Source organism: Panthera pardus, unplaced genomic scaffold (assembly GCF_024362965.1).
Source record: "Panthera pardus isolate Hobbes unplaced genomic scaffold, ASM2436296v1 HiC_scaffold_13, whole genome shotgun sequence".
In the NCBI taxonomy this organism is placed as follows: Eukaryota; Metazoa; Chordata; class Mammalia; order Carnivora; family Felidae; genus Panthera; species Panthera pardus.
The window spans coordinates 100,865,414-101,442,129 of NW_026526688.1; the positions used below are offsets into that span (position 1 = coordinate 100,865,414).

Genomic DNA, 576,716 nt, shown 5'->3' on the forward strand with positions numbered 1-576,716 from the left:
TTGGAAAGGATACCTAGGATTTAGCAGCTGTTTAAGGAGAATGAATCCAATATGCTTTCTTCCATTAACAACGTTTGAGCCAGCAGTGCCAAAATGGAAAAACAAACAAACAGACAAAAACAAAAGACACCCAAAACACTTTGAAAACTGATTTGTAGGGGCACCTGGGTGGCTCAGTCAGTTAAGCATCTGACTTTGGCTCAGGTCGTGATCTCTCAGTCTGTGAGTTCGAGCCCCATGACAGACTCTGTGCTGACAGCCTGGAGCCTGGAGCCTACTTCCGAGTCTGTGTTTCCACCTCTTTCTGCCCTTCCCCTGCTCGCTCTCTGTCGCTCTCTGTCTCTCAAAAACAAATAAACATTAAAAAAAAAAAAGAAAAGAAAGAAAACTGCCTTGTTCATGCACAATTAAAATAACTATATTCTTTCCTTCCCAGTGTCATGGATCTTAACAAGTCAAGTATTACACATTGTTGTTTTAGGTTGAATGTGTCCTCCCAAAAATGATGCTGAACCCCAACCCCAGTAACCTCAGAATGTGATTCATTTGGACAAAGCATCTGGAGAGCTGTAATCATGTTTAAATTAAAGCAGGAGAGGGATTCTTAATCCAATATGAGCAGTGTCTTAAAAAGGGGGAAATTTGGACACAGAGACAGCAGAGAGTGAAGACGATGTGAAGACAAAGGGAGAAGACAGAGTCTACAAGACACGGAGAGAGGCCTGAGGCACATCCTTCCGCGGAGTCCTGGGAAGGAACCAACATTTCATGTTGGGACTGTCAGCCTCCAGAAACGGGAGACACTGAGTTTCTGTTGTTAAACCACTCAATTTGCTGTAGTGTGTTATGGCAGCCCGGAAAAACTAATGAAATTGTCATAAAAATGACAGGAAAAAAAATTTTTTTTATTTGGTGTATGTCAATTGGATTAATCAAGATCCTTGATTCATGATACATTGTGATTGGGCTGTGAATGGCCAGCCTAAATTTATTTACGTATTATTTTAGAGTTTTTATTCATTTATTTTGAGAAAGAGAGAAAGAGAGTGCAGAAGCAGGGGAGAGACAGAGAGAGAGACAGAGAGAGAGGGGGTGAGAGAGAGAATCCCGAGCAGGCTCCGCACTGCCAACATGAAGCCCAGTGCAGGGCTTGGACTCACAAACCGTGAGATCATGACCTGAGCTGAAATCAAGAGTCAGATGCTTACCCAAATGAGCCACCCAGATGCCCCTATTTACTTATTTAAAAAAAACTTTTTTTAAATGTTTTATTTATTTTTGAGAGACACAGAGAGACAGAGTGTGAGCAGGGGAGGGGCAAAGAGAGAGGAAGACACAGAATCCAAAGTAGGTTCCAGGCTCTGAGCTGTCAGCACAGAGCTCAATGAGGGGCTCGAACCCATAAACTGGGAGATCATGACCTAAGCTGAAGTCGGAAACTTAACCAACCAAGCCACCCAGATACCCCTATTTACTTATTTTTAAATAAGTGTAATGAACATGTAATAAACATCTATGAAACCATCTCCCAAAACAAAAATTATGACAGAAAATAACTCACACCTAATCATACATTCCCCCACAAACATGGCCCCTGACCTCCCCACCATTATCCTGAATTCTGAACTCATTTCCTTGCTTTTCTTTCTACATAGTTTTATTGTATTCCTAAACTGCATGTATTTTTACAAATGTTAGTTGCTTTACACTATATAGAGGATATCATGTAGCATATAATTTTTGAGACTTTTTTATTTAATATCATATTGCTAAGATTCATCCATCTTGTTGCATGTTGCTGTACATCATTTGTTATCCTACTTCGGTGTTTTGACATAAAATATCCTGATGTCATAACTGGTTCTTTAGGAACATGCGTACATTCCCATTCTTCCTGACCCCATTGTTCCTACTATTTTAGCTTAAAGGCCTGATGGGGACCTTGTATTTCAGGAAAGAGGAGTCTCTCTGGCTCACGTGCCATGAGGACTTTTGGGGCTCACAGCTGCAGGGACCTTCCTGCCTCATTATTCGTCATATCTTTGTTCATTGTGACTCTCAGAAATTTATCCCCAACAGCTATGAGGACTTACTTCTTAATATGAAGCATTTCCCTTTGGTCATCAACCAAGAGGACAGAACAGTTCTGTGACTCATGTTGCTCAGATTTCAAAGGATGAGTAAAGGGAAATGTTAATATGAGTCAGAATTTACCCAATGGCTTTGAGTAAATACCCCCAAAATAGTCTTCTTCCCTGAGTGAGAGCAGCATGGTGATCCTTCCCATAGGGAAGCAGTGTGGTGAGGTAAGAGCAGCATGGCCCTGGCTGGCAGAAGACCTGGTGGCCATAATCCACCACACTGCCCCTACCTCTTACTTTGTGACCTTGGTTGGGCAAGTCGCTGAATTGAGTGGTTGCTAGAAATACTTTGGGCAATGCTCAACATCACTCCTCACCAGGGAAACACAAATCAAAACCACACTGAGATACCACCTCACGCCAGTCAGCGTGGCTAAAATGAACAAATCAGGAGATTATAGATGCTGGCGAGGATGTGGAGAAACGGGAACCCTCTTGCACTGTTGGTGGGAACACAAACTGGTGTAGCTGCTCTGGAAAACAGTGTGGAGTTTCCTCAAAAAATTAAAAATAGATCTACCCTATGACCCAGCAATAGCACTGCTAGGAATTTACCCAAGGGATACAGGAGTACTGATGCATAAGGGCACTTGTACCCCAATGTTTATAGCAGCACTCTCAACAATAGCCAAATTATGGAAAGAGCCTAAATGTCCATCAACTGATGAATGGATAAAGAAATTGTGGTTTATATACACAATGGAATACTATGTGGCAATGAGAAAGAATGAAATATGGTCTTTTGTAGCAACATGGATGGAACTGGAGAGTGTTATGCTAAGTGAAATAAGTCATACAGAGAAAGGCAGATACCATATGTTTTCACTCCTATGTGGATCCTGAGAAACTTAACAGAAGACCATGGGGGAGGGGAAGGAAAAAAAAAAAAAAAAGGCTAGAGAGGGAGGGAGCCAAACCATAAGAGACTCTTAAAAACTGAGAATAAACTGAGGGTTGATGGGGGGTGGGAGGGAGGGGAAAGGGGGTGATGGGCATTGAGGAGGGCACCTGTTGGGATGAGCACTGGGTGTTGTATGGAAATCAATTTGACAATAAATTTCATATTAAAAAAAAAGAAATACCTTGAGCAGCTCTTTCTGGGTCCTATCTTTGTGCTTTAATAAAAACACTTTTTTGCACCAAAAAAAGAAAAAAGAAATACCTTCTAGTCCTAAGATCAGAGGCCACTCTTCTTGTTCTCTCTTTTTTTATAAAACTTAACCCATTTCTAGTTCTTGAAACATCTAAGTAGGGTCTATGGAACCAGCCCAGTTTTTCTTCACCAGTATAGCAAAATTTTGAGGAAACAAAGACTGATGGCTATCCAGTCCTCATGTCTGGCCATGAAGTTCAGGTTTCACACTCAGAGCTCTACAGCCAGAGCCAGACAGAAGCTGCCTCAAGAGCTTCTGGAGATGGATCTTCTGAGCCGGTGGAAGGCAGTCCATGGTCCATGTTCTTTCACTCGTCTGCTTTCTTTGAGAAGCACAGGTTATTGTGTGTGCTCTTTGATGCTTTTCTGAATGCTACATGCAGTGTAAATATGAAAATGAAATGACCTCTGTGCTGTAAATTAGGGGATTGGCAGAAATGGCTTCTTATGAAGCTGAGGTATATGAAATGTAGAATTTGCTGGGTTGGCAGATTAATCCTATTTATGCTGGGGAAAGTATTCCATGATATTAAAGGATTTATTTGTTTACTAATCTGCTTCAGACTTCGGAGGTCTTGTTACAAAATAAGCAGGTCGAGGAGAAGGAAAGGGTCAGAAAGAAGAGGTTAAGTGAAAAGGAGACCGTTTTCATTCCCTTTTCTGCTCTAAATTTTGTTAACCCAACACCTAATGAGGACTTCTAAAACACTGTAGAATCCATCCATAAATACAGCATGGATTACTTATAGTATGGACTAGGTAGAGGGGTTTTGTTTGTTTGTTTTGTTTTACACAGTTAATGTGATCATCCTCTGTAAACACACAAGCAAGAATATATTACTTCTGCTATTTCAAACTCAGGTTTAAAAGAGCTGTTTAAGAAAGAAGCAATGAAAAATGTATTTAGGTTTCTAACAAGCTTTAGTCTTTATCACTAGATTTATTGGGAGCAATCATCAATAATTATTTCAATTTTGAGCAGTCTCTTAATTTTTAAAACCCCCCTCCCCTCAAATGCAAACAAACGTTTGTTTTACTGTTGCCTTTTTCCTCCTGGATGGACTGCACAGTGCAATAGCCAAACATCCTCTTAATCTCTTTTTCAAAGACTATAACCCTCTTTTGGGTAAAGCAGTCATTTTGTTTTGTTCCACTGCACCTTGACAATGCCGAGAAAACATAATCCTTTGCTTAGAATAGAACCTCAGATTTGCTGTTCCATTACCCGGTAGCCTAAGCATTTGTATTAAAAGACAGTTAAGCTTTTTTCAGTGAGGCATTTCCTTCCTTACCTTCCTCACAGAAAGTTCTACTTTATTTTTAGTAATATCCTGGCTCCTGGTATTGTATTTGTGCACATAATCCCTTCACAATCATGCTTAGCCCTCTGGTGGCACCTTCCCTCGAAGGAACTCAAAGGCCTTTACAAACATTAATTAGTTCTCCCAGCATCCCCGTGAAATGGGTGAGTATTCTATTCCGATCGGTGTATTATTATCCACATTTTGTGATCTGGCCAAAATTCTTTTACTTTCTTCCCCAGTGTGCTTCCTAATGGAATTCACCTTTAGTCCGCTGGAGCTGGCCAGTTAAGTGCATGGTAAAGGAACAAACCGCAACAAAAGGAAACACAAAAGAAAGATGTGAAGTGTGGTGTACAGAAAGTTTGGTGGACCAGAATGTGGTGGGGAGCGAGAAGACCCTCCCCATACTCCACCTCCACTGATACACTAGGGAAGGAGAGAGGGGATAAGGGCACGAGGACCTTCTCTTCCCCAAGACCAGAGGAGAAACCTGACACAGGAGACAATGACAGACAACTTCCGCCCAGAGCGATGGACAAGTTCCTGTGATTCAGAGCTACTGGACCATTTCCAGGGCTGGTGGGCTCCATGATGATGAACTTTAACCCACCCTAACAGGTGAAAAAGACAAGTTGCTCTCAGAAGCCACTGGAAAAATTCTTACTGTTCTTCGGGATTAGTACGATCTCGCTCTGTGCTAAAACTTCACTGTAATACTTTTTCACCAACTTTTTGTAAGAAAACTTACCAAAAATCTCAACATTTTACAGAAGTTTGGGTCTCCATGACTTACAAAATATCTGAAAATGTATGTTAACATGTCTATATCTACTTGAATGATTCCAAGTCCTAGCTTTTACTAGACATTTTGTTACTAAAATGGGAGCTGTGTGGAGGAATAAAGTGGCAAACTGTGAAAGGTGAACCCAGGAGACATAGGACCAGGTTTCTCTTGATTGAACCTGCGAAAGCTTAGTAGAAGCGGAAGAAATGGCTCGCCGTTATGCTTTAACGCTCAGCCAATAAGCTCTTTCGCACTCATTCAATCACCCCCATCAAGCTGTCTAAGGAATTCCTACTGAGAAGTTATATGGAGGAGGCAAAGCACAGAAGCGCAGTTTTTTGTGTGTGTGGAAATATGCAAAAAAAAAAAAAAAAAAAAAGGATTTTTTAAAACATTTGGTACAGAAGCCAAGTGATTTTCCTTAACTTATAATGGAAACTGGGGATTACATTTGGACTGGTTTTAGGCTGTTATATGCTAAAATAACATGGAGGAAAAAAGAGATAGAAGGAAATTATAAAAATGATACGAATTTAAGGTAAAATATATGAATATGATCGATGACAGGAAATTCTTTGTGCTTTAATTTCATGACCACTGACCCTCGTGGGAACTTAGCTCTGCCCTGCCATCTTACTACACATTTATGGGCCATTTACTCTTTCTTCTCAAATCTCCAATGCTTCCTCCTCCATCCCCATACTCAGCTGAGAATAGAGCTTCCGATTTCATTAAGAAAAATAGTCTAAGTTTCCATCAAATCTCTCCACTTACTGCCCAGTGACATCTACCCTGCTTTTCTCTCTGTAGCCATAGAGAACTTGTGTGCTCGTGTTAGAGGCCAAGCCTGCCCTGGGGCCTGGAACCTATCATCTTTCCTGGATCTGACACTTATTAGGTCAGGAACTAGGGCTAGATTTCTTCATCTTTATTATGCCAGGAAAAGTCTGGCATCTCAATCTTACGAAAGGTAGGCCACCGTTGAGACCATTTCAGACAACCAAGCAAGTAAACTTCACAGCACTTACGATATTTCATGCAAATATCAAACTGTTGATGGGCATCATACGGGGAGAGAGAGAGAGAGAGAGAGAGAGAGAGAGAAAAGAGATATTTTGGCTAAAATGATTCCAAGAGATTAGAAATGAGAGAAGCTCTATGGACCATCAAACTCGAAATAGAACATGGGCTTTCCATTGCAAACTAAATAAGATCTAAACTCACAATGTTTAACAAATATAGAAAGCATTGTTTGGGAATGGTGGAAAACAAAGTTGTATAATTATGGTGGAATCAGGCTCTATAACTTACTCCCAAATCTAAATATTGTTGAGGTTTTTATTTGTTTGTTTATGTCATGAGAATATGCAGAAAAGATTTTGACCATATGCATTTTAAAGACAATATTTGAACAACTGATGAAATTCAGGAAACAGTACTTTCTTACACACAAAGGGCAGATACGTGATTACCATATGAAAGTCAGCACCAGTAAGAATTATTGCTGCCATATAGTTAACATAGCATATATTTATTTGACAATCCTTTTCAGAAGTCCATAAAAAAACAAAAATGATTCTGACACCAATTCTGAGGGGGGGCGGGTGGTTTTCTTCCAAACATCAAGCTATTAACTCAATTCAGTTCAGTTCTGACATTGGTGATATTGTCAGATCCCACAGGTTAAAAGCTCAGTTCTCTAAGACTGCTCCCCCTCCTTCTTCCAATGCAGCCCCCCCCCCCCAACCCCGCCTTCAGATGCCAATCACCATTGCAGGCTGTCACCTGTGCCTATGACTGTCTATAAACCGGAGGTTCTTGTGACCCACTCCTTTGGGTTGATTAATTTGCTAGAGCTACTCATGGAACTCAGAGAAACATTTTACTTACTAGATCACTGGCTTATCAAAGATAAAACTCAGGAACAGCCAGATGGAAAGATGCATAGAGCAAGGTATGGGGAAAGGGTACCAAGGTTCCATGCTCTCTGAGCCACTTTTTAAAGATATGTAGCTAGTGAAAGGGGGTTGGCACTATATTAGTCAGAGTAGGAACTGGGAAAACTTCCTCTTTCTTTATGCTCTGAAACAATTTAAATAGCATAATGATGATTGGGATTGAAAATCTGAATGACTTTTAGCCTATAAAACCATCTGAGCTTACAAATTTCTGAGAGGTAGCTATATGAAAATCAACAATTTCACCAGGGTTTTCACATTTATTGGCACAATTATACAAAATTCTTAATTTTTTATTTCATTCATAAATATGGTTTCTGTTCCCCTCAATTTTGTGTGTTTGTGGCTTTCCTATCTTTTAAAAATCAAAACAGAAAACATATTAGTTTACTATTGCTGCTATATTATTGCAAACAGTGGCTTAAAACAACACACATTTTCTGTAACAGTTTTGGAGGTCAGAAGTCTGCAGTAAGTCTATGAAATGGGACTAAAATCAAGGCATTGGCAGGGCTGGAGGCATTAGGGGCTATCCTTTTCCTTGTCTTTTTCCAGCTTCCAGAGGCTGCCTGCATTCCTGGGCTCCTGGACCCTTCCTCCATCTTCAAAGCCAGCAAACAGTGTAGCATCTTCAAATTTCTCTCTCTGACCTCTCCTCCGATTCAGATTCTCCTGCCTCCTTTTCCTGTAAGGGACTTTATGTTCCTTGTAGGGACTCCTATAAGGGACTTCCTATAAGGGACTTAAAGTTCCTATAAGGGACTTTATGATTACATTGGGCCTATGTAGAAAATCCAGGGTTCTCTCATTTCAAGATGTTTAATTTAATCATGTCTATGAAGTCCCTTTTGCCATTTAAGGTAATGTATTATATTCATTTTCTAGGGACCAGAATGTGTCTTTGTGGGTATACGTGTGTGTGTGTGGGTGGGTATATTCTGTCCACCACAAAAAGATTAATTTGGTGTGGATTTTTTTCTCCAAAGAATAGCATTGGATCAATCATTTTTTTGTTTTTTGTTAATTTTAGCTTTTACTGTTATATTTCCCTGAGGTTAATTTTGGAGTTATTTATAATAACTTTTTGAGGAGAATGCTTAATTTAGTTAATCTTATTTTGTTAATGAAAATGTTTAGAATCCCATAGATTCTGATATATAGTATTTTCATTATTATTGTCCAGATATTCTACTGTTTTGGTTTTGATTTTCTCTTTGATCAAAGAATCATTTCAAGATGAATTTTGAACGTCTAAACAGTTGGGGTTTTTTGTTTCTACATTTCTCAGTTTTAGTTTTATTACATGGTGGTTATAAAGCATATTCTGCACCATTTCTGTGTTTGCAAATATTTGTGTGTGTGTGTGTGTATGCACCCTATTACATAATTTATATAGGTATAGGAGAGAATAAAATGACATACATTTTGTTTGCAGGGTGTAGGCATATATCTAAGTTATTTAGATCTCTGTATCTTGAAGATAATTACTAGATCAATTTATAGAGTTTATTTCTTTCCTTTTTTTTTTTTTTTTTACAGCACTATAATGTTCCACTGTATGGATGTACCATAATAAAGCAGACCCTACTGATAGATACTTGATTTATTCTAATGTTTTGTTATTGTGGTACAATAAGGCTATAATGAATACTTCACCAAAAGGGGGGTGGAGAGGGAGAAAAAAATGGTAAATAATATGCCTTTTTGTAGCTGTGGGGGTATATTTGTGGAATAAATTATAAATAAATCCATTAGCTCTGTTCCTTTTAAATCTTACTCAAATGTTTTATTATACCCTGAATCACAATGCCTATATTTTAACATTTTTAAGACTTCAAAGATGTTGTATTCTAAACTTTTTTTCTCTTTCCCCAGAAAATGTCCCTCCTAATATGCTCCAGCTTTATCTTTTGGTAATTTGTTTGTCCAGACTCCCAACCTTTCCCCCCAGATTTCTGGCGTCATTCCCCTGCTGCTATTTCCCTGTGGGATATTTCAAGCTGTGATTATTCCTGGCCCTAAATAACCTGGGCCCCATATCCTTGACTCTCCTTTTACCTGTCAACATTTTTATTATTTTTTATGATTATGTTGCTGCAAATAGTATTTTAATTGCTGTGGGTTTATGACAAATATATGAACATATTATTATTACATGTCAGTTCCCATCTCACTTAACTGTATTTGACTGATTTTAATATTTTTCACATTTGACAGTTTCTGAAATCAGGTTGTAATAATATTAATAGTGAAATCACAGTAATTTATTTATTTTCCAAAAAAGAATGTTTTTAAATTAATAATCTTACAACTGATGGTGTCTTAAAACCAAATATTTCCTATCATATATGTGTTCTCAAGCAAAGTATATGCTGAACTTCCTGGATTCTTTTTAAGTTGGTCCAAAATGTGTTGTACTTTCCGGATAGCCTTTGAAATACTTAACCCAGAGTTTATCTGTTCCCTGATTTCAGCACAGATGAACTATTTATCTTTTTTTAAATTTCCTTAAGTTCTGTTGTGTGTGGTGTGTTAAGTGCACCATTTTAGCCATCTTTCCAGAAATGTTTATCACTTAAGTCTTGAAAGAGGAGTCTACAAATTTCCCAATGATTTTGTGAACCATTTAAAACCTTGCAACATCTCTTTCTGCCTAAGTTTTCTAGAATGAATTATTTTCCCCAAAATAAAGTTCTAAAAGATATAGGCTATTGGAGTATATTTGACACAGATATTAGGTAAAAAGTCTAAAAGTCTATCCATGCATACAACTATTATAATGAAAACTGAAGGAAGGAAGGCAAATCAATTTGGGGCATTCGAGTTTCTGAGTGGACCTGAGACACCTGGGTGGCTCAGTTGGTTAAGCGTCTGACTTTGGCTCAGGTCATGATCTCACGGTTCGTGAGTTTGAGCCCTGCGTTGGACTCTGTGCTGACAGCTTAGAGCCTGGAGCCTGGTTTGGATTCTGTCTCTCTCTCTCTCTCTCTCTCTCTCTCTCTCTCTCTCTCTGCCCCTCCCCTGCTCACACTCTGTCTCTCTTTCTCAAAAGTAAATATTTTTTTTTTTTAAAAGAATTTGTGTGGGCCATATTTGAAAATTACTGTTGATTCAACCCATATATAATTTCAAAGGGTGCTTTGGTATGTGCTCATCTTTAACAGAAAATGGAAACTCAGGGAAACATGACAAAACAAACCAACTCTAACGACCTTAAGTTCAGAAATTTAAGCAACAACAGGCTAGTGAAATAACTTCATTCTACCTTTATAGCAGATTTCTGCAGCCTTTTCCTGATCAAGATAAATTAAACATATACTCAAGTTTGGTTTTTCTACAACTTCAATAATTATTTTTCCAAAGTGGAAAACCTATACATTATTTAAAAAACCTGTTTAATACATTAGAAATAACACAGAACTGAACATTTTTCAAGCAAAGTTAGGGCAGTCAGTAATAAGCTTACACACTTTCCTGGTCATAGAGGAGTAAAAGCTAGAAGCCATTCTTCTAAGTATTGTTGTTAGATAGAAACACTAATTTAATTTTTTGAAATAAAACCTAAGCACTGAAAAAAAACATGTCAATGTGAGTATCCCGAAATCCTGAAGAGAATCTGGATCAACAACAAACTTTTGACCAGATGCCAATAAAGTCTTGTTTTCTTAAGACAGGAAACTGGACATTTTCTTTTCTTGTTGAACTTAAATTTTCCATGAACTATACTGTGTAATTCAATCACAAACAAATCCCAATAATAGGATCACACGCTATTTTATTTATTTATTTTTTAATTTTTTTTTAACGTTTATTTATTTTTTTTTGAGACAGGGAGAGACAGAGCATGAACGGGGGAGGGTCAGAGAGAGGGAGACACAGAATCTGAAACAGGCTCCAGGCTCTGAGCTGCCAGCACAGAGCCCGACGCGGGGCTTGAACCCACGGACCGTGAGATCATGACCTGAGCCGAAGTCGGACGCTTAACCGACTGAGCCACCCAGGCGCTCCTCACACGCTATTTTAAATCCATACATATGACACTCTGGAATCAGAAGTAAAAGTCTCATGCAGATGACACTGGGGTAAATTGTAATTAGTGACACCAGACCTGCTCTTTTCTAGGACTCTTATTTTTTTCCTGGTACTGTTATTAAGAGGGCACAAAATTCAAATAAAGACTATTTGCCTTTTCAATGGCAACAGTTAGCTAGCTAAAGATATAAAAAATAATTGGTTTGTAATAGATTAAAGATGTAATGCTCTAAAATCTTTTAAAATTCTTAACTTCCTACTCCTGTGTGATCAGTGTCATGGAAACAGATGTCTGACTCCAGATTTAATTTCTCCCATCCCTGCCATAAGGCATGTATCACCTAAACACAAACTCTCACCAACAAATTTCTCTAGTGTTTCTTGGGTCCTGAAAGCCTGATTTTTTTTTTTTTTTATTTGGCCTTCTTGCATTTTATTCCATCATACTGGTACTTCTGATTTTCCAGACACACAGAACGGTAGGCACTGTGGATTGAGTTGGATGTCCAAGGATTGGGTGGAATGACAGGATTGTGATGTTGGTTAGGATGCAGAATACGGCTAGAGATACATCTTGCCCTTGCACCATAATGTACCAATTTAAGGCTCATCTTTTAAGCATTATTATGAAACACTTAGGGATAAAAAAAGCGTAGACTGTATTGCAATCAACACGTGTATTCACATCATGCAGTTTAAGATATGACATTTCAGCCTTTTCTCCCTTGAGGAATTTCCTCCCCCGTATTTGATGCTTTTCATTTCCATTCCATAGTCGTTTATTACACATGTCCCCATAAACGACATATATTATTTTGCATGCCTTAAACTTAAAAAAAATTGCAAGTATTCTTCCAAAATGTTCTTTTTGAAATTCTTGTTTCCCATGTAGCTCTAATTACTTTTACTGCCATAAGTACAGCAATGTGTAGGTATTGGGTAGAAATCCATTCTCTGACTGATGGGATAGATTGTTTCCAGTTTCGTACTCCTTAGAAATAATGGTGCTATGATTTTCTTATTCGTTACCTCATTGTAAAAAACTTGCTCTGAGATATACACCAAAGAGAACACTTAGTTTCTAGAATCTTCAACATTACTAGATATGCTAGCTGGCTTTCCAAAGTAGCTGTACCAATTTATGCTCTACTAGCAGAGTGTGAGGCTCTAGTGATCCACAACCTTGGGGATTATACACTCTGCAAGCAGGGTTTTAGCTGTTGGAATCCTCTGTGGCCTGGGTGAGGATATGTTCCTCTGACTACTGCAACTGCTAGTCACTCCAAGGATATCTCCAAGGATGTTTTCATGTTAATTTTTAGGTGTCAAGTTTCCGTATCACAAAGGTGGTGCGAATTCAAACCTGGAACCTGTGGTCAGGTAAGCTTGTAGTCAGAATTCTCAGAGGAGCCTCTTTTTTTAATCCAAAGCACAGACTTAAGTCAAGAGGGCTCCCTGTGACCTCTCTTGCCAGCAGAAGAATTTCTTTTCTAGTCTGCCCTTACACTGAAGGTGTTGGTCTTTAATGACCTGGGCATTCTGTATGAGGCTCAGTTATAACTTTGTACGTCACATGGGTTGAAGGGTCTAAGTGGCCATTAACATCTGAACTCCTTGTTGAGATCACTACCTTCCTCCCCACCACCCAGCTTCCAGCTTGAAAGCCTGTGTCAGGTGAAGCTTGCTGTTCTGGTTTTTATTTTATTGGCAACAAGAATTTAAAATTTTTTCTGTTTAGGCCTTTGGGGATAGGTTTTTCTTTTATTTATTTTGCGCCCTTGGCATTTAGAGGGAAGAAGTTATGGTCCTCTAATAACTGAAGGGAAAATGGGAAGCATAAAAGTAATTTCGAGGTCCTATTTATTTCATTGTGTAAGCCTTCTGTTCTAAATCAGCAGAAACCAACAGAACGTTCTGAGTGATGGAAGTGGTCTACAATTTATTCTGTCCACATGGCAGACATTTGCCACACATGACTACTGAACACCTGAAATGTGGTTAACGTGTCTGGTGAACTAAACTTTTAATATTATTTAATTTTAATTCATTAAAATTTGAATTTAAATAGTCATATGTGACTAGTGTCTATTTGACAACAGAGCTCTAAATAGTAGTAATATTCTTTGTCCCCTGGTGATTTCGTGTATATACTAATAAACCAATGTAGTCTGGGAAAAAAACGCCTTGCAAATCTATTTTTGATAGTCAAAGGATAAGACAGTTGAGACATCACTTCAGAATATCTACCACCACAAAACTGTATAGTCCCATTATTTTGATAATCAGGTATTTCTTGCCTGACTTGTCTTTCTGGAAATTTTCAAAGATCTAGGGCACATTCTTTCCATTGCCAGTTTCTGAACTGGAAGTCAGGGAATCGATTTCCGACAGTTTTTCAAAGATATTTATAGAATATTAAAGTGTCAAGAAATTCCAAAGATAAAAGAATTAAGAGCAAAAATACATATATTTAAAATGCAACATAAGAAAATATGACTAATAGTACAATTAATTTGGTTTATCTTTGAAATGAAAAAGTTTATTGGTAACCTGAAAATGTGTGCAACTCAAAACATGAACATACAATTTATTTATAGTATCTTATGAAACAAAACAAAACAAGTCTATTGCTCTAGGCCTGAACTGGGCTTATGTTTCCAATTAAAAAAATTTTTTTTAATGTTTATTTATTTTTGAGAGAGAGAGACAGAGACAGAGACAGAGACAGAGCACAAGTGGGGGAGGGGTACAGAGAAAGGTAGACACAGAATGTGAAGCAGGTTCCAGGTTCTGAGCTGTCAGCACACAGCCTGACATGGGGTTCAAAATCACGAACTGTGAGATCACGATCTGAGCAGAAGTCAGACACTTAACCTGCTGAGACACCCAGGCGCCCCTATGTTTCCAATTTTTTAAACTTGGCAAGGGGGATTACATGAACTAACTCTCAATTCTCTCTCTCTCTCTCTTTTTTTATTGCCATAAGTAGAGATTAAGAAGGCCAAAGCAAACATGTAGGTGTGAATTATAATGAAAACAAATACATATCTAGAAACAAGGCCACAAAAGTTTGGTTTGTGCATTTGTCTATTCCACTGGCTGGCCTTTAAAAATAATGGTCTGTAAATATTTCTCACTATGGATTAATCCACACACACTTTCTTTTACTTATTTATTTAGAGAGAGGAGCAAGTGGCAGGGGGAAAGTGGGAGAAAGAGAGAGAGGGAGGGAGAGGGAGAGGGAGAGAGAGAGAGAGAGAATGAATCCCAAGCAGGCTCCACGCTGGCAGTGCAGAGCCCTATGTGGGACTTGAACTCACAAACTGTGGCCTGAAATCAAGAGATGGACACTTAAATGACTGAACCACTTAGGTGCCCAACCACATGCATTTTCTATGTTCTCGTATAAAACTGAGGCTCACAGGCTGGGCATTTAGCAATGCAGTGAAACAGATTCTGGAGTGAGGAAAGCATTTCATGAGATGAATAAACTAGGTCAAAAATGAAAAAGCTGAAGTTTCCTCTTTAAAACAGCACACATTTCCAGATAAAACTGACTTAAACTTGTGTCCAAAGATTTTCATGGACATTTTCATTGTATCCATATGATTTAAAATGTCTTTAAACACTGAAGCCTCTCAATTTCAGACATTTTGCTTATGAGAGGTTTTTTTGGACACTCTCAAGACAAAATTTTAAAAAGAAACAAGTTTTCTCTAGAAAGCACTTTTAGCATACTGAACATGCATACATTCTCAGAGTGTATGTAGCCCGCTCTTCTCCTGATACTCTTCATAGAAACGTCTCAATGATTTAGGAATTCTGGGTGTCACAGTGCTCAAGGCTTGAGTAAAATGTCTTCTCATAATGTGGTTGGCTTGAATGTCTTCTTCCAGAGCCAGAAGAGCCGCCTCTCTACAGACAGCTATAATCTGAAGCAAAACATACAAAAACAAACATACAAAACAAAAAAGGGGAGAGAAAAGACAATCAATATTTCAATGGATTCAACTGAATATATTTCAAATATTCATCCGTGGTAACTGCTTCAACTATAAGCACCCTTGCCAACATTTATCTTCATGGTTATTCCACTTCAGTTTTCAAAAGGACAAAAAGTAATCACCTTCATTCCAAAACCATGTAGTACGTACTCAGAATCAGGAGCAGCAAAAAGATATATATAAGATATGGCATTCGTTCTTAAGAAGCCCACAACTGATAAAGGTGGAACAGACACACAGGCACATACTTCTAATACAAGATGACAAAAGATGAGTGTGTATGTGTGGTGGGGGCAGGTAAGAACCAAGTGATAAGGGGGTGAGGGCAGAGGAGGGAGCTACTCCGATATACAGTGAAGTCCTGCGCATCAGCACACCTTGTCATGGCATAGAATTTCCACATTACTTTCAACCTTTGATGTATTACCGACATGTAAAAGCATTTCTTTATGTGCATCTCTTGAACAAGTTCTTAAATCTTGGGAATATCAGATAGAGTTTTCTACGTTTACTTTGGAGAGCTACTTTAGAACAGAGAAGTGAATTTTGTTTACTCAGTGAGGAAAGCTGCAAGAATTGAAAAGAATCTGGGGAGGGGGTGGAATGGATGCAGAAGGAGGGAGGACAGAGTGGGCGGTAGGAAAACGGAAGGGGAGGAAGGTTCAAGTCTTGAATCCTGAAATGTGTTTTTAAGCTCTCTGGACTTCAGACAGCGGAAGCAGGCTGATGCCAGTGTCATTCTAAAGACACATTACTGTGGTGAAAAGAGCTTGTGGGATGAAAAGAGATATTGTGATTTTCAGGGCAACAGGGAAAACAGTGATTGATACTGACTGCACCTTTATATCGGTAAATGAAAGGGCCAGCTGAAACACATTTGTCCAGCCATTCAGCATATTTTCTCTGTTTGTTCACTTACTGAAAAGAGTTCCTCTGCTTATGCTGGGCTAATGGCTGCCAAAGCAGTTTAGTAGCTTTTTAGGGGATTTAGCAGCATGTTTAGGGAGCTTTCAAAAAACTTGCATAGATTTAGATGGCTTTGTCAAATTACGACAATGTAACTATTAGTTCTGGGCTTCATTAATGAGCACTGAAGTTGACTATAGTGCTTATGCATGTTAATGCTTTTCCAAAAAGAGTGGCTACCAACTTGTTGAAGGAAAAAAACAAAACTTCCAGGGCTTAGTAAAATAACTTCATCACATATACTGGTGCAGAAAGTTATTTTGAAAACAAGATATAATAATTAATAAGCACAGTAAAAGCAGATGAAATGCCTAGCATGGTAAACTGGCTATCCAATGGTTCCACTCTGTTCCAAATGGACCTTGAGGACCTCCATGAAGGGAGGAAAAAGGAACAAAGTGGAGAAAAGCCTCAACTCCTTCCTTCCCTCCATCTCAGCAGCACTTCTGTTACCTGCAAGATTTGAAGCAATGGCTGCAAGGCTGAAAAGTTTGAAGGATCAGTGGGAGAGGCAGAAAGGCCTGAATTTCCTGCTGGCTGGTGGACTTCTAGCTCTTCGTCTGAGACAGTACAGGGAATGTTTCCATCATGTGGGTCCTTCCCCATGCTAAGTGGAGTACGGAAGTCACCAGTGCCATGTCTTGCACACTTCATAACTGAGAATTACCTCAGAGAATACTGGATCCAGTACATAATGGCTACAGACATTTACTGAGTACCTACCCCATGTGCTAGACAATGCTAATGACAGTACTAATTAATTGCTATGTGAATACTCCCCGCCCCCCCCCCCCGCCCCCCGCCCCTCGATTTTGTATAATTCAGGGATCCCACTAATAGTGTACAATATCTGATGGGAGCATGGCAAACAGAGTGGCCAGATAAACACAGTAAGCTGGGGGGTGGGGTAGGGAGGTTGGGCAGAGGAAAGGGAGAGGTGACCACAAGGCTGTCTGGAACCTCTCCAAGTTCCTGGAATTTGGTTCACATGGCCAGATAGTGAGTAGCTCACACTGCTGGTACATCTGAGAAAGAGAACTAACAGTCTAGTAGGCTTCCTTCTCTCAATATACAGTAATCAAACCGGGAGAAGAAGAAATGGTTATACTCTAATCATTGGAATCTCAGATAGCCTAACAAGGCATGGTAGAGAAATGTAGGTAATGGGAAGTGACAGGTCACTGAGGCCTTGAAGGCTGTCCTTAGGGTCAGCAACCCTGAGCAATTCCTCTTGCAGATCAACTTTCTTTCCTTCACATCTCTGTCTATAGATTTTCCTAAGCTATAAATTGCTTTTTGCCTTTATGTGGCAGCTTCCAGGACAGTGATGGGGGGGCACTGGTGGCGAGATGTGGTCAGAGCAGTAACAGCCACTTGAAAGCTGGATGTTTGTAGCTTAGAGCCTCCAGCATATGTTAACACTCAAGAGTAATTCCCTTACTATATTTAGGACTGGCCTGACCCTTAATTAACAATTCCATCCAATTTGGAGAACTACAAAATTGTAAGGTATAGAAAAGTTGGAGAGAGTTTTGACGAGAGCACTAACAATGTTTGAGTTAGAAAGAGATGCCCTGTAGAACCTTTGAGAGACAATGACAAGGGAATCAGAGCAGCTGAATCCTGGTATTCAGATGCCACATAGAAAGGTGTCTTCCTCTGTACAGAAGACAGATCACAGTTGTTAGCACTTCCAGAGTGGCAGAAGGACTGTCTGAATTCAACACTTGCTTCGATAAATGTTTTCCTGTTTCATATTATTTATCAGGGATGCTCTGAAAAACCAGTCAATTAGGCAATACTTTCTACCATTTTTATTTTCCTATCATATTTGCTTAGCAATACACAACTAGTAATTGAGAGGAAGTAAGACACTATAAATCATTAACCAGTCACTCTTTCATCAATCAACATCCACTGAATAACTACTCTGTATAACAACTAGATGAGGCCCGGTAGAGGATTCAGAGATGTCCAAGATGTGGTATCTGTCTTCTGGTATTCCCAAACCAGTAGGGAATGAACATCAATTGTCCAATGTGGCATGGTATTAGAGGTACTGTTAAGCAAGGCAAAAGGAAAAGTGCTTTGGTATGGAAAGAAGAGAGAAATTACTGCTTCATAAACCGAACTGGGAAGGACAGAATTTAGATATACGTATAGGGGAGAAAAGGGCATTCCGAGCAGGAGGGATAAAGTGAGCAAAGAAACCGCAAGGTGGGGAGAAAGAGACCAGAGATTGTACTCTTCCAGCCTCAGTAGCCAAAATGAAGAATTTAAAAGAGAGAGAGAGAGAGAGAGAGAGAGAGAGAGAGAGAGAGACAAGTTCTGTCATCAAAATGTCACTAAAAATAACAATGATAGTTTTCAGAAGTCATGTGGGCCATAATGACAGTGAAGGCTAGTCAATGACAGTCATCTCTAAATCTCTAAACCCAATTCACAAGCAGCTGATGCACAAGCAGCTGAGAGAGAATAACTCCTAAAGGTTCCTTTGTTTTTATTTCTTCCTCATGAAAGAGCTTCTTAGAAATTCCAAAATGAAAGCATTAATTGGATTATTGATTCTCTCTCCTAACCCAAATAGAAAGGTAGGTGTGAAAATGGAAGTATTCTTAGGAGGCTCATTTCATGATGGGTGGTTTCTATTTGCTCTGGGGTCACTTACTTTAGCATGAGTTCCAAAGATACCATACTTCCCAAGAAAAGTGCAGCTTGCTCTCAGGGCCCCTGCCAGCATTTGCCCTGCCATACTAATGTCTTTTCAGAGGAACAAGTATTTCGTGATCAAGTTTTAGGTAACAGTACATATACTCTGTTTCCCACAATACACAGAATTGCCCTGGTTTTGGCAGAACACCTATAAGTGGCTATCTCTTGAATTACTGGTGATCTTCAGCAAACGTTCTCGAAGGTGTTAACCAATACAAAACAATTCATTAAGGACACAATATGGCTTTTGCCTATTTCATAGCCTTTTTTTTTTCTTTTGCTCTCTCCTATTCCAGAATAGAGAAAAGAGGGCAAGGGAGAAAAAACATACTGGAGAAGGACCAGTCTGTTTAATGGGGTCAAAAGGCAGCAGCCACAGCACACATTTGGGTTCTGGAGATATAAACGGTCAATGCATATTTGTTGAATCGAACTGAACAGTTCCTTAGCTATAAACAAAGTTTCCAAAAAGTACACATTATATGTATCTTTTTCATATTTGGTCTATATCCTATAATATTTTAATCTATGTTTCATATAACCTATACTTTGTCAGTTGTACTTTGTCAGTTACATTAGTAAAAAAATTGTTTAACACTGTGACATATATTGTCTTAAGCAATGTTTTAGTCTGGGGACCTACCTTAAATCTAGTTCCTTCCTTAGAAGTAATAGAAATTAGAAATTTTATCAAGAATACAAGTATGTCTGTGTTATTTTGAGGGAAGCTTCCTGAGGTATCAAAATTTGTTACATAGGGACGGGAACGTTTTTGCTGTGTTGTCATGGGAAAAACTGTGCTGTAATGAAGAAACATGCCTGAAAATTTACTAATAATGCAGTAATTAATATTAGGTTAGGGGACTGAAATGGAAGCTTTGGTGGGGGGGGGGGAGAACCCCAAAACTGTGCAAATGGTGATCTTTTGTCCCATTTGATGAAAATAACCTGGCATCAATCAACTGTTGATGGATTTTCTTTTCTGTATTAAACTCTGAAAGAGTGAGGTCTTTTTTAGATTAAATTTGCCAATACATCTCTCTTTATTTGGGATTGGATACTATAGAAACTGACAAGGGCTTTTAACTTCAAGTAGGAGTTTTCTCATTACTATCTCTAAAGTTTGTAAGAAAACCTAATGCGATAAGTTTAAGTATATATATACACACACACACACACACACACACACACACACACATATATGTATGCCAGGAGAATGGCATACATATATATATATATGGTATATATATATATATATGGATGCGAGGAGAATGATGAGTTGTGTGGTCCCTGTATACACTGTATACACTGTATACATACATACATATATACATATACATGTATACATGTATATATATGTATATATGTACATATACATGTATATACATATACATACATGTATACATACACATATATACATATGTGTACATATATGTACATATACATATATACACATACATATGTACATATACATATGTATGTATATACATGTATATATATGTATATACATATGTATATATACATGTATATATACATATATACATATACATATGTATATACATGTATATATACATATATACATATACATATGTATATACATGTATATATACATATGTATATGATATATACATATGTATATGTACATATATATGTATGTATACAGTGTATACAGGGACCACACAACTCATCATTCTCCTGGCATCGCATTCAAAACCACATGGAATCTGGGACTGTTCAGTGATGGGGGAATTCAGCTGAATTTCTTCCATGAGGCTACAGAAGAACCTCTTGAGAAGATGTGTAGATGAATAGATGAATTTGAATCACAGACTGTCTGGAATGTTAAACCAACCCGTTTAGAAAGAAAACTCTTGGCACTTGAATGCATTAATATCTTTGGCAAAAAGGATTTTGGAAGCTTTCCCCTAATCCCTTCACCATGTCCTCCTCTTCCCCCATAGGCTGCAGACTAGATCATTTAAATGAATTATTAGCCAACTACCAGTAAGGTTGCTTTCGCCATTAGGCTGGAAAAGCAACACTGTTTTGGCTGGCTCTGTAAAACTGAGTGTCTGAAGTCTGTGTTCTTTTTTCAGTTTTGACTAAAAAATTGATTCCCAAACTTTTAAGATGTATATGTGCCTTGCTGCAAAAGTGAAAGTATTATTTGTTTGGGAAAATGAGAAAATGAGACAAGAGACAAGCAGAGTGGGCCTAAGATTTCATTGTCAGAGCTAAACTAAGACACGTTGTTTCGGTGGCCATGACACTCATTTCTTTGGTGCCAACATGCCACAAATTCTCTTTTCATTTATTCTACAATAGTAATAGAGCCAACAGATACCTGAAAGACAACATAAAAAGCAGGAACTCTCTATTAAGGTGTATCTGAAATGAGCTCCCAACAGGTAGGAAAGGAAACGATTTTTAGTGAAAATATTTAGAAATCCTCAAAACAAAGTCACTGAGGAAAATAGTAATCATTTTCAAATGCAGGGAAAAAGTAACTCAGCAATGAAAGAGGACATATGAGTATGAATTTTTATGCTATACTTGCCTTCTGAAAAAGCAGTGCCTTTAGAAGAACAAAACAGCAATAACTGGATTACGTGAGACAACTCCACTCGGGAGGGTGTGGGGAAGCAACTTCCCAGGAGGAGAAGGCTCTTGACCATTGAACCTTGGGAAATCTAATTACCTCACTTTTAAATGCAAAAGGGCAAAAGAGGCAATTGTGCAGAATTCTGAATGCCATGAAGAATAAGAACAATGTCTTACTTCACTGTGGAAAAAAAATGAAACCTCTTATACACAGCCTAGGGTTCTTTCCCCCAATGCACGAGACAAGAAGAGTTTAAACAGGTGGCTCAGCTTAGTAAAAGAGAAACAGGGGTATTGCGAAAATGAAAACCCACACGGTTTCTAAGCAGGCAGTAGTAGTTTAAAAAAAAAATGATGTGACAAATAATCAAGGCAAAGACTTTACCAAAACCTAGTCATTGGGTAGAAAAACCTGAAAATGCTGGGTGCTACTTTGGGTATCCTGTGCTATAGCCCTGCCTGTGTTCTTTCCAGTTTAACAGGAGCACCACCTTCTTTTCTGGGCACTGACAGATTAGAAATCCAACATTAATTTACGTACAATTGCTTCGACTTCCAAACAAGGCCTGGGTAGTATGTGCCCTTTTCTGTTGGCTGTTACTAGATTATGAGAAGGACATCAGGAACACATCCCCATGAGTGGCATGTAAAGTTGGGAAAAAGGGATGCTGCCCCAAGTAGGCCTAATGGGGGAGCTAAGAACTGCTTGCGCACTTCCAAAAGGCAGGTTGAAATTCTAACTTAACCGTCACCAAGTTCCTAACGACCTCGCAGAGATTATGTGTCCTCCAAAAGAGGCGGGAGGGTAACACAGCTGACGTTCTGTTTGGCTCCCATCACCCCACTCTGCAGGCAAAGGAAGGCCTCAGATCTGTGGAGAAAAAGTCGGCAATTTTAAACGTGCCGGAAGAGGAGGCTTATTCATAGGGTGTCCTCGGACGGTGAGAACCGCAGCTCTGTAAAGCTGACCTCGTGTGCCTAGTTTAATCAGTCCCTGGCAGTGCTGCTTCAAAGTTCTTAGGGAACCGGCCGCGGCAGCCTAGGGACTGCAGGGTATGAGTACAGGGATACAGCCAGGGGGCAGTTTCTAGCACTAGCAGGTGAACGGCACGGTACGCGGCAGAGTATCCGCAGGGATGGAACCGGAGAAGAGAGCCGCCCCAGCCCGGGCCCGGGCAGCTGCACAGAATCCACGCAGAGGCAGAGCGGTGCTCCCCGGGCCCTGCGGCGGCCGCGCTGCTGCTCCTGCTGTTTGGCAAGAAGAAAGGGCGCCTTCCAGCGAGGCCTAAATGTGCTTTTCAGCTTCTTTGTATTTCAAGTGTACTAAATAGCTTTAAAGAATCCACCAAAAGAAATGGGCTGCAGTGCTTTAAAAAGTCTTAGGTATTTTCAAGAAAGTGGTTTTGTTAAAAGCATCTTCTGTCTGGAACACCTGTGACCTGTTGAGCTTAATTGGGCTGCAGCTGGCGCTGATTGTGGCGCAGCCGCTGGCGGCCGCGGGCTGACATTGTGTGCGCTCCCGCCCTCCCGCCCCCTCGCCTTTCTTTTCTCTTTCACAGCCCGGCGACCTCCTTCCCCTGTGTGTCGGAGGGATTAGGAGCCCAGTAGAGAGTGGTGTCCTGCTGTTTGCGAACAGCGTGCACTGGAGGTGCTTCAAGGAGGAGGCTACCTGGGAGATTATGTGCTCATGTGGATGCCGAGGGCCCATTCTCCCCGGCCCATTGAGACGTGCTGAAAGGTGGCTGAATGGCCGGGCATGAAAGATGTGACTGAAGGGAGCGCAGCAGGCTCCTGGCCGCAGAGCAGCAGATGGAAGTCAGGCTGTCACACGCACAAACGGCGAGGGGCGCCCCAAACTGCCAAGAAAGCAGCTCGCGGCGTAAAACAGGGCCCGAGAAGGGAATTCAGACGGGAAGAGTCGCGCTTGCTTTAGGGTACTTCACAGTGCCACCTCACCGAAAACTTTTTATGTGATGAGGCTAGAAGTGAGGATCGTGGGGGGGCAAACTTCAGATTTAAGGAATTGCCTATTGCCCTTGGGCTAAATTCCTTAGATTGTCTGCAAAATAAGCTTTATGATAATTAATCCATCTGGGATTATGTTAAAGTCACTATCTAGAATGCCATGCCTGGTACTGAGTCAAAAGAAAAGAATTTCTGTAAAAACACACTAAAGCCTAATGACATTAAAGAAGGTGGAGGAGTCCATTGGTTGCTTAATTTTGATGATCTGTACATAACACTTAAGTTTATGTACATCAAATGTGCAACCTTTCATCATTACCACCTGCTCGGAGAAGCCCATCCTAGTTTTCATTTTTTTTTTTTTTTTTTTTTTTTTTTTTACAATTTACAAACGAATCTATCATTCCACAGAGGAAAGAGCTGGGGAAAGAAAGACTTGGGAGTTTTCATTCTTACTGTTTCTACAACCATATGTACCTATGGGAATTTTAAATGTTTCTAACATTAATTAAACCATATAAGAAAAAAAGTATTTTTAGTTTTGAAAAAAAAAATACACCAACTGGTATGGTAATGCAAAAAGCAGGAACCATGTAGTAGGGGAAGGGGTGAGAGGGCAAACTGATATTGGGAGCCCCTAATTCATTCCTTTACTCAAAAAGTCTTTATTGACCACCTGCACGGTACCAGGTACAACGTACCCACAGGAATAATGCAGTGAAGAAAACAAAATGTTTTCATGGAACAAGATGTGCACAGTACTGGCTAACCTATTTACCTATATAACCTATTTACCCTTCAAAGTTCAGTGTAAACGTTTCCATTGGGAGGCATTCTTGGAGGCAACCTCACTATCTTCCCAGGTCTGATTGCTTCAGGATCACTTGTTTAATGGTCTGGTAGCAACTTGAACTATTCTATCATATCACAGTTTCCAGGAAGCATATAGAGTTATCTGTGGTAAATGTCTATCTCCCTCACTAGACTTGAAGTCCCATAAAGGCTCTCCAGCCTTTGCTCTGCTCTACTCCCCAACATAACAGGTTAGCATGTCCCTTGACCTTTGGGAGTCTGCAAAAAGGTCTCCTGCTGAGGTCATCTCTGAACAGTGATATAAATTAGTTTTTGCCTTAAACACACACATACACACACACACACACACACACACACACACACACACCTCCTGCTGTGACAACTGCAGCCAAGATAATTGTCTACTATGGATTAAAAAGGTAAAAACGTCTTGGGAACAATGATTCATCCTAAGTGGAGGTGTGTACTTGTGAATCTTGTAAGACTGCTGACCAAGCTATGGCCAGAAAGCTGGAAAAGGTACCAGTTCTTGGGTAAAAGCATCCATAAATGGGAGACCTTGAGGTTGGCTCCAGGCAAAGAGGAGAGAAGAGCAGGACAGGGAATGTTTTTGGGAGAGGAGACCCAGGAAAGGTCAGCTTGCTATAAGCCTCTCCTCTAAGTCTGGAGGGTTTGATCCTCTCTGCCAGTGTTGTGGGAGATAGGGAGGTAGTGGCTTTGGGGATGGGTAGGGGGAAGGTGTAGGCAGTGGTGTTAAACCACACCACATGTTTTCTCCCCTGTCAGCTATCTTCACAGCCAGTCCCCACATCTTGCCCTACTAACACACACATAAAAATGTTTCCTCTGAAACTCTGTAGCGTCACAGATGCCCTGGGTAGCTTTTTTTGCATTTTGTTCAGCTCGGGATCTTTGAGCTCTCACAGAGTAGAGTATTTGGGAGTTAGATCCTTTTCCCCCTTTACAGCCAGTCATTTTTTTTTTTTTTTTTTTGAGCAATGATGGAATAGGACATTATATTACTTTCAGATATACAACATGATTCAGTATATATATGTATTATGAAATGATCACCACAGTGTAACTCTATCATCACCACATAGTTACACACTTTTTTGTGTGTGTGATGAGAACTTTTAAGATCTACTCTCTTAGTGACTTTCAAATATACAACACACGATTATTAACTATAGTCACTATGCTGTACATTACATCTCCAAGACTTATTTCATAACTGGAAGTTTGTACCTTTTGGCCACCTTCACCCATTTCACCCACCCTAATGCTCAGTCTTAATCTATAGTGAGCTCCTTTCTCTTTTTCCATTCTCTGGGTGGCTGCATGCTGGTCCAGCCGATCAGCAGCCTTGCATGGCATCTCTAAAATCATTTTATAAGTATGGCATGTTGTTTAATGGCTATCTGTGTTAAACAGAAAAAAAATGACTTGACAATTTGTACCTAGCTAGGGGGCTTCTGAAGATAGGTCCTGGTGAGCAAACACTACGTATACCATCAGCACATGACAGGAAGTGAAAAGATTACTTATAATTACTTATACTTTATGCACATCATATTGTATGTAAAAACTTCACCAGTTTTGTGTGCTTATTGGCCATATAATAAAGATTTTTAACCTAGGGTCTATGGATATCCAAATGGATCTAAGAATATATTGAAACCCTTAAAAATTTACATATACATATATATTTTTTCTTTTTTTTCTAGAAAGATGGTTCAAAGTGTTCATCATATTCTAAAAAAGAAACCATTATCCAAAAAGGGTTAAGAACCACTGTGCTATAGTTACTATATTTCAAATCTTTTAAAATCCTATGAATGCTTCATAATAATATCTATCTTATTATTGTAAGAATGTAATTTGGCTAGAATTATCACAGTTGAGGAGTACAGGAGTTACAATGTGGAGTTAATCACTGTAACGGGAAAGTAGTTTTTGCTTTCTTAGACCTTCCTCTTGTACCTTATAAACATTCAACAGCTGCCACCAGGTATAACTTACTTAGGTCTTTATTGACATGAAGAGGAACCTAAAGACCAATATCCTATTTCATTTATTAAAAAAAAAAAAAAAGCTAAGATAATACACAAAGACTGAAAATTTAAGCACACTAGTTAAGGAATTAAAAACCTAAGTATCCAAGATAAGATTAGGATTTACAAGTGACATATATTAACTATGTGCAATTTTAGTTAGCCCATAAGTGAATTTTCAGACTTAAAAACCTAATGTAGACTTTGATGTTTGGTAATAACAGTACACACTGGGTATTTAGAAACTGATGGGGTTGTTTTCTTATCTGCAAAATTATATGGCTTATTGTCTTATACTGCATTTCCATTAAAAAGGGAAAAAAAGGAAAATCTTTGTGTTTATTGATTTGAAAGACACATGAGATACAGCTCTTACGTTTTAATACTAAAATCATTATGTATGTGATACAACTTAGAAGAAGTTACAAGTACCTGTAAAAGCCACACAGGACAATCATTTTCATTAGTTACTCATAGTACAAGTCAAGGTGGGGAATAAAGATAATTCGGTTTATGAAGACTAACTAAAACACTTACATGTTTCTCTTCTGACCTTAAGTCCATTACTTAATGGATTATGGAACCTAACCATTCCTTCTTAACTAATGTTACCCAAACTCCTTTGCAAAACTGCTTATGAGAGAATAAGGTTTATGTCAGGTTCAGCAATGAAAAAGCCAGAAAGTTTCCTAAAGACTTAAAAATATCTAGTTGTAAAGACTAAACTAAAAACTATGAGAAAGGCCATTAGAGCAATCAACAGATGTAGAAGGTGTTGTGGGAAAGCAAGGTAGATGAAACTACTTATTGATAATAAAAAAAATCATTAAAAATTTAATTTAAAAGGTGCCTTAAATTATCACTTAGTGGGATTGGCTTGGTTATCAGAAATGTGGCAGTTAGTACATTAAAGAGCTAATGGTGAATTTTTAAAGCACAAATTATTCATTAAGTTCTTAAAATCTAAAGACATAAAATTGAGTGAATTTGAGTACGTATATTTAATATATTTCAAGACTGTATCCATACTTTTACCTAATTGTTTTATACTAGGCAAACTTTGCTCAGATTCCTAACCATCAAAAAAATATATCATTGGAAAGAGACTGACAGACATTTCTCATGAAAAGAATTTTTCTTTTTCACAGAGATGAGTCAACTGAACACAAGGGGATTATGATACAATGGAAGCTATTTTGCAATCTTAATGTATTTTCTATTATAAATGGTAAAATACATACACATAAAAGCACTCTATAATGTTATAACATGGAGAAAATTGAAGCAAGTGTCAAGACTTTCCTCTTATGGGTGTACTTTTTCATTTGTAGATCTAATCACTAGATTTTAGATAGGGTACGCCTTGGGAACAAGCACCTCCATTTTAGCATGCTGGTATCTAACTGGAAATAAACCCATATCACCTTTGCAACAGTGTGTTCAAGATATCGTTTGTACTCATTCCATAGTTACACTGAAGAATGGGAAAGCCAAGGGAAATTCTGAATTATTTTACAGGTCCATCTTGCTCTCTCCCCCCAGCTCTGTTCTCTTTGAGATAAACATATACATACATACATATGAAGGTAGACAATTGTGTTTACACACACACGTGCATACACGTGCACACTCATTTGCAGATGCAATGTAAGTTCACAAGATGTGGCATGAGTTTAAGCAGTTTTTAAAGTGCACAGTACATTTTACCATGTAGTTCTGAAACCCAGCATTTGCAAATCTTTTAAAATTAACCGAACTGTTAAAATCCCATCACTCTGGCAGTAACCCAGCATAGCTGTCTGTGCCTTTAACAAAAGAATTCTGTAATAAAACGAGATTTTACATGCTGAAACAGAATATTTTAAAACATCTTTCTGCCGGCTGCTCATTTTAGTAATATTTGTGGAATTTAAAACCCACACACACATACACAAATGTTCCCATGGAAGATTAGGCTAAGTTTTTAGGTTAACCTCAGAATTATTAAATTTTTATATCAATCTTTTAATGAACACTTTTGATTTATTTACTTTAAGAAGAAACCCAAGTACTGAAAAGACTTTTAAGGCTATGTATTCTTTAATTGCCGTAACAAATGCGACCAGGCTAACTTTAATCAAAGGAGACTCATAAGTAGTTTTCACACTACATTTGTGAATGCCTCTGAGCAAGGTGGACTGAATTCTGCCTCAGCTTCTCTTGTGTCTGGAAATAGGTGCAATCAGCTGTGACATCTGCTGTATATTAGGGCTCAACTGCTAGGGACAGAAACCTAATTAGAATCAAAAGGAGGAATTTATTATAAGGATATTATTGAATCTAACAGAACCTAAGGACAAGAGTGAGGCTGGGCACAGCAGACCATCTGGAACCAGGGACTGGAATGCTATCAGGATTCTCTGCTTCTCTCTGTACTTTATTTGGTTTTATTCCTCTTTAACTACAGAGTGGTTTTCCCCACATAGTAGAAAACATGGCAATACGGTTTTTATGTTTTATATCTTACAGCTTCAGCCACTACCAAGTCCTCATTTTCTCAGTTTCAGTGATGAAAACTCCTGTGGAAAGTGTCTGAGTACCGTGGTCCAATCACTGTGGCTGGGGAGAAGGGTATGATGATGGGGCCATATTGAGGTAGGTCATTCCCCTGTACCAAATCAATTGTGTGTGTGTGTGTGTGTGTGTGTGTGTGTGTGTGTGTGTGTGTGTATCTGTGGTCACACTGTGATGACATGGCAATTCTGTAATGTTTTTGGAGGCAGGAGGTGAAGATCCATGGAAGGGCTGGAAGTACAGGTGATTTAAGGCAGGCGTATGTTGGCGGGTGGAAGGAATGAAAGGGAGGATGTAAAAAGTGGCTTTCCTCTTTCTCTATGTGCAAGTAAACTTGTGTTGCTTATACAATGCTCTCAAATGTTCTCTTGGCAACATATTACCTCTAAATGTTCTGTGAAAAGATGCCACTCTGGAACTTGTGCCCAGTGGTGCAATGGCCTCCCTTGCTTCTAGCTGGCCATGCTTCCAAAAAAACAGTGCTCAGCATGCTGCAGGGGGGCTCCAGTTGTTTCTAGCTGCTGTTTTCTTAGACCACGCTGCTCATCAGGGGTTCAGGTAACATTCTGAGCTGTACAACTGATTTCCAGGCCACAGATATCCAAAATATGATAAAGTTGAAAAGCCTTAGGGGCCACCAGTCAATTTCTTTGGAAATGATTATGGAAGCTATAGGAAAAAAGTAAAGCTATTCTTTTGAATGATGATTCCATAATAGGTTATGGTTAAAGTTATCTTTGTGTTAAATCCATTCTCTTTCTTATCAGTTGGAGAAGTCACAACGAAAATCAGAAAAGAAAGCAAACAAAAACTCAACTTTTTATGGGGGAAGGACCATAAATAGCTAATACATACAAGGTTCAAGTCTGGAGCTGTTTAGTTTGGAAGTTATGGAAATTTTATTTGGAGACAGTCCCTAAATTCAATTGTAACTGGAAATGCATGTAACTGGAAATGTGTGTTGACAAGGCTTAAGGAACAGGGGGATGAAATGGACAGCATTTGAAGCCTGCAGTGCTCTGACTTCATTATATCAGCTGAGTGGCTGAAAGATGACTGGAAGTGTCTTTCATGACAGCACCACCATACTTTGTAAACCTGCCCAATTCTTGCCCCTGAGAAGAGAGAAGAAGGGGGAGACAGAGGAGACTAAAATCCTTAGTAAACATTTAGGGAGATAATAGTATCTCCCTCCCTTTATTTTTTTTTTTAAACTAGAGAAAATGCAAATATACACAATAGTAGACAATAACGAACAGTGACCTCTCACCAATCTGTTGCTTAGCTTTAACAATAAGCAACTCATGGCCAACCTTATTTTGCCTACACTTCACCACTGCACTCAAGTTTTTAAAGCAAATCCCAGAATCACAGCATATTTAATATATTTAGTATTTAATCCATAAATATTTCAGCATGTATTTAAAAGAATGATTTTTCCTTAAAAAACCCACATTATTATTCCACATTAAAGTAGCAATAATTCCTTAGTATTATCAATATTTAGTCAGTATTACAATACTGCCATTTATTCATAAACGCATTCCATAGCTCTGTTTGAACTGGGATCAAAATAAGACCTACGTATTGTATTTAGTTGATGTATCTCATTTCTAAAAAATCCTCTCTGTCTTCTCCTTACAATTTATGTTGATGAAACAGGATTATATGTCCTACACAGTTCTTTATTTTCTTGACAGCATCTCTGTGGTGTGATTTAACATGTTCCTCTGTCTCCTGTATTTCCTGTAAACTCATAATAAGATCTAGAGGCTTGAGTGGCTTGATGTTTTGGGAACAAATACTTCATACATGATGTTGGGGTACATAAGGTTTAGTAGTTTTCTATGGTTTCATAGTTACTTGTGATTGTCTAAGTCCTTTACTTCATTAAATATTGCGAAATGGTGCTCTTATGTGTTATTCCTTCTCCATTTATTGGCTGGGATATATTTAAAAACTGAAGCTTCCCTACCTTCTCTTGCCATCCTCTTCTTTAAATGTTAGCATACTGTTCACACTTTTCTCTGCCTTGCCTTTTTTTACTTAACAATTTTCCTAGAAACCACTTCTTATTGTTTACAACTGCATAGTTTATTCAACCAGGTCCCAAGTAATGTACATTTGAGTTGTTTCCAGTCTTTTGTTCCTTTTTAAAACTTATTTATATGTTGGTCAAAGTCTAAAATGGTCAAGTAGGACAAAAGTGAAAAGCAAAGAAGAACCAGGTTAAGATGCTCCTATTCACTGTAGCATGGATATGATTACAGAATCTTGCTTTTCAACCATTGCTCATTCAAAATTTTAAAAAAGGTCTTTTTTTTTTTTAATTTATATCCAAGTGCAATAATGATTTCAGGAGTAGAATCCAGTGATTTATTCCCTATGTATAACACCCTGTGCTCATCCCAACAAGTGTCTTCCTTTAATGCCCCTTGCCCATTTAGCCATCTCCCCACCCACAACCCCTCCAGCAACCCTGTTTGTCCTCTGCATTTAAGAGTCTCTTATGTTTGTCCCCCTCCCTGTTTTTATATTATTTTTGCTTCCTTTCCCCTATGTTCATCTGTTTTGTATCTTACATTCCACATATGCGTGAAGTCATATGATAGTTGTCTTTCTCTGACTAATCTCACTTAGCATAAAACCTCTAGTTCCATCCACATTGATGAGAATGGCAAGATTTCATTCTTTTTGATTGCCAAGTAATACTCCATTGTGTATATGTACCACATCTTCTTTATCCATTCATCTGTTGATAGACACTTGGGCTCTTTTCATACTTTGGCTATTGTCGATAGTGCTGCTATAAACATGGGGGTCCATATGTCCCTTTGAAACAGCACACCTGTATCCCTTGGATAAATGCCTAGTAGTGCAACTGCTAGGTTGTAGGGCAGTTCTGTTTTTAATTTTTTGAGGAACCTCCATACTGTTTTCCAGAGTGGCTGCACCACCAGCAGTGCAAAAGAGATCCTTTCTCTTTGCATCCTCACCACCATCTGTTGTTGCCTGCGTTGTTAATGTTAGCCATTCTGACAGGTGTAAGGTGGTATCTCATTGTGGTTTTGATCTGTAGTTCCCTGATGATGAGTGATGTTGAGCATTTAAAAAAGGTGAGTCTTAAAAATCATATTTTCTGGCTCCTTTGCCTCAGTTCTTCCAATTTTCTGCTTTGCTCAGCTCCAACCAACCTTTGAAGACCTCTAGCCTCTACCAGCTCTAGTCACCGCTGAACCTCTCCACATCTCCAAGTGGCATCATGCTACAGAACCCGCCTGCCTTTTCTCCAAAGCTTGGCTATTGAAGCGCACACTCAGTCACTACCTCCTGGTTACACTACTGTGACTAGTAGGCTGCTGTAATGGTAAAGGCAGCAGTAGTGCTAATGGGGATACTAGTGGGATTAAGGTCAGCTCAGATACAGCAGCATCATGGACTTAGGGAAGTGATAACAGGAAAATCGGGACTCTTCTTTATCCTGGTGATTCAAACCAGTGTGGTTCTCCTACATCAGTTTTTCATGTACATGATAATGTTCTAGAACTAGCTTCCAATTCTCAGAAGATCACATGCTTACACGCCATAGACATTTCCAATATAGATACATTATTCTTGGCCTTTGGTTTCTAGTCTTTTACCTGTCACTTCTTGAAAAATGAATCTCCTCTCATGTCTTCAATTATCCCTCCTATGCAAATATCTTTGAAATATTCATCTTCAGCTCAGGCCTCTCTCTAGGGACCTACAACCCAAGGTATTCAACATCAGATGTATCACCTTGATCTGAAAACTGCCTGCCTCACCAACTCATTTTCAGGGATAGATACATCATTCTCCAAATCATCCAGGCTTAAATCCATTGGTAATATATTCTTTTCTCTTTGCCCCGTACCATTTAATCTGACCAAATTCTTCTGATTTACGTGGAGTCATGTGAAAACTTAGAACTGACAATCCTATCACAAGGGCCTACCTAGTGGATAAAGGTTGGATTGGAGGTGATTCTTTAATAGCTATGCTTTGTCTGTGGGATAAACATATCAGCTAAAAACCTTGCTGGCATGCTAGTTGGGTATAAATAGAAATACTGAATATGTAGGAAAAAAAACAAGCATAGGAGAAAAAAAGACCCTAAAGTCCAGGACAAATGAGTCCTGATTAACAATTGAAACTGATAAAATAAGCCTGACTCCTCTCAGGAGAGAGAATAGATGTGAGAGGGGTTTATATCACATGCCAAAAGAAACACCAAGGATTAGGTAGGTAGCCAGAATGAATGAGGTCAGCAGTGAGAAATCAGGGAAACCCTCTAGTACTCAAAAGACTCCTGGAGAAGGACTGGAGCTGTCACCCCTGTGAGACTCTAGAAAGCATTAGTAGGATCAGTGCTGTAGAAGACAAGTTTTTGCTCATTAAAGGGGGGGGGGGGGGAGGAATATATGAATAATTTATAAGCTAGCCAAATCTGGAGATAGCTCTAGAGATAGTGAATAAATGAACATATGACAGGGATATTATAGATTTTATTCAAACACTGCAAATGAACTTTGTTTACATGTCAGAAACGAACTTTCAATATGCTACCACCACTCAACCCACCCCAGTCCATTTACTTGTACTTGCACACTTACTTTTCCTTCCTGTTTCAGTGGATGAACTATCTTGATTGTCAAGAGCAGTCCTTCCATTTACGCACTACATTCCATTCTCTCTTTCCTAAGTCAAGATTTGCTGCTGTAATTGCTCCCCATATATAATTGCACAAAAATATGTTGCAATTACTCGTCTTAAAAGCATAATCCCTCCCTTGTCTCCATACCTGCTTCAATCTGCCACCAGCAAAAGTCCTTGGAAGAGCTGGCTTTATATGTTGTTCTCCAGTTCCTCTCCTCCCAATTCTCACTTACACCCACTCAAATGAGACTTTTGACCCTCTACTGACTGAACTGCTCTGTCAAGATCATAATCCGATGATAAGTCCTCAATTCTCAATATGTTTGATCCATCAGCAGCATTTGATACTAATCATGCCCTCCTGCCTTCTTCAATTGGACACTGGAATACCTCCACACTCTCTTTACCCAGCCAGTGACACTGGCTTCTTGCCTGTTCTTAGCCATGAAAAGCTTAGTCTTGTTCAAATCATTTGCACTTGTTCCCTCTTTTGAAATGCCCTTTCCTCAGATAACTAACTTGCCTTAGGTCTTTACTCAAATGTCACCTTTTCAGAAAAGTGAGGTTTTCCCTGGCCACCTTATTTAAAACTGCTCTGCTGCCTCCTCCCCACTTTATTTTGCTCCCTTCTCTGTTACTGCCATCCCATATATTGCATTTTTTGATGGTTTGTTTCCCCTCATAAAGATGAAGCACACACAGAGTACAGACTTTTGTTTATTTTTTTCACTAACATATGCTAGTGCTAGAACCTTACCTGGCACATAATAGGTGCTCAATAAATATGTGTTGAATGAATGAATGAAGACAATGACAGAAAGAAGGAGAATGTATGATGTGAATAAGGTCTGATGTTTGACACTGTTCAATGATGTTAGGACTTCTGTTCTAACAATTTGTTTTTTGACCAAATGTAGCATTTATGCCTTAGAGTAGGTGCTGTACTTTACTTCAAATATACTGCTTTGGCAGAATATTAAGGCTTACCAAAAGCCAAAAAAACAACTATCCCACAAACTTCAGAACCACTAAACTTGTATGCTCATGTTCTAATCTAGATTCAGTAGAGCCAGCTTTGACTACTATTGATTTGAAGTGTGCTCTTGGCCAGCCTTGCACAATATGGCACTGCATTAAATACCTAGTAACCAAATAAAAATAGTAGAGATTAAGAAGAGATTAGAGCTAAATGGAATGTCAAACAAAACTCTCAGCTGGGATACTATTTTATATTCCTGAGTGGTTGCAAGTAATTCCTGAAATTATTCTGAGGGTGAATTCAGTCTGCCCTTGGCCACTACTTCCCTTTCCTGACCCCATCACTACGCTGAGCACACTTTCCCGGAGCTCACTGCAGACGTATCCTAAACTCCGGTGAAGCACAGCTTGTTCAGAGCTCTGAGTATATCATCTGATACTGAGCTTTGCAAAACTGCTCCAAAAAGGCTTTGTGACTGATGAATGCCTGACCAGGGGAGACCTCAGTGACTGTGGGTCGCCGGTACTTTTAAAAAGTACTCCAAGTGGATTTGTGCTGTTTTCCCAAGGCCTCTCAGTGCTTGTCTGGTCTGTCACATCCACAAATCGCAGCAGTGCCCTGTCACAGAAGTTCAGACCAGTAATGGCATGATGGCTCTTTCCCTGCTTCCTTCTTCAAAAACCACCAGCAGAACTTTAATCTACATTCCTGGTCCTCTGAACAACCAACAAAGAGCCACTTCTGAGAAGCATCAAATCTGCTTTCCAGAAATATATTCAGAGATAGAAAATAAGGACTTTATAAGGAAAAAAAACATTGTGTAAAAAGAAAAATGGCTAGTTACTTAAGCTAAAAAAACTGTGCAGTTGGCTTTGAATTTATAAATCAGAAAGTATAAAATCAAAGACAGCCACATTTTAACATAAGGAATTTAAATATGTATTAATTTTCTTATTTAAAGTATACTTTACTGCTGATAGCACTTACATATAAAATACAAAGTAGTATTTTCAAAAATAAGAATTATTTCAGGCTATCTAAGATAGCTCTAACATATAGGTCCTAAGTCTCCGAGGAATTAAAATGCAGTCATTTCAAAAGCCAGTTTCAAGATTCAGTATGACAAATCTAACAACGACTTTTTAGTATGCTAATATTTGATTAAAATGTGATGACAGAGCTACAAACAAAACAGCTCTGAATCCTAAAAAAATTTTTGAAGCCAGTATTTCTTCTAAGGAGGGAGAAGGGCTATTCTGTTGAATTCAATTCACATAGGACAGCCTACGTACAGGTCATTGTTCTATGCTCTTGGGAGTAAGGGAATATAAAGACAGCCTCTAGGAGCCTAGAATTCAGAAGGGAGAGACAATTCTATAAATGCCTACTTAGAAAGAGAAGTCCCTGACATGAGAGGCGTGAAATGCTGGGATGGAAGAATAACATTGATGAGGATGACGTTAGTTACCAACACTACCACCAGCACCACCACAAATGGTCTAGACTTTCACAGATCTAAGCTACCCGGCAAGCCCCTGAGGTAGGTTGCATTCCCCTTCCCTTGACCATTTATAAATGAAGAAACTGACATTTATAGCATCTAGGTAAATTTGCCCAACATTACACAGACAGGCAAGTGGTGGGTCCAGATTTAAATCCATTATCTGCCTGACTCCAGAACCTTTGCTCTATCTACCATATCAGGCTGTCTCACCGTAGTTGAGATGAGGAAGAGAAAATATCTCCTGGGAGCTCAGTAACACTGAGGAATCCTTCAGGAGTGAGCTTTAAAGGAACGTGAGGATGAAGATGGTGGCACTGGAGGCAAGGTGCTCCGTGTGGGGGAACACTCCTGCAAGGCCCAGCAGTGGCACAGGGTGGGCTGAACTAAGGGACTCAGATGTAGTCGCCTGGGGTGATTTTCAAACTATGCTTCTTGCAGCCCTCTAAGTTCTCTTCAAGTGTCTCAGACACTGAGAAAGGATGAGACGGAAAAAGCTTAGAGTATAGGGAGGGAAGAGGTCCAAGAAACACAACTCTGGGAATACTTTCGCTTAGCTTGATACTAACAGAGGAGTGTGCACAGAAGGTGAAGAAATGGAAGAAGCTAAATCAGCCCATATGAAAACTGGAAGAGGGTCTCAGGAAGGGGGTATGAATTCTGGCAGATGGGCAGAAAGGCCAAAGAGCAAAGGACTCAGAAGTGGCTACTGGATTGGAGATGAGGAAACAGTCAGTGACATCAGCTCAGCAGTGGTGGAGGGATAGAGAAGCCATCTGCCAGGGTTTGAGACATGAGTGAGGAGTGAGGAAGCGGAGGCACTAGGTGTGCCAGACTTTTAAGAACTTTGGTGGTAAAAAGGAGACAGGTTGTAACCTAAGAGCAACAAAGATCTAAGGAAGATTTAAAAAGGAATACACTACCCCAAAGTGGATGTAGAACATGAAATGTATTTCCAGAGTTAATTTTTAATTTCCTGAGTTCACTGCTGTAAGAATTTCAAGCCATTTTGGCATATATATCCTGGCATGTGCATGAACCTAACCGTGGAGATAAACGCAGTAGCAGCTCAGACAGAAACCAAAAATCCCCTGTAAAATTACTGGAATGGTCATATTAAGTCCTCCTCGAACTTCTAATCACCCCATAATTTCAACTATAACATAATGATTAGAGGTCTCTCCTCCAATGGGTGAAGGCAGCTGCCCCAAAATGTAGCTCAGTAAAGTTTGTTGAATGAACACTAGCACTAGCACAAAAATACCTAACAATACATACAATAATGATTATTCAAAACTTCAGATCTTCTCCACTGTTAAATACTTCTCCTTTGTATTCATGTTTTATTTGTTTTACCTTAAGTCACCCCCAATCATGCTGACATCTACTACCGATGATTATATTAGACCTAAAAGTGTTCTTAAACAAATGAAAAATACTGACTTCCATTCCTGAAAGCCCTGCTTCCAATTTTCAGGAGGAAATTAAATAATGTATAAATCAAATACTGGGCCTAAGCCCAGACAGCTGAACATCGTTTTGTCCTTTCAAGGCAAAGAGGAAGTGTCTGCTGTGGCAGAGACATGCCAAGAGAAATAAAGCTTAACCTCAGCCCCATGTGAAAGTGATTTTAGATAATCGGGGGTGTCTGCAAATAGGTTAAAAATGGGACCACATACTAACAGGGAACTTTCCATGGAAGTTAAAAAATGTATCAAGATCTAACCTCCACCTTAAAAACAAAATATGTTGGGAAAATGGCATGGCTTTAGGAATTCTATATAAAGGCTGCAGAGGAAAGGGAAAGCTGCTGGGGAGGAAAGACTTGACAAGGCAAAGGGAAATTAAAATGTGTTTTTGCTTATCAATTACTATAGGCTCACAATTTGGTTTCTTTGTAATTATAATTGCCAAATTAAAACAAAAAACGATGTCTGTGTGTGAAGAGGAAAAGAGGAAGGGGTAGGGGAATAAGGGATGGGGAGAGAAAGTGCAAAAAAATATGTGGGTAGAGTGGTAGATGGTGAAATTATTTAGATCAGGGGCTAGCTAATTTATTCTCTAAAGGGCCAGATAGCAAATATTCTAGGCTTTGTGGAGAACGCAGTCCCTCCTGTAACTACTCAAATCTGTTCTTGTAGCGTGAAAGCAGCCACAGGCAATATGTAAATGAATGTACGTAGCTGTGTGCTAATAAAACTTTATGGACACTGAAATTAGAATTTCATGTATTTTTCTTCTTTTGATTTTTCTTCAAACACTTAAAAATGTAAAACTATTCTTACCTTATAGGTCTTAGAAAAACATATTGTGGGGGCAGATTGGACCTGGAGACTGCAGGCCATAGTTTGCTGACCTCCGACTTAGTTAACTCCCCATTACACAGAACATTCCTATGAAATTGGGCTTGACTCAAATTTTGGATTCTGGATAAGAAAAACTAGTGTTCTTCCTTTCTTTTTTTTCTTCCATGAGATAACCAAAAAGATGGTAATAATGGTAAGAAGCATTTATTTGAAAGATACAGATCTTCTCAGCCTATAAAAAAGACAAGCACCTCTACTTTTTTTCCAGTAGGACACTTACACTAGGTAGCATATCAAAGTTTATGTAGTAAAAAATTTGAAGCCAAATGCTATATAACCATTAATATGTAGCATTATTCAGAGATCAAGAATGATTTTAAAATATTATCCCCTTCATCAGAACTTAACATTTTATAAACATCCTTTGCAGCATAATGCTAGTCTGGAATTATTTGTAAGTTTTCATCATCACCTCTATGGAAATCAGAGGGCTGGTGACTAGAAGGATTTTCTGGTGGAACATATGCTTTACAGATCACATGGTGATAAAAACTTTATGGAGCATCTGACCTAGACTTCCAGAAACAAAGGGAATATAAAAGTACACGGCATCTATGTTCATGGTTTTTGTGAAGAATAAGTTTTATATATTAAATGTACTGTTATGGAACAAACACAGACTTTCCTTTTCTGTATTGAAAGAGAAAGTCTTGTAAAACATCCTGGGAGGTGTCTCAGAACCTTGATCTGGGAAATACAACATTCTTTCTTTTCCCATCCCTGTCTCTCTCTTCTTCCTTTTATTTATTTATTTATTTTTGGAGGGGGAGGGGAATAATCCCAGTCAGTCTCCTTGGTTATCTGAGCAAATGAAGCCACCTTCTTTAGGGAACTGCTCCTCAAGTACTCCAACACTTTGATAAGCCAGTCATAGTGCCCTGTCCCTCAGGCCACCAGGGTAGCTGCATGATAGAGCTGGTACAGACAGGCTGTATCCCAAGGGTAACAACGATCCAAGGAAGATTTAAAAGGAATACACTATCCAAAAATGGTTATAAATTATGATTATTTCCAGACTCGTATTTTTATGGACTAGTCACCCATGGTACACAGGATCCCAATCAATGTGTATTGTATACTCAAGCTCATTATAGAGAACTTGGAGCATACCTTTTTATTTGATGGCAAGTTCTGGGCAGGAATGCAATCCTCCACTATAATATTGTTTGTGTAAGGACATATAATTCTTTCAACAATGATCTGTTCTGTGATGGTCTCCTTTATGGCACAGTTTCTAGGAACTGACTGCAGGAGAAAAAGTTGCTTTAAACATCCACATAAAAGTGACTGAGGCTAGAGGAGAGGGATGGCCACAAAGAGTGGAAAGGCCAAGTGTATACAACAGGCAGTGGTGGCAATGAGGGCACTCAGTGAATACCTTTTTTTATTTCCTCTCATCCTGTTTTTTTTTTCTTAATAGACTTTATTTTTTGGGGGGAGTTTTAGGTTTACAATAAAACTGAGTGGTAAGTACAGATACCTCCTGTGTACCTACATACACACAGCATCCCCCATTATCAACATCCTCCAGAACTTTGGTACATTAGTCACAATTGATGAATCTACATTGGCACATCATTATTACCAAAGATTAATAGTTTACATTAGAGTTCACTTTTGGTGGTGTACATTCTATGGGTTTAGATTAATGTATAACAATATGTATCCATCATTATAGTGTCATACTGAATAGTTTCACTGCCCTAAAAATCCCCTGTGTTTTGTCTGTTCATCTCTCCCTCTTTCATAACCCCTGGCAACCACCGATCTCTTTACTGTTTCTATAATTTTGCCTTTTCCAGAATGTCATATAGTTAGAATCATGCAGTATGCAGCCTTTTCAGAATTCACTGCTTTCACTTGGTTATATGCATTTAAGTTATATGCATTTAAAGTTCCTCTATGTCTTTTTTTTTATGGCTCGATAGTTCATTTCTTTTTAGTTCTGAATAATATTCCATTGTCTAGATGTACCAGTTTATTTATCCATTCACCTACTGAAGGACATCTTGGTTACTTCCACACTTGTTATAGTTATTCTTGTAATTTTTCTTTTGCTTTAGAGTCAAAGTATCAGGTTTCCAGTTATGAAATGAATAAGGTATGGAAATAAATGGTACAGCACAGGGAATGTAGTTAATAATATTGTAATAGTGTTGTATGCTGACAGATGGTAGCTACACTTGTGGTGAGCATAGCATAACAGACAGAGTTGTCAAATCACTGTGTTGTATACCTGAAACTAATGTAACATTGTGTGTCAAGTATACTAAAAAAAAAAAAAAAAGTATGCAGAATTAATCAAAAAAAAAAAAAAAAGTCAAAGTATCAAAAGTAGACAGGGACTTAATTAGCAACCACTATAATCCTCAATACAGGTATGAGGAAACAGACCCAGAAGTGACATAACTGGTCCATGGAGTTTTTCCCTTCCTGCCGCATTTGTTCGGGCCAACTGGCAGCCTGTGGGTTGAAAGATGTTGGTCTCTGTAGTAGGGTGTTCACTCCAGGCTTAACACCCCAAATGTCACTTTTTAAAATAGTTTATTTTGATACATCCAGTTTTACAAAATACTATGACTCACACATCTCTAAAAAAATTTATTGGCTGTGTGCTTACTCAAATTAGAGATAAAATATTCAGGTAATAATTTAATCCTCACAATGACTCTGGGAAGTAGGTGCTTTTACTGTAACTACTACACATATGATGGCCACAAGGCTAGAAAATGTCAGAGATGGGATTCAAATCCAGGTCTGCCTAATTCCTTGAGACTGAGCTCCTTTTATCTCTGCAATACTGCCTATCTATCTATCTATCTATCTATCTATCTATCTATCTATCTAATTATATATACATTTTTTCCAGTTGAAACTTTAAAAGAAACTGTCTTTTTAATCAGAGACAATAAGAACTCACAGTAAGGAAATAATAAGTTTCAGATTTCTTTACCATGGTCCTAAATCTTGAGGTCTATTTCAGCATCCACAAGATGCAAGGTGCCATTTATATAAGAAACATAGAGATTAAGATTTTAAACTGCCCCTTAAAACTTCAGCATACAAGCCACCCTAATTTGGAAATATAACCAATTTCTTGAATGTACATACCCAAGAAAAGGCATCATATTGTAATTATGCATTTATCACATACTTTATATTTTTAGTTTCATAGACAAAAATTAAGACATAAGCCAGTTAAGTCAGTTAGCTAAGAATAAAGGTCAGATTGCTACTGGACTTTCTGTCCTCTCCAGGTCATTTTCCTGGCCCCAAATAAAATAATGAAAAAACAATTGTAGGTAAGAACCATTTAAAAGAACAAAGACAACAGAAGAGGCTACTAGAACTTTATTCAAACGCTGCTAGCAAACTTATCTGCACCATCCCTAGGGAGTCTCATCATTTGGTTTCTGCAGGCTCCCAAAGTCATTTAGGAAATGTGAATGCCTGGACTCCAGGGTAGAAATGGGATATTTTTACAATGTGTTACTGTGGTTGTTTACATTGAACTGGAACACCATGGGGTTAAAAAAAAAAAAAAAAGTACTATGGAGAAAACTAAGGTGGATATAATTCAATTAAAATATAAACTGTTTCCCACACTCTTGGATGTGAAGGCTAATGCATCTGTACAACTCAAGAAACAACAGTAAATGTGCTTGTGCTTAATCACGCAGCATATGAGTTGTTTTTATTCCAACCCTGGAACTTTGGGAATCTTCTTCTTAGTGAAAATATGACTCTCAGTAAACTTGACTTTGACCAAAATGTTTCAGATAACTTTCGTGAGATCAATTGATGGTTCTTCATTCCCGATTCTTGCCTCAAGTTCTTTCATATAAGAATGACACCCTGTCATTACCAGATGGTCTTTCAAATACATGAACTATTCTAATGGGGAGTCCTATGATTATTTCCAGATTTAATCAGTGCCTAAAGCACTTGTGCTAGAGAAATGGGTAACAGGATATGATAGGGGTTTTTAAAATGTATTCTTTTATGTAATTAATCTGAACCTTGCCCCAAACCAGCACTGATCCAAACTTGTTATCATCAAATATCAAAATTCATACCCAATGTAAAAGGAAGTAAGCAAGGTCTCTTTATCTCCAGTGAGTGTTCTGGTGAGTGCCTGGGACTTGAAAGTATTTGTTACTAGACTCAATGGTTTCAGACAGTCCAAAAAGAACATGCACTACTTCTTTCCTGAGACAATCAGAGAGTTTTTAATGTAGTAAATTTTTACAAAAGTGAAAATTGCATGCATTCAACCTTTCATTAATTAAACCTGTGAGCCAGACACTGTTAAATCTTCTCTGGTCAATCAATTCACTCTAAGATTCTGAAGCTTTAACACTATTACAGAGGCATTCTTTCTAGAGAGTGGAAATGGTTCTCAGATCATTGCAAAAGGGCAAGTATTAAAATAATTAAGAGAACCCTTTAAAACTACACTGAGCTACAACTAACATATAGACTCACTCTTTGTGATAGTGAATATGAGACTAGATTATCAAGTAGGTCAGAATGTAAAAAAAAAAAAGCTATAGTAGAAGTTTCATTTGAGCGAAAATGTTAAATAGACAAGATCACTAATATGATCAGGTCGTGACCTAAACAGAAAGTATGTAAAACCATGAGACTAAAGGATCATTTGTCACATCAGTGTATTCAATCTGACTTTCTTATCTAGAAAGTAGTATTAAACTATACTAAAAAATCCCATTTCTATAAGCATATGATCATCCACACATGTAGAGCTTCTTCTTTCTCTTTATGTAATACATCTTATATTAATTAAATTTTTATATAATGGATCATATTTTCATTTGAGGAGAAATTCCAACAAAATGAAAACTAGTCTAGATGATCAACCCCATTAAGAGGATCCACAGATGCCTCAAACTCAGTATGTTTACATTTTTAAAATGTGAATTTCTGTATATTATTTTTCAAAAAGAGGGACTGGGCTTTTCTATGTATTACACTACACATAGTAAAGGGTAAAAAAAATCAATCTTACAATAGTTCATTATATATGGATTCAGTAATTCTATGGGTCAGGTAAAAGACTCATGAAATAGACTCAAGTTGACACTTGCAGACCAATAAACTCAATCCCCTTTTCAACTTTCCAGGCCCCCTACCTACAAAATCATCTATATCCACCCTATTCTCAACAATGTAAGAGGACAGGGCTCCCTTCCTTCAGCTAAGAGCCAAACCTTTCTTTGTGCTCATGATCCCAGTCCTCTGTGACCTTCCTTCATTAGTTACTCCTTTCCCCATTTTCTCTCTTGGATATTTTCACTCTTCCTCTGACTCTTCCTCCTCAGCCTGTAAACATGCCCATCTTTCTCATCCTAGTCCCTACCCCACCAATATTTCTCTAGATACCAATCTAATCTCTTTTCTCCTTTTGTTCAAATACCTTAAAGGAAATACCTACATCAATACCTCACATTCCATTTTCATTTCAATTCTCCACAATCTAGATTTTGCCCTCACTACTCCACTGATACTGCTCTCAGTGAAGTCACTAATTGACTTGCATATTGCTAAACTCAATAGACCTGAATCTTTCGGTTGCATTTGGTAATGTTTTTTATCCCACCAGTTTCCAGAAGCCATCTCTCTCTCATAATTTCTGTTATGTTTCTTATGTCTACCTTTTAGATTTTGGTGTCCCAGGTTCATTCTTGAACCTTTTACTATTCTCATTTTATATATTCTACAGCATGATCTTTATTCTCTTGGTCTCATCTCTTAGTTTGTATATTCAGCTACCACCTGCTGACATCTCTTCTTAGATGATTCAAAAGCCCTTGATATTGAACATGTCCCAAATTGGGTTTATTACTTTTATCCCCAAACTGACCTATATTTTTTCCTCTCACTTGATGGTCCTATCATCATCACCCAGGGTAGCTACCTGAGTTGATTCTTTTATCTTCTTGACTAATTAATCCTTCAGTCTTACTTCCTAACTGCTTTATGAATATCCTTCATTTCACTATCTTTAACTAATACAAGTTTAGGCCCTAATATTTCTTCATCTGGGCTATTTTTAAAAAAATTTTATTTTTTTATTATCTTTTTTTTTAATGTTTATTTATTTTTTTAGAGGGAGAGAGAGCATGAGCAGGGGAGGGGCAGAGAGAGAGGGAGTGAGAGAATCCCAAGCAGGGTCCCCACTGTCAGCACAGAGTCCGATGCAGGGCTTGCTTGATCTTACAAACCGTGAGATCATGACCTGAGCCGAAATTAAAAGCTGGACGCTTAACTGATTGAGCCACCCAGGTGCCCCAGTCATGTCTATCTTAACTCTACTTTTCATACCACAACTAAGGATATTTAGTTAAACCTTCCAGTAGAGAAACCAAGTACTATTTTGAGGCTCATTCGCAGATCCAATCTCAGGATGGATGGGGGTAGTACTAGATATTGTAGCCAAAGAGGACAGAACTGAGTTAATAATGAGTTGGTGTTGGATCCTGGTAACCTCTGAGGCAGAACGTCTTGTACTACCATGACCATTAGTTAGGAATAATGGATGATTACCACAATATTACACAAACAATTCCACTGAGCTCAGACTTTTTAGAAATGTAGGGGATTTGAGTCATGCCAATAATGTAAGAACTCTACTTTGATTTGATAAAATACTACTTAAAGGCAAAGAGGAACATGAAGTGTCAGTGGAGAAAGTAAGTTATAAATACTATGGTCCCATTGTCAAGTACAGAAATCATGAGTGTAGGCTTTACCACTTTGTCCTTGATTACAACTCTTAGCTATAGTATCTAAAGAAAAATCCTACTCCCTTCCTTTTTATTTTCCTATTTTTAAACGACATTTTGTCATTAGCTTTTCTTCTGCTGTCTTCCTTTCTCCAATTAGTTGTATATAGAGGATACTAGTGACAGTTAAATTTACAATTTAATCCCTAAGTTATAGCTTTTTTTTTTTTTTTTCTTTTTTGGCTGTCAAACAATCCTTTACTGAAATATTTTCCTTTGTAGTTCTTAACTAGCTGGGTATTCTACTGCACCACTGCTTAAAAATTTTTTTTTCTTCTTTTAATGTTTATTTTTGAGAGAGAGAGAGACAGAGCACAATTTGGGGAGGGGCAGAGAGAAAGGGAGACACAGAATCCGAAGAGGCTCCAGGCTGTTAGCAGAGAACCCAACACAGGGCTCAAACCCACAACTGTGAGATCATGACCTGAGCCAAAGTTGGATGCCCAACTGACTGAGGCACCCAGGCACCCCTCTACCGCACCACTATTGATGTCATCCATGATGTCACGAGGGTAGTGGCCACCAACATTGTAGCTCACATACTGCGTAGTCCCCAGGATCTAATGGTTCCAGAGAGATTTCTGGCTAAAGATTAGTGCTGCATCTGTTGGGCAATGTTGACAATCTCATCAAAAGTGATATTTCCACCGTGTTTAATGTTTTTCTGTTTCTTCTTTTCTCCTGACAGCTCCTTGAGGGCTTTGACAATCAGGGCAGAGGCAGAAGGTACTACTTTAGTCTGGGCCTGTCTGCTTTGAATGGTTAGTTTCACTGTAATCTTTCCAATCAGAACCTTCCAATCACTGGTTGCCTTGGAGATGCCATCACCAACCTTTTTTGGAGAGAGACCCAATCTTTGGGGTCAGGGCAGATGCAGAACCAACTTCTGGTGCATGTCAGGTATATGACTTTCAGGCGCCTGGGTGGTTCAGTTGGTTAAGCGTCCACCCCTCCCCTGCTCACACTCTGTCTCTCTCAAAAATAAACAAACACTAAAAAAAAAAAAAAAGATATATGACTTTGATTTTGCTGGGATTGAATTTAGGCAGCATGGTAGAGGCAAATGGTGTCAGATGAACCTGGATTCAGGATGACCAAAGAGAGTTGCACCTGAACCTCCACCAAGTTGAAAGCCAAAAGACCTAAGTTACAGTATCTTGCAAGGCCACAGGCAAGATGGAAACATGATCAAACCACAGAAAGAATGGGAATCACCCAGAAGACTATGCACTTGGAAGAACAATGGTCACATGGTGTCACTTCTTCTTCCTCTTCTTCTTTTTTTTAATGTTCATTTATTTATTTTTGAGAGAGAGAGAGACAGAACACAAGTGGGAAATGGGCAGAAAGAGGAGACACAGAATCTGAAGCAGGCTCCAGGCTCTTAGCTGTCAACACACAGCCTGATGCGGGGCTTGAACCCACAAACCATGAGATCATGATCTGAGCCAAAGTCAGATGCTTAATCGACTCAGCCACTCAGGCGCCCCCACACAGTATCACTTCTGAATGCTATCTTTAGTTGAGGAGGGCAGAGTACATTTATAGTTGTTTACAGAGAACAACAGTTTCACATATGGCAGTATGGGATAGTAAGTGTACCTAATCTGCGTGTTCAAGAATAGAACATACACACTGATCAATTACATATGGCCTACTTCATATTTTCGCCTTCTCTGGGAAATACCCATGAAATTAGTCTTCCAGCAGTCATATCAGAACAATTAGTGCAGGGGCAGTCACATGACTCAGAATGCACCAATCAGATTCTTTCTCCAGGGACTTTGGAACTGAGAGAAACAAAGAAAAGCTGAGGGTAGCTGATTCATATTCACAGCTACAGAGCAGTTACAATTTCTGTTGTTGAAGATTGTGGAGTCTTTCTAGACCCTAACCTTCCAAAGATCTATTCCTTAAAAACTGAGAGATCTTCTAGTTTGGAAACATTGTTTTGTTTTGTTTTTGCTCAAGTCAGTTCTAGCTGGTATCTTTTACTTGCAACAAATAGAAACTTAACTACCATATTATACTTATTGATATAGAAATACCATTTGCCCAGGTTTCAGGCTGAAAATGTTAAAAGTCAGTTTTGATGCTTGACATTTAGTCCTTGTTATTCACCAATTACCAACTTTTACAATTGTTAACATTAACTCTCATTGTCCTCATTTTTCATTTACACTGTCTTCGTTCTACTTTATACCACCCTTACCTTCTAGTAGCTTCCTGACTAGCCATCTTGCTTCCAGACTAATTTTCCAAAATCACAGCTCTGATAACACTTCAAAAATCTTTGAAAGTTCTTTAGTGTTTACCTGGTAAATACTAAGATTTATTCTTATCATTCTTATTCTGCCTACAGAATGTGCATATTCTAGGCTCCTTACAGAATAATCCTTACTGACCTTTAGAGCCTTACCTCCCAACACCGGATAGCCCATTTCTCAGTATATGTCTAGGCCCTACTGAATCACATATCCTTCTTTGTCTCTGCCTCTGCCTAAAATGCATTCTCTCCTGTGGTTTCCTTACAAAACCATGCTTATCTTTTAAAGGTTCATCAAAATGTTAACTCTTCCGTGAAGAGTTTCTGATCTTGCCCCACTGGATGTGTTCTTTATTTCCTTTGACGTTTCATTGCATTTATTTCCCTTTCTGGACTTCCTACGTAGCTCTCATAATTCCCTTCACCATTTACGTTAAAACTTTTGGGATCTTTTCCTTCTGTGAGGGTTAGATTTCATCCTGGAAACCTCTAGAGGCAAGCTCAATTTTTCCAACAGCTACTCATGATAAATTAATGGCTTGCCAATTTGAGGTCTGATTTGCTTTGCTTTAGTCAAGGTACTTCAGGTCATCCTAGAAATACATAAAGATGGCATGTAGAAGGTCCATAATTTGATACCATTTTTTCCTTTACTTTCCTTAAAATCAAAATTTATTTTTCTAAATTCAATTAATAGATGCACATGGCTAAAACAAACAAATGAGCAAGGAATAGTTTATAAAAAAAAGCAATAGCCCCCTGCTCTCCCTTCCTTGTCCCCATTCCATTACCCAGACTAACAACTTCTAATATTTATTTATTTAAATATTTTTGTTATGTTTAATTCTTCTGGTGGTTGCCTATCTTCAAATCTTGATTCACCAACTTCAGACATGATCTACTAATGCCCTATTATGGCACACATATATTTAGCTTATTTATCCCACCCCTTTCTTCTTTTACTTTGTAACATTAAACAATATGCTTTAGGGGTGCCTGGGTGGCTCAGTCGGTTGGGCGTCCGACTTCGGCTCAGGTCACAATCTCGCGGTCCGTGAGTTCGAGGCCCGTGTCGGGCTCTGGGCTGATGGCTCAGAGCCTGGAGCCTGCTTCCAATTCTGTGTCTCCCTCTCTCTCTGCCCCTCCCCCGTTCATGCTCTGTCTCTGTCTCAAAAATAAATAAAACGTTAAAAAAAAATTAAAAAAAAAAACAATATGCTTTAACCTCTATTTTTTTTATTCCATTAACTATAGACAAATTTATCTTTCATTCCTTACTTTGTGAGATTAGGATATTAATATCATTTTCTTCAATGTACTTCTCTGTCCCCTTCCTTCTCTTAACTTTATTATTGTTAGTGTTGATAACCTCTAATTTTTGTTCTATAACCAAAATTAAGCTTTATCTACAGATTGAAAATCAATAAAGAATGTTTAAGTAAATTATCTAATCACCCTTCTTAACCCAATAAGCACATTTAATATTCTTTTCCTCCTTTAAGATTTGGGTTCTTCTGGCATCTCAGTCATTATATCTAGTCTATGGAGCCTACTCTATTTACCCTGACACCAGCCTCCCGGAACTCTACTTCCTCCTTTCCATACGGACTGACTGCCCTCTAGCCCTGCAGCACAATGCTCATCCTAAGACTTTCCATTATTACTTTTTCCATGTCTTCCCATTTCTTGAGTTATTTCTTTGTTTAGCTGGCATACAACCTTAACTAAATTTGTAAAAACAAGTACATGTTGAATCCCTTCTAGAATATTATAAAATGACTTTATTCAATCCTCATGTTTCTAAAGTTGGGTTTGGCATATAATGCTAAGTTAAAAATCCTTTTCCTCAAGGTTGTGAAGGAAATCTTCCACTGTCAGTACCTTTGTCTTCTCCCAACTATCCCCGCCCCCCTCCCATTTACTGAAAACATTCAAAATAATTCTAAAGAACAATGGACATCCAAGGAAGTTAGGATTTAAGGGCATAGACTTTGGAGTCACACTTGGGTTTAAATATTGATTTAACTACTTGTTAGCTGTGAGACCTTGAAAAAGGTGACTTTATAGTTTTCTCTTCTACAAAATGAGTATACTAATTTTGTACCTCAGAGGGTTGCTGTATTAAATTAGATACATGTATTTTATGTATCTAATTTAAAAGTTACTTTTATGTAGTACTACTTTTATGTAGTACTTTATGTAAAGTACTTATTATTACATCTAGCCCATAGTAAGTGCTCAACAAAACTGTGACAAATATTCCTAATATTATTAATATATTATTATTTCATTATTGAACATATAGTGAAGGCCAATAAAGAATCTGGTGGCTATGTATTTATCTACCATATTTTCCCCAACAAAAATGATTTATAACCTAATTCAAGTGGAAGTCACTGTGAGTGGCCTAGGAGGCTTATATCTCATGTATCCTTATAAACTTCTACAGGTAGATACGCTCCCTTCTGGTTGTAACTTGTCTCCAATTCCTGAGGTTCCAGCTCTTCTGGAGCATCTTCTAGAGAATAACTGAAGCTGATAAGTGAGGGTATGATGTGAGATGACTATCAGCAAAGCAATCCCAAACTAATGTTTAGCATCCAGCCATCTGGCACCCAGTGAAGACTGAAGAAGAATGATGTATGTGTGTGTGTGTGTGTGTGTGTGTGTGTGTGTGTGTGTTTAGAGAGAGAGAGAGAGAAAGAGAGAGAAACCATGTGAGTGAGGAGGGGCAGAGAGAGAGAGAGAGAGCAAGGTAGAGAGGATCCAAAGCAGGCTCCGTGCTGACAGCAGAGAGCCCAATGCAGGGCTTGAACCCACGAACAGTGAGATCATGACCTCGGCCGAAGCTGGACACTTAACCGACTGAGCCACCCAGGTGCCCCAGGAATGATATTGTTAAACAGCAAACCAACATGAGGGAATGTGGAAGAGAAGTTAATATATTCAAGACATAGTTGTGCATAGCCAAGTTTTGCAAACGGTAAAATCCTAGAGATGCACTTTGTGTGTATTTAGTCAGAAGAGGTCTACCAAAGTCACAGTGGTATTTTCATTACATCCATAGACGCAGAGAATGGGTTATCTCTCAACAGCCATCTTTGAAAATGGAAAACAAAACATTTTCTAGCAGACAGAAGCTCAACAGTGTCACCTTGACTACTGGTATTATCTGAGCATCAAGATTAAGTGATGAAATTCTGCACTGCCTTTGCTGACTGGTAGAAGCATTTATAAGCTGATAGGAAAGAACATTGTTGCCAACACCTCAAAGAATTTCATTATGTACTGTAGTACATTCTTGTTAATGTGATCATGATTCTTAGCATTTGAAATACTGATTATCTAACCCTTTCAAAACTGGGTTTGGTAAGTAAGTCTTACTTATATTTTGGAGAGAAAACCAAAATTATCAATTTCATTTTGGAGCATGAAAAAAAAAAAAACCAGTGACATGTTAAAAATAACGTGCAGGGTAGAATTTTAACTGTAGGGCCCAGATGACTTTCTAGTGTAAGTTACAAATGGCAAACAGAAAGCTTCAATTTATTAAAATATATGTATGTGCATCACAGTTCCATCAAATATACAGTAAGTCTCAAGTACTCAGAGAATTTTGTGCTCAGGAGTAAGCAGCTAGAAACAAAAAAAGAGTAAGAAGAAAGCTTCACTCAGAGAGATCAGGACATCCTTCAAGCTATATAAAACATTTTTTTTAAATGTTTTTATTTACTTTTGAAGGAGAGAGAGAGAGAGAGAGAGAGAGAGACAGAGCATGAGCAGTGGAGGAGCAGAGAGAGAGGCAGGCTCCAGGCCTCTCTCAGCAGAGAGAGAGGCAGAATCATAAGCAGGCTCCAGGCTCTCAGCTGTCAGCACAGAGTCTGACGTGGGGCTCGAACCCACAAACTGTGAGATCATGACCTGAGCCGAAGCCAGCAGCTTAACCGACTGAGCCACCCAGGGGCCCCTCCTTGAAGCTATATAAAATAAGGCTTGCAGGCAAGGCCACAGTGACTTAGCAGTACCTAAGTCAAGGGGCAAAATTCACAGGGACCCACCCTGGAGCTATGCATTGCTGTGTTCCATTGGCAAGAATTCATTAGTGTCATCAACTTTTGATAACAAAAGGATCCCCATCTAATTTTTTAAGTTAAAAAAATTTAAATGAAAAAAACCCCACAAAAGATGGATATTTTAAACTATTTCCACAGGTGGAAAGCCAGGAGATGGTAAAGAGAGCTGAAGATTCGTATCTTCAAGCCATTCCGACTATTTTCTTGCCAAGTTGGGAAGGATAATTTTCCTTAAAGGTGTATCTAACTAATGCTTTGACCTTGAAATAGCTCCTAAGTGAGGGTTTTTTTCTGGAGTGCTACAGTCACTCTTAAGCATTGTGCTGCAGTAGATGATAAGGATATCATCAATCAATCATGCTAAATTTGGGCATATTCTATAACTTATGCGGACATTAACTCCGTGGCTCTGCTTCTTCACAGGTGTCACAAAAAGTCTCCTCAGAGAAGGACTGAGTGATAAAAATGATGGACTGCTCTGTTAATTTTTCACATGTAACTTAATTTCATAGTCTTCAAGATAAAAACCTACCCTCTGAGTTGAAATGGTAATCTGTGCATCCACTTTTTAGGTTGAGCATAAGAAGGTAATAATATCTCTAGCTATGATAGAGTATTCTTCTAAATGCACTTTGATCAAGCTTCAGGTTAAAATAATTTGCCTGCCAAGATATGCCCTTGATTAGGGTTTTAATCCTCAAAATTACAGGTGGAGTTTTTAAAATGTTATGTTCCTCTTCTAATTTAATAAGCTATGTTTTCTGCATTTAGTTGAAGAATCTAAAAGGAATAGATGAATGGGAAAGCAATATGAACTTAAATTCTTTGATGCACATGGCACAAAAGATTTATAGTTATATCTTCATTATATTTCTAAGCCTTACAAATAAATATTAAACATCAGCCAGTTCTCAAAATGTTTGGTTACGGACTACTGTTCCTCACAGAGAGGATGCAGGTAATAAAGGCAATAAAGTTGGTTATTTTTAATACTCAGCAATGATAAATCATTTTTCAGATGGAAAAGCTATTGCCATGCTCTACTAATGTGAGTTTTATATTTTCATGGTATGGAGGCAGATTCAAACCCCATGTCACGGGTATCTCATAATGACAACACTATACAAAAACTCAAATTCTCATAGCATTAAGTTATGTTTTTATTCTTTAATCTCATCTTTTAGTTTTATTTACCAGAGGAGATTGTATCTGGAAAGCTATTTAAAACTATAAATCTGTTGACAGTTGCTTTTACAGGAGTGACATGGGAAAAAGAAAGGACAGTATTAAGAGGGACAAAGGATGCATTACAAGGAACACTTGAAATGCAGGACTTCCCACTCCAAATACAGTGTTATTTGGATGCTCTATGCCTTAGCTTGTGCTTACAAGGGAAAGGAAATATAAATTACAAATTTCAAACTGAAAAATGTCAGGAATGTAAAAATTGGAGGTTCCAACTTTTATCTGAAACTGAGGCAAAGGCATTTTATTAAAAACAAGACTGACAGGTGCACACTTGTCAAGATGGAATTTTAGTGGAACTTCTCATATACACAGATACACAAACTCTCTGTGTAAGCAACACCACATCTATGTTCTGCTTCTTGAGTTCATGAAACTAATGGGTGCTCAGGTTATAATTCTGGGAAAGAATAATAAAATCAGCCATGTGTTCAGTAGTTTTAGCTACAGCAATAGTTTTTAAACTGCTCTGCAGAATCTCCAAGGTGCTCCAGAGGTCATAGCAGGAGGAGGAGGGAAAGGTATGTAGGGGGGCCAGGCCCCAGCCAAAACAGATGCATTCTTATCTTTTTATATAATAGTCTTTCCTCAGAACATTTTATTTGAAGGAGGGGGAAAGGTTCTGCTATTAAAATCTTTTGGAAACTACTCATCTTTAGTTTCAAAACTGATAGAAAAAACTAACACTGAATTCTAAAATAAAGCTTTCATGGAGAAACACAGCTCTGAACTGGAGTGAGGAGGTGGAGAGAACATATGATCAATTTTTGAAACAATATTTTTCTTTCATAGTTTCCAAGTGTAGCTGATGTAATCTTCACATACTAGTCTTTCTTACTATTTATTCTCAATTAGAAAGCAAATTCAGCCAAATAGTGACAACTTGATAAGAATGCCTTTTCCTTGCCAGCTTATATAGAGAAGCTTAAAAGTGTGTGTGTGTGTGTGTGTGTGTGTGTGTGTGTGTGTGTGTGTGTGTGTGTTTCTGGAACTTCTCTTCAACATCACCATGGGAATTCCCTTCACCATTCTCCTGTGTTGAACTGCTTATTTCCTGGATTCCATGTCTTTTCTTTGTTTTTGGTGGAACACATCCACCAGTAGCTTTCCTAAAAACAAATTACATGGAGATAAATTTGTTTTAGATCATGCATGTCTGAAATGTAGTTTTTTCATTTTCACATTTGACTTCACAGTTTGGCTAGCTATAGAACTCTAGGTTGGAAATCATTTCCCCTCAGAAATTCAGACGCATAGCTTTTCTGTCTTTTGGCTTCTGCTGCTGCTATAGAGAATCCTGTGGCAATCCAAATTCTTGGTCTTTTGTATGTGATGGGTTGGGGCTGGACACTTGGTAGAATCGATACAGAAACTTCTGTTCCTCAATTCTTGGAAGGAAATTCTCATAGTTTTCTCTCCTCTGATTTTTCTGTTTGCTCTCCTCTGATTTTTCTGTTTGCTCTTTCTCAGACCACTATTAGTCATTTGTATCCATTGCTCCAGTCCTCATTTGTCTTTTTGTTTTATTTTCTGGGAGACTTACTCAACTTTTTCTTCCAATTCTTCTACTGCATAAAAAAAAATTACCTGAACATTTACAGATTTCAATTAAAGAAAAACTGAATATTCTTTTCTAGAGTCTGTGGTGCTTGTTTCATGGCTGTACTTTTTCTCATCTTTTAATCTGCTCCCTCACTGTCTCTATTTTCCCTGTGTTTTAGAGTGTCTTTCATATTGGAAGCTTTCTTCAAATATTAGTGATCCCTAGTTTTCCATTCATATTTAAGAATGAGGCACTAAAATTGGAAACTATGTGCATGATGAGGCTGGTCAGTTGTTAGTCTGCACAACTGCAATTTAAGTATCTGCAGAGCTGTTCTTTTAGACTCCAGAGAGTAATCTTCCAATCATTTGCTTGTCTGACAGCATGATAGGAGCAAAACAGGGGAGGGAGCTTGGAAATCTTTGCATGAAGTATATAGATTTTCATTTAATACTCTATTTTTGGTTTGGCATGCTACTTTCCCTCCATGAACAGATGGGATTGTTAGCTTCATGTCTAGAACCTCTGTACTTCAACTTTTCTAAAAATAATAATAAATAAATAAATAAAGCTCTGGCTTTCTGTTAGGGGTCTTCTCCTGTCTATGAGGATCAGGGGAAAGAATCTAGGTATCTATTTCCTCTGTGTAAAGACTCGCAACAAACCCTGTTTTTGACCCTTTCCCCCTTTCTTCAAAGGTGCCCTATATTCTGATTTATTGGGTTCTGTTGTGACAATCAGCCTATATATATTGCCTATATGTTTCAGCATTCTCTAACCTGCTCATTTACTGTTCAGATTCAAAAACTGAATTTATATTTTCATCTGCTGTCATCTTCTCCCTCATTCTCTTTATCATTACTGGCTTATGCATTTCTTATTCTTTACTTTCATTTTAGTACAGTTTTAGAAGGGAAGAGATGTAAATGAGTGTGTTTAGTGAGAAGTTTAATGATGTTCAGACAGTTTCGACAGGTCACCCTATACATTCAACGTATCTGTGTCTCATTAAGTCAGCATTCAAGATGCAGAGCCACCTGCCAGTAAAACCATGCCAGCATTCTGTATCCTGTGTCCTGGACATCGATACCTCAAGTTCTTAATGACATTACTAAGACATGTTTTTCTAAATTTTTAACATTTAAAATTAGTATTTGTCATAAAATAGATATGCACATTAAGGGAAAGTCTCTATGCCTCTAACACACATGGTCACTGTAAAACTATTACGAATTTGATGATATCTCTTACACCTGATGGCATTTTAGAATCAAGGATACAAGGTAGTACCTATCTGAAAGGGTTGCTGGAAGACACAAATGAGATAATGCTTATAAAATCTTAAGTAAGAACAGTGGCAGAGCGATACTATGTGTTTATATTTTAGTTGTTCTTACTAGTTTTTCCAACATGCTTCTGCATGATGAAATGTTTTCTACTATTCTGTTAAGATAGGTTAATATGTTAACATAAAGTATATAAAATCACCAGACAGACCTAATGAGCTGCTGGCTTATTATTTTTTAAAAATGTGTAGATGTATAAATAATTGCTGTTTTTTGAAAAACGTGAAATGAGAAAGAGTCAGCATGAAGTTCACAGCACTTGGACCCACAAAGCACTCAATTTTTACTTTAGTCATTTATTCTTTTATGTAAAAAAAGTTATAAAGCATCTCTTAAGTGCTTAGGTTCTGAAGACACAAAGATATGACATAGATCTTCTCTTAGGGAAGCTTACAATTCAGCAGTTGCAGGTTACTATGATGCAGTCTGTTGAGTGGCCCATGCAACAGAAGTCATGACGTTCTTGACGGCTGATTTGGATATACTGATTCTGGGAACCTATTTAATAGTATCCTACTGAAAGTTACAGATTTGCATATTTTAATAAAATAGGAGGATTTGACTTTAGAGCCTATGAAAGAAGGAATTCTTTGCCAAAGGGTGTATAATAAACACCTTTCCTTTTGCCATAGCATCCAGATGAATGCTGGCCTGAAGGCAGGATGTGGCTACCAAAGAGAACAAAGATACAGCCACAAGGTTTCGGTTGGAAGAGACAGAGCTGCATAGCACCATTGGGCATAACCAGCATTTTGATGCACAAATTAGAGAAATAAAGCCCTTTTTTGAAACTGATTTTTAAGGGCTCTATTCTAAAGGCTACATTGAGGAAGTACACATTCTAGGACTTTGCAATAACAGCCCTGGAACAACAACAACAAAAAAGAACTTGTGGACACAGTATGAGATAATAGCACCAAGACATGTGGTTGAGATGCAAAAGTGAAGCAGAATATTTCCCACAGCCATACTGCAGAAATGAGAAATTATCAGGAACTATTACAAGAGAGATATGTCAGTAAAATCGGCTACAGTTTTATTACACTGTATATGTTAAGATATTTTCAACAACTTTTCTCCATTATCACCAGGTGCTAAGTTGAGGAATCCATTTTAGCTTAAAGTTACCAACCCCCCCCCAAAAAAACAAAACAAAACAAAAAAAAACTGGCCCAGGTGTATGCTAACTCATTGGTCAAGATTCTCAAAACCAATTACAGTTGCTTTTACTTATTCTGTCTTAACAAAGGTTTAAAAAAACAAAAATCTAGATATGAAAGAGAAATGTACAAAATATTATGGGATACAGAGTATAGGTATCTAATCTGGGCTGGAGATGGTCATAAATGGCTTCCTGAACCTAAGCTGAGTGAGAGCAGAAGACTCAATTGAAAAGTTATATGAAGCTGCAGCTATACAACAAAATGTTCTAAATATCCTTGTATTCCTCATCCAATAAGATAAATTTATCCCCATGGAGGTGGGAGATGATAGCAGCTCTATAAGTGATAGGCATATGGGAAAAGCAAAGCATAATACTATAAAAACAAGATGTTGGGGCCTCTGGGTGGCTAAGAGTGTTAAATGTCTGACTGTTGATTTAGGCTCAGGTCATGATCTCATGGTTCATGGGATCGCATTAGTGCAGAGCTTCCTTGGGATTCTCTCTCTGCCCCCCCCCCCCAACTCACCTTGTCTCTGTCTCTCTCAAAATAAATAAATAAACTTAAAAAAAAAGACAAGGTGTTACACAGGAAATGAAACTGACAGCAGGTGAATCTTCAATCTTTAATATGCTAATGTAAGTTAATGTTGTAATAAGGTCTGCAAATAAAGCCCATGGGTCTCTCCAGAGAAATAAGGGAAGAAACTGAATAATCCTAAGCAAAGCCCAACAGTCTCCCCCAGAATAAAGAAACATTTCTCAGAGTTTTGCTTATGATTACCAGTCCTCAAACAAAGCTTCCAAATTACTCATTAAAAAACGCAAAAAGATAAATCTAGATAATAACTTATATTCTGCTCTACTACTAACTCCCGTTTGGCATCTGTTAGTTTCTTTAAAAAAAATTTTTTTTGGGGGGGAGGAGCCAAGATGGCGGAATAGCACGGAAGTTTTCTGTGAGTCTCCCGTCCATGAAATACAGCTAGACCAACACTAAACCATCCTACACACCTAGAAAACTGACTGGAGGATTAACACAACAATCAGCACAACCTGAACCACAGAATTCAGCAGGTACGCGGCACAGAGAGGTGAACTTTGGGAGAGAGAAGCCAGCGGCAGGCAAGGAGAGAGGATGGAGACTGGGGCGGGGGAGAATACAAGAAAAGCACTCTTCCCTAAAAGCAGCTGGAGAGAAAGTGGGAAATTGGAAACAGCCGCAGGGACTAAACTAAAAAGGGAGAAAGGAGAAAGGAGAAAGGAGAAAGGAGAAAGGAGAAAGGAGAAAGGAGAAAGGAGAAAGGAGAAAGGAGAGGGCTTAAATTCCATTAAGACTGTAACCAAGGGGAGCACAAAGGATGCAACTCCACAGCTCGATACCTGGCGGTGCTCTGGTGGGAAGGGCGAATCCCCAGGAATAGAGTGGAGTCTGGGAGGTTCTCGGACCACATAGGGAAAAGTGGTTCCACTGCTGGAAGGACATTTGGTAGAGACTGTTGAAGCCACCTGGTCCCAGCATACCCCAGAAAAAGGCCACATTCGCTGGTGCTGGAACAAGGTCATTAACGGTGAAGACTGGTGCCAGATGTGTGTTGTGATTTTCCATAATCCCTGAAAAGCTGCTGCTATACTATCTTGCAAACTTTTTCTGGGGCAGGCTGGCACCTGGCCACAGTCTTGGGGCACCGGCAGCAGCAGGGTCCAGCAGGTGTTCCTGGGTGTAACCGACATTTGACCATTGCTCGGTGAGACTCTCCCACAGAGGGGAGGAACGGGTCAAAGCCGCAGTCCTTCAGAAGTAAGAGGCCAGGGAAAACAGCCGCATCTGAGACAAAACTCAAGAGAGAAGTACTGCCTGGGGCTTGGTCACGGACAGTGAAGAAGCGGGGAGTGGATGAAAGCTGAAGACAGAGGATGGGTGCGTGAGTGCTGATGTGGGAGAACAGACTGGGTAGCTGGGTGACGCCATTTTCACCGCTCCCGCCCATGCGCATACACACCTAGGAGTCCTGCAACAATCAACCCCAGTAGGCTAGCAGCGCCATCTAGTGGAGAACGAGCTGTTACACTGAGCCCCGCCCAACTGGCTCAACCTTGCTCTTCAATAACACAAGTCTCACTGCCGGCTTAATTTATGGACTATAAAGTGCTACATAGTCTGACTTCTAGGGGAAAATGAAGTAATTTCAGTCCTATTTCAGTCTGTTAGCAGGTCTATCTATTCAATTTTCTTTCTCTCTTTTTTTCCCTCTTTTATACTATTCTTTTCCTTGAATACAGAAAGAGAAAAAATTCATTTTTATGAAAAATATTTTTCTTTAAATTTTTTACTATATTTTTTACTTTTGTGTAAATTTTTTCAAAATCTATCTTCTTTCCATCATTCTATTTTAGTCTACTTCAGTGTATTCACCTTTTTAAATTTTCAAACGATTTTCTTGTTTTCTTCTTTTTCTTTTTTCTCTTCTTCATTTCTTTTCTTTTTCTTGAATGCAGAAAGTGGAAAACTTCATTTTTACTTTCAATTTCTATTAAAAACATTTTTCTTTAATTTTTTTACTATATATTTTTTTGCTTTTATGTAAATTTTTTCAAATTCTATTTTACTTCCCATCATTTTATTTTAGTCTACTACAGTGTATTCACTTTTTCAAATTTTCAAACAATTTCGTTTTTCTCTTTTTCGTTCCTTTTCTTTTTCTTGAATACAGAAAGAGAAAAAATTCATTTTTATTTTTAATTTATATTAAAAATATTTTTTTTCCTACTATATTCTTTACTTTTGTGTAAATTTTTTCAAATTCTATTTTACTTCCAACATCTCATTTTAGTCTACTTCAGTATATTCATTTTTTCAAACTCTCAAACGATTTCCTTCCCCCTGCGGCCTTTTTTTTCTCTGATCTGTCAAACCACTTTCAACACCCAGACCAAAACACACTTAGGATCTAGCATCATTTATTGGATATTTTGTGTGTGTGTGTGTTTAATTTTTTAATTTTAATATTTTTTTAAATTTTAACTTTAATTTTAATTTTTCTACCTCATTAATTCCTTTTCTCCCTTCAAAATGACAAAACGAAGGAATTTACCCGAAAAAGAAAGAGCACGAAGAAACAACAGCCAGGGATTTAACCAACACAGACACAAACAAGATGTCTGAAACAGAATTGAGAATCACGATAGTAAGAATACTAGTTGGAGTCAAAAATAGATTAGAATCCCTTTCTGCAGAGATAAAAGAAGTAAAAAAATAGAATGAAATTAAAAATGCTATAACTGAGCTGCAATCACGGATGGATGCTGCAGCGGCAAAGATGGATGAGGCAGAACACAGAATCAGTGATACAGAGGACAAACTTATAGAGAATAATGAAGCAGAAAAAAAAGAGGGAGATGAAGGCAAAAGAACACGATTTAAGAATTAGAGAAATCAATGACTCATTAAAAAGGAACAAGATCTGGGGTGCCTGGGTGGCTCAGTTGGTTAAGCTACTGACTTCGGCTCAGGTCATGATCTCGCAGTTTGTGAGTTCGAGCCCTGCGTCGGGCTCTGTGCTGACAGCTCAGAGCCTGGAGCCTACTTCGGATTCTATGTCTCCCCCTTTCTCTATGCCTCCCCTGCTCACACTCTGCGTCTCTCTGTCTCTCAATAATAAATAAACATTAAAAAAAAAAGGAACAATATCAGAATCATAGGGGTCCCAGAAGAGGAAGAGAGAAAAATAGGGGTAGAAGGGTTATGTGAGCAAATCATAGCGGAAAACTTTCCGCACCTGGGGAAAGACACAGACACAAAAATCCAGGAAGCACAGAGGACACCCATTAGATTCAACAAAAACTGACAATCAAACAAGGCATATCATAGTCAAATTCACAAAAAACTCAGGCAAGGAGAGAATGATGAAAGCAGCAAGGGAAAAAAAGTCCCTAACCTACAAGGGAAGACAGATCAGGTTTGCAGCAGACCTATCCACAGAAACTTGGCAGGCCAGAAAGGAGTGGCGGGATATATTCAGTGTGCAGAATCAGAAAAATATGCAGCCAAGAATTCTTTATCCAGCAAGGCTGTCATTCAAAATAGAAGGAGAGATAAATAGTTTCCCAGACAAACAAAAATTAAAGGAGTTTGTGACCACTAAACCAGCCCTGCAAAAAACTTTAAGGGGGACCCTCTGAGGGGAGAAAAGTTGAAAAAATAAATACATACACACATACATATACACATACATACATATCAAAAGCAACAAAAATTAGAAAGGACCAGAGAACACCACCAGAAACTCCAACTCTACAAGCATCATAATGGCAATAAATTTGTATCTTTCAGTACTCACTCTAGAAACCCACTTTAGACCTAAGACACCCTCAGATTGAAAATAAGGGAATGGAGAACCATCTATCATGCTAACGGTTAACAAAAGAAAGCTGAGTAGCCATACTTATATCAGACTTTAAAATAAAGACTGTATCAAGAGATGCAGAAGGGCATTATATCATAATCAAGGGGTCTATCCACCAAGAAGACCTAACAATTATAAACATTTATGCGCCAAATGTGAGAGCACCCAAATGTATAAATCAATTAATCACAAATATAAAGAAACTCATCGATAGTAATACCATAATACCAACACCCCACTCACAGCAATGGACAGATCATCTAATCAAAAAATCAACAAGGAAACAATCGCTTTGAATGACACACTGGACCAGATGGACTTAACAGATATATTCAGAACATTTCATCCTAAAGAAGCAGAATATACATTCTTCTCCAGTGCACATGGAATGTTCTCTAGAATAGAACATATACTGGGACACAAATCAGCCCTAAGTAAGTACAAAAAGATCAAGATCACACTGTGCATATTTTCAGACCACAACGCTATGAAATTCGAAATCAACCACAAGAAAAAATTTGGAAAGGTAACAAATACTAGGAGACTGAAGAACATCCTACTAAAGAATGAATGGGCTAACCAAGAATTTAAAGAGGAAATTAAAAAGTATATGGAAGTCAATGAAAATGATAATACCACAACCCCAGACCTCTGGCACACAGCAAAGGCAGTCATAAGAGGAAAAGTATATAGCAATGCAGGCCGTCCTAAAGAAGGAAGAAACATCTCAGATACACAACCTAACCTTATGCCTTAAAGAGCTGGAAAAAGAACAGCAAATAAAACCCCAAACCAGCAGAAGACAGGAAATAATAAAGATTAGAGCACAAATCAATGCTATCAAACCAAAAAAACAGTAGAACAGATGAATGAAACCAGAAGCTGGTTCTTTGAAAGAATTAAAATTGATAAACCACTAGCCAGTTTGATCAAGAAGAAAAAGGAAAGGACCCAAATAAATAAAATCAAGAATGAAAGAGGAGAGATCACAACCAACACAGCAGAAATACAAACAATAATAAGAGAATATTATGAGCAATTATATGCCAATAAAATGGGCAATCCGGAAGAAATGGACAAATTCCTAGACATATACACTACCAAAACTGAAACAGGAAGAAACAGAAAATTTGAATAGACCCATAACCAGTAAGGAAATCGAATTAGTAATCAAAAATCTCCCAAAAAACAAGAGTCCAAGGCCAGATGGCTTTCCAGGGGAATTCTACCAAACATTTAAGGAAGAGTTAACACCTATTCTCTTGAAACTGTTCCAAAAATAGAAATGGAAGGAAACTTCCAAACTCTTTCTATGAAGCCAGCATTACCTTGATTCCAAAACCAGACAGAGACCCCACTAAAAAGGAGAACTATAGACCAATTTCCCTGATGAACATGGATGCAAAAATCCTCAGCATGATATTAGCCAACTGGATCCAACAATACGTTAAAAAAATTATTCACCATGACCAAGTGGGATTTATCCTGGGATGCAGGGCTGGTTCAATATCCACAAAACAATTAATGTGATTCATCACATCAATAAAAGAAAGGACATGAACCATACGATCCTCTCAATAGATGCAGAGAAAGCATTTGACAAAATACAGCATCCTTTCTTGATAAAAACCCTCAAGAAAGTAGGGATAGAAGGACTATACCTTGAGATCATAAAAGCCATACATGAATGACCCAACGCTAATATCATCCTCAATGGGGAAAAACTGAGAGCTTTCCCCCTAAGGTCAGGAACAAGACAGGGATGTCTACTCTCACCACTGTTATTCAACATTGTATTGGAAGTCTTAGCCTCTACAGTCAGACAACACAAAGTAATAAAAGGCATCCAAATTCAGCAAAGTCACAGGATATAAAATCAATGCACAGAAACTGGTTGCATTCCTATACACCAACAATGAAGCGACAGAAAGAGAAATCAAGGAATTGATCCCATTTACAGTTGCACCAAAACCCATAAAATACCCAGGAATAAATCTAACCAAAGAGGTGAAAAATCTATACACTGAAAACTATAGAAAGCTTATGAAGGAAATTGAAGAAGACACAAAAAAATGGAAAAAGATTCCATGCTCTTAGATAGGAAGAACAAATATTGTTAAAATGTCGATACTACCCAAAGTAATCTACATATTCAATGCAATCCCTATCAAAATAACACCAGCATTCTTCACAGAGCTAGAACAAATAATCCTAAAATTTGTATGGAACCAGAAAAGACCCCAAATAGCCAAAGTGATCTTGAAAAAGAAAACCAAAGCAGGAGGCATCACAATCCCAGACTTCAAGCTATACTACAAAGCTGTAATCATCAAGACAGTATGGTACTGGCACAAGAACAGACAGTCAGATCAATGGAACAGAACATAGAACCCAGAAATGGACCCACAAACGTATGGGCAACTAATCTTTGACAAAGCAGGAAAGAATATCCAATGGAATAAGGACAGTCTCTTCAGCAAATGGCATTGGGAAAACTGGACAGCAACATGCAGAAGAATGAACCTGGACCACTTTCTTACACCATACACAAAAATAAACTCAATATGGATGAAAGACATAAATGTAAGACAGGAAGCCATTAAAATCCTCAAGGAGAAAGCAGGCAAAAACATCTTTGATCTTGGCCACAGCAACTTCTTACTCAACACGTCTCCAGAGGCAAGGGAAACAAAAGCAAAAATCAACTACTGGGACCTCATCAAAATAAAAAGCTTCTGCACAGCAAAGGAAACAATCAGCAAAACTAAAAGGGAACCTATGGAATGGGAGAAGATATTTGCAAATGACATATCAGATAAAGAGTTAGTATCCAAAATCTATAAAGAACTTATCAAACTCAACACCCAAAAAACAAATAATCCAGTGAAGAAATGGGAAAAAGACATGAATAGACACTTCTCCAAAGAAGACATCCAGATGGCTACACATGAAAAATGCTCAACATCACTCATCATCGGGGAAATACAAATTAAAACCACAATGAGATACTACCTTACATCTGTCAGAATGGCTAACATTAATAATTCAGGCAACAACAGATGTTGGTGAGGACGCAGAGAAAGAGGATCTCTTCTGCATTGTTGGTGGGAATGCAAGCTGGTGCAGCCACTCTGGAAAACAGTATGGAGGTTCCTCAAAAAACTAAAAATAGAACTACCCTACAACCCAGCAATTGCACTACTAGGAATTTATCCAAGGGATAGGTGTGCTGTTTCAAAGTGACACATGCACCCCCATGTTTATAGCAGCACTATCAACAATAGCCAAAGTATGGAAAGAGCCCAAATGCCCATCGATGGATGAATGGATAAAGAAGATGTGGTATATATACACAATGGAGTATTACTCGGCAATCAAAAAGAATGAAATCTTGCCATTTGCAACTATGTGGATGGAACTGGAGGGTATTATGCTAAGTGAAATTAGTCAGAGAAAGACAAAAAATCATATGACCTCACTCATATGAGGACTTTAAGAGACAAAACAGATGAACATAAGGGAAGGGAAACAAAAATGACATAAAAACAGGGAGGGGGACAAAACAGAAGAGACTCATAAATATGGAGAACAAACTGAGGGTTACAAGAGGGGTTGTGGGAGGGGGGATGGGCTAAATGAGTAAGGGGCACTAAGGAATCTACTCATGAAATCATTGTTGCACTATATGCTAACTAACTTGGATATAAATTTAAAAAAAAATAAAAAATAAAACAAGTTAAAAAATTAAATAAAAAAAATTTCTTTAACGTTTATTTATTTTTGAGAGAGAGAGATAGGGTGTGTGTGAGAAGGGGAGGGGCAGAGAGAGGGAGACACAGAATTTGAAAACAGGTTCCAGGCTCTGAGGTGTCAGCATAGAGCCTGACATCAGGGGCTTGACCTCACGAACTGTGAGATCATGACTTGAGCCAAAGTTAGACACTTAACTGACTGAGCCACACAGGTGCCCCTGGCAGCTGCTAGTTTCTTAATGCAGGCAACAAGACTTGGCAAAGAAATACATCCATTTCTGGTCTGGTCTTTGGTTATCCCTTGCATGCTTGTATCACTAAAAGAATTTTGATTTTATACTATAAAAAGAAAAGCAGTTAGGAAGTCAACCAAGATGGCAACATAGGAGGTTCCAGAACTTCTCTGTTCCCACAGATACATCAAATGTATACACATGGAGCAATCATCTATGAGGGACTCCTATACATTGGGCAAATGAGAAAATACACTGAAGTGGGTAGGAAAGGCTAAGATGTACTCTTACTAAAAACTCTACGCCTGGCATAGCATCATACAATCTGGAGAAAACCCCCAACTCTCAACTTGTCCTTGAGGAGTTAAGGGTTTGGACCACACATCTAGGACCCCACCTGAAGATTGGGTTCCCCAAACATCCAGCTTTGAAAGCCAACAGGGCTGGCATACATGAGACTAATAAGACTACAGCAAACAAAGAAGCAGTGCTTCACGGGCAGATGAGCATTCACTGCAGCTATCCCCTTAGGGCTCAGCACAGAGGGAACCAACAAAACTATACATCTTCTAGTCTTTCCTGGAAGAGGGTCTGAATGCATACTTTACAAGCTGCTGCCTGAGGGCCTAGCTTCTTAATTATAGTGTGCATTTAGGGTTGGCTGCAATCCTTGGGGGAAGCCGGCAGACATTTCCCTGCCTTCTCTTTCTGGCTTGCTCAAACAATAAAATCAAGTCTCCAGTATCTCCCTAGAAGGACCTAGTGAATGTCTGGTGACCTAGCTCTGAACTATCAGAAAGAGAAACTAAGAAAACAGTATCATTTACAATAGCTTCAAAAATTAAAATGGTTAGGACTAAATTTATTGAAGGAGATAAAAAACATCTGTACACTGAAAATTATGACGATGAAAGAAATTAAAGAAGACCAAGTAAATGGAAACATATCCCATGTTTGTGGATTAAAAGAATTAATATTGTTGAAATGTCCATTTCAAAAGTGATCTATAGATACAATGCAATCCCAACCAAAAAGCCAATGGCATTTTTCACAGAATACAACAATAATCCTATGATTTGTATAGAACCACGAAAGACCCTGAATAGTCAAATAAATCTTGAGAAAGAAGAACAAAGCTAGAGGCATCACACTTCCTGATTTCAAAACTATATTACAGAGCTATCGTAATCAAAACAGTACAGTATTGGCATAAAAAGAGACACATAGACCAATGGAACATAATGGAGAGCCCAGAAATAAACCCATGCAAATGTGGTCAATTAAATTTCAGTAAAGGAGCCCGAAACAAAATACAAATCAAAACCACACTCAGATATCACCTCACGCCAGTCAGAGTCGCCAAAATGAACAAATCAGGAGACTATAGGTGCTGGAGAGGATGTGGAGAAACAGGAACCCTCTTGCACTGTAGGTGGGAATGCAAATTGGTGCAGCCGCTCTGGAAAGCAGTGTGGAGGTTCCTCAAAAAATTAAAAATAGACCTACCCTATGACCCAGCAATAGCACTGCTAGGAATTTACCCAAGGGATACAGGAGTACTGATGCATAGGGGCACTTGTACCCCAATGTTTATAGCAGCACTCTCAACAATAGCCAAATTATGGAAAGAGCCTAAATGTCCATCAACTGATGAATGGATAAAGAAATTGTGGTTTATATACACAATGGAATACTACATGGCAATGAGAAAAAATGAAATATGGCCTTTTGTAGCAACGTGGATGGAACTGGAGAGTGTGATGCTAAGTGAAATAAGCCATACAGAGAAAGACAGATACCATATGGTTTCACTCTTATGTGGATCCTGAGAAACGTAACAGAAACCCATGGGGGAGGGGAAGGAAAAAAAAAAGAAAAGAGGTTAGAGTGGCAGAGAGCCAAAGCATAAGAGACTGTTAAAAACTGAGAACAAACTGAGGGTTGATGGGGGGTGGGAGGGAGGGGAGGGTGGGTGATGGGTATTGAGGAGGGCACCTTTTGGGATGAGCACTGGGTGTTGTATGGAAACCAATTTGACAGTAAATTTCATATATTAAAAAATAAAAAATAAAAAAAAAATAAAAAATAAATAATAATCAGTACTCCAAATCTGATTTAGATTCTACACCCCTTCCAGGGCCAGGCTGGTTTCAGACCCGTAGTCTTGAGGAGGGGGCTGGGTCAGGCTTTACTCTTTAGAGCTGCTGATCCTCTCAGGTGCTAGGATGCAAGGAAGAAGGAGGAAAAAGGAATAAGAAAATTCTTATTAAACTAGTTCCATCGTAAAAAAAAAAAAAAAAAAAAAAAAAAAGGAGCCCGAAACAGAGGAAACAATGGGGAAGACAGTTTCTTCAATAGATAGTGTTGGGAAAACTGGGTATTCTCATGCAAAAGAATGAAACTGAACCCCTGTATTATACTACACACAAAAATCAACTTGAAATGGATTAAACACTTGAACATAAGACCTGAAAGTATAAAATCTCTAGAAGAAAACATAGGGAGTAAACTCCTTGACAATGGTCTTGGTGATGATATTTTAGATTTGACATCAAAGGCAAATAAAAGCAAAAATAAGAACTGGGACTATATCAAACTGCAAGGCAAAGAAAACCATCAAACAACGAAATAGCAATCCATGGAATGGGGGAAAATATTTGCAAACCATATTTCCAAAAAGGGGTTAATATCCAAAATATATATGGTATTCACATAACTCAACAGCAAAAAGACCTAAATAACTCAATTTAAAAAATGGGCAAAGGACCTGAATAGACACTTTTCCAAAGAATCCATACAAACAGTCAACAGGTAAATTAAAAGGTACTCAACGTCACTAATCAAGAAAATGTAAACTGAACCACAATGAGACATTATGTCATACCTGTTAGGACAGCTATTATCAAAAAGACAAGAAATAGCAAATACTGGTGGAGATGTGGAGAAAAGGGAACCCTTGTATATTGCTGGTGGGAATGTCAACTGGTACAGCATTATGGAAAACAGTATGAAGGTTTCTCAAAAAATTAAAAACAGAACTATCTTATGATCCACGGATCCCACTTCTGGGTACATATCCAAAGAAAATGAAAGCATATCTTGAAGAGATATCTGTACTCCCCTGTTCACTGCAGCATTAATTATGATGGCCAAGGTATAAAAACAACCTAAGTGTCCATCAACAGATGAATAGATAAATACAATGTGGTGTGTCTGTGTAAATACAGAAACATCCTTACGCACACAATGGAGTATAATATAGCCTTAGAAAAGGAAATCCTGCCATTTTCAACATCATGGGTGAACATAGAGGGCATTAATCTAAGTGAAATATGCCAAAGACAGATACTGCATGGTATCACTTATATGTGGAGCCTAATAAAAAAAATATAATAAATAAAAGGTAAGTTGAATTCAGAAACAGAGAGTAGAAAAGTGGTTGCCTAGGAATGGAGAATTTGAGAAATCAAAAGAAGTTAGTAAAAGGGTACAAATTTTCAGAAGATTTATAAAAGTTCTGAGGATCTCATGTATATAAAACATGATGACTAGAGTTGATGACACTACTGTATAACTGAAATTTGCTAAGTGAGTAGAAGCTAAATTTTTGCACATATACACAAAAAAAGTAAATATGGGAGGCGATGGATATGTTAATTAACTTGAAGAGGGAGTCTCACAATATATATCAAACCATCATACTGTACACTTTAAATATGTTACAATGTTGTCAATTATACATCAATAAAGCTGAAAAAAAAAAAAAGAGGAAAGCAGGAGAGAATAGAAAAAGCAAAGGTGAATGTTTATTGTCTATATTAAATTCCAAATGATAGCTTGTCTGTTATTGCCACTCAACATGTAACTGTATATTTAGTTCTCCTGCCAGGCTTTCATTCTCCAGAGTTGTTGTAACATGCAGGGCCTGACCTATTCTATGGGCATTTTTAGCAGTGTAATAAAAGGCACTAGTTTACTCTATGACTCCTCCTATAAGGTAGCTTTGTTAATTTTTGGGAAACTTGCAAGATATGAAAGATAATTTGGTTTCAGCTAAATTTGAAGTTTTAATTTCTATCATCTGTTTATGACCTGGGTGGATCTAAACATGCATACATGTGCTGTGGTAACAGAACACTCCACAAAATACACGTAAAGTTAAGTCAATGTAACACAAAAAATTATCTTAGATTGCTCTGTAGTACTTTAGTATATAGTATTTTGTTAAGGTATTTTTTTTATTGTGTCACCAAAAAGAGATTGCTGAATAAAGGGATCCACTGATACTCATTTAGAAACAGAAATCTTCAGATTAACTATAGCATTTGACTTTATCTGAGACAATTTTAAAAAAAGCAATTTTCATTTTCATACTAATTCATTTTTTTAAAAAATAAAATGACTATTTCAAATCTTTATCTTTACAAGTCCTTTCTTCCTTAAGAGTATGGTCTCAACTAATGTTCATTCATCTAATTTCATTCCTTTTTAATCTCATATTAATTATACAATTCATCTACAGAAAAATTTCACCAACGAGGGTCATAAAAGATGTGTCAGTTACTGAAACAGGAAGAGAAAGTGAATCAACCACACACCCTGTCACTCCACATCTTTGGAGTTATTCTCAGCAGACTCTGTTCCTCTGCTGCTTTTTTCCTTCCTAGTCCCAGGTATTTTCACAATAATGATACTGTCAGCTTGGGAAAAAACTTTTGGGGAAAAAATGGGTTTTGGTGGGCTCAGTATAAATTAATTAGTAATGGGGCAGAATTTCATATTGAGAGATGAGCAAGTCTAAAGATGGACACTGTCTTCAAAGTCTAAAGCGCGTGTCTGAAGTTCTAAACTTCCCTCACAAACTATAAAGTTTTATGTACAGATTTTTGAATTTTTTGTCATTTTGATGACTTATGAATCTCTTCTAGAATTTTTTTTAGTGATTTAGCTTACTTGGAAGATTCAGAATTTAAAACACACATTGTTTAAAGAGGAGCAATGTAAACTCTTATTAAGATACTGGAAAATATTTCAGATAGCCAGGTATAGGAGTTCTGCTGATACAAATCTGCCCTTGGTTTACTGAGACAGTAACTTAGGGTTCCATAAGAGGTGACAGTTGACCCACTGCATATAACTGCTAGGTGAACTTGAGTCCTAATAACAAAAATATTGAGAATATTATTCTAGTTAAAATCAGATAAAAACAAAGTAGGACACAAAAACATTAAGCCAAAAGAATCCCAAAATTTTAGGGCACTATTTCTACGTAACTTGGATGCCATTTAGTAATGGTTCCTCAGTTTTTATATCTGCCTTCCCTCTGCTTTCTTCATAAGGGCAAGCAGAAAGAATCGTAGTCTATAAATGTTATGCTTTAAGCTTTTCTAATATGAATAGAATTACCAAAGAATGACAGTGTTTTGCTGCTCTGTACCTACTGGGATATATTTCAAATAGATGCATGTCCAAAAGCCATGTCAGCTTGTTATCATTTAAAAATCCTCAATTAATTTTGAATGAGATTAAAAAATTAGAAAATACCGTATGTGAAACAAAATTTCTTGCTTTAAATTTCTCTCTTACTATTTTATAATGTGGGCAATATTTGTATTTTTTATAGACATTTTCCCCTAACATTAGATCTAATACTCTTTGAAAATAACAGGTAGTATAGTGCAAAGTAAGAGTCATAAAGATATGTAAAGATAGGCTCTCAGGAATTATTTCCTTTAGCATAAAGATACAGAAATACAAAGAAAGTAAGACTTGTTTGAGGTCATAAAGTGACTTAGCAGAACTTAGAGAATGAGACTTTATTACATCACTACCAATATGTGATGTGACAAGGTTTTTGTATCACAGAAATCTCAAAAAATATAAAAACCTCTTTCTATAGTGTACTTCCTCATTTAAAATGTCCCTCTCCTCATCTATCATCTCCTAGTACACTTCTGTGTTTTGAAACACGACTGTATAGTACTGCCATTGTGTAGTGTGTGATCTACATATAAATACTGCATGTGCCCAAGTTAAAACTACTCCCATTGAGTAGGGAGTCCCAGTTTCTAAGGAGAATGTTTTTCTATTCATGCAGGCAGAATATCTGACTCAAATACAGTAGCATAATGTTCAAAAGAAAAGAGAATGGTTTTCTTCATGGTGAACAGTTCTTTGAGGGAATAATTCTCCCTTGCCATTAAAAGTTATAAATCACCACAGCTATAAAATGAGGACAAAAATAAACCAGTGAGCAAATATGGTGATTTTTTTTATCCATAAACATTTACAAAGCATAAACTGATTCCAAATAGATCTCTTTTTCTAGAAATAATACATTTAATCCCTTACTAAATATATTTTGAAAGAAAAAATTAGTAATTCATTGAAATTAAAAATTTCTGGGGCGCCTGGGTGGCTTAGTTGGTTAAGCATCTGACTTCAGCTCAGGTCATGATCTTATAGTTTGGGATTTTGAGACCTGTGTTGGGCTCTGTGCTGACAGCTCAGAGCCTGAGGCCTACTTCGGATTCTGTGCTTCCCTCTCTCTCTGCCCCTCCCCCATTCATGCTCTGTCTGTCTCTCTTTCAAAAATAAATAAACATTAAGAAATTTGTTTTTAAATTTCTGCTCTATTAAAGATATTGGAGTGAAAAAATAAGCCACAGACTAGGAGAAAATTTTTAGAAAACAATGTAATAAATGAGTGACATCTAAAATATACAGAGAACTCTTAAAATTCAGATAAGAAAACAAATGACCTAATTAAAAAATGGGCAAAAGATCTGAATAGACAGTTTACCAAAGAAGATATACAGACAGCAAATAAGCGTATGAAAATATGCTAAACATCATGTCATTAAGGAACTGCAAATTAACAATGAGATACCATTATACACGTATTAGAATGCCTATGATGTAAGATACTGACAATATCAAATGCTGATGAGGATATGTAGCAATAAGAACTTTCACTCACTGTTGGTGAAAATGCAAATAGAACAGCCACATTGGAAGACAGTTTGTCAGTTTCTTATAAAAGTAAACATATTCTTACCATATGATCCAGCAATCACACTCCTAAGTATTTACCCCAAAGGGTTAAAATCTTAAGTCCAGGGGCACCTGGGTGGCTCACTCATCCAACTCTTGGTTTCAGCTCAGGTCATGAACTCTCAGTTTGTGAGTTTGAGCCTCACATTGGGTGCTGTGCTGACAGTGCATAGCCTGCCTGGAAGTCTTTCTCTCCCTCTCTTTCTGCCCCTCTCCCATTCACTCTCTCTCAAAATAAGAAATAAACTTAAAAACAATTAAAAAAATAAAATAAAATCTTAAATCCATAAAAAAACTTGCACATAATGGTTATAGAAGCTTTATCACCCAAATTTGTAAGCAACCAAGATGTTCTTCAGTAGGTGAATGGATAAACAAACTACAGTACACGCAGACAATGAAGTATTATTCAATAGTAAAAAGAAATAAGCTATCAAACCACAAAAAGACATGAAGGAAACATGTGAAAGATTCCAATAATATTTCACTCTGGAAAAGGCTAACCTATGTAGACAGTAAAAATATGAGGGGTTTGGGATGAGGGAGGTAGGGATGAATAGGTGAAGCACAGGGGACTTTTAGGAAGTGAAATTATTCTATATGATATAGTACTGTTGTATACAAATGCCATTACACATTTGTCAAAATCCATAGAAAGTACACCATCAAGAGTGAACCATAACGTTTGTAAACTGTGGACTTTAGTTAATAATATATTGGGGTGCCTGGGTGGCTCAGTCAGTTAAGCATCCGACTTCAGCTCAAGTCATGATCTCATGGTTCAGGAGTTCAAGCCCTGTGTCAGGCTCTGTGCTGACAGCTCAGAGACTGGAGCCTTCTTTGGATTCTGTGTCTCCTTCTCTCTTTGCCCCTCCCCTATTCACTCTCTCTTTCTCTCTCTCAAAAATAAATAAAACATTAAAATATACATATATCAATATTGGCTCAACAATTTTAGCCAACATATCACAATAGTGCAAGAGATTAATAATAGGGGAAACTGGGAGGAGGAGATGAGAGGGTAAATAAGAACTCTGTATCTTCCACTTCTTTTTCTTTTTTCTTATTTTAGAGAAAGAGTGAGGCAGAGCACACACATGTGGGAGGGGGCAGAAAGACAGGGAGAGAGAGAGAGAGAGAGAGAGAGAGAATATCCCAAGGAGGATGCGAGATCATGACTGGAGCTGAAATCAAGAGTTGGATGCGTAACCGACTGGACCACCCAGGCTCCCTTTCCACTTATTTTTCTGTAAGCCCAAAATTGCTCAAAACTAAAATCTATTAATAAAACATATACATATTATTAAAAATGACATTTATGAGATAATTCTAGCTATTCAAAGCATATCTTTTAGTATGGTAGGAGAAACATTCCTAATTTTTCTAGTGAGATAAATGTTTGGAGAGGAGATTCCCATACATAACTTGCATCACTGAAAAAGAAAAAAAAATTGATCTTTTGACAATAGAAAAATACTACTTTTCAGAATTTGTACACAAATACTACAGAAATATGGTGTTAAGCATATATAGTCTAGTTTTAGGGGTCATGCTGAATGATTGGTGATGAAATATTTATAAATATTTCTTCTTTAGAAGTTTTTTTTTTTTTTTAATTTTTAAAAATGCTTTATTTACGTGTGCCTGGATGGCTCAGTCAGTTAAACATCTGACTTCGGCTCAGGTCATGATCTCACAGTTCCTGAGTTCCAGCCCCACATCAGGCTCTGTGCTGACAGCTCAGAGCCTGGAGACTGCTTTCAGAGTCTGTGTCTCCCTCTCTCTCTGCCCCTCCCCTGCTCGCACTCTGTCTCTCTCTGTCTCTCAAAAATAAAAATAAAACATTGAAAAAAAAATTCAATGTTTTATTTTTGAGAGATAGAGAGAGAGAGAGAGAGAGAGAGAGAGAGAGAGAGAATGAGCAGGGGAGGGGCAGGGAGAGAAGGAAACAGAATCCAAAGCAGGCTCCAGGCTCTGAGTTGTCAGCACAGAGCCCAATGAGGGGCTCGAACTCATGAACTGCAAAATCATGACCTGAGCAGAACGAAGTCGGTCATTAACCGACTGAGCCACGCAGGTGCCTCTCTTTAGAAGTTCTTTAATTGATTACTTCTACATCTAATATATTTCCAAAAATTTTACATAAAAATGTTTAATAAAGAAAGCTTCTTACAAAGGGCAGAAATTGGTTATTAATTTTATTCTTTATCTCAGCTGTCTTTTTGGTGCTTGTGTGGAAAACTGAATTTTCTGCATTTTAAACTATGAATTTCATCTTAAACTGAGGCCTTCAATTCTTAAACTGGGGCCAAAATTCTTTTAGGAACAAATCCTTGTCATCAAACAAAATCTTACAGATTAAAATTGAGCTTCCCCAACTGAAGCCTGGGTGAGGGGCTCTAAGATCCTTTCCCTTCTGTGCCTCTATTCTAGTCCTGAAATAACTCCAAAGAACTCTAATACTTTCAGAGACAATGTTTTAAACTATCCTCTAAAATATAAGGATTTCCCAAGTATAAAATCACTTACCACAGTATCTTCTATTACCATTATCTTCCTTTTAACTTCTTCCTGAAAGTCCCCTAATAAGGCTCAGTAAAATATAATAGCAGTGTTTAAGATGAGTTAGACTAATACCATAGAGTCAATAAAATGTATTATGCAATTTGATTATAACCATGTAAAAATGTAATTGCATACAATAGAAAGGATTGGGAAGTCCTTTCAACAAACTGTAAACACTTTTATTTATGTTCATTGGATGCTTTTTAATGTAAAAATTGTTAGTGTGGAATAAACCTTTTTTACAAGGAAACTTGAGCCCTTCAAGTATCTTGAAAGTCAGCAGAAGGGGGAAAGCAAGAGTTAAGAACAAGAAAAGCTACAGAAAGCAGATTCGAATACTCTGGAATTCTTTTTTATTCACTTGTTTTTACACAACTGGAAAAGTAACCAGTTAGAGGTTCATTTGGAAGAGAAAAATTTTTAAAAATGCACATGCCCTTGTAGTAATACTGACTGATGATTTGATTTGATTCAGTCAGATGTTTTTCTGAGACCATTGATTGGGACTGTCAAAAAAAAGCACTTAGAAAAGCAGGTCTAGAGGATATGGGCTGGGGCGGGGTGGGGGGTGCTACAGAAAACTTGGAAGGTGAAGGGTGAAAAGTGAAGACAAACTTTGTCTAATCTAATCTTCCACGGAACTCGCTCTGTGCCTGAACAAGAAAATAAAATCTTTTTTCCTTTGGTTGGCTTTAATAATGCGTGTTCTGCTCTGGGAGCTACAACTTGTTTGCAACTTTCAGATTAGTTATACTAGTGGTGAAATACATTTTGGGGGACTACCATGGGAAACTATCCATTCTAGAAGCACTGCTTCTAGAAATAAGTATATTCTGAATTCTCAAAAGGCAACTTACTGTAAATTTTTGGTAAACTAGGAACTGCCTATAATCATCTGATTCTCAAAGACAATTAAGGCTGAAATTAATGACTATAAATTAACAGAAATAATCTTCATTAGTTACAAAGAAAGAACCTCAAAATATAACATAACCAGTGCTATAAAGATGCGAACTATAATGGACTCAGCCTGCTCGGGCTGCAATAACAAAATACTGAAGACTGGGTGATGGAAGCATAGAAATTTATTTACTATCACATCTGGAGGCTAAACATCTGAGGTCAGGTGCCCCTATGGTCAGTTCCTGGTGAGGGCTCCCTTCCTATCTTGCAGACAGCCACCTTCTCATTGTATTTTCACATGGCCTTTCTTTTGTGCATACAGGAGGTCTTATTAGGGTCCCACATATGAATTTATCATGAATTTATGAATTTATTTAATCGTAATTACCTCCTTATGAGCTCTACCTATAAATATAATCACATCAAGGGTACGGCTTCAACATAGGAATTTTGTGGAAACAAAATTCAGTCCATTGCAGACTACTTAAAAATTATAAGCAATTACCATTAGGAAAAAAGGAAAGAAAGCTTGAAACTTATTAGACACTGACATCTCCCCACCCCCCCCACCCCCCCCCCCGCCCTCCAAGGCTGTGGGTTTCCCTGTGAAGCACATAAAATGGTAGCAATATTCTCTTTTGCTTTATTCTACATTTTGTCTATTATATGACTATAAACATGAATTATACATTGATCACCAAAAGTATTGGCTATCAAAGAAGAGAATATACTATCTTCATGAATGGTTAGCTTACAGAACATGCTCAATTTATAGAGAGCTATATTTAAACATAGCTTTACAGATGAAGGTGGTTCAGGCAGCAGGTCAACTGATTCTTTAAATGCCTATGCAGTTATGTTTAGGCCCCTTGGAGGTCCTTAGGATGTATCACTACTTGAATATCAAAAATAATTCAGAATAATACAGAACATAGTTATATACTATTTTATGCTATATTATTATGGAAAAAATTATTACTATGAGGTCTCTTGGTACTAACTGCAAAAAACCACTTGGGGTAGGATCTAAGTTATGTCCACATTAAACCAAATTTTATACTAAGCTAGGTCATGTTAAAGTTGAACTTCAATGTGTTTTAATTTTTACATAATTTAAAATGTATAACAGCAACCAAGTCTTGTCCTTACTTGAGTTATTTTATTATGTCCCTAAAATTCAATTATTGCTTTTTAGTTGTATATACAAGTACAAAATGAATGAAAATATTAATGTAACTTACTTTACATAATTCTCTAAAATTTTGTAAACAAATTATTTTTTTAAAAATGCATAATTTAGGGGCGCCTGGGTGGTTCGGTCGGTTAAGCGTCCGACTTCAGCTCAGGTCATGATCTCGCGGTCTGTGAGTTCAAGCCCCGCGTTGGGCTCTGGGCTGATGGCTCAGAGCCTGGAGCCTGCTTCCGATTCTGTGTCCCTCTCTCTCTCCCCTTCCCCCATTCATACTCTGTCTCTCTCTGTCTCAAAAATAAATAAACGTTAAAAAAAAAAATTTAAAAAAAATAAATAAATAAAAATGCATAATTTAGGGGTGTCTGGGTGACTCAGTCAGTTAAGTGTCCAACGCTCAGGTCATGATCTCACGGCCCATCAGTTCCAGCTACGTGTCAGGCTCTGTGCTGACAGCTCAGAGTCTGGTGCCTGCTTGGATTCTGTCTCCTCTCTCTGCACCGCTCCTGCTCGCACTCTTTCTGTCTCTCTCCCTCTCTCTCAAAAATAAACATTAAAAAAAATTTTTTTAATGGATTAATTAAAAGCACTGAAGGTATTAATCTATCCATGAAAATATCCCATAGGGTTTAAAATTAAAGTGGACTAGACATGGCAGAAGGTTTTTGATGTGTGGCACAAAGCAGATGTACAATACTAATTTCATAAATGAATGACAGATGAAGTCACAGCATAAGTGTCTTTCATTAAACTATAAGGAAGCCATTAATGAACCATCAGGCCAGCTTTTATGAACCTGTGCATGTGTGAATATTTCATGTCAATTATGACCAACTCAGTGGTATAACAAGAAATTTCATTTTGAATTGACAACTTTTAGAATTAAATGATTCCCCACCCCAATCTCCAGTTCTAGCATAGGCTTAGGGCACACAACCACAACAACAACAACAACAACAACAACAAAATACGAAATGCTGGGGGACTACTATTTTTATATCTGAGAATATTTGTTTGACCTTTTATATTTTTAAGGATTCTGGCAAGAAGTTAATGCTAGGCAAACTAAATAAAATTCTTGGTTTTAAATATAAAACCACTCCTTAAGGATTCTTTTGAAGTGAATAAAAAAATATGCCAAGGGGCTACTTTTGCTACTACCGAAAGAATGTCTTGTTCTAATGCCAAAAACAGTTTAAGTGAATTTTTTTTTTAATTCTGAAGAAAAAGAGAAAATAATTAGTTTATAATTTGAAACTTCCACAATGGTAAATACAGCATGTGCATTACACATAATGTCTTGAATAAGGAAACCTTCCTAAAATATAAAAGCGAAAAAAAAATCAATTTTCCAGATTTTAATAGCAAAAAGAGAGCTAATTATTGTTAAAGAACTCCAGCAATAATATTTGGAGGCTGAAAACATAGATTAAACAAAAAAAGAGAGCTCTGAAGATCTCAATAAGGCTACTTTTCTTTCTAGTTTAAGGAAAGGTTAGATTCTGTTTTTAAATTTCCAAAACGTGGTGAAGGTTATATATATTTAAGAACAATTTAATGGCTGCACTGCAACTCTGAACAACCATTTTAGAGAGTTTAAGTAACATTTTAATAGAATGACACCTTTGAGAGCTCAGAAACTGTCATTTGGGGATGAAGAATGAGAACATCCTTATGTCACCATCATACAGCAAATGACATGTAGTGCTTTTGTCATTAGTGTTAGCTTTCTGGGCTTTACCTAAATACCTGGGTTTAAACCTAACCTAAATAAAAGGGCACAGTAATTAGGAATGCTTATTTCCTAAGTGATTATTCTAGTAGAAACAGAAACCCTCAACTTTCTGAAGTTGCTAGGTTCACTTTTTTCAACCAACAAAATTTATGTTAAAAAAAGTTAGAATTAAGTTGTATACTAGTAACTAGGATTACCTTGAAGAATATGCTGATACAGGGATATTATGTAAGCAGTTTGTAAGGAAACATTAGCTTTACACACTTGAGAGTAAAAAATAGTATACATCTTTAACAAGAAAAAATAAAAATAGGGATAACAATGTTTACAAATATAAACTAGCTGAAATAAATACTGCATGTAACAATGAAACATAATTTGAATTTAAAGAACACACTATTAAGACTAAAAATATGACATACATATGAAACACTCATTATGAGTGTTAATAAAATCTAAGGCAATGAAATATAAAAAATAAGCAGATTGTGGATTTTTTTTTATGTTAAACATCACTTAGATTGAGTTTGCTGATTTAAAAAACTATAATGAAAATGACTTATTGGGCACTTGCTGTTACTGACAAGGATAAGTACCTTACAGGAATTTCATCTATTCTGGACAATAGATCTATGAAATAGAGATTTTTCTTAACTTTATTTACATATAAGAAAACTGATCACAAGGTAGGAAATATTAGGCATTTGGATTTAGATCTTTCTCATTCCATAACCCATTTGCTTAACTAAAATGCAATTTTGCATAGTTTAAAATATTCTTGATAAACAGTTTTCACATATGTTTTTGGCATTCTTTTCATATATAGAATCAAATTATTAGAAATTAACCTTCTATCGCCTCAAATAACCAAGCAAAAATATCCAACTCTATCAGAATCTATAAAATAGAATTAATAGCACGCTTTATACAACTTTTTAAAATTGTGTTCCTCTCAAGTTCATAGAACCCTTAAATTTTATAACTCTTCTGAAAATGAAGAAGCATAGATTAAATGTGCAAAAATTCTAGGGAGCCAACATGTGTTAATAGTGACTACGGATCTGGAAAAGGAAAAACAAAGCAGAACATTAAAATGCTTAAATCAGCACTACTGTTGGCTTGCGTAATTCTTCACAGCTACAGATTCAGCCTGGACCGATGTTTGGGGACTAGATCATAAGGTCTTGACTAATTGGTTGCCTTGATATACTGCTTCATTATAAAGAAGTTTCAGTATTTGGTTATAAAATGCTCTATTAAGTTTGTTGCTAGCCAGGCTCTCATTCAATGTCCATTTCCTTTCTGACTAATGGTTCTTGTAAGCTGACAGCAGCTTTAAACATCTGGCAAGGAGTCAGTAATACAGGTATTGCAGCACAAGGTGTTCTGGAAAATGATTTGCTTTGGTGTAAACATCTTATCTAAAATATAAAATAGCCTTCAGGTAAGCTGAATTAAGGTTCTTGTATTGCCAATTTGAGTAGAAGCTAAAGTTTACAGATACAGAGGATGTTTATATCTCCATACACTGGACATTTTAAAAACTGCACATTAAAATGAACATTATAACTTTGTAACTTACACTTACTTTCCTAACAAAGAGTTTAGGGAAAAAGTGAGCTGGTGTTTATTTCCATTTTACAACACTTTTTATCATAATGCCTCCAGAATCACAGATGTTGAATTTGAGTAGCTGTTCTTAAGGAAGATGAAATGCAGAAAAACTGAAGTTCTCTCTCTCTCTCTCTCTCTCTCTCTCTCTCTCTCTCTCTCTCTCACACACACACACACACACACACACACACACACACACACACACACACACACAATCACTGGGCATCTCTGAGCAGATAAAACTTTCATTTTCATTCAGTGGAAAATTGCTAAGGAGAATTTTATTAAATTCTGAATTCTATGTACTGTCACTCTTTCAATGTTCCTCTTCCTCTGGTGCTATGATTAGGATCTCTAGGCCACAGTAGCAAATATTTAGAGACATTGACTAAGACCCTAAGATCCCAGGTTTCTAGAAGCATTGTAAAGGAAACAAAACCACATTATATATCCCTAGAAATCCAATCCCTAAGTGATTCCTTATACAACTAATTTAATCTATGACAGGTATATAACCACATAGATTTTTAACACAAGAAAGAATCACAGAGACCATATTCCCACCTCCCCTGTTAAAATATGAAAACTGAGTTCTAGAGATAACTGATTTAGCCAAACTAATAGTGTAATACATGGCCAAAATAGGATTAAAGTCTAGATCTTGGCTTTTACCGAACTTCTTCTGTAAGTATGTAGATTGTAAAATTGTGGGGAAGGGGGAAGAATAGGGGTGTAGTGGGCTGCCTTAAAAGTTACAGCCTGACTATCTGCTTTCAGTATATGCTGATTTTTGCTCTAGAGATTCTATCAATTCATTTGCAAGAGTAGGCACATTTTAGCAACCGAAAAGTGCTGTGGAGATAAGGTGCTGGCCCTAAGAGCTTATATTTAGAATTATATGTGATAAGACGGCTCAGAAGACATAACACACCTTACTTTCAACACTTTGGCCATTCATACCAGGTGCTGCACCTCATGGCTGGTTTAACGCTGCACAAAAGACATCTTTGTTGTTGTTCTAAAGCAAGGCAGACCTCATTTGGATGTGTGTCGAATCTTAAGACTACCCTATGTTCTCCTACAAATGGTACTTGAGAGCCTGTCTGGATGTTCTGGCAGGGCAATGCAGCTACTTGTACACCCTCAATCAAAAAATGGTCCTCTTCAACTGTACACATAGCTTTGGGAGGTACGCATGTGGAGCCATGAGGGAGGAAGAGGACACCAGTCTAGCCAGCCAGATCAGCTGAATAAACCCTAACAATCAATGGGGTGACAGATGTTGCAGCCAGATCACTCTCGCATCCAAAAAAGACACTGCATAAAGACATCTTTAATATTCCCATCTCCCTCCATAATGGATAATAAATAACAAATTCTCATAATTTATCCCATTCACAAAATATGTTCGTCCAAGGGTTTATGAGGCAAATCTTAAAGTCACAGAAAATAGTTTATCTACGTGGGCTGTAAAAATCTAAATTTCTTTATTCAATGACTACATATGAACTTTATATGAATTACTGTGCTGGGCACTCTGAGGGATATTTAAAAGTGGATAAGCCAAAAATGAGACAGTTTTGTAAAGATGTGAACGTTGTGTCCATACAAGGATGCCCAGCTTGGGGGAGAGGGGGTAAATAAGGACTGAAATACGGACTTTATGAAAGCTCATGCTCTGCTTGACAAGCCTTTTGATCTGGCAAGTAGCTGTCACCAGGTAGGACCAAGGAGCATATTTTTTTAATTCACTTAGCGCTTGGGTAGGCTACTTAATGGTGGCTTTGACATAAAATGCCACTAATCTTTTGATAGCAAAAATTTGATGACAACATTTCTTACTAACTTTTTCAATGGTTCTCCAATGCTTAAAGGAGAAAAGCCAAGTATGGATGATATTCAAGGTCCTTCACATTGTCTTACCTACTTTTCTTGCTTTATCACCTACTACTTCTATAGGCAGACTCTTCTGGTCATATTTCAACCTTGAACCAAATCTAGAACAATCCATGTTCTTTTCTTTTTTAAATAGGCTTCACACCCAGCATGGAGCCCAATGTGGGGCTTGAACTCATGACCCTGAGATCAAGACCTGAGCTGAGATCAAGAGTCAGATACTCAGCCAATGGAGCCACTCAGGTGCCCACATTGTGTTCTTTTGTGCATCTCTGCCTTTCTAACAGGTAGGAATGCTCTCTTCCAAGCTTATGGAACTCTACTTATGGAACTCCTATTCACCCATTAACACTCAGATCGACTATCCCTTCATTCAATCCCAGCTAGTGTGAGTCACACCCTGTTCTTTCTCCCAAAGTATTCTGTACATCGTTAGATCGTGCCACATGAATACATTATATGGAACTTAGTTGTTTATATGTTTTTCCTTCAAAACTGCAGGACTTATTCTCAATATCTGAAAAATATGGTAAATGAATAGATGAAAATATAACTTCAAGTAGCTTATACTTATTTGGGAGGATGACAACAAGGTAACTAAAAATAATCACATATAAGATAAGTACATATAAAAACATAAAGATGTTTCATATCTGGTGTTTAGTTCACTAACTCACTGTTCATAAAAGCAGGCAAGGCTTTACCAAAGATTCAGATATGTCAAAGGGAATAGTGAAACACTTTCAAAGACTCTTTAGATGACTCAGAGGAATGGAGAAATCATGAAGAGTCTTTTAGGAGGAGTTGAAAGATTTGGTTTCTGGTCCTGGGTTTGTCACTTATTTGCTGTGGGACTTCAGACAAATCCACTGTTTTTGCTTGGGTCTAGTTCTCTTGTTATAGCACTATTCCCATAGGGTTAAGATTCTCAAATAGATAATGTATACAAAAGTACATTTAAAACTAGAAAATTCCACTTTAAGTGAATATTAAAACTGACATTTTTTTTGTTGGTGAAATGACAGATTAACACATAAATTTATGATTCATCCAACATTAACATCCACTGAATATGAGATACTGGAGATAGTCTAAGAAGTAAAAAAAACCCGGTTTCTGCTGTAGAGAATCTTAGTTTATTTGGGGGAGATGATGGGGCTGCTCATATTAAAATAACTACGGGGGAAAATGTGCAAATAGCTAAACAAGGGAAACAGAAATCAGTGTAAAAGAATTAAAAAAGACAAGTCACTTGTGCTGGGCTGTTTTCATAACAAAGCAGTTATTTCAGTAGTTTATGTAAAGAAGAGTATTTTGAAACTCTGGGGTACAGAATTTTAAGGTAAATGCACATGAAGGGGTAGAGAGATAACAAGGATCTTAAGAGCAGTAGACCAGTTGGTTGTAGCAGTATGTTTTCATAGGGCAGTTTCTGATTAGGTAGGACAAGTAGGTTACAGTGTACAGGAGGTTGCTAAGTACTGTGGTACTCTGCTTCACTTTAGGGACAGGAACAGTCCTGCCAAGCTGCTCTCTAACAATACTAACCAGAGAGCCTGAGACTGGCTAACAGGTGTTTGCTTATCACTATCTCAGAGGTATTGTTAGATAGAGTCAATCTATGCCACATTCGAACACATTGATCCTGATTTTTAGTTTGGGAAAAATTGTCACAAGAGACTTCATGTAGGAAGAGTACAGACATCCTAAATAGCCATAATTGTTTTTTCTGTTTTCACTGTGTTGGAGAAAAGAGAGACAATGTCAGAAGGAATGTTAATCAACAAGACAGTAAATTAATTTAAGGTTCTCCCTTTATTAGCTATAATAGCTTCAGCATGGTGACTAGAGCCTTCTTGAATAAATGAGTTACACTGGGAGGTAATTTTTTAATGTCAAGTTGGCATGAAGACCTTGAGCTATTAGACCCAGAAGGGCAAAGACTACAAAACAAAATCCAGGGCAAGGTAATCGTTTTAGTCAAACAAGGTTAAAGAGACTAAATTTATATGGAGTTAAAGCTTTTTAAAAACTTAGTGTGGAATGTATTTAACTCTAACAAATTGCTTTAAGAAGACTTTCTAGTGGTAGATTGATAAGATTACCCTAAAATCACCATACTAAGCATTTGTTATATTTTGAAGAAAAGAACAAGAAGCAACGCATTTATTATTTAGCTTTCAGATATATTATATGGTTACTGAGGGAATGCAAAACATTACCATCTTATAGCAATATCATCTAAAACTTCAGTGGTAAATATAAATAGTGAACAGATAAGAGGAAGAAAGAATGAAGGGAAGTAACATTTATGAAGCACTCTTTATGTGCCACACATTGTTTTTTGGTGCTTTTATATTTGTTACCTCATTTAACCCTCAAAACAATTTCAGTCATTGGAGCGCCTGCGTGGCTCAGTCAGTTGAGTGTCTGACTTCAGCTCAGGTCATGATCTCACAGCTCATGAGTCCGAGCTCCACGTCAGGCTCTGTGCTGACAGCTCAGTCTGGAGACTGCTTCAGATTCTGTGTCTCCATTTCTCTCTGCCCCTCCTCTGCTCATACTCTGTTTCTTTCTCCCTCTCTCTCTTTCTCTCTCTCTCAAAAATAAATAAATATTAAAAAAAAAAAAAAAAAGAAAAGAAAACAGGGTGCCTGGGTGACTCAGTCGGTTAGGTATTGGACTTCAGCTCAGGTCATGATCTCGCAGTTCATGGTTCAAGCCCCACGTCGGACTCTGTGCTGACAGCTCAGAGCCTGGAGCCTGCTTCAGATTTTGTGTCTCCCTCTCTCTGCCCCTCCCCTGCTTGTTCTCTGTCTGCCTCTCTCTCTCAAAAATAAATAAAAGTATTTAAAAAATTAAAAAAAACCCAACTTCAGTTACCTAGATATTTTAAAAATGAGAAAACTGAGGTTCTAAGAGGTTGAATAACTTGTCTGTAACTACCCTGAAAGAAAAAGACTACTATTGTATTAAAAGTCTACTCCAATGCAACACTAAAATTCTTTTTTGTTTTCCCTTTACTGCCTCTCTTGGAAGTTGAATCCTCAAATCTTAATATATGAAATAAATGTTAGAATTGCCTATATTATTTATAAAATGTATAACTGATACCTGGCTCTTAGACATATTATCAATTTCACTTTATGAGATAATCACTAAAAGGAAATTAACATCCAAAAGCAAGTAAACATTCAACTCAAATTTTACAGATACTAGTTGTCGGCCTATGTCAGCAAATTCCTACACAGAGAGGAAATTACATATCTTACTTGTCACTTCCGTTCCCAGGCACATGGCACATGGGTAGTGGGCCCAGTTATGCCTTTCATGTGCATATATTTTTGATTGTTGATTTCCTGTTGGTTGGGTAAGATAAAAGTTTTCCTAAAGTAACTAATTGGATAAAAGACAAATGAAAAAATGGAGTGGAATCTGCTACAAATAACTTAAAAAACAAAAATCAAAGCAGAAGAAAACAATAGCTATAACCAAAAAAGACTTATTATTTCCTCCTGAACTGAATTCCCATCTGCTTTTAAATGGCAACATGTTTTTCCATTAACTGGAAGCTACAGCCAAGAAGCCAAAGACAATGAGGTTTTGGCCACCAGGGAGTAGAAGGCGCAGGATGGCTGAAGGATGCTACCTGCTTCAGCCTCTCTGTAAAGGCTGTTCCCTAGTGACCCTATTCCCCTTCCAGCTGGCAACAAACTTACTGTTGGGACTCTTCTGAGAATTAAAGAAATGTTCCAGTTCTCTGTATACCCTCTCCAGGGAGGGAAAATGGAGTAACTCAGAAGGGTATGAGAGCCATTTGAAACACTGTGCCTGTGTAAGCTTTTAAGAAACAAGGCGACTGGGCAAAATAAAGCACCAGGTGAAAAGAAAACATTTTAAAAAAGTAACTTCCTTCCATCCCAGTCGTTAAAAGTACCCCTATCATCACAATCACCCTCTATAGACTTTTATGGGTTGTCATTTATTTATTTCTTTAAAGTAAGCTCGATGCCCAAGGTGGGGCTTGAACTCACAAGACCGAGATCAAGAGTCACATGCTCTACTCACTGAGGCAGACAGGCGCCCTTCTCAACAACAGCTTTTTAATTAAAACAACAACAACAACAACAACAACAACAACAACAACAACAACAACAAAACACCACAGTTAAACATCTTATGTTTCTAAAAGATAGACACTGGTGTGAGCAAATTCCTCATCTCTGGCTCACCTGGCCAAATTCTTGTATATATAGCTAATAATATACAGTTTAAAATTAATACATAATACACATAATATACCAATTATATAATATTGATGATACTATTCTCTTATGAAGACAATTTATCACCATTTTCATTTGATACCAAGAGTGGCCAAGGAGATACACTCTAAATCTGAAAAAGTAGCTGTGCCTGTAGCAGTGTGTATTCCTACAAAGTTAGAGGGCTCTCCTTATGGTAAATAACAAAGGGAAGTTTATTTTTCCTAAATACAATCTTTAAAATCTCTTTTCTTCTTCTGTTCATTAAATGTTTGATAAATACGTACTATGTATTAGATTCTGTGCTGAAGGCTATGGCCTTGGCCTGAGGAAGAAATAAATTAGTTATATCAGTGGTAAAGCACTGGGTCTGTAGGAGTCAGGTGACTGAGTTTCCAGCTTGAATTGGTCTTACTGCTAAAAAATCAAAAATCAAAATGAATTTTAGCTTTCAATATTGCAGCATCATTTTCATTCTGATGGAAAGAGGTGGGGGGAAAGATGGTAACATATTTTATTTGAAGCTAAATGTTATCAGTCTTAAATTTCCTATTTATTAATTTTAAGACTTTTAAGAACATAATTGTTCTCTTCAAACAATACCTTCACACAGTACCTGTGTGAACTGCCTAAAAAAATCAGACCAAAAAAAAAAAAACAAACCAAAAACCAAAAAACAAAGCCAAAACAAACAATATGAAATAAATCTGTCTTGCTCAAACTGAAAATTCCAGAACTACTAAGCTACAGTTTTGAACAAAATTCCTATGAAGTTGTAATAATATATGGATTACAATTAGAACCATAGCGGGATATACATCTCCCACCTCAACATTATGGGACCAAAAATGTCATTCAACGAGGCACAGAATTTTCTGCAACTTTTCCTGTGACTATTATTAGAAGATCTGATATAAAAATTAATGAGAAAAAAAATTAATGAGAAATGAATGTGCTCATATCATAGATTCAATCAGGCATGCACTACATAAGAACTAGCAAGCTGGTACAATAATTCCTGAGTTTTTTCCTTTTAGCCAGATGAACCTCATTGGCTTTGATTTTTGTTTTTCATCTCTATGTTACTACCATGAATTACTTCAAAGTGAGAAAGGCACATTTATACCTTGCTAACTGCTCTTCCACTTCCCTCAGCTCAAGTGAAAGATTTACGGTTTCTTCCCTTTGCTGTTTCCTGTAAAGTGACATATATATATACGATGCTACCCTTGGTCTCACATCAAAAACTGAATTCTAGAAATACCTGAGCAGTCAATTAACAGCAACTAGATGTTCATTTTAACTTAATGGACAGTAGTGCCCAAAAGATGCTCATAAGGATTATTTTTTCAGGTAGGACTGAATGTACTTCAACTGCCTCTCAAAGTACTTTCTACATGGATTTTGTTTTTTTTAACCTCTAGTGAAAATTTCCCCTCTCTACAGGGGGAAAATTAAATATACATAGTTCATAGTTGAGACAAAACAATGAGGAGATTTTGGATTTATTTTGGTTGTTGTAATTAGCTATGACTGCATGAAAGACTCAGTCCAATTTTGCATGTAAATTTATCTACAATACTCTCTGAGTACCACTAATGATCTGTTATGTATGAATCTCTTTGGTATATACAGAAGAAAGATTACAAACAATAGTAAGCAGATAGAATGTAGAGTCTCAGTCTATTGAATAACTCAGAATAAAAAGAATCTACCATTTCTTACTAAAAAAACATTAATTTCCCAGTACAAATCCTTATCAGTGGTATTCAGAAGCTATTTCTATTTTGAGGACTATAGTCTGTCCTTTCCTTAAGAAATGTATGTAGAAAAGATGCACAATTATCTTAGTAGAATTTTATTTTGTAAATAAAAATGGCCTAACTAAAAAGTTGCTAAGGAGAAAAAAAGTGTTTATCTGCTATACTTAAAATTTTCATATTTTCACAGAGGTCTTGCTGTTCCTATTGAGAGTATAGTTTCACAACTAAGGGTAGATTGTCCCTTTTACAGTTTTTATGAGAGAATCTTTGTTAATATACAAGTAGAATGACATAATTTTCCAAGATGTTAAAAGATGGTAATAATACAATTTCTGCCAAATCTTTTACTTCCTAACACTTGCATGATATCCTAATTTCATTTTTATGCTCTCTATAAGAAAATATGTAAAGCTGTGTATCATTTCCATTTGACAGATTAAGAAATCAAAATCCAGAGAAGTGTGTGAATGATTGGAAGCTGATGTATCAAGAAACCAGAAAGAAGAAACTTCTCGCCCAGTGTTCTCTCCACTGTATCATGTTAATTCTCTGAAGACTACATTTTGAGAAGCAACAGAAGCCAGGTGAAAACAACTGAGATATAATACAGGCCAGGTAAAATGAAATTTAATTTAGTGCATTAAATTTCACATAGTGCATTTCCTGTTTTAAGATTTCTTAACATATGGCTATTTTTGGCATCAAGCAGTCTTTTTGCTAATGACCCCAACCCACTGTTTTCCTGCCACCAAGGTATTTTGAGAAGAACTGTCTTACCTCTGCTCCTGAATATGTATCAGTTTGGAGGATGAGTTCAGCCAGATCAACGTCATTACCGACTGGCATAGAATGAAACTGCAGGTTAAATATTTCCCTTCTTGTTGCTGCATCTGGTAACGGCACATAGATGATTCTATCAATTCTTCCAGGCCGCATCAAAGCCTGTAAGGAGGATGAGACAATGCACAAAAACCAAGCTCAGAACTGACATTCCACATGAAAGGTGGATATCTAGAATCTCATGAATAACCCACTATTACTCATAATTAGTACATGAAACAAGTACTAGAGATGCTATAATCTATTTTAAAGATTCAAACAAATAAATCATGTTCAGAGTACTTTTGAAAGTAGCAGAGCAATACTTCTGAGAGGCTTTCTGCTCCTCAGCAACTGTCAGGTCAATAAAAGATGGCTATTCTCTTTTAGAGAAGTGTGTAATATGACTTGCATTCATTGTATCAAAAGACTTTTTTTTTTGGAATTTCCTGCAATATCTCTTAAAATATGGGTTAAGTTGTTTTAGAGAGCCCGTAAAATAGCACAGCTCTAATAAAAGAATACTTCTAGAGCTGAAAGTAGTCAAATGAACTTCCCTCATATTTTATTGGAGGCTAAGGCCTAAATTATCTCAGAGCTAATGAATTCATGTATTCAGAAAACCTTACCAAGCATGCAGTATACACTAGACAATTGTTCTTGGTACTAGAAAATAGCATGAATAAGATAGATATGTCTAAAATTGATTGCGGTGATGGCTGCATGTATTTGTGGATATACTAAGAGCCACTGAACTGTGTACTTTAAGTGGGTGAATTTTATATTTATTCTATCCCAATAAAGTTACTAAAACAGATGCAGGTCTAAAATGAGTGTGGGTGTGTGTGTGTTAAGGAGTTGGGGCAGCTTTTAGTTGGGATAGTGAGAGAAAGCCTCTCTGAGGAGGTAGCTTATGTTGATATCCGAAGGAGTCAGCCTTTGAAATATCTAGGGGAAGGGCATGCAAGGTAAATGGAACATCAAGTGCAAAGGCAAGAATGACTGGTATGTTCCAGGGAAAGAAGAAAAAAATCAATGTGATAGAGTGAACAAAAAAAAAAGAGGTAGGAAATGAGGTCAGAAAGATAGTCATAGGCAGATCATAAGACCTTAAAAGACATAGTAAAGAGTATGGATTGTATTCTACTTTTAATGAGAAGTCATTGGAAAGTTTTAAGTAGAAGGTGAATTGGTAAGATTTACATTAAAAGACCACTCATGGGACAATATCAAAAGGTCTAATATGTGTTACTATAATACCAGAAGGAAAGGAAAGAGAAGATGGGGCAGAAAAAATATCTGAAGAAAAAAAGAGCCAAATTTCCTCCAATTGGTAAACAAACAAATTTACACAATCAAGAAGCTCAGTGAATCTCAAATAAAATAAATACAAAGAAAGCCACACCTACACATATCATAGCAAACTGCTGGAAACAAAAGACAAAATCTTGAAAGCTGCCAGACTGAATATGGAGAACAATAATTTGAATCACCAGTGACTCTCAATCAAAACAATGAAGGGCAGAAACCAGCAGAACAATATCTTTATAGTGCTGAATGAGGGGCACCTGGGTAGCTTAGTCAGTTAAATGTCAGACTTCGGCTCAGGTCATGATCTCACAGTTTGTGAGTTCAAGCCCTTGTGTCGGGCTCTGTTCTGATAGCTCGGAGCCTGAAGCCTGCTTCAGTTTCTGTGTCTCTCTCTCACTCTGCCCCTCCCCTGCTCATGCTCTCTTTCTCTCAAAACTAAATAAACACTAAAAAAAATTAAAAAAAAAAATAAAGTGCTGAAAGAATAAAAATGTCATCCTAGAATTCTAGTCCCAGTGAAAATCTTCTTTTTCTTTTTTTTTTTTCAGAGAGAGAGAACGCAAGTGGGGGATAGGGCCTTTATGAGAGAAAGAGGTAATCTTAAGCAGACTCCACACTCAGCCCAGAGACCAATTTGGACCTTGATCCCACGACCCTGGGATCATGACCTGAACCAAATCAAGAGTCTGCCTGCCGCTCAAATGACTGAGTCACCCAGGTGCCCTGAAAATATTCTTTAAGAATGAAGGAAAAATTAAGTCATTTTCAAACAAAATAAATTCAAGAAAATTTGGTTCCATCAGAACTGCACTACAGAAAACACTAAACGATGTTCTTCAGGTTTAATGGAAATGACATAAGATGGAAAATTGAATCTTCAGGAAGAAATGAAGAGCATTGGAAATGAAACACCACAAAACTGTACACGCCTTCCACCTCTAAAAAAAATTCACTCTTTTGGCTGACATATCAGAAATGGGATTTCTTGAAGATTTAAGAGACACTCACTTATAAATAGTGAAACACAGCATATTTCTACATGTGTACTTTTGAATGAAATATCCAGAAAAAATGTGTGATAGAAGTAAATGTAGAAACTAAGGAAGACAGGAAGTCAAACATAAACATCTTTTAATTAAAAAAATAAAATAAAATAAAATAAAACCCTGAAAATGTAGCTGTGATCATACATAAAACACTGTGGAAAATACAAACATTAAAACCTCATGTGGTTGGCTCTGTGGAAATTAGTTCTTAGAGAACCAGCACATGCACACACACACACACACACACACACACACACACACACACACACACCATGATATTCTGTGAGTAAGGAACTGACCTCTGTCTCTAACCCAAGAATCTCATCTTTTGCCAAGCTACCATCAAATTGTGGAAGGCTGATTTGTTAGCTTTTAAACAGGGTAAAGTCTCAGAACTTTTATAGTTCTGGACATGTATGTTCCTAATAATGGAGCCTCAAAATAATATAAAGCAAAAATTGATAGGATTAAAGAGATAAAAAAGATAACTCCATAATCACAATATGAGATTTTAACACTCTTCTGTTAGCAATTATAGAACTAAAAAACAAATCAGTAAAGATACAGAGAATCTGAACAAGGCTATCAGTCATTGCAACCTGATATTTATTTATGGGCTACTTTACCCAACAACAGCAGAATACATATTTTTTAAGTACACTTGATATATTCACCAAGATAGCTCATATGATGAGCCATAAAACAAAAATCAACAAATTCAAAATGACTGAAATCATACAAAGTAGTTCTCTAAGAAGAGTAAATTAGAAAGGAATAACAAGAGAGGAAAACCTCAAACACATGAAAAATTAAACAACACCCTTCTAAGTAAACCATAGGTCAAAGAAGAAATTATGAGGAAATTAGAAAATGTTTCAAGTTGAATGATAATGCAAATATAACATCAAGATAAAGTAGTGCTTAGAGACACATTTATAACTTTAAATGCTGATGGTAGGAAAGAAGTCTAAAATAAATGACCTAAGGTTCAAGAGTAAGTACAAGGCTGGAAATAATAAAGATGAGAGTAGAAATCAATGAAATAGGAAACAAACAATAGAGGAAATTGAAAGTCAAGTGTGGTTCTCTGTAAAGATTTTAAAAATCTTATTAAATTCTAACTAGATTGAACAAGGATAAAAGAGAGAACAAATCACCAACATCAGAAATGGAAGAGAGATTATCACTACATATCCTACAGATAGCAAAAAGAATAATAAGAGAATATTATCAACAGCTTTAGGACAATAAATAAACAACTTTGATAAAAAATAAGTTCCTTAAAAAATCCAGTTATCAAAATGGACAAAAAATGAAATAAAAATCATAATGGCCTTATATTTATTTTTTTAATGGAACTGAATTAATTAAAAATTGAATTTATTATGACTAACTTTCACACCAAAAACATTCTAGTCTAGATGGTTTCACTTCTGAATTCTGCCAAAGAAGAAACAAGATTGCACAACCACTTCAGAATAACGAACATTTCTCAAGTTGTTTTAGAAGGTCAACATAACACTAACTCCAAACCTAACAAAGATATCACAAAAAATGAAAATTACAGATTAATGAGCCTCATGAAGACAGACTCAAAAATCCTTAAAAAATATTATCAAATAGAATCTCACAATATGAAAAATGGATAAATCATCTTAACCAAGAGTTATTTCAGGAATGCAAGTTTAGTTTAACACTCAAAATCCAGTTGGTATAATTCACCACAAAAACAGAATACGGGAGAAAATTCACATGATCATTGTAATATGTACAAAAAAGTTTTGACAAAATTCAAGATCCGCTCATGTTGAAAAACTGTCAGCAAATTAGTAATAGAGGAGGACTTCAGTATGGTAGGTAGTATCTAGAAAAACCTGCAGCTAATACAATTAATGTTGAAATCTTGAGTGCTTTCTACCTAAGATCAAGAAAAGGTAAAAAGTCACCACTTGTACTGATAAATATAACAGAGGTACTAGTCTTTATTACAAAGACAAAAGGCAAAAGACAAAAATTGGAGGGGGAAAAAGGAAATATAGAACTTGGAATGGGCAAAGGCAAACTATCTTCATTTGCAGATGACATGATTGTTTACGTAGAAATACTAAGGAATAAAACTACTAGCAAGATTACAGAATACAAGTTTATTATAAAATTTGTATTTTTATATATTAAGCAATAAGCTAATAGAATATGAAGTTTTAAAAATCCACTTTATGAGAATACATAAAAAGCACAAAAAATAAAAGACAGAAATAAAATTAACAAAAAAACACTTCACTGAAAAACGATATCACTATAGTGAGAAAAATTAAAGGCCTATATAGATACACCATTTTCATGAATTAGAAGGCTCAATATTATTAAGATATTCATTCTTTTCCAATTTATCTATAGACTCAACGCAATTCCAATCAAAATTTCACAAGGGCTTAAAAAAAACCCTGACAAATATTATAATATTTATATGGAAATGCAAATGACTGAGAATGGTGAAAGCCAAGTTAAAAAAGAAAAAAGCTCAAGGACTTATACTACTTACAATGCTAAAAAGAACAAGACAGTGTGACAAGGTCCAGAGGACAGAAATATAGATCAATGGAATAAAATAAGGGATTCCATAATGGTTTCTATCTTTAAGGCATTCAACTAGGAAAGGAAAGCATTAAAAATAATAATGCTCCAACAACTAGATACTCATATTTTAAAAATCAACATTGATCCTTACCTGGCACCATATTCAAAAATTAACTTGACATGGATCATAAACCTCAATGTATGAGCTAAAACTCCAAACTTAATGTTTATGCAGCCCTGAAGAATCTATAAAGCATTTTCACATACTGTATTTCACTTAGTATTTCTCCAAATCCTATGAAGTAGATTTTGTCATAGCCCTATTAAGAAAAAGAAAATGAGGCCCAAGATCATACAATAAATGGCAGAAAGTGAGCCAATATTGAATCAATCCTTTTTCACTTTACTATCTTGCCAGTACAAAATGACACACAGTATTGATAGACAAATGAAAAATATTCTTATACTGAAAAATGATATAGGTAACAAAAAAATTAAATAATTCTTGCGTCAAAAAAACATTATACATCTACTGTGGGCCGGGCCCTGTCTTAGGTGCTGGGGAAACAGCTGTGACTAGCTTGGTTACTTTTTTTAAAGTTGAAGTTATCCTTTTCACCCTTATGGGAAAACTCATATTCCAGGCTATTTTAAAATTTCCTTTCTAATAGTTGAAAGAACAACACAGCAAAGGATATAGAGCATACACGTCACCGAAGTCACTGGAACAACACTCAGCATGCATCTGTTCCCCGCCCCCCCCAACCTCCTTTCTCCCTGCCAAGTTGTAGCTGTCCCTGGGCAGTGCAGGTTGAGTACACTTCAATGATTGTAACGTTGCCTGGGCCAACAGCCAGCTAGTCTTTTTCTGGTCTGATCTTGTCAGTGAAAGTTAGCTTAAAAAACGGTAGGAAAGAGCTTTCCTTCCTGTAGAACCCTGAATGAGTTAACACCCTTCCTAGAATTTCTTTAAAAATACTGTTCTGGGATATTAGGGTGGAAGAGTGTGTTCTGAATGATGGCATTTTCTGTTATTTTAAAACCACCATATAACAACTCTCAATGAAAAAACAAGCCAAGGCTTCCTAATACTACTCTGAGCCCTTCTAGCCTCAAGGTCATAGATACTGTGGCTGCTACATGAAACTCTATTTAAAAATGTCATAGGGCATACTGCCTTTTCAAGAGAACTTATTCAAGACCTTGGCAAGTTTCTACACCTCAGCCCCAGTTTCTTCATGTGTGAAAACGAAGGTGGTTCTTTCATCAGAGAGGGCTATGTGTATCTGACAAGAATTCTCCTCAAAATACACAGATGAAAAAACACCCCCATACAATTTTGTAAATAATTCCATAAAGTTCACCTGAAATCTGCTCGTGCACCCAAGATTATGAATTATTAGATGAACTTTTATATGGGCCTTCCAGCCCCAATTCTACGACTCCATTATAGCATCTTTCCCAAGGAAACGCCCACAACTTACATTACATGGTCATTACTGAAAATGTGTTATTACTATTTTAGTGATTACACTAATTAATTAAACTAATACAATTATCTTTCCTTCTTCTGACCTTTACAAAAAGGACTTAAAGCATTTCTGGCATTTCATATTAAGGGTTCGTACTGACCCAACACTACTACCACAGTTACAAGGCTGTCTTTTCTTTTTTATAAATTCTGAAATTTGACATGTGTACTTTCATAGTCTAGCACTGCTCAAATCTAATTTAGTTAGCATAGAAATACTTGTTCAGACCAAGGTATTAAAATAGACACTGTGAAAAATCAGTTCCCGGGGCTCCTACTCATTTCAAATGATCAACAAGGGTGTGTATGTGACTATAGGGAGTGCCTCCTCTAGGAAAGAAAAGCAGCACTAAGCCTTTACATTTTACTCTAATAAAAATGTATCCATGTATCATGATTCATGGAGAAAATAGTTCCAGAAACTGGGGAGAGTGTGGATCCTTGGTAAGAGTTCAAATATATTTAAAAGACACCCTGAACTTATTTTAGGCATTTCTTGCCCTCCCTCTAAATTTGACAGAGTAATAGGCATGGCTAATGCTACTTCTTAATTCTCTCTTGAAATGATCATTTCTACTCCATCTTCTTTATTATATATTTATGTGTTTTCTTACTGTTTATCCTTCCCAACAGACTGTAGGCTGTATATAATGGCAGGTATCATATTCTTTTATTCAACACTGTAAACTCAGCAATGGCATATACAAGGCACTCAAAGTAGTCAAGGCAACACAATCTCTTGTCTAGAATATCATAACTGCTTTGTTAGTTGTCTTCATGCAGACTTATTCTTTCCTTTTTCTCCCTTTCTTGATCTACATCATTGCTATAGTGATCATTCTTATACTAAAAATACTGCAACTTCTTTTCTAACCATTTAATGGCACCTTAAGGGAAAAAGTAAAATTAAAGCATAGGATCTCAGACCTCTATAATTTTGTTGTAACTGTCCTACCTTATCCGCAGCTACTTTATGCTCATCTAAGCACTCAGCCAAAATCACCATACTGCCTTCTGCCTCCCTTGTCCTCACAATACTTCTTTCTATACTCAGAATATTTTATCTCTTTGTCTATCAGACAAATTCCACTTCTTGTTCAAGTCTCAGCTTAAAAGTCATTCTTTTTTCTATAACCTTCTATGACTCTTCCAGGTACATTGTATGTATGTATGTGTGTGTATACACACACACACACACACATATATAACTTGTAATTTGACATACATGTAAAAAGTTAGGACAAAAGAATCTGGCCTAACCAGGTTAAAATTCTAACTCCCCATTTATTAGCTGTGTTTGGACAGATCATTTAAACCTCTTGGTACTTTAAAATCCTTAACAGTCCTAGCCTCTATTTAGAGGATGGCTGTATGAATTGAAGAATATGACCTAAATAAAGTGCTCAGTACAGTCTGGCACATGGCATGGATACTTCCATTTAGATGCTATTGTTATCATTACTGTGTCTGTATAATTATCCCTAGTACTTGACCAAGCTCCTTAAACATAGGAAATGCTAGCTATCTTTGGATTTTGGCACATGGTAGACATTAATGTTCTTTAAATGAATGAAAGAATAAATGTTATAGAACTACAAGATTAGAAAAATGTTAGAAAACTAGGCTTAAAACATAGATTCTTGATCTATATTTCTAAATCTCAATGTTTAAAAAGGATTGCTATTTAGTAATTCTACTTGTTTCTTCTTCTCCCTGCTTTTACCACAGCCTTTGAAATTCTCAATTCATTGCCCTTTCATAATAGACAAAGGAGAACTTAATAGCAACACGTTTGCTCTCTTCAATAGAAGCCTGATAAAGGAATCACTAAAAGAGAGGAGGCCCTAGAACATGCCTGTATTTATTAAATCTTTCCATGTTGTTGACCCACATTTCTCAGCCTAGAGATGGACATAGTTGACTTCTGGAAATGTTTTTATTTTATTAAAAAAAATTTTTTTTAAATGTTTATTTATTTTTGAGACAGAGAGAGATGGAGCATGAATGGGGGATGGTCAGAGAGAGAGTGAGACACAGAATCTGAAACAGGCTCCAGGCTCTGAGCTGTCAGCACAGAGCCCGACGTGGGGCTCGAACTCATGGACCGTGAGATCATGACCTGAGCCGAAGTCGGACGCTTAACCGACTGAGCCACCCAGGCGCCCTCTGGAAATGTTTTTATTTTTGACTTTAGCTGCTATCTTTAAAAACTTTATTTATTCCCAACTTTATTGAGGAATAACTAACAAATATGATTGTATATATTTAAGTGTACAACATGGTCTGATATACATATACATTATGAAACAATTAGCAAGCTCAAAGTAATTAACATATCCATCACTTCACATAATTAACTCATGTCTGTATGTAGTAAGAACACTTAAAGATCTACTTTCAGCAAATTTCAAGCACACAACCCCTTATTATTAACTATACTTACTAATGCTGAACATTTAATCCTCAGAATTTATTCATCTTATAACCAAAAGTGTACCTTTTGACCAAAGTGTCCCCATTTCCCCATAGCCTCTTGCAACAACCATTCTATTCTTGGTTTCTGTGAAACTGTGTGTGTGTGTGTGTGTGTGTGTGTGTGTGTGTGTGTGTGTGTGTGTATGTGTGTATACATGTGGGTATGTTTAAGATTTCACTGTAAGTGACAACATACAGTATTTGTCTTTCTGTCTAGTTTATTTCACTTTAGCTGCTATCTTTTAAGGCTTCAAATCTCAGTGTTTCAGGAATACAGTTTCGTAATATCTTTTATGTAATTTAGTGATCTAAATGTTTAATTAGACTGAAAAAAGCTATTTCTAAAGAATAGCTTTAGAAACCAATGAAATAAGCAATATTTTATAAAACTCATGCAAGCCCTTGTAAGAAACACTCTTCATTATATTATTTGGTAACTAAACTTTGAGACAATGAGAAAAAATATAAATTGTACTTAAGTTGGGGGAACGATCTGCTGAACAGATATCAGGAAAAAGAAATGAATTTTATATAAAATTTGAATGAAAAAATATTAACTCTCCACATGATATTTTAAAAGTAACTAAAAAACATTGAGGAACTTTTTTGTACAAAGCACTATTAACAATACAAAGAAGCCTACAACTTGGTCCTTACTTTTTAATTTCTTAAGTTATGTATGTATGTATGTATGTATGTATGTATGTATTTTGAGAGGAAGGGAGAGAGGGAAAAGGAGAGGGAGAGGGAGAGGGAGAGGGAGAGGGAGAGGGAGAGAGAAAGAAAGAATCTTAAGCAGGCCCTGCACTGTGAGCATAGTGCCCTATACGGTGCTCGATCTCGGAAACAATGAGATCATACCCTGAGATGAAATCAAGAGTTGGACGTTCAACTGACTGAGCTACCCAGGTGCCCTTAGCATTCTTCTTCGTTTACAGTTTTTAGTTTAGTAAATCTTTTTATAAGAAACAACTTGCCATCTTTTAATTCTATAGTTTAACTGAGAAGTAGTAATGATATTTTTTACACTATGCACATCATACTTGAAATAAGTAACCACTTTGAGATCAGTATATTTGATACCATGGGGGAATATAATCTATGGGGGAAAGAAATGTTTTACAAAAGCCAAAGAAGTGAGACTTTTTATCTATATTCTTAAAAACATACAATCATTATTGGTGCAGTAGGTAATTGTCTAAATGATTACATCTGGCTCAGAAAATGGAAAATGAGAATTTTCGAGAGTTAAAATTAGTTGATTTAAGATAAGACTTTGGAAAGGAAGCACTTCAAATTTCCTTAAAAAAAAATCTAAAAACATTTCCCTGATGTAAGTAAGCTGGGCCTGAAATGACAAGTAGGGGAAATTTACCAGGCTGAGAAGGTAGGAAAAGGCAGAGTGAATGCTATGCACAAATAACTAAAGGTGCAGCAATGGAAAAACCATTCCTGTGAGGGCAAAAGATTTACTAAGGTGACAAAATGAGACAGACTTTCCGAACTGCTGCACACAGAACAGATGATAGTTGTGTTTAGGATATTGCTTCCTTCAGCTCTCAGGTGGGCCAGGAGCCCAGAGAAGCCAGAGGCTCTAGGCAGGCAGACAGTGACTTTATCTGGTCATTATTCCAGGTGTGACATGTCATGAAAAAGTTTAAGAAGCACTAGCAGAGGATTATTGAGAACATGGGGAGATGAAGGTAGATGAAATAAAAACAAACAAAAAACAACTCCAGGTGTATGATTATATACATATAGTGGGTAATGTCAAGGACTTTGGTCTTGATCTTATAGCTCTTTGGAAACTGTGGAAGGTTTTTAATCAAGTGAAGGATAGGCTCAGTTTTCTGTTTAAGAAAGCAAACAATTCTGGCAGCAGTGGGAAGGTGGCATCAGAATGAAGTGTAACTTCCAGTTAGGAAGCTAATACAATCTTGAGGTCTTAAATTAGAACATGAATAATAACCGAGGCAGTGAACCTGTAAAGGACAATTTAAGAGATTATCTTTGAAGTAGAATGGCCCAAAGTTTTCAACTTATTATTAGACATTTCCCCCTTTTGACAATGCCTCTCCATTTTGCAAAGGAAGATAAAGACAAAGCAGAATTTATTTTAGATAGATTTGTATTTGCATTTGTATTCTGCAAAGAGAACAATACTTGCCAAATTAAATCTGGATCTTATAATAAGCCACGACTTCATTTTTCAACTGCTGGAAATGCTTTTTAAACAACATTTCAATTCATATCGCAGCTACTTAAGATATTCAGTTACTCCTAGAGTTGAGGGAGTTTTTTTCGGGTTCAGTTTGAGATTTCACAGAGTAGTTCAATTCCACAAACATATGCTGAGTGTCTAATATGTGCCAGGCACAAGATTAGGTACTAGGATTACAATGTTCTTTGTTCTTTGAAAAATAATTCTTTTAAAAAGGATTTGTGTATGACAACATCTGAGAGTGTGTTTGTATTAAAACAAATAAATCAATCAGTCTGTAGGCTGTCTAATGTCGGGCACGCTCAGTTTTGTAAAAACCCGTAGCGCTGTGCAAGAAAAGACTTGATGCATTTGACAGCAGGTGTGTAGGAAGAATGTACCACAGTAAATAGCAGTATTTGGTGATGAATACAAAAAAAAAAAAAAAAACAGAACAACAACAACAACAAACATACACACACTCTTAAGATCTTTTACTAGAATGATGTTTTTTATCCACTTCTATTTAAAAATGCCCTTTTACAAAGCTAAAACAGCATTTATCCAGAACTAATCCTAATTCTTCCTCTTATGAAAAGTGAATCTGCTTTTCGATAAGCCACAGAGGATAACTGAAAACAATGCAATTAATCTTTTGAATATCCAATCTTTTAAAAGTTCTCCATAGGGTATAAGTAGTGGGAGTTGGAGACTTACATGTATACATTGATTTTTAGGGTATTTAAATATCAAGAAACCCACAGGCTCTAAACAGGGGTGAAGGGTGAAGGGTGGTGGTGATGGGGAGAAATCATCTGTCCCCTGCTTATTTCTCCAGTATCATCTTCCATTATTTGGCCCTTCCTTGCCTTTTACTCTCTACCACTACTGAATTTCTTGTAGGTCTCTGAAAATAGCACGTCTCCTCACACCTCTGTACATGCTGATCTCTCTGAACAGCTCTACTCACCCCTATGTCATGTACTCCAGGAAAGTTCTAATTCTTCCTTCAAATCACTTCTGCATACACAAAGGAATATTTTCTTCTCTATATTACTTCTAAACACTGTTCACATGTCTGTTGCACATATTACACTACAATATTTATTTACATGTTCTAATACCCCCATTGGACTATAAGATATTCAAGGGACATATATTTTTCCAAATTAAAAAAAAAATTAGTTCATCAAAACGTAAAGTGATCTATCTGCAGACACCTACCAGATGCAGAAGAACGCAGACAATATATAAGATACCAGGTGATAAAAAAATACATTGCTGAGAATATGAATTTTCTGGATAGTTGTTTTTTTTTACTTGTTACATACAAATCACCTTTAAAAACTTAAAATAGAAATCTGACATACACTACATACAATGGATGATATGTTAAATGTAAGCAAAACTTTTCTTGTTGACTCACAGTTTTCCACCTCTCTCATAATTAAACATTACTTGGTGCCAAAGGAAGCATCAAGGATAGAGGATGTAATGTGACTTGAATGGGCACCATGGGACAGATGGGACACACTGTGGAGCAGCACTGTGCATACTGCCTCCCTGCTCACACCTGTAGGGTTTACATTTTTCTACAGTCACTAAGCTGAACACTGGTGTTTCCCTGTCTCCCTCCCCAAACCGACTGATCATTTCTCTTTTTCCCTCAGGCCAACACCCCAATTTTTTAGGGCACAAAATACCAAAGTATAGGAAGGTATTTCTTATCAATCCAACCATCTGAGATGAGACCGCAGGGCTGTTCTATCCTTTTTTCTCCTCTCCTTTTTGAACAAAACAAAACCAAAAACCTCTCAGGCTGGGGCTGGCCCACTTCTGAGCTCCATCAGTACTGCATCTGGTTTGGCTATTCAGTGCACCTCTCTTCTTCCTTGCCTTGTATGCCTGTTTTGTTTTTTTTTTTAAACAATTTTTTTAATGTTTATTTTATCTCTGAATAGAGAGAGAGAGAGAAAGGGAGAGAGCATGAGCAGTGGAGCAGTGGAGACAGAGGATCTGAAACAAGCTCTGCGCTGACAGCAGCGAGCTCGATGCAGGGCTGGAACTCATGAACTGCGAATCGTGACCTGAGCCGAAGTCTTATGCTCAACTGACTGAGCCACCCAGGTGCCCCTGTTCTTTTCTGTCTTATCTTTGATAATACATACTACAGGCTTTTCTTTCTTTTTTTTTTTTCATTTTTCATTTTTTCATAGTTCATAATTCTGGCTCTATTACTTACCAATTAAACTTTAATACAGTAGTTTTCAATCCTCACATAACCAGCAGCATCTGAGATTTAGAACATGGTCTAATACTGGCTCAGTGAGGCATGTGGGGCCGGACCACATAGTTTGGTAAACTATAACCCATGAGCCAAATCTGTCCCATCTCCCGCTTTTATAAATAAAATTGCATTGGAACACAGCCATGTTCAGCCATTTAATTATTATGTATGGATGGCTGTTTTCACTGTAGGACAGCAAACCTGAGTAGTTGAAACTGATAACTGATATAGACTCATATCAGATAACTAATGTCGGCTGCAAAGCCTAACATATTTGCTATCTGCTCCTTTACAGAAAAAGTTTTCAAATCCCTTACAGTAGTGACTCCTTTTTTTTTTTTTAGTAGTTTCATTTTTAAAAAAAGTTTAAGAGAGAGAGTGCATGCATGTACATGTGAGTGGAGGAGGGGCAGACAGAGAAAATCCCAAGCAGGCTCCACACTGTCAGCATGGAGCCCGATGTGGGGCTTGAACTCACATGCCATGAGATCATGACCTGAACCAAAATCAAGAGTCAGCTGCTTGACTGAGTCACCCAGGTGCCACTATGGTAGTGATTCTTAATCCTCATTGTGCATCACATTCACCTGGTGAATATTATTTTATTTTATTTCATTTCATTTTATTCTTTTTTATTTTATTTTATTATTTTTTCAGTGGGCTTCATGCCCTATGCAGAGCCCAAACTCACAGCCTTGAGATCAAGATCTGAGCTGAGATCAAGAGTCGAACACTTTACCTGATGAGCCACCCAGGCTCTCCTCTGGTGAATTTCTGAAAAGTAGGTTTCCTTGAAGTCCTTTCTTCATAGATTTTTCCCAAGTCCAGGGAAATTATTTTTCCAAGGCTCCTCAGGTGACTCTACTGTGCATTTAAAGTCAAACTACTGCTCAGGATTTCTCAAACCTCAGTGTGCACAGGAATCATCTGACTTATTTATTAATCTAGGAGAATCCCGTGATTTATTTACACTCCATTTGGATTTATGACTTGGAAGGAGAGTCGAGAACCCTGTAAGTTTAGTAAGTACGTCAGCTGACTGATGCAGGCAGTCTTTAGATCAAACTTTGAGAGACTCAACTTGTAGAAGTTGCTTTGGAAAAGCTTCACAGGTAAATTTGAACAGTCCTCTCTCCCTCACCCCCTGCTAATGAATCAAATCACTCTAATTGCTCTTAAGCCTCAGGTTTTTCATCTGTAAAAAAGAGACTCTTTCTCTACCTGCCTTGTCTGCTTCAGAAGCTTGCTATGAGAAGTTCTTTGTCAATTAGATTGTCAATTTCTAATTCTCTCATCAAATTAAGATATTGTTTTTGAATATTCAGATTATATCTGATATGGTCTTCTAACAACTTAGATAACTGGGGCACTTAGGTGGCTCAGTCTAAGTGTCCAACTCTTGGTTTTAACTCAGGTCATGATCTCACTGTGAGTTCGAGCCCTGTATTGGGCTCTGCACTGCCAGCACAGTCAGCTTGGCAATCTCTCTCTCCTCCTCTTTCTCTGCCCCTCCCCCGCCTCTCTCAAAATACATAAATAAACATTAAAAAACTCACATATCGGGGCACCTGGGTGGCTCAGTCGGTTAAGCGGCCGACTTCAGCTCAGGTCATGATCTCGCGGTCTGTGAGTTCGAGCCCTGCGTCGAGCTCTGTGCTGACAGCTCAGAGCCTGGAGCCTGTTTCGGATTCTGTGTCTCCCTCTCTCTCTGACCCTCCCCCGCTCGTGCTCTGTCTCTCTCTGTCTCAAAAATAAATAAATGTTTAAAAAAAAAAATAAAAAAAAAACCCTCACATATCATATAGTAAGCAGAAAATGCACATACCATAATTTGAGCACTATTCCAAGCACAGACAAGACATAACTAAGAATTGTGTCAATGTCTTTCTGAAATCAAACCTGGATAATAAAGGGTTTCCATAAAGCCAGTCATATACTGTAGTGATTACATAGTGACACTTAGGTTGGAACACAAATGTAGCTAAATCCACTGTCCAGAGGATTTCAACTACCTACAGAGATTCTTTGATAGGCTTAGGGAAGGGAGTACCTGTAAACCCTTGAAATTGTAGGCCAAATTTTACATGCGTACTTTTTCAGGAGAGTGTATCTATTGGATTCCCAAAAGAATCTACTCTCCAAGAGAATAAGGTCAGTCATTTACCCTAGGGTACCTATGGCCTAAGACCTAAGTCATATCAACCCATTATAAGAAATTCTAACAGAAAGAAGTCCTTTATGAGTTATTTCCAAATACTGGTGTCCTAGTTTAAAATAAACACATTTAAGAAAGAAATCTTTGGCTTTCCTGTATTTCTGGTGTTTGTTTGTTTACTTATTTATTTTAGAGACAGCAGGGGAGGGGCAGAGGGAGAGAGAGAAAGAGAGAGAGAAGATAGAGAGAGAATCTCCACACTCAGCGTGGAGCCTGATGCACGGCTTGATCTCATGGCCCTGGGATCATGACCTGAGCCAATATCAAGTCAGATGCTCAACTGACTGAGCTATCTAGGCACCCTATTTCTGGTGTTTTATAAACAAACTAGGTATAAAATTAATAATAACTTCTCCATTTCTATAGAGATAACAATATTTATAATAAAAATTTTTAATGTGCCAGAAAAGTCTCAATTGCGTTGCTATTACATATAAGCAAAAAAGGAATTTGGTTATCCTGTGGGAGTACGTTTTTGTGGTTTCTGGCCATTAAGAACAGCAGCATTTTCTTACATGGCCAAGTCCAAATATAAGTACTGACTGACCTGACATTGATCAGACATCTCATTATTCAGTCACATCAAGTAGTTGACACACCCAGAATAATCTGGATTCCAAACTATGTTTACCCTATCTTTAGCAAAGAACTCAGTGGATATGGTCTTTCCAAAAACACTGGAGTTATGAAAAAAAAGTCTGACTTGCTTCTTTAGTATATGCTATCCAGTGTAGCAGACAATTGAGACTGGAAGTTATGTCAACTTAACACCACCTTTGGAAGACACTGTCTCTTTGGACTGTTGTCTCTAAACTTTTGTGATCATTCATTCATATTATTAAAATTAATTTGAGCACTTTTCCCCAATAGTTCTATACTTATTCAGAAAGTGTATATATATATGTGTGTGTGTGTGTATGCAGACACACACACTTGCATATATATATATATATTTATGTCCTTATATTAACGTATTGTGTATATTATACAACATACATAAGCACATTTTTTTTTTTTTTGAGAGAGAGAGAGAGAGAGAGAGAGAGAGAGAGAGAGAGAGAGAGAGAATCTTAAGTAGGGTCCATGCCCAGCACAGAGCCCCATGCAGGGATTGATCTCATGACTGTGAGATCATGACCTGAGCCAAAATCAATAGTTGGATGTTTAAGAGCACCCCACACATACATTTTTAAAAAAGAATGCTACATAAAATAATCATGAATACAAATTTCTATTATTTTCTTCCCTTACCCTCTGATATGTGCATGCATTGTTTGAGCTCACTCCTAAGGAATAGGCAGCATATAAGAAAGCTTATGGGTCTATCTCTGTATTTCAGAGAACCAAATCCTTATTCACCTATTATAATATCCTCATGTTATGGTTAAGAAGCAATGGACAGCCTGTTCCAGGATGATGACGGTGATGATGATGAAGAACAATACCTGCATGTGAAATTTACTATATGTATGATTTGTTCTAAGTCCTTTATACAACGTAACTCATTTAATCCTCCAAGTGTGAGTTAGGTATTATTATTAGCCGCACTTTGAAGATAACAAAACTGAGGTAGACAGAGGTTAAGTAACTAGCCCAAAGTCACACAGCTAGTATGTAATGGAGTCAGGAGTGGAACACTGGCAGTCCAACTCTAGTGTCCATACCCAACCACTATACCAAAATACACCTGATTTAAGATTCACAGTCAAGAGTAAATCAAACAGAATTGTAAACAGAAGTCAGGTTCCTTGCTTTGTTAGTAATGAGGGCAAGAATAATTTTAATCAAAAGCAAACATTTTTTTCATTTGATATGAAGAAAATTAGAGAATCACAGGATATTAGTATCACAAAGACTCCTTCTATATTTAACGTCTTGCATTTGCTGAGAAGACTGAAGTCTAGAGAGGTTACATTAATGGTAAAAGTCATACATGATTAAGTGGTAGAGCTTAGAATAAGCAATCTAATAATATAAATGATAATGTTATTGAATGCCTAGTATACACTCAGAACTGTGTTAAGTGCTTTACTATGGTAATTCATGCAATCCTCACAGTAACACCCAGAAGAAGATATTTTTTGTACCAAGTTTACAAGAAAGGAAATGAAGGCTTGAAGAGGTTAAATAATTGCCAAAAGTCAGGAGGACATTAAGAAGTAAAGCTGGAATTTAAACTAAGGTTTCACTCGATACCCTCAGACCGGGTAACTAAACTATATATTTCATTATTCCATACTGCCATCGTAAGACCCATTTCTAGGCAAATTAAAATATTATTAAAGTTTTAAAAAAATTTTGGGAAAAAAGTGTCTATAAACCCAGATAAATGTGCCTTTGTTAGTGGATGGAAGTTTTCCTCTTTCTTTGGTAATAAGTGCTACACATCAGGAATGTAAGTTATGTGCATGTATTTAACCCTGTTTAAATGGAATCTCAATAAAAGGACACCTTAAGAAAAGATAACAATTACATGTAATGGAATATAGAACCAGATTCTCCTGGCAATTAATCACCTAATGCAAACCTATAGGCTGTTTCTGACAGATCCAAGAGCTTTGCTTGAATTGTTGGATAAGATGTGTCTGGACTAGCTTATGAGAAGAGGTTCTGTTTAAAGACTTTGAAGGTGTTTTAACATATGTTTACACATATTGATGTGTGTGCATGCAAACATACTGCAAATGGATTTCAGCAACATACATATGTATGTATATATGTGTGTATATATATGTGTAGTATGTATGAAACTGCAGAACTGTTTTATTGCTCAAAAATATACAAAGAAATGAAAGTAATCTTCCTTTACAGGAACAGAGAGCTATCTGTCATTTAACACAGATACTTCCTGTTTTTAAGCAGTTGGGAAAGCATGATTTCCAACCCAAATACTTAGCTTGGCAAGTTAGTGCCATGTTGATAGATGCTTTTATAACCACTTTTATTGCACCTTAAATATCAATATGAAAAAGAGAGATGATTTGTTTTTTCTCTCAACTTTTTTTTAAGATGTGGGAGAATAGGAGAAAGAGATGAGAGGAAAGGGAAGGAAAATATTGTAATCAGAACAGGTGGGTGATCGAGTTTAGTATAGCTCTGACAGATGTAGCTGTATCATCTCAAACTTACTCTGAGGGTGAGGGGAGCAGTGATTTATTTGTATGAAATAAAAAGAAAAAAATGGAACTCTAGCTAAATCTTACAAATCTTTAAAGAGAAGATTTTCAAAGTTACAACTACAAGTCCCCACATTCTCTAACAAAGCACTTAAAAAAATCTTTTATGTGGGCCATGGAATTAACACTGCCTTGGGCATTATAGTTAAGACTGTGGAGAGGAGTGGCTGGCTGGCTCAGTTGTTAGAGAATGCGACTCTCGATCTTGGGGTCATGAGTTTAAGCCCCACATTGGGTGTAGAGCTTATTTAAAAAAAAAAAGGCTGTGGATAGAGATCTCAAATAGGCAATTCTGCTTAAATCGTTTAAAAAAGTAAACTTTGTTTTTCATTACTTGATACTGTACGTTGATGTCAATTTAATATCTTCATTTGTTTTTGTTTTGTTTTATCTTTGTTGTAATAAGGAAAATTTTCTTTAGGAAAAGTAAAGTACTTGCCTGGTGTTCATGATTTTAGTGTTATGGTAAGAACTGACATTTAGACTTGATAGTATGTTTTATGTATTTTACCTAACTTTATACCTGACCAGGTGTTCTCCTTATCCAGAAACCATTCCCTCATCTTGCCATAGTGGAACACAGCACTGTAATTATCCCCCTCTTTGGGGTAACTTCAAGCTCTACTCTATTTGCTCTTTTCCATCATCATTGAAACATATCAGATACCTTCTGCTACTGAACATCCTTGTTCAACACTCATGCTGTCTTAGCTCCTGCCCAACTTCCTTCTTCCCTATGCATGGCTAGAGAGTTGTTTAAGCTCTGTTTCCAGTTTTTCACCTGTCACTCTTATCTCAGTTGACTCTAATCTATTAGATTAGATCTATTAGATCTATTAGAGTCCCTATTACTGTACCAAAATGACTCCTGTTACGATCACTAATGACCTCCAGATTGTTAAATTAAAAAAAAAAAAATACTCTTTCTGCACATATCTTGCCTAAAATTTCAGCAGGATTTAAAAAGCTGAATTATTCTTCTGTTCTTAAAACACTTCTTTCTGACACTCTACATTATTCCTCTTATTTCTCTGGATGTTCTTATTCAGCCAAGTTTGCTGGTGGATTCCTTTCCCTCTACTTTACCTAAACTTAGAGGGTGAAGTTCTGCAGAGCTTACACCTAAGCTTCTTTTCTTTCTCCTCACTTTCCTATCCATTCCTTTGACTTCAATTACCATCTACAAATACATATCAAATACAAATACAAATACATATTTGACTCCCCAAATTTACATATCAGGTCCACATTTGTCTTATGAACATGACTCATATGTTAAACTTTGTATTTGACATCTGTACTTATATGTTAAATCGGCATATCCAAATAAGCATGTCCAACATAATTCATAATTTTCTTACCTAAAGCTTTGATATTTCCAAGATTCCTGTTCTCAGAAAATGGACTTTACACCAACCCAGAAACCTAGGAACTATACATCTTCTTTCTCACTTCTCACTTTGAGAACTGCTAGGTTCTGTGGATTCCAAATTAAATACTCTGTTCGCATTGTTCCATCCCACCGTTTGAATTACTTTCTTCTCATTCTTCCTTCTTATCCTTATGTCTGCTCTTGTCACATCGCTCAGTGATTGTTCATATGATATGTTGGTATGATGAAACGATATATCTTTTAAGATTATTTATTTTGAGAGAGAGCGAGCACACGTGCATGAGTTGGGAGGGGGGAGAGAGACAGAGACAGAGACAGACAGAGACAGAGACAGAGAGAGACAGAGAGAATCCCAAACGGGCTCAGTGCTGTCAGTGCAGACAGCACTGACTGAGATATGCTCTCTCCAACCTCATGTGTTTTCAAATGCTGAGTCCTCTGAATAGAATCATCTGCGCTCCACTTTCTGCTTTCTGGCTAATAGCCTATTCATTCTTTAGATTTGGCTTAAAAATCAGTAATTCAGGGAAACCTTCTCTAATCTCCCAGCCTAAGTTAACTCTCCCTCCTACATGCTTCCATAGCACTTGATATTTATTTGCAGCTCTTTGAATACCTATAATTATTTTTATATAAAGTGACTTAATAAAAATGCTATATACCAGAAATTATATTCAGAAATTGTGCCAGTTCTGCTAATATACATTATTTCATTTAATCCCAGAAAAATCTTAAGAGGTAGCTAGAATTACCACATTCTCATCTTTATACTATAAGCTCCATGAGAATGTGCAACCATATTTATATTCATTTTCATTTCTTTTCAAAAAATTTTTTTGATGTTTATTTATTTTTGAGAGAGAGACAGAGACAGAGTGCAAGCGGGGGAGGGGCAGAGAGCAAGGGAGACACAATCCAAAACAGGCTCCAGGCTCTGATCTGTCAGCACAGAGCCCAATGTGGGGCTCAAACTCACGAACCCTGAGATCATGACCTGAGCTGAATCTGGACGCTTAATCAACTGAGCTTACCCAGGCACCCCGTTATCATTTTCATTTCTAAGATGTGGTAATTCTGCTACCTCTCAGGGTTGTTCTAAGGATTAAATGAGATCATGTATATTAAAAATATCAGCACAATTTCTGGTCCATAGTTTGTTCTAAAAAAATGGAAGCTATCATTATTCAGAATAATCTGGCCTTATGTATTCATTGTTCAGTATTTTGTCATTCCACTGTGTTCTGCTTTGCATGGTTTCTATAAATAATCAGAATTATGTACTTAGTTTGTATGTACTATATCCTTTTTCTCCAGCTGCTATTAAGATTTTTCTCTTCATCATTAGTTTTACACAATTCGATCATGTGACCTTGTGTAATTTTCTTTATGTATATATTCTGCTTGGGGTTTGTTAAGATATATATATATATATATATATATATATATATATATATATATACATATATATATACACATACATACATATATATATATTTGTATTTGGAGATTTTTGTAACTTTATTTTATCAAATAATTTTCTGCTCCAGTCTATTTCTTTTGAAATACTCCAATCACATGATATGGTCTCACAGATTGCTGAGGCTCTGTTCTCCCTCCCACTGTCCCTTACAACGTTTTTTTTTTCTTTCTTTCTGTGTTTCAGTTTGGATAATTTTATTGCTATGTAGTATTTAATCTACTGGTTGGTAAGTCCAACCAGTGAGTTTTTACTTCAGATATTTTATATTCCAGCTGTAGAATTTCTTTTTATCTCATAGCTTCCATTTATCTCCTATGTTTTTTTATATCCGTAAGTGCATTTACAATAGCTATTTTAAAGTCTACTATTTTATGTCATTCTTATTAGTTATGGTCTATTTATGTTGACTGATTTTCCTTCTAATTATTCAGTTTTCTTAATAAAAAACATCAGGTTAAACAACAAAAAAAAAGACATCAGGTGTGACTGAGGTTAGAGAAGATGGTACAAGAAGTTTGAAGAGAGAACACAGGAGATGACTGTCCAAGAAGGTGGGAATAAATGAAATGTTGCTCTAGAAGAAACAGATTAGGAAAAAAAACCTGGGAAATCACAGTTTAATAACCTTCAAGGAGATTTGAGGAGGAGGTTCTGAAATAACAGATAAAGCATCTATTTTAAGCAGCTCTAAGAAATTTAAAGAAGCTCAAAAGTAAAAGATTAAAAGAAACAGTGTGATCACTGTACATAATAGGAATTGCCATTATACTGCTAAATATCTGTTCAAATGGAATACATGGGCCGCCCTTTCAGATTTTTCCTAAGATTCGGTTTATTAAACAATGTTGGCTCAGACACTCAAGACTAAGAACTGACGCTTCACAAAATGCTTTAGGGTCTCTTTAAGCATTCCCTGACGTTAATCGAAGCCAGGAAACTTCTGCCAGATCTCTGCTGAAAGAGTAGTACCTTTAAGTCATCCTTTCACCAATCTAGGAAGCAAATCACCATCAGTTTTGGATATCGATCAAGCCTGACTAGAGACAAGAACTTTAGAAAAATAATCTGGGGGAGTACAACATAAACAGTAACAAAAATATGGGTCCATTTGGCTTTTATCTTGAAGCAGAGTATTCTCTTGGCTCAAGTTTCTTCAGTTCACAGACCTATCTGTTATTGTCCTACTCTCTAAACCCCTTCCCTGCTCCTACTCCATGACCCTGTGGTGAAACAATTAACTGGAAGGACTTACTGAAAATTATCCTTTCTTATAAATCTATCTGCACAATAATATGCATATAAAAAGCAACCACAAATAATCTATGAGCTTAATAATAAGTAAGAAAGGTGGTAAGAAGTAGTTTAAACATCTCTAAAATGTTGGGGCCTTTCTTTGGTCAGTATGGACTGGAAAACTTAGTCACAGCAATAATGTTCCATTGTGATTATGAGGGAAGTTCCTTAACAAAACTGTAAAAATAATAATACTATGTCAAAGATTAAAACCATGCATGGCTGTTATTACAGTGACATTATAAAATACGCAGCAAGTACATACCAGAATATTAGTGCTTAAGAATTTTTGATGCCTGGAAATGACACCTTTTAGAACAAGGGAAACATGTGCTAAACCCATCCCAGAGCTTTAAAGGAGAATTTGAAATTTAAAATAACAGACACACAAGAAAGTGTTATGTTGTAAAGAGCTATTCCTGACATAATATCCTAACTTATTTTACCAGATCTCTAGAAGTGAAGAAAAATTCTGTTATCCTATTAGCTCAGGCAAAACTGCATTTCCTACAAAAAGCAGGACATAATCGAGGCCAGGACAAAGGTAAGTAAAATCTGGAACCCACCTCTGACCCGGGACCTTTCAGCTCTCAAATATTTCATACCACCAATCTGATTATACCTGCAGCATCACAGGTCATCATCCATTTAAAGGTAAAACTCTAGATCAGAAGTGTCCAATAAAAATACAGTGTGAGCCACATATATAAGTTTTAAATTTTCTAGTACCTATATTTTAAGTTCTTAAAAAAGATAAAATTACTTTGTTTTTGAAAGAGTGCACAAAAGAAAGCAAAGGAACCTGTAAACTATGTAGACTTTTACTTGTTAAGAGAAATATGTAATGGGATTGTATTGTTTCTATGACACGGAGTCCCAAATTCTTGTCATAGACTTTATAGTATAATTATATAAATTAATTGTCCTATATTTTGTGCTGACCTGGCACACTAAGTGCCAATATGAGGAAATGGTGGCTAATTCATTTTGTCACAGATTTTGATATGTTTGGATGTAGCGACGGCCACAGCACATAGATACTGAAATAAAAAAATGACGCCCAATATTACCGTTCCCTCCAGTTTCCACTCAATTTTAGGGTGATTTCATCTTTTCATGCTAAAAATTTATAAATTGCTATAGCAAAAAATATTCCCATTCCCAAGCTTCTGAAGTCAGAAGCAGCAGAAATTAGAAGGTAGGCCCATGTGGGTGAAACCATTGTTACGCAAAATCACTTGCATTAAAAGGCAAATTAATTAATTAATTAGCTAACTAAATAAATATTTATGGATCTGGCACTGGATGTATCAAAGGTAAATAATACCAGCCTTGGAGCTTATAGAATAATGGAGATGGCAGGTAAACAAAGAATTTCAACTCAGGATGAGAGCTCTTAGAGAGATCTGAGAATTTTGTTCTTAAAGGCAAAATCTGTTAGCTTGTTGAAACAAAATAATCATAACAAAAACCTCTCAAATGTCAAACTATCTAATGAGATGGGATTTAGTTCAGTTCAATAAAAAGCGGAATTATCTTTTTTTTTTTTTTTTTTGGTGTCAGTTGCCTACTTTTATTACACCTGCACACAATTCAGTACAAATAGCAAATGAATTTCTTCATTTCTCCAGTTTCCTATTTTCTGTAAGATTCATTATTGTACTTGACATCCAGGTCGCTAAAGAGAGCTAAAATTCCTCAGGGGAAGAAATTATAAAGGAAATCTTAAACTAAAATCCCCAGTACACCATCCCGGTCCTGCACAACTGCTTCTCTAAATTCCTGCTTTTGGAAAAGGAAATACTTTAAACAAACTTCCTCAAGTACTTGCACATATGCAGTCATCCTGACACACAGGACTTCAAATTTTATTATCTTGGACAGAGGGAGTCTGATAATATCAACTCAGATTTGATTCTAAGTCCCAGAGAGTTGTTGAGGACCTATGCAGTTACAGCTGTGAATAGTTATGCCACTTCCTCCTCAGTGAATAATATTGATATGGATTTCTTATTGCCTGGTATTAACTAAATAGGGAAGGAAAGAGAGAGAGAAAATACTACAAACACTAGAGTCACATGCTGCAATACAGGATACCTTGTCCGACTTGTTTTTAAACCCCTCAGAGCTGATGATACAGTACTCTTAAAATAACATGATTATTTCTAAAAATAGCCAGGGAAAGGCACTCATGTGTCATGGTAAAGGATCTGGTGTGAGTGGGAGCAGTATGACACAGTCACTCACTACATCCTCCACACATAAACTCAGACTGTCATTTACTTCAGCTAGTTGTCTCAAGTTTTTTCTTTAAAAAATGTTTTTTTAACCAAGGGAATTTCTCCCCTATAATATATACCTAAAAATAAAATTGCTGAGTCCAGACAAATGGAAAGAGATGGTCTCCCTTTCGTGAAATTCACCAAGAGAATGTTTAAAACATGACTGAGTTCTAAACAATGAGTAAATCTAAAGACCGTTTTAAAACTGCCATGTAATTCTGGACTCTGCCAATACTGCTCTGGATCGTCATGCTGACGTCTCCCCTGGGCTCTGTCAATATCTTAGTTTCCCTCTACCCCCTGCCACTTCTCTGACAGCAATACTTTTGCTAAGGAAGTTGCTGGTGAGAAATATGACCCCACACCCTTTGGGAAGGCATTCACTTCAGCTATTATGGAGCCAAGAATGGCTCAGGACTCCTAAATGGGGAGGAAGATGGGAGGAGGATTAGACCTGACATTTATGCTTAAAGTTTATTATTACCCTCCTATTACATGCAAGGAAATTTAAAACAAATTAAGTCATACTGCTAATAAATAGCAAGGTTATGCACATTGAGTTTATTTTTAAAATAAAAATAACTTGACTACTTTCTCTGAATAGAAGAGTGATTCATATGATGTAAACAATTTTGACACAATGCTGATTAACATTAATTACAAAGTAAAAATCATCAAAATGATGGCTTTGGTGATATTCTGAGGAACAATTTTCCAGACGACTGTAATGTAGACTGTTTTACATAAAAGCTGTATTTATTATTGTTTTGTAACCTACTTTTATTTCCCAGTAAATGTAACGCATAGACTTCTTTTAATATATATATGTATATTTAATACTTATTACTGTTATGTACATATGTAATATTTAATCCTCAAAGCAACCCTCTAAGGTAAGTAGGTACCGTTAGTCTTATTTTATGGATCCAAACCTATAATAAATCCTGCAGTGAACATTTTAAACTATTATCGTGGATTACTTGTCTTATTATATCCCAAGATAAATTCCTAGAAGCATAATTAGTAGGACAAAAGGCGAATAACTTAAAAATTTTTGCTATATATTAACTACCTTCCAGAAAGGTTATGCTAATTTATACTTCATAATCACTTTTATCTATATATATTTAATAAGTATAATATGGTGATGTCTAATGTTGGAAAAAAAACGTGGAGTGCTTTTTGAAAATGTCCAAGAAAAACCTGCCATAGGTCAAATCGCGTAACATTGTGTTGCATGTATTCTTTTGGTATCTTGGAACATAAAATTTAGGGTCCTAAATGTCTGTTATACACTTAATTACCACTTACTCTCTACATATATTAAAAAAACAAAAAACAAAAAGCCTTTCCCCTTTTTACTTGTCCTTACTAGGAGATCATATAGTAAAAACAAAAGGTAAATACCCAGAGTTTTTAAGAGACTCTCTGCAGTTTCAGGAGTGAACTAAAGAACAAGAGAAAATGAGAAGTGAGACAGGAACGGGACAGATTCACAGCACAGACCGACAGACAGAATAGCCTCCACATTAGCAGCCCAGGGGCCCCAAAGAGCTCCTCTGACATCGGAGTGCTCATTACACCTTGGTACACGATTTGAACATGCTATTTAGAGATTCATGCAGGCAATAAACATCCCTGGAGGCAGAGAGACAATGGGGATTACTAACTTTTCTTTGGTGGGTATTAAGGGAGGGTAGGAAAAACAGTAAGTTATCTGGAATGTGGAAGGAGCACCTTGGGAAGAACAGACAGGTGGGTAGTTAAAAGTGGGAGGTACTATAATATGGTATGGAAAACACAAGTTTTACAAATAGACTGGGGGATCAATTTGCAAGATGTACAAATATTGAATCATTAACATTGTAGACCTGAAACTAATATGTCAATTATATCTCAGTTAAAAAAAGAAAGACAGGCTTAGAAGTAGAATTATACTTGGCTAAAACTGCCACTTGGTTGGCAAGATTATTTTCTTATTCTTTCATATTCTTAGTTTCCTCATCTGTAACATAGTGATCATCATAAAACCCCTCTAATAAACTTGATATAAGAATGAAAAAAAAAAAAAAAAGACTGGAGTTCATATCCACAGGTCTGTTCTCCTCCTCTGTGTGACCTTGGTGAAGCTCTTCATTTTTGGAGTTTTAGTTTTCTCATCAAGGAGAGGGACTGGACCACTATATATAGCATCTCCTTTAGTTCACACATTCTGATAAGACTTTATTCTACAAATAAAGTCTAGTAATCATTAAAACACTCACAATTTATAAAATAATTTCTAACATTTAAAAAATAAAATTACTGATCCATATTACCCACATCATTACAATTAGCATTAGAAGATAATTTTAGTCTACAGCCATACCACCCTAAATGTGCCCGATCTCATCTGATCTCGGAAGCTAAGCAGGGTCAGGCCTGGTTAGTACTTGGATGAACCAGTACTAAAACTGAACCAGTTATAGACTGGGTTTAATGTGTGAAATCATTACATGTATATTCAATATTGAAAATAAACAGAGCAGAATGGGTATTATTTTTCAATTTTAATTTATTTCAATTAAAATAAAACATAGTTGTTGACCTATATTTCTATATCTACATAATATTATTTTAAGATTTTAAAAATATCTCCAAAAAGCAGTCATCCAGCCAAAACAAATAATTTCAATAAGACTAATGTTAATGCCATATTTCTAAATTCTCTCTCACATATTATAACTATGAAACCTGTCATAATTTGTTTTCTTTGCTTACCAAATTTACTATTAATGGCAAAGTAATTGAGGACATTGAAACAAATATGTGTTACTAATTTCCCATGCTTTTCCTCAACCTCTTACTCTGCTGTTTTAAATCCGTGACCTTTGTTTATATTAATAATAAATATATTTGACAGTTTAAATCACTAATCTAGCATCAAAATATCCAAAGGTACTTGTTTATATATATGTAATATGAGATAGGAAAATTAAGTAAGAGCAAATCCAGTGGGGTTTAAAGGACTTATTACATATAAGCTAATTTATATTAATTATTAAGTTATATAAAAAATAAACATACAAATTACTCTACATAGCTTCTATAAATATTTGCTGAAATGACTGATGCACACGTTTACTCTCCCAAGCTAAATCAGACCAAACTGAGTTAACTGGGACATGGAGGATTTCTGTTTGCAAGTAAGGTTACTTTTAAGAGAGAACGAGATACACTTATTTTAGATTAATGTCTATTAGGTACTATGCACATGTGCAAAAATAATCTATACATGAAAACTGCAGTGGTATTATATGGACTTTCCGGCAAGGAAGCCTCATTTCCTACCTAGAAGCCTGGTTGACAGGAGTTCCCTGCCAGCCATCAATAAAATGCTTTAGACAGTACTGAGCCTCAACCATGGAACATAAGCCTTCAAGACAGAAATACCCCAGAAAGCAAACTCCAGCTCCAGCAGCCTCCTGATCAGCTCTTCTTAGAATCAGGGAACTAAATGTTCTTTCTATTATTTGTCATTCCCACAAAGTCTTACAAATCCATGTTCAGTATTCACCAACTCCACCAATGGCTCATTTTTAGTAACAGCTAATTGTATCCACCTGAACTCAGACATGACTTGTGCTTTGCTCAGAAGTGCACTGAATAATAGTTTTTTTGGAGTGCCTTTTTTTCCCTAAATTAAAAATAAATTTGTAGATTTGGAACTAAACATCTGATTTTAATCAAATGGAGTCCAAATTTAAATAAGACTTTTTTCTGTTAGCGTACAACAGAGGTATGCTTAGATGTCTTTGCATAAGCATGTATGAGTGAAATTCGCAAAAAGGAAAATGAAATTCAGAGAAGACTTTATTCATAAAAGAGTTTATTCTCTATAGGATATGTACCCATTAAGTACTGTTAGCTCAGAGCTTAGTTTTTTCACCTTGTATGCAAGGATCAACCAGCATATAAGAAATAGTACCAAAACTCCAAATACTGGAAACATACTTGATAAATACCATTACCATGACATTCTGCTTTAAAATAATTTTTTTAAATGTTTATTTATTTTTGAGAGAGAGAGAGTGTGTGTGTTCGTGCCGGGGAGGGGCAGAGAGAAAGGGGACAGAGGATCTGAAGTGGGCTGTGCACTGACAGCAGAGAGCCAGATGTGGGGGCTTGAGCACATGAGCAGTGAGATAATGACCTGAGCCAAAGTTAGATGCGTAACTGACTGGGCCACTCAGGTGTCTTGCCTTGTTTGTTTGTTTGTTTGTTTGTTTCAAATAAAATGAATAATTTTGTAGGTATATGAAGTACAAAAACTGATGCTGGTGATATAGCCTCAAATGCCAAAACTATGAGTAAAACCTTTTTTTGTCTTTTTTTTTCTAATTATAGTATTATTATGCTATTAATAGCTGAGCAGGCATTGGGCTAAGTATTTATTTTATTTTATTTTTTATTTTTTAAAATTTACATCCAAATTAGTTAGCATATAGTGCAACAATGATTTCAGAAGTAGATTCCTCAGTGCCCCTTACCCATTTAGCCCATCCCTCCTCACACAACCACTCTAGTAACCCTCAGTTTGTTCTCCATATTTATGAGTCTCTTCTGTTTTGTCCCCCTCCCTTTTGTTATATTATTTTTGTGTCCCTTCCCTTATGTTCATCTGTTTTGTCTCTTAAAGTCCTTATAAGAGTGATGTCATATGATTTTTGTCTTTCTCTGACTAATTTCACTTAGCATAATACCCTCCAGTTCCATCCACATAGTTGCAAATGGCAAGATTTTATTCTTTTTGATTGCCGAGTAATACTCCATTGTGTGTGTGTGTGTGTGTGTGTGTGTGTGTGTGTGTGTGTGTGTGTGGGTGTGTGTGTGTGGGGGGGTGCACACACACACACACCCACACACACACCCACACACACACCACATCTTCTTTATCCATTCATCCATCGATGGACATTTGGGCTCTTTCCACACTTTGGCTATTGTTGATAGTGCTGCTATAAACACGGGGGTTCATGTGTCCCTTCAAAACAACACACCTGTATCCCTTGGATAAATTCCTAGTAGTGCAATTGCTGGGTTGTAGGGTAGTTCTATTTTTAGTTTTTTGAGGAACCTCCATACTGTTTTCCAGAGTGGCTGCACCAGCTTGCATCCCCAAGGGCTAAGTATTTTTTATTTAATCATCTAACAAAGCAGTGGTATTTTAGAAATTTTTTTTTCAAATATGATAAAATTAAGGCTCAAAGAGCCTAAGTAACTTGGCCAAGGTCAGACACTTTGAAAAGTGGAGTCAGATGCAGAGGCCAAGCTCAAACCATAGTGTATTTCCAGGCAAATGACTCACCAGGTGAAAGTTGCCACTCTGGTAATGCAGGTCTCTGAAGCTACATGTATCCATATATATCTCCCCCTTTACTTTGAGGCTAAAACTACTATCTGTGGCTCTGATTCCTTGTTGAAGGACTTCCAGTTATATTACAAAGTAGCAACGATTTCCAATTTTATCACTTCCAAGGTTGGAAGCCAACATTCCCTAGTTATGCTAAACTCCTTTCAGTGGATTTTTTGTATGGTATTTATTTTGCCCATTACTATTTTCTGAGGGTACCTAAAAGCAAATAAACTAAGAACATTTCAGTTCTTTGTAAACAATACATTCTCAAAAGGCATAGAACTAAATGGATTAAATGGAATGGTTAAGAAAAAGACAGCTGATATACATGTGTGGAGGCAGTGAACAAAGAGAAAGCTTTATGTATGATCTGATGATATGGGTTGCAGGTAGGTGATGAAGAAATAAACTGAGAGGCTGTTAATTAGAACTAGGGAAAAGAAAAAAAATTCAGGTAGCCCCTGTAGGCTGTTAAAAATAAGTAAATGGAGAATATAGGTCCAGGAAGAAAAGCTAGGAAACCAGTAAACCAAGGATGAGATAAGAACAGTCAACATAGCAAAAAAGGTGTCCTTCCTGTCCCCATCTATTTGTGTTAATTTATTGAGAACATAAGCTCATGGTAAAAGAATAACAAAACAAGCAGTATAGAAATGTGTAGTGTGAAAAGCAAAAATCTGCTTCTTCTTCCAATCTTCTAATTTCCCTTCATAGAAACCATTTTCTTCCAGACATTTTCTATTCTTAGATATATCCAATTGTCCATTAAAACAAACAAAAAAACAGCAAAACGAAAGTATAATTTCTTGCTTGTTTTTAATCTGCTGGTCAAAATTTATCAGTCTTTGCCCACAGCTTCTTAAAAGAACCATGTCACAATCTGACAACTAAGGTTTACTCTATTGGGCCCAGGAAGCAGGAGGGCAAAGTGCTTTCAGTGATATAAAGCAGCAGGATTTTCAAGATTAATCTTCATTCCATTACTCATTTGAATCCTAGAAACAAGTTAATCTAGGTAAAATAAAATTAAGTGGCTAAAGATTTCTCAGCATTTACTCTAAATTGTAAATGGTAAACTAAGTGTGAAAAAATATACCACTATCACTGACTCTTAACTACAGACAATCCGTATATAAAATGGTACTTCCCAGCTTGTATGTTGTGAGAATCTGTACAAAATGTAGGTCCTTCATGACTTCCTGGACTAAATGGTATGGATCTAAAGGATTGAAATCTCTACTGATTTCTTCCTCCAGTTCGTAGTTCACTCTGTTTACAAGCAATTTCTAAGGACTATACTAGCTTGCTGATAAAACTGACACTTGCCACAGAACATTTTTCTTCCCTGACCAAGCATGCCAGGAAAACTTAAAAATTGTTAAGGAAGGTATTGTTACCCTGTGGTTCCTGGTTGAATGTCAAAGGATTGGTGAACAGGTTAAAACACACATTTTTATGTTTATAGGTATTTTTACGGGAACATGGTCTTTAGCATGAACCAAAGAATGTTAAGAATTACTAGTTTATTAAGAGTATTCTAGAGACTAGAAAATGAAGATAATAAAATATAAAAATTAAGCTCATTTGCTGGTAAAATGCTTATCTTCTAAGTGAATACTGAATTTAAACTTCAAATTTTTCTGTGATACTTTGAGTCTGAAAACAAAAGGCAGTAACAATAAATAGGAGAGACTCTGTTAATCTACCTCTGTTTATCTGACATCCTAGATTTAATCTCTGTTCTACACTTCCTCTACAAAACATTATGGCTTCTACTGTAGTGATATCAATCACAGAATGTCTATGATTTGACAAGCCAAAATTGTATTAAATAATAGAAAAGTAAAATAAATAGAAAAGTAAAATAATAAGTTATCCAGGGTTCTGGCAGGGATTTTGAAAAGATGTATCAATTTAGGAAATATTTCCAGAAGAGTGGGAAAGTTAAAGAGTCTCTACAAGTGATTTGGAAGAACCCAAGGTGTAGCAACTACAGGAAGCTGATACCGCTTAGGAGGCTAGGGGTCGGGACCAGAGGCATGGGAGAGAGTTGTATCAAAACTTAAATAAAGGTGAACCTCCTGGCTGGGGGGGCGAGGGGTGTGGCAGCTCAAAGTATAGTGTTAGGAGATACAGTCTATAAGATGACATGGCCAATGTTGGAATTACGATATTATGGTAGAGAAGAAGTGGGAAGATATATTCTGACTTCTTTCTCCTCCCACCTTCTAATCTGTTGATGCTTCCCACTGGATGAACCCAGTGGAATGCAAGTCAGGGCTATATAATCCACAGGCATCACCTCAATCTCCCTTCTTTATACAGACATGCACATGCAACCCTGACAAAGGCAAGAATATATATGGGAAGTGAAACAAGAACAACTAGCACAATGAACTACAGAACACTTATTATTTCTTAATATTGTTTGATAAGAATCACTTTAGTATCCTGGAAAATATGCCTAACTCTCATCATCATCTAAATATGTTACTCCCAAAGACTTTGTTACATCCTATCTATAACACTATAGATGCTTAGCTTTATAAAAGTCTAACAAACCTTCCAGATAAAGTCTGGAGTTTAGTTACTGTATGCAGGTTAACTGCCAACAACAACAAAAACCAGTGGATAGTTACATAATCTGCTTACTTGGATCTATTTTGTTTTTATAATAGTTTTGTCATTGTGGTCTGGGTTTATTGTTTAGCCAAGATGTTCCATTAAATCTGTTCTTTCTTTGTGCTTTTGGTGTCATACCTAAGAATCCATTGTCAAATCCAAAGTCATTAAGATACATTCCCATGTTTTTGGAAAGGAGCTTTGTGACATTATCTGTTGTGTTTACGCTACTGACACATTTTGAGTTAATTTTTGTATATCGTTGAGGTAGCAGTCCAACTTCAATTACTGCACATGGAAATCCACTGGTCCCAGCACTACTGATTAAAGAGTCTATTATTTCCCCATTGAATGATTTTAGTACCTTTGATGGCTGTATGTTCATGGGTTTATTTCTGGATTCTCACTGGTTTTATACAGTCTATCTTTATGTTAGTACCACACTGGTTTGATTGCTGTAGCACTGTAGTAAGTTTTGAAATCAGGAAGTATAAGTCCTCTAACTTTCTTCTTCTTCTTTTTTTTATCAGTATTGTTTTGACTATTCAGTACCCCTTGTATTCCATATGGATTTGAGGACTGATCTTTCATTTCTGCAAAAAACACTGCTGTAATTTTAATAGGGATTATAGTAAACCCGTAGGTTGCTTTGGGTGATACCTACATATTTACAATATTAGGTCTTTAATCCACAAACATGGGACATCTCTCTGTTTATTTAGATCTCCTTTAATTTCTTTCAGGATGTTTTATAGTTTTTAGTATTCAAGTATTTCACCTCCTTCGGTAAGTTGTTTATTATTATTATTATTATTATTATTATTATTATAGTTTATTTTATTGTTTTGGATGCTATTGTAAATGAAACTGCTTCCTTAATTTCATTTTCTGATTGTTCACTGTTGGTATATACAAACACAACCTAAAGTAATTTGAGTGCCACCTAGGAAACAGGATGGCCAGAATGTGATCTAACTTTTGAGTATCATATTGCTTTCATCTAGAACATTTCATGCAAAGGTGATCTAGTAGCTAATTTTCAATAGAATTCTCTAGAATGCATCAACATTTCATTCATGACTTTCTTCCTAATTCATTTCTTCCTAACATAAAAGCCATTGCTTCAATACCCTATTGCCATGAGGCTGGCAGTTAGGATACGCACAGTTCAGCTGCCATATTAAAGTAGACTTTCTTGTGAATTGCAATATATGGCAAATGAAATATAATAAGAAAGTCTAATTTTTCACTTGATTCTATGAGATAAGCAAGAGCAAAAAGCTCTAGCAAACTTTTCAATATGTTTTGTTAATTGTTTTGTAGAAGATACTTTAAAAATATTTACTGAAGGATGAGTAAAAAATAAAATGAGAGGTAACTGACTGTACTAGCATAATGGAAAACCGCTACTGTCAGACCAGGAAGAAAAATTTGTAAATTTTATATCATATAATGACATTTGGAGACAAGGATTAAAACTTCCTGTAGGGACAGAGAGGATGGAAAGGACACTTAATCTAAAGCAACATGACACTCATCCACTCGAAACATATTTCAGTATGTCTTCCTTGCAGCTTTTCAAGTTTTCTAATAGCTGTTCCTGGGTATTGCCTGTAGAAGGAGATTTGAATTCCAGCTCTGAAACTGAGGAGGTGTATAGTTTTGTGAAATTAACTTAAGATCTCTGAATCTTCACTTTGTCATCAAAGGTTGTATGAGAATAAAATAAGAACATATTTAAAGTATGCAGCACTAACCAGGAATTTATTGTTAGTTATACTGTATTTCATCCAATAAGTAAGCCAGAACACACACAAAAAATAGGACTGCCTGCAGAGTCTCTCCATAGTTAACATTTTCCTGGTAGAATGCCTCTCAGTTTTAAACATCCACACCTCAGAGAATATATGTCTCTTAATTCATCATTTTCCAGCTGATGTTTATATAGGAAAAAAAATTATACTAATATTCCTCAAACTTAATATAACATTTTAAACAAAAGAATGTATGGGGAGGGGGAGTCATATGTTACATTCTGAATACAATAGGTGGAAAGAGGACATCATATGTATTATTGACATTTTGGAAAGCCCTCTGAGTGTCATCGAAGCAACTGTTCCTTAACAATTAGATTTGATTGTTAGGTTAGTAGGAAGCCATGGCTTAAGCATTTTACACCCTAAGATTATAATTTGTTATTTTAAAGACATTTCACCGTATTCAACTAGGTTGGTTGGGGATTTTGGGAAATGAGATCTTGGCTAGTGATTTCAAGCAGTATGTCTGATTTTCTAGGATGTCAAGTTTTCAGCAGGGATACTCAAATGCTAAAAAGGCATTCTAACTTTAAAAATCATCTTTATCTTTTTAATTTATATTTTCTCAGAAGAAGATTTCTCTTATTTATATCTCCCAGGGCTTTTTCTCTCAAGAGAACAGAGTACATACTCAACAGCATACAGCAGGTATTTAGTAAATAAGGAATGAATAAATTATGTTCATCCTATTCTTTTACATATATGTATATATACTGTTACATATTTTTATGTCCAGTGCCATACCTATAAGATGAATTTTTCCCACAAGTGTTCCATTGATTCAAAATTCACCTTTTCAATTGTACTAACTCGTGAGGTAGCTGTGTTATTAGTACTGTTACATACTTAGTTTATTGAATGTCATGTGGTAAATTTGCTGTGACTATGAAAAACATTCAGCTTGCCGTACAGAGATTATAGAGGTGATGATCAAAATAGTACAACAGTTAATCTTTATTGAGTCATTACCTGCTAAATACTTTGTAAAAATCATCTTATACAAGCTTTATAAACTATGAAACATACATTATTACTATCACAATTTTACATATGAGATAGTATTGTCCAGGGGTGATCAGCTACTAACTAGAGGTGGGATTTGAATGAAGACTATATGATTGCAAAATCCATAATCTAATCCATACCACTAAACTATACGACTTATTACTGCCTGATATTCTGGAAAATTATAATCCTGAATAAGACATAATTGATGAAAAATAAATAAAATAGCAAAAAATGTATAATCTGGTACAGAGAATGCCCTGACACATTTATTCATGACATATATCTCAGTGAGTATTTATTTACTTTTTAAGGGAAAAAACCCTGAAAACTCAATTTCTTGGCAATTCTTTGCCTAGTTCCACCAGCAGTGTGCTGATAAACATTGAACGATTCTTTCCCCAGAAAAAAAACACAATAAAACACTGATCTGTAGGGACTGCCGATTTCCATAGTTTACATAGTCCCATCGTGGCAACTGACCATTTAAAAACTGATTTGCAACATTCTTGATAATTTCAAAAGCCGCCCTTGTAAGGTGGCAAGAGCCAGTTTGAGCATATCACTGGGTCCAACTACTTCAAATCAAAACAAAGTGTTAACCTGAAACACAGTTTAAGTAATGGTTACTGTCACCTGTAAATGCTTTCTTTAAAATCCCATGAGAGGGGTGCCTGGGTGGCTCAGTCAGTTAAGCATCTGACTTGATTTCTGCTCAGGTCATGATCTCATGGTTCATGAGATCAAGCCCCGCTTCGGCTTGAGGAGCCTGCTTGGGATTCTCTCTCCCTCTCTCTCCCCCTCCCCTACATGCTCACACGTGCGCTCTTGCTCTCAATAAATAAATAAACTTAAGAAAAAAAAAACCATGAGACATTCATGATTTAGTATATGGCATCACTCACATAGGTGTGAAATGAGATTTTATAAAGTTTCCCATAAGCAAAAGAACCTGTTAAGAAGATAAAATGATAAGCTACAGACTGAGAGAAAATATTTGCAAACCACATATCTGACATTAAATACATAAAGAACTCCCCAAATATAACAGTAAAATAACAAAGAATCCAATGAGAGCATGGACAAAAGACACGAGAAGACATTTCACTAAAGAAATGATATGGATGACAAATAAACAGACCGAAAAAAGTTCAACATCATATAACCACCAGAGAAATGCAAATTAGAGCTATGATGAAATATCTCTGCACTCTTGGTACACTAAATGCTGGCAAGGATATGGAGAAACTGGATTTTTCATATATTGCTGGTAGAAATATAAAATGGTACAGCCACTGTGGAAGATAGTTTGGAAGTTTTTAAATAAAGCTAAACATTAATTTATCATGTGCAGTAGGCAGAATAGTGCACACCACACTCAGTTATTCTCCCCCCATCCCACCCCAAGATGTCCATAGACTAATACTTGGGACCTGGGAATGTTACTTTATTTAGCAAAAGGAACTAAGGTTACATATGGAGTTAAGATTGCTAACCAACTGACTTTAAAATGGGGAGATTATTTTGGATTATCCAGGTAGACCTGTGTAATCACAAGAATTACATTATATAACATTACCTAAAGATTAAATGTAGAAGAGGGAGGTAGTACAGAATCAGTCAGAGGAAGATGTGACTATGGAAGAAAGGCACAGAGAAATGCAACTTTCCTGGCTTTGAAGATGGAGGAAGGGGACATGAGTTAAGGAATATTGAGAAGAACTAGGAAAGACAAGGAAACAGATTCTCCCCTAAGGCCTCCAGGAAGGAATATAGCCTTATTATCACCTTTATTTTAGTACAGTGAGACCCATGTTGGACTTCTAGCATACAGAAATATAAAATAATAAATTTGAACTGTTTAAAAGCTGCTGGTCTTGTGGTGATTTTTTTTAACATTCTTTTTAACATTTATTAATGTTTTTGAGAGATAGAGAGAAAGCATGAGTTTGGGAGGGGGAGACAGGGAGAAGGAGACACAGAATCCGAAGCAGGCTCCAGGCTCTGAGCTGTCAGCACAGAGTCTGACATGGGGCTCCAATTCACAAACTGTGAGATCATGACTTCAGCATAAGTCGGATGCTTCACCAACTTGAGCCACCCAGGCGTCCCTTGTAGTGATTTCTTAAGGCAGCAAGAGGAAACAAATATACCATGTGACCCAGCAATCACATTTTTGGGCATTTATCCCAATGAAAGTAAAACTATTCACACAAAAAATATGTACATGGATCTTTATAGCAGCTTTATTCATAATAGCTCAAAACTGGAAAAAACCTAACTGTCCTTGGATAGGTGAATGGTTAAACAAACTCTAATACATCCATACCATGAAATACTACTTGGCAACAAAAAAGGTACAACAACTATTGATATATTATCCAACTTGGATGTATCCCAAGAACATACTACTTAATGATAAAAGCCAATCTTAAAAGGTTACATGCTTACTGTATGACTGAATTTATATGACATTTAAAAAAATTTTAATGTTTATCTTTGAGAGAGAAAGGGTGGGGGAGAGAAGAAGTGGGGTAGAAGAGAGAGAGGGAGACACAGAATCTGAAGCAGGCTCCAGGCTCGGAGTTGTCAGCACAAAGCCTGATGTGGGGCTCAAACTCATGAGCCGTGAGATCATAACCTGAGCCAAAGTCAGATGCTTAACCAACTGAGCCACCCCGGTACCCCTTATATGATATTTTTGAAATGAGAAAACTGTGGAGATAGACATAGACCAGTGATTGGGAGTGGACAGAGATGAGAGGAGTGTAGTAAATGCATAAATAAGATAGTTTCTTTGTGGTGATCTAAGATATAGTGCCATATCTTGACTGTAGCAGTGATTACATGAATCTATAAATAGGATCAAACTGCACTATACTAAATACACGGAAACACACATGCATATACACACACAAGTGAGTACATTCAAAAACTAGTGAAAACTGAGTAAGGTCTGTAGTTTAATTAACAGTATTATACCAATGGCAATTTCCTGGTTTTAATATTGTTCTATAATAAGATGTAACTATTGGGGAGAGATGGGTGAAAGTTTCATGGGATTCTATTTACTATTTTTTTCAACTTTCTGTGAGTTTATAATAATGTCAAAATAAAAAATTACAAAATAAGGGGAAAGAAAAAATAATCCACTGGATATAAAACTAAGATATTAGAATAGATATTTAAGATATAAAATGTTATCCCTTAAAAATTTTAAGTTTTAGGGGCACCTGGGTAGTTCAGTCAGTTGAGCGTCCAACTTCGGCTCAGGTCATGATCTCACAGCTCATGAGTTCGAGTCCTGCGTCAGGCTCTGTGCTGACAGCTCCGAGCCTGGAGCCTGCTTCGGATTCTGTGTCTCCCTCTCTCTCTGCCCCTAACCCATTCACATTCTGTCTCTGTCTCTCTCAAAAAAAATAAATAAACATTAAAAACATTTTTTTTAATTTGTTTTATATGTTTATGTTTTTTAATGTGTTGTATAATGTACTTATATATAATTTATAAATAAAAAATATGCACTATTGGTGGTTCATGCTGTAATGTTCCCATAGATACATGGAATAAAAAAGTTTACAGGCCACTGCTCTGAAGTATTATTAGCCTATCTTTATTAAACAGTGAAAAGCAAAATGCAATATGGTATTTCTATGTAATATTATCTCTAAAATATTCATCTAGCATTAAACAATAACAGCAAGTATACTAAAAACAAAATATTTTACTACGTAGCAATGGAATGAAGCACCAGCCCACTCTAGCAATTAGTAGTTTATATTGCTTCTTTCTAGAAAAGGCAATCCTGATACACTTGTCCATCATCTGTAAAAAGCCTTTTATCATCTAATTTATGTATATTGTTGCTGTTATTATTATTACTAATACCTTGTGTATTCTTATTCATTCTTTTTTAGATAATTTGTGACTTCTAATTAACACTAGCAATAGTTTTGGAGGTTATGAGAACACATGAAAATAAAACTGAAACACCCAATTTTTGCTCAGCAAGGTATGTTTGCTCTACAATGCATATTTGAAGAGCACTGGAAATTACCAATAAAGATTAGAAAATTCAAGTTTCATTTATCTGCAGACCATTTTGTTCTCAACCAAAGAGTCTCTTTATTCAACTGATTGGTGTTTTTAATGCATTTCTGAAAAAGAACAATTTATGATTTTGGAGTGGAATCTGGCAAATGCAGAACTGTTGCTAGACATTAGCTATTCAAGAGTTAAGCCATAAAGACTCTTATCTCTGTATCTGTCAATTTTTGAGATACTGTTCTACAAAGTAAGTTTAGAATTATTCATGGAAATTTGTTAAGTCTTAGGTGGACTTATAGCAAGTGATTAATTGGCTTAGAAAATATTTAAAACATTTAAAGTCACTCCCTCAAATATGAGGATGTTCACACTACAGCTATACTGGTCTTTCCTGATTTGATAAGGAAAATAGGCAAGGAAAGATTAAATTTAAAATACACTTTTATTTTTTTGTTGTTTCGTTCATTTTATTAAAGTTAACTCATTGTTCTTTCATTGCGCATTCTTGAAAATCTTCCTCTTAGGGTAGTTGGCTCTCTAAACTGGGCTTAAGATTTTACTTTGAAGGTAGAGCATCATTCACTACAAAAAATATGATTTAAAATCATGGAATGAGAAACTCATGTGAGGACATTAGATCTTTACTATTATACTGAGACTCAGAGCCTGTGATTTATTTGTTTTTTGAAAGAAACTGACACCCAGCTCGGAGCCTGGAGCCTGATTCTGTGTCTCCTTTTCTCTCTGCTCCTCCCCAACTTGTGCTGTGTCTCTCTATGTCTCTAAAAAAATTAACAAATGTAAAAAAAAAAAAAAAAAAAAAAGGAACTGACACCTTGTCACAGCTACCTTGCTGTGGAGAGGTTAAAAAGTTGTCCAAGTTCCAGACAGCGAAAGAGCAGCCTCTAAACTGACAACATGCAACGTGCTTGGACAAGCACTTTCTTTTTACAATGAAGTGACAGGATTACTTTTTCGGTGCAACCAAATTCAAACAGTGAAAGGAGCCACTCCAAACCGTGAGCTATGACAAACTGAGGGCCAAACTTATGGTATACACAGGAGCATTGCCATGTGCAGCATGGGCAAGCACAAGTTTTCTCTTCAAAGAAATGTTTTAGCAGATTATATATGCTTCAGCTCCTCAGCTACCGGTACTCAGTTATGTTAGCAGTATGTTATCAGTATGCATGGGTAAGCAGCACAAATTGCTGTTCTGAACACAACATTCCCTTGGATTTCCAAGACAATGTAAAGTAAGAGTGGAGAAAATAAATGTAACTCCTCTAATAATCCTGAGAACTATATGAAATGGTTATGGTTGGAGACAGGTTAACCCACATAATGTGCACTTTTCTTTTGGAACAGAGTAATTGGTGCTAGTGTTTTATTTATCCATTTTATTTAGGGTTGGTGCATACTAAAGTCATATGAAGGTAGGTCCATCTCTGAAATAATCAAAGTAAACTACTACATATCTTTTACTTCAAAATTTGAAAAAGAAAAAATTAGGTCTTGCGCCACATATCAATAAAGAGAGAGGGAGGGATATAGATAGATATATAAGGACACAGAATTAACAAAAGTGTTCTATGGTATACAAAGGAATCTTAAAGATATTTTTCATTCCCTTAGAACAATGTTAAACGTATATGTTAAAATACCTTTGAAAAAGTCCAGAAGAAAACCAAAGCCTGGTTTAGGCAAATATTTGACAAAAAATATGGGCCACATAAAGGTAAATATTTTTATATACTTTGCCATAAGGACTAATAGATGTACATATGGTTTTGGGTTTGTAGGAAAGACAACAGATAAAACATTAAAAATCTGGGTATATCACTGAAAGATTCTACAACTTACTGTATCTGGTACTTAGATTATAACAACATTTACCTCAAATTAAAATTTTAATGTGGAAAAACTAATGTGGCATTATCTAGTTAGAGCTGTATATTAGTCACTTACATTATCACTATAATTCTTTTCATAAATTCAAAACAAGGAAGTTATCAATAATTCTGAAAATCACTCAGTCTCTGCGGGTCATCTAAATTCTCCAAGATCAGTTTGTATTAAAATTCTTTCGTATAATTATAAACATTTACATTATTTTACATTTGGTCTGGAGAGATAAGGATTAGTATTTGTTTTATATGTCTATCCAGGCTCTCTCTCTGTACCTATACCTATCATCTATTAACTGATCCTGAATGTCTATAACCCACAAAGGTCAAAGAGTAGTCCCAACCTATAAGAGAAGGAGCATGCCCTCCTCCAGAAAGGTTAAGCATGAACTCTGTGCACCGAGGCTTACATTTACTTCCCTAGATCATTAAAGTCTTCATAAACGGGTTCAAGAGGGAGCTACAAACAACTGGCCTCTCTCCTCCTACCACTGTCTTCCACAGTCACCACTACTATTTGTGCCTTGAATCTATCAGCAATAGCTTCATGTTGCCCTTCATCTATGTTATGTCAGACTACCACAAGGATCCCCAGAATCCCAGATCATACCTCATCTCCTAGATCTAATCTACACAAATGTCAATACTTTCCCTAACCTGTATCCTCCCAAACCTCTCTTATTCTATTTTATAAAAAGTGAAAGAATAAAAAATATAAGTCAATTTTAACACGTACAAATCTCAGTAGGGGAAAAGAACCCAATCTTAGGGTAAGAAAATATTTTGGCTTTAAATGGTCCTACTTAGTGATGCTTTTAGTATTGCATAAAGTCTTAGCTTCAATGAAAGATACCTATCTGAGAATAAACTCAAAAACAAAGTATAATTCTAGCAAAAGTCTGACAGGATCCCTTCAAACAAGGCAGTAGTCTCAGGCAGGGTTCAACTAGGGAGCCAGAGACCCAAGGGAGATAGGAACACTCTAGTCAGACAGATATATGCACACACATGCACGTGTACCCCTCCCCCAATGCCAAGCAAACCGGGCACGTGATGTAAGGAGGAGGCTCTGGGCAGTTATACACTGGATGCTTCAACTGGGTTTCTCTTATCAGCTTAAGCATGGTTATGCTGCAGTCTTTAAGATCGCAGAGATCCTACCATTAATGTTATTTAAAATAATTTGTAAGCCAGCATTCAAAAACTTAATTTATAGAGTTAATGCTTTGAATTTTATGTAAGTTAACACCTGCTTCTTTCTTAAAGTATCCATGAAAGTTAAGTACATATGCTTATGAAAAAGGAACTGGAGTGAAACTAGTAAGTGCGGTCAGGGAGCCAAGCAGAGAATTTAATATGTTTTGACTCTTGTAAAATCTTATTTGTCTTTACATCTGCTACGTGCAACCGTCTTAGTTCTCAGCCTAGGGACAGATTTAAGAAATACTAGGAATGAATACTAGGGATAAGTAGGGAAAAATATATAATTATGATAAACACTAGTGGTTATTCATATTATTTCAGCTAATATTGTCTAAAATACAAGAACCAATGTCTTCCCTAAATTGTTGTATTGACTGGATTGATGGGTTTCAATATGTTCTTTAAATGTACTTAACTAGGGGCACCTGAGTGGCTCAGTCCGTGAAGCGTCCAACTTCGACTCAGGTCATGATCTCGCAGTTGCGTGAGTTCGAGCCCCGCGTCAGGCTCTGTGCCGAAACCTCAGAGCCTGGAGCCTGCTTCGGATTCTGTGCCTCCCTTTCTCTCTGCCCCTTCCCCTACTCATGCTGTCTCTCTCTCCCTCAAAAATAAACATTAAAAATTAAAAAAAAAAATAAATGTACTTAACTACCTATAATAAACTTAGGTATGGTCAATGTAAAGTGTGTAAATCCATGATTTTAGACAACTCTCAAATGATTGATTATTGCAATAAAGACTGTTAATATTCTTGCTTATAGTTCTAATGAAAAACAGGAGAAGGATACTTATTCTTTTAAAGCAAGTGCCACTGTTAATATGGATAACATTATCATCTTTGAGATAAAACGACAGCATTCTTGCCCAATATTATTAATGATCATTTCAATTCATTTTATTCAGTGTTCATTGTTTAAGAGACAGGTTTGGATTGACAGAAAAATGGCTGCTACAAATCTAGAAATAGTAAAGATACTAACATTACACATAGGGCTGGGAATGGAAATTACAATGACACTGTTTTTAATACTATTAAATAGTAACAAACTTGGAAAGTATCACAAATAGGCTTCTGTAATTTTCACTTTGCTCTCCCTCATTCAATCTCCCACCATACTTGACCAATAAAGAGCAAATAAACCAAGATCTTATTAAGCATGCACCATATGAAATTCTTTAAAGTTCAGAAGTAATGGTCTAATGTGAGGAAAAAAAAAATTACATACTTTTTCTTTTTGTGTGAAATGTTCAGGGAAACTGTGCTAAGTCACTTAGTATATAAAGACTCCAATCACCTCACATGTGGAAGAGGTATTAATAAACAAAACCTGCTGCTAGTGGTGTGGGTGGGGGTGGGTTTCAGAGAATGGGGGCTAGTGAAATAAATTACCAGTATTTCCAGGTTGGGCAGGAGTATTGGTTTCTTTTCAGGTCAGACTGGCTGTCGCCACCAATACTGACAGGAAGAGTTACTGGAGTGATGCTCTACCTATGATGACTGAGGGACACGGAGACAGCAGAACAGGAGGGAAATCGTATCCCTACTACCTTGTAGATCACCACCAAAAGAAACCTGTTATCTGGGCTTTGTTTTGCTTTTCTTTTCACAGAGGATTAAGATTCTTATCTTAATAAGGTATGTTGTTAAACTTGAATTTTGTATCAGTTTTGTAATCTAGACTTTAAAAACATAAATGTATACTGCACATATGTAAACTTACAATCCCTCTCTCTACGTGCGCTGTTTTGAAGCATTTACTACTGAGATTCTTCCATTGAAATATTTCCATGCAAAAGTATTAACTATTAATTGAATCTGACATTTCTTAATGTAAGTTTTAAACAATTTATTTTACTATTAGAAAAAAAAATTGAAATTCAAAAGACTAACCTCATGGAGCTATATATTTGTGATAAATTTTGGTAGGTATCTTATACATTAGCTTTAACATAATTCAGACTGAATTCTCAGGGTAGCATATAAATGTGAGGAAAGGGAATGTCTCGGATCAACCCTTCTCTACATAAAACAAATTGGTTTGATATATTTACTTGCTTATTTTTTACTTGACTAACCGGCATGATGCCTTAATGATGAGAGAAGGATGTAAAATATTCATGCTTTTGTTTTGCTTTTGTCAAATTGTTTAACTGCTTGAATCACCATACGATGTCTATCATTAGGCTTTTATTAATTTAATATCTAGGAGAGGAATGAATTAATGAGTGAATGAATGAAAGAATGATGAAGATTTATAGTTACTTGACTTGTCTTTGCCTTATTTTCCCTATATACTATTTAGGAATAATAATATCATGGGGATATCCTAAAAGGAAATTGGAAAGTAGATGGTAATCAAGTAAGGAATATTATTCTAATTATAAGAGATCATTATTTTCGTTACTACTTCTACTATCATTAATAAGCACCAGTCTTGCCCAAGAGCCTAGGAACTACCTAGTTTTGTCATCACCATAAAACTAGGAAATCTCATGGTTAAGGTCATACACTGATCATCAAGTTTGAGTCAGCTACTCAAAAATTTAGACATTATTCTAAAATCCAAATAAATGAAATTTTTAATCAAAATGCAACTGAAATACTGATATTTCTTTCATATGTTTTTGAATTTTTGAAATCCTTTAGATTTTATATAACTCATTGAGACAAATTTGCTTTCCCTGTAAATATATTTTTAAAAATGATTCAGTCTTAATGTAATATTAAGTATCTTTAAGAAAAGCGACCGTAAAAAGTAAAAAGAAATAATGAGGGTTCAGTGAGTTTTTCTCCAGTTCATACATCGAACGTGCTTTCTCTGTGCTAATGCTACTGTTTCTTATGGCAGGAAAGCAGATGATTCCCTTTGGCATTCTCCTGCTCTTAAATCCCTAAAGCCACCCAAGAACAAATAATGAATTGTACAAATTCTTTAAAATTTCCAAGAATCACTTATAAAATATGGTAAAACATAAAGCAGCCTATGAGTTACGTATTAACATAAAAACTGCACAACTCTGTAAGTTACCTTATAAAAAGAAATCTGATGATTAGTTTGTCCAAGACTACAGTCCATATATAATAAGACATTTTATAGAAGTCATTTCAAGTTGTTGCTTAATAAAGCCTTATGATTCAATAAAGTACAGAGAATTAATTACTTTCTCACCCTAGGAAACAGTGGAAAGTAAACTGAGAGGCTGATGGAAGAATACTTGCCCTATTACACTACACCTTTCCGTTCAATACACCGGGGACATTAGTTCTGATGCCATTAAGTCTCTCTTTCCCCCTTTACATTTTAAAGCCTTCTTGGCTTAAAAATGTTAAGTCTGTGTGTGGTCTGTTTTCAGGAATGATTCAGATGGGCTATACATGTGTTATTTTTTTTCTTATTTGTATAAGTGATGACATTTCTATACTTCTAATTTTTGAGAAATATATTTAAAGATGTCAACTTTGGTTTAAGTTTTGATGAAAGTACAAGTCTGTATTTTATGTTCTTTTTCACATTTTGATGAGGAGACAAAGCTACACTTCATATCAGATGTTAAGATCAATCTTCCTCGCTTTTGCTCTGACCTAGTGAACTTCTCTGGTAATCGTACACCAGAGAACAGTTTTGCTGTGGTTTTCAGTCTTATTAAATGCTTTAAACTGTTAAATCATTTATTTATCTACTGGCTACTAAATGAATATTATGCTTTTCTCTTATCTGTAGTACTTCAAAGTAAAGCTTGTTATTATAGCATTCAGCGACTAAAAGTTTATTAGGAATAATAATAATTATCTTCAATCATATTCTCTGCATATTGCATTGTAGGTCAACATTTCATATTGGTAAATATATAAAAATGTTGTAACATTAGGGAGTGTTTAAAGAACAAACTTTATTAGACAATTTGACAATAAATTATATTAAAAAACACAAAAACACAAAAAAATTAAATGAAAGATAAACTGGAAAAAAATAAAAATAAAAAACAAACTTTAAGAACAGTGTTTTTAATTTCCTAGATGCTTTCTGAATGCACTGAAGTCTGGAGTATTTATTTTAAAGTTGGTAGCATTGCATTAATATCACCAAGGATGATAATGTGTACTTGCATTAACAATAGCCTTATTGAAAACAGTATCAGGCAGTTTAGCTTTTAATGCTGCGAGCTGGATTGTTCTCACTGTGTTAATCTGCAAAGTTTATAATTCTCCCCACAAAATCATGTTTCAGCAAAGTTTTACTAGAAGCTTCAGGTTTCCGAGACCACTTGTATTCACATGGAGTTTACTGGTATCCTCAGAGGAATTAAAGTTATTCAATGATTGAGCAAGCAAAACATAGAAAAAGAAATGAACAATGTACTTTTTCAGATAAAACTTAGACTTCTTTTTTTTGAAATGCTTATTTATTTTTGACAGAGAACGAGTGAGCATGAGCAGGGGAGGGGCAGAGAGAGAGAGACAGAGAGAGAGAGAGTGAGAAGCAGATCTGAAGTGGGCTCTGCATGGACAGTAGCAAGCCCGATGTGGGTCTCAAACTCAGAGACCGTGAGATCATGACCTAAGCCAAAGTCAGACGCTCAACTGACTGAGCCACCCAGGTGTCCCATAGACTTATTTCTTAGTTATTCACATGAGTGCCTTAGAAATGTTAAGCAAATATTCCATTATAATTTATGTTTATGTTTAAAGTTAATGCTGAATTGGTATATTTCTTAATAGACCAATTTGTTTACTTGATAGATAGGCCTAATCAAGGTAGGATAAAAAACTAGATTTGGATTTAGAAATAAAAACAGACTGACTTAAAAATAAAAATATTTAATTCGAATAGAGTCAGCTCCAAATTAAGGATAAAAGAATCAAACTTTTATATAAATGAATAATATTTTAGTTAAGAAATGCAAGCATGAATGCTGGGTAAATTGCATTTTTGATAATGGAGGTCTGGGTAATTTGAACAAACTGTCCTGCTCAGTCAGAATAACTATAAAAACTGGAGAAAAACATTTAATTGAAGGAATAAGAGAACTAACAAGTAGTAATGTGGACTATAGAGATGAGTCCTGTATTTAGGGCAGCTTTTCACTTGGGAGCAGCTCTAACTCATGGGAGAAGCTATTGAGAGATGAGAGCTAGCTGCCTTTTCAATACAGTTCAAAAGGGTCCAGGAGGACAGAAACTGGAATCAAAGCCTACTAAAAAGAGGGTCCTGGTAAAGTTACTAGGAGAGAGCAAAAGACTCCTTAGTGCAGTGATGGAGATGTTCTGTATCTGTGCTGTCCAACAGAATGGTCGTCAAATGCAAGTGGCTACGGAGCACTTGAAATGAGGCTAGTGTGAGGCTAAAGAGCTGAATTTAAAATTTTCTTCAATTCTGATTTAAATTTAAATAGTTATATGTGGCTAGTAGCCCCTGTATTGGACAATGCATGTCTTTATGAGGAGATGAATGAGTATTTGTTGTAGCACTGAATATTATATCAAAACTCCAGAGTGATTAAAGACAGAAAGGTGTACAGAAGGATTTCTTTAAGAAGACATAAAGAACACAAAAAGAAAAAGACTGGTAAATATGATTACATAAAGTAGAAAATTCCCCTACAATTAAGATACATAAAATATAGGGTGCCTGGGTGGCTCAGTTGGTTGAGCATCTTACTTCAGCTCAGATCATGATCTTGTGGTTCGTGAGTTCAAGCCCCATGTGGGGCTCTGTGCTATCTCAGAGCCTGGAGTCTGCTTCGGATTCTGTGTCTCCCTCTCTCTACTTCTCCCTTGCTCGCTAGCTCATTCTCTCTCTCTTGCTCTATCTCTCTTAAAAATTAAAAAAAAAAAAAAATTAACAAAATTTAAAAAAAGATACATAAAATATAAACAAAATATGAAGATAAGCACTGGGAGAGGACATCTGAGTTACATATAACTGACAAAGGATTCGTAATTAGAATATATGAAGACTCACAAAGTAACAGAAAAAAGACAACTACTCATAGAAAGCAATCCAAAAAAATGGCAATGATATTGTTAAAGTTTTGGGAGGGAGTGTGTGCCACAATATAATCCTACCTTCCCAATCTGAACACAGCGGGGATGAGTTGAGGGTGGGCAGGCAGGGAGGGAGAAAGATATGAGACACGAGAATACGAGGATTAAGAAACACAGAGATCAAAATATCAAAATACGTATTTTCGTACTGGAGAATGCAGCTTAAATGTATAGTCACATGGGCTTCTTACCATTTCACCTCTAAATTAGATGCATTTACCCATTCAGTCACCACAAGCTCTTCCTCAGGGGCAAACTTTCCCTATAAGCTAACAGTAAGGGAGAGTACCATCATGGTACTTCTCTGCTTCCAGGCGGCTCCAAAAATAATAAAGAGCTCAGATGGGTTGATGTGGGCATGCTCAGTTCCTTTACCCAAACCAATCAATCAGTTAAGACATTTTTTTATCATGGAAGTGAGGTAACACTGTACAGTTGTTAATACTTGACAAAAATATCTAAAGGTAGGGTTTGTATTTCTCCTGTGGTAATATCACTTGAATGAATCAAATAGTAATTTCACTTTTAAAATGACTAAATGAACACAAACAACAGTGTCCCTTCCTTTACTTTTCTGAATTATTCTGCCAAACCGCCTGTAATTGATACCTATCTACCATAAGCTAGCAGTCCCTGAAAAGTGTTTCCCAGATAGCATGAGGAAGGCATTTATTAGGGTAATGAGTCAAAGGTGACCTCTCTTTAAAGTATTGCATGGAAGCAGTTTTTTAAATCTCTGTACTCTTTCAGACAACTTTCAGGTTAACACATATATGGAACCTTTCTGCAGTATCACAGTGAAAGGGCTGAATACTGTAAACACAGATCTTAATGAAATCTGAGGCAATGTTCACCTAAAAACTGGCCTGTGAACATTCTTCACAATATTCACACAACTGCAGAGTGGATTTTGTAACAAATATGGATAACAAAATTCCCCCAATATTACCAGACAATACAGAAATCATGATTCTGTCTGATAAACCCACCCACAGTAGCACCTGATTTCCTTCAGGCATCATCAATTCTTCTTTTATTCCTGTGAATACTGGTATTATTAACTCCATCCGCTAATCTATGAGAGGAAGTCTTTTAATTGGAGGAGGAGGAGGAGGAGGAGGAGGAGAAGGAGATGATGATGATAGAGGTACCCTTCAGACCCTTTCTCATTCTGCTAGCTCTATTAAACATGCACAGGAAAGATGGAAATCTAACTAGAAAAGTGATACCTCAAAGTCCTCTATTCATCTCTGAAATCTGGCCATGACCATGAAATCAGATGAGGTTAGATACAGAAAGCACACTGCTTTATTTTTGCCTCGATCATTAGTGTTGAGATGGAAAACTGATGAAACAAAATGTGACACGTATTTTTCCGGAATTAATTCAGATGCTGGTATGGTGCCAAAAGTGCTATTAGTGAAGCAGAAATATATCCACTACTTCAACTTCTGGTGAGTACAACATCATTAGGAGCTTCTCTTTACCATCTCTTAAACCTTTAAACTGATGTGCATTTTTGAAAAGAATAATCACAGTATTGTTATAATATCCTGGGACTATTACCTAGAAAGAATGTATTTCTAATATTCAAGTGACTTTACTAAATGGGTAAGATTAAAATGAACTCAGACCCAACCAGTAGAAGCAATCTAGGCAACAGGTCAGTATAGACAAAGGGAAGGCAGTGATCAGGAAGGAAGCCTAAGGTGGTAGTCAAAGTGAGCAGACATGGTCAGGGAAGTGGAGAGAAACAGTGGCAGGAACCTTGTTCAGGGCATGGCCCTAGTGGATAGTCCATCTTAATTTTTGTGTGCAAAGTGAAAGCTTCTACCTTATCATTAGCAACTTTATCTGAATATGACTAGTGTAAGTTAAAAGTGATTTCTGGGGTTAGTACAGTCTGGAAAAGCCAAATTACAGAAAAGGAGGTTCCTGTAGGAAAATAACTGAGTTATGGTGTGGCTCTAGTCCCTGGGAGTATGTTCCAGGTCTCAGTTGTGGTAAACTTACAACTCTGAGCAGATGATAGAGAATGATAAAAGTAGAAACAGAAAATCACAGGTGAATACATTTCCTATTAAAGACAGGGGACTATAGAAGAATGGGAATATCATAGGGCACGGTTTCTTAGTATCAACAATAATAACACATGGGCCAGATAATTTTTGTGGTGAGGGGCTCTCCTGTGCATTGTAGGATGTTTAGCAGCATCCCTGGCATCTTTTCCCAATAGATATTAGTATTACTTCTCTCCAGTTATCAACCAAAAATGTTAAATTTCTATGGGTCAAAATTGTCCCTGCTTTATAAAGAGGAAAAAGCAGTCATTTTAGGTGCCATATTTTCTCACAGGAGCACCCCATACTAAATGTTATTTATGCAATATATAGTATCTCTGTTGCATAAAATGGAGAATAGTGATTTATTAGTCACACCCTAGACCACCAGGAGTCAAAACAGTGGCTCTACTTGTGGTAAAACCATCTGTATCTCTTCCTCTTTTCTTTTTTTTAAAGTTTTTTTTTTTTTTTTTTTTTTTTTTTTTAATTTTTTGAGAGAGTGTGCACATGCACAGGCAGTTGTGGACAAGTGCACGCACAAGCAGGGGAGGGACAGACAGAGACAGAGAGAGAAAGAATCTTAAGCAGGCTCCACGTTCAGCCCAGAGCTGAGGTGGGGCTCAGTCTCATGACTGTGAGATCATGACTTGAACCGAAATTAAGAGTCGGATGCTTAACTGAGCCACCCAGGTGTATCTGTCTCTCTCTCTCTCTCTCTCTCTCTCTCTCTTAAATGTTTATTTATTTATTTGGGGGGTGGGGGGGAGAGAGACAGAGAGAGAGAGAATTCCAAGCAGGTATTGTGCTGTCAGCACAGAGCCTAATGTGGAGCTCAATCCCACAAACCATGAGATCATGACCTGAGCTGAAATCAAGAGTCGGACACTTAATCGACTGAGCCACCCAGGTGCCCCTCATTTGGCATCTCTTAAGACATCTTATATTTTAAATTAATGTTAAAAACTAGAGACATTTAACCATTTTTCATATGCTTACTTCATGCTACCTAAACCAGACTATAAAGTTCTTCCTTACAGAGTATCCACTACTAAGTGTGGCATAATGTCTCACTCACAGCAGAAATAATTGCATTTATTGATAGGATTTAATATAGCCACTAAAATATTTGTTTATGTGATTTAATGCTCTCAAATCCAATCTCAGTTTAGCCTAGATACGGACCACCTTCATGCTTTTTCTTAACTTTGTTCCAATTCTCCACAACTTTTTTTCAATAACTCTATTAGCCGAAGGGTGGGTATGATAATACTCAATATGCTTATTGATGGGTAATCACCTAAAATATACATGTGAAGATGGAACATGTGTTTCTGAGCCTGGGTTATGACTAGATTCACTGAGTCACCAATTCCTAAATGTGACTATTTGTTTACGTATTTAGCAATCATATACTAAGCACATACTACATATAAACCATTATATACAGGTTAAATAGATACAAAGATAAACCACTTATACCCTAGAGACTGACGCTGAATGCTACAATAGAGATATATACAAAGTGAAAGGAAAGTTGCAAATGAAAGGAACTATCAAGTCTATCTCTGAGGTATGAACAAGGCAAAAAGTGGCACCAGGGCACATATGACATCTCTATACTGTCTTTTATAGAATGAGCCAGGGCTGGTTAGACTGAGGGGGGCAGGGCATTCCATGAAGGGGAAATAATGCACAAAGGCTAAAGCAGTGAAGATATGTACATAATCACTTTTCTGAACAAGAGGGTCTGGAGCATAAGGTTTAACTCCAATCAATTGGCTCCTGAAGGTAAATTCGTAAAATGGAGGCAGACTATTGCATAAAGATGTATTTGGAAGCTTAGAATTTTAATATCCAGAAACCAAATATGTAATGCTATTTTCTGAATCTCAAATTTTTAAAAATATTTAACTAAAGCACATGCTAATACCTGGATTCTGAAATTTAGAAATTATACCAAGAAGCCAATAAACAAGCTTGACCAGGAATACCAGGGTATATTCATATACAAAATTATTTTTCTGCTATTTTAAATTAATACGGCTTTACATAGGGTGATGTTCAAAGAAAAGTTACCAAGTAATAAGCAATTTCCACTGTTTGCCTTTTCCTGTTTTATTTATTCCATCTAAATGATCCTGCTTTTTCATATATTACTTAGTGGGTTACAGGGAGACTACTAGAAAGACAAATAGAAGAAATTTTTTTCATATAAGGAAGAGATTGGAAAAGCATCTGTGCATTAGTCCCATCATTTCTTAACCTTTTACAACCATTCACCATCCACCTGTCCTCAGCTGCTGAGTTAGCCTGAATCAGCACAAAATAATGTTATTTTAAAATTACTGACGTACGATGTTATACTAGTTTTAGATGTACAATATATTGATTTGAGAAAAAATAATGTTTTCTGAGGCTGCACATAAAACCCCCAAGAAGTTCTTGGAAAGAAGTGTGACCCAGGAAGAAAGATGACATAAAGTAGTGATAGTTATAACCAACAAATATGTTTGGTTCTTTAGTGTTCTATAGAAATAATCTCATATACTTAAACCTTTAAGAAGAATGTGCATTTAAAAATAATGAAGAGAAATTGACCTGATAAAGCTGCAAATTTAAGGAATTTATCAACTGCCTCAACATTGCTTTACAGAACAAAAACTAGCTGATTTCAGAACTCTGGGGCCCAGTACGACATCTAGTAGTCTACAACTAGGATTTCTAACTATAATCTGATATAATATCATATATATGATACATAATCTGATGCGTTTATGATTTCATATATAGCAGATAAGCCCTCAAAACAGAACTATTTTTTATGACCAGAATTTAAAAATAGAAATGATTCAAAGCAAGACTTTTGGAAAAGATCAGTAAGTTTTGAGGAAGAAAAAAGACTAAGAAAAAAATATTGTTAACTTGGAGCTAAATATTTGAAGTGATAAAGCAGTTCTACCCTAGCATAAAAGTGTAGCCTAATCCCTAAAGCTCATGTGATCATCCATGATTAAAGAATGGTCTATGAAGAAAAATGAGAATGATAATCTTTCTGCCAAAGATTCTGGCTTTTATTTTGAGTGCACTGCAGAAATGTTATCAATATTTCAAGACTGTTAATATTTTACGGGAGAGCTATTGCTTTTCTTTCAAGGATACAGATTGTATAATTTATCAACTATACTTCAATAGGAAATGACTTTGACAGATGTCAGAAATAGAAAAATGGTTTACAATTTTAATGTTATAATGGAAATCATTGGGAAAATCACTTTAATAAATAGAAAGTTGTTGCGCAGCAAACTTTGTAGGAAACTATTCTATTAAGGAACAGATACTAGAATAAATACATCCTTAAAATATACAGAATATTAATTTACTTGGACTACATAATATTGTACTCTATGTATTTAACAGCACAGAATAACAGTGAAATATTAAGAATAAATGTAATTTCATTTCCTTTCTTTTCTTTTTCTTAAAATCCAGAAGCATAATATTTAAAGGCTAGAGTTCAACCTTTTTTCCCTAGGGCATAAAGAGTTGTGGAGGATCTTTAGCTTGGATATAATTAATAAAATGACTCAATTATTACATAGAGTCAGCAATAAATATTGTTTTGATTGCAGAATTTTCTAAGCTTCAAATAGAAATATTCAAAAGGATATATATTAATAAATAATTAAAGACTGTACTGTTTCCATAATATTCTAATTACAAAGGGAAAATGAAAATTTCAGTATATCCTTGGGCAAAAGCAGAATTCAACTATCATAAGTAACACAATGGTCACTCAATGTCATTAAAATTTTCTTCTTACAAGTGGTTTCAGCCTTCCCAGAATGAGTTTAGGGAATGACTACAGATGTAAATTAGTGCTAATAACTTCATAAATGTGAGATGATGAGAAGTAAAGAGCTTACAGAAGAAGTGATTGTGGAAGGTTTGTTTCAGAGCATACTGTAAACACAAATGTGTAAACAGTAAAAACCAATGTAGAATGGATGAGCCTTGAATTCTTGCTTTTGTGGTCATTTATATTTTTGAATGTCTGGATTTGCTATTTTATTTACAAAGGAATAATAACAAAATAGGCATTTACATATATGTCTTTTTCTTCCCAGTCTTTCCTTTAGTATCTATGTATGTCCCCTTCTTTTTTTTCTTTCCTTAAAAAGCAGTGTCCAGGAGCCACTGCAATGACATAGTCTTTTATGGAGCTCAGCCTGCCATGTGCTCCTTTCACATGCCAGCAGGTGCCATTGATCAGAGTTTTGCAGGTACTTATTCAGCGCAACCCCCCCCCCCCCCCCGCCGCCACCAACACCTCCCATACCTGTACTCCCAAGTTTTGAATGGTCAATAGCATCTGGTGTTCTTACAATGAAGGTATCATCTTAGGAACATCTCAAAAGGTTTTACACTCCTCATCCCCAAAGACATATATGTTCAGTTCTTTTAACACTGTGTACATGAATACAATTTACATTACTTTCCTTTCATCATCTTAAAGGTCAATATTTTTAAAAAATGAAACCTTAAGGAAAACTACAAACCATGATCGAAGGCATTCAATTAGACACTCCAACTAGAGTTCAAATTAAAAATGATTTGCCTTTTACAAGGTTATTAGATTTTGGAAAACTAAAGCTTACAAATCAGAAGACTACATTACCTTTAGAGAAAAGAAAGCATCCAGCTTTGACATGCCCACCAACTTCAATCGGAACATGTTATAATTGTTTACCAAGCTCTAAAAGTTGTTGTAGGCAGCATATAATAATGTCAAACTGCCTCATGTTCTGAAAAGCCTTAATTTTGGAAAAGTAAAAGTAAAATTTCCATCCTTAATAATTTTTATTCAGCTTCCCACTGCTTGTGTCAAAAATCATCCCTTATTTTAATTAGTCTGTAGTTAGTCATAATATCCATCTAAGATGAATCAATATATAATCAGTATCAATCATACTATTAGTAGTTGTGAACTAAAATGTGTGTATGATCTGTCTCCAAAATAATTTTTACACAGGATTTCCTAAGCTACCATGTTATTATTAAAAATCTATAAAAATGTTGATATTACATTCTTATCATGAATTTGTGACTTTAAATGTTTAATCAGACTAGCTACGGAAGATCCAAAGCTTAGCATTTTGAATCTATGTTTTGACTTCACCTAACAAAACTCCTCTTGAAACACACCTGGAGATTTCTGATTAGTTCATACAGAGCCCAATACAACAGATAGTTTCTTTCTTTCTATATTAGGGAGAGAGAGTGCATGCATGTGAGCAGGGGAAAGGGGCAGAAGGGGGGAGAGAGGGAGAGAGAGAGAGAGAGAAAGAGAGAGAGACAGAGAGAGAAGAGAGAGAATCTCAGGCAAGCTCCACATTCAGTGCAGAGCCTGATGCAGGGTTTGGCAGGGCTTGGCAGGGCTTGATCCCACGACCCCGGGGGATCATGACCAGAGCCAAAATCAAGAGTTGGATGCTCATCCAACTAAGCCACCCAGGCACCCCACAACACTTAGCTTCTAAGTAATTTTTAAAGTACTTGCATATTATGGCACTAAACTGACTTTCTACAATTGGATAACAAGAAAACAGTAACATATTTTTAGAGCATATAAATTGGAAGAACTCCTACATGTTTAAGATGATGCCCTGTTCTGATGTTCCTACCCTATTTCCCAAGTAATGCCAATTTTACTCTAGTAAGCATCATGAGTATGGCTCTGAAGAAGTAAAAAACAAAACAAGCAACAAAAAAAGGTAGGACAGGAATGAAATTTGGAATCAAACCAGAGTTCAAACATCAATTTGGCTGAATTTGGCTAACTTACTGTAACCTGTTTAGTGACAGATGGTACATGTTTGAAATGTGAATATTCATTCATATTTATACTCTCACAAGGCTGTCCTGAATATTAAAATAAATAATATGTAAAACACAAAGTAAAGGGCAGCGTCAAAAACAAGGTCCTACAGTAGCTATTCTAACAATAGTTAATATTATGGTTGTTTCTGATGTTATCAAATTATTAATATTAGATAGATAATAAACTCTAAAATGGGCATAATAATATCTATCTCATAAGGTGATACAATACAAATTAAATGAGAAATAGGTAAAGTACCAATTCAGTGCTGGAATAAAGGTGCACTATTTTTACTAACATTATTCCAATTCTTCAGATACCTGGTCTCAATACCCTCTAAGAATGCATCAACCAAATCCTTTTTTGGGAAGGGGTGAGAACCAAATCATCATAACCTAGGCCTCATCTTCTAAATAAAGGGATAGCTTCCCATCAGAAGACCAGAGTTTTAACTTTGATGCTATTACAATAGAGCTTTGACTTGGCCAAATTCATCTGATCAACATGATGCAAAAACTTATATGGCTACTCCTAGGAATTTATTATTCTAAACAAAGAACCAGCATTGTTGGCTATTTTATAGTGGCTTTTTACTGCTTATTTTCATTTTAGAAATTATTATCCTAGCAATCCCTATCAAAGTAACACAAGCATTCTTCACAGAGCTAGAACAAACAATCCTGAAATTTGTATGGAACCAGAAAAGACCCCAAATAGCCAAAGTAACCTTGAAAAGAAAACCAAAGCTGAAGGCATCACAATCCCAGACTTCAAGCTATACTACAAAGCTGTAATCATCAAGACAGTATGGGTACTGGCACAAGAACAGACACTCAGATCAATGGAACAGAAAAGAGAACTCAGAAATGGACCCACAAATGCATGGCCAACTAATCTTTGGCAAAGCAGGAAAGAATATCCAATGGAATAAAGACAGTCTCTTCAGCAAGTGGTGCTGGGAAAACTGGACAGCAACGTGCAGAAAAATGAACCTGGACCACTTTCTTACACCATAACAAAAATAAACTCAAAATGGATGAAAGACGTAAATGTAAGACAGGAAGCCATCAAAATCTTCTAGGAGATAGCAGGCAAAAACCTCTTTGATTTTGGCCGCAGCAACTTCCTACTCAACACATCTCCAGAGGCAAGGGAAACAAAAGCAAAAATGAATTACTGGGACCTCATCAAAATAAAAAGCTTATGCACAGCAAAGGAAACAATCAGCAAAACTAAAAGGCAACTGACAGAATGGGAGAAGATATTTGCAAATGACGTATCAGATAAAGGGTTAGTATCCAAAATCTATAAAGAACTTATCAGACTCAACACCCAAAAAACAATCCAGTGAAGAAATGGGAAAAAGACATGAATAGACACTTCTCCAAAGAAGACATCCAGATGGCCAACCGATACATGAAAAATGCTCCACATCACTCATCATCAGGGAAATACAAATCAAAACCACAATGAGATACCACCTTACACCTGTCAGAATGGCTAACATTAACAACTCAGGCAACAAACAACAGATGGTGAGGATGTGGAGAAAAAGGATCTCTTTTGCATTGTTGGTGTAAATGCAAGCTGGTGCAGCCACTCTGGAAAACAGTATGGAGGTTTCTCAAAAAACTAAAAATAGAACTACCCTACGACCCAGCAATTGCACTACTAGGCATTTATCCAAGGGATACAGGTGTGCTGTTTCAAAGGGACACATGCACCCCCATGTTTATAGCAGCACTATCAACAATAGCCGAAGTATGGAAAGAGCCCAAATGTCCATCGATGGATGAATGGATAAAGAAGATGTGATATATGGAGTATTACAACCAAAAAGAATGAAATCTTGCTATTTTCAAGTACGTGGATGGAACTAGAGGGTATTATGCTAAGCAAAATTAGAGAAAGATAAATATCATATGACTTCACTCATATGAGGGATTTAAGATACAAAACAGATGAACATAAGGAAAGGGAAGCAAAAATAATATAAAAACAGGGAGGGGGACAAAATATAAGAGACTCTTAAATATACAGAGCAAACAGAGGGATTTGCTGGAGGGATTGTGAGAGGGGGGATGGGCTAAATGGGTAAGGGGCATTAAGGAATCTACTTCTGAAATCACTGTTGCACTATATGCTAACTAACCTGCATGTAAATTAAAAATAAATTAAAGTTAAAAAAAAAAAAAAAAAGGTCATCCTAGACCTTACTGAACAGAATTCCCTTAGTATATAACTGTGGTAGGAAGTTCAGTATTTCATAGAGCGTATCCAAACTACTGGGAAAATGTTTTTGTTTTTTGTTTTTTGTTTTTGTTTTTAGTAAGACAATACTTAGCATGGTACAGATGTGAAACATGAAATACTCTTATCTTTCATGAATGGATTTACTTCCTCGAAGTATGGACAAACATAAAAGGGTAAAAATATTTTTAAAGGATCTCACAATATTTAGGATGCTAAAAACCATTAGAAATCTGTAGAGATACTGATTTTAACACATTTAACAGACATACCATTTCTTTCTGCTACAGTATTTGAAATTAATTTTTTAAAGAAAAACTAAATGTTTACTAAAATTAGCATCTATCTCATATTCTCACATGCATTACCTTCCCGACTCAGTTGTGGCTTTAGTCTTGAAAAAAAAAAATCAGGGGCACCTGGGTCACTCAGTCAGTTAAGTCTCCAACTTCAGCTCAGGTCATGATCTCATGGTTCATGGGTTCAAGCCCCACATCGGGCTCTGTGCTGACAGTGCAGAGCCTGGAACCTGCTTCAGATTCTGTCTCCCTCTTTCTCTGCCCCTCCCCAGCTCACACTCTGTCTCTCTCTCTCCCTCTCTCAAAAATAAATAAACATAAAAAAAAATTAGGTTGGGCCTAATGGAAATTAAGCAGTGAACAACAACAAAAATCTATACTCTTTCTTTTCAAAAAAAAATTTTTTTTTTTTTTTTTTTTTACTGCATTAGATAGTTTTGCCAAATGGACAGGACTGTTATCTTTGGCCTATTGGCAACATGTACGTGCTACTACTATAAAAAGTGACAAGGGGCGCCTGGGTGGCGCAGTCGGTTAAGCGTCCGACTTCAGCCAGGTCACGATCTCGCGGTCCGTGAGTTTGAGCCCCGCGTCAGGCTCTGGGCTGATGGCTCGGAGCCTGGAGCCTGTTTCCGATTCTGTGTCTCCCTCTCTCTCTGCCCCTCCCCCGTTCATGCTCTGTCTCTCTCTGTCTCAAAAATAAATAAAAAATGTTGAAAAAAAAAATTAAAAAAAAAAAAAAGTGACAAGTTTTCATAAGGAAACTACAGAGTGAATATATAGCTTCATATTTTTATTAAGATGATGCTGAAAATTCACATGTAGTATAACTAATTTAATATGGGGTTGTGATGAAATAAATTTCTATTCAAATTCTATTCAAAATTCAAATCCTGTTTAACTTTTTTCTAAGCAATACAGTATCTGTAATAAAAATAGTAATAGTCATGTACAATAATAAACAATAATTTACTGAGTGTTATGTGTCAAACACTTAAATGCTATATTATTTCATTTAATCTTTGAAAACTTATATTATCTTTACTTTTTCAGAGAGAGGTAAAATATTTGCTCAAATTTATATGAGTAGTAAATAACAGCCAGAATTCAAACTCATGTTGGTTTTACTCTAAAGACCACGCTAGTAACTACTCCACTATTTTTCAAACCTGGCTGAGTCTTTTAAAAAATATGGTTCCCTAGGCCTGACCCTAAGATTCTGATTCAGTATGTCTTCAGCAAGGCCAGAAAAACCTTGGTTTTACAAAGCTCATCTGGTGATTCTAATGTACATTCATATTTAGGGAGTACAGTACTAGGTTAGTCTGCTGTCTTTCCCTTTAAGTTATATATATCACAAAACCAAATAAATCTGAGAAATCCATCTCAGATTTCTACAGTTTCCTTCCCACCTGCCCCCACTCAAGATCAGCTTCCATTAACCAAGGCATAACTTTTATTACAAGAAAATTGGTTTAAGTGGCTTTTGATGGAAACAACTGATGGGAGGGGCATTAAGTAAAAAAAAAGCAAACTGGGAATTAAGTATCCTGTAATTGGACAGAACTTATCTAGTCTTAGGGAGTATCTGTCTTTCCATTCTTCTGCCACTAAAGAAAGAAGAAAGGAGAACTATTGAGGGAATGGAGCAAACATCTGTGAAGAATTTAATAACAACTACGAAGGAAGGAAAGCCAACAAAGTTTTATACTCCAAGTATAAAAATGCAATTATTTACAGCTGAGAGGTTAAACAGGAACATCTGATGCCTGCAGACTAAAGTCCTAGAGAAAGTCCTAGAGAAATATTTGAGAGGCTACTATGTGCAAGGCATTATATTAAGAACTAAGTTATCTATATTCTAGAGACATCTGATCCCATCAGAAAAGGAAGAGTGTAATAAAAAAATCTACATATTCTGGTTGGAACAAGCTACTGCTGCCTTGAAGAACCACCCATTGAGTGTCTATTCTTTTTTAAATCTTATACAAAGAATGATTGGCCTCATTGTCTAATGTTAAGTTAGCAGTTTTAAATTAAAAAAAAAAAATTTTCCTACAATAAAATTCCAGGGAAATTTACAGCTCTAAAAAGCATGTAGCTTAAAAGAATGATTCATGATATTGTATGTTTTATAGTTTACAAAGCATTTTCAGTATCTACCTTTCAATTAGAAAATATTAAGCATTTTTAAGAGGTAGGCAGAGTTGGTGTCATTTCCTCAATTTGATGAAGAAATTGAAAACTTCTTCAAAGACTGGTTGGTTTGATGGCTTGCTTGAGACCACAGAATCTAATAAGTGGCAAATCAAGGACTCAAATTCAGACTTTGTGACACTGTGTTCACATGTCAAATAGCTTAGCCCTAGGTAATACTAACCTAGACTTTAGTAAAATGTAGCTGAAGCACAACCAATTTTTGTAACAGTTAAACTATCTACTTACAATGACAAAACAAAAGCAAATATGTAGGTATTTCATAGATCACGCAAGCTGGAAGAGACTATTAGGTTTTCTTTATAAAAGGGTCAGAGAAGCCAAAGCTGAACACAAGTGAGTTTGGGCAGAACTGGGTTTGGAAGTAGGGACTCAGTTAAAACAGTCAGGGGGTCAAAATCTGTTTTTTGTAGGCCACTCACGCTTAGAACGGTTTCTACATTTTTAAAAGGTTGTAAAAAACAGAGGAGGGGGAGAAAGAGGGGGAAGAAAATGGTGGAGTGGGAGGACATGCAACAGAGACCATATGTGGCCTGTATAGCCTAAAATATTTATTACCTAGGCCTTTACAGAAAAAGTTTGCGAACCTCATTTCAAAGAATAAAGAGATACTGAGACCTAAGAACAAAAAGAAAACTACCCATACACCCTAGTATGTCAGGTAATAAAATACAATTTTATTATTATTTTTTTTAATTTTTAATTTTTTTAATGTTTATTTATTTTTGAGACAGAGAGACAGAGTGTGAGTTGGGGGAGGGGGCAGAGAAAGAGGGAGACACAGAATCTGAAACAGGCTCCAGGCTCTGAGCTGTCAGCACAGAGCCCGACGTGGGGCTCGAACTCATGAACTGTGAGATCATGACCTGAGCGAAGTCAGACGCCCAACCAACTGAGCCACCCAGGCACCCCAATAAAATACAATTTTAAAATGTAGTTAAAACCTCTCTATAAAGGATAAATTAAAGATAACATCCTCTTCTCCTTCAAAACACCAAAATGTTTTAAAAGAAACTATTTTCAGGTTTTAAACACCTGTGTTGTCAGAGATTTCTCTTGTTGGAGAATCATGGGATTCATTACTTGTGTATAATGTACAAAAACTTAAAAACTGGAATAGAGAATTCCAGTATGAATGCCAAAAATACAAGTTACTTTGACTAAATAGATATATAATCCCCCCTCAAAAAACAAATCAAACTCCAGCCCATGCCTACTAGTAACATTGGGTATTAGTTGTCAGTAGTGACCCTAGATGACTTCCTACTACAGTGCCAATCACAATTACTTTTAAAGCCAAATGTACCACATATGAACCTCTATAAATATTAAATCTGTCTCCTACCACCACAGGGGCTAAAGTAGCTATTTAAAAAAAAAAAAAATCACTTTAGTTCCAAATTGTACCTGTAAAATAGCTAAATCAATGGTTATACTACTAAGTTCTTTATTAGCTTTCCCTTTCTTTTGGAATCACATGCTCAAACCACCTTATATTCTTTCTGATAAAATTCCCCTGGAAAGAACACTATTTCAAGTTAATGACTTTAACAGAATGTCCAATGCTACAAGCATTAATTCTTATAGCAGTTATAAGAGGGTGACATTTATTATGTGTGTGTTCACATGTACGGAAAATTGTGTCAAGTTCCATTCCTGATATGTAGATACTAAAGTCCTACTTAAAGTGCGGTGTGTGAGTTGATGATTTGAAGATTTAACCAAAAAAAAAAAAAAAAACAAAAAAACCCCAAAAAAACCAAAAAAAAAAACCCCAACATTCAGATATTTGGGTGAGGAAGCAACCTGCCTGTTCCCATTCTACTCCTTCTTCCAGAATGTTAGCATCTGCAGGAAAAACTGTCTATAGCCCTTGTCCAGTCAGGTACACTAACTTGAAAACAGCTCCTCAAAAGGTTGTTTTTTTTTGTTTTGTTTTGTTTTGTTTTTTTGTGGCATCTTACTGTGCTCTACAACACTGGGCCCAAGGATGTAGGGGATATAAAAAACATAAATAGGTCTTGGAAGGCAAACTGGTTGAGAGAAGTGGGGGTATGAAAGTGTAATGCAGTCCATTAGCTCCCTCTGTTCCATAAGCTCAAAGGCAGTTCAAGCATTGTGACTCCTATTTTAGTGTAACTGAGTTTCAGTATCTGGACTGGACCATATGCAGCTGTGGGAAGCGCATCTGCAGGGATTAATGGAAGCACAGGGGCACGTGGAATTAAAAAGTACTCTGTAAGTTTGCAGCAACATTTTATTTTTACTATTCTTTATTGCAAACGTAATATATCCGTCACGCTATGGGTTTTAAAGAGGTTGTGCACTATCATTCTTAATACTGTTTTATAGGGAAATGTGAATTTGAACAATTTATACACAACCCATTTTTGAAAACGCAGTTCCTTCTTAAATCCTGTCTACATAAAACAAATGTGGAATTTGTTAAATATTTTTAGAGATGAAACACATAGAAATTTCAGATCAAACCTCGAAGTCTGAATGAATAAGTTCGAAAGGAAACAATGTGGTTTCTCCCAAGAAAACAGAGGTCTTATAAAATACAGAGAGGAAGAGCCAACATGGTGGAGAAGTAGGGGGAATCCATACTTCCCACGTCTCTCAAACAAAGAAGTGTAGAAGCCAAGGGACTTTGAACACCAGAACCCGGGAGGAAGAGAGACTGAATCTAGTAGGAAGAAAATGGGAAAGCTGGAAAAAAGATAGGTGGGTAACTGCGAACTGGGGGAGATTAAAAAAGGTTGTCTGGGCAGGGAGGGGAGGGGCCCCCTTCAGCTGAGAGACAAAGGAAGAGAAAGAGTAGCTAGGCAAGTGCAGGACCATATCTGGACAGAAGAAAGACCTTGGACTGAGACCGAGAGGGACTGAGAGGAATCTAATCTCTAACTGCAGGGCTTTCTTCCGACTGGAGCCAGCTCCCTGTTCACACACCTGGGGAGGAGGGGAGCCAGGCCTGGGTGTGGTGGTAGGTCAGGGACACAGTCCACAGCTGGAGAAAGTGGTTCCCTCCCTGGAGGACTGTGCGATAGTACAGAACCGGTTTGCGTCCGCCACCCGCACCCCCCAACCCCGGGCACAGTGGCTGGGCCGGGCTGGGGGCTCAGTCTGCAGGAGGAAAAGGCCCTGGAGTGCTATGGGAAAAGACAAAGGCTGCCTGCATCTGCCACCCCGGGGGCTCATGGTGGAGAGGGCAGCGGCTCAGTCCACAGCAGGAGAAGGCAGTCCTCCCTGAAGTACAGCAGCACAAAGCCAGCTGGGACCACATACCACTGCACTGAAGACGCTTCCTCAGCACCAGAGCCCATGGAGGGGGACTTTAAATCCTAGCCAAGTGCAGGGTCAGGGGAGTTGGCAGAGAGAGAAGGACTGCCCCGTCTGTGCCCACAGCACAGTGAGCACGACTCAAACTGAGTCCACTGGGTCTGGTTCCGTGGAGAAGAGACTGGGAGATCACCATTCCCCCTACCCCCCCCTCCCCCCGCCACCACCACCAAGACGGGGCCTCAGGGATCACTCCCAGGCCCGTAGTGCAGGTGGATCCAAAAAACGCCAAACTACCTCCCTTTGCACTGGGTAGCTGCATATCCACCATAGCAGCACAGACCCTGCTGACAGCTACTCCCGACAAGCTGGATTGCCTGGATTAACTCTAGGTCAATTCTGGATATATAGATATATTCTCCGCCCCGCCCCCTGCCATTTCTCCTCCTTATCTCTTCCTTCCCCTAGGCTGGTTACTCTGGTTATTGGTCTGTCTAAACAGGCATATTTAATCCATTGTCTTGATACATGTTCTACACCTCCTTCTATACACTCCTTTCTCTCTCTCTGGAATAATCAAGCCATAGAGTTTCTCTGTCTGGGTAATTTTATCTTCATTTCGTTTTCCCCCGCCTCCTTTATTTTCCTTTCTCTCTCTCTGGATTAAGCCTTTTAGTCTCTCTGCCTAGTCAGTGTTTATTTTTTCTTCACCCCCCGCCCCTGCTCCTGTCAATTCTCTCTTTGTATGTGCTCTTCCATTAGCACCACCTCCACCCTCTTCTTTACTTGTAGTTGGTGTTTTGGGTTTTTTTGTTTTAGTCTTTAGGTTTTTGTTTTTGTTTATTTGTTTGTTTCTGTTATCTATGTGTTTGCATATTTTTGTCTCCTGTTTGTCTGTTTTCCTTTCCAGGGCTACTCCAAGGAACAAATCAAAGCACACCTTGTGGAGGGTCCAAAATATTACTACGAATAGGGTAATAAAATAACCAGTCACAACAACAGAGAGGAAGTAACAATCCCCGAAAAAACATCTCCTGAAGGGCCAGGCCCTGGACAGTGCATGACCCTCTTTTAATATAGCAGCGCTCAGAGATGCAGAGCACACAAGCTTTTAAAACACATAAGGAATTCCAGAAAAAGAAGAGAGAGAGAAAGGGGCTTAAGGTGTACTTAAATCATAGCAGAGAACTTCCCTGATGTGGGGAAGGAAAACAGGCATTGAAATCCAAGAGACACAGAGAACTCACTTCAGACGTAACTTGAATTGATCTTCTGTATGACATATCGCAGTGAAACTGGCAAAATACAAATAAAGAGAGAATTCTGAAAGCAGCTAGGGATAAACGGGCCCTAACATAACAAAGGCAGACACATAAGGGTAGTAGCAGACCTATCTACTGAAACTTGGCAGGCCAGAAAGGAGTGGCAGGGAATCTTCAATGTGATAAACAGAAAAAATATGCAGCCAAGAATCCTTTACCCAGCAAGTGTGTCATTAAGAATAGAAGGAGAGATAAAGGTTTTCCCAAACAAACAAAAACTGAAGGAAACCAGCCCTACAAGAGATCCTAAGGGGGGCTCTGGGAGTGAAATATGGCAAGGACCACAAAGTACTAGAGACACCACTACAAGCATGAAGCCTACAGATATCACAATGACTCTAAATCCATATCTTTCAATAATAACACTGAATGTAAATGGACTAAATGCTCCAATCAAAAGACATAGGGTATAAGAATGGATAAAAAAAAACAAGACCTATCTATTTGCTGTCTACAAGAGACTCATTTTAGACCTGAGGACACCTTCAGATTGAAAGTGAGGGGATGGAGAACTATCTATCGTGCTACTGGAACTCAAAAGAAAGCTGGAGTAGCCATACTTCTATCAGACAAACTAGACTTTAAATTAAAGGCTGTAACAAGAGATGAAGAAGGGCATTATATAATAATGACAGGGTCTATCCATCAGGAAGAGCTAACAATTATAAACATCTATGCACCAAATATGGGAGCCCTCAAATATATAAAACGATTAATCAGAAACATTAGCAACCTTATTGATAAGAATGTGGTAACTGCAGGAGACTTTAATATAGCAATGGATAAAACATCTAGACAGAGAATAAATAAAGAAACAAGGGCCCTGAATGATATATTGGATCAGATGGACTAGAACTCTGCATCCCAAAGCAACAGAATATACTTTCTTCTCAAGTGCACATGAAACATTCTCCAAGATAGATCACATACTGTGTCAATCACAAAACAGCCCTAAATAAGTATAAAAGAATTGAGATCATACCATGCACACTTTCAGACCACAATGCTATGAAACTTGAAATTAACCACAGGAAAAAGTCTGTAAAACCTCCAAAAGCATGGAGTTTAAAGAACACCCTACTAAAGAATGAGTGGGTCAACCAGGCAATTCGAGAAGAAATTAAAAAATATATGCAAACAAATGAAAATGAAAATACAATAATCCAAACACTTTGGGAAGCAGTGAAGGCAGTCCTGAGAGGAAAATACTTTGCAATCCAGGCCTATCTCCAGAAACAAGAAAAATCCCAAATACAAAATCTAACAGCACACCTAAAGGAAATAGAAGCAGAACAGCAAAGACACCCCAAACCCAGCAGAAGAAGAGAAATAATAAAGATCAAAGCAGAAATAAACAATAATCTAAAAAGAAAATAGTAGAGCAGATCAATGAAACCAAGAGGTGGTTTTTTGAAAAAATACACAAAATTGATAAACCTCTAGCCAGGCTTCTCAAAAAGAAAAGGGAGAGGACCCAAATAGATAAAATCATGAATAAAAATGGAATTATTACAACCAATCCCTCAGAAATACAAGCAAATATCAGGGAATACTATGAAAAATTATATGCCAACAAACTGGACAACCTGGAAGAAATGGACAAATTCCTAAGCATCCACATACTTCCAAAACTCAAACAGGAAGAAATAGAAAACTTGAACAGACCCATAACCAGCAAAGAAATTGAATCAGTTATCAAAAATCTCCCAACAAATAAGAGTCCAAGACCAGATGGCTTCCCAGGGGAATTCTACCAGACATTTAAAGCAGAGATAATACCTATCCTTCTCAAGCTGTTCCAAAAAATAGAAAGAGAAGAAAAACTCCCAGACTCATTCTATGAAAACAGCATTACTTTGATTGCCAAACCAGACAGAGATCCAGCAAAAAAAAGAGAACTACAGGCCAATATCCCTGATGAATATGGATGCAAAAATTCTCAACAAGATACTAGCAAATCGAATTCAACAGCACATAAAAAGAATTATTCACCATGATCAAGTGGGATTCATTCCTGGGGTGTAGGGCTGGTTCAACATTCACAAATCAATCAATGTGATACATCACATTAATAAAAGAAAAAAAAAGAACCATGTGATCCTGTCAATCGATGCAGAAAAACCATTTGACAAAATTCACCATTCTTTGTTAATAAAAACCCTTGAGAAAGTCGGGATAGAAGGAACATACTTAAAGATCATAAAAGCCCACAGCTTTATGAAAAGCCCACAGCTAATATCATCCTCGATGGGGGAAAACCTGAGAGCTTTCCGCCTGAGATCAGGAACACGACAGGGATGTCCACTCTCACTGCTGCTGTTTAACATAGTGCTGGAAGTTCTAGCATGAGCAGTCAGACGACAAAAGGAAATCAAAGGCATCAAAATTGGCAAAGATGAAGTCAAGCTTTCAATTTTTTGCAGATGAGATGATATTATACGTGGAAAACCAGACAGACTCCACCAAAAGTCTGCTAGAACTGATACATGAATTCAGCAAAGTCTCAGGATACAAAATTAATGTACAGAAATCAGCAGCATTCTTATACACTAATAATGAAGCAACAGAAAGACAAAGAAACTGATCCCATTCACAACTGTACTAAGAAGCATAAAATACCTAGGAATAAACCTAACCAAAGATGTAAAAGATCTGTATGCTGAAAACTACAGAAAGCTTATGAAGAAGATATAAAGAAATGGAAAAACATCCCGTGCTCATGGATTGGAGGAATAAATATTGTTAAAATGTCAATACTACCCAAAGCTATCTACACATTCAATGCAATCCCAATCAAAATTGCACCAGCATTCTTCTCGAAGCTAGAACAAGCAATCCTAAAATTTGTATGGAACCACAAAAGACCTCGAATAGCCAAAGTAATATTGAAGAAGAAGACCAAAGCAGGAGGCATCACAATCCCAGACTTTAGCCTCTACTACAAAGCTGTAGTCATCAAGACAGCATGGTATTGGCACAAAAACAGACACATAGACCAATGGAATAGAATAGAGACTCCAGAATTAGACCCAGAAAAGTATGGCCAACTAATCTCTGACAAAGCAGGAAAGAATATCCAATGGAAAAAAGACAGTCTCTTTAACAAATGGTGCTGGGAGAACTGGACAGCAACATGCAGAAGAATGAAACTAGATCACTTTCTTACACTATTCAAAAAATAAATTCAAAATGGATGAAGGACCTGAATGTGAGACAGGAAACCATCAAAACCCTAGAGGAGAAAGCAGGAAAAAAACCTCTCTGACCTCAGCCGCAGCAATTTTTTAATTTACACATCTCCAAAGGCAAGGGAATTAAAAGCAAAAATGAACTACTGGGACCTCATGAAGATAAAAAGCTTCTGCCCAGCAAAGGAAACAATCAACAAAACTAAAAGGCAACCGATAGAATGGGAAAAGATATTTGCAAATGACATATTGGATAAAGGGCTAGTATCCAAAATCTATAAAGAACCCACCAAACTCCACACGTGAATAACAAATAATCCAGTGAAGGAATGGGCAGAAGACACGAATAGCTACTTTTCTAAAGAAGACATCCGGATGGCCAACAGGCACATGAAAAGATGCTCAACGTCGCTCCTCATCAGGGAAATACAAATCAAAACCACACTCAGATACCACCTCATGCCAGTCAGAGTGGCTAAAATGAACAAATCAGGAGACTACAGATGCTGGAGAGGATGTGAAGAAACGGGAACCCTCTTGCACTGTTGGTGGGAATGCAAATTGGTGCATCTGCTCTGGAAAACAGTGTGGAAGTTCCTCAAAAAAATTAAAAATAGATCTACCCTATGACCCAGCAACAGCACTGCTAGGAATTTACCCAAGGGATACAGGACTGCTGATACACAGGGGCACTTGTACCCCAATGTTTATAGCAGCACTTTCAACAATAGCCAAATTATGGAAAGAGCCTAAATGTCCATCAACTGACGGATAAAGAAGTTGTGGTTTATGTATACAATGGAATACTACTTGGCAATAAGAAAGAATGAAATCTGGCCTTTTGTAGCAATGTGGATGGAACTGGAGAGTGTTATGCCAAGTGAAATAAGTCAGGCAGAGAAAGACAGATACCATATGTTTTCACTCATATGTGGATTCTGAGAAACTCAACAGAAGACCAGAGGGGAGGAGAAGGGGAAAAAAAAAGTCATAGAGAGGGAAGGAGGCAAACCATAAGAGACTCTTAAATACTGAAAATAAACTGAGGGTTGATGGGGGGGGGTGGGAGGGAGTGGAAAGTGGGTGATGGGCATTGAGGAGGGCACCTGTTGGGATGAGCACTGGGTGTTGTATGGAAACCAATTTGACAATAAATTTCATATTAAAAAAAAGGGTTATTATTCTTCAAAACTAATTTTAGTGTTTTGAATGTTTATAGACTAAATTCTATATTTGTTCCTATAATGTTAATGAAGGTGCAAATAACTATAGTAATGATTAAACAAGATTTGATGACATAAGAACTATCATAATATGGGAAGAAGACATTTTTCCAAAGAAGACATACAGATGGCCAGCAGACACTTGAAAAGATGGTCAATATTCAATATCACTCATTATCAGAGAAGTGCAAATCAAATCTACAATGAGATATCTATCACAGCTGTAAGAATGGCTAAAATCAACAACACAAGAAACAACAAGTGTTGGCAAGGATGTGGAGAAAGGGGAACCCTCTTGCACTGTTGTGGGAATGCATACTTGTGTAGCCACTGTAGAAGACAGTATGGAGGTTCCTCAAAACATTAAAAATACAACTACCCTATGATCCAGCAATCGCACTACTAGGTATTTACCCAAGGAGTACAAAAATACTAATTCAAAGGGATATATGCACACCAATATTTATACCAGCATTATCTCTAATAGCCAAATTATGGAAACAGACCAAGTATCCACTGATACATGAATGGACAAAGAAGTGGTATGTACATGTGTGTGTGTTTACACACACACACACACACACACACGAATATTAGCCATAAAAAAGCATGAACTCTTGCCACTTTCAATGATGTGGATGGAACTACAGAGTATTCTGCTAAGTGAAATAAGTCAGCAAGAGAAAGACAAATACCATATGATTTCTTGGCAAACCAAGAAACAGACTCAACTACAGAGAACAAACTGATGGTTATCAGTGGGGGGGTTAGGTGGAGGGATGGGTTAAATAGGTGATGAGGATTAAGGAGTACACTTGTGGTGAGCACCAGGTGTTGCAAGGAGATGTTGAATCACTACATTGTACAACTGAAACTACTATTACCCTGTATGTTGACTAATTGGAATTTAAATAAAAAGTTAAGAAAAAATAGAACTATCATAGTATACTTCGCTCCCGCCTGACTACAAAATGATATACATTAAGAGAACGAATGTTTCAAAAATAACACCAAGACACATGTTCCAAAACACAGCCAATGAAGAATAAGAACTAACAGTAAGACACGACAGGGAGGAGCATGCCCTTCATAGGTGCATTAGCTTATCTTGAGAACATGGGCCAACATGGTGGAAACACTGGAAAGGGCAAAGTAAAGTGTAACAAGAACCTCAGGAGACAAACCTACATGTTCACTTTAGAATTGAGCAGAAAAGGGCTAAAATAAAAGTTGAGTTTCCCTTCCTAAATGAAAGAATCTTTGTTCTTACTACTTATAATACTACTTTTAAATATTTATTACAGAAGTTGAAGGAAATTCACTCAAGATACAAGCAACACTTGCTTTTAAAGAATCCCCCACAAAAAGGCCAGGGGTGGGAATGGGAGATAGTAAGTCTCTTTGCTTCTTAAAATCACAAGCTCTTTTCTAGTTAAAAAGCAATCTTAAGATACTAACAGATACTCATTTTAAGGTTTACAAAGAAATCTTTTACCTAAGACGTAATAAACTAGCTTTCTCTGCAGCTAATATGAAGCGAGATTTTTGTTTTTGTGGTTGTTTTTAATTCCAAAGCTTTTGGGTATGTTTAAAGTTGAATCAGGTTCCCACATAAAATACTAATGCTTTCATTTGATGCTGGGGAGCATGTTTTATTTCAACTAGCATCAACATGCTATCATTACAGTAGCTCATTCCTGATGGGGGAAATGAAAGAGATTTTGGAAATGCTTAAAGAAGACAAAGCATTCCTCTTTCCCTACCTGCCACATGGCAATGGCAGTAAATTCAAATAAGAATTTGGGACACAGGATCCCACTCTTTCCCTTACTACATTTCTGCTGATGGAGAGACTGGTGTTTGGATTTCACATGTTGAGACTGAATTATTATAATCTTCTTCTATTGATAACACACTATCATGAGGCTCCTCTCTTATTTAATATTTCCTTTTAGACCCACTATCTGGCTACTGGCCCTTTTCCTCCACGCTCACTAAAGATGAAAAGCTATGCATTTGGTATAGGGCCTTGTATGTATATTCATCCTTGAATAATACATAGCATTTTATTTGTATGTTTAATTTACATAAATAATTTTGTTGTCAGCCCTTTTTAATATTCTATCACTTTTTAAAAAATAATAATCTACATGTTTTGAAGTTATCTTTGTGTTACTGTAGCACTGTGAAAGAGAAAAGCACATCAAGGTGTTGGCTTGGTATTATCAGCAAGACCTTCATTCTATTATAAGCTGGTCTGACACTCCTTTGGTCATCCCATCAGGAATGAGCTGAACATAAGCCATTTGACAGAACATCAACATCAGAAAAGGCCACTCCGTGATCATAATGAATCAAGACAAACATAAGACCACTGCATAACCATGTATGAACACAGACAAAATATAACCATTATGCAAGCCACAGAAACAACAGAAAAAATTCCCTATCCTGGCTAGCTGCTTCTCTGCCAATTACAGCTTTGCCTCATTCTATTCTTCCTGCCTTATAGATAAGATTTAATTAAGATAAACCAATCAGAAGATTACTTCTGTTTTCTGACAGTATCCAAGACAAAGCCAAGTCCCACCTTTAACCTCTCACCAATCATCTAACACAAGTTCAGATCTTGTAAATGCTTCCCAACATCCTCTTGCTGAGATGTCCCACAGTTCCCCACAGGGTGCGTTACCAACTCCTTACAAGTAATAAACCCAATTTGTTCCACTACAGATGTATGTTCCCAAGGGTCTCTGGCGGGAGGGCATTGCCAACACAGTTATTTTATTGTTTCTGACTGCTACAGAGTATTCTATAGGATGCACCCATAACATACTTAACCATTCCCCTTGTGATACTTTGTCTTCAACTCTACCAGAAACAACTGAGGTAAACATTCTGGAATATACCCCACTATAGACCTGAGCTGGTTTCACTGTAGTATGTCCACAGATATGAGACTACTGAGTGACAGGTCATACCCTTACTTTTTTTTTTTTTTTTTTAACGTTTATTTTATTTTTGAGAGAGAGAGAGAGAGCATGCGTGCAAGCGTGAATAGGGGAGGGGCAGAAAGAGAGGGGACAGAGGATCCAAAGTGGGTTCTGTGCTGACAGCAGTGAGCCTGATGTGGGGCTTGAACTCACGAGCCATGAGATGATGACCAGAGCCAAAGTCAACGCTCAACTGACTAAGCCACCTAGGTGCCCTGAGTCATACCCGTACTGTTACTAAGGATCTTGAGATTGCTCTTCAAACCACCTACATCAGTCTAGATTTCCACCAATAATACTTAACTGTTCCAATTACCCCAAATCTTCACCTACATTTTGATTTATCTGCTTATTTTTCAAAAACTTCTTTCCAGTTAGATGGGTGTGATGTGTTATTTTTATTAGGACTTCTCTAATTACTTAAAAGGTTCTACATCTCTCTTTATACACCTGGCCATTCAGGAGCCTCCTTCCATGAAGTGTTAAGCAATAACCTTTGCTTTTTAAAATATATTGATTTCCCTTTCTTATTGTTGAATTTGTAAGCATTTCTCATATAGCCCACATGTTTATCTCTTTTCAGCTTTGATGTTGCAGATATCTGCTTCTAATCTGTCACTGTCATGTTGTTTGTTTTATCCTAGAATTCACTGGACAGAAATCCTTAGTTTTGACATTGTAAAGCTACCAATTTATCCCTGATAGTTTGTACTTTGGGAGTAAAGTTCTTCCACATACCAAGGTCACAAAGATCTTCTCTAACATTGTCTTTCATTGGCTCTACAGTTTTACCTGTCACTTTTAGGTCTTTGTTCTCTCTGGAGTTTGTAGTGCGTGATCTAAGGGAGGGGTCCACGTTCAGTTATTTCATCTAGTAAACAGGTCTTTCCAGGAACCTACAAAGCAACATACCTCTTCCCCACTTTGGGTCTGTTTCTGAGCACTCAACCTCTGTTTCATCAGTCTGACTGCTTCTGTGCCAGTTCTAAACTGCTTTTATTAATATGAATTAAAATCTGGTCAAAATATCATTCTTCTTCCAGATATATCTCAAAATAGACTTAGCTATTTGTGGATTTTTATTCTTTTATCACAGTTTTGGGTCTCCCCCCATCCCCAAAATACTATTAAAATTTTAACTGGAATTGCATATGGTGACACTTGACATCTTTATGTTGTTGTATGCCTCATCAATGAACATTTTATAGCTCTTCATTTATGCAAGGCTTCATTTATGTTCTTTAGTACATTTTTACAGTTTGTTTTATAAAGATGTTATGTATTTTTTAAGGTTAATACCTAAATGCATTATAATTTTTCTAACTATTGTGAATTTTGAACTGTAGTTACTGCTAACATGAAAAACAAAACTATTTTTGCAAGTATATAGTTTTGCTAGTTCTAATGGGTTGTCTATGTAGACATCGTATAATTTCCAAATAAAGACATATTTTTTCTCTTTTCTCCCTTCTTTCCTCTCTGCCCATCTTTATTTCATTTTTTTTTTTTTTCTTGTTGTATTAGCCAGATCTATCTCAAGAATATCACCAGGCTTGGGTATAATTGTCTAAAACTTGTTCACAGTTTCAATTTGGATGTTTGCTATATACGTTTTAGTATTTAACTTTTATCAATTTGTAGTTTCCTTCTATCCCCAGATTTCTGGACTTATGAATACTAATCACAAATTAAGAGTTAAATTTTATCAAATATTTTTAAAACCTGTTTTTAGATAATTATATAATTTTTTGGTCTCTTATGTATTTTCACTAATACAAATTTCATTGATTTTTCTTGTGTTAAACCATCGTTGCCATTCAGAGATAAATACTGTATTTTTAAAAAATCTGTTGGATTTAGTTAGCTAATGTTTCACTTAGAATTTTCACACTTGTCACTGTAAAAGACTGACCTATAATTCTCTTTTGTTGTACTATTCTTTTGGAATTAAGATTGTACAAGTCTTGAAAAATTAGCCAGAAAGCATTTTCTCAACCCAACTTTTTTTTCTTTCTTTCTGTCTCTCTCTCTCTTTTTTTTTGTTTTCGTTTTTTTTTTTGTTTTGTTTTGTTTTGTTTTTAATATCTGTATGAGACAGGAGTTGTATCTCCTGAAAGTTCAGTAGAAGTATCTTGCAAGCTTATTCAATTTGGGGAGGTATGTCTGTTTATACAAATGTTTATTTCAGTGTAATAATTTTGATTTCTATTTATTTGACAAATATTCTATTAATTTTTCTACTTTTTAAGAAATATTTGCTTTTTGTTTTCAGCAGTTATTTATTAAAGGAAATTAATCACAAAGAAGCTTTCAACAATAAACATTCTGAGTACAAATGAGATTCTTAAGAACTGATACCTAGACTGTATACCCTGGCCCTAATTTTAAGCTCAAAATGCCTCTAAAAAATGAGCTGTCTAGCAAAAAGTTCTGTTCTTACTCTCTGTAAAAAAATCATCTGTCCGTATGTGGATAGCAGCTTGAATAATGTGGAATGACAGGATAACATCTTAAAGGGAAAAATCTTCTGAGTTTTTATATTTCAAAAATAAGTAGTGCTATTAAGCAGTAAGGGACTTAAACAGTAAATTCAACCAAAGAAAATTTGCTGAAGATGCCATAAAGTGAAAATTTTTGCCTCTGAACCTGGCTGTTTAATCTGTTTCATTCTGATAGTTTAAAATCAATGCTCTTCTTTTTAAGTAGTAGATTACAGGAACATAAAGAAATAGGTTCAGGTATAGATTCAAGAGAGAACGTTTCACCAAAGACGTGAAGAGTTATTAGGGATACACTTTGATGGCTAAGTTTTAGATTTCCAAATAATTAAGACTAAGGAAAGTCTGCACAGTTAGCAAATTTATTCAACAGAGACTATTAAATTGACATGATGGAACCTTTTCTCATGTGCTCAAATACTATACCATTGAATATAGCTGGTCTATGCTGTCCCAGAGGGCCGTAACAGTTTTATAAACTGTTAGGATGAATGCTGACGTGCATCTTACTTTGTTTATCACTCAACCCACGCCAAAAGGCACTAATTAGAGTAGTTCTGCCACATAATGTTTATACATTAATTATCCTACTTCCTAAACCAAATGTTCCAAGAACTACTAAGAATGCATATGGCAAAAAGCCACTGGTTGCAGCACCAGTATGCTGTTTTACAAACAAAAAGAACAATAGACTCCAAAAGAAAAGAAATAATAGAAAAGTTAACATATGATATAAAGTGTGGTGTGCATGATTATGTCAATAGTATAGGTATTTAATTTTAGTAAGAATTGAGACTTCCAAATTAAAAAGAAAATAAAAATTTAGAAACAAAAATATTACATACAGTAAAGGTACATACACACATATACATATATTTTATATTCAAGGCATATTTATGGGAAATATTAGGAAAAAATTCAAAGAAAAATACAAATTGGTATTGCAAAGCCCTATTTTTGACCTTTAATATTTATTGAGTGCCTTCTATGGGCAAGATACTATGATTCCAAAGACATTCCAAGACATATGGTGTTTCCTGTCTTCAAAGAGTTTGCAGTCTAATGCGAAAGATAGTCAATTACCTAAGAAAATAGAATAAACACAGTGTAGAGGAAATTCTATTAAGTGTTGGGAGATAGCTTGTAAGAGCATGTAATCCAGTCTAGGATTTTATTTTGTGTGTGCATGTTTGTATAAATGAATTTTAGCAGTAGGAAGAGCTTCCTGGAACTTTCCTATCTTATCCTTTCTCTCTACTTGGGTGTTTTTGTTTTACACTGTCTGCTTCTGTAGTACTTATTCTCCTGGCCTTTCCTATCAGTCTGCCGCCTTATCTCGTCCCTTCTGTCTTGAGATTTTACCTTATCTTCTTTCATTTTCCTACTTGGCCATGATGCAGAACAATGTACATTTACTTTTTTGCACTGTTAAAAAATGTGCCCTAATAAAAACAGTGATAATGTTGAAAATAATTATAATAATGGACTTACTATGTATCAGGTTTTTCTAAGCACTTTAATATGCATTAACTCATTAAATTTTCACAAAAATCGAATATGGTAGACATCGATATTACTTTTTAATGTTACAAATGTGGAAACTGAGGTAAAAAGAGGGTAAGTAAATTTCCTAAGGTCACATAGCTGGTTAAGGGCCAAACTGGAATATTATCCCTGCTACTGTGGTTGAAGCCAAACTCATTTAAATGAAAACAATAGTTAATATTCACTGAGTAACCACCAGGCACTATTCTGGTCATTCCAATCATTCTATAAATATGGTCTCATTTAATCCTTACAATGGCCCTGTTAAATAGGTAGGTTAATAACCCCATTTTAAAGTTGAAGAAATTAAAGCAGAGAGGGTTGTCCAAGTCACATAACTAGTAATGATTTTTAAAAAGGAGAAAAAATTTTAAGAAAATTGAATTTTTAAAAAAGAAGAAAAATCACAAACTAAATTATCTTTATTTTCATCTGAGACCATATTCTCTTGGTCAAGACTTTGGAGAAAACAATAGTTCTGTGCTTTAAGCTAATAATTCTGACTCACTGAAATGTCATCTGTCAAAGTGTTGGCTGGTTCTTTAGCCAAAAAGGAATAAACAGACTCTGCCTTGTCATTTTTCAAATGTGCTCAGCAATTCAGGGAATCACCTTCTTTTCAGTTGACATACACCCAATTTTTTATTCTATCCTCTTAGTATTACCATAAGAAACTCAGGTAATAGCACCTCAAAAAGAGATAAAAGATCACATTATTGATTAGTTAGATGGAATGTGACAATCAGGAGACAAAATGAGTCCTCTTTATGTTATCAACACACACACACACACACACACACACACACACACACACACATCTCATAAGTATGTCTTTTTTTTTAATTTTTATTAAAAAAAATTTTTTTTAAACGTTTATTTATTTTTGAGACAGAGAGAGACAGAGCATGAATGGGGGAGGGTCAGAGAGAGAGAGAGACACAGAATCTGAAACAGGCTCCAGGCTCTGAGTTGTCAGCACAGAGCCCGACGCGGGGCTCGAATTCACGGACTGCGAGATCATGACCTGAGCCGAAGTCGGACACCCAACCGACTGAGCCACCCAGGCGCCCCTCATAAGTATGTCTTAAAGTCAACTTTTACAATTATCTTCTCTATACATGCAGACAATGCTAGTTTGGATATATAACGTTTGTTTTGTTTTGTTTACTTTTGAGAGAGAGAGAGAAAGAGAGAGAGAGAGAGAGAGAAAGAGAGAGAGAGAGAGAATGGGGGAGGGGCAGAGAGAGAGGGAGACACAGAATCCTAAGTAGGCTCTAGACTCTGAGCTGTCAGCACACAGCCTGATGCGGGGCTCAAACCCATGAACTGTGAAATTATGACCTGAGTTGAGGTCGGATGCTTAACCAACTGAACCACCCAGGCGGCCATAATTTGGATATATAAAAACAGATAAAGGCACACTGATTTGTCTGTGCTGCTATAAAATTATCACAAACTCCTCCAAAAAAATAATTCAAAATCTAGTTCCCTGAATTCAAGGGAAGTCAATATCTCTCCAAATGATGAGGGAAGCCCTCTTAGAACACTAAATGACTTACTTGTTCAAAAGCACATCAAAATTCAGATTAGGAAAAGGAGGTAATTAGTGCCTGCAGCTTTGTTTAGGGTTATTAGTGCCAAGGACTATAGTCAAAGAGCACATGCAATCAGTCCTTGCACATTATAATTAGATGATGGGAAGGACAGAACTCTACATCATAACTACTAGAAATACTACAATCATCAGAAGTGACAAAATGAACCCAATTTCCCCACCAAATTGTTTTTCCAGCTCTGCTACTTGAACTGTGTGACTGAAAGCTTTTCTAAGCATTCTTGAGAGAAACTGTTTAGGATGAGTATTTTTAATATGTGCCTACACACTGTTTCAACCCTGCACAAAGACCTAGGGATACGTTTGCAGCCAGATCCCATGACCTGAAATAGCTGGAACCTGATATGATTACATATGTTAGATTTCGAATGGTAAATATTAAGGCAGAACTATTTGCTCTGCAGTACACCTCTGATTTCTGAGAAGAAAACAGAAAAACCTTGTCGAATAAACATAATCCAAACTTAGTTCTTAAATTTCAACTTCGTCTTTGCTGCTTGTTATTGGGCTAGTCTTTTACGAACCCATTTGCCCTTGCCTCATTGGCTAATCCAAATCCTTTTTATTCCCCTTAAAGTTTCAAGAATGTCTCCTTCCTTCAAAGTTGACTGACGGTATCAGGTGTTAACTCTCACTGATGTTGCTGATGACCTCAAAATTCCTCCTTTTTCAGACCTATTATTCTAAATTGGAGGAAAAGCTGATCTGTCCTCACTGTCTTCTTCCTCACCATTCCCCCTTTACCCCCATATCAGGCTAACAAACTTGTCAACAAGCACTATTGATTCTGCTACCTATAATACTGCAAGGCTATACATTCTCGACTTATGTTTCTCTTATCTCAAATATTTTCAATTCAACAAAACTTTTAAGCACCATTTAAATTTTGTTAAGTACCTACCTAGGTGTTAGGCACTGTGGTAGATACCAAGACACCAATAACTGAGATGGTACCCTTACATAACCCAGAGACCATCCTCCCTTTTATCTTCAAACACATACTTAAAATTATCTTCCAAAAATCTCTTAGTCTTCATTCCATGACATCATGATCCCCACCTCTGGTCATAATCCAGAGAGTTCACAGTCCAATTCAAGTTGTATCCTCACATAGCTCTCCTTTATTATTCCAGTCTAGAGCAGTTTCTCTTTTCTCTGTTCCAATCATTTGGCACTAACCAGAAACCACGCTATACTGGCAGTTACCTTTTCTATGCCTATTTTATATTATACTTCACAATCATACTTATCTACTTAGAGGAATGGAGTTAGGCCTTACAGTCAGAAAGAACATGACACAAGGCCAGGCTCTACCTGTTCAAGGCTGAATGACCTTTGACAAGTCACTAATCCTCCCTCTGCTTGTATGCGGTTATTGTAGGGATTAATAACTTAAAATACAGGCACAGTATAAATTGGCATTAAATATAAATTTTCTTCCTCATTGATTAAAATCTTATAGCATGTGAATATATAAATGAGAATTTCATAAACCCATACTTCTGGGTTTCTCCTTTTATTTTCATTGTAAAAGCAATTATTGAAAGCAAAAAATGGAAAATGTCACCTTTCAAGGGGTCATTCAAGGAATGTTCACTTATTGTACTTCTAACAAGAAGTTATTACTCTGTCCTCTTCCCTTCCCCACTGAAAGTGCAACCCTCTGATAATGTTATAAGCTGACAAGACAGTTTCTGTCTCATCATGGCAGATTTAATACTGCAGTTGCTATATCCATTAGATTGTTCAAGCATTCTCATTATCCAAGTAGACGTTTACCAACTGAGGGCAGGCACTGTTTAACCAGGCTTACTGCTTGGTAATGGATGTACTTAACTGCAAGCAGGATTACTCTAAAATAAATCATGCCACAAGATAAGACTCTAAAACATGATAACCAGAGACAAAAGGAAATCCAATCACCTACAATTAGCTTCAACTACTCATATGCAGAATAGAGCACGTATATGGAAAAACCAATTTTTCCTTTTCCATAGACATAAATAAAATATATATATATATATATATATATATATATATATATATATATATATATATATATATATATTGTATATACAAAAGGAATTTTTGGCTTTCTCCCTTAAAATTAGAGAAAGCAACTTACAAAGGGATATAATGCGTATTATATTTTAAATGACTTCTTTCTTTCCTTATTTTTTTAAGTTTATTTATTTGTTTTGAGTGAGAGAGAGAGAGAGAGAGAGAGAGCACAAGCAGGGGAGGGGTGGAGAGAGAGTGACAAAGACAGAATCTCAAGCAGGCTCTGCAATGCCAGCACAGAGCCCGATGCAGGGCTCAAACTCAGGAACCCCTGAGATCATGACCTGAACCAATATCCAGAGTCAGAAGCTTAAATGATGAGCCACCCAGGCACCCCAAAATGACTTCTATCTTAATAAACATCCAAAATATTCTGTATATAATTATCCTCCATTTGAAGTAGTATTCAATTAATAATCCTTTATGATCATTGTCTTTTTATAAATAAGATTCACTTAGGGGAAAATGGAACTACTCTGCCTTTTCTTCTAGTAGAACTGCCTGATATGCCATTAATGTGCCAGGTTTTAAAATTTAACTTAACTTTTATTTTGCAAAACTACCCTAGGTTTTGAAAGTTAATTTCTTATTACCTTAGTTGGACAAATTATTTTCAATACTAGCAATCCTATCTTGCATACGTTTTTAAAGGTAGCTGTACATTACATCATTTACTGTATCATCTGAAATAAAAACTAAAATGTAAATAATTAGTTGAAATTTGCTTTCTCATTTTCTGTTTAACTGTGATCACAGTTAAGAAGACTCCACATAGACCTCTGAAACTGTTTCTTTGGTAATGAATTGTTTATAGGAGAACATGAGTTTAGATTTTTTTTTAAAACATAAAGCTTAATAGCTTGTAATGCAATAGAAGCCACATCTTATCTTCAATATCTTACCCTAAGATCTTCTAAGTTTAAAAGCAAAGGAAGAATCTTTAGAGATAACTTACATCAGTGAACATTACAAATGAAATTCCAATGTAAACAGCTATCTGGGAAAATACCTCCAAGAAAATATTAATAACCTAACTATATAAAGAATTTAAACAAATTATAAAGAAAGATATTAAGATTTCAACAGCTTAATGAGTAAGGTCATAAAAAAGCCAATTCATTTAAAAATTTTTCTCACAAAATTAAATGATCAATAAAAATATAGAAAAAAAACTTGTTATTTTTACCAAACCATTAACATTTAAGAGACAGCCCCAGAGTTAAATCTATTAAGAGAGAAAGGCTAAAAAGGATAGAGAAAAAAGCTACTAATTTCTGTCTGCTTCTTTACCCCATACCGAGAGAAGAATAACTTGTCCAAGGTCACAGAGTAAATGAATGGCAGAGCACTCATTTCAAATCAAGTGAGTGTGAATCTAGAACTCTTACTATTACAGTATACTCCTTATAAAAAGTGCAAGGAGTCAGGTAAAGAGCATTATAATTTGAAATTAGTGTTAGTTGGACCATGAGCAAATGGAGCTAGGCAAGGTTGACTAAGAAGAGTAACATCCATAACCATGGTACCATTCATAAATTTGTGAAATTCTGAAGTTCAAGGAACTGAAAAATCAGTCTCTTTTCCTTGACTACATGAGGAAATTCTACTAGCTTATTGTAAATATTCCTTGAAAATTAAGCTAACTATATACCCAAATAGGTTCCTTAACCACTGAGAATCTCATATCGAATGCATTATTTAGTAAGTTGGACTGGATGATATTTAAATTCTTTTGCAGTTTCGAATTCTCCTGTTCTGAAAGTACATATTTGTGAAGTAAAAAAAAAAAAAAAATCAGCATTACTGCTCAATTGGACATAAGAACATAAGTGTAGAAACGGAAGTGAAATGTATGAAGCAAAAAGATATCAGACACAGGGGAAATACTTACTATGCCTGGGAATAGAATAGTGTGCATAAATGACCAAATATTTAAGCCAGTATTCAATCTTCCCTTGTCAAAACTTTACAGCTTACTAAATTAGATTTTCCCCCAATGTAAACATCTCTCAAATTTAATCTTAGAAATATATTAAAAATTAAGATTTCCTTTGGAAAAAAAATCACTTTATAATCAACTCTGTTAAAATACCTCAATTAGAAAAGGCAAGTGATAATTATTTTCAGAGTAGAAAATCATAGATAACAGCGAGAAATCATCTGAATTCCATGGACATAAAAAGGTCAGAAAAATTAAACAATAAAAAGATTCTTGTATTTTCACACATGAGTACTTTTATTTTTGAAAATTCTACTAAATAATACAATATAAGTTTATTAATAAAAATAATATATGAGAAGTACATATATTGATACACCAATTAAAGAGTAGCAATAATTAGTTTTCTAATGGAATAATTTGAATCAATGTCTTTGTCTTTCATAATGGAAATATTATCACTCTGGAAAATTTATTATAAAATAAAATTTAACCACGTAACTTCATAAGTTGTTTTTAACAACTTTATTGAGAAATAATTTATAGACCATAAAATTCACCAAATTTAAGTGTACAACCAAATGATTTCTATTAAATTTACATTGTGCATCCATTACCATAATCTAGAAGATTTTAGAAGATTTTTGTTGACCGCGAAAGGTGCCTTATGCCTGTTTACAGTTAATTTCCTAAACATCTCACAACTCCAGCTCCAAGCAATTACTTATCTACTATTTAGCTCTGTAGATTTGCCTTATCTGGACATTTCATATAAACTGAATCAATAGCACTTGTTATTTTTACACTAAGAATGGTTTTTCTAAAGCCCAATGTACTTTTTTTAAATGTTTATTTATTTTTGAGAGAGTGAGCAGGGGAGGGGCAGAGAGAGAGGGAAACACAGAATCCAAAGTAGGCTCCAGGCTCTGAGCTGTCAGCACAGAGCCCAAGGCGGGGCTTGAACTCACCAAGGCAAAATCATGACCTGAGCCAAAGGCAGACACTTAACCGACTGAGCCACCCAGGTGCTCCCCTATGTACTGTTTTAAAAAGGACTCTCAGAATAAAATTAACCTAAAGTCAACTAAAAATGAAAATCTCAGATGTTGATCAGAGATTATAAGTGTCTATATATTGAATGAAAAGGAAACTTTCAAGACTTTTCAGAGATTGCAAGACTTTTAAGACTTTAGAACCTTCTAACTTCACATTCTTATTGCCATTAAAAACATATGCAGAATTGCAGAATCATTAAGTAGAGGTGCCATTCGTTATTTGCTTCAGTATCATATCAAGGAGAAAGAAAACTGGACTAGGAATCAGAACACTTAGAAAATTTTTTTCAGGGGCGTCTGGGTGGTGCCCGTGACTAGGATCATGACACCTCAAACTGTTGCTTATTGTGAAAATAAATCAGAAGTGCTCAGAAAATTCTCAAAAGCAAATAAACTAACCAAAGTAATGAAATTTTGGCTTAGAAATCTCAACAAATATCCAAAAACTTCAAACAACTCAATAAATCTTAATCAAATATTTACCACACAAAACCACATTTATTCGTAGGCACAATGGGGGGCATACTAGAAATATAATAAGATACTTTCCTACCCTTCAATGGTTTGAATTTCTATTGGGGAAAATAAATTACACTCATGAACTAATTAGCAAAGAACTCAAAGTAGAAAACAAGTGCCAAAATGTGAAGTCAGAGTTGGGACTGAGACAGATCAAGGTGGGGAAAAATACTTTGAGCTAGAAGCATCACTAGTGGTCATAGAGGAAGCAGAACATAGGGAGACTCTTAAAGTGTGGCTCAGAATTTTAAATATAAGGGCTCAAAGAGGATGGCTTTTTAAATAAGAAGTACATCATGGTCAATTTGCACAGAGAAAGAACAAAGTAAATTATTTCAATAATAAGGAAACAAGCCTGATCAGAACAAGTCAATATGAGTGGGTATCTGGCTGAAAATGAAAGGATAAAAAAAGTAGGTATATGTGGCAGACCTCAAATCTCTCCTCTGATTGCTATACCCTTCTGGAAAAGGTAGAGCTTTAGAAGTATTGGATAAGGCTTAGAGAGGAGCAATTATAATAAGCGTGCTTGAACATCTAAAAAGTTAAACTTTTTACTTTTGTATAAAACAAGATATGAGTCTCTATCCTTTCTTCATCTATTAAGGATTGCATCTATCAAGGGTTGCATAATAGAGGGCAGTCCATTAGATGAATCAGTCCCAGGAGTTGGCACTGGCAAACAGGAACAGCTCTCCCTTCCCTCAGGGACTGTGGAGCCCAGCCAGGACTTCCAGTCCGTCTAAGTCTACAAAATACGTGTTAGCAGGTCATGAGTGGGGTACTACCTGTTCATACATCTGAAGAAATGAAATAAAATGAACACGGAGGTTTTACTATATACCAGACTCTGCTAAACACAAAATAAACATGACCTAATTTGATATTCTGAACCTATGGAAGAGACAAGTATTGTTCTCACTTTACAGGTAAAGAATCTGAGTCATATGGATGTACTTCTACCAAGTGACTGTGCTAGACTTCAAAAGTCACATTAGTCTGACTCCAAAGCCTATGTTCTTCCCACTTTACAACTTTGTGTCTATGTAGCATGCTTATTTAAAACCTTTTCAGATAAGAATTTTTAATAGTTGCCAGTTTTTAATATCAAAATGTTCTAGGTTCTTTTCTATGTACCAAATAAGCATTATTATTAATGTATATAGAAACCCTGGAAGAGTGTAATTATATCCCTGTTGTACAGTTGATTAAATCATGACCCAGAGAGGCCAAGTAAGATGGCAACGTTAAAAAAGCTATGTGACAGAGCTGGCTTCAAATTCAACTGTGCTTGATGTCAACCCACCACTCTTTATACATACCTTCTTATTTGGTATGCATTTTAAGAAAGAGACATTGTCACTTATACATGGGTACTTAAATTTCCTTATATGTCTGTTTGTACTTTCTGTTTATCTGAGAACCATAAAATTCTGAAATATAAATATAAGTAGAGTATCGATGTAAGTTCTAAGACACTGATGGGCCCATTGATTCTTCTTTCTTTACCCTCTAATATTAGAGATATTGATACAACAAATCCAAAGGACACTATTAATTTGTTCTTTTACAACTGTTTAGCACCATCAATATCTATTTTTAACATAGCCATACTTTTAATAATATTTCTGATGGATGTTCCTAAGAAAAACAGTAAAACTTACAAATGGTTCTAATGCATGGAGTTAAATGTATCTGTTTACAAGTCCCATTTCCATGTGGCAGACTTTTCCTGTATTTGAAGACAGGGTTCACGTTTCTTACAAATCTCCTTCAGCATAAATTAAACCTCTCAAAATACTTCAGTTACTCTTCCTGTGCGACAGGGTTTCCAAATCTTTCCATATCTAGGACACAGTCTTTTGGATGTAGTCTGGTATCTCTTCTTGACCCTCTGGAGTAACAGAGGAAGGAAACTGTCTCTTCTAGAAGACAGCCCTCTGAAAAATTGAAGCTACCTATCACTCTCTCCTTCAGAATCTTCATTTACCTTCCTCATTAGCCAGGAACTCAGTTTGCAGACACTTGCCCCTCCCTCCCACCCAAATCCTGATTTTTCTCCTTTGGATTTACTCTGGCTTTTCCGTGTTTCTCTTAAAATGTGGTGATTCAAACATAAGCTGACCAACATGGAATACAGTGAGCCATTTTTTTTTTTCTTTTTTACATTGACAATGTCACTCACATATATCCTTCTCTTGTTTTTAGTTTGGCTTCTTGTCTTAATTCCTTTCCTAAAGAAACAGTATAACCCTAGCCTGAAGTTTCTGCCTCTTTTAATTCAGCCTCACACTGCTTAATCTTCCTAAAACCTCATAGTATCTTTCTTCTACCCAGAAATTATATATCTCAACTGCCTACACTAAAGTCTGAACTCCTCCTAGATGTAATTTCAACTAAGTTGCCCAGCTTTATCAGCCACTGATCTATTTATAATTCTGAACCATGTAATTTGAATATTCACCATTCTCCAAATACATTCCCTGCTTTCATTTTCATGTCTTTGTCCCTTGCCTAGCGTTAGTTCCATACGGAATGCCCACCAATCCTCTCCTTTGTGTCCTAAAATATCATCCTTACCATATTTGTATAATTATTATCTTCGTGTAATTTAGTTAACTTAGTATATAGTATAAATTAGTATAATTATTACCTTTTAGTCATACCTGCTGGAAGCAATCTGTCCTACCTAGACAGTGCTCTTTTTAGAGCACTAGTTCATGCTTCCTTGTCCTCAATTTAGTTGTGTACCTTAAGTCTTCTATCACATATTGAAGCTAGAGAATATATCTTACTAAGCTAATATCATGTGTGGTAAATGCAAACTGTAGTTAGCATGTGATATAAATCTCCATGTGATCAATCAATTCAACAAATATTTAGTAACCATCTGTTATATACCAGGCACTTTGCTAAGTTTTGGGGATGTGAATCTGAAGAGATATGGTCCTTACCTTTAAGGGACATACAATATAATGACAGAACTGAAGTATTTATTTAAAACAAACAGACAAACATACAAACAAACTGCTATATGCACAGCAGCAGCCCAAATCTCTGCTTGCATGGTCAGGAGACCTGATCCTTAAAGAATGAGTAGGAATTTAGCAAGCAAACAAATTGGTCAGCAATTTATTGTTCACAGTGATATGATGGAGGTGAAAAAATACATTATCAGGGATTAGAGAATCTCATAGGAAAAAGAAATGTCAAAGAAGATTCTGCAGAATGAGAGGTTATCCCACAATACTAGCAAAGGAAGCCAAGGTGCTTGGAAAGGGCAGTGTTTACATTAGTAGTATTAGGTGATTAGCAGTCAGGGATGAGCTGATGTAAAGGTGATAATGCAAGAAGCTGGCCACAGTAATTTGTGTTGTCTGTGTTTTCAGGAAGAGGTGTGTCTTTATTTTGCCTGCAGTAAAACTGATGACTATGGGCAAGTCTGTACTCCACCCAAAGTGAATCATTTTTTTAAGGATGTAACTGAATGTTGTGTTTTAGAACTGAGTTTACTGGTGAGGGTGGATTAAAATCTCATGTAAATAACTACCAGCTTCTTTACTACCATGTGTAGAACTTGGATTTTTCTCAAAGGTAGCACAGCTTGGTAAAACAGAAAAAAAGTTAGTCATCATACTACTATTGTTTCTCCAGAAAGAGTGCTTGCTCTGAGAAAAAAAAGACAAGATTTTTGGCAGATTATAGTTATTCACACTCTTGTTAGTTACAGTCATCTTAAAACACTGTTTAACTTCATTTTGCTCTTTTTCAGAGGCTCATTATTGACTAAAAAATGAGGGTCAAATGCTTTAGGCTGGCATTCAATCCTTTAACTTGTCTTCTAAATCCTAGGAGAGTCTCAAAGACTTTGAGAGTTGCTCTCTCATTTAAACTGTTAAGACTCGATGTCTGATAGATTTCCTTGTTCATGACTGAACAGAACCAGGAGACTGATGCTCAGAAACAAGGGCTCTGGTCTGGGCAAGGTCCTCACTTTCTTCACTCTCCTCCCCCCATGAGCCCTTCATTGTTCCCCAGAGGAGTGAGCTTCAGCCAGGCACCTCTACTCTGCGGCCCAGGCTCTACTCTGCGGCCCAGGCTCTACTCTGCATCCCTGTCTCCATTCTGCTTCCTCTCCTTCAGAAAGGTTCTTACTTTTTTCCTAACCAACTACCTCCAATATTTCAATGATTCTTAGAAGCACATTTCTTCACCCTTTCATACCACAGAAATCAGTATGTGTTTTGCAATCAATCCACATCACAACTTAATTGGCTGTATTTTCTTTCTTAGTAGTCTACTATAAAGTAATGGTGTACCATACAATCAGTGGCTTAACACTTCCATGACTTCCATATAACTTGGCTCCTATGTATCCAAAATACTGCCCCTCCCCCAGAATCATACCTGTTTTATCAAAACTGTAACTGAGTAAAAATGAGACTTTTTAAAAAAGTATAGTTGACACAGACTTCTAAAAGCAACATCTAGTAGCTCCCAAATGGATCAGAATATCAGATTAAAAACTTGTCCAAACCTTTACAAAAAAGTTCTAAATAATATTATCTGTAAATCTTTCAGAATTCATTCCTCAGAACCACTTAATAGTTATAATCAAATAACAAAAGACACACACCTTTGGTGGGGCATGATTTACCTGGAATTTAAGAGTGATCTGGTTAGATTTATTCTTCACCGCAGAATATAATGGACACAACACTGGAGTAGGAATAAAATGTTTTCTTTTCTTTTTTTTTTAAAAATGTTTTCTGATCCATGTTACCTTATCTGAAAATAAGAGGGCTAGACATGATTTAGGTCCCTTTCAACATTTAATCTCTATGGTTTTCAGTATTGATATTTTGATATAGATCACCTTTATTAGAGAAAAAAAGGAGAACCTAGATTCTAAAATCGAGGACACTAGTGTTTGCTTCGGCAGCACATACACTAAAATTGAGAACACTAATGTAATTTTAGCAGCTGAATTTGAACATTGTTTTGAGTTAAAGGAATCTGCTCTCTCCCTTCAGTTGCAAGTGATGAGACATTTTGGCACATGCAACCTGGCATTCTTTCTCTTTCTTGCTAACTTCCTTCCTCTGATTGCTGCAGACAGGTTGTAGCAAGTAATGCTCTCTTTAGGACAGATTTATTGTGCTCAAATGTTCCTTCTGTATTTTCCTTCACTGACATGATGCAACAATAAGCATGTTTATATACTGCCTATGTACTCTGTATTTGTCGACTTGAACTTCTTTGGGGAGCCGCTACATAATAGGTATTACCACATCCGGAACTTGTCAAAAGAAAAGAGATGAAATACTGAAAAGATGTTTTTATTCATCTCTACTATTGTTATGCCTCAGTAAATTAATAGCTTAATAAACTCCAGTCTTTATACTGAGTTTATATAAAACTGCATTGATACAAAAACTGTAAGTATCCATTCCCAACGTACACATACATCAACACCTTTTTGGTCTGGAATTCCTGATACTCACATTTCATTGTAAATATGTTGTCACAGACTAATTCTAAGGGGATTACTAAACTTTTCAATGTCCAAAAGAAAGAACAACCTGATCTGAGATTCAGGTTTACTATTTTGTCTGCCAGAAGTGATTTGGGACTAGTCATTTTATCCTCTCAAAGCTTTAATGATCATTTGTGTAAAGTGAGGATTTGGACTGTCAGTGGTTTTCACCCTATTTTCTGCCTCAACATAACAGAGATGATCCTACTCAGTCTCATTATTCACAGGCTCACTACTCTCACCACAGTACGAGGTGAGGGGCGAGGGTGTGTGTGTGTGAGTGTGCCTGTGACAAGTGACAAGGCTCCCAGGTGTATCTGACAAATCTAGAGTGTGTGTGTTTATGGGGCACTCACTCTAATCCCCCTCTTTATTCCCACTCTCATTGCTACAGACTAATTAGCTCAAAGGTCCTTTCCAGCATCAGTCTCTGTGACTGTAAGTGGAAAGACTCTGTATCTACAAGAACACATTTCGTGAAGTTGAATAGGTTTTGCTTTCTATACTGACAGGTTTTTTTTTTTCTTTCAGCATTTTAAAGGTATCATTTTACTGTCTCGTGGCTTGCACTGTTTTGATAACTGTCTGTATGCCTGTATTTAACATGGCTTTTTATTTTTCCTGTTTGCTTTTAAGATTTTCTTTTTATTATGGATTTTCAGCAATTTTATTACAATATACCCTGGTGTGGTTTTCTTGCACTTATCTTGCTTGAATTTCCTTGTGCCTGCTCATTCTCCTTATCTTCAAAGCTACTTTTTTTCTGTTGGGTTGATATTTTTATCAAACCTGAACAAATCAGGGGCATTTTATTCTTCCAATATATTTTCTCTGATTCTTTTCCTACTCCACCCCCAGGAATTCAATTGCATCTGTTAGTTTATCTATGTCCCACAGGTCAGTGAGGCTCATATTTGGTTTTCATATGTTTGCATGTGTGGTTTTGTTTTGTTTTTTCCCTTTTTTCCCCTCTGTGTTTCAATTGGAATGAGTTCATTTGCCCATAGCTTACTATGTATACTAATCTTCTTTTTGTAATGTCTCATTTGCTTTTAAACTTATTCAGTGAATGCTTCATTTCAGACTTTGTATTCCTCAGAGCTATGTTTCATTTTGTTCTTTTTAAGATATAAGAGCAGAAACATGGTATTTTAAAAGGTAAATGGGGGAGGGAGGGACCTAACTGAGTAAGTAGAAAGTGGTTTATCTTGGGGAGTAGAAATTTGAGAATGCGGGGAAAGTGCGGAAGACTCCTGTTACCTTTTTTGGCCTTGTAGTCCATTTTGGTTTTGTGTTTAGCCTTGCAGTTCTTTTTGACTTTGAAAAATATTAGCAGGTATTACTTTGATAAAACTAAATGAAACAGATATACAAATGAAAAATTTAGACACATATACACTAGATGATTTTATAAACAACACTTTCTTCTGTATCTTCTGTCTCCCCATAAAATAGAAACTTTTGCATTCTGAGAACTATTGAGATAAAGCATCTTAAATTCTTCACTGCCTCATACTCCTTAGTGGTTTATTTGAATCCTGAGGCTGAGTAAAGACTTAGGTCTACAACAAACTCTGCACAAGCACCCTCAGTTCCCTCTTTTCTATCCTTCCATGACTAAGATCTTATCCAACTATAAAACAGTCTTCAAGAAAATGGTCATGGGCAAGATATTTTTGAAATAACTTATGTTATTGCAAGTGAAACAGATGGCTGGTTCTCATAAACCAAGCTGAATAATAATAATAACACAGAAAGCTGTCATATTATCTATGGTGGGTTAAAGATGGCTGCAAAAATCTTCCCATTCCTCTCATCAAGAGGCTGAATCTGTTCTCCTCCCACTCAATCTGGGCCAGCACTGGGAGATGCTCTGTCCAAAACAAGGGCAAAGGAACTGGGTAAAGTGACACAGTTTAACTTCAAGAGATCTGCAGCTTTTGCTTTTGCTTTTCTGGGCTGAAACTGCTCCATATTAGAAGCTAGCTGCCATGCCTTTAGAAGCCTGTGCTTATAGAAAGGCTATGTGGAAGAGCTCCAAGGTACTCCAGGAGAATACCCCAGCTGAGTCAGACACATGGGGGGAGCCACTGTGGACAATTCTAAGCCAGTCAAGCCTCTGTTTAAAGAGGAAGTTAGGGGCCACGTGGGTGGTTCAGTCAGTTAAGTGTCTGCCTCTTGACTTTGGCTCAGGTCTTGATCTAATAGTTTGTGAGTTTGAGCTCTACGTGTGCTAATAGCTCAGTGCCTGCTTGGGATTCTCTCACTCCCTCTCTCTCTGCCCCTCCCCTGCTGGTGTTCTCTCTGTCTCAAAATAAATGAATAAACTTAACAATAATAAGTTAGAACTGGGCTCAACTGCCCATTCAGACAAGAGGAGAGCTAATAAATATCTGAACAAGAAAAGAATACATAAGAGGAAAATTTGAAACATTTCTCTGATAGTATGGTACACATATGATTATTACTATGACAATTTCGTATATGTAAAATATTTAAGACTGTGCCTAACACATCATAAGTGTTCAATAAATGTTAGCTATTATAACTACAGCCATAAATATATCCCAAGTTTCCCTGTTATCTATTATTTCATCTGTCAAGTCAGTGATTCCCTTGCCTAGGTGGGCAATTTGGCCAATCCTACTTTTCCTCTTTTCAGATGCTTGTACTCACCCATCACAGAATAGAGTATAAAGCATTCCAGTTACCAGTACCTCCTGACCCTTAAGATACATTGAGAATTATATATTTTAAATGATATATTTTAAATGTTTCTTTATTTTTATTTTACTTGCAATTCAGTTAAATGAGTAGTATCAAAATTATTTTGGCTAAAACCTTTCCTTCTATTAAAGCAATTTAAAAAACCATTTTCTAAAATCATGCTTAGGAAACTTAAAATTTCTACATGTTTGCTGTATGATAAAAATCATATTGTTTAGACTTCCACATCACTGACACGAAAACACATTTCCACCTGCAAAATCCAGTAGTTAACTTTGTGTGTGGTTGTATTCTATACTGAGTTCACTTCTATCACATCACAAATTTTGTCAAGATGTGTACCTTTTTTTTTCTTTTAATATTTATTTATTTTCAAGAGACAGAGAGAAAGAGCATGAGCGGGGGAGAGGCACAGAGAGAGAGACACAGAATCTGAAGCAGGCTCCAGGCTCCGAGCTGTAAGCACAGAGCCCGATGCATGGCTTGAACTCACAAACCGTGAGATCATAACCTGAGTTGAAGTTGGACGTGTGATCAACTGAGCTACTCAGGCTCCCCATGATGGGTACCTTTTTATTGGTAATCAAAAGAACACCGCCATCCTCCTATCCCACTTTAAAAATACACTGTGTGTTAGAAAAGGCTGTGGTGCCCTCAGCGAGCCAGTTAACTCCAGTTACTACTGAAATAAGAGTCATTAATTTTGGCAGAAAGTTGAAGGAATCAACATATACAGCTTAATGGCATATATTAAAATATAATAAGGCAGTTGCTACAGGCTGGCTAGGGACTAATTCCTTTATCTTTTGCCATATCTTCATTCCTATCCTTTCAACTTTCTGGCTGATCTGCTTCCTTAATCATTTTGTGAACCACCTACTCCTCACCACTCCCTGGAAAAGTTTCACTGCTTAATTTTAAAAGCATTTCTCTTTCCCTCTCTTCACACTGCCCTCTTTCTCCAAAAATGTAGACTTCTGGTCTCAATCAATGTGCACATGTAGCTCTTACTAGTGCTAAAAAGGAACTGTATGTACACGTAAAAAAGAAAATTGAGATAGTTGCCTTCTCACATGTATTCATGTTTAAATAGTTGTGAAGGATGTAATTTTCAGGGTACTATAAATAGTGAGATTTTAAAATAAGACCTTTACATCAACTCTTTCCAATGTACTCAATAGATTTTAAACCAGTGATTTAATACTACCATCCATTTAAAAACTAACTTCTATAAACTCTGCATTGTTTTTCTCAATTTTTTTTCCTAATGTTTATTTCTGAGAGACAGAGCATGAGTGGGGGAATGGCAGAGAGAAAGAGAGGGAGACACAGATCTGAAGCAGGCTCTAGGCTCTGAGCTGTCAGCACAGACCCCAACGTGAGGCTCAAACTCAGGAACTCTGAGATCATGACCTGAGCGGAAGTTGGACGTGTAACCAACTGAGACACTAAGGGGTCCCTACTGTTTTTTCTCCTTAAATTTATATTCCATTCCACTATCCCAAGAGAATTTCCTTCTTTCACTGCTCATCTTGTAATAATTCTCAGAAATAAAATTATGTATATACATTAATTTTTTTCAAAAATTTTTCCACAAAACATAAGGTTCTAAATACTAAATTTCTTCTGGATTGAATTAGCCTTAAAATTATTTATGTAAAAATTATGTAAAATCGTGTGTATGTATGTATGTACATACATATATATACATATACATATATATACATATATATATATATACACACACACACAGCCACACATATATTAAAGATTTAGAGGAAATAGTAAGCATTAAAAGTTAAAGTTTATTGGAAATTCATTCCTTAGTGAGACAGATGGAATTATCTCATTAGTCTCCTCCTTCCTGATAAGTTCTTGCAAACAAGGGGGACTATTACTTTTTTGCTAGGATTCAATTCATTTTCAACTTTATTTCAGTTTTTTTACACAATGAAGTACAGAAAACTTGTTCAGATAAATAAGTAGGTGAGAAGAAAATCTGTTATAACTTTCCTTAATTTTTTGAAATTTGACTTATATAAAAGAAAAGATGACAAATGACAACAGGAAGTCCTTTTTCACTGTAACTCCCAAGAAAATGACTGAAAAAAGCAAATAGTAATTATTATGATCTTCAGACCACATGTAGAAAACTGGTGCTTCATAATCATTCACTCTTTCAGACCTATAACCTATATTTCCCATTGTCCCCTTGTTTGATGCCTCAGAGGTTTGTAAAAAGAAGTGTGGAAAGGGGAAATCTCCACTCTTGTCACAAGGGGATTCTCAGGTAGATCAGTTTTAGGCATCGGAGATCTTTAAATGGATTTCCTTCAACTATCATTCCAATGTATACTATGCATTCCTACATACGTAGTCTTCCTAGTTTAAAGAAATTAATTAAAAAAACTAACTTCTGCAAGATTGGTTATATAGCATTTAAGTGTTAGAGTCAAGATAACTGAAGAGCGAAACTATAACACAAGCATGTAATATTAATATAACAAGATCAGGGTTTTCACAAAATATTATATATCTTGGAGGTTCCAGCTGGAAGGAAAAATGGTTCAAGACAGAAAAGGATCTAGAATCGCAGATCTGTACTTAATGAGAGATTTACTCAAGGTTCTACAAACAATATGACATGACAGCATAACAAGACTGTCTTAGCAGCCCTGCAGTATATGTCTCTAGCAACTGCAACCACTTCAAACACTGTGCACATAACTTGGGGTGTAATGGTGAGGTAAAAATTGGAGATTTGGTGTCTACTCCTTGTGATCTCAAGGAATAAAAATATTAAGAGTCCTGGTTTTAGTAACACAATGGTTCTCAAACATGGCAGCTAATGAATCATCTAGAAATCAATGTTCTTTATTTGGTACTGGAACTTTTCCCAACTTATCACGATCTGCTCATGTTATCTATGTCTATTACCAAGGAAAGAGATTAATTTTGAATTCTATAACTATGCTTATTTTTCACTGTAAATGTCTAAAGTTAATCAATATACTTACCCTAAGGAAGACAAGAACCTTGTCAGTTTCACCTCCTATGGCATCCCCACCCCCAACCCCACCCACTGCCTCCTTACCCCTTGTCCCCAAAACTCACAAAAGATTAGTATTACCTGGAGTTTTAATTCTAGACTGTTGAGATACCTGGTTATTAGTGTTTTTCTCTCCTCCTTCTGTTTTTTTGTTTGTTTTTTGTTTTTCCCTGTAGCCATTGCTTCTCTATAAAACTATACACATTCTAGTTCCAAGAGTTTCAGCAAAGGTCTTTGTATAGTAGGTTTTCTGAGATCTTGTATATCAGAAACTGTCCTTCCTTGTCCTTCACATTTAAGTAACAGTTAAATTGGATAATATTTTATATTCAAAGTTGTTTTCCTTCAAGATTTCAAAGATGTCATTTCAGTTTCCCCTTGAATCTGTTATTGTTGAGAAATCTAATGCCCGTCTGATTCCTGCTACTCTATAGGTTATCTGTTTTTCCTTAAACTTAAAAGTTTTTAGAATTTTTTTTCTTCAAGCTTTGATATTCTATATTTGAATACAATAGGCGTAGATGTAGGTTTCTTCCTACCTATACTCTCAGCTCTCTCTGAACTCTTCAAATCTTAATTGCTAGATCTTCCTTTAATTCCAGAAAATTCCCAGTTATTAACTGACTTAACATCTCTTCCCCTCAGTTCACTTGTCTCTTCTTGAGACTTCTAGTAGATGAATGATGACAAATCTATTTCTATCATTCATATTTCTGGACTTTTCTTACATTCTTTTCATCTTACTATCTTTTCCTGATGTTTTTAGAAGAATTTCTGGATTTGATTTTCCACATTATGAACTCATTTTCTGGCTGCATCCATTCTGCTATTTAACTCATATAGTTTTTGTTTTGTTTTTTAGTTTTAAAAGTGGTACTTTTTCAAACCCAATATATCCAATTGGTTATAACTATTTGCTCTTTCTTTATGAATCCAACCTCTTTCCTTGTTTTCTCTGAGGATATCTATTAGAATTATTTTTAATTCACATTATGTCTGTACCATTGCTTTTGCTTACTTTATTCTGTTGTGACTTTTAGTTGACTTACCTAGTAATTTCTTCTTGGGTGGAGGAGACTTAGGCTGTGCTTTCCAAATGAGTATTAAGAGTTCCTCTGATATCCTACTATGGACTCAATCACTTCCTGTTTCCACTCTCCAATTCCACCTCGGCTTTCCCATGGCCTCTATCCACCTAGCAAATCTCTTAGGACCTCCGCTCTAAGCGTTGTTATTATTGGGGCTTTCCTGATTCTATAATAGTTGTCAAATCCACAGAGTGAGGAGAGTAGGGATGCCTGAACTTATTTCTAGTACAACTCTCTCACTGTCCTGATACTATTGTTCTGCCTCTAGCTGGCATTCAACTGCTACTTTCTTGCCTTATACTAAAGTCGGAGTGAGCAATTACTGAGGTATTATAAAGGAGAGAAAAGGGCTCAATGAGAAAACCCTTAGCTTATAATCCTTGGTTCATGGCTGGCGACTTTCACCTACATGAGAAAGCTGATTCCACTTCCCTACTTGCGAGGTGGGCTAAGATCAACTCTAAGGTCTCTTTAAGGTCTAACATCTCCTGGGTCTAAAATTGAGTAAATTTTCTACTTTTTCATTTTTCTTTTTGATATAGCACTGATTTGTTCTGAAATTATTTCTAGTAGACTCTGAAGTGCCTATACAATTAGCAATGACATTCTGAAAATTCATGCACTAACAGGAAGCAACCACAGTTTAAGCAAGTTCACACTCATGTTATGGGTCGTATTTTAAATTTTATTTCAATGTTTATTATGTAAAGCCTTGTTCATTTGTTTCAAAGGCCTCGGGCTGTGAGGGACCATGGGAATCTATAACAAGTCATACTCATAAACACTAGGGTTTCTGAATGCTGCTGGAACAATTAATGTATTATAAAACATATAAAGCTACAACTCATAGTAACTTACATGTGATTTTTTTTTTAAACCAGAAATCCTGGTTATTTTCTAACATAACAGAAATGCCTTCTTTTATAAAATGTAAATAAAAAAGACAGCAAATATATGTTTTTCTACTGACATTTATCATATATGTTAGCAGGTTTCCAGATATTAAAATTACATTACTCCTATACAAACATTTCAGACATTTCCAGGCTGGGACCTTTTTAAACTGCTCCAAAGCACTGCTATAAATCATTAAGTGTAATTCATATGCAACCTCCAAAAAAAAAGGCTAAAGATTAAGAAATATTGTATAAAATATATTTGAAATTAAATGATTGGTAATTAAATCTAAAAAGTTAGTTCTATCATCATTCATTAGACTGTCAGTCTTAAATGAGATACGTTATTTTTCATTTTTATTATTTATTTATTTTTTATTTTAAAGAGAAAGAGAGAGCATGAGTGGAGGAAAGAGAGAGAGACAGAGAATCTTGAGCAGGCTCCACAGCTGGCATGGAGCCGGACGTAGGGTTTGATTCCACAACCCTGGGATCATGACCTAAGCCATTATCAAGAGTCAGGATGCTCAACCAACTGAGCCATTCAAGCACCCCTGAGATAGGTTATTTTTTAAATTGGTATACCAAATGGATGTATCTCACTGGGGATCAATTTCCTCATATATAAAAAGAAAATATTTGTGAGAGAATTGTTAGGAAGATTAAAATAATGCTGGTCTTAGTAAACTTGCAAGAAATGGTAGTGTTTCTCATTTTTGGTTATTATAACTGGATTATAATTGGATGTTTAAAATCACTGGCTTTGAATTCACACAATATTAATCTATCTACTGCTAACAATTACTTTGTGGAAGTTTTAAACACTCTAAGCTTCAGACCACTCTCCTATAAATTTATATTATAATATAAAGTGCTTAGGATATTAACAAAGTAGGTGTGCACCATTTGCTGCTATTATTAGATGTGCAGTATCACCAACTGTTCAATTTGTTACATTAATGAGTTTTATTTGAAAAACTCCTATGTCATTTACAATATTAAATTAAGAAACTGTAGCCACCTTTAAGGCTCTTCTTGTCTTTATTGCAGGCTGTATGATCCTCTTCCATGACTTATCCCCAGCTTCAGTTTCATTAAAGAACTGGGCAACTGAGTAAAAGAGTTAGTATACACATGCAAGCTCTGTCAGTGTAGCTACATAAAATTATTCCTCAAATTGTTTAATAGTTAAGAGAAACTTTCATAATAATAATTTCCTAATGATTTGTTAAAAGCTAACTCTATGTAAGACACATGCCCTAGGAACATCACAAGTAAGGGACTGAATCTCTGACTTTTAGAAGCTTGTCATTAAGGGATAAACAAAAAGATAAATAGCAATTTAAAGCCATACACATTAAATATTCAGCAAACACTGTATAGTATGTTCTACAAGAGAATGGAAGGAGAAAAAAATAAATTATTCAAGGCTGGGAAAATACCTCCTTTCAATGCATTTTCTAAACAAGTCCCATTTATCCACAGGTCCATCCACTGACATGAAACACGGACAGAATTTTTAATATTATATATAAAAAAGAATACAAGGACATTCAGGACTAAGCATACACTACTATGACCAATTTCATTGAATAACCAAGAAATAAGGTTCAAATCCCTATGAGTCTGGAAAATTTTAAACAACCAGCCCTACATGGAAACACTGATCATAAAATAAGTACTGATCTGGGGCACCTGGGGGGTTCAGTTGGTTAAGTGTCTGACTTTTGATCTCAGCTCAGGTCTTGATTTCAGGGCTGTGAGTTCAAGCTCTGCTTTGGGCTCCATGCTGGGCATGAAGCCTACTAAAAAAAAAAAAAAAAAAAAAAAAAAGTAGTGGGTTTTTTTTGTGTGTTTTTTTTCCCCATTATGGAGGGAAACACTTCTGCTTTGAATCACAACTAACACTTAAGACAGGTTAAAGAAAGGAGAGAAAATGCCCCTTAAAAATTATGGAGCTTTATAATTATTGTGTGGTTTACAACAATCTCAGAAGGCATTTTCTATTTTCGGCTGAAGCTGGGATCTCTCTGGATATTATTAACTTATTTACTGGCTTCCCTCGCATCTGGTACCCAATGCAGGACACCATATTTAAAAACTATAATCTGGCCTCAGATAATAACAGAACAAAAGCCAGAGAAAGCAAAATTAGCATTACTATATTACTTAAACCACGTAAATAAATTGAATTAGGTCATTTATACAGCTTACCCTTAAATTAACTGAACTTTGATGAGCAAGGAAGAAATGTACCTATTAGAAAGAATATCAAAAAAGTAAACAAAACATAGAGAGAGAGCTGAAAAGTTATGAGGATGTGTGCTCCTTCCAAAATTTGTCATGTCTGTAAGGCAGTATATTAATAACAAAATGATTTCAATGATTCCTAGAGCAACTAGAAAAATTGTGAATTCCAGAGTCTTTAAAAAATACTTGAGCTTTTCCACTGGTTTATTACTTGCCTACTGTCAAATTGTCTAACACATTCTGTCCCTAAGTCTTTCCATTTATAAAATGGCAATAACAGCCACTTAATAACTTTATAGTATGTCTTGGCAAATTAATTAAGACGATTATCCTGATGTTACTGGTGAGAAATAGTAAACTAGTCTCTTTCTGGGGATGCAAATAGGACACAGTTTAATTCCTGAGAAGATACATATTTATAAATGTACTTTCTTGACTTGAACAGATTAAAGTAACACTAAGGAATAATGGGAGTTTTTATTTTCAAAGTACTTCGATTAAACATATTTATTATTAAAATCAATAGGAACCACTATTTGTGGCTTGGTTTAGGTACAAACAGATAATAGATGATTCAGTAATAAATATTCTCAAAACCTGAATATTCACATAGTTTAATTTTTATGACTGTTAGATGAATATTTTTAATGCGCTAGCTAGCTCTAATTTTCAGTATAACACATATACATGAATCGTAGAATTATAAATCTCAAAACCTTTAACCCTTGGTTTATTTCAGTTGTGTTAGTAAGTTTTCATTACAGAGATACAGGACCTTATAGCTTTCCCATAACTCTGAGAGATTTTAATCATTAGTGGGAACAATTATAATGAGCTGGAGTCAGATAAGTACTCTCTGGAAAATAATATGCCTCTATAAAATAGGTCCTCTACTGGAACTTAAGGGAACGATCATTTGCTTCATCTGAATGAACTCTTCATTGTTTAATGACACTGACTTTGTCTTAACTCATTGCAGAACTGAGATTGGGTATGTATGTTACGGTACCAGGGTACAGTAGAAAATTTAGCTCAGGAGACTTAATTTAAGACATTATCACAATTTTATGATAGTGAGTTCTTGTATCTGTATTATATTATTACTCTTTAAAAAATAATCCCAAGAGAAATATATTTCCACTGCAGAAAAGTTAGAAAACAGAGGGAAATATATATACATACATTTATTTCTACAAATGATCACTTTTTAACATTTGAACATATATATCCTCTTAGGTTTTTTTTTTTTTCTATAAACAAAGGTTTATGTATACACAAATATCCACACACAGCAGGTTTATTTTTTGGAGTTTATATTGGAAATTTCTAGGGAAAATGAAAGATTCTACCAACTATGCTGTTCTGCACATTCTACTCTTAAGGATCTCTTGAAGCCAAGCACTTCCTTTCATCCCATCTTTACCATTCCCTGGTTCAGGCCACTGACTCTCCTCTTAGATTACTGAAATGTTAGTCTTATTAACAGTCCCTCACTGTCCACCCTCTTAGTATTCTAAAACACAAATCTGATTATAGTACTCCCTGCTTAAAAGCCTTTATGGTTATCATTGCTCCCAGAACAAAATAAAAATTCCCTGGGGTGCCTGGGTGGCTCAATTGGGTGAGTATCTGACTCTTGATTTCAGCTAAGGTCATGACCCCTCAAGATTGAGCCCCACATCAGGCTCTGAGCACTGAGCCTGCTTAAGACACACACACACACACTCTCTCCCTCCCTCTCTCTCTCTCTCTCTCTCTCTCTCTCTCTCTCTGCCCCTGTCCTGGGGACATGCTCTCTTTCTCAAAAATGAATGAACAGATAGATGGATAGATAGATAGATAGACAGACAGACAGACAGATAAATTTCCTTGCCATAGCATCCAAAGACTCTCATGACTGGGCCATGGATTGTCTTCTGCCTCACTTCTGCCATTCTCATCTTTCCCTCTATGGCCCAGCCATACTGAACTACAAATGTATCATGTGCTCCCTCCACTTTAGGCCTTTCCACCAAATGCTATTCTCTTATTGAAATATCCAATCCCTTCTACCTCATCACCTCTAGCTCACTTAGCAGTCTCCTTCTAAGGAACTTCTCCTTTTTTCCAAATCTAGTTTTAAAGTTCATATATTTATTTTGAGAGAGAGACAGAAAGCAGGGGAGGAGCAGAGAGAGGGAGAAAGAGAGAGAATCCCAAACAGGCTCTGCACTATCAGCACAGACAATGCAGGGCTCGAACTTACAAACCATGAGATCATGACCTGGGCTGAAATCAAGAGCCGGACGCTTAACTGACTGAGCCACCTAGGCACCCCCCAAATCTAGTATTAGTATTCTCTTTATCCCACCTCCCTTCCCCTTGGAGTACTCTGTACCTCTGCCATCTGAGAATTTATTTAGTAGCCTTTACTGTAGCTCCATTTGCTTGTCTATAATCACCACTACCTAAACTGTATGTCCCATCAGAAGAGATTTTATGTACTTATTCACTCTTATATTCCCATAACCTGGCATTGTGCATACTAAAACTCAAATATTTTTAGTAGGTAAAAACAAGCAAACCAATTTTAAAAAACCCAGCAAACAAAAATTCAAAATGTTGAAAATATTTATCAATGGCAAAGTATATTTTAGGAATTTCATAATAATTAAAACTCTGAAAAAAAAAATAAAACAAAAAATAAACTCTCTGGGACTAGAACCTTCCCATGTATATCATAAATCTGATGTTCAACTTTGTACACTTCTGTTTTCCTGTTGGGAATTCATTATACAAAAATATTGGGAAGGATCTCAGATTTCTTAAACCACAAATAATTTTCAAAAAGAATACATTTGTATTAGCCTATCAAATTAAGATACCAATGATATAATAATGAGTATATATAGATGATCTAATACATGTAAATCAACCATATTCTAGATATAGTGTATTTCAACACCACAATGAACAAAATAGCCATAAAGAACTTTTCATGGCCTTCAATATTAATTAAATAAAACTGATGCATAATTTTAAAAAGTTGGATAACATACACAATATTATGTACTGTTTTAAGTTATTTCAAATTTATTATTTATTTAATCCTTATGACAACTCTCTGTGGTAGGTACTATTGTTGTTTCCATTTTATAGGTGAAGAAATCGAGTAATACAGATTCAGTGATTTGCCTAAGGTCATACATATGGTACAAGATGGAACTGGGATTCAAACCTATGTCTTGAGTCTTTGCTCTAATCACTGTATATCAAGCTGTAGCAGTTTAGATCCAACCAATCAATAAAATATTTTTAAATTACTACCCCAAAATGGCTCTGTAGTGAAATTTATTAGTATGTTAAAAACAGATGCTTATAATGTTATGGTTAATGGTGCCTATTATAAAATGATTTCTACTTCAACTCTAAATGTCATTGTTAATGATACTATGGAATGCTTATGTAAAAGATATTACCAAACACCTCCATTCTTGAAAAACCTCTCAAGCTGCAAATATATATTTTTGTCTCTCAAGAAAATTAAAACCTTATAAACAAGAAGCAAGTACTTCTTTGATTTCACTGGTACCTCCCAAAGGTAAAACAACTTTAGATGATAAATATCACTTACCATAGGATTACACACTCAGAAAATTTTCAGGTCAGTGCTGGAATATATTGACAATTGACTTTACTTTTAGCACATAGAATTAGGTTGATTGCTCAACTTCCCACTCAAGAGCCATCAACAGATTTTCTCAGTGCCTTTAAAACCAGTGCCAACTCTCAAGGTCAGTAGCAACCCTGTTAACCAAATTCTTTAAAGGCCATCAAAAATCGCTGATTGCTAGGAAGAATGTCCAAATGTACAAAAGTAACATTTCTTGTAGAATCAGTTACTACCTGTAAGTTATTTAACCTCTATAAGCCTGTTTCCTTATCTACAAAATAGTATGAAAAAACACCTACCTTAACTGCTTTATCGTGCAGATTGAAATGAGATATGCATGCTACTTAGACTGGCACATAGAAATGATTTTTAAAAATTAGAAACATATATAAAGTAATGTGTGGTTATCTTTTAACTATTCTGACTTTCCATAATCTCTCTGTTGCCTGAACTGTAACATTTACTATAAAATACTACCCTGTACCAGTAAATGTTGCAGTTCAGGCAACAGAGAGATTATGGAAAGTCAGAATAATTAGGAAAAGTACTAAGTATCAAAAGCTTCTAGACTGCTTTTTCCCCAGGCATATATTTTCACATAATTTCGTTTATTCAACATCAGTGTGAGTGCTTTCTAGTGCAAAAAGAAAGTCTGAGCTCAGAAATAGAGGCTGATAGAACTATAGTCCCTACAAAGCATCAGGAGTGTTTCTCGTGAGGCCTGACTTTATGAATACACTTTCAGGTTAAAGCCAGAAAAAGACAAATCTATGCCTATACCTGGAAAAAACAAGGTTCAAAGACTTTTTTCTTTTCTCTTCTAGTTATGAAATTTAAAAATCTTATTGTTTTTTTCACTCTCTGAGACATGCAAATCACTGAATTTTAGTCTTCATGTTTCTACAGATTGGGAGACTGACAATAAATATACAGTGTAAAAATTCATTAACATAACACTTTCTCCTTATTTTCCCCTACTAATACTTTAAAAGCCAGGTGTTCTTTAAACTCCTGTCCTTATTCCAAATAGTCATAAACTGAAAAAGGTTCTGATTTGAAGGGATGATACAATTTTTGTTCTATGATTTAGTAGTAGGAAAAGAATATTTTAAGTATTTTGGAAATGGGGTATGAATGTTCCTAGAATAAAGATGAAAAGCTTAAAACTTCATTATGTTTATTTTAAGTTCATAAGCTCCATGCAATTCTACCAGTAGTACAATGCAGATGCTGACCAAGATTAGAACATATAGATACAGATGGTAGTTTATTCAGTATATATTATAGATTATATCAGCAAATGTGCATGCACATGTATAAGGTAAATCATATGGTGGAGAGAAGAAGGGAAAAGAAAATTTGTTGGGTCAATATTGAACCATAAATAGTCTAAAAAGAACCTCACAGAAAATCATATAGTATGTGTACAATGAATGACAGGGTGCTTCAATCTTCAGTCTTCCTGCTTCTAGCTTAACACTTTCCAGCCTACTCTGCTCTAAATAGATTCATATACATCCAGGCCATTTAAAAAATACAAAAAAGGTTAGTCTTCAAATTTAGGTAATCAGAACAACCTATTTAGGTACTTGCCAAAAAAACTGGAAAAGTCCCTAAGAAGCTGGTTTCCTGACAATGGATAAGAAACATATATATATGTGTATGTCTGTGATAATATATTATATATTATAATTAATTATATTAATTATTTTTAATCAATATAATTATTATAATTAATTAATAATATATATTATTAATAATAATATATATTATCACAGACACACACACATACACACAACTACTGCAGATTCCTTGAGAACTCAGAAACTTATGCGCAGAAGGGTCGAAGGAAGGGGCATAGGTAGGACATGCATTAGCCATCACAACATGAGAGAAAAAGGAACGTCCTCGGGTCTCCCAAAGGAATAGAGTTAATGTACGATTCACTTATAGTGATGACTAATGAGATATGTGACATATATATAGTGGTGACTGCTGATATATTCTATATAACAGGAGGACATTTTTCAACATTAGAATTCAAAGGGAAAAATAAAACAATTGAAGGTATAAATAACAACTTTCAAGTACTAAAGCCAGGTATTTATCCATGATATTTTAACCTTTTATTTACTTATTTTTCCTGGAGAAAATAGTAATAATAGCTACTGTGTCTCCAGGACTCACTTTGTAACAGGCTCTAAGCTAAATGCTTCACATAAGTTATCTCATATAATCCTCTAACATTTCTACAAAGAAGGTAGTATACCTATCTTATAGATGAACAAACAGAGCTTCATATTACTTAGAAAAGGCCAAAAAAGAATTCAAATCCAGCTTCAAATGATTTAAGATCCCTTTATGCTGTAGGTTATTTTATGGGGAAAAACAAAAAAAGAGCAGCTATGCCATCCTGTATTATGTAAGAAGTACTTTTCATAACTGCTCTGGGTTCTTTAGCTTTTGGCAGGTTGATACCTGAGAGGTCATCTATTAAGAACTACCATTCTTGGGGCACCTGGGTGGCTCATTGAGTTGAGCATCCGACTTTGGCTCAGGTCATGATTTTGCAGTTCATGAGTTCAAGCCCCACATCGGGCTCACTGCTGTTAGCCTATCAGCACAGAGCCTGTTTCAGATACTCCGTCCCTCTGCCCCTCCCCCACTTACGCTCTCCCAAAAATAAAATATTAAAAAAAAAAAAACTACCATTCTCCTGCATTAATGACCACAACAATGGAGTGATGTTTACGGCAGATTGCTAAAGCTAATTTATCTATATAAAAAATTGTTTTAGACTCATAAAAACACACACATATATATATATTCCTTAGAAAAATCATAATCGAGAGATGAATAAAATTACTCACATATATAAGTAAAAACTTACAAGGTATTTGCTTTATTCAAATGCTAACATTTATCTGATGCTATCTAAATTAAACATATTTATTTACATGACATATGTTCACCAAGATTTAAGATTGCCAAGAACCATTCTAGACCAGCCATATAAAAATTACTACTGCTCTTAATGCACTACCAAAGATACATGCATACATACATAAATGCATGCATATATACATTCATTCTTTCACTCCTATGTTCCATAAATGAGTAACTCTAAGTATTTTCTGTATGCTACTCAGTGTTAGTTAGTATCTAAGAGCAATGAAAAATTTTAAAGTATTATAGATATTTAATGCTAAACAGCCAATCTCTTTTGCTGAGTTCTGCAAATATAACACCTGTATTCACTGTCTACTCTCTTAAATAAAGCCTATCTATTCAAAAATTCCACTTAAAGTTCAAAAGACAATAGTGCCAAGGAATGATCTTCAAATATATTGCCCCCTTTTTAGGAGGGCCACGTTTGCTACAAATAAATTATGAAGTTCTTAGACTGCTATTAAATTCCTAATTTCCAACCTTCACACATGACAGAGTTAAGTGGGGTTCAAATGTGAAGCAGAGAACCTGTATTATTCATTCTTATTCCTACCGCTAACTTCAGACTGGATTTATAGGATCTGGGCTAAAATCTTAAGTTTTCCTTTTCTTTTTGATGAATACATTGAATTAGTTTTAAAAAGAGGAAAAAATATAGAAGAGCAAAAATACTTGGAAAGTTCATAGGGCCAGCCACAGGTAATTTTCTTATTCTCAAAATTCAAATTCCAAATTTGCAAATACTCACATATATGCTATGTGATTGAATCATGAAATCATTTATGCTTGCCAAATCAAAGAGATCATAAATTATATTTTCCAACTTCCTAACCAATACAGTAGACATTTAGCAACTTTTTTTTTTTTTTTTTTTGAGAGAGAGAATGAGTGGTAGAGAGAGAGAGACACAGAATCTTAAGCAGTCTCCATGCCCAGCACAAAGCCCAAAGCGGGGCTGGAAATCATGACTCTGAGATTGTGACTTAAGCTTAATTCAAAATCTGGACACTTAGCCAACTGACCCACCCAGATGCCCCGTCATAACTCTTTTTTAAAACACTTGGAGTAGCAGGAAGATCAATGTCTCCTAGAACAAACAAGTCAGCTAAAAGAATAACCACAGTTCATTGAAAAATTATTGCATTAGTTTTGCCAGAATCTTTTTAACCATCTCTTCTACAGGATGTAATTTTAAATATATGAAGGAAATAGCTGCGGCTGCACCTATTTTTCTTTTCTCCAGGGTAAAAACATACTCTGGTCCATACCTACTGTATCTAAAATTATTTATAAACTATGAGATCCCAAAATTGTATATTATATTCTAGATGTGATCTGACCAGGACAGAGTACCACAAAACTATTAATTTATGCAATCTGGATGCTATAATTAATGCAGTCTAAAATAACATGAGCATTTGTTTTAGTAGGTTCATGATAATGTTAATTTATGTTAAATGTGAGCTCAAATTTCCATGTACCACCAAACAAATAAAATCTTTTTCATTTTATATGTATTTACTTTGGTGAACTTAATCATTAAATTTTAAATTTGTTTTCAGTAAACTTCCTTTTAGCGGAAGAATGTATATAATTTTAAGATTATTCTGCATACTACCATGAATATCAAGATTAATATCTTATCAAAGTTTACAAAAAGGAAATACATACAGAGAGCAAGCAATGTGACCACTTTAAAAACCAGGAAGTACCCAAAGAGTTAATTTTAAGTAGATTTAAATAAGAACCAAATTTAATTCAGCAGTTTTCAATTTAGAGATTTATAATGCCTCTGGCATTGCAAGAAAGAATAGTATATTTTTAAAATTCATCCTCTGAGGAAGTTGTTATGACACAGAACAGGTGTGGAGCTTTGACTCAATAACTAAGCCTAAACCATCATCCTAGATCAATCATTTAGAAGACTATTTATGTTATTTTCTATTATGATGTTGGATTGTAACTAAAAGAGAGAAACCAGAATTTTAAGTACAAAATCCATTAAAACATGTGCATCTAACACTTCCAACCACTGAAACTGAAAGTAGATTCTATTTTTATAATAATAATAATAATAAGAAGAAGAAGAAGAAGAAGAATATAGAAGTAGTTGACAAAAGACGGATTTCCTCACTTAGTCATCCTCCTGTGTTAACAGCTTAATTTCCTACTGATCATTTACTCAACTAAATGCTGGATGTTCTGTAAACAAGTTCGTTTGCTTTGTGTAACAGGGACTGAAGGGAAGAAAGAAAATATACTACAGTTTTTCTTTTCCTGAAACAGTTACCAAAATGTTAGCCTTCATGAGCTATGATATGCCAAGAAAAGGGTAAATTCCTTGATCCAGCAATAACCTGTCAGTTGATTATTTGCCTGTTCCTGGGGGCTCTTTGAGCACCTGAACAATCCACCTGTGATTTACCACAGTATCCTGGAGAGTACCCAATACAGAGCTGACAGAGTGGGGCTATTATTTTGACATACAAATCCAACATGTCTATATGGCAAGGAATGGGGAAAATTATCTTGTTTTATGATTTGTATGAACTGAAAAGAAAGGAGAATGTGAGTTCTCCAACTTTAGCCCTATCTTAATGGGGCACAGTGTTTTAAACTGTTTGTTTTACCTTAGAAACTTATCGTTTTGCTATGGCTGAAAAGAAATGGATCTTAATTTGAAAACAGGAAAAAATGCATTTAAATAATAAGGTTATAAAATTTAGTATAATATATATGATATGTGACAGAACAACTTTGCATCCATATGCAAACTTGGACCTGTACTTTTAATTCATACTAGATACAAAACTTAAAACTGGATTACAGATCTAAATGTGAAATGTAAAACTTTTACCAAAAATATAGGAATCTCTTCAACAAATGGTGCTGGGAAAACTAGATATCACAGGCAAAAAGAAAGAAGTTGGAACCTTAACTTACACCTTATACAAAAATTGACTCAAAATGGATCAAAGATCTAAATAAACATGAGGCCCCAAACTATATAACTCTTAAAAGAAAACAAAAGGGAAAGGCTTCAGTGACATTGGATTTGGCAAGTGCTTCCCAGAATGACTCCAAAAGAAGTCAATAAAGTAAAACTAGACAGATTGGACATCAAAATGAAACAGAGTAAAAAAGGCAACCTACAGAATGAGAGAAAATATTTGCAAATCATATCTGATAAGGGGCTAATTATCCAGAATATATGAAGAACTTCTACAAGCCAACAACAAAAATTTAAAAATTGGTGGACTTGAGTAGATCTTTCTCCAGAGAGGATATACAAAAGGACAAAATTGCTCAACATCATTAATTGTTAGGGAAACACAAATCAAAATCACAAGGAGATATCACCTCACACCAATAAGATGGGTACTATTAAAAAAAAAAAAAAACAAAACCCAAGCAAACATAAAGTAACAAGTGTTAGCAAGGATGGGGGAAAAGTGGAAACTTTGTATTTCTGAGTATATATCTAAAATATCTGAAAACCAGATCTCAAAGGGATACTGGCACACTGACATACAGAGCAGCACTACTCACAACAACCAAGAGGTGGAAGAACCCAAGTACCCATTGACAGACGAACAGATGGGCAAGATGTACTATATACATACAACAGAATACTACTCAGTCTGAAAAAGGAAAGAAATTCTGATATATGCTACAACACAGATGACACTTGAGAACATGATGCTAAGTGAAATAAACAAGTCACAAAAAGACACATACTTCCACTCATATGAGGTATCTAGAGGAGGAAAATTCAAAGAAATATAAAATGGAATGGTGGTTGCCACAAGCTGAGTGGAGGAGGCAACAGAGAATTGTTGTTTAATGGGTATACAGTTTCACTTTTGCAAGATGAAGAAGTTCTGGTAATTGTATAACAGTGTGAATATATTTAACATTACTGAACTGTACATTTAGAGAGGACTAAGAGTAAATTCTTGGGGCACTTGGGTGGCTCAGTCGGTTAAGCGTCCAACTCGATGTTTGGCTCAGGTCATGATCTTATGGTTTGTGAGATCAAGCCCCATGTCAGGCTCTGCGCTAACAGTGTGGAGCCTGCTTGGGATTCTTTCTCTGCCCCCCTCTCTCTGCCCCTCCCCAACTCTTACATGCACACACTCTCTCTCTCTCAAAATAAATGTTTTAAAAAAGAAGAAATGATAAAGACAGTAAATTCTCTAATATGTGCTTTTTACAACAATATAATTTTTAAAAAATTGTTCATGACCTTGGGTTAAGCAAAGAATTGATTAAAAAAAAAATCCAAAAATCAAAAAAAGGAAATTGGGCTTCTTCAAGATTAAAAACTTTTGCTCTGGGAAATACACTGTTGAAAGAAAGACAAGCTACACGCTTACTTGTAATAAAACTGACAAAGGATTTGCAATCAGAATATAAAGAATACAAGCAAGAAGACAATCTAATTTAAAAAGTAAGAACTGCTGAAAAGAAGTACAACACTTCTTTAAAGAAAATATTCTAATCAAAAATGAGCAAATGAAAAGATGCCCAATATCATGGATTAGTCATTAGAGAAATGCAAATTAAAATAACATAACACTACATACCTATGATAATGGTTAAGATTTTTTTTTAAATTGCCCATACAGGAGGCACCTGGCTGGCTCAGTCAGTACAGCATGCAACTTTTGATCTCAGAGTTATGAGTTCAAACCCCACATTGGGCACGGAGACTACTTAAAAAAAAAAAAAAAATTACAAAAAATATTGCCAATACAAAGTGCTGGCAAGAATGAAGAACCTGGAATTCATATATTGCTGGTGATGTGACAAAGTCCTGACAATCTGGAAATCAATGAAGTTAAACATACAGTTAGACACCCTATGATTCAACAGTTCCACCCTTAGTAATTATCCTAGAGATATGAAAACTTACGTTCACACAAAAACCTGTCTGCTTATGTTTACTGTAGCATTATTCACAGAAAAAAACTGGAAACAATCTAAAATGTCCTTCAGTGGGTGTATGGTTAAGCAAACTGTAGTATATCCACATAGTGGAATATGATCTAGCAATAGAAAAGGAACAAACTATTGATACACGCAACACAGACAATTCTCAAAACCATGTTAAGTAAAAGAAACCATACTCGAAAGGTTACATCCTGCATGGTTCCGCTTATATAACATTTGAGAAATGGCAGTTATACGGCTATATCAGTAGTTGCCAGGGGTTAGTGGTAGAAAGAGGGTTAACTAAAAATGGGCAGCATGAAGGAATTTTTTTGGAGTGAATAGTGTTGTATTGTGATTCTGGTGGTAATTACACAATTCTGCACATTTGTCAAAACCTCACAGACTACACACCAGTTAGAAGCTCTGTGACCTTGGTCAAGTTTTTTATACCTCAGTTTCTAATCTATAGGATCAGATATGGTAATTGTATTTACCTCATAAAGTTAAGATTTATTGATTAAAACACTTAGAGCAAGACTAAGATTTAGGATATGTTGAACTGAAATGCCTTCAAGATATCCAAGTAGGCAGTTCACTGGAGAGGTCAGGGAAAAAGTCAGCTAAATCAAGTGCAATCACATGATACCTGAAGTCACAGATGCAGATGGGATTGCACACAGACAAGGAAGAAACAAGAGGGGTCCTCACACTCGGCCTTGATGAACTGCAACATTTCATCATCTCCTCTGATTAAGCAGAGGAGAATATGTAAAAGAGTCAAGAGGGGGCAGGAACAGAAGAAAAACCAGGAGACTGTTGTGTTATGTAAAACAAAGTCAGAGAGTATTTAGAAAAAGGAGCGGACAATGGGAGTGAACAAAACTAACAGATAATGACGGCTAGGTTTTTCTCTTTCCTTTAGTAATAAAACCCTCAATTAGACCTGTGTGCTCAGCCACAGAGCACATTTACCTTGCAGCCTCTCTTGTACCTGAATATAGAACACATTTATCAAAATATAGAACACATTTATCTTGCAGCCTCTCTTGTACCTGAATATGGTCATGTAGCTAAGATTACCCAATGGGATGTAAATGATACATGCAATTTATGGGTTATGTCCTTAAAGCAAGGGAGTAAGTTCTCTGTTACCTCATCTCCTGATTTCTGTTCACCCGAATGAGAACTCAAGTGAGGGAATAATGAGTTTTTAAACATGTGGCTAAGGGATGGTACCACAGCAAGATAGAATGAATCTGAGTTTCTGCCACCATTAAAAGAACCACCATATCATTTAATGGTTCTGTTGTCTTAATCTACTTTAAATGAAGATGAGTAGCTTTAGTATTTCAGAATACAGCAAATTTATGAGAAGGGGCATATACAAAGAATAATGTCAATATATTTTTAAGCAAGTATTTAAATGAAAGGTACAACATATGACTTACACATTAATAATGTAAGAACTACTGATCATAAAAAGCATATGATATTTTTCTACATTTTGAAAGTGATTCACAAGCGTTCTAAACCTTGTATTTGGAAATTCTTACATGCGATTCTCCATTTTGCTGGGTTTTAGAGGGAGTGAGAGCTGAAGAACAGAATCATTGCAAGTAATCAGGTGACTTCCCATGTCAATGATGGAAGTAATGAGACAGAAGAAAAGGAACTACCAATCTAGAAGTTAGACACAAGTCTAGTTTATGATGTCTGCTTTGGCAATTATTTAGGGGTTTAAATCATAACTATTTTTTTTCAGTCATTGAAAAGAAACTTCGGTGCAATTTTAATTCTTAGCTATCATAACTAGGTATAAGAAAATCTATTCATTAGAATATTAAAGGATAAGTTACACAACTGATTTTTATTTATCTTAATGATTCACATTAAATAATAAAATAACATAAAACCTTCAAATTTAACTTTTAAAAAACATAATCTGTGTTCTAAAAACACTCTCCAAATTATTTCTTCACTGGAAATTTTGCAAGGGAGTAGGAAACTGCACCTTTTAAGCCAGAAGAGAATTCAAAAAAGCCTGATTCAAGTATCAAAGAATAGTTTTAAGCTAAAAGAACAATAACTAATAATGATTTACTAAATCGGTCTTTATGTTTACCCTCCAACATTTCTACCAACAAATTTCCAGCAAACTACCAAGAAGATGTTTCTTTCTCGAACATAATGTTTTTTTTTTTTTTTTTGACTAATTGCATTTCTGAACTAAATGCATGCAAAGTTAATAAACGGACGGAAAAGCAAATATAGAGTTGTCATTTTAAAATTATATTCTTAAAAGGTTTAGGGGTATCATTTGGGAACACAAAGAGATTTCCTTCTGTAACAGCATTCCAGGACATCACTCTTTCCTGCCTACCAGCAGACAAGATTATACTTGTCTGGAATGTCAGTGAAGTATTTATACAAAGGCAGTTTTTCAGAATCCTCTTATTGTGAACACAAAACAGGAAATACAGTAATACCATCAGTATATGTTAAACACTGTTTAGTATAAGCTGTGTTTCTCCCTTAATAAGTACTAGGTTAACCTTCAAGAGGAGGAGGTGAAAATGAGCACATGTATAAACACATACCACTAGTTGTTTGCAGCTGGCCAGAAGAAAGGCTCAGGAAGAAAAATTCAATCAAACTTTAAGAATTTGCCAAACGATGTTTTAGTCAGTGTTAAAACTACAGCCTCTAATAAAAGCTTATTTTTCTCAAGTTCACAGGGGGAAATGAAAGTACTATTCCATAAAAGTTAGTATTTTATTGAATGAAAAATACCTTAATAATATGTTATTTAATTGAAATACTGTTTCTGAGGCAGGAAAAACAAATTTCTATGTAAACTGGGCATCCAACAAAAACATCAAATAAAGCAATTCATGGTCTTTTAAAACACATTTTTCAATTTTTTCACTAAAAACACAGCTTAATTTACCTTCCCTGGATTAAAAAAAAATCTACAAAATTACATACTTAAGAATTTTAAAATTTATTTACAAATAGGTATAAACTACAGATGGTATCCCAAGTAGAATAAACTCTTACAGAGATAAATTTTAATCTTCCATAAGATAGCAGAATGAACTTTGGTTTGACTGCCCCCTGCTGATATTAAAGATTTAAGACTATAAAAGTTGGATTTCACAAAATTGTGATGTTATTGTTTTTTAAAAGATGATTCTGTTTCTACTCAGAAATTGTTTTCAATCTGTTAGTGAAAACTAAGGAGATTTAAAAGTTTATGTCTTATTCTCACTCAATGGTCAAATATTTGAAGAATATCTATTACCTGACACTTAAAGGGTTTCATCTCTCTGACATCAAAATACTTAGAAGCTATTAGATGGATTGGAAAAATCTGGAAAAGAATGAACTATTAAAGAAAAATCAAGAACTAAACTAAGTGGTACTGAAGAGAAGGTAGAGAAAAAGATACTGGTAAAGCCAAATTAGTTCTTTTTTTTTTTTTTTTAAGTGAAAGGTTGTTAAGACTGAAACAGTTGAGAAAAAGTAATGAGGATGGTGTTAAATGGAAAAGAGACAAAAGAAGCAAAAGCCTGGAGGAAATAATGAACATGGCATGTGCAGAACACATGACACTAGAAGACTTAATTGCCATGGGGCACCCAGGTGGCTTCAGTCGGTTAAGCATCAGACTTTGACTCAGGTCATGATCTCACAATTCATGGGTTCGAGCCACACATGGGGCTCTGTGCTGACAGCTCAGAGCCTAGAGCCTGCTTTGGATTCTGTGTCTCCCTCTCTCTGTCCCTCCACCCTCCGCCTCTACTGCACCCCCCTCTCTCTCAAAAATAAACATTTAAAAAAAAATAGAAGACTTAATTGCTAGAATAAATGGATAAAATTATGTTTCATGAAAATAGAAAATAATGGTGGAAAACAGGCCCAACTTTTCCAAACTAAAAAAGTCAGAATGAAGAGCTGGACTTGAGGCAAACAAAAGGGAGCCACTGTAGTAGGTTCTTTAGCAGTATGGTAACCTGGTAAAGAAGCATAATAACCTGGTTAAAGACATTCCTTTAGGAAGAGGACTGTGAAATAGAACAAAGATGAAATGGAGGAAAGAAGAGACAGGAGGCAGAGAAACAAGTTAAGAGGCAGAGAAACTGGTTAAGAGACAACTCTAGTAACCCAGAGAAAGAAGGGAACCAGAATGGAAGCAATGGGAATGAAAAACAAGAATGACATTGAGATACATTTTGAGTTGAAAGCCAAACTGGAGGCTCTACAGGACTTAGATTTTTGTCCAATCCTTACACTATATCATGATTGTTGAGTTCAAGTGAAATAATACATAAAAATTTTCAAATTGAGATGAGACAGAGGAAGTAAGTGGAGCAATTCACTTTAAAGAGAACGTCTCTGAGAGTAAAGGAGAAGCATGGAAATAAAAGGACATATGCAATGTTTAGTTAAAGAAGGGATACATACGTAAGTTCATGGCAAATGGTCTCAATTATCTCTATAAATTGGTTTCCACGCTCATTTCTCAAGTAAGAATGATAGATAAATACTCGGCCAAAATTTGGAAAATATTTGATGTCATTTTTCTATCCAGGAGTTCACTTCCTACTAGAGATATCCAGTCCCAAGGGATGGCTTCATCTAGCCAAGACTTCTCATTTTTCTCTGTCTAGAAAAATCTGTGTGCTATTTCATAAAAATGTTCAAAGCTGACCCAATGATGACACTGTTTCCTACACATATAAGTACAGTCTTTCCAAACACAGTTTATGTGAAAACATCTGGACTCAAGCAAGCACCTCAAGAGAAGACCATATTCATATGCCACAGGTAAAAGTGGTAATGCTAAGACCTCATGAGAAAGTAATACATCTCCTAAGACAAAAGAGTGGTCTTGTATTAGAATTAGCAAATAAAATCATGGAAAATAGTAATTTCTGATTGTCATATTTTCTTTGCAAAGAAATTATTGTTTAAAAAATTATAACACAAAGTTAGATTTCAATTAATTCATTTTCTTACAAAGCATCAGATCCATTTGTAATTCTTGTGGCCCAAGTTTACTATCTTCTTTCATTATAATGTCACTGTTAAAAAATGAACATCATAATAATAGTTTCCACTCAAAATTCACCTTCATAAAGTAAAGAATTAACAATAGGATGTGCATAAGTCCAATAAGAACGTATTATACTTATGGGAGAGTATACCAGTTGTTTTGAGGCAAGGCCTTGTGCTTCTTCATGATCAAATATTCCAATACAGTTGATATGAGATGTTAACACTAATTAATATTTCCTAGAAGAGACTCAAAATCATCAAGACCTCATAAGTTATTTGTGGAATAAATAAAAATGCTACACTGATTACAGGTCTCTATGACAGACCAAACTAAGTTCTTCTCTAAAGTGAAATAGGCGGGGATCTGATAACATCTTTTTTTCTTTTAAATTGAAAAAGAGTATACAAGTTATTAAATAAAACTTTAGAGAATGAAAAAAGAATTAACTATTGTTATATTTGAGATATTTTAAACATCTTTTATAATTAAAAATGTCAGTTTTCCATTTTCAAGCTCAAGTAAAATGAATTTTTCCGAGGCAATTGTCTTTTGAAAAACAAATAAAAGTTCATCTGACAAGAGATTTCCCATAAAATAAAATAAAATAAAATGAAAAAATAAAGAGGTCAATTTTCAGAAAGTGCATGATTAAACAATAGGAATGACAATTTAAAACTGAGGAAAGCAAAGCAGATTGTAATCTACACTGCATGCAGGACACATCTGGATAAAGAATAGAGGTGAATTTCAAAACACTACCAACAACTGAATATGTTGTCTAACAAATGTGCAATAAAAAAAAGAGGACATGGCCAAAATTATAGCTTTGTATTCTATCCATTAAAGATTACAAATGTAAAGAGATGGTCTTATGTATAGAAAGAACAGTTTATCAATACCTCAAAAATCTTTCTGATATTTTCCTTCATTAGTTACTACCGCATTAGACAACAAAAGTAGGCAGTATTATGTCCAAAGGTGCACAGTTAAAAAAAAAAAAAATGCATCTCAGGGCAAATCTAGTTCTGTCCAATCAGCATATCCTTGGGAAATGTTTATCTGATTATCTAAATATTATCCTAGACCCTAAAACAGGTAATTTTGAATTTAGAGATTGGAAGTAGAGATGTGTGGATGTGTGGAAATGAGTAAGGCAACAAAACAACAAACAAAAAACAAACAGGCAATTGGGAAAGCAGAATGGGACCTGAGTCCAGAATGAAAGATACAGATATGATCTATACAGATCTGTACAGAATGAATGACATCCCTGAGTGACAAGACTAGTTCAAATTAAAAGTCAAGTTTGCCAGCTATGAAGTTTTTTAAACAATCATCCTTGAATATATTCATGTTTTAAGAACTTACAAGGAAAAAGGTCCTTATACTCTAAGGAGACACAAAAAGGCCTATGGAATTTGACTCAATTAAAATAGTCTGTTTGGACAAGGTTACAAAACAAAGTATCTTGAATTTGACAGCAGTAACCATCCTGACTCACGAAGACTCAGTCTTTCCTGAAGGCTATGTATGTAAGACCATGTTTAAGATGGCAGCACATACAATAAGAAAAATAATTTATGTATACATAAACTGAAAGGATGGTTAATACTAATGAGCGCTTTTATTGGTAAACAGTAATGGATAAAATGATGTCATCAGCACACGGAAATATTAGCCCTTAGTCATTATGGCATTTTCTTAGAATTTCTCTGAGAAGTTATTTGCATAAACATTAGATAGAAGAGGTCAGAAAAGATTTAAAATTGTAAATTATGTTAATGACTCACTGAAGAAATTCAAATGTAATGGACTGTTTCCTCAAGGGGAGTGATTCATTCACAGGTATCCATTCACATTCTCTTGACCAGTACTTGCAACAACTAAGACAAAACCAAAATGGCTGGTCAGGATTGATGACAAATTCTATAAGTTTGAAAACAGATGAAAATCACTGGTCACTACAGGGAAATACCTCATAATTATGGCCTCATTAACGCAATACTACATAACCCGAACCTTTATCTTTGTAATTTATTTTAAAGTTCTGGCAGCCCCAGCACATCTAACCTATCAATTCTGACAGGAAATGCTATTATTTTCAAGAATAAACAAGTTGGAAAATTAGAGCAAAATGGGGAGTGAAGATGGACCCTGCATACTGCACTATTGCATCTAAACTTCCTTTACGTATAAGAGTAAGTTTGGAAAATGGAGAACAAAGTATATAATTTCCTAGACTCTTCGGAAAGATCAAGGATACTTGCAGTTTATCTGCAAGTGTTAAGACTGATTCACAGGGTCCTTATGAGGAGACTTATGAGGACAAAAGCAAGACACAGAAGGACACAGACTGAAATGGTGGAACATATACCATCTAAATGATGCAAGAAACTTGCTTACACTTACCTTTTCACTTTTAACACTAAGTTAATAAATTGTAACTCACCATAAATATTTCCTTCTTTCCAAGACATCCATTCTATTTTAGTTTTTGCTTTAATATTTGTATAAATAATTTGACAAAAATCCTTGAAGAAAGTCTCAAATATTTCTAACTTAAAAATTATAGACTTGTTCTTTCCAAAAAAGGGGAAAATCTTCAGATTATACACATCAACAACACAAAATTTAAAAACTGTCTTTTATTGTCTCTATTTTACTTTTATTTATGTTATTATTTAAAAAATTAATTCCAGTGTAGTTAACATGTAATGTTATATTAACTTCAGGTGTACAATATAGTGGTTCAACAATACTATGTTACTCAGTGCTCATCAAGATTATCCTCTTCATCTATTTCAACCATCCTCCTACCCACTTCCTTTCTGGTAACCATTTATTCCTTCTCTGTGGTTAAGAGTCTGTTTTTTGGTATTTCTATTTTTTCTTTGTTCATTTGTTTTATTCTTAAATTCCACACATGAGGGAAATCATAAAGTATGTGTCTTTCTCTGATTTATTTCACTTAGCATCATATACTCTACATCCAACCATGTTGTTGCAAATGGCAAAATTTCATTCTTTTTATGGCTGAGTAATATTCCATTGTATATACCACACCTCTTTATCTATTCATCAATCAATGGACATTTGGGCTGCTTCCATTGTTTGGCTATTATAAGTAACACTGCAGTAAAAATAGGGGTGCAAAAATCCTTTTGAATTAATATTTTTGTATTCTTTGGTTAAACACTCAGTAGTGGGATTACCGGATACTATTTTTAACTTTTTGAGAAACCTCTATACTGTTCTCCACAGTGGCTGCACCAGTTTGCATTCCCATCAAGAGTGCAAGAGGGTTCCTTTTTCTCAACATCTCGCCAACACTTGTTTCTAGTGTTTTTGATTTTAGCCATTCTAACAGGTATGAGGTGATATCTCACTGTGGTTTTGATTTGTATTTCCCTGATGATTAATGATGTTGAGAATCTTTTCATGTGTCTATTAACCAACGGTATGTCTTTTTGGAGAAATGTCTATGCATGTCTTCTGCCCATTTTAATTGGATTAGTTGTTTTCTGAGCGCTGAATTGTATAACTTCTTTATATATTTTAGATACAAAGCCTTTATTGAATATGTCACTTGCAAATACCTTCTCCCATTCAGGAGGATGTCTTTAATTTTATTGATTATTTTCTTTGCTGGGCAGAAGCTTTGTATTTTGATGTAGTCCCATAAGTTTATTTTTGCTTTTGTTTTCCTTGCCTCAAGAGACATTATCTAGAAAAATGCTACTACAACCAATGTGAGAAAAAATACTGTCTGTGCTCTCTTTTAGGAGTTTTATGGGTTCAGGTTTCACATTTAGTTCCTTCATCCCTTTTGAGTTTATTTTTGTGTACTGTGTAAGAAAACAGTTCAGTTTCATTCTTTTGCATGTAGCTGTCCAATTTTCCCAACACCGTTTGTTGAACAGATTTTCTTTTTGCATATTCTTGCCTCCTTTGTTGAAGATTAATTGACCATATAACCATGCGTTTATTTCTGGACTCTCTATTCTATTCCATTGGTCTATGTGTCTGTTTTTTGTGCCAGCACCATAGTGTTTTGATTACTATAGCTTTGTAGTATATCCTGAAATCTAGAATTGTGACACCTATAGTTTTGTTTTTTTTTTTTCTTTTTCAAGACTGCCTTGACTGGGGTCTTTATGATTCCATACGAATTTTAGAATTGTTTGTTCTAGTCCTGTGAAAAATGCTGTTGGTATTTGATAGGGATTGCATTAAATATGTAGATTGCTTTGGGTAGCATGTCCATTTAAACAGTATTTGTTCTCCTAAAGCATGATCATGGAATATCTTTTCATTTGTTTCTGTCATCTTCAATTTCTTTCATCAATGTTTTATAGCTTTCAGAATACAGATCTTTCACCTCCCTGGTTAAGTTTATTCCTAGCTATTTTATTCTTTTTGGTACAATTGCAAATGAGACTATTTTCTTATTTCCTCTGTTACTTCATTATTAGTGTACAGAAATGCAACATATTTTTATATACTGATTTTGTATCTGTGACCTTACTGAATTCACTTACCAATTCTGGTAGTTTTTTTTGTGTGAAGTTATTTAGGGTCTTCTAAATATACTATGTTATGTGCAAATATTGGAAGTTTTACTTCTTCCTTATCAACCTAGGTGTCTTTTATTTCTTTTTGTTGTCTAATTGGTGTGGCTAGGACATCTACTACTATGTTGAACAAAAGTGGTGAGATTGGACATCTTGTCTTGTTCTTGACAATAGGAGGGAAGCTCTCAGCTTTTCACCATTGAGTATGATGTTAGCTATGGGTTTCTCAAATATGGCTTTCGTTATGATGAGGTATGTTCCCTCTAAACCTACTTTGTTGAGTTGTGTTTTTTTTTTTAATCATGAATGGATGTTGTACTTTGTCAAATGTTTTATTTTATCTGCATGTATTGAAATGATAATGTTTTTTATCCTTTCTCTTGTTGAAGCAGTATATCACATTGATTGAGTTGCAAATATTAAACCTGGAATCCTGGGAATAAATCCCACTTAATCGTAGTGATCAAATCTCCTAATATTTTCTTGAGTATTTTTACACATATATTCATCATTGATATTGACCTGTACTTCTTTTTTTTTGCAGTGTCTTTATCTGGTTTTAGGATCAGGGTAATGATGGCCTCATAGAATGAATTTGGAAGCTTTCCTTCCTCTTCTATGTTTTGGAATATTTTGAAAGAATAGGTCTTAACTCTTCTGTAAATATTTGTTCAAATTCACCTGTGAAGATGTCTGGTCCTGGATTTTTGTTGTTGGGAATTTTTTGATTACTGATCCAATCTCATTGCTAGTAACTGGTCTGTTTTCAAATTTGCTATTTCTTCCTAGTTCAGTTTTGGGAGGTTTCTAAAGGAATTTTTCCATTTCTTAGAGGTTGTCTAACTTGTCATTAAGTGGGATTTATTCCCAGGATTCCAGGGTGGTTCAATAGGGTGGTTGTTGATCACTTAAGTTTGAACCCATTCTTTACTCCTCTTCCCACCATGTTTTTGGGATTTGATGTCATATTCTACATCCTTCTATTTTGAGTCCCTTGACTGATTTTTATAGCTATACTTATTTTTACTGCTTTTGTGCTTCCTGCTTTTATTACTCCTACTTACTGTCTTTCCTTTCCACTCAAAGAATTCTCTTTTAACATTTCTTGTAAGGCTGGTTTAATGGTCATGAATTCCTTTAACTTTTGTTTGGGAACCTCTTAATCTCTCCTATTCTAAATGATAGCCTTGCTGTATAGAATATTTTGGTTTTTTTTCCTTTCAGCATTTAAAATATATCATGACACTCCCTTCCGGCCTGCAAAATTTCTGCTGAAAAATCAGCTGATAGCATTCAGGGTTTCCTTTGTATGTTATTATTTTCTCTTGTTGCTTTTAAAATTCTCTCTTTATTATTTCTTTTTGCCATTTTAATTACTATATGTCTTGGTTTGGATATCCTTGGGTTGACTTTGTTGGGGGCTCTCTGCCTCCTGGATATGGATTCGTCTCCTTTCCCAGATTCAGGAAGTTTTCAGCTATTATTTCTTCAAATTCTCTGCCCCCTTTTCTTTCTCTTCTTCTGAGATTCCCTATAATGTGAATCTTATTACACTTGATGGTGTTGCCGAGTTCCCTAAGTCTATCTTCATTTTGTATTTTTTTCCTCTCACCTGTTCAGGTTGATTGCTTTCCATTACTCTGTCCTCCAGGTTGCTGATGCATTTTTCTACTCTCCCTTGTCTACAATTTATTCCATCTAGTGTATTTTTATTTTTATAATTTATTTTTAAGTATTTTTTAAATTAATTTTTTTAATGTTTATTTTTGAAGGAGAGAGAGACAGAGTGTGAGCAGGGGGAGGGGCAGAGAGAGAGGGAGACACAGAATCTGAAGCAGACTCCAGGCTCCGAGCTGTCAGCACAGAGCCCCACGTGGGGCTTGAACACACGAGCCATGAGATCATGACCTGAGCTGAAGTTGGACACCCAATCAACTGACCTACTCAGGTGCCCCCATCTAATGTATTTTTAATTTCAACTACTGAGTGCTTTATTTCTGATTGGTTCTTTTTTATATTTTCTATCTCTTTGCTAAGGGTCTCACTGAGGTCTTCCACTCTTTCCTCAAGTACAATAAGTACTTACTTCAAGTAAGTATCTCTATGATCATTACTTTAAATCATCTATCAGGCATATTACTTATCTCTGTGTCACTTACATCTCTTGCTGTGATTTTGTCCTGTCCTTTCATTCAGGACATTTTTCACTATGTCCTCATTTTGTCTAGCTCTGTCTCTCTCTCTATATATATACATATACATATACATATACATATACATATACATATACATATACATATATGTATGTATGTGTGTGTATGCATATTATATACATATACATGTATGTGTATATATATATATATATGTATATCTTTTAGAGAGAGCACACCAGCAGGGTAGAGGGGCAGAGAGAGAGAATCTTAAGAAGGCTCCATGCTAAGTATGAAGCCCAACATGGGCTTGATCCCACAATCCTGGGATCATGACCTGACCGGAAATCAAGAGTTGGGATGCTCAACCGAGCCACTCAGGCACCCCTGTGTCTGTTTCTACATGTTAGAAAAGTCAGCTACATCTCTTGCTCTTGAAGATAGTGGTCTTATGAAGAAGAGGTACTGTAGTGCCCTGCAGTACAGTGCCCCCTGCTCACCAGAACCTGAAGCTTCAGGGATGTCTCCTATGTGTGTTGTATGCACCCTGCTGTTATGGCTAAGCCATTTTTCCTTTGGTCCAGTCATCTCCAGTGGCTCTCTTTATCTGTCATGGGCAGTGTATCTTTTCTGCACTGCTGTTGGGCTGATCTGGGCACTTGAGTTGAGTCAGACCAAGCATTTGCCAGAAATGCAGTAGCACTAAACTGCAGAGCACTTTCATTTTCCCTATTTTGTCCCCTGAGAAGCTTTTGTTGTGTGTGTGTGGGGAGGGGGAGGGTGCTGCAATCAGACCAGCTGTCTGTTCCCAGCCTGTTGCCAGGGCTGTAGTCTGACTGGTGTGCGTGGTTAACCTTCTCTCTCCCTGGAGCAGGAATCACTTTGAAGTGGTGGTAGCCCATTGGGGCTGCATGCCCACTACCAGATTTGTGGCATGGCTTTGGATGGGCTCTGGCCCAAAGTATACTGGAGGTAGTGGATCTGCAGAAGCCAGCAGGACATGTGGCGTTAGCAAAGTTTCTGCTGATATGCTGTGGGAGGAGACCTTGAGCCTGGGCTTGGCTGAAGGAGGTGTGCTGCAGGAGAACACATGGGCAGGGTGCAGTCTTTGCACTGTTAGGTAGCAAGTGTCAGTACAATGCCATGTTCTTTTTTTTTTTTTTAATGTTTATTTATTTTTGAGACAGAGAGAGACAGAGCATGAATGGGGGAGGGGCAGAGAGAGAGGGAGACACAAAATCGGAAGCAGACTCTAGGCTCTGAGCCATCAGCCCAGAGCCTGACGCGGGGCTCGAACTCACGAACCGTGAGATCATGACCTGAGCTGAAGTCGGATGCTCAACCGACTGAGCCACCCAGGCGCCCCAATGCCATGTTCTTAAGCTGGGGGCAGGGATGTGAGAGGGAAATGATCCCCACCAAATCCTTTATTCCTAGAGATGTCCTCTATAGAGGATCTCTGCACTTCTAGCACATGCTCTAAGATTAGTAAACAAATCTCTCTCCCCTATACCCCATATGATTTTCAAACTGCTGCTTCTATGCTATATCTCCACAAGGCTGTTTGTCCTGCTGTCTCTTTAAGGGCAGGGACTCAGTTTCCCCTAGCACTCTGGGCTCTCCCAGTGCTAAGCCTACTGATTTTTAAAGTTCTAGGTTTTAGGTTCCTGCTGATTGTAGGAAATTGTAAAATTCTACCCCTCTGGTTTTCAAAGCCAAATGTTATGGTGATTCATCTTTCCTATGTGCATTCCTTGGTGTGAATCTGTCTGTCTCCTCTTTCCACACCTGTGGCACCACCCTCTCCAGGAACCATCTCATGGGCCCATTTAGATCCTGACAGGGTCTCTGTCCTTCATACCCTCTTTGATGTGGCCTCTTCTCTACATAGCCATGGAGAGTTTGCTCTGCCAGTCTTCAGGTCGTTTTCTGGGTTATTTACACTGATTTGAGTGTTATCTAGTTGGATCTGTGGGATAAGGTGAGCTTAGATTCCTCCTACTCCATTTCCTCCGGACTCAAAAAAACTGTCTATTTCAACACTGAAGACAATAAGAGAATTCTCAAGAAACAATAAGAATACACAAAGTTAGAGGCAAGCCAATGAAAAATAGCTACCTCTAGAGCAGGCATTTGCCTTGAGTATATGAGAATTCCTTATGGTCTAGAAATTTAGTTTTAATGAATCCCATTCACCTGCAAAAGTAAAAACACAATCAAAGACCTGGCCTTGGTGGATAGTTGAGAAAGAATCTAGGGCAGGGACTTCAAAGGAGGATACCTTTAGTCAGTCATCCCAGTCAAATCCAGCCTACAGACAAAACTGCAGGGATATGCCACCATGGCTTTAGCTTATAGTGAAAGAGAAATAGATGAGGAAAAAAAATAACTCCCCATAGAAATGATAATTATGAACCTTAAATAAGATTACCCACATAGCCCAAAAAAACTCAGCTAAAAATTTGGTTTAAAGTTGTCCTGGGCACCCCAATAGCAATGAGCATAGTTAATGTGCAGAACTTGGCTTCTAAATACCATTCTCCAGCAAAAGGAATCAGAGCCCCTTGGAAAAGTGACTGATTTCAGAATTGCAGCAGAGAAAGTAAAATATTCATTCAGAACATCTATCTCATGTCAGAAAGAAAGTATAGAAGAATGTTGGAGATATAGGAAAAAGGTACAGGAGCTTGAAGGTGGTCCATTGGCCTAAATTGGGATAATTTGAGGATCAAGATAAATAATGACAGTTAAGTATTAAAAATCAATGAATAAGTTAAGAATCCATAAGTCTATAGTGATAAACATAAGGAAAAAGGGGGAATCTCTTCTTGAGAGTAGAAAGCCAATCAATACATGCAGGAAAAAAAAATGGTGCAGTGAGAAACATCACCATTTGGCAACCATTGTAAAAATAACTTGTTTAGGCAAGAAACATCAATGGATTCTTAAATTAGTGGTGAAAGTCTAAGTAGCACTAAGATACTTACATAGGATCAAAGTATACCTCAACAAGATAATTATAAAGTATAATGGAAAAGCAGTAGCTTTGTGGTAAAGAAACTGAAAGACATCCCCTTAACCCAGTGATCAAAAATAACATCACCAATAATGGTACAAATCAGTCATGTCACTCCTGATAAGAGAAGAATATTGCATCTGTGGCATTACTATCAAAATGCATAACCTGAATCTCCTCATGAATAAACATCAGAAAAACCTAAACTGAGAGACATTCTACAAAATAATGGTCATATACTCTTGAAGAACGTTATAATCATTAAGGACAGAGAGACTGAGGAATTATTTCATATTAAAGGAGAATAAAGACATAGGATAGCTAAATGTTGCACATGATACTGCATTTTCTTTTTTACAGAGGACATTATTGGGTAATTAACAAAAGGTGGGTGTTATATATAGATTATATAACAGTACTGGGTCAGCATTAGTATCCTGATTTTGATCAATGAATTGTGATTTTTTTGTAAGAGAATGGCTTTGGTTTTGAGGGAACACACATTCAAGTATTTACGGCAAAGGCATCATATATATAATATCCTTTCAAATGGTTCAGAAAAAAATTTAGAAATACAAGTAGAGAGAAAGTAATAAACTGAATGTGAAAATGTTAACACCTGGGGAACTTGGGTTAAAGACATAAGGAAACTGATTATAAAATTACTGTTAACTGTAGTGTAAGTCTGAAATGATGTCATAAATGGAAACTTTTTCAAAAAAGATTGTTTTTCGGGTGATAGTGTCTCCAGGTCCCTTACAGAAAAAAAATACAAACTCTCTGTAATAGAAAAATATTGTAAGTTCAAACCTCAATAATAAACTTCAAGAAACATGCGCTAACAATAAAAAGTGACACACACACACAAAACCAGAGGACATACACCATCAGAGAACCAGTTGTTACAAGACATATAGAATCACATCTACAAAGACCGAATATATTGGAAATGTTTTGAAGCTGAGTCTAAATGACTATAGTTAATTTGCTTAAAGAAACAATGTAACTGAAAGCTTAATAATAAAACAAAATAAGGTACAGTGACTACTGAAAACTAAAAGGCAGAAGTCCCTAATTATGATTTAAAAAACAAAAACAAAACACTATAAAAATAAATATGGTAGAGAAGAAAGGTTAAGGTCCCGGACTTTCAAGTCAGACCATCTGGTTCCATAACTTACTTGTAATATAACCTTGATGTAATTATTTAACCCTCCTGTGCCTCACTTTTCTTTATCTGTAGAACAGGATTAAGAGTACCTCATAACATCATATGATTGGTATAAGAACTAAATGAGTGGGCTAATGTATATCAACAATTTTGAACAGCATCAGTACATTAAAAAATCCTCAATTAGTGGTGGTGGTAGTATTTTTCAGAAATATCCATACCCAAACTTCTTACAATCTCTTATTATCAGAGATCAATTATTATTATTATCAGTATTATTAAAACTTAATAATTTGTGTGTTAGGCAGAAGCTCTCTGAATTGTCTCGAAAACTTTCTTACCCAGTATTTTTCTTTCTCACAACTGTAACAGTCTAGGGTATTCTTCCTTAGATACTTCTTCTCTTCAACCCATTCCAGTTACCTTATCCAACAAGAGCCTTACCTCATTCTGAGCCTCCGTAATGTTACTCATTGAAACACTGAATTGGGAGTGAAGGTAGCTTTAATTTGGCTGCCTTAATACAATGTATACTGTGTCATTGAACATAAGAACTAGAAAGGACCTTAGAGATCATCTAGCATGCTAGTTCTGGAAGAGTGGAATGCCTACAAAAACCTGAAATGTTTTTAGATGATATGTGGACCGTCTAAATAAATAACATGAATTTTATTCCCTTTTTAATTTTCTAATTATCACAGGATCATTTTTAAATTTCTTTTTTTAGAGATTATTTCAAATTCACATTACAGTTGCAAGAATAAGAAGAATACACAGAACTCCCACATAACCTTTACTCAGTTCACCTATTATTAACATTTTACCCTTTCTGCCTTGTTCTTATGCTCTGTGGTTCTGCTTCTGGGGAAGGGAGGCACCTAAAACTTGCTAATCTTGTTTTGCTTTGAGCCCTCTGCAAAGATCACACTTAATAGCACTGTTTTGTTTTCACTGTATTTATTTTTACTGTTGTTTTTATTTATGGCAAGTATCCCTTTTAGGGAGATATAAATTATCCTTATTCATTAAATTTATCTAAGTGTTTAAAATATCACCTGAAGGAAAATATAAACTGTAGTAAGCTGATGCATGAATATGGCAAATCCATGATGATGCACAGGGAAAAATAAAACTTAGAAAACAAGTATCTTTATAAAAAATAAGCTGCTGGCTGAACAAGAGTAAAATACACAGACGTCTAGCCCAGCCTGGTACTTATGCTAAGTAAGTGAGTTAGAACCTAGAATTAAAGCCTCCTTTAGGTCAATGCTCTTTCAATTTCTTTATGGAGGAATTATCACAAAAGTCTTAATTTTCCAATGCATGATTGTACCTGGCATAGAAGGCTAAATATCACTGGCCTATAAGATTACATTTGCTATGCTCCCACATCCTCCCCCTAACCTAACCTTTACTCTCCTGTTCTGGGTGCACAGCAAAAGTCAACTGAGTCTGTTCCTATGCTACCTCTTTCCTGTCTCTCTTCTATTCAGTAAGTATTTACTGAGCATTTAATATGGCCAGAAGATTAATAAACACAATGATAAATCAGAGAACAAAAACAATTTAAAAATCCTGAATCAATAATTCTAGCTTAATAATTATTTAATATTAAAATAATGTGACATAAATAAATATTATTTAAACCAATAAAATATGACTGCCAAAGGAACATGACTATTTCTGTAAAAACCAAGGCAAACAAATGCTTAGGAAAATTAAAAAAAAAAAGTGAATTAAACTAAAATAACTATTTTGGTATAAGCAGAACATCTGTAAAAGAACAGGGAAACCTAGGGTGCCCTAAGCTCTCATTATATAAAAGTCAAAACACATTGAAAGCAATACAATGAAGTTTAGATAAGAGATACCATATAACTCCAATCAGTATATTCTCAAAGAAACTCATTTGCCCTGAAACAAATGAATAGCAAATTAATAATGTTTAAATGTCTATGTTAAAGAAAAGTCATTAAACTTTATATAAAATATTTTAATAATTCCTCATTTGATTTTTTTCAATTAACTACTAACTAATGGCTACCAAGCAGCAGTTACCTGAAAATCTTGACACATTAAAAATTACTGGTGAGACAGCCAAATGGTAGAACCACTGTAGAAGAAAATAAGGCAATATATACCAAAATTAAAAAAGCATTTACCCTTTAACACAGTATGCCCACTTTATGACAAACCTGCACAACTACAAAATAATAGTTGGATAAGGTTGTTAGTAATGGCAAAAGACTGATGACAGTCTAAATGTCCATTGATAAGGGACTATTTGTATGTAGTTCTGTGCTTATGCAGCCTACAAAAGGATGAGTAAAATACCCATATACTGAGAAGGAATGATCTCCAAGATACGGTGCTAAATGAAAAAAGCACAGCACTTAACAACATACATATAGATAGTTTCCTACATCTTGTATGGGACTATGGGCATTGGAAACAATAAATTGGGAACGATAAATAAATATACATATTTGCTTGTATTAAAAACAACATTGGAAGAAGAAAGAGACTAGTAAAACTAAGGGGGAGTTAAGGGGGAGTAAAGTATCACCATGTGTATCTTTCTACAGATTTGATCTTTTAATCATTTAATATAGATTACCTATTCAAAATATCTAAACAAAATCTTCTGTAGAAATAAAAATAACTAAAAGAATATATTGAATAACATCGAAATTTATTACATTACTTTCTGTTAGCAGTGGAACAACTTATTTTATATATTACAGTCTCTAATTGATCATCAAACTTAACATGTTTCACCTCTAGCTAAGATTCAATTTCTTCTCTGAATTTTTTCCTATACTAACACAGCTGTGGCTGGTCTACTTATTTAAAAAACAAAAGAAAACAAAAACTCTAAGAGGACTTTTGGTGGTGATAGAATGCAGATTTTCTGTCTCGGCCAAACAGACAACTTCTTAAACACGTAAACAAAGGCTAAGTGATTTGCTAAGATACTTGACTTCAAACTACATTTTTTTTTCACCCTCTCCTTTACAAAAAGCATGACTTTTCCACAGCATGCATTCAGCTCATTAATGGGGTGTGGGTGGTGTGGTAGACAATATGACTATTTAAAAAAATAAGATCAATTGCAATCTGTACATCCAATGCAATCTCTATCAAAATACCACCAGCATTTTTCACAGAACTAGAACAATCCTAAAATTTGTATGGAACCACAAAATACTTCAAATAGCCAAATCAATTTTTAAAAAGAAAGCAAAGCTACAGGAATCACAATTCTGGACTTTAAGCAATATTACAAAGCTGTAGTCATCAAGACAGTATGATGTTGGCACAAAAACGAATGTATATATCAATCGAAAAGAAAACAAAACCCAGAAATGGACCCAGAAATATATGGCCAACTAATTTCAGACAAAGCAGGAAAGAATATCCAATGGGAAAAAGTCTCTTCAACAAATGGTGTTGGGAAAACTGGACAGTGACATGCAGAAGAATGAAACGGAACCAGTTTCTTATGCCATAAACAAAACTAGGATGAAAGACCTAAATGTGAGACAGGAAACCATCAAAATCCTACAGGAGAACACAGGCAGCAACCTCTTTGACATCGGCCTGTAGCAACATGTCTCTGGAGGCAAAGGAAACAAAAGCAATAATGAACTACTGGGACTTTATCAAGATAAAAAGCTTCTGCACAGAGAAGGAAACAATCAACAAAACTAAAAGGAATGTTAGAAGATATTTGCAAATGGCATCCCAGAATAAGGGTTAGTATCCAAAATCTATAAAGAACTTCTCAAACTCAACACCCAAAAAACAAAAGAACCAGTGAGGAAATGGGCAAAAGACATCAACAGACATTTTTCCAAAGAAGACATACAAATGGTTAATAGACACATGGAAGATGCTCAACATCATTCAACATCAGAGAAATACAAATCAAAACTACTATGAGGTACCACCTCACACCTGTCAGAGTGGCTACAATTAGCAACACATGAAACAACAGATGTTGGCAAGGATGCGGAGAAAGGGGAACCTTCTTGCATTGTTGGTGGGAATGCAAACTGGTGTAGCCACTCTGGAGAACAGTATGGAGGTTCCTCAAAAAGTTAAAAATAGAACTACCTTAGGACCTTAGAAATTACACTACTAGGTATTTACCCAAAGGATACAAAAAAAAAAAAAATGCTGATTCAAAGGGGCACATGCACCCTGATGTTTGCAGCAACATTATCAACAAGAGCCAAATTATGGAAATGTCCATTGACTGATGAATGGATAAAGAAGATGTGGTGTATACATGCAATGGAATAGTACTCAGCCATAAAAAAGAATGAAATTCTTTGCCATTTGCAATGGCATGGATGGAGCCAGAATGCATTATGCTAAATGAAAGAAGTCAGTCAGATAAAGACAAGTATCATATGATTTCACTTATATATGAAGTTTAAGAAACAAAACAGATGAGGAGTGCCTGAGTGGCCCAGGTGGTTAAACCTCCAACCCTTGATTTTGGTTCAGATCATGATCTCATAGTTCATGAGTTTAACACTGACATGCTGACAGTGTGGAGCCTGCTTGTGATTCTCTCTCTCCCTCTCTCTCTCTGCTCCTCCCCCACTTGGTCTCCCTCCCTCCCTCTTTCTCTGTCTCAAAAATAAATAAATAAACATTAAAAAAAAAAAGGAAACAAAACAGATGAACATAGGGGAAGGAAAAAAAAAAAGAGAGGGAGGCAAACCACAAGAGATTCTTAACTATAGAGAACAAACTGAGGGTTGCTGGAGGGGAGGTGAGTGGGAGATGTGCTAAAATGGCTGAAGGGTATTAAGAAGGGTCCTTGTGATGAGCACTGGGTGTTATATGGAAGTGATAAATCACTATATTCTACTCCTGAAACCAATACTACACTGTATGTTAACTAGAATTTAAATAAAAACTTGAAACAAAAAAATAAGATCAATTGTGATTATTTGTAATACAGTGAGTTTAAGAATATCACTTACATTTAGTCACCAATGTCTGTGTTTTAGCACAATGGATGGATTGTGCTATATTATTAAATCTCTTGAGGCTATATATTCTACCCCATGTACTACTTCCAGGAGCTTCAATGGTTGTTTTGGGCATGCCATAGATATCAGACCAGATTCCCAAATCCTAAATCTCTGGAAAGCAAGGTAATATAAATACTTTTTGTCAGTCTCTAACTTCCCTACCACCACTAAGTTACTAGTGTGTTTGTGTTTATACACGTTATACATGTTTATACACTTCTTTGTACTGCAAATTACTGTGTTTGAGGAGACAGTGACAAAAATGAATGGAAGTACTGTTGTACTCCATATGAGAAATGAACAACAGCATGACTATTCCTTACACTGAGGACCGGCAATCAATTAAAGATTGGACAACTGTTTTAATTCATCTAAAAAAATATTAGTGTCACTACAAATTACTAAATAGATTTTAGCAAACACCCATCTGACAAGTTTAAAATAACCACCTGACTTTCCAGATGTGTTAACTGAGACTTAGACAAAAAGTAAATTACCAACTGTCACATCTGAGAACTGAATCCGGAACTTCAGGTTACTGAAAATTTCACCAAAAATAATTAATTTTACATATAATGTTACTCTTTATTTATTAAATGATTCAATTCACCAATACAGAAATAATTCTATATAACCCTATCTCCTGCAAGGTAGAATTTCCCTTTAATATTTGTGAAGGTAAGAACTACTAAATTTCTCATGTCCTTCTATCATCAAATAAGACTTTTTTCCATTTCTCTGTATTATGAGATCACCATATCATCTCTGTGAACATTTTTCAAAAATGTTTGTGTTTATCATGTTCATAAATTCTCAAGTCAACTCTTTTTAAAAAAGCCTCTTTTTTCTCTTATTAGTAATTCAAAGAAACAAAATAAACTCTCTCTATAAACACTGTAAACATCAGTGGGGCTATTCATCTGGAAAAACTCCCATCAAGACAAAAATCCATGCTTTGGGAGCAGGGTTTCTCAACTTCAATGTTATTGACTTCAGGGTTACATAATACTTTGTTGTCGGAGCTCTCCTGTACACAACACAAGGTGCTGAGCAGCATCTGTGGCTCTACCTACTGGAGGCCAATATCATCACTCCATTTGCAACAACCAAAAATGTCTTCAGATATTACAAAACATCAGGGTGTGGAGTGGGGAGAAAAATCATCAGGTTGAGAACCACAGAAGGTTATTAAATCCTTATTAGCAGAAATCTTTAAGAAAATAATAGATAATCAGCTTCCTGGAGAGTTCAGGCATTTCACTGCTTGATGAGGAAACTGGTTCTTACTAGTTCTATTTGGTTGACAGAATCTTCTGGGTTTTTCCTACTGTTCTTGTTCTTTGTTCTTGTAATTCTATCCTTCTAAACCTTCATGAAGAATTAAAATTCTTATAACTTTTTTTGTTGTTTTAAGAACTGTCCTCAAAAATGACTTGAATTGCCGTATATTCATCACTGTAAGCGCTCAAATCAGGCCCTAAGTTGGGGGCTGTGAGGGCCTATATATGGAAATTAAAACTGAAATCCAGGTGATTACCAACTTAATTGCTGATATACCTGTTTGACTTATCAACATAATCACTCTCCTCAAAGGTTGAACTGGTAAGGATTTTGCAAGCTATTAAAAACTGTTTATAGCCATCTTTTTTTTTTTAACTGGACATGAGGTTGCAGTGTACTAAAGGCTATCACTAATGCAGAGGGAAGTTTTAATCCCTGTGGAGATTGTCTGGGTAAGTGAGCAAAGACTCTAGCTGACAGCACAGATAATACAATTCAGTTCCAGGCCAAAGCACTGTATTTGTTTTTGTTGTTTTTCTCCTATCCTATCAGCAGCCTGTCTCCATGGATTTGTCTGGGAAAATGATAAATAGTAAAGCAAGCAACCCTCTCCATGTGTCTAAATTATCTTTCCAGCAAAGACCCCAAGCAAAGCTTTAGAAGGACCATCTTTTAAAATGTACATTTATTATGTATAGTAAGTTACTTACAACCAATGAATATAAATGTAACAAAATGCACAAAGAGATAAGTACTTACACAGAGCCTTAATTCCTTGAAGTTCAGAACACATTAGAGAAAAATTAATAATCATCAAATATTTATAAATATGTTGAACAGAAAATATAAATATATGAATGACTCCCCATCAGTCCCTGGTAACTAAACTACAGTAAATTAATTACAAACCAGATTTGACCACCAAAGGCCATTTACACATAAACCTTTTGAAATCTAATATTCAAATTATACTCTAAATCCAAGAAATAAAAATCTAAAGATACTATACAAGTATTAACTTCATCAAAAGCAAATGGCAAATTCCTTCTGCAAAATATCAAGAAAATAAAACACATAGGAAAAATCTAAACAGAGTTTCTGTGCCCTGTGGACACTTTTGGAAGGACCTCTGAAACACTAGAAACAAACAAAAAAATGTTAGTGCTTGGGAATCAGACAAAGAATAATTTTAAAAATTCACTATTCCTGGGGTGCCTGAGTGGCCTACTTGGTTAAGTGGTCACCTCTGGATTTCAGCTCAGGTCATGATCTCACGGTTCGTGGGATGGAGCCCTGTATTGGGCTCTGCACCGATAGCACAGAATCTGCTTGGGATTCTTATTCTCTCGCTCTCTGCCCCTCCCCCACCCATTTGCACATGCTCTCTCTCTCTCTCTCCCTCTCTCTCTCTCTCTCAAAATATATAAACTTTTAAAAGATAAACACATAAACTAAAAACTTTTTTAAAAATTCACTATCCCCTGTTTAAGCTTCTATCCTCCACATTTTGTACTTTCAGTCAACCATTCAAACAAAAGGATTCCATATCACTATTCTCTTTAATGGAAGAGAAGCTAAAATTTGAATGATAAAAGTAATTAAGTTTCAGAGGACTTAAATGATACATAAATACAGACTACAAAAAGAAAAAAATCACATCCTTAAGTGAAGAACTATATCGGGCAGTATTACTGTCTGATATGGAGAACACCATTGTGAAAGACTCTAACATTAACTAAAAGAGGACGGCATCCCTGCCTGAATTTTCATCTCAGTGATCTGAGGAACACATAAAACAAACCAAAATTAACAATTTAGCTCATCATGTTTTTTCTTTTATCTCACTGATCTTTAGGAGGGCTGTATAATTTCTTTTTGGCAATTATAGAAAATAGCCAAATACCAACATTAAGATACGTTTTAGTATATTTTCAAAACCAAGGAGAAGGATCTTCCATTCAAAGGGAGGCTCTAAATAATTTTGAAGTCCAGGGCCCAAATTAAATGATTGACTGATTCATTTCGTTCGGTCAGTCAGTCATATATCATGCAACACATACAAACTATGGCAATCTTTGGCATTAATGAACAGTATTCATAAGGTCTTTGTATTATAATTATAATAAGAACTAACATTTATATCATGTATAAATATGTGGAAAACATCTTCACTATATATTATAATCAACCTTTGACTCTTTCCTGGCTTTATAATCTGCTATAAAAGGGAAAACATTAGATTTGTGTTAAGATGTAGGAATGGGAGGCAGCCCTAGAGAGTCACTTGAAAGTTACATAATTAAATACAATACTAAAGTTAAATTTCCTAATTATTAAAGACTAGTGCTCTTTTTCATAAGCCACTACAAGATTTTAATATATAACCTTTATCAGCAATGCTTCTTCCTTCACTGGTCTGTGGTTTCTCAGTCTTTCATCAAATGAAAAGCTTAATGAGGCCTTTTATTATCTTATTAAAGGTAAAATCTGAAGGCTATCCACAAATTTAGGTGTCTATGCTAACCAGATAATATCAAATTCTATACTAAATCAGAATTCAAGGGTTCATAGGTCATGAACCTCAAATCATGGTGAGGACAATTTCTTAATACTTTAAAAAAAGAAAAGATTAAATGAAACAAATTTTCATTCTTAGAAATTTAACATCTGAATTTACAAGAACTAGAAGAGAATCTTATGTAAAGGGCTACAGGATGAAGTTATCTCAATTTCCTGGCTAACATAGCATGCTAATCCTGATTAATGATACGAACAAAATAGATTATAGTGATAAAAGTTCCATATAATATACCGGTGTCTTCATCAATTTATATAATAATGATGTTTTGGGGTAATTCTTTTATGTACAAAACTCTTATTTAAAAAAGTGGAATCATTAAATATTTTAAACAAAAACAAACTTAAAGAATCATGTTGGTGATTATATGCATGTATATACATGGCTATCCAGGGCCTAATAATATTATGGGGATGAGAAAGGTAAAATGAAAGAATATATGTCAGCTTAAAACTGGACAGCAATGGTTTTAACTTTAAAATGACAAAGAGTTATTTATCCCTTTCATGTACTACTTCCTGGAATTAGGAAACTGTTTTCTTTTATATAACACCCTCCTCAGGTTATTCAGAGGCACACTACATTATGAAACTTTAAATTTTATTTTGTTTTTTAATAGATTTTTTAAAGTTTATTTATTTTGAGAGAGAGAGAGAGAGAGAGAGCAAGTGGGGAAGGGACAGAGAGAGGGAGAGACAAAATCCCAAGCAGCTTCACGCTGTCAGCACAGAGCCAGACACTGGGCTCAATCCCACAAACTGTGAGATCATGACCTGAGCCAAGATCAAGAGTTAGACACTTAACTGACTAAGCCACCCAGGTGCCCCTGAAAATTTAAATTTCAAAACTATGTAGTATAGAATAAATACTGTTAAATTGTCCATACTACCCAAAGCAATCTACAGATTTAATGCAATTTCTATCAAGTACCAACAGCATTTTCACAGAACCAGAACAAATAATCCTAAAATTTGTACAGAACCACAAAAGACCCCAAATAGCCAGAGCAAGAAAAATAAAACTGGAGGTATCACAACTCCAGACTTCAAAATATACTGCAAAGGTGGAGTAATCAAAACAGTATAATACTTGCACAAAAACAGACACATAAATCAATGGAACAGAATAGGGAGCCCAGACATAAACTCATATGGTTTGTATGAGATGTATCATCTTCAACAAATGATGCTGGGAAAACTGGACAGATACATGCAAAAGAATGAAACTGGATCAGTTTTTTTCACCATACAGAAAAATAAACTCAAAATGGATTAAGGACTTAAATGTGAGATCTGAAACCATAAAACTCCTAGAAGAGAGCAAGGGCAGTAATTTTCAGTAATTTTTCTGACATTGGTCATAGCAACATTTTTCTAGATAGGTCTCCTGAAGCAGGGGAGACAAAAGCAAAAATAAACTTATGGGACTACACCAAAATAAAAAGCTTCTGCACAGCAAATAAAATAATCACCAAAACTAAAGACAACATATTGAATAGGAGAAGGTATTTGCAAATGACACACCCAAAAAGGGTTAGTATCCAAAATACATAAAGGACTTACACAACTCAACACTCAAAAATCAAATAATCCAATTTAAAATGGGCAGAAGACATGAAGACATTTCTTTAAAGAAGACATACAGATGGCCAACAGACACACGAAAAAATGCTCAGCATCATTAATTATTAGGGAAACACAAATCAAAACCACAATGAGATATCACCTCACACCTATCAGAATGGCTAAAATCAAAAACACAAGACACAAGTGTTGGCAAGGATGCTGAGAAAAAGGAACCCTCTTGCATTGTTGATGGGAATGCAAACTGGTACAACCACTGTGGAAAAACAGTATGGAGGTTGAGGTTCCTCAGAAATTAACAAAAGAATTACCTGGGGTGCCTGGGTGGCTCAGTCAGTTAAGTGTCCAACTTTGGCTCAGGTCATGATCTCATGGTTCGTGGGTTCAAGCTCCACACTGGGCTCTGTGCAGACAGCTCAGAGCCTGGAGCCTGCTTCAGATTCTGTGTCTCCCTCTCTCTCTCTCTGCCCCTCCCCTGCTCATTCTCTCTCTCTCTCAAAACTAAACATTAAAAAAATTTTAAAAAATAGAATTACCATATAATCCCGCAATCGTACTACTGGGTATTTACCCAAAGAATATGAAAACACTAATTCAAAAAGATATATGCACCCTTATGTTTACTGCAGCATTATTTACAAGAGCCAAATTATGGAAGCAGCCCAAGTATCCATTGATAGATGAATGCATAAATAAGATGTAAAATAATATATATATGTATATATATATATATATACACACACACACATATATATGTATGTAATCTATATCTATATATATACACACACACATATACATATGTGTATACACACACACACACACACACACACACACACACACACACAATTCAGCCATAAAAAGGAATGAAATCTTGCCATTTATAACAACATAGATGGATCTAGAGGGTATAATGCTAAGTAAATAAGTTAGAGAAAGACGAATACTGTATGATTTCACTCATATGTAGACTTTCAGAAACAAAACAAATGAATAACAACAAAGAAAAGAGACAAACCAAAAAACAGACTAACTAGAGAGAACTGATGGTTACCAGAGAACTGATGGTGAAATAGGTGAAGGGAATTAAGAGTACACTTATCTTGATGAACACTGAGTAATGTATAGAACTGTTGAATCACTATATACTGTACAAGTAACTGAAACTAATATAGCACTGTATGTTAACTCTACTGGAATTAAAATAAAATTTAAAAAATCAGTAAATGAATGGTAACATAAAACAATGGTAAAAAATAAAAAAGAACAACTATATAGTGTAGATGCTATAAAATGTAAAATTTTTAACAAATATAGATATAGAATATAGTCATTTGGTAGCACATCATAACAATATATGAGAAACAGACATGCCGTAGGATAAAAAATTAGGTATTTGGAGGAATAGGAAACACTGACTTAAAATACTGCCTTTAAGGGGCGCCTGGGTGGCTCAGTCGGTTGGGCGTCCGACTTCGGCTCAGGTCATGATCTCGCGGTCTGTGAGTTCGAGCCCCACATCGGGCTCTGGGCTGACAGCTCAGAGCCTGGAGCCTGTTTCGGATTCTGTGTCTCCCTCTCTCTCTGACCCTCCCCTGCTCATACTCTGTCTCTCTCTGTCTCAAAAATAAATAAATGTTAAAAAAAAAAAAATTAAAAAAAAAAAAAAGACTTATTTAGTTCCTGAACCACGGCAAGCTATTGAATCTCTCCGGACATCAATTTTCTGATCTCCAAAACATAAGCAGAAATATTACTTTACAGGGTCATTAGAATTACAGATTATGTGGATAATAACTTAGCTCAATTAAAAGTGGTAATAATTGGGGCGCCTGGGTGGCTCAGTCAGTTGAGTGTCCGACTTCTGCTCAGGTCATGATCTCGTGGTTTGTGAGTTCAAGCCCCGTGTCAGGCTCTGTGCTGACAGCTCAAAGCCTGGAGCCTGCTGTGGATTCTGTGTCTCCTTCTCTCTCTGCACATCACCCACTTGCACACGCTCTCGCTCTCTCTCTCTCTCAAAAATAAATAAATGTAAAAACATTTTTTAAAAAATAAAAAAAGTGGTAGTAATTATTATTAGCTATATTTCTGATTTTTTATTCCCTTCATGTATTCAATTTTGTTTTATGTTTCCTTCGATGTAATGCCTAAGAAAAAAATCCTGCAATTAAATGCATAAAAGCACATAATATTATTCACATTTATATAGATAGATGTATTTGTAATATTCAACATACACTTTATAGCTTTGTCTGAACTACCATTTTACTTCTTTGTTTTCCATGAAGAAAATCCTTGCTGCTTATGAGAACACTTGGCTTTCCTCACTGTCTGAAGGGATACAGGTTTAGGTCACAAACATGGATGTGAAATATCAACATATGGAAACTTGGCTGCAGAACACTCTTCTCCTTCCCAATTTGGCAAACTATGTAGGCAGGGCAATCAATTATCACCAAAATATGCTCACAAATATAACTAAAAGAAAGGAAGTTTTATGAGAAATTATTCTTAATTATCTTAATTGTGATTAAACATGCAACCACAATACTTCCACAAGGCCATCAGAGGAGTTAGCTTAAGCTCTGAGCTTAGTATGCATTTTTCTATTCAATAAATATATTATTGAACTACCTAAAACATCTTCTGCTAAACGTTTAGCACTCCCAAGAAAAAGATACGTAAATAGTATATTACTGGTGATAAAATGAGGTTAAAAAATAAGAAAAACCATGTTTCTCAATGAAGAACATATAAGTTAAAAAGACATACAAGTTAGCTCAGCAAATTATTTTAACTTCAAATCAGCAAAATTAGAGTTGATATGAAAAAAGCTGATGTTTTCAAAATGCATTAACATAGCTAATAAGAATATGTAAGGCAGGTCTCTTTCATACTAATTGCTTACTAGGAGTTCCAGGCACTTGGAAAAATCAGTAAACAACAAAAATCCTTGCCCTTATGGAGCTTACGTGGAAAAATAGACAACAACAAACACTGTAAATAAGTAAACTTATGGTAATAAATACTATAGAAAAAACAACTGAGTAACATAAAAAGGTGACCGGGAGAACCAGAGAGAGAAAAGGAGCTGGAATATCTACAGTGTCAGATAACTCATATGGTCATCATCTAAGAGGTGCAGTATTATTATTGGTTCAGAAAAGTGAAATAGTCATATGAGCATTTCCTAGTTCTTACAATCCCTAGCATTTTGTAACCTGTGTTATAATTGTCAATAAAAAACAAAGTCAGACATTTTTGTAGGACATGTTTGTTTTTGCCTCTCCATCACCTAGCACATTCTGGCATATAGCAGGTGCTCAAAAAATATTTGGTGAATGACTCATTCTAAGCCAATAAACACACAGTTTATCTGAACGGTTCTGGTCCAAAATTTAGTTCAGGGGTCACCAATTTTTTTTAAAGGGCCAGATAGTAAATATTTTTATCTTGTTGGCCAAATGGTCAATGCAACAATAGGTGTGGCTATGTTCCAATAAAAGTTTATTTTCAAAAACAGGCAGAGAGCACAGAAGTTTTCTTGTCTCTGCTTAGTTTATTCTGTATCTATCTAATTACTTCAAGTCTTCTGTTAAATTTTCCCAAGAATATAAACAGTAAATTTATCATTTACTGGCTAATGCTTACTTTTTTCAATTCTAATCAACTAAATCAAATAAACAAAACATAACTGCAGTAATAACAACATACAAACTCTAGTTCTCCTTCCTTCTCTCCTCTCTCTCTTTTCCCTTATCTCTTTCTGTTTTCTAAGTCAAAACTAATAACTTCACTTAAACTAGGGATAAAACTACTACACTGGCTGATGGTATACCATAGTTTTAATGAGAAAGAACACATACACAGAGCACTACCAGCCATCTGGTAATACAAAGTAAATGTCAGAGACTGAATTAAAGTTTATAAATGCAAAGCAAAAGCTGATCATCAAAATATGGCTCAGTTAGTTAAGTGTCTGACTTTGACTCAGGTCATTATCTCATGGTTCATGAGTTGGAGCCCCACATCGGACTGTGCTGACAGCTTGGAGCTGGAGCCTGCTTTGGATTCTGTGTCTCCCTGTCTCTGCTCCTTCCTCGCTCATGCTATGTCTCTCCTCTCTCTCAAAAACAAACATTTAAAAAAATGTTAAATGTACAATCAATTTAAAGACATTAAGTCTGACACAGAATTTAAGAATTAATTTAGATTAGTGGTTTAAAGCATGAGTTCTGAAATTAAACTGCCTGGATTTGTTAAACTGCCAACTCCAGTGAATAAAGCCACTTACTAAATCTTTCTAAGTAACTGTTTTGTCAGCAGTAAAACAGGGACAATAATAGTGACTACCTCATAAGGTTAATACACTTAATAAAATATCAGCCATCTATTGGCCTTTGAAAAAACACACCTGTATTTTATCAACAGGAAGCGAGTACATCATTAAGCATAAAAATATGGAATTAATGAAGGACTCCCAAATATACAAAAGTATCTTAAATGTGCTTGAGAGGCGCCTGGGTGGCTCAGTCGGTTAAGCGTCCGACTTCTGCTCAGGTCATGATCTCGTGGTTTGTGAGTTCGAGCCCCATGTTGGGCTCTATGCTGACAGCTCAGAGCCTGGATCCTGCTTCGGATTCTGTGTTTCCTCCTCTCTCTGCTCCTCCCATGCTCATGCTCTGTCTTTCTCTGTCTCTTAATAATAAACGTTTTTTTTTAAAATGTGTTTGAAAATATAATTGTGCTCCCCTTTCCTAAACATTAACATTCAATTTTCTTCACCTTTCTACTTAGATAAAATATAGTACCTCTTGTTTTATCTTATTACATCAAATACTCTTTTTTGCACTTAAAAAAAAAGAAACTTCAGAATCAAGATTTCCAAAAGGTACTAGTATTATAATCGCTTATCATTTTTTTTCCATAACAAAACATACTTCCGAATAAGTCTGTCATCAAACAAGTAACCTTTAGCCCATAAATTTGACTGGCATAATAGATTGAAAACCTGCTAGAAGGTAAACAATATTACTTGATATGCAACATAATGATCCAAAGCACTTGTCTGGTTCACCCTCACTGTCTGTTCCAGGAGACAGAAGTATAATCTAGCATTCGAAGGAAGGAAAGGAGGGAGGGAGGGGGAAAAAAGTACATTTTCATAATTTTAGATATACTTTATTACAATAACAACCAGTCTGGAAACTGTCCTTAATATATGCATAACAAACTGACTTTTGTTACTGGATAACTTCTCTAAAAGATTTATTTGTAAAACTCTAGTTTGCCAGTCAAATTCTCTAAGAATCTTTCCAGCACTAAAATTCTACCCCCTTTTGCCCTGAAAGCTGGGTAGCAATGTTTGCAAGCAAAATCTTTGCTAGGTTAGTTCTAAGCCCACTAAGGCAGTGACAAACAAAAGTCTGCATAAATGCTTATCAAAAGATAAGCAAAGAGCTGAGATGCAAAAGGCTTTACCTCCAAGTGAGGAGAAACTGTTGGTGAAGTAAAGCTGACATTTTCCTTGCATTTATGATTAAAAAGTTTTTTTTTTTCAAGTGTGTTTAATGATCAGGTTTATTGGGGTATGCTTTACATACTGTAAAATTCACTATGTTTAGTTTTACAGTTAGAAGGGCTTTGACAAATATATATAGTCCCATAATCACCACCACAACCAAAATGTAGAATATTTCCATCATCCCCAAAAGTTTCCTCATGGCACTTTGTGGTTAATCCCTTTCCCCCCCCTTCCACCCATACCCCCCAACTCCCAGATCTGATTTCTGTCCCTGTGGTCCTGCCTTTTCCAGATTGTCACATAACTAGAATCAGTCAGTATATTCTGTAACCTTTTGTGTTTGGCTTCTTTCACTGGCCTAATACTCTTACAATTCTTCTACCTTACTGCATATATTAGAAATGTGTTTCTTTTTTTTATAGCTAAGTGGTACTTCATTGTATGAACATATCAGAATTTCTTTATTCATTCATCAGTTGATAGATCTTAGGGGCTGTTTAGGTGATTATGAATAAAGTGGCTATAAACATTGACTTACAGGTCTTTGTGTAAACAAATGGTTTCATTTCTTTCGGATAAATACCTAGGAGTATAGTTGCTATATATTAAGGTAAGTATATATTTAACTCTATAAGAAGCCTTTTATTAAAAAAGATTGAGGGGCACCTGGGTGGCTCAGTTGGTTAAGCATCCGACTTCGGCTTAGGTCATGCTCTCGCAGTTTGTGAGTTCGAGCCTCACATGGCTCTGTGCCAACAGCTCAGAGCCTGGAGCCTGCTTGGGATTCTGTGTCTTCCTCTCTCTCTCTGCCCCTCCCTTGCTCATGCTCTGTCTCTCTCTCTCTCTCTCTCAAAAATAAACAAACAAACAAAAAAAGATTGATGAACTATGGGGAAAAAAGCTACTACACTGGCTGATGGTATACTCTAGTTCTTATGAGAGAGAACACACACAACACTACTAACATTGCACAATTTACGGTGCTAAAGAATACACCGGTATGGCATAAAATACATATAATATTATATTTGACTAGAACCAATTAGATATCATAAGCAAATCACTCAGCACATGCTGGATGCCTAGTACTTACTTAATGACTGCTAGTTCTCTCTCTACTGTTCAGCTTTCCCTTTCTCAAGGTTCCAACCTCACCCCAACCCAAACTTACATAAATCTACACTTAATTTCAAATCATTATTTGTAAAATAAATTATACAGTAGGACACAAACAAAAATTTCAGCTATTACTTTTTTTTTTTTTTTAGTTTAGTTTTTTTTTGAGAGAGAGAGCAGGGGAGAGGCAGACAGAGAGGGAGAGAGAGAATCCCAAGCAGGCCTCGCACTGTCAGCACAGAGCCCAATGTGGGGCTCAGATTCATGAAGCATGAGATCATGACCTGAGCTGAAATCAAGAGTCAGACGCCTAACCGACAGAGCCACCCAGGCATCCCACAGCTATTACTTTTTAAAGCAAAGCCAGTTCCACTCATTTCCTTAAGTCACTCCTACTTTGGGATGGAGGAGGGGACTCCTTTAAAGGCAGTAGATGCCGCTCTCAGAAAACATTTTAGGTGAGCATCACCACCTTGTGTCAAAACAGAGTAACTGCAACACCAAATTCATTGTCAAATACAGACCAACACATTGCAGAGACCAGAAGCTAGGTGATCAGAGATGCATTTCTCCAAATCCACGATGATATATATGCCAGTACAATACTGCAAACAAAGTTTGGACTGTACATGTTTTATGATTATAATACTTTAAAATTTACCTGCATTTCAAATTAGATCATATGTATCATGAAGAAAAGAACTGAGTTTTCTTTTATAACATGTCCTTTATGATACTCTTGCATATCCTTCCCAAACACACACACACACACATGCGCACACACACACACACACACACACACACACACAACTGAATAGAATGCCAGGCACAAAAATGGCACATTATTGAGAATACTCTCTATGCACTTGGAAAATAATCACCCATTTAGTCCTACAAATGACTTTAAAATATTCAATATATGGCTTCAGATTTAGTTCTTGGCTACACTGAAAATCAAATATGGGATTCTAGGAGCATTATTAAGAACACAAGGGAAGAAGCATTTACAAATTTAAAAGTGATTCAACTTTAAATAATCATATAGACATTTCTGTTGTAGCTCAAAATTATTTTTACAGTCATGTGAAGTTTTAAAAAATAGTGTATTAAATAGACCAAAACATTACAAATATTGTAACACTGATCAGACATCTGTGAAAGGAGAAAATATGCAGCTCAACAAGTTTTCCTTTTTCTAAGAGTAATAAATTTTGAGTGAAAAAGTTAAGGTGTTCTTCAACTGTCAACCAAAGTTTTTATTACACAATAGCAGCCTTAAGGCTGATTTATGGCTTTTCCCCCCTTTTCTGACAATCAAGTGTTTAAAAAGAAAAGTCATTTTTGCACACCTGGATAATATCTGCTTGCTTTATATAACATGTTTGAAGAAGGGAACTTTTCAATAACATGAAAGTTGGGGGAGGTGATACCTGAAAAAGCTTTAAAAAAAAAAAAAAACCACTCAGAAATTTGTTTGGTAAATGGCATCCTCTTATGTAGCATTTGGAAAATCTATTATTATCTGTCTCTGAGTCACAAAATAGAATTTTTGGATGTGAATGATATATTCTGGGATTATCTAGTACATTTTTGACAGGTACAGAATCAGAGGCCCAGAGAGGCTAAATAATTTCAAAGGATACTTAGTTTGTTAGCAACAGAGCTAGAATTAGAAACAAAGATCCCCAAATCTGTGTCTGTCTTGTTTCTCCCATTGCTTCTCTCTCACTGTCCATTTCAGGCCTTTCTATCACATTTTGCTTGTAACATTCTAGTCCCTATCATCTTTGCCATCTGTCTCCTTTACCTACAGACTCATTTCTCCAGTTAAATTGCTTACATTATGCAAAAGTCCCTCTCCAATACTATGCATATTCCAAAAACTCATCCAGAAATGCAAAGGTTTAAGAAGGCCTGTGCCCAAGACACTATAAACATAATGTTCAAAGAAGAAAATTACACAACTTCTCACATAATACAGTACCTCTAATATCACAAATTCATGAAAGTGCAGCTGCGAAAGTGGAGGTAAGTGATGAGGACATTAGCTACATATTTCAGCATTGTTTTAAAACTAAAAAAAATTCATTTTAAAAATTTAATTTCTAAATTTCATGAATGTAACTTAAGTCTTGTCTATTTCCATCAGAGAAAACAGAAAGCATTTCAGAATATGTATTCTTAAGGTAAAACAAGGTGAGTTTTACTTTCAACTGTTCCTAAATTATTTAAGTTAAACTATTTTTCAAAAAATCAGAAATTCTTCTTGGTAGTTAAGATATATAATGCCTCTGCTATTAACAATATAAGACACACATTGGGAATGGCAGAAACAGAATCCCACACTTGACAAATTAGAAAGATCTATCAGATCTAATGAGATGAATTTATAAGAATTAATGCCTCTATTTCTAAGGCCTAAAGCCCTAGCAGATGCTGGCAGAAACTATTAGGAAATCATTTGGACTTAAGGAAAACAAATCTCTGAGAAGCATATAAAACATAGGAAAAGCTTAAGAGGAGCTGAACTTGAAGGAAGACCTCTAGATCTGATTGCACTGTGGCTCAACTTCTAAGACTTAAATCAAATTAATCAAGCCCAAGGCAGGGAAATTATAACTTAGTAGAAGACTCTGAGGAAAGACTTGGGCTTCTTAGTTTTGTTTTTGTTTTGTTCTTGATGACTTTAAATTCCACAGCAGTCCACAGTGTGATTCAGCAGGCAAATAAACTAACACAATTCTGGAATGCATTAGCAGAAGCATAGTATTCAGATTAAAGGCATTAAGTGTCTCACTAAACTCTGAACTGATCAGAACACAACCTATTACAGTGTATTCACTTGTGGATGCCATAATTTGAGAGAAAGGAACAAATGGTAACAGTTCAGAGGGGGTAAAAAAAGGATAAGAATGCCAAAGATGAAATAAAACAAGATGTCAAGCCTGGAGAAGAGACTAGTTGGTGAGATACAATGTAAAGATAAGACAGGCTGTATGTAGAAGCTTTGGGGAGACACAAAACAGCTCGTTCAGTAGAAACAACAAACTTCCTAATAGTCTGAGACAAAGACAGAGGGGTCTGTCTCATGAGTTGGTAAGTCCCCCTGCCTCCTCTGCCTCAATCAGTGTAGGTGAGTAGGCAAAGGATGGAGAAATGATAGGTAGGAATTTTTAAATGAGGGGTCAATGTATCAGAAGGATAACTAGACTATCAAAGTCGTCCAAGTTGTCTCCAATCTTGAAAAAATTAATTTCTTTTTTTGAATGTTTACTTCTTTATTTTGAGAGAGAGAGAGCGAGCATGAGAGGGAGCTCAGAGGAGGGCAGAGAGAGAGGAAGAGAGTGAATCCTAAGTGGGCTCTGTGCTATCAGTGTGGAGCTGGACATGGGGCTTGATCTCACAAACTTGAAATCATGATCTGAGCTGAAATCAAGAGTCAGAGGCTTGACCAACTGAGCCACCCTGGTGCCCCAAGACATTAATTTCCTTTACAACCTAGATGTTAAGGACAATACGTACTGTGTCGTTTACTTTTTCTCTAATTGAAGATTAGATGTACTCTATTTGCATGTTGACATCAAATATTATTTACCAAACAAACATAGCTAAGCACAGAATCTTAATTTCTCAAAATTTAAATATTTAAGCCTGAAAATTCCAATGATAACAAATACTAAAAAGGGCATTCAACTAAAAGCTAAAAACCAATGAAACTTTAAGATTCACATGCTATGAAGAAATACTTATGTTATTCATATAATTTAAAAAACTGCATTTTTAGATGTATGGATTTTGATGAGTCATTCAATTGAAAAGAATAATTATTTAGTCCATAAAACATATTTTAAAAGATTAAATACTAAAAGAACTTTCAAGAAGAGATGGAAAATACTTGAAAAAATAAGAAGTTAACACAACCTTTCTATTATTATTTATTTTAAGCCATTATATAGAATTTACTTTCAGAAAACGCAATATATTTAAACAATCTGCAGAAAAACTTTGTGGCTCATGTATGTACAACTCATATTAACAGACATTACTAAACTTCTAAAAGCTTATAAGGATAGATCAATAGTCAGTAAACTTTTTCTGTAAAGATCCAAATGGTAAATAATTTAGGCCTTATGGGCCATAAACACAATATTCTACTGTAACTACTCTATTACAGTAGTATAAATGAAGTCATAGACAATAGATGAACAAATCAGGGTGACTGTGTTCTAATACAGCTTTATTTATGGGGACCAAAATCTGAATTTCATCTCATTTTTATTTTTCATCTCATAAAATTATTTTTCTTTTGATATTTTTCAACCATTTAAATATGTAAAAACCATTCTTAGATCATGAGAGGTACAAAAACAAGTGGTTGGCCAATTTGCTGACACCTGAAATTAACAGTCTTTGTATTATCAGCATCTAAATGAGATATGACCCATATACACATACAACCTCTGACCGACTTCTCTTCTGTCATCTCTCCCAATTACCCATCCCCAAAGCTGAAACCTTTACAGCTGCTACTGTAATAGATATAGTGAAAACATTTCAATCTTTAAAAACACAAAACAGGGGCACCTGAGTGTCTCAGTTGGTTAAATAATCTTACTCTTGATTTTGGCTCAGGTTAGATCCTAGAGCCTTAGGACTGAGCCCTGCATCCTCTGCTGACAGTGTGGGGCCTGCTTGGGATTCTCTCCCTTTCTCTTCTCCTCCCCTGCTTGCACTCTCTCTCTCTCTCAAAATAAATACTAAAAAATAAATAAATAAAAGTAAAAACACAAAACAAACACCTATCACTAATAATAAAACCACTCTGAGTCCCGTAAAATGAAGGTAAAGCTGAAATTAGAAGATGAACTTGGAGGAAGCCTCACAGGTCTGACCACATTAGGCTCTCCTTATAACCCCCCAAGACTCTCAACATCATTTTGATAAACAATATTAAATAAATATAAAATTTCCTAAAATACAAGAAAGTAAAGAATTTTAAGGTATTTAAAATTTTAAAGTCTATTAGGTCAAGAAGCTTGTTTTTTTAGTTCTGACTTAGCTGAGAACAGCATTTTTTTTTTTTTTTTGAAAGAAAGAGAGAGAGAGAGAGAGAGAGAGAGAGAGAGACAAAGCATGAGCAGGGGAGAGACAGAGAGAGAGTGAGGGAGACACAGAATCCGAAGCAGGTTCTAGGCTCCCAGCTGTCAGCACAGAGCCCAACGTGGGGCTCGAACTCATGAACCTTGAGATCATGACCTGAGCTGAAGTCAGATGCTTAACCAACTGAGCCATTCAGGCACTCCCTGAGAACAGCAATATTAAAAGAATGGCATAACTAGGAAGAGTAGGGAGAAAAGCTATCTACAAAACATACTTGTACAGTTTCTTCTAAAGGTATTTTTGGAACACAATTCACTTGAAAATTGGAAGCCACATACATTAGCTTCTCATTTGCTGACTTTTCTAAACATGTTAACTTTTTTCCATGTTACAAAAATATCCGTAAAACCAACTTTTATGTGCAATATTCAAGAAATAAAAATATTATGTCATATTTAACCCATCAAGTACATTTCCTCTTCCAGAAAAACTGGAAGGAAAATTAATGCCAGTTTATTACATCCATGAGCTAAACATACTAAGTTAGAAAATAATTCTGAACCCTGGATTATTCAGTTATCTCTATACAACTTCCAAAATTTTCCTCAGCTGAACAATCTTTTCCATAGATGACTTAGAGCAGAATTTTCAAAGTTCTACAAATTAATTATTATAAGAAATATAGGTTTATAGACTAGGATGATACTTTACAATAGTAATAATTATTGAAGGCTTATTATATACTAGGCATCAGTACTAAAAGTAATCAAATGACTAAACTCAAAATTATTCATAAAACTAAACTATTCTAAGGTTTGTTTAACACCTGGGAAAGAAGACATGACCATTTCTTAATATTCAACACAAATGCATGAAATGTCATGGACTGGATGGACATTATATTCTTGTAAAGGGGGCACACAAATAACCACCTAACAAAGAACAATATTAAACTCCTACAGTTTGGGCTCTTTATTATTTGAGCATCAATAATAATTTAGCTGTTTGCTATTCTAAAGTCTCTTAATGCTGAGGAAATCCAGATGGTCATCCATCTAAAGACAATGTGTCTACCTGACATTATGCAATCTCATTTATCTTCATCTATCCTTGACATACTGCCATTCTTATGCAAAGTAGACACAAGGGGATAGAACTTCTCTTCACTCATTTATCAGCTGGAAGAGAGGGTAGGGCATAAAAGGTCTATGGAGACTTCAGGATACCACCAGAGAACACAAGTAATCACTTTACTTAGCACAGTGTGCTACATCACAGCTAATGTATTTGACATGTAAATAAGACAAAGCAAGAAAGAGAACAATGTGATTCTTGAGCTATGTGTCTTACTTCCTTTGCTGAATCACCAGAATCCCCAAAAAACTCCAGTTTTAGTTTACCCAGACTATATGAAATTAAAATATTGTCCATAAAAGACACTAACCACACACAACATATGGGTTACACAATGATGTCAATTTCACTCCTCTGGCAGTCCAAGAATTCTACTCCTTTTAACATACCAACTTAAAGTCACCATGACATAGAAGTTGTGGGTTAATAGGCAACAGGATTGTGAAGTATGCTAGCTAATTTACAAGGCCAAACACCTTAATTAAAATTTGGCCAAAGTTATACCAAATATTATTTCTTTGTCACTAGGACAGTCCTTTATTTTTTATTCCAGTTTTAAGCTAATAAAACATCTACCTTTTAGCATCAGTACATGAAATTTACTTTAATTATTTTCTCATCTATACTCTTCCTATTACAGTTTCCTTCAGACAAGGCAGGTAGTGAAAACTGTCTATTTATTTCATAACAAGAAGTTTCCTTTCTTTTTATATTGTCTCTTATGACTGTTTCTGTTTCTACTAGCATCTTCAGGGAACATTTTGAACAAACACCATGTTAAAATAACACATGCACTTAAAGGTTTTTTTTAAAGTACTACTATTAAATAAAGTACTATTAAATAACATACAAATAATGTTCTAAAATAGTTCTTCAGAGGAAAAAAATGTGGAAAGAAAAATGACTTTTGATATAGTACATATCATCTCAGTAGTAATAAAAGTATAATTACAAAAAGTACAATTATGAAAAAAACATATTCCACACAAATATGGAATTCTACCTGAAATAGAAAAGAATTAAAATATTTTTTACAAAAATCATTGATAATTTGAAGTATTTTTTTCTGCACAATTACAGAATATAATATACAGAACACTTAGATCCTGGTATAATGTACTAAATTCAAAATTGTACTTAAAAGTACAGCATATGATCTTGAAACTATTCTTATACCACTCAAAAATACTTTTTTCATTTACCAACTTCATGTTTTGCTGTCATGAATAATTTTATTATTTCATCCTTTACAAATTAAACAAATTTTTAAAAATTTGAATAGGAAATTAAAAACCTTTAGATTCCCCTGCCCTAATGAAAATAAGTTTGAATCTTACTAGCAAATACTTTCAGCATCTTAAAACAAATGTCCTCATCCAAAATTAGTTGCTTAAAAAGAAGTTGGATTTCTGGGGTGCCTGGGTGGCTCAGTTGGTTAAGCATCCAACTTTGGCTCAGGTCACGATCTCACAGTTTGTGGGTTAGATCCCTGTATTGGGATCTGTGCTGATAGCTCAGAGCCTGGAGCTTGCTTCAGATTCTGTGTCTCCCTCTCTCTCTCTGCCCCTCCCCTACTCGCGCTCTGTCTCTGCCTCTCAAAAATAAATAAAAAGTTAAAAAAAAGTTGGATTTCTAATATTTAAAACCTAATCAAGGTATGTGTGTGATATACCTAATGTATGCATACATATGTATACATACATACATACAAACACACAAGCATACATATAAGTACACATACAAATATACATACGTTTGTATATGAATAAATAGGTGTTGTGTAAAGCTGCTAAATTTGAGGTAATCTGTAATACAGCAAGAGAAAACTAAACAAGCACCAATCAGGCTGAGTTATACAGCTTGATTTAGAAGAACCCAGAGATCTGATATTTTTTGTCTGTATTTGAGAGAGAAAGGGGCAGAGAGAGAGAGAATTCCATGAGGGGCAGAGAGAGAGAGAGAAGTGGGGCTCACCTGGGGCTTGTGTTTTACCCAAAGTGGGGCACATGTTCACTCAAAGCAAGGCATGAGCCCACCCGATTTGGGACTCGAACTCACAAACGGTGTGAGATCATGACCTGAGCAAGTCAGATAGTTAACAACCGAGCCACCCAGGTGCCCAAACCCGGAGATGTTTATTGTAAGCCCAAAGTCCTGCTTCGAGAAATGTATCTAACATTGATGACATACATTATTAAGAAACCAAAGAAGGGCACTATTAGATTAGGCATTGTAGAGAAGGAAACCTAAGAAATTTTAGAGCTCATTAGCCATGGGGTAACCAGGAGAAAATGCCATAAAAATATAATGTATTCTTACCAGAAGGAAGATGTTTTTTCTGGATTTAGCACCTTTATTTGTGAAACCGAAAGGTAGGATTAGGTAATCTCTAAGGGCTCTTTCAGCCCTTTTTTTTTTTTTTCTTTAATTTGAGAGAGAGAGAGAGAGAGAGAGAAAATCTTCAGCAGGTTCCATGCTCAGCCCAACATGGGGCTCAACCCCACGATCCTGGGATCATGACCTAAGCCTAAATGAGGAGTCGGACATTCAACCAACTGAGCCACCTAGGTGCCCTCATTCAGCACTTTCTATTATGCTTGTTAAAATACAGTCCTATCTCTTTTTTTTATTTCATAGACATCAGAGATGTCTGAGCATGGAGACAGATCCTATAAATGCTCAGAAATCACTTATCTTCTTATAAAATACTGCATCAGAAAGGAAATAATTTATTAAGGCCCAAAGCTTTCTCACCTGTATTTGATCAACAGGTCTTTACTACATAGTAAAATACCTAACTGGATGAAAGCAAAACTTGCTTTCCACATAAAAGCTCCTTTTATATCTTCAAAAGTATCATTTTTTTCTAATTCCCATTTTTAAAACTGGAAGTCTGTGTATATGTGCACAGGGAGGGGGGACGAGCTCATAAGGTGATATATATGAAGCAATAATGTGAACAACAAAAAGAAAAATTGGTTCATGCTACAGGAGAAAATGTTTACACTCAATTTAAATCCTTACAAAAAATTTACACATTAAGTACAAATTAGGCATTTAAAATTTAGTGGATTCCCTTTATTAAACTAGACCTAGGGAGAATAAGTGGTAGCAATGGCTTGAAAGAGTCAGTTTTGCTGAGTTTAATGCCATAGCCTAATTTCTTAGAGAGATAAAATCCATGGTCATTTCTATTCTAATCACTCTGAAAGCAACTGCTAGGCCAAGAATTCTAGTAAGTTGTTGATAATAACTTGAGTCTAACTGTTACTAAAAAGCCAGAAATTTACCTTAACATGAAGAAAAATGTTAAAAACTTCTCAACAATAAATCAGATGACAAACAAAAAAAAGAATTTCAGAACTTCAATTCTCTCTCTGAAAGTTTGATGCAACAATGATGGAGGGAAAATTCAAGGGGTTATAAAAGAATTTCATTAATATCAAATCATAAGCAATGAAAACATAAAAGCTTTCCTCTGTTCCCTTTATTTCCTTTAGTTTAAGATTTTCAGTATCCTCAAATTAAAAACTGATTACAAAGTAATCTGACAGAAAAAATAAAACTAACATAATCAAATGATCCAGTTCTTGTTTTCACAGCACTCACACTGCTTTCTTTCTTACCTTGTCTATCCTATCTGGGCGGTTAGTAGCGGCCAAAATTGTCACGTTCTTTAACTGTTCAATACCATCCATTTCCGTTAAGAGCTGAGCCAGAACACGGTCAGCTACATTCCCGGCACCTGAAGAACTGATTTTTAAAAATAAAGTTTTAAAACTCTTTACCTACCCCCAAGTACTTTATTACTTTTAAAAGACTGTATATTATATAATAAAAAGGTTAGGTCTGTTTGAAATTTAAAATGTTTGCTTCAGAATTCATTACTTGTTGAATTACCATATCAAAAAACTAACTATATTCAAATCATTTCTTTTCCTTCATCAACAACCACATTCATTTTTTTCTCCAATAACGAAATATAGAAGGTCTGGGAAGCAAGATATAAAATTTAAAACAGTTCATCAAATACACAGAAAATCATGTAATTTAATCAATATTTACATTTTATATGGCAAATATACTGATAGGAATTGGTAATAAAAAAACTAAAATAAAAAGCCATTCCTCACATGAAGTTTAAAGCCTATGTGAAACAAAAAACTCATACCCATAACAAATGGGGTATTTCTGATATACCCTGATATTTCAAAATATTAGTATTTTGGGGGAAGGATGTTAAGATGGCAGAGAAGTAGGGGAACTGGGATTTCCTCATCCCTAAAACACAGCAGTATCAAGGTCAGATCACTTGGAATACCAGGAAATCAATCTGCAGAGTGGCAGAAGGATCTCCACAGGTGGAGGGGGACAGCTTGGCAGGACGGAGGTGCGTGTATGTGAATTAGGGCAGATAAAATGGCCTAGGCAGGGAAGGAGGGAACCCCTTCTGTGGAGAGACAAAAGGGAGAAAAAGCCGAAGGGGCTGTGGAATTGCTGTATTGAGTTAGCACAAGAGGAAACCTCTCAGAGCATGACTAGGGAACGAGAAACAGAGAGAGTGCTAGTTTCTATTTTGCAAACAGCATTAGGAGCTGAAGCTCAGAGATCTCAAAAGCGCATGACTTTCTTCTAACCTGAGCTGGTCCTATGTGTGTGCCTGTGGGGGAGGGAGCTGCCCTGGGGCACTGTAGCAATCTCAGGGACACACTGGGAGAGAACAGTCCCCTTCCTTGAGCACTATGGGAAGAGGGTTTATTGCCTCTTCAAGGAGAAATGACCCTGCAGGTGCCAGCCAAAGGCTTTTTATCAGCAGGGCTGAGGGGCACTACACCAGAACAGTGTCCAAAGGGTGCAGGCCCCTTAAGACATTGGGTTTTGAATCCCAGCCAAGGGCCTAGAAAGTGCGGGAGACTGTGGAACAGGGTAGGCTGACCTGCACTACTCTGTGAGGGCTGCATGAACAGCATGCTTTAAGACACCAGGTTCAGTGAGAGGAAAATGGGATGTCACCATTTTTCTCCCCAACACCAACATGTGGAGGTTCAGTGAGCAACACAGCAGCCCCCAATGGAGGCGAGACCTGCTTACACCAAACCCACCGCTCCGTGCCTGGCAACTGCTTATCTACTGGAGGAAAACTGACATTGAGACAACCAGACAGCCGCTCCTCCAGACTGGCACAGCCACCGGTGCCAGCCACCAAGAGACAACTGTTTTTTGTTTTTGTCTGTTTGTCTGTCACTTTGTCTGTTTGTTGTTCTCTTTTTTCTTTCTACCCTCTTGTTTTCTTTTGGGATCAGGCTCATAGATTCTGATTTGTTTTTTTGGTCAATTCTTATTTTATATATATAAAAAATTTTTTTTTCTGTTTTGTTTGCTTAATCAGGCATTTTTACCTTAATCTTTTCACACCTTTTCTCTTCTTTTTCTTTATTTTCCTTTCTCTCTCTCTGGATTAAACGTTATAGTTCATTTGATTCTCTGCTTCATCTTCTTTTCTCCCTTTGATTTTCTCTTTATTCTTTTAAAAAATCTTTTTTAATGTTTATTTATTTTTGAGACAGAGAGAGACAGAGCATGAACGGGGTAGGGTCAGAGAGAGAGAGAGACACAGAATCCGAAACAGGCTCCAGGCTCTGAGCTGTCAGCACAGAGCCCGGCGCGGGGCTCGAACTCATGGACCTTGAGATCATGACCTGAGCCGAAGTCAGATGCTTAACCAACTGAGCCACCTAGGCGCCCCTGATTTTTCTCTTTATATAGGATCATCTTCCCCCCACCTTTCCTTTATCCCAGGGTTACTTCAAGAAACAAATCAAAGCACACCAGGTTGAAGTCAAAACACTCTGCCACGACAAGCAAGGAGAAGCCTTGCAGAGGACTGACCAGTGGGATAGAGCAGCCAAAATGCAACAACAGCAGAGCTCATGCAACACATCCAAAAACATTTCCTGAAGTGACAATGTCTGGATAGTGTGGGACCCTTTTTTTAATATAGTAGTACTCACAGGTACAGGACACATAACAAGCTTTTAAAACACATAAAAGACAGGAATATAGCCAAAATGATTAAACAGAAGAATTCTCCTCAAAAGAAATTCCAGGAAGGAATGACAGTCAGAGAACTGTTGGAAACAGATATAAACAATATATTATATGAAAAATATAGAATAACAGTCATAAGACTAATAGCTGAGCTTGAAAAAAGCATAGATGGCAGCAGAGAATCTATTGCTGCAGAGATCAAAGACATAAGAAACAGTCATGATGAATTAAGAAATACTATAAATGAGATGCAAAATAAACTAGATGCTGAGACAGTGACAGTAGAAGAAGCAGAGGAGAGAACATGTGAAATAGAAGATAAAATTATGGAAAATGAAGAAGCTGAAAAATAGACGGAAAGGAAATAACTAGATCATGAGGGGAGAATTAGAGAGCTAAATGATTCCATAAAATGAAACAATATCCAAATCATATGAGGTCCAGAAGAAGAAGAGCTGGAAACCAGGGCAGAAGGTTTATTCGAACAAATTATAGCTAAGAGCTTCACTAATCTGGGGAAGGAAGAAACAGGCATCTAAGTCCAAGAGGCACAGAGAACTCCCTTCAAAATCAACAAAAGCAGGTCGATACCATGATATATCATAGTGAAACTGGCAAAATACAAAGATAAAAAGAATTTTCAAAGCAGCTAGGGACAAACGGGCCTTAATATACAAGGGTAGACATAAGGGTAGTAGACCTGTCCAATGAAACGTGGCAGGCCAGAAGGGAGAGGCAAGAAATATTCAATGTGCTGTATAGGAAAAATATGCAGCCAAGAATCCATTATCTAGCAAGGCTGTCGTTCAGAATAGAAGGAAAGATAAAGACGTTCCCAGACAAACAAAAACTGAGAGTTCATGACCACTAAACCAGTCATGCAAGAGATCCTAAGAGGGACTCCTTGAGTGGAATGCTGCAAAGACTACAAAGGACCATAGACATCATCACAAGCACCAGACCTACTGATAACACAATGACAATAAATCTGTATCTTTCAATAATCACTCTGAATGTAAATGGACTAAATGACCCAATCAAAAGACACAGGGTATCAGAATGGATTAAAAACCAAGATCCATCTATATGCTGTCTACAGGAGACCCATTTTAGAGCTGAGGACACCTGCAGATTGAAAGTTAGGGAATGGAGAAACATCTATCATGCTACTGGACATCAAAAGAAAGCTAGAGTAACCATATCTATATCAGACGAACTATATTTTAAAACAAAGACTGTAACAAGAGATGAAGAGGGCATTATATCATAATTAAAGGGTCTATCCATCAAGAAGACCTAACAATTGTAAATGTTTAAGCCCCCAACATGAAGGCACTCAAATGTATAAATCAATTAATCACAAAAATAAATAAATGTGTGGATAATAATACCGTGATTGTAGGGGACTTTAATACTCCACTTACAACAATGGACAGATCATCTAGGCAGAAAATCAATAAGGAAACAATGGCTCTGAATGGTACACAGGACCACATGTATTTAACTGATATATTCAGAACTTTTCATAGAAAAGCAGATCACACATTCTTCTCAAGTGCACATGAAACAATCTCCAATACAGATCACATACTGGGTCACAAAAGAGTGCTCAAGTATAAAAAGACTGAGATCATACCATGCATATTTTCAGATCACAACGCTATGAAGCTTGAAATCAACCACAAGAAAAAAATTGGAAAGTACCCAAATACATGGAGTTTAAAGAACATCCTATTAAAGAATAAATGGGTCAAACAGGAAATTAAAGAAGAAATTAAAGAATTATATGGAAGCAAATGAACACATGACAGCCTACACTCTTTGGGATGCAGAAAAGGCAGTCCTAAGAGGAAAATACATTTCAATCCAGGCCTATCTCAAGAAACAAGAAAAATCCCAAATACACAACCTAACCGCACATCTAAAGGAGCTAGAAGCAGGGCAGCAAATAAACCCAAAGCCAGCAGAAGAAGAGAAATAATACAGATTAGAGCAGAAATAAACAATATAGAATATATATAGAATCCAACCACAAAATTCAGCAGGTACGCAGCGTGGAGAGGTGAACTTGGGGACAGAGATGCCACGTAGGGCAGGGAGCTGCTTTTTCAGGCAGAAAGAGGACAGAGATGCAGGGGGAGAATATGGGAAAAGCACCCCTCCCCAAAAGCAGCTGGAGAGAAAGTGAAAAATTGGAAACAGCCACAGGGACTGAAGTAAAAAGGGAGAAAGGAGAGGATTTAAATTCCATTCAGACTATAAACAGGGGGGAATGCAGAGTCTGAAACACCGCAGCTCGATACCTGGCGATGCTCTGGTGGGAAGGGCAAATCCCCAGGAGCAGAGTAGGGTCTGGGAGGTTCTCGGGCCACATGGGGACAAGCAGTTGAACTGTTAGGAGAACATTTGGTAGAGGCTGTGAGGCCACCTGGGCCAAGCAGACCTCAGAGAATAGCCACATTCGTTGGTGCTGGAACAAGGTCATTGGGGGTGAAGCCTGGTGCCAGATGTGTGTTGTGATTTTCCATAATCCCTGAGGCACTGCTGCTACACTGTTTCATGAACTTTTTCTGGGGCGGGCTGGCACCTGGCTGCAGTCTCTGGGCATCGACAACTGCAAGATCCCACAAGCATTCCTGGGTGCAGCTGGCACCTGGCTATTGCTCGGTGAGACCCTCCGCAGAGGGGTGGAGCAGGTCAAAGCTGCAGTCCCTCAGAAGTGGGAGGCTGGGGAAGGCAGCCACATCTGAGACAACTCATGGGAGGGAGGTGCTGCCTAGGGCTTGGCTATGGACAGTGTGGAAGTGGGGAGTGGATGAAAGCTGAAGACGAAGGATGGGTGCATGATTGCTGATTGGGGAGAACAGAGTTCCGACACTAGAGACTGGGTAGCTGGGTAACGCCATTTTCACCGCTCTGGCGCATGCACGTATGCAACTACAATTGCCACCACAATCCACCTCAGTGGACTAGTAGCACCATCTAGTGGAGAACAGAGCCGTTACACTAAAACCCACCCAACTGAGCCAACCTCACTCTTCAAGAACACAAGTCTCACTGCTTCCTTAGTTGATGGAATAGAAAGCGCTTCATAGTTTGACTTCTAGGGGAAAATGAAGTAATATCACCTATATTTCAGTCTGTTAGCTGGTCAATCTATTCAATTTTCTTTCTTTCCTTTTTTTCGTTTTTTTCTCTTTTGTTTCTTTTCTTTTTCTTGACTACAGAAAGAAAAAATTCATTTTTATTTTCAATTCTTATTAAAAATGTTTTTCTTTAATTATTTTTCTAGTATATTTTTACTTTTGTGTTTTTTCAAATTCTATTTTATTTCCATAATTTCATTTTAGTCTACTTTAGTGTATTAATTTTTTCAAATTTTCAAAAGATTTCCTTTCTACCCCCCCTTTTTTTTCTAATCTACCAAGCCACTTTCAACACCCAGACCAAAATACACCTAGGATATAGCATCACTTATTTGATTTTGGGTGTGTGTGTGTTTAATTTTTTAGTTTTAAATTTTTAAATTTTAATTTTTTCCACCTCATTAATTCCTTTTCTCCCTTCAAAATGACAAAACAAAGGAATTCACCCCAAAAGAAAGAGCAGGAAGAAATGACACCCAGGGACTTAACCAACACAGATACAAGCAAGATGTCTGAACCACAATTTAGAATCATGATAACAGGAATAATAGCTGGAGTCGAAAATAGATTAGAATCCCTTTCTGCGGAGATAAAAGAAGTAAAAGCTAGTCAGGATGAAATAAAAAATGCTATAACTGAGCTGAAATCACGAATGGATGCCATGGCAGCAAGGATGGATGAGTCAGAACAGAGAATCAGCAAAATAGAGGACAAATTTATGGAGAATAACAAAGCAGAAAAAAAGAGGGAAATGAAGGCAAAAGAGCATGATTTAAGAATTAGAGAAATCAGTGACTCATTAAAAAGGAACAACATCAGAATCATAGGGGTCCCAGAAGGGGAAGAGGGAGAAATAGGGGTAGAAGGGTTCCGTGAGCAAATCATAGTGGAAAACTTTCCTAACCTGGGGAAAGACACAGCCATCAAAATCCAGGAAGCACAGAGAACTCCCATTAGATTCAACAAAAAACAAACATCAACAAGGCATATCACAGTCAAATTCACAAAAAACTCAGGCAAGGAGAGAATCATGAGAGCAGCAAGGGAAAAAAAAGTCCTTAACCTACAAGAGAAGACAGATCAGGTTTGCAGCAGACCTATCCAAAGAAACTTGACAGGGCAGAAAGGAGTGGCAAGATACATTCAATGTGCTGAATCAGAAAAATATGCAGCCAAGAATTCTTTATCCAGCAAGGCTGTCATTCAAAATAGAAGGAGAGATAAAAAGTTTCCCCCCAAAAAATTAAAGGAATTTGTTACCACTAAACCAGCCCTGCAAGAAACTTTAAGGGGGACCCTCTTAGGGGAGAAAAGATGAAAAAATACATACATACATACATACATACATACATACATACATACAAAAAGCAACAAAGATTAGAAAGGACCAGAGAACACCACCAGAAACTCCAACTCTACAAGCAATATAATGGCAATAAATTCATATCATTCAGTACTCACTCTAAACATCAATGGACTCAATGCTCCAATCAAAAGACATAAGGTAACACAATGGATAAGAAAACAAGATCCATCTATATGCTGTTTACAAGAGACCCACTTTAGACCTAAAGACACCTTCAGATTGAAAGTAAGGGGATGGAGAACCATCTATCATGCTACTGGTCAACAAAAGAAAGCCAGAGTAACCTTACTTATATCAGACAATCTAGACTTTACAGACCGTATCAAGAGATGAAGGAGGGCATTATATCATAATGAAGGAGTCTATCCACCAAGAAGACCTAACAATTGTAAACATTTACGCGCCAAAAGTGGGAGCACCCAAATATATAAATCAATCATAAACATAAACTCATTGATAGTAATACCATAATAGTAGGAGACTTCAACACCCCACTCACAGCAATGGACAGATCATCTAATCAAAAAATCAACAAGGAAACAATGGCTTTGAAATACACACTGGGCCAGATGGACTTAACAGATATATTCAGAACATTTCATCTTAAAGCAGCAGAATACAGAAGAATATACATTCTTCTCTAGTGCACATGGAACGTTCTCCAGAATAGACCACATACTGGGACACAAATCAGCCGTAAGTAAGTACAAAAAGATTAAGATCATACCGTGCATATTTTTGGACCACAACGCTATGAAACTTGAAATCAACCATAAGAAAAATTTGGAAAGGTAACAAATACTTGGAGACTGAAGAACATCCTACTAAAGAATGAATGAGCCAACCAAGAAGTTAAAGAGGAAATTAAAAAGTATATGGAAGCCAATGAAAATGATAACACCACAACCCAAAACCTCTGGGACACAGCAAAGATGGTCATAAGAGGAAAGTATATAGCAATGCAGGCCTTCCTAAAGAAGGAAGAAACATCTCAGATACACAACCTAACCTTACACCTTAAAGAGATGGAAAAAGAACAGCAAATAAAACCCCAAACCAGCAGAAGACAGGAAATAATAAAGATCAGAGCAGAAATCAATACTATTGAAACCAAAAAAACAGTAGAACAGATGAATGAAACCAGAAGCTGGTTCTTTGAAAGAATTAAGAAAACTGATAAAGCACTAGCCAGTTTGATCAAAAAGAAAAAGTAAAGGACCCAAGTAAATAAAATCAAGAATGAAAGAGGAGAGATCACAACCAACACAGTAGAAATACAAAGAATAATAAGAAAATATTATGAGCAATTATATGCCAATAAAATGGGCAATCCGGAAGAAATGGACAAATGCCTAGAAACATATACACTACCAAAACTGAAACAGAAAGAAACAGAAAATTTGAACAGACCCATAACCAGTAAAGAAATCGAATTAGTAATCAAAAATCTCCCCAAAAAACAAGAATCCAGGGCCAGATGGAAGATTTAAGGAAGAGTTAACACCTGTTCTCTTGCAGCTGCTCCAAAAAATGCAAAACATGCACCCCCATGTTTATAGCAGCACTATCAACAATAGCCAAAGTATGGAAAGAGCCCAAACATCCATCGATGGATGACTGGATAAAGAAGAGGTGGCATATATACACAATGGAGTACTACTCGGCAATCAAAAAGAATGAAATCTTGCCATTTGCAACTATGTGGATGAAACTAGAGGGTATTAAGCTAAGCAAAATTAGTCAGAGAAAGACAAAAATCATATGACTTCACTCACATGAGGACTTTAAGAGACAAAACAGATGAACATAAGGGAAGGGAAACAAAAATAATATAAAAACAGGGAGGGGAACAAAACATAAGAGACTCTTAAATATGGAGAACAAACAGAGGGTTACTGGAGGGGTTGTGGTAGGTAGGATGGGCTAAATGGGTAAGAGGCATTAAGGAATCTACTCCTGAAATCATTGTTGCACTATATGCTACCTAATTTGGATGTAAATTTAAAAAAAAATTAAAAAAAAAAAAGAAATTAAACTAGAAACCAATAGCAGAATGACATTTGGAAAATTACAAAATACATGGAAATAAAAAAGTCACACTTCTAAAAACTATGTGGATTGAAGAAGAAATCTGAACAGAAATAAATTTTAAATAAAAATAAAAATACAACTAATCAAAATTTGTGGGATGTAATAAAAGTAGTACTTAAAGAGAAACTTATAGTATTGAATGCATCTTTTAAAAAAGAAGAAAGCTCTAAAATCAATAATCTAAGCATCTATACTTTAGGAACTAAAAAAAGAAAAGCAAATTAAATCCAAAGTAAACACAAGAAAAAAAATAGAAAAATTAGATCAAAAATAAAATTGATAACAGGAAGTCAATAAAGAATATCAACAAAAGCAAAAGCTCATTCTTTGAAAACATCAATAAAAATAAGCTTATAGCCAGGATTACTAAGAAAAAGAAGAGAAGACCCAAATTACTAATGTCAGAAATGAAAGAAGGGATATCACTACAGATCCTATGGACTTTAAAAGTTATTTAATAGATTTACAGTTGACCCTTAAACAGGGGTTTGAACTGCACAGGTCCACTTATATGCATATTTCTTTTTGATACATTAGTACCTCAAATGTACATTCTCTTGATTTTTTTCTCTACCTTACATTATTGTAAGAATAGAGTATATAATACATATAATAGACAAAATAGGTATTGATGAACTGTTTCTGTTCTCAGTAAGGCTTTTGGATAACAGTAGGCTATTAGTATTTAAGTTTTTGGGGAGTCAAAGTTATATGTAGATTTTGAACTGCATGGGGGTCAATACCCTTAACCCCCGTACTGTTAAAAAAATCAACTAAATTATAAAATAGAATACAAGAAAAATTTTATGATCACATATTTGATAATTAAATGAAATGACAATCTGCCAAACCCACACAAGGAAAAAAAAAAAAAAAAAGACAACCTGAGTGGGACTATATCAATTAAAGAAACTGAATCAAGAATTAATAAGCTTCCAGGTGCCTGGGTGGCTCACTCAGTTAAGTATCTGACTTTGGCGCAGGTCAGGATCTCCTGGTTCCTGAGTATTAGTCCTGCTTTGGGATGTATGCTCTCAGCACAGAGCCTGCTTCAGATCCTGTCACCATCTCTGTCTCTCCTCCTGCTTGCATGCATGTGCACTCTCTCCCCAAAATAAATAAACATTTAAAAAAAAATGATCTTCCTAACAGAAAGCTTCAGACCCTGGAGGGTTTACAGTAAACACTAGCAATCATTCAAGGAAGAAATTTTAACAATTCTCTACAATTTCTACTGGAAGATAGAAGTAAAGGGAGTACTTATTAAATCATCCTATGAGACCACCATTATCCTAATGCTAAAACCAGACAAAGACATTACAAGAAAATTACAGACCAATAACTCTATAAATATACAAAATACTAGCAAACTGAATTCAACAATGTATAATAATGTATGTATAATCCAATGATGTATAAAAAATTTGTACATTCTGATGAAGTGGGATTTATCCCAGGTATACAATGTTGGCTCAACATTCAAAAATCAATGAATGTAATCTAACACATTAACAGGCTAAAAGAAAACAAAATCACATAATCATATCAATAGATGTAGAAAAAGCATTTGAGAAAATCCAGCACCCAATCTGTGCATGATAAAAACTCTCAACAAAGTAGGTTTAGAGGGAACATATCTCAACATAATAAAAACTATATATGAAAAACACACAGCTAACATCATACTTAATGGTGAAAAACTAAGAGGTTTTCCTCGAGATCAGGAACAAGACAACAAGGTCCACTATTGCCACTTTTATTCAACATAGTACTGGAAGCCCTATCCACAGCAATCACATAAGAATAAGAAATAAAAAGCATCCATATTGATAAGAATGAGGTTAAACTGTCACTATAATGATACTATACAAAGAAAACCCTAGAGACTCCATCAAAAACTATTAGAATAAATGAATTCAGTAAAATTGCAGGTTACAAAATTAATACACAGAAATGTGTTGGATTTCTATACACTAATATCAAAGTAACAGAAAGGGAAGGAAACAATGCCTTTTACAGTTGCACCAAAAAGAATAAAATACCTGGAAATAAACTTAACTAAGTGAAAGACCTGTACTCTGAAAACTACAAAACATTGATAAAAGAAATTGAAGATAACACAAATAGATATTTTATGCTCCAGGACTAGAAGAACACATAATGTTAAAATGTCCATACTACCCGAAGCAATCTACAGATTTAATGCAATTGCTATCAAAATACCAACAGCATTTTTCACAGAACTAGAAAATAATCCTAAAATTTGTGTGGAACTACACAAGATCCTAAATAGCCAAAAAACCTTAAGAACAAAGCTAGATGTATCACAATTCTAAGATTTCAAGATATTCTACAAAGCTGTAGTAATCAAAACAACATGGTATTGGCAAAAAAAACAGACACATAGAACAAGAGAACAGAATAGAGAACCCAGAAACAAACTCTTTATATGGTCAAGTAATCTACGACAGAGGAAACAAGAATATACAACGGGCAAAAGACTGTCTCTTCAATAAGTGTGCTGGGAAAACTGGATAGCAAAATGTGATAAAACGAAATGACCCCTTTCTTACACTATACACAAAAATAAACTCAAAATCGATTAATAATCTCAATGTGAGATCTAAAACTGTAAGACTCCTAGGGAAAGAAAAACACAGACAATAATTTTTAAAAATTTTTTTAATGTTTATTTTTGAGAGAGAGAGAAAGCATGAGTGGAGGATGGGCAGAAAGAGAGGGAGACAGAGGATCTGAAAGCAGGCTCTCTACTGACAGCAGAGAGCCCAATGTGTGGCTCAAACTCACGAACCATGAGATCATGATCTGAGCCAAAGTCGGACGTTTAACTGACAAGCCACCCAGGCACCCCAAGACAGTAATTTCTTTGATATTGGCCATAGCAACATTTTTCTAGATATGTCTCCAAAGGCAAGTGAAATAAAAGCAAAAATAAACTACTGGCACTACATCAAAATAAAAAGATTTTGCACAGTGAAGGAAACTAACAACAAACCAAACGGCAATTGAATGGGAGGTGATATTTGCAAATGATACTGAATGAGAGAAGATATTTATAAATGATAAGTAATGATACTTGTAAATGATAATATTTCTGATAAGTGTTAATATCCAAAATATATAAAGAACTCATAAAACTCAACACCAAAACCCCAAACTAATCTAGTTAAAATGGACATTTTTCCAAAGACATACAGATGGCCAGCAGATGTATGAAAAGATGCCCAACATCCCTAATCATCAGGGAAGTCCAAATCAAAACCACAATGAGATATCACCTTCCACCTGTGAGAATGGCTAAATCAAAAAAAGAAAGAAAAAGTATTGGCAACAATGTCAATAAAAAGGAACGCTTGCATGCACTGTGGATGAGAGTATAAATCGGTATAGCCACTGTGGAAAACAGTATAAAGCTCCTCAAAAAATTAAAAAAATAGAAATATCGTATGCTCCAGTAATTCCACTACTGGGCATTTATCCGAAGGAAATGAAAACACTAATTTGAAAATATGTATGCACCTCTATGTTTATTGTAGTGTTATTTACAACAACCAATATATGGAAGCAACATGAGTGTCCAACAACAGATAAATGGATAAAGATGTGGTATAAATATGTATACACATGCACACTCACACACGTGAATGTTATACAGCCATGAAAAAGGTGCTATATGTGACAATATGGATGGACCCAGAGGGTAGCTTATGAAATGAAATAAGTCATAGAAAGACAAATACTGTGGCACCTGGGTGGCTCAGTTAAGCATCTGACTTCAGCTCAGGTCATGATCTGACAGTTTGTGGGTTTGAGCCCCACGTTGGGCTCTGTGTTGACAGCTCAGAGTCTGGAGCCTGCTTTTGATTCTGTGTCTTCCCCTCTCTCTCTCTGACAGCCCCCCTCATGTTCTCTCTCAAAAATGAATAAATGCTAAAAAAAATTTTTTTTAAAAGAAAGACAAATACGATGTGATTTTACTTATATGTGGAACCTAAAAAACAAAAAACAAAACAAAAACAATAACAAAAAAATGAATAAACAAATAAAAAGCATAAACAGGCCCAAAATACACAGAATCAACTGGTGGTTGCCAGAGAGGAGGCGGGGGCTGGAGGGGGGGGGAGGGTCAGGCAAAATAGGTGAAGGAAAATGGGTAAAAGAGAGTGGGCTTCTAGTTATGGAATGAATCAGTAATGGAAATAAAAGGTACAGCATAGGGAATACAATCTATGATTTTATAATAGCATTGTATAATGACAGATGGTAGCTACGCTTGTGGTGAGTGGCATAACATACAAAACTTGTCAAATCATTATAGTGTACACCTGAAACTAATGTAACACTCTATGGCAAGTTTACTTCAATAAAGATATATATGAAAATATCCAACACCCAGTTATGATACAAACACAGCTAATTAATAATAAAGAGAACTTCCTCAACATGATAAAAACAATATCTACAAAAAACCTATAACATCATACATAATGGTGAAAAACAAAAAACTTTTCCACTAATATCAGGAACAAGGCAAAGATGTCCCCTCTCACCAGTCTTTTTCAACAGTGTACTAGAAGTCCCAGCTAGTCCAACAGGACAAGAAAAGGTAAGAAATGGTATACAGATTGGGAAGGAATAAATAAAACTGTGTTTTCCTGCAGGTGAATAAAGCATCAACAAGAAAAATTTTCTCAACAAATACTGCTAGAACTGGACATCCACGTGCAAAAAAAAAAAAAAAAAGGATCTAGACAGAAACCTTACACCACTCAGAAAAATTAACTCAAACTGGATCACAGATCTAAACACAAAATGCAAAACTATAAACTCCTACATAGTAACAGAGAAGAAAATCCAAATGATCTTGGCTATGTTGATGACTTTTTAGATACAATACTAAAGGAATGATCCATGACAGAAATAATAGCTGGACTTCACTAAAATTAAAAACACCTGCTCTTCAAAAGACACCAACAAAAGAATGAGGAAACAAGCCACAAGCTGAGAGAAAATATTTGCAGAAGACATGTCTCATAAAGGACTGATATCCAAAATATAAAAAGAACCCTTAAAACTCAAAAATAGGGGCGTGGGTGGCTCAGTCGGTTAAGCATCCAACTTCAGCTCAGGTCATCATCTCATGGTCCATGGTTTCGAGCCCCACATCAGGCTCTGTGTAGACAGTGCACAGTGGGCTTGGGATTCTCTCTCAAAATTATATCATATTCTACATATTCTATTTTCCTGCAAACAATATTCTGCATGTTTAAAATTCTAGCTACGTTGTCCAGCTGACCATAATACTTGGTAATTAAACATTTGAAGGGTCTATAAAAATCAGAGATTTCTTAGATTTCTTGCTTACCTTGTTGGGCTGCCTCAAAAATAATCACAACAAAATCTCTGATTCCCATAAATAAAAATTAAACTCCCCTGATTTGATAAACCATTTGCTGGCAGAATTATGAAAACTCAGTTTATATTCCATTTGCACAAGGCAGTTTATCTGTGCCTGACCTAATAGCCTCAGGAAAATGGAGAGCTTTGATTTCTCAGACAAGATGTGAGGGGAAAACCTTCATAAATAATGATAAAAAATACCCACTGTTCATTGAGTATCTACCTCCCAGATACTGTGTTAATAACAAATGACACAAAGAGGCATCAACATGGTGGAGAAGTAGGGGGGCCCGGAGATCCCTTGTCCCTCAAGCACAGCAGTATTGAGGCCAGAAGACTTGGCCCAGGAATCCACACTACAGAGTGACAAACATCTCCAGGGGCCCAGAGGGACAGATTGGCAGGCCATAGGTCCATGACTGTGAATTGGGAGAGACAAAATGGGCGGCGTAGGCATGGAGGGGAGGGATACCCTTCTGTGGAGAGACAAAAGGAAGATAAAGAGAGGCTGTGGAAGTGTAAGATTGTATTTGGCCAGGACAAAAATCTCTCCAGACCACAGACCAGGGAAAAAAAAAAAAAAAGAAAGAAAGAAAGAAAGAAAGAAAGAAAGAAAGAAAGAAAGAAAGAAAGGGAGAAGGAGCCAATTTCTAACTTGCAAACAGTCTTAGGAGTAACGATCCAGGGTTGTGGAACTTCCTCCAGACCGAGGTCTGCTGTCCTATGCACATGCCTGGGGAGGAGGAGGGGCAGCCCCAAGCTCAGTAGTGAGCTCAGAGATACAGTGGGAGAGAGCAGTTCCCTCCCTTGAGTGCTGAGAAAAGAAGGTATATAGCTACTTCAAGGACAAAAGACCATGCAGGCTCCTGCCAGCCAGAGCCCTTTGTCAGCTGGATGGAGTGGCACTATTCCATAACCAGGGTGTGCAGAGCAGGATCCTTTAAGACAATGGGGTTTGAATCTCAGCAAAGCTCCTGGACGGCCAGGAGACTGTGGAGCTGGACAAACCAGCCAGATCACAGCCTCACAGTGCTGTGAGGACAGCCTGAACAGTGTGATTTAGGTCATCCAGTCCAGGGAGGAGAGACTGGGGTGTGGCCATTTTTCTCTCCATCACCAACACAGTAGGGCTCCAGGGAACAGGACAGTGGGTACCCACTGGAGGCAGACCCACTTATACCAAACCCTGCCCCTCCATGCCTGGTAACTGTGTTATCTACCAGAGCTAGACTGACACTGACCAAACAGAGGGCCCCTCCTCCACACCAGCACAACCACCCATTCCAAGGCACCATCAGATATTGGTCCAGCAGTTTTGCATTTTCTGATTTGATTCTTGGTCAATTCTTATTTTACATATATATTTTTTTCTTTCTTTTTTTGTTTTCTTCCTCTTATTTCTCCCCTTCTCTATTCTGGTTGTTGGTTTGGTTAAGCAGGTATATATTTTTTAATCTATTCTTTTTACACCTCTTCTGTATCTCCTTCTTTATTATCTTCCCTTTCTCTGGATTAAACCATATGTATAGTTTCTCTGATTCTTTAGCTGGTCAATTTTTACTTTTCTTCTTCCCCACCCCTGTCATTTCTCTCTTCATATGGGATAAGGCTTCTTCCACCACTGCCCTCCTTTTAAATTTTTTCCATGGTTACTTCAATGAACAAGTCAAAGCACACCTGGTGGAAGGTCCAAACCACAACTGCGAGTAAGGAGATAAAGCAACCAGAGTCATAACAACAGACAGTACCCAATACACTCCAAAAACACATCCTGAAGGGCCAGGCCCTAGACAGTATATGACCCTTTCTTAATATAGTAGTGTTCACAGGTGCAAAACATATAACAACCCATTAAAACATGTAAAGGACAGAAAACTAGCCAAAATGACAAAATGGAAGAATTCTCCTCAAAAGAAATTCCAGGAAGAAATGACAGGTAGAGAATTGCTCAAAACAGATATAAACAATATATCTGAGCAAGAACTTAGAATAGTTGTAAGATTAATAGCAGGGTTTGAAAAAAGCATGGAAGACAACAGAGAATCTATTGCTACAGAGATCAAGGAACTAAGAAATAGTCAAAGAATTAAGGAATGCTGTAAATGAGAGGCAAAATAAACTAAATGCACTAACAGCAAGGATGAGGAAGCAGAGGGGAGAATAAGTGAAATAAAAGATAAAATTACAGAAAATGTGAAACTGAGAAAAAGAGAGATAAGAAAATACTAGACCATGAGGGTAGAATTAGAGAACAAAGTGATTCAATGAAATGTAATAATATCTGTATCATAGGAGTTCCAGAAGAAGAAGAGAGAGAAAGGGCCAGAAGGTTTATTTGAACAAATTATAGTTGAGAACTTCCCTAATCTGGGGAAGGAGGCAGACATCAAAATCCAGGAGGCACAGAAAACTCCCTTTAGAATCAACAAGAATAAGTCTTCACCACATCATATCATAGCAAAACTAGCAAAGTACAAAGATGAAGAGAGAATTCTGAAAGCAGCCAGGGACAAATGGGCCTTAACCTATAACGGTAGACACATAAGGGTAGTAGCAGACCTATCCACTGAAACTTGTTAGGCCAGAAGGGAATGGCATGAAATATTCAATGGGCTGTATAGGAAAAATATGCAGCCAAATATCCAGCAAGGCTGTCATTCAGAATAGAAGGAGAGATAAAGGCTTTCCCAGACAAACAAAAGTTGAAGGAGTTCATGGCCACTATACCATCCCTGCAAGAGATCCTAAGGGGGATGCTGTGAATGAAATGCTGCAAAGAACACAAAGGACCTGAGACATCATCACAAGCATGAAAGCTACAGGTAACATGATGACAGTAAATCTGTAGCTATATCTGTATTTACATTACTCTGAATGTAAATGGACTAAATGCCCCAACCAAAAGACACAGGGTATCCGAATGGATAAAAAACCAAGATCAATCGATATACGGCCTATAAGAGACTCATTTTAGACCTGAGGACACCTTCAGATTAAAAGTAAGGGGATGAAAAACCATCTATAATGCTACTGGAAGTCAGAAGAAAGCTGGAGTAGCCATACTTATATCAGACAAACTAGATTTTAAACTAAAGACTGTAACAAGAGATGAAAAGGGCATCATATCACACCTAAGGGGTCTATCCATCAAGAAGAGCTAACAATTGTAAATTTTTATGCCCCAAACTTGGAACACCCAAATACATAAATCAATTAATCACAAACATAAGCAATCTTACTGATAATAACATGGTAATTGTAGGCTACTTTAATACTCCACTTACAACAATGGACAGATCATCTAGGCAGAAAATCAATAAACAAACAATGGTCTTGAATGATACACTGGACCAGATGAACTTGACAGATACATTCAGAACTTTTCATCCAAAAGCAGCAGAATACACATTCTTCTCGAGTACACATGGAACATTCTCCAAGATGGACCACATACTGGGTCACAAAACAGCCCTCAATAAATATAAAAGAATCTATACCATGCATATTTTCAGATCACAATGCTACAAAACTTGAAATCAACCACAAGAAAAAATTTGGAAAGCCTCCAAATGCATGGAGGTTAAAGAACATCCTACTAAAGAATAAATGGGTCAACTAGGAAATTAAAGAGGAAATTAAAAAATATATGGAAGCAACTGAAAATGAAAATTCGACAGTTCAGGGGTGCCTGGGTGGCTTGGTCGGTTAAGCGTCCGACTTCGGCTCAGGTCATGATCTCACGGTCTGTGAGTTTGAGCCCCGCGTCGGGCTCTGTGCTGACAGCTCAGAGCCTGGAGCCTGTTTCAGATTCTGTGTCTCCCTCTCTCTCTGCCCCTCCCCTGTTCATGCTCTGTCTCTCTCTGTCTCAAAAATAAATAAACGTTAAAAAAAAAAATTTAAAAAAAAAAAAAAAAGAAAATGCGACAGTTCAAACCCTTTAGGATGCAGCAAAGGCAGTCCTAAGAGGAAAATACATTGCAATCCAGGCCTATCTCAAGAAACAAGAAAAATCCCAAATACGCAACCTAACCTCACACCTAAAGGAGCTAGAAGCAGGGCAGCAAAGAAACCCCAAAGCCAGCAGAAGAAGAGAAATAATAAAGATTAGAGCAGAAATAAACAATATAGAATCCAAAAAAACCCAAAAAACAAAAAACAGTAGAACAGATCAATGAATCTACGAACTGATTTTTTTTTTGAAATAAACAAAATTAATAACCCCCCAGCCAGATGGCTCAAAAAGAAGAGAGGACCCAAATAGATAAAATCATGAATGAAAGAGGACAGATCACAACCAATACCCTCCCTAGAGATACAAACAATTATTAGAGAATACTATGAAAAATTGTATGTCAACAAACTGGACAACCTTGAAGAAATGGACAAATTCTTAGACACCCACACACTACCAAAACTCAAATGGGAAGAAACAGAAAATTGAACAGACCCATAACCAGCAAGAAATTGAACTGGTTATCAAAAATCTCCCAACAAATAAGAGTCCTGGGCCAGATGGCTTCCCAGGGGAATTCTACCAGACATTTACAGCAATGTTCGAAAAAAGAGAAACAGAAGGAAAGCTTCTGGACTCATTCTATGAAGCCAGCATTACCTTGATTCCCACACCAGACACAGACCCTGCTATAAAGGAGAATTACAGGCCAATATCCCTGATGAACATCAATGTGAAAATTCTCAAGAAGATACAAGTAAATCGAATTCAACAGTGTATTAAAAGAATTATTCACCATGATCAAGTGGGATTCATTCCTGGGCTGCAGGGCTGGCTCAATATTTGCAAATCAATCAACATGATAAGGACCATATCCTGTCAATGGATGCAGAAAAAGCATTTGACAAAGGGGCACATGGGTAGTTCAGTCAGTTGAATGTACAATTTCAGTGCAGGTCATGATCTCAATGGTTTCTGAGTTTGAGCCCCACATTGGGCTTACTGCTGTCAGTTTGTCATTGCAGAGCCCACTTCAGATCCTCTGTCACCCTCTCTCTACCCCTCCCCCGCTTGCGCTCTCCCCAAAATAAATAAATATTAAAAAGAAAAAGAGGAAAAATCATTTGACAAAATACAGCATCCGTTCTTAATAAAAACCCGCAAGTCAGGATATAAGGAACATACCTTAACATCATAAAAGCCATATATGAAAGGCCCCAGCTAATATCATCCTCAGTGAGGAAAAACTGAGAGCTTTCCCCTGAGATCAGGAACGTAACAGGGGGGTCCACTCTCACCACTGTTGTTTAACATAGTATTGGAAGTCTTAGCCTCAGCAATCAGACAACAAAATGAAATAAAAGGCACCCAAACTGGCAAAATAGAAATCAAACTTTAACTTTTTGCAAATGACATGATACTAGACATGGAAAACCCGTAAGACTCCACCAAAAAGCTGCTAGAACTGATACAGGAATTCAGCCAAGTCGCAGGATATAAAATCAACGTACAGAAGTTAGCTGCATTTCTATTACCAATGATGAAGCAACAGAAAGAGAAATCGAGAAATCAAGCCCATTTACAACTGCACCAAGAAACATAAAATACCTAGGAATAAACCTAACCAATTATGTAAAAGATCTGTATGCTGAAAACCATAGAAAACTTATAAAAGAAACTGAAGAAGACACAATGAAATTGAAAAACATTCCATGTTCATGGATTGGAAGAACAAATGTCAATATGACCCAAAGCAATCTATTCATTCAATACAATCCCAATCAAAATAGCACCAGCATTCTTCACAGAGCTAGAACAAACAATCCTAAAATGTATATGGAACCACAAAAGACCCCAAATAGCCAAGGTAATGTTGAAAAAGAACACCAAGCTGGAGGCACCACAACCCCCAACATTAGCTTGTATTACAAACCTATAATCATTAAGACAGTATGGTACTAACACAAAAGCAGACACATAGATCAATGGAATAGAAAACCCAGAACTGGGCCCACAAATATATGGCCAACTAATCTTTGACAAAGCAGGAAAGAACATCCAATGGAAAAAAGACATTCTTTCTAGTAAATGGTGCTGAGAGAACTGGACAGCAACATGCAGGAGAATGAAACTGTACTCTCTTACACCATACACAAAAATAAATTCAAAATGGATCAAAGACCTAAACGTGAGATAGGACACCATCAAACCCTAAAGTAGAAAACAGGCAACAACCTCTTTGATCTCAGCTGCAGCAACTTCTTAATCAACACGTCACCAAAGAGAAGAGAAATAAAAGCAAAAATGAACTACTGGGCCCTCATCAAAATAAAAAGCTTCTGCATAGCAAAGAAAACAATCAACAAAACTAAAAGGCAACCTAAGGAATGGGAGAAGATATTTGCAAATGACATCTGATAAAGGGTTAGTATCCAAAATCTATAAAGAACTTACCAAACTCAACACCCAAAAAACAAATAATCCAGTGAAGAAATGGGCAGAAGACATGAATAGACACTTTTCCAAAAAAGACATCCAGATGGCAGACAGACACAGGAAAAGATGCTCAACATTGCTCATCATCAGGGAAACACAAATCAAAACCACATTGAGATACCACCTCATACTGGTCCGAGTGGCTAAAATTAATAACTCAGGAAACAACAGATGTTGGCAAGGATGTGGAGATAGGGGAACCCTCTTGCACTGTTGGTGGTAATGCAAACTGGTACAGCTGCTCTGGAAAACAGTGTGGAGGATCCTCAAAAAATTAAAAATAGAATTACCCTATGAGCCAGCAACTGCACTACTAGGAATTTAATCAAAGGATACAAAAGTGCTGATTCAAACAGGCACATGTACCCCAACGTTTATGGCAGTGCTATCAACAATAGCAAAATTATGGAAAGAGCCCAAACGTCCATCAACTGATGAATGTATAAAGAAGATGTGGTTTATATATACAATGGAATACTATTTGGCAATGAGAAAGAATGAAACTTTGCCATTTGCAACAATGTAGATGGAACTGGAAGGTATTATGCTAAGTGAAATTAGTCAGTCAGAGAAAGATCATGTTTTCAATCATATGTGGAATTTGAGAAACTTAACAGAAGACCATGGAGGAAGGAAGGGGAAAAAAGAGTTTCAAACAGAGAGGGAGGCAAACCATGAGAGACTCTTAAATACAGAGAACAAACTGAGGGTTGATGGCAGGGGCCGGGCGGGGTGGGGGTGGGGGGACAATGGGTAATGGGCACTGAGGAGGGTACTTGTTGGGAGAAGCACTGGGTGTTGTATGTAAGTGATGAATCATGGGAATCTACTACCAAAGCCAAGAGCACACTGTATTCACTGTATGCCAACTAACTTGACAATAAATTATATTTAAACTGACACATATTTAACTTGCTCTGTTAACTTGCCATGCATCCCATGTACTATTCATCCCAATAACAGCACGAAAACCAAGGCACAGAAAGGTTGAGTAATTTGCCCAAGATTCCACAGCTAGCAAATGGCAGAGGCAGGATATGAATACATATCTATTTGACTCCAGAGTCTACACTCTTTCCATAATACTATAAAGCATAAATAATTTGAAAGTTTTGTAAACCAAATACACCATCAAGCCAAAGTAAAGCTGCAATATCTATAAGGGCCATCTTTTAAACCAGCACACAGTGAGGGAGGTGGGAAAGACTAATTTTATTATAGTTGAATGAAAATGCTTAATGGTATTGAAAAAATAGAGGCTAATTAAGGAGAAATAAGCACCAAAATTCAAAAACTAAGAGCAAATACTATATAATGAATGTCAAGAATCAACAATGCCTTGAATTTTCTAGCTTAAAACTATGCTGTCAGATTAGGATCAATATTTCCATGAACCTGACAGTAAATAAACTATTTTAGATTAACAGGATATCCTACAAAGTAGAGGAATACATAGTGAGTTATATTCTCCAGCTGTCCTAGAGCTCTGTAAGCTGCATGTACTCCGCACAACTGTAGTTCTGTATAAACTGTTAGCATAGAGAATGACACAGAAGTATGTATTTTTCCATTCTGCCATAATTTCCCAGTAAAAATTCCAAGCTAACATAGTCAATACTCATTACATCTGTATAGTTTTGACTCAAACACAGTATTAGAGAAACAAGTGATCTTTAAACTCACAGTTCAATATACGCTTTGCCAAAAGCAGTTTTTGGAAGAGAATTTTTTCACAGTCCTGGACATCCCCACACTATTGTCATGAACATAATCCAACAAAATAAATAATAAGGAACATATCAGTTCAAATTCATTTTCTGAAAAAAGCAGTCTCAAAATTAAAGCAGAGAAAATGCTTATAAACATGCATCATTTCCCAATGCCATAGATTCAGAAACAGTGACACAGAAGATTAAAATTCTCTAGTTATTATAATGAATTATTATTTGTAAAAGTTTTTATTAAAAAAATAAGGTTTTTATTTAACTTCAAGTTAGTTAACATATAGCATAATATTCATTTCAGGTGTACAACACAGTAATTCAACACTTCTACACAAAACCAGGTGCTCATCAAAACAAGCACACTCCTTAATCCCCATCATGCACTTAAACTCATCCCCCACCCAACTCACTTCTGGAAACCATCAGTTTGTTCTCTACAGTCAAGAGTATATTTCTTGGTTTGCCTCTCTCTCTATTTCCCTTTGCTTGTTTGTTCTGCTTCTTAAAGAACACATGTGAGTGAAATCATAATATTTGTATTTCCCTGATTAACTTTGCTTATTTATAATACTCTTTAACTCCATCCATGTCCTTGCAAATGGCAAGATTTCATTCTTTTTTATGGCTGAGTACTATTCCATCGCGTATATATACCACCTCTTAATTTCTTTTAATGTTTATTTGTTTTTGAGAGAGAGAGAGAGACAGCGCAAGCAGGGGAGGGGCAGAGAGAGAAGGAGACACAGGATCTAAAGCAGGCTCCAGGCTCCAGGCTCCAAGCTGTCAGCACAGGGCCCAATGTGGGGCTCAAACTCACAAACCATATATACCACCTCAGTCAATGGATACTTCCATAATTTGGCTATTGTAAATAATACTGCTATGAACATAAGAGTGCATGTATTCCTTGGAATTAGTATTTTTGTATCCTTTGGGTAAACAGTAGAGCAAGTGCTGGATCAGAAGATAATTCTATTTTTAACTTTTTGAGGAACCTCCATACTGTTTTCCACAGTGGCTGCACCAGTTTGCACTTCCACCAACAGCATAAGAGGGTTCCCCTTTTTTCACATTCTCACCAAAACCTGTTGTTTCTTGTGTCGTTGATTTTAGCCATTCTGACAGATGTGAGGTGATATCTCATTGTAGTTTTGATCTGGATTTCCCCAATAATGAGTGAGGTTGACGATTTTTCATGTGTCTGCTGGCCATCTGTATGTCTTCTGACCCTTTTATAAGTTCTTTATATATTTTGGATACTAACCCTTTATTAGATATGTCATTTGCAAATATCTTTTTATTCCACAGGCTGCCTTTTAGTTTTGTTGACTGTTTCCTTTGTTGTGCAGAAGCTTTTTAGTTTGATGAAGTTCCAATAGTTTATTTTTGCTTTGGTTTCCCTTGCTTTAGGAGACTTATCTAGAAAGAAGTTGCTATGGCTGGTGTCAAAGAAATTACTGCCTGTTATTCTCTAGCTTTTAATGGTTTCCTGTCTCACATTTAGATCTTTAATCCATTTGGAATTTACTATTGTGTATGGTGTAAGAAAGTGGTCCAATTTCATTCTTCTGCATATCGCTGTCCTGTTTTCTCAACACCATTTGTTGAAGAGACTTTTTCCCACTGGGTACTCTTTCCTGCTTTGTTGAAGATTAATTGACCATATAGTTGTGGGTTCATTTCTGGGTTCTCTATTCTGTTCTATTGATCTATGGTGTCTATTTTGTGCCAGTACCATCCTGTTTTGATTACTAAGCTTTGTAATATAACTTAAAGTCCAGAATTGTGATGCCTCCAGCTTTGCTTGGCTTTTTCAAGGTTGCTTTGGCTAGTCGGAGTGTTCTGTTGTTCCACACAAATTTTAATATTGTTTGATCTATCTTGTTCTGTGAAAAATGCTATTGGTATTTTGATAGGTATTGCATTAAATGTGCAGGTTGCTTTGAGTAGTATAGACATTTTCACATTATTTGTTCTTCCAATCCATGAGCATGAAATGTCTTTCCATTTCTTTGTGACACCTTTAATTTCTTTCACCAATGTTTTATAGTTTTCAGAGTATAAATCTTTTACCTCTTTGGCTAGGCTTATTCCTAGGTATCTTATTGTTTTGGGTGCAATTGTAAATGGGATTGATTCCTTAATTTCTCTCTCTCTGCTGCTTCATTATTGGTGTAAAGCATTACCCTGATATCAAAATCAGATAAAGACACCACTAAAAAAAGAGAACTACAGGCCAGTATTCCTTATGAACATAGATGCAAATGTTCTCAATAAAATGCTAGCAAATCAAATCCAACAATACATTAAAAAATCATTCATTACAATCGAGTGAAATTAATTCCTGGGTTGCAAGCGTGGTTCAATAATTGCTAATCAATCATGACACACCAAATTAATACAAGAAATAAGAACCATATGATCATTAAATAGATGCATAAAAAGCATGTGGCAAAGTATAACAGCCATTCATGATGAAAACCCTCAACAAAGTAGGTTTAGAGGGAACATGCTGCAACATAATAAAAATGTTCACTTTTACCACTGTTGTTTAACATAGTACTGGACGTTCTAGCCACAGCAATCAGACAACAAAAAGAAAGAAAGGCATCTAAATGGACAAGGAAGAAGTCAAACTTTGACTATTTGCAGATGACATAGTACTATATATAGAAAACCTGAATTTTGCTAGAACTGATAAAAGAATTCAGTTAAAGTTGTAGGCTATAATGAATTATTATACAATGTGAAGTTTTAAAAACCATTCCAGTAAAACCTTCACTGGTTAGTACTCATTGGGAAGGTTGCTTTGAATTTGGGAATGAGCTTTGATAAGCATGGGTTCAAATGCCAACTTTACCATTTACTTTTTTGTGTAATCTTGTGGAAAAAGTACTTAGCCTCTCTGAACTTCAATTTTCTCAATTAATACATGGTGGGCTCATACCTTCCTCAAAATTAGACAAGATAGACAAAAGATCTAGCACAATGCTCAGCACAATGAAAATATTAATAGGTAGTAGTTACAAGCATTATCATTATTAGAATTATCACTAATGGTGCTAATGGTTAGGTGGCTTAACAAAGTTATCTTAACATATAAGCTAACAGGGGGGGTCTGGCATATAAATGTTTGCTGACACAAAGCATGAACTTGATGTATGATAGATTTTCAGATCAGTACATACATCCAGATTCATATTGCCAGCTCACCTGACTTACAACACAGTAGAAAGTTATCAAAATTCCTTAAATTTTGCCATGAAAACCACTGACATAATACTAAGACAAGAACAATTCCTCCAAAGCCTTTCCTAACTACTAGGCATGCCCAAACCAGTAAGCCTAATAAAGTACTGAACAATACTTTGTTTCTGTAAGATGTATTAGTAGGAAATTGCTGTGTATTGGTAAAGTTCTTTACATTTTAATGTTAATTGTGTACTAGTTGTGATAATAGCAAATGTGATAATAGCTTGGCTCCTCAGAATCCTCAAGGAATGATTTATTTTGAATAGCTAAAATTTCCAGATAATAATATTTTTATATTTTTCAGATATATTTTTTTAATTTTAAAAATAATTTTAAAAGAATAAAAAACCTTCTAAAACAAATATAATATACTCATAAGATTGTTTTCTCAAGGGGCGCCTGGGTGGCGCAGTCGGTTAAGCGTCCGACTTCAGCCAGGTCACGATCTCGCGGTCTGTGAGTTCGAGCCCCGCGTCAGGCTCTGGGCTGATGGCTCGGAGCCTGGAGCCTGTTTCTGATTCTGTGTCTCCCTCTCTCTCTGCCCCTCCCCCGTTCATGCTCTGTCTCACTCTGTCCCAAAAATAAATAAAAAAAAAAAAAACGTTGAAAAAAAAAAAAAAATTAAAAAAAAAAAAAAAAGATTGTTTTCTCAAATGCAGAAATGCTTGGATCAAGAAACAAACTAATGACAAGAAAATCTCTACTTGTTTGATTTCTTGGATCTATACCAAAAGAAGTTTCTTCATCTTTTTTCCTACTCTCTTTTGTTTGTCTTCTAAATGAATTTTGCTTTTTTTGGAGGAGGGGAGGGGTGGATACTGATTCAGGATCTTCCTTTATATGCTCTAAATATAGCTACAGATATCCAGGATTTTGGGACCCAGTGATTTGAGTGCTTGCTTACTTGAGAAAAGAGTTGATTAAAATAAGTTGGATTACAATAAAATAAGTGTGATTATAATAAAATAAGTCTGACTGAATGGCCTTCTGGGCAGAGGGTAACCTTTCTACAAAATGAATTAGTAAACCAAGGATGTCAAGGATCTTTTTTAAAATGTCTTCTCAGTGACCTAAAAAGTATGATCTTCATTATTGTTGCTATCCGTTGTTACCATCTGATTATGCTGCTATCAGGTACATTATAAAGAATATCTTTGTGTATCCTTAGCATAACTGACAAATTTTGTGAGTCCAGACCCACTTTCAGAGTTAGTGTGTATAAAAACTATAGAAATATTTTGAAAAAAGTATCATTTAGCATGTCAGTTAATTCTTTTTTAGAGCTGACAGTTGAATGTATTCCAAAGCTTACAAATGGTTCTTTATAATGAAGATGATGGTGCTTCTATAAACATAAGACAGGTAACAAACATCCAAAAGACAGTCTCAGTGTTTAATTTTAAAAGAAAATTGGTTTACAAAGGATGCTAAAACACAGTGAAGTCAGACTCCGCTAACAACCAGCTAAATGAACCTAATCTCTAGTTTTTCAAAGTCTTCATTCCCTTATTTAAAAAATAAACGTCTGAGTGCTTCTTTGCTAGGTAGGCATTGTGCTAGACACCCAAGATAAGAGGATGAAGACATTGTTATTCCCTTGAAGATTTCATAATTACTGGCATGTATGAATGAGGGAAGTGAATTAGGAAATACATATGTAGATCCTTCTAGTTTTAAAATTCTATATCCTGTGTTGGTATTGTATAGCACTCAGGTAAAGTTATTTCAATATTTTTAATAAATAATCAAATTCAGAAACATTACTGACACCTCCAATTGGCAGTTCTAAACAGAAAGAAGTTAAACTCCTACTTGTCCAATTTGCTATTTGTTATAGGAGGAAATGGTGGCTATATTTAATGCTGATGATTAGGTGAAGGAAATTCTTTGGATTCCCATTACCCAAGCTGTCTTTGCCTTTTATTTCCACAGATCATTGAGAGCTAGCTACAGAATAGCATAGTGAAAATGTTTTATGGGCTGAGAAATATTCTTGGCTGACTTTCAAAGCTGCAGTAGGAAACAAAAACCATAAAACTGACATCCTAGGAAATCAAAACCAACTCCAAGGAAAAGTTTAAAAACAAATGTGTAATCAATAACATAATGAAATGATTTTATAAAATTTTATTATCTGCTAGAGATAGGCAACAACAATGGAAAAAAGATGTTCAGCTGTAGAAAATATTGAAGCTAGGCTTCCCTAAAACATTAATTCTCTTTTCCCTTCAGAAGTCAAGCCCCTTTTCTAAATTATTTCTATTCAAAAGTCATATAGTGCCATGGACTGAAGGGGCATTTATGGTATCTTAAAACGGGTCAATAAACTATAGCTATAGGCTAAATCTGCCCAGACAACTGTTTGCTTATTTGATCACATATTCTCTATGGCTGCTTTTGCACTACAGCAGCAGAGATGAATAGTTGCGATAGAGACTATGGGACTAAAAAGAAAAGAAAAGAATTACTAACTAGGCTGGTGCAGAAAAAGTGTGCCAACCTCTACCTTAAAGCAATCTTACTACCATGATGGTAATGACTAAACAGTTTGTTTTTCAATACTAAAATTGTCACAAAAATAATACATACATTTCCTTTTCAACTCCTTCAATAAAATCATTAAAATGCCCCATCATTTGTCCCTTCATATGATTTCAAAACTATAGACCAGCCTCTTGTGTAGCCAATTTACATTTTTTTAAGTTTATTTATTTATTTATTTTGAGAGAGGGAGGGAGAGAGAGAGGATGTGAGCAGGGGAAGGGCAGAGAGAGAGTGAAAGAGACAATCCCAAGCAGGCTCTGTGCTGTCAGCACAGAGTCCAACATGGGGCTCAATCCCATGAACCATGAGATCATGACCTGAGCCGAAACCAAGAGTTGGATGCTCAACTGACTATGCCACCCAGGTGCCCCTCTAATTTACATTTCTAAATTTTTTCTAGTGTACATTTTTAAATGTCATGTAGTTCCAAATGGTAGGCATCTGACTTTGTCTCTTAAAACTACCTCCCACTCCCACGTAGTCAGTATTCATGCTTGGAAGAGACTTAAAAAAAGGTCTAATGAAGGCTAGTCAAACACATACTACTCTGAACACAAGCATTACCTATGATAATTTTCATAGTGCTTGTAAAACACAAGCAAACTTTCACTTTAAAGACAACTACAATAAGAGACCTATGTATCCTACAACAACAAAAAATAAGACCCAATTTCTAATAAAATGCTGCAACAGACCATTTAAGTAGAGTCATACCTTTAATCTATGGTATAGTATTCAGCCACAGTGCATGGACAAAACACAAAACAAAAAGTAATTTATAAAACTATACATGTGTTTCATTTTGTATTTCTTCTTTTGTGCTCTTTTCCCTAGCATTGCTGTTTAATATTAAGAGTTTAAAAATGTCAAAACTATGTTATATCTGAGGCAATTAAGTATAAATTAGGAAAATCTGCATATCAGGAAATAGGCACTTAATTTAGCAACTTGAAACACAGATTTACAAAACAGTGGTTAAAACTATTTAGGGGCGCCTGGGTGGCTTAGTCGGTTGGGTGTCCGACTTCAGCTCAGGTCATGATTTTGTGGTTTATGAGTTGAGCCCCACGTCGGGCTCTGGGCTGACAGCTCAGAGTATGGAGCCTGCTTCAGATCCTGTGTCTCCCTTTCTCTCTATGCCCCTTCCCCGCTCATGCTCTGTCTCTCAAAAATGAATAAATGTTAATAAAATTAAATTTATAATTCATAATAAATCTTCAATAAAATTAAAAAATAAAGTAATAAGCAGTTATTGTTAGTTTCTCAAACACAAAGAAATATTCTTTAAATATTTAGATACATGAGAATCTTTATTCTCATGTGTATATGATATGATACAAACACACTTTTTGTCTCAAATCCTGACAGTATAAGAGGCAGCAGCAGTATAGTTCAAAGAGCACTGAATCAGAAGACATGAGTTCTAGTCTTGTTTAAACCACAAAGGAGTTATGTGCCTCTTCTCTTAACATCTAAGGGCTTCTGTTCTTCTGAAGAATAAAAGTTGCACTAGATGACTTCTAAGAACTTTTTCAGCTACAAAATTTTATGATTTTATGAAAATTTTAAAACTACCATAAATATCACATTGGAAAAATGCATAACCCTCATTGAGAATGTCATTTAGAGAAATGAAGTGCGCAAAAATTTCCTCTACAGTGCTTAGTGTCATGTATTCACTGAATTCACCTGAAATCTGGATATGCTGTAAAGGAGGCTCTTCAATTTTCTGACCGTTATTTTAAAATTTAGAATGCTGCTAAGCCTGGAACCTTCACTTTCAATGAAAGCTGGCTCAGAACTTCTTACTTTTTTCCCAAACCACTCCAAGTACCAATTCTGGACTATTAATTGCAATAACAGGTATACAAGAAAGTAGTTATTAATATCACAGATTCTCCAATACCTCACAGAAGATATTATTCCATCAGTCAGCTTTTAACTTGCACTTCATCTTTTTCATTTTTCTATGTATTTAATAAACTTTTTTATATTCTATTCATAAAACAATATCCAGAACATTTTTTATTTAACAGCACCGCTTTTATAAACCAGAACAGATCATCTTTCTCCCAAATAACAATACTATCTTTTTTCTATCTCTAAGATACAAACTTTTTTCATATTTAAAATGTCTGAGGTCAGAATGTCTCTTGGAGTTGTTGACTTTTCAGCACCATATCACAGTTCAAAGCTACATTTTCCTTGAGTACCTATGATAATGATTTGTCTTAAAACTGAAGGCGTCTTAGATTGACAAAATGCCATAGTGTCCGCCATCCATAGAACACATTTTCTAATTTCCCAAGTGTTTCAGTGTCACCCACTAGAATGTAATTTCTGTTGGGATAGGATCCATTTCTATGTCTATTACTATATTTCTATCTATATGGAAATAATAATAGGTATTATTATTATATCTATGAAGAAATTATAAGAAACACTAAAGTTTTTTAAGCACTTACTAAAATGCTAGGCCCTATGTCAAGCCCTTTACGTGTATTTCATTCTAACAACCTAAAATTTGTTACTACTACCATCTCCATTTTACAAATGAAGAAACAAAGGCATAGAGAGGTTAAGGAAATTGTCCTAGGCCCTGTTCACTGTTTTATCCCCAACATAAAGCCTGCTACAGAATGAGCATTCAATCAATATTTACAGAACAAGTGAATGAATGAATGGCTCCAAAGGAATCTAACAATAGCTCAGTTAGAGAAACAGGGTCATTACTAAAGTAAGTCACAGAGAAAATGCACAATAAATACAAGTTTGAAAGGTTAGTTAACTACTTACACCTGGAATCCTGGAATCTATAGTATGGTAGTCGAGTCGAAAAGTGGCTCAGAGTATATCTGCTCTGCCCAGGCAATCAATGTCATCTAATGAGGAAGATTCAGGATCCCCTAACTAGATGGAATGTCTCAGACAGAGGAATTTCTTCTAGGCATCTCCCAGTTAGTCAGTGGCCATTGCCTCCATCAGAGGAGATTGGGCTAAGAGAATATAGTATATGGGGACTCACTTCTGAGGACCAGACTGCTGCCTCAGATAAGGCTGACTGATGATTTACTGCCCAGCTTGTTCTCTCCTCTCCACTACAACCTTGAAAAGGGTAAATTTTAAGCTAGCTGGGAGGTGAGGCAGAGTAGTGGGGCCAATTGCCAAATGTAAAGTATCCTACCTTGCATTAATGCAGGGGCATTTCTGTGAGTTTTTTCTTTACCTATAAAACACTTAGAACAGTTTCTAGTACATAATATGCACTAAATGAATATTAGCTAATATCATTATTAGCCCTTCCCTACCTCAGTGCTTTACTGCCAGACAGAATACCTATTTTCCAAAGTACTCTGCTACCTTAACAGCATTTTCAATTTTCCCAAATCTTATACAGATCACTAAAACACTTTGTAAAAGGAATCTTATAACATTTCCTCCAACTCACAGTATGAATTCAGAACAGCCATAATTTAAATGGGCATACAGAAAAAGACATCAGGCTTGTTTATTTTTCAAGTCTCAAAGAAACTTAAATGGGACAGGGAGGAGGAGAAACTAGTGGTTGTCATTAGATACCTACATAAGCATGAAAAGTCTCTCATTCTACAAGCATGAATATTTCTAAAGCTAAGCAAACAATATACCTATGCTCTGTTTACAATGTGCTTGCTGGCGGCAAACCTCAGTTTCATAGCTAACTTGAGTAACTTCAAATAGTCAAAATAATTGATTTACCGAACAGGATAATAAGGACTAGCATATATCATCAATTCTCTGCTCAATTTGTTAAACATCTTAAGTTTAGAAATTAAAATCTTGATAAGAAGAAGTTTTTCATGCACTATCATTTTTGAACTAGTCATATGGGTTTGATCTGAATGTTATCACAGGAAACATAAAACTGTTGAACAAATGAAAGCAATAACTATTCTATATCACAATATTATGTAGAAATGCCTCCTAGTGTATGGAATTTTTAATTTTTCTATGTTTTCTATTTCTCTAACAATGCATAAAATTGGTTTAGTACCTTTGGAATTTTATACCGTTATCTATCAATAGCTGTTTATTTTAAAGTTCTAGAAACTGTACAATTCAAATAGCTGAAGAACAAAAACATACATGTGTAGGCTTTGTATGTTTTAGTTTTTAGGTGCCAGCATTCTACTTAGATAAAACAATCACTTTCTAGGTAATGCTAGCCCATCACAAAATTTAGAAACAAAGAAAAGAAAACAGGGTAGCATTCTCTTTGAGATTCTTATGGCTATAAAACACAATCAATAGAAGACTTAGTGCACTAAAGGTACAACCAAAAATCTCTACAGTGGACCATTAGCATTATGTTTACTTATCAGCCTCATTGCTGCTTTCTAAAATGTCAACAAATGTGACCAAAAATTTTTCTATACAAAGGAAACAGCATTGAATTTATTTGAATTTAGCTTGAACAAGCCACTGAGGGAGGGAGGTATAAATATACAACATGATGAAGACTAGTAGGGGAAATTATATCTGGAGGCTGTAAATCATTAGCATCTCTTAATATATTTGCACCCAATTCCTACTGGGCCAAACTTTCTGCAAAAACAGGATTTTTCTATCAAATGCCTTGTCTGGTTTCTCACACCACTATATTTCAAAAGCATTTTATGAGAACTCTGCTACATATTCTACCTCCCATCTGGTTCATATTTAAACAATGTATCCTACCCTATTCCTTTTTTAGGCTCCAAAAAGGTCTGTGATGTCACAAATATGTGGCAGGTCATGCTACTTCAGCAAACTTCTCAGGCTTCTTTTCCTTCTCTTGTAGTTAAAGGTGAACTTGAGCTATTTGTAACCTTTTGTTGTATCTCATCTCAGAAGTTATAAAAGAATTCAAGTACTTCAACTCATAAAATAAAAAGACCGGTTGATATTGCAGGATATTGAATGGGTAGAGTGAAGAGTAGGACAGACTACCTCTTAAAATAGTCTCCTAATGACAGTTTATACTCATCTCATGAGGCAGCTCTCCTCAGGAAGGAAGAGAGCACCAATGCCTCTTATAGACTTTAATATTGGGGACCTACAAGGTGCCTTCTACCATCACTGTAATTATCATCAGCAGAACTTTTCTAATAAATATATACATCAGGAAGCTATGCACAAAGCACACACATTAACATTCTCTACATGAAGTACTTACAGCATATAATCCTTAAAAGGACCTATAAACATTTGTAGAGGAAAAAAATCATACTTGCAAATAGTGCACGTGCGTGCATGCACCTATACATACACACACATACATGTACATACATCTGTATACATATATACATGTTATTTGAAATGATATAAATAATCTTTATTGCTTGAGATTCAGGAATAAAACTATTAACGCTAATTTTTATTCTATTGTAACTATATTTTAGGAAACATGATCTAATCTAGAGAGTATTAAAATCTTTTATTATAATTGGTTTTACTGTATTGTATAATTATTTTTAATGGAGTGTTGCTTATAGTTTTTATCATACGTTTATAACAACCAAAATTCTGATAGGCAGTGCTAGGGGTGGTCTCTGTAAATAGGGGTATCTGTAAATAATAAACTATGAAAATTAACTCAAATGCCCCAAATGGATATGAATGCTTAAAAAAAAAAAGGTATATGGGGGCACCTGGCTGGTCAGTTGGTTAAGCGCCAGACTTCAGCTCAGGTCATGATCTTGTGGTCCATGGGTTCAAGCCCCATGTCCAGCTCTGCGCTGACAGCTTGGAGCCTGGAGCCTGCTTTGGATTCTGTGTCTCCCTCACTCTCTGCCCCTCACCCGCTCATTGTCTCTCTCTCTCAAAATAAATAAACATTAAAAAACACTTTTAAAAAACGTATATGAAAGTATTATAAAATGAGAACATAAAATAGTTGGATATAAGAAAAAACTTACATGAATTAAAAATTATTTTATGGAGGCCAAATACTTTGATGAATAAAATTTGTATAAGAAATACTATATCCTCTACAATGTAATCACTGATATTTAATTGCAGTCCTATTAAATATTTCTTACCTGCCCCTTTCAACTGCTAAGGCATCAAGTTCATCAAAGAAAATAATGGAAGGAGCCACTGCTCTCGCTTTTCGGAAGATCTGGTGAAAAAAGTACCACATTAACTAAAGATTAGCAAACTTCAGAAACTATGCAGTTGGGTTTTAGTTTGAAAACTGTTAGGAACTAAATCTATTATGTACAAGTCAACCAGCCCAATCATGACCTTCAGCGGGTAACTTTACTTCTCTAAACTTCAATTTCCACATCTATAAAGTGGAGATAATGGTAAATGCTTGCCTCAGAAAATTATTTTAAGAATTGAATTAAAAAAAAAAAAAAAGAATGCAAAGCATTTAGCACAGTGCCTGGAACATAGTAAGAGCTCAGTAAATGACAGCTATTATTAACTATCATAAACACATGTTTAAAAGAAAAGCCATAAACATGTAAAATCAGTTATAGCTTAGCATATAAAATACCCATAAACCCAAAAGCCACATTCCTTGCTCATTTCTCTGAAGACAGTATGGGAAAGTAATGATTGATGTAAAGCCAGGACAAGAAAAATGATCAAAACTTGGAAGAGCCAGAGCTGTGAGAGGGGGGATGGGCTAAATGGGTAAGGGGCATTAAGGAATCTACTCCCTGAAATCAATTGTTTCACTATATGCTAACTAATGTAGATGTAAATTTTAAAAATTAAAAAATTAAACAATTAAAAAAAAAAAACTTGAAAGAGCATAGACTGATTAGATCACAAGTCAATCAGACTATCAATGTTAGAGACTGGCCAGACAGCCATGGTGGGGGGGGATGGGGAAACATATGGAAATGGCCTAGAAAAAATCAGCACAGGCAGAAAGAAATCCAAAGGTGTGTTTCCTGTAACCTAGACCCCCATTTTCTGGTCACAAGGATCATGATCATAAAAATTCAAAACCGTTATCATAACATTATTAATAAACATTTCCTTTTTTCCTACAACTGCCATTGTCTACATTTTAAATAATAAAAATAGGACAAAAGTAACTTAAAATTTTTTTCTCAGATGAAAAATGAAGTATTCTAATTTCTAATACTCTTGGGTTGGCACCCAGGTATTCACAAATGGAGACCATCCATTCCATTCCTGGAGACCATCCATTCCATTGCTGTTTGTGTCTTCTTGTCCTTGCTTAGCTTCTGAAAGAATACAGGCAGGCTGTCTGTGTGAGGCAGACTAACCTCTGCTTAGCAAACCAAAACCTGTGGTCAAATTACTGTAGTTACCCAAATCCAAGTGCCCTGATTTTGCATGAATTTACCAGTTGTGTAGCTTCCGCTATATGAATGAGTAGCCTATCAATCAGGAGCTGGTTTGAGGCACCTGGGTGGCTCAGTTGTTTAAGATGACTCTTGATTTTGGCTCAGGTCATGATCTCACAGTTCGTGACATCAAGCCCCATGTCAGGCTCTGCACTAACAGTGTGGAGCCTACTTGGGATTCTCTCTGCTCCTCCCCTACTCTCTCTCAAGAAAAATAAATTAAAACAATCAAGCACTAACTGTAAATCTTAGAAGAGGGGGAATGGACTGTCTAAATCACTAGGCAAAGGTAAAACAATTAAAATGAGAGTAAAGTGAAATTTTTTTATACTAAGCTCATTTCATTTAAAGGACTACATAATTCAAAGGATTTAAATCTCATTCTGAGATCAAGCATTCCTTATAAGTACAGATGTACATTTTTTTTTCGTTTTTAGTGAAATTCTGGCAGTTGTTATAATCTTTATTTGGTAAAACTAATGGCTGGTAATATGATGATGTTTAAAGACAAAAACAAAGTATTGTAGATTATCAAAACTGTAATTTTTAAAACATTTTTATTTATTTTTTACAGAGAGAGAGAGAGATAGAGCACAAGTGGGGGAGGGGCAGAGAGAGAGGGAGACACAGAACCTGAAGCAGGCTCCAGGCTCTGAGTTGTCAGCACACAGCCCGAAGCGTGGCTTGAACTCATGAACCATGAGATCATAACCTGAGCCGAAGTTGGACACTTAACCACTGAGCCACTCAGGTGCCCCTCAAAATTGTATTTTTAAATAATAAAATAATATTTGCCTGAAGAAAAAATACACCACTAGAATTTTGATTTGGAAATTTCAGAATCAGTAACCCAAAACAAAATGAAACCATACACAAAGACATAATTATCTTACCTCTCTAACAGCCCTTTCAGATTCACCAACGTATTTATTCATTAATTCAGGCCCCTGCATGAAAAGAGAACAACTGTTCAGTGTCCTTATAAAAATGCAACCATATATATGTCTTTCAATGAAAGAGAAAATGAATACGTAAAAGAGGAAAAAGGGAAAAAATAAAAATCTGCTCTTAATTAAACTGGTTCCTTTAGCATATTTATTTACATTGGGTGTTATTTATGCCTCAAATATTAAAGCCATTCTGTCCCAGAAACTAGACATCAGTACAAAGGAAAAGCTGTGGCTAAATATAATAGTTTAACCTCTTCTTCATCTGTCTTTCATTCATTCATCAATGAATACTTTTTTTACTCTGTATCAGGCACAGTGCTAGGCACTGAAGATAGAACAGTCTAATTTTGGAGACCAACAAAGAGATACCATCCAAGTATTCCCAGGTCTAACCAGAGACTGGTTCCGAGTAGGTCTACATGTCATTTTAGAACCCAGTCCACTAGATCAATGGCACTCTGTGACAAGAAACAAAACCTCAGGGCTACTCTTCTTATGACTCCAAGATAATTCCTAAGAATTGAATGGAAGTCATGTAATCCATGATATTATCTTACAGTCCCTGTGTGTTTCCTATACAAATGCCACTCTCAAGCTCTCTGCTCTCACTTGACTTGGCCATCTAGACACTGAAAATGCAGGGCCAAACATGCTCTTACCAGTTGATTCAAATGAGCACATTGAGAGAAAGTTTCCATAGCTGAGAAGGACATTTGGCATTATAGAACAAACTTCACACTAGTATCTGAAGGGAACAGTTGTGGTTCTCAGGACAACAGGGTTTTGTTTTTTTGTTTTTAATACCCCATGACTTCTTGTGATGTGAGGACTATGTACCATGAGAAAGTAGACAGTATGCAATAAAAAAAGAAGGCCCACTGTTTTTCATACAATATATGATATTTTACATATTTAAGAAAGAAAAAATGTTAACATTCAAAAATGTTAAATGTCATTGGGGAGTCAGTGGGGTGAGGGACATGATTGTTCTGAAAGAAAAGCAGCAGAGGTAATACAGGGGAATTTTATTTGGAATGACTGATTAAATAAATAATTAAGGATGATAGTAGCCAGGCTTCTCACTATTAGAGGAGTTATAAACATATAAATAAAGAAAATAAGAATAAATTCTGCTATATTGAACTGACATTGGAATTATCAGTATAATTTCAAGATTTTCAATATACTTAGCTAAATAAATATAGATAAAAATGTGTGTGGTGTGGGGGGGGTGTGGGGTGTGGGTGTGTGTGTGTGTGTGTGTGTGTGTGTGTGTGTGTGTGTATTCCTGAGCTCTGTTCTGTGAGATAACCTGAGAACAGCCATACCCCAAAAGCAGTAAGCACAGCTGGCACCCAGAGCCCGGCTTTTAAATTTTAAAAACTTGGTTTCCAAATTCTCCACCAAAAGGCATCAGGGCGTCTTAAAGAAATGGCAGATTCCAAGTCTGGGAAAGGCAAAGTACAAAATGAGTCTGGAAATCTTACTGCAAGAAAGTGCTCAGAGAGACGTAAAACTGCCAAAAGCACACAAATACCAGGCTAAAAGAGCCTACTGGCCAAAGTGATACAATGGAGACATCAACACAAATGTTGGTAAATGAATGCTGATCCACTGAATAGCACGGAAATTCATGAGCCGATGAAGATATAAATTAATATAAATAAATGAAATATTTGTTAAGGAACAAGATATATAGTCTCAATGTAACTATCCACAAAGTAACATGAACTTCATGGGGATAACAGTAATTTTACAGTGGAGAAGCTTGGCAGACACCATCATAATCAAAGTTAACGTTAGTAGTAACGGGACAATTTGAAATCAAGTATCATTTGATAGGATGCAATGAGAAGAACATAGCATTATTTCTATGAAAAATCTGAATCGAAACATGAGTAAATATCAGAAAAATCCAAACTGAGAGATATTTTACATAATAACTGACCTGTAATGTTCAAAAATGTCAATGTCATGAAAGTAAAGGAAGGACTGAGAAACTGTTTTCAATTGAAGAAGACATAAGAGACATGACAAATAAATAGAACACATGATTATGGACCAGATCATTCTGTCATAAAAGACAGTTCAGGGACAAGTGATAAAACTTATATGGTAATAATAATGTTCTTTTTTAATTTGATGGTTTGCACTATGGCTATGTGACCAGAATGTATTTTTTGGTAGAAATACACATTAAAGCATTCAGGGTAATGGAGCATACAGCAGCAAATTAATCTCAAATGCTTTAAAGAAAAACAAAATTACTTGTGACTACTCCTGCAAACTTTCTATAAAGTTTAGAGAGTTCAAAAAAAAAAAAAAAGAAGAAGAAAAAAACCCCAACTTGATCCACAGACAGAAATATTGAAGTTTAAAAAGATTCAATATTCTTAGGCCCAGAAATAATAGAAATGATAAAATTAGCAGACCAGGTATTATAAATATAATAACTGCAGCAGTGAAAAATCAGTAAACTTGAAGACAGAGCAACTATTCAAACTGAAGCACAGAAACAAAAAAGACTGAATAAAAATGACTAAGGGAATCTGTATAACCATATAAAAAGATTTAAAATAAGTCTAATTGGAGATCAAGAAAAAAGCTTAAGGAGACAGACAAAAATATACACAAATTTGATAAAATCAATGAAACCACAGATCTAAAAGGTTCAACAAATCTCAAATATAATGGGGAAAAAAATTATACCAAGTACATCAAGATCAAGTTATTGGAAACCAGCAATAAAGATAAAATCTTAAAGAGAAGTCAGAGAATATAAAGACACATTACAAATAAACAAAAGAATCACTACTGGTTTCTCATTCAAAACAATATAAGCCAGGTGATATCAGAGCAAAAGTACTGCAAGAAAAAACAGTTATGAAGCTAGAATAGCATAGCCTTAAAAACTGCAGGCAATGGGTGGCTTGGTCGGTTAAGCGTCCGACTTCGGCTCAGGTCATGATCTCACGGTCCGTGAGTTCGAGCCCCACGTCGGGCTCTGTGCTGACAGCTCAGAACCTGGAGCCTGTTTCAGATTCTGTGTCTCCCACTCTCTCTGCCCCTCCCCTGTTCATGCTCTGTCTCTCTCTGTCTCAAAAATAAATAAATGTTAAAAAAAAAAATTAAAAAAAAAACTGCAGGCAAATAAAGGACTGTATCAGATAAACAAAAGCTGAAGGAAATTATCATCAGTAAATCTCCACTACAAGAAATGTCAAAGGAAGTTCTTAAACCAGAGGGGAATGTGTATCAAATACAAAGAAATGAAGAATGTTGGAAATGTGGCTATGTGGCTAAATATAACATCCTCCTTTTCTCATTAATTTCTTAAAAAGACAATTGACCATCGTGGGGCACCTGGGTGGCTCAGTGAGTTAAATGTCTGACTCTTGATTTTGGCTCAGGTAACCATCTCAAAGTTCATGAGATCGAACCCCACCTCAGGCTCTGTGCTGGCAGCATGGAGCCTGCTTGGGATTCTCTCTCCCTCTGACCCTCCCCTGGTTGTGCTGTCTCTCAAAATAAATAAATAAACATCTAAAAATAAAAGATAATTGACCATCTAAAGCAAAAGTAATAATATATTGTGGGGTTTATACACATGTAGAGATAAACTATAGAACAAATATAACACAAAGGAAAGTAAATTTTAAGAATCTTACTATATATATAAAGTAGCATAGTATAATTCCAAGGTAGACTATAAATTAAGTCTATATATAGACTATAAGACTATAAACCTAGAGCAAGTATTTTTCTTAAAGTAAAACAAAGAAGTTTAGCTATTAAGAAAATAGGGGAGATAAGAGAGGATAACAGAATACATTTGACTAATCCAAAAGAAGACAGAAGGGACAATTGAACAAAAAATTATGGGTGTAAATATGCCTGATGAAAAAGGAGACAATCTTTAATACTGTTTTTGTATACTTATCTCCACAATGGGTGCTTCAAAAATACTGAAATATGGTAACAAACGAGTACATTAAAACATATGGGGATCAGGGTGGAATAGTCAAGGTTAAGAATAAGAAAAGAATAGGAAGAGTATCTCAATGTTCAGGTGACCAAAACCAGCTGCCCCAAAGATACTGCCATTAGGTTCAGTTGAGTTATTTGATAGCATCAACACTGAAATCCTTAAGTAATGAGAGAGACAGTCCTATCTTTCTACCTGATTTTTTTTATTAATCGAGGATTATGCATGAGTAAATTTTATATAACATTAACAAGTTAATTGGTTCCCTAAAAAACAAAACAAAAAAACCTCTCCTCTACTTATGTCTATTTTCCTCTTTAAAAATAATCTTTTCAAAATTATTTCAGAGTAATAGATCTAAAAAAATTAGTGTTTGAGGCTAATTAGGGGCAGATGTATTAAAAGCATAAGTATGACATATTATAAAATATCATCTAACATATAAGGTATTTTTACTTCTATATCGCAGACTGAAATCCACCATAAACCAGGGAACACGTAAACCATCTGTAAGCAAACACATTATTAAGAAAACTTGCTTGGGACAGTGCTTTTGATGACTAAATTTTATAATTGGTATACCGATTGTTTATACATTGGTACTTAAACTGTCTCCAAGCAATCACGTTTACACAATGAAGTTGTTTCTAAGCTTATTTCCCCCAAAATAGAACATGATTCACGATTCTAATCTTAACATTGATGACTTAATTATCTTAATTTCTTAAATAATGCAGTCCCAAATAGATTTAACTTCAATGAAGATGATGAAATATTGGTTATGCTGAAGCAGAATGTTTCCACATTTTGAAGGACTTTGAAGAAACAGCAACAACTTAATACCAAATCATTTTATAAGCTTGTTTTTATACCCAGGTTAGACTATGTGATAGGAACACAAAATTTACACTTAAAGCCAGCAGGGAGGTAAATAAGCTTGAAGGCATTTCTCAAGTATTGTGGAATTAAGAAAGACAACATATAAAGAGCCAGACAATAAATATTTTAGGCTCTGTGGGCTACCTACGGCCTGTGTCACATTTTTCTTTTTCTTTTAACCTCTCATTAAAAATATAAAATTTATACTTAACTAATGGGCTAGATTAAAACAAGCTGCTAGAGGGAGGAAGCCAAAACATAGAGAGTCCTAAAAACTGAGAACAAACTGAGGGTTTATGGGGAGTGGGAGGGAGGGGTGGATGGGTGATGGGTATTGAGGAAGGCACCTGTTGGGATGAGCACTGGGTGTTGTATGGAAACCAATTTGACAATAAATTTCATAATAAAAAATAAAAATAAAAAAAAATAAAAATAAAACAAGTTGCAGGTTGGATTTGCCCAAAGGCTGTGTAATTTGCTGACCTCTTATCTAGATTAATCTCACACAATTTGAAATAGTTCATTTCTGTCAACAAGATTCAAAGTCATCAAAAATATCAAAGACATGATTAGTGAGTAAAAAACTCAAGACTCCAAAATTTTAGGAAAACTGATCAAAACATTAAGGGAAGGGCACCTGGGTGGCTCAGTTGGTTGAGCGACTGACTTTGGCTCAGGTCATGATTTTGTGGTCTGTGGGTTTGGGCCCCACGTTGGGCTCTGCGCTGACAGCTCAGAGCCCCGGGCCTGCTTTGGATTCTGTGTCTCCCTCTCTCTCTCTCTCTCTCTCTCTCTCTCTCTCTCTGTCCCTCACCCACTTGCACTATCTCTCTCTCTCTCTCTCAAAAATGAATAAACATTAAAAAAAATTTTTCAAAAAAAATTAAGGAAAAAAATTGATACTTAAAAGAAGGCAATTTCAAAATACCTAGTAACGTTTAAGATGTTCATGCTCAATAACAATAACCTCTATGTATATATACACCAGAGAAACCCTTGTACATATACCCAAGGAGACATATACAAGAATATTATAGAAGCACTTTTTGCAGCCAAAAAAAACCTCTAAACCTGTAATTCATTAATATAAAAATGGGTGAAACAGATAAAGAGGTATAAAACTTCCAGTTATAAAATAAATAAGTCATGGAGATAAAAAGCACAGCATAGGGAATAGTCAATATTATAATAATGTATGACAGATGGTAACTACACTTATGATGAGCAATGAGTAATGTATAGAATTGTTGAAACAATATGCTGTATACTTACTTGAAATTAGTATAACATTGCATGCCAATTTTTTTTATTATTATTATTCTCACATTAGCTAACATATAGTCTTAGCCTCAGTAGTAGATTCCAGTGATTCATCACTTACATACAACATGCAGTGCTCATCCCAACAGGTGCTCTCCTCAATTCCCATCACCTATTTTCCCCACTCCCATCAACCCTGTTTGTTCTCTGTATTTAAGAGTCTCTTATTGCCACGTAGTACTCCATTGTGTATATAAACCACAATTTCTTTATCCATTCATCAGTTGATGGGACATTTAGGCTCTTTCCATAATTTGGCTATTGTTGAGAGTGCTGCTATAAACACTGGGGTACAAGTGCCCCTATGCATCAGTACTCCTGTATCCCTTGGGTAAATTCCTAGCAGTGCTACTGCTGGGTCATAGGGTAGGTCTATTTTTAATTTTCTGAGGAACCTCCACACTGTTTTCCAGGGTGGCTGCACCAATTTGTGTTCCCAACAACAGTGCAAGAGGGTTCCCGTTTCTCCACATCCTCTCCAGCATCTATAGTCTCCTGATTTGTTCATTTTGGCCACTCTGACCAGTGTGAGATGGTATCTCAGTGTGGTTTTGATTTGTATTTCCCTGATGATGAGCGATGTTGAGCATCTTTTCCTGTGTCTGCCATCTGGATGTCTTCTTTGGAAAAGTGTCTATTTATGTCTTCTGCCCATTCCTTCACTGGATTGTTTGTTTTTTGGGTGTTGTGTTTGGTAAATTCTTTATAGATTTTGGATACTAACTCTTTATCGGATGTCATTTGCAAATATCTTCTCCCATTCCATAGGTTCCCTTTTAGTTTTGTTGATTGTTTCCTTTGCTGTGCAGAAGCTTTTTACCTTGATGAAGTCCCAATAGTTTTTATTTCCCTTGCGTTCAAAGACACGTCAAGTAAGAAGTTGCTACAGATGAGGTCAAAGAGGTTGCTGCCTGTTTTCTCCTGTAGGATTCTGATGGTTTCCTGTCTCACAATTAGGTCCATCATCCCTTTTGAATTTATTTTTGTGTACTGTGTAAGAAAGAGGTCCAGTTTCACTCTTCTGCATGTTGCTGTCCAATTCTCTCAGCACCATTTGCTAAAGAGACCATCTTTCTTCCGTTACTCTTTCCTGCTTTGTCGAAGATTAGTTGGCTCCATTGCATGCCAACTATACTTCAATTTAAAAAATGGGTAAATGAACTGCAGTGTCCTCATAAAGTGGGACTATAAAAGTATAAATGAATGAAAACAAATTTTTTTTTTAAAAAGGTGGGGGGTGCCTGGGTGGCTCAGTCAGTTAGGCATCCGACTTCGGCTCAGGTCATGATCTCACAGTTTGTGAGTTCGAGACCCGCGTCAGGCTTTGTGCTTGCAACTCAGAGCCTGAAAGCAGTGTGGAGGTTCCTCAGAAAATTAAAAATAGACCTACCCTATGACCCAGCAGTAGCACTGCTAGGAATTTACCCAAGGGATACAGGAGTACTGATGCATAGGGGCACTTGTACCCCAATGTTTATAGCAGCACTCTCAACAATAGCCAAATTATGGAAAGAGCCTAAATGTCCATCAACTGATGAATGGATAAAGAAATTGTGGTTTATATACACAGTGGAATACTACGTGGCAATGAGAAAGCATGAAATATGGCCTTTTGTAGCAACGTGGATGGAACTGGAGAGTGTGATGCTAAGTGAAACAAGCCATACAGAGAAAGACAGATACCATATGGTTTCACTCTTATGTGGATCCTGAGAAACGTAACAGAAACCCATGGGGGAGGGGAAGAAAAAAAAAAAAAGAGGTTAGAGTGGGAGAGAGCCAAAGCATAAGAGACTGTTAAAAACTGAGAACAAACTGAGGGTTGATGGGGGGTGGAGGATGGGTATTGAGGAGGGCACCTTTTGGGATGAGCACTGGGTGTTGTATGGAAACCAATTTGACAATAAATTTCATATATTGGAAAAAAAAATAAAGATACTACTTTAGGTTTAAAAAAAAAAAAAAAAAAAACAACTCAAAGCCTGGAGGCTGCTTCAGATTCTGTGTCTCCCTCTCTCTCTGACCCTCCCGCAGTCATACTCTGTCTCTGTCTCTCTCTCAAGAATAAACATTAAAAAAAAAATTTGTTTTTAAGTATAAACGAATGGCTAGACTAAGACACTTTGGAAGAAGGGAGACCAGCAAGAAAGCTGTTGTTATACAGCCAAAATGCACTACCTTATACATTTACAACCAAGAGTAAGAAAGTTCTTAATGTTTTGCCAAATTTTTAAAGGTCTTTTAACAGTTGTAATATTCTCCATTGATCATTTTTGCCTGGTTTCACCTCACACGATCATTTTTAGTCCTGTACTTCAGTGCAAAACAATGTCTGTCCTTTCATAATATACAAAGTCAAACAAATAAAGCAAGTGCTATTCATTTGCAATATGATAAATTATACTTTTACCCAAAGGAGACTGTGGACAAGGAGTTGAGAAAGTGAACAATAAAACAAGAACCAGGGCCCACTCAATAAAACAAACTTTATTTATTTTGGGGGGCAGATTTTTATTTTTTTAGTTTAATAATTTATTGTCAAATTAGCAAACATACAGTGTATATACAGTGTAGTTTGGCTTTGGAAGTAGATTCCCATGATTCATCACTTACATACAACAACTGGTGCTCATCCCAACAAGTCCCCTCCTCAATGCCCATCTCCCATCTTCCCCATCCCCCCCAATCCCTGACTGCCATCAACCCTCAGTTTGTTCTCTGTATTTAAGAGTCTCTTAAGCTTTGTCTCCCTTTCTGTTTTTATCTTATTATTCTTTCCCTTCCCCAATGGTCTTCTGTTAGATTTCTCAAATTCTACATATGAATGAAAACATATGATTTGAGACCTGTCTTTCTCTGACTGACTTATTTCACTTAGCAGAATACCCTCCAGTTCTATCCACATTGCTGAAAATGGCAAAGATTTCATTCTTCTTCATTGCCAAGTAGTATTCCATTGTATATAAATACCAAATCTTCTTAATCCATTTATCAGGTGTTGGACATTTGGGCTCTTTCCATTATTTGCCTATTGTTGACAGTGCTGCTATAAACACTGGGGTACCTATGTGCCTATGAATCAGCACTCCTGTATCCTTCAGATAATTAGGAAAATGGATCTTTTTTGGAAAGGGGATTTAGAGGGGATAGAGTGAGGAAAGGGTGAGAAATTTTTATGCAGAATGTTACTTCATTTAGGGTAACTAATTAGGCAAGTGTGGCATGATAAGAATCAGAAAGGAAATTGCTGGTGTCACTGTTGTTTTTAATGTAATGATTATCATGTCTGCATTATTCTTATTGTTCTTACAGCAACTCTCCATAAAAGTCAAGGGCATGAAATAAGATAGTCATCCAGTGAAGATGTATCTTTAAATTCAGGCAATATATACACTGCATATATGCTGCTTTCTAATTATTTGGTTTAACTGAAGGAAAGCAGCTAAAGAATCTGAAAAAATGATTAATGTTTTCCACAGATCATGGTTCTAAAAAGGATGACCTGAACTTCAGGTTTGAAAAGTGTAAGATTATGATCTCTAAGAATACAATATCAATATCCAGCTACTGATAATGGAAAGATTAATGTTTTAAATATCTGATGTACAGGCAAACAGACTTGATATTATGTTGAAAATGTGAACATACGGCATTTGACCTCAATCAGTAAAGGGGCATTACCCTACTACATAGAGGTAAGCTACAGGAAACCTATGAATAAGAAACAATATGTTTTTTTTTTCTACAAAACAAAAGAGGAAACAACAACAACCAGATTTGAAAGTATAACCTAAGAATTTTGTACTGTAAAGAAAATGAGTTGGAATAATTCAAGCATTATAAAGTCATAGCGGTAATAAAAATGACTTCTGAGGGCCCCTACAGAACATATGATTTTGCATAGAATAACACACTGATGAATCATACCTAGATAACTGGCCTGTAAAATGCAACCCAGTAGCTGCACTGATATGTCACATAGGTCTAGAATTCTATAAAGTTTGAGCTTAAAGCTCAAACTGCCAAAAATTACTATATTCTGGTACAAAGAGTTGCAAAAGTTGCAAAAGATTAAATTCCGTTTCAAAGACATATACATTTTATTCTAACAGAAAACTTAAGGAATCATAAGCTATGACGCTATACTTTTTTTCCATTTGAAGCCAAATATATATCCATATCTTAAAATCAGAAGAAAGTAGCAACTACTGTTAACTAATTTCATGAAATCTTGCTAAATGCTTGATATGTATTATCCCCCAATGCTTACAGGAGTCCTCTGAGGTAAATACTCTTATTAGTAGAACTCTATAGAAAAAAATATATAAAGTTTAAGTAATCTGCACAGTTACACAGCTTAATAAACAGCAGAACTGGTGTAGAAGTCTCTTAACAATTACACCTGACAATTAGAGAAAATGCCCTAAAAGTTTAGCAACCAACAAGAACAAAGGATAAGCCACAGATTGGAATATAAGCATTGTGAGAACTACTCAGAATGTTGTTAGTGGAAGGGCTTTAAGAGTCATTTAGTCTAACTTACTTCACTGAAAACCAGAGGAAAACAAAGCACAAAGAAGGATATGTCAAAAGTCCTAGAAAAAGTTAAATGGAAGAAATGATAATAAAAATGCAGGATTTTGGTTCCCAGACCATTCTTTCTAAAAACTATAATGTCCTCTATTTTCTCCAAGCCCTTTTATTTTTTTAAATGTTTATTTATTTATTTTTGAGAGAGAGAGAGAGAGATCACAAGTGGGGGACAAAGAGAGAGAGAGGGAGACACAGAATCTGAAGCAGGCTCCAGGTTCCAAACTATTAGCTCAAGAGCCCAAGAAGAGGAAGGAAGAGAAGAAAACACCCCCTCCAGTTCCAAAGAAGCCAGCTAAATCCAAGCTGGCAGTGAGCCACGACAAGACCTCCGATGTCAGGGACAAGCAGTGTCAGGAGGCCCGCAAGAGACTCCTGGCAAGCCAAGCGGGCAGCTTCCGTGTGGCAGAACTCAGCCACAGAGTGCAGACAGCATCAAGATTTATGTCCCTGAAGCCCAGACCTGACTCTGAGACCAGGAACCGGGAACCAAATAATTTTAAGTCATTAAAAACAACAACAACAACAACAACAACAACACACACACACACACACACACACACACACACACACACAAACTAACCACGAACCGTGAAATCATGACCTGAGCTGAAGTCAGATGCTCAACCGACTGAGCCACCCAGGTGCCCCTACAAGCCCTTTTAAAAATAAAACATTTTTAAAAAAGGAAACATGCCCTTAAGATTTTACATGGTACCAGCAATTCAGATTCAGAGGTATCTGTGAGAGCAGAACAAGCAGCAAGTGCAAAGTGTTAATTCTCAATAAATAGCTGCTAACATGGGTTATTTGAAAATAAGAATTTTATTGATATCCATTATAAACAAGAGAACATTTACATCAACATATAAGGGTTAGAGATGTATAGCATGGTCAATGAGTCCCACATTTGCTCATAAGTTTTTTTGTAACTCTTTAAAATACATAATACATAAATGCATAGAATAGATAGGGTTGATGGGACTAGATACGGTAATTTCTTTTTCAATTTTACTTACCAAATAGCTGTGCTTTGTTAGTGCTGCCACATTTCACCTGCCTAGACAATTTGCTTCACTCACAAGGGTGATCAAGAAAAACTACCAAAAATAAAAAAGTACCATAAATAGTCTTATTTTGGAGTAGTGTTATTTTTCATGTTTCCATGATTAAGATTTCAAGTGCTCAAGTTTACTAAACAAATATAACATAAATACATGTAAAGATATTTGTCCAGCTATGCTATTAATCCAGTGAAAACTAAATCTGACTTATCTTTTACTGTTTCATGATTTTATACCATATCAAGTCACAAACTCGAATATAATATTTATACTTCATGCTCTTGCAATTTTGCCCCTTTAATCAGTACTGGGTTTTTTACAGTCTTCCCAAGGGCTTTTTAAATGTGTCTGACACTTGCCTGTTGCTTTTGGCTATTACAATTCAAACCAAGCTTTTATAAGTTCTAAAATGTCTAGGGAAGGCAAGTTAACCTAAGTGTTAACTATGGTTAAATGTTATGGAATATGCTCATAAAAACCCAAACTCACATGAGATAGAATTACATATATGTAATAAGAGTAAAGGATCTTGAAAATTAATAAAAAGTACAGCATCAGCACATACAGAAGGCCATTTCGGGAAAGCACTTCAAAGGGTTTGAAAACAGGCATCAAGTACTAGGCAAGAAATGCCTTGGGCAAGTAAAAACCCTAAAAAGGGAGAGGGGCTAGCAGGCAAGGGAACAGAATTCAAGCTGTTCCTCTCAAAAAAATATAACACAAACCTTCCCCACAATTTATTCATTCAGGAAACAAAAATGACACATTTCAGAATTTACACAGCGGCACCATGCTGACTACAATTCAGCTGGCTATAAAGTGTGAATGTATATACATGCCCACAAAAACCCTTTATATGACTGTTGACCACTCTAGTCATTCTCCATCTCCTTTACTAAACACAGAATTGCAAACACTGGCTCTCACCTTGCATGCTTCCATCTCTGGAAATGACCTTTCTCTTGAGTTACACACCCATATTTACAAAGGCCTTTTGGACATATGTGCCATATTGTTCTAACGGCATTTCAAAGTCCACATGGCTAAATCCCAGTCTGGTATCTGCTCTCCCACCTCTAATCTGCTTCTCTTCCTCATTGCTAACTTTTTGAAGCTAGGATATTTCCATCTGTTAGTCACTTAAAGTAAAAATTTTAATCACCTTTGACTTCTCTCTTTCTTTCTCTTTTCTCACATATGATTAATCATCAAGATTCTAAATATTACCCATTTCATTATATCACATGTTTAGTCAAATGTCACTTTCACTAAATTATGAGTTGACAGACAGCAAAGAGCCCATCTACTGCATCTTTGTTTACATCTGTACATGTACAGAAACACAGAACACAGAACACACAGAATTATAATCATCTGAATTATACCACTTAATAATCTGAATTACACAACTATGTGTGTAAAACATTTACAAATAATTTTTAAAATACTATAGACACAAAATTATAATATTTCAACTTCAATTAAATTTCATTCAAAAGAGAATTAAAAGGAGGAAAACATGACTAATTTCTCTCAGCCGCAATCCATGAATAAAAAATTAAACCAACCCAATAATAAAATTTTCTATTATGAAGTAAACTTCTTAGAAGTCTGAGAGTATTCTTCTCTTTTTTAAATCTAAGTCTTCTTAGATTCAAAATGCTAAAAGTTTTGTTATTTTAGTTCATATTATTGTAATTTTTTGCTTTTAGCCAAATGTTATACAATATTTTCGCATCAAGACATCTTTTACATAGCGGTTTTATTGACTGATATAAGCCCAAAATTTATTAAGATTCAGTTTAACATATGATGCTTCAACTTTAACATCTCAGCTTAGTGTACAAATAATGCCATAATTAAGTAAATCCAATCTAACTTCTACATAATTTTGCGATACTGACAATAGCACATTATTCTATTTGTCCTAACAGTTGATTACTATTAGTCACTCCCTAATAGCCATTCAAACAGTGATAAAATTAAGTATATATCTTTATTTAATAATGATGCAAATAACTGCCAATTTAAGCATATGGGGCATATAAGAACACTACTTGGAGAAAAGCTGAAGGAATTATTAAAGTTAAAAAAAAAAAAAACCTAAAGGAAATTAAATAGAATCTCAAAAGGTATCAGAATCTAGATGAGCCCAAATAAACCTACAGAAGGAGAATAAAGAGTTAGGGTCCACAAAAGGCATGAATCTGGACATGGCTCCTGGTGAGACTCTAAATTAGAAGCTATATCTAAGGTGAAAGAAAAAATAACCCAAACACTCAAAGAAAGTATTCTTTATAATGTTGGGGTGTGGGTCTGGGGCCAGAACCAACATACTCCTTTATAGGCTTCAACTGAGAAATGCAGTGAAATAGGCAAGCTCAGGGAAGTCCCAAACCCAGATTCCCCAGCCAATTTCCTCTCAGGGCTTTATTTTCCCAGGAACTTTCCATTATCACTATGAACAGGGGGATGACGAATAGGAAAGAAGGTCTCCCCCAAAGCCCTTACCCTAGGACCTGGCAACCTCCCCCATGATTTTTCTCCTTCCATATATTCCACTCTTTCTGTATAACGCAGTACATAGAACTATAAGCCAGTCTTTTTAACTTCAGTTATATTCATTAAATGTCTGTAATGTGTCTGTGATTCTGACCATAAAACTCTTTATTTAATTAATAGACCTTTTCTGGTAAAGTTTAGGATTTACAGAACAATTAAGATAGTACTGAGTTCCTATATACACCACCCCATAATCCCCCACTGCACACTTAGTTTCCCCTATTATTAATATCATATAATAGTACAGTACATTTGTTATAACCAGTTAATAATAATATATCAATAATAGTTCACTAAAGTCCATAGTTTATTCAGATTTCCTTAGTTTTTATCTAATGTCCTGTTTCTGCTCTAGGATCTCATCCAGAAAACCACCATAACATTATATTTAGCTATCATGTCTCCTTGGGCTCCTCTTTGCTGTGAGTTTCCCAGACTTTCCTTACTTTTGATGGCCTTGACAGTTTCAGGAGTACTGATCAGATATTTTATAGAACATCTTTCAATTTGGTTTTGACTGTTTTTCTCAGACACAGATTATGAGTGTTTGGGAGAAAGACCACAGAAATAAAGTGCCATTCTTGTCACACTATCAACATGACTAATCACCTGGCTGAGGTAGCATTTGTCAGGGGTCTCCACTATTAAGTAGCTCTTCCCTACCCCCTTTCTATATTGAACCCTTTAATATAGAAGTCATAAGTATCTATAGTCCACACATAAGGAATTGAGTTGTTATGCCCTCCAAAGTTTCTTCACTTACTTCTTAATATCCTAATCCTCTCAAAGAGCCTATACAGATAAAACAAACAAAACTGAGACCAAGAGAACTTATTTAAGGCTACAGAACTAAAAAGTGCAAGGTTAGGAATCAAACAAAACTGAGTCCTAGCTTAGTGCTCTTTTCATTATAATACAATTTCAAGAGCACAAATTATATAGTAATATGTCAATTTCAAACTCATTATTCAACCACTAGTCTCCTTCCATATACTTCTTTTATTTTTTCTTTTTCTAAGCATGCTCCATGCCTAATGTGGGGCTCAAACTCACGATCCTAAAATTAAGAGTCACATGCTCTATCAACTTCTATTTTATTCATCAGGTTCCTGTTTCCCTGGCAGTGATTACTCTTTCTTATTAATTTAACTAACTTCTACTCTAAAGCCATGTTATTTTTCTCAGTTTTCTTTGTCCTGCAGAAACAAATTTTTTTGAACTATGTCCCAGAAACATCTTTACACTTCTATGAACCTACCCTATAGAAACTGCCTGAACTACCTTTGCCAGTAACATGATGTAATTAATGAAAAAAGCACTAGACACTAAATTTAAAAAAAAAAAAAGTAAAATGGAAGGCTGTATAATATAGTGGGTCAGAGCTTAGACTCTGCAGTCAGAAAGTCCTCTGATCAAATTTCAGTACCATCACTACAACTCTGACCTTGGAAAAGGCATTTCACTTTCTTAAACATTATTATACTTATTTGTAATCCTAGAAACTAATCTTAAAGCATTCAGTATGCAAAAGAGGTGTATCTATGCAGTCTTCCACACAGTATCTGCAAAAGAGAAACTCTATGATTTCTAAACCAGCCCACATAATTTAAAAGTAAAAGCTGAAAGATAAACTTGGAACTTACCAACCTGATTATTTTGTACCTTTGATAATAGAATAGTAGGGGATCAAGTTACATAAAAAATAGTTAAGTACTTTGAATTGTGCATGCTTTAAATAAAATACAGAGTGTCCTGAAAATGAGATGTGTTTTGTACAATTCCTCCCTGAGACAAGTATCAGAAGAAAATTTCCCCAAAAAAGTCAAGCCTACACTAAGCTCATTATATTCTTATACTCACCAATAACAGCTAATAAAGGACTTGCTGAAAATCCCTGTCAGAGGCCTAACCACCCTTCTTCCAGGATCAGTAACAGTTCTTCATAAACTAAAGCAGCCCAACTACACAAGGGCAATTAATCTATTATAGCACTCCAGACAAAACCAAAAGAGAAGCAGAGAGGAAATTTCAACTGGAAAATATTTTGATATAATTGACCCAGATGACAAACTAAACTTAAGCACATGTCAAGTGCTACAGTCTACACAAGAACACATACAGATGCCAAAGGATATTAAGAGTTCACACCAGCCAAGGTGAAGTCTCAACTATGAGTAGAGTTTACATCTTGAATCACTGTTTAGAAAAGATACACAGGGGAAGCTAAAGGGTTCTTTCATAAACTCAGAGAAAGAAATGTTTAAAATCTTTAAAATCTTTATTTTGGGAATTAAAGGTAATTACAATTATAAAAAAAATGTTAGGGAGTTTCTCCTTCAATATATGTAAGATACCCATATTTTCCAATTGGCTAGAAAATTTCATTGTCTATCTACATTTTTCTGATCATTTTCAAAATGTGTAAGACTTGTTATTCCAAAAGCTCAAATTTAATTTTGACACTTAGATCCCTTGGAAAAAAAAAATATATGTTGTGACCAAAAGCCAACTTTCTTCATAGAAAAGTGAAACTAGAAAGAATAGAATATAAATTCCCAACTTCTTTGACTTCATTTCTGCATACATAAGCTATATGATATAGGTACTTTAAACTCTTCTCACAAGCAATAATCAGACCAAGTTGAAAAGACCAATGAAAATGCCAAGAAAAACAAATAATTTTTTCATGTGCCCAACTTTTTCTTTTGGAAACTTTTAATAAACATGTAGGAAAACTTAAAAAATAGTAAAATGAACATTCATTGTTCATTAAATATATTCCCCACCCAGATTCAAAAACTGAATAATACTGCCAAATTATACTAAATTGTATATTGAATAAAAATCCATGGTAGGGGCGCTTAGGTGGCTCAGTTGAGTGTGTGACTCTTGATTTTGGCTCAGGTCATGATCTCTGTGCTGGGCATAGAGCCTGCTTAGAATTTTCTCTCTCCCTCTCCCTCTGCCCCTCCCCCACTCATGCACACACTTCCTCACACACACAAGAAAAGTTAAATAAAAATTAGTAAGTAGGATATATAATTATATCTAAGCAAGTATGAACTCAGTTGAATAAGAAAATTTCTTAACATCACTTATCATTTGTGTGTGACCTGAAAGAAAAATGAACATGAGTTTAATGAAAAAACTCAAATAAGTTAACATATTCATGGTTATTTTACATGAACAGTGTCCAAGATAAACCTTTCAAAGAATCTTTTTATCATTTTCTCACAATGAAAAAAAGGTAAAAGTAAAACTGTCTAAAGTCATGAAAGTTTTCATACTTAAAAACAGTAATAAATGTATTTCTAAGTAATTCTACGATAGGCCAGAGAGCAGTCCTGGTAACATCTGGAAAAGTTATCTTAGATCACATGAGATATTAGTTTGTAGGAAAATACATGTGCTCCTTTTTGAGATTCAAGTGTAAATAACTGTGAGTGAAGGCCTCATCAAATAAGTTTCAGATATCCAGTAGACATAAAAAATTCAAAGATTACGAATATACAGTTGTGGAATACACAACAAGGTAGGCACAGAAAAATGGAGATGACAGTAAAACAAGTAGGAAATGCCAGTAAAATGGCCATGTTCATTACCATGAGATAAGAGGACCGGGACCAAAGAGAAATCAAGAGGTCTCTGAAATTTCAAAATCACTCATTATTCCAACATCTAAACCTGCAAACTTTAAAGCTTGTGTGATAGTTGTGATTCAGTATCACTGATGAGAGTGAAAATTGTTCCCTCCCCGTATCTTCAGTATCCAATATCTTCCACAAAAAGACAATCAAAACTATGCAAATAGTAGTGATTGTACACACACTGATTCTTAAAAAGCAAAGAACCTAAACATATCTAAACATTTCCAAAAAAATTTTAAGTAAAAAACTGACTCTATTCTGAAATAAATTCTATGCTCTGAAACTGCCAAGGAGTTTAATGTTCTAAGATAGGAAACATATTTTGTTATGAAAAAAAATCCCTGGTACTATCAAAACGGAGCCTTTTATCAGGTGCTTCTTACGAAATGAATTTGATATTTAACAGACTGAAGTACATACTTTTGTGATAAAGTTCATTCTACTAAAGAATTTTAGGTTTTATGTATGTATATTTCCTAACTGGATATATGATATTACATAAAAGTTAATAACAAAATTATATCCGGCCCTAAAGTAAATGTAAAACTACATGTCAAGTAAGATTATCTATCCCAAGTAATAGCGTAGAGCAATGAACAGATAATGTATGTGTGTATTTCAGAAAATAAACATTGTACAATTATTCCCAGACTGGAAAAGCATTTTTAAGGAATTTAGTTTTACCATTTAAAGTATCTGAATTCTTTGAAAATACTATATTTATAATTAAGTCCTGGTTAAGCAAAAGAGATTAATGCAATTAAAAAATGTAGAACTTAAACAAGACTGGTTTCTATTACACATAGATATAAGAGATACTGATAATAACAAAACTAAAGTTGTCTTCTATTGTCCACCATGTTTTGCTGATTACATGCACTAATTTAGTTAGAGCTCATCTCCCTGTATTATATTACCATCAACTTCAAAAACAAAACAAAACAAAAAAATCAACTATTCCTTAAGATGTCTTTTCATATTTTTCTAAGGACAAGAATCAGAGGATTGGTGTTAGTGGGGCTGGAAAAGAAAGTAGCAATCTAAAAATTTAACACCTTACCTTTATAGCTAGGAAATTCAGGCCACTCTCATTGGCTAAAGCCTTTGCAATCATTGTTTTAGAGCATCCAGGTGGCCCATACAGAAGAACTCCTTTAGGTGGTTGAATACCCATTCGAATGAAAGACTCTGGATGTTTCAAAGGCCATTCCACAGCCTGTTTCAATTTTAGTTTGATATTTTCCAGTCCTCCTATATCTGACCAGGATACCTGCAAAACAGAGCATTTTCTAAATGTAAGTTCTGTGAAGACAAAGGACCAAATAAATAAATAAATAAATAAATCAAGCAATAAAAAGTGCAAGAAGAGGAATATAATCATTTAAGAATCTAGAAAGAAGATCCTTTAAAAATTCTATCAAGAAGTAAATCAGAGTACATAAAATGAGCTGCATATTATAAAAGTACTAAAGAAAAAATGTTTCTGCTTGTATACATAATTATTTAAATGACTGAACATACTGTTAAATCTATCTTCTATTTAAATGACTTTAAAAATTAGGTTTGGGGCACCTGGGTGGCTCAGTCTATTAAGCGTCTGACTCTTAGTTTCAGCTCAGGTCATGATCAGGTCACTCAGGTTTGTGAGTTCAAGCCCTGCATCAGGCTCTCTGCTGTCAACCCAGAGCCCGCTTTGGATCCTCTGTCCCCCTCTCTCTTTGCCCCTCCCCTGCTTACACTCTCTCTGTTTCTCTCTGAATAAACTTAAAAAAAAAAAAAGCAAAAAACAAACAAATAAACAAACCAAACCAAAAACTCTGCTAGCTTCTGGAACCTCCTATAAAAAAAAAAAAATTAGGTTTCATCTGACTGAAAATGGTTTGAATTAGTGACCCAAGGTCTCATCTATATATCTTTTTAGCAAATTTATTTGCTTTATTTATTACTTCCAAAAATATTTCTGAAGGTCCTTTAGGAACATAAGGTTTTTTTCTGTCTTTGATTCATGAATGAAGTATCTTCAAAGTTTTGTTCCTTTTTCTCAACAAAGAAACACCCTCCCCAAAATAAGACAATTCTTTACATATTATTTACTTAATAAATACCCATTAAGAACCACATATCAGATAATATACACAGGAAATAGAAGAATAAGACATGAATACAAACTTTAAAGAACTTAAAAACTACTAGTAATGTGTACATAAATAACCATGGTACAATGGAAGGGATGCTAAGCACAGTAACAAAGAGAAAAAGCTTTTGGGAGTTCCCAGGAAAAAAAAGATTACTTCCAGCTGGAAGGCACATCTGAAAGCCAACGTCTAAAGCACAGATGTAATCTGGAAATATGAAAACAGGGAAATGGTCAGGTAGAAGCCAAAAATTATGAAAGGCTCAGATGACAATAAGAAGGAATAAGAGAAAAATGACTTGAGAGAGAAAAATAAAAAATGGAAAGTTAGTTGAAACTATATAGTGGGGGACACTGAAGACTAGATGATGGAGTTAAAGAACCTCTTTCCTCATAACAAGAAGTCTTCGAAGATTTTAACCTGAAAAGTGATATGGTCTAATCTGTGCTTCAGGAAGACTTCTCTGACAAGATTCATGTAGAGAGAAGATAGAATGCAGGGAGATCAATTAAGGACCTATCCTAAACATTCTTAACAACAACAAAAAAACAATTTTAAACTAGGATAGCCACATGCAGAGGATAAAGACACACCAGAGTGATACTGAAGTTCCACAGCTGATGATGTTGAAGGTAGAGTAAAAAAGAGGGATAATTTAATGCTAAAGATTTCAAGATGAGTTAACAGAATACAAATGAAAAATAATTTTTAGGAGGGAAAATATATGATAGATTTTTATTTCTAGATATTATAAAGAGTTGAGACACAGGACAGGCCATTCAAGAGCCAAAAAGGGAACAGATGGAATGAAAGCATCTCAAATGGAGCTCTGGAAAGAGGTTAGGACTAGAATTTTAGATTTCAGAGAGATGTACATAAAAACAATAGAAACCATGAGATCAATTAAAATTGCCAATCATGAGGAGATGTGTGTGAAAGGCAGATTGCTCGGCATCACCTACATTTATGAGGCAAGAGGAAAAGAAACAAGAAAAAGTCAGAAGATGAATCCAAAAAAAAGGTTTTGTTTGTTAATATCAGAAAAGGTTACTTTTTCTTAATGAACTTGCATGGATCTGGGAGAAAGGGGACTTTGTTTTTGTTAATGATTTTTGCCCACAGAACTAGGAGAATCCTATATTATCCACCACAATCCTGAGGTCAGATTTAATTATTCTTTTCTAAATTTCTTTCTTGGGATTTATCTTACAAAGTAAGATTACTGGATTAAAAGGCATGAACATTTTTAGGTCTCTTGATGCATAACATCAGTTTGTTATCTCAACCACTTTATCCATTTTAGTGGCATAAGGGATACATGTATAAGTTTCTCTGAAGCATTATCAACCTTTGGTTTTATTTTGCATTTTTTTTTCTGATTTCACCAATTAATAAAATTAAAATTAAACTTGAGATCAATGCACATAAGCTTACGGCCCTAAAACATCCAGCTATCATCAGGGGTCAAAGTGACTGTTTACAACAGAAAGTGACTGTTATTGTTAAAACCAGGCCTGCCTAGGAAAAAGTGCAGCAGAGTTATCACACCCTGAGGGGTAGAAATAAACATGGGAAGAGAGTTTTAAGGAAGGTAGTCAACAACTATCAAAAACTAAATAGGTCAGAAAGTAGAAAGTATTAAAGAAGCAGTGGTCGGTAGATTTAGCAACAAGTTTACTAAATTGAGTGGTTTATTTAGATCAGTAGTTTTTGTTTTTATGCCCTTTAGCAGTGGAATATACATAACATACAACACAAATACACATATGCATGCACATATAGACAGTATGTATATGTTATATATGATGCACAAAAGCTATATTTATAATAACTACCAGAAATGTAAAAGTCAGAGAAGCAACTCCTTAATCTAGTAAAAACTAAAATGACAGTGTATTATGATCCTATGTGATGCCCATTCAAATTGTTACTATGCATTTATTATAACTATACAATGAGAAGAGCTCACTGTGAACATGTTCCATGAGATGTTTACTTGTCTTAGGGCATGTTTGAGTTTATACTTAGAATAATGTAGCATTATAACAGAATAACTTAAGCTAATTTAAGTAAGTACAAATATACAGATTAAAAATTTTCTTAAAGATTAATGCAGAACTTTATCTTTCCTAACCAACGACATTAAAAAAAATGACTGTAAATGCCTAGGGAGGACATTTTTCTCAAATTTGTATTAAACTAAATAACCTGGCAATGCAACCTGATAACCTTCAGTATGATAAAATTTGGTTTTCAGTACATTTGTGTGTTTAGTTTTTTTTTTTTTTTTTAATTTTTTTTTTTAATTTTTTTTTTTTTCAACGTTTTTTATTTTATTTTTGGGACAGAGAGAGACAGAGCATGAACGGGGGAGGGGCAGAGAGAGAGGGAGACACAGAATCGGAAACAGGCTCCAGGCTCCGAGCCATCAGCCCAGAGCCTGACGCGGGGCTGGAACTCACGGACCGCGAGATTGTGACCTGGCTGAAGTCGGACGCTTAACCGACTGCGCCACCCAGGCGCCCCTGTGTGTTTAGTTTTTAATCAGTCTTTTAAAGAGTCTTGAAAAGAGTTTTTTAAAAACTTAATATCAGATATTAAGTACTTCCATGAACCACGCATGGAAATAACCAATATAAACACAAAGAAATCCATGCAGTAAAAGATGATCTCTTTAGTTAAGGACCAAGGATACTAGCAAACAGTGCCAGCTGGACCAGGAGTTGGAGAGGGCTTGTTCCTCAAGAGAAATTAAGGTGCTTTTACTGGAAAACTGAGTATTCCTTGGCATGGAAGAGGCCAAAACAGTGATGCCACTGCACAGACCTAGCCGACCATACTGAGGAGTTGGTCCATTGCCCTGAGGCTGTAAGAAGCAGAAGAAAAGTTAAACAATCCTGTCCCTTACCTCCCTCCTGAGATAGAGCTCTGGCATCATCAGCTGTCCTTTCTCTAATCCTGCCTTGATTGTATTCTTCACTATATTCTTTCTTCAGCCTACAAATATTTCGTTTCTTCCTATCCTTCAAAACAACTTGGATATTGTTTCTACCTAATGTTCTATCACCTTCTTTTTCACCAGTAAACTTTCTGAAAGATAATATGCCTCTACCCTACTGCATTTATATTTCCTACTTTGTATTTTAGTTAAGCATTTATCTTGCCAAGCAGCGGTAGGAAAAGAGGGTAAAAGGATAAAGATAAAAAGTTAAGACTGGTGGGAAAACAGGAAGTTGAGGGAGTTACATCAGAAGGTCTGTAGCCTCTCAGGAAAACATGAGGCAAGGTCATCTACAGAAATATCAATTAATCTAACAAATACTGACCAAATGGCTATGTCACAATATGCTCGTTGCTGGGACAAAATAGTTCCTGTCCATACAGAGTCTCTGACCTGATGGAATACTTTTCAAGGGGCGTATTTCCATAATTAGGCAATTACTATACAGTATATTACATGCTATAGTCACAGACTTTAAATGAATGCCCAAAAAAAAAAAAAAAAAACCTTTTAGAAGTGCTATATGAGGTGGGATCTGATGAACACACTGGAGCTAGGCAGCTGAACCAGCTGAAAATAGCAGTAGATGCCATGGGAGGAGAGAGAGAAAAAAAAGCATCATTACATCGCAGGAACTAAAAGTAATTCAGTATGGCCAGAATTTAGAGATCCAGGAAAGGAGTAGAAACAAAGGTCAGCAACATAGGAAGCTATCAGACCTTGAAGACTTACAAGGCATCAAGAAGTTTAAACTTTATCCTGAGAGATATGGAGAACAAGTTAATCAGGAAAATGACATGATCAGATTTCTGGAGGACAACTGTGGTTACAAGTGCATGTGTGCACTTGGAGGGGGTAGGGTAGAGGAGGGGCTTCTACAGTAATTCAGATAAAAGATGGTGATTATCTGCACTAAGGTAGTAGCAGTGGGGCTATACAGAGGGGAAAAAAGATTAAAGCTTTATTAAACCATAGTAAACTATATTAAGGCAAATCAAAGCATCTTGAAAAATAATTAGATTTGGAGAGGGGTGGTAAAAAAGAAAATGGAATCAAGGGTAACATCCATGATTGAAACTTGAGCAAATGAGTAACTGAAAGTTCTACTGAAAGAGAAAAAGGAACATGTTTGGAAATTAAGGAATTAGTTTCCAATTATTATACTGTGGTTGGAATTTATAAGTGAAATAAATTCAATAAACTAAGAAATGTCCTCTGTGCTGAACTTGTTTTAGGAACTGTAAGAACACAAAGATGAGTCAGAAAATGTCCTCAAAATATTGTACTGTAGAAAGGGAAATAAGTATCTTAAAAGACACAGTCTTTGTCTAAAGATATAAAAGAGCTGAGGGGCGCCTTGGTGGCTCAGTTAAGCATCTGACTCCTGATTTTGGTTCAGGTCATGATGCATTTGCGAGATTGAGCTCCACATTGAACTCTGTACTGACAGAACGGAGACTGCTTGGGATTCTCTCTCCCTTTCTCTGCTCGTCCTCTGCTTGTGCTCGCTCGCTCTCTCTCTGTCTCTCAAAATAAATAAATAAATTAAAAAATAAAAAGACATAAAATAGCTGCCTTCACAGCAAGTAATACAAAAACTACTGAAAAAAATACAAAATAGTTTTATAGTTCTCAAATATATGAGATGGTGAGGACAGACATTTGGAAATTGTGCATATACGTAAGATTTATGTCAAGGTGTTAGAATGTGAAAATAATAGCAGATGGGTGAAAAAGAAAAGCAAAATAAATGGATTTTAAAAAGCACTATTATGGTCAATCACACACAGAAAATTAGCTACAGCTAAGTCTAAAGCAGTTTCCTGCTTTCCCTTACCAACTAGATGCAAGGTGAGCTGGGAACAATGAAGCTGGATACCTTTCCATATCACTGTCATCCATTCAAAAAATGACTAAGTGCCTACTCCATACTCAGTCCTATACCAGGTGCTGGTTTACAAAATCCCTGCTCTCAGGGTTAAACCATGTAAGTAAGAGATTAAAAACAAAATTACTCCAGGGGTGCCTGGATGGCCCAGTCAGTTAAGCACTGGCTCAGGTTACAATCTCAGGGTTTGTGAGTTTGAGCTCCATGCAGGGTTCCACACTGACAGTTTGGGATTGCTCTCTCTGCCATTCCCCCACTCGCACGTGTGCACAAGTGCATTCTCTCTCAAAATAAATAACTTTAAAAAATTAATTAATTAATTTTAAAAATTAAAATAAAATCACTTCAATTACTGCATGGGAAATGAACTTGGGGGGAATAAAAAAATAAAAATAACAATGTAAAAATTATGTTTTCCCAACACCTAAAAGTAACCATTGTTAATGGTACCTTCAAGGTTTTCAAGTGTGTGTGTGTGTGTGTGTGTGTGTGTGTGTGTGTGTGTCTTCACTGAGATCATAATGTATTCACAATTTTATATTCTACTTTTTTTTTTAAACTTCATACATTTTTTGATGTTATAATCTTCCAGTTACTGTATGACTTTGGGCAACTTACTTGATCTCTCTAAACTTTCTCATCTAGAATACAGGGGATAATAAAACCTATGCTCTCAGTTTTATTGTGAGAATTAAACAGTATATTTATATTAATTGTACTTTGCCTGGCACACTGTAACTATTTAATAAATACTAGGTATTAGTTTATTTAAATGTCTAAAAGATGATTACAATGAACAGTTATATTTTGAAGGACTAGTGACAAAAGATAAAAGCCAATTAGGCAATTACATTTGTAGTTTCATGAGCAATATTTAATTACCATAACTTTTCTATTCTTTTCCTTTGTGTCTGATAATTACATTTCTTAAACTAAAGGTAAACAAGTTTTGCATTTCAATTTAGCACCTAAATGATGAGTCTTTCTATAGCTAAGATACCAATTAAAAAGTGAATACAAATCAGCTTAAACAGTTACTATTGCACAGAAGAATCTTAAAGCACAGAAAGTCATGGGAAAAGTCAGTCTGTCAAAAAAGAATAAATACCAGCATGAAATCATAAAATCCTAAAACTAGAGCAGGAATTCAAAAACTAGCTGGTTCACTATCCCACCTTCTGACAGTATTTCATCTTTCAAGTCCTCTCATCTTTCAACAAATACTATTTTATGCTCTTTAAAAAAATAAAAAAAATTCTATAACTCTCTTTTTAATAAGTTACACTATATCATAACTGCCAGAAAATTATTCCTACAATCTAACCTAAATCACTCCTGATAATAGCTGGGTCCTTTCTTTCTTACTCGGTCCTAATGAAAACAGTGAACAGCTGCTCATATATGGCTTTATAACTTTTTAACTTATTTTTATAATAATAAAGTTAGAAGTAAAGGAACAGCTGTCAAACAAGTACAGACAGGACAGTGAGATAAATTTCCCAAGGGTAATGCCCTCCACAAACTATCTTACAATACTTTCTGGACAAACATCCACCCAACAATATGCAAACCAAAACCAAAACCAAAACACCCCTCAACCTGCATACCAACAGAAGCCAAAAGACCTGATGATTGCATGTAAGAAAAACCAAACACAAAAACAAACAAACAAACAAAAAACAACTTACGGACAAGTTCCAAGAGCACAAAGTAAAAATTAATTAACTGAACTGCAGATATTGGGAAAAATACTATGAAAGAGGAATTCAATAACCCCAGAGGGACAGTGTCTTTACACATCTGTGAGGCAAGGTGCTTGTGTTTGTTACATACCAAGTTTTACACTGCCAGGTACAAAATGTTCTTTTGAAAGTGTTATTTTTACAGAAAATATTGTGACAAAGAGTACTTTTCATTTGTTCTTTCCTGCTAACATGTCCCAATAGAGGGACAAGAAGCCAGGAGTAGCAAGTGGGTTGGCACCTGTTCAAAATTCTCTGTGGGGTAAAACAGTAGCTTTTGAACAATTCAAATATGTAAAATACATTTATTTTGTTTAGAAATCATACACATACCAAATTACTAAAAGTAACTAATAATGCAGAAGGAAAGAAGTTAAGAAAATCCAATCTCCAAGATTCAAAAGAACTATCCATACAATTCCAGATGCTTCTTTAATGGAGGCAAAGCAAAATTAGGAAGCAGTAAATATTCAAAATTAATTCTTAGGTGTAAGTGAAAAAAAAGGGAAAGCCATTAGCTTTATATAGTAAAAGAGAAAAAATATTTTCCCCTATGCTTTAAAAACACACTCCATGAAAATTTTTTAAAAAACAAGTCAAAGTTTCAGTTGTACAACAGTGCCATAAACTATCTACAGTCTGTCTGTCTCTCTTTCTCTCTCCCCCAAATCCATTAAAATAAAACCTTCAGGTAAAATACAACAACAAAAAAGACAACTAAATGAGGACTCTGAAAAGTAAAGAAAAGTAGATGAACTGTGAGGCAAGTAAAAATACAGAGAAGTATTCTGTACAGGGTGCTAAGAGGGCCGAGTATTCTAAATATTTTTTCCTTCTCTTTTTCTCTCCTCCACTCCCGTTGTTTTCCCCCTCTTCCTGTCACTTTCATGTTGCATAAGCAACCTTAGTTGAAAACATCTAACAATTTCACAAATAAGAGTACAGGGAACTTTAAAAAGTAGATGAGAAAGAATATAAGAAACTGCATGCCAAAACTTTGCCACTAATTGCAAACTGCCACTAATCTAGGTGATTTTGTTGTTCTTCAGTAAATCACATTAAGGATCTTACTGAAACATACAAAGGCTATGGGAGTCAGATGCTCCTATAACTCCTAAATAAAAAGGAAAAAAAATTAAGATAAAGAAGAAATAAACAATTCAAGTAAAAAAAATCAAAAATATCCTGCAAATTTACAGATATCATGAAAAATATGACCAACTTAAAGTCAAATGTTTTAACCAGATTTCAAACTGTATAAATTTCATAATCAGCTGAATGGCTTCATTAAAATTTGAGTTCAATTTCTAAAATATCACTACCTTACAATCACACTTTAATAAGTTTACTATGAGCTGTCTTCAGAGAACTGGTTATGTATGAACCTTAATAAATATAATAACATATTATATTTACATAAGCCTCAGTTAGACCGCAAAACTTTCTAACTTAATTCAACTTAAAAACAGTTAATCATTTCTTGGGGCACCTGGGTGGCTCAGTCAGTTAAGCCTCCGACTTCAGTCCAGGTCATGATCTCACGGTTTGTGGGTTCAAGCCCCGTGTCAGTCTCTGTGCTGAAAGCTCAGAGCCTGGAGCCTGCTTCAGATTCTGTGCCTCCCTCTCTCTCTCCTCCTCCCCTGCTGGTGCTCGCTCATTCTCTCTCTCTATCTGTCTCTCTCTCAAAAACAAATATTTTTTAAAAATTAAAAAAAAAATAGATAAACATTTCCAAAATGAGCTTTTAAAACACTACCTACTTTTGCCAGATAAGCAAGTCCAGGAAAAATCTCATTAAAAATGGAAAACTTTACATAAGAAAAAAAAAAAAAAAAAAAAGAAACAACAACAAAAAAAACACAGCAGCACCAATAATTGAAAAAAGAAATAAAAACACATGAAAATGATATAAAGTTTCACCTAGAAAATTCTTTGTTTCTCATTAAAATATTTTATATTTTTTCTAATTTACCAAATTCCTTAATTAATTTAACTGCAAACAGAAAAAAATGCTTTGACTATATAAGGAAATTGCTTAGAAAAATCCCTGTCATTCTTACTCTGGCACAGCAGAACTGGAAAATGATAAAGGAAAATGGATAAAGGAAAGAAAAGTACAAGAAATGAAGAAAGAGAAAGGGACTTTTACAGACTGGCCCCTAAGCCCAGGTGCTAAAGAAGCATATGTTCACAAGTTTCCCAAGTGAACTTTAAAAATCAACCATAAAAGAAATATAAAAGGTCCAGAAAAAAATGTTTTAAATAGTAAAAATTTTTAAATAAGTTTTGTTCTAATTGTTCTTCTTTGGGAATTTGTGATACAAGTGAAAAGTCAAACAGAAGGACTCTTTGTTATATACACATGTATCACCAGGACCTTCTTAACATGGTGTCTTGTATATTATACATGCTCAATGTCTAGTAAAGGAATAAATTAATAGGCAGACACATATTTCTCTTGTTTCATTTTAAACATAAAGTAGCTTGGGGTGCCCGGGTGGCTCAGTCGATTGAGCGTCTGACTTCGTCACAGGTCATGATCTCATGGTTCGTGGGTTCAAGCCCTGTATCGGGTTCTGTGCTAACAACTCAGAGCCTGGAGCCTGCTTTGAATTCTGTGTCTCCCTCTCTCTCTCCCCCTCCCCTGCTCACGCTCTGTCTCTGTCTCTCTTAAAATAAATAAACATTAAAAAAAAATTTCCTTTAATAAAAAACAAATAAAAATAAAATAAAAATAAAGTAGCTTAAGAGAGAGAAATAGGGGGATGGGCTGGTAGGAGGTAAAATGGGGAAAAAAGGAGAGAGTTAATAAACCAGCATGTGTGGTCAGACCTAATGTTGCTAACACATAAAAGTGTACAAAGGCTATACATATGCCTTGCATGACATTTTCTAGCCCAGATATGTCCAAATAGTTGGATTATAATTTCAAACCATTTCCTATGACTTTCTTTGATGGTTGGTTGACAATAAAAATTTTTGTGTATATGGAAAGAAAAACCCTCCCCTTCCAAGACTGGTGAAAGAGATGCTCCAAATCTCTGTGAAATAGAAGCAAAGAGAGGAGTCCCCTTTCTGTCAGAAAGCTGAGCAAACTTACATAAGCAACTTTCCTAAGCAGCTTCAACTCTGTGTCCTAAGATACAGACTAGAAAAGGAAGTTCCCACATGGTGAAGAATAACCAATGCTAGCCAGAGTGCCAAGATATTGGGGAAAGAAAATTACTATTGATATTCTGGCTTGAGGCAACAGGTATGAGAAGAAAGCCCTGACAAAGAGTAAAAGGGACATTAGAAAATAATTCTCACAGCACAGCCTTAATGGTCAATATTTAGCAAAAGAACAAAGGATGTTACCTTATAATCAAAGCTTCTAATGGATGCTGAATGTGCTACATGTAACAACTGACGATATGAATGTTAGTGGGATAGAACCAACTTGGGAACCAGGCCTGAAAGATACCATAAGAGAATTCTGGGGAGGGGTGCCTGGGTGGCTCAGTCGGTTGAACGTCCGACTTCAGCTCTGGTCATGATCTCACGGTTTGCGAGTTCGAGCCCCGCATCTGTGCTCTGTGCTGTCAGCTCGGAGCCTGAAGCCTGCTTCGGATTCTGTGTCTCCTTCTCTCTCTGCCCCTCCCCTGCTTGTGCTCTGTCTCTCAAAAATAAATAAATGTAAAAAAAAAAAAAAAAAATTAAGACAATTCTGGGGAATAAGTTTTCCAGAGAAATGAAACATGTATCTTAGGCATACGATGAGTTCTGTGAGACAGGTAAAGCAAGTCTCAGGAACTAATAAGAAGGAAACCTATGTGGTAGACCCTTGAGCAAAAATTATCCTAGGGTAAAATTTGTCTTTTTTTTTTTTTTATAACTTCTGACAAGTATGGGGGTTCATGTGTTACAGGTATCAACAAGAGAGTCAGGCTCTTATAGGAAGAGGTTTTAATATCAAATATACATTCACTTACTCATTTATTTATTCACTCATTCACTCTGATATATTCATTCCACTTACAAGCTTGTTATGTTTGGAGTGTCTGCCCAGGCTCTAGGAATATAGGTAGGTACATAGAATGAGGTATGAAGAATAAACAAGATTGACATGGTCTCTACATGGTTGAGCTCACCGTCTGGATGAAGAGGCAGACATTAAACATACATTAATAATTATTTAAAGACTAAACAAACAAAACAAACAAACAAAATATATAGGATGCTACAATACACGTAACAGGCCTGGAAGGTCCTAGATAGTCAAATATAGCTTTCTAGAAGACCTGGTTATTTAAGCAAGAACATGAAAAACAAGTAAGAGAATGAATAAGGCTGTACCATTTGGAGCCTCTAATACTGGCTTTTAGGCCATTTTGGGGAAGGAAGGAAGAGATGTACATAATAATGGCAGAATCATACTGATGGACCAGAGTTTTCCTCTAGATTCTAATCTGATAAGAGATCCATTTTAGCTTCCCTAATCTGTGACTTGACCAGTTACTATTCTCCTTCCTGGCCTCCTTTCTTTGCTATCTCTAGGAAAATCTGAAGTTGTGTACATTAGACATCTTGACACTACTGAAAAAGCAAAGCAGTATGATAATTAAACATGGATAAGAAAAGCCACTGAGAACAAATTCTGCATGTTAGCAGCACATCCACCTAAAATGTAGCTAAGTACTCATGAGGGGCTGAGGGATATTTAAATCAGATAATTAAAGGTTCAAAGTTAATAGTTTATCCTTGTTAAGCTGGGATGAGAATGGCATTTCACCACAGTGGTGTTCCTCCCCAAAACCCATATCCTAACCTAACCATAGTAAAAACATCAGTCAAACTCAAATTGAGGGACATTTTTCAAAAGACCTGACAATATACTCAAAACTGTCAAGGCCATCAAAAACAAGCTAAGAATAAACACTGCTACAGCCCAGGGAAGCCCAGGAGACATGATAACCTGGATGGAATCCTGAAATAGACAAAAGCCATTAGGAAAAAAACTAATGAAATCCAAATAAAGCATGGAAGAAGTTATAAGTGTTCAAAAAGGTTCAATTCAGAAGGCCTGAGTTGCTCAAACTCCACCCATTCTAAAGAAACTCCAGCCAATGACAGCCTTCTGGGAGATAATCTCTGGGCCTTTTAAATATCGTCCCTGATAAGAATGTTTTTGTATGTGAGGCCCTAGGCTATGCTGTACCTATCTGACCAGATAAGTTCACCCTGACAATGTGATTTAAGAACATCTTAAATTTTTGGCCTGAAAAAAGCTGGAATTTAAGTAGCTAAGGTCAGATGTGGAGTTGCTATATATACAGTACATGGCTGACCTCCAGTAAAACCCTAGACACCAAAACCCATATGATTCTCCTTGGTCAATAACACTTTACATATATTGTCACATTGTTTCAGGTAGAACTAAGTATGTTCCCATGTGATTCCATTGTGAGAGAACACCTAGAAGCTGGTGCCTAATTTCTCTGAATTCACCCTGTGGGCCTTTTTTTCCCTTTGCTGATATTGATCTGTATTCTTTCACTGTAATAAATCATAAGCATGAGTATAATGGCTTTTGACTCCAGTTAGTCCTTCTAGTAAATCAAGCCAAAGAGTGATCTTGGGACTCCCCAACAAAGACAGACAGATGATTAAATTATAAGCAGCTTAGACTTCTCTAGAACTCATTCTCACATATTCCCCTCCTATCTCCTAGTACTCATCTATAGCTCTGGACAGCAGAAAAAAAAACCTTTTATCTCAGGCCTTTAAATTTATTTTTTTTTAATTTATCTCCGGCTTATAGTGGAATTCTCAGATATCTGCTAATTTTCAGATTAAGTTTAATCAATCTACCATATTTTTCCCACTTCAGCATCATACCCCATTCCATCTTAGAGCACTGGTCTTTCTATTGGGTCAAAACCAGAAGGTTCATTCTTAATACACTTAAAAAAAAAAAAAAAAACCTACATAAAAAACTACAAAGCATTTCTCTGAAAAGTACATGAAATTCTGACAGCAATTTTAACATGGGACATTGGAATACATCCCACCCTGTTGCTTGGATATAAATCTTTATAAATAAGGGACACTTAAAAAATGCCAAAAAGACACTTTTGTTTCTGGCCAATGAGTAAAAGGGTTAAGATTTACGTTTCTGTCTGAAAAAGAAAAAACTAAAGAAAGTGACAAAATATATGAAGCATCAACTCTCAGAACACTGGCCATCAGGCAACAAAGGACAATGCACCTTGAGAGAAAGGAAACCAACTATCTGATTACACACAACCAGTTGCCTGGAAAAGGTCACAGGTCACAGCAATGAAGGGAAAACACAGGCAGAACCTGCTGTCTCCAGAGATGAAAAGATAAAGCTAGAAGTTTGGGAAAGCCAAAGAGGCTAGGTATCACAGAGCAGAGGATTACAGACAAAAGAAGTCCACAGGGAGAGAACACCTGAAATCTGATGAGGGTCTCCTTTATATGTACTGTTATCTGTGTATATGTGAGAAAAACAAAATAAGGCTGGAGGAGGGATGGTGGTGGAAAGAGGTCAGAGACCCAAATGAATTAGAGGGAATAGTGCCTGCCCTCAACAGGGATGTTGTGATTCACAGGGCTTTAGGTAGAGTATTGATAAATGATCCTACCTCAGTAGTGGGGAAAAATTATCCCTAGACACAATACTGCCCTGGTCTCACCTAAGGAAATTTAAAGGCAAGAACCCCCACCTCAATAATCAAACTATTTCCAAGTAATTTAACCACACCCAGAACAAACTTTAGGAGTATTTTTATAAATATAAAAATAATCCAGCTGCCAACAAAGTAAAATTTAAAATTTCTGGAATCTAATCAAAAAGTACAAGCATGCAAAGAAAATACAGCCCATAAGAAGAAGAAAGATCAATAAGTTGAAGCTGATTGAGAAATTATAGATGATAGCATTAATAAAGACATTAAAATAGTTGTTCTAAATGTATTCCATATGTTCAAAGAAAGGAAACACTAAAAACACTAAGTAGAGAAGAAGAAAATATAAAAAGGATAAAAATCAAATTTCTAGAGAAGAAAGCTAATTTAATGTCTATAATTTTAAAAATGCAATGGATAGCGCTTATAGCAGATTAGAAATTTCAGGGGGGTAAAATAAATTAGTAGAATGGTAAGCAAAACAACAGAAAGTAACTAAAATAAAGCAAAGAGAAAAAGAAAAGAAAAAAATGGACTTAGCATTACTGAGCTTTGGGACAATCTCAAGCAGACAAATGTACATGTATATTTTGAGTCCCCAGTGAGATAGTCAGGCAAGAAACAAACTAAATATTTAAAGAAATAATGGCCAATTTTTTTTTCAAATTTGATTAAAACTATAAACCCATACATACAAGACCATCAATGAACCAGCACATGAAACATGAAGAAAGCTACAAAGGCACATCATAATTAAATTGCTTAAAACCAATGCTAAAGAGAAAATATTAAAAGCAACCAGAGAATAAAATATATATTACATATGGAAAACAAAGAAAATGGAGACAGCAAATTTCTTTTCAAAAATATTGCAAGAAAGAAGAGTGGAGGAAAAACAGTAAAGAATTTGGGGGGAGGGAGGATACTATCAACCCAAATTCTTTATCCAGTGAAAACGTGAAAATTTCTTTGTAAAACAAACCAAAAAAACCCTTTTTTCAGACATAAGAAAACTGGAATAATTCATGACCAACACACCTGCATTACAGGAAATGTTAAATAAGCCTTTTAGGAAGAAGGAAAATGATACCAGATGGAAATTGAATCTATACAAAAGACAAAAGAAGATGAAATGATAACTACATTGAATAAATATAAAGATTTTTTTCTTTTAAATCTCTTCAAAAGAAAATACCATTTAGAGCAAAATGATGACAATATACTGTGGGGTTTACAAAATATGTGAAAGTAAAATGTATGACAACGGCACAAAGGCCAGAAGGGGAGCGATGGAAGTAAACTGTTTTAAGGTTCTTATTATACTATACATATGATATATTATCACTTAAAGGTAGACTGTGATAAGTTAAAGATGTCTCAAGGGAAATTTAAAAATATTATGAACTAAATGGAAATAAAATACAACATATCAAATATGTGGGATGCATTTAAAGCAACTGAAAGCTTATATTAGAAAAGAAAACCTAAAATTATTAACCACAATTCCCATCTTAAGAAAAAAAGAAGAGCAAATTAAGCCTCATGCTAACAAAAGGAAGGAAATAAAGATGAGAGTAGAAATAAGTGAAATCAAAACCAGAAAAACAATAAAACACAACACTGACAATTTGAAAAGATCAGTAAAATTGATAGACCTTCAGTCAGACTAACCATGGGGGGGGGGGGGTGGGGAGACACAAATTACCAATATGAGATATAAAAGACAGGACATCACTACTCATTTGGTAGACAGTAAAATGATAACAAGAGAAAACTATGAATGACTAACTCCATCAATCCAACAAAGCGAAATGGACCAGTTCCTTAAAAGATACAAACTACCAAAACTTACTCAAGAAAAAAACAAAAAACTTGAATAGTCTGTATTTATTGAAAAATTAAATTGTACTAAGTCTTCCAAATAATTAAAATTCTAGACCCAGATGGTTTCAGTGCAATACATTTAAGGAATTAATACTAATTTTACACAATTTCTTCCAACACATAAATGATGAGAGACCACGTTCCAATTCATTCCATAATACCAGCATTTCCCTAATACCAAAACCAGACAAAAAACTTCATTAAAAAAAAAACTACAGACAAATCTCTCTCATGAACATATATAAAAAGGGTGCTATGTCACAATTCCACTTGAGTGGAATTCATCCAGAAATACAAGATGGATTCAACACTGAAAATCAATGTAATTCACTGTATTGACAAACAAAAAAACAAATTATGATCATTTCTACGATGCCGAAAATGCATCCAACAGAACTCAACAACCATTTTGGATTAAAAAAAAAAAAAAAAATTCTCTCTTCAAACTAGGAACAGGAGTAGAAAGGAACTTCACCTAATAAAGAACTTCCAAAAAAAAAAAAAAAAAAAAACAAACTACCATCATACTTGATGGTGAGGGAGGGAATAAAGAGTTGTTTAATATAGGTATGGAGTTTCAGTTTGGGAAAAAGAAAAATTTCTGGAGATCTGGACGTGGATGGTGGTAATAACTGCACAGCAATGTAAGCATACTTAATGAGGCCAAATTATACATTTAAAAATAGTTAAAATGGCAAATTTTATGCTATGTATATTTTGCCACAGGTTAAAAAAAAAAAACAAAACACTTTTCTCATATATGGTCCTCCTGACTGCAAGCTATAATTGTAGTTTCTATAATGCTACCATCACACACAAAAGAGCAGGGTTAACCCTACCTGGGGGGGGGAGGGGGGGGGAGTTAGTCAAAGACCTAAATGTAAGAACTAAAACTATAAACTCTTAAAATATAAGGTAAATCTTCACAACCTTGGATTTGGCAATGGTTTCTCAAATGTGGTACCAGAAGTACACACAAGAAAAGAAAAAACAGATGCACTGGACTTCATCAAAATTAAAAACTTGTGCTTCCAAGGTCACTATTAAGAAAATGAAAGAGGCAGCCCACTGAATAAGATAAACTATTACAAATCATACATATCTGATATCAGATATCATATATCTAATAAAGGACTTGTATCCAGAATACATAAGAATTCTTACTACTCAATAATAAAAAGACAAATAAATAACCCAATTAAAAAGGGGCAAAGGATCTGAATAGACATTTCTCCAAAGAAGATACACACAACGGCCAATAAGCAAATGAAAAGATGCTCGTATCATTAGTCACTAAAGAAATGCAAATAAAAAATCACAATGAGATATCATTTCACACCCACTAGGATAGCTATAACCAAAAAGATAGTAAGTTTTAATGAGGTTATGTAGAAACAGGAACTCTCCATACACTGCCGGTGGGGATGTAAAATGGTAGTCACTTTGGAAAACTTAGTTCCTCAAAAGGTTAAACACAGAATTACCAACGACCTGGCAATTCTACTACTAGATATAGACCCAAAAGAATTAAAACAGATGCTCAAGCAAAAACTTATATATAAATGTTCAAATTCAACTTTATTTATGACAGTCAAAAGATAGAAGCAATCCCAATGTCTATCAACTAATGAAAAGATAAATCATAACGTGCAGTATCCATACAATACAATATTACTTAGCAATAAAAAGGAATGAAGTACTGATACATGATGCATGGATAAACCTTGAAAATTTTATGCTTAGTGAAAGAAGCCAGTCACAAAGAATCAATTATCTTATAATTTCATTTATATGAAATGTCTAGATTAGGCAAATCTATAGGGATATAAAATAGATAAATGTTTGCCTCAGGCTGGTGAGGATGGGCAGGTTGGGAGATGATGGGTAAAGGGTACAGGGTTTCTTTTGGGGGGTGATAAAAGGATGTTCTAAAGTTGACTACAGTAATGGCTGTACAACTCTTTAAATATACTTGACCACCAAAATATGCCCTTTAAATGACTGAATTGACATGTGAATTGTACCTCAATAAAGCTGTTACCAAAATATGAATATATACTTATATAGAAGGGCAAAAGAACTATTTCTGAGAAATAAGAACATTTGTGAACCAAAATTCTTCACAAAATATTCAGTCATTTAACAAACTCTTATTTGGTTGTTACCATTTGCCGAGCAGTGGAGATACAAAGATGAACAAGACAAAAGGTCCACAGGGATATATGCATATTTTGTGTATTAGGTGTATTATATCCACAAGCCATATATGTGTATTTTGTGGGTGTGTGTTAGGGATCACACTGCAAGATCTTTGGTAACTGAGAGGTCAGAAGACAATTTTCCAGGCAGAGAAGACCACACATGCAAAAACAGGAGTGGTTCAACAAGAGGAGAGCATAATGTTAGAAAAAAGTTAAGGAGGCACGAGCCAGGTTACAAATACCAAACTAAAGAGCTTAGACTTCATTCTAAAGATGATCAACTGGTAGTCATGCTGATGGCTTTTAAGCCAGATCAGTAATTTCTTTTGGATAAATTACTCAATGAAGAGATGGGAAGGACTAAAGGGCATGATCAGATGGTATATAATTACTCCATATCTGTACAAGGTGAAATAAAGAAGTATAGTACCACAGAAGAACCACACTAACTACCAATGAGTTCCTTTACACTAAATGAAAATCTGTGTTTTTAGCAAACACTCATCAAGTATTTCTTATTGACCAACTATAACATATAAGTATAGCATATATCTCTATGGTAACCTCAACATTATTTGTAAATTCAAAAGAAGACATGCATCAGAAAACAGCAAATTAAGAGCTTTCCTTCTATAATCTGACAGGAAAAGTCTTTCATTTCACCAAAGTTAACCAGAATCAGAGCTGAGAGCAGAAACTGTTGATCTTTCCACTAACTTTTCTATCTCTCTCATGTCTCCTACAGACTATAAGCCTGAGGAAAGTAAGGTATAAAAAGAAAAGTGGAATGAAAGAGTTAAACTTCTAAAATATTTAATACACTTAAAACTACAATCTTGATTTTGGCACAGAGTATTTCCTGGTTAAAAGTAATCTACTTTCCCAAATGTGCTTTCCTGTTCAATTGTTATTACTTAAAACTATAAAAATGCACAAGAGAAGTTGGCAGGGAAGACTGGGATCTTGGGAGTGATAGAAGACACTCTTCTGTCTAGACAACAAGAGGCAAAATCAAAAGAAACCGAATTCAAAAGACTTGCCAAGAACCAATATGGAATTAATAGAATTTCCACAGGTTGTATATCTATTCCAAAAAAAGCAATCTGTTATTTAGTAAAGCATCCCAGAAACCCTCAATCCTTTGAATCTGTTAAAAATAAAGAACATATAGAATACAGTACTGTTTTTAAAGAACAGAAACTCAAATTCTTTCTAATTATCCTGAGGGTACATGAAGAATGAAATGTAATTATGGTCAATTAAACTATTTAACTCTCTGCACAGGAAAAGTAATGCTAATGAGCTCATCTTGTGAAATTCAACTGCCTTGTCACATTCTGATGTTCTATTCTCATCTGAAAAGATGCCAAATGAAAATACACCAGTCAATTTTGAATATGTAATTAGTGAAACAGTCTTTTGATTATTCATATAATTAAGTTTGCTACTATTTAAAATGGGAGTAAATGAGGTATGTTTATTTAACTAATGACATTTGGTATACACTCAATTTGACTGCTGACTACTTATAAATTTAATCTGGATCCAAGCTTACAAAGAGTTTTGAGGCTATACACTTAGTCTTAAGGCTCTAGTTACAATTCGCTTTTAAAAAGTGGGTTCAAATGAAAGTAGAGGTCTCTCTTTTTATTGGCTTTTAACTTATTCTGAACCAAATGTCCAAATTCTGAAAACTGCAATCCAAAAGCAGTACCAAAAGCATAAAGATGGATTATTTCCAAATAATGAAACAACCTAAAACTACCTAAAATGAAATAGGGAAACCCTGGGGGTGGGGATGATTTAAATATATAAATGAATTAAACTTGATGGTAATCAATTTGTATATATTTGGTTAAGAATGCCATTTACCAGTGATCCAGTTATAATTGCTATGGTATATATAAAATAGCTTATTTATTGTAAATACAATACGTAAATACAACTATTGAAAGCATTGTATTTTTTTTTTTTTTTTTTTTTTGCTTATCTTAATAAAATAAGAATTTCTAATACAGCAAGAAAGCAACATGTTTTGGTAGAAAATATAAAGGACTATTCTGTATCCTTCCAGAACAGACAACTTAGCACTATTACAGGCATATTTACTCCAAAATTGTTAAATTCACTGAATAAACAGTAAGGGTTAAAATTCACTAAAGAAACCACTTGTTTTATAAAATGCAAAGAATCTGAAGAATGTTACATGAAGGTAAACAAAAATATTAAGCTTTAGTACAGAAGAAGGATGCAATACTCTTTAAATATATGTGAAATTGACCATCTGTTTTGTTTTGTTTTTCCAAGAGAATTATAGTTGTTCACTTATCCATTCAGCAAATATTGATTGGACATCTATTATGTGGTAGGACAAATATAAAGGATAAAAATAAGAACTGCTCTCACAGAATTTAAAATCCCTTAAAAAGCCATCCAGTTTAGACCAATTATCTAAAAATTTAAAATTTTTATAGAAAGAAGAAGGTATATAATTGATAGTTTTCATTTTCTTGTTTTAAGTCCCTACCCAAAGATTATCCAGTATTATTCCTCAAAATAAAAAATAAATTCTAGTGGCAGGCAAATAAAAAAGGACTAAAGTAAAAATAAAATAAGACTTTATTTAAGCTCTTTATAATTTAAAATTTTTATCACATAATTATAAATTAAAACAATCTTTCTGAGGGGAAAAAAAAACAGAGCTTAATGACATTTGCCTTAAACTTTAAAACCACATATTTCCGTCTGATAATTCTGCTTCTGGGAAACATAAATGCAAAGGTTTGGACATAAATGTGTATATAACCATATTAGAAAAAAACAGGAAAAATAAACAGATTTTCTTTAGAATGGAAGAAGGATAAAACAATTACAGTTTACCACATAACAATCTATTAAACAGTCATTTAAAAGACGTTTGCTGAAAAATTTTAAAGTAAAATGTTTACCATATAATTTTAAGTGAAAAAAGAAAAATATAAAACTATATATTCTAAGATTAGTTATTTTTTTTTATTTTTTTTAACATTTATTCATTTTTGAGACAGAGAGAGACAGAGCATGAACAGGGGAGGAGCAGAGAGAGAGGGAGACACAGAATCTGAAACAGGCTCCAGGTTCTGAGCTGTCAGCACAGAGCCCGACGCGGGGCTCGAACTCACGGACCGTGAGATCATGACCTGAGCCGAAGTCAGACGCTTAACCGACCAAGCCACCCAGGCGCCCCTCTAAGATTAGTTATATTAAAATATCTATATGCATAGAAAAACAATCTTTAAAAAAATGTTAAACTATTAGAATTATAACAAAATATTAACAGTTGTTATTTCTGGGTGAAAAACCAAAATTTCAAAATGCACACTGACATAGTCAAAGATTCTAAAGATTCCTGTGGTAAAGAAATACATTTGATTTTAATTACCAATTAATTGTAAAATACATTTGACTTTTAATACACCAGTTGGTATAATCACCAATTCAGAAAGTCCACAAAAAGGAAACATTACATTTCAGTAAGTAGCTAACACTTGTGGTCTCCTGATTAATAATGCATTACATTGTAATTGGCAATATTCCCACCTTAGGACATTTCTTTTCAACTTAAATATAACTAGGCAAGTGTGATTTAGAAGTCTTAATGTCACACGCTGAAATCTTTTCTCAAAAGATGCTGAATGCTCAATTTACTATTTAAAAAATGTTCACAATTAACTACCTGCTTGAAACAGGTTTTCTATAGCAAAGTAAGTAGTAAACCTTCTGCAGATATAATTTGGAGATATTTTTGTATATGCGATAGTCTGAAAGCAGAAGAGAAAAATTTTAGCAATCCAATTAAAGAAATGTTGACTTCTCAGGAAAATTTTTACAATCTGAAGTGAGCATAAAAAGCAATGTAAAAAAGTACTTTGACCAGGGCTAATCACCCTGGAGCTCATGAGTAACATCACAGTACACCATGGCCTTAGGCCAAGTAATAAAGTGCCAAATGGAAAATGGCACAAGTCCATGGATTGTAAATACTGTATCAGAAGAAAATAAAGGGGAAAAAAAACCTCTCATTAGAGCAATTAAAAATGCAGTTGTAGTATCAGTTCCTCTGATGAATAAATCAGTTCAGCAATTCCAAAAGTGGACAGCCACTGTTCAAACACATTCTCTATTGGCAGTAATTTTAAATTTAAAAAACTCACTGTATGTTTCTCTAGTTCCTAAACTTTTTTAAACACTGAAGTGTTTTTGGATGGAGTAGCTGGTTTATAACCCTATCACCCGAAATTTTCACATGTGGCATTTGATGAATATGCATTTACTTGACCCATTACATTATGTAACTGTAGCCAATAAAACACAGATAAATACAAGTAAAGATATTCATACCAATGTGCCCAAACTTTAGACCATAAATTCCAAAGAAATGAAAAGCTTCTACTAATCCAACATCAATCATTAATTATTCCATAATTCCATTTGTTAAATTATTCATACTAAATTAGCATGTGCTACTACAGAACTATAGTAGAACCCAAAGTTAAGCTGTAAGTTCATTAGTGAATTCGAAAATGTTTTCAAAAAAACATTTAAAATCACATTAAGTTGCCTAAACTAGAAGCTAGTCCTTAGAGATATTCCTAACTGAGGGCACTGTTTTCCACCTTAATTGACAAAACAATTGTGTTCTATAAGAAGTAAACAAGCATCTTCATCGCTTAAGCTTTTGCTAACTACCATAAAGTTTAGTGGCTCAAAAAAAACAGACATTTGATATTTCTGACAATTCTAAGAGTTAACTGGGTGGTTTTTCTGGTTTAGGTAAACTTCAGTAGGGGGTGGGATAGTCTAGCATTGTGTCTGTCAAATGTCTGACAATTGGCAGGATGGCTGAAAGGAGGGAATCTCAGCTAAGAGGGCTCACTTATGCTCCGCATGGTATCTCACCTTCCAGGAAACAAGTACAGATATCACAGCATAACTAATGCAGGGATTCCAAGAGTCGCAAGAAAAGGCAAGCCCTAGGTGCTTTTCAAGTCTGCTTGCATCATGATTGCTAATATCCTATAAGCCAAAGCAAGTTACATGGCCAAGTACAAATTCAAAGGGTGGAAAACCTGACTCCATCTCTTTTATGGTAGGAGCTACAAAGTTGCAGTGCAAAAAGGGCAAACAGAATGGTGGGAAAAATCTGTAGTCAGTTTATGCAATCTACCACATTGCAAAATGCAGAAAGTATCTGCTCCACATGGTCCATGGCCAAATAAGTTTCCATAATAGCTCTCTTTCACACTTCTTCATATTTAAAAACCCTGAAAAGTCCTACAGCAAAGAAATACAACTGATTTCATTTAAACCAGTACTTCCCAAACATATTTGGCCACAAAATACATTTTCCAAGGAACAGTCCCCTTTAAAAGTGAAAACCAAAAGAACAAAACAACAACAAAAAAAGTGAAAACAAACCCATTGATCTCTCCCCACTATATGGTTCCACACAGTCTATTCCATTGACTTAGTATCTTTATAGTCTCTCTCAATTTTTTTGTTTGTTTTAGCTTACAGCAATTATAAACCATTAGTTAATGACCAAGAGAACTGTTAATATACACACAATGGGGAAAAGCGTACAAAACTATGTCTGACTCTCTAATACAGCTCTAAGTTTTAAATAATTGTAACGTGTGAGCTTTTACAAGGGAGTATCTCAGAAGCAATAAGACAAACTCAAAAAGAAAAACTAAAGAGGTGATATTATAGAAGCAAAGGGAAAGAGTAGTCACAAAGTTCCATTCTTCCATCAGTGCTCTCCTAAAGTGTCAGAGAGCAATCTATAAACTTTCCTCAAGCTATACCAAGATATAAACACTCCTTATGATCAAGCCAACTTTAACAGCCCATCCCTTACCCCAATACAATGCAGGACACACCATCAATGCTTTGTTTCAATGCCATTTTCTGCAAATATTAATATATTCAAAGAAACATTTCTTTCCTGAATGTTAGGCCTACTTGGGTGATAAGAGAACGTAACAGATGATCCCCGCCCCCCCTCTTAAAAGGTAGCTTCTGATGTCCTTATGGTGATTTGATTGTGAACTGTGCAAAGCATGTCAATAATTGAGAAAATGTAAAAGAACCTGAGGAAACACCAGGCATCATAACTTGAAGATTTTTTATATTCTAAAATTAGCCTAGCTGACATTTCCTTATAAGACTAAATATGCAATTAGCATACAACCCAGCAGTTGCACTCGTGGGCATTGATTTTAGAGAAATAAAAACTTACATTTACACAATACCTGCAGACGAATGTTCATAGCAACTTTATTCATAATTGCCCTAAACTGGAAACAGCTCAGATGTCCTTCAACAGGTGAATGACTAAGCAAATTATGGTACAGCCACACCATGGAATACGACTCAGCAACAGAAAGAAGAAACTATTGTTGCACATAACAACTTGGATGAATCTCCTTGGAATTATGCTAAATGGGAAAAACTGATAACAAATGGCTGTATAGTGTATAGTTAGATTTATATAACATTTCTAAAATGACAGAATTTTACAAACAGGTACAGAACAAGGTTAGTATGGTTATGAAAGAGCAAAGCAAGAGATCACTGTGGTGATGGAACTATTCAGTATCTCAATTCCAGTGACAGATACACAAAACTTTGCAAGTAATAAAACTGCACAGAACTAAACACACACACACACACACACACACACACACACACACACAAATAAGTACAAGTAACACTAGAAATCTGAATAAGATCAGTGATTATATCAGCATGAAAATCCTGCTTGTGATAGTGTACTAATTGTTTGCAAGATGTTACCACGCAGGGGGAAAGTGAGTGAAGAATACACAAGATCTCCCTACAGTATTTCTTACAACTGCACTGAATCTCCAATTACATCCATAAAAATTTCAATTAAAAAAAATTTTTTTTTAAGTTTAGCCTGGGTATATTGTCTCTATGCAGTCTCTGTTCCTTTCAGAGTTAAATCAAACAGTGTGGCTAGCATGGGAGTACAAATGACTTACATTTGGTACATCGATTGCTACTTCCCTCATAGCACTGGGCCTGACGTCATTCATCCCTTGTAAGAAATCATTCAGAGTAATCTTCACCAGCCCAGCCATCTTGCTATCAGAGAGATTAGGCTGTTTCTTCAAGACTCTCCGTAAGGCATAGAGACCTGCAAAGAGAAAAGTAATACAAGATTTATCTTCTACCCCATAAATACAGACTGAACCATTACCAGTAAAAATAATAATAAACCCAAACTTCACACTTCTAGCATTTCAAATCGTTTGTTTGTGTGTGTATATGAAGGTAGAAGGATAAGGAAGAGGACTGAAAAATGTGGGCGATGAAGGCAAAAATCCAAATGCTTAGTTTGGGCAGTAAAAATATGACAAACTGGTATGAAATATGAAAAGACAGATATTTTATAAACATGAAATAAAATTTACAAAACAACATCTACAAAAAAAGACCATAAAGATTTATCAGAATAGCCTGGGGAATAACACACCTCTTGCCTCTGCCCTTTTTATTAATACATTCAATCCAGAGTTATAGGTTTTGTAAGGTATTGGCAGAACATCTTAAAGGAAATATTCAGTTGGCAGTCGGAAATATGGTTTTGGAACTCAAGAAAGAATGAGACTTTAGAGCTGTGTGCGTAGACACAAGATCTGGAATTATATAGGAGAGACCTACAAAGACAGGCTAGAAAGGAACAAGGGATGGAAAAATGAGGGCTGAAGGCTCAATCTTAAGGAAGCCCATCATTTGAAAAGCATAAGAAATAACTGGACTCACAAAAGTATAGCCAACTAATCTTTGACAAAGCAGGAAAGAATATCCAATGGAAAAAAGACAGTCTCTTTGACAAATGGTGCTGGGAGAACTGGACAGCAACATGCAGAAGGATGAAACTAGACCACTTTCTTACACCATTCACAAAAATAAGCTCAAAATGGATAAAGGACCTGAATGTGAGACAGGAAACCATCAAAACCCTAGAGGAGAAAGCAGGAAAAAACCTCTGTGACCTCAGACGCAGCAATTTCTTACTTGACACATCTCCAACAGCAAGGGAATTAAAAGCAAAAGTGAACTACTAGGACCTCATGAAGATAAAAAGCTTCTGCACTGCAAAGGAAACAATCAACAAAACTAAAAGGCAACCAACGGAATGGGAAAAAATATTTGCAAATGACATATCGGACAAAGGGCTAGAATCCAAAATCTATAAAGAGCTCACCAAACTCCACACCCAAATAACAAATAATCCAGTGAAGAAATGGGCAGAAAACATGAATAGACACTTCTCTAAAGAAGACATCTGGGGGCGCCTGGGTGGCTCAGTCGGTTGGGCAGCCGACTTCAGCTCAGATCATGATCTTGCGGTCCGTGAGTTCTAGCCCCGCGTCGGGCTCTGTGCTGACAGCTCAGAGCCTGGAGCCTGCTTCATATTCTGTGTCTCCCTCTCTCTGACCGTCCCCTGTTCATGCTCTGTCTCTCCCTGTCTCAAAAATAACTAAACGTTAAAAAAAAATTTAAAAAAATAATAATAAAAATTAAGAAAATAAAAAAAAAAGAAGACATCTGGATGGCCAACAGGCACATGAAAAGATGCTCAACATCGCTCCTCATCAGGGAAATACAAATCAAAACCACACTCAGATATCACCTCACTCCAGTCAGAGTGGCCAAAATGAACAAATCAGGAGACTATAGATGCTGGAGAGGATGCAGAGAAATGGGAACCCTCTTGCACTGTTGGTGGGAATGCAAATTGGTGCAGCCACTCTGAAAAACAGTGTGGAGCCTCCTCAAAAAATTAAAAATAGATCTACCTATGACCCAGCAATAGCACTGCTAGGAATTTACCCAAGGGATACAGGAGTGCTGATGCATAGGGGCACTTGTACCCCAATGTTTATAGCAGCACTCTCAACAATAGCCAAATTATGGAAAGAGCCTAAATGTCCATCAACTGATGAATAAAGAAATTGTGGTTTATGTACACAATGGAATACTACGTGGCAATGAGAAAGAATGAAATATGGCCTTTTGTAGCAACGTGGATGGAACTGGAGAGTGTTATGCTAAGTGAAATAAGTCATACAGAGAAAGACAGATACCATGTTTTCACTCTTATGTGGATCCTGAGAAACTTAACAGAAGACCATGGGGGAGGGGAAGGAAAAATGAATTGTTCAGGCTTTGATTTATCATTTACTTTAGTCTCTAGACAGAAATACTGAAGTCTACCTACTAATTCTCCAATAAATTTAAAATTAAAAGATGAAAGTGAGCCACTACTGAGTGCATATCAATCAAGAGTTGAAATAAAGGTTTGAGGTAAAGTCATTCAAGTTAGTAAAGACAGTACATTAAATCCAAGCACTTACTTTTGCTTCCTCCTAAATAAAACCCCACTACAATGAGTGTAAAGAGATTTTTATGAAGAAACATAAACCTGGAAGGGCAAATAGGAGAGGAAACAATATAACAGCAACCAAAATTTCAGAAGCTGAATAGCAAATGAATAAGCAGTACTGAATATAACTGACCCAGGAAAGCTGACACACAAGCATACAATGAAAAAAAATCTGAGAGCAACCAGATTTATGCCACAGATGCCCTTCCTATTGACCCCACCCAAATTTAATCAAAAAAGCTCAAAACTTAGGACAGCACAAATCACTTCTAAAAAAAAAAGAAAAAGAAAAAGAAAAATCAGGGTTAGAAACAGAAAAATGGAAGATTAGAAGAGAAGTCTATTAGGAAGTAGTTAGATCATAAAGATCCCCTTCCCAATTTCACAGAGTCAGATGACTTTTCCTGTACCCTGTACCCTACATCTGAAGATATATTCTCTAAGCAACACAAAATATTTCTGAATTGAGGGAACACAAAGGACAGTTAAAGACAAGGGAATCATACTGCATAGAGAAACCCATTCTGCTGTTCCCCACTGTTCCTAGGGTTTACAGTCAGGATATACCTGCCTACATGTGAAGCCAAAAAATCCTTCTCCTGGAAAGGTACCAGGCTAAGAGTGACAAAGGCGCACTCAAGGAAAAGGCCCATGCAGAACTCACTACACAGAAGACCACAAGCTCACAAGCTCCAAGAGTTCACAGTACCTAATCAATTTTTAGTAGCAACACTTTCAAATATGAGAAAACACCCAAAGATCACTAGATATCTAAGGACATCTTCTAACAAGCACTATAAAGAACCAAATACATAGAAAAAAAAAAAAAAAAAGCAACCTAGAAGAACCAGAGATAATGTAAGAAGAAACAAATATAAGAGTGATGCCCTGCAAGATGATTTGGGTAATTTAAGAAATGCAAATAGTTGGGATCTAGAGCAAAATTGCAGCAAGTTTTTGCCTCCCCTCTGCAATAAAGCCAAGGACTATTTTTTTAAACAGAAGTAAACAATCTGCTCAAGATGAGCTTCCAATGAAGTACTAGGATCAAGAAGAGATGCTGAGCAGAGACTGAGATAACCTCAGAGCCCACCATGACCATGCAGAGGTAGCAAGGAAGGGAGCATGCTGTTAGTATGGAACAGTACACAAAACTTGCTACTTCTCTCTTATAATTGCCTTCCTTTTCTATACATTTCTGCCCTATCTGTATTAAATATTTGTTTCCTAAAGCTTAATATTTTCTAATAACAATACTCAGCTTATTAGTTTTCAACCTTTACTTCCTATATAAGAATTTCAGGTTGTAAATTTCCCTGTAAGCACTGCTTTAGCTATATACCACACATTTTGACATAGTTGCATTGTCCAATTCTAAACAGCTTTTCATCTGCATACTATAATTCCACTAATGAATTATTTAGAATTTTCTAATTTCCAAAGTATAAAATTGTTTAATTTATTGATTTTAACTTAAATGAATTTTGGCCAGAGAATAAGGTCTGTATTAAATGAAATTTTTTTAATTGTAAATTCATAAATGTTCTATGTGTGTCTCAATAGATATGTTTGTTGTTGGTTTCAGTGTTCCAAATATATATCCATTATGTCAAGTCTGTTGATTGTGTTATTCAAATCTTCTCTATCCTCAACCATTGACAGAGATGCATTAAAACTCTCACACTAAAACAGATATTCTGTTCATTTCTCCTTGTAGTTACAGAAAGTTTTGCTTTATACATTTCAAAGCTACCCTATCAATTGCATCAGGTTTAAAACAGTTATGCCTTCCTAATAAATTGAATGGTTTTATCAGTATGTAGTACTCATCTTTATCTGCAGGCATGTTTTTTGTCTTAAAATTACTTGGTCTAATGTTAACATGGCTATCATCTAATCCCTACCAACTCTTTTTCTTGCATTCTTTCAGACTGATTTTTGTTTTGTTCTTTTCACATTTCATTTTGCCTTCTACTAGTTCTGAAGTTATACAGTCTTTTTCTATTATTTTAGTAGTTATACTAGAAATGTTAATGTATGTATTTACATTAATGGAGCACAATTAATCAAAGTAAAGTCAATCATGAGGCTGCCAGGAAATAAATATAGGTAAGTCAGTGAGATAGATATCCCACATTATTCTTCTGTGGAAAGGGTTTTTAACATCCAGGAGAAACATTTGTTTGTTTTCTCTATTTGGTTTGTATTATTAGTTCTCTCTATATTTCATTTGTACCTTCTTTTCTCTTTTACCAAAACCACCAATATGTGGTCCTATCTCTTGACTGGTGCTTGGTCTAACTTTATAATCTTAAAACCCTTTTCAAAGAATGAATTTTTTGTTCTTTCATTCCACTGAATCTAACTTTATATTTTTAATTTTCCTCCCCTTTGGATTTACTCTGTTGTTCTTATCCAACTAGTTGAGCTGAATGCAGTTCTTTTTACCCTTCTTATTTCCTAATAAACGTGTTACGATTACATCTTAGAGAAAACTTAAAACGCAGAATTTTTACTAACATTCTGCTTGTTTTTTTTATTTATGTTTATTTATTTTTGAGGGAGAGAGAGAGAGTGTGAGCGGGGGGGGGGGGGGGAAGGGGGGGGCGCAGAGAGAGAGGGAAACACAGAATCTGAAGCAGGCTCCAGTCTCTGAACTGTCAGCACAGAGCCCAATGCAGGGCTCGAACTCATGAAGCATGATATCTATGACCTGAGCCAAAGTCAGACACTTAACCAACTGAGCGACCCAGGTGTCCCTATTCTTCTTCTTTTTTTTAAGTGTACTTATTTATTTTGAGAAAGAGCACACGAGCAGTGGAGGGGCAGAGAGAGAGGGGGAGAGAGCGAATCCCATGCAGACTCTGCATTGTCAGTGCAGAGCCCAATGCAGGCCTTGATCCTATGAACTGGAAGATCATGACCTGAGCTGATTTCAAGAGTTGGGACAGTCAACTGACTGAGCCACCCAGGAGCCCCACTAACATTCTATTCTTAATATTTAATTTGCTATATGACTTCTTTTGAAGCTCACAGAGAGATTATTTGAGTGTTGTCTAATTTAGCTTTCAGGTGTACCACTTACTAAATTATTGACTCTCAGCTTGAAAACATGCTACTATACCCAGCTTTGGAACACTACAAGGAGTTGAGACTGCAAATTACATTTCAGCTCCATCGTAGGCTTTGCCAATGTTAGAGCAAAGCTCTAGAGAGAGACAGCAAAGCTGAAGGGGGAAGAAAGGACTCACTCCCTCCTATTTACATCCCATACATTTCCTATATGTTTACTATTCCTGTGACTGTCATTCTACCAACTCTTAAGGGACAACAGCACCAACCTAGCAGTGCCACCTTCTAAGAGGTCTGAGTCAGCCTTCAAAGTATCAGGCTACTCTTCAGGGGTCTGAGTAACAGCTCAGGTTCTAGGTTTTAATAATCTCAACCTATGCCCTTTCCCCCCCACCAGACTTAGGAGTGAGAACTGCTTCCTATAGTTGCTACTCTCCTTTCAATTACCTAGTTAAAATTTTATAATTTGTTATTCTTTCTATTAAATTTTCTCTGTAAAAAAAAAAAAAACTGGTATAGGGGTACCTGGGTGGTTCAGTCGATTAAGCATCCGACTTCGACTCAGGTCATGATCTCAACAGCTTGTGAGTTCGAGCCCCTAGTCGGTCTCTGTGCTGACAGCTCAGAGCCTGGAGCCTACATTGAATTCTGTGTCTCCCTCTCTCTCCCCTTCCCTGCTGATGCCCGGCTGATTCTCTCTCTCAAAAATAAATAAACATTAAAAAAAAATTTTTAAAAACTGGTATAGGTTCTATCTCCTAACTGGATCATGACAGAAATAACAATCCCATGACATGTTTTTAGAATTTCCCTTTTTCTCTGTCCTCATTATATAGACTGAGGCTTTTATAAGTAAGAGAAAAACCAAATGTTTGGGAGGCTAATATAATCTTGACTTCAAATTAAATATGAATAAGAAAAAAACATTTTTCAGCTAATGGACATGGGGCAAAAGTTCTAAATAAGATATTAGCTATCTAAATCTAACAATATATTTAAAAATCTATATATTCACAAAGAGTTTTTCTCAGAAATAAAAGGCCAGTTGATCAGAAAATCTATTAACTCCCTATACTGTCTAATTTGAGAATAATTATAATTCTTTTTACTGATACAGAAAACCATATTTGATAAGATTCAACATCTATTTATGATAAAAATAATTTAAAACAGTCTTAGGAAAGTATATTTGATTAAGATTATATTCCAGCAATCTTTAGCACCAAACATTACACTTAATGAAAAGACTTTATATGAATTCTCTAAAACTGGTAACAAGACAAGGATGCCAGTATCACTATCACTAGATAATTCAATCGTGGAGGCCGTGGCTATTAAGAATAGAAAAAATAAGGCCACAGCAACTTCTTACTCAACACGTCTCTGGAGGCAAGGGAAACAAAAGCAAAAATGAACTATTGGGACCTCATCAAAATAAAAACCTTCTGCACAGCAAAGCAAACAATCAGAAAAACTAAAAGGCAACCGACAAAATGGGAGAAGATATTTGCCCACGACACATCAGATAAAGGGTTAGTATCCAAAATCTATAAAGAACTTATCAAACTCAACATCCCCCCCCAAAAAAATAACCCAGTGAAGAAATGGGCAAAAGACATGAATAGACACTTCTCCAAAGAAGATATCCAGATGGCCAACCGACACATGAAAAGATACTCAACATCACTCATCATCAGGGAAATACAAATCAAAACCACAATGATATATCACCTTACACCCGTCAGAATGGCTAACATTAACAACTCAGGGAACAACAGATGTTGGCAAGGATGTGGACAAAGAGGATCTCTTTTGCATTGTTGGTGGGAATGCAAGCTGGTGCAGCCACTCTAAAAAACAGTATAGAGGTTCCTCAAAAAATTAAAAATAGAACTACCCTATGACCCAGCAATTGCACTACTAGGTATTTATCCAAGGGACACAGGTGTGCTATTTTGAAGGGACACATGCACCTCAATGTTTATAGCAGCACTATCAACAATAGCCAAAGTATGGAAAGAGCCCCAGTGTCCATCGATGGATGATTGGATAAAGAAGTTGTGGTGTATATGTGTGTGTGTATGTGTATACACATACATACAATGGAGTATTAGTCAGCAATCAAAAAGAATGAAATCTTGTCATTTGCAACTATGTGGATGGAACTACAGGCTATTAAGCTAAGCAAAATTCGTCAAAGAAAGACAAATATCATATGACTTTACTCATATGAGGACTTTAAGACACAGAACAGATGAACCCAAGGGAAGGGAAGCAAAAATAATATAAAAACACGGAGGGAGACAAAACATAAGAGATTCTTAAATATGAAGAACAAACAGAGGGTTACTAGAGAGGTTGTGGGAGGGTGGATGGGCTAAATGGGTAAGGGGCATTAAAGAATCTACTCCTGAAATCACTGTTGCACTATATGCTAACTTATTTGGATGTAAATTTAAAAACTAAAAAAATAAATAAATAAATAAATAAAAGAATAGAAAAAAGAAAAGTGAAAGAATGGTAAAAGGATGGAAAGAGATAAAATTTCCATTACTCACACATGACAATCATCTACCCAGAAAAGCCAAAACAATTAAAAGAAAACTATTAGAATTAATAAGAGTTAAACAAGGCTGAAGACCAAAAAAAAAAAAAAAAAAAAAATTATCAATATAAAATTTCTCTACACCAAGAAGAACAAATTTAAAATACCATTAAAAAAAAAACCCAGCATTCGCAATAATCACAAAACTGATAAATTAACTGGGTATCAACCTACAAGACATACAAGACTTCTATGGATAAATTTTAACAAAGAGAAAAATATGAATAAAAGACATTCTAGGTCCTTGAATGGGATGACAATACCATAAAAATGTCCGTTATATTCAAAACAATCTACTTATTTTAAATGCAATCCCAATCAAAATGTTGATTGCATATCAGCAGGTAAATTAGAATAAATCTTCCCTGAAAACAGTATTAAGGAATTAAGGTCTATATATAACTAAATCAACAATAATGCAAATAAATAAGCAGAATTTATCTTACCAGACATTAAGATATACTACAATTAACAGTATTAAAAATAGCATGTGGGGCATCTGGGTAGCTCAGTCAGTTAAGCGTCTGACTTAGGCTCTGGTCATAATCTCACACATCGTGAGTTTGAGCCCCACATAGGACTCTCTGCTGTCAGCACTTCATCCTGTGTCCCCAGCTCTCTCTGCCCCTCCCCCATTCACATGCACACTCTCTCTCTCAAAAGTAAATAAAAATTTTAAAAATAAATTAAAAAAAATATAAATAGTGTGTAAAAGTTATAAAACTGGGGCACCTGGGTGGCTTAGTCGGTTAAGCATCCAACTCTTGATTTTGGCTCAGATCATGATCTCATGGTGGTGAGACGGAGCCCTACATTGGGCTTGTGCTTAAGATTTTCTCTCTCTCTCTCTCTCTCTCTCTCTTCCCCCCCACCCCCCCACGCCTCCCCTGCTCATGTACACACTCTCTCTCAAAAAAAAAAAAAAAAAGTTATAAAACTAAAAAGACCACAACAGGGCATAGTTCAGAGACAGATTCATATACATATAATTTAATATATGATAAACTTGTGATAATATATCACAAATCAATGAGGGAAGAAAGCACAGGCTATTTAGTAGCTGACAAATGAATAATGGGAAAATTGGCTCATTGTGTGGATCCATAGGCATTGGGACTCTAATGAGTTTTCCTGGTAGACAACATTTCATACATGCTGTCTCAACTCATTGCTACAGGAATTACACATGTCTTGTGCTACTTTACTGGGAGAGGACTCTTGGAAGTTTGCACGAGGCTTCTTCCACAACTTGCCCCATGAACCTTTTCCCTTTGCTAAAATCTACCTTGTATCCTTTGCATTGTAGTAAATCAGAACTGTCAGTATAACTATATGCTAAGTCCTGTGACTCCTGCTGGTGAAGCATCAAACTTGGGCATGGTCATAGGGATCCTGAATATGTAGATAAATATAAATGAATAATTGTATAAAACAATGTTTTGAGGGGTGCCTGGGTGGCTTGGTCGGTTAAGCATCCGACTTCGGCTCAGGTCATGATCTCACAGTCCGTGAGTTCAAGCCCCACGTTGGGCTCTGTGCTGACAGCTTAGAGCCTGGAGCCTGTTTCAGATTCTGTGTCTCCCTCTCTCTCTGACCCTCCCCTGTTCATGCTCTGTCTCCCTCTGTCTCAAAAATAAGTAAACATTAAAAAAAAATTTTTTAAACAATGTTTTGAGGGTAAAGAGAATCAAAGTGTTCCCAAAGTGTTTGAACAATTCTATATTAATCTTTGATGAGCCAAGGAAATATAATATGTAAGATAAACACTAAAAAACAAGTTAAAATGTATAGCTAAAAAGATAGCAAGAGGAAAATAAAATAATAAAAATACTTGTCCATTTCAAGAGAAAGCAAGACAAGGGTGGGGGACATAAAACAGATGGGACAAATAGAAGACAGGTTAAATCTAACTATTTAAGATAGTACCCAAATTTAAACATAATATGTACTTGAATTGAGACAGCATTAGATGGATTAAAAAAATAAAACCCAAATTTGTGCTATTTACAAAAGATATGTTCTGAAAATATAAAGATCGAAAAGATTGAAAGTAAAAGAATAAAGAAATACCATGCAAACATAAAAATAAAATAATGCTGCTTTATCTACTATCAGACTTTAAGCAAGAGGTATTGCTAGATATTTCAGAATAACAAAAAGGTCAGTCCACCAAGAATGTATAAAATTCTAAATTAATACCTACTTAGTAACAAAAGTCTCACAATATAAAAAACAAAATTAAGCACAGTGAAAGGAGAAATGGACAAATGTGCAACCAAGTTACTTACAGACTTTAACACATTTCCCTCAGCAGCCCAAATTACATATTTATAGATAGACATAGTTACAAGATATAAAAACAAAATTAACCCACTTATCCTAATTGGCATATATAGAAAAAAAATTTCCAAAATAATAAAACAGATTTCAAGTATAACTGGAAGATATACCAAAACTGACACAGGCTGAGACACAAAGCAACTCTGTATGTTTCAAGTAATAAAATCAGAAAGCATATGTTCTCTGACCACAGAATTAATAGCAAAATCAGTAACAAAAAGACACCAAAAAATACATAAATATTTAGAAATTAATCAATATATTTCCAAATAACTTATGGATCAAAAGAAAAAATCCAATAAAAATTGTAATTTTTAAAAACTAAATAATAATGAAAATATAACATGAAAATTTGTGGAATGCTGCTAAAGCTGTACTTAAAAAAATAGTAACAGGCATAATGCACATATTAGAAAAGGAAAAAAGACTGAAGTCAATAAGGTCCTCATCTTCTAAAATGAACAATAAAATAAACCAAAAAAGAAAAACAGTAGGAGGGAAATAATAAAGAAGTTAATACAATAGAAAACAAACATACAAATAAAAAATATTAAAGCCAAGGGGCACCCTGGTGGCTCAGTTGGTTGGGCATCCAACTTCGGCTCAGGTCATGATCTCACAGCTTGAAAGTTCAAGCCCCGCGTTCAGTTCTGTGCTGACAGAACCTGGAGCCTGCTTAGGATTCTGTGTTTCCCTCTCTCTCTGCTCCTCCCCTGTTTGTGCCTGTGCACGCTGTCTTTCTCTCTCTCAAAAATAAATAAACATTAAAAGCCAAAGTTTATTCTCTGAAAAGGCTAATAAAACTGAGAAAACTCTGGCATATGAATCAAGGCAATGTGAGAGAAGGCACACATTACCAATATCAATATTGAAATAGGAGACATCACTACAGAACCTACAGATATTGAAAAGCTAACAAGATACCAGGAATAATCTTATAGTAAATAATAAGAAATTTCATATGAACAAATTTCTAGGAGAAATCTTACCAAAACTAACATGCAAACAAAAAAAGTACATAACTGAATATTCCAATAGTTATTAAATAAATTAATTCTGTAATTAAAACTTTAACCACAGACAAAATTCCAAACACAAATGGCTCCACTGGAAAACACTACTATTTAAGGATGAATATAATACTAAGCTTACAAAAACTCTTCCAGAGAAAAAATAAACAATTCCTAAATTGACTCATAAGGCCAGCAAAACCTTGTTCCTCAAATCTGATGAGTGTATTATATGAAAAAAAAATTATAAACGAATCTCTCTCATGGACATAGGTACAAATATCCTGAACAAAACATCAGCAAAAATGTAAATATATAAATAAAGGATTATACATCATGACAAGATGGTTATGTTCCAAGAATATGAGGTTGGTTTCATATTTGAAAATCAATCAACACCTTCTCCACATTAATAGAAGAGAAACAATAGGATTATCTCAATAGGCACAGATAATATGATAAAAAAAATCAATATTAATTATAAAACAAACTAGGAATAGACAGAAATCCTTTACCAGATTAGCTGCAAAAAACATAGAGTGAATATAATTCCTAACTGAAAAATATTAGAAACTTTCTCCCTAGGATAAGGAATGAGATAAGAATAACTGTTGTTACTGCTTATGTTAAATACTATGTTAGAAACCATAACCAGTGCAATAAAGCAAGAACAAGAAATAATAAGTGTAGAGATTAAAAAGAATGAAATAAAACTGTCATTATCAGCAGACTGTATACATGTAAAGTTATGTAACATCATATACATAGAAAACTCAAAGAATCTACATACACACTATTAAAATAAGTGAATTTAGCAAGGCAGGTAGACACAAAGTCAATACACAAAAATTTACTTTTCCTAGGTAACAGCGAAAAAAACAATTATAAAGTGAAATTTTGATGCCATTTTTAACTGCATTTAAAAAAACCTAAATACCTAAGAATAAATATAATGTATATTTATGCAAGACTTCACAAAAAACTATGAGAGAAATTAAAGACTTAAAATAAGTGAAGAGATCTACCATGTTCATGGATTGTGAAGTTAACCTTTGAACTCTCCTCAGATTGATCTAGAGATTTAAAATTTTCAGTCAAAGTTCAGTTTAGGGTGAAGGGAGCCTACCAAACTCATTTTTCAAGTTATAAGCAAATGTAAAGGGTCGAGAATAGTCAAGACAAACTTGATGAAAAAAAAAGGAGCACTTACCCTCCAGAAATTAAGGCTTTTAATAAAGCTGATGTGATTAAAATCATTTCAGTATTTTACACAAGGATAAAGAGAGATCAAGGAAACAGAACAGAGAATTCAAAACAAACTCAAACTCTTGATTTATGACAAAGGTACCACTGCAGAGTAGGAAGGACAGACTGTCATTTCATTAACTGGTCTGGTACAACTTATTATCTACATAGAAAAAGTGAGTCAATTATAGATGGTAATGTGAAAGGTAAGACAATAAAGCATCTTTACAATGAAAGAAGATAATATAAAATATTCATGACAGTGGAACTGACATAGATTTCTTAAAGAGGATTCAAAAATCACTAGCCACAAAGGAAAGTACTGATAAACAGGATTGGTTATATTTATATATATATAAATGATATATATATATATATATATCGTATATGTAAATGATATAAATATATATCATAACAAATATGTAATAGTTATTTGGTTATATTTATATTGGTTATATTTATTGGTTATATTTATATTAATATGTTGGTTATATTTATATTGGTTATATTTATATATATATAAATGATATATATATATCATTTATATATAAATGATATATATATAAATGATATATATATCATATATATATAAATGATATATATATCATATATATATAAATGATATATATATCATATATATAAATGATATATATATATCATATATATATAAATGATATATATATATATATCATAACAAATATGTAATAGTTACAAACTTCTGTTCTGCCAAAAACTATATGAAGAAAATAAAAATTAGGGTGGAAGGTAGGAAGGCATTTTAAATATATATATATATACACACATACACATACACACACACACACACACATATATCTCTGAAGGTCTCATAACCAAATTATCCTAAGAATTCCTACAAATCAATTAATCAATTATTTTTTTTTAAAGAGCAACACGAGAGAAAAATTGAATAGATATTTGAATAGGCATGTTACAGAGGATATCTAAATAGACAACACATACATAAAAAGGTAATCAACATAAGTCATCAGAAAAATAAAACGAAAATGCAGCAATTAAAAACACACCAAATGTCAGAAAGGATGAGATGATACTTGAATTTTCACACATTAGTGTGAAAGAGTAATTTGATATAATCACCACAGAAAACTTTTCACAATACTTATTAATGAGAACAAATACATATCCTGTAACTCAACAATTCCACTACTAGGTATATTGCAAGGAGAAATATGTACCTTTGTAAATCTAAAGATACATGCAAGAATATTCACAGCATCATCACTCGTAACATTTATATAGTAGAATACAGCAATAAAAATGAGCTATTGCTAGCAGAATAAAATGACAAAACTCTTATACCATATTATGAGTGAAAGAAAACAACACAAAAAGGCGAAACTAATCTATGGTATTAGAAGCCAGAAGAGTCGTTGCTTTTTGGGTTGAGGTGAGGAGTAGTGTATGGGAGAAGATCTGATGGTGGTTCCAGGGCACCAGTAAGGCTTTCTATCCTGGCTTGAGTAGTGGTTACATGAGTGTATTCACTTTGGAAAATTCATGGATCTTATAATTTATACATTTTTCTGTACATATGTCATATTTGAGAAAGGAGTTTTCTTTTTTAAATTAGATTATGTAAAAAGTGAAGCAAAAGGAAAATAAAACTACAAATAAAGCTACAACATAGAAGCTGGTTGAAATAACACTGAAAGCTGGTAGTTTCAGAAATTACAAACTTAAGTCTAAAGTGACTGACTTTAGGGGTGCCTGGGTGGTTCAGCTGGTTAATTGTCCAACTCTTGATTTCAGCTCAGATCATGATCTTCCTGTCATGAGATCAAGCCCCATGTGGGGCTCGGTGCTGGACATGCAGCCTGCTTAAGCTTCTCTCTCTCCTGCTCCCTCTGCTCTTCCCAACTTGTGCAGGCACTCTCTCAAAAAAATAAAGTGATTAACTTCAAATCTAAGCAACCATATATATCTATTCATACACAAAACACACACACACAAAATGAACTTTACCCCTTAGTATTTCACTGCTAAAATATGAATGTAATAATTTTTATTTAGAGCACTTTATCAGAATAATTAAAACCATGATGACAAAGTAAATCAGTAAAAAAGATTCTGTGAATTGTTTATACAGAAGCCTTAATCAGTCTTAGTATCAGCGAGGACTTACTAAAAGTTGATTTGTATGCAAAATATACTACTTTGCAAAATATGGATTGTATATATGATTTACAGTCCTCACAATGAGTATTTATTTGTCAGAATATGTTTATACAAATGGGTGTTTGATATGGGAGCAGGGGTGAGAAAGAAGTAAAGAACAGGACTTGAGGAGAGATAAAAGCATTCCTTATGTTTAAACTGAAAGAATTTTTTTTATTTTTTTTTAATTTTTAATTATTTCTGAGTGATAGAGAGAGACACAGCATGATCAGGGGAGGGGCAGAGAGAGAGGGAGACACAGAATCTGAAGCAGGCTCCAGGCTGTGAGGTGTCAGCACAGAGCCTGATGTGGGGCTCGAACTCACAAAGTGTGAGATCATGACCTCAGTTGTACGTTTAACCAACTGAGCCACCCAGGCACCCCCCTTTTTTTTTTTTATAAATATTTAAATTTTGTTTAATATTTATTTTTGAGAGAGACTGAGAGAGAGACAGAGTACAAGCAGGGTAGTAGTGGCAGAGAGACACAGAATCTGAAGCAGGCTCCAGGCTCTGAGCTGTCAGCCCAGAGCCCGAAGCAAGGCTCAAACCTACGAGCTATGAGACCATCACCTGAGCTGAAGTCAGTTAACCACTGAGTCACCCAAGCGCCTCCAAACTAAAAGTATTAAAAAAAAACACAAACAATTCTCAATAAGACAAGCACTATGCTGTACCTGCATTACCTGTTTGCCAACTCAGTTACAGTTCATACTAAAGCAAAGCAACTATCAAAATATTCTATCATAAAGCCACTTAGAAAATATATATGCATTGACCACAAGTTACTCTTTCATAGGCACTCTTCTTCAAAATTAATTCATCTATTCACTCACTCAAAATATTCACTGAGTACCTCCTAAATATAAAGTATTCAACAAATATATTGAGCTCTTACATGTGAGAGTACACAAGAACAAGAAGCAGATAAGCCTCTCATAGTGCTAACAATCTAATAGAGAAGACACATAACAATTACTACAAACTGTGTCAAGTACTTAGACATGGAAAGAACAAAATGGTACAAAAATACATGTCTGAGACATCTAACCCAGTTTTGTGGGATTAGTAACAGTTAAGAGTTAGACAACCCTCACAGAAATCATTTAGCATATTCTTTACTTCACAAACGAAGACAGAGTAAAATGTGTGCCCAACTTCAAGTCATTAGACCTGAAAAATGACTTGATATTAAACTGGTAACATGAGAACTGGGGCCACAGAGGCAGAAAGGTACTAAAGGCAGAGGGAATAGCATATACAAAGGCCTTTGGGGGTGCTGGGGTAGCTTAGTTGGTTAAGCATCCAACTTTGGCTCAGGTGATGATCTCAGGGTTCATGAGTTCAAGCCCTGCATCAGGCTCTGTGCTGACAGCTCAGAGCATAGAGCCTGCTTCAGATTCTGTGTTTCCCTCTCTTTCTGCCCCTTCTCATTCACACTCTGTGTCTCTCACTCTCAAAAATAAATAAACATTTTAAAAAAACAACAAAAAACAAAGGCCTTTGGACAAGAATGAGTATAATCTGAGAGATTATAAAACGCTGTTGAACAATAAAAGACAAAATCCCTGTCCTTAAAAGAGTTCACACTTAAAAATATAAAAGAACATGTTTTAAATAAACCTAAATCCAGCTCTATTAATTTATTTGTAGATAGTGAGAAGATAAAAAATAGCACTGTCAGAAATGGAAAAAGAATAATGGAAAATTACAGATTTGCGAAAGCTAAAAAAAACTTAAGGGATCCAAGAAATTCCTGCCATAGGCCTTCAGATTCTTTCCCAATCTAAGGTTGCATGATTCTAGACTCTATATAGAGCTACTCTACTTTATACAAATGCTATTTGATAATAATGTCCAAGTTGAAACAGAATTTATATGAATTAAATGTTAAATGTATATCAGAGCTTACAAAAATTAAAGATCCCTGGAGCTATCATATTAATGCAACCAATTCTCTGTGGTCCTAGATCTGCCTCTAGCTCAGGTGTCACTTTACATAAAACTTCACCTCTTTGGTCATCTGTTATCTCACTTAGTATTAAATGGAAAAAATAAAATGTATTTTATATAAATTATTTTTTCAGCTTTTAAAATGTTTATTGGACATCAACCATTCTTAATGAGGCCATATTAGAATCTATGCCAAGAAATTAAGTTTTTAAAAACACGTGTATTTTTATAAACCAGAAGTAAACAATTAACTAGAGGAGCAAATGGACACATGTACACCATCAGTGACTATAGCTTAGGGCAAGCAATCTATGACATTTCCTTTCCTTACTAAGTTTAAAGTTAATTTTAAAAATGTAAACAAAAACAGAAGCAATATGTCTATGTTCTTAAAAAACACAACTTTGAGACAAAAACAGGTGTAGCTAATTAAACAATAAATTTGTCATTTTGTTTTAATTATTTTATTTTCCAATGCTCTCAAAACTTTTGAGAATGGAAAACAAGACACAATGAAGAAAAGTCAAAATGCTTCAGGCAATCCTAATACCAACACATTCTTTCCAGTCTAAAACATGTTCTCCCCTTAAGCCCCACATCACTGTCCAGATATAATCATTTCTGGACGAGAGCAATTATTCTACATTCATGTTCTTCAAAACCATCTGCTCCAGATTCAATCAACAAACATCATCTCGCCCCACACATATGGAATCTAACAATTTTATACTCTATGCTGACTAAATTATATTATTTTTGAGACTCTGCATTTAAGTCGCTTCACTGGAAGCTAATAATGAACTTAAACTGATCACAGGGCTAATGCTTTTCAGAATTACCACCTACCCTACAGACATTTAATTATGTGAAAGAGTAACATGAAACATGGCATCTGGATCTCAGATTTGAATTGTAAAAGTTGAACATAAAATTTTCTCAGGCACATGAAGACTAAAAGCAACTTTAACGAAATCTATGTCTCCTTTTTTAACACATATTTTCTTCAAAATATCCAAACTACAGACAATTTCTGTTTTATCTGGAGTCTTTACTCTCCCTCAACTTAATATTAGGTATAGACAAGGTGATAAGTATCACTTGATATATCACTGGGAGAGTTCCATTTCTCACTGCTTGTTAATAGAAAAGAAATCAAACAAAACCCTCAAAGAAGGTATTGTGGTTCTTGCTTTATTTATATTTCAAGTGTTTGGTCTAATGTAAGCTGCCTGCAGAAGCCAGGTCTATTCTGAGGCCACTATCACTTTCAAAAGTTGTTTTTAAATGTAATGGCACTACAGAAGGCACACTGGTCTCAAGACCCAAATCCTGGGCCAAGATTTCCCTCACTGCTTGAGCCTTGATAGATCACATAGTCTATCCTCATCCGTGAAATAAGGAAATGTACTAAATGATTTCTGAGAAGGTCTAGTTCTAAAATGTCAGGATTAATTCACTTCACTAGTCCCAGGTTTAACAAACTTTCCTGAAAATATAGCTTTTAGTTCCAAATTTTTAGTGTCAAATTATTCACTTACTTGGCTTACCAAGCTTATTAAAATGCTGACTTAAAAAAAGGGGGGGGGGGGAGGGGCGCCTGGGTGGCTCAGTCAATTGGGCATCCAACTTCGGCTAAGGTCATGATCTCATGGCTTGTGAGTTTGAGCCCCACGTTGGGCTCTGTGCTGACAGCTTGGAGCCTGAAGCCTGCTTTGGATTCTATGTGTCCCTCTCTCTCTGCCCCTCGCCATTCACACTCTGTCTCTCTCTCTCCTTCAAATATAAATAAACATTAAGAAAAAAAAAAAAAAGATAGTTGACTAGAGTACAATTCTTCTGCCAAGACAAGTTGAAGATCTATGGCTTGGTAGACTAGAGCAAGGCCCAGATCAGAAAGAAGGAACCGGGAAGATAATGATGGAATATAACCTGATCTGGTTTTGACCTGAGGAGGAAAAGAGGGCACAGATGTGGCAAAGGCAGAGGGCAGGCCTACTATATCATCCCTTTTTTATGGAAGGTACAAAACTCTAAATAATAACATTAAAATTGAAAAAGTAATTCACAAGGACTATCTCTGTTCCCTCAACTTTCAATCACCCCTCAATTTATTGCAGTCTAGGAGCTAGCAACAGGATCCTACTAGAACTACTCTCTTCTAAGGCCATGAAGACTTCCCAGGTAAGAAACTAAGCAACTGATGTCACTCTGGTCAGTCTCTAATACTGTTGTGTTCCTAGCTCCACTATTTATCTCCTGTATGATCTTGTGAGCGTTCCTTAAGCTCTCAGACCTAAGTCTCCTCACCTATAAAACGAAGATAACTTTGTAAGGGATGCAGTGAGTAAAACATGCATTAATACATGTAAGGCACTTCAAACAATGGCTGACACAATGGATTATTGGTAACTAATACAACACTATTTCTAATTACTTCCTCTCTGAAATCTTCCCTTATTTGAGTCAACACTTTTTCAGTTCTCTTTCCAATTCTCTAGCCACTTGCCAGTCCCTGCTCTCTCTTCATTATCATTCTAAAACCTCCCTGATGAATCACAAACACCCAACACACTGTACTGTAATTACCTATTACTCTGCAGTACTTCCTTAGGCATCTTGAGCCCTAAGAAGAGAGGGTCCAGGTCTGCCTTGTTCACTGGGGCAGCCCCAGCACCCAGTGCAGTGTATGGCTCAATAAATAAATAAATGAATGAACTCCAGTCACTCTAAGCGATTTCATTCATTTCAATGGCTTCAGTCACCATCTAATTGCTGACAACTCCCAAATCTAACCAAGGCTCTCTTCATCTCCAAAACCTACAATTCAAGTCCTGCACCTCAGACAATGTAAATATAACAAAGGATGGAGGACCCAGTGAGCAGGAGATGATATCACAATAGTCCAGATAAGAGCAGTGGAAACAGCTGTTTTGTTTTTTTTTTAAAGCTCAAATTCTGAATAAATTTTGAAAATCAAGCTTACAGGATCTGACAAAGAAAGAGTAAAATAAATAAATAATAACTCTTAGAAATATCTTATTTAGATAGACTTATTTCACTTTTGTGATTGCTTTAATTAGGAAGAAAAACTTTCCTCAAGTTTCCTACTTTTATACTCTTGGCAAGACAATTAAGAAAACTTTCCACTAGTGAAGTATTTGGTATACATCACTGAGAATTTAAATAGAATCAAAACTACCACCTGTTTTTCTGAAACAAACCATTCAGCTCCAGTCCTTTCAAATAAAAAGCAAAAGTAACATTAAGATATTCAATTCACTGACCAACAACAAAAAAATCCATCTTTTATATAAAATCCACAGTATTTATGTAGTAGTTTTTCCCAGCATCACAAGTAAAACTATCATTAAATATCAGAATTACAAAACATAAGAAAAAATTCATTGTTTCATGAGATTTTGTACCACATAATTACTTATTTATCCAGCTACAATAATAAAGACATGATCCATTACAAAATGCATTAATGATAATGATAATTGTAATATACAGTACATCGACTTAATTTTGTTGCTCTACTACTGGCCTGCAGCAGACTCACACGCTGGGCAGGGAGGGGAGGGAAGAGATTGTGACTCTGCCTATGTATGATATGAAAGCTCCCAAATTCAGCAAGGAAATCTGGCAGGGAGGGGACCCAAAACAAGCTCTAACACACTATCTCTAGTTTACATTTCTTTTTTTTTTTTTTAATGTTTATTTATTTTGAGAGAGAGAAACAGAGCATGAGCAGGGAGGGGCAGAGAGAGAGGGAGACATAGAATCTGAAACAGGCTCCAGGCTCTGAGCTGTCAGCACAGAGCTGCTCAAACCCACGAACCACGAGATCATGACCTGAGCTGAAGTAGGATGCTTAACTGACTGAGCTTCCCAGGCGCCCCTCTAGTTTACATTTGTTATTGATGGGCAAGACATTTACTGATCCAAATTCAGGAAAAACTACTTCTCTTTCAAGGTAAAGGATTCTGCCAGATTTCCCTAACATCTCTTGTATTAGGATAACCAAGAATATTTCATAAAACACCAGTATTGCTAAAACCCAAATAATCTTCTATCAGAGAAATGCACACACACAAAATATGAGTTGTTTGTTTGTTTTTTTTTTAAAGAGAGAAAGCAACACTTAACCAAGGGTCTGTAAAATCATAACTACGGCAGCCAGACCACATTTTTAAACCTCATAAGAACACTTAAAAAAAATATATCCTGGTTAGCAGGTGAGAAAACAATTCAAGAAATTAAATGGGTAGTGTAGCATCTGAATCTACAACTCACCACAAGCTTTCCACAAAACCCTATTAGCTCCCTGGACTTTATTTAAAACTACTAAATTTTTGCACAATCAATATTTTTATTCTAACTTAGACAACATTGGCAGAATTCAAAAAATGGTGGAAAATTTGAGAAAAATCCTTTTATAAGAGCTGGACTGTTACATACTTGGTGCGTAGCAGATCCTCCATAAATTGCTGTTGAAATAAACTAGTGAAGGGTAGGAGAGGGGAGTAATAGATATAAGTATCTCAGAACTCTGGTACAAGACAGATAAAATTTTCCATCTCAAGAAAAGTTATGTTATAGTAATTAGACTCAGTGTTATTACTAGACCTACTTAAGTGTAATAATGACAAAATCATTGTTTAAATGAGAGTTTTAATTCTTCCTGTGATATTATCTTATCAAGGCCCAAATATTTGGTATGAACATGTTGAAATGATATGTAATCAACATGGATGCTAAAGATAAATTCTTAGAATGTGAAGCAAGTACTTCCTTTCACTGTAAACAAAATGACTGAGTTCACTTCTTGAAGAAATCAAGCTCTATTTATATTCACTCTCCTGAAATGGCACAGGCAGCCATAGAAGGACAAGTTTATAATAAATCCCTATATTTGGAAAACATTGTTGCTAAGCATCTTCTAACATTCAGCAGAGTTTATATAATTCATGTCTCTGCTACACAATTAACATTTCATGTTTTCCAAAAAAGTGTGGTATGCTGATCTATGTTGTTAATTTAAAACACTGTAAATTTTGAGGGAATTAATAAAAGGCTAATGCAACTAATTAATTAGAAAGGCAGCCTAATCCTAGGAAAAATACAAACATAGACATTAAATGTCAGGATGTGTCAGAGTTGAGCTTGTAAACAACTTGTCCACTTGAGATAAAACATTTCAAAATGCAGCTGCTCTTTGCTTAAAAAGGTGAGCTACAAAACATTAGGCTTTTAGACAAGTCACAACATATCAAACCACACTCTAGCTCAAAAATTAATTATAAAAAATATATATAACATTTGAAAATAAGTTTCACACCCAGTCCTCAACATTAAACATTATATCTGCTCAGATAAAAGATCGAAGTGTTGAAAGCAACACTACTGTAGTATTTCCAACTTTCATATTCATTATGGAGACAAAGTTAAAAGATATAGAAAATATTTAATAACACTGGAGTAAAAGAGTAGAACAATTGAGATAAACATATTTTAGAAGATGTAGTATCACTCTTACAAACTATGGAATAGCTTATAAACCTATCCTGGAAAAGTATGCACATCTCAATATTCTATAGGGACTTAGATCTTTTGTATTAACAACATCCCACAAACAATAACCTTTAGATTACAAAAACAATGGGAAACATAATCCACTTAGGTTACATGAAATTCCGAATCATTTTAATGTATGCTATTATTAGACATCTGTGCACCACTCTTTGTTAAAATTGGCAAGGATTCCCTGACTAGAAGGCAGTCCAGGAAGAAGGAAAACCATCAGACAGCCAATGCCCAAAAAACGCAAATACACAGGTCCACAAATCTTAAGCAAGCAAACATTCTAGGAAAAACATACGTATTTTTATTTGTATTCTTAACTGTTAATTCTTAACTGTTTCCTTATTTGTCACTTTTCTATCTTTCAGAATTGTCATTTTTAAGTTTTATTCAGAACCATTATACATACCTACAAGACAAATTTGGACACTTATTTTCTCCTAGAGTGAGAGTTATTGATACAGTTTGGAATAGTACGTTACTATCATATAAAAACTGTGGGAAAAATCCAACACCATCAGAGGTAGTCAGAGATTTACAGTCTCTAAATTTATCCAGTTATTTAACCAGTTACAGAGAATCTCAAAAAGTCAGAGAGTTGGTGGATTAAGATCAGTGCTTCTCAAATGGTAGCCCTTGGACTCAGAGCAATGATATCACCTACAACTTGATAGAAATGCAAATTCTTGGGTCCCACCTGGACCTAATGAACTAGTAGGATAGGGCCCAGAAGTGTGTTTTAACAAACTCTACACATGATTCTTACACAGGTTTAAAGTGGAGAACCACTGGCCTAAATGATTCAGAATACTTGCTCACAGGCAACTACAAAACTGGCTGCTTCAAAATCAGTTGGGAAACATAAATACTGGCTCCAGTTCTCTACTTCCCTTAATTAAATGTGGAGAGGGAATATGTGTGTGTAGCTCCCCAGGTGAACCTGATGCATAATGAGGCTTAAGAACCAATGTCCTAAGTCAGAGGCTTTTAAAATGTAGTCCCCAGACCAACAGCATCAGCTGGGAACTTGTGAGAATTCACAGGCACTGGCCAGGACTGAATCAGAAACTCTGGGAGTGGGGCACACCCACCAATTTTTACTAAGTTCTCCAAGTGACAAGAGACAAAATTTTGTCCAAGAGACAAAATTAACTATGTACTCATGAATACATCTCCTGGAGTTAGACTCTCTCACTGTTCTCACAAATCTGGAAGTTAAAGTGCCTTACTTCCCAGCTATGCCAGTGGACATTCTCAAGCTGTCCACTTAAGCACAGTACAACTGGTAAATAATGAAAATGCCTCCTGAAAAGCACAGGTTTTAAATAAAATATAAAGTCCATAGCCAGAGCCACAGCTAAGAAAGCTTGTCAGTGGGAAGTCAAAAATGGACTGGAATTTTCAAGAAAATAGCAGCAGTTATTTAAGGATTCACAGAACACTTTGTTTACTGCTACTTATAAAGGTAGCAATAACCACATGGAGTTGTTTCCTCAGCACAGACAGGGATTTCTGAAGGCAATAGAGGAGACGGGGAGATGAATCTCACAGGTGTTTAAAAACAAAACTGATTCAACTACCAGGTTAATAAACATTTTTATTACTCAAGGGGAGTGGGGTGGTGATTAACTCTCATTAAGTCTCCCAGCTTTCACATACTCTTATCAGATCAAATACTTACTGAGCACTTACTATGTACCAGCAATTATTAACACTACCTCCAAATATTAAGGTATTATCTTGATTCTTTTTTAAAAAAACAGTGATTCTAGGGGGTACCTGGATAGCTCAGTCGGTTGGGCATCTGACTTCAGCTCAGGTCAAAATCTCACAGTTCATGGGTTTGAGCCCCGGGTGAGGCTCTGTGCTGACACCTCAGAGCCTGGAGCCTGCTTCGAATTCTGTGTCTCGCTCTCTCTCTCTGCCCCTCTCCCACTCATGCTCTGTCTCTCTCTCTCTCTCTCTCTCTCTCTCTCTCTCTCTCAAAAATAAATAAACATTAAATAAAATTTTTTATATAAAAACAGTGATTCTAACTTTGTGTATAATTTTTTTTAAAAATTTTTTTTAACCTGTATTTATTTTTGAGAGAGAGAGAGAGAAAGCATGAAAAGGAGAGGGAGACACAGAATCCAAAGCAGGCTCCAGGCTCTGAGGTGCCAGCACAGAGCCTGACGTGGGGCTTGAACTCACAAATTGCGAGATCATGACCTGAGCCAAAGTCGGTCACTTAACTGACTGAGCCACCTGGTTGCCCCACTTTGTGTATAATTCTAAGATCAATGTAATGATTGCAACTGCTTCTATTTGCCCAAGGAAACTACATGTTTGAAAAAAAAAAAAAAAAAAAAAAGCAGTTCAAACTTCCCTAGGTAGTAGTCATTTTAAAAGACTGAAACCCATTCAAATTATTTTCTAATAACCTCTAAATTTAGGTAGGATACATTAAGTGCTCAATTCTTTTTATTTATAACTAAGTAGTTCAAATTTACCATACAGCTGGGTTTATTCTTCCTATGCTCAATATACACATTGTAATATATGGGAATACCCCTGGGTGTTCAATATGTGGGATACATTTATGCCTATTCTATAGCACTTGGAGTATAATTCTACTATTTTTAACGCTGAGTTTTAGAGTTGTTTTATCTTTCCTTCTGAGTTGTACTATTAGCCAAATTTATAATTTACTCATGCCAAATCCATAGTCAGAAATTATAAAACTGTTTCAATGAGAAAATACAGTTAACTTCACAACTGACCTTAGTCTGCTTTGTGTCATTATTTCTAAGAACACCATCGGAGAAAGCCCCAACTAATCACTTAAGTTTCAGTTATTCAGACAAACAGGTACAAAAGAGAAGACAATGAAGGGCAGAAAGGCCAGACAGATGTATGAAGAAAGCAGTTAATGAGGCCAGGCCATATTTAGTGAGTAACTTGGTTATTTCTTTATTATTTTCCCCCTTCCTTTTTCTAATCCTTCCTATCCTTTCGTTGGTCCACCCCACCCCCCCCCCCCCCCCATTTCTTTCTTGTTTTCCCTTTTACCTCGGGAATGTTATATTTACAAGGGCATTTAGATACCATCTACCACAACCCCCTCAATCTACAAATGGGGAAAACTAAGACTCAGATAAGGCAAAGAACTTGACCAAAGTCTGTCCAACCCTCAAAATCCATTTTCTACTATATCCCCTGCCTCTTTAGAAAAACACGTTGCAAAAACATTCTAGTACACTGTTCTTAAACCTTATTCTGCTAGGTAAGGAATGATGCTACATAACACAACATACACTAGTATTTAAGGCAGTATACACAAAACCACATATTTTCCCTACACTCTAATTATAATGCTAATCTTTTAAAAATTACTTTCTCATAAACCGATTCATTGCTAGATTGGAGGGAAAAAGATCAATACTTACAATTTGAAATTACTATTAAGTCACATTAACAGAAGTTAATATTTATTTACTGTTTGTATGTACCACATATGTCCCACATACATACATACATACATACATATGTACATAACTTCAGGCTGGAGGCCCCTCTCTATCCCACCTTCTGACCCTTTCACAACTTTTTCATTTAAATATATGAAACCTACATTTCATTTAAATGTAACGTCAGATCTCTCAAATCTTCTTGTCATTTTCCTGAAGTTCTTGGGGGTACCACACAGCCTACAAAAGCAGATGGTCCTATTTACATCTGTATGTATGTAAATTACATTATCACAATTCCCTTTAATGTCTCAGGACACAACTTAATTTCTGGACTATTCTAACTTGTGAAATTAAAACTTAAATCATATAACCACAGCATTCCTTTCCCCACAGGAGAAGTTACTACATTCTCCAAAGTTTTAGGAGTACATATCCCACTGTGTTAAGTAGTTGTTCACAAATCCCTTTCCTTTATCATATTGTGTGTTTCTGGACAACAAGAATCCCAGAACCTTCTAGAATGCATGAATGTATTAGAAAGTCAAAAAAAATGCTTGATAAAAGATACTGAAGAATGAATCCTCGTCGAGATGGGAAAGTCCAAAGCAATGCCTACATAGTAATTCAGACTCTTCATTATAACCTAATAGAATAAAGGAAGCAAAGTTATCCACACTGACACTTCTGCTTCTTGATCACTAGGGAATTCACTTCCATGATTACACCCACCATTTCTTGTGAAGCACAAGAAACTAGATAGAAAGGGATCTGTCCTAGACCATAATGTACCAAAAGAATGTTTAGTCTCCCCCAGTTGTGCATCGTCTATCATGGAAATTGTGACAATGATCAAATAGAATAAAAGCTGATTTTCTCCACCAAAAGTAAGATATTCAAGGACCCCTAAATAACTCTTCCAAGTTTTCTTTTCCAACCTGTTTTGTTCTATATTCTCTTCCCTGCAATATTGAGCAAGATTAGAAAGATAAAAGGACTAATGGAAGGGTCTTAAAAGCCTAATACCTTAGATTTAAGTGTGAATCAATAATGTGAAAGTAAAAGTTACCATATTTCTATACTAAAACTCTAACTAAAGTTCCAACTAAAAATTTAATTTCTTTCATTAGTATGTAAACGGGCTAAACTTTCTTTAAAACACCTTTTGAAAATGTTGGATCAGTCACAAACTGGAATGAGAGAGTACAACAAATGAAAAAATTCCTTCTAAAGTATAAAAGGACCTAGAAAACATATGCCCGCACAAGAAATGGGAATAAATTTAAGGAACCTAAGATTACTGGCACACCAGAGATGCTTTGAGGTATATGCCCAGCTTTTCGAGGTTACCAGAAAATAAACACAACCTCTTGAGACCAAAAAATAAACAAACAAAAGCAATAAAAAACTATTACATATTTTCTCAATATATTCTTATTTCAATACCTTATAAAAACTGCCCTGATTTGAATATTTTTCATAGTTAAAATTACTCTGAAAAATTACACAAATGTCAAAAGGTCTTAAGGGCTTTCAAAGTAAATACAGTTATGCCATGGTGAAGTTCTTAGAGTCAAAGACTCAACTGATTAATAACAGCCCTTATACATTTTCAGACTTAAATATCACCATCACATACTCTGAGGCACAGAATTCCAGGTTTTGCTAAGTACTTTTTTGGCAATTCAAGAAATACAAAGCTTCACCATAAGGAAAATTTTGATCCTCCTGTAGGCACTTCTCCCTAATTTTCACAGCACAATATCAACAAATATTGTCATCATCAAAACTGCCATTAATGCATCTGATACTGTGTGTGTGTGTACATGTGTACTTAGGAAAAGTATAAAAGGATGTATGCTATAATAGTGGTTACCTTTAGAAGCATGATTTTTATTTGTTTTCAACAGTTTTCTGACTTATCTAGTTTTCAATATATATATAATTAGAAATGATTACCTATTTCCATTAAGATATATGACATAAATTATCAGCATGTAAATAAACCAGCTTTATGAAGCCCATCAATACAGACTCACAGTAGCAAAGCACACTCACCTGCTTCATTACACAAAGCTTTCAAGTCTGCTCCAACGTACCCATGAGCACTATTTGCCAACTGTAGCAGCTCAGCTTCAGTGAGCAAATGGGGTACAGTTCGAAGAAGTTTCTGGAGGATATCTAGCCGATCCTCAGCATTAGGAACTCCAATCTCAATCTCTTTATCAAATCGTCCAGGTCTTCGAAGTGCAGCATCTAAGGCATGAGGGCGATTTGTGGCCCCAAGGACCAACACTTGTCCTTCACTTCCTTCCTAACAAAATGAGAATAAATATCATTACTTATAAAAGTAATAAACATATTGGCACTGGCTCTGTAGATCAGATGAATCTAACTGTCCAGGCTGCTCAGTCCTACCTGTTACACTTTTATTACTCATCCCATATCTTCCTAAGTTCAGCCTAAATACTCCCTCACCTAGAAAGTTTTCCAATAATTACCTTTCCAACTATAGTAAGTGATGTCTCTCCCATTTTTAGCATCTAAGCTTCACCATCTTCATGAATGGAGGGGCAGGGAGAGAGGGAAACAGAATCCAAAGCAGGCTCCAGACTCTGAGCTGCCAGCACAGAGCCCAACACAGGGCTCAAACCTATGAACCATGAGATCATAACTAACCCGATGTCAGATGTTTAACCAACTGAGCCACCCAGGGGCCCAGGAATAAAATTTAAAACAACAAATTATAAAAAACTAACATAATGATCAGCCACCTGTGAGGTTATCCAACATTCTATTCTGATGATAGAGTGTAATACAAGTTTAACTGAAACGTGATTGAAAGTAAGAAAACTCAACCTGTTCAATTGTACTGGATGTGCCAACAGAAAATGCATGGATTACAATAAAATCTATGAATTATGAATCTAGAAGATAAATACAGGCCCTTAAGCATTTTCACACTAAAACATCAGTGTCAGATGCTTCCAGTCCTGCCCATAGACAAGAACACCAGTCCAGAGTAGACTTACCCTAGCAGCAGAGAAAGCAGAATGACATAGTAATTAAGATCCTCCAACACAAAGCCTTCCATACGATTTTATACTTCCCAAAAACTCTTCTAATTATAATACAGCTCTCCATACATATTTGTCTTCAAGATGAAAAGATTCAACCATAAACAAAGATATCTGGTTGGCTTAATGATGATATTCTTATTGTAAATAGACAAACTGGCATCCCAGTTTATGTATGTCTCTCATGAGTGTTGCTATTGTGAGTCAGTCCTCAGAGCCCTGCCACCTCCAACATACTAACATCACTGAACTCTCCAATTTTAAAGATGGAGAACCAAACCTGGGATGATCACACCTAGTTATTGCACCTAGACTGAGAACGAGGTGGTCATCCAGCTTCCTCCAGGTTCAACTCTTCTCTGTTACTCTTAAAATTGTAACGCATGTTAGCAAATAACAGACACTTAAAACCCAACCTTCACATTATTTTCACATGTTTAGTTTTTACCAACAAGTAGTAAAAACCAAAAAGTTCTAACAGTCCAGTTTTGCAATGTGCAAAAGGAGGACTTGGGACTACATGATTTCTAAAATTTCTTTTGGTTCTGACATGACTCTACAAAACGAGTTATTTATGTAAAAATCCTGCATAAGAAATGTATTCTTCTGGTAAATGGCTGTCAGGAGTCTGAAAGAATTTTTCTTCATTCCTGCTTCTACATCTATGGATCTTCCTTTCACAAGCAGCACAGTCTTTATTAATTTGCAAGTGTATGCCCTATCAGAGAATCTATAGAGAGAATCTATAGAGAATCTATCATGGGTAGCTTCTTTTTAAACCCTGCACAAACAGGGGCACCTGGGTGGCTCAGTTGGTTAAGTGTCTGACTCTTGGTTTCGGTTCAGAGCATGATCTCACAATCCACGAGTTCAAGCCCCATGTCCAGCTCCACACTGAAAGCACAGAGCCTGCTTGGGGTTTTTCTCTCCCTCTCTCTGACCTCCCCAGCTTCCGTTCTCTCTCTCTCTCTTCAAAAATAAATAAACATAAAAAAAAATTTTTAATTAAAAAAAATTTAAATGTTGCACAAACATATTTTTCCACTATTCTTTATTTCCTTTCAACTGTCAAACTTAAAGCCCTAAAAGAATCAATTTGTACATGAGTATTCAAGACTTAATCATGAAATTTCTTAGTAAAATCCTCTAAAATATATCTAAATCTTCTTTACTGATTTTTGTTTCTGGTTTTTTATTTTATTAAAATAATTTTTTTCAATGTTTATTTATTTATTTATTTATTTAAAAAAAATTTTTTTTAATGTTTATTTATTTTTGAGACAGAGAGAGACAGAGCATGAACGGGGGAGGGTCAGAGAGAGAGGGAGACACAGAATCTGAAACAGGCTCCAGGCTCTGAGCCATCAGCACAGAGCCCGACGTGGGGCTGGAACTCACGGACCATGAGATCATGACCTGAGCCGAAGTCGGACTCTCAACCGACTGAGCCACCCAGGCGCCCCTATGTTTATTTATTTTTGAAAAAGACAGAGCACGAGTGGGGGCAGGGCAGGGCAGAGACAGAGAGGGAGACAGAATCCAAAACAGGCTCCAGGCTCTGAGCTGTCAGCACAGAGCCCAACGTAGTGCTTGAACACGTGACCAGTGAGATCATGACCTGAGCCAAAGTCACAGGCTTAACCGACTGAGCCACCCAGGCACCCCGCTTCCGGTTTTTAAGTTAATATCATTTATTATAAAAGAAATCCATCATTGTATAGTATTTTATACGGTAAAAAAGTATACAGTGCAGGTATACTATCCTAGAAGTTACTAAGATTTCTGCTGAAGAAAATTATTTTAGGGGTCTTTCCTCTAGTTTTTATGGCTAATATTTTTCCCTATCCTAGAATACCCCAAAACTCAGACATATTTGTTAGTTTTTGCTACTATGTACATATTATTAAGAGGCAACCCTTTCCTACACAGAATCAATACTGGTGCTATACTTACTGAACCAATACCATCCATCAGTGTTAACAGTGATGCTACCACTCTTTTTTCCACTTCATTCTGAGCCCCTTCTCTTTTAGGACAAAGTGCATCCAGCTCATCAATAAAAATAATTGATGGGTGCCTGAAAAAAAACAAGTAAAATTAATTCTTTAATATACATATGATTTTTAAATTTGATACAATCCATTCCAATTACAAAACTAAAAGGGAGTACTCTTAAATTCTTAACTGAAATGCACATGCAAAAGAATGAAACTTACACCATACACAAAAATAAATTCAAAAATGAATTAAAAACCTAAATGTGAGATGTGAAACCATAAAAACCCTAGGAGAGAGCACAGGCAGTAATTTCTCTGACATTGGCCAAAGAAGCATTTTTCTAGATATGTCTCCTAAGGCAAGGGGAAAAAAAAAACAAACCTATTGGGAATACATCAAAATAAAAAGCTTTTGCATAGCAAACTAAATAATTAATAAAACTAAAAGGCAATCCTACTAAATGGGAGAAGATACTTTCAATGACATATCCTATAAAGGGTTACTATCCAAAACATAAGAAGAACTGATATACCTCAACATCCAAAACACAAATAATCCAACTAAAAATGGGCAAAAGACATGAACATACATTTCTCCAAAGAAGGTATACAGATTGCCAACAGACACATAAAAGATGCTCAACATTACTTATCATGAGGAAAATGCAAATCAAAACTACAATGAGATATCACCTCCCACTGGTCAGACTGGCTAAAATAAAAAACACAAGAAACAACAAGCGTTGGTGTGGATGTGGAGAAAAAGGAACCCTCATGCCTTATGCTGGTGGGAATGCAAACTGGTGCAGTCACTGTGGAGGTTCCTCAAAAAGTTAAAAACAGAACTACCCTACAATCCAGCAATCACACTACTGGGTATTTACCAAAAAAATACAAAAATACTCATTCAAAGGTATGTATGCACCCCTATGTTTACAGTAGCATTATTTACAATAGCCAAATTATGGAAGTAGCCCAAGTGTCCATCAATAAATGAGTGGATAAAGAAGATGTGGTACTAATACACAATGGAATATTATTCAGCCATAAAAAGAATGAGATCTTGCCATTTGCAATGACATGGATGGAGCTACAAAATATAATACTAAGTAAAATAAGTCAGTAAGAGAAAGACAAATACCATATTATTTCACTTACCCCTTGAATTTAAGAAACAAAACAAATGAGCAAAGGAAAAAAAAATAGAGTGAGAGGGTGAGAAAGAGGGAGACAAGCTAAAAAACAGACTTTTAAATATAGAGAACAACTGATGATTACCAGAGGGATGGGTGAAATAGGTGATGGGGATTAAGGAGGACAATCGTCCTGATGAGCAATGGGTGATATATGGAATTGCTGAATCACTATATTGTACATCTGAAACTAATATAATACTGCAAACTATACTGGAATTAAAATTAAAAATTAAAAAAAGGAAATTTAATGCATCAAATTTAGGGCTTTAATTAATAATATTAAGACAAAGGCAATAGGATGAAAAACCTTAGATTAATTGTTCTAACAGATCTGAACTCAATAAAAAGAAGACTATTGAGAATAGTCTACTACTCATGAGTCTATGCCCAAACAGAAGTTGACTGCTAATGCCCAATAAATTGTTATGATTGCAACAATTCAGAAGATGAGGCCAGAGATGTCCCTTGAAGCAGGTGTAAAGTCCAAGGAATAGAAATTCCAATAAACACTAAAAAAAGTCGGGGGGAGGGGGGTGGTGCCTGGGGGCTCAGTCAGTTGAGCATCCAACTTCGGCTCAGGTCATGATCTCAAGGTTTGTGGGTTCAACCCCTGCATCAGGCTCTGTGTGCTGACAGCTCAGAGCCTGGAGCCTGCTTGGATTCTGTGTCTCCCTCTCTCTCTGCCTCTCCCCAACTCACAGTGTCTCTCTCAAAAATAAATAAACATTAAAAAAAGAAAGAAATTCCAAATGCTCACCCTCTTTTTTTTTTTAGCCTATTAAAAAAAGAACTCTCAAGACGATGAGTTCTCCCATAAAACGATGTGAATTCTCTCACAATAGAAAGCTTCAACTTCCAGGAACATAACAACAAAAACATACTACATAATAAGGTATACCACTGGTTCTCAAATTTTTAGTATTGGGACAACCAACTACTTTTTTCATCTGCTGTCTCTGGGAAAAAAAACTTTAAATATGAAAGTTCCTTTGACAAGAGTAGAATTATGGTAAGTTAAAAACCATAACAGTGGTAGAGACAGCCTTATTACAAATAACATTACATTAGACCATGTTACACACCACACTCTTACACTCATTGCGATGCAATAGGTAGCCTAAACTGAGGAATAATCAAAGCGAACTGTTTCTAAAGAGCAACATATTTGTCTCTTTGAAGCAAACTATAATAAAAAAAAAATTAAGCATAAAGGGCTACTATGATACAATCTACTAAGGCAACTAGATAAACTGGATATGCCTAAGTACTCTAGGTATTCTAAAGAAAGAAGATCATACATTTATATGCTCAAGCAAAATCACCTGACTTACCATCTGTTTTAATTCTCCTACTTTATGTAATTCAGTAACTCACTTATCAAACTTTCAAGACAATATTAGATAAAAATACATTAAATACAACTTCATTAGATTTACAATCATTGCTAGTGCTATCGGTATTATTTTTGTACTGTTCTTTCATGCTTCATATAGTGTTAGTAAGCGTACTTTGATTACAATATCCTTGACTACTAATTACAAACATCTAAATGTAAAGAATACCGTAGAGTGGCTTCAGCAAATATCTGACGTAGCCTTGCTTCTGTCTCCCCATAGAATCTGTAACAAATAAAATACATTTAAGGACCAACTTTTACTGTTTTTAAAGTTTCGTCTTTAAAAGTTCATCTGACTTTTCAAATATTTCCAGAATACTTAAAACTACTTTCAAAAATTATTTTCAAAACTTAATTTTTATACACAATTAAAAGCAAATTTAAAGTATTTCAACATATGAATATCCAGAGGGAATGCTATGCAGTCATTTTTTTGAAACACATTTAAGAAGTATTTAATAAAACTGTTTATTCTATTGAATTATGCACCTACTTGCTTATAATTTCAGGACCATTAATTACAGAAACATAGGCTCCTACTTCATTAGCAACAGCCCTAGCAATCATGGTCTTCCCAGTACCTGGAGGGCCATAGAGTAACACTCCTCTAGGTGGAGGAATTCCTAGAAGAAAAAGAAGACTGTATTCAACATTACTAGGTTTCTTGTGTTATCATATGATTGCAAACATGAGTTGTAAATTTACCTTGTATCACAAAACTAAAGTAAGAGTCAGACCTTCTGACCCTGCCCCTTCCCCTCAAAATGTACTAACTGGCCCAAACACTGATCTCCAGAAATGATTTTTTCTCTCTCAGTAGACCTGAGAGAGGCCAGGCACACTGGTGAAAAACTGGCTGGACATCCACAAAATTGCTATGTCCCATCCCACACAGCACAGTTCAATAATCAGAACACAAAGCTCAGATAAGAACAAGGACATCCAAAACAAGCCATCAATCTTAATTTTCATCCAACTAGCCATCTTAGACTATATAAAGATTACTAGCAAAATGTCGATCCAAGGGTTCATTCCATATTTATATATAGACTCATGAAAAAGGAAAAGGCAGAGAAAGAGATGGTAGGCATCAAATACATGCAGAGGATCTGGGCAATTACCATACAGAGGAATCCCTGAGTTTCCTAGGAGCCAATCACTCCCTTAACCACTTGCTTAAATGCAAAGAGATCTGCACACAACTACATTTCCTAACAAAGAAATTTTACCCAACATATTTGAATGTTTGGTTTACTTCTTTGGTCATTACAGCTCACCTAGAATGACAAGATACCAATTCTAGATCCAATATAAACAATTGTGGAAGTATGCAATTAGAAGATACAAGGCTGCAGCTAACTCACATTACAATCTAAAGAGATAAAGCATGAAAAAAAGCTCACGGTTTAACCGGCATCTCCCAAAGCAACTCACACCTCCTACCATACCTACTACTCAGGAAAAAAAAACAAGAAAAGAAAGTGAACAATTATTATTTAAGTGGAATGAGCCAACTGCTTTTTAGTTCGAATTTAACACTTCTGGGTGCAATACACTGAAGGAATCATACCGTAACTCTTGAAAAGTTCAGGCTGCTTGAGAGGCAATTCAATTATTTCTCTAATTGTTTTCAGTTGACTATTTAAGCCTCCTATCATGTCGTAAGTTACTTTGAATTGGTTGTCTTGCTCTTCTGAATTTGTACAAATCTTTGTAAAATTCACTCTCGTTGTTGAAGAAATAAAATAAAAAGTATCAGTGTTGTGCTTTGTTCCCACATAGGCTGACTTTAGCAATCTCTCTTCATTAACAAGTTGCTCATTTCCTCCTTTAGCCAATTCAAAACTACATTTAAGTCCTATGATCTCTGCTAGTTCAAGTCCACTGTTGTCCCTAGGACTCTGTGTAACATCTGAAAAAATGTCACTAGCTTTACTTATCATTCTGTCATCTACTGGTTTGCAAGGAGTACTGCTTGATGTTGGATCCCGAGGCTCTTCCAGATCTAACTGGCTCAGCTGTAAGGCTACATCCAGGGTACTGGTGTCTATGTTGGACTGTTCACAGGCCATTCCTTGAGCATCAGTGTCATTCTGAGGCCTTCTCAATATCATGCCATCTGTCCCTTTCACTCTCAACACTTGCAACTTGCATGGTCGTCCATAGAATGTACAATACAAAAAGTTGCCTGGTAAAACAATCTTGCCATCTAGAAAATAATTTTTTAAAAATATATGTTAGCATAACTTTTACCCATTTAATGTTTAAATAGCAATTTATTCCATCTATTAATAAAACTACCTGAAAGACTAATCATACTAATAAAATAATTGCCATAAAAAAGAGACAACTTAATATTCCCATTTGATAGAGCACTATCTAGAGACAGAAGGACAAGATAACTCTTTACAATCTTCCACACTCAATACATCTAGAATCCTATCAACTCGTCAACACATAGCCAGGCATTCCATATCTAATAATAAACTCACCTAAAATGGCACACCTGCCTGATACTTCAAGGTAACATTTCTCATAGGAAAGACCAAGAGCTCAAGGGTTAAAAGTCTCAGTTCTAACACTGACTTTGTCCGTAGACAAATCATGTATTCTCTCCACTGCTTAACTACCAATCAATTGAGAAAAAAATCCCTATCTCTAAAGGACATTAATTCATTGAGAAGAACAGTCTCCACACTGTTGAAGATAACTATGATCTATATAAGACTTCAAAGACACATTACTTTATTTACTGCTACCTTGCTTCTTACAATTTAAAAAACTATTTAAAACATGTCTCTCACCTAGTTTTCTCAGAAGACAACCAGTCAGTTGTTCTTCATTAATATCCACATTTTTGTCACTATAAAGGGCAGGGGAAATAGAAATCAGCATCGAGTACACCAGAAACTAAAACGTAATATAAAATTACATATACATAGTTGTAATGCAGACCTAGTCACCTGGAAATGGTTTATACAATACTGGAATGATTTATGCTTTTCAGATATTTCTTACAGCCATGAAAAGATGATTTGCAACTTGGTGTCCTAATGACCTAAATCAATGTTCTTCAAAATATAGAGTACTATCCATTAGTGGATCATGAAATCATTTCAGTCAATCTCATCCAGCATTTTTTTAATAGAATACAAAATGTCAAAAGTACATCACACAAAGAAAGAGTAAATACTGCTTAGAAAAGCATTACTTTCTTATACATACATTCATACACATCTATATACTCATGTATACAGGTACACACGTGAGTACATGCGTGCACCATATTTGTGGATGTATACATATACTAGATCACAATGAAATGTATTTTTCATTGTGTGTCATAGCCAACATTTGAAAAACACTGATCTAAATTAACCATCCCTTTTCTGAAATTGCCTAGCTTGGAGAAAGGCTTTTACTCATAGATTACTTCACTTCCGTTCTATAATTTAGAATTTTATCTTTCTGGAAAATTAAGTCCTTATAGGACATTACCTGAAGAGGTACAAATAAGAAAAAGGAAGAGTAATAGTGTAATGGAATTTTATTCTGGAGAAAGGGCATGCCTACAGAAAAATGACAACCCTTTCTTCCAGCTAATGATTGTTTTTCAGAAAGGTTGCTTGAGTATAGGAAGTAGGTACATGTAAAAATCTTGTGAAGAAACATGTTCTTGGACAGTTCTCAGAATAGGTGCATTTTTCCTTATTCCCCGCATGTAAGTAGCCCATACCAGCAGAGGAGGCTATGGTTGTGACGTCATCCAGAGATCGGTGGAAAAGTGATAGTTTAGCTCAAGAAGAGGTATATTAGCAGACCCATCTGGTCCAAATCTAAGCCTTGTTCTCCAATCACTTTGTCAGCAACAAACAAAACCAATAGTGTCAACTTCATTATTTGCAGACTCACCCACCTGCTACAATTTATTTGTAACCCCAAAATCAATACTAAAAGAGCTTGCCTAGTCATTCACGGACATGTGTAGAGCAGGCAAAACGATGGAGTCACTAAACACTTTCCTAGCTGAGGTTGAAAAAGAACTCTCGTTTTCATTCTTCCAGAGACAACAAGAAGATGGCAGAGATGGTAGGAGGCAGTGCAGTGTACAGCAGAAAGTGCAGCTCGTGGGTGAGCTGGAGATTTGAATCCTAACTGGTATCTGTCAGTGAGGTGGCCCCTGGCAAGTCACTCAACATTTCTGAACTACCACTTCTCTTTTATAAAATAAAGAAGTGAAAATCTATCAGAATGAGTTGTCTTGAGATTATAATGTATGGTAAGATATGTATATGTATATATTTATACTAAATATGCACTAAATATAGTAACGTTATTAGCATATGCTATTATATATAACATACATTAAATATTTAAACATAAATATGTAACATTAAATATAAATACATACATTGCTAATGCAGTACTCACAGTAACTTTATAGAACATACTTAGCACTAAGAATGAGAATCGACTGTGTATTCTTACAGAGAGAAAAAAAAGAACAAGGGGGAAATTTCAAATCAAATGTATATATAAACTACACGGGAAATTGTATCTCCTTAAATGCTTAAATTCACTTCTGTTTATAGAACTCTGAAACCAGTTACATTTAAATCATTTCTATTTATTAAACTCTGAATAGAAGATATTCACAAACGAGTATAAGAATGGTAAAAATACTAAGTTTTCCTTTTAAAAAATGAATAGGTGCAGATAAAATTACTTCCACTAGAAGGAGCTCTAACCTTACTAATAAAATTTTTCAGAAGCAAACGAAGGGTATGATCCACAGATTAAAATTACTGATTTATCTTACTTGAAATTAAGTTTCTTGTCTAAGCTCTGCTGCCACATTTAAAACACAAGATTTTTTAATAAAATTGTAAAAACCAAGCTGCCATTTAAAACACATACAGTCCCTGTATAGTAAGTTATCGTCATCACCTAAGACTGCTGCGCCCTCAAGAGGTCACACTAGCTAGATCATCAAAAATCCAATCAACTGATGCCTGCAACCTGCAGCACTGCCTCAAAACACTCTAAAGATAAATATCATTTAATCTGTGTAGAACTACTACCTAACCCATAAAATAATGGGTAAGTTACTTCTTACCCAGGCCATTTCCTCATCTTTTAAAAAAAAATTTTTTTTTAATGTTTGTTTATTTCTGAGACAGAGACAAAGCGTGAGAGGGGGAGGGACAGAGAGAGAGGGAGACAGAATCAGAAGCAGGCTCCAGGCTCTGAGCTGTCAGTACAGAGCCCAATGCAGGGCTCGAACTCACAAACTGTGAGATCATGACCTGAGCCAAAGTCTGTCGCTCAACCGACTGAGCCACCCAGGCTCCCCTCCTCATCTTTAAGAAAGGGATAAATATGGGCACCTTGTAGGATGTTCGGAGTATTAAATGAGAGAAGAAAAGGTGTGTATGCATGTGTGTGTGCTAGTACACAGCTGGTGCACAACACATGCTGAGTTTTCCTTTCCCCTCTTCCTTTTATTTTACCGTTTGCTAAAATGTTATTAAGTTCTCTGAAAAGTGTTTCCTGGTTTATAAGAAAAAAAAAAATATGCTAATGCTCAAGCTTGAAATCTATAAAACTATCAAAAGAGAGGAAAACATTTTAAAATCAAACTAATGACTGGAAAATGTTTTGTGTTTCTTGCAAACAGAATATCCAAGACGACGAGTGATATACTTTCACTGCATTGATAAGGTGATTCAAACAATTAGTCTTTGATGAGGGACTTTCAAAATCTAATAAATATAACTGTTTTATTAGATTGAATAATCAATGAGTTAAAATATATAATCAGGTACTTTGCTTGAACAGTCTTGATTAAAACTTATTTCTTGCCTATTCACGGTAATCTACTCCCTCCTTTACAACATCTCTGATTACACTGCAATCCAAGATGAAAACTACTGTGGAACATACATCGGTAATAATTCCTCTCACCAAAAAAATCAGGGCAGACTCTAATCACATGGCAATACAGTCTCTAGTCCATACATTATGTAGCACTCATCTAGCTTGTACTGTCTAATACAGTAGAACACTAGCCACTCGCCACGTGTGGCTATCGAGCACTTAAATGTGTCCAGTCCAAATTGAGGTGTGCTGGCAAGTTTAACAAACACAGTGGATTTTTTAAGACTTAGTTTGAGGGGCGCCTGGGTGGCTCAGTCGGTTAAGCGTCCGACTTCAGCTCAGGTCACGATCTCACGGTCCGCGAGTTCAAGCCCTGCATCGGGCTCTGGGCTGATGGCTCAGAGCCTGGAGCCTGCTTCCGATTCTGTGTCTCCCTCTCTCTCTGCCCCTCCCCTGTTCATGCTGTGTCTCTCTCTGTCTCAAAAATAAATAAACGTTGAAAAAAAAAAAAGACTTAGTTTGAAAAACAGAATGGAAAATAACTTATTAACAGTTTTTTATAGTTATTACAAGTTAAAATAAAATTTTACAATTGGTGTAATACTAAATATTAATATTGAAATAATGACTAACTTACATATTAAATGAAATATTTCACCAACTTGATGTTCCTTCTTAAAAGTGGCTACCAGAAAATGCAAAATTATATATGTGGTTCACATTTGTGATTCTTGTTCTGTTTCTGCTGGGCAGCACTCATTTAGATTGTCACCAAAGAAAAGCACCAAACCTGAGTGTCACATCCATTTCCTCAGCCTGAAGCACAGCACCCAACAGAGGCTGGACTTGAATGGCATCACCAATGCTCACGCCCACATTCTTTTGCGCCATTTCACTCAGGCCAACCTTGCCTCCAGGAAATCCTGCCACAGGCCAGGCTGTATAGACCTGCCCAGAACACAGGAAATAAAAATATGAGAAAATAAATATTCATAGAAATTCATTAATTTATAAGGCAGAAAACTAAGCACAACTCAGTATATGGATCTGCAAAACACAGTCCTCACCCCCAAAGGACTTACAATCTGACACAAGTTACAAAAAACTTTATTTATTTATTTATTTATTTATTTACTTACTTACTTATTTACTTATTTTTGAGAGAGAGAGAGAGCATAAGTGGGAAGGGGCAGGGAGAGAGGGGAGCAGAAGATCAGAAGCGCGTTCTGTGCTGCCAGCAGCGAGCTCAATGCAGGGCTCAAACTCACGAGCTGTGAGATCATGACCTGAGCCAAAGTCAGATGCTCAACCAACTGAGCCACCCACGTGCCCCCAAAAAACTTTTTAAATAAGTACTTAATTATGTCTTTTTGTGAAGATTAGGAATGATACCACGGTGAAATCGGTAGAAGATCTGAAAGGTAATTTACAAAAAAGAGACAAAGGCATTAACATGCAATAAGAAAATGGGAAAAAATACTAAAGACAAGCTAACTGTAAGCCTGGCACATAAACTTCATCCAGGAAGTAGTGAAGGAGCTGGCACAAGAGCTTCATGGGAACCTGGATCTCATTAGACTTAAATGTTAACAAAGAGAAGTAAAGATTTCCAGCTCCAAATAGTGGTCTGAGCTCACATATTTATAGTCTTCACAAAACACAGTGAAGAACTTTTTTTCTTTTTCTTTTTTAAGAATAATGAGGGGCACCTGGGTGGCTCAGTCGGTTAAGCGTCCAACTTCGGCTCAGGGCATGATCTCACGGTCCGTGAGTTCGAGCCCCGCATCGGGCTCTGTGCTGACAGCTCAGAGCCTGGAGCCTATTTCAGATTCTGTGTCTCCCTCTTTCTCTGACCCTCCCCCGTTCATACTCTGTCTGTCTCTGTCTCAAAAATAAAATAAACATTAAAAAAATTTTTTTGAAAAATAAAAAAGAATAATGAAAAGAATGAGAACTGTGCCATCAGCACCTAATAGATTTCAAATCATTTTCAGAGGACGCCACTGGATGAGAGAACACTGACTAATCAAGCAGCAGAAGACATAGCAGAGGCAGAGGCCAGCAGCAGGAAAGACCAACCTGGCAAAAATGATCCAGGAAAGGTTCTGGGTTTCGAGCCTCAAATATAATGAATAACAATAAGAACAAACAGCTGAAAACAGGAAAAGTAATCACATATTTGTGATGACACGCACATTTGAGAGGACAGTCATACTCCCAAACAACATTTCTATGAAGAAATACAATTAACAAACTGGAGGAGACAGGGCTGCTAGTGTGTGTCACCACCTTGGGAGAAAAGGCCTCTCTCTATATTATGACATTTAGAGGCTACTATTTCCAGGGTAGTCATAGATATCAAAGGAAGGAAAAGTTTATATAGATGTGAGGGTCATTTAAAATATAGTTTTTCATTTGTACCTTTGTTGAAAACTAAAATAAAAAACATCACAAATCTTTCTAAACTAAGGAAATGAAAAAGACTCTTACCTCTTGTTTTCCATCCAAACTGGTAAGCAACACTGGTCGACCTATACATATATTTGCAGATTTCATAGTGTTGAGTCCAAGTTGAACAAGGGAATTTTGGAATGTTTTAGGAACTCTGTCATCTACCAAAAAGGGAAAGAAAATTATTTTCATACTATTTTATAACTACTGAAATTAAAGCCTGCTTTCTGTTGGGAGTACATTAAAATCTTCTAGCCACTAACCAAATGAATGCACTTACCATACTCTGGAGAAAGCACAGTTCCGATCCTCTTTATTTTAATGAAAAGACTTAAAACCAAACCTTTCTAAGGGTCCACTGACTGACAGTTTGAGTGCTAACTAAAAGAGGATGTCTTATGGGGTAGGTATTAGTTTCCATCTTTTAAGAAATATGATCTCTAACTTTTTTAAGAACTGCACATACCTGCAACAAGGCTTTTCATACTTGCATAGCGACCTTTGTACTACAGATTCTAAGTCGAGTTGGCTACTAGTATTCAAAGGCTTGAGCTGGGGAACTGGCATTTGGTTCTGGAGGGTTAAGTTACATTTCCACTTCTGATCCACATGATAGCAATTCAAGAGTTTTCTTTTCTAATCCCAGGAACATATGGATAAAATAGGAACACAGGCCTTATTCCTTAGGCAAGTACACACTGACCAAAATGACCATTCTGTGTTTTCAACTTTGGCCAAGGACAGGGACCAGAATTCAGCCCAGCTGACGACACTTCTGAAAATGATGTGCTGATATGTCCACCCCCACCCAACCACCTCCTCAAGTACACATTTGGTCCTTCTTTTGATTCTTTCAGCACTCAATGCTGTCAGATATTAGCATTTATCATCATAATATACATTTGTTTTTCAGTCTGACTTTCTCCTAAACCATGTGCTGCTTTGGCAGGAATTGGGTCAAATTCATCTTGTATTTCCAATGCCTAGGAGTGCCAAATATAGCAGTCGCATAATAAACATCCATGAAATCAGTGAACGTACTAGATGGCTACACAGCATTTTACTTTTCAGCACAAAATCAATGAAACACTTACGAAATTTCAGCCTGTCACAAACTTTGTTACAAAATTTATTATTAGACACATAGACCATAATCATAGTTCTCTAATATTGGTGTTCCTTAATAATCAAAAAAAGGATACTTTGGGTTTAAAAGGAACTAAGTCAATAAAAATAAAATCATGAGGTATATCTAATCTAATTATTTTTTGCCACTACAAAATAACTACACAACACACTTATTTTCTGTCATCAGCTGAGAAAAACAAAGCATCACACAGAGCTAAGATTAACAGTACTGAACACTTTATAAAATAAGCATATTTCACAATATGAGGCTGAAAAGAAATTCAACTTTCCTACGAGCATCAGGTCTCTTACATAGTTTACTCATCAATAACACCAAAGAATCCTTTTGATGACTTAATAATGTTCACTTTTCTATCACTTCTTTCTTTCTAAACCTCAATGAATTACCCTTCCCTCTTGAAAATTACCTCCCAGGTATATCCAGTCCTTGGCAAGACTATAGGTTTTCTTCTTCCTTCCATCCTCTCCTGCACATTCACCATGCACCAGAATTTGACAAATCACAGGCTTCTCTAAACACTCTACTTCCTCCTTATCACCAATGAAGATCATGTTCAAACTCTCATTCACTGGCCTTATTTCCTAATACATCTCCACACATTCTCTTACAGTCCTCATTCCTCCAATACCATACTTTAAAAATATACCTCAACATCCACTTTCCCTATTAACTATACGTTATTGAGCACTTTATGTGCCAAATTAACTAATGAGACAGTAAAGGTCATTTCAAACAACCATCCACTCTTCAGTTGTTCTTTCAGCAAACATTTGCTATGTGCCTACATGGCAGATAATATGTTAGGCACTAGGAATACAAAGTGAACAAAAGCAGACAGTCCTTGGCCTCTCAGAGTTTATGATCTAATAGGATGAGGGAGTTATTAAACAATCACTGAATAATTCTGTAGTTGTAAACTAAGATTAATACAATGAAAGAATGACCAAGAGGGCGAGGAGAGCCTATAAAGTGGAATCTAATTGGGAAGAACCAGAGAATGCTTCTCTAAGGAAATAATGTTGAAATTCAGATCTGAAGGAAGAAGAGGAATTAACTAAATGAAGAGGGAATAAAGAGAATTCCTGACAAACAGAACAGCTTGTACAGAAAAGTACTGGACAGAAGGAAGAATTATATACCTGAGTACACGCAGAATGGCAGGAGACAAGAAGGGGCCATGTAAGGAAGGTCAAGACCTCCCAGGGAAGTAGGCTGATAGGAAGCTGCTGGGCTCCTGACAGCAACTGAAGATCACTTAGGGGTGAAAAGCAAGCTCATGACAAGATGTTCGTTTTTAAAGATCATTCTGGCTGCACAGTGGGGGGAAAAATGGGGAGTGGCTAGTGTAGTAGTCCAAGTGACAGATGATGGTGTTTGAGATCAAGGTAGAAACAGTGGTAATAAAGAAGAGGAATGTAGGTGATAAACAGAACTTGGTAGTGGACTGGATATGTGAGATCTGTGAAAGACATGCCATGGATGACCCCTAGGATTCTGAATTTTACAACGGAAAATTGAACAGGTCCTGAGTTTGTTTTGTTGTGAAAATAGGAGTTTATGAGGTCAGTCTTTAAGTACCTTTGAAAAATCCAAGAGAAGAGGTATAGCGCAATGCTATACAAAGTGTGATCAGCAAACTATTTACCAGTTCATGAAAGGATACAGAAAACAAGGGTTTACTTAGAAGCTTTTATTACAATTGGACAGACTAATCACATATCTGTTGAATCTAATAAAAATTTCTATTTTTAAATTTATTTTCCCAGTAATTTCTTTTTATTATATTTACAACAGCACTAAGCTTTACATATGATATTTTAAAAACTTCCTTACAAAGTTTTAGTATTGGTCTAGAAGACAACTGAACAAAGACTCAGAAATAGTATATTTTACAAATATAATTACAAAAATGATGAGGGTATAGATGGAAAACTATGGACATTGGATGATCTTGCCCAAGAAAAATTTGTACAGAGAAAAAAAGGGTTTCAGGACTAAAAAATTGAAGAACTGAAACATCTGGCAGCCAAGTAGAAGATTAGCCTGCAAAGGAAAGTGAAAAACTACGTACCAACAAAAGGACAGAGAAAAACTAGGAACATTTAATGACACATAAGTCAAAAATTAAACTATTTTTAGAAAAAGGAAATGGTAGACAACACCAAAAGTTGCTGAGAGGTCAAGTAAGGGAAGTAATGAAAAGCTGTCCATTGTATTTACCAACATGGATATGATCAGTGACCATGGCAGGGACGGTTTCCATGGAATGATGGAATGGATACCAAAAGAGAAATAGGCTAATTAGGAGGTGAGAAATGAGGAGATAGAGACTACTCCATTTAAGAAATTTGGCATGAGGGGCGCCTGGCTGGCTCAGTCAGTAAAGCATGCAATTCTTAATCTCCACGTTGTAAGATACAGTTCCATGTTGGGTGAAGGGATTATTTAAAAACCAAATCTTAAGGGGCACCTGGGTGGGTCAGTCAGTTAAGTATCTGACACTTGATTTCAGCTCAGGTCATAATCTCACAGTTGGTGGGTTCAAGCCCCACCTCGGGCTCTGTGTACGCAGTACAGACCTGCTTGGGATTCTCTCTGTCCCTCTCTCTCTGCCCGTTCCCCCCACACACACTCTCTCTAACTCAAAAATAAATAAATAAGCTTTTTTTTTAAAGCAAATCTTAAAAAAAAAAATGGCAATGAAAGATGGACCGAGAGGGTGGTGATAAGAAGAAAATGTAGAACTTTTGTTTTGATTTAAAATGTAAGAGAAATCAGCAGGTTTAAATTTCAATAAAAAAGGGTCCAGTTAAAAAAAGAGGTTGAATATGCAGGACAGAACAAGTTGTCCTCTGACCCCCTAAAGGAAACTGAAAACACCGTATTAACTCTAACATTGTGATTAGGATCAACATTAGGCAGAAGTAAAAATCTTGCCACTAGGTTGGCTGGTGATCTGTTTTTTCGAAGCTGTAACACACAGCTTCAACCCAGAAGCTTTACCAACTAAATAACTTTTCAGGCAAATCCGTTCTCTTAACTCAAGGGGGCTGGTATCTGGGATAATGGCTTCAGAGTCAAATACCGCCTACCACTTAGTAAACCTGTGGAACCTGGAGCCAATCACGTTAACTATTCTTCCTTTGTAAAATAGGCATAATGATACTGTACCTATCTTCCAGGGTTTCTGTGAAGATTAAATGAGATATATGTGTGACATAAGTAACCTACTGATAACAATAGTATGTAATTGATGGCTGTTATTAAATACCAGAACCTGTCTAACAAGAAAAAAAAAACCTTAAAGGCTTTCATTCTCACAGACACAACGCTCTTAGGAAGATGCATCCACATCTTCACTGAACTGGGTGTCTAGTTTTCTGCTGTATGTATACCCTATACTCGCTAGCTTTAAGCAACTTCGCAGTTAAATATGTCGTTCATCTTAAACGAAGTAAAGTTTTTCAAGTATAACTTACAAATTCAAAACAATTCACAGAAGAGATGGCTTGACTTAGCCACGGATAAGCCGTTTCTGCCTGACTTCTTCAGTGTAGGCGTGGCTTCGGGCATCTTACAAAATTCTGTGCTACTCTCACACCTATGTCTCGACCAGTTTTCAGAAGCCTCTGCATCTTAACGGCGGCATCGCTAGGTCTACGCTTTCCCAGGTTGCGGCCCCCGGCCTCAGGTCTCCCACCCAAAACTCTTTACCCTTTTCTAAAAAGTTGGTCACCACCAGAGTCCCAGCCGCCGCCGCGGTGCCTGGCCCAGGAGGAGCCGAGGGCCCCGAAGAAGAGGAAGCAGAAGAGGGTGAGGTTGAACCATTCTCTGCGCTTCGATTCAGCCGTTTTCTGTTCTTCTTGGAAGACATGATCAGAAGGTAGCCTGAAAGAAGCAACTGCAAAGGCGGCTCAACGTGCGCGTTCCTCTGGAAGAAAAACTTCCGGGGCAGAAGTCAACGAGGCTCCGCCCTTCACCGTAATCCCCAGAGTGGAGCGCAATTAGAGGGAGAACGGAGCGTTTTCAGAACTCGCCGTCTTTGAAGAAGCTGAAGAGGTTATGACTTTTACAAAGGAAGGTGGATTACGTAAACACAACCGTTATTTAGATTGTAAATTCCTGAGAGGATTTTTTTTAAAATCTCTGCCTGCCTTCCCTATTCCTGGACAAACGTCTGTTGACTTAAAAACAGGTGGAAAAGTTTCTCCTCAGCTTTCCTGGAACCAGGCAAATTCCTGAGAGGACCTGGTGGACAGGACTTCGTGATCTCTTCGGTAAAGCGCTACGAAAGTGGCAACGTTAACTCAACTCTGAGATAGATGGGTGGCACTCTTCTAAAATTTATGGTAATGACCTCCGCTCCTGACCTAGGCGGAAGGTTGATTTTAGGGGCCTAACGAGTGGTCGCATGAGGACTTGAAGATGCCGCCATTTCTGAGCGGGCGTTTCTGGCGCGCGGTGTTCACGCGGACCCGCGGCGAAAGGCTCTGGGCAGGGCACCGCCGGGCCTCGGGCGGTCCGGGTTGCAGGTGGGACGCTCTCGCCGGAGCTGACGTGCTGCGAGCCGAGCCGGACAGATTCGGGGGTATCTCGGTGCCTCTGGAGCGGTTTCGCGCACTGGACCGCCTGGACGCCGCCTCTTTCCAGAAGGTCTTGCAGGGCAAGTGTGCCTTGGCCGAGGGGTTCCCTGCCTTCCTGAGCGTTTCTAATGAAGTAACAGGGTGTCCTGCGTCCACTAGTCATGCTCTCGGCGAATCAAGTAACGAGAGGGCAAATGTGACCTGTATCAGTTTCCCCTGTTTTGTTCTTGCTCCCTTTGCTGGGAGATTTCTGAGGCAGCTGGGTGAAATGGTGACTATTCTAGACTTTGAGATCGGCAGCACTAGTTTCTGGTAACCTTTCTAGCGTGTGTCCTTCGGCAAGTTCTGTAAACTACCATTTCCCCTTCCATAAAACTGGTTAGCAACGCATAGGATTGCTGAGGGTGAAGTTGGATAATGCACGTAAAGTGCTTAGTACGGTATCTGTCACATACTTAACGCTCAGTAGGTGTTAATATTTCATTATTATTGACTATCATTTACTGATCCTAGTTATGCGGAGCACTTTGTCCTAGACAAAACTATACAGGTGGTGGACAGTGAGTGGACCAGAGAGGTTCGAAGTGGTCAGTTTTGTACACAAATTGGATCAGGCTGACTCATCAAAAACTAGAGTTTGCTTCTAAAACAGAGCGACAAGTCTTTTATGATTAACCAATGAGCTTGGTGGGCTGTTTCGGTCTTCAATAAGACAACTCTTCACTCTTCTTGAACCTCAAGTCCAAAGATAAGATAGCAAGCTTGGGTGGAGGAGCCTTCATTATGAGAGAAGCCTGTGATTTGCCTGGAGTTTTTCAAACTGCCCATGACGGTCCTTATGTTCGAATTGAAGGCATAGCGTAGAAATTCAGCCATTGAAAGATCTTCTCTTTTTTTTTTTTTTTAATTTTTTTTTCAACGTTTTTTATTTATTTTTGGGACAGAGAGACAGAGCATGAACGGGGGAGGGGCAGAGAGAGAGGGAGACACAGAATCAGGCTCCAGGCTCCGAGCCATCAGCCCAGAGCCTGACGCGGGGCTCGAACTCACCGACCGCGAGATCGTGACCTGGCTGAAGTCGGATGCTTAACCGACTGCGCCACCCAGGCGCCCCGAAAGATCTTCTCTTAAAGGAAACTTCAGATAATCTTTATCCTATTGCACAACATGGGAAGTGAGCATCTGTATTAATATAATTGAGCTAGTTATTTCATTCTTTAATTATTCTCACTTCCAAACTACATACCTGTTCACCTCATTTCTCTATTCGTGAATAATTGCTGATTTCGACAATATCAGCAGGAGAATCAAATCAGTGTTCATCCTCTAATATGTCTGCGTATGTGTGGGTAGAGACTGGTATTTATCGCACACACTTGTCACTGGCCAGGTGATTAAAGCACTACCTTAGCCAACAAAGCAAAACAGGAGGATTGGGGTTGGAGTCACACATCCAGGTTTCAAGTCCCAAGTTCTGCCACGTGCTTACCCAGGCATTAGACAAATCACCACTGAAAAATTTGCCTCTTAGGTTGCTTATGCAAATAATGCCAGCCCTTTTTACTTTACTGGATAGATGTGGTGATCTAAGATAAATTATATGAAACTAGTTTATAATCTGTGTAGTACCATGTACCTATAGTCTTTATTAAAACATTCTATTACATTTATGAATTGTATTGCTAGACACTGGTTTAAGAACTTCACAGATATTCATTTAATCCTCATAACGATTCTGTGAGGTAGATACTTTTACCTCTATTTTAAAGGTGATGGTACTGAGGCACAGAGAGATTAAGTAACTTCCCTAGGCTCTAGCTCTAGAATCTGTTCTTAATGCATTATGTTGTCTCTAAGAGTTAGTGCAAATTTTGTTAACTATGTCAAACTTGAGCTTTTTCACTCAATTGGAATGATTGGGGAAGATATGGGAAATTTCTGGAATGAGAGAAACATCCTATAATCTTTATTGGAGTGGGTTACACAGGTGTATGCATATGTCAGAACTCATTAAATGTACACTTAAGATTTGTGCACTTCACTTTTTGTAATTGTAATTGTGTGTCAATTTTTAAAAGATTTAATCGGAAAAAGAGGGAGATGAGAAGGATCTGACTCCATAGCCCCAAATCAAGAAGTCTTTATGAAAGGCTCCTATGTATTTTCACCTTGTTAGGTACATTGACTTTTAAAGAGGTAGAGAACATGGTCCTTAACAGTCACTTACTGCACATCTGGAGAAGAGAAGAGGGAAAGGAATTTAACCATTAAATAATCAAGCCTTCCTACTACCACACATACACACACTTTGCAAGATTATTGTAAAGATTAAGTGAGATGACGGATAGAAAAAGTGATTTGAGAAGTTTTTCTAAAACTGCAGTATTCTTTTTTTTATTATTATTATTTTTTTTTATTTTTTTTATTTTTTAATATATGAAATTTACTGTCAAATTGGTTTCCATACAACACCCAGTGCTCATCCCAAAAGGTGCCCTCCTTAATACCCATCACCCACCCTGCCCTCCCTCCCACCCCCCATCAACCCTCAATTTGTTCTCAGTTTTTAACAGTCTCTTATGCTTTGGCTCTCTCCCACTCTAACCTCTTTTTTTTTTTTTTTCCTTCCCCTCCCCCATGGGTTTCTGTTATGTTTCTCAGGATCCACATAAGAGTGAAACCATATGGTATCTGTCTTTCTCTGTATGGCTTATTTCACTTAGCATCACACTCTCCAGTTCCATCCATGTTGCTACAAAAGGCCATATTTCATTTTTTCTCATTGCCACGTAGTATTCCATTGTGTATATAAACCACAATTTCTTTATCCATTCATCAGTTGATGGACATTTAGGCTCTTTCCATAATTTGGCTATTGTTGAGAGTGCTGCTATAAACATTGGGGTACAGGTGCCCCTATGCATCAGTACTCCTGTATCCCTTGGATAAATTCCTAGCAGTGCTATTGCTGGGTCATAGGGTAGGTCTATTTTTAATTTTCTGAGGAACCTCCACACTGCTTTCCAGAGCGGCTGCACCAATTTGCATTCCCACCAACAGTGCAAGAGGGTTCCTGTTTCTCCACATCCTCTCCAGCATCTATAGTCTCCTGATTTCTTCATTTTGGCCACTCTGACTGGCGTGAGGTGATATCTGAGTGTGGTTTTGATTTGTATTTCCCTGATAAGGAGCGACGTTGAACATCTTTTCATGTGCCTGTTGGCCATCTGGATGTCTTCTTTAGAGAAGTGTCTATTCATGTTTTCTGCCCATTTCTTCACTGGGTTATTTGTTTTTCGGGTGTGGAGTTTGATGAGCTCTTTATAGATTTTGGATACTAGCCCTTTGTCCGATGTGTCATTTGCAAATATCTTTTCCCATTCCGTTGGTTGCCTTTTAGTTTTGTTGGTTGTTTCCTTTGCTGTGCAGAAGCTTTTTATCTTCATAAGGTCCCAGTAATTCACTTTTGCTTTTAATTTCCTTGCCTTTGGGGATGTGCCGAGTAAGAGATTGCTACGGCTGAGGTCAGAGAGGTCTTTTCCTGCTTTCTCCTCTAAGGTTTTGATGGTTTCCTGTCTCACATTCAGGTCCTTTATCCATTTTGAGTTTATTTTTGTGAATGGTGTGAGAAAGTGGTCTAGTTTCAACCTTCTGCATGTTGCTGTCCAGTTCTCCCAGCACCATTTGTTGAAGAGACTGTCTTTTTTCCATTGGATGTTCTTTCCTGCTTTGTCAAAGATGAGTTGGCCATACGTTTGTGGGTCTAGTTCTGGGGTTTCTATTCTATTCCATTGGTCTATGTGTCTGTTTTTATGCCAATACCATGCTGACTTGATGATGACAGCTTTGTAGTAGAGGCTAAAGTCTGGGATTGTGATGCCTCCTGCTTTGGTCTTCTTCTTCAAAATTACTTTGGCTCTTCGGGGCCTTTTGTGGTTCCATATGAATTTTAGGATTGCTTGTTCTAGTTTCGAGAAGAATGCTGGTGCAATTTTGATTGGGATTGCATTGAATGTGTAGATAGCTTTGGGTAGTATTGACATTTTGACAATATTTATTCTTCCAATCCATGAGCAGGGAATGTCTTTCCATTTCTTTATATCTTCTTCAATTACCTGCATAAGCTTTCTATAGTTTTCAGCATACAGATCTTTTACATCTTTGGTTAGATTTATTCCTAGGTATTTTATGCTTCTTGGTGCAATTGTGAATGGGATCAGTTTCTTCATTTGTCTTTCTGTTGCTTCATTGTTAGTGTATAAGAATGCAACTGATTTCTGCACATTGATTTTGTATCCTGCAACTTTGCTGAATTCATGTATCAGTTCTAGCAGACTTTTGGTGGAGTCTATCGGATTTTCCATGTATAATATCATGTCATCTAAAACTGCAGTATTCTTAAAAAATAAAAAAGGGTGGGGGGGGGGTGTTGCTGGGTGGCTCAGTAGGTTAAGCATCTGACCCTTGGTTTCAGCTGGTCATGATCTCACAGTTGGTGAAATCAAGCCTGGGGTTGAGCTCTGTTCTGACAGCATAGAGCCTGCTTGGGATTCTCTCTCTCTCTCTCTCTCTCTCTCTCTCTCTCTCTCTCTCTCTCTCTCTCTCCCTCTCCCTCTCTCCCTCCCTCCCTCCCTCCCCACCCCTCCCCTGCTTATGCATGCTCTCTGTCTCTCAAACATTGAAAAAAAACAAAACTGCAGTATTCTTCACTCATAAATTAAGGTCAGTAATACTTGCCTTTCAGGGTTGTGAGAACTTAATGAGGTATTATATGTAGAGTGTCTAGAACTTAGTAAGGACTAAATATTAGCATCTTTTTCCCCTGGCTCAATCTTAAGTAATAAAGCAAGAGAATTTACAGAAGTCAAAAACAGAAAAATGTATGTTCACCTTGGTATTATTTATAATAAGAATTAGAAATAATCCAAATATCCAAGAGTAGGAGGTTGGTTCAGTAGCTTTTGGTACACCTATCTGAGGAAAATTATGTAGTCATTAAAAATTTATGTTCATTAAAAATTTTAATGACATAGCAAAATGTTTACATTTTATGTCATAAAGACATGCTGTAAATTATATGTGGTATGATGTCAATTCCAATGTTCATGGGAAAATGTCAACATTTAAATGTTTATCTCTGCATTCTATTAAGATAATGAAGTTTTAATTTCATTATACTTTATTTTCAAAATTTCCCAGAACTAGTATATAATATTTAAAAACAAAGTTAGGGTTTTAACCACCTTGAAATTTATAAGCCAAAAATATTATCACAGAACTCTTAAAGAAAGAATAAATAGAAGCCCATAATGGTCATTTATAAAGATTAAAACTAAGGATGTTAAAAGGAACAGCATCAAAACGGAACCAATTATGTGCCAAGCATTGTGTCAGTTGTTACATTTTGGGATCCCCTGCCCCATTCTCCCAGCTAATTACAAGGTGAGGTGGATGTTTTAAGATGGCTTTTTGGAAGAGGTGACACCTTGAGATGAGTTTTTATTTCTCCCACTTCTTTCACTGGAAAATACTTACAGATTTTTCTCATCTGCATTTTAGCTGCAATACAGCAATGGAGGTCAGAAGGTAGAATAGCAGTATGGCTGCACATTCCCATCCTCCAAAGCCAATTTATTGCCCCTGCTGCTTCCCTGGGTTTCTGCTTTCACCATGCAGAGTCGGATTCATCCACACTGACACTGTGGCTGGGAGAAGGACCCAGCAGATTACCAGGATATGCGACACATCAAGTAGGAGTTGCAGGTCAGTTTCAAACTAACATTTTAGAGGTTCACTCCATTAGAGGTTTCACTCCATTTTTTTCTTACAGCTAAGCGATAGTTTATTCATGTCTAATGAATGATTTGATGAAGTGATTATCCTCCTTGGGACTATTGAGTAGTGCTTTAAATAAATGAACTTTGCCTTCTGAATTGGCAGAGGACAGCACAAGAGAACAAGTTTGGTGTTTAGTTTTCCAGAGGATACATTTGAACAGTCTTACACAGGTATTTGAACTTCACTACTGAAATAGTAACACTGAATTGGGATCAGGGAATAAATTCATTACAATAAAGCATATTAGGGTAAAATAAAAGGTAACTTTTAGGTTAAATTTAAGGTAAAGCAAAGATGTTTGATGATTTGAACATTACTTCTTAAAGATATTTACATTAAGTTACAGTGCCAAACAGTTGTTTAAAATAGCATAATTTAAGTATATTATGGAATTTTCAAGTCACTGATTCACTTCAGAGACATAGTCTTGAGAGAAGATTTGCTTTCGATTAATTGCAGGTGCATCAGAATCAACTGGAGAGCTTGCTGAAAACACACTGCTGGGCCCCACACCAAGAGTTTTTTATATCATTGTTGTGGGGTGTTGCCAGAGAATTTGCATTTCTAAGAAATTATCTGCAGCTGCTATTGATATCAGTGCTGGTCCCTAAACCATCCCTTGGGAACCAGGGTTAAAAAAATTTCTAGATTTCTAGGGGCGCCTGGGTAGCTCAGTCGATTGGGTGTTCAACTTTGGCTCAGGTCATGATCTCACAGCTCATGCGTTCAAGCCCCACGTCATGCTCTGTACTGACAGCTCAGAGCCTGGAGCCCGCTTCCGATTCTGTGTCTCCCTCTTTCTCTGCCCCTCACCTGTTGATTCTCTCTCTCAAAAATAAACATTAATTTTTTTTTTAATTCCTAGAATTCTAGAAAACTGAAATAGTAAAAGACGCCTCATGACTTAAATGAAAACAGTACTATATGTAAATTAGTAATTTGACCAATAATTGTATTTGCCTTCATATAATTTATAAGAGTATTTTGAGGTTGTTTGCAACTTTGAAATTAAAAAGAAGTTGTTCAAGGATGTCTAATGTTTTCTCTGTCCATGATCTCGCTTCCCTGTAGCAAGTAGAGGCATTTAGAAATTTCCATTCAACTCTACTTCAAAAGACTACTTGATAATTTGATAGCACCTTCACACTACATTAGAAAGTCATACCGACAATTATCAATTCATTGGTAACAGATTTTTTTATTTTTTTAATATATGAAATTTACTGTCAAATTGGTTTCCATACAACACCCAGTGCTCATCCCAAAAGGTGCCCTCCTCAATACCCATCACCCACCCTCCCCTCCCTCCCACCCCCCATCAACCCTCAGTTTGTTCTCAGTTTTTAACAGTCTCTTATGGTAACAGATTTTTAAATTAGACTTTTAAATCCAGTTATTACTGCAGAATTGGTAATATATGTATACAGAGTATCCTATGAAGCCCTTGTTTATAACTAAATACTATAGTTAAGATATACCATAGGAGTTCCAGAAGTGAGAGATCAAGAACTTGAGCAATCTTGAAGTGTAACTATGATCTACATGAAGTGGCTATTGGGGGTGGCGATGAAATCATGTAAGAAATTGTTCTGAAAAGCTACAATGTTTTTTAGGTGAAGGGAGAAGAGCTGACATTTATTGATATAAGCAACAGAAAGAAGGTGTGTCTGGTGAACATAACACCCCAAAATATGCCACTTCGATTATTTTGAGCTTGAGAAACACTAGATATAGCAAGGGTCTTCTGCCTGCCCCTTTTTACATAAAAGTAGGGCATAAATTTCTTGTACCAGGAAATTTCTTGTATCATGGAAGATGGGGAGTTGACACCAAGATGAGTCTGTACAAATAAACCTTACTAAAATAACCTTTGTATTCCCATTAGTTTCCCCCATATATGTCCTCGTCGTTTTCCCACAATTTACCTCCCTTAGCCCAAACCCTTTTTTCTGTGGTCTTGTCATGTCCCCATAATTTATTGCTGTTTGTTAAAATGGTATATATGCCTGTGGGTCTGACCACTTTTTTGGGATTTTCACTTCTTTTTATCAAGTCCTCCATCATCACCCCAGGCCAAGTAAACCTCACATAAAATGTTTATATTTTTTTCCTCCATTAATCTATCTTCTGTGAGTTCAATTCTCAGCCCTAGACACAAAACCTAAGTGGGTAGGGGGAAAATCTTTCCTTCCCTACACTGGAATGGAGTGACCTATGGCTTTGTTACTGTTCTTAAATCACAGCAAGCTGTCTCAGCCTCAGAGCTTTCACACTTGCTGGCTCCTCTTCCTGCAGTGCTTTTTCCCAGGGTTTTGTTTATCTAGCTCTTTGGAGCTGAAGTTTCTGCTCCAGCAACTTCTCAAAAATCTTCTGACCTTCCTGTCTAAAATAGAGTCCTCCTGCATGCCATCATCCTTGGTCCCTTTATCCAGGTCTGTTTTTCTCTATAGCACTTACCACAATTTGAAATTCTATCATGTACTTCATTTCCCCCACAATAATATAAACTCCATGAAGGCAGATATTTTGTCTTTTCCACCACTGTATTGTCAGGTTCAAAACAGTGTCTGGCATAAAGTACATGACCAATAGATATTTCTTGAATGAATAATTGGATACCTCTTCTAGTGGAAACATGAGACCCCAGAGAACACAATTGTATGGGGAAGGGACATCGTTGCACAGTGAGAAGGAATACCAACTCAGAATCCAGACAGTTTTAGCGCCGTGTGAACTTGGGCACTCAAAATAATACCACTCACACAATTATTATGAGTAATACCTGAGATAATGCACATAAAGCACTAATCATAATATGATTATTTAATCCCTGAACTTTGTGTTGATTTAACTTTTAAGTTGTGACCAGCAGGGGTCGCTCACATTGTGCTTTAGCAGTGTTAGGTTTGTCTTTGAAATACTTTGCTCATGTTTAAAATTCATTAGGGAAAAGTACACTTTGAGTAATCACAAATTATTAAAATTTAAGAGTAGGTTTCCTTGCCATTTCTTTGGTATTCTAACCCTTGTAAAGTCCAATTCAATTAAATTATAATTTATATTTTCTAATAGAAACCAACATTAACGTTAATTATATCTCACTGGTTTTCCTTCTTTTAAACATTAAATGTGGTGTTTTCATTTCAGAGAAATTTGTCATTCCTTATATTATACATAGCTATCCTCTTCTATATTTTATTGCAACATAAAATGTTTGCAATCACCTCATGTTGTATATAATTTGTTTTTTATTTACTTATTACCTCCTCATACACACACCAGAATGTGAGCCCATCAAGGATCGGGAATTTTGTTTTGTTTACCACTATATCTCTAGCACCTAGAAAAATGCCTGACACATAACAGGGCTCAATATATAGAGAACCCATATGTATTAGGTATAGGAACTCAATTGATATTGAAATAATGGAAGAGAATATGGAAAGTATCTTTTACAATATTTCCTCACATTACGTAAATACAGATATTTATGTGAACGTTTATTCATTTTTGAGAGACAGAGACTGAGAGTAAGTGGGGAAGGGGCAGAGTAAGAGGGAGACACAGAATCCAAACTAGGCTCCAGGCTCTGAGCTGTCAGCACAGAGCCCAACACAGAGCTCAAACCCACAAACAGTGAGATCATGACCTGAGCCAAAGTCAGATACTTAACCGACTAAACCACCCAGGTGCCCCCAAATATATTTAAATTATAACATTTAAAAGAAACTAATATAAACCATTATGGTGTCATTTGTATTTTTGACCCAGGATTGCCCAAAGAGAAATAAAAAACAAACCTTATTTTTGAGTCCCTGATGCCCAGTGTGCGTGGCAATGTGTATGATGAATGAATAAGTAAAAGAAAAGGACTAGAACTTAAAACATATATAAAATAAAGAAATATCCCAAAGCAATATATTGAGATGTTATAAAGTCATATACACATGTCATAAAGAAATATAAGTGGCTAGGGCACCTGGGTGGCTCAGTCAGTTAAGCATCCGACTTTGGCTCAGGTCACAATCTCGTGGTTCACGAGTTTGACCCCCAAGTCGGGCTCTGTGCTGAACAGCTCAGAGCCTGGAGCCTGCCTTGGATTCTTTGTCTCTCCTTTCTGCCTCTCCCCTGCTTGCACTTCACCTCCCCCCCCCCCCCCCGCTCTCTCTCAAAAATAAACATTAAAAAAATCAAAAAAAGAAATATAAGTGGCTTCAGGTAGGTCTTGCACTGAATATTAAGATATTTAAGATTTAGATCATCAGGGGCACAATACACGTTCTATACATAGCAATTCAAAAAATAAAAATGAGAATGGAAAAGTCACTACATTCAATAAATATTTTTTAAGCAATTAAGATTAGACACTAAAATAAGTACTACAGAAGAATAAAATAATTCTGTAACTGTGTACCATCAGGAATAGATATTGAAAAGAGAAGAAGCTTATGCAGATAATTATCCTACCACTCAGCATATGCTAGATCCATCATTGGTATTCCAAGTTGTTAAAAGAACCTGAATAACTGGGCAATCAGTTTATTGCTAGAGGGATTTTACAAGTGTTCATTGATGAGGTGTTAATTGAACTAGGCCTTCCAGGATGGGTATAATTTTGATGACCAGGTAAGAGTATGGGAAGAGTCTAAGGTGAATGAAATTAATATTTCTCAATTATCTTTCATTTTTCCCCCAACAGGAGCTGTATTTGATGAAAATACTAGAAAAATATTAGTTGTACAAGATCGAAATAAAGTAAGTTGCTTCTGTTTTTCTTTTAAATATGATTATTTTTAAATTCCAGTATAATTAATGTATAGTGTAATACTAGTTTCAAGTGTACAAAATAGTGAATCAGCAATTCTATACTTACCCAGTGCTTATCACCAAAAGTGTACTCTTAAACCCCTTCACCTATTTCACCCATCCCCCTACCTGTCTCCCTCTGGTAACCACCAGTTTGTTCTCTATGTTTAAAAGTCTGTTGTTCTGTTTGCCTCTTTTTCTCTTTGATCATTTGCTTTAAGTTGCTTCTGCTCTGTAAATTGCTTTCTAAGTGTTCAGCTGTCTCTAGAGAAAATGTAGAAATTTTGATATGCTCAAAGAATTACAGAAAGATATTTTGAAAGTTCTTTCTAGGAGAGCATGGATGGCTCAGTCAGTTGAATGTCTGACTTCAGCTCAGGTCATGATCTCACAGGTTGGGAATTCAAGCCCCACGCTGGGCCCTGTGCTGACAGCTCAGAGCCTGGATCCTGCTTCGGATTCTGTGTCTCCTTCTCTCTTTCTGCCCTTCCCCACTTGTGCTCTGTCTCTCTCAAAAATAAACAAACATTAAGAAAAATTTACTTTAAGTTCTTTCTAAGCAGTTATGGATCATTTGGATATTTATTTAATTCAAAAAATACTTAGGCAGGCCTTGAAAATGTCAGGATAACCTCAGTGTTGCTCACTGTCACATTATGGCTACAGAAAAATTAAAAATGACTATATTTAGTTGGGAAGACAACTGTGTTTCTCACAGACTGTCGAGATATTCTTCATTCATTCAGTATTCATTAAGCTTTCTCTGAGCCAGATGCTGAGGATAGGAAGATTATTTAAGACAGTATCTCTGATGTCCCGCAGCTTGCTACCTATTTGGGAAGGCCATGGTCATACAAAGGATGGTAACGATTACTTTGCTTTTAAAACAAAACCCTGAAGACTTCTCAGAGGAGATGAATATCAAACTGGGTGTTGAAGAATGAGTAGGAGCTTACCAGGCCAAAAAAAAAGTTAGGATAGGAAAACAGAGTAGAAAATTAGAATGGCATGTAAAAAAGTACAGAGTTCAGAAAGGGGCTAACATGGTATCTTAGTTTGTTCAGGCTACTATAACAAAAATAACAGACTGGCTTAAACAGCAAACATTTATTTCTCACATTTCTAGAGGCTGGACCAGGATTGAGTGTCTGATTAGTCCCTCTTCCCAGTTCATAGATGTTCATCTTTTCACTGTGTCCTCGCATGGCAGAAGGGAGAAGGGTTCTTTCTGAAGTCTCTTATAAGAACACTACTGCCTTTCGTGGTTACTCCCATTCCAGTGTTGTGACATAATCACCTCCCATAGGCCTCACCTCTTAATATCATCACATTGCGCCCATGTTTAAATCAACACGTAAATTTGGGGGGACATAAACATTTAGGCCATTCCACATAGTGTGGAAGTAATGGTTTAAAAGTTCATCATGGAGGCACCTGGGTGGCTCAGTCAGTTAAACATTCAGCTTCGCCTCAGGTCATGATCTCACTGTTCGTGAGTCCGAGCCCCGTGTTGGGCTCTGTGCTGACAGCTCGGAACCTGGAGCCTGCTTTGGATCCTGTGTCTCCCTCTCTCTGCCCCTCCCCAATCACACTTTATCTCTTTCTTTCTCAAAAATAAATAAACATTTAAAAACAAAACAAAAAAAAAGTTCATTGTGGCCAGGAGTACAGGAAGTGGTAAATTATTTGACCAAGTGCCAGATTAAGAACAATATAAAGAGCCTTGTACAACAAAATAAGTCTAAGCAACTAGAAGCAACAAAGACTTTTAAGACAAGTACCATAATTAGCGTGAGATGTTTTCATGATTAGGACTATAAGGCAAAGAGAATAATTATCTTGCTACTTTCTGAAACTTCAGTAAATATTGATGGACAGACCTTTTTCCCCATGATACATATTTTTAAATTTTAAACAAAATATTGGTAATGATAGCTGAAAGCAGTATCCTACATTTTGCAGAAATGCTGTCTCAAAACATTCTCATAGTTGTAACTTCCAAAGTTTTAGTTCAGGCAGGATCTCTGACTCAAACTAAGCTTTATCATTAACAGAAATACTTTGAGGGAGGCTTGGGTGGCTCAGTCGGTTAAGCGCCCAACGTCAGGTCAGGTTATGATCTCGTAGTTTATGGCTGCAAGTTCCGCGTCGGCCTCTGTGCTGAGAGCTCAGAGCCTGGAGCCTGCTTTGGATTCTGTGTCTTTTCTCTCTCTCCCTCTCTCTCTCTCAAAAATAAACATTAAAAAAAATACTTAAAAAAATAATTTTGAGTACCTAAAGTAGTATTGTACCTACCCTTCAATAACTTTTATATTTGAATTGGATCATGTGATGGGAATGACTAGAGACTAGGAAGCATGATTGAGTAATACAAGTGGGGCCTAGTATAAGAGGGTCTGAGAGCCTGGCAGAGGAGTTTAGATTTGACATGGAAATAGTAACTCCTGAAAGATTCTGATTGAGATGATGAAGTAATGAAGATGCTGTATGGACAACATTAAATTAATAACAAAATGCAAATAAATTGATAATTGTGCTAAACGAGAGAAAGTTGGTATAAACAAAATGGACTTCGGAGTCAGGCTGACCTGCATTCCAATCCCTGTGCCATTTCTACATCGGCCAAGTCTCTGAGCCTCAGTTTCCTCATCTTTAAAATCTATCCAATAATAACTTTCTCATAGAAAGGATCCATTAGCTGTCTTTTCCCAGTGGATTCATACATAGTACTTAAAATACACAAAAGTGTAATGTAAGAAATGTACAGCAGTGTGAAACAATGCTGTGTAGAATTCCTTAAGTACAATTTTAATGCACTGTTCTCTCATTTATATCAATTTATATTTATACCCATACACAACAGAATGATGTGCACTGTATTTGTTTTCTTTCTTTTTTAAAATTTGTATAACAAAAAGCCAAGAAAGTTCTTTATTTTCTTGGCAAGAATAATGTGATTAATAAATAAAGATGTCTATTTACAGAAATCTCTAATTACTGGAAGAGATGCAGAGTCCTATTTAATTGCTTAACCTCAGCCTTAGGTCTATAATACCTTAACATTTCCAATGCTCACCTAAATTGTACAAGGACATTTCTGTTTTTCTGGACATTTTACTGTGGGTAACTTATCAAAGCTTTACTATGACTTATAAATTTTTTTGTGAGTATTTTAATCACCTGGTGCTCATCATGACAAGTGCACTCCTTAATCCCCATCACCTATTTCACCATCCCCCCACCTGCCTCTCCTTTGATAACCATCAATTTGTCCTCTATAGTTAAGAATGTTTCTTGGTTTGTCATTTTCTCTTTTTTCCCTTCGTTGATTTGTTTTGTTTCTTAAATTCCGCAGAAAAGTGAAATCGTATGGTGTTTGTCTTTCTCTGTCTCACTTAACATTATAATCTGTAGCCCCATTTATGTTGTTGCAGATGGCAAGATTTCATTCTTTTTTATGGCTGAATAATATTCTAGCATATGTATATGTATGTGTATATACATATATATACGTGCACACACATACACCACATCTTCCTTTTCCATTCACCATTCAAAGGAGACTTCAGCTACTTCCATTTCTTGGCTGTTGTAAACAATGCTGGGTACATCTGTCCCTTTGAATTAGTGGTTTTGTATTCCTTGGATACCTAGTAGTGTAACTGGGGGATTGTAGCATAGTTCTATTAACTTTTTGAGGAATCTCCGTAAGTTTTCCACAATGGATACACCAGTTTGCAAGAAAATTCCTTTTTCTCCACATCCCTTCCAACACCTGTTGTTTCTTCTGTTTTTTAAATTTAGCCATTCTGACAGGTGTGAGGTGATATCTCATCATAGTTTTGATTTGCGTGTCCCTGATGATAAGTGATGATGAACATCTTTCATGTGTCTATTAGCCATCTGCTATGTCTTCTTTTGAGAAATGTATATTCTGTCTTCTGCCCATTTTTAAATTGAATTATTTATTTTTTGGGTGTTGAGTTTTATAAGCTTTTTATGTATTTTGGATACTAATCCTTTATTGGTAGGTCATTTGCAAATACCTTCTTCCATTCCCTAAGTTGCCTTTTAGTGTTATTGATTGTTTCCTTCACTGTGCAAAACATTTTATTTTTATATAGTCCCAGTAGTTAAGTTTTGCTTTTGTTTCCCTTGCCTCAGAGGATCTACCTAGGAAAAAAACTGCTATGGCTAGTGCCAGAGAAATTACTGCATATGTTCTTTTCTAGCATTTTTATGGTTTCACATTTAGATCTTTAATCCATTTTGAATTTATTTTTGTGTATGGTGTAAGAAAGTGGTCCGGTTTCATTCTTTTGCAGGTAGCTGTCCAGTTTTCCTAGTACCATTTTGTTGAGAAGACTGTCTTTTTCCCATTGGATATTCTTTCCTGCTTTGTTGAAGATTAATTGACCATATACTTATATGTTTATTTCTGGGTTTTCGATTATGTTCCATTAATATATGTGTCTATTTTTGTGCCAGTACATACTGTTTTGATCACTACTGCTTTGTAATATAACTTGAAGTCTGGAATTGTGATGCCTCCAGCTTTGCTTTTCTTTTTCAAGATCGTTTGGCTATTTGGGGTCTTTTGTGGTTCTGTACAAATTTTAGGATTGTTTGTTCTAGTTCTGTGAAAAATGCTGTTGGTATTTTGATAAGGATTACCTTAAATGTGTAGATTACTTTGGGTAGTATGAACATCTTAACAATATTCTTCTATAAGCATGGGATGTCTTTCTGTTTCTTTGTGTCCTGTTCAATTTCTTTCATCAGTGTTTTTTAATTTTCAGAATATAGGTCTTTCACCTCTTTGGTTAGGTTTATTCCTAAGTATCTTACTATTTTGGTTGCAATTGTAAATGGGATTGTTTTCTTAATTTCTATTTCTGCTGCTTTATTACTGGCTTATAGAAATGCAACAGATTTCTGTACATGATTTCATATCCTGTGACTTTACTGAATTCATTTATCAGTTCTAGTAAATTTTTGGTGGAGTCTTTAGGATTTTCTATATATAGTATCATTAACATCTACAAATAGTGGAAGTTTTACTACTTCTTTACAGATTTGGATGCCTTTTATTTCTTTTTTGTTGTTTAACTGCTTTGGCTAGGACTTTCACTACTATGTTAAAGAAATGTGATGAGAGTCATCCTTGTCTTGGTCCTGACCTTAGGGGAAAGTCTCTCACTTTTTCCCTTTTAAGGATGATGTTAGCTGTGGGATTTTTATTTATGGCCTTTATCATGTTGAGGTATGTTTCCTCTAAACCTACTTTGTTGAGGGTTTTTAATTATAAGTGGATGTTAAGTCTACTGAAACAATAAAATTATTATAAGGTTCTTATCCTTTTTTTTTTATTAATGTGATGTATCACGTTGATTGATTTGCAAATATTGAACCACCTTGCAATCCAGGAATAAATCCCACTTGATTTTGGTAAATGATTTTTTTCATGTATTCTTAGATTCAGTTTGCTAGTATTTTGTTGAGGATTTTTGCATCTGTGTTCATCAGCGTTATTGTCCCATGGTTCTCTTTTTTAGTGGAGTCTTTATCTGGTTTTGGTATTAGGGTAATGTTAGCCTCATAGAATGACTTTGGAAGTTTTACTTCATTTTCTGTATTTTAGAATAGTTTAAGAAGAATGAGAATTAACTCTTCAAATTTTGGTAGAATTTGCCTATGAAGCCGTCTGGTCCTGGACTGTTGTTTTTTGGGAGTTTTTTGATTACTGATTCAATTTCTTTGCTCATAATTGTTCTCAAATTTTCTATTTCTTCCTGTTTCAGTTTTTTGGTAGTTTATATATTTATGGAATTTATCCATTTCTTCCAGATTGCCCAGTTTGTTGGCATATAGTTTTTCATAATATTCTCTTATGATTGCATTTCTGTGGTGTTGGTTATTTCTCCTTTATCATTTGTGACTTTATTTGGGCCCTTTCTCTTCTTGATAAGTCTAGCTAGAGATTATCCATTTATTAATTTTTTTTTTTTTCCCCAAAGAACCAGCTTCTGGTTTCATTGATCTGTTTGTAGCAGGATTCTCACAGAGAATCGTGACACCGAGGCTTTTCTTTCCAGGAAGCAACTTTATTCCTACCGACAACACTCAGTTGAGTATGTACCCGAAGAACTAAGCCCCGAACACCACGTGGCATAGTTTTTATATATATTTTTTTACTTCCTTGTCTCCCATATATGGTAACACACAAACATGTAGTCTGATTAAGTGGTCTCATATTACAAGGTCATGAGGGATGCTGTCAAGTACACGAATAGCAAGGTTGCCTTGAGATTTTGTTTGTTTCTTTTTCCTTAGGAAGGGGACCCTACCACATGTTCTACTGGGTTTTTTTTAGTTTTAATATCATTTATTTCTGCTCTAATCTTTATTATTTCCTTCCTTCTGATTTTAGATTTTGTTTCTTATTCTTTTTCTAGAGCCTTTATGTATAAAGTTAGATTGTGTATTTGAGACTTTTCTTACTTCTTGAGGTAGACCTGTATTGCTATAAACTTCCCTCTTAGAACGCTTTTCCTGCATCCCAAAAGTTTTGAGCCGTTGTGTTATCATTTTAATTTGTTTCCATGTACTTTTTTGTTTCTTCTTTTATTTCCTGGTTGAGCCATTCATTGTTTGGTAGCATGTTATTTAACCTCCAGGTATATATGGTCTTACCAGATTTTTCTTGTGGTTGACTTTTAGCTTCATGGTCACAAAAGACACATGGTATGACTTTAATCTTTTTAAATTTGTTGAGGCTTGTTTTGTGGCCTAATATATGATCTGTTCTGGAGAATGTTCCATGTGTACTTGAAAAGAATGTGTATTCTGTTTTATGATGGAATGCTCTGAATATATTTGTTAAATCCATCTGGACTAGGGCATCATTCAAAGCCATTGTTTCCTTTTGATTTTCTGTTTAGGTGATCTGTGTATTAATGTAACTAGAGTGTTAAAGTCCCCTACTATTAATTGTATTATCATTGATTAGTTCCTTTGTATCTGTTTTTAACTGTTTTATGTATTTGGGTGTTTCTCTGTTGGGTGCACAGATATTTATAATTGTTGTATCTTCTTGTTGGATTGTCCCCTTCATTATTATTCAGTGTCCTTTTTCTCTTATTACAGTGTCTGTTTTGAAATCTAATTGTCTGATATAAGTATTGCTTTCTATTGACCTTCCCAAACTTAGGAATCTTTAAGCCTTTAAAAATAATCTTTGTCTTAACATGCAATAAGAAAAGAAATAAGAAGTAGGGTAATTTCTCCTCCCCTCATCCATCTCTTCTCCTTATGCATTGCTTGCACAAATCTGGTCCACTACTAAATGTTAGGTTTGGTGATAGTAAATTTGTCAGTTAAGAAAAAGAATGAGTTTTAAATCATTTGGTATTTTGAGTTGAAGGTAGAACTGGAATAATATTATCTCTAGCAGATACAGAGACATTGGTAGAGAGGAAATGATGAATTCTTTACAGAGATATGAGGTAAACTTAAAAGAGACATTTAAGTGGGAGTTCCCAGACATTTCTTCTCATTCCTCCTGATGAATTATTGAGCACCAGAAAGAGGTGTATGAGTTGAAGCATATTAATTAATGAATTTCTTTTTACAATTTCCACCATCATGACCTACAGTACTTAAGAGCTCCAGGCAGTAGCCTTCATCCACAGGAGGGGATACAAGGAAAATATTGATATTCTCAGTCTAGAATTTCACTGCCTAGCCCTACTAGTCTAAGAGTTTTAGTGGGGGACTTTCCCATAGCTTCCATACAGGTGCAGTTCCAGTTATTCTATAGAATTGTGCTTTGTGGAATCATGCTATATAGCACAGTGCCACTCTAGGAAAAATAGGTACATAACAAACATCGTATGAAAGAGAGAACTGAGTACCATATTCTAAAAACAGATAAAAAGTACACTGAATTTTAGGTATCATCAGTTACAAATAGTTGACAGGAATAAAGTAGTTGAAGAATAGGAAGAGTAACACACCCCAATTGTCTTTCATAGGCCAAAGAAGTTGGAGGAGCTGAGACATGATGATAATAGTTGAATCATAGTAATCTATGTTTTTCACATGTCTAGATCTGAGTCAGTTCACCATTCTTTGAAATCAACTATTTGGAAATGAGGACTCCTGATATCACATTAGGAATGGAAGATACACCCAGAGAGCTTTTTGTCTGGTGCAGTTCATGAGTGCTTATATGTGTGTGTCTTTTTAGAAGGAAAGTTTGAACTTAGTTGTTTTAGAACATGTTAAACTTCAGTTCAATTAAACTTCAGTGCCCCCAAATGCTACACTTAGTAACTAAAGTTAATGTTTTATAGAACTTGAGGAACATGAGTTTTCTTATTGTGTGTGCCTAAGTTATCTCTTGGAAGGAAATTAAATTATTAAGTATGTAAACATACTCCAGTTTGGTACACAAATGTATCATTTAGAGAAGAATCATTAGAGAAGTTCTATACATGCAGACATAAACTTCAGATTCTTTACTGTTCTAATTTTTTACTTTGTGTGTGTATATATGTGTGTGTGACATTTGAAAGCCAAATTATTATCAGCATCTGCCAACTTGACCAGCCAAGGGATATGCAGTTGCTAGATAGCCATTCTAAGCTTGATTTCCTGATAAATTCTCACCTTCTCTCTTCAACAATTTTGATCTCTTGTTCTTATTTAACAGCCAGAGTAATATGATTGCTCCGCTCTAAGCAGTTTTTCAGGGTTGATCTATCAAATAAGAACCTATGTAGTTACTCATTCATTAAAACATGGAAATTCAAGCCTAGGTCTAATAATGGTAAAAAATGGGTTGCAGTCTGAAAACAGAAGGAGCTTCCCTGGCAGCTGTGGCTGAACTGTCTTACCCCAAAACCATACAGTGTGATTTTTTTGTGTGTGGGGGTTATTTTTTTCCTTATAAAACCTCCCAAGACAAATGATTTAACAGGCCCAGTTTGTAGAAATCAGATTTCTAGAGTGGTATGTATCATAGCAATTTAAAAGGAAAAAATTGAGTTGAGCTATACTTTTAAAATAGAATAATTGTCAAAACTATATACAGGTGTGTATATATGTGTGTATGTATAATATATATATATATATATATATATATATATATATATATATATCTTTTTATTGCACTTTGCTTTATTGCACTCCCAGATACTGTTTTTTATGAATTGAAGGTTTGTGGCAACCCTGCATCAAACATCTGTCAGTGTCATTTTTCCAACAGCATTTGCTTTTTATGTCTCTCACATTTTGGTGGTTCTCACAATATTTCAGACTTTTTCATTATTATTATATTTGTTTTGATGATCCTTGATCAGTAATCTTTGGTGGTGTTATTGTAATTGTTTTGGAGTGCTGCAAACTGTGCCCATGTTAGATGACAAACTTAATAAATGTTGTTTATGTTCTCACTGCTCCACCTGTCAGCCTTTCCCCTGTCTCACTCTCCACCTCTCCCTCCCTTTGGGCTTCCCTATTCCCTGAATCACAGTAATCTTGAAATTAGGCTAATTAATAACCCTGCAGTTTCCTCTAAGTGTTCAGGTGAATGGAAGTTTTGCACATCTCTTCCTTTATTTATTTATTTAGTGTCACATTAGGTCTTTATAGTGAACTATATAAAAGATTTCAAATATGGTACAGGTATGAGATTTATAAGGAAAATTATTTAAAAGACAGTAAGCAATATAGTATCACGTCATAGTTGAATCAAACTCTTACTGAGACTCCTTCTGAATAGAGGTATATTAAATAATTATAAAATTGATTATTGATAATGGATATTGATATTGATAATGGAATTATCAGTTTTAAGTTTTATTATCAGTTTTAAGAACTCGCCATCTTTGAATCTTTCTCTTCCATCAATGAGGCCTACCCTGAGTACTCGAAATAAAAGCGAGCATCTCTTACCTGCTGCACACCCGGTTTCCTCTCACCCAGCTCCACTTTTATTCTGATGGCATTTGTCCTTATATAATATGCTAAAAAGCTTACTTTTTTTTTTTTTTTTTCTTGTCTAGCATACAAGCACTGCAAAGGCTTGGACATTTGTTTGTTTTGTTCACTGTTGTGTCTCAATTACCTCGAAAACTGCCTGACTCACATTGTTAAGTGTGAAGAAATGCTTCATGCTTGAATGACTGAATGAACAGAGGATATCATATAAATCCCTGTTTAATATTGCTTGTCCTCACAATTTCTAGAATAATCATCTGACACAAAAATCGCCTTGTGCTTAAATCAGATTATGCTGGCAGAATAATGTGAGAGGCCCATGGATAGCTCCCCTTGGAATATCTTCTTCAGCAGTGCCTAAAATTAAACCATTAGTATATGTCCTCATCTTCTCTTCCTCCTCCTCCTCTTTTTTTTTTTCCCCAAAGGAAGGTGAGGTACTTTAAAATTCAGATGCCATTGGGAAGGGTAACATACTCCATGCCTAACATCTTAATGAGAGCACTACCTGTCGTTTCTGCTGTTACTCCTTTGATCCAAGCCAGAGGTATCTCCTCCCTAAATTACTGGAATCGTTCTAATTGGGCCCTGTTCTTCCACTGTGATTCCTATAAAGTCTCTTCTTAGCACAAAACCACACTAATTCTTTTAAAATTACAACAGATTATGAGTCTCTTACGCTCCAAACCTCCAACGTCTCCTCATTTCTCTCATTTTAAAGTCCTGAGTCTGTGCCATGGCCTGCAACACCCCATATAACCTGTGACTGTGTCTCCTACACTGCATCTCTATACTTCCCTCTGACTTTATCTCCTGTACTTCTTTTTGCTCCCTCTGGCCTCCTTACTATGTTTCAAACACACCTTAGGTTACCAGCATCATCTGTTCCTCCTCTTCTCTTTATCCAAATAGCCTCATGGCCAAGTCCTTGCCTCTCTAAAGATTTTAGGTTTAGATAAAGATTTAGATAAAGATTTTCTCACTGAGAAAGGGTACCCACACTACCCTTTTTTTTTTAATTGAAGCTTGTTAATATACAGTGTAATAATGGTTTCAGGAGTAGTGATATGACACCCAGTGCTCATCCCAACAAATGCCCTCCTTAATGCCCATCACCCATTTAGCCCATCCCCCCATCTAATACTCCTCCAGCCACCCTCAGTTTGTTCTCTATATTTAAAAGTCTCTTAGAGTTTGCCTCCCTCTGTTTTATATTATGTTTCCTTCCCTTTCCCTGTGTTCACTGTTTTGTATTAAATTCCACATGAGTGAAACCATATATTTGTCTTCCTCTGAATTATTTCACTTAGCATAATACATTCTACTTCCATCCACATTGTGGCAAATGGCAAGATATCATTCTTTTTTTTTTTTTTTAATGTTTATTTATATATTTTTAGAGAGAGGCAGAGAAAGGGACAGAGAGAATCCCAGGCAGGCTCCACTCTCAGCATGGAGCCTGACGCAAGGCACAATTCCACGAACTGTGACCATGACCTGAAATCAAGAGTCATACACTTACGTGACTTACGTGACTTACACTTACATACAAAATCAAGAGTCATACACTTACGTGACTGAGCCAGCACCCCAGATTTCATTCTTTTTGATCACTGAGGGATATTTCATTGTGGGTGTATATATATGTATGTATACGTTTGTATACATACATATATATATTATATATATGTGCGGTGTGTGTGTGTATATATATGTTATATATATGTATTATATATGTAACATATTATATATATATTATATATACACACACACACCACACCTTCTTTATCCGTTCATCAGTTGATGGACAGATGGGTTCTTTCCATAATTTGGCTATTGTTGATAGTGATGCTGGAAACATTGGGGTACATGTGCCCCTTCAAATCAGCTTTTTTGTGTCCTTTGGATAAATACCTAGTAGAACAATTGCTGGGTCATAATGTAGCTCTATTTTTAATTTTTTGAGGAATCTCCATACTGTTTTCCAGAGTGGCTGCACCAGTTGCATTTCCACCAACAGTGCAAAATTGTTTGCCTTTCTCCGCATCCTCACCAACATCTGTTGTTTCCTGAGTTGTTAATTTTAGCCATTCTGACAGTTGTGAGGTGGTATCTCATTGTGGTTTTGATTTATATTTGTCTGATGATGAGTGATGTTGAGCATCTTTTCATGTGTCTGTTAGCCATCTGGATGTCTTCTTTGGAAAACTGAAGCAGCAGAAAGAGAAATCAAGGAATCAGTCCCATTTACATTTATACCAAAAACCATAAAATACCTAGGAATAAACCTAACCAAAGAGGTAAAAGATTTGTATGCTGAAAACTATAGAAAGCTTATGAAATAAAGAAGTTAAAGAAGATCGTAGGGTAGTTGTAGTTTTAATTTTTTGAGGAACCTCCATACTGTTTTCCAGAGTGGCTACACCAGCTTGCGTTCCCACCAACAATGCAAAAGAGATCCTCTTTCTGTGCATCCTCGCCAACATCTGTTGTTGCCTGAGTTGTTAATGTTGGGCATTCTGACAGATGTAAGTGGTATCTCATTGTGGTTTTGATTTGTAATTCCCTGATGATGAGTGATGTTGAGCATTTTTTCATATATCAGTTGGCCATCTGGATATCTTCTTTGGAGAAGTGTCTATTCATGTCTTTTGCCCATTTCTTCACTGGATTATTTGTTTTTTGGGTGTTAAGTTCTTTATAGATTTTGGATACTAACCCTTTATCTGCTATGTCATTTCCATATATCTTCTCCCATTCCGTCGGTTGCCTTTTAGTTTTTCTGATTGTTTCCTTCACTGTGCAGAAGGTTTTTATTTTGATGAGGTCCCAATCGTTCATTTTTGCTTTTGTTTCCCTTGCCTGCGGAGACGTGTTGAGTAAGAAATAGCTGTGGCCAAGATCAAAGAGGTTTTTGCCTGCTTTCTCCCTGAGGATTTTGATGACTTCCTGTCTTATGTTTAGGTCTTTCACCCATTTTGAGTTTATTTTTGTGTATGGTGTAAGAAAGTGGTTTCTGCATGTGGTTTCTGCATGTCGCTGTCCAGTTTTCCCAGCACCACTTGAAGAGACTGTCTTTATTCCATTGGATATTCTTTCCTGCTTTGTCAAAGATTAGTTGGCCATACATTTGTGGGTCCATGTCTGGGTTCTCTAATCTGTTCCATTGATCTATGTGTCTGTTTTTGTGCCAGTACCATACTGTCTTGATGATTACAGCTTTGTAATACAACTTGAAGTTGTATTTGGTTTTCTTTTTCAAGCCAATTGCTTTGGCTATTCGGGGTCTTTTCTGGTTTCATACAAGTTTTAGGATTGTTTGTTCTAGCTCTGTGAAGGATGCTGGTGTTATTTTGATAGGTATTATATTGAATATGTAGATTGCTTTGGGTACTATTGACATTTTAACAATATTTGTTCTTCCTATCCAGGACCATGGAATATTTTTCCATTTTTTGGTGTCTTCAATTTCTTTCATAAGCTTTCTATAGTTTTCAGTGTATAGATTTTCACCTCTTTGGTTAGATTTATTCCTAGGTATTTTACGGTTTTTGGTGCAGTTGTAAATGGGATCGATTCCTTGATTTCTCTTTCTGTTGCTTCATTATTGGTGTATAGGAATGCAACCGATTTCTGTGCATTGATGTTACATCCTGCAACTTTGCTGAATTCATGGATCAGTTCTAGCAGTTTTTTGGTGGAATCTTTTGGGTTTCCCATATAGAATATCATGTCATCTGCAAAGAGTGAAAGTTTGACCTCCTCCTAGCCGATTTGGATGCCTTTTATTTCTTTGTGTTGTCTGATTGCAGAGGCAAAGACTTCCAATACTATGTTGAATAAGAGTGGTGAGAGTGGACATCCCTATCTTGTTCCTGACTTTAGGGGGAAAGCTCTCAGTTTTTCCCCATTAAGGATGATATTAGCAGGTCTTTCACGTATGGCTTTAATGATCTCGAGGTATAGTCCTTCTATCCCTACTTTCTTGAGGGTTTTTATCAAGAAAGGATGCTGTATTTTGTCAAATGCTTTCTCTGCATCTATTGAGAGGATCGTATGGTTCTTGTCCTTTCTTTTATTGATTTGATGAATCACATTGATTGTTTTGTGGATATTGAACCAGCCCTGCATCCCAGGATAAATCCCACTTGGCTGTGGTGAATAATTTTTTTAATGTATTGTTGGGTCCGGTTGGCTAATATCTTGTTGAGGATTTTTGCATCCGTGTTCATCAGGGAAATTGGTCTATAGTTCTTCTTTTTAGTGGGGTCTTTGTCTGGTTTTGGAATCAACATAATGATCTCTTCATAGAAAGAGTTTGGAACTTTTCCTTCCATTTCTATTTTTTTTGTATAGCCTCAAGAGAATAGGTGTTAACCCTTCCTTAAATGTTTGGTGAAATTCCCCTGGAAAGCTTTCTGGCCCTGGACTCTTGTTTTTTGGGAGATCTTTGATTACTAATTCTATTTCTTTATTGGTTATGGGTCTGTACAAATTTTCTATTTCTTCCTTTTTCAGTTTTGGTAGTTTATATGTTTCTAGGAATTTGTCCATTTCTTACAGATTGCCCATTTTGTTGGTGTATAATTGCTCATAAGATTCTCTTATTATTGTTTGTATTTCTGCTGTGTTGGTTGTGATCTCTCCTCTTTCAGTCTTGATTTTATTTATTTGGGTCCAATCCTTTTTCTTTCTGATCAAACGGGCTAGTGGTTTATCAGTTTTGCTAATTCTTTCAAAGAACCAGCTTCTGGTTTCATTGATCTGTTCTACTGTGTTTTTTTTTTTTTTTTTGGTTTCAATGGCACTGATTTCTGCTCTAATCTTTATTATTTCCTGTCTTCTGCTGCTTTGGGGTTTTATTTGCTGTTCTTTTTCCAGCTTTTTAAGGTAAGGTTAGGCTGTGTATCTGAGACCTTTCTTCCTCCTTTAGGAAGGCCTTGATTGCTATATACTTCCTTCTTATGACCGCCTTTGCTGCATCCCAGAGGTTTTGGACTGTGGTCTATCATTTTCAGTGGCTTCCATGTACTTTTTAATTTCCTCTTTAACTTCTTGGTTATTAGCCCATTCAGTCTTTAGTAGAATGTTCTTTAGTCTCCAAGTATTTGTTGTCTTTCCAAATTGTTTCTTGTGGTTGATTTCAAGTTTCACAGCGTTGTGGTCTAAAAATACACATGGTATGATCGTGATCTTTTTTGTACTTGTTGAGGGCTGATTTGTGTCCTAGTATGTGATCTATTTGGGAGAACGTTCCATGTGCACTAGCAAAGAATGTATATTCTGCTGCTTTAGGATGAAATGTTCTGAATATATCCATTAAGTCCATATGATGCAGTGTGTGTCGTTCAAAGCCATTGTTTCCTTGTTGATTTTCTACTTAGATAATCTGTCCATTGTTGTAAGTGGGGTGTTGAAGTCCCCTACTATTATGGTATTATCATGGATGAATGGATAAAGAAGATGCAATACACACACACACACACACACACACACACACACACGCAATGGTGTATTCCTCAACAATCAAAAAGAATGAAATCTTGCCATTTGGAACTACACGGATGGAACTAGAGGGTATTATGCTAAGCAAAATTAGTCAGAGAAAGACAAATATATGATTTCACTCATATGAGGACTTTAAGATACAAAACAGATGAACATAAGGGAAGGGAAGCAAAAATAGTATAAAAAACAGAGGGGGATAAAACGTAAGAGGCTCTTAAATATGAAGAACAAACAGAGGGTTACTGGAGGGGTTGTGGGAGGGGGGATGGGCTAAATGGGTTAGGAGCATTAAGGAATCTACTCCTGAAATCATTGTTGTACTATATGATAACTAACTTGAATGTAAATTTAAAAAAATAAATTTTAAAAAAAGTTAAGGAAGATACAAACAAATGGAAAAACATTCCATGCTCATGGATAGAAGAACAAATATTGTTAAAATGTCTATACTACTCAAAGCAATCTATACATTCAGTTCAATTTCTATCAAAATAACACCAGCATTCTTCACAGAGCTAGAACAAGCAATTCTAAAATTTGTATGGAACCAGAAAAGTCCCTGTATAGCCAAGTAGTGTTGGGGGAAAAGAAAAAAAGCTGGAGGCATCACAATTCTGGAGTTCAAGCTGTATTACAGAGCTGTAATCATCAAGGCAGTATGGTACTGGCACAAAAACTGACACATAGATCAATGGAACAGAATAGAGAACCCAGAAATAGACCCACAAATGTATGGCCAACTGTCTTTGACAAAGCAGGAAGGAGTATCCAATGGGAAAAAGACAGTCTCAGGGCACCTGGGTGGCTCAGTTGTTTAAGTGTCTGACTCTTGATTTGAGCTCTGGTCATGATCTCACCATTCATGAAACTAAGACCACGTTCAGCTCTGCACTGTCATCGTGGAGTCTGCTTGGGATTCTCTCTCCCCCCACCCGCCGACCTTCTCCCACTCACTCATGTGTGTGCTCTCTCTCAAAATAAACATGAAAAAGAAATTTTTTTCAAAGATAAAAGACAGTCTCTTCAAAATTGGTGCTAAGAAAACTGGACAGAGACATGCATGAGAATGAAACCACACCACCTTCTCACACCATACACAAAAATAAAATTCAAAATGGATGAAAGACGTAAATGAAAGATAGGAAATCCATCAAAACCCAAAAGGAGAAAACAGGCAACAACCTTTTTGATCTCAGCTGCAGGAACTTCTTTCTAGACGTGTCCCCGGAGGCAAGGGAAACAAAAGCAAAAATGAACTATTGAGACCTCATCAAGGTAAAAAGCTTCTGCACAGCAAAAGAAACAACAAAACTAAAAGGCAGTTGATGGAATGGGAGAAGATAGTTGCAAATGACATGTCAGATAAAGGGTTAGTATCCAAAATCTATAAAGAACTTAGCAAACTCAACACCCAAAAAACAAATAATACATTCAAGAAATGGACAAAAGATCTCTCACTTTCCACAACACATTTCTCACTTTAAATCAAAAGCTAGAAATGATTAAGCTTAGTAAGGCATGTTAAAACCCAAGAGACGCTGAAAGCTAGGCCTCTGACACCACACAGTTAGCTAGGGTGTTAATGCAAAGGAGAAGTCCTTGACAAAAATTAAAAGCGCTACTCCCTGAGAAAGTGAAACAGCCTTATTGCTGATAAAGAGAAAGTTTAAGTAATCTGGATGGAAGATCAAACCAGCCCCAACATTCCCTTAAGCCAAGGCCTAATCCAGAGCAAGAGTCTCTAACTTTCTTCAGTTCTATGAGGGCTGAAAGAGATGAGAAAGCTGCAGGAAAGTGTGAAGCTAGCAGAGATTCATGAGGTTTAAGAACAGAAGCCATCTCTATGACAGATGTGCAAGGTGAAGCAGCAAGAGTTGAAACAAGCTGTAGCAAGTTATCCAGATCTAGCTAGGATAATTTATGAAGGTGGCTATACTAAAAAACAGGTTTTCAGTGTAGACAAAATAGCCTTCTGTTGGAAGAAGATGCCATCTAAAACTTTCATAGCCGGAGAGGAAGAGTCAATGCCTGGCTTCAGAGCTTCAAATGACATGCTGACACTCTTGTTAGGGGCCATCCCAGCTGGTGACTTTAAGTTGAAGCCAGTGTACATTTACCATTCCAAAAATCCTAAGGTCCTTAAGAATTATGCTACATCTTCAGCCTGTGTTCTATAAATGGAACAACAAAGCCTAGATGACAACACAACAGTTTACATTACAACATTGAGATCTGCTCAGAAAAGAAGATTCCTTTCAAAATATGACTGCTCATTGACAATGCACCTAGTCATCCAAGAGCACTGATGGAAATGTACAATGAGATTCATGTTGTTTTCATGCCTGCTAACACAGCATCCATTCTGTAGCTCATGGATCAAGGATTCATTTCAACTTTCAAGTCTTATTATTTAAGTAATATATTTTTAAAGTCTAGAGCTGCCGTAGAAAGTGAATCTTCTGATAGTCTGGACAAAATAAATTGAAAGCCTTCAATAAGGCTCTTTTCATCTATGTTGAAAATCTCTTGTTTAGTGTAGCCACCTTGAGATGGAATGTACTCCTGATGAAGATGCAATGAGGATTATTGAAATGAAACAAAGGATTTAGAATATTATGTAAATTTAGTTGATAAAGCAGCAGCAGGGTTTGAGAGGATTGATTACCAATTTTGACATGTTTTTTAATTTTTTATTTTTGAGAGAGAGACAAGAACGTGAGCAGGGGAGGAGCAGGAAAGAGGGAAACACAATCCAAAGAAGGCTCCAGGCTCTGAGCTGTCAGCACAGAGCACAATATACTGCTTGAACTTACAGACCACAAGATTATGACCTGAGCCGAATTCGGACGCTTAACCGATGCCCTGATTCCCAATTTTGAAAGAAGTTCTACTGTGGATAAAATGCTTTTAAACAGCATCTCATGATACAGAGAAATCATTCATGAAAGGAAGAGTCAGTAGATGTAGCAAACTTTATTGTTTTAAGAAATTGCCACGGCCACCCCAGGCTTCAGCTTCCACCATCCTAATCAGTCAGCAGCCATCAACATGGAAGCTTGACCCTCCACCAGCAAAAGATTATTACTTGTGCTCTGTATTATGTAGCTGCTTTATACATCATGGCAACCTATTCTCCTCCTCATTTCACAGACTGGGAAACACAACCAGAGAGTTAAGTCATAAAGTAGTGTTGGGAACTTTTCCTCTTCCACGTTCGGTGGTTGGGGAGCCTGTGAATTAATTGACAACAGGTTAGTAGGAGAAAAGTTTGGGGAGTGCTGCCTGCAACAACTAGAAGTAGGGGTTTGTATATCAGTGCAAGGGAGAGGTGTGAAATATGTATGGTAATTTCTCATATTTGTTTATGCAATTTCTCATCTAGGTTTCCTTCCTTGGCTGGAAGTTCGAACCAAGGGGATTTATGGCAGCTTCTCAGAAAGCTCTGCCTTTAATCAGATAAGGGGAACAAAACAGGCTTCTTTCTGTATCTGATTTGCATTTCCCTTACATGCCGACAAATTGGACAACCTGGAAGAAATGGATAAATTCCTAGAAACATCTTCATGTGTCTGTTGGCCATGTGTATATTTTATTTGGGAAAATGTACCTGTTTCTGCCCATTTTTTAATTGGATTATTTTTTGGTATTGAGTTGTGTAAGTTCTTTATATATTCGGGATACTAACACTTTATTACATATGTCACTTGCAGATAACTTCTCGCAGTGAGTAGTTTGTCTTCTAGTTTTGTTCACGGTTTCCTTGCTGTACAGAGCTTTTTATTTTGTTCTAGTCCCAATAGTTTATTTTTGCTTTTGTTTCCCTTGCCTCAGGAGACATATCTAGAAAAATGTTGCTTGTGGCCGATTTCAGAGAAATTACTGCTTGTTCTCTTTTCTTGAATTTCTATGGTTTTAAGGCTCACATTTAAGTACTTAATCCATTTTATAAGAAAATGGTCCATTTTCATTCTTTTGCACGTAGCTGTCCAGTTTTCCCAGCACCATTTGTTGAAGAGGCTTTGTCCCATTGCATATTCTTGCCTCCTTTGTCAAAGATTAACCATGTAATCGTAGGTTTATTTTGGGGCTCTCTATTCTGTTCCATTGACTTATGTGTCTGTTTCTGTGCCAGTATTACAGTTTTAATTAGCTTTGTAGTATAACTTGAAATCTGAGATTGTGATACTTAAATTTTTTATTCTTCATTTTCTTTTTTTTAAGTTTTTAAATTGTTATTTTATTCTTCATTTTCAAGATCACTTTGACTATTCAGAGTATTTTGTGGTTCCATTCAAATTTTACAATTCTTTGTTCTAGTTATGTGAAAAATGCTGTTGGTACTTTGATAGGGATTGCATTAAATATATAGATTGCTTTGGGTAGTATGGACATTTTAACAATATTTGTTATTGCAATCCGTGAGCATCAGATATCTTTCCATTTGTTTGTGTCATCCTCAATTTCATCAGTGTTTTTTAGTTTTCAGAGTACAGGTCTTTCACCTCTTTGGTTAGGATTATTTCTAGGTATCTTATATTTTGGGTGCAATTGTAAATGGGATTGTTTTCTTAATTCCTTTCCTGCTACCTCATTATTAATGTATAGAAATGTGTATTGATTTTGTATTCTGTGACCTTACCAAATTCATTTATAAGTTCTAGACGTTTTTTGGTTGAGTCATGCAGGTTTTCTACATGTAGTGTCATGTCATCTGCAAATAGTGGGAGTTTTGCTTTTTCCATACTAATTTGGATACCTTTTATTTCTTTTGCTGTCTGATTGCTGTAGCTAGGATGTCCAGTACTACGTTGAATAAAAGTGGTGAGAGTGGACATTCTTGTCTTGTTCCTGATCTTAGGGGAAAAACTCAATTTTTCACCATTGGGTTTGATATTAGCTGTGGGTTTTCATATATGGTCTTTATGCCGTTGAGGCATGTTCCCTCTAATCATACTTTTGAGGGTTTTTATCATGAATGGATATTGTACTTTGTCAAATGCTTTTTTCTGCATCTATTAAAATGATCATACGATTTTTCCCTTCTCTTGTTCATGTGATGTATCATATCAATTGATTTATGAATATTGAACCACCCTTGCATCCCAGGAATAAATCCCTTAATTGTGGCAAGTGATTTTTTTAATGTATTGTTGGATTTGATTTGCTAGTATTTTTTTGAGGACTTTTGCATCTATATTCATCAGAACATCAGAATATATTTGCCTATAGTTCTCTTTTTCTGTAGTGTCTTTATGTGGTTCTGGTACCAGAGTAATGCTTGCCTCATAGAATGAATTTGGAAGCTTTCCTTTCTCTTCCATTTTTTGGAATAGTTTGAGAAGAACAGGTATTAACTCTTCTTTAAATGTTTGGTAAAATTCACCTATGATGCTGTCTGGTCCTAGAATATTGTTGGGAGTGTTTTTTATTAATGATTTCATTGCTGGTATTAGTCTGTTCAAATTACTTAATTCTTCCTGATTCATTTTGGGAGGTTTTATGTTTCTAGGAATTTATCCATTTCTTCTAGGTTGTCCAATGTGTTGGCATTTAATTTTTTTTGTAATACTCTCATTATCTTTGGTATTACTCTGGTATCAATTGTTATTTCTCCTCTTTCGTATCTGATTTTGTTAATTTGAGTCCTTTCTCCTGTTTTGTTGTTGTTGTTGTTTGTTTGTTTTATGAGTCTGGCTAAAGGTCTATCAATTTTGTTGATCTTTTCAAAGAACCAGCTCCTGTTTTCATTCATCTATTCTAGTCTTTTAGTTTTTATTTTGTTAATTTCTCCAATCTTTATTATTTCCTTCCTTCTATGTATTTGGAGTTTTGTTTTTTCTTCTTTTCCTACCTCCATTAAGTGTAAGGTTAGGTAGTTTATTTGAGATTGTTCTTGCTTCATGAGGTAAACCTGTATTGCTGTAAACCTCCCTCTTAGAACAGCTTTTGCTAAAGATTTGGGACTGCTGGGTTTTCATTTTCACTTGTTTCCATGTATTTTTTTTATTTCCTCTTTTATTTCCTCTTTTAATTTCTTGGTTGACCCATTGTTTAGTGAACATTATATAATAGACCTGTATTTGTGTTCTTTTCCATATTTTTTCTTGTTGATTTCTAGTGTCATAGTGTTGTAGTCAGAAAAGATGCATGGTGTGACTTTCTGAATTTGTTCAGACTTTTTTGTAGCTTAATACATGATCTGTTCTAGAGACTGCCCCATATGCACATGAACGTGTATTCTGCTATTTTAGGATGGGATGTTCTGAATGTATCTGCTAGATCTGTCTGTTCCAATGTGTCATTCAAAGCCAATGATCAGTCCATTGATGTAGGTGGGATATTAAAGTCTCTTACTATTATTATGTTACTATTGATTACTTCCTTACGTTTATTAACTGCTTTATGTATTTGGGTGCTGCCATGTTTGGTGCATAAATATTTACAATTGTTGTATCTTCTTGGATTGTTTCCTTTATAGTTACATAGTGTCCTTGTCTATTTTCACAGTCTTTGTTTTAAAGTCTATTTTGTCCAATATAAATAATGCTACCTCAGCTTTCTTTTGACATCCATGTGCATGATAAATGCTTTTTCATCTTTTCACTTTTAATCCACAGATGTCTTTAGGTCAAAAATGAGTTTCTTGTAGGCAGCATATAGATGAGTCTTGCTTTTTAATCCATTCCATCACCTGTGTCTTTTGATTAAAGCATTTAATCCATTTATATTCAAAGTAATTGTTGAGAGGTATGTACTTATTGCCATTTTGTTACTTGTTTTATGGTCGTTTTTGTAGTTCTATGTTCCTTCTCAGCTCAGTTTGCTGACTTTCTTTAGTGATATTTTGGATTCCTTTCTCTTTATTTTTTTGCATACCTGTTACTGTTTTTTGATTTTGTGGTTACCCTTAGGTGTGTGTATAACATCTAATGCATATAACAATCTATATTATAAAGTTGATGGCTGCTTAAGTTTGAACCTACTCTACTCCTCTCTGCCCTCCCATGTTTTAGGTATATGGTGTCATACTTTACATCCTTTTATTTTGTGAGTCCCTTGACTAATTTTTACAGATATACTTAATTTTACTGCTTTTGTACTTCCTACTTTTCTTACTCTTGTTTATGGTCTTTCCTTTCCACTCAGAAGAGTCCCCTTTAACTTTTCTATTAGGGATGAGTTAGTGGTTATGAATTCCTTTAACTTTTGTTTGGGTTACTCTTAATCTCTCCTATTGTAAGTGATAGCCTTGCTGCAGGTTTTTTTCCTTCAGGACCTTGAATATATCATGACACCCCCCTTCTCAGCAAAGTTTCTGTGAAAAATAAGCTGATAGCCTTATGGGATATTCCTTGTATGTTACTGTTTTCTTTTCTCTTGCTGCTTGTAAAATGCTTACTACTTTTTGCCATTTTAACTACTATGTATCTTGGTGTTACCTCCTTAGTATGATTTTTGTTGGAGGCTCTATGTGCCTCCTGGATCTGGATGTTTCCCTTCCCAAATTTGGGAGGTTTTCAGTTGTTATTTCCTCAAATAAATTATTTGCCCCCTTTTCTCTCTCTTCTGGAACTCCTATAAGATGAATGCTTGATGGTATTGCTAAGTTCCCTAAGTCTGTCTTCATTTTCTATTCTTTTTTTCTCTCTCCTGTTCAGTTTGATTGCTATTACTCTGTCCTCCATGTTGCCTATCCGTTTTTCTGTGCCCTCTACTATTTATTCCCTCTAGTGTATTTTTAATTTTTATTGAGCTCTTCATTTCTGAATGGTTCTTTTTTATGTTTTCTGTCTCGTTTTTGAGTGTCTCATTGAGATCCCTCCCCTCTTTTCTCAAGTCCACTATATTCATATTTCTTAGCTCTGTTCATTTAGTTTCTTACTGTGATTTTGTCCTGTTCTTTGATTTTGGACAGAATTTTTGCATTTTGCATTTTGTCTCTCTGTGTCTGTTTCTGTGTTAGGAAAGGAAAGTCAGCTCCATCTCCTGCTCTTGAGATTGATGGCCTTATGAAGAAGAGGTCCTGGGATGCCCTATAATGCAGTCTCCCCTACTCACCAGAATTTGGCACTTCAAGGGTGTCTCAATGTGTTGCATGTGCCCTGCTGTTGTAATTGAGCTGCTTTTGCAGTAGTCCAGCCATGGCTGTCTTTGCCTGTTGTGGCCAGGATTTGGTCCCGGTGTTGTTGCATCAGTCTGGGGCAGCCTTGGGTTTGAGTCAGACCAGGCAATGCCAGAGGGTAGCACCAAACTGCTGGGTGCTTTCCCTGTGTTTTCCCCGGAGAGGCTTTCATTGGTGGGCAAGGCCTGCATTGAGACCAGTTGTGTGCCCCCAGCCTACTGCTGGGGCCACAGTTGTGTGTGGTTATCTTTCCCTTTTCCTGGGACAGGAGTCACTTTGGAGTGGTGCTGCTTCCTGTCAGGTCTGCTTGCATGATGCCACCCTTGTGGCACCACTTTGGATGGGCTCTGGCCAACAGTGTATTGGAGGGGGCAGGTCTGCAGGAGAATGTGACGGCAGTTCATGCTGTTAGCAAATTAGGTGGTGAGTGTTGGACCTGCATTGGTTCCTGCCGGTATCCATGTATATAGGCTGGGAGGCAGGGGAGGAAAAGGGCACCTGCCAGCTCTTGGAGAAGTCTCCCAAGGATCCCTGCCCCTCCAGCACACACTCTGAGATTAGTAAAAAACCAAACAAAACCTCCTTCCTATACACCCCAGGCGTTAAACTGTTCTTCTATGCTGTATCTCCACAGGGCTGTTTGTTGTGCTCCACGTGCAGAGACTCCGTTTCCTTGCCCTCTAGGCTCTCCATAGACCAGCCTGATTTTTATAGCATCCCATTTGTTAAGCCCTGCTGATTGTAGGAACTTGCAAAATTATGTCCCTCTGGTTTTCAAAGCCAAATGCTTCAGACCATGTCTCTGCCCTCCCCACCCTCTTCCATGTTACCTGTACTCTACATGTAGCTGTGAAGAGTCAATTCTGCCAGTCTTTGGGTTGTTTCTGGGTTATATACACTGATACAGGTGTTACCTAGGTGTGTCCATGGGACAAGGTGAGGTCAGGGTCCTCCTACTCCACAGTCTTCTCTGGAAGTTGCCGTTATTATTTATATTGCTAAGCCCATTAATGGGAATATGTTTTTTAATTAACCTGAAATTATATGGCCAATTAATTTATGACAAAGGAGGCAAGAATATACAATGGGGAAAGATAGTCTCTTCAAGAAGTAGTGCTGGAAAAATTACAGCTACATGTAAAAGAATAAAATTGGACCGCTTTTTAACACCATACACGAAAACTCAAAATAGAGTAAAGACCTAAATGGGAGTCTGTTTTAGTATTTTGAAAGGTGAAAAGATATACTTATCTCTCCATTGATCATATCTACAACATTAACCATGTTTTACAACCACTTAACTTAGGTCTTACTACCTACCACTTTGAACTAACTGCAAGCTCAAGCTTTTTGCAGGGGACAAGAAAGCTTTCTTCAGATAATCTCTTTAAACCTAAGTGGTGCCAAAAAAGATCACATACTACCACAAAAATATATTCTTTTTATACCTAAGTTCTATGAAATAATCAAAATGAGATTTGTGTAAGCTGTTTTCAATCCTTATATCTAACATTTTTCTCCTAGTGTAAGCTGTTTTCAATCCTTATATGTAACATTTTTCTCCTAATAAGTTTATAATTAATAACCTCCAATTATTTATAGTCAAATCTAGGTAAAATTTTAAAAGTTCTTTTATTATTTTGGGGAGTATTTTCTGCCCTACCATTATAACATTTCTTTTGTTAGAAATGGCATTTATGGTGTTAGATATAAAATCTAACATCCTATCAGGAAAAAAACTGCATGGTTTCTATAGCTTCTGGAACCATTTCAAAACAAAATCTGAAAGACTGTCTTAATATAGATCTATACCAGAGATATATTTCTACATTAATAAAATATGCTTTATAAATTAATCTCAAGTCTGAGCCAGACACGGAAGGGTGGAAAGCCTAAATTCTGTACCCACATAATCAACAGTCTGTGGAAACTCTGGGAACCATGCCACTGGTCTCCAATGTAGCACAGTTGGGAAATGACACATTCTTTATGAAGCACTCATCCAGGAAATGAGTGGGTCAAAAAGCACACCAGTAAAAGGTCCATAAACTTATTTTATGAATGAAGATCATAAAGTGTACTGGCTCCAAGCTCAGCACCTTTTATCATGCTGTTGGATGTATAGAACAAAAAATAATTGTGTCAGCCATAAGAATATGGTCCCATGCCATTTCATAATTATTTGTAATCAATTTTTTCCATATGTATCCTCATTCTCAGATCTTCCCACTTGCCCTTCCCCCCCCAAAAATGAAATGGTATACACACACACAAACAGCACAAACTTAAACTAATCAGATTTATTCATGCTACCCATGAAAAGCAATTACATTTGTACATACAATCATTAACACAGAGACAAGAGAAATCTGATTAGACACACAACACAGAAAATAAATGTGAAAATTAAAAATAGTATATTTTAGTTATTAAACTTATACTGTACTTTCTACTTATTTATAGCAGCATCTGTAAGATTCCTCTATTTGTTAATAGTTAACTAGCAGCAAAATTTTAAAAATTACACAAATTCAGTAGATGTTTCCCTCCACTGTTTCATTCATACAGAATTTATCACATTAACCAAACAAAACCACTTCTATTGCCTAGAGAAAAAGGTAGGAAAAGATTTCAAAAGTCACCAGTTTCCCCCCAAGAAAAAGAAAGGGAGGAGTGAAGAAGGAAGATGAAAGAAATTTGCATGTTATTACCAAAAAATAAATTCTCAATCCCTTGACCAATTTTTGTCGAGTCTCCATGTGCGGGTTAGTGATTGAAGCTATGTTAACTTTATTTTCTGATTTTATATTGCAGTTGAAAAATATGTGGAAGTTCCCAGGAGGCCTGTCAGAGCCTGGAGAAGATATTGGTGTGTACCTTACATATTTTTAATTGCTTGAAAAAATTTAGGAAATTTCTGTGTTTACTTTTTAGCTCTATAGCTGAAAATAAGATTTTAAATTTTCTGAGAAATTTCAGAGGTTACTTCAGGGCTAATATAAAATTAGCAGCAAAACTTGTAATATTACAACTTATTCCATTAGTATAAAAAATACTATTAGGAGCATACCACCTGTTCTGTTTAGGATTGCTTCTAGATTAATTTGTTTGAAAATAAAAAGCTTTTCATATACATTGGTAAAGTTTAGCATTTAGGGTTATTTTGGATAGGACTAATACTTTTCCTGGAATTAAACTGTAAGAAAACACAAATTCTTGACCATTTCACCACACAACCATGCATACTAACTTTGTAAGTAATACTTATTTTGAGGTCCATTTAAAAGTCACTTATAGAGCACTACTGACTTAATTCTCCTCTTTATAATAATTTTGACTGCTATTTATTTTAAATAGTAAGGAAGCCAAAACTCTCCTATGAGAAAGTCTCAAAAGAGAGCTCTCTTAAACAACTAAAACAACTTACAGAGCTCAGTATTTAAAACCAGGCAATGTGAAATAAGCTAAGAACTTTCCATGTTACTGAAAGAGTAGAAAGAGTAAATATGGAGTTTTCCTACATATTCCTTAACCAGAGTCAAACGCAGTCTCTATCATAATAAATCAATGGATGACTCATTTGATACCAGTATTATTTCTCCATGATTGCTTTTTCCATGTGCATGTTCACTATTTAACCAACATTTATTATATAAAGGCAACTTCCTAAATTATCTTTAAATATTTGTATATACTTGATGTGTATATACTTGAAACTTGATTTTTTTTTTTTTTGAATGTTACAGATTAAAATGCCCCATACACAGTACATAGACAATTCCTAACAAACCAGAAATAAATTTACCACACTGAGATCTATCCATTGCAGATTTTGGTTTTTAGGTACTTCAGGGACCTTCTGCGTAAATTCTGTTGTTTAGGTCTTCTTTTGAAATAAAAGATTGTGGAGTGGTGCAAATGCTGAAAGAAAGGACCATTTACTTTGGAACACCTACTTATTTCATACTATCCTTATGTGATCTGTGACATTGTGTGTGAGCTAGTTAAATTTGTTTTACAACTTTACCCAGTCCATACTGGGCAAAAATCAGGCCACAGGAAGTTTGTTAGTTTCACCTTTTGAGTCTTGCCTTCCCAAATGAATGGACTTTTGAGTTTTTATGGATCCTGAATTTTTACTTCTATTTAAATGCAAATGAATAAACATTTCCAAGCCAAGCATGCATAATTTTAGGTTTAAGTATACTCCAGAACTCTTTAAGTCCAGGTTTAAAAAAAAGAAAAAAAAAGTAGTGAATCTGAATTTAAATATTTGTGGTTGTCACAACAACCCACCTATTTAGACAACATATATATGCCTCAACCATGTGGAATTAGAAGCAGCAACTGGCATTCATATTGTCTAGGCGCATTATAAATTAAAGCTTTGCCTTAGAAATAATAAAATCCTGAAAGCAGCTAGAAATAATAACTGACAACAGAGTTCTGAAAGACCATGACTTATATCAGAGCATTTCTGTCTTTTAACACAATATTCTAAAGGATGAAGCCAAATCACCCAATAATTATTAAAATTATTTTCTTTAAATTCTGTATTTAGGAAAGTATGTAATATAGTAGAATACAGCCATCACAAATATAGCTCTTAAGTAGTAAACACTAGTTAACTGGGAAACACATGGGAAACATATTTGTTTTGGAATCCTTAATTCTATAATACTACTAAGTAAATGAAGCTCTCTTGTCCGCAGTGCTTAAAAAAATTAAGGGGGGGCATATACAAAATAGAATGCAATCCTCAGGCTTCAATATAATGCCCTAATAGTACAAAAGGATCTACAAGGTTAAAAATGGAGAAGTTGCCTTTCTAAAAAAAATACCATTTACCAGTGACAGGAAGAGAATCCCCTGCATGGGGAAAGGACTATAAAGTAGCAGGTTCTGATCAGAGCTCATCAGTGCACCAGAATCAGAGGGAAACAGTAGGAAAACCCACATTCTGCCCAATTTTTCCTATTATTTTTTTCCAACCTAATCCTATTGTTAAATATTACAAAATAGAAATAACAAAATAAACTCCTTTTCACTGTCTTGTAACTAAACAAAACACTAGGACATATTTAAACATCTCAGTCAGCAAACATAAAAACAAAACCCCCTTGGTTTTTCCTATGTCTGTTAAACATATAGAACAGTAAATGTTATATCAGTTCAGCTTACAGTACATTAAAATAAAGGTAAAACAGAATAAAGCAGTTAAATAAATTTACAAGTTTTTAAATTCATGGTGAAAGCCTTGGGGTAAAGATTTCCACGTTGAGGTGGAAGAAGTTACTCATACCTCATAAGTGCAAAAGCACTTATCTACCCATTCATTTTTTAGTCTAGTCAATGATATCTTGATTGAAGTTAAACTGATCAAACTACCCAGGGCAGTGCTGATTTTCAGTCAGCTGCTAAGGTGACTGCTGAGTAGGGTATATTCATTCACTCACAAGTCTGTCCTGTGCTTCCATGACACATAAAAAGGCTAGACTCCAAACGAAATGCCAAACTCTTAATTGGTGGTACTAAGAGTTTAACAGGACTCCGATAATTATTTTTCAAAGTGTTTAAGGAATAAAAATAAACATTTAAACAATAGTTAAGTGAAATCAGCAAATGACATGTAAAGTTTTAGACTAGTGCAGCAGTTTAACAAATTTAGTAGCAAACATGTATTACATGCCAGGCTGAAAATTCTTTTTCTCATTAGGTTTTCCTTTTATTAACACAAATTCTTCTTTTATGTTTTAGTTTTAAATAGTAATTTCTAACCATGTTTAAACTATGGCAAATCTCAAGGGAAGGGGAAGTCAGCATGTAATTCAAAATCACAGACCAATGTCTTATATTTTCAGACCCTTTGCTCTTCCCATGAATATTTCCAGAGCGGTTTCTTAGGATTTAAAAAAAAAAAAAAAAAAAAGCATATTTAGGAAATTCTTAAGCCAGTCTTTAATCAGAGTTATGTGGAAATTGAGACATTTTTCCTTGACTTCCTCTTCCTTACCTATTCTTCACCAATAGGACTGAGAAGGTAAATAAAATTTTCTTTACAGCAAACAAGGAAATAGAAGGGTCTTTGAGGAAAAATCTGTGGCTCTGGCAGTTGTGAAATTAGGAAGCTTCCCAGCAAACTGGGCAAAGAAGGCAGCTTTTTAAAGGGTTTTTCATAAAACACTTTGGGAGTCCGTGACAGGTCATCACAAAATTACAGAAAGCCCATTTAGGGAGTTCATCTGGAGATTTAGAAAAAGCAACCACAAAAATGTTGACAATAAACATTTTGCCCTAAAAATTTGCATAATATTGAAAAAATCAGCCTTATAAATGTGAAATCCTTGTTGTATTATTACAAAATTCTGTAAATTGCAAGTTTCTTGAACACTTCTGATAAAATGACTGCAGCCTGTTGGTGTTGGAGGAATGAATCCAAGTTCTTTGGAATCTCAAGAAACAAAGGAAATGCCCCAAATGACCATAATGGGATTCCACTGACAAGAACATAACAAAATGGTTATAAATGAATCTGTTCTATGACTTCAGAGGCTTGACAGTCCCACCCAAGGTCACCAGGAAGGCTTTGAACATTTCTCCATTCAATACATTCTGCAGCTCTACAGACTTTTATAAGGAAGAATGAATCACATTTTCTCAATACTAATATGTATAAATTTTGATGGATGAGCAGGAACAGGATAATAATGAAGAAACATGTAGGAATATTAACTGCAGGAAACTAGGTTTTCAACTTCTGGGAAGGAGCAGGAAGAGATTAAAATTGTGACTCCAAAAATATACAGGTGGGTAAGCCTACAAATAGCCAAAGAAATATTCAATATTTCAAAAGCCTCTTAGATATACAGTGGTAAGAAAATACTTTGGTATTTCAGGATGTCCAGAAGGCAAGGAGTTTATGTTGAATCCTTTCTTAGGATGAAGTTTTGCTTTTCAACCTTTAGATAATGTTACTTTATCTGAAAACTGTGATGATTAAAATTCTAAAAATGTGATCCTTACTGATTTGTACATCTTTCTTTTATATAGGAGACACAGCAGTTCGAGAAGTTTTTGAAGAGACTGGTATAAAATCAGAATTCAGGTCCCTTCTGAGCATTCGGCAACAGCACACCAATCCCGGAGCTTTTGGGAAGTCAGATATGTATATCATCTGTCGCTTAAAGCCATATTCATTCACCATAAATTTTTGCCAGCATGAATGCTTAAGGTGTGAGTGGATGGATCTCCATGACCTGGTCAAGACTGAAAACACAACTCCCATCACCAGCAGAGTTGCTAGGCTGCTTCTCTACGGGTACAGAGAAGGGTTTGACAAGATTGATTTCACCGTGGAAGAACTTCCAGCAGTTTACACAGGCTTGTTCTATAAACTGTATCATAAGGAACTGCCAGAGAATTATAGAACTATGATAGGAATGGATTAAATCCATATTTGTGTTTTTAAAAATGTTAAGTAAATTGTACGTGTAGGATAATGTGTACCATATTATATGAAGTGGTGGACATTTGGGGTTAACTAATATCTGACTTTAATTTTCCAATTTTGTATAATTTCCATGAAGAAAATTTGTTTTTAAAAGCCTCTTTCCAAATGAAGCAAACGTATGACAAAGAGTGTAGCTCTAAATAAGCTTCACTGGATAAAGAGAAATGCTATATAAAAGGTGGAAGTCTATACTTTTTCTAGGAACTTTTATTGCTTTTCTTTACTAAGGCAATGGTTAAATATTTAGTATTAGATAAAAGGTTATCTGACCATTTATCCAAACTGAGCAGCTAGCTGTACATTTTTTTCTTTCACTAACAAATTTCTAAAACATCTTCTTTCATATGAAATGAGATCAGATGCTGCTATTAAGATCAGCTCTTAGCAGACATTGGAAGAAAAAGTATAGCTTTCTGCCCAGGTCCTGTTTTGGGTCCAAGTTTATACTGCCCAGTTCGTTTCAGTGCCACATACCAGCTGGAGTATTTCCTTGACCGATAAGTATTGTAGTTATTAGATTCCAATCGTTCAAAAAAGAAACACTCGTCCGTAACACATTTCTGAAAAACAAAGGAAGAATGAGTAGTTGTTATTATGCTTTCACATGAAACACTTATGAGAGTACACTGCCCCTTCTGCTCAACCAGCAGCAGTGCTCTTGGCTTCAGAACAAACTAGTTTGCAACACTCAACGGGCCAAAGTCTGACAGAATCTAGCTCTGCAGAGGGATGCAGGACAAGAACTCAGCACGTCAGCAGGACAGCTTTCAGGCACATCTCTTCAGAGGAGGAATTCAAGGACCATTCTCCAGCCCTACAATGGACAGGTCGGGTATCAGGCAGCGAGAGCACACAGATGCTGTCAGAACCACACTGCCTCAGACTTGAGCCATCCCATAAACATAGCTTTCACGAAGGGGGATATACCCAGTAACAAAGAACACACTTCACTTAGTGAAACCCAAAGCTGTGGCTTCCAGTTAGGTATGTATGGCACATCCATATTCCTCCCAGTCCAGAGGCTGGTGACTAATCAGGGGTCGTTTTTACTTATACCAGGGTTCCCCTGAAACTGCTGGAAGGGTAACCCAGAGATACCTTCGTAAAGAAGAAGGCTTTGTTAATTAATACTTTACTCACAGAAACAGTATCAATTCATAAATTACAGCAATTTTTTTCTAGTGGCTAACATTTCTAAGGCATAAAAAGAATAGTTTATTATATAGAATATAATGTATATATAATGCCAAAAAATTGTATTAGAACATTAATATATGATTAATATTCCCAAAACACTAACAGAGAATGAAGAATAAGTAACATAGACCATATTTATTTCTGGCAGTGTCTTTCTTGTGGGAGGGGAAACTACTCTCCGTTTTTATTTCGATTGAACTCTTTAGGGGGGGAGGGGGAAAAGCTAGCTTTACAAATAGACCTGGAAATACTTTCCAAGTAATGAAGTCTAATAGGCTGCTACATTATTTCAAGTAAATGTTCAAAAATCAATTTCACAGGGTACTGATGATAGTTCTTGACCTCTGGAGTGTGTGTTTGAGGGGGTGTCAACAAATGATTTACTTTAAAGAAAAATCATTTACTACTTATATTACAATTAGGAAGAAAGAATTATACCCATATGGAAATCCGTAAAAATTTATACATATTTGTATTTCCACATACAAATACAACATGTACATGTATGACATAAACCTAAAGCTTCGTATTAATGAGTGTACCAGATCCCAGCTTATTTCTGTATACTCAAATCTAGGAAACTTCAGGTTTACAAAAACTACACAGTCAAAAGACTTGAATCCTTTCCCAGATTCTTTAGTTCTAAGATAAACAGTGGCACAAACTGTGAGAAAAACATAAATCAATAAGCAGAACAATGAAAAGAGCTGGCATAATAACCAAAATTAAAATGATCTACACGTAACTGGCGTTTCCGTCATCTAAAGTAAGGGTGTGGTACTAGATCTTGTAATCTGCTTCTAGAGATAAGAATTTTACTGGATATTTACTTGGCCTTAATGTTTTGACCATTGTTAACTTTTCAAAATGGAAATACAAAATCTGATTTGCCCATTTTTTGTAACAAATTACTACGAAAGCAACTGAAGTCTTTCTTATGCAAATAAGTGACAGGTAGCATTACAGAGAAGCATTCATTGCACAAGGACCCAGCTATGTGATACACAGGACGTCCTATGCATAAAGATTACACCTAGGATAATACTGATATTCTATATAGCTAGTACTTTAACTCTTCCTTTGAAGTTGATTATGCTTTTTGTGTTAACTGAAGTCAACCTGTGTTACTTTGTCATTTTCCAGTGCCACTGATAAAAATCTTCCTCTTTCCCTATTCCAGGTTTAGGATCAGGAGTAGAAGCAAATAGGGGATCCTGGGCATTTCAGTCGGTTAAGCATCTGACTCTTGATTTCAGCCCAGGTCATGATCTCACTCACAGTTTGTGAGATCAAGCCCTGCATTGGGTTCTGCACTTGTTGAGCAGAGCCTGCTTGGGATTCTCTCTCCCTCTCTCTCTACCCCTCCCCCACTCACACGCATTTTCTCTCTCTCTCTCTCTCAAAATAAACACATTTTAGAAAAAGAAGCAAGCAGAGTAAAGAATGAGAGAATAAGTCACAGTAATCATAAAGATAACATGAAAGGTCATCATTGAGCTTCACAGGCTAATTCTCCAGAGACCTGAACCACCTCATTCAGTCATCATTCTGGACATTGATTTTTTTGGTGTTCTGTCAGCTTCCGGGATGTCCCACCTTGCTAAGTTGGCACTCCCTACAGTGCTTGGCCTTTGGGATACATACCATGCAATAATATCTGTCTTCTCAACCAGTTCCTAGTATTTCAGAGAAAAGAAATAGTACCAGGGATTAAGTGGATAATACATCATGAATCCACGTTTTTGTTTTTGTGGGTTTTTTTGTACAGAACTTACTTGTACCCTTACAAAAACAAATGGGAGGGAAGGAAAACTAGCTTCTGTGCTGAGTGTTCAGATACGTAAATTTACTAAACTATTACATACTTGAAAACAAACTACATTTTTCAAAATGGGTAGTAGGGGCAAAATTCAAGTCTCAAGTCAAGCAGGCATTTAACAGCCCAATGTAAATACAATTTTCAATCCTCTCCATTCTAAGTTTACAAATCATCATCGGTGACTGTGATTTCAATATTCCCTGTTAAAAATGAATGCAAAGTAATTTTTGCCAAAATTTATAAACATTTACAGAGCTTTTTCCCTATTCTCAATGTTTAACGCTAACCTTTTCAAACTTAGAAGAAAAGGGAATCTTCAAAGAAATGATGTCACAGAAGAAGTGGATAAAGTAGTTTCTAAGGGTTTATAACAACTTGTACCCTGTCTTTGAGGCCCTTATTTTGTATAGGCCAATGATCTGGGAATTCCCTTAATTCATGGCTTTTGACTGTTTCCATGTGTATCATTTAAAGATCACAACAATCTTGTGACATAATTATCTTATACCCATTATTTAAAACTCAATGCTCTTCATAACTTATTTCAGATTGTGGACACTCACTCTGCCTATGTATCTGATCCCTTTTCATAAAGCTAAGTTTTTCTTTTTTTTTTAATTCAAGAATAATTGGGGGATATAGAAGACACAGTTTAAATGGTGCATTTACTCATTTAATGCATAGTTTTTCTTCCAGCCACTGGGATACATCAATGAACAAAACTGAACAAGGATCCCTGCCTTTGTGCCAAATTCCAACTGGAGAGACACGCAATAAGTATAATTAAATAAATTATATGTTAAAATATGATAAATCCTATGGAAAAATGTAAAGCTGAGTAGGGTAAGAGGGATTGGGAGTAGAGGAATACAAATTAGGTTGCAATATTAGCATAGTCACAGTATGAGCAATTAAGAAACTGACATTTGAGCAAATACTTGAAAGTGAAGTTAACTTGAAAGAGTTAACCATCCAGCTCTCAGAGAAGAAAGAGCATTCCAAACAGAAGGAATAGCTAGTGCAAAAGCCCTACAGTAGGACCATGCCTAGAATGTGTGAGAGGCAGCAAAGAGGCCAATGTGGATGAAGCGAGGGCTTGAAGGGAAGATACAAAACAGATGAACATAAGGAAAGGGAAGCAAAAATAACATAAAAACGGAGGGGGACAAAACACAAGAGACTCTTAAATATAGCGAACAAACAGAGGGTTGGTTGCTGGAGGGGTTGTGGGAGGGGAGATGGGCTAAATGGGTAAGGGGCATTAAGGAAGACACTTGTTGGGATGAGCACTGGGTGTTATATATAGGGGATGAATCACTAGAATCTACTGAAATCATTGTTGCACTATATGCTAACTTGGATGCATATTTAATTAATTAAATGTTTATTTCTTTTCTTAATGAGTAATCAAATTGTGTTAGCCTCCAGTAAAAATACAATGATACTGCAGAATCTAAAACTAGAGAGCTAAGACCAAAGAAATTCAGACTAAGAATTGAAATATATCAAGATCATCTAACTTTATAGACTATTTAGGCCCTGGGAAAACTAAATCAGATGGCTCTAATAATTTGACTATCCCAACAACATCTGTGAGGGTCTTTGGTGGGCCAGGCAACCTGGATTCCAGACTTGCCTTAATTCTTAACTAACTTACATTTATGAGGAAGTCACTTAACTTTTCCAAGCCTTACTTTCCTCATCTGTAAAATAAGATTATATTCGATGATCTTTAGGATCCTTCCCAATCTTAGAGACGCCTGGGTGACTCAGTTGGCTAAGCATCTGACTCTTGATTTCAGCTCAGGTCATGATCTCATGGTTTGTGAGATCAAGCCCCCAGTCAGGCTCAGTGTGGAGCCTGCTTGGGATTTTCTCTCCTTTTCTCTCCACCCCACCCCTACGCAGTCTCTGTCTCTGTCTCTGTCTCTCTCTCTCTCTTCCTCTCAAAATAAATAAATAAATAAACATTGGGAAAAAAAAAGATCCTTCGCAATCTTTAAGGCTTTAAAGTCTTTTAAACAATCTTTAAGTCTTGATATACAATGAGAAAAGAAGTATCTCCCATTATACATTGATCAATCACACAAATCTGGTCCACTGCTACATGTTAGATTTGAACTTTATGGTCATTTCCCCATGCTCTGTTTTTTGGATTGTTTATTCCTTTACAGTACTTTGATTTTTCAGTTTTGGCTTATGAGGGAGTTTGCTCAACATGAATCCAAAAATGCTTTGCTTACACCACTTCTGAGAATTAAAAACAGACATGATGTAAGTATCAATGTTGATTATTTCAGAGCAAAATAAAACATACAAATTGTGAAAAGTTAAAAGCAAATTGGACCTTAATTTTTTTATATACATAGAAGTTGTGTAAAATTTTATGAGATTGGTTTGTAAAAGCAGTAATTCTCATTAGGTAGTAACCTTTGCATTTAATATTTTCTCTCTTAAAAATCACATACATTCCTCTTCAATTACTGTATTTTTCTAACAAATTTGATCAGTATGTATTGTCAATCTAGATAATTGGATAATTGAGCCCTCCAAAATCTATTTTCCCTACTTTGCTATGCACAGGGGTCTCATTTCATTGTTAAGGCCCCTCAACTAAGAAAGTTATTGCAAAGGTATAAAAAAAAAAAAAAGTAGTTTACTTTTGCAGTTATTAAATGTATATCCTCAGAGAATACAATTTTTTTTCATATTTCACTATTATGGATCAACATAAGTTATACACATTTCTCATATTGCGATATCTTGTTAAGGATTTCATAATCTATAGCATTATCTAGAAATCAATATGCAATTTTCTAGCAGATAATGACCAGGCACATTTTTTATACCAATGCTAACACTGATGTTTGGGGACTTAAATTTAAAACTACAGTTAACTTCACTATATGCAGTTGCAGTTTTTTTAAACCTACAATTTGTGAACACATAACAAATCATAAATCCTAATATTTGTTCTGGGCTTCTGTTGTTCATGGCAACAAAATTTATCCTGCTATGGAATGGAATAAGAATCTGTTGTGTATTAAAGAATTACTCAATTTCAGCCTCTAAATATAGGCTTTGCCAGTTAAATATAGTTAGTTTAAACTTTTACTTTTTCTAACTCCAAAGTGGGGGGGGGGGGGGGGGTGGGCAGGCAGACCCTTAAGAAATGTTTTCAAACAGTGAGAAATCCTTACCCTGAAAGTATTCATGCCATTAATATGTGAAGGTATTAGGGGAAAAAATAGTACATAACTTAAGTCTTTTTTCATACTCCCAATGGTAGCAATCAATGTAACACAACTCTTAAGAACCAAAATATTTTATGTGTCCAGAGTACTCTTCTGTGACAAAATGAGAATGTTTAGCAAATCACTCAAGAATCACACACAGGGGAGAATGGAGAAGAATCCAGGGATGTGCCATAACACAATAGTCTGAAATGGAGCCAGGGAGAAGAGTGGAAAGAATTATGCCTATGGCAAGTGCAAGTTCATAAAGTGGCTTTCCACTACTTGCAACATATGGTGTATAAGGCACTTCAGCAGTCTATCCACCTCTCCAGCCTTATCTCTTCTTCCCTTCCACTTTACATTTCCTTTGCACTTTACACTCCAGCAGTAGTGAATTACTAATAATGCTAGAGAAACACCTCCTAAGCTTTCTGACTTTGCATGTGCCGTGCCCTGGAAGTACCTATACTCTCATCTCCACTCCTCTGCCCCATGACTTCATGATGAATTCCTTCTTCCATGTCATCTAAAATCCCATTTATATGTCATCCTCCCCAATCTAGACAAATTTAGGCCCTTCCTTTCCTATATTACTTCCTATGTCATAGTATTTCTTACTTCCTTTCCAATATTATTATGCATCTATACAAGATACAGAAACAATACATCAAAACCCTTACACATTATTACAAATACTTATTTACACTTCTGCCTCCCCAAGATTATGAATCATTACGGACACAGACCATTTTGTATTCAACTTTATAACCCAGTTGCCTAGCATAACATCTGGCACACTGTTGGCTCAATAAATATTGGCTATTCTTGAAGAGAATTCTGAAGTTTATTCAACTACCAAAGAGAGTGCATGCCATTATACCCAGACTTGTTATTTATCCTGCAAAAATCACATAAATTGATAACATATCAACATAAATATATCTTTGTCAGATGATCAATCAGATGATTGAAATATTTTCTCCCTAAGTCTGTTTTGGTCCTTGAGAAATCCAAAGGTCTTCACTCAGAAAAATTTTCAAAAACTATTTGTATGCCGTAAAACACCACAAGTGTTCAGTAATATTAGATCCATTCTAATTATGGAAATAATTATAGGCGATTGTAAAGGGGAAAGTTATAGGCGATTGTAACTGGCTACTGGTACTGGTATGATGACTATTGTGTATACACACACATGTATGTGCGCGCACACACACACACACACACACACACACACACACACACACACTTTCAGGTATGTGTCCCATCTATTCCCCCAATGAGACAGGAGTTGGATCTATATCTTTTATACTGCTTTATTTCTGTGTACTATTCCCCACACACTATGTCTGCTCAACAAACATGTAATCCTGGTTCTAATGACAATGGTGGAGGTGGCAGGGAGCCTGCATTAGTGAAAAGAATATTACCCAGGAGCTAGGACTCATAACTAGCTTTGAGAAAAAGTAAAAGAGTGAAGTCATTGTCCTGACTGAGTTTATATATAAATGAGAAGATGAAGAGGAAGTAAATATTATGAGGATCTATTATGCATGACCCAGATTGGGCACTGGATGTAAATTATCTAATTTAGTCCTCACAAAAACTCTATAAGATCAGATCATTGTTGTCTCTATGTTACAGGTAAGGAAACTCAGAATAATTTGCTCAAGAACACACAGCTAATACATGGCAGAGCCACTATCAGTATCTAGGTTAAGAGCCCACATTATCAACAAGTATTCTATATGGCAAGCATTTTGTATGTGAAATCTGAAAAAAGAAACTTAAAGACTGATACTCAAAATTGTATATATCCACCCCACTGATCTTCAAACAACTACACAATATGAGTTTATTTTCATAACTGTGGCTTAATAGCTTTGCAGAGAAGGCAGTAAAATACAATGAATTAGAGCTCATGCTCTCGAGTCAAGACTGCCTCAAATGCCATCCAGGCTCTACTTCCTAGCAGCTGTGTTTCCATGGTTACTTTATTACTTCCTCAGAACTTTAGTTTTTTATCTGTGAAATACAGTAATACTGTATTTTAGAGGGTGAATATAAATTATTTAATACTTGCAAAATCCTTAATGAAGAATAAATACCACTACTAGTAATTAAAGCAACAAAAGCCAATGAACAAAAAAACTACAAAAAACAGAGCATTACTTACAGAAGCCAGTAATCTTCCATCTTCCTTCATGGCAAGATAGCGGTTTGCACAGACTCCTTTGATGGACACAACCCCTCTCTCTTCTGCCTGAAGTTGCAGTTTGACTGTAAATAATGGGGGAAAAATTACCTTTGTAGCATCACAGAAAAAACAGCCATCTACACACTTATGCAATATAAAGACAAGAGCAACCAGCTAATCCACTCTGGAGGACTGGCAAGGTGGAGGGAAAGGGGACCGGTGTCAATTAGATCATACTCGGATGAGACCCAGATGCTCTAGAGCATGAGTGCTTCCAGATTCCCTTCTCACTCTAGTGTCAGTGAGCAGAGAAGAGTGGCAGAATGGGGAAATGTTTTCCTTTGATGTGTAATTAGTCTCCACTTGGCCTGTTAACTGCTTACATATTTTTAAAAAGTGAACATATTTTTAAAGTACATAAAAATGTAAACCTCTTGTAAAAATTTCCACACTACTGCCTAAGTTTAAGCTTTTTTTTTTTTTAATGTTTATTTGAGAGAGCAAGAGAGAGAGCACATGCGCACATAAGGGGCGGGGGGCGGGGGGCAGGGGTGGAGTGGTGGCAGAGGATCCCAAGTGGGCTCTGTGCTGACAGCAAGAGAGCGGATGAGGGGCTCAAACTCACAAAATGGCAAGATCATGACCTGAGCCCAAGTCAAGCGCTTAACCATTTGAGCCACCCAGGTACCCCTTAAGTTTAAACTTTTTAAGTTACTTTTAACCAATTCTTCACAAATAAAATATAACTGCTCACTATTATCTTTTGGTTTGTTTTTCCTTGAGTTTCTTTTTTGTTTCAAACTTTTCTGTAAATTCTAGTTAAATAGTGTAATATTGGTTTCAGGAGTAGACTTTAGTGATTCATCACTTCCATATAACACCCAGTGCTCATCACAACAAGTGTCCTCCTTAATGCCCATCACCAATCCAGACCATCCCCCCATCCACCACCCCTCCATGAACCCTGTTTGTTAAGACTTTATGTTTATCTTCCCTTTTTCCTTCCCCTGTGTTCATCTGTTTTTTCCTACACATCTTATTTCTAGCTTCCCTCTTTTAAAATTGTTTATATTTATTTATTTTTGAAAGAGAGAGAGACAATGTGAGTGGGGAAGGGGCAGAGAGAGAGGGAGAGAGAGAATCCCAAGCAGGTCCACGCTGTTAGCACAGAGCCCAACATAGGGCTGAAACCCCACAAAACTAGTGAGATCATGACCTGAGCCAAAACCAAAAGTAGGACACTTAACCGACGGAGCCACCCAGGCGCCCCTAGCTTCCCCCTTAATACAATACCAATGCATTTATCTTTCTTGAAAGAGGGATTGTGATGTATAGCTATTTTAGTTTGCAAATATCTATGTAGTGGAAAACTAAAATGCTCATACTTAATTTGCTTTTACAACGTGTTGAAAGATTTTCAGAATGTAAGATCTTGAAGAGGGTGACCAGTTATACTGCATGATCAGTATTAAGCAGATCGTAGTAGGAAAAAAATAGATATTACATGATTATAATTATGCCATAAGAATAATTATCTAATTGATTCAAATAAAAATGAAGTTAACATCTTCTGTTTTGCTATTCAGAGGCAGCATTCTCCTGCCCAGAACAGTATTCTCCAAAATGTATTGTGGCAAACAGAGGTTACATATAAAAAACAGGTTCTGGGGCCAAATAAGTTTAGGAAAGTCTTGGTTAAGCCAAGTTAACTCTTTATTACCTTCTCACACCTTTGCTTCTTATAACTTGCCTTATAAGTCACCATAAGAGGGTATACACCATAAAGAGGGTAAGTATACATTGTTTATATAAAATTTACCTGGTGTTAGAATGAATTTTTGCATTCAACATATCTAGGACATTCTCGAGAACAACAGAAAAAAAGCAGTAAATATTCAAACATTTAGAAATCAGTATAATATTATTTAGATAACATTACAAAGTAAGTTAATTCTCACAGGCATTTCCAGGTAGCTAGGGAAACATGGCATAAAAAAGCAATGTTTGAAAGATTCTGGAATTATTATTCACTTTGTTAGATATTATTATGTCATATAATTATGTTTTAAAATTTTCTCTATCAAGCAGAGCAACATACAGGTAAAACAAGACATAACATCTGGGATTAGCTTTAAAATATTTTAGCAACCAAAAATAACATATTCTAGCAGCCAATCATTTTTTTTATAAAGTGGGCAGGATATTTTTATTATTTTTAAATAAACATCTATTTTTTAGAGAGTATGTGTGTGTAAGTGGGGGAGAGAGGCAGAGAAAGAGAAAGAGAGAGAGAGAGAGAGAGAGAGAGAGAGAAAGAATCTCAAGCAGGTTCCATGCTTAGCGTGGAGCCTAATGCAGGGCTCAATCCTATGACCCTAGGATCACAACCAGAACCAAAGTTGAGTCAGATGCGTGACTAAGCCACCCAGACAACCCTAAAGTGGGCAGGATAAATAAAACAAGATTGACTAACCTATGTCAATAGTTATTAGAAGCATGGGAGTTTATTATTCTATTTGCACTAGTTTATGTCTTTTTAGTCTGTTGAATATTTAATGTGTGATTCTCTTCTGTGTATCAGTCATTATTAGATTCCAGACAGCACAGCATTAGGTAAGCCTGCAGTTACCAGGCAAAATTGTTCTGCAGAATCTTACAAGATAATACAAGGCAAAATGAATATAATCAAAACATGAAAACTAAACAAAGAAGTTAATAAAGCCTTTTTCACAATACAGGGAAATGTAGAAAATAAGATTTATTTTTAACAAATATAACCAAAATTGTGTTAATGATTATGAGCAAAATCCTTATATACAACTCTAAAGTGATCTAGATAAGCCATATTAATTATGAACGCATTTATATTTCTTTTTAGCTCAGAAGGTTGCATAAATGCTCATGAGGCAAGATTGCATAATCACTATACTTTCTTCTGGTGCCTCATCAATAAAGCATAGCCTAGCTCTAGCCCACCATCATTAAGTGTGTATTAATGGTCATAAGGGAGATTATGGATAGTAATCTCAGTAACAGTGACTCAATACCAGTGGCCAATACCAGTGACTCAATACCCAGAGTAACCATTGATTGATTCATCAACCTTTTAGAGATTCCTTGGGTATTATTCCACACTAGGCAATTATCACTCAGTAAGTCACTAAAAATTAAGTATCAATTGTAGATGCCTAAAAAAAATGTTTCCACTGCCAAATAATTACATGCACTTTAAAAATAACTACAGCCTAAAACGACAAGCTGTATAAGCCATAAAAGTCATAAATTTTCTTTAAAAACCCATTAAAACTGAAATGCAAAGTAACTCAAATGAACTGAATTCCATATACATATGATCCCTTCTGAAAAACAGAAATGACTAACTGCTTTTATCTCTGACAGAGGAAAGAATAAACCTGCCAAAAAGGGAAGTATGGAGATACCAGCTGAAATTTTACTAACTCTTAATAGCTGTTGATGTGAAGAATTAGAATTCTGAGGAGCTCTAATCAAAGAACAACTCCATATCCACCTGCTGGTTCTCTCTCACAGAGCTTGCACCTAGTGGACAACCACCACATATCAAAGGTTGGGACAGAACAGAAAGACTGAGAAATCTTCCTAAAGTACCTTAGGCCTTTGCTGAGTGCAAAGCAACAGACCACTGAAAGAGGGGAGCAGGACAAAGCTAAAGAAGATTCCTCTGACAGGCACTGAGCTGTCACCAAATGCAAAGCAGGATCAAAAGAGCTCTTCCAAGATAAAGAAAGCCAAGGGTTGAGTTCAAGAGTAAGGCTAACCCCTGACCTACCCAAACAGTTGGCAGATGGCTATAAGGCAAACTAGAATACAAAAAATCTACCCAACCCAAAAGAAGAAAGGAAATGAGAACCATAAGGACAAAGAACAGATGGGGGAAATTAGAAAACAAATTCCAAGATGGCAGATTAAACCCAAACATACCAAGAATTACCTAAAAGCAAATGAATACATTTAAAAGAAAAAATTCTCAAGATAAAAAAGATTTAACTGTGCTGTTTACAAGAAAAGCACATTAAATACAAAGACACAGGAGTTGAAAGTAAAAATGTGGGGAAAAGATATAAAATGTACACCCTAAGTGTAAGAATGCTGGTATGACTATATTAATATGACAATGTGGACTTCAAAGCAATAGTATAGAGATGAACAAGGTTATTGCATGATGCTAAGAGGTAAGATACATCAACACATAATAATCTTAAATATGTAGATAGAATAATAGAATCTGAAAATATCTGAAGCAAAAATTGACAAAAGAAATGAACAAATCAATAAGTATATGGAATATATAAGTAACATCTACCAACTTGACCTGATTTTTTTTTTTTTTAGATCAGGTAGCTTTCATTCACCTGAGACTTTATTCTCCTATTAACATCATAGTCTTTTGAAAACTGCTAAAAAAATAAATAAACTGCCAGCATGGTAAGCTAGCTTATGCTTATTTGCCTAGTAGACTTGAATTGTTCAAATCAATTACCTCCAGCTAACAAGCTCTTTTTCCAAAGTCACCATGATATTAATATCAAGGGGTTTTGTCCTAACTATTGGGTGCTTCTGGTTTCTTTGTTTTCTTTAACAACCTGTAATATGTAGTAATTCACAGATGATACAATTCATTTAAAGTGCACATAAAATTCAATGGTTTTATTATAGTCACAGAATTGTGGAACCATCATTACAATCAATTTTAGAACGTCTTCACCCTCCCATTTGCTTTAGTACTCACCTACCATGTCCCCAGTACCACCATCCTCAGCCCTAGGCTACCATTAATCTACTTCCTGTTTCTATAGATTTGCCTATTCTGGATATTTCATATCAATGGAATCATGCAATATGTGGTATTCTATGACTGGCTTCTTTCACTTAGTATAAGGTTTTCAAGGTTCATGCACATCGTAGCCATTATCAGTACTTCATTTGTTTTTATTGCCAAATAACATTCCATTGAATAGATGAACCACATTTGATTTACCCATCCATCAGCTGATGAACATTTGGTTTGTTTCCCATTTTTGGCTACTCTGAACTATGCTATGAACATGTTATGAACATGCTACACAAGATTTTGTAGACATATTTTCATTTCTTCTGGATATACACTAAGAAGTCGAGTTACTGGATCATATGGTGACTATGTTTAATCATTTAGGAACATTCAGACTATTTTCAAAGCAACCATTTTACATTCCCACTAGAAATTGAGGGTTCCGATTTCTCTACATCCAGACTACATTTGTTAAATTCTGTGGGGTTTTGTTTTGTTTTTTCTATTTCTGTTCTTGTTTTTATTATAGCCATCCTAGCTGGGTATGAAGTGTTATCTCATATTTCTGATATGCATTTTTCTGATGGGCAATAATATCAGGCATCTTTTCAAGTATTCATTGACTATTTGTATACCTCCTTTAGAGAAATGTCTATTCAGATCCTAGGCTCACTTTAATTAGGTTATCTTTGTATCAATGAATTGTAAGAACTCTTTATATATTCTACACAAAAATCCCTAATCAGATATCTGACTTGCAAATATTTTCTCCCATCATGTGGGCTGAATTTCCACTTTCTTGATGTTGTCCTTTGAAGCATAAACATTTTTAGTCTTCATGAAATCAAATTTATCAATTTTGTTCTTTCATTTTTTGTGCTTTTATTGTCATATCTAAAAAAACACTGCTTAATCCAAGGTCATGAGGGTTTACACCTTAGCTTTTCTCTTGAGAAATTTAGTTTTATCTCATCCATTTAGGTTTTGAGCCATTTTGAGTTAATTTTTAGTATGGAGTATGAAAATCCAACTTCACTCTTTTCCATGCAAATACACCACCAAATTGACACTTAAAGGTCAGTTCACCCAAGCAGAATATGCATTCTTTTAAGGAATATGCCTAAGAATAAATTACATATTGGCCATAAAACAAGTCTCAGTCCATTTAAAAGGATCGAAATCAAAGTATTATATTAGAAATTAGTAACAATAAGTTATCTAGAAATCCCCCAAATATTTGGAGATTAAGCAATATATTTCTTAAAAAACACACACAGATAAACCACAAGGGAAATTAGAAAGTATTTCTAATTGTATGACAATGGAAACTCAACATGCTTAAAGGGAAAGCTATAGCTTTAAGTGTTGATACTAGAAAAGCAGAAAATTATGAAAATCTAAGCTTCTACCCCAAGAACTAGAAAAAGATTTTGCCAATATTATTTTATTTTATGTATATTTTTATTCCTATTCCAGTTAGTTAATGCAGTGTTATATTAGTTTCAGGTGTACCATATAGTGATTCAACACTTCCATACACCACCCTGTGCTCATCATGACTAGTACACACCTTCATCCCCATCACCTATTTCACCCATTACCCCAAGCCCCTCCCCTCGGGTAACCATCAAATTGTTCTCTATTATTAAGAACTACAAAAAGATTTCTAAATAAGACTTCTAATCTCAGGCCCAAAGTAATAGCAGAGGGAATACTTACTATGTAAAAAGTATACACTTGAATATACATGGAGCAGAAAATTAACCCAGAGTTAGTTAAAATATTTTCATATACCTTTTGACATTTTGAATTTTTTCTTGGTTGAGCATATGTTACTTTTATAAGAACTAGCATTGTCAGTTTTAAAATAATCTAGAATAAAACATAGTGTACCATGTAAACATGACTATGAAAATAATCACATTTATGAGTTACAAGAGGGAGTGGACATTTCTCAATTAAAAGAAACATAAGAGACATATGAATAAACGCAATGTGTAAACCTTGTTTGAATCCTGATTAAAGCAAGTATTTTTTAAAATTTTTGTAAAAAAATAAAAGGACATAGGGGAAATTTTAAAACTAGCTGGATATTGTGCTTCTAAGGGAATTTTTAAATTTTTAGGCATGAGAATGGAACTGTTACTATTTTCTTAAGGTCTCATAGCAATACATATGAATCATTTATGTATCTGATATGTACTAATACATACATATCACTTATTTATTTATATGATCATTCTTTAAAATTTTTTCAAGTTTATTTATTTTGAGAGACAGAGAGAAAGAATGACCAAGGAAGGGACAGAGAGAGAGGGAGAGAGAATCCCAAGCAAGCTCCAAGCTGTCAATGCAGAGCTGGATGCAGCGTTCTAATTCACAAACCATGAGATCATGACCTGAACCGAAATCAAGAGTCAGACGCTTAACCTAGGCTGAGCCACCCAGGCACCCCTACATAATCATTTTCTAAATTACTTGATGAAATGATATGTCATCTAGTATATACTTCAAAACAATGCAGTACCAGGGAGGGGAAAAAGAGCTAGTGAAGGTACAGATAAAACAATTGGTCATGTGATGATAACTGCTGAAGCTGGGTGATGGATACATAGGGTTCATTATACTGGTCCTTCTATTTTTGCATATAACTTAAATTTCCTCTAATAAAAGGTTTTGTAGGTTAAAAAAGAACAAAGCAAGTAACCAAAGGCAGCTCATTGGGCAATTAGTGTTAATTTGGTTGGAAACGTATTGAAGGGTATTTTCTTAGATAATTAGGCCTGCTATAATACAGATACCATAGACTTGATGACTTAAGTAAACACTTATTTCTCACAGTTCTGGAGGCTGAGGAATCCAAGATCAAGATGCTATTAGCTTTGGTGTCTGGTGATTTAAACAGCTCTCATCTCTCTGTGTCTTCTCTAGGGGAAAGGGGCTAAGGAACTCTGCGGGGTCTCTTTTTTAAGGACACTGATCCCACTCATAAGAGCTCTGTCCACATGACTTCATCAAATCCCAAAGGCCCCACCTTCTTTTTTTTTCCTTTTAATTCGAATATAACTTACAGTGTTAGACTAGTTTCAGGTGTACAATTTAGTGATTCAACAATCCTATACATTACTCAGTGCTCAACAACATATTTTTTTTTAATTTTTTCAAATATTTATTTTTGAGAGAGAGACCGAGCACAAGCAGGGGAAGGGCAGAGAGAGAGGGAGACCGAAGCAGGTTCCAGGCTCTGAGCTATTAGCACAAACCCCAACATGGGGCTCCAACTCATGAACTGATCATGATCAACTCATGATCATGACCTGAGCCGAAGTCGGACACTCAACTGACTGAGCCACCCAGGTGCTCCTAGATAAGTATAGTCAATCCTCTTGACCTATTTCACCCATCCTCCCACGCACCTCCCCTCTGGTAACCATGTTTGTTCTCTATAGTTAAGAGTCCATCTTTTGGTTTGTCTCTTTTTTTCTTTATTTCTTAAATTCCACATGAGTGAAATCATATAGTACTTGTTGTCCTTCTCTGATTTTGCTTAGGATTATACTCTCTAGCTCCATCCATGTTGTTGCAAATGGCAAGATTTCATTCTTTTTTAATGGCTGAATAATATTCCATTGTGTGTGTATACACAAACCACAACTTTATTCATTCATCTATCGATGGACACTTGGGTTGCTTCCATAATTTGGCTACTGTAAATAATGCTGCAATATACACAGAGGTGCATGTATCCCTTTGAATTCGTGTTTTTGTATTTGGGGATAAATACCCAGGTGTGTGATTATTGGGTCATAGGGTGGGTGGTTCTATTTTTAACTTTTTCAGGAACATCCATCCTGTTTTCCACAGTGGCTATACCAATTTCCATTGGTTGATGTGACTATTTTTGTGCCAGTACCATACTGTTTTCATGACTACAGCTTTGTAGTATAACTTGAAATTGGAGATTGTGACACCTCCAGCTTTCCTTTTTCAAGATTGCTTTGGTTATTTGAGGTCTTTTGTGGTTCCATACAAATTTTAGGATTCTTTGTTCTAGTTATGTGACAAATGCCGTTGGTATTTTGATAGGGATTGCATTGAATCTGTAGATTGCTTTGGGCAGTATGGACATTTTAAAAATATTTGTTCATCAAATCCATGGGCATAGAATATCTTTCCATTTGTTTGTGTCATCTTCAATTTCTTCATCAGTGTCTTTTAGTTTTCATAGTCTTTCACCTCTTCAGTTAGGTTTATTCTTAGGTAACTTACTATTTGTGGTGCAATTGTAAATGGGAATGTTTTCTTAATTTCTCTTTCTGCTGCTTTATTATCAGTATATAGAAATGCAACAGATTTCAGTTCTGAATTCATTTATCCGTTCTAGAAGTTTTTTGGTGAAGTCTTTAGGGTTTTCTATATATGGTATCATGTCATCTGCAAATAGTGAAAGTTTTGCTTCTTCCTTACCAATGGATGCTGTTTATTCCCTTTTCTTATTTGATTGCTGTGGCTAGGATTTCCAGTACTGTGAGAGTGGACATCCCAAAGGCCCCACCTTCTAATACCATTACATTGGGGTTAGGACTTCAATGTATGAATTGGGTGAGAGGAGAAACACAAACATTCAGTCCACAATAGATATAAAAACTATGTTTATGTTCCAGATAGAGTCCCTCAGATACTCTACAGATTCCATACAATGTGAAATTCCAGCTAGTACTCAAAAATACTGAACAGTACAGTCCAGTGAAACTAAATTTGGTTGCATTCAAGTTAGATTTTTAGTTGTCACTGTTCCATGTTACACTGGCTTCATGGGGAGGAAAGATACAATAATCATATGTCAGATTTAGAAGACTCTTAATAAGTAAAGCCATTGGATCTTATGACTTAGAACAGGCATTAGCCAAAGACACGTTTCATTTGCTGGAAGGAGAGTGGGGAGAAGGGTTTCTTAAAGAAATAGTTTTAAATATTAAGTATGTTAAGATAGGAAATGAAAGGAATTGCATTATATTCCATATAAAGAGTACACTGTAAAATTTTCCACACTTCTCAGGAAAGAAAATATAACAAGCAGACAAGCCTGCGAAAATCTGTTCTGAAAAATGGAAGATGACTTAATCATCAACTCTTCTGAACCATAAAAATGATTGATTCTGTCTATGTCTAACCAGGGAAGCGATCATCCTCAGCCTAGTTTCTGGAAATGTAAAATTTATATTTTTATACTTACATAAATGTTAAAGCCTTGATTTTCACCTTACATAAAAACAATACACTATTTTAGTGCTTCAATACAGGTTTTCAGTTGTATACTTATAAAGTATCTACCATAGCTCTTAAAAAAAAAAGATATTTTCTCCATGAGAATACTATGAAGCTTGCACTTAAAAAGTACTTAATAAGTGATTATAAAATAGAACATTCGTTTTTGTTATATAATAAGTACTATTCTGTGGCACACACTTAGCTAGACTCTGGAATTATAATCCACTCTGGAAAACCTTCTGTGGTCATCCCCTCCTCCCTGCTCTCCTCAGTTTATGATAGGAACCTTCTCCTCTATACTCTCATATTATCCTGCTTTCTCCACTTGGAACAATTTTGTATCACATGTGTCTTTCTTTCCCTGATTGTAAATTTCTTGAGGGCAGGGAGATGTACCTTGCCCATCTCTACATCCCATGCTGTAGCACAATGCCAGGCATGTAGGATTGCTTAGTGAATGTTTGGTGGATGAAAGCATCTCATGCAAGACAAAAATGGATGAAGAAACAATTGCAGCAATGCTCTTGGTTTCATACTTGAGTTTTATACAGGCTCTATGAGAAGTACAGAAAAGGACATGTTATTAGATGTCAGGAATCTTTCTAGGAGGAATGAGATTTCAGCTAAGTTTTAAAGGGTAAGTAGGAAATAATTTCATGAAGAAGGTACAGGGTAGGGAGATAAGGAGGAATGATATTCCAGGTAGAATGTCATTCCAGAACTGAGGTATGAAATAAGCCACATTTGTCCAAAATAGCCAAGTCCTAGACAGCTAACGCAATCAGCAAAATGCAGACTGAGAGATTAAAACACATATTTAAAAAGCAAGACTAAAGTAGAATACTTAAGGATTCCTATCGATACGATGAAACAATAATACAAAGAAGTTATTAAAATAAAAATCTATAGGAGCACCTGGGTGGCTCAGTCAGTTGAGTGTCTGACTCTTGATTTTGGCTCAGGTCATGATCCCAGGGACATGGGATCCAGCCCCACATCAGGCTCCATGCTGCACATGGAGGCTGCTTAAGATTCTCCCCCCCCCGCCCCCTCTCCTCTGCCCCTCTCCCCCTCTTGTGTGTGCACTCTTTCTCTCCAAAATTAAAAAAAAAAAAAAAAATCAGTTCACTTTTGTTGAGAAGGCAAGGGACTGTGATTGAGACAGAGGACATGGGCTTCTAGGGTGGCTGACAAAATTGTTTTTCAATCTGAGTGACAGTTACAAGAATGTTCACCTAGTAATAATTCATTAAAGTACAAGATGTTTTATGTGGTTTTCTGTATCAATGGTATATCTATGTTGTAAAAGCAAAAGTACTACACTAAAAGACCTTTTAAATTGGGCCTTGAACACTGATTTAACCCAGGTCATTACAGCAAGTTGGAGACCACTCACTATTCTGAGTTTTTGAATGCACAGAAATCCACAATTTTGATAAACACAGACTTAGCTTATAATTCAACTTTCTTTTCTGTTATAGCAAAAAAAATTTTTTTGAATGCACAGAAATCCATAATTTTGATAAACACAGACTAAGCTTATAATTCAACTTTATTTTCTGTTATAGCAAAAAAAAAAAAAAAAAAAACAACTACAAACCACAAAATTGATGGATCTCATCATTAGGCAAGACCTTAGTAGTATATTAGTCTCATCATTGTACAATTACATTTTAAATCCTATCTACAATATCCATGAGAAACAGCTGTCTAACTTTTACTTGAAAATCTTCAGCAAAGGAGAATTTATACAGTCTTTCTAAAATATTTGGTTATGCAATCAAAGGAACAGAAATTCTGATCATCATAAGTAAACAACGCAAATGCTTAAGTGCTCAGATTATTAGCACTTGACACATTTAATTCTGCAGTAAAACTAAAATGTCAAACTATTATTTCAGGGTTATTTCTACTGCTCAAAACATTTTGGAACTCTTTTTTTTTTTTTTTTTTTGGAATTTCCCCCAGAATTTGCATTGTTTTCTTTTGAATATGCTCAAGTATGATAAATCTTAAACTCCACTTAGATTTATTGGTGATAAATCTAACACCAATTTGTTAGAGCTGTGAAGGAGGACTTCAAGACCATCTAGCGTACTTTTCTCATTTATAAATAAGGAAGCTGACATTTAGACAGTTTTGTCCCTGGTGAAAGAATATCATTTTTGGAAACCGTCAAGTCAGTATTTCCAAGAATGGTGAATATATTTATGCACTCATTCAATAAAGATTTTTTAGTTACAGCTATGTGCCAGGTACTGTGTGCTAAGCAATAGGAAGCACAAAGCAAAAGACAACATTGGTCTTTGACCTTGAAGAACATGCTGTATTGTCAAGGAGAAGAGCAATTGTATACACATAACTAAACAAGCTCAATACTTTAAGCGCCATGAGAGAAATACACACAAACTACCTTGAGAGTTCTCAGTAAGTGCATTTAACCTAGCCTGGGAAATTAACGGTTTCCTGGGAGCAGTGACAACTGAATGGAGACCAAAGGAATTAGCAGGAGTTAGTCAGGAAAATAGAGTACAAACCAAACAAAAGCATCCTTATACAACTTCCAAAGGAGAAAGGGAAGAACATTGCATATCTAAGGAACACCAGGTACTTAGGTATGGCTAGCACAAAGGGTTAGAGTGTTGTGTGTGCTGTGGAGAAAGGCATCATGGGACAAAATGAGGTGATGAGGCCAGAGGCTCTGAATAAAGTGTTAAGGAGTTTGACAGTGTGAAATAATGAGAGGTTTAAATGAAATAGCTGGTAAACATGTCAGAAATGAAGGAAATAGAATTAACAGGAGTGGATAGGAAGGGAATGAACAGAATGGAAGTAAGAGAAGGCAGGGAAGCAAGGAAGGAAGAGAAAAAAGAGGAAGAAAAGGAGGGAGTTCAGAATGCGTCCTAGGTTTCTCTACCTTGGATAACTGAGAGATTACTGAGATGGGAAATATGAGAGAAGGAACAAGAGAAGACAATGAGATGTGCTCCCTTAAGACATATTGAAAATCTGTGAAAAATCAAGACAGAGATATCCAGAAGACAGCTATATGAATCTGGAGCTCAAAAAATAAATCTAAGCTAGAAATAAAGATTTGGTAATTGTAGCAAACAAACGCCTGCCTTGGGCACAGAGGCTGTACCCAATCCACATAGGGAGCTATAAAATGGATGAGATCCTCCAGAACAATGTGTAGCAGGTGTGAACTAAGGACAAAGGAAGAATCTTGGTAAGTATCAACATTTATGGGAGGAGTGAAGGACGTAGAGCAAGTAAAGCCTGGGTAAGAGTGGTCAGCACAAGCAAGTACAGAAAGCTATGTATATACACATCTGGTAACTATAGCACGCGCACACACACGCGCGCACACACACACACACACACACACACACACACACACAGAAACTAAGGGACAAAACTGCTCTCCTTTGTAGATGGTACAATTTTCTACATTAAAAATCAAAGACTAAAAAATTCAATGTGATATTCTGGACTGGATCCTGGAAGAAAAAAAGGACATTAGTGGAAAAAGTGCTGGAATCCACACAAAATCTGTAGTTTAGTTAAAAGTAATGTGCCAGTATCAGTTCTTTTAGTTTTGACAACAGTGCCACAGTTATATAAGAAATTAACCTTAGGGAAAGCTGGGTGAAGGGTATAGGAGAACTCTAAAATCTTTGCAACTCTTCTGTAAATCTAAAATTATTCTTATAGGGTCACCTGGATGGCTCAGTCAGTTAGGTGTCTGACTTCAGCTCAGGTCATGATCTTGTGGTTCGTGGGTTCAAGCCCCATGTCAGGCTCTGCGCTATCAGCTCAGAGCCTGGAGCCTGCTTCAGATTCTGTCTCCCTCTCTTTCTGCCCCTCCCCCACTCACGCTCTGTCTCTCTCACTCTCTCAAAATAAACAATAAAAAATTTTTTAAAATCATTTCTAAAGTATTTTAAATGTCAAATAAAATACAAATGAACTATTAGAAATAATTGAGCCAGGTTGCTTGATATAAGAATATATAAAAATCAATTGAGTTTCTGTAACTCACAACAAACTGATAGAACATGTGATTATTTAAAAAAAAAAAGATAACATTTGTGATAATAACTAAAGGTACCTAGGACTTTTATGGAGAAAATTATAAAACTTTATCAAAAGTCATTTTAAAAGACTTAAAAGGGGAGGTATGAATGCTTACAAATGAAAAGACTCAATATAATTAAGGTATCACTTATCCCCCCAAATAATCCATAAATTTGATGAAATCCCATAAATTTGATGAAGGGAGTAGTCTAAAGTAGAGAACCAGGAAAAGTAAAAACCAAGTGAAGACATAATCTCAAATGGGACCTTCAAAAAGCCCTTCAGGAGCAAATGGTACAAAAGAAGACCAGTAATTTGACCAAATAGTATTTAGTGGATTTAACCACAGTAAGAATTTAGGAACAGTGAATGCAAACAACTTCTTCAAGAAGTATGACTGAAATAAACCACAGAAATTAGAATGTAGTACTTGGAAAAAAACATGGTGTCAAATTGCATGCATTTTGGAGTCAAACGGAACAGGACTCTGAATCAGGCTTCACCAATTGCTGGCTGAGCTTCCCTTCTCACCTGCACAATGGAAAATAGTTGCTATTACACAAGGCTACAGTGCAGATCAGATGATATTAGATCTCTCTCCATGTATAACAGTTTCAGTACACAGTAATCATCAACTATTTTGGCCTCCTACTGTACTTATTTCTTTTCTATTGCTTTGAGATTCAAGGAATTATATTTGTTAGGAAACCTTGTATTTGAGCATGAGAATATCTAGGAGAGGGCAAATATGACCTACAAAATGTGCCTGGACATCTTATAAAAATATGTCATTTATCCTATATATAATGTCTTATCATAGTGAGGCTGATTCTTTACTTACAGCAAATAAGTTAATAGTTTCACTATTCTCAAACTAAATGATACTGCAAAGAAGACAAAGACATAGTATTTCTCAACCTGTCATCCTGTGTTTATTATTCATTCATTCATTCAAGTGGTATTGGTTGCCTGTTATATGTCAGGAATATACTAGGAGCTAGAAATACAACTCTAACCAGGATATACAAAGTCTCGGCCGTCACAGAGCTTACGTTCTAGTAGCAACTGCACAGCGCTCCTTTCATTGTGCCAGCATTAATGTTATTTGTCATTTGAGTAATTTCAAACTGAAGTAAACAGAAATTATCAATTTGGTACATGAAGACAATCAGTAAAGCAGCTAATACTATATTTCAAAGTTCATTATATTGGTCTGCAGGTGACAAGTACTCATATTTCCTGGCATCCTCCTCCCAGAACACTGAACATATTTTAATTTCTTACTCATTCAAAACAAACTTTTAACTTTAAAACTGGGTGATAGAGTGTGCTAACTTTCCAACAAAATTATGTTTTTGAGTTAAAAAAAAAAATACATTGGATTAATCCAATTTAATCCTGAAGACCAGGCACTGAAAAAGCCTAAGTAACAAAAGAAACTCATTTGCTGAAAACGAAAACCTCTAAATCTCTCTCTCTGTCTCTCTCTCTCTCTCTCTCTCTATATATATATATACACACACACACACACACACATATATATATATATATATACACACATATATATATACATACTACTTGAGATAATAATCAGATAAACAAAGATCAGCAACCTAAATTTCTTCCTTCCTTTTTTGTGAACAAAACACAAAAATGACTAACAAGTTTCACATAGCCCCTCTCATTAAGCTTTCATTTTTTACTTTCCTTTAGTATAGTATCCCAGAACCCCAAACCCACATCCCATTTTCTTCACAACTGACTAGTTAAAATTTATAGATGAGAACACTGGACACACAGATGGTTCTTTAAAGTTCTCAGCAACTCCTCAGTTTGCAAAGAAGATTAAGTTGAATATAATATGAAAGAAAATGGGAAGGAAAAAAAGAAGAGCTGGAAGAACCTTAGAAATCCATGAATTCCAGGGCACCTGGGTGGCTAGGTCGGTTTGGCAACCCACTCTTGATTTCAGCCCAGGTCATGATCTCAGTTTGTGGAATCCAGCTCCATATCATATGCTTGGGATTTTCTCTCTCTCTGCCCCTCCTGCTCGGGCTTTCAATCCCAAAATAAATAAATAAACTTTAAAAAAGGCAGAGGGGCGGGGAGGGAGCACCTGGGTGGCTCAGTCAGTTAAGCATATGACTTGGGTTCAGGTCATGATCTCATACTTTGGGAGATCAAACCCGGCATCAGGCTCTCTACTGTCAGCACTGAGCCCACTTTGGATCCTCTGTCCCCTTCTCTCTCTGCCTCTTCTCTGTTTGTTCTCTCTCGCACACTCTCTCTCTCTCAAAATAAATAAATAAAGAAAAATCAAGAGATCCATGAATTCCTTCATTACTACTCAGCCGGGACATGGCTTTATGAACCCCCAAAATTTTTCTGTATATCACTTCCTATTTAATCAATTCTATTTTAGTAGAAATTGTTTTTATTGTGGGACTTAAATCTGTATGACAAAATCTCTAAAACAGTTTAAATAAAATAAGTGTAATATATTAAATCTGAAATAGCAAACTTCTTAGCATAATTATTTTTCTTTAAGCGATACTGTTTAATTTCCACAATCATAACAAAAATGAAAATCTACAGCTGATTCATGCCAGACAGGACAGTTGCATGCAATTCTAATGCACAAAAACCTACAAAAGTCAATTTCCTCCAGTATCTCCTCTAGTGGATCTCCTACTTCATGACCTAAAATGGAAGCATTTGGGCTAGCTAAGCTACAGATAAGAGCAAGTGTAACACAAGGCCCAAATGGCTGTAAATATCAGATGATTCTCAGCTCTTCTAATAACACAGCTGCTTAAGAACGGCAATTGGTTTCACTTCTAGAGTGGCATCAGATACTTAAGTCAGACGGATAGCAAGAAAGAGGGAAAGCCTATTAGGTATCCTTAGGCATTCCAAAAGGTCCAAGTATAATACGGGGGTCAAAGCAGGGCTGCACGTAACTTCAAAGACGGAGAGAAAAGGAGACTTCACAGTCCCAACATCCATCAATTAATAGTCACAACAGGTTGATAGGTAAAGAAAACACCTCCCCAGACCCTTTCACAGCTTCCAGTGGATCCAGACATAATCTGACTGTCCTAATGTCAGGGAGAAGCCTGAACCACTCTGCCACCAATGGCACTTCTTGGCCAGCATTGTGGAGGTGGCGTAATCAGGCAGGAAAATTCCGTCAACCACTGGCAGGGGCATTTTCTGGCAAGAATAACTGCAGTACCGATGTCTTAGTAATCTGGATTTCAGGACCCCACACAGTCTCTTGGCACAGCAACACAAAGCATCAGCGACAGCATGCATCTATAAATATAAGCTTCTACCAACAAAAGTCATCAACCCTATAAAAGTGTTAAGTGGTCTTTTCTCCCCAGAGGCCGACTGTTAGAGAGATGTTTCTAAAAATAACTTGGCCACAAAATTATAGAAATGGAGAATAGATTGGTGGTTGCCAAAGGTGGGGTTAGGGAATTGAGTGTGACTATAAAAGGGCAACTTGAAGACTCCTTGTGAATGCAGAAATGTTCTGTATCTTGACTGTGTCAATGTCAATATCCTAGTTGTGATATTGTACTAGGATATTGCAAGATGTTATAATTGGGGATAACTATACACAGAACCTCTCTGTAGTATTCCTTACAGTTGAATGTGAATTATAACTACCTCAAAATAAATAAAATTAATTTTAAAAAGTCAGCTTAGTTAAAATCTCAGTTAGTTTATGGGGCACCTGTGTGGCTCAATCGGTTAAGCATCTGACTGGCTCAGATCATGATCTCGCGGTTTGTGAGTCTGAGCCCCGCATTGGGCTCTGTGCTGACAGCTCAGAGCCTGGAGCCTGCTTCAGATTCTGTCTTCCCCCTCTCTCTCTGCCCCTCCCCCTCTCATGCTCTGTCTCTCTCTGTGTCTCAAAAATAAATAAAAACATTTTAAAAAGTTAAAAAATTTTTTTAATTTAAAAAAAATCTGTTTAATAATTAACATTTGAAATAGGTATTTTCAGATAACATAGATTTAAGAGAAAAAATAAAAGCTAAGTAATGTAAAGAAGATGTAAAGCTTCCCATAGATATTATTTTTACTCTAACTTCAGTTTCCATGGTAAAATAGAAATCGAAGAAATTGAGAACCCACAGGTAGAAAAGCCCCAGACCAAACAAGCAGCCTCCACTGTATGTTGATATTTTCATTCCACAACTCATTGTTGACTCACTATGAGCTCAGTCCTATCTGGGCACATGAAATAAAACACAATGCAGCTAACCCCTGAATAACACAGGTTTGAATTGTGTGGTTCCACTTGCATGTAGAGTTTTTACAGTACACTACTGTAAATGTATTTTCTCTTCCTTAGGATTTTCTTAATAACATTTGCTTTTCTTTAGCTTACTTTAAGAGTACATTATATGACACATACAACATACAAAATGGGCATTGACTATTCATGCTATTGGTAAGACTTCTGATCAACCCTAAGCTATTAGTAGTTCAGTTTTTGGGGAGTCCAAAGTTATATGCAGATTTTCAGGGGGGAAGGGGAATCAGCACCTTTACCTTCCACAGTGTTGAAGGGTCAATTGTACAATACAAGAATCTGATGTAGAGTTTCATTTAATACTAAATTTTAATTTTATTCTAATAATCATAGGGCAAATACATGAAATGACTCAAAAAGGAATCATTTGATTATTTGAAAATTCTTTTTTTGTTGGTTTATTCTACTTCTCAAATTCTCAATTATTCAGAGGCTGATTATGTGGTCTGTGGGCTCTCCTATCACCATGGGTTCTCAATTTCTTCCATTCTCTATCCTTCATAGCCTCTGAATAGTTCCACTAGAAAGTGAAGACAGGGGGCAAAAGGAAGAAATATGCTCAAACACCCTTTCTGCTACCTGTTTGTTGTCATTTTTATTAAGTTTATTTATTTATTTTGAGAGAGAGAGAGAGAGAGAGAGAGAGAGAGCATGCACACGAGCAGGGGAGGGGCATAGAGAGAGGGAGAGAGAGAATCCCAAGCGGGCATCATGCTGTCAGCACAGAGACAGATGCAGGGCTTGAACTCACAAACCATGAGATCATGACCTGAGCTGAAACAAAGAGTTGGATGCTCAACCAACTGAGGCCCCCAGGCAGCCTCCTCTTTTGTGGTCATGCTAAAACATTATGTGGTGGAAGAGGATTATATAAAGACAAGACAAAAAGATTTTTTTTGTGCCTCATATAGCTGGATGTTTACAGATTTTTCTAGTTTTCGTTAGTAAAAAGAACTCCAAGAACTGTGTCTGTGAATACAGAACATGCGATCGTATCACATTTCTCTGTTATCTCCTACAATGTTTACTGAGTTAACAGGAAGCTCATTGGCGTCTGGGGCAGGCATCTGGACAACTTGTGAGGAGATTTCTTCCAGCAGAGGCCTTCTGAGGCTGGAGGTGGAAGCATCAGGCTTTAGAAGAGCGGCTCTGTTGTTACAGACCAGCAGCAGACAGGCCTTTGAGGAAGTCAGTATCCTAACATGGAACAAACTGTTGAAAGTCAGATTTTCAGTCAGGGTTGGCCACTGCTATAGCTGAGAAATATTTTCTCTGAAAAATAACTGCTGATATTTCTAAGTTGTAGTTCTATAATACAAATCAATTCTTAAAAAAATCCTTAACCCCTTCGGTTTGTCTCAGAGTCAATGGAGTCCAGGATTCAAGGAACACTATGAAAAGACTTGTACTAAAAGCAGTGTGGCAAACTCAAAGGCCTACAGGGACTATGCAAGTGAGAGAAGAGTGAAGCAGCTTGATAATAAGACTAAGGGGAATAGGGGGGATTGAGGATTGCCCTGGACCATGGGCTATAGGACACATACACCCAGCTAGTGGGGGCAGCCACTACTCAGCACCACCCAAGTGCAGAGTTTGAATCTCCCCCCCTCTCCCCGGCCCATCTCCTCTCCCTCCCTGGCCCCAACAGTCTGTGATGGGAATTTGGCTTGTAGGTCACCAACTTGACATCCATGTTCCAAAACCTATTAACCTGGCTGGAGTACCCTGAATTCACAAACAGCTCAGATAAGATTAACAATAAAAATATAAGCTGCCACAAGCAAGTATTTTTGCAATCAGCCCAACATACCCAAGAGATGGAGCACCTCCTGATTACAGCCTTTTCCTGGCAGTTTTTTTGAAATGCTTTTTGAAATGCTTTTGTGAAATGCTTCGTGGATGATTTGAGAGAGCCTGAGGTTTCTCTGAGTTAAGTGCCCCATAGAGATAATGCAATGAGCTTGTTTGGTCATGCTCCTCCCCTAGGGGTGAACGCCAATTAGCTGGACTGTTTGTGTTCCTGGCACTTCTTTCTGGATTGAAGAGTTTGCATTCATCTACAAAAATCACACAATTCAGGCAGCTCCAGAACAGAAAACAGAGCAGCAAGTGTGTGCCTGGGAGAGGAGGAGCTTCGGCGGGGAAAGGCAAGTAGGGGCACAGGGTGGGGAAGGGAGGCTGCCCAGAGTGTTCCAGTTATTTAACTACACTCTCCCACACAGTCATTCTATTTGACTGGTAAAATCATTAGGAAAACACCTTTCAAAGCAGGCTTAAGACAAGAGAGTTTTATTTGACTCTCATGAAAATAGCCCAGGCAGCACGTCTCCCAATCAGTGACGAGCATTGCTACAGCCTCCACTTTGGAAAACCCTGATTCCAGCCAAGAGCTCAAGGCCCATCTCCAAAACTTCTGAGGAGGCCCTCCCAAGGAAAATTCTTCCCTGCATCCCCTGCATGACATAGCTGGGTGGATTTAGTAGGAAGTTGGAAACAGCTCCTTTGCCTGAAAGTCTGTAGTAAGAAACAGGGCCCCTTCTTCAGCTGTGCTGAGAATTTTAAAGGAAACAGGAGCACGGTTAAAGAAGATCATGGTTCCACCCTGCAAGAACGCTGCTGCTTTGAGGTCCAAGTTAGAAAAGCTAAGTGGACTGCTCTGAAGTTGAGTTCTCTAAGACAGGATATTTGAAATTACAGCTAAAAACTAGAGAAGTGGAAAAGATTTTCAAAAATGTTTGCCATATCCTTATACAGTATCTTGATTACTGAGGTTAAACATGATCATTGGTTTCACAAAAATACTATGCCCTGGGGGAGTGCTTGGGTGGCTCACTTGGTTAAGTGTCCGACTTTGACTCAGGTCATGATCTCATGGTTCATAAGTTCGAATCCCACATCGGGCTCTCTGCTGTCAGCACAGAACCTGCTTCGGATCCTCTGGTCTCTCAGTCTCTCTTGTTCTTGGTCTCCCTCCCTTGCTCATGTTCTATCTCTTTCTTTCTTTTAAAATAAACATTAAAAAAAAATACTACGCACTGGAATGGAAATGAATAGTATCAAAATAATTCAGCAAATAACTGATTATGCTTGTTAAACCTTTTTAGGTTACTGCCTTTCTATGTTTATTACTTTATTTTCCTTCTTATTCTTTTTTTTTAAGTCTATTTTATTTATTTTGAAAGAGACAGACAGACAGACAGCATGAGTGGGGGAGGGGCAGAGAGGGGAAGAGAGAATCCCAAGCAGGCTCCACACTGTCAGCGCAGAGCCCAATGCAGGCCTCAAACTCACAACCGAAACTGAAATCAAGAGCCCAGTGCTTAACTGACTGAGCCACCTAGGCTCCCCCTACATTTATCACTTTAAAATGTTGTTTCTTCAAAAGAACAGGAAGCTAGTCTATCAATGCCCTATTTTAAAAATTTTATCAGATCCAAAGGCTCATCGATCTAAAAAAGAAAAAATAAAATGGCTTTCTCTTCACACATTCCTTGCATGATTTATATGCTCTACCCATAGAAGAAACAGGTACTTTTACTGTGCAGTGTAACTAGCTAAGCCTTCATTCATCCCAGCCAGAGTCTCAATGTTTAGAGTGCATGTATTGAGTGCTTAACAAATGTCTATTTTTAATGGTGATTTCAAAAAACTGTATCTCTCTTCATTTAATATGTAAAAATACATCCTTTTATTTGACTTTGCTGAAGTTGTCTATTTAAGTTCATACATGCATGGATTTAACTAAATTTTTATTTACACTCTTCATCCAACACACATTTATGAAGCACTCATTGTGTACAAAGCACAGCAACTAGAACATACACTAGAACATACACCTTGGCAACAATAAAAAAGACTGTGGGAGGAAAATATATGGACGTATGACCCAACTGAGTCAGGAGTAGTGCAATTATCAAAAGACAGTTCAAGGTTTTAAAATTTTTTTAATGTTTATTTCTGAGAGAGAGAGAGAGACAAAGCAAGAGCAGGGGAGGGACAGGGGGGAGAAACAGAATCAGGAGCAGGCTCCAGAGCCCAACGCAGGGCTTGAACCCATGAACTGAGAGATCATGACCTGAGCCAAAGTCACATGCTCAACCGACAGAGCCACCTAGGTGCCCCGAAGATTTTTTTTAATTAAGGAATTCCACCAAAGGGGACTTAATTTCTAATCCCCTGAAATATCTGATCCCCCTTTTCCTCCTGATTTTCAAAAATACAAATAGCAATAATAAAATCTCTTCCACTTCATCTGGTTTTCAGGATTTTTGCTCTGCCTCCATATTGGCTGCCTCCACTCCTCTCTGTGTTCTAAGATATTTATAATGCAAACAAAACTTTTTTTATTAAGTATCTTCTCTCCTCACTCTGATTCTGAAAGGCAAATGACATACAATAGTTAAAAAAAAATGAGTTGTATAAATGGAGTAGGGTCTGATAAATAAGGGCCTCAGAAACACAAGCAGGAAGGTTAGGTTAGTACAAGAACTGTAAATATACTGCAGGTTCTTCAAAAAATGCATCAGATTAAAAGTGGTATTTAAAAAAAAAAAAAACCTAACGGGAAGTCTATTGTGGCTGTTCTTGTGTGAGATAATAAGCATGTGGACTTTGATGGTGGCAAGAGGGTGGAGAACAAAGGAATAAATGCGAGGGTTTCATGAAGTCTAAATTTTGGTTAAAAAAAAAAACAAGAAGGGGGAAAATTTGTATTTATGTTTCAGCTTAGAAATATGAAAACTGAAATGGAATAATTTGGGGAGAAAGTTAATAAAATAAGGATATCCAGTTTATGATCCAGCACCAATTCCATGCGCAGCAAAACAAAATAAAAACAACAACAAAAGAAAAAAAACGATGAATTGCTCATTTGATTGGAAGTGAAGTTATTTAGGTTCAAGCTAACAGAGTGACGTCCAAATGAAGATGTTTTCCAGACAGCAGAAATTTTGAAACTGGATGTGGTAGACTTATTTTGGTGGCTCAAATGAACCACACCTTTTGATAGTCATACCTTGTGTAGCCTCTCCCATACTGACTCTACTCTTGGGTCACATTGACTGAAGTTGGTCAATGGGACATTAGCAAACATGATGTAAACAGTGCTTACATATTGGAGCTTGCTCTCTTGGAAACTTTGCTCAGGAGATCCAGCCACTCTGTAAAGAAGCCCAAACTTGTCTCATAGAAAGACCACATGAAGAAATAAAGAGGTCTATAGGCTTCCAATTACCCCTGCCAAGGTGACAGACATGTAAGTAAAGCCATTTTAGATATTCCTTACCCAGCCACCATTTGACTGCAGATGCATGAGAAATCCCAAACTATAATAACAGAAAAACCATCCATGTGAACCACAGTCAGTCCATATAATCATGAGAAACACTAAGATGGTTATTTTAGGCCATTAGATTTCGAGATGTTCGTTAGACAGCAGTAAATAACTGAAGCACTGGAGAGCAGATGAGATACAAGGGTACAAAAGGGAGATTCAGGAATAATAAACAGTCACAGCTAACAGCCATTAGGCCTTCCTATCTGACAGCACTATACTAAATGTTCCATCATTCTGTGTTAATACTCACAATAGTATTAACACAGTAGCTATTAGTTGCTAGTATCACCACTTGGTATATGGGGAAAATGGTATTTAAAGAAATTGAGCAACATACTCAAGACCATACAACTAGAAAGGCCCAGCTGAGACACAGACCCAGATCTACCAGTTACCTACACAAACATGAAAGATGAAGCCGTGAGAATGACCTTAACAAAGTAAGGATAAAGAAAGGGGATGAAGGTAAGGGTCAGGCTAGGGAAAATAATCGTTTAATCACAGTTTTAGATTTTTCTCTAATTTCAAGAATAGCTATTCAACACGTTCTTGCTAATGAATCACGTCTAAGTCCCTATTTAGAAGGCAGTTCCTGTTTGTTGTTCTACCTCTGTACTTCCATTCTGATAACAACACATTTACAACCATCTATTGGCTAAGGGAGTCTGGCCTCACATGTCTATCACTTTAGGATCACTCTGGCCATCTCCAGGGACAGGCCCGACATGAAGCACCCTCCTTCCTGGGATCCTACGCTTGTCCTTTGGCCATGCCTATTTCTTGTGACATTTAAATCCTTCCCAGAAATGGATTCTTTGAGTCTCCAGCAGAATTTGAGCCAAAAATCCTCAGAGCTCGACACATAGAAATCATCTAGTCAAAAATTTTCAGTTAAAGATAAGGAAGCAGAGTCCCAGTTTGGTAGTGACCTGGGGCCAAAGATCAGCAGACCCAATCCTCGTCTAATACTGGACGCTGAACCACACTGTTTCTGTGAAGTGTCACTAGCATTTCCTCGTATACCATTCTTCAAGGAATAGCTGGTTGAAATAATGCTAAAATTGTGCCTTGTTCCTAGTAATTAGTTGTGGGGGTAGAGGGAGTGGTAGGAAAGCAGGGGAATGGATGAAGTACCAAGAAATAAGAGGTCTTATCTTCCCAAAGAAAATCTTCTACAATCTCTTATTCTTTATAATAAAAAGACTAAGAGTTAATTACTATACTTTCTGGAGTTAAAAAAAAAAAAAAAAGTCAGGAAAGTACACAAGTAGTAAAGCAAATAGAGTTCAGTCTCTATTTCATACTTCCATCCCCCAAAAGGAGCCTAAAATCACAATTATTGAATGTACTTCCTTCCCCTGTGTCACAAAAACTCTCACTTTGTTTTCTTCTATTCCTCTCTCCTTGTCAGACTTAGAACCACTCCTTACTAAAGAGAATGCCAGGAGCGCCCCACCCCCACCCCCGCCATACAACTAATTACTCAGGAGTTTTGAATATGAAATCTTTCAGCCTAAATCTTCTCTTGCACATCTTGGATGCATATTTGTTTTTTCTTTCTTTTTTCCCTCTCCCACTTTCTACCTCCCTTACTCCGTCTGCTCCCCTTACTCTTTATGCTTCTTCCAAAAGATATATGAGGCTGTGTAAAAGAGGAAAAACAAAAAACAAAAAAAACAGACATCATCTCTAAAGGCATTCACTATTATTTATCTCAGCATTATTTTTGGAGGAATAAAGACAGGTTTTAGGCACAGCAAGTGATTCTGTTTGAGATGCTCTGAATTGAAATCTCTTATCTCAGGCATGGGAGTCTAGCCCTGCCAACTAACTGTTCCAAGACCAGAAACATATATATCTCATTTTGTGCAACTTAGACCTTTTACTATAACTACCCATTTTTCCCAACAATTTCTTTTTTTTTTTTTTTTCCCAAATGTTTACTTATTTTTGAGGGGGAGGAGGGACAGAGAGAGAGGGATACAGAGGATCCAAAGCGGGCTCTGCGCTGACAGCAGAGAGCCCGATGTGAGGCTCAAACCCATGAATGATGAGATGGTGACCTGAGCCAAAGCCAGAAACTTAACCAACTGAGCCACCCAGGCATTTGCTATCCTCTGATATCCCCATTTCCCAAGAATTTCTAAAGTATACTACTTTCTATCTCTAAGGGAATAGTGATTTTCACACGAAGAAAGTATTATTCAGAATCTAGGCATATTCTTTCAGATGGGCAATACAAGGGATCAAACTCCTGATTTGCATTTTTTCAGATTCATGGAAAGAACTTTTAAACCAGGAAGATGCCTTGGAGATCACCTATTCCAATGCTGATGTTTTTAAAAACAGAAAACAGGCTCCTTACCCAAAGATGTTTCTTTACCCCAACCAGACCTCTTTCCCTTGCAACACTTAAATCCTAAGTGCTGGTCACTACAACACCACTTGCAACAATGGGTCACCCATTGCAACAGCACTGGGAGCTAAGCATCCTGGGGTACAGCCAATTCTTCTGAACAGCCATTTTCACCTGGGATCAGGCCTCTCCCCTCCTAGTGTATGAAGCCTTCTTCTGACTTCCTGTACCAGCATCTACAACTATTACTTTCCTGCCACCATACTGAACTCTTTCCTCCTTCAAGGTTCATACTCTCACTTCCTCTTGTTGGTCCATTGAGTGGTCACTGCCACTCACTGAAAACTTTGGGATTTGGCACCCCACATCTTTTCGCATCATCTTGAAAAACTTCACGGTTCATATAGAAGTCCTAACAACAACCTAGCGTCAAAGATTCTCAGCTTATGAAATCCAGCAACCTATACTTCCCGCTCTCATGGCCAAGCCATCATTCGTGGGCTACTGCTTCATCTTAATCTCCAATATAGTATCACCTCATTTCCCTCTGCTGGTTTTCTGACTCTTAGGACTTTACTGACCCGGACTCTGCCATTTACCCACCAGTCCTTAGCCTCTTGGGTTTCACTTCCTTATCAGTCTAAACTCTGTGGGGTATCATTCAATTCTCCTGCTTTTTCTTGCTAGCACTTCTCAAGCCAAGCCCCAATTGTGGATCAATATAGCCATCTAGCTTCTCCAATCCTGCACTCAAAACCACTGAACATATGCAACAAAAATTATCTAGAAATGACACAAGCATTAGTGCCATTGGGTGTTATTAGGAATGAGGGGTCTTCAGCCTCAGGTGGGCCCTCAGCAACTGTTCAGCAGCCATGGGCATAACCCAGGTCTCTTTCCTCTCCCATTCTCTGCAGCAGCCATATAAGCTTACATCATGCTCTAAGCCTACCCACCCACAGCCACACCTCTCTCTTGGACATAATGTTGCCCCCTACTGCAAAGAAAAACATGATTTATCACAGACATAACATCCCAAAATGTACCCACACCTAAAAGCTCACTTGCCCACATTGTGCTAGTCAAGCTAAGCTCATCACTTAGTGAATCACATTTGCCTATTTTGTTTTTACAGCAACTAAGCCACCAAAGAGAGTTTGTCATTTTGTGCCATTTTGCTTCAAAATCAGCACTCTAAATTCTGTGTATTTGGTGGTATTCTGGTATGGTTTTTGAGCTTCCTGTGGAGAGTCACCTTGTCCCTGAGGTCATAAGATAAACAAAGAGAGCCAGTCAAGGAGACCCAAATGTGCAGAGTGCAGATAAGGAAGATGTGAAGACCATGGCAGAACTCCCCTACTGCTGGCCCAGCACCGACTCCCACTCCTTCAATCCCCAGCCTGTCCCAGCAGTGCCAGTGATATGGATGGATGGATGGATGGATGGATAGATAGACAGATAAATAGGTAGATAGATGGATGTCATTTTGGACTTCCCATGAGGCTTAAAAACCTATGGCAGAAATGCCTCTAGTTATGCTGATACCCCTGCTTCTAATCAATGGTGATTTTCCTCTGTAAGAAAGAGGTTGATGCTATGACAGAGGCAACAGACATTCCCAATAACAGTCCAGAATAGGACTTAAAAAAAAACAAAAAACTAGCACCTGTACCTATCAGACTACAGCTTCCACTCCCCTCTGCTGACCAGTCCTCAGGAACAGACATCTGAGGGCCAGTTCAGTTCTGTGAAAAGAGAAGAGCAAGGGAGCCTCTGGAGCAGATGGCAGTAGACAGAGGCCAGGGATAGCGTAGTCCTTCCACAATCACAGGCAAGAGCAGCCTGAAACATCTCCACACGGAAGTAGTACTGTGATCTTGTTGGGAATCCTCTGTTTGTTTGCTCTAATAATTCTTTCTTCTAGAATAGGATCATTATTCTGGTTTTCAGAAATCCTAAAGAAGTAAAATTAACCCACACATGTCAGGGAGAGGAAAAGAGAACCAGAAAAAAACTAATGAAAAACACTATGGAGGTTGCTCAAAAAATTAAAATTAAAACCTACCATATGATCCAGCAATTCCACTTCTGGGTATCTATCCAAAGAAAACATAACCACTACCTATAAAAGGTATCCACATCCCCATGTTCATTGCAGCATTATTTACAATAGCCAAGACATGGTAACAACCTAAGTACTTATTGATGGAATAAATGGATTAAGAAAATGTGATACACACACACACACACTGAATTATTATTCAGCCATAAAAAAAGAAAGAAAATCCTACCATTTGTGACAATATGAATGAAACTTGAGCACATTATACTACGTGAAAAAAGTCAAAGACATATACTGTAGGATATCACTTGTATGTGGTATTAAAAAAAAATGGGCTCACAGATACAGAAAACAGATTAGTGATTGCCAGAGACAGGGAGTGGGAAGGTGAGCAAAATGGGTAAAGGTGCAAAAAGGGTAAAACTTCCAATTATAAGATAAATAAGTCCTGGGGTTATAATGTACAGCATGGTAACTATAATTAATGATACTGTGTTTTATCTTTGAAAGTGGCCATAAGAGTAGATCCTTAAAGTTCTCACCACGAGAAAAAGTATGTGACTATATGAGGTTATGGATGTTAACTAAACTTACTGTGGTAATCATTTTGCAATGTGAACGTATATCAAATCATTATGTTGTATACCTAAAACTAATATAATACTATAGGTCAATTGTATTGAAGAAGGGGGGAGGGGAAGGAGGAAGGGAGAAAGGAGGAAAAGAGAAGGGAGAAGGAGGAAAAAGGAGGGAAGAGGGGGGAGGAGGGAATGAAGAAAAAAGCTAGACTCCATGTTCCATGGCAAGTGCCAGTCATGTAAGGGGGAGCCTTCTTAGGGCCTCAGTGGTGAGCTGGGGACCAAAGCAAAACTAAACCTCTTAATTCAAGAGACAGCCAGTCTAGTCCCTCTATCAGGAATTCTGCAACCCACATCCTTGGGGCATCACAGTGAATAAGTTGGTCTTAACCAAACCAGGTCTTAACCAAACACACGCCAATCTAGAATTTATGCCAATAAGGGTCCTGTGATTGTTATTTTTATGTGTCGACTTAGCTGGGCCATGGTACCCAGATATTTGGTCAAACATTACTCTGGATGTTTCTGTGAAGGTGTTTTTGGATGAGACTTACATTTTAATTACTAGACTTTGAGTAAAGCAGATAACCCTCCATAATGTAGATGGCCCTCATCCAATCAGTTGAGGGCCTGAAAACAAAAGACTGACCCTCCCCTGAGTAAGGAATTCTGCTAGAAAAGAATTAGGGTCTTCTCCAGGTGTCCAGCCTCACAGGCTGCCAGCTTCCATACTCATGTGAACAATTCCTTAAAATAAATCTCTCCCTCCTTTCCTCCCCCCTCTCCTTCTATTGCTTCTGTTTGTCTTGAAAACCATCACTAATACAGGCCTCCTAAAAATCAAACTGCGAGGTCATCAGGCGATGAGCATCTGTTCAATTGTAGCCTAGGCAGCAGCATCTCCACACAGCAGGGCTAGCCTCTGATGGGACTCCAAAGCCAGGCTGGCTTTCACTGAGCACTGCTGCTGGTATACCAAGCCCAGTGCGCAGGGACACTCCTCCCTCTTTGGGTTCTGATCTAGTCCCTTCACATCCTTCCCAAATCATTGCTATTAGTATGAGAGTTTCCCAAAAAAACACAGTTATGATTTTCACACTTTAGAAAAGTAAGCTACATTACACAGAATGTGTTCAGATTTAGATTTTTGGTGTGCTTTGACTTAGACTCTAGAGTGAATTAGAAATAATGCTCTGCCCCCAAGTGCTAACTAAACATCATTTCCCTTAGCAAAGTAAAGCAGCTCCACTGATAATAACCCAGGCCACACATCCCTTGAGTGGGAGTGAAGAGGTGAGAAACCAAGAGGTAGATGAATGGGAAGTGAGCTCCTTCTAATAGGAAGGCATAGGCCTGAGCACTGCTCACAAGCAGCTAGTGCTCCAAGTCAACTGGTGCGCTGTGTCCACCCACCTGTGTGACCAATGGCCAAACACCCAGCCACAGCTCTGCCCTTCCAAGTCAGGAGCCTATAGGCACTATCTCACCTGTCTCCATCCCTTCACATTCATACCCCCTAGACAGCAGTATCCAACATCAGCCTCCACTCCCTCACTCCTCTTTCATTCTTCTCAAGAGATGTTTATATAAATAACATATGGGTATATTAGTTTTAAATTTTTCTCAATAAATAGGTAAAGAAATAAAGATTCTCCTTCATCTCTTCTCTCCCAATTCCATTCCCATCTCCAGAGTTACAAGCACTTGTGAGCAGTTTGGTGTGTATCCTTTTCAGACATTAGTCTACATATTTAGTCCAAAAGTATCTAATCCTTTTGAGTGTATGCATTTTCATAAATGGGACATTTTCAGTATTACTCCAATAATTTCCTTTTATCTCCTGACAAAATGGAGACCCTTCCACTCTAGTGCACATCCATCATTTACAACATGCCAGGCAATGTGTGTGAGATTACGTTTCTCAATTTGGACTACTGTAATAATTTAACTCCTCCCTACTCCCAGGCTTACACCCTCCCATCCATCGCACACACCTGAGTGATTTTATAAAAGCCCAAATCTGATATTCTTACTCTCCTGATTAAAATATTTCATTGACTCCCCACTGCCTTGAGGATAAAGATCAAATTGTTCAGCATGGTTTATAAGGCCCGTCAGAATCCAGGCCCTTCCTGTGTGGCTGGCCTTGCTACTTACCATATCCCTACATTCCAGCCATGCCAAACTATTTGCAGTTTCCAAAACATACCAAACCTGGCAGTACTTCCTTGGCCTTCATGACTTTATTTGCCTTCCAAGAAAACTCAGTTGAGTTGCAGAACCTGTATGTAAATAACTAAATGACTTCTTCTGCTGAATGGGCACAATAGCCACATTGCTGTTAAAAGCTGGTTGGAAGGTCCACCAAAAAGCTCTAACTCTGATTTAGAATAAAAAGCTAAAGCACCACTTTTTGGTGGTAACACCTACTTGCCTCCAAGGATCCAGTTCATCAGTCCTGAACTCCTGCTCAAAGAAGCCTTTTCTGACTTTGTTAGAATCGCCTATCCTCCTTGGTATGACCTCACTCTATCACAACACAAGCACACAACACAAGCAAAGCAGGCATAACTCTGTACATCTCTACTTGTCCTGCCAGACAATACATGTTTTATGGGGTATGGGCCTAACTTATTTGACTTTGTAATCCCCAGTACCTAATGCTATATACTATATACAACAATATAGTAGATACCTAATGGTTAAAATAACAAGTCAATAAGTACATTATTTTTACTGAGGTAAAACTTATCAGGTCCCAATAATATTTAAGATGAATTACAAAGATATTGGCAACATACCAAAACAAACAAACAAAAAATGTTAAAAATGGCTTTCAAATGAGGCAAACGTAAATTCAAGTGCTGAAAACTGGCGAGGCCAGGATTCAGATCATTATACATAAGCAGCAGATGACATATTTGGCTTTCTAGAAGCCAATAGCAGTAACAAGTCCCTCAGAGATAGTAAGGTTAAAACAAACTGGATACTAAGGAGAAGCATAAGTACTGACAGAGTTACCAAAGATAAGTTTTTCCCAAGGGACCTCAGAGTGGACACTATGAAATGAGATAAACAGCAGGCTTAAACATTTCTTAGAATTAACTGAGACAAGTTTCATACAGAGATTATGCTCAAAAATCACTCACAATAAGCTATAGGCTTACACCAACACATTCAAATTGGTTCTCTGTCAGTCAGGCTAATTAGAAGATATTCTTTAGTGCATCTAGTGATACTGTCCTTAATATATTTTGGGCCATGGACAACTGATAAAATGATATGAGAATCTGATAAAATGCTATGTATACCCTCAGAAAAATACCCTGGCATGATATTTTGCATTTACTTTTAAAGGATCATGGAAACCTAGAGCTTGTCCATGGAACAAACCCTCAGGTTAAACTCTCCAACCTGGAGTAAACATACACTATATATCCTGAGTCAGGCTTCCATAAACATTATTCCCCACAGCAGAACTTTTAAAAGGTTCAGCTCTCTGGCCTACCTAGAGAGCAGAACCAGGTGCTTTAACTGTCAGCCATGGTGGGTATTAGGTTCCTTCTAGAAAAATAGAGGTGCTTAACAAACATTCACCCACTTCTGGAGTTGATACCCTTGGGTAAGGCCAAGATTCTCCAGAACTCTACAACACAACGGCTCTACAGTTCTATATCATTAAACAAGGATGAAAATAAATTTAAGTCTGTAAAATATGCAATGTAGGTATAACCAAACAGATATCTCAATGATTTTTCTTCTAATCTCATTAAAATAAACAATATCTGACTCTTGAGTAATGTAACTTCCTGAAGTGACTTCCAAGAAAAATTACTTGTAAAACGAATATGTAAACAACTAAATGAATTCTCCTGTTGTATGGGGAGATTAGCCACACTGCTGTTACAAGGTGGGTGGAGGTCTCATCAAAATTATAACTTTGATTTAGGGTAAGAATCGAAAGCATCACTTTGGTGGTAATTAACAAGGTCAACTATTAAGAATACTTTTAAATTATGAGAATAAATCCATATCACTAATTTTCTTTATCTTTAATTTTTTACTTTCCTGTTCATTAAAAGGGATGGAGTCTATGGGCCCTGGTCTAAGCCCAAACATTAAAAACTCTAGACTTTGTCACACACACACACACACACACACACACACACACACACACACACAACTTCTTTTGTGAAATGTTGGTATGAAAACTGGCAGTGGAGGAGGACCCTAGGCTCCCCTCATTCCATGAATACAACTAGATTATTAAATCATCCTAAATACCCCAGATATTGGCCTGAAGCCTGGCAGAACAAACTTCACAACTAAAGGTAGAGAAAAGGCCACATCAAAGAAGGTAGGAAGTGCAGAGACATGGTTTGGGAGTGGCCAATGGGGTGGGGAGGGAGTCACAGTCCCTGAGAAGAAGGGTAAGAGACTAACACACAGAGGAACCCATGGGAAAAACAAATCACCATAGCAATTGGCTTGGAAAGCAAATTTCCTGAGTTCTTGCAACTAGTGGGGCTTAAAGCCTGCAGTTTTAAAGGTCAGTGTGCCTGGCTCTGAGAGAGGACAGAGGGCATTGTGCTGCTCTTGGAGAAAAGGCAGAGCAAATAGCCTATGGAAATATAGTATTAAAAGAGCGATCTGAAGAGCAACCGGGGCACACATGAGGAGGTTAGTTGCTCATCTCAAAGCATGTCCCAGAGAAGCAGTATTCACGGAAACACCCCTCTGGGAACAAAGGAACTGGCAGGCACCATTTCCCTTCCAGGCCCCTCAGCATAAGCACAGGGCCACCTGCAGGAAGTCTGGGATGCTCACTACCTAACTTGTTTACACCAAGCCCCGCCCACTCACCCCAGTGGAATCCCCCCTTCCAGTCACACTTGCCTCACTCCCAGCATAGCAGACCCTTCCCCTAGAAGAAGGTCCAAACCCCTGCCACACCCTATCACGTGATGGGGGAGTTTTGCAGGGCCTCAGTTCCAGCAGCAGTGGCGACAGGTCTCATTTCACAAACGGACCAGGCACACCTAGTTAAAATGCACCACCTTCAGGCCAGGGGCCAACACTGCCCACAACAGGCAAAGAGAGCCTCTGCAAACAACTGGCCTGAGGATGAAGCAGCTAGGACAAAACAGCAGAGCACATACAGCACCTACTGGTGACACTCCCAGAAGAACCAGTCCCTGGGGAGCAAGGGACACTACACAGAAGGGCACTACAGGACCTTTTATCATGAAGTTCATTACCCTCAAGAATAGGAGACGCAGCGGACTTTCCCAACACAAAGAAACATGCCAAAAGACTTAGACAAAATGAGAAGACAGAGAAATTTATCCCAAATGAAAGAGCAAGACAAGGCCACAGCTGGAGATCTAAGTGAAACAGATATAAGTCACATGCTGATAGAGAATTTAAATTAATCATCATAAGGACACTCACTGGACTTAACAAAATAGTGGAAGAGTGAGACTTTTAACACAGAGATAAGGAATAACACAGCACAGATAAAGGGCACAGAAATGAAATGAGACATATACCTGATGGAATGAACAGCAGGCTGTAAGAAGCTGAGAAACAAATTAATAATCTACATGACAGACTAATGGAACGTAATCAAGCTGAACAAGAGAGAAAAGACAATTATGCAAAATGAGATTAGGCCTAGAGAACTCAGTGACTCCATCAAATGTAGTAACATTCATATTATAGGAGTCCCAGAAGAAGAAGAGAGAGGAAAAGGGGAGAGATAATTTATCTGAAGAAATAATAGCTGAAAAATTCCCTAATCTGGAAAAGAAAACAGGTGACTAGATCCAGGAGGCACAGAGAACTCTCATCAAAATCAACAAAAGCAGACACACACCAAGACATATCGTAATTAAATCGACAACATATGATAAAGAAAAAATTTTTAAAGCAGCAAGACAAAAGAAGACAGTAACTTACAAAAGAAAACCACTAAGGCTTACAGGTGGTTTTTCAACAGAAACTTAGCAAGCTGAAGGGAGCAGCATGATATATTCAACATCCTGAATGGGAAAAATCTGCAGCCAAGAATATTCTATGTAGCAAAGCTATCATTCAGAATAGAAGGAGAGATAAAGAGTTTCCCAGACAAAAAAAAATATTTAAGGAGTTCATGTAGCAAAGCTATCATTCAGAATAGAAGGAGAGATAAAGAGTTTCCCAGACAAAAAAAAATATTTAAGGAGTTCATGACCACTAAACAAATCCTGTAACAAATATTAAGGGGAATCCTTGAGTGGAAAGCAAAGACCAAAAGTGACAGTATAAGGTAGGAAACTCAAAAGCTGTAAAAATGTATGCTTCCATAAAAAAAAAAAAAAAAAAAAAGAGTCAAAAAAATGATATAAACAACTTAAAGGATATAAACAAAATAAAAGGATATAAACAGCATATTACCTAAAACATGGAGAGAAGAAGAGTAAAGAACGGGTTTAAACTTAAACAACCATCAACTTAATGTAGACTGCTATATGTGAAGATGTTATACACAGACCTGATGGTAACCATATATCAAAAACCACTAATACGCAAAGAATAAAGGAAAATAAATCAATATATATGTATGTGTCTCCAAATACATATATCACTAAAGAAAATCAGTAAACCATGAGAGAAAAACAAGAAAGGATCAGAAAAAATCTTCAGAAACAACCACAAAACAAATAATATGACAATAAATATATACCAATAATTACTTTGAACATAAATGGACCAAATGCTCCAATCAAAAAACATAAGGTGAGGGGCGCTTGGGTGACTCAGTCAGTTGGGCAGTCGACTTCAGCCCAGGTCATGAACTTGCAGTTTGTGAGCTCTGTACCAACAGCTTAGAGCCTGGAGCCTTCTTGCAATCCTGTGTCTCCCTTTCTCTCTGTGCCCCTCCCAACTCATGCTCTGTCTCTGTCTCTCAAAATTGAACAAATGTCAAAAAAAAAAAAATGTTTTTAAAGACATAAGGTAACAGAATGGATTAAAAAAAAAAACAACACAAGACTTCCCTATCAAAATAACACCAGCATTCTTCACAGAGCTAGAACAAATAATCCTAAAATTGGTACGGAACCAGAAAAACCCTGGATAGCCAAAGTGATCTTGAAAAAGAAAACCAAAGCAGGAGGCATCACAATCCCAGACTTCAAGCTATACTACAAAGCTGTAATCATCAAGAGAATATGGTACTGGTACAAGAACAGACATTCAGATCAATGGAACAGAACAGAGAACCCAGAAACGGACCCACAAATGTATGTCCAACTAATCTTTGACAATGCAGGAAAGAATATCCAATGGAATAAAGAGAGTCTCTTCAGCAAATGGTGTTCAGAAAATTGGACAGTGACATGCAGAAAAATGAACCTGGACCACTTTCTTACACCATACACAAAAATAAAGTTAAAATGGATGAAAGACCTAAATGTAAGACAGGAAGCCATCAAAATACTAGAGGAGAAAGCAGGCAAAAACCTCTCTAACCTTGGCTGCAGCAACTTCTTAACATGTCTCTGGAGCCAAGGGAAACAAAAGCAAAAATGAACTCCTGGGACCCCATCAAAATAAAAAGCTTCTGCACAGCGAAGGAAATAATCAGCAAAACTAAAAGGCAATGACAGAATGGGAGAAGATATTTGCAAACAACATATCAGATAAAGGGTTAATACCCAAAATCTATAAAGAACTTATCAAACTCAACACCCAAAAAACAAATAATCCAGTGAAGAAATGGGAAAAAGACATGAATAGACACTTCTCCAAAGAAGACATCCAGATGGCCAACTGATACATGAAAAATGCTCCACATCACTCATCATCAGGGAAATACAAATCAAAACCACAATGAGATACCATCTTGCACCTGTCAGAATGGCTAACATTAACAACTCAGGCAACAACAGATGTTGGCAAGGATGCGGAAAAAGAGGATCTCTTTTGCATTGCTGCTGGGAATGCAAGCTGGTGCAGCCACTCTGAAAAACAGTATGGAGGTTCCTCAAAAAATTAAAAATAGAACTATCCTACAACCCAGCAATTGCACTACTAGGCACTTATCCAAGGGATACAGGCATGCTGTTTCTAAGGGACACATGCACCCCCATGTTTATAGCAACACTATCAACAACAGCCCAAGTATGGAAAGAGCCCAAATGTCCATCGACAGATGAATGGAATAAGAAGATGTGGTGTGTGTGTGTGTGTGTGTGTGTGTGTGTGTGTGTATATATATATATATATATATATACACACACACACATATACACACAATGGAGTATTACTCGGCAATCAAAAAGAATGAAATCTTGCCATTTGCAACTACGTGGATGGAACTGGAGGGTATTATGCTAAGTGAAATTAGTCAGAGAAAGACAAAAATCATATGACTTCACTCATATAAGGACTTTAAGAGACAAAACAGATGAACATAAAGGAAGGGAAACAAAAATAATACAAAAACAGGGAGGGGGACAAAACAGAAGAGACTCATAAATATGGAGAACAAACTAAGGGTTACTGGAGGGGTGGTGGTGGGGGGGATGGGCTAAATGGGCAGTAAGGAATCTACTCCTGAAATCATTGTTGCACTATATGCTAACTAATTTGGATGTAAATTTAAAAAATTAAAATTAAAATAAAAAAAAAAAGACTCATCCATACGCTGCCTACAAAAGACTTTTTAGATCTAAAGTCACCTGCAATTAGAAAGGAAAGGGGTGGACAAACATCTATCATGCAAATGGAGGTCAAAGAAAGCTGGAGTGGCAATACTTATATCAGACCAAATAGACTTAAAACAAAGACTACAACAACAGACAAAGAAGGACACTATATAATAATGAGAATAATCCAACAAGGTGTAACAATTGTAAATATTTATGCACCCAATATAGAGGCACCCAAATACCTCAAAGTTAAAAACAAACATACAGGATCTAATCAATAATCAGATAATTGTATAATACAATAATAGTAGGGACTTTAACATCTCACTTACATCAATACACAAGTCAACTAAACAGAAAATCAACAAGAAAACAATGGCTTTGAATGGCTCCCTGAACCAGAAGGATTTAACGGATATATTCAGAACATTCCATTCCAAAACAGAATACACATTATTTTCAAGTGCACATGGAACATTCTCTAGAATGGATCACATATTAGCCCACAAAACAAGCCTCAACAAATTCAAGAAGATTGAAATCATTCCATGCATATTTTCTAACCACAACACTATGAAACTAGAAGTCAGCCACAAGAAAAAATCTGGAAAGACCACATATACATGAAGATTAAATAATATGCTATTAAACAATGAATGGGTCAACCAGGAAATTAAAAGGAAATTAAAAAGTACATGGAAACAAATGAAAATGAAAACACAATGGTCCAAAACTTCTGGGATGCAGCAAAAGTGATTCTAAGAGGGAAGTTTATAGCAATACAGGCATACAGGCCTACTCTAAAAGCAAGAAAAATCTCAAATAACCTAACCTTGCACCTAAAGGAGCTAGAAAAAGAACAACAAAACCTAAAACCAGAAGGAAACAATAAAGATTAGAGCAGAAATAAAAAATATGGAAACTAAACTAAAACAAACAAACAAACAAAAAAAACCCAAAACCAGTAGAACAGAGCAATGAACCAGGAGCTGGTTTTTGGGGGGGGGGGGGGGGGGGGATCAGTAAAATTGATAAACCTGTAGCCAGACAGCAAGAAAAAAAAAGAGGAAGGACTTAAATAAATAAAATCACAAATGAGAGAAGAAAAATAACAACCAACCCCACAGCAAAACAAACAATCATAAAAGAATATTATGAAAAACCACATGCCAACAAACTGTACAAATGAGAAGAGATGGATAAAGTCCTAGAAACATATAAACTACCAAAACTCAAACAGAAAGAAATAGAAAATTTGAACAGATTGATAACCAGCAAAGAAACAGAGTCAGTAATCAAAAAACTTCCAACAAACAAAAGTCCAGGACCAGATGGCTTTACAGGTGAATTCTACCAAACATTTAAAGAAGAATTAATACCTATTTGTCTTAAACTATTCCAAAAAATAGAAAAGGAAAACTTCCATGTTAATTCTATGAAGCCAGCATTATCCTAATACCCAAACTAGATAAATACATCGGTAAAAAAGAGAACTACAAGCCAGTATCTTGGAACACAGATGTAAAAATTCTCAACAAAATAACAGCAAACAGAATCCAACAATACATTAAAAAAAAAAATTCACTGTGATCAAGTGGGATTTATTCCTGGGTTGCAAGGGTGATTCAATATTGCAAATCAATCAATGTGATACATCACATCAATAAAAGAAGGGATAAGAACCATATAATCATTTCAATGGATTCAGAAAAAGCATTTGACAAAGTATGACATTGAATCATGAGGAAAGCCCTCAACAAAGTAGGTTTAGTGGGAACATACCTCAACATAATAAAAGACATATATGAAAAACTCACACCTAAATCATCCTTAATGGGAAAAAACTGAGAGCTTTTCCCCTAAGATCAGGAACCAGACAAGGATGTCCACCCTCACCAGTTTTATTCAACATAATATAGGAAATCCTTGCCACAGCAGTGAGACAACAAAAAGAAATAAAAGACATCCAAATCCGTAAGGAAGAAGTCAAAGTTCCACTATTTGTAGATGACATGATACTATAAATAAAAAACCAGAAAGACCACCAAAAAACTGCTAGAACTGATGAACAAATTCAGTAAGTCACAGGATACAAAAATCAATGTACATCTGTTGCATTTCTTTTTTTTTTTTTATGTTTATTTATCTTGAGAGAGAGAAAGAGAGAGGGCGTGAGCATGGGAGGGGACAGAGAGAGAGAGGGAGAGAATCCAAAGCAGGCTCCATGATGTCAGCATACAACCTGACTGAAACACCAAGGTGCCCCCTAGAAATAGTGATTTAAAAAAATACTTTAAGGGTGCCTGGGTGGCTCAGTCAGTTAAGCATCTGACTCTTGATTTTGGCTCAGGTCGTGATCTCATGGTTCCTGAGCTCAAGCCCCAAATCCAGCTCTATGCTCACAGAGCAGAGGCTGCTTGTGATTCTCTCTCCTTTCTCTCTCTCTCTCTGACCCTGCCCAGCTCACTAGCTCTCTCTCAAGATAAATAAACATTGAAAAAAAATTTTTAGGGGAACCTGGTGGTTTAGTTGGTTAAATGTCCAACTTTGGCTCAGGTTATAATCTTGCAGTTTGTGAGTTCAAGCCCTGCATGGGACCCTGTGCTGACAGCTCAGAGCCTAAAGCCTGCTTCAGATTCTGTATATCTGTCTCTCTCTGCCTCTCTCTCTCTCTCAAAAATAAACATTAAAAAATTAAAATAAAAAATTTTTAATAAATCATATTTGTTTAAATTTCTGCTACATGTCTATCTGGAATTCTGACCATGTTTGAATCTGTATTCTAAACACTAAGAAGTCTACAAGGCATAATTCACCACTTGTCACAAAGAGATCATGTTTTGAAAAGCTAATAGCAAAGACTGTATTATCTATAAATGAGGCATATAATGACACTTGTGCTTCATAAATTTATAATCAAGATTAAACATATTATTTGTAAGAACTGACACAGAGCATATCTTCAAGAATTTCATTCATTCACTCATTCAAAAAATATTCAGTAAATATCAAGGTCCTGGGAATACTGAGATGAAAACCAACCATCTGGCCCTTCCTGTCCCGCAAGGTACAGTGACTTTGCCTATCACTATGGCAATCTCCCTAGGCATCTGGCCAAAGTTGGACAGATCCTATAAATACTTCATGGCTTTAGTAACCTCCCTACAAAATAATCTGTGCCCCATTTCTCCAACCCTATAGTAGCTGAAAGAGTTGTGCAATTCATTATTTTTTAATCCAACACCTGCTATAAATGTCCTCTTTTTATATGGTATCTCTATTGAACCAGTTAGCAAGATTGTCTTCCCAATTTTACTTGCATTATATTCCCATTACTAAATTATTGAGTTTAGAGTAATGTAAAAATATAAATATGTAAGAAGAACTTCTAAAACTTAGAAACATAAAATAGAATATTTCTTTTTCTCACATAATGTTTTGGACAAATGCCTTGCCCCTCAAAGAAAATAAGGAAATAAGGTTAATTAATCTTACATTTAAAGATTAAGATGAAATTTGCCTCCGAGAAAGGCTCTCCAAACCTCCAAATAAGAAAACTAACAAAAGAGGACCAACCATGCAAAATGCAAGATTATGCCTACACCAAATCAAGATTTCCAAGATTAAAGGGTCCTTCTTCTCTTGAATCCCTATCCAATTCAAGTAGTCATCGAGCCCGAAAGTAAATGATACCTCTCCCCAACATACACACACTATCTTCAAACAAGTCAAAGCTACAAATAGCTGAGGAGAAAGATCAAATTACACAGAAGAAAAAAAAAATCTAGGCAAGAAAATTAATATAATTAATAGAAGAGGCAGAGACAGAGACCAAGACCACAGGTGTTAGATTAAAAGATACATGTTATTAAAGCAGTAAATAAATTTTGTTTCTAATTCAAGACAAAGACTGTTCATCAAGTGATACAATTCAGAAAGTAATTTTTTAAATGGAGGTATTATTTGATTCTGTTACTCTTTTCCATTTTCTATTTATGTAATGACCACTGAAAACCCTATGAATTGTTTTCTATTTGCAAAATGATTCAGCTTAGAAAGGAATAGAATAAGACTGGTCATTCAGCAATTTCTCCCACCCATCCTTACAGACATCACATCACAAAGACTATGACTCACTTTGTCATACAATTTCTATCCTTTTAAGAGTTTTAAGATTGCAATGAATTCTGGCTCATAAATCTGATTATTAGGATTAAACTATTTGTGCCATTTCCTCACCCAAAAAAGTATACTAACAATGGTACCAGATAGTTTTTAATCCTAATTTATAAAATGATTCACTGGTTTTAAATTTAAGAGATAGAGGCTTAAGGATTAAAGTGTCTGATTGAAGTATGAATTCTCAGATCTTAGAGGATTAGAACTAGTTCTGGAATTGGCTAGAAATACTGATGTGTTATTCAATAGCTGACAAGAAAAACTTCCACAATAAAAAATAATGCTAGAGGCACCTGGTGACTCAGTTGGTTAAGCATCTGACTTCAGCTCAGGTCATAATCTCACAGTTTGTGGGTTCAAGCCCCACATCGGGCTCTGTGCTGACAGCTCAGAGCCTGGATCCTCCTTTGGATTCTGTGTCCCTCTCTCTCTTGGCCCTCCCTCAGTCACACTCTGTCTCTCTCAAAAATAAACATTTAAAAAAAATTTTTAAGTACTGTTAACAAACAATTATGTTTTACCTTTATTGCCCCCTTTAAATAACATGAAAGGTGTCTACAGAAAGAACTACAGTGATGCTACAATTTATCCACTTTACATGCCTCATTCTTAAGTATTTATGCTTATTTATTTAAAGTTCTAGCTCATTCCACAAATGTAGATTGAATCTCTTCATAGGCCTCAGCCTGGTCATTCATTCAGCAAATGGAGCCAAGAGAAATTGTGATGAGTTCATTCAGTCTTGGACCCTCAGAGAAGAAAGAAAGAGATTGTTAGGTAATGTTTGTTTGTTTAAATCCTTACCAACTAGGAATTTCCAATAACATTAGGGGACATGAAATTAAAACACATCAAGCTATTAGAAGCATGAAGGAAAGATGGTATAGGACAGTGGGAAAGAAATGCGGCCTGAAGCATGATTAGGACTAGGATAAGGTAAAAGGATTGAGAAGACTTTCCAGCTCAAGCAAACAGCCTGAGGAAAGGTGAAGAGAAGGAAGATGTGAGAAAGTCAGAAAGGAAGTGAAAAGAGTTGGCTAATTTTTCGGGTACATGTAGAACTTAACAAACATTCTTTGGCCACTGTGCATGAGGTCAGATACATAAAATCTGTCCCAGTCCTTCCCCGCAAGGAGTTCACAGTCCCACTCCGGGAGAGAAACAATTCAACAATGTATTACAACAGAAATCATTAGACTTTGTAGTAGCATATGTACCAAGTATTATGGGGAAAAAAGAGATAAAAACAACTTCTCCCTGGGAAGTTAGGGAACATTTCACAAAAAAAGAAAACTGCTGAGATTAGCTGTTAAGAGATTTTTTTTTTTAAGAGCAAGGTGGAAACAAAAAGAGTGTGTGAGAGGAATTGATAAGAGCGTCTTCCAAAACAAGGATCACATGAGGAAAGGCCAATCACTGTAGCAGTGATGGTCTATAATTAAGCAAGAGCACTGGCAGCATCAGGGGAGTAGGGATGGTAAATAGTGGGCAATAAAATTGAGCAGGTAGATCACATTTGAAAAGGGTGGTCAGGTAGGGTCCGGTTGTAGGTAAGTGAAGGCAGGGGAAATCAAAAGACACGGCAAAGAAAAATCACTAAGGTGGGGAAGACTCTGAGGTGTCTAGCTTTGAAGACAAGAACAATTTAACTACAGGAGTGCCTGGGTGGCTCAGTCAGCTAAGCATTCGACTCCTGACCTGGGCTCAGGTCATGATCTCATTGTTTTTGAGTTCGAGCCCTGGATCCAGCTCTGCCCTTAAAGTGCTAAGCCTTTGAGAGACCTTGAGAGTCTCTCTCTCCCCCTTTCTCTCTACCCCTCCCCTGCCTCAAAATAAATAAACTTTAAAAAAATAATTTCACTCCAAATAGAAATTGGGTAGAAAGAGATAATAGGTTGAGAAAAACACATTAAGTTCTTTACCCATTTTGAATTGAGACAGTGGCAGTTTATCTGTCCTTCAAGCAGAAGAAAACGGAGTGTCAACACAGAGATGGGAAATCAGAGACTGAGACGAAGACCATAAGTGATCTGCTGAAGGAATATGAGTGCCCAGAAAGAAAGGTAGAAGCCCAAAACAGAGCCTTGGGGAATATGAAAGCAAAAGACCAAAAGAAGGAGAAATCAGAAGAAAGGATAGTTGGCAGGTGAGAAAACTAGGTTGATGTGGTATAACAGAAACCAAAGAATTCTCAAGAAGACAGGGGCAGAAAATAGTATCGTGTCAAAAGTAGGGTGACAAATTGGATAAGGCCACATTATTGAAGTGGAAGACTGGGGCCCAGCATGATTTACATAGAATTCTGGGGTGGACAGGATCCAGAGTTAAAAAGAGAAAAGGAGGTGAAGTAGAAAAAGAACACACAGGACTCCCAGATATTGGCCACAAAAGAATGAACATACAATGCACAGCATACCTAAGGAACTTCATACCACATAGTACGTGATAAAAACCCAAAATGCTTTTTAAAGAAAGCAGAATTCCTAACAAGTTTACTATTTATCCTGAAAAATGATTCCACTCTCTATATGGAATACTCTAAGAAATGCTAACACCCAATCTCTAAGATTCCCAAATATTTTTCAAATATAACTTTGTTACATATAATCACCTTCATTAAAAGATTGACCAAGTGCCTAAATGCAAGCATTACTACACCAAGAGAACAGCAAACCTCAACTAAGCTTTCTACAGCAATACGGGCCATGAGTAGTTACTACACAGGCCAGTCCACACAAAATGGTTTCATCAGCAGCTGACATTTAGTGAGCACACCCTGAGGGAAAAGTCCTAAGCTGTTCATGATGCTTATTTATATGGAGAATTCATGGTTCCTACCTTAAGATGTCAGCATCTTCACCAAGCACCTAAATCATGAACAGAGAACAATGTACTCACAGAATCTAGCCAGATTATGACTACTCTGTACAAATTTTCTTTAAGACAAAAAAAAAAAAAAAAAAAAAAATACTTCTTGGCTAATTTTATTTATTAATTATAAATTACAGTTACAAATTAATGTAGATCTTAATTAAAATTAAATAAATTATACTGGGGTGCCTGGGTGGCTCAGTCAGTTAAGCGTCGAACTTCAGTTCAGGTCATGATCTCACAGCTTGTGGGTTCGAGTCCCACATCTGGCTCTGTGCTGACAGCTCAGAGCCTGGAGCCCGCTTCGGATCCTGTCTCTCTCTCTGCCCCTCCTCCTCCTCTCTCTCTCTCAAAAAATAAACAAACATTAAAAAAATTTTTTTAATTAAAAACATTATAAATTAAACAGGAAAATTCCTTCCAATCGTTCAATTATACATGCAAGAACTTCCTCAATTTTTAATCTCCAGAATACCTTAAAAACCTGGAAACCTTTCACTTCAGAATTCTGTAAGATAATTCAATTTAGAGTATAAGTTAATATGGGGAAAGTAAGTAACCCTTTGAAAATACAAACACACACACACTCTACAGATTTCTGTAAATGAACAGGCAAGCATTAAGGATACACTGGTCAATTTAAAAGTCACCTTGCACAGGAAGAGTGACAGAGGACAGCTGGCTTGAGACATAAATTAAACACTGAATATTGGCTGTCTGTTGACTCCAGGTCCTCCAAATTTCTTCAAACTAAAAATATCCTACAGGAATTTAGAATGGAACTAGTCTGGCTTCTAAGAAACATAGTCTATGGCTCAAGGGGTGAGGTTCCCTGGGAGTTACCACTTTTGGTCCTCTCCTAAATTCCTGGGGCTATGAATAACCTAGATTAGAGGAAGGATTTGATAGCAAAGGAGAATACAATAGCTAATATAACAATGAATACAACAAGGAAACATTGAGCCACAACTGCATTTCCTAAAGATATAATATTCTAAATTATTTTGCAAACAATCAAGCATTGGATATTTATTGAGCACTGACAGCATACGAGTACAAGGCCAGATCTCCAGTTTCAGAGTGCAGAAAATGACAAACTCAAAAGCAAAACACAACACAATACATTTGCTTGGATAGAATACCGTAATGAGGTTAAGGTTTTTGCCGCAATGTGTGGATTTGCCTTGCTCCAGTTCACGTCTTAGACTCTTACCCCAGGCAGCCTTCTAACAGATGTGTGCCACAGGACAAAGGGGCCCAAGTAGGGTTTTTGGAAAATCAACACTGGAATTTGGAAAAACAAGAAAAGGCTATGGCACATGTGTAGTCATTATCCTGTTGTACAGACATCTTGTGGCTTAAAAATAACAGTTCTAATGATGTGAGACCTAAAAAATCACCTTTTTTAATATCACAGATGGGGATTTCTGAGAATCAATGCGTAGATGAATAAAGTCAATTTTATAATTATAATGCATAAAAGAATGGTTCGTGTCTTATTACATCTGTAATATTTTATTTTCAGATTAACTTAAAAATCATACCCATCCATTTAAAATGCCATCAAAAATCTAAATGAGAATACTTAGAACTCCGTTGTCATACCATTGTCAAAGCCTAATTACATAATGGACATTTTATAAACACAAGGAGTGCCCTCAGGGCGTGTCACAGGGGATATTGCCTCTTCTAGGCTGAAGTCACTTGGCATCTAACCCTTCTTAAAAGGCTAAGGTGTGGTAATATCTATGACTCATGAATTGTCCTTTCATTGCTGTACCAATGACATGATTTCCATGATTAAATGAGCTATTAGATTCTTACTTCATTTGTTTACTGCACATAAATAGCATTACAGTAAACATTGTGTTTATTGAGGCAGATTAGTGGGATCCACTTGCCAGATATTACCCAAAAAAAGATGGGGGAGAGAATCTAGAATCACTGAATCAATGGTTCCGTTTACATGAAGTAGAGAAGAAAGGTGGCTTTATCCAATGCCCTGGGAACATAACTAGAGGTAACCTGTGAACCAGTAAGACCTCCTCCGAGGGGCTGGCTTCCCCAGTGCTCTGAAATGGAGAAAGCCCACAAAGTGGGGCCCCTGGAGGGTGTTCTCTCTGACTGAACGGAAGAGTGCAATGAGGCTGGAGGAGGGCAGGAATAGAAGGCAAGGGACCTGGTGGGCAAGAAGCTCATTCAGGATGATCACAGGGGAAATTGGCATATGAAGGCAGGTGATCAGTTACTGTTCTGACCCTCAATACTGTCTTCAATAAAACAAGATCAGTGAACTAAAAGGTCTGACACCTCCCTCTGAATTTCACAAGTCCATGTTTTTATGAGTCGAGTCGCATGGAATATGTGCCGTGGCAAAGGGCACGGGTGTCACGCGGGCCAGGATGCCATCCCTGCTCCACACAGGAGTGGGCAGGTCCCTCTACGTCTCCAAGTCTCAGTATCCTCTAGAACCTGGAGGCAGACAAGTATGGCAAACAGGCAGTCAGCTCCCAAGAGAAGCCCAAGGGTAGAAACAGCACTGCTAACCGCCTCCAGTTTTTCCTAAATAAGAGCATCTGGACCAAATTTAATGCCAAAATGTACATAGGCAGCATACATTTCTCTTGCTACACTCCACCACACGGCGTACGTGCCACTCAGGCTAAAGTGTTCCCTCTTCGGAAGTTTTCACATAGTTCACTACTTAAGAGTAAATACTTAATGTTACACAATCCCATGGACATTTGGAAGGGGCCAATTAAAACATCCAGGACACAAGGAAGCTGGGTGAGGAGCACACATGCTGGAGAAACAGACTCTTGTCACCGTATTGTGCTTCTATCAAAATCTCATGTCAAACAAAAGCTACTCCATGACTAGAAGGAAAGTGCATGAAAAGTGGCCCTTTCAAGTGAAAATAAAGCAGAATACCCAGGTATGAAGCAAAAGGGGCCTTCAACAACACTGAGAAGTTGGAAAATTGATATTGTCTTCTCCCTCCCCTTTCATTTCTGCCTCTGCCCTCCCCACCTCACACCTCCTTGCCCTGTCTCCCCCTTCAGCACCTAAGGCACATCCCCCATACCTAACCAGCACCCCCCACATTTATACCATCCCTCCAAGTACCCAAAGGATATTTGCATTTTAAAAGACATCGGGGCAGAAAATGTTAATGCCAAAGGAATAAATCTCAGAGAGATTTTCAGGTCAACTGGACAGTTTGAGGAATGAGACTAGGGGGTTTTTAACTTTTCAAATAGGTCTAGATATCTGAGCCATAATTCAGTGGGAAATTGTGACAACCATCAACTCTGCTTTTTTCCCCACGTTTTCTGGTCAGTGTCATTTGTTTGGGGTAATGGAGGAAATGCGGTTGGGAAGATACTGTTATATCATGTCCACAATCATTTTTCCTTGTATCTTTCCCATCGGTCTTGTCTTGGTTCGGTCAACTATCAGCACAGCTTTGACATGTCAGAAAAATAGACTGTACTTAAACTTATGTCCAGGTTGAGCTACACAGAAGTGGTTTAAATTCATCACATCTTTAGGTTTGTATTGTTAGTCTATTGCCTGCTAAAAGGTGAAAAAAAAATCAGTACCCTCCACAAATCTGGAGTATTCTAATCTTCACTTTTAACATGTAGTCTTTAGCTAGTTATCAAGTTGGAAGGATTCTCAACCTTAGCACTATTAACGTCTGGGATCTGGGGCACCTGGGTGGCTCAGTCAGTTAAGCGTCCAACTCTTGATTTCGGCTCAGGTCATCATCTTATAGTTTGTGAGATCGAGCCTAGTGAAGAGCCTGCTTAGGATTCTCTCTCTTTAAAAAAAAAAAAAAAAAAAAAAAAACGAAGAAGAAAGAAAGAAAGAAAGAAAGAAAGAAAGAAAAGAAAAATTGTGGCTGGGATAAAGTAGGATGCACTGTAGGATGGTTAACAGCATCCCTGGCTTGGATCTCCTAGATACCAGTAGCACCCTTCCAAATGAGCCAAAAGTGTCTCCAGGCATTGCCAGAAGCTGGGGGGGTGGGGGGGATGGGGCAAAATCACCCACCTATGAGAACCAGTGAGGTAAAATAAGATAGCAAAAAAACTCAGAGTTGGAAAGAAACAGTTAACAGCTATTATTACAAGGGTGGTAGCGTGGTATGCAATTCAGAATTATCCTCAGTCACTAGCCCCCAGTTATATTCTAAAGGAAATAGGGTATCAAAAGCTTCAAAGGAAAAAAAAATCCAGCAACTAATAAAGGGTCTTAAAAAAAAAGAGAGAGAGAGAGACAGAGTACTAGGGGAAGGTCCAACATGAACCTAATATGGAGGAGAGCTCTTTTATGTTGTAGTCCTAGAACATGCTCCTTTTTTATTATTATAGACAGTTTATGCTGCTAGAAAAGAACAAAACTCATTGGGATATATATGCACCTGGCCCTAATCAGCTGTGTTCACCTAGCAGACTACTGCAAAACAAACTTCAAATACAAAGCTTAAAATTTAATTTGGACAACCTATTCAAATTACTGAATAGAGAAACAGCACTAACCCATACATATTGGATTACGAGCATCTTTTCAGTTTTACTGAATAGAAGCGGTTGATAACATTTAAAAATTATGGCAGGCCTGGAAAAAAATGAAAGACCTGCATCTTTTGCTTGTTGCTGCTTTGAAATCAATAAAAACCCAAGCAATATAAAAGCACATTTCTCATTTGTCAACTCAGATCTCAGTGCAAAGCTTTCGCCTCTTCCAATCACTTCACAGGTGGGAAGGACATTGCATCAGCATCTTAGGATAAAGAGGTGACTCCTGGGGCGTGGAGCTCGGAACTCCTGCAGGTCTTTTCTCAGGCAAATAGAGGATCAGATTCTTCACCAGAAACCAATAAAGGTGGAACTCACAGCTTTTAAAACAGACTTTTTACCTACACTTACAGGAGAACAGTTACAATACGCTCTGATCCTCCTTCTCTCACTTCAAATTCCAACGGTGTCAGCCAGTTTTATGCCCTTTTCCCTCTCTTTTTTGAGACCAGTGGGTCTCAAAGTGTGGTCCCAGGTCAGCATCACCTGAGAACGTGTTACAAATGCAAATTATCAGGTGTAAGGAATTCTAGGCCTAAGGAAGCAGAAACTCTGGGAGACAACGTTCAGCAATGTGTTATAACGCCCCCCCCCCCCAGGTGATTCTAATGTACTCCTGGAGTTTGAGAACCAATGATTTAGGCTAGTGTTATTTCTATAACCACAGATTATTTTTCACAGAACACAAAAGTGTACGATGGTAAAATGAGTTCTCTTCGCACTTTGTATGAATTCTCATTTGATCCTCAAACTTGATGCAAGGTAGACATTATCCCCATTTTTAGGTATCAGAAAACAAGCTCAAGGTCCCAAAGCTAATAACTGCACGCGAAAGATAAAAGTTTTTGCAGTTCTTGTCACTATTGAAACAAAAGTGTGTCGCACTTTAACAAAAGGTCCACATCTTCTGCTGCTTCAGCCTTCGGCAATTTGGAAAAAAATAGAAATGGATGTGTAAGAGCAGTGTGCCAGATGGCCTGGATCCTACCAAATCAGAGTTTAAGGGCACACTCTGGAAAGGTATTTTTCCAGTAAAGAGCACTTAATTCAGCCTTGTCCCCCCCCTCCCCCGCCTTTGTCCGCGGGACTTCGCGCATCCAACACAGAAGGGGTTGGAACTTCAGGATGGGGACCCAGACTGTTTCTCCGCAAGCCGCTCGCCTCTCCGCCGTTGGGCATCCCCTAAGTCACAGGTTGTCTGCGCGAAGGGAGCCCGCCTCCCAGGCCTTGGAGGCTCAGGGCCCAGGGGACTGGTTTACCAGGGGAAACTGGCACACTCCAAAGCCTGGGGAAGGATCTAACCCGACACCGCAGCTGGGGAGGAAGGGGCGAGTGGTGAACCCGAAACCACCGAGGGCCGCTAGGAAAGAAACCACAAGTCCCACTAAGGTCGGGGTGAAGAGAAGCAAGAAGCGCCAAGGAGGGAATGGAGGGGAGGGGGAGAGAACCACAAGAGTGGAGATGGGATCGGGGAAGAAGAGCGGGCCAGCACTCACTGTGAGGGTCGCTCTTCTCCCGGACCCCATCCACTCGGCCGTCGGGGTGGATGCGCAGGAAGAAGCCCCCGTTTTTGCAGTACAGACGCTTGGGGTCCTTGAAGTGGCCGGGCGGGAAGGCGCCGCTGCCGCCGTCCTCCGGCAGGGCGGGCAGCGTGGTGATGCTCCCGGCTGCCATGGCCCCCCCGGGGCCGTGCCGGGGTGCCCGCGCCCCAGGAGCCGCGCGGGGAGCCGCCGTCCCCCGGCCCCGGCCCCCGACCCGGTCCGGGGCACGGCCCCGGCCCCGGCCCCCCAGCCTCCCGCCCGGCGGCGCGCGACCGCGCCCGCGGGCCCCCAGCGTCGCGCCTCTGGGCCTCTCCCCTCCGCGTCTGCCCTGGAGCGCGATGCGCCGCGGCGCTCGGGAGCCGGGGCTTAGGGCTGGGTGTCTCCGCGGCCGCCGCTCTCCGGAGGGCCGCCTCTCCGAGCTACAGCGCCCGGGTTCCGGCTGCAACCGCGGGCACCGCGTCCGCCGCTCTGGCCCCGGCCTGGCCGCGGCGTCACATCTTGTACATCTCCACCCCCGAACACCCACCAACCCCGCACGCCCCCGGCCCTCCTCCCTTCCTGCGCGCCGCCCCCTACTCGCTCGGGACTTTACGAGGCCGGCCTCTGGATCGGGAGCTTTGGCCGCAGCACGCAAGCGCCCGACATCAGTCCCAGGGGGGCAGCGGGGAGCGGGGGAGGTAAGGAGGGCGCGCCGGGAGGCGACCGCCCGGGGCCTCCGCAACTCTAGGGGCTCGACCCCGGCTAGTTCCCCAGAAGTCGCCCCAGGCCCACCCTGCCGATCACATTTAGTCTTTCCTCACACTGTGGAGCTTTTGCTGTGCAACCAGCCGTGACTCAACTTTTAAACGTTTAAATGCAACTTTCTCCCCCATTCTTTTTCCTTGCCAGCGTTTCAGAGAAGAAACTATTTCCACCCCCAAGAAGTGAAGGATTCCGAAATGAGGGCGGATACTGTGTCAGAATAAGTTTTGAACACCTCTAAGCACCAAAATAGGGGAGGGGTGGGGTACGTGTGGGGCACAAACTTTATAATTGAAGGCAGAGGCTGAAATCATTTACTAATAAAAGGAAAGAAAAGAGGACAGAGGAAGAGAGCAGACTGGATTGCTAAGAGAAAAACATTTTCTTTTACCACCCTAACTTGAAGTAGCCAACGTGGAAAGATGAAGATAGGCCTCAAATCCTTACGTGATTACAAGTGTGTTTGATGAGGGAGCCTGGGGCAAGCTGAGGGCAAAGTACAGGCTCACAGCAACACTTTCCCCCACCTCCCCCTAGGGTGGGATATGTGGGATATTCCTCGGATACTCCTGGCTACCCAAGAACAAAGGAAAGGAGTTAAGGTGCTTGCTGTGGTGACGTGGGAAACCAAGGCAAATGAAAAATTAAATTCCCTTATTGCCTACAGCCCATTGACAGGTCCTTGAAACCAGTAGAGTGACCTCCCTCTAGGGGCTCAGCTGCCTCAAGGTGACACTTTGCTGGGGGCAAAAGAGAATCTTAAGCTGAACATTATCCTGACACTGCCCCCCCCCGCCCCCCCCCCCCCCCAGGATCCTGTAAGTCTACTTTAACTTATAAAAATCCTTTGGAAACTTACTTTATCTCAACTGCCAAAGGATATATGCTGGCAATCATGCTCCAAGCTTATGCCCTGATATACGTCTGAAGGGTCTCATGACAGGTTTTACTAAGTGGTAATAAATGGCATTTTCTTTTTTTTTTTTTTAATTTCTTTTTAATGTTTATTTATTTTTGAGACAGAGACAGAGCATGAGCAGGGAAGGGGCAGAGAGAGAGAGGGAGACACAGGATGTGAAGCAGGCTCCAGGCTCTGAGCTGTCAGCACAGAGCCCGACGCAGGGCTTGAACTCACGGAGTGTGAGATCATGACCTAAGCCGAAGTCGGATGTTTAACGACTGAGCCACCCAGGCACCCCATAAATGGCATTTTCTTAACAGAAGCTAGCCCCTCAAGGTCCTGGAAACCTTGCTTCCAAAATTCCTTAAGACTTACATTGTCCCTGACCCTTTCCCAGCCTTAGGGTATATAATCAGTTACCTGTCACAACCCCAGTGCAGCTCTTTCTGCCCACGGGTCACATTCCCGTGCTCTAATAAAATCACCTTTTTGCACCAAAGACATCTTCAAGAATGCTTTCTTGGCTGTCAGCTCCCACCCACCCCCCTCCAACTATCACCCCAAAACCTCATGGGTGTTCATATCTTATTCCTAAGCTGGCATAGCCCTGGTTAAATTGTTAGGTATTTCTTAGCAAGAGGGTAGTTTTCTAAAAATCCCAAACTACAAAATTGAAATTGATTGGACTTTGGTAATTTTCAGTAGAATATAACAGGTACTACAGATTAGCAAAATATCCATCCAGAAAATGTCTTAATCTTGAGCATCTACCATATGCCAAGCATTCAGGTAAGTGCAGTGGGAGGCGCCCAATCAAGCAGGATCTTCTCCGCACAGTGCGGGAGATACTATGGGCAGCGTGAACAACGCAGATACCATACCGGCAGAAAGTGCTAAGGCCATAGAAGAGTAAGATGAGGTGTAAGATTTCAGAAAAGGGGTAATTCAGCTTGGGGGTAGACTGGGGTTAGGGAAAGCTTCTAGGAAGATGTGAGAAAATGGTAGTTTCTCTAGGAACATGTTTGGTTTCAAGAGATCAGTGCATCAAAAGATGAATGCATTTGTTCATAAGTCTCCATGAGGGTTTTAATTCTAGATGCATTCCCAGAATGTTAAATAGAAAGAAGTACGAATTGATTCTTTGGAGCTTTAACACCAGGCATAGTCTTCTCTTGGCTGCTGTATGTTCTCTGACTGCTCTTCCCAAATGGACAGGTTTTAACTTCATTAAAAAATCAGTTAGAACTAATGACCCCCTTCCAGATGATCTCTGTAGGTATTCTAGGGAATGGTTAATCCTTCTATAGCACTCATGAGGTTGCCAATTACTTTGAAATGAATAGATTTGAATAAGCCTTGAACTCTGTCAGAGAAAGCTGAGTATCCCAAGAGCAAAGTGATAAATCTAAGTCAAAACTTTTTTTAACAGTGGTATCCTGAAATCTGGGCAACAGCCACATGCAGTTAAGTAATCTGTTTGCTAATGGGCCACGGAGCTCATGGAACTTCATTACCTGTACAGTTAACCCCTTGTTTCCTAATTTCTTCCAAAACCAGGAGAGACAATATCAGAGGAAATGGTTAATCCAGCTATGGGAAGCTAGGTATCCAAACTAGTGTTAATTCCAAGAAGACATCCTTAAGATAGTTGTCTCAACTCCCTACCCAGCCCTCTCACAACACACACTTGTACACATGCAGAGACAGACACACTATTCTTAGAAGCAATCAATTTGCTCTTACTGGAACCATGAGTACTCAAATTACTTAGATTCTCAATTTACCCAGCTGTAAGGATGAATATAAAAAAACTTTTTAATGTAAGATGATGGGTACAAAACTCATTCTTTTTAAAAACCACTAGGTTCCTTGAGGCTCCTGGGTGGCTCAGTCGGTTAAGTGTCCGACTTCGGCTCAGGTCACGATCTCACGGTATGTGAGTTCGAGCCCCGCGTCCGGGCTCTGTGCTGACAGCTCAGAGCCTGGAGCCTGTTTCAGATTCTGTGTCTCCCTCTCTCTCTGACCCTCCCCCGTTCATGCTCTGTCTCTCTCTGTCTCAAAAATAAATAAACGTTAAAAAAAAAAATTAAAAAAAAAAAAACCACTAGGTTCCAGTGATAACTATTTAAAAACTACAAAAGAAAGAGGAATTTCCCTCATAATACCAAGGTAAATTACTTTGCAGTTAAGAATTATTCAGGAACATCTGGGTGGCTCAGTAGGTTGAGCGTGTCCCACTTTGGCTCAGGTCAAGATCTCACGTTTGTGAGTTTGAGCCCCGCATTGGGCTGTCTGCTCTCAGCGCAGATCCTGTTTCGCATCCTCTGTCCCTGTCCCCCCCCCCCCCCCCCGTACTCTCTGTCTCTCTCTCTCTCAAAAATAAACATGAAAACATTAAAAAAAAAAAAAAAGAATGGTGCAGAATCCAAATGATGAAAAGTACAAAGATTTAATGAGAGCTTATATGTTCCTGGATGGAAACATATAGTAAAATATCAATGTAAAATTCTGCCCACATGTTTCAAAATTGTAAAACACAATAGTTTAAATTCTAGCCCAATTAAAAAAAATTAATGTTTATTTATTTTTGAAGGAAAGAGAAACAGTGGGCAGGGAAGGAGCAGAGAGAGAGGGAGACACAGAATCCAAAGCAGGATCCAGGCTCTGTCAGCACAGAGCCTGATGCGGGACTCAAATTTACAAACCATGAGATCATGACCTGAGCTGAGCCAACTGAGACCCCCAAGTGTCCTGATTTGAGCATAATTTTGAAAACTATACAACAGTATTGTAAAATTCATTTGGATACATAAACATAAGAATAGCAAATACTTTTAATTATAGAGAAAAAAACGTAAATGACTTTTGAATGGATTAACAAGATTACTAAATATCTTCAGTGGAAAATTAGGCATTATGTAGGTATCTGATTTTATGGGGTCTCTATACTTTTCATTGTCTTTGAGCAACTTTACAACTCTTGTAAACTATAGATAACTGTCATGGACTGAATTGTGCCCCTCTCTCTCCCCACATTCTTATGTTGAAGCTTTAACCTCCAGTGTGGAGGTTGGGCCTTTTAAGGAGATAGGGCCTTTTAAGGAGATAATTAAGATTAAATGAAGTTTTAAATGTGGGGTCCTAACCCAATAGGATTGGTGTCCTTATACAAAGGAGAGACACCAGGAGTGTGCACAGAGACAAGACATGTTGAGGACACAGCAAAAAGGCTTCTTTCTGTCTGCAAGTCAAGGAAAGAGGCCTCACCAGAAACCAAACCTGCAGGACCTTAATCTTGAACTTCCAGCCTCCATAACTGTGAGAAAGTAAAATTTCTGTTGTTTAAACCCCCCAGTCTGGGGTCTTTTTTTATGGTAGCCCTGGCAGACTAATAATAACCAAAAATATGCAAATGGAGTATATCTAGTGGATGAACATTGATTTCCCTTCTGTGATGGTTAATTTCAGGTGTCAGCTTGGCTAGGTTAAGGTATGCCTGCATAGCTAGTAAAACATTGTTTTGGGGCATGTCTTTTGAGGGTGTTTCCAAAAGAGATTCACATATGAATCAGTAGGCCAACTAGAGAAGATTCACTCTCAATAATGCTGTGGGCATCATCCAATCCACTGATGGCCGTATAGAACAAAAACGTGAAGGAATGGTGAATTCTCTCTCTCTCTCTCTTTGAGCTGGGACATCCATCTCCTGCTCTCAAACATTGAAATTCCTTGTTCTCAGGCCTTCAGTCTCAGACTAGGAGTCACATCATGGTCCTCCCTAGTTCTCAGGCCTTCAGACTCAGAAGAAGCTAAACCACCAGATTTTCTAGTCCTCAACTTGCAGATGACAGACTATGAAACTTCTCAGATTTTGTGACTATGTAAGCCAAGTCCTATAAAAATCTCTGATACATCTATATCTATATATCTTATTGGTTCTTATCTCTGGAGAACTCTGATTAATATACCTCTTCTACCTATGGAATGTATTTGTAAAATCATTTCAGCATTCCTTGTGCCTTGATATGTGTGACTCATTGAATTTTCTTTCAAACCTGTTTTCACATCCTATTGGTTTCCACATTAATTAATGAGGTAATATAAACTCTATATCTTATGAGATAGAAATGTTAATATTCACATTTTGTCCACATGGGAGTCCTGATTTTACATTTTGAAAAAATTATCCTTTAAAATAATAAGAGTAATGAGGAGAAACTTGCCCTCTATAGATATTGAAATGTATTATAGGTTTCCACCACTATCCAAAAGTAATCCATTCCTGTGAAACTTTTCATTAGGTCAAAATGATGTAAAGTGAAGGAGCAATTACTTTTAATGTATTGTAGAAAATTTTTGCAGTATTCCCAGACCTAAAAAATAAACATTTAAAGCCTTTTCTTATACTCTAGGACACATTTTGCTAGTACATGCACAAAATAAACAGACATAAAGCACAGATGCTCACAGAGTTCAAAGCTATGGCAGCTTGTTGCTGAAACTATATTGACTATAGTTTCCAAGAAAGGAGCTTGATGGTACCACTCTGGCTGCTGGGGGTTTGCATGGCTTCTATAATGGCTTGCTACAAAACGGATGCTGAGTGCAATCTTCTCTTTTCACCTTTTTTTCATGAAAGTGAAAATCATCTTCAGATTCCTTTTAGCTACTAAAAACAAGTACTAATGTAGGTCTTTCACAAAAGCAAAGTAGCATAAGAACTTTCAAAAAGTGGGGGATATCTGTATAAAACTATTTTATATAAGACATTGTGAACTGATGCATGCAGTGATCAAAAGATCAATACAAGGATTAAAATTTCAGAGGTATCTAAAATGATTATAAATGAGCTGCCATGGGAACAATATTTTTAAAATGTTCATGTCAAGGGACACCTGGGTAGCTCAGTCAGTTAAGTGTCCAAATCTTTTATTTATTTATTTATTTATTTATTTATTTATATTATTTTTTTTAATGTTTATTTTTGAAAGAGAGAGACAGAGCATGAGCAGGGGAGGGGCAGAGAGAGACGGAGACACAGAATCCAAAACAGGCTCCAGGCTCAGAGCTGTCAGAGCCTGATGCAGGGCTCAAACCAGACCCGTGAGATTATGACCTGAGCTAAAGTCAAACACCCAACTGAATGAGCCATCAGGCACTCAAGCATCCAACTCTTGGTTTCCACTCAGGTTATGATCTCACAGTCCTGGGACCAAGCCCCGCATTGGCACTGTCAGTGCAGAGCCTGCTCGGGATTCTCTCTCTCCCTCTCTCTCTGTTCCTCCCCTGCTCATGCACATGTGCTCTCTCTGTTTCTCAAAATAAATAAATAAACATTGAAAATAAAATGTTAGTTTCGGGGTGCCTGGGTGGGTCAGTCAGTTCAGTCAGGTCTGATCTCATGGCTTGTGGGTTCAAGCCCCACATCAGTCTGTGTGCTGACAGCTTGGAGCCTGGAGCCTGCTTTGGAGTCTGTGTTTCCTCTCTCACCCTATCCCACCCACACTCTGTGTCTCTCTCTCTCTCAAAAATAAATAAAAATTTAAAAAAATTTTTTTTAAATAAAATGTTAGTGTCAATATGTGATGGGGATTAAGGAGTGCACTTATGGGGGCACCTGGGTGGCTCAGTCGGTTAAGCGTCCGACTTCGGCTCAGGTCATGATCTCGCGGTCCGTGAGTTCGAGCCCCGCGTCGGGCTCTGTGCTGACAGCTCAGAGCCTGGAGCCTGTTTCAGATTCTGTGTCTCCCTCTCTCTGACCCTCCCCCATTCATGCTCTCTCTCTGTCTCAAAAATAAATTAAAAAAAAAAAAAAGTTAAAGAAAAAAAAAAAAAAAGGAGTGCACTTATGATGAGCACTGAGTGATGTATGGAATTGTTGAATCACTATTACCTGGAACAAATATAACACTGTATGTTAACTGTACTGGAATTAAAATTAAAAACAAAAACAAAAACAAAATGTAGAAACAACAAAAATAAAAATAAAATAACATTTTTGTGTCACTAGCAATAAAAAATGCATGTCAAGTAATAAAACTCCCCACAAAGAAAAACCCAGGACCAAATTCAGAAATTCTTCCAGGGGCACCTGGGTGACTCAGTCAGTTAAGCATCCAAATTTGGCTCAGGTCATGATCTTGCAGTCTGTGAGTTCAAGCCCTGCATTGGGCTCTGTGCTGATAGCTCAGAGCCTAGAGCCTATTTTGGATTCTGTGTCTCCTCTCTCGGTCCCTCCCCAGCTCATGCTCTGCCTCCCTTGCTCTCACAAATAAATAAAACATTAAAAAAAAATTCTTCCAAGAACAGAAAAGAAAAGAAGGTAATACTTTTTAACTCATTCAAGAGGCTAGCATTATAGTAAAATCAAAACCAAAGACATCACAAGAATACAAAACTACAGACCAACATTTCTTGTCAATATAGATCAAAAATTTTCAACAAATTACTATCAAACAGAATCTAGCAACATAAAAAAAAAAAAAAAGAGTCATACATCATGTCCAAGTGGGATTTATTCCAGAAATGCAAGGTTGGTTAAACACAGGAAAATCAGTCAAAGTAAAACACCATATTAACAGAACAGTATATAGGTTAAAAAACCATGATCATCCCAATGGACATTTAAAAAGTACTTAACATAATCCAACACCCTTTCATGACAAAAACAAAAAACAACAAACTAGGAATAGAAGGGGACTTCCTCAACTTGATAAGGACATTTATGAGAAACTCAAAGCTAACATAATACTTACAATGGTAAAAAAAAGAAAAGAAAAGAAAAGAAAAAGAAAAAGAAAAGAGAAAGAAAACTTGCCTCCTAAGATCAGGAATAAAACATGGATGTTCACTCTTGCCACTTCTACTTAACATTATAGTTGAAGTTCTAGGGGCGCCTGGGTGGCTCAGTCAGTTAAGCATCCCAATTTGACTCAGGTCATGATCTCATAGCTCATGAGTTCAAGCCCCATGTCGAGCTCTGTGCTGACAGCTCGGAGCCTGGAGCCTGCTTCAGATTCTGTGTCTCCCTTTCTCTCTCTGTTCTTCCCCTGCTCATGCTTTGTGTGTGTGTCTCTCTCTCAAAAATAAATAAACATTAAAAATAATAAAAAAAAAAAACCCATAAGATTCTTAGAAGAAAACATAGGTGAAATCTTTGCAACCTTGGATTAGACAATGATTTCTTAGATGTGACGCTAAAGACACAAGCAACAAAAGAAAACAGATAAATTGTACTCCATCCAAATTGAAAACTTCTGCACATTACACTATTGAGACAATGAAAAGAGCCCAGAGAATAGGAAAAAGTATTAGTAAGTCATATGTATGGTGAGAATCTACTCTCCAAAATATATAAAAAACTCTTACAACTCAACCCAACTTAAAAGTAGGCAAAGTATTTCAATAGACATTTTTCAAAAAAATATATATATAGAATAGTGAATATATGAAAAGATGGTCAACACAGTCATTAGGAAATTGCAAATCAAAAGCACAATGAAATATCACTTCACACCCATTCAGATAGGCATAATTAAATTTTTTTTTAATGTTTATTTTTGAGGAGAGAGAGAGAGAGAGAGAGAGAGAGACAGAATGTGAGCGGGGGAGGGGCAGAAAGAGAGGGAGACACAGAATCTGAAACAGGCTCCAGGCTCTGAGCTGTTAGCACAGAGCCCGATGTGGGGCTCAAACTCATGGACCGTGGATATCATGACCTGACCTGAAGTCAGACGCTCAACCCACTGAGCCACTCAGGCGCCCCCAGATAGCTATAATTTAAAAAAACAGAAAATAACAAGTGTTGTCAGGCTGTGGAACAATTGGAACCTCTGTACATTGCTGATGGGAACATAAAACTGATACAGAAAACAGTCTGGTAGTTCCTCAAAAAAGCAAACATAGTCACTATATAACCTAGCAATTCCATTTGTACATACATATACAAAAGAAATGAAAACATATGGTCACATAAAACATATATCACATAAAAATAAATCAATGAATGTTTATAGCAGCATCATTTATAATAGTCAAAAAGTAGAAACAACCCAAATATCTATCAACTAGTGATTGGAAAAACAAAATGTGGTATGTTCCTACAATGGAATATTACTTGGCAATAAAAATAAGTGAAGTACTGATACATGCTAAAACATGGATGGACCCTAAAACATTATGCTACATCCAAGAAGCCAATAGAAAAGCCCACATATTGGGGTACCTGGGTGGCTCAGTTGGTTTAACATCCAACTTCAGCTCAGGTCATGATCTTGCAGTTTGTGGGTTTGAGCCCCATGTCAGGTCTGTGCTGACAGCTCAGCTCGGAGCCTGGAGACTGCTTCAGATTCTGTGTCTCACTCTCTCTCTGCCCTTCCTTCACTTGTGCTCTATATCTCTTCTTTCTCAAAAATAAATAAACATTAAAAAATTTAAAAAGAAAAGAAACCACCACATATTGTATGATATCATGTACACAAAATGTCCAGATATTATGGATATGTGTATCCACAGATACACAGAGCAAATTAGCAGTTGCCAGAGACCAGAAGAAGAGAGAAACGGGGAGTGACTGCTGATGGGTATGGGTTTGTTGTTATTGTTTGGAGTGATGAAAAACCTCTGGAATTATAGTGGTGATAGTTGCACAACTTTATGAATATCCTAAAAACACATTGAATTGTAAACTTTAAAATGGTGAATGTCGTGGTATATAAATTATATCTTAGAACAAAGAAAGAAATGCATGATAGGATAAAAATGAAAATTTTCTCCCCTAAAATTGAAAGAAAAAAAGAATTGATATTAGCCAGTGTTGTCAAGGATGAGGAGAACTGGAGACTTCATGAACTGATATAGGATAAATATTGTAGCATTTTGGAAGTGCTGTTTAAAAGTATGTGCATTGAGTCCTTCAATTTTTGAAATTAAATTTCATTTCAGCCAACAAATTTTGGTGCAAGAAATTTAAAGAAAAATATCATCTATGTATATGGTTGGCAGCCTTGGTGTTCATTATAATACCATTCATTAATAATGGAGAAAAAAATGAGAGATCATCTAAATAAAAGTGAACAAATTAATTTGAATAAATCATATTCATACAAACTAATGTGTTCCATGTAACTATATGGATACTCCCAAATACATATTAGAATGAGATATATTAAAATGTTAGTACTGGGGTGCCTGGGTGGCTCAGTCGTTTAGGCGACCGACTGACTTCGGCTCAGGTGTCATGATCTCACGGTTCATGGGTTCCAGCCACACGTCTGGCTCTGTGCTGACAGCCTGCTGGAGCCTGCTTTGGATTCCTCTCTCCCTGACCCTCCCCTGCTCACGCTCTGTCTCTCTTTGTGAAAAATAAACAAACACAAAAAATTTTAAAAATAAATAAATAAATAATAAAATGTTAGTACTGATTATTTTGGGTGGTCAAATTATTTTCATTTTATATAAATAACCTCTGGCTACTTACTATCACATAAAACTTATAATCTAAAATTGTATCTTGTTTATTTACTTGTTTTCTTATTTATTATCAGTCCCTTCACTCCAATAGAATGCAAGATTCTTTACAGGAGGGATCTTTTTACCCTAAATATTACTGTATCTTTGGGCCTTGTGCACTAAGCAGGACCTGAACAAATATTTACAAATAAATGCATGCATTAACATCATTTTAAAAAGTTGTTTTTGAAAACTACTCTTCATCTACATTATATATGGATGTGGTCAATGACTGTGGAACTCTATATGCTGTTTTTTAATGCAATCACACTATACTTATTTCCTTAGAAAATCTCACTAACATGCAGAAGTGAATGCATTCTAAAACCTAGTACATCAAAAACAATTTTATCATTTCTCAAGTCATCATTATTACTATCAGCTGTGATATAGTAGAGTGAGCCACTCTATTTTATTTCCAAAGAGGTAATAAAAAGATTATTGTTTACCTTCTATGCTCAGGTAGCAGATTCTGATCTCACCAGAATAATGTTCTGTGCTTTATGTTGACTTCGTGTCCTTGATTTTGAAAAACAAATAATAAAACAATAAACACCCCAAAATTCCTGAAATAGCCAAGGCTTAATTGTGTTACATTTGGCAATTTTTATTCTTTTTTTTTTTTTTTTTTTTTTTTTAAGAGAAAGTACAAGCAGGGAAGAGGGGCAGAGTGAGAGAGAGAGAGAATCCCAAGCAGGCTCCACACTCAGTGCAGGGCCCAACATGGAACTTGATCCCACAACCCTGGGATCATGACCTGAGCCAAAATCAAGAATTAAACACTCAACCCACTGAGCCACCCAGGCACCCCTGGCGATTTTTTTTCTTAAATATTGTATTGTCACTCTAACTAAATAGCCAATCTATAGTCATTCACTGTTTTCAGGCATCTATATGACTCTGTTAATCAAGTGACTAGTCTCTTCTCATCAACTCTTTGATTTTGCTTTCCCAAATTCAACCCCTAAGTTCAGAAAAATTAAAACTTCATAATGGGCAAAGGAATATGAAGTAGTTCATAGAAAAAGAAATATAAATAAAATATATAAATACATTCTAACTACATAATCTTTTAAAATATATAAATGAAATATAAAACATTCGAGTAAAAGAATTGCACATTAAGAATGAGATATATTGCTCTACTTCTCAAATGGGCATAGTCAGAATGTTTAATATATAGCATTAGAGAGTAGGAGGAAACAGGCACTCTCTTGTCACAGCTGGTGGGAGATCAAATTGGCAATAGCATTCAATATTTGAAACACATATGCCTTTTAACCCAGCAATTTCTTTTCTAGGAATTTATCCTATACACATAGTCATATATGTGTCCAAAGATATAAGAACATATGTACTTTAGCTTTGCCCTTGGTTGCAAAAGATTGGAATTAAGCAATAAAAAGGGTTATCAATAGGGGCCTATAAAAGAAATTATAGTACAGTCATTAATAATTTTTTTTTTGAGAGTCTATCACTACCAGATGAAATTCTGGAATGAACTACTGAAGTTTGTTTTTTGTTGTTTATTTTTTGTTTTTAAATGAAGTCAATCTAGGGGCTCCTGGGTGGCTCATTCGTTTTTGCATACAACTTTGGCTCAGGTCATGATCTCAAGGTTTGTGAGTTCCAGTCCCACATCAGGCTCTCTGCTGTCAGCACAGAACCCTCTTTGGATTCTCTCTCTGCCCCTCCCCTGTGTGTGTGTGTGTGTGTGTGTGTGTGTGTGTGTGTTCTCTCTCTCTCTCAAAAATAAATAAGCATTTTTAAAAAATTAAGTCAATCTATATGTATGGCTATGGAATGATCTCCAAGGTATATTGAAAATGTGAAAAACATAAGATATGCTGCCATGTGTATAGCGTGCTTTCATTTTCACGATGGGAAAGACAGGAAAACATGCATGTACCCACAACATACATGCTTTTATAGGCATAGAGTATTTCAGGAATGTCTGTCTCTGGGGAGAACTGCGGACTAGAAATTGCAAAAGAAGACTTCTTAATTGTCCTGTTTTTGTACTACTTGATTTTTAATCATATGCATGTAACTACCTTTTCCCATTTAAATAACATGTTTTATAATATATATAGTAAGAAAAATATGATAACTTGATATGAAATTCCTTTAAAAAAAAAAGTAAATGCACAGGGTCCAGAATGTAAAGATGCTGTGTGTCAGTCATCTCTACCTACATCCTGTGGGATTCCAGGGCACAGCTCCCTGGTGACTTCTGCACTCCCTAGCTCCCTATAAGAACACGCAGTTAATAGAAATCAGTAGGGCAAGTAATCTCCAAAGACACTAAAATAACTGGGGTTTACAAGTAGATATCTAACGACCAGATGATTGGAGGTTACAATTCCTCTGAACTGTAACAGATCACATCTGGAAATTTACATCTTAAAGGGACACTGACAAGATAGATGGTTTGCAAGACTGGGCAACTCTGATTACCATAATCATGTATTGTGGTGATCATGCAAATTCCCATGTAGCATCAGGTTCTTTTATTCAAAGACAAAATTAGAGTACATTACAACAGGAAGTTACAGGAACACTTTTTCCTTCTGTTCTCCAAATAGAGTATCCACTCAGGACTCTTCCTTTGTTAGTCTTTCTGGATACAAAAGAAAAGATCACTGTAGGGGTCTTCCATCTTTACAATTCAAAGATTCTTTCTCCTTTCTTGGAAATACTTTTTATTTTCCCAGAAATCTTCCCAAACATTTAACTGTAACCTGACCACATATGGTCAAAAAGCAATGCATACCAGATTTAGAAATATTATAAACTCCAACCCACCCAAACTGGCCGGTTATAGTTGTTCTTATTTGTGTTCAGAGGACAGGATTGAATATTTTTTTCTTTCATCAGTGAGGAAGCATCAGCTTTGTCTATAGTCCAAGTGTACTATAACCTCAGCCAAAACTATGACTTTGTAACTGTCCAGCCAATGACCTCAAGTCTGACCTACAGGCAATCGTCTCCTGGGATGAAAAAGGTCATTTAAACACCTCAGCCCCTAGTCACTGGGAGAGTACAAAATTTTATCTCAAATTAGTATTCTTAAGGTTAAGGTCTCACAAAATTAATACAGAAAGAATGAGTAATGATTAAAAAAGAGAGAGAGAAAGAAGAAAGAAAGAAAGAAAGAAAGAGAAAAAGAAAAAGAAAAACTGGGACAGGAGTTCACTAGACTTGAAAATTTCAAATGTTTTGTCAATATTTCTTCTATGATAAAAATATATTTCATTATAGGTGAAGGGGATTAAGAGTATACTTAATCATGATGAGCACTAAATAATGTATAGAATTGTTGAATCACTATATTGTATACCTGAAACTATTATAACACTGTGTGCTAATTATGCTGGAATTAAAATAAAATAAAAATTTAAAAATGTATTTCATTAGGAGTGCCTAGATGGCTCAGTGGGTTATGTGTCAGAGTTTTGATTTCGGCTCAGATCATGATTTCATGCGTTGCGTGATCAAGCGCCCATGTAGGGCTCTGTGCTGACAGTACAGGGCCTGTTTGGGATTCTCTCTCTCTCCCTCTCTCTCTCTGTCCTTCCCCCACTTTCTCTCTCTCTCTCTCTCTCTCAGAATAACTCAAGAAACTTTTAAAAAATGTATTTCATTAATTTTAAACTTTTGAGAACATCATGCTTTCTGAAAAGCTAATGTTTTGGCCAATAGTTTACTAATCGAGAAATGAAATTATAGTGAAGATTCAATTTAGAACCACTGCAACTCAAAAAGACTCAGCTAAAGTTAATGCACTTACTACTCATGCAAAAGGCTAAACAAACTTGGAAAAACATTTTGACTATTACAAAGACAACTATTTTACAACCTTCGCATTACACATATACACAAATAGCAAAAGAATACTAATTTCCAGTACTGCATCTCTCTACTTAGTGTGTCTATTTCGAAAAACAGTTTAAGGTAACTTGTCTATTGAAGACAAAGAGTTCAAAATTATAAAAATAAGCAGGCAGAATTGTACCAGAAGCTAGATCTTTACATTAATCAGTCACTGAATTATCTCTAATCTTCCTGCAGACAAGGTAATGAGAAAAAATGAGCGTGTTCTAAACTTTGTGCTGTTTGATAACAGCTCACTGAAAAGTTCCTGACTGGCATGAATTCTTTACAAACCTGTTAAGCAGCGTCTTATAAAATGAGCAGTGAGTAATATAAGGGCCAATGTAAGTGAACTGTAATTTTACCAAAGATTAAGAAAATGTTCTTCAGATTGCCTTAATAAAGCAGAATTCGATATTCAGTCATAACTCTGTAAAAGCATTTCTGTAGGGGATTAAAAAATGTATTTCAGGAACATTGTATTCTGTTGATCTAATTTAAACTAGGACAGATTTTAGATAATTTGGAAAGGTGGTTGATTAATATGTTCCTTAAGTCTTCTCTCTTAAATATCAGTTATCTTGAGTTCAATTATATACTTATTATTATCATTTTTACAACAGTAAGAATGTTCATGACAATAAACACAAAGAAGGAAATATTGTTGCGGCAATTATCATTTAGTAACATTTTGCTGGGACATCCTTCTTAGATAAATGGATAAGGATAGAGATATGTTTTGGGTGTTTTTGGCTTTGTTTTTCAAAACTGGGCCATACTGAACCCACTTCTATACCATTATTATTCATTTGCCAGTGTATTATGAACATCTTTATATGTCATTAAGTATTTTCCTGTAAGTTTGTTCTTAGTGCCACCACATTATTCCACTGCATTTGGTATACCAAAATTTATGTAATCCACTGTGGACATTTAGGTAGTTCTCACTGTTTAAATTATATTTTATTGCATAATTCTGGTTACTTCTTAGGATCAATTCCTTGCATTTATTTCCTTTCACAAGACTCCTTGAACTTGTAATTATTTATGTAATGTCTATTCACTGATAGAATGTGATTTCTAGCCCTTGATATAGGAAACATTCAATAATACCTTTGAATAAATGAATATTTTCAGAGTTTGGGTACATTGTATCAAGCTGGTTTGGAAAAGTTGTGTCAATTTGTACCTTTCCCAAAAGCATGGTGAAAATCCCCTTTTTCTACATTCTCTTTATCTCGGGTAATTATCTTAAATACAATCATTGAACTATTTGACATGGAAAAAATAGCTGTTCACTGTTGAAAGTTATTATAACTTTTAAAGTTATTATAGAAAATGAACACTTTTTTCATGAGTTTATTGAACATTTATATTTTTTGTTTTTTGATTCATTAGTCTTAAGTGTGGTAAGTACTGAGGCACAATCATTTCAATGTTATCTGAGAAGTGCCCAAAACAGCAAATTCAAAGCACTGTTTGGTCTGTTACCAGATAGGCTATAGAGAGCTTGTGCTCTCTCACTCTCTCTTTTTCAAAATAAGTTAAAAAAATATATATCTATATGTGTACATATATATATATATATATATATATATATACACATACATACACATACATACATTGACCAATTTTTTTGGTCAATTATTTTGCCTTAATTTTAATTTATTTTTTTCTTCTAAAGTGTTTGTTTCCCCTCAGAGTTCCCTGTTCATTTCTCTTCCCCATTTCCTGATCCACTTAGAATAAATTCCAGTGTGCAATCATAGCCACATCACTGGTATTAAGTACTCTTAATGACATCAGTGTGTAGGCTGCAAAAAGTATCTAACTTTTGAGCGGGGTTAGTCATGCAATTTGTGTGGCCCTGTCTTCACTTAAAGCCATCAGATTAAAACAAAACAAAACAAAACTACATCACTCATATAAAGCAATATGATACAGATTTCTTTATTTTTTGCAGTTGCTGAAGGGTATCAAGTCTCTGGAGAATCTACGATCTAATTCACACCCATAAATCACAGGTCATGGCTTCTGATGGGTGGTGGAGTCAGTGCCTAGGGTTAGCTCATTCTGATGTTTCTAGAGCTCTTCTTATATTAAGATTAACACATTCAAAGAGTAAATGTAAGCTAACAATGCAAGACTACTGTCCACAGGGTATTTTCAACGTCACTGTTCACACATAAAATGAAAAGGGAGTATAATAGCAATTGATGATACTGAAACTGAACTTTTTAAGAATCATAGGAAAAAAGAAAGACTATGTGTTTGAGGTATTATATAGTTGAGACAGGTTGTCTTGCATGGGGTAGATCAATAAGATCTGTTATTGCACAAACCTCAAGTAGACCCTCAGGATTTCCTGTTGTCAGGAAATCCAACCATATTGTATAGGTCCATCAACTCTTTCAATCTCTAAGACCATTTCAACATTTCTTTTTTCTTGAACTTCCAACAACCCCCACTTTTAGTCGACACCTTGTTTGCTTCTTATTTTACCAAAGATGATGAAATCAATCAGAATATAATTCCTTCCCTTCCCACCACGAAATAACCAACCTACCTATATCTGCTCTCATACACTCTATCTGGCCCCGGACCTGTCCTCTGCCCCCTCCCACCTAAGCCTTGGGTCACATTTCCTCTTACTTGAAGGAATTTTCACCAGCATCACTTTTCCTCCTTTTCACTAGATTATTCCCATCAGCATAAAAATATATAGGTCTTTTTCCTGTCTTCAAAAAGGACCCTCTCTTCCCTTGACTCCACACCACTTTTCAGATACTACCCATTTTCTGCTTCCTTCTACAGCAAAATTCCTAGAGGGCTGTCTAATGTTTGTCTCTTCTACTTCCACCCATTTGTTTCTCTGTTTTAGACCTTTGATTTCATCTATTGCTTAAGCAACTGTATGACAACAAGTAATGAATACAAAAAAAGACTTCACCCAAATTCCCCTAGCCTCAGACATCAGTTATTCTCGTTTGTGTTCCCTTCTTATTTTGTTCATTGGCTAATGTCTATTTATGCTTTGCACTCTTGCAATCATAGTCTAGGAATATTTTTATATTCTATTCTCCTTACTTACCATCATAATTTCCTATCTTTCTACATTATTTACAGAATTCATATTTTAAGAATTAAATGTCATCAAGTTGGTATGTGTATACCTAATTTCGCTACCCACTATTCCGGGTCATTTAGATGGTGTTTTCCCACTGTTACAAATATGCTGTGGTAAAGTACCTCATGTACATAATTTACTGATAACTTTTGTGTGAATTGTTTCTTCATGTATATGGTAGAAGAGTCATTTAAAATGTGGTGTAAGTATCATGCGAAATACTGGCTGATATTCTATCTACTATGGAAAAAGTATAAGACCCTATATAGTATCACATCCTGTTGAGCTGGGATGGGAGGATGGTTGCCTCATCTTTCTAGTTATACCTCATCACTGTTACTCATGGTTTTTTGATGTATCCCTATCAATCTTTGAACTCTTTTTTATTTTCTGTTACATACATGAAATGTTACAGACTTACCTTGCACTTTTCTTGCCCCAGTCTTGGAATCAAATATATCTTCAAAGACCTCTGCTTTTTTTTTTTTTTTTTTGGTTGGTTTTGTTTTATTATTATTATTATTATTTATAGATAATATTATTTAGAAACTGAGATCTAAACACTAGGTATGCTCAGTGTTGCAATGACACTGTTCTCAGGCCTTCTCAACTGAGAGAGCTAGGAAATATATGTCTACATATATGTGTGTGCACACACGTATACACACATGCTATGGAAAGCACGAAACCACTGGTATATTTATTCTAATCTTATAACTACAGGGTTTATTTCAGTTTTATCCCTTTCCATATTTGTATCTTCTTATTCTAAGAGTAGGAAACCTGGCTCCCATTAACTCAATATATTTGTTTGTTGGATCAACCCTCCATGTAATCAATCTCTTCTCATCACCACTGTCCCCTGAGGGGGCACTCTCCTCACCTCATTCTGCCTGCAATATCCCACGTTGGGTGATTTCTCCCTTGTACAGATGCTGTCCTTATCTTGCTTGGACTCCACTTACCATACCACTGCTACCACCCCTACTCCATGCAGATGTTTTTCTCATCCCTCTTGAGCTCCACCTCCTTGTGCTGGGCCACTAACATCCACTGTCCAGTGTGAATGCTTACTTTTGCTCAACTCTACCTATTGTCTTTGAGACCAAATTATTTAGACAAGAAAAAAAGCAGGCAGGCAGGCAATTAGAAAATAAAGTATATATATATATATATGTATATATACACACACACACGTGTGTGTGTGTATATATACATATATATACATGTATATATACATATATATACATATATATACATGTATATATACATATATATACATGTATATATACATATATATGTATATATATGTGTGTGTATATGTATATATTCTAATACTCCCACTTCCACATTTAATGCCTTTTCTCTTATTACTTCTTCTATTATTTTTTTTTCTTATTACCAAAACAAGACGTACAAGTAACACAATGCTGACAAGTGCAGGGGAGAAAAAAACTTTTACTCTACCCTCTAAGGTTCACTGGAGGCCTGCAAACTAAACTGACAGAAGACAGATTAACAGGAGATAAATCATATGTTTCTTCACTTATGTTAATATTTTTAGGTGCAAAGTGGTTCCATAGAAAGGAGATGAAAATCCAAAGGGGCAGTTAGACCTGGGGGTTTATGTATCATTTTAACAAAGGGCAATAAATTGTGAAGAAGTGAATAGACAAAGGAAAAGAGGGTTTGGGCTCCTAACAGTGGTAAACTGTGGGAAGATGCTTAGGAAGTGTATAGGTGATAAGAGTTGTCTAGTAAGGGTTGTTATTATTATTTCTAGCTTTTCAACATTATATGAGCCAGGAATTTGGTTTAACAGGTAGACTTGATTAAAATTCTTCCATCACTTACTAATTGCATCACCTCAAAACAAATTCATCTGAGTCTCAATTTCCTTTTCTATAAAATGGGGAATATAATAGTATCTCATAGCTATTTTTAAAGGAGAAAATGAGGGGCGCCTGGGTGGCGCAGTCGGTTAAGCGTCCGACTTCAGCCAGGTCACAATCTCGCGGTCCGTGAGTTCGAGCCCCGCGTCAGGCTCTGGGCTGATGGCTCAGAGCCTGGAGCCTGTTTCTGATTCTGTGTCTCCCTCTCTCTCTGCCCCTCCCCCGTTCATGCTCTGTCTCTCTCTGTCCCAAAAATAAAATTAAAAAAAAAGTTGAAAAAAAAAAATTAAAAAAAAATAAAAAAATAAAGGAGAAAATGAAATATTATATACAAAGAATGTAGTACCTGTACATAGTATTTGTTTTGTTAATTTTTCCTCACTTTCCTCAGCTGTGAAACAGGCATACTATAGTATCCATCTCAGCAGTTTCTTGTAAGGATTGAGTTATTCCATGTGAAGTGCATATAATAAGCACTCAGCAAATATTAACAATATGATTATCAACTCTAAACCAATACAGAGCTGTCTGATTGATAATGAATTATCAATTAAAGCCCAAAAAAGTAAAAGACAAACTTAGTATTTATTTATAAACAGGGAAAAGTGCTTTAAAAAACTTGCAAATGTTTCTATAGGAGGCGAGGACAGGTTTCCTTAAAATGTGCCACTTTGGCATATTGATTATTTTGAAGGAAAAGTTACTTAAGAAACAGCCAGTACATGGGGGAACATTCTGGTCCCCTTTTGTCTCCAAAAAGCAGAAAATAAATATCCCATATGAAAGGTACTCTCCCTATACCAGGAGGTAAAGAGACATCCTTTTCACCAGAGATAGGGAATTTGGAGCTAAAAAGGCTGTATAAACAAACCTTGTTACTTTTACTCATTTACTACCTCAGCCCAGATTCTGTTTAGAATACTTTATTAACTGGAGCTCCCAAACATGTTTCCTTTGTCCTCTTAATTCTTCACTTACTGTTTCTTTGTCTAGAAAGTATAAAAACTGCCTGCCCTTGGTTATTTCTTTAGATCTCAATTTCATTATTAGGCCTCCACGAGCACGTAATTAAACTTTGGTCTTTTCCTCCTGTTAATCTGTCACAAGTCAGTTTAATTCTTAGACCAGCTAGAAGAATCTTGAAGTGTAGAGAAAATTTTTACTCTGACAAATTTCTTTGACCCAAATATTTGAAGCTAAGGATTATGTGTCTAAGCTTCAGTTTACACTGGTGAGTTTCTGGAGTTGTACTTTTTATTTAAAGTACAAAGCCCATTTTCAACCATGCCATTAATTCTAGTTCTTAAACCAAAATAACAATACTTTTTTCATCTATATTTCTTAGAATGAAGAAAAGTAATATTTTTCCCTTTACTTATTCCATATTACTCTTTTTATTTAACTGTCACATATATTTTGAACTAAATTCTCATATCTTTTAAATTCTAGTAGTAGGCATTTGGGACCTAGGCCAAATATTCATTGCTACTTATTTTAAATATCTTGAACAACTTTAGAGTGGATTCTCTTCCTATTCTTTTCCATCTTATTCTCTTCTCCAGGATCCAGATTCTGCAAGTCTGGACATGCCCTCCTAAGCGCAGCCTTAAGCGAAGTGAAGTGATCTAGGGATTTCCCCTACTGAGCACAAAACTGAAACTTCTAAAACCTCTCATCTTGATTTCTTTCCACATTCATTTTCCATCTGCCTTTCTGGCACACTGCCCCCTCTTTAGCAAACTTGCTATCCTTCAAGTATCTCCAAGGTGGGACCTACAGTTTTCTGTGCCTCTTATGGCCATGGCAGGGTTACACCCTCTCTTTTGAAAACCTCTTTGTTTCAGAGGGTCTATTCTTTGGTTGGAGGCATCCACTGCCTCAAGGAGGATTAGAATTATTAAAGCAGGAATGCAAAAACAAAGAAACAATTATTGTTCAGCTTTTATGTTTCAAGAATACATTGTGAAACCCAGAGCTGGAACAATAGTTAAGAAAGAAAAGACAAAATCAGGGCTTTTTAAAAGAGAAAACATTTTTTTAGTTCCAAAAAAGCTAGTTTTAAGTATCAGTAAGAAGAATCCCCTAAATGAAGTTTAACAGAAACAATATCTTGTAGAAAAAGTAGATGAAGAACCACCCAGGCCACAGACTAGAAAAGCATTGCTCCAGCAGAGGAGATGAAAGTGACTCAGAGGAAATGGCTGGCATAAGGGTCAGAAAAGGGGCTTGTTATACTTCCTTATGGGATTGAAACCCCTGGGGACAATTGAAAAGAATCTACCAAAAAGTTTTCAAAATACCAAGACTGGAGTGTGTCCCAAGATGTATCTCTGGGATGGCAGTAAGCCTCAGAAGAGCCATACACACCTTATTCCCTAGCAAGGTACAATGCATAGTCAGTGCTTTCCAGGCCCTGGGAGGAAAGAAAGGGTTGAGAGAGAAAGAAAGAAAAAAAGAGAGAGAGAGAGAGAAAATGGGCTGCATGGCTTTCAGGGTAGGATGCAAACATGCTACCCTGGCTGCATCTGGGGATCAGATGAGGTCTCCATTGATCAGTTATGTCTCAGTTGATGATGGCCACCTGAAAACCAAATGGAATAGCACATCTATGTGGCACAAGTGTCAGTAACTGCTGATAAATGGAGACTGCTAGATGATTGAGTGGTAGACCCACTATGTAGAACACTGGCCTAATGCCTGGATACCTTAGAAGCTTCTGCTAGTAGACACTGTTGGTCTTATCCAATCCTCTTCATTTGACCAGTACACCATCCTCAGTTGTTGTGAGGGTTGGCTGATAATAGCTCACCCTTTGGAGCCACCCTTCTCCAGAGAATTGTCCTCATTAAGGAACTACCAAAACTATCTGGGAGGTCACCTCCACCCCATCCCAACCAGCAAATCAATGGCTGACTGACATGGGTACAAAAAACTGTCTCTCTTGCCTCAGGGGTGTCAACTTTATGGTGTCATTCACAGTCCAGGGCTCACTGGCAAGCCAAGGCTAGATTTCAGCAGAAATCTCATTGTACTTAGCTTCTTCCTGAGGTATCCTGCTTAATCTCACCTCCTTACAACTTTCTTCTTCTTCTTCTTTTTTTTTTTTTTTTAAAGTAGGCTCCTTGCCCAATGCAGGACTTAAACTCACAACCCTGAGATCAAGAGTCACATGCTCTGACTGAGCCTGCCAGATGCCCTTTACAACTTTCTTCTATGAGCACTCCCTCAGTCACTTCCAGAAGAATCTCTGCTTCAGGCTCTGCTTCTAGGGAATCTAACTAAGACACTCCCCCAAACAGATGTCACTTTGGAAGAATTGAGGGGTTGGGGAAAATTTTTGAATGACTGACCAAGTGTAAATTTGAAATAACTAAGAAACTTACTGAAATGATTGAATTTACTGGAGTCAACTAGATTATGTTTTGAGATATCAGGTGACACATGTAGGGGAAGAAAAACTTTTCTTATACCCTTTTAGGTTTCATAGCTGGGGGTTCTATGAATTAAACTGACAACAAACAGATTTAACAAAAGAAAAAAATACAAATTTATTAATTTTAAGTGCAGGGGACTTCCTTTGGGAGTGAATATCCAAAGGAGTGGTAAGATTTGAGCTTATATACCATGTTACTATGAGGAGGGGCAGGGGGCACTTCTGGGAGAACAAATGACTTCCTAGAAGGGAAGGCAGAAGGCATTTACAGAAACACAGATGTCTTTTTGGAAGATAAAAGGACCCTTAGGAGAACAGATGGGAGATATGACAGTTTGTGACAATATTTGGGTGTGGTGTCAACTTTTCAGCTTCTCTCTGGGAAGAGATTAGAATTGCCTCTGGGGACACTTATGATAGTTAAGCTCAAAATAATTCTTTCTGTTTAATTTTTAAAATTTTATTTTAGAGAGAGAGAGAGAGAGAGAGAATGAGCAGGGGAGAGGGGCAGAGGGAGAGAGAGAGAGAGAGAGAGAGTCTCAAGCAGGCTCCATACTCAGTGCAGAGCCCAATGCTGGGCTCGATCCCAGAACCCTGGGATCATGACCTGAGCTGAAATCAAGAGTCAGACACTCAACCGACTGAGCCATCCAGGCGCCTCTAGCTCAAAGTAATTCATATGTCAAAAGGTAAAGACTAAGTTTAGTTATAAGAAATTTAAAATGTTACATTTCCTTCATACCAGAGGTTATGCTATAAAGCATTGGCCCTGTTATACCTAGAAGACCCTTACTTCTCTTCTTTCCCTGTTGAAGCTCTTCTCATCCTTCACTGTCCAGATCAGCTGCTGCTTCTCTACAGCACCCACTTTCTTTATTAGCATGTTTCTAGTGTCACATCAAAATACAAAGACCAGGAGAGGTGGACACAACACAATACAAGACAAAACTGAGTGCATTCCTTTGCCAGGAGAGAAAGAGCCATGTCACTCAAGAAGTAACTTGAACAGGAATTTAGGACAAAAGGTAGGAGGAGGCACAGAGGAGGAAAAGTAACATTTTAAGTTTCTTATAACTAAACTTAGTCTTTACCTTTTGACATAAGACAGAGGAGGAAATTCACCAGTGAAGCCTGAGTTCACACTCTGGTTGGCTCACAAGGTAGACTGTGAGTTCTTCTTTCCAGCTGATATCACATTGGCCCTGTCATGGCAGGGAGCACCAGTTCTCAGAGCTCCTACAGCTCTTGCAGTTCTCAGAGAGGTCCAGGTCAGAGTACATTGGGCTTTCTAGCATGTTCAGGTTTGCATGGTGGAGCCTTGGCTAAGTTTTTTCTTTAGTTGTAGTTAGTAGTGCCCATGTTTACTGGAAGCTTGTCAAATGAGCCCCAAGTTCTCACGCAATTTTGCCTCTCTCTACAAAGATTAGCACAGCAGTTTGTTCACAGAAGCTGCATAATAACTGGTTAGCTGTTTCTTGCACAACATAGCCTTAACAGTGGCTGCCATATAGCTCCAGAAGGTTGATGTGAAGCGGGATCTCTGTTCTCTCAGATCAGAGGAAGGCTCACTTGTCTTTTATTAACCCTGAAGAAATTATCAGCATCACACTACCTAAAACGCGGAGTCTGGCCCAGGCAATACATTGCAACGGGGTGAAAAAGGGAATGGTAGCAATAAGATCTGGGAGGTGCAGAGTGAGCAAGGGATCCAAGTACTGCGGGGGAAGAACAGACAGGTCATTGCCTCCCTGGCACTAGTTTGGCATCATGGTCTATTGATCCCTAGGAGGCCTGGAGTCATCAGCTGTCATTGTCTATTGTGATGACAGGAATTTTAGGAGTTTTGGCAATGGCAACTGTGGGGAATAAATGGGTAATTGACCTTTCATGAACTCTCTCTAGATAATGATGAACTGACAAGGAGTACAAACCAGCCAGCAAAGTATAAAATAGCTTTTCAGATCACCTAAACAGTTTAGGTCTTCGGAATAGAAATCTTTATCAAGTGTATGTTATGCTTTTTGTCTTTTTCTTTTTTTAAAAAAAATTTAAGGGGCGCCTGGGTGGCTCAGTCGGTTAAGCGGCCGACTTCGGCTCAGGTCATGATCTCGTGGTTCATGAGTTCGAGCCCCGCGTCGTGCTCTGTGCTGACAGCTCAGAGCCTGGAGCCTGTTTCAGATTCTGTGTCTCCCTCTCTCTGACCCTCCCTGTTCATGCTCTGTCTCTCCCTGTCTCAAAAATAAATAAAACGTTAAAAAAATTTTTTTTAAAAATTTAAGTTTATTTATGTATTTTGAGGGAAAGAGAGAGTAGAAGTGGGAGAAGGCCAGAGAAAGAGGGAGAGAGAGAAAAATCCCAAGCAGGCTCCTCACTGACAGCACAGAGCCCTCATGAACTGTGAGATCATGACCTGAGCCGAAACCATGAGTTGGACACTTCACTGACTGAGCCACCCAGGCACCCCTACTTTTTGTCTTTTTCAAAGAAAGTATGCCAAACATATTTAGCCTTTTCTATGATTGCTCAAAAGCATCATTGACCGGGTAGATTAAACTCTAGATTGGCCTGCACTCTACTACTGTCTGCATGTGTGGTTTTGTTTGCTTGTATGTTTGTTTGTCTACTTTTGAGTTTTCCTCTCAGTCTCCTTCTTCTGCTAGTCTGTCAACCATCCCTTTATCCTGTTCTCAGTGTACCTACTTGTAACAAATCTCTCTTTGTTTGCTTTTAAATCTGCTGAGAGTTTGGGTATGAGGTGATTATAATTATGAAAATCCAGAACAAGGACTGCCAATACCTAGCATGAGAGCTATTCTTCCCCATCACTAACCATGAATCATTAAAACCCTGGATGTGGCCTCAGAATCTTTCACAAAAGATGCTCCATCCAAGTAGCTCCTATCAATTGATAAGAATTGATGCGAATTGATAGTATTCGGCATGGGAGCTGAATACTATCTCCATGGGGATGGTGTTAGTAGTCAAGTCCTGCAAGAAATAAATAGCACCTCAAACTTGGGTGATTTGAAGAGAGTTTAATACTCTATTTTCATAAGTGTGAGTAGGGCTTAAGAAGCCACACCCTACCATACCCTGGAGTTAGTACCTGTGGGTCTGAAGGAGAGGGAGAAGTTACTGGAACCTAGACCTAAGTGCTGCCAGGAGCTATGGTCTGGGTGGGAGGCTGCAGCTAACTTACAAAGACCCTGCTGGGAGGGAGATGTGAGAATAAATCCTTGACCTCATTTACCTTGTATACTCTAGGGTCTTTCCAGTTCTTCCAAATGGCCAAACCCAACTGGAATCCAGAAGGCAAGATAGATCCCTTTGATGCAGTTCATGCTGGTCTGCCTCCCAGGGCACAGAGCAGGATGGAGGAAGGACACAGGGGCATCTGAGAACCTCTGGCACAGAGGGGAAATGTACTTTCTGGGATACTAGAGGACTGGAAGCAGAGCGATCCTCTGGGGTCACCTGGGCATGACTGAACACTGATGTGTCCTACTGGTGCTGCATTTGGTTCAGGAACCAGGAAATTCTGATTATTTATAAGCCTTTCATTAAATGTAATGACAAATGGGGTTAGTGTATGTTCCAGAATGGTAATTCAACACCTATTATAAAAGGACAGGATTGTAGTCAGAATTATGTTTCTGGGTGGAAAAACCCTACCTTGTATGGACAGTGTCAGTTTTTTCTTCTTGTTCCTTTCCCACCTCTTCTATCCCAGGGATTCTGGGTCAAGGAGAGCCATCTTGAAATATGCTACATCTGTTTCCACTTTGTAGCCTCCTAATGTCCTATGAGATTTTATATCCTTAGCTCATTAAATGGGAAGTTAGTTGAACATTTATTATGTGTAAATGTGGGTATAGTTTACCGTTGTGAGACTAGAGCTAGGGAGAAACATTTCTTCATCTCTGATCTAGAGTAAGATTAATTCAATTTTGCAAATGAATCAATTTTCTTTTATGTACAACCCATAGACTCAGTTGAATAAGTATAATGACACTGATGTAAGTTGTTCAAACTATTTTTGCTTCTTGGTTCTTCACTGTATTCCAGATAGTGGAGGTTGCTGGAGAGCCAGGTTCAAAATAGGTAAGGAGCTACCAGGCTCTCTCCTCTGGGCCTATAGCAGACTTTAGGCACCTTTATTATAAAATGCTTTTTTCCATCCCATTTCACTCCTTACCTTCACCACTGAACCTTTTCAAAGACTCATCTACACCTGCAAGCTACATCCAGACCCACCGCCCTCCCTATTCCCTACACCATTATTAGTCTGGATATTCCTTCCCACACTGTGCTGAACAGTAGATGTCAGTGGTTAGATTTTTTGGCTCTCCTCTGGTATAGGATGATGTTGTCATCACTTCATCTTGCAGTGTTCTTGTCTTTGGATCTCCTTTTTCCTCCTTTTCCAGGAAAAGTTCCTGGTGGCTGCTTCTCTGCTTCTGTTATTACTGCCTATTCCTTTTTCTGCTCTCCAAATACAGCAGTATTTCCCAGTTCCTTTCCCCAGCTCCTCTACTAAGCATTCCCGTTCTTACTTGCATTTTTTTAGAGCACTTTCCATACTTTCTTCTTCAACAAACATCCACTCTCTTTGCTTCAATTACCACTGCCCTGATGTGACTCCTAGATTTACAAACTTTGCCTCTATCTGGGTGCATAGCCCTCTCATCCCCACTTCTCTGGTGGATATGTCCACCTACATAAGTGGCCAGCACAAACTAAACTAGTCCAAGTCGAACCCACTATGTTCCCTTGCAAATGATTACTTCTGATGATTTACCTTTGAGCACCCTGGCTCAACACATTGGATTTTTTTGTTTGTTTGTTTAGTGGCTTTCTAGAGACTTTGTCTGCTGCCCCTTCTTCCTCAAGTGCTGTCCCATCCCAGCTACATGGCCATGGTCTTCCAGGATTCTGCCTTCTCCAGCCTCAGTTGATTGGTTCCAGGGTAGATCTTCAGTGTGCTTGGGAAGAGCAATAGTGCGCAGTGGTGAGTCAAATTGGGCTACTGTCTGCTAAGTTGCACAGGTTTTTCTAATTATAAAATCAGTATAGTAATAGCACCTACTTCAAAGTACTTATATGAATATTAAATGAGATAATACATGCAAATTGCTTAGCAACTCCACCTAAGCTAGTTCAATTTAATCTGCTGTTATCTGACTGTAACAAGAGTAACTAACACTTTTAGCTCCAAAAGAGGCTTCTGATTACCAAGTCCTAACAATTCTGCTTCTGAAATATCACCGGCTTTGTGTCATCTTGTTCATTTCTATTGCCTCCTTTGTTTTTCTGGGCAATGCAAGTACCTAATCAATCTCTGTAGCTATAGTCTAACCCACAGTCTCATTAAAAAATGTTTTTTAAATTTATTTATTTTGAGAGAGAGAGAATGAGCAGGGGAAGGGTAGAAAGAGAGAGAGAGAGAGAGAGAGAGAGAGACCCAAGCAGGCTCCACACTCAGCACTGAGCCCCACACCCATAAAAATTATTTTTTGGGGGGGTTGCCTGGATGACTGAGAGTTGGATTCTTGATTTTGACTAAGGTCAGGATCCCAGGGTCGTGGGATCAAGACCTGTGTTGGATTCAGCATGGAGACTGCTTGAGATTCTTTCTCTCTATTTCTCCCTCTCTCTCTCTGTCTCTCTCCCCCTCTGGCTTTCTCCCCAATCATGCTCTCTCTCTCTCTCTAAAAAAAAAAAAAAAAAAAAAAAAAAGACACCTAAAAAACAAACTAAAAATGCTTTCTTGAACTGCTACTTGAGTATGCCATGTTCTTCCTCCAGAACCTCCAAGGAATCTGCACTGTGTTCTGAATAAAAGACACTTCTCTCTTTTTTTAAGTTTATTTATTTATTTTGGCAGAGAGAGAGAGAGAGGAGATACAGAGAATTCCAAGTAGGCTCTGCTAGAACGTAGGGCTAGAACTCAAAAACCTCAAGACCATTACCTCAGCCGAAATCAAAAGTCAGAATCTTAACCAACTGAGCCTCCCAGGCGCCCCTGAATGACACTTTTCTACTAGTGGTTTCACTTATTTTCTCAAGCTTCTCCCCACCTTGAGAGAGGACCTGCTACTTGCCACTTCTTACGTTGCAGCTCAACGGAACGACTCAATCATAACTCCTCTACATGCTGCTGGTTTTACCTCAGTCCTCTCAGCTTTCTGCTATACTTTCTTTCTTTCTTTTTTTTCTGCTACACTTTCTGTAAAAATCTCACCATTTTGCAAAGCCCAAACTTAATGAAACCTTTTCCATGAGACTATTCTGGTTTCCTCAAGCAAAATGAACTCCTTGAATTCCTGTACCATTGAATTCTCATTTGTGATGTTTATTTGGCTCCATCTGCTATTACAATTGTTACTGTGCATCATTTATTTCTTCCACTAGATCACAGGTTCCTGGAGGACAAGCGTCTTACTTAAGTCAATAGCCTCCAAAGTGACTAGTACTACACAGAGGGCATTCAAAACACATTTGTGGAAGATAATTGAATCAAGAAAACATTCTCATTCTCCTTTCTGCAGCACATACACTAAAATTGGAACATTAGGCAGTAGCTACACTTGTGGTGAGCACAGTATAACATAAAACTTGAATCACTGTGTTGAACACCTGAACGTAATGCAACATTGTATGTACACTACACTCAAATAAAAAAAAAAAGAAAGAAAAAATGTTCTCTGGTAGATTGGGCACAAAGTTGAATATAGTGTGTACAAGCACGTGTGTGATGTGTGTGTGTGCGTGTGTAAAGAAAGAAGAGAGGAAGAGAGAAATATTTGAAGAACTGAATTAATCTCTACACCACAAATGAATTCAAGATGGATACAGTTTGGCCAGTGGTGGCAATTTTGCTTTATATTGCTATTTTTGTTTGTCACTATAACAAACTGATTTAATACTTTATTACCTTGGTTCATATTTTATTTAATTTTCTTTCGGGTTTCTATGTGTTTTATTTTTACGAAGTGTTATAATTTTATAATGAAATCTCCAACTTTAAAAAATAATCTAAAACATACTTTTCATCTTATTACATATGGTTCTTAACAATGTAAGTAAATAAAGGCAAATTGTGCTTTAGTCAAAATCAATAAAAAGCTTCCAGCCAAATTTTTTCTATTAGCTTAAATGATTGCATACTTAATTTAATGTAACAAGTGATAATAGGAAGTTCAGGGGTTTTATGAAATACATGCAATACTTACTTTTTCAAAAAATCCTTCCATTTCTCCTCTGTAACGTATTTCAGGATAAACTGATCCTTTAAATGAGAATGTAAAAATGTAAGAAAGCACTGTTTATTCTGGAAAAGTTTTAATATTATTAAAAATAATTGTCCTCAAAAATAAAACTTTTGGCTTAAAATATATAGATAGTATGAACTTTTCATTTTGATTCAAATATTAATAGTGATTTTTCAAGAGGAAAATCTTCTGCATAATACAAATATTAAGCAGGTCAGCATGGGTTACTAACAGAAATTTTGACTATCAAAATATACAACATTCCTCTGTGAAAATTTGTGCATATTTAATTTTATTGAAGTGTATCATTTGAAAGTTTTTACCTAGACATTTCTAGATATGTCTCCCAAGGCAAGGGACACAAAAGTAAAAATAAACTATTAGGATTGTATCAAAATAAAAACCTTCCACACAGTGAAGGAAACAAAAAAACTAAAAGACAACCTACTTAATGGGAGAAGATATGTGCAAATGACATATACGATAAAGGGTTAGTATCCAAAATATATAAAGAACTTACACAACTCAACACCAAAAAAACCTCAAATAGTCCAATTAAAAATGGGCAGAAGACATGAACAGACATTTCTCCAAAGAAGACATCCAGATGGCCAACAGACACATGAAAATATTCTCAATATTACTCATCATCAGGAAAGTGCATATCAGAACCATGATGAGATATCACCTCATACCTGTCAAAATGGCTAACATCAAAAATACAAGAAACAACAAGTATTGTCAAAGATGTGGAGACAGAGGAACTCTCTTGCACTCTTGGTGGGAATGCAAAGTGGTGTAGCCACTGTGGAAGACAGTATGGAGTCTCCTCAAAAAATTAAAAACAGAAGTGACCTATGATCCAGTAATTGCACTACCAGGTATTTACCCAAAGAATACAAAAACACTAACTCGAAGAAATATATGCACTCCTATGTTTACTGCAGCATTATTTTACAACAGCCAAACAATGGAAGCAGCCCAGGTGTCTATCAATAGATGAATGGATAAAGAAGATGTATATATGTACAAAGGAATATTATTCAGCCATAAAAAAGAATAAATTCTTGCCATTTGCAACAACATGAATGCATCTAGAGAGTATAATGCTAAGCGAAATAAGCCAGTCAGAGAAAGAATAATGCCATATTATTTCACTTATCTGTGGAATTTAAGAAACAAAACAAACAAAGGATAAAGGAGACAAACCAAGAAAGAGCCTTGTAACTATAGGGAACAAACTGATGGTTACCAGAGGAGAGGTGGGTGAGGGGATGGGTTAAATAGGTGAAGGGGATTAAGAACACACTTTATTTTTAATGTTTATTTATCTATTTTTGAGAGAGAGAGAGAGAGAGGCAGAGAGAGAGGGAGACAGAGAATTCCAAGCAGGCTTTGTGCTGTCAGCACAGAGCCTGATGTGGGGCTTGAACCCAAGAACCATGAGATCATGACCTGAGTTGAAATAAAGAGTCTGGATGCTTAATTGACTGAGTCACCCAGGAGCCCCAAGAGTACACTTATTTTGCTGAGCACTGAATAATATATGGAATTGTTGAATCACTATATTGTACACTTGAGACTAATATAACATTGTATGTTAACTATGCTAGAATTAAATTTAAAAATTAATTAAATTAAAAAAAATAAAAATTAGATGTTTAGATCATGTTTTCTAATCTTTTTAAACATACCAACCTCAATTGAAAGTAAAAATGTGCAAGGTAGACAATTTTTGTTAGTTTTATTGAAAGGCAAAACCAAAAATGGCTAACATTTTCAACCTACCTGAATAATGTTATAATTCTAGTATAATAGTTTTGATTATTCAGAAAATAATGATGGAATAAGAGAGAAAAACAAAAACTAAAGGAGAAAATGTACATATCACAAATAGATTTGGTAATAATGTTGACTTATATTTGTATGATTTTATATATATATATATATTTTTTTTTTGTTTGTTTATTTATTTTACATTTTATCTTGGAATAAAGGCCTAGAAGCAATAAGTTTACTTATTTTGAGAGAGAGAGCTAGCTCACCGACATAAGTTGGGGGTGGTGAGGGGGGTTGGGCAGACAGAGAAGGAGAGAGAGAGAGAATACCAAGCTGGGGCTCAAACACACTGACAGTGAGATCATGACCTTTCTCCAAGGTCATGGAGATTCAAACCAAAGATTCAAAGGCTTAACCAAACTGAACCACCCAGGAACCCTGATTCTTTTTGTATTTAAAAGTACTTTCATATATAGTGTCTTTCTGATCTTTACAACAATCTTATCACTAGAAAGAGTTTCAGACATGAAACCCAGAAGAAATAACTTGTTTATCCTTGTACTTGAGCAACAAGGAAAAAAATTAACTGGAAAATAGTATATTTAATAAAATGTTCATTTTTGTGGTTGTTGTCATTTTGTTTTGTTTTTTACTTGGGAAAACATACATTATGAAACAGGCTGGAATAGAACAGGTTGGCTAAGGGACTGGTAACGGAAGACTTCATTTGCTCTAAAAGCAGGAATTGGCATTGGTATATGTTCCAATATTAGCCTCATAAAAATACTGCTTGTTTTCCAACATATAAAACTGCTTTCGAATCCCATATTCCCTCAAGCTGTTTATATTATAACTTCATCAAAGTCTCAAAGTCAAGAATCTTCTGAACTGCTTGAACAGCATCTATTTCTTCTCCCTTTCTTTTTCTTTCTTTCTTTCTTTCTTTCTTTCTTGCTTTCTTGCTTTCTTGCTTTCTTGCTTTCTTTCTTGCTTTCTCTCTTTCTTTCCTTTCATTTCCTTTGATTTTTCTCCTCTAAACACTTTGAGGAACTCCTTGTGATACTTGCCATAGAGGTGGAGAAAATCTTTTTTACTAATTTTCTTTGAATTCTCTGTGCATAGATAAAAGTCTTAATGAGATTGGAAACTATCATAATTCTTGGAGAGAGTACATAAGATTAATGTGCCCTTTAGAGAAAAAAAAACCCAGACACTGAAATTCCAAATATTGCTCCTGCTATTAAGAAATCAGAAAATCCTGGGGTGCCTGGGTGGCTCAGTCAGTTGAGCGTCTGACTTTGGCTCAGGTCATGATCTCATGGTTCATGGGTTTGAGCCCCCGCATGGGGCTCTGTGCTGACAGCTCAGAGCCTGGAGCTTGCATTGGATTCTATGTCTCCCTCTCTTTCTCTGCCCCTCCCCTGCTTGTGCTCTGTCTCTCTGTCTCTCAAAAATAAATAAATGTAAAAAAATTTTTTAAAAATTTAAGAAATCAGAAAATCCCTCCACTCCACAATCAGAAATAGTGTAGAAAGAGGGAACAGTCAACACCTGCTTGAGGTTAGAAAGATAAAAATGACAGTTCATTGTTGGTGAGTTTCTTGTGTATTCATTTTCAAAAACTGTGGCAGAGAAAAACAGAGAATTGAAGTTGAAAGTTATAAGGAAAGAGAAACTGAATAATGTCGTTAGACAATTTGACAATTGACACAATTTGTCACTTAAGAAATTCAGCATCCCAGTATTATATTTTGGGTGAAATCTTTTTAATGAAGTATTAGACATTGCCATTTCTTTACCAGTTGATTCCAACATTTAGATCAATCTATCACGAGGTCGCATTTCTTTTCTTGTGTACATGAATGCACCAGAGTGTTTCCTCTGAGTCAGGCATTAGAGCAAGCTATCCAGTGCATTTGGTAGGAAATTGTGGTGAGTACACTGTTTAGATGTATTCTGTTCTCCCTCATTAATTATTTAATTAGGGTTTTAAAGTATTTTGCAAACCTATAAACAGGAAATCCTATGTGTAATGCCTTCTTTTAGTCTGAGTCTTCTTGTAATATTATACTTCCAAAGTAATTCCTAGTAATCAGATGGCTAAATTAGGACCAGATTCCAGAATTAAAAGAATGAAACAGATTAACTCAGTAGGCTGAAATATTAAGGAAACTAGGCCAGCTAGAGGTTAATTTTCTGTCCCAGGGTCTTTTGTAATTTCTGATCTTTAGGCAACACACAGAGACAAACATGCATATAAAGGACCCTACTGGAATTAGTAAAAGAAAAACCTTTCTCTTTTATACCTATGTGATGTGGAAAACCATAACATTAACTGCACTAAATTATAAGCAGTGGAATCTTACATTGTTTCAACATGTCTGGGCATGTTTGGTGATTGGATTTGTTCCAAACCAAGTTCTCCATGGATTCCTGATAACCCAAAGGTGGGAGAAGGTGGGTGGAGATTGTCAATAACACCATAGATCTACTTTAAGTTCAAGCCAGGATCCCCACTCCATGCAGATACATAAAAGCTCTTATTATACCTACATTTATTAAAGTTACATCTTGTCATATCTATATGCTCAGTGTATGCCCACATATACTAGCTACTGTATCTAAATAAACCCAACTGAGACCATGAACAAGTTGAATTTGTTAATTCTACCATTATCTTAACTGTGAAGGTGACCTAGGCTCTTGACAGAGATCTAGGTTCTTGAGAGGGAAAGATGCTCTTAAGATTTTTATAATTGCTTATTCTTAAGAATTTTAAATTTGCCTCGGTGTCCTACTAAATGATAAACCATTGTCATGAAAAGAGTAAATGCCACTAGAACCAGAAGTCTTAAGATACAAGGAATATAGCTATTCAAACAATGTTCTGGCGAAAAGTTTAAATTTTGAACAGACCTCAATTATCTGCGTCCCTCATCAATGTGGTAAATACCTAGTGTGTGTGTGTGTGTGTGTGTGTGTGTGTGTGTAATAGTATACACTATTATAAATGTACTGATAAATAATAGAATGGTAGAGTATAGTATTGTGACAATGGTGTTAAAATATTATAAGAATTGCATGCAGGGAAAGGTTATTTATAGCACTGCTTTAGGTCTGGAACATCTCTGAAATTTGCGGGTTTGGAAGTGTTGAAATTGTTATAATGTTCTGCTTTATAAATTTGCTATGTTGCTTGCTATAGACTGAATGTTTGTGTTTCCCCAATATTCATATGCTGAAATCCTAATCCCCAACGAAATGGTAATAGTGATTAAGGCCTTTAGGTGGTGAGGATGAGGTCCTCAAGAATGGCATTAATGTCGTTAGAAGAGAGACCCCAGAGACATACCTTACCACTTCCATCTTGTGGAGACACAGTGAGAAGATGGCAGTCTCTGACGCAGGAAATAAGCTTTCACCAGACACTGAATCTGACCTTGGCCTTCCCAGCCTCCAGAACTGTGAGAAGTAAATTTCTGTTGTTTCTATGCCACCCAGTTTATGATATTCTTGTATACCCTGAACTAGGGCATGCTGGTATTGTTCAACTGAAATGAGGAAGATCTAAAACAGTAATCCTTGCGGACAGGACCATAATGTCCAGGCTAGAGTTTTCATGCTAACATGGTCATTAGAAGAGCAGCAGCAAGGTTCAATTACATACATAAATGTAGGAGCCAGAGTCCAGTGGCTTAGGTATCTGACTGCAAGTTGCAGGGACAAGGAATTCTGATCATACTCTATTTTAAGAGAGTGCCACAGTGAGCAAAATTGGTATTAGTTACCTGCAATCAGAGAGCTTGGTTAACTAGCTAACCAATGAGCATGAGTGACACCTAAACATTGGACCTGGAGGAAGTGACATTATAAGCCCTATAGCTTGCTTACGAAAACATGGTTTCTTACCAAACTTCAGCTAATAAGAGTGAGTTAGGGTGAATGGTCTCAGATATTTGCTTAATGTTTTACACCCCCTCTCTAATTTATAAGTAATTTTTGATAAATTATAAAATCAGTACTTTATTATAAAAATCCAAATGTTATAAACATGTTAATGTAGAAAATAAAAATTCCCAACAGTTTCATTCTCCAGATATTAACCAACTGCTGCTTATCTCCCCCCCCCTCCCCCCCCCGCCCCCATCCATTTTTCTTCTCATGACAGGGAGGCATCATGACCTACTAGTTGAGAAGGCAGATTTGGGAGCCAAGCTACTTGGGTGCAAATTTCAGCTCTGTCACTTACTAGCTGTGTGACTGTGGGGCAAGGACCTCTCAGTGCCTTGGAATCCCATCTCTGCACAGGGGCATAACTACCTCTCTCACTGAGTTGTGAGGATTAACAATGGCATATTAGAATAGTGCGTGGTACATGGCAAGTGTGGTTTTTATTAATGATGATGATGATTATACAGTTACATATAAGTAGATATTTACACATACAAATATAAGGTACTTTATTATTAAAATTTTTTAAATGTTTATTTATTTATTAAAAAAAAAAACTTTAGTGTTTATTTTGTTTTTGAGAGAGACAGTGCAAGCAGGGGAGGGGCAGAGATAGAGGGAGACACAGAATCTGAAGCAGGCTCCAGGCTCTGAGCTGTCAGCACAGATCCCGACACAGAATTTGAACTCATGACCCGAGTTGAAGTCAGACACTTAACTGACTGAGCCACCCAGGCGCTCCTGTATTTTCCTGATTTACAGATATTCATTTGCTATCATAAACATATATGAACTCTATCTGTTGTGGTTTTCCATTGCAGAACAGGGGAAGAAAGCGGTATTTTAATGGCCCAGCTTAGGCCAAAAACTAGCTGTTGTAAAGAAGAGAATTCCCTATTGGACTTCATACCCTCCCCAATCCCCATCTCATCAAACCATTAGACAGAGTTTCAAGCTTTTGTCCAACCTTTAATAATATTTATTCTTACTGAAGCTTTCACTTATCTCATTCTAAGTATTCTTGGCAAGAAGTGGAAATATATTTGGTCTAAATGAGACAAACTTAAACTTAATCAGTAAAACATTAGTTAAATGGAAGGAGAATAAAATTTCCCTATCCAATACTTGGCCTGTTTATTTATTAGGTAATTTGATTACAGAAGTTTGGAAAAGCAACAGATGAATTCAGCTCTTTTTATTCCAGAATGAAACAAGGGGTCAGATATTAGGATCACATTCTCTTATTTATTTATATCCAATGTATCCCATTATTACCTATAATAATAATAAAATAATAAAAATCGTTTTCCCTTGTAGGTAACTTTTTGTTTCTCTCTTGCTGCTTTTAAAATTCTCCCTTTATCTTTAAACCTTGACATTTTAATTATTATGTGCCATGGTGTGGACCTCTTTGGGTTCATCTTGTTTGGAACTCTCTGTGCTTTCTGGTAACAAGAAAGTTGGTAACAAAGTTACCTACAAGGAAAAACCTATAAGGCTATCAGGTGATTTTTCACCAGAAACTTCACAAGTCAGAAAGGAATGGCATGAAATATTCAAAGTACTAAAAGGAAAAAACCTATAACCTACTTTACCTGGCAAGGTTATCATTCAGATTTTAAGGAGAGATAGAGTTCCCCAGACAAACAAGATAAAGGAGTTTATCACCACTAAACTAGCCTTACAAGAATGTTAAAGGGACTTCTTTAAGTGGAAAAGGAATGGCCATAATTAGACATAAGACAAATATGAATAATAAGATGTAAAATATGACAACATAAAATGTGATGGGAGTAAAAAGGGAGGAATAAGGGAGGAAAAAGAAAAAGAAAGAGAAAGATCTTTTCTTTATTTTCTTCTTCTTCTTCTTCTTCTTCTTCTTTTGAGAATCTGCTTCACTTAAATGACCATCAAATTAATATGGCTGGTATTTACTTAGGATGTTATATATGAACCTCTGGGTAACCACAAACCCAAACCTATGATACATAAAAAAATAAAGAAAAAGAAAGCCAAACAAAACACTATAGGTACTTATCATGCACAAAGAAAGAGAGCAAGAGAATAAGAAAACAAAGAACAATAAAAACAACCAGAAAACAAATTTTAAAAATGGCAATAAGTACATATCTATCAATAATCACCTTAATGTAAATGGCCTAAATGCTCCAATCAAAAAACAGAGTGGCAGAATGGCTAAAAAAACAAAAAACAAAAAACAAAAACAAGACTGAGGGGCACCTGGGGTGGCTCAGTGGGTTGAGCGTCCAACTCTTGGTTTCAGCTCAGGTCATGATCTCACGGTTCATGGGACCAAGCCCTACGTTGGGCTCTGTGCCGACAATACAGAACCTACTTGGGATTCTCTCTCTCCCTCTGTCTCTTCCCCTCCCCTGCATGTACTCTCTTGCTCTCTCTCCTTCAAAATAAATAATTAAATTTGAAAAACAAAAAAAACACAGGACCAACATGTATGCTTCATATAAGAGACTCACCTCAGACCTAAAGACACATACAAATGGAAATACAAATGGAAACAAACAAAAACCTGAGGTAGCAATATTTATACCAAACAAAATATACTTTTTTCAGTTATTTTAATTTTTATATTTATTTATATTTATTTATTTATTTATTTATTTATAAAGTTTATTTATTTTGAAAGAGACAGAGACAGCACAAGTTGGGGAGGGGCAGAGAGAGACAGAGAGTGAGAGAGAGAGAATCCCAAACAGGCCATGCTGTCAGTGCAAAGTCCAATGTGGGCTCAAACCCATGAACTGTGAGATCATGACCTGAACTGAAACCAAGAGTCAGACGCTTAACTGAGTCACCCAGGCACCCCCAAAATAGACTTAAAAAAAAAAAGACTATAATAAGAGACAAGAAGAGTATTACATAATGATAAAGGGATCAATCCAACAAGAGGATGTAACAATTGTATATATATCTATGCACCCCACATGAAAGCACCTAAATACATAAAGCAAATATTAATGGACATATAGATTGAAACTGAGGTAATACAATAATAGTAGGGGACTTTAACACTCCAGTTACATCAGTGGATAGATCATCCAGACAGAAAATCAATAAGGAAACAATGTCTTTGAATGACACACTGGACCAGATGGATATAATAGACATATACAGAACATTTCATCCAAAAACAATGAAATGCACATTCTTTTCAAGTGCACATGGATCATTCTCCAGAACAGATCACATATTAGGCCAAAAAACAAGCCTCAATAAATTTAAGAAGATTGAAATCATACCATGCATCTTTTCTGACCACAATAGTGTGAAACTAGAAATAAGTAACAAGAAAAAAACTAGAAAAACCCAAACATGTGGAGACTAAACAACATGATACTAAACAACCAACGGATCAATGAAGCAATCAAAGAAGAAATTTAAAAAAAATATATGGAGACAAATGAAAATGAAACGCAATGGCCCAAAACCTCCAGGACACAGTGAAAGCAGTTCTAAGAGGGAAGTAGATAGAAATACAGGCCTACATCAAGAAACAAGAAAAAACTCAAATAGACGATCCAATATTATGCCTACAGAAATTAGAAAAAGAAGAAAAAGCAAAGCCCAAGATGAGTAGAAAAGAAGAAAAATAAAGATAGAGCAGAAATAAATGATTTAGAGACTAAAAAACAAAACAAAACAAAACAAAACAAAACAAAAGCAAACAAACAAAAACCAGTAGAAAAATTCACTAAACAAAGTGCTGGTTCTTTGAAGACAAACAAAACTGATAAACTGACAAACAAAACAAAACTGACAAACCTTTAGCCAGACTCATCAAGAAAAAAAGAAAAAGGAACCAAAATAAATCAGAAGCTAGAGAAAAGAAGTAATAACTGACATCATAGAAACACAAAGGATTATAAAAGAATAATATGAAAGGTTATATGCTAAAAAGCTGCAGAACCCAGAAGGAAAGTATAAATTTCTAGAAACATATAATCTTGCAAAATGTTTGAACCAGGCAGATATGGAAAATCTGAATAGATTGATTATAAATAATGAAATTGAATTGGTAATCAAGAATATATATATATATATATATATATATATATATATATATATATACCAGATAGATTCACATGTGAATTCTACCAGACCTTTAAAGAGCCAATACCTATTCTCATCAAACTATTCCAAAAAAAACAGAAGAGGAAGCAAAGCATCCAAATATATCCTATCAGGCCAGCATTACCCTGAGACCAAAACCAGACAAAGACACCACAGAAAAGGGAAACTATAGGCCAATATCCCTGATGAACATAAATGCAAAAATCTTCAACACAATACTAGCAAACTACATACAACAATACATTAAAAGGACGATTCACCATGATCCAGTGGGAATTATTCCCAGGATGCAAGGATGGTTCAATATTCCCCAAACAATCAACATCATATACCACATCAACAAAATGAAGGATAAAAATCATTTGATCTCAATAGATGCAGAAAAAGAATTTGACAAGATTCCACATCCATTCATGAGAAAACCCCTCAACCAGATGGGGTTAGAGGGAATATCCTTCAACATAATAAAGGCCATATATGAAAACCTACAGCTAACATCATCCTCAATGGTGAAAACCTGAAAACTTTCTTTCTGAGGTCAGGAACAAGACAAAGATGTCCACTCTTGCCATTTTTATTCAACATAATACTGGAAGTCCTAGACACAGCAATCAGACAAGCAAAAGAAATAAGAGGCATCCATACTGGTAAAGAAATTAAATTGTCACTATTCGCAGATGGCATGATGTATACATAAAAAGTCCTAAAAGAGTTCACCAAAAAACTACTAGAAGTAATAAATGTATTCAGTAAAGTGACAGGATACAAAATTAATGCCCAGAACTCAGTAGCATTTTTATACACTAACAATGAAGTCACAGAAAGAGAAATTAAAAAAAAAAATACCATTTACAATTGCACCAAAAATAATAAAGTACCCAGAATAAACTTAATCAAGGATGTGAAAGGCTTGTACTCTAAAACTATATATATATATATATAAAACACTGTTGAGAGAAATTGAAGATTACACAAATAAAAAGAGATTCTATGCTTGTGGATTGTAAGAATTAATATTGTCAAAATGTCCATATTACACAAAGCAATTCTAGAGATTCAAAGCAATCCTTATGAAAATGCCAAGAGCATCTTTCACAAAACCAGAATAAATAATACTGGAATTTGTATGGAACCATAAAAGACCCCAAATAGCAAAAGCAATCTTGAAAAAGAAGAACAAAGCTAGAGGTATCACAATCCCAGATTTCAAGATGTACTACAAATCTGTAGTAATTTAAACAGTATGGTCCTGGCACAAAAATAGATATGTAAGTCAACGGAACAGAGTAAAGACCCCAGAAATAAACCCACAATTACATGGCCAATGAATCTATGACAAAAAAGGCAAGAATATATAATGGGGAAAAGACAGCCTTTTCAATAAATGGTGCTGCGAAAACTGGACAGCTACATAGAAAAGAATGAAACTGGACTACTTTCTAACATCATATACAAAAATAAACTTAAAATGGATTAAATGGAGACCGGAAAACATAAACATCCTGGAAGAGAACACAGGCAGTAATATCTGAGACATCTGCCAATAGCAACATTTTTCTAGGTATGTCTCCTAAGGCAAAAGAAACAAAAGCAAAAATAAACTATCAGGACTACATCAAAATAAAAAGCTTTTGCACTGCAAAGGAGCCCATCAAGAAAACTAAAAGGCAACTTACTGAATCAAGAAGTTATTTGCAGGGGTGCCTGGGTGGCTCAGTTGGTTAAACATCCAACTTCAACTTAGGTCATGATCTCACAGCTCGTGTGTGAGTTCGAGCCCTGCATGGGGCTCTGTGCTGACAGCTCAGAGCCGGGAACCTGCTTAAGATTCTGTCTGTTGGGTCTGTCTGTCTGTCTGTCTCCTCTCATGTCTCCTCCCCTGCTCATGTTCTGTCACACATCAATAACTGGTTATTGCAATTGTCAGAGGTCAGTTTCCAACATATGAACAACTAGAAAATGGAGGTTCTACATTTTTACCCCACAGAATATGGCAATGATAGTTTTAGCTTGAAAAGTTTTTAAAGCAAGTTTATTAAGCATCCACTTTGACTATAAAATATATTAACAATGTACCTAATAAAATATCTATCATTAAACAATGTAAATTCTTGAAGCCTCAAATAAAATAATAGTAACAAATATATTTTTTTAGAGATAAAGGTAAGCCAGGTATTGCAGTAGGCACATTACATTAATTATCTCATTCCCCTTTCATCAGTTATGCAAGGTAGATGGTAAAAATGCAAACTTCTGTCAGTGAGTGTTAACCAACCAATCATTACTTAAGAGAGTTAATTTTCAAATTCCCTGTAAGTAACAGAATCTCTGGCTGGTGTTCTCCATTCTATTATTAACTAAAGAGGTTTGGAATAACTCTCCGAGGTTTGGAAACCACACTTTGGTCACTTTGCCTACAGAAATAAGACTTAGTACCTCCACTTCCTCTTGCAAATATTTTCTGGGCCTATGACAATTTCCTTAATTTTCTATCCTGTGATCTGCTAGCATTACAGTGATTTTATTGCTGTGATCAGAATTGAAGATATTTAGTCAAGTGTCATTCTTACTTACATGAATAAAAAGTCAAGTCAGATTCTGTTTGGGCTTCAGTGAACCTATTTACCTGAAGGCACTTACTCAAGTCTGTTTACATCGCATACTGAAAAACACAGGCACACTCTTTTTGCAACTCATCTTTTAAAAAGGAGTCTATTTCCTACCCTTTAAATCTAGACTGTTCTTGTCACTTGCTTTGACCAAAAGAATATGGTAGAAGTGAAGTTATGACTTCCAAACTAGACCTGAAGCTTCTGTCTTGGTTCTTGGAGAATGCAGCCCTGAGACTGACATGTAAGACAGTCAGTCTAGCTTACTAAGGACGAGAGGCCAGAGGAGAAGCGTCAGCTGCCAGACATGTGCCTGAGGCCATCTTGAATCTTCAACTATGAGCCCAGGCAAAACCAGTTGCACCCAGCTGACACACAGAATTGGAGAAATAGCAAAATATTGTTGGTTTAAAACACTAAGTTTTGGTGTGGTTAATTACACAGAAATATATAGTTCATATTTTTTTTTTCTTATTCCTGCCAGCATCATAGGAAATACTAGATAATTTAGGAAAAGGTAGTGAATTAAGGAAAACAGACAGTGAGTAAGTTCTATTAAGATAGACCATACAGCTTTATTTCACCAACAGGAAAGGGGAGAAATGAAGAAAATATCATTGAAGAGTAGAAGAGATAGGTGACTCTGCAGGTAGGGGAGGTAACCTGTAAATTATGGGGGAACAGCTCTGTCATGGCACCTTGGTGGCTGGGTTTGGTTGTCAGCTTGCCCTGGGTCTGGTGGATTCTCCTTAGGGTCTTTTTGAAACACGAGAACCTGAAGGCTTGTGAGGAGGGGTTACCAGGAAATTTCTCACTTGCTTTTCTGTCAGGGAAACTGACATGAGGCAGTTTTCCATTGCCTCCCAGGTTCTGATGAGGTGTGAGGCTTTCTGCCTCACTCCCCTTTAGACAGAAATGTAGGCTATAAAACTGTATAGTTGCAATCTAGAATTCCCTGCTTGGCAAGAGAGTATTTCAACTCGTTTTGTAATCATCTGACCCTTTAGTTTCCGCGCCATCCCTCTTGGGCTGTGAAACAAGCACCTTTGGCTACTCTTCTCTGTCTATGTAAGTAATAAATCCTCTAAAGCTAAAAAGGGCTCAGTGTCTTTATTGGCCAATTCTGGCAGGCCTTGGCTGTGGCCTTGCCTGCTGTCTGTTTGACACAGGTAGGTAATGGAAAAAAAAAACAAACAACTTGTCATAAAGTATTAAAAACAAACCATAATTCTGTAGTTAAAGTGGGATGAAAATTTGACACATTTTCTGTTCCCCACCCTATCCCAAGTCTCATCTTCAGTAATAAATACATGGATTATCAATGCTTCAGTTATGTTAGCCATGCCTCTAACCTCTGCAAGTTCATCTGTACCATCAATAAATGCATCTCAGAAAATACAAAACCTAGATATACTTTGGAAAGATAGTCTGGGTTGGCTTAGAAACTAAGGTAGAGCAAATATTTGAAATTTTAACTCATATGTCAATGAAAGTATAGATACTTCGGCATAAATTGTTTGAAGTTATTGAAATATCTAAGACAAAACTCATGAATTCTCTTTTTTCTTGTTATTGTTAACTGTCCATAAAGAAACAAAAGTCAGAAAAATAAGTCAGTAATACTGGGAGTTTAATTTTATTGCTATGTAAATAGTTTTCCAAATAAACAGAATTTGGGTGGGATGGATATTTTCTCTACAAAAGAACCAGATTCCCGAAGTACATAAATATACCTCTGATATTAAAGTCTTTAGAGAAACACGTAGAATTTAGGGAAACTTTTAGTGAAAATTCTTACTCCAAAAATATTTACAAAAATTGACTTATTTTCTTCTTTCATTCTTCCCACTATCTGTGAATGGGAAGAGTCCTTAAATGTGAATGTAAAACATTAGACATCAGAAGGAATAAGAAGAAGAAAAGCAAAGGACTTGGTTTATAAATAGAGTAACAGAGGCTTTGAGTAATCAAAAACTACCTGTGAACACATCCTGTGTTCAAAAACTAAGCAAGGATTCTGCCCACTCAGGTCAGATAGAGAACTACTTTTGCTCTAAGTAAATAGCAAGCTAAATGAGCCTGTTTTTATTGAGAGGATATTTGAGCATGTGAAGTGTAAACAAGGAAAGTGGTCTAGCCAAACTAGTTTCTACCTTTCGCAGACACCATTTATTCTTCCACACTTAAAATTTTTAAATTTGTGCAGGCCAATATGAGGATGGGGTACTCATCCATGAACAAAAATGTAATTCAAGGCACCTGGGTGGCTCAGTCAGTTAAGTGTCTGACTTTGGCTCAGGTCATGATCTCACAGTTCATGAATTTGGGCCATGCATCGGGCTCTCTGCTGTCAGTGCAGAGCCCACTTCGGATCCTCTCCTTCTCTCTGCCCCTCCCCATCCCGTTTCTCTCTCTCTCTCTCAAAAATAAATAAACATTTTTCTTCTAAATGTAATAATTCAACTGACATTCACTGAGTGCTAACCATAAGCCATGCATTATAATTACCCCATGTGTCTCCTTGGCTCCAGCTTTCCCTACTTTAATCCACTTCTCTGCCTAAAATTATTCCAAGGCTGCCCAGAGCTTCCAGAATGAAACACAAAACACCTGAACCTGGGGCAAACAGCCCAGCCCTTGCCAGCCTCTCTGGGACCCTCTCTGCCAGTCTTCCTTCCTATCTTAGATCCCCAGCCCCAGACAGACTTGCAGTTTCTGGGAGGTGCCCTGATTTCCATAACTTTGCACAAGCTGTTGCCTCTTTCTAACCCTACGCCTTCTGTCTCCAAAGGAGTAACTGTTCCTTCTTACTCCATAGCATAATCTGCATATGACTATGCTGGCACTGATTTCACAGTGAACTTGCTCCCTCCCTCATCCTTGTGATTCTAATGCTTAACCAGGGATAACAGTAAAAAAAATGATTATTGGATGAATAGGAACATTAAGAAACATGTGTATTAGTGCAAGCTGAGTGTGTCACAATTTGAGCTGAGACAGCGAAAATATTTGTTATAGTGAAGATCAGAATAATTCTTCAGAGGAAGAGTATGCTTCAAAAAATGGCATGGAGGGGTGCACCTGGGTGGCTCAGTAGGTTGAGCGTCCGACTTTGGCTCAGGTCATGATCTCACAGTTTGTGAGTTCAAGCCCTGAGTTAGGCTCTGTGCTGACAGCTCAGAGCCTGGAGCCTGCTCTGGATTCTGTGTCTCCCTCTCTCTCTCCCCCTCCCTCACTCACGCTCTGTCTCTCTCTCTCTCTCAAAAATAAATAATAAAACATTTTTCAAAAATTTTTAAAAATAGCATGGAGGCATAATTTTTCAAAAGCTAATTATACTGATGGCTATGGATGCTAGCTCTCATGCATGGTTCATAGGAGTCCAGAGACTAGTTCTTATTTGTGAGTAAGAAAGGCTCTGTATCAGGCTACAAGAGGTAAAAAAAGGACTAAAGTAAACCTTAGTTTTCATGATTCATCTAAAACCTTTGATTGACTTGGAAAAAAAATGCTTAACATGGCTTTTAAAAAATTATATTGGCAGGGCACCTGGGTGGCTTAGTTGGTTAAGCGACTGACTCTTCATTGCAACTCAGGTCAGGATCTCACAGTTTGTAAGACTGACCCCCATGTTGGGCTCTGTGCTGACAGTGTGGAGCCTGCTTGGGATTCTTTCTCTCCCTCTCTCTACCCCTCCCCTGCTTACCCTCTCTCTCTTTCTCTAAAAATAAATAAACTTAAAAAAATTATACTGGCAAAAATGGAGCTAGAGCTTCTGGGACGATAATGAATGCATAGGACTTTCTTTGGAAGGGTAAAATTTGACTAGTGTTCTATGAGTCAATAGGAATCTAGGAACAACTTTAAGGGATCAGTAAAGAGGAAGGACAAAAGAATCCCAATATTAGGGAAATAATATGGGAGTTGGAATAATAAGATCTGAAATAAAGTCTGCTTATTCTTTTTCAATACTGGCATGGGCTAGTCATAACTTCTCTATGCTTGCCTCCACATCTGTAGAGAAGTTAATAAAGCATCTCTGAAATTTCCAGTTAATATGGTAGACTAAACCAACATTGGAGATCTACTCCTTCCATAAAGTTTTAAATGTTTTAACATAGGTTTCAACATAAGAAAGGGAGATCTCCAAATAATGTAATATAGAGGAAATAATCCAGGATGGGGAGGAAGAGTGAGAGCTAAAAGCAGTCACAGGGGCATTAGAACAAGATATATAGCTACAGAGCTGGAGATCATAATCACGGGAGGAAAGAAGTCAAGGTATATATGGCCCTTTGCATGTAGGGTAATAGAGCAGAGGTCCTTTCATAAACCTGTGGGTCTGAGAGACCCAGAAATGGCATTTCAGCCATATAATGGGGCTCAGAAAATCCCAACATCTGATCCAGGGATAGGCATGGAAAAAAGTCAATTGCACATTAAAGATCATTGTTTGGCAGGAGGATTATATATCAATTAAACTTCATTAAATTAAATATGCATATTAAAATTTAAGAGTAACCACTTAAAGAACAGAAATAGTATGCTAACCTTCCTCTTGTCTGGTAGATCAATAACAGTAAAGAAAATGCATGGTGATTTAAATGAAATAAATGCTATGTAAATGCTTCTTGTTAGGTACAGTCATCAATCCAAGTTCAGGTTTTACCAGTGACCTTAAAGACAAACTAACTGGACGACTGTTCTGAAAGTGAAAGTTCATTACTTAACTTGTATAACTGGCTCTCATCTAATGATTTCCCCTTCTCCCAGCAGACTCAAGAATGGCAGTCTCCTGACAAGATGAAGAACCCATGTCATTGAAAATTCTGGGTGTTAATTTCTCACCATCTGTTTAGTGTTGTTGGACTTAAGTTGGAAAAAAAAAAAAAGAAAAAGGAAAATGATGGATTTGGGTTTCAATTTACTTTGTCCTTTGTTCTATTTCTTCAGGAATTCAATTTGAATCTGTTTTACAATGCAAACATTGTGTTAAAAGTACAAAGAAAAATTGAATCAAATGAAAAAATTTTTTGTCATTAAATAATATTTGGGGTAATAATACTGTTTAAAAAAAGATCTCGGTACTGCTTCTAGAATATAGTATTTTAAAGCCTGACAGGACCATGGGAAATGTCTAGCTCAGCGAGTTTCTGGTGTTGCTCTAAAGAGTCATAGGGATTTGCAGAACCTTTGAGGCCATGACAGGGATAAGGGAGGAGCAGGAGAGCCTCCTTGTGCCCTAGCACAGCTTTTTCAATTTGCTTGGGCTTCAACTGGGCTTCAACTGGGCTTCTGTGTGAGATTTCCTTTGAAAATAGTGCCATACCTATAGATTGATAGATAGGGAACACTGAGCCCATATTCTTTGTTTTACAGGTGATGAAACAGGTATAGAGAAGGTAAGTGACTTGCTCACTGTTGAAAGCAAATAAAAAACCAGGGACTAGAGATCAGCCTTTTTCTCTAATACTACATCTGTGTTAGAGACAATGGTTTTGTTTTTTCTCTTGACAAGAGAAACTGAGGCATTGTGTTAAATGTTAGGACTGAAAATATAAATAAATTGTGGTCTCGGCCCTTAGAAGCCTTTGATTCTATGAGATCAGCTAGGAGAAGTTTTTAAGAGGGATGGAGCCATCAACAATTCTTAATGCAGTCAATGGAACCAAGAGGAACAAAACAACCTAAAAAGATTTTAAAACCGGAAAAGGACTCACACTTTTAGGTGAAATTTGACCTTGGTTTTTTTTTTTTTTTTTTGAAGTTTATTTATTTATTTATTGTGTGAGAGAGAGAATGTTAGCGTACTCATGCACCAGTGCATGAGCAGGGGAGGGGCAGAGAGAGAGGGAGAGAATCCCAAGCAGGTTCCATGCTTTCAGTGCAGAGCCTGATGCAGGGCTTGATCTCATGACAGTGAGATCATAACCTGAGCCAGAATCAAGTTAGAAGCTTAACTGACTGAGTCACCAAGGTGTCCCTGTGAACTGTTACTATTATCCAATGTATCTAAAAAAGGAAATAGAGTATGAGAGTGTGAAGGGATGTGTTTTTTCTGGGGGTGGCTAGATTTGGAGCATTCAGTAAGTGTGGAGAAAAATATAATACATTAAAAAGCAACAGCAACAAAGAAAGGTGCTTTGTTCTGAGGAAGTTCTCTTTTTTTTAATGTTTCTATATTTTTGAGAGAGACAGACACACACAGAGCACCAGCAGGGGAGGGGCAGAGAGATGGAGACAGAATCTGAAGCAGGCTCCAGGCTCTGAGCTGTCAGTATAGAACCTGATGTGGGGCTCGAACTTGTGAACCATGAGATCATGCCCTGAGCTGCAAAAAGGACAGTTAACTGACTGAGCCACCCAGGTGCCCCTGAGGAAGTTCTTTAAGTTGTGCTAATATAGCAATGTATTAAATGGTGCTAAAATAGGGGCACCTGGGTGGCTCAGTCAGTTAAGCATCTGACTCTTGGTTTCAGCTCAGGTCATGATCTCACCAGTTGTGAGTTCAAGCCCCATATCAGGCTTCATGCCGACAGAGTGGAGCCTGCTTGGGACTTTCTCTTTCTCTTTCTCTCTCTGTCCCTCCCCCCTCTCACTCTCTGTCTCTCAAAAATAAATAAATAAACTTAAAAAAATTTAAAAAAATAATAAATCGTGCTGAAATAGTTAGCTTGAATGTCTGGTACTAAAATGGAACTAAATAATTTACCAAAAAGTTTTAAAGAAATTAAGAGAAAAAAATGCCAAAATGACTTAGCGTGCCTATGTGTTAAAAATGTTGCATAGAAAAAAAGAGGTAAATAAAACAATAAAGAATGTGGAAGAAAGATGGCTTTATCAGTAATTAACTACATAGATTTCTCTGGGTCTCAGTTTCCTCATCTGTAGACAAGGAGATTAGAAAAAAAGAATCTATAAAATTCTTCCTAGCCACAAAATTATCTATGGCTACAAGGGTTTGACCCCAAATAAGGGAGAATATATATAAAATATATATTTACTTAGTAGCTAAGAAACAAGATGTACCCTTGTTTTTGTAATTTAATTTTCCTTAAGTGAACACAAATAATATCATTAATAAAATAATTGACATAAGATTTGTCAACCAATGAAGAAACAATTGGAAAAATTAAGAACTAGAAAAAAATCACTCATTATTTCTGAATCTGGCTAATATCTTGGGTATTTATATTATAGTGATGTCCTCAGAAAAATCAGAACAATTAAGAACAAAGCAAATTTAAGATGATGTTTGTTTTCTTTGTAAAAACAAAAACAAAAACAAAAAGCAAAAACAAACATTAGATATAAGAATATAAAAGCATAGTCTACAAGTGGCTAATGGAATAAGAAAGAGTTCTGGAGATTCATGAAAAGATTTCAAAGGGAATAGATGGCATGCAAAACAGAGCTTATGAAATCAGGGGCAAGGTTGAATTGACTCAATTCTAAAGACATAATCCTGGAACCAAAGGAGTCGATGTTGAACCATAGTGTTGTAGCCTACAAGCATTGTTGCAAAAGGAAGTAGACATTTTCCAGAACCTCATGATATTATAGTCATTACTGGAAACCAAAAGTCTTAGAAATATGAGCAGAGCTAAAGAAATATAAGAGGTAATAAAGTGATGAAACCCTGGAACATATGAAGAAAGAAAGTGGGAACAACTAAGTTCATAGAGCCTGGAAAAGCAGCAATAAGCAGAGAAGGGAAGGAGAGTCTAGGATTGTCAGCATATTAATGGCAATTAAGAAAAAATTGTCGGTGATAATATAAAAGAAAGGACATTAAACTGATCTTAGAAAAATTCAGTTGGATGACTGGTGGAACAGATTTACAATAAGTTTTGCTGAAACTAAAAAATATATGAATTAGCTAATTCTCTTTGGCAAGTATTCTATTATGGGAATTCAAAGTTTTTCTTTTATTTTGTCTGCTTATTTCCCAGAGTAAAAAGTAAATATAAACTAAAGGTAGACTCAAACACCTAGATCAAGTCTCAAAATATCATCTGGCCAATTACTACAAGGTACTATCCCAAAACAGAACTGATTTTACTGTAAGGTTATTTTCCCTGAGTTCTAAGGACAGAGATTATATAGCTGTCTTTGGAAAACAATTCCAATATCAAACAACCTGTACTGTCAAACATTATCTTCGTCTCATCAGACGTGATTTTGTTGTAGATTAAGGCAGATTACTTAGCCATTCTTTCCTGTATTCTTAAGTGGAGGAGTCTAAATATCTTGTAAACTTTACTTGACAACCCCGTTTTTTGGGAGCACAAATCATGAATATACAATTCAAAAATGGTCAAAAAAATGAATTCACTCCTGTAACCATGATTCAGGTCATGAAATAACTCTGCCAGCACTTCCAGAGCCCTCCTTGTTTGCCTTACCAGACACTACCCTTCCCACCTCCCCAAAGATAACCACAAACCTGATTTCAAACATTTTGGTTTAGATATGTCTGTTTTTGAAATTTACAAGCATGGTTAAACCATATGTTCTCTCTTTTTTTAGTAGCTTTTTAAATTGAGATATACCTCACATAACATAAAGTTCACCTCTTTAAAGTGTACACTTTACTATAATCTCTGTTGTGCAACCATTACCACTATCTATATCCAGAATATTTCCATCTCCTACTTTACCCCACAAAACCCTGTACCTAATAGCAGTTGGTCCCAATTAGTATGTTCTCTTTTGCTTTTGGCTTCTTTTTCTTAACATTATGTTTGTGAGATTCATGTGCTATAATCAGTAGCCAATATATATATGTATATATATTTTGAATAGAGCCTAAGGCATAAAGTACAGGTTTTTCTAATTAATTATGATTCCATACACAAAACTAATGGTTTAGACCCTGGTTGCACAGTAGTACCAACCAGGGAGAGTTAAAAAACACTGATGTGTAGGCCCCATTCCAGATAAATAAATTATAATCTGGGGTATGGGAAGGGTAAACCAGGGCTTTAGTAGTTTTAAAAATTCTCCAGATAATTCTATTGTGCATCCAAAACTAAGAACTACCATAAACAACTAATCAGTAAAAGACTTAGCCTGACCAGAAGAAGGCTCTAATTAAAAAGACAGAGTCTCTTAGACCCTCAGGCATACTGAATTAGATTTTTGAGACCGTGAGAGTCTGCATTTTGACAAGTGACACATGTGCTTCTTATAAAGCAGTTTCAGAAATACGGCAGGAAACCAATAATTATTTCTAAAAAAATAAATGACTTCATCAACAGAGGTTTCTATTGCTTTTAAATAAGAAAACACAAATGCTAGTTTAAAACATTTTCAATACATTAAAAAGAAACTATTTTAATGTATGATTTAACTAGAGTGATGAGAGGAAAAATATATTACATCTGCCTCATTTCTTTTAATTTGGTATCAATCCAAAGTGAAAACCTATTGGGAAGTAGCCTTTTCTACCTCCTGCTCTGAGGTTAACACAGGAAACAGGTCTACTTTTTTTAGACATCAATCCAGTTTCAATGTTGTCAACAGACTCTTAAATTCGCAATTTACTTTTTCATTCCTAGTAGACAATATACAAAGAATCTTCTTCACAACACCAGATAAACACATTGGAAAATTTTTTAAATGCAATTGCCAAGAAAAATGGCAAACAAAATAGAAAAGGAAAAAAATTTCAGAAAAGGAAAACATACTCCAAACAGTCTGAAAAATACTTAATTATATAATGTAGTCTAGTAGTAACAACTTTACATGTTGATAAGTAAGAACATTTTATTTGACGCTAGAGTTGGCTTTGGGCCCTTGTAATGTATTTCTATTATCTGGTCCTGCTGGAGATAGTTTAATATATACCCAAGGCAAGGATAGTGCTTTATATAGGGCTCTGTACAGCCTCAGCTCTTAATAATGTGTCATTCTCATTATTGAAGGATATCTTCCCTTATTGAAGTATTCTCTTGATATATTACATAATTTTAAATATGACCTGATAATTTTTCACCTTACCAATTGGTCACTAACAGTAAACTAGGTTCTGTTATTTAGTACATTAATTCAATATATTGGATGGTGGTTACCTGTTTAAACATACTAACATTTCTAAAATAAGTTTTTAATTTTAGGATAATTTAGATGCACACAAAAACTGTAAAAATAGTCCAGAGAATATCTATATCCTCCACATCTAGTTTCAACATTTATTACAGCTAATGAGCCAGTTTTGATACATAATTATTAACTAGAATCCAGAATCCATACTTTGTTCTGATTTCCTTTGTCTTTACCAAATGTCCTTTTCCTGTTCCAAGATGCCATCCAGGATACCATATTATCATGTGGTTGTCATATCACCTTACACTCCTCTAGGCTGTGACTATTCTTCAGACTATACTTCAGCTAAGTAAGTTTTAGAATGTTGCATACTATTAAGCTTTTAAAGATACTTAATTTATTCTTAGATTCAATTAATACATCAGAAAAATTTGACTTAAAGCAATCCTAAAGGAAAAAAAATATCTTTTGGAGATGGTTCTAACTATTAGAATCAATTCAAATAGACTTAAACGATTGGTCCTAGTGTATACAGAGGTATAATACAAGATAGACTAATTATAACTAATAGAATTATTGTCATTTCTAAAACTTGGAACTTAAGTTTACAAATGAATAGGAAATGAAATCATTTACATTCCTCTGGGTTCCAATCTTTGCTGTTGTTTTTACATAGCTATAAAGTTCATTTTATCTTGAGTTTTGTTTTTTAGTTTTTCACTATTTACTTGTTTATGTGTTGAAGTAAAATGTATACTTGACATTTTTAAAAGCAGTATAGGGCTCATTCTTTCATATTAAGATATCACACTTGTCTAAATACCCCTTGTTGTTGGATATTTGGTTTGTTTCCATTTTTTATAATACTACTATCATCTTCGTGCAAGAACAATTTAAAGTTGAACCAATTTGCATTTTCTCCAGGATTGTATATAAATGCAAACTTTTCTGCACAATACCAACACTGAGTTCTATGTTTCATATATTCTCTAACTAGTATGAAATGCTGCTATAAAGTTGCTTCTCTATATACTGTATTATCGGAGCAAAGTTGTGCATTTTTCCATGTCTTCTTGTGAAAACCATTCCTTCTTTTTCAAATGGGAATTTAAATGCCAACCTTACAGGTAAAATTAGATGGGGAAAATTTGATTTACTAATATCCTCTTAGGGAGAGCTGTCCTTTTTGGAAAATGGGAGTTTGTAGTCAAGGGCAAATATAAGAAGAGCTCTTTTTGAGACTGGGGATAATTTTATTAAGAAGGAGGAGGGATGGTGGGGGTGCCGGGATGGCTCAGTTGGTTAAGCGTTTGACTTCAGCTCAGATCACGATCTCATGGTTCCTTAGCTCCAGTGCCGCATCAAGCTCTCTGCTGTCAGCACAGAGCCCCTTTGGATTTTTGGTCTCTCTCTCTCTCTGTCCCTACCTCACTCTTCCATGCTCTCTTTCTCTCTCAAAAATAAACATTAAAAAAAAAAAAAAAAAAAAGGATGGGGGACAGTAAAGGAAAAGCAAGAAAGAAGGGTGTAATCAGAAAATAATGAAAGGTCAGCACTCTACATTTTGACATCTGTTCTCTCCGTAACTTACTCAGATCTTAAATACTTTTAAAAACTCATGAAGTGCACAATATGAATAGGTAGATCAGTTGTAGACATTAAGATTGAAGAAGTAAAGGATGAGAAGAAGAAAGAAAAAATAGCTTACCAATAAAATACAGAAGACAGAGAGAAGCAAAACTGGGTGTGTGGGGTGCACAATAAAATTCCCAGAAGTTGTTTTTATTTTTTAAGTAATATCCACTTTCCCAACGTGGGGCTTGAACTCACAACCCTGAGATTAAGAATTGCACATTCCACTGACTGAGCCAGTCAGGTGCTCCACTCAAAGTGTTTGTTTGTTTGTTTGTTTGTTTGATGTTTATTTATTTATTTTGAGAGAGAGAGAGAAAGAGAGAGAGAGAGAGGCTGAGAGAGAGGGAGAGAGAGAATCCCAAGTAGGCTCTGCATTGACAGCACAGAGCCTGACGCAGGGCTCAAGCTCATGAAAGGTGAGATCACGAGATCATCACCTGAGCCAAAACCAAGAGTCAGATGCTTATCCAACTGAGCCACCCAGGCACCCTGAAAGTGTTTTTGATATCAGAGCAACTGGGTTTAAGATTTGGGTCAGATTTAGCCTGAGTTTAGGTACCCTGACAACTGCCTGGATTATACATATTTATACTATTTAAAATAGTAAGCCTTTGGGGCACCTGGGTGGCTCAGTTAGTTAAGCATCCAACTTCCACTCAGGTCATGATCTCAGTTTGTGAGTTTGAGCCCTACATCAGGCTTGCTGCTGTCAGCGCAAAGCCCACTTTGGATCCTCTGTCCCCCTCTCTCTGCCCCTTCCCTGCTGGTTCTCTCTCTCTATCTCAAAATAAATAAATAAACTTAAAAAATTAAAACAATAAGCCTTTAATAGTGTGTCACATTTAGTTCTTCCTGTCATTTCAAAATGTTTTTATTCTTGTAGTATGAAAAAAAAATATCTTGTGTTTAATGGCTTCCTCTTATTTATTTATTTATTTATTTATTTATTTAGAGTGCAGGGGAAGGACAGAGGGATAGAGAAAATTTTAAGCAGGCTCCGTGCTCAGCAAGAGCCTGATGTGGGACTCAATCCCATGACTGTGGGATCATGCCCTGAGCTGAAATCAAGAGTCGGACGCTTAACTGACTGAGCCACCCAGGTGCCCCCTTCCTCTTTTTTTAAATATCTGCTAATTTATCTTCCACCCACAAAAGGGATACATATATTATTCTGTTTCCTTTGAGTTTTATATTTTATATTCTGGTTTCTTGCAGATTTATAACTTATATGCTTCTTTTGAACTCATTGTAATTTATGGATATGGCTATGGTGACAACAATCTAAGTTAATTTTTTTTCAGATCATTGAAACAAGTAATTTAAGTCTCTATTGTATTACTTCTGGTTTGTAATAAAATAAGTGATTATAAAGGTTTGAATCCATAATTGGCCAGTGTTTGAAATCCCCATGTTATAAACATCATGCACTAGAGTTTTTGTAATCAACTTTAAGCCTGATCTAATCATTATAATCTTTTAAGAATTTTTTCAGAGACTTTTGAAAGAACAATTTGACATTTTTGCCCCCTTTCCAATGAGTTTTACTATCACTCAGAATATGTCAGGGATTTAAGTTGGTAACAAGAATCATAAAATTTAGAGTTGGAAAGTATAATAGGGATGACCTCATGCAACTTTGTGATTTAAAGGTGAGAAAACAGAGGCCAAGAGAATTTCAATTACCTTCCCAAAGTCACAGCTAATTATAAGCTGACCTGGGACTTTGACTCATGTCTCAGACCATCTCAAAATATACAATAAGAAAAAAAGGAACTGCTTTTAACTTTCACTATCCTTTTACTTTAAATCTCCTTACCTTTATATTTATGCTAATTCACATGAAAATAATCTCACCTTCCCTTTTGAGGACTTTAAACCAGTAGGTCAAAACTTCAAAAGAGGATAAGAGTGGAAGTTTGCCCCCTGCAGGTCAAAAGAAGAAATCTTTTAGGTTTTTTCCAGGGTAAAGCTCTGATGACTCTTACAAAGCAAAAAGTGTGTTTTAAAGCACTTCCTTGGGAGAGTACCTGTCAAGATAGCATAGGAAAACTTTTATCATTAAGATGCTGCCTTCGTTCTCATCTCTGTTACTGTGACAAGTTTCTACAGTATTCCTCTTCCAATAGTATGTGGTGCTATCATAGAACACTGAACAGTATGAACCCATAATTTAGAAGGCTATGAAAATGCTTCCTAGCAACTGAGAACATATCTCTTTTTCTGTTGGAATTTCCTACTCACTGCTAAGAAATATCTGAGTGTGCAACAATATCCTATAATGATTTTGGGACAACTGGATAACCATCTGGAAAAAGTTCTTTTAGAGTCTTGTATCTTCTACTAAACTAAGTCCCTGATGGATTAATATTTAAATGTGAAAGATGAACAAAACCATAACATTACTAGAAGTCTGTACAGGTGATTGTAACATAACTTTGGAGTAGGGAAGAGCTTTGTAAACATAACATCAAAGGAAAATGATTAAAGGAAAATACAGTCATTTTACAAACATTAAAAATATTTTTAAAAACAAGGCACCTGGGTGGCTCAGTTGGTTGAGCGTCCAACTCTTGATTTCGGCTCAGGTCATGATCCCATGGTTTGTGGGATCATGCCCGGGTCAGACTCTGCACTGACAGTGCAGAGTCTGCTTGGGATTCTCTCTCCCTCTCTCTCTGTCCCTTCCCATGTTTACGCATGCTCTCTCTCAAAATAAATAAACATTTAAACATATGTAAAGAAAATCACTGTTCTTAAAGATTAAGATTGAGATTACATTGTCCCACAAATTAGTCAAACAAAATTTTAATAATAATATCCACTGTCAATAATGGCTGTGGAAATGACACTTTAATTTGCAGAGCCTTTTGAAAGAACAATTTGGCAAAATTATGTAACAAATGCTAAAATGTCCACCTGTTGACCCAATATCTATCTCTAAGAATTGATCCAAAGGATATAATCATGAATAAGAGGTAAGATTCAGTACAAATACATTTTTTATAGCCTTGCTTATCATGTACCCAAACTAAATTGACTGATAGGATATGGGTTAAAGAAATTATACTGGGTTATTGTGCTAGGATAACATGATGCCGCTGCAGTTCTTTTACTGAATTCTATTTAATGGTATTGGGGGAAATTCTTTTTTTTAAATATTTTTTTTAATGTTTATTTATTTTTGAGGGAGAGACAGAGACAGAGCATGAGCAGGGGAGAGGCAGAGGGAGAGGGAGACACAGAATCTGAAACAGGCTCCAGGCTCTGAACTGTCAGCACACAGCCCGGCGTGGGACTTGAACTCATGAACTGTGAGATCATGACCTGAACCCAAGTCAGGCGCTTAGCCAACTGAGCCACCCAGGTGCCCCTTGGGGTGGGGGGAGTTCTTAATATATTACTTTACTTGACAGAAGTAGGTTATATGGCAGTGTATTTAGTCTGAGCCCACTATTGATTAGAAAAAACATATATATACATCCATGTACACATAAGGGGTCTTAGAAAACTGTACACCAAATATTAATAATGGTTACTTTTGTGTGTGGGGGAAAAGAGATTAAGAGTTTACTCTAAAGATGTTCTTGAAGAATAATGGAAATAATTAAAAGGTAAATGTGTTTAAAAAACAAAACAAAAGAACCTTCCAGGATGGAAATGTGAATGCAGAAAAGGAGATCCATAGTTAGAGATAAAAAGAATGGGGTCTGGCTATGAGAAGAGAAATAAAAGTACTTAGGAAGAACAGAGGTGCCAGAACATGCAGTAAAATTTGTCAAGGACACACTCAGGTGTGAAGTAATTGCTGGTACAACATGATCTAAGAGCCTGGAAGTGAGGCCACAAAACAGCCCAGGCAAATCAGCATGCTTGCTGCTTGCACAGTATGGTCTCTGTTATCCCAGGAGTCAATCTAAAATACTTTAAAAGTTCTCTAGTTTTAGTTTTTAAAAAATATTCTCTAGTTTAAATACAGTCTAAGCTGTCTAAAAAGCTCCATAAAAATATATTGCTGAAAGGTCACAGGGTGAAAACTCATTTAAAAGTAACAAAGAAACTAGGGTTTTTAGAACAGCTCATTAAAACAGTATTTCAAAATGTTTGAAGGTATATCACAATGTTTTACATATAGAAGATAGAGCTAACCACAATCTATTTATTTTCACCTCTTATTTTTTAATTATTTGTTAAAAACATGTGTTTAGTTGGGGCACCTGGGTGGCTCAGTTGGCTAAGCATCTGACTTTGGCTCAGGTCATGATCTCACAGTTCGTGGGTTTGAGCCCCGTGTCGGGCTCTGTGCTGACAGCTCGGAGCCTGGAGCCTGCTTCAGATTTTGTATCTCCCTCTCTCTCCACCCCTCCTCTGCTCATGCTCTGTCTCTCGCTCTCTCTCTCTCTCTCAAAAATAAATATTAAAAGAGAAAAACCGAAGAACTTATTTACTATCTATCTATCATCTCTCTCTCTCTCTCTCCCCCCCCCCCCCCACCAAGGCCGGGCTCAAACTCACAACCATGGACCATGTGCTCGAGTCCCATGTTCCAATGACTAAGACATCTAGACACCTCTGATTTTGACCCTATAATGAATAATTTGCTCCCATTTTACCTTTACTCTATCAAAATAGACTGATATTCGGCCATATGTAGAATTTGTATATTTGTGTTTGTTATTTGTATACCCATTAGCTTCTGGAGAAGCGATATTCAAACTTTGATCAGATGCCCCAGTATATGCATATTTATTTCTCTCTATATATACGTCCTACCAAACTAATATACATAAATTATATAACAGAAAGAAAAAAGTTAAAATTACAAAAATAAAATAAGCAGGAGAAATTCTAATATATTCGTCTTGCAGCATATTGTACCTTCCTGTCTGTGCAGTTTTTCTTCTTCAGAGACCACTGGCTGCCATTAGGGTCTCTCAAGACCTGCTACCAGGATCCACCTCTAAATAGTTTGTACCTTGGGCAAAACACTTAGCCTCTGTGTCTCAGTTTATTTGTATTGTTATTTATCATTTCTATTATTATCTTCATTTTAGTTTATTTGTAAAGTGAAGATAATAATAGAGCCTGCCTCACAGAAGTTCCATGAAGATCAAGTGAGCCAGTGCCTACAAAGTGCTTCCCATCATGCCTATGCTTGGCATGAAGAAGTGGTCTTTAATGGTAGATAAGATCTGTGATCAATATTCTGCAAGGCACGATCCTTCTTTAGATGATTGCTGAATTAAAGTTGATTACTGGTATTTTAGGAATTCAAGTTGTTTCATATAAAATAATACATGGCAATTTATTCTTTTTTTATTCTTCCTTATCTTTCTGCTCTTTTCTGACATTATCTCCTCAGCCTGAAGCTAAGTGCATGAGTTTTCATATTTTTGCAAAGTTGCAAACTGTGCATTTCCCCTGAACATGTGGATTCAGTTGCCCCAAGGAAGGATAGCAATTACTTTGTATTAAAAATACCATCTCTTCATAGTCTATTTACATTATAGTAGCAATGATCAATTCTGGCTGCACATTATAATCATATGGGAAGGTTTAAAAACCCACATATCTAGGCCCCAATTCCAGAGCTTCTGATTCAATTTGTCTAAAGGCTCCCCAGGTGATACTACAGTGTAGTCAGGGATTGAGGAACACTGAGCAAGGAAAAAAAATCATCATTTTATGTCAATGATTCTCAGTCTTTCTATATACTCCAGTCACCTGGGGAGCTCTTAAAAATACCAATGCCCGGAGCCCTGACCTCTGACTAATTAAATAAATATCTATGGATGTGGTCAGGACATTAACAGTCATAAAAGGTCCCCAGTTGATTCTTATTTGAAGCCAACGCTGAGAACTATTGCTCTATGTAAACAAAATACTAAAGTAAAGTAGGTGGCAATCACAATAAGAACTTGACATCATGACTTGTAACAGATGACACATGCATACTCCAAGGTAGGCTGATCCAAGGGTGTTGTGGTCTACAATCACCTGTTGCTCACTCCTGAGTCATCCTAGCTTGCACTTGACTTTGCTTCCTGAGGCCAGCAAACCCATGTGGGAGAGAGTAGTCCTGCTCTCTTAGAAGTGGCCTACCAGGGTCAGTAACTATTTAAAAGGGTAAAGCACTACACCAAACCTACTATTATTAATTTTTATCATTATTAACCTTAACTGCCTGGGTTCTTCTCTCCTCCAGTCATCTTGAGAAGTGAAATACTTCTTGCCTAGTACTCTCCTTTCCTATTGCTCTTATCTCCAAAGTAGGCACGCTGACCCTTTGTGGTCTGGGCTTTATATCTAATCACCATAAGGAGAGTCAGGGAGGAAGGGGCACAAAGGAGAATCATTAAAATTTTAAGGCCAGGAAAGAAACAGAAATCTCACAAAATTGCTTTATAACAATGATCCAAATGCTTATTTCCCTAGATATCTGCATGCAGTTGAGTTAGATTATCATAATACATATTTAATTTAAACCTTAAAGTCACTTTAAGAATACATTTTACAGATAAACAGATTTAAAAGAGGTTAAGTGACCTGCCCAAGGTCACATAGGGGGCAAAGTCAGATTATGAAAAAGATCTTCTAGTTTTAAGTCTAATGCTTATTTCACTACACTACAAGTGCATCCTGGAAGCTGATAGGTACTTCCCCTTTAGCATTCTTTTATCATGAAAGGGAGAGCCTTTAGCTGGTCCTTGGGGACTGATCTGTTGCTTCCAGAACAGATATGGTTAAGTTCTGAGGGTTTAGCGAATATCACAAAGTGGGTGATTGTGGTTATTAGATGTCACTATTGGAGAGATGTCTCCCAAATCAGCAAGTTAACATTCAAAGGTGCCATAGGATGCTGCCACCAGAAAGCTGGTCTGAAATGGAATTGAGTAAAAAGAAAGTAGTGTTTACTTAATTAACCTAACACCTGAATAGAGTATGACAACAGAAGTGAGCAACCTTCTTGGATCATGGTGGGTGTCCAGCATTGTCCTGATGAGAGGGTGTCTGGCTAGTGCTGCATCAGAGGAGTCCCTTGGTTTCAAATCCAGCCTCAGTAAACAATGTTCCTAGCTTCCCAGAGACTTTTAGACACAGGAGGAAACAATTCTTGGTTCAGTTTATATGAGTATTCTGTTTTTTCTAATAGTCATGTTACAAATATAAATGCAAAATCAGCATCTTGGTTTCCACAACAATTCTCTGAATTTGGTTAGCACAAGAGTTAATTCCTCTGATGATGATCTCCTCCTGTTATCCTGAGGAAAGTTTGTGGGCCTGGAAGGCTATGCTCATGGAAACCCTGTCATTTGGTGACTGCAAGGCATCGCCTCTCTGAGAGACCGTGAACTGCTTTCCCCCTCACTAAATAAAGCTATTTATTGTCAAACAATGGCATGAACTAGTGAGCCAGAGGACTACCCCAAAACTTACATGACTCATTAATGGTTTTGAAAAGTTCCAGAGAATGACTTTAATGTTATACTGGTCTGTGCTTTGCATAGGAAAGTCATCCTTTGTAAAGTTTGGCCATTTAGGTCAGCATCTTTAAAAAAAAAATGATACGATGCAGATTTCTGTTATGAAAATTTAGAAGGGTTTGTGAAAGAGATTCCTCTCCTGGGTTACTTCCTTTACCATGCTTTCTGTGGACTCTATGTGCTGTTGTGTTACGTGTAGTTTCATCCAATTCTTTTCTGAATTGTGTCAGCTGTCATTCTATAATCTGTTCTGACATCTTCATTTTTAATGTGTGTTTTTTTCAAAAGCTCCAATCTAAATGATTTAACTTGTTTAAAAACATTAATTTTCATCTGCTTTATAGCTAGAGTATTTTTCTGGTAAGTTCTCATGGTCTGTTCAAATTATTTAATCTATTTAAATCTTTTTTCTTATACTAAGGTCATTTGAGGTTAAATAGCTAAGGTCATTTGAGGCTAAATGTCTTTTTTCCCTCATGTCCAAATTACGTGGACTTTTGTGGATCCAAACATAGGAGAGATTTCTTATGGAGATGGGGATGGACCACGGTCAATTTCTCAGCTTCATGGCCCATGGTCTCTCTCCTGTTATAATGAAGGACCAAAAATATAGCCTTTTTGTGTAACCCTTCTCTATTTGTCAAAGCGAAGTCTAGTTGGAAAGATTTTCCACCTTTAGCTCTGTGTTTCCTAGAAGTCTACAGACCTTCCACAGAGGAAGATCTTTTCCTCTTGAGTCTGCTGGCCACCCAGCCTAATACAAAATGACACTGCTTTACCATTCCCAATGTAAGTTTTCCCTCTCCTTTATTCCAAATGTTTTTGTCCTGCTCTATACTTCTTTCCAACATTTTCCCCTCTTAGACCATGGCTCAGTCCTCCTGGAAAGAAGCATGTGCTGAATAGTTCTGATAACCTTCAGAGCTTAGAGCAGCACTACAGCACTAATCAATTCTCTTGCATCCACACAAACACATAGAAGTGGGGTTGTTTTTGGTTTTTGTTGTTGCTTTGCACTCATCCAGAATGTGATGCCCATTCTCAAATCTGTTCATCCATACTTCCTTTCCGGTAGAGTCCTTTCAACAGTTTTAGGGAATATAGCTCACAATGACTTGTCAGTAACCCCTTCATTCTTGCTGCTTCCCACTTCCATTCTGCTGATCCTGCATCCATTCAGCGTTGAGGTAGGCAGGTACACCTGCCCATATTCTGGTATTTGTAGGGATTCCTTTGCTAGAATTTCTTGAAGATTGTTTTTTGAAGAGCTAATGAACCCCTGGTCCAGAAAGAGTTATTTATCATTAGGAAGACTGGCTATAATGTGATGTAAGATAACTGCAAACCTCTTTGTAGTCTATAATTTTAAAGAAGCAGATTGGTCTCAAAGATGTCAACACTTCTTTGGTCTCTTGAAAAATGTCTACCTGCTTATGCACAGGGTTTCTTAGAAAACTCACTTATTTAAATGAATCAAGTTTATGTGTGGGATGGGACTCAGTCTGCAAGGACAGAACAGTTCCTTGAGTAATTACAACTTAAAAGCACTCCTTAAAAAAATTGGAAAAATAGCAGATAAACCACACAACAGTAAAAAGTTTTTTATAATCTGGAAACAAAATGAACTTACAAAATCTATATTAAAATGAGACTTCTAGGGGCGCCTGGGGGGTTCAGTCGGCTGAGCGTCCGACTTTGGCTCAGGTCATGATCTCGTGGTTTGTGAGTTCCAGCCCCGCAATGGGTTATGTGCTGACAGCTCAGAGCCTGGAGCCTGCTTCGGATTCTGTCTCCCTCTCTCTCTGCCCCTCCGCTTCTCACGGTCTGTCTCTCCCTTTCTCTCAAAAATAAACGTAAAAAAATAAAAATAAATAAAATGAGACTTCTACTTTCAAACGAAAGTATTTATAACAAAATTTTACTAAATATTTAATCGTACTAATAAATACAAATACCAACTTCACAAAAAATCTATTATATAAAGTGAGCTAAGAATCTGTATTAATATTAGTGGCGCTCATAATTTTCATAATACTTTAACAAAAACTAAGTGTTGGGCACCTGGGTGGCTCAGTTGGTTGGGCGTCCGACTTCGGCTCAGGTCATGATCTCACAGTCTGTGAGTTCGAGCCCCACATCGGGCTCTGTGTTGACACCTCAGAGCCTGGAAACTACTTTGGATTGTGTCTCCCTCTCTCTCTGCCCCTCCCCTGCTCATGGTTTGCCTCTCTCTGCCTCAAAAATAAATTTAAAAAAAACTTAAAAAAATTAAAAAAAAAAACACAAACAAAACCCCACTAAGTGTTAATGGTATACAGGAGAGTAAAAGTATCGATACCTACACAAGTAAAATAACACACTTTATTTTAAAAAACAGTTCAACACTTAATGTTATTTTAACTTTGAAGACAGTATATATAACTAGAATGATGATCTGTGCAAAGTTTTCATGTGATCACATTTAAGACAACTATTAAACCAAAAATTATATTCTTTTACCTAAGTAGAGGTAACCAAATTATATTTTCTAATATATTTAAATTATCGCTATAAACTAGACATTCTCTTTTCTTGTTTTGTTATTGTTACTTTACAGAAAAAGCTTCCTATCACAGTTAATACTTAGAAATACATTTTGGAGCAGATAAAATCTTAGTGTAAATTCCTGTTCTACTACCTACTAGCTGTAAGATTTTGGGCAAGTTTCTTAACATTATTAAGCTCATTTCCTCCTCTATACAATGGAGAAAATGTTTCAAAGATCGAGGTAATATGTGTTATGGCTGAATTGTGTCCCACTCAATTCATTTGTTGAAGTCCTAGTCCCCAGTACTTCAGAATGTGACTGTATTGGAGGCAGGCTTTTTAAAGAGGTAATTAAATTAAGATGAGGTCATTAGGGAGGGCCCTCATCCATTATTAGTGTCCTTACAAGAAGAGGAAATTAGGATACAGATACAGAGGGAAGACATGAAGACACAGGGAGAAGACATCCATCTACAAGTGAAGGAGAGAGGCCTCGGAGGAAACCAACTCTGCCAACACCTTGATCTCAGACTTCTAGTCCCCTGATTTGGGAGATAATAAATTTCTGTTAAGCCTCCTAATGTGTGCTATTTTGTTATGCCAACCCTAGCAAATTAATATGTAAAGAATTTAGAATAGTGCCTGGAACATGGTAGGTAATTAATAATTTAATTACTATATTATTTCCCCAGAGCTCTTCTAATATTCAACTCCACACATAATTTGGTTCTTACAATGTTCGATTTATGACTAAGTAGCAATAGAGCTCTGTGATGGGCTCTCAGCATCCCTGCACTTTCTTGCTGAGTTTGAGCTCTCTTGGTTTTGTTTTTTGTTTTGTTTGTTGAGCTCTCTTTTTCCAGGTCATTTCTCAGGGATGTGTTTCCAGTGAGTCACCTTCAATGATGACATATCTCACTCCAGACAAAGAACAGGCTTACTTCTGCTTACTGTAAAAGTTGTGAATTGTCTAAGTTAGGTGTTCCTCTCCTATAACACAACACATTGTATATGCAGGAATTCATCATAGGCTTTTATGGTACCCCTGTGGGACTTGGAAAGACAGAGGATCAACATGAAGCTCTGCCTACTATACAACCATTTGTTTCCAACCCAGAAGTCTCATGTCTCCTGCCAGTATCCCATGGAATTTTAGTTGTTAGCTTGTAAACAGGGCAAAATCTCAGACCCTGCCAGTTCTTGACAGTTTTGGCTGAGAAAGCCATAGTTTCCTGGAAAAGATGAGGGACCCAATGGGCTGGGTTGAGAGAGATAAGTCTTCCTGAGATCCAACAGTAAATGTTTTCACCTAAGTAGTTGGAAAGGGGAAGGGGAATATAAGTTCCCACTGTCACACTGTACCCCCACTCTTAAATTATGTTTGGAGGATAAGCAATGTGAAGTAAGATTAAAACAAACCAGTCAAATCATGTATTGGTTGTTGTTCCCTCGCCTCAGGGTGGGAAAAGAAACAATATTAATATAACAAGGCAGCATCCCCCATGGCTCTAGCCAAGAAGAAATTTGGCTGTGGCTGCTAAGTCAAGGGGTCCTCAAAGCGGAAACAAATGCTGCCAGCAATGAGTAACTAAAACTTTGAGCAGATCAAAATTGTAGGTTTGTTGAGCACAAGTTGGGCAGCTGATCAAAACCAAAATTAAATGCAAAGCATTGCTTACTGGCACAGAACCATTCTCTCCCTCTGCACTTCTTGGTAACTCCTTCACCCTGACCTTAGCTGCTTTAAGGAAAAAGCCAAGTGTGGTGGGGAAACTTGGGGGAAGAAAGTGGCTCTGTTAGATACAGGTGCCCAAGTTCCCATTCTAGGGGAAATTGGTATTAGGCATAGGGTGGTCAAAGGTACCAAGGGCTGTAGGACACTGAGGAGGTACAGTGTTATATGGAGGGCAAAAAGAAAGATCCCCAGTTTGGGTGTTCCCCAGATACTGGGAAGTGCCCAGGAAAGAAGTTGACATCAACACTGAAGACAAGGGCCAAGAAAGAAAAAAAGAGCCTCCTTGAATGCAGGGAGATAACAATCTCTTGGCAACTGTTAAAGACCCTAATGTGCCAGTGTTAAACTTCTTTGCCCATGTTCCCATAGGGGGAAAAAGTGACTAAAGTCAAAACTAAGATTAGAATAAATTTGTATGAAAATACATAACATGGTTATATTATAAATGGTCACAAAGTGCCAGAGGACATTTTCCCATTCAGGGTATTACTGCATGTAGAGAAATGAGACAAACTTCCTGCCATCTACTACCACGCCCTAACCTACCCTAATCCTTTGGCAGGTTGGGATTTAGTGTGAGTGCCTCAATGTTCTGATGTCCCAAATGTTCACTAGATAGATGATGGTTCTGGTGGTTAAGTTAGAAGCCTGTGTCAATGATCAGTAGCTCTGACTGTGGCTATTATCTTCTTCTACCAGTAAAAGTGGCTGATAAACCTGAACAAAATTCAGAACTTTGTTTGCCAAGTAGTTTCTCAAGATTATTTAGACAGAGTAATAGCACTTAATTCCTCTGAGAGCCAAACAGACAAAAGTTGTCTCCTTAATAAGACTCTTATTCAGTATTGGAGGCAGTTCATAATGCTATCAATGGCAGCTTCTAGATGTGAAAATGTACAAACACAGGAACCAGGACAACCTAGTTTCAATCTGACTGATTTTATACTTCTATTAATGTTTGAGTAGCCTTGGATTTCGCCATGTATAGCAATAAGGCTGCAACCACTGACACTACCTATGTGACTTAATCAAATCACATAATGGTTATTCAAATTAGGTTTCACAACAAATCTTTAAGTACAGTGACCTCGCCCTGTTGGGATGTGCTTGTATGTGGGGAAAATGGGCCACAGTAGGTCTCTCCATTAGGGATTGGGGATGTGTTTTGGCCATCTATTACCTCCTGTAATTTTGTCAGTGACATTGAAGATTAACAACTCAGTCAAAGCTTCCTGGCATGGGTCGTAATGTATGACACACTGGTCTTACAGTACATTCATGCTAATAAAAAGACACCCCTCCCTTGGAATTTAAAATTGACTAAATTCAAGACCCTAGGGGGCGTCACTGAGATCAATACTACAGACCAGTTTCATCCTGCTGCTCAGAGTCTCACGGTAGCCTTAATTGACTGCTATATGAAACTAATTAAATAGATTTGGTATTGACTAAACAACCTGTCAGATTAATTGGACTAGCCAAGAGAGTGGCATTCTTACATGAAAATTCAAGTTTGGCCAAGAGCACATCAGGTTAAGGAGTGAGTATTTGGAAGAGGCCATCCATTATGGGCTCTGAGTGACACTGCATATTTCTGGGTATGCCATGAATACAAGGACCTGACCTTTACCCAGTCCATGTCTCTGGCTTGTATTTACACTGAATAACCTTGAGGCATGAGGTAACAACTCCCCCTGGACAAAGAACAGGATTGTTTCTGTTGACTATAAAAGCAGTGGAAGTCCCAAGCTCAGTGTTCCTTTTCTATAACACAACCCACTGTGTGTGGGTTCCATCACTGTGTGTGTGCTGGCTTCCATCACTGATACAAACCAACAGGAAGCCCTGGCTACCACTTTTGCTTGTGAATAACAAAAGTGCTTTGTCTCTGGCCCAGGTGTCTCATGTATCCTGTAGCATCCCATGAAATAGTAACAGGCTCACCTGTTAGCCTGTAAGTCTGGTGAAATCTCAGACCCTGCAGTTGTTGACAGACATCAGTAATTTTCTTCTTGGTAACAGCTGGCATTTTAGGCACTATGACTTGGCTACTAGGAAATTTATTATTAGCAAGATACATTATAAAAGATTATTTTCCAAAGACTTAGCCAATAACACTACAAAAATAAAAAGCCCTCTGTTTCCTGTGAATTTATCTGTGTGTGTCCAAGTCCAGTAATAATTTCACTGTCTGTCTGAAGTACCAAAAGCACTAAATCCAAAGCTCGGCGCCACGCCTCAGTCTTTGGTGTAACAATGTCATAAACGCTTGGAATCTGTTCCAGTTTATTTGAAATGCCTGAATTAAAAATTCCACTATTTAGTTTACTGTATTCATTCAAGATGTAAGATGAAGGAGAGCCAGAGTCTGTGGCACTTTGTAGATGTTGTTGAATGACTGTGCTGGCTCCCAATTCTGATGAGCAATTGGCAGTGTTATACATGAGAGCTGAAAGGTATTTGTGCCATCCATTTGCCAGGCATTTCAGCACAGTTGATCTGTATAGTGCCAGAGATGAGGCCAGCCAAGAGGAAGTATTATGAAGCCATCCTGAACAGACGTGGTTTCTTTTACTCAGTGATTGCTCTGCAAGCATTTGAAGATGGCTAAGACACAAAAATTCAACTGCGCCACCTCCAAGAAAGACCTTTTGCTCTCTTAGAGCATAATACAGACGATAGGCACAAGTCCAGAACCTGTCTTCTTTGGCTTGCATCTGTGCAGGGAGTGGGCTAGTGAGCACTACTGTAACCAAATTAATTCCTTCTGTTTTTATCATGATTGTCAGTATGTTGATCCTATCTATGACATCGGAGGGAATACTTCTCCAGAAGGTCACACAGACCCCACTGCCCACACAATTTTCATTCACTTGTGTAATGTAGGCCACCTGTACTGCTCCTGAAGCTTCCGCGAAAGCCTGCATCACACTGCTGTTCACTGAGCCAATTACCAACCGCTGACTGTGCATGCACTTTTCAATTAAGTCTTCAGACACATTTCCTTGTACCAGGACAAGGTTCACATTGAACTTGATTAATACCTGTAATACATAATCTGCCCATTGTTCTTCTGAGCTGTCTTGTTGAACCTTCATGCTTTCTAATAGCGTGTTAATATTTGCAGCCTTATTAAATCCCAGGTGGCGATAATTCTCTGTGAGGTCACCCTCAATGAGAATAATCTGGACAGGCTGATTCTGCAATTCCTTGATCAGAGTAGTATTAGATATTGATACAACAGTGATATATCCTGGGCAGACACAAGAAAAAGTTTCAGGTACACCGGGTAAACAGCAAGTGAAGATTCTTGAAATGTCGAACATAAATGGTATTGTACAGTTGCCTTGTTGCGTACTTGCATTCTGAAATTGTAGTCGAACTGCTTCATCTACTAATTTCATGCTGTTGTGATCTCCATGACTCAAACCCATCTCCAACTCTACCAAATCATTACATCTGTAAGTACGGGGAGTAGCTGCACCATGTTGTTCTAGAAATCCCTCTGGTTTGTTTATCCACCGATTACTATCTGTCCTATTAAAATGCCTACTGTGGATTAGTATTGACTTTCCACAGCGGCTGTCGGCGAGCAGACTCTTTTTCAGAGTTTGAGGATTCTGTAATGTGTTTTTATTTGCTTCATCTTCAGCCTGAGGTCTAAAGAGTTTAGGTGATCTAACAGGTATCCCAGAAAGTTTGTAAATGGTCAATGATGGAGAGGCAACATCCTTGAGATCATGCGCCTTCTGTAAACCAGTATCTGAAGGGATCTGTAGAAAAGGACACAAACTGACACTACATGTTTCAAGTCCAGAAAATGTCTTTGTGCTGTCTATATGGTCAAATACATTGTGGATAGGTACTTGAAGGGAAACTACCTCTTCAATGCAAGAGTTCAAGCCTTCTGACATTACAGACACTATTAATGAAATGGGGACACCCAAATGAAGACATTCTTCAGCGGCACTGCTCCATGCACCGACAAGAAACAAAAGGGTACTGGTTCCAGTTTTATATGTGTTATTTTGTGTTTGAACTGCTTCATTGAGAAGTTGTCCCACTGCACTCGTTAAATCCAAACTTTCAAGAAGTCTTACTACTGAACTGATTAATATACTTTCATGACGCTCTTCATCAATAATAAATTTAGATGATTTTACTGGGCCTAGGAAGGTTCTTCCTGTTCCTGAAAATGATGAAAGCTGCTGAAGTCCCACATGCCTTCTTTTATTTATGACCCTGCAAGCCATCACCATGAATCCTCATCTGCAAATAAAATAAAAACTTGGAACTTTATTCAGTGTACTTCATGGTTATAATTGCTCATAAAAGAAAAATCCAATATAAGCCCTGCCTTTGAGGAGTTTCTGATATACATAGTTTCCATTAAATACGGTCAGTGCAATGTTACTGTATTATAATGATATTGCGATAAAGGTATGGGCATGTGGGTAAGAAACACTTCATTCAATCATGCAGGTAATAATCCTGGTAGTGTTTCCAGAAGAAGCAATGCCTGAAATGAGTCTTGAAGAACAATCCAAAAGAGCAAATTGAAGGAGGTGGTAGTAAATGCACATATATGTGAAAAAACAGTGTATTTGGGTGATACAAGTAGTTTAGTTTCACAGGAATATAAAGAAAGTAGTGAGAAATGGGAGATGAAGCTCTAGAAGAGAAACAGGTTGGAGCATGAAGGGCATCATGTGCCATGTCAAACCCGACCCAATAATGGGAATCAATCACTGAAGTGTTTTAAGTAAGGAAGATTAAGAAACAGCTTGATGTAGAGTTTGCAAGCCTGCGCTCTCAATCTAGAAGTCTGGGCTTGAACTTGGCTCTAATGCTTACCAGCTGTGTAGACTTCATCAAATGATTTAACTACTCTATCCTGCTTTTGCATCTGGAAACTGAGGAAAATAGCACAATCTACTTCTTAGGGTTATTATAAGGAGTAAACGAGTACAGTGCTTACAACAGTGCCTGGCACATAATCCCTTCTGAGTACTACTGCTACTACTACTAGTGTTTTGGAAATAGCACCACTCTGATAACAGCACAGAGAATGAACTGGATGGGTGCCTGACTGGAGGCAGAGAGGCCGGCTAAGCATCATCTACAGTTATCTAGATAAGGAATGTGGAAGAGGGATGCAGGTGAGAAGATGGACTTGGTTATTGGTTAGAATGTAATGGGGAAAAATACTACTTAAAGAGAAGTTCAAGAGCTATTAGGCTTTTTCCACATAATATTTCAAAATCTACATCTAAGACTAGTAAGAACTTACAAGAGAAAAACTTTCTCCCAGTAAAAAGAATTTTTTAACAAATACCCCCAATTGAAAAGCTGTCTATAATAAAATGACCTGTCTTATGAAATACGAGCTGTCAGTTAAAGCACTAGAACTGAAATTGTAAATAATATAAACTTCTCTTCTAATTCTAAGACTTTGTAATTCTTTGAGTGATATTTTTTATCTCAATCCTTTAAATCCAAAATATCTAAAAGAAAACAATTCAGAGTTTTGCTTTTCATCTGATAAATTTGTTTCTTTCTTTTCTCTTTTCTTCAGAAGCTTTTTAAAATGATGTATGGCAATTAGGGTGATTTATTTATTTAATTATTCTTTTTTTTAACGCTTATTCATTTTTGAAAGAGAGAGACAGAGCGCAAGCAGGGGTAGGGCAGGAAGAGAGGGAGACACAGAATCTGAAGCAGGCTCCACACTCTGAGCTGTCAGCACAGAGCCTCATGCAGCGCTCGAAGCCAAAACTGCGAGATCATGATCTGAGCCAAAGTCAGACACTTAACCAGTTGAGCCACCCAGGCGCCTTGGCAATTAGGATGACTTAAATTTTGTTTTTTCATGTTTATTTATTTTTGAGAGAGAGAGAGAGAGAGAGAGAGAGAGACAGAGTGCAAGCAAGGGAGGGGAGACACAGAATCCGAAGCAGGTTCCAGGCTCTGAGCTGTCAGCAAGAGCCCTACATGGGGCTTGAATTCACAAGCCATGAGATCATGACTTGAGCTGAAGTCGGATGCTTAACTGACTGGGCCACCCAGGTGCCCCAGATAAATTTGTTTCTAGAATACCTAGATTCATCCTTGAAGCTGAGGAACACTACCATTTGAGATACCTTAAGATCAGGAGGAAGCCATAACACAACTATTCCTCAAGAGTAGCTTCCTATAAGCTTTCAAGGACTAGAGAAAAGTGAGCACAGCCTAGGAAAATGTTCAATGAGTTGTCTGAAATCAGGTACAAATGCTCTTTTGTGAAAATTTCAATTCTGTAAAATAAAAATAAAACTCTTGATACACTCAGACATATCCCTAGACAGCATAAAAATATATTCTAGGACTCCAATACTCTAATCCTGAGACCCATGATATCTTACAATGATCTGATCTTAGCATGTTTTTGCTGTCCTTTACCCCTCACCCCTATATTATCAATTCTCGACTTACTCAGTTTAAATTCTAAATTCCTATTTGTCAATTACAATCACTCCCTTGCACATATACCCTCAAAATCCTTATCCCTCTTTAGGTTCATCCTACTCACCTTGCAAAGTCACAAAGCCTGATGAAATCCAACTCTCTGTCTACTCCATGCTTACCCTGGTACAGCTGAAATAAACAGAAAAACACACACAACCATACTGGTGTCATTTCAAACCTCAAGTGGCCCTTAGTATTGCCTGAAAATCTACTTCCCTAGTTCACTTATCTTTTTATAAAAGATTATCATTTACTGGGTTCTATTTTTAAAAGTTTTGCCTACCCTTGACTACAAAAGATATTCTTCTATACTTCTTCTAAAAACGTCATGGTTTTAATCTTTTTTTTTTTTTTAAATGAGGTGAACACGTAACATAAACCACTTTAAAATGTACAATTCAGTGTCACTTAGTACATTCACAGTGTTGTACAATCACTACCTTTATCTAGTTCTAAAACATTTCCCTCACCCCAAAAGAAAACCCTTAAAGCCATTAAACATTCTCTTCCTGTTCTCTCCTCCAGCCTCTAGCAACCAATCTGCTTTATGTCTCTATGGATTTACCTATTCTGGATATTTCATGTAAATAGAATCACACAATACTCTTTCACTGAGCATAATGTTTTTGAGGTTTATCCACACTGTATTATGTATCAGTACTTCATTTCCTTTAGGGCTGAGTAATATTCTATTGTATGTATATATCATCTTGTTTATTTATCTGCTGATAAATATTTGACTTGTTTCTACCTTTTGACTATTGTGAATTTGTGCTGTTATCAACATTTGTGTACAAGTGTTTGAATATCTGTTTTCAATTACTTTGGGTATACACCTAGGAGTGGTCACATGGTAATTTTATGTTTAACCTTCTGAGGAACCACCAAACTGTCTTCTATAGCAGCTAAACCATTTTACTTTCTCACCAGCAAGAAATTTCTCCACATCCCTGCTGTATTGATTTCCTAGGGCAGCTACGCTAAATTACCAAAAACAGGGTGGCTTAAAACAAAACATTTTTATTCTCTCATGGTTCTGGAGTCCAGAAGAAATCAAGGTGTCTGCAGGGCCATGATCCTTCTGAAGGCTCTCGAGAAATCTCTTCCAGCTTCGAGTTGCCTCCTGGAGGTCCATGGCTTTTGGTAACAAAACTTGAATATCTGCTTCTCTTTCACATGGCTTTCTTAAAAAGACACAAGTCATTGTATTTAGGGTCCACCCTAATTTACTATGACCTCATCTTAACTAACAAGTTCTATAAAGACCCCATTTCTAAATAAAATCACATTCTGAGATTCTGGGTAGACATAAATTTTGAAGGAACACTATTCAACCCAGTATGCTTACCAATACAAATCTTCCATTTTTTTTTGTTTTGTTATTGTTTTTAAATAGACATCTTAGTGGATATGAAGCGATATTTCATTGTGATTTTGACTTGCATTTCTCTAATGACTAATGATGTTGAGCATCTTTTCATTTACCAGTTGGCCATTTACATTTTTTCTTTGGAGAAATATTTATTCAAATCTTTTGCCCGTTTTAAAATTGGGCTCTCTTTTTGTTGTTGAATTGTAAGAGTTCTTTATATATTCTGGAAATTAGAACCTTATCAGAATACAACTTACAGACATTTTCTCTCTGTATGTTGTATTTTCTACTTTTTTGATAAGGTGCTTTGATGCATAAAAGTTTTCCATTTTAATGAAGCCTAATTTGTCTATTTTTTCTTTGTTGCTCATGCTCTTGGTGTCATATTTAAGAATCTACTGCCAAATCCAAAGTCACAAAGATCTGACCCAGTGTTTTCCTCAAAGAATTTTATAGTTTTATGTCTTATGTTAATTGATACATCTGATTTTTCTATATGGGGTGAAGTAGGGGACCAACTTCATTCTTTTGCATTGGATGTCAAATTGTCCCAGCACCATTTATTGAAAGACTATTCTTTCACCATTGAGTGGTTTTGGCATCTTTGTCAAAAATCAATTGGCAATAGACTTTTGGGTTTATTTGTGGACTTTCAATCCTATCTCATTGGTCTATATGTCCATCCTTATGCCAGGACCACTTTTTTGATTATTATAGCTTTGTGGCAAGTTTTGAAGCAAGGGAGTGTGAAACTCCAACTCTGCTCTTTTTGTTTTAGCTTTTACATTTATGTTTGCAATTCATCTTAAACTGATTTTTTGTAAATGGTGTGAGGTAGGGGTCATTTTGTTCCTTCCTGGATATCCAGTTGCTCTAGAATAATTTGTTGAAAAGACAAGCTTAAAATGACTGGCTTTTTGCTTGTTTCTAATTTCTAACATGTTTTGAGAGCTTATTAAGTATGAGGTACTTTACATGCACTATGTAATATAGTTCTCACAATATAATGAGGTGCAAAAAGCCTATGAAAATGAAAAATTGTTAAGTAACTTACAAAATCTCACAGCTAGTAAGTAATAGGTTATGAACTAAAACCCAGATTTGTCTAAAACCAAAGTCCCATGTTATTAACTACCATACAATACTACCTTCTGGCTGCCCCTCTACCCAACATGATAGCAATTCACCCTCTCTTCTGTAGAATCTTCCATTGCATTTCCCACTTCCAAACCTTATTGCCTTCTTCTAAATTTTTTTTTAACGTTTATTTATTTTTGAGAGAGAGAGAGACAGAGACAGAGCATGAGCAGGGGAGGGGCAGAGAGAGAGGGAGACACAGAATCTGAAGCAGGCTCCAGGCTTTGAGCTGTCAGCACAGAGCCCGATGCGGGGCTTGAACTCACAAACCGTGAGGTCATGACCTGAGCCGAAGTCGGACGCTCAACTGACTGAGCCACCTAGGTGCCCCTTATTGCCTTCTTCTAAACCTGTTCATACCCTTAATATGGCTGCCCTTTTTTCTCTAAGCATCAGAGTCTCTGTTATGGTTTCCTCTCTATAAATTTTTTTAACAATCCGCCTTTTTTTTTTCTTAAATATTTATTTATTTTTGAGAGTGAGAGAGAAAGCATGAGCAGGGGAGGGGCAGAGAGAGAGTGGGGCAGAGGATCCAAAGCAGGCTCTGCACTGACAGCAGAGGGCCTGATATGGGGCTTGAACTCCCGACCCTTTGAGAGGCCTGAGAAAACTGAAACTTAAAAGCTTAAGTTACGGGAAACTGAAACCTAACCAAGCCTAACCAGCTTGTTCCGCTTCTGTACAATTGCTTGGCGCCCCCGTGTATTCCTGATCAATCATTGTTGCTTGGTGTGCCCGTGTATTCCTGATCAATCATTGAGATACCCGTACCCCCAGTTATGGTCTGACCTAAAGGCAGGAACCAATCGAATACTGCTAAGTGTCCAACTTTAAACATCAACCAATCGCAGCTCTGTAACTGTGGAAAATCCCCGATTTCCCCATGACTTGTTTGTACCTGTCTACAAAAGGGCTGTAAAAACCTCTCTCGGGGCCTCTTAGCGTCACCGGCAACAAGTGCGCAGAGGTCCAGGTTCGAACCTGCAATAAATGACCCTTGCTGCTTAGCTTTGACTCTGGACTCTGGTGGTTCGTTTTTGGGGTCTCCTGGACTCTGGGCGTTTCACCTTGAGATCATGACCTGAGCTAAAGTAGGCTGCTTAACCAACTGAGCCACTCAGGTGCCCCCTCTATACTATGTTTAAATCACAAGATATTACTATATGAATGGAAAAGTTACAGAGAATTTAGAACAAAAGGAAAAAAGCCACGGGCTATTTCAAACTTACTCAAGCTTTCAAAGTCTGTATTTAATTTATGTGAAAAAGGTTTTCCAAGAGAAGACACGAAATTACTAAAACTAATCTACAGACAAAAAGTTACATAAAACTGATCTAAAAAATATTCAGTTATTTCACTTATATGTAAAATTAAAAAAACAAAACAAACCACAAAGCAGAAACTGATCCATAAATACAGAGAACAAACTGGTGGTTGCTGGAGGGAAGGGAATGGTTAAAAAGGGATGAAGAAGAGTGGGAGGTACAGGTTCCCAATTATAGAAGGAATAAGTCACAGGGATGAAAGTACAACATAAAGAATATAGTCAATGGTATTGTAATAGTGTTGTACGGCAACAGATGGTAGCTCCACTTGTGATAAGCATAGCATAACATACAGAGCTGTGGAATCACTATGTTGTACACCTGAAACTAATGTAACACTGTGTGTCAATTCTACTCAATAAAATATGAATAAACAAATAAATAAATATTCAAGAGAAATGCTGTTTCAGCATTTGAAGACTATTTTGTTTCAGCAGCAATTAAAAAAAAAAAAAGCCAGTCTTAGCATTCCTAAGGTTAGAAAAGCTCCTAAGTAATTATTTTAGAGAGATTAGTTAATTAGCATAAAATAAAAATCCTTCATCTTCTAAAAAGTGGAGTATAAAAAAGGCAACGACAGTCAAGCGGATGGTGAAATACATAATTCCAAAGATAAAAACACCTCTGGTAACTATTCTTGGCATTGAATTGACACACTCTGATTCTTGTTCTGAGATACATCAGCACCAGTGTCTTCCACAAACAGCTATTTTATTATTGAGATCCTTAACAACTTTACTTGTCAGCTTAATGTTTCTTGAACATTTTAAAGCTGTAATAGAAGCATTCATACTACTTCACTGGGTTTTGACATCAGAAGCAGCTTTCTTTTCCTCTTATCATGTCTAGTCCTGTATATGGAATTTGTTTTAGAATACTAAGACATGCAATGCTTTTTAGGAGTTGAATTTTTAAAAATACTATTATTTTCTGACAGGTATGATTAGCTTTTGTCATCATCAAAATCAATAGTTTGCGTATCTCATCTATTCCTAATATAGCAGTCTAATCATATGATTCCATTACTTAAAAAACCTTCAACTTGGAACGTAAAGGCTTTTGCTCCTTTGTCTCACACAGGACTCCTTTTAAACAGTTAACTCAGATCCTTTCACTTCTCTGCTCAAAATACTGCAATGCCTTCCCATTTCACCAGGAATGAAAATTAAAGTCTTTAAGCCCTAGTAATCTGCACCCCTCCTTCTTACCCCTCTTTGTTTCCTACTACACTATCCCTTGAGCACTTGGCTCTGGCCTCCTTTCTGTTCCTGGAACATGCAAGGCACGCTCCTTAACTTATAATTTCTGTTCTAGTTGCTCCCACTTTCTGGGATGCTCTTCCCTGGGAAATCTATTGCCTTGCCACCTCTAAGTATTTACTCAAATTTCCCCTTTTCAACGAGGCCCACGCTTGGGCACCCTATTTAACACCACAAGCTCTTCCTTTCTAAGTGTAGAATTCCCTTTAACTGTTTGGATGAACTTTAACTACTTGGATTCCTGTTAACTGCTCTACTTCCTTTTTTTCCATAACATTTATCACCTTATAAAATAGTACACAGTTTACATACCTATTATTATTTCTCAGCTATCTCCCTCTGTTGAAATCTAATTCCCAGGAGGATAATTTTAGTCACTGAGGTATCCCACATAACAAAAATATTGTCTGACATACTGCAGACACTCAAGAAGTATCTGGTGAGCAAATGAAGAAATGGCTTTCACCATATTTGCTAAATCTTAACTTTTAAGTACAAAACTGAAAAGATTAAACAGATGGTGCTGTCAGTATTCCCCCACCACAAATTTAAGTTTCAATCACCTTTAGAGTTGATGTGATTCCTATATGGCACTGTCTTAGTTGAGATCCCATGATTCCAAAACGGTACCTCCTTCACATGGTTGTCAGAATTATCTTTGAAAAGCACAAACCTAATCAAAGCACTCCATTGCCTAAAAACATCTGTTTATCTTATAAAATAAAATCTTTACTCCCTAGCTTGACATAGGTGTCCCATAATTGGACCTCAATGTAATTTATGACTCATTTTCCACCCTTCCATATAAACCCTATGATCTTGCCACACGAGAAGACACATTTATTTTCATTTTTACACATGCTATATTCAGATTTGAATATCCTACCCTTTCTTCACTTTGGCAAATGCTGTGTATCTTTCATGACCCAAGGCAAATGCCACATTTTGAATATAACCTTCTCCAATGCACCAGGAAGGAACAGTGCCTCTTTCCTGTGCTCAAGCACTTTCTACACACACCTACTGAAGCACTTAGCACCCTGAATTTCAAATTCTGTATTTGTGTCTGTGCCTTTCTCCCCGACTAATCTGTGGGTTGCTTTTATTCTTCTTTATACTCTACATTCAGTTCCTTTCAAACTCACCCAATAGTTGGCACAGTACATGTGGAAAGTATTAAATAATTATAGATTTACTTAAGAGTGCCAATGGATTTAATATTTTCTTAGATTAATTATTATTACTATTATTGTTTTATAATACAATTACATTAATAACAGCTATTTTTCAAGACTAAGTACTTCCTACCCAAGACCTAGAAATTGTAATCTGAGCCTATAATTAAAAAATCATTTTCACTAGAAGTTAATTTCCCAAATATAAGAACCTAAATCATAAAGTGATATAAAAGCAGGTTAATATATTACTTCAGCCTTTTAATTGCCATGAGATCAAACTTTATCTAGGTTAGAATCTGGTTCTATATGTTTGGTCACTATTTCTGGGTCTCAGAAATCCTGAAAATATTAGTAGAAAAGATGCAGTAAATGTCCTTGAAAGTGATCAAAAGGAACTTTCCCAGTGAGACCAATGGCCTGAAAAATCAATACACAGTTAACCCTTAAACACTGAGAGTTAGGGGCCCCAACCAATCAGTGCACAACCGAAAATCCAAATATAACTCTTAACTCACCTGAAACTTAACTACCAATAGCCTACTGTTGTTTGGAAGCCTTACCAATAACATAAGCAGTCGATTAACACATATTTTATGTCATATGTATTATATACTGTGTTTTTATAATAATACCTTTTTCTTAAAATTTTTCAACATCTCTAGGCTATGAGGTTCAACCGGGAGTCTTTTCAAATTGTGGCAAATCTCCAAAAAAATATCTATGTGTAAGTGGGCCCACACAGTTCAAATCCATGTTGTTCAAGAGTCAGCTGTATTATAAGTGAATGAATATTTTTACTTAGTTCACAAAATATCTTGAACTTGCATCATTTTAATTTCCACTGGGACAACTTAATACAGAAAAAAAAAAAAAAAAACTTCTCATATTAGAATAACCTTACCTATTTTCCAGAATCCTAATGAGCGGTTTATGATTACAAAGCTTGGATGTCTGACTAGGATACAATGTGAACCAGACAGGATGATGGTTTTAGAAAATGTGCCATGTTTCTATTTACTACAGTATGAACAGTGATTTGGGAGACTGCTTCAAGAATGTACTTTGCACATTTTTCTTGCCCTAACTTCAAGGAGTAAGTGGGATAAAGGGAAAAAAATCTAGGCAAAAGTTAATGTTCCTTCTGAATCCACTCACTACTGGAGAAGCCTGTATGATTTTTGTTAAATAAAGTACTTACTCTGCAGAAGGTACTGCAGAAGGCATAAAAAGAATCCTGATGTGTAAGCTATTAGGGTTAGAAGTTTTAAAGGGCTATCATCACTTCATTCCTACCAGGAAGTCAGAGGTCCACCTCATTCTTTCCCACCCTTAAGCTGGTCCCTAACCAGATTCATGATTGGGCAAACCAGCAAGTCTGGCCCTCTGGGCAAAAATTTGCTTTGATTTACAGCAGTTATGGGCTTCTAAATCCTGAGTCTATTGGATTATCAGACTACTTGTGTCTGACTGACTCATGAGTATGGATCTATGCTGGATATGGCTGGAAAGCCGGTCAAATCTTAGGATTCAAACCATTGGAATGGCTGGGGATGAGGTGGGGGATGGGGGGCGGTGTCTGTCTGACAGTAATATGGGTGGGGCCAAAGTCCTGCTCGGCGAATAAATACTACAACACAGGTAAAAACCCTTTCCTATGCAGTGAGGCTTGGTGCATCACAACACCTAATCCGGCTTCCTTCCAGTCGCCATCCCCACTTCTTTCCAGTCATACCCCTACCGCGCCAGAATCTCTCCGAACCAGAGGGAAATGTTAAAGGCCAATCCCCAGGCACTGTGGAAGTTGAGAAATATCTAGGGGCGCATGGAAAGGGCAGTCCCCTCCACCTCTGGTAATCCCAGTCGGATGGTAAACCAAAACTGGACCAAATTTACCCGGCCCGCCAGGCCCTAGATTCTCAATCATAACCCCGGGCACGAAGAGGTCAAAAAAGCAAATAAGGCTGCACTGAAGACTTAGCAGTCAGTGGAAGCACCTTGTTACTAACCTAGCTCTTTTCTCCATCTTCACCCGAGGCTCCAGTTCCCAGCTTCCCACCTCCAGTCGCGGTCCTGGCCGGCCCTTGGACGCCAGGGCTCCGGGACGAAAACGCCCCCTTCGCCGCCGGCATTTTGCGCATGCGCGAAGCGGGGCGAGAGGGCCGGCTGGGCGGGGCTGGTCGCTAAGAAACCAGAGGAAAAGTTCTGCTTAAGGGTTGGCTGGGAAAGGCAGAGCGTTACTCTATTGGTAGAGAGTAGGGAGAGGGGGCTGGCCTCAAGGGCCTTCTTTTCTGACTATTGGGTGGAACTACTGTCAATCAGTAGGCCTCGGTGGGCGGGGCTGCTGGTGAGGCTGGCGAGAGCGGCCTTAGCAACGGTTTCTGAACTGTGAAGACAGCCGTTGGGCTGCGCTGCCGGCGGCTGAGATCGGGAGGTCCCGGCTGAGGGCACCGGTTGGTGACATGGTGAGTGTGAAGCTGTAACCGCTTGTTGGGCCAGGGCTGGTGCTGAAATCTCTCCCCGGAGCAGAGAAGAAATTGTTTTTGGTATGTGAAATATATTACTCGCCTCCTGATCCTCGAGTGTCGTTTAGTAACTCCTCCTCTCGTGGTCAAATAGAAGCACATTGCCCGTGCTAAGGACGCAAGAGCGGGTCTCCAGTTTATCCCCGCCAACTGCTAATACCAGCACTCCGCTGTAGGTTCTATGATGGAAATGAAACCACTGTTCGGCCAGAGAGGAATTGAATACAGAGAATAAGAAACTTAAAATCTGTTGGAGGGTCTAGGTCTCTAGGAAAGAGGTCCTGACCTCCGAAAAAGTGACTGGCTGGGATAGCTACGAATTCTGCTACTGTTGGGAAGGTGAAGGTTGTGAAGGCTCAACTGTGGAGTTGAAGACCACACCAGTGGATTTGCGGTCCAGGGATCAAGAATCTGCTGCTACCACAACGAAACCACGCGAAACTGGAGACTAGGTGCACAGGAACGTGGAGTCCAGTTGCCGTCTCTGCCGTCACGGCTTCCTAACCCAAAGATGGGGAGACAAGATATTGAAATAAGGCTGCAGAACAACCCAGGAGTAACTCTGTGACCTTGCTTGCCAGCAGAAAATGGCACACAGCAGGCAGATGACCTCCACTTTACCTGGATATTGATAATTGGCCCAACATTTATTCTTATCCAGATCGCTGGAGTAGTTTTTCACCTGGAAGATGTAGTTTTTTCATTTCTTAGCCTCTGCAATATAGGAAAGTACGCTAAAAGATGGGAAAGGATATGTTTCAGTCAAGCATATCCCACAAAATAAATCTTATTATGAGATATATAGGCCTAGGTAAAAGGTATGCGTTAAACACTTTTTTTCAAATATACCAAGTAAGGCCAGTCCATTCGGACATAACATCTAATGTTCTACTAGGTTGAAGGAAAAACAAGTGGTAAAAAGAACCAAGCTTTCCACCAAGATATTAATAACTAATAGCATAAATGTTAGCAAGAGGAAAAGGTGGAAATTGTTGACGGTCATTATGTACTAGGGAATAGGGTTCTTGAACATGCTTATGTACTTATCAATTTTTCTAGTTCTGGTAACTTTTCCTGTTATGTAGTTTTTCACACACATGTGTGTTTATTACAGGCATCCACAAGTTCAGACCAATGGAAGAAAAGAGCAGCAAAACTTGAATTGAATGAAACCCAAAAGCAAGAAATTAAAGAGGCCTTTGATTTATTTGATGTTGATGGGTCTGGAACCATAGATGTGAAAGAATTGAAGGTTTTGAAATTACTTCTAATTCTAAAACATTTTAAAAACAAATCTTTCAGTCTTTAACAGCAGCCTTCTAAAAGCTTGATATAAAGTCTCTTCATTGTGGACACCTACACCTTCAGTGTATGCACCTGCCCCATACTAACAAAATTATATCTTGTTAGGCATTTATTCTTGTTTTATGAATGAATACAACAAAAACTCTGGGTGTAACAGTAACATATCCTATGGCATAGTGGAATTGGAACCTAGGCCTGCTGACCTGACTTTTTAGGTTTATGCCTAGTCCATAGTAAAAAGCAAATCTAGTAATTATTAGGTAATTTAAAAGCTAGGAATGAGACCGTGGCATATTATTTATTTGCTTTCTATTTCAGATTGCAATGCAAGCCTTAGGATTTGAACCAAAGAAAGAAGAAATTAAAAAAATGATAGCTGAAATCGACAAAGAAGGAAATGGCACCATTAGTTTCGAAGATTTTTTTGCCATAATGAGTGTAAAAATGGTATAGTAGTGATTTTGTTTTTCAAAGAAATACAAGCAATAGCCTTCTACTTTTTTTTTTTTTTTGGCTGGAGCAATCAATGAATTGGAACTAGGCCTTTAAAAATGGGTGGGATTTAGATAGACAGGAATAGCAAGATTAAAGATGTTTTCAGGGTAGTAATAAAGACTGTCCGGTGTGGAGAAGGTTGTTAGGAAATAATAAAGATAAATGGCTGGATAAAGAAAATGGGGTCAGCACGTTGAAGCCTTGAGTTCAGCAAACACCTCTTGAGTGCCTATTTTTGCTAGGCACTGTTCTAGAGAGCATTGGATGAGACAACCTCCCTGTTAGAGCTTACATTTTTTGGTAGTTGGTATCAGTTACTGGAGTTAATAGAGATCCATTATCTTTATCACCCTTGCCTCTTCCACTTTAACAAATTCTGAATTTAAATACCCTGAGAGCAGATGTGAGTGCCTTGGAATAATTGTTAAAAGTTAGAACAGTAAATGAACACAGCTACTTGGCAGATTGCTGCTCTAGACCTCAAACACCCATAAGTCCAATTTGATAGAATAAATAAATGAAAGATTAATGACAGTTAGTTGTTTCTGTTTTTAAAGAGTGAGAAAGAAGAAATATTGAAGGCTTTCAAATTATTTGATGATGATGATACTGGAAGCATAACACTAAACAATATCAAGAGGGTTGCTAAGGAACTAGGGGAAAATTTAACAGATGATGAACTTCAGGTAAATTTTACTTATTTTTATAATTTTTATAACTTACATGTATATATACAATTGTAATTTATATATATTATATACAATTGTAATTTATATATATTTATATACAATTGTAATTTATATATTATAATTAAAATATATTACAATTTTAATTTTATTACAATTTTAATATTCCTTAGATGGACTCAAATACATTCAAAATAAAATTTGTATATATATTTGAATATTATATCATTCATTTTTAATGATTTCACATACCATATTTACATTTTGTTTTATAGGAAATGCTTGATGAAGCTGATCGTGATAGGGATGGAGAAGTAAGTGAGGAAGAATTTTTGAGGATGATGAAAAAGACCACTCTTTATTAATACTTTTTTTAATCTCTCTGGAAAGTTAATAACTTTGTATTTGTTATACAGTTCCATAATATCTGAATGTATTTGTTGTCAATTTCTAATTTATTTGCGCAAATTGGTGTTTTGATGTGTAATCCATGCAAGAAGTTAGGCTTCTATCAACATGTTGTTAAACATCTACAGCATCAAGAAAGAAAATATAATGATTTCTGTGAATCGTGAATCCAAAACCAGTATTAATTCCAACTGCTACTTTTTGGAGTCTCAGCATCTAAAGACTTAGAATTTTTTTTAGGTTTAATGAAACTGAGCCCACATCCAATTGAATTTGGCAAACAGGCTATTACTTTCCCTATTATTTTCCTTTTGTGCAACTCTTTAAAAACTGATAAACATTTGATTTTTAATCAGTTATTCAGATATAAATAAAATTGCCTAGTATAAATAAATAAATAAAATATAAATATAAATAAAATTGTATAAATAAAATTGCCTAGTAATACTTTATTTGCTAGTTTTCTTATTATAAAGAAAGGCACTTATACTACCCAGATTTTCTTGTAAGTTTGACCCTGCAGGTGAGCATTTAATGACTGTCTTGGGAGGTGGTAGGGATTTTACATATGTTATCTCAGTTAATATGTTACAACTTGGAAGCTGGTGGTATTAGCTCCATTTTACTACATACAAGAAAAGTAAAGTTCAGAGAAATTTAGAAATTGCTCAATTGCTCATAGATAATAAAACATGGATTATAAATCTTGTATCCTTATGCTTCATTATGAAGCTTTGCTATGGATAAAAACTCTCAGGGTAATTAAGTATATATTTTCTAACTCATTTAATATTGTGACTCTCGTAATTTTACTTTGTTTCCTATGAAAGAGCCAATCTATTGAGAAAGGCAGTCTGAAGCTACAGTCTTTTGATTCCCCACTGGGTCACACAAGACTGGGTCTTGGGCCCAGAACACTTCTTACCAAGAGACATAGTCTCTATAGCTTGTGCTGGAATTGTCTGAATATCTCTCCACTTCAAACTCAATGTGTACTTTTTTCTGCTTAAGCATTGTGTGTGTTATAGTGCCTGTGTATGTAATATGACACCTGGCCAACTCCACTTTGGAAAGAGGATATACCCTTTGGCAAGGGGTTGCTAAACAACAAGATGGGTCCGTACAGGCCAATTGCCCTAGATCGGCTTCTGGGAGGGAACTCTTGCATGGAAAACTGACATTCACTACTAAAACTGATACTACTCGGTCTTCATATGAGTGAAGAATTGTTCCATCAAGTAGTTGACTGCATTGTCTTTTCCTTGACAACTAAACTGATACCAAGATGCAATGGCAGAAGCTCTCAGATTTCTGCTCCTGATAATAGGCAACAGATGCCACTTGCTGGACACCCCCACTTCCTAAACCTAAGTAATGGTCTTTGGAGCAAGACAGGCTTACAGAAAATGTAACTTTAATTGTCTCAGTTCATTTTTAGCTCACTGAAACGAAGACTCGATTTTCTTCTGTCAACACAAGTTTTTTTTTAAATTGGTGCTGGAATGGCATATCTATGCTTATGCTCATTAAGTGTTCCACAGGATCTTTAATTCCTAATTATGCAGCATTTCCTTCTATAGTAAAGAAAAATATAACTACTAAGTATGCTTCATAAGTGAAAATTATGGCCTTTAAGTTGTTAAATGATTTATATTTTTAAGTGGGTAATACACTTAAAAATACACATGAATAAGTTCAAAGAGTTCTAAATAGAAGTCTCATCAATCCCAGTTCTCTCAAGTACAGAATGTCCTTTATCACTATTTCTATTCAACATTGTACATTAAGGCAAGCAGAAAACAGAGACCAGAAAGGAGGAAATAAAATTCTTTCCATTTGCAGATGACACATCTATCCATAGTGTATTCAAAAGAATTTAGAGATTACTGGATGCAAGTTGTTATGCAAATACAAATAGAAGCACAATTATATTTTTACAAACCAGGTATGAATAATTACAAAGTGAATTTAAGAGACTAATAGTATTACAAATATAAAAATCTTATGACTGAATCTAATGAAGACCCACAGGTCTTCAATATCAAAAACTATGAAAGAGTACTGAGAGAGATTAAAGAAGACCTAAATAAATGGAGGGATGTTATATTCATGGATTGGAAGACTCAATATTATATAGATGTCAGTTCTCTTTTTATTGATCTATAGCTATAGTGCAATCAAAATCTTAACCTATGTGAAACTCGACAAGCTAATTCTAAAATTTCTATGGAAATCCAAGGATCTGATACACACTCAAAGAACAAGGTGAGAGACTAGCTTACCGGACTATCAAGATTTATTAGAGTCATAGTAATTAAAATAGTGTAGTGTTGGGGCACCTGGGTCGCTCAGTCAGTTGAGCGAATGGCTCTTGGTTTAGGCTTAGGTCATGATCTCAGAGTTTGTGAGTCTGAGCCCCACATCGGGCTCTGTGCTGGCAGTGTAGAATCAGCTTGGGATTCTCCTTCTCTCCCTCTCCCTCTTTGCCCCTCTCCTACTCATGCCGTCTCTGTCTCTCTCAAAATAAACTTAAAAAAAATAGCATAGTGTTCACTAGGATAGACTAATTGACAAATGGAATAGAACAGAAAGTCCTGAAACACACTCATTGTATATGCCATTGATTTAAGACACAGGTAACTCTACAGTGGGACATCTTCATTATAATAAATTGTTCCTAGTCAATAGGATATCCAAAAAAAAAAAAAAAAAAAGAAAAGAAAACTTGATCCCAACCTCACACTATACATAAAAATTAATTCTAAATTATTGTTGATCAAGACATGAAAAGTAAGAATATATCATCATGACCTTGGGGTCAGCTTCCTAATTAGGACACACAAAAACCATTAAGTTTAAGGGAAAACATGATAAAGTGTACTATAAGTAAGAACTTCTCTTCATGAAAGGAGAGAATGAGACATAAGCTACTAATTGGAAAAAGATATTTTCAATACATATACCTGACTAAACACTTGTATGTAGAATATACAACCTGAAAGTTGTTGAAACTTACACTTGTGCTTTTTAAACTTACTCTTTGATATTCCTCCCAACAACAGGAAGAGTTCGACTTTCCCTCCCTCTGAATGTGGGTTGTCCATAGTGACTTGCTTCTAAACCAATAGAATGTAGTGGAAGTGACACTGCATGACTTCTGATGATAGGTTAGGAAAGGTGATATAGCTTCTGCTTGGCTCTATTCCCTAAGCACCCAACCTTGGAATCCAGCCACCATGCTATGTTAGGCAGCCATATGGAATGACTACACGGAGGTATTCTGGGCATAGCCCCAAGGAGATTCCAGCCAATGGCTAGTGCCAACTACCAGGCAGATAAGTTAATAAGTCTTCAGATGGTTCCAGTATTCAGCCTTTGAGCCACCATAGCTGATTCTGAGTAGAGACAAGATGACCCCACTGAGCCCTGCCTAAATTATAGGTTTACAAGCAAAATAAATGATGTTATTACTTTAAACCAATACATTTTGGGGTAGTTTTTTGAGCAATAGAATACAACAATCATCCTAGACTTATTATAGTTTACCTTTAAGTGGCACGTTTACAATTTCCCCCAGTTAGAGGATTTTACAACAGTTTAACTTTATCTATCTCTCTGATCTATTGTGCTATTGTCATATATTTTACTTCTATTTATAATCAAATCCATATAAGATATTATTATTGTTATTATTTTATATTTGTCTTTTATAAACCAGTCTATTTTACTTAGATTAATTACATACCCTTTCTGGTTCTCTTCATTCCTTTATGCAAGCTTGTGGTTCCATGCGGAATCATTTTCTTCAGGCTGAATAAGTCTTTAGTATTTGTTATGGTGAAGATCTATTGGTAATAAATTCTCTCAGCTTTTGTTTGTCTGAAAAGGCCTTAATTTTTGCCTTCTTTTTTTGAATAATATTTCTATTGTGTATAAAGTCCCAGGTGAGATAGTAGGATGGCATTTTTAAAAAACTTAGCATTTTAATGTCATTCCATTATGTCCTGATTTTTGTAATTTCTTTTGAAAAGTAAGCTTATAGCTTTATTGTTGCTTCTTTGAAGGTAATGTGTGGGATTTTTTTCCCTCTGAGTGCTTTTAAGATTTTTCTCTTTGTCTTGGTTATTAGCAATATAACTGTGATCTACCCAGGTGTGGTTTTCCTTATATTTGTAATCTACGTGAGATTCATAGTGTCTTGATTCTGTGGTTTAATGGATTTTTATTAACTTTGAAACAATTTTAGCCAGTGTTTCTTCAAATATTGTTTCTGAACCATCATCTCCTCTTTCTAGAACTCCAATTAAATACATGCATGTTAGACTTATCACTATTCTTTATATATCTCTCACACTCTTTTTGGTGTTTTCTATCCCTTTTTCTCTCTGTGCTTCAAATTTATATATAGTTTACTGACTTGTGTTCCAGTTTACCAGAAGTTCTCTAACAGATTCCAGATCTCTGTTGAAATTCTTCATATTCTCCTCAGTTTTATTGAACACATGAATTATCTTTATATTAAAGTCACTGATTACTTTAACATCTTATCTCTAGGTCTATTTTTGTTGTTCTTTTAAATTCTGGCTTTTAGTTATCTGTTTTGTGTTTTTTTGTTTTTGTTTTTTTTTTTTTTTAGCCAGATATTGTGGATGAAAAATTAGAGAGACTGTAAATGCTGTCATCTTCTTTCACAGAAGTCTAAGTTTTCTTCTAGCAGGTATATAAATATAGGAGGATAATTTTGATTCTTTTGAGAAACAGCTTTAGTCATAATTAAGGATTTTCTATTTCATGTTTGCCCTTATTCCCAGATGTAATACTTTTCTGTTGACTGAAAGCACAGGATATCTACTGATATCTCTGTCTCCCTTCATCTTACCTGGGCTTAAAATCAAATTTTAATATTTGCAGCATCACATAGCTATTTAATTACACTTTCACTTAGTTCTTTGTTCTCTTAGATGCTGTTTTCTGTTGGGTTTTTAGGGTCTCACCCAGGGCATGTGTAACTAAGGAGTTAGTCAGTGAGGTAGGGTATTTGGACAGTTTTTCAGTTAAATCTACTTTAAATCCTGGGTCTCTATAATGTTTCCTCCCAAATGCTAGCTACTTTGGCATCCCCAAATTCCAACCTGTTTCTTCTCCTCAGCTCAGTAAGATTCCTGCCTTTCTGCTTGGGGCTTATTTATTTATTTCTTTAATTTAAATTCCAGTTACTTAACATACAGTGTAATATTAGTTTCAGGTGTACAATTTAGTGATTCAACACTTCCATACAATAGCCAGTGCTCATCACAAGTGCCCTCCTTAATCCTCATCCCTTATTTAACTCATCCCCCCACTTCCCTCCCCTTCTGGTAACCATCAGTTTGTTCTCTATAGTTAAGAGTTTGTTTCTTGGTTTGGCTCTCTTTTCTTTTTTCCCTTTGCTTGTTTGTTTTGTTTCTTAAATTACACATATAAGTGAAATCATATGGTGTTTGTCCTTCTCTGACTTATTTCGCTTATCCTCTAGCTCCATCAACATTGTTGCAAATGGCAAGATTTCATTCTTTGTTATGGCTGAGTAATAGTCCATTGTATACATATGCATACCACATCTTCTTTATCCATTCATCAGTTGATGGATATTTGGTCTCTTTCCATCATTTGGCTATTGTTGATAATTGCTGATGTAAACATCCCTTTGAATTAGAATTTTTGTATTCTTTGAGTAAACAACTAGTAGTACAATTGCTGGATCGTAGGGTAGTTCTATTTTTAACTTTTTGAGGAACTTCATACTGTTTTCCAGAGTGGCTGCACCAGTTTGCATTCCCACCAACAGTGCTGTTTCTCCACATCCTTGCCAACAGCTCTTATTTCTTGTGTTGTTAGTTTTAGCCATCTGACTGGTGTGAGGTGATATCTAAAGAACTTATAAAATTCAACACTCAAAAATAATCCAATTAAGGGGCGCCTGGGTGGCTCAGTCGTTTGGGCGGCTGACTTCGGCAAAGGTCATGATCTCGCGGTACGTGAGTTCGAGCCCCGCGTCGGGCTCTGTGCTGACAGCTCGGAGCCTGGAGCCTGTTTCAGATTCTGTGTCTCCCTCTCTCTGACCCTCCCCCATTCATGCTCTGTCTCTCTCTGCCTCAAAAATAAATAAACGTTAAAAAAAATAAAAAAAAAATAATCCAATTAAAAAATGGGCAGAAGACACGAACAGACATTTTTCCAAAAAGACATAGAGATTGGCTAACAGACACATGAAAAGATGCTCAACATCACTCATCATCAGGGATATTTCCCCTATTTTTTGAATTGGAAAATCCCCTCAGGGAAAAAGTCATGATGAGTGTGGCACTCCCCTCCAGTGCTTCTCTTCTCTCAAGGATTATAACTTTTCCTTTCCAATCTTGTCTGAACTGAACTGGGTACTTACCTGTTCCTTCACACAGTGTTTTCATATACCAGCTTTTATAGTTGTTTTCAGCAGGTAGATAAGTTCATCATATCCTGAGCTAAAAATGCCAATATTATTTTCAGGAAAATAAATCTGACTGATGACGCTGAACTGGAATTGGGAGAGACTGCTGGATGAAAGGCCAGTTAAGAGGCTACTGCAGTCATTTAAACAAGGGATGGTGAGGACCTAATAGATAGCTGCATTTGGTTTGGAAAAAAAAGAGGTACAATTCAAATCTTTCATTCATGCTTTCTTATTTTCATTCACAGGACTCTGATGAAAGAGTGATATTAAGGAACAGTTACTGAATTAGGCACTGTTCTACCACATTTACACAGACTTTCTTAAATCCTATGCCTATTGGACACTATTATTATCATTTTGATTTTACAGACGAGAAAACTAAGATACAGAGAGTTTAAGTGACTATCTCAACATCACATGGACATTAAATGGACTTTGAGTCAGGCCTGCTGACTCCACCACTGTGCTCTCTTCATTCCTTGCAACAGGTGTGATCTTTTAAATGGGGGACATTGATAGCACATATTCCAAAGGGAGAAAAGGAGAAAAAATGGATGCAGTGGTTCCTGAGCGCTTTTTGTTATTGTTTGGAAAAGTAAGTGAAATTAATGCTTTAGGAAAGTGATAAATCCAGAGAAGTGAAACCAAAGAAAAAGATGAACCTGTTTTTCTTTTTTAAGTGAAAGCAGAGAGTCATAAGGTGGCCAAGAGTAGGCAGTCAAGGCAAGTGGATAACTTGGAAGATCAGAGACTGATTATAGTGATGAAAGTTATTGCTTAATATTTTATATATGGACATTTCCTCCACAAATAATTTTCCCTTGTTTTTTTGGTGATGGCTCATTTTAACCAGAAAATTTAAAGTACACATTTAAGTATTTTTTGGATGAGTGAAAGAGGAAAGTACAACTTTAACATTAAGAGTTAATGGTACCTCATCTTACTCAGGGGGTTGGTCACACAGGATGGAGGATAGAGGTCACCCCACTAGGGGGCGTTGAGGTCTTGTCTCAGTTTGGTGAATAAAGGTGTGGTTTGATTTATGCTTGTTTTGATAGTCTGACATAAATTAGAGAAGAATTTAAAGAAAGATCGAAATTAAAGATGTAATTTATCTAGCACAATTAGGGGAAAGATTTACAGAAATTTTATTATTCTTTATCCCACCTTCATGGTAACTAATTACTCACATTAATGAAAAGTCAAGAATTGCACTTAAAACCAAATCTAACACTATTCAAAATGTAAGCCATGGAATTATGGAGGGAGTTATAATATTTGAAGATTTTTAAAAAATATTTTTCCCTCCAATTCAATTTTGAAGATGTTTGACATTTTTCTCTATGAAGTAGGAATTCATTTGTTTCACGTAAAAATGACTAAAAAGACTTACCAAACTGTTGACAGTGGTTACTTCTGACGGAAGAGAAGTAAAGGTATTTGCTTTTTATTCACCATATCTACATATGGTTTGAATTCTTATAAACATAAATTTTATAATTTAAATTTAGAAAAGTAAAAAAATTTAGTTGCATTTAAAAACTGGGTTAGGATGCCAATATAAAAATTAATTAGAAATGTAAGTCCAAGTTTATATAATCTGCCTAAATATGAATAAATATAACATCTAAGTGATATTAATAGGCATTCTACAATTAGAATCAGAAAGGAAGAGTGTTATACTGTATATTTTCACATCTCTTGTTTTGCATAATGGATAGTCACATATAGGCTCTGAGGTCTTCAAAAATGAAACTTATTTAATTTGTTCTAACCCTAAATATACCAGTTTACTTGAGAATTTGATATTTTATTTTCTTCACACTTAAGAGTTTATAACACAGTTCTATAGAATTCAGTTTGAGAAAAAGCGACATGTACAAAAGCACTAACTATATAAACAAAGAAACACCCATAGTCAAAATAAATGATGTTCTTAAATAAGGTCCTTTAAATTAATCTTAAATTAATGTTAAGGGAATGAAAAATAAATCAGTATACTGTATTACATTATTTCTGTCTTTTTATTAGAAATATGTAAGTACCTTTTACTTCTTTTGGAAATGCTGTAGATAAGTCACATATCAAACTGTATAAAAATAATGAATTAAACACCTATAAATGTGAGTAGCAACCCCATGCTATCACTTACTAAACATCCCTGAACTGCTGTGCCCTCGGGAGTGTTTAAGGGTTGGACACAAGACATGTCGTGGCTTCATGTTTTTACTACTAATTCAATCAAAAATGTTTCTGCCCAAAGGACTGGAGTTCAAATATCCCTTCTATCAACATAATAGGGGAACATCACCGAGGCATTTGGCCAGAGGACAAAGGGCACACAAACTTTTTGCCAAGCATGTTGAAAAGTAAGAATATTTTAGGAATACTACTTATCAAGATAGGATTTAAAATTAATTTTGAGCAGTCAGATAAGCAAATAGCGATAAGGGCTCTGATGATGGAAACAACAGATGAGAATACTTTGGTACACACTAGGGAGTCAGCAAAACACAAATAATGGGGAGAAAGCAGCTATCTAATTTGAGCAAGTGTAGAGACCATTTTCTTACCTATGCCTGGTTGAGCATGTAGTGTGTGTGTGTGTGTGTGTGTGTGTGTGTGTGTGTGCAGCAGCTACTGTGTGTGAATAATATCCCCATTCCTCGACTGTATTTTTGATAAATTTTAGTATGAAATTATGCATAATTGTATATCTAGTCATTATTTCTCAAAATAAGTTCAGTCCTCCTTCAAGTCCTTTTTATTTATTTATTTTATATAAAATGTAGGTTAAAGAATCCTATCAGTTTTGTAACATGAGTCGACACTACCTAATTAACAAAGCCAAAATTTCTTGCCCCAACTATGTAAAACGTAATAAAGAAAGTGGGTTAAACAATGCTTATTTTTGTCTGAATATGTTAGATGTTGGCAGAAAAAACACTTATTCTTGATGTCCCTGTGTATTTCCTACCCATTGTTTCAATACTATATCATGAAATCCTTCCTGTCATTTATTTTTTGAAAACTCAATTACTTGGATTAATTGGGAAACTCAGTATAAATGGCTACTAGTTCTCATGCTGTAAATCTATGTTGAACAGTATTAAAAAATCTATCTTGCAAAGAATATTTCCTAATTGAAATCTAACTAAAATTAATTATAATCAGTAAAACCACCATTTTTAAAGCTTCTGCCAAGGGTGTCTGGGTGGTTCAGTTGGTTGAGCATCTGACTCTTGATTTCATCTCAGGTCATGATCCCAGAATCGTGGGATCAAGCCCCTCATCAGGCTCTGCACTGAATGTGGAGCCTGCTTGAGATTTTTCTCTCTCTTTCCCTCTGCCCCTCTCCCCCGCTCATGTGCTCTCTCTCTAAATAAAAAAATAAATAAACAGACAGACAGACAAACAAAGCTTCTGCCAACTTCTCAATTGTTGCAGAAAATTTGCGGATCACTAGTCCTGTCTCCTGAGATCCTTTTTTTTTTTTTTCAAAAGTGGAAAAACTGAACTCTCCTAAGTAGTGTTGATGCTCAGTGAGTAAGCAAAATATGTAACACATCAACTGTGGAGTATGACTTGGGGGACAGAAAAGGTCTAATGGCTTCAAATGTGCTCTTCCACAGTTGGGCAGGATTTGTGCTTTTTTCTGGCTTAGAAAACAAAGTTTGTTGGCGTCATTGTCTCTATAGCAGAAAATTAACAGACATATGGAGTGTGCTATGGACAGACAACTCATTTCTAGTCCTTGAGTCACTGTTTAACTAGATTGGACACTTTGTCCATGCCACCTAACTTCTCTGGGCTTCTCACTGCAGCATATATAAAAGGTGGATAAGAAAACTGTCTGTCTAAAAAGTACCACTGAACTGCTGAAAACCCAGATGACAGGGGAAAACATCTTTTGCTTATTAAATATAATCCAGAAAATAATATAACAAGCACTATGCATTTACCACCTAGATTTAAAAGATGCAGACAGTTTGCTGAAATTTGCACAAATCTCATTTCTTATTAAGAAATAAAACATTACAGATAGAGCAAAAGGCATTCCCTTGCTTTCACTATCATTTTTCCCTTTCTTCTCAGAAGTAGTTGGTGTGTATCACTTCCAGCCATATGTTCGTTCTTTTACTATACAAGTATGTATCCCTAAAATTATAAACTATTGTTGCAAGTTTTTGATAGCATGTATAAATATCCTTTACATCTTGATTTTTTGTTTGACATTATATTTTTGAGATTCATTTACATTGATATATGCTACTATTGTTCAATTATTTCAACTGTTCTATACAATTCTGTTATGTGAACAGTTTATATATTTTTCTACAAGAAGTTAGATTGTTTCCATATGTGTACTATTCAGAGAAATACTATCATGAACATCCTTACATTTTCTGGGATAGCCACTGTCTTAGTCAGTTTGGGTTACCGTAACAAAGTAACATTCACTGGGTGGTTTAAACAACCAAAATTTATTTTCTCGCAGTCCCAGAAGCCAAAGTTCAAGATCAGGGTACCAATGTGATTGGATTTGGTGAGAGCTCTCCCCTGGCTTGTAGACAGTCACCTTCTAGCTATGGCATCACATGGTAGAATGAGGGGGAATGAGAGAGAGAGGGAGGGGGAGATCTACCTCTTCTTATGCTATCAGTTTAGGACCCCATCCTTATGAAATCATTTAACCTTAATTACTTACTAAAGACCCAATCACCAGATATAGTCACATTGGGCATTAGGTCTTCAACATAGGAATTTTGGGAGGACACAGTATAGTCCATAGCATCCACCTAGAGTAAAATTGTTAGCTTGTATGAAATCTACATCTTCAACTTTTCTAGGTTTTTCCAAATTGCTCTCCAAAATGGTTGCAATATTTTAGACAACCACCAACAAGTAAATAGATGACAGGACATTATTATTATTATTATTTTTTAATGTTTACTTATTTTTGAGAGAGCGAGCAAGTGGAGGATGGGCAGAGAGAGAAGGACAGAGGATCCAAAGCAGGCTCTCCACTGATAGCAGCCAGCTCCATGCGGGGCTCAAACTCACAAACCATGAGATCATGACCTGAGCTGAAACCAGCTGAGCTACCCAGGCGCCCCAAGATAGAAGGTACAATCTTTTCAAGTTGCAACTTCGTTTTCCTATTCCACCATTATCTAGAAAGTCTTCTTCCAAGTAGCTGTCCAAACGTTGGCTTCTGCCAACCAGTTCTTTCATTTGTGGCCATGGTACCACGTGGACTGGTGTGTTCTCTTCTCTAATCCCAATATGAAAAACACTGACCTTACTCCATCAATAGAGTTTTATTAGGTCAATGATGTGGAGTAGAAATACTCAGTGGATTCAAAGTGATAGCTAGAGTTCCTTCCCAGAAAATCCAGGTCTCATTTGCTGGGAACAAAAGATAACCAATAAAATTTCAAGTCCACTACAGTAGAGCCCCTTATGATCCAATCATCTCTGGTTCCAGGTGTGAAAAGCCAGCGTTCTTTGACATCCACAGTGATTTCTTTCTTTATTTTTTTTCAAATCAGATATTTAATGTTCCTTAAAATGGTTTAAACGCCATTTGATTTTCCCCTTCTCATTCACTGTGTCCTCCCCCCATTTTTAGCATTTTGCTTTCTTATTTCTTCAGCACTCAGGAACTCTGGGTTCCTTTTGTTAATGTGTTACCTTTTGTTAATGTGATACCTCCTCTTGTAAAGGTAGGGGCATTTTACTTGCCCCCTGAGGTACTGGTCTGTGAATTGAAAAGAGTCTGATTAGAGAAAGAGATGGTTTCAATCATGAGACAGTCTATGAATCAAAGGGATTTTTCAGAGTGAGTTAAACAATCTATTTTCCTTCCTGTATGTGTCACCATTTTTCTGGAAACTCTTACTTATCAGGTAAAACTGTACTTAGGGAGGTTCTCTGACAGCTTAATCATGGTCTCTGCTGGATCCCACAGCGAAGCCAGAAAGCTGAAAGTGTTTGCAGCTCTCATTTCCGTGGCAACTGTCTGAAGGGCCAAATATAAGAGCACTATTTCTCTGTAGGACCCAGTAGAAGAAGGAACTGACTGGTGAGGAAAACCCCTTTTAGTCAGAAATTTTTCTTTAGGAGGTCAAGACCTTTGAAAAATTAATGGAAAAGTACCAAACCGTACCTTTACATGTATTTTTTAAATGCTTCATTGGTGTTAGCTAAGGAACTTGACATTTGCATGTCGTAACAAATCCATTTTCCCTTCACTGTCCCTTCTTCCCTCTTTCCATGCCCATCAATCTATCCATTTCTTGTTCTTATCACTATAACATGGTGCTTGTTTAAGCCAGCAGGATGTGGAAAAATATTTAAAAATTAATACATGCGACTACTTATGAATAATCCTGTACATTTGTGTGGCTCTTTGAGTGATGAGACAATAAATACCTGTCTACTTTGTGCTATGTAGAATTCCCTGCATTATTTGGTCGGGGGGCGGGGGTGGAGGTTCACTGAGCAGGAGACAACGCGGGGCAGTTGAATAGCTTTACAGTTCCTCTTGCGTTGTTAGATCTTTATTATTTAATCTCAAGGACTCTGAATTTTTAGAATATTTCTCTCAGACTCAAGACCATTTTTGGATAACCTACCATTATCTTTGGCATGAAATATCAAGAAATCACTATAATGCTTCCCTGTATGAAGGGAAGAAGGACTGTGTCTATGCCACACTGCTGAGCAATATACATAATACACATGAAAAGACTTAGGTTAAGGTGGTTGCAACCTTCAAAGGAAAACCTGAACATTTCTCTATGTCAGGTTGTTGGGCTTTTGATGGCCACAACCTTAATTTCAATTCCTTTGGAGCTGTTCTATATAAAAGGGATCTCACAATTTTGAATATATACATATGTAGTAGGGCAAATAAGCATCATTTTTATAGCTAGAAATTAATTTGAGACATCAGTATGATCATTATTGGGACACCTCTTTTGACGTTACTAAGTAACCTGTTAAAATTCATGTCATTCATCAACTCCTTTAACAGGGTCAAAGTGAGACAGAGAATTAAGGAAGTTATCCAACCAGGGCAAAACCTTTTTTATTACTACAACAGTCTCTTCAATCTGTTTTTAACTCCCATTCATTATTTTTTAGTGCTCATTTACGAACTTTCTTTATTTCATTTCTCACAATTCACAATAGTTTTTTTTTTTTAGAAACACTGAGTAAATTCTGCCGTTATTTGTTATGAAACAAGTCCTGAAAGGAAGGAAGGAGCTACATAAACGGAGCAAAAGTATAAAACCTGTTAACAGGTAAAATTTCTCCCCAAGTTGTCCTCAATCAAGCTATTAACATGAAGAGCCACCTTCTTAAGTCCTTAAATACTAAAAATAAATCATATGCCTGTAATTCCTATGTCACACACATTCCTATGTATACAATTGTTACATTACATTTTTGATTAGTGTATGTATGTTATTATATGTGTATACATATATGCATATACACACACTCATGAAACAAAATCGTTCATATCTACAGTTTCTTGATATTGTTTTGCTTCTTTGGATGCATGCTTTTTGTCCTTGACACCCCAAGGAGCAAAATGTTTTACTTTTGTTTATTAATATGGTTGATAGTAATAATTATAAGGTCTGGGGCGCCTGGGTGGCTCAGCCGGTTAGGCGGCCAACTTCGGCTCAGGTCTGACCTCATGGTTCCTGATTTTGAGACCCATGTCGGACTCTGTGCTGACAGCTCGGAGCCTGGAGCCTGCTTCAGAATCTGTGACCCCCCGTCTCTCTGTCCCCTTCCCAGCTCATGCTCTGTCTCTGTCTCTCAAAAAATAAACAAACGTTAAAAAAATTAATTATAAGGTCTTAGTTTAACATTGAAGTATAGGTTAGTTGATAGTTTCTTTATATTTATGATGCTGCATCCCAAATTCTGTAATTCGTGAAAGGGATTTTGTAAACTAAAATCTCTTGTAAAAGAGATACGTGAACTGCTACCAGTAGTAGTTTCGCTATGATTTCTAAAAGAAACACTCCATGCAGTTTAGGAGAAAGTTGTTGGGTCCTAGGACCAGGGTGGCATTCCCCACTTCCTCCAAAGCTTACAAAGAGGGACATTTCAAAAGGGTGTGACTCTTGCCCCTGTTCTCTATGGGAAGCTAACCCTGGGACTTTGGCCTCCTGACAGCTGGTAGCTCTTTCACTGGAGGGCTCATGGAGTGGCCAAAAGTAGTGCCAGGCTCTAAACCTGTCTTTATGTTTGCAATTCAAAGAGAGGAGTATTTTGATCTGTTTTAAAGAGAATTGAGTCATTCATGTAACCATGGGAGGCATAGGGATGCATCTGGCCCTTGGGCACAGGAAGCCAAGGTCAAATCCTGCCAGAGCTCTCTCTCTTCCCCTTGCTTGTCCCTGCTTCTCACAGAATGTTGGTGCTCTTCCACAGAAGAACTTCTTCTGCACAGGAGGAGTCAGCTTCCCACTACACCAATGCCTCCCATCTCTATCTACCACGGTGATGAGCCAGGATCTATGCAACTGACCTGGGTAGGGGTGGCAGCTCCCCCTGGTCCAGCTTCGGTGGGTCACTCAATAGGAAGAATATGGCACTCCAGAGAGAGTTTTTAAAGTGCTTTGGCTGGGTACTCAGAATTAATTCACAAGGTAACCTTGCTTAGTCTTTAAGCCCTGGGCTCAAGTCACCTGTTATCTAGAAGCGAAGTCTCACAATGACCTTTATAAGTATTGAACTGTATATAAGACACAACACATAGATTCAAACTCATTTTTACATACCAGCTATATTAAATGAAGGCTAGAAAAATCTGAAGTTTTAATAATGTTATTAAATTTTTATAGTTAAAATATATGATTATCTATAATGTTTTACTGGCTATAAAATTTGTAGGGAAAACAATTCAAAGGCAATTCAATTATTTTTTCCAGTACACGAGGCTCTTATGAAACAGATTATGGACAGAAATGGCTTTCAGAATAAATTTAAGGAGAAAGTTCTGGTTATAAACAGAAAGGTCACATGTCTATAATAAATCATTTGATTTTGTACAAAATGTGAGACAAAATTAATAATAAAGTTCTAATTGAATAAAAAAATGTTAGTTGAAATAGTGATGTTATTGAAGAATGCCAGAGTTCTCTGAAAAAATGACAATGAGAGTTTGTATTAGAATAAGTTTGCATCAGTTGAAACTAAGGTTAGCAAACAGCCAAATCTCTGCATTCTGAACATAGAAGGATGAGCTAATGCATTTTTATGCAACTTTTAAAGAAATGGAACACACATATACTTTCTACTACCTCTCTTAGTTTCTCTAAAATCAACTTTATGTCCCTCTTGTAACAAAACATGACCAGTACTCTTCCACAACAGATCTGGAGATTTGTCCAAAAGATGAGTCACTGTGAAATGGAGTGGTCCTCCACTCAGGACTTGAAAGGAGGTTGCATTTGAGATGTGTCCCAGCTTCCTCAGTTGGAACCTGGGAAGAATTTTCCCACAGGAATAAGGAGCATTAAGAGTTGGGTCTTAGGACTTCTAAATGCCAGCTATCCCTGGCCCTTCAGCTTTCTGACTGATGATGTGTTTAGTAGGGACAACCAGCCAAATAAGAGAAATTAAACACTGATTTATTAATCTGCACAGGCATTTTTTAAACTCCCCGATTAATGAATTTGGACTACTCTGATGGAAAACCCATCTTCGGCCCGAGACTAAACTGGGATTTCCTGCTGCCTTTGCAAATATGAAATGTGGGAACTGTAGGCTCAAGCATGTCTGGGAAGGGAGAGAAGGAGGAGAGAGAGAGAATGAGAGAAAGAGGGAAAGTGAGAGTGAGAGAGAAAGAGAGACTGTAGAGAGGACTCCATCCAAGTCCATGAAGCCAAACAATTGTGGGAGGATGACAGAGCTGGGATAGTGAGGGTTCTCATCACCTTTCAAAACAGTGTGATCCTGCTCACTTAGGACAGGTGGCCCAACAAACCATAGGCTTTAACCAATCAGCTGCTCCTCTTCCTTTGGAAAGAGCAAATAAAGAAGGGGGGGTGGGCAAAACAGAGAGGGAAACCTGAGCAGTGGGAGAAAAAGTGTTCTTTGTGCGCTGTGGCATTATTGATATTTAGTTTTATTATGGGGCTAAGTGGCTTTTTGTACATTTGCCCTAGGATATTACAATACTGTGTTTCTATGGGAAAATATTGTGTCTATGAATTCTAAATAAGTGACTCATAAATGAAGTTCTGGACTGCAACACATCAAGCAAGTTTAGCTGCTTTTCAGATGAACTGTGCATGCCCCCTGTGCTGTGATGGTTTATGCAGGAGTATGCCTTGTCAGCAATGACTGGACAGTCCTCCCAGAGTTCTACAGAATGAAGATGTAGATACATTTTCTTCTTAGACTATGCCAGGAAATACATATATTTCATCAAATAATACAAACACAAATTAATGTAATCACTTATTAAGCTAGTAAATGCAATCAAAGTGGAAATTATTCTGGAAATAATAGCAGTTTTTTCTATTTATATATTCACTCTACTAGAAAAATTATTGTATCAATTATCATTTAGTGCATTATAAACCATCCCAAAATTTAGTGGTTGAAACAAAAGCTATGACTTACATGTCCATAAGAGGCAATATGCAAGGCCTCTTGAGGCCCAGGCTTATAATGGTACATTGTCATTTCCATTTTATTCTGTTGCCTAAGACAAGTCACATGGCTAAAGCTGAAGTCAAGGTGTGGAGAAATATATTCTGCTCCTTTAGTGGGTAGGATTGCAAGATCGATGGGAAAAGGCAAGGACACTGGAAGGGGCAGAGAATTAGAACGAAGGATGCAATCTACCACAGTGATCATTGGCCCCATAAACTTAAATTAGATACTACTCCTTGAAGATTCAGTTGTCTCTGTGAGTACATAGGAATTAAGGATCAGGGAAAGGAGGGCATGGTAAGGTTGTGAATGGCATGTTATGTAAAGGCACAATGCTTAAACCTGCCATTTAAAGACTTAAGACTCCTTGAATCTGGGAATATTTTAAAGCATTTGCTCCACTGGT

The 576,716-nt window shown here is 36.5% G+C and overlaps 5 protein-coding genes and 1 long non-coding RNA gene across 20 annotated transcripts; 2 read left to right on the top strand and 4 right to left on the bottom strand.

Moving 5' to 3' along the window:
- Positions 1-12,007: 12,007 nt before the first annotated feature.
- Positions 12,008-372,783, bottom strand: SPATA5 (spermatogenesis associated 5). Of its 4 annotated transcripts, XM_019419021.2 has the most exons (17): positions 372,551-372,783; positions 367,726-367,847; positions 366,026-366,183; positions 362,163-362,221; positions 360,929-361,567; positions 359,852-359,981; positions 359,525-359,581; positions 356,723-356,846; positions 353,751-354,006; positions 325,829-325,983; positions 300,303-300,512; positions 281,139-281,192; positions 278,959-279,038; positions 244,486-244,612; positions 89,153-89,317; positions 39,674-39,808; positions 12,008-15,304 (listed from the first exon to the last, which is right to left on the bottom strand). In XM_019419021.2, the coding sequence occupies exons 1-17, from the start codon at positions 372,708-372,710 to the stop codon at positions 15,128-15,130; spliced, it is 2,808 nt and encodes a 935-aa protein (XP_019274566.2). In that variant the 5' UTR covers positions 372,711-372,783; the 3' UTR covers positions 12,008-15,127. The 4 variants fall into 4 exon arrangements, 3 of the variants coding, with proteins under 3 accessions (XP_019274566.2, XP_019274575.2, XP_019274585.2); XM_019419030.2 differs by lacking the exon at positions 39,674-39,808 and having other exon boundaries at positions 372,551-372,782; XR_008421690.1 differs by lacking the exons at positions 12,008-15,304; positions 39,674-39,808 and adding an exon at positions 208,381-208,473 and having other exon boundaries at positions 89,219-89,317.
- On the bottom strand, positions 212,355-217,293 carry LOC128776547 (uncharacterized). The gene is made up of 2 exons (XR_008421697.1): positions 213,440-217,293; positions 212,355-213,401 (listed from the first exon to the last, which is right to left on the bottom strand). It is a non-coding gene; the product is annotated as an uncharacterized LOC128776547 (long non-coding RNA).
- Positions 372,784-373,198: 415 nt separating the features above from the next.
- On the top strand, positions 373,199-415,394 carry NUDT6 (nudix hydrolase 6). 2 transcript variants are annotated; one of them, XM_019419086.2, is made up of 5 exons: positions 373,199-373,499; positions 378,979-379,182; positions 383,957-384,012; positions 410,510-410,564; positions 414,746-415,394. In XM_019419086.2, the coding sequence occupies exons 1-5, from the start codon at positions 373,262-373,264 to the stop codon at positions 415,141-415,143; spliced, it is 951 nt and encodes a 316-aa protein (XP_019274631.1). In that variant the 5' UTR covers positions 373,199-373,261; the 3' UTR covers positions 415,144-415,394. The 2 variants fall into 2 exon arrangements, with proteins under 2 accessions (XP_019274631.1, XP_019274634.1); XM_019419089.2 differs by lacking the exons at positions 373,199-373,499; positions 378,979-379,182; positions 383,957-384,012 and adding an exon at positions 384,850-384,926.
- FGF2 (fibroblast growth factor 2) lies at positions 395,908-475,078 on the bottom strand. Of its 3 annotated transcripts, none has more exons than XM_053901269.1 (4): positions 474,293-475,078; positions 423,634-423,737; positions 415,680-415,765; positions 395,908-396,273 (listed from the first exon to the last, which is right to left on the bottom strand). In XM_053901269.1, exons 1-4 carry the CDS (start codon positions 474,468-474,470, stop codon positions 396,234-396,236), a joined length of 408 nt encoding a protein of 135 aa, XP_053757244.1. In that variant the 5' UTR covers positions 474,471-475,078; the 3' UTR covers positions 395,908-396,233. The 3 variants fall into 3 exon arrangements, with proteins under 3 accessions (XP_053757244.1, XP_053757243.1, XP_019270453.2); XM_053901268.1 differs by lacking the exon at positions 395,908-396,273 and adding an exon at positions 409,981-411,616 and having other exon boundaries at positions 474,293-475,074; XM_019414908.2 differs by lacking the exon at positions 395,908-396,273 and having other exon boundaries at positions 409,981-415,765; positions 474,293-475,048.
- Positions 475,079-487,984: 12,906 nt separating this feature from the next.
- BBS12 (Bardet-Biedl syndrome 12) lies at positions 487,985-556,063 on the bottom strand. Of its 9 annotated transcripts, XR_008421692.1 has the most exons (5): positions 555,740-555,911; positions 547,527-547,591; positions 505,047-505,102; positions 502,613-502,796; positions 501,621-501,739 (listed from the first exon to the last, which is right to left on the bottom strand). XR_008421692.1 is itself a non-coding variant. In XM_053901267.1 (4 exons), exon 4 carries the CDS (start codon positions 545,215-545,217, stop codon positions 543,076-543,078), a length of 2,142 nt encoding a protein of 713 aa, XP_053757242.1. In that variant the 5' UTR covers positions 545,218-545,227; positions 547,527-547,591; positions 548,479-548,646; positions 555,740-555,908; the 3' UTR covers positions 539,037-543,075. The 9 variants fall into 9 exon arrangements, 3 of the variants coding, with proteins under 3 accessions (XP_053757242.1, XP_053757241.1, XP_019274597.1); XR_008421693.1 differs by lacking the exons at positions 501,621-501,739; positions 502,613-502,796 and adding an exon at positions 487,985-488,109 and having other exon boundaries at positions 555,740-555,919; XR_008421691.1 differs by lacking the exon at positions 501,621-501,739 and having other exon boundaries at positions 501,760-502,796; positions 555,740-555,906.
- Positions 556,064-556,086: 23 nt separating this feature from the next.
- On the top strand, positions 556,087-559,177 carry LOC109248990 (centrin-4). Its single transcript, XM_019419095.2, has 5 exons — positions 556,087-556,195; positions 557,370-557,507; positions 557,879-558,007; positions 558,613-558,741; positions 559,017-559,177. The coding sequence occupies exons 1-5, from the start codon at positions 556,193-556,195 to the stop codon at positions 559,104-559,106; spliced, it is 489 nt and encodes a 162-aa protein (XP_019274640.1). The 5' UTR covers positions 556,087-556,192; the 3' UTR covers positions 559,107-559,177.
- Positions 559,178-576,716: the final 17,539 nt, after the last annotated feature.

Bases quoted from the DNA above. Each gene is read 5' to 3' on its own strand.
- FGF2 (XM_019414908.2), bottom strand. From the start codon at position 474,470: ATGGCAGCCGGGAGCATCACCACGCTGCCCGCCCTGCCGGAGGACGGC. The intron at 423,738-474,292 runs GTGAGTGCTGGC...CATTATTTACAG, and splicing joins GGAGAAGAGCGACCCTCACA to TCAAACTGCAACTTCAGGCA. The intron at 415,766-423,633 runs GTAAGTAATGCT...TTTGTTTTTCAG, and splicing joins ATGGAAGATTACTGGCTTCT to AAATGTGTTACGGACGAGTG.
- LOC109248990 (XM_019419095.2), top strand. The intron at 558,008-558,612 runs GTATAGTAGTGA...CTGTTTTTAAAG, and splicing joins CCATAATGAGTGTAAAAATG to AGTGAGAAAGAAGAAATATT. The intron at 558,742-559,016 runs GTAAATTTTACT...TTTGTTTTATAG, and splicing joins TAACAGATGATGAACTTCAG to GAAATGCTTGATGAAGCTGA.
- SPATA5 (XM_019419021.2), bottom strand. From the start codon at position 372,710: ATGTCTTCCAAGAAGAACAGAAAACGGCTGAATCGAAGCGCAGAGAAT. The intron at 359,982-360,928 runs GTATGATTCCTT...TTTTTCTTCTAG, and splicing joins TGAACTTTTCAAGAGTTACG to GAATTCCTCCACCTAGAGGA. The intron at 15,305-39,673 runs GTATGCTCCAAG...GTTTTGCTTCAG, and splicing joins ACTTGCCATCAAATAAAAAG to ATTATAGCTGTCTGTAGAGA.
- BBS12 (XM_019419052.2), bottom strand. From the start codon at position 545,217: ATGGTGATGGCTTGCAGGGTCATAAATAAAAGAAGGCATGTGGGACTT.
- NUDT6 (XM_019419086.2), top strand. From the start codon at position 373,262: ATGCCGCCATTTCTGAGCGGGCGTTTCTGGCGCGCGGTGTTCACGCGG. The intron at 379,183-383,956 runs GTCAGTTTCAAA...TTCCCCCAACAG, and splicing joins ACATCAAGTAGGAGTTGCAG to GAGCTGTATTTGATGAAAAT. The intron at 410,565-414,745 runs GTGTGTACCTTA...TCTTTTATATAG, and splicing joins AGAGCCTGGAGAAGATATTG to GAGACACAGCAGTTCGAGAA.